This window comes from Chiloscyllium plagiosum, unplaced genomic scaffold (genome assembly GCF_037043375.1).
Source record: "Chiloscyllium plagiosum isolate Xiang-an unplaced genomic scaffold, Cpla_swu_hap1 HiC_scaffold_18, whole genome shotgun sequence".
Classification (NCBI taxonomy): Eukaryota; Metazoa; Chordata; class Chondrichthyes; order Orectolobiformes; family Hemiscylliidae; genus Chiloscyllium; species Chiloscyllium plagiosum.
Genome location: NW_028270156.1, coordinates 30,726,890 through 31,132,449, shown reverse-complemented (window position 1 = coordinate 31,132,449; position 405,560 = coordinate 30,726,890). Strand labels below are relative to the sequence as shown.

The 405,560-nt window shown below is 41.9% G+C and overlaps 3 protein-coding genes across 19 annotated transcripts; 1 reads left to right on the top strand and 2 right to left on the bottom strand.

Moving 5' to 3' along the window:
* Nucleotides 1–13,447: 13,447 nt before the first annotated feature.
* ovch2 (ovochymase 2) lies at nt 13,448–50,787 on the top strand. Its single transcript, XM_043705622.2, has 9 exons — nt 13,448–13,670; nt 23,746–23,855; nt 33,146–33,237; nt 34,613–34,785; nt 40,832–40,927; nt 42,884–43,035; nt 45,795–45,990; nt 48,323–48,355; nt 49,611–50,787. Exons 1-9 carry the CDS (start codon nt 13,580–13,582, stop codon nt 49,670–49,672), a joined length of 1,005 nt encoding a protein of 334 aa, XP_043561557.2. The 5' UTR covers nt 13,448–13,579; the 3' UTR covers nt 49,673–50,787.
* Nucleotides 50,788–87,319: 36,532 nt separating this feature from the next.
* Nucleotides 87,320–110,375, bottom strand: rep15 (RAB15 effector protein). 2 transcript variants are annotated; one of them, XM_043705620.2, is made up of 2 exons: nt 110,085–110,375; nt 87,320–91,758 (listed from the first exon to the last, which is right to left on the bottom strand). In XM_043705620.2, the coding sequence occupies exon 2, from the start codon at nt 91,713–91,715 to the stop codon at nt 91,002–91,004; it is 714 nt and encodes a 237-aa protein (XP_043561555.1). In that variant the 5' UTR covers nt 91,716–91,758; nt 110,085–110,375; the 3' UTR covers nt 87,320–91,001. The 2 variants fall into 2 exon arrangements, with proteins under 2 accessions (XP_043561555.1, XP_087852517.1); XM_087996391.1 differs by lacking the exon at nt 110,085–110,375 and adding an exon at nt 96,565–96,585.
* A 4,475-nt stretch (nt 110,376–114,850) lies between these two features.
* On the bottom strand, nt 114,851–390,196 carry LOC122557714 (liprin-beta-2-like). 16 transcript variants are annotated; one of them, XM_087996383.1, is made up of 28 exons: nt 300,277–300,407; nt 284,047–284,155; nt 260,753–260,967; nt 225,528–225,614; nt 217,766–217,879; nt 191,077–191,205; nt 180,494–180,586; nt 173,462–173,573; nt 167,018–167,050; nt 162,961–163,022; nt 162,262–162,334; nt 160,572–160,678; nt 159,569–159,633; nt 155,059–155,119; nt 154,080–154,118; nt 150,079–150,247; nt 146,570–146,602; nt 143,156–143,234; nt 140,721–140,849; nt 139,144–139,294; nt 138,715–138,826; nt 135,388–135,476; nt 134,282–134,404; nt 132,695–132,820; nt 131,775–131,963; nt 126,950–127,129; nt 119,778–119,843; nt 114,862–115,525 (listed from the first exon to the last, which is right to left on the bottom strand). In XM_087996383.1, the coding sequence occupies exons 2-28, from the start codon at nt 284,108–284,110 to the stop codon at nt 115,448–115,450; spliced, it is 2,778 nt and encodes a 925-aa protein (XP_087852509.1). In that variant the 5' UTR covers nt 284,111–284,155; nt 300,277–300,407; the 3' UTR covers nt 114,862–115,447. The 16 variants fall into 16 exon arrangements, with proteins under 16 accessions (XP_087852515.1, XP_087852514.1, XP_087852510.1 ...); XM_043705608.2 differs by lacking the exon at nt 300,277–300,407 and adding an exon at nt 390,055–390,196 and having other exon boundaries at nt 114,863–115,525; nt 143,156–143,297; XM_087996379.1 differs by lacking the exon at nt 300,277–300,407 and adding an exon at nt 388,843–388,861 and having other exon boundaries at nt 114,863–115,525; nt 143,156–143,297.
* Between the last annotated feature and the right edge of the window lie 15,364 nt (nt 390,197–405,560).

The window sequence follows — 405,560 nt, the reverse complement described above, 5'->3', positions numbered from 1 at the left end:
ATCTATTCTCTACTAACAGCGGTTAAACCAGGGTAGTACTGTGGAGTGAAACACAGTCAAATGAATCATTGTTTGGTTGGGACGTTAAGCTGAGACCATCTTGGGGGGTGTTAAAGGCATTATATCACTATTCCAAAGAACAGCAGAATTCACACTGCTATCCTGACCAATAGTAATCCCTCAACCAACATCTCCAAAAAGCAGATGATTTGTTAGTTATCGTGTTGTTATAAATCCCAAATAACAATCATGATTATACTTTGTGTTGGTGTTTACTGAAGATGAGAATGCTGACAAAATACTGGTAGAAAAAGTGATAGTAAATTCATAGGGAAAAGTTAGTGGAAAAGCTGGCTATGGTGGATAAGCTGCTTGTGTGAAGTAAAAGGCTAGATGGAGGACTGGGTTAGCCCAATTGGCTAGATGGTTTGTGCATGGAGCAGATACATATTCAATAACACTGGGTTCAACCCTTGCTCAGGCTAAATCAGTTCACCTTAACCAACAATTGAAATGTAGAGCTTGTTCAAGGAACAGCTACTATGTGTCAGGCAGGGAGGATGTGGTTGAGCAAGGGAACCGTGGTCTACTAAAGAAGTTAAATCTCTTGTCAATAGGAAGAAGGAGGCTTACGTACAGATGAGAAGTGAAGGCTCAGTTAGGGCGCTTGAGAGTTATAAGTTAGCCAGGAAGGTACTTAAAGAGTGAGCTAAGAAGAGCCAGAAGAGAGACGTGGCAAGTAGGATCACCGTAAACCCTAAGGCTTCCTAAAGGTATGTCAGGAATAAAAGGATGACTAGAGTAAGATTAAGGCCAGATAAAGTCAAGGACGGTAGTGGGAAGTTGTGCATGGAGTCCAAGGAGATAGGAGAGGTGCTAAATGAATATTTTTCATAGTATTCACACAGGAAAAAGTCAATATTATCAAGGAGAGTACTGAAATACAGGCTATTAGACTAGATTGGATTGAGGTTCACAGGTGGAGGTGTTAGCGATTCTGGAAAGTGCGAAAATAGATACATCTCTTAGGCTGGATGGATTTATCCTTGGATTCTCTGGGAAGCTAGGAAGGAGATTGCAGAGTCTTTGGCTTTGATCTTTATGTTGTCATTGTCTACATGAATAGTGCTAGAAGACTGGAGGACAGCAAATGTTCTCCCTTTGTTCAAGAAGGGGAGTAGAGACAACCCTGGTAATTATAGACCAGTGAGGCTTACTTCAGTTGTGGGTAAAGTCTTGGAAAGGATTATAAGAGATAGGATTTATAATCATCTAGAAAGGATGACTCTGATTAGGATAGTTAACATGGTTTTGTGAAGGGTAAATTGTGCCTCACTAACCTTATTGAGTTCTTTGAGTAGATGGTGGATGAAGGTAAAGTAGTGGTGTATATGGATTTCAGTAAGGCGTTTGATATGGTTCCCATGGTAGACTATTGCAGAAAATACAGAGGCATGGGATTGACAGTGATTTAGGATTTAAAAATTGATAGTGATTTAGAAATTGGCTAGTTGTAAGAAGAAAGAAGGTGCTGGTTGATGGGAAATGTTCATCCTAGAGTTTGGTTACTAGTGGTGTACCACAAGGATCTATTTTGGGGCCACTGCTGTTTGTCATTTTTATAAATGGCCTGGATGAGGGCATAGAAGGATGGTGTGGTGTAAAATTCCAAGCAGTGGAATGTGGTGAAACGGTTAAAAATTATGTCCCAATACATGTGTGAATCTAACCGGAATGGAGGTGTTGCTTAGTCCCGTGTGAATCTTCTTATCTGTATGTAACCAGAATGGAATGTGTTTTTTAGCCTTGCTCTGCTGTTCACATGAATGTTTATATCTGGAAAAGAGTATATCAGCTGGAAAAGTCTCCAGTTCGGTGAGTCTGCTCCGGGGTTACGTTTAACCGCCGAGCGTGGGTTGTTGGCAACCGCTCTACGAGAACTGACGGCTCCCAGTTTTGGTAACATGTAGAGTGAGTATAAGCCAGACCCGTTCTGGCGACGCTGCGGGGAATAAAATGCCCATATTCTAGCAGACTCGCCTCTTGGTCGTTTGTTCTGTGTCAGACTACTCTCCTACGAACCTGACCTTGAGAATTTTTTAAAACAGATGGGTTAGTAAATTCATGGATGGCGCTAATGTTGGTGGAATTGTGGACAGTGCGGAAGGATGTTGCAGATTACAGAGGAACATAGATAAGCTGTAAGGCTGGGCTGAGAGATGACAAATGGAGATTAATGCGGAAAAGTGTGAGGTGATTCAATTGGGAAGGAATAACAGGAATACAGAGTACCGGGCTAATGATAGATTGTTGGTAGTGTGGATGAGCAGAGAGGCCTAGGTGTCCATGTGCATTGATCCCTGAAAGTTGCCAAACAGTTTGATAGGGTTGTTATGAAGACGTACAGTGTGTTAACTTTTATTGGTAGAGGGGTTGAATTTCAGAGCCATGAGGTCATGTTGCAGCTGTACAAAACTCTGGAGCAGCTGCACTTGGAGTATTGCGTACAGTTCAGTTCACCGCATTATATGAAGGATGTGGAAGCTTTGGAAAGGGTGCAGAGGAGATTTACCAGGATGTTGCCTTGTATGGAGGGAAGGTCTTATGAGAGGAGATGATTAAGACTTGACTTAATAGAGACATACAAGATGATCAGAGGATTAGATGGGCTTCAGATTGGTTTCACAGGTTGGCACAACATAGAGGGCCAAAGGGCCTGTAATGTGCTGCAATATTCTATGTTCTATCTTTATAGCCCCCAGAAATAATCACAGCACTTAGCAGTGGTTTGACAAATGATTACCAAGGACTAGCCTTCATGGGGAGAGATGGCAGTGCATGGCAATGCACATTATATTAGTAATTGACAGGCAAAGGCTAATGTATTGAAGACAGATACATGGGAGCACTACCACTTCAAGTTTCCCTCCAAGCCACTCACCAGTCTGACTGGAAATCTATCGGCATTCTTTCACTTGGACTGGGTCAAAATCCTAAAGTTCCCTTCCTCATAGCATTCTGGGTCAACCTACATCAGGTGGACTGCAGCAGTTCAAGAAAACAGCCCTGCGCTACCTTCTTGAGGGCAACTAGGGATGGGCAATAAATACTGGCCGGCCAGCGATGCCCACATCCCACAAATGATTTTTTAAAAAGTGTTCAAATCCCATCAAGGCATCTGTTGGACTTTGACTATTAGTTAATAAAATTTGGAATGGAAGACTAGGCTCAGTAATAGTGATCATGAAACTGGTTAATAAAATTTGGAATGGAAGACTAGGCTCAGTAATGGTGATCATGAAACTATCAACAATTGTAAAAACCTACTTAGCTCACTCATAAGAGAAGGATTTCAGGTCTACACAGGACTCCAGACCCAGAGCAATAAGTGCAGAGAGGGCAAGAGAGTTAATATTTACCTAAGGTGGAGGAATGTTTGAGAGAGTAGTCAGCAAAGTATGTCAGAACTTTGGCCTTTGTTATGCATATTGAGTACACAAGATAAAAAGTTATGTTGAACTTGCAGCAAGGTTATTTTTAAGCCACAATTGGAATATTGTGTCCCATTTAGGAACTACACTTTAGGAAGGATATGAGGATTCTTCAGAGCTGCAAAGGAGTTTTAACAGAATCGTTCCGGGATAAGGAATTGTATGTATAATCTTAGATTGGAGAAGCTATGTTCTCCGAACAGTAAAGAAAATTGAGCGGAGATTTGAGAGATGTACAACATTGGGATAGAGCTTGATAAAGCAGACTATTGCAGATAAAGCAGACTATTGCTTGATAAAGAAAACTGTTCTCACACATTAGCTGATGCTGCGAAAGTCCTGCCCAATGCAGCTTTATGGTTTTATGCAAAGAGGTACAAGGGGGTTGTGAGGGAGAACTTATTTTGCACTGTAAAGGGTATTGACCGATGAGGGTGATGAAAACAGCGGTGATCAATGACTTCAAAAGGAATAAACTTGCAGGGTTACAGGGCTAGAATGGGAAATGGGACTGAATACTTCATTCTACATAGAGCTGGCATGGACTAGATAGACTTCTATAAAGCAATTAGCTTGAAATGTTCCTTGCGATACATTGTTTCTATTATTAATCTTAAACAGCAATGTATTCTCTGGGATGTTTAATGTAGGTATTCTTGTATCTCCTATGGTTAGAAAATTGCAGAAGCAACAAATTGATTGATTGTTCTGAAATGGTGCACTTGCAAAAGCTGATCCAGATCGAGTGTAAGAGTCACTTAGTCACCACCCTCGTGAGGTTGAATTTTCAAACACAAAGCAGTCACCATGGAAATGGTTGGGTGGCAGGCCTGCCATTTGTGACCCTTGAAAAGAATTTTATATTTGGTAAAATGACTCAGAGTTCCAGCAATTAAAACCATTCTTCCAGATCCTAAAGAACAAGCTTACGTTTGCTCTTTAAGTCCAATACTTTCTGGCTCATGCACTAGAAGAATAAAAGCCTTATACCTCTCTATCACCTTAGGACATCTCACAGCACTTTACAGTCAATGAAGTAAGGGGGTTGAAGTGATATTTAATGATAATTGTGATAGGAATTTTTAATTGATCCATTGATGTATTATGGTAAATATCTGGAGCAAGTAGGATGTGAACCCAGGCGTTTTGGACTAGATGCACACCACCATTCTACCAAAAGATCTGTAAAATTAACATTTCGGGCAAAAGCCCTTCATCAGGAATACAGGCAGAGTGCCTGAAGGGTGGAGAGATAAATAAGAGGAGGGTGGGGGTGGGGAGAAAGTAGCATAGAGTACAATAGGTGAGTGGGGGAGGGGATGAAGGGGATAGGTCAGGGGGGAGGGTGGAGTGGATAGGTGGAAAAGAAGATAGGCAGGTAGGACAAGTCATGGGGACAGTGCTGACCTGGAAGTTTGGAGCTGGGGTGAGGTGGGGGAAGGGGAAATGAGGAAACTGGTGAAGTCCACATTGATGCCCTGGGGTTGAAGTGTTCCGAGGCAGAAGATGAGGCGTTCTTCCTCCAGGCGTCAGGTGGCGAGGGAGCGGCGGTGAAGGAGGCCCACGACCTCCATGTCCTCGGCTGAGTGGGAGGGGAAGTTGAAATGTTGGGCCACAGGGTGGTGTGGTTGATTGGTGCAGGTGTCCCAGAGATGTTCCCTAAAGCGCTCTGTTAGGAGGCGTCCAGTCTCCCCAATGTAGAGGAGACCGCATTGGGAGCAACGGATACAATAAATGATATTGGTGGATGTGCAGGTAAAACTTTGATGGATGTGGAAGGCTGCTTTGGGGCCTTGGATGAAGGTGAGGGAGGAGGTGTGGGCGCAGGTTTTGCAATTCCTGCGCTGGCAGGGGAAGGTGCCAAGACGGGAGGGTGGGTTGTAGGGGGGCGTGGACCTGACCAGGTAGTCACGGAGGGAACGGTCTTTGCGGAAGGCGGAAAGGGCTGGGGAGGGAAATATATCCCTGGTGGAGGAGTCCGTTTGGAGGTGGTGGAAATGTCGGCGGATGATTTGGTTTATGCGAAGGTTGGTAGGGTGGAAGGTGAGCACCAGGGGCATTCTGTCCTTGTTATGGTTGGAGGGGTAGGGTCTGAGGGCGGAGGTGCGGGATATGGACGAGATGCGTAGGAGGGCATCTTTAACCACGGAAGGGAAATTGCGGTCTCTAAAGAAGGAGGCTATCTGGTGTGTTTTGTGGTGGAACTGGTCCTCCTGGGAGCAGATACGGCAGAGGCTGAGGAATTGGGAATAGGGGATGGCATTTTTGCAGGAGGTAGGGTGGGAAGAGGTGTAATCCAGGTAGCTGGCAGAGTGGCACAGTGGTTAGCACTGCTGCCTCACAGCGCCAGAGACCCGGGTTCGATTCCCGCCTCAGGCGACTGACTGTGTGGAGTTTGCACATTCTCCCCTTGTCTGCGTGGGTTTCCTCCGGTGTAATTACTGTTCTACGTAACCAATCCATTTTCCGTAATGACACCAGCACTACTCCCCACCTCTTCCTCCGCTACATTGATGACTGCATCGGTCCGACCTCATGTTCCCGCGAGGAGGTTGAGCAATTCATCAACTTCACGCCCCCCTACAACCCACCCTCCCATCTTGGCACCTTCCCCTGCCACCACAGGAATTGCAAAACCTGCGCTCACACCTCCTCCCTCACCTCCATCCAAGGCCCCAAAGCAGCCTTCCACATCCATCAAAGTTTTACCTGCACATCCACCAATATCATTTATTGTATCCGTTGCTCCCGATGCAGTCTCCTCTACACTGGGGAGACTGGATGCCTCCTAGCAGAGCGCTTTAGGGAACATCTCTGGGACACCCGCACCAATCAACCACACCGCCCTGTGGCCCAACATTTCAACTCCCCCTCCCACTCAGCCGAGGACATGGAAGTCCTGGGCCTCCTTCACCACCGCTCCCTCACCACCTGACGCCTGGAGGAAGAACGCCTCATCTTCCGCCTCGGATCACTTCAACCTCAGGGCATCAATGTGGACTTCACCAGTTTCCTCATTTCCTCTTCCCCCACCTCACCCCAGATCCAAACTTCCAGCTCAGCACTGTCCCCATGACTTGTCCTACCTGCCTATCTTCCTTTCCACCTATCCACTCCACCCTCCTCCCTGACCTATCACCTTCATCCCCTCCCCCACTCACCTATTGTACTCTATGCTACTTTCTCCCCATCCCCACCCTCCTCTCATTTAACTCTCCACCCTTCAGGCACTCTGCCTGTATTCCTGATGAAGGGCTTTTGCCCGAAACATCGATTTTACTGCTCCTCGGATGCTGCCTGAACTGCTGTGCTTTTCCAGCACCACTCTAATCTAAACTCTGGTTTCCAGCATCTGCAGTCATTGTTTTTACCACAAGATCTGTGGCAAGCAATTTGCACACAAGTCTCATAAACAGCAGCTAACTGATAATCAAATATCAAATGATCAACTATCATTTTTATGATATTGGCTGATGGTTAAGTATTAGTTACGAGAATATCTCAGTATTTTGAAGAAATAATGTCATTTGACCATACATGCTCTGGGATGGTAGATAGAGCCTTGGTTTAATGTCTTATTTGAAAGACGTTGTAATGATTGGAACAAATGCCAGGTGGATCTCATTGACTATGCGATCCTTGATTGGGGTTGTTAACCTGGGTCAATCGGGGAGCCCTGGCTGACAGATATAAACAGAATATTTAGAAGGTCTTCTCAATCTAGGGACTGGCTTTGAGCTGGCTGGTCTGAGCCCATTGTACAGTGCACATGCAAATAAAGGGTGACTTGGTGATGGGATACCAGCCTCTGTGCAGTTATTTCTGACATTGTCTCTGAAAGTGCTACATAGTACTGCATTGGGCAACAGTATTAATTACTCACTGTTTTATATTGTGGATGTACAACTACTCACTGTTTGCATAGCTTTGTGTTGAAGTAATTAATTCTTTTTATACATTCATGGTTATGGGTGTCATTGGCTATGCCATTCATTGCCCTTCCCTAAATGCTTTTGGAAGGTAGTAGTGAGCTGCCATTTTGAACCAATGCATTCCACGGGTAGGTTCACCTACAGAGCTGATTGGAAAGGAATTCCTGGGACTTTGACACAGACTGTGAAGGGACAACAATATAGTTCCAAGTAGAGAAATGGTGCTTATTGCACGTATCTTGTGTGGTGGTGTTCCCATGCATCTTTTAATCTTGTCCCTTTGGGTGGTAAATGTCTCAGATTTTGAGGGTGCTGTCAATGGAGTCTTGGTGAATTGCTGTATTGTAAATAGTATACACTGCTGCAACTGTGTATTGGTGGTGGAATGTCAAAGGGAAATGGTTAGATTCTCTCTTTTGGAGATAGTCATTGCTTCACATTTGTGTGTCATGATTGCTACATGATATTTATCAGCCTAAGCTTGAATGTTGTCTAGGTTTTGTTGCATATAGACACAGAATACTTCAGAACAATATGGATATTTTTAAAGGAAAGCTAGATAAATAAATAGATAGGAGAGAAGAAGTAGAAGGACATGTTGGTAGGGTGAGATGGAATAGGATAGGAAGTTACTTGGTGGAGCATAAGTATCAGTATGCACGCCAGTTGGGCTAAATCACAGAATCACATTTGTAATGGTGCAGAATAATAGCCTATGTCTGGGCTGTACCTTCTATATAATTAATAGTAACGGTAAATGTAAACTCAATAGGCATTCAAAATAAATAAAACCAGTTGATTCACTGGGGAAAGCTATTTCTTGGACCTGCAGGCAGTCAAGGAATTAAACATAAAGATTTGTTTTTACATGGCAGACTCTGAGATGCAGTATCCGATTTAATTATCTAACATGCCTGTGGGCCATGATATTGGTATCTATCATTTGCACAGGGAGAGCAAAAGTCTTTGTCGAGCTGGAGCAGGATTCAAAGATAGGTTGAATTCTAGGAGCATTAAGGCATTTATTGAGGGGATATAATTCACACACACAGTTGTACATTTCCTCATTTCAAATTCCCCCTTGTATCAGATACTATAATAGATCTCTATGGAACAATTAAACATTTGTTCTCACTGACAAAGTTCTGCTCAGCCTAGTTTCATGGTGCAGTTAATGGATTCAATCTAACTCACATGCCTACAGTATTTTTAATGCAGTAAAATGCTCCAAAATACTTTGGTGCAGTGATTATTAAACAAAATTTGACTCTGATTCATAGATGGAAATATTAGAGGAGATAGCTGAAAGCTGAGATGGAAATGTAGACTTTAAAGAAAGTCCTGAATAAGAAAATGGAGGTAGAGAGATGGAGAAGTTTAGATATTGAATTCCAAAACTTCATGTCATTGGCAGATGAAGGCATTGTCACTCATTAAAATTAGAGTTATACAAGAGACCAGAGTCAGGTGAGTGCAGAGAACACCAATGGATGTAGGTTTGGTGGAGGTTACAGGGATAGGGAGAGCACAGAATCTAGGAACTTCAGCATACGGATGTATTTTTTAACTTGGAGGCATTTGGTTGATTAAGAGCCAATATAGCTCAACAAATGCAGGAGTGACAAGTGAATAGAATATGGTGTGAGATAGGGTTTGTAATACACAAAGAGAGGGATTACAGAGGGGGGATGTAGTCCAGGAAAATACTGGAAAGTTTGAGTCTGGAGGTAATTAGGGCATGGGTGAAGGTTTTAGTAACAAATAATCTGAGACAGGTACAAAGTTGAGTACTGTTTATCAGACTTACACAGTCATCAAAGAAAAAGAGGAAGTTGGTGAAAAGTTCAAGTCTGAAAACTGGTCTTTGATTTTACTATTCTAAATACTCTCCCAGTGTATTCAGTGAGAACCTAATTAGAAAGATTTGAAGAGGGTACTGTGGGAGGTTTGGGTTTTTTGAGTCTCATCAAGTTAAAGAGCTTTGGAGAAAAAAAGGGAGGTTGGAGAAGAGATGATACTTTGCAACCAGAATGGTATTGTTTGTGACGTTTCTAAGAGGGTGTCGAATGGGATTGGAACAGTGCTGAAGAAAGGGAACTGCTTATAAAAGCAGTTGACCAGGAGTGTGCTAACACAATAACTGTCCCTATAGCCACAGGACAACTGCGTAATGTCTTTACAAGAATGAGTTTATAGAGACTTAGAAATGGATGAAGATGCTGAGTTGCAAAGAAATGAAAAGGAACAAAAGTTTTATTGTGTGCATGAACTGTCAGTCCAGCATTTCAGCCAGTAATTATTCCAGTTTGGATAAAAGCATTTCACAATTTCCCAAAGGAAAGCTATTAAATATTTCATGCAAGGATTAAAACAAGACTTCACAAAAGCCATGACATAGTGTAAGTGCATCACATATTCTGCTAAAAGACTGGTCATCGCAGGGGTCTGATCTAACCAGCCGTCACAGAGCAGTTAGTCATTGCAATAGCATCTCAAAAATCCTCACATATTATTACTTCACTCACTCCTAATTTTAGTCATCACCTTTCTCAGCTTGTTTTGAATTTTGTGTTGATATTCTTTACTGACGACTTCCAAACAATTTACTGTAATACACCCCTCCCTGAAGGGAAACAATGATATAATGGTACTCTCATTGAGTTACCAATACGAAGCCATGGGATGATGTTCTAGGGACATAGTTTTAAATATCACCATTTGAATTCAATAAAATCCAGAATTAAAAACTATTTTGTCACTGTTGTCACTCCTCCAAATCTGATCCTCTTGTGTTTTCTCAATTTTCATTTCTTCACCATTCATGATCATGACTGGGCCCCTAATCTCTGGAATTCTGACTCTAAATCTTCCCTTCCTTTAAAATGCTCCTTCATTTTGTGCCTCAGTATCAAATTTTTTTTGACGGTGAGCTCTGAAGCACCTTGCAACCTTTTATTTCATTAGAGGTGCTATGTACATGTTGTCTTTGGTCAGAAACCCACAGCATAATATAACTATTCCTTTGAGCCTTTCTCCATTCAATCCTGAGAACATTATGGAACGTTCTTTCCTGCTTCTTTCATCGATACAAACAAATCCATTTTAGCTGGTGTGTCTTTAAAAAGCATACTTTTGGTGATGGTTGAAGAGGCCAGTTCTTGAGGTCTGACTACCTGATCCAACTGTCAGTTCTTGTGGATGAGACTACCTTCCAGCCGTGGAATGCCGAAACCAACAAAGCTGCCTTTAGAATCATACAGTGATACAGCACAGAAACAGACCCTTCAGTCCAACTCGTCCATGCCGACCAGGTATCCCAAACCTAACTAGTCCCATTTGCCTGAATTTAACCCATATCACTCTAAACTCTTCCTATTCAAATACCCAACCAGATGTCTTTTAAATGTTGTGATTGTACCAGTCTCTACCACTTCCTCAGGCAGTTCATTCCACACATGCATCACTTCCTGTGCGAAAAAGTTGTCCGTCAGGTCCCTTTTAAATCTTTTCTCAGCTCACCTTAAACCTATGCCTCCAGTTTTGGACTACCCTTGGAAATAGCTCTTGGCAATTCACCTTATTCCTGCCCCTCATGATTTTATAAACCTGGAGAAGGTCACCCCTCAGCCTCCGATGCTCCAGGGATAAAGACCCAGCCTATCCAGCCTCTCCCATTACTCAAACCCTCTAATCCCAGTAACATCATTGTAATTTTTTTCTGCATCCTTTCTAGTTTAACAATATCCTTCCTGTAGCAGGGTGACCAGATCTGAATGCATTATTCCAAAAGTAGCCCTACCAATGTCTTGTAAAGCCGTAATATGTTCTGATTAGATTAGATTCCCTACAGTATGGAAACAGACCCTTCGGCCCAACAAGTCCACACCGACCCTCCGAACAGTAACCCACCCAGATCCATTCCCCTAGCCTACATTTACCCCTGACTAATGCACCTATCACTATGGGCAATTTGGCATGACTAATTCACCTAACCTGCATATCTTTGGATTGTGGGAGGAAACCCTTGCAGACACGCGGAGAATGTGTAAACTCCACACAGACAATAGCCTGAGGTGGGAATCAAACCCGGGCCCCTGGTGCTGTGAGGCAGCGGTGCTAACTACTGAGCCACCATGCCACCCAACAAGGTTCTGTTGGATGAATGCCAACAAACCTAGGACCTCTGCCTTTGAGGATACTCACATTAATGATTATGTCCAGCCAGGATACATCTGTGATGTGCCACAGATGGAAATGATGGAAATTAATGATATTTTTGAATGCTGAAAGTTGTGCATGTTTCACAGACAGACAACAAAGTGTGATGTGATTCACAAAGTGTGGCGTTGGAAAAGCACAAGAAGTTAGGCAGCATCCGAGGAGCAGAAGAGTCGATGATTTGCGCATAAGCCCTTAATCAGAAATGTTGCTGCCACTAATGCTACTTCCGTCCCCTTGATGTCGCTCACTGCAACATCGCTGATGACCAAGCCGCCCCTGCACACACCACCAAAAGCTCCACTTATGCTTACGCCACCCTAGACGCCATTTCCGTCCCTGCAGTTGCCACCAAACAAACCACTTCAGCCCTCCTCACTGCCACTGGTCATGTCACTTCCTCTGATGATGCCATCCATGACATCACCAATGATCACATGACTGCCCCCACTCCAGGGACAATCTTCAACTCCACTCCCAACCCCATCTCTACACCAGCCCCAGTGCCCAGCCTTGCTGGGTTTTTATCATCCCCCAGACCTCCCCCTCACTGAGGATGAGCGATCAGTCCTCAGTAAAGGTCTTACCTTCATCCCACTACATTTACAGGTCAACAAATTCCGTATGTGTTGCAACATGGAACTCTTCTTCTACTGCCTCCACCTCTGTGCTTAAAAAAACATTCCTGCTGAAGGGCTTATGACCGAAACATCGATTCTCCTACTCCTTGGATGCTGCCTGATCTGATGTGCTTTTCCACCACCACACTTTTCTATATTGACTCTCCATCATCTGCAGTCCTCACTTTTTCCTAACAAATTGATGTGAACACAGGCATGAACAAACTGACTTCATATCTTCTCCTGAGAAATAAAATTGTTTTCAATCATCAATGTAAAGTATCATCATTACACACTGTTTGCATGTGCCCCTGAAGATTTCATGTCATAACTCTCTCAGGTCTCTGGAGTGTGACATGGACCCAGACATTGCTAACTCAGAAGCAAGGGTGCTACCCACTGAGCCACAGCAGGAAGCACATAACTGTTCATATCTACAAAAGCAGAGCAACGATAACTTATATGACAAAAGCAGAATTACCATATGAACATGTCCCAGTGGTGCTTTACAGAAGCATTATAAAGCTAAATAAAATCATATAAAGAGATATTAATATAGATAAAATAACAGTTGGTCAAAGAGGCAGATTTCAAGGACTGTCTTGAAAGAGGAAAGAGAGGTTGATAGTGGAGAGTCATGAGAAATGAATTCCAGAGCTTAGGGCTCAGATATCTGAAGGCACAACTGCCAATGTTCATACAATTAAGATCAAGGATAATCAGGGGACCAGATCTGGAGGAGCACGGAGAGAATGGAAGGGCTAAAGGCAATTATGATGATTGGCAAGGGTGAGGCCAGGGAGGGATTTGAAAATGTTGGTGAGAAATTGAATATCAAGGGGCTGCTAAATGGGCAGAGGATGATAAGAATGAGTAGTGAGTTAGGATGTAGGCAGCAGAGTTTTATGTAATGTGTATAATTAGTATCTGTTTAAATGTGTACATGTACCTGTAGGCGGATGACCTTTTCTGTCCAATATATACCGGGGTGAGGGTGATTTACTTCTTTTATTGCGTATGATCCCTGGCTTTTTGAAATGTTTCAGTGGATTCGTGTAAAAAGCAGTGGTGCATTTTATGACCACCCCCTACCTTGTACAACTTTTTCAATGAATCAACCGCCAATATAACCCCAGGCAGAAGTCTCACTGCTCTGTCAGTTCTAACTGGTTACCATCAGATCTATACCTAGTTGAACAATAACTGGACACTATCCACTGATATCCCTGCTGTCCTTCTTTCTGTATTACAGTAGAGTTCTCTTTCTCTATCTTTCTTTCTAAGAGCTTCTACAGAGCTCAAAATCTCAGGAGCTAACATGCAAGTGACTCCAGGCCACTTATTCTTGGTCGGGCTGCTATTTAATTATAATCCTGCCCTTCACACGAAACCAGTGCAGAGTCAGAATGGTAAGATCGAGTGCTTTTTCTGTTAATCAAAATATAGCAAGTAGACCAATGTTACTATTAATTCATTCTTAATTACATAGATATTTAATTACTTAAGTACTTTATTAATATTGATGAAAATAATGTAAGTACGACTCAAAAATGAGTCTTGGCCAAGAATATTGTCAGATTCTGAACGTAAGGTTAAAGCTTGCATTTAACTGGAATTTTAAGAGTGATTTTTATTGAATTGGGTATACTCTGGGCTGAGGGGCCTTCTTTTAAGTTGTGGATCTCACTGGATTCATGAATGGGCTGGGGACCATTATAAAAATTCATTATACCTTAATTTGCTTATAATATCCATAATGGTTTCTCAATGGATATGAATGGAATCGAAGGCCCAGTTACAATGATGATACTGAGAGTAGATTTGGCTTTGTGTGATAGTGTGAAACATAAAATGAGTTTAGTGGAAATAAACATCAAGGGAGATGTAACAAATGGCAGGAACTTGCATTTCTATAGCGTCTTTCACTGCAGCAGGATGCCCCAAAATGCTTTATAGCTAATGAAGCACTCTTGAATTGTTGTCACTGCTGTAATACAGCACATAAATTCCATACAGCCATCAATCTCAGTGAGGTAAGGATAAAGTAGTGTGCTTTAGGTTTTCATTAAGCAATATGTTTTGGCCACTCCACTGGGGTGAACACATATTAAGGAATGACAAGGCAGATTTTCCTTTATTTGCAGAGGCCTGGGTTAGTGAGATTGTTTCAGAATTGTATGAAGCATTATTAGGCACTGGATAGAGGAATGTATACAATTCAAGAGCCATTGATTCTAAGGTGGTAATATTATGGGTTGCATCAGCTTGCATATCATATTAGACATTTTCATTGAATTTAGGAAAAGAAAAGGAGGGAGGTGTTTCATTGGCAGTGGAGCTCACTCACCATACCTTATTGCCAACAGTTAAGAGTGATCTGCACGCACATTGTGTCAAAGAGCTCAGAAGTAGAGGGTGATGGTGGAGGGTTGCTTTTCACATCGGAGGCCTCTAATCAGTTGTATGCTACAAGGATCGGTGCTGGGTCCACTGTTTTTCATCATTTATATAAATGATTTGGATGTGAACATTGAGGTATGGTTAGTAAGTTTGCAGGTGACATCAAAATTGGAAGTGTAGTGGACAGCGAAGAAAGTTACCTCAGAGTACAACACAATCTTGATCAGGTGGGCCAATGGGCGGAGGAATGGTAGATGGAATTTAATTTAGATAAATGTGAGGCGCTGCATTTTGGAAAGGCACATCAGAGCAGGAATTATATACTTAATGGTAAGGTCCTAGGGAGTGTTGTGAGACCTTGGAGTGCAGGTTCTTAGTTCCTTGAAAGTGACATTGCAGGCAGGTAGAATAGTGAAGAAGGTGTTTGTCATGCTTACCTTTAATGATCAGTGCTTTCAGTATAGCAGTTGGGAGGTCATGCTGTGGCTGTACACGACATTGGTTAGGCCACATTTGGAATACCCTGTATACAATTCTGGTCTCCCTGCTATAAGAAGGATACTGTGAAAATTGAAAGGGTTCAGGAAAGACTTATAAAGGTGTTGCCAGGGTTGGAGGATTTGAGCTATCGGGCAAGGCTGAATAGGCTGGGGTTATTTTCCCTGCAGCAATGGAGGCTGAGGGTTGACCTTATAGAACTTTAGAAAATCACGAGGGGCATGAATAGGATGAGTAGACAAGAACTTTTCCCCGGGTGGAGGAGTCCAAAACTAGAGGACACAGGTTTAAAGTGAGAGGGGAAAGATTTAAAAAGGACCTAAATGGCAACATTTTCACACAGAGGGTGGTGCGTGTATGGAATGAGCTGCCAGAGGAAGCAGTGGAGGCTGGTACAGGTACAACATTTTAAAAGTATCTGAATGGATACATGAACAGGTATATGAATAGAGGAATATGTGCCAAATGCTGGCAAATGGGACTAGATTTATATCGGATATCTGGATGGCCTGGACGAGTTGGACTGATGGGTCTGTTTCTGTACTGTATATCTCTATGATTCCATGGCTCTGTAAGGACTGATGTGTAAGGTTAGGAGCTTTTCTTCTACAGAGTGGGTTAGTGAACCAACTGGGCTCCTGTTACAAGCTTTCATAGCCACTTTAATCAAATGCTAACCCTTGTTTAGAGCAAAGACCAGTGCAGCACAAAGCACACGCCAAAGCATGATGCCTTTCTAAACTAAAAACCTTTTGCCTCTCCAGAATCCACAACCCTCTGTTCCCTGCCTATTCATGTGTCTGTTAGGAAGCTTCTTAAATATTGCTATTTTATCTGCTTCTAACACCTCCTCTGGCAGCGCATTCTAGGCACTCACCACCCATTGTATAAAAAACTTGCCCCTCACATCCCCTTTAAAAATATCCCCTTCTACCTTAAATCTATATGCCGTAGTAATTGACATTTCTATCCTGGGAGAAGTCACCAACTAGCCATTCCATCTCAGCCTCTCATAATTTTGTAAACTTTTATCAGGTTACCCCTCACCATCTAACAGTCAAGTAAAAACAAATCAAGTTTTTCTAATCTCTCCTCATAGCTAACATCCTCCAAACCAAGTAATGTACTGGAACACCGTTTCTGTTCCCTTTTCAAAGCCTCCACGTTATTCTGGTAGTGTGGTAACCAGACCTGTATACAATATCCCAAATGTGGCTGAACTAAAGTTATATACAGCTACAACACGACTTGCCAATTTTTATACCTTATGCCCCAACTGAGGAAGACAAGCATGCTGTATGCCTTCTTGATCACTTTATCCACTTATATTAGATGAAGTGATCAAGAAGGCATATAAGACACCCCCGAGGCTCCCAGCCTCATTCCTGATACAGGGCTCCATCCCAAAACTTCGATTTTCCTGCTCTTCGGATGCCGCCTGACCTGCTATGCTTTTCCAGCAACACACTCTCATATCCCTCTCTAGACTCACCATGTCCTCCTTTGTGAAAAGCATTGCACAATATATGTTAAGGACCTCATCCACATCCTCCGTTCCAAGCATAAATTTCCTCCTTTGTCCTTGAATGGATCTACTCTTTCCTCTACATTGGGAAGACAGGAAGCCTATTCTCAGAGCGCTTCAGAGAACATCTTCAGGACACCTACACCAATCAACCCCCTCGCCCTGTGGCCGAGCACTTCAACTCCCCCTCCCACTGTGCTGAGAACATGCAGGTCATGGATCTCCTCCATTGCCACTCCCTCACCACCCGATGCCTGGAGGAAAAACACCACATCTTCCACCTCGGGACCTTCCAACCCCATAGAATCAATGTGGATTTCACCAGTTTCCTCATTTCCCCTCCCCCCACCTTACTCCAGTTCCAACCTTCCAGCTCAGCAACATCCTCATGACCTGTCCTATCTGTCAATCTTCCTTCCCACCTATCCGCTCCATCCTCCTCTCCGACCTATCACCTTTACCCCCACCTCCATCCATCTATTGCAATCTCAGCTACCTTCCCCCCAACCCCACCCTCTCCCATTTATCTGTCCACCTCGAGGTTCCCAGCTTCATTCCGGATGAACGTTGATTTTCCTGCTCCTCGGATACTGCCTGATCTGCTGTGCTTTTCCAGCATCACACTCTTGACTCTACCCTTTCCATAGCTATCCTCTTTCTCCTTATGTATGTATAAAAAGCCTTGGGATTTTCCTTTATCCCATTTGCCACGGCCATTTCATGGCCCCTTTTGGGCCTTCTAACTCCCTGTTTAAGTTCTTTTTTGCCTCCTTTACATTCCCTGAGGGCTCTGTCTATCTTCAGTTTCCTAAACCTTACATAGGCTTCCTTTTTCTTCCTGACTAAGCTCACAATTTCTCATGTCATCCAAAGTTCCCAAATCTTGCCATTCTTATCCTTCACTTTCACAAGAACGTGCTAGTCCTGAACTCTAATCACTTGGCCTTTAAAAGATTGCCAAAAGGAAGTTGTGGATTTACCCACAAAAAGCCACCCCAAGTTTACATTCCCCACTCCCTGCCTAATATTATGGTGGTTAGCCTTCCCCCAATTTAATACTTTCACCCAAGGACTACTCTTTTCCTTATCCATAAGTAACTTAAAAATTACAGAATTATGGTTACTGTTCCTGAAGCGCTCCCCCAATGAAACTTTGATTACCTGGCCAGACTCATTCCCCAGTACCAGGTTGAGTAAGGCCCCTTCCGCCTACGTACATACTGTTTCAAGAAACTGTCCTCAAACAACCTAGCAAACATTCCTCCATCCAGGCCCCAGGCACTAAGTGAGCCTCAGTCAATATAGGGGAAGTTAAAATCACTTACCACAACAACCCTGTTGATTTCCATAATCTGTCCACATATCTGTACCTCTATCTTCCAGTTACATTGTTAAACCAAATGCAGCTTGCTATGGTATGCTTTGAACCATAACCTCTGTGTGAGCCCACTAAGCTGGATCATGATGTATGAATGCTCAATTGGAAAATTAAGAATGCAACATTTAAGAGGCATTTAGATGGGTATATGAATAGGAAGGGTTTGGAGGGATATAGGCCGGGTGCTGGCAGGTGGGATTAGATTGGGTTGGGATATCTGGTCGGCATGGATGGGTTGGACCGAAGGGTCTGTTTCCATGCTGTACATCTCTATGACTGTATGAATTGGCCACTCAGCCCTCAACCCTATTCTGTTATTCAGTTAGATCATGGCTGGTGAGCACCCTAACTCTGTTCACAAACTTGGCTCCCTTACACTTAGCATCATGGACTAACAATAAAACACATGCTTTGATGATTCTGTGAGATTATTTTAAGAACAGATGAACAATCAACATATCCATACAGTGTTCTCATGTTCACTATTGATGCTATGGAGATAAACATTTTCCAAATGTGGCACAGAACACGAGTCATCTACCTGTGTTATGCTGTATATCACCTGCTTGGCCTTAACTGATTTTGAAAGTTGGATAGGGTCTAAAATGTGAAGCTCATTCTTATTGTTTGTTTCAGAGTAATGGACAAAATGTGTTTCAAATGTGTGACTGGTGTTGTTTAATGTTCTTAGGATTGATATTTATATCAATGTAAGTACAAACTATGCTTCATCAAATGGTGGAAACATAAACCATGACAATAGCATTCATCACTTCGATGATAGCACTACAAAGGTTTGCACTGAGTGCATTTAATTTTGTAAAACATCCCAAGGTGCTTCGCAGAAGCATATGTCAAATAAGATTTGACATTGAGCCATAAACCTGACAATGGGATAGAGTGATGTGGGAGTGGGGAGTGATTCTTAAAATTGTTTAAGCAATCATTTATGCTTTTGTGAAAACAAACTCTGTTACAACTTTTGCTTTTCACAAGTCATCAGGAATTCTAGTTAATTATTAAACTTCATTGTTTACCTTTCCTAACTGTAAATAATGTCCAGAAATCATATTCTTTAGCAATATTTTAAAAAATGGTTCATCAAAAACATAATGACATAAAACAAAGAATGCTGAAGATCTTTAACAAAGGCCGAAATCACTGGAGAAATTTGGCAGGTCGGGTGGTGTCTGTGGACAGAAAACAGAGTCAATGTTTTGCGTCCAGTGATTCTTCTTCAGCAGTTGGGTCTCATGGACATCACATCCCAAAAGGCCACAATTTGTTCATTTCTTATGTGTCTCCCTGAATGCTAATTTAACAGAGGCATTAACAAGATCTTACAGGAAAGCATGGTGAAAAATCTGTCACATTGTTCCCTGAATGGATTATCAAGTCATGAGCAGAAAGTGTCATCACCAACTTTCAAACAAACACAAAGTTGTAACTTGGTGGTGAGAAGGGTCCTGCTTATGCTACCCTTCCTGTATCCCCAGGGGGTCACATTCCCCTCCAGTTGGCCTCCAGGTGGCTGAAGAGGACAAGAGGACATTACCCACTTCCTTCTGGAATGCATCTTTATAAAGGATGCCTGGAAAAAGGTTTTTATCGCGACTCAGGCTGACTAGCTGCAGAACACAGGACTCTCTGTTTCATGAGTTGTTCACTAGGACGTGCTTTGAGATAAACACCAGCCGGCTGCTGCTTTAGGATCATCAATGAAAGACTGTCTTCAGACAGCTGAGAGCTGCTGGTAATTCAGTGCAAAGAACTGTCAAAGAAAAAGTGTTACTGACTGGCACGGTACTAGTTCCAGGACTATATGCTGAAGAATGTACTAAAGCTTTGTGGCATATGCCACAAAGGCTCAATGGCAATGGTCACTATCTAAGGACGTCCCACCATTTTATATCAAATGGCTGGATATCATGTTTTATTTTATTGATGTGTGCAATCTGGGCCAGTATTTATTTCCTGTCCCCAGCTGCCTTCCCCAGTGGTGAGCTGCCTTCTTGAACCGCTGCAGTCCATGTGTTTTACTTAGATTCATAATGACACTAGGGAAGGGGTTCCACGATTTTGACCCAACAACACTAACAGAATGAAGATATATTTCCAACTCAGGATAGTAGATGGCTTGGAGGGAAACTTGTATATGGTGGTGTTCCCCTGTATCTGCTGCCCTTCTCCTTCAAGATAGGAATGGTCACGGGATTGGTAAAATCCTTCGGGCCGAACGCTTAAACTGAAGGATTGAGTCTCCTTTTTGTCAAGCCTCAGGGAAGTCTCTCTCTATGAGGCTGAATAATTTTTTTCTCAAGCCAGTATCCCATCCTTGACACATACATAGGCATCCTGGTGGACAGGCTGGTGCTGAAGAAGCCTCTACCAGCCTGGTCTAAGGTTGTCACTTAGGTCATTGCTGTCTCAACCATCTGGACACAACACTCAGCAGTGTCAGAAGAAAGTCAATGACCTTCTGCATTTTGCCAAGGTAAGTGCCATTATTTTCTTTACTTCACTCAGCTCCCACCAAGCTGCATGCTCTACCACCCTCACTATTGCATGCAACGTCATTCCCCACTGCTTCCACTCACCCAATCCACCCCCACTACTAACCCTACATATCTTCTGCTCTGTCTTCTTGTACTAAACGTAGTGCCACCCACTTTCATCTCTCTCAGTCTCTCCCTTTGTCTCATTCTAGGAGAAAATGACCCACAATAGGGCTGAAAGAACCAGCAAGATTGGATGCTGCAGAATTACGCTCCTTATTCCCCTATGAAGAGAAGATCTTGGCCCTTATCAGTGAGGACAGGTTCTAGTGGAGGCATGAAAATATTCATGTTCCTCTACCCTGCCTGCTACCTTTGGCCCTGTGGGAAGTCAAGCCAAAGAGGGTACACCTACCTCTGGGCAGGGCACTCTCAGCATGTTTGGGGCCTCTAGACACAAATGCCCTCTAGGTCATCCAACCAAAATGCTAAGGCCAGCAGGTGCCACATGCAAGTCACGTTTCCTGTACTATGGGTGTGGAACCCGAAACTGCTCTGAGACATACTGTGAGGCAATGAAAGGAGACCCAATAAGGATGCATAAATGGCACAAGTAACAAAGTATTGTAAATACATGCTCGCATTTGTTAATACTTGTTTACTTTGTATCATCAGCTGTGTGAGTGAGTGTCAGTGTGGCTGAAACTGCAACATTAAAGGTATTGAGCTGAGCCATCACTAGCATGACAAGAGCTTTTACGGTCCAAGTAGAGTCATAGACATGAACAGCATGGAAACTGACCCTTCGGTCCAACTTCTCCATGCTGACCAGATATCCTAAATTAATCTAATTCCATTTCTCAGCATTTGGCCCATATTCTTCTAAACCCTTCCTATTCATATATCCATCCAGATGCCTTTTAAATGTTGAAATTCTACCAGCCACCACCACTTCCTCTGTCAGCTCATTCCATACATGCGCCACCCTCTGCATGCTCTATGTGAAGTTAGCAGTTCCTGCACCATGTGCAGTCTATGGGAACTTAGCATGAGATTACCACTTTGACCACTGGGATTCATCTTCCCAGGTGGCACAACATTCCTTGTGTAATGCAGCCATTAGTGGGATTGATTCCTGATGCTGTGGGATGTGGTTAAGAGGGCTTTGGGCCAGGATTTCTACTGCATGCTGTGGGCTATGGGTGTCTATGTAATACCATTATCCTTTGAAGGGCCTCACATCACTTGAAATCGAAGCCTCTCTCTCACAGAATTAAATACTTAGCCCTTCCCACTCCAGGTGTGGGAACGACCATTGTGCACTTGTTATTTATAGCACATTGGAAGGAAAGAGATTGGTCCTCACAGAGTCAGTCTCAGACTAAGCCCCTTACCCCGGTGAACTCTTGAATGTACAGATTCCCTTCATAGTTGCCTTCCCCCTCAATCGCATAGGCTTGAAACTTGTCCTGAAGAAGGGCTAATGCCCGAAACGTCGATTCTCCTGTTCCCTAGATGCTGCCTGACCTGCTGCGCTTTTCCAGCAACACATTTCCATCTCTGATCTCCAGCATCTGCAGACCTCACTTTCTCCTTGAAACTTGTCCTGTCTATCTAAATCTTCATCTCCTTCCTTTACCTCACCCACCCCTCAGCAACATACACATTGAGTAAACATACCAGATATCTTGGTACGGATCCTCACCTATCTTCTGCAGCTCCACAGTCTGCTTGCACTGGACCCACATGACTGACTGTAGCCCACTCCTTAGACTGTGGAGTGCAGACTCACTGAAAATCATTGCCCCAAGTGACTGAATGACTGGTACCAAACCTGTGGACTAATATTGGAAGTTGCCTCTGACCTTCTGTGCTAGGTGCTCCCTGATTGAAGAATGCTTCTTTTGGTCTGGCTGGGGACTTTGAGACGTAGTATTGTGTTGAAGCACATGCAGTGTGTCTGGTGCATATTCAGCTGGCAAACGGTGCACGTGTGAGATTAATATAGCATGGTGCTATAAAGAAACGTATCCACATCTAGACTGATCATTGCTAACAACCTTGACAAACTGCCTGGCTTTGTGTCTCTGCTAAAAGACAAGGCAAGACAGAAGTTCAATGAGTATTTAAGCTCTGGATGAGGGGATAAAGTACAATAAGGCAAGGCAAGGGATTGCTGTGAGCGTTGAACATATGAACATATGAACAAGAGTAGGCCACTTGACCCTTTAAGCCTGCCCCTCCAGTTAACAAAGTCATGGCTGATCCGATGTTAACCTCAACTCTACATTGCTGCATATCCCTGATATTTTTCAACCCCTATTAGAGCAAATAAGATTCCTGAGCTATATTTTAATTCAGATCATGAGACAGATGCCCATCCCTGCCTGCAAAGTATCCTTGCAGCAGCATTACGCCGAGAGGTGCCAGTACAATCTAAAGAGCAGCATTCAAGTGCAGTTCTATACTGTAAGTGGATCGGAGATTGTTGTGAGGCTGATACATATTGGATGCCAAGGTCTATGACTTTGGGAATATGCACTCACTACCCATCGAGTTTGCCATGAGATATTTGTGTTGGCTGCCCAAGTTGGTGATGCAGAGAAGCAAGAGGGGATTTAGATTCACCGAATACTTACTCTGACTTTCACACTGGGAATGCTCAGTGTCTAGTTTCTATTCAGCAAGTGGGACAATTAAAAATAGCACATTAATGATTAAGTAATAGTCCATGCAAATAGACCTCTTACTTAGAACTTTTTCCACCTGCAACACCTGTTTGGAAAATGGGACTTCTTATTTTTGACATCGCGAAGGTCCTTGCTGGTCATTTCATGCAATTTTTCCAACTTCCTTGCCATGGTCCATGTCGTTCTGGATTGGGAAATTTCCATCGAAATGTAAATGAGTGTTGCAAATTAAATTCGTTTTCACAAATTTAATGAGGACCTTCCTTATTATATTGAAAGGAGCACTTACGTAGTGTAATATTTAAACCATGTAGAGTACCTTTACAAATTATTTTGAAAATAGGTATCAATCTTCTCATAATAAATGTTGTTTAAAAAAGCGGAGAAAGGAATATAAATGTGCTCAGTGGTTTCCAGGCAACACTGCCATCAGGAGCCAAAAAATCTGCCAAATTACAAGTTAACCAAAATTAACTATTTTTCTCTTCTTTTTCTAAGTTTTCAAGTGCGGCAGTCGTCCTGCCCAAGGAGGGGCCCCAATTCTGCTGAGTTTTTGGAATCGTATAGTTGGAGGCAAGGAGTCGGAACCTGGGACACACCCTTGGCAGGTAGTGTGTACTGTGTCCTAAGACCTGTTTTAGACATAGTTGATGAATTTCATGAGCTCTTTTGCTCTTAGAACGGCAGAAAGGGGGCATGAGAAAAGGACCTGTAAACAGGATTAGGGAAACCCTAAGATATTTTATAAATATATTAAAGGGAAGAGGTTAACCAGAAGGAAATAAGGGGTCAACCAATGTGTGAAAGGATATTGGAAGAGTTTTGAATGGATAATTCTCTTTGGTCTTCACTCTGGAAAAGGAGAATGTATGTATCAATTCAGGAAAAGGGACTGGGAGGAGCTTGCACAGTTTGACAAACGAAATGCAGAGATATTGGAGGCTTTGTTGGCTTTAAAAACAGATAAATCCCCTGGCCTGGATGAATTGCATCACAGGCTATTATAGGAGTTGAGGCAGAAATTGCAGGGGCTCTGACACAAATTTTTACAGGCCATGAGGGAAGTACCAGAGGATGGCTAATGCTGTTCCACTTTGTAAGAAGGGTGGTAGCGATGAACCAGGAAGTTACTGGTAAGTCTCATGTAAGTGGTTGGGAAACTACTGGAGAAAATTCTGAAGGAATGAATTAATACCCACTTGGAAAGGCATGGGTTAATTAGGGATAGTCAGCATGACTTTGCCAGAGGGAGGTCATACCCAACAAATTTGGTAGAATTCTTTGAAAATGTGATGATTTTCAAAGTGTGGATGAGAGAAGTTTAGTTAAGTGCTTTATATGGATTTTAGCAAAGCTTTTACCAAGGTCCCACATGGGAGACTGATTGAGACGATTAAAGCACATGGAATTGAGGAGACTTGGTGAGAGGGATCAAAAACTGGCTTAGTAAAAGATCACGAACGGTAGTGGTAGAAGGCTGTTTGAGTGACTGGAGATGGGTGTCCACCGATGTATCACAAGAATCAGTACTGGGACCCTTATTGTTTGTGATATTTCTAAATAATATAGATGAAAATAGGGGATGGGGGTGTGTGTTAAACAAATTTGCAGATAACACCAAGATTGGTAGTGTGGTTAATAGCAAAGAAGATGATTGTAGGTTACAGGATGTTGTAGATGGGTTGGTCAGATGGGCAGAGCAGTGACACAGATGGCATCTAACCCTGATAAGTACAAGATGATGCACTTTGGATGAAGAAGTAAGATGAGGGAGTATTTAATAAATAGCAGAACATTGGGTAGCTTCGAGGAACAGAGATATCTTAGGGTAGTTATTCACAGATTCATAGATTCATAGATTCATAGAGATGTATAGCATGGAAATAGATCCCTGGGTTTGGCAAAACATTTAAATAGGCAGTAAAAAAGGCATACGGGACACATACTTTCATCAATTTTGGCAATGTGTAAGAACAAGGAGGTAATGTTGGAGTTGTACAGAGCATTAGTCAGGCCACAATTGCAGATCTGATCACCTCATTACAGAGTGTGATAGCACTAGCGCGGGTACAGAACAGATTCACTAGGATATTGCCTGGAATGGAGCAATTGAGCTATAACGAAAGAATAGACAGGCTTGGATTGTTTCCTCGAGAGCAGAGAAGGCTAAGGGGGACCATTATTGAGGTGTATAAGATTATGAGATAAATGGACAGGGTAAATAGAGAGCAGCTGTTTCTCTTGGTTGAGGGGTCAATCATGAGGAGGCATAATTTTGGCGTAAGGGGCAGGAGATTCAGAGGGGATTTGGGAAAGAACCTTTTCAATCAGAATCTAGAATGCACTGCCTAGGAAAGTAGTGGAGGCCGGAAACCTTCCAATGTTTAAAAAATATTTGGAAGAGTACTTGAAATATCATAACATTTGAGGATATAGGACAAGTGCAGGAAATTGGGATTAGTGCATCTTTACCAGCAGTAATGTCAGTGCAGACTTGATGGGCCAATGGCCTTTTCTATGTTTCATGATTCCGTGATTATATAAACTGCAATTACATAGACATTGGTCTGAACCAAATGCCTGAGTCTGTGTAAAAATCACTGGCTATGGATTCCCAGGATGCTGCTAGGATCCCAGGTTGATTACTCGTGAACTGATCTCACAGTCAGTGAGTCTGCACATAAACAAAGATTTCCAGGTACTGAACTACCATCCACTCAATACAAAGCTGCTGAATTATTGAAAACAGATTGTCAGGGAAGGTCAATGATAAAGGAAGGGTAGAGAGATTTGAGTTTAATTACCTGATTCTATGCCATATCCTTCTGTAATCCTATGTTGGCCTGCCTAAAACATTTCTGAGTCACAAGGGACGCAGAGAAATTAGAATACATCTCCTCTCACTGGCTTCGCCCTCCTGAATTCTGGAACCTTATTTGCTTTATGATATCTCTCAGCTCCTTCAGCTGCTTAGGCCTGCTCCAAATTTTTCGATTCTCTCCATAAACATCTCCATTTCTCTGCCACACAATCTTTCCTTAAGATGATGACAAAGCTTAGCTCTTTAGCTGAAAACTATGATCAGCCCTTTGATGAGTTACCCTGGAATATCGTTCCCAGTATTTATATTGTTTTAAGCTCAGATTTCCAATTCACCATTTTAAATCTACATTTATACACGCAATTTCCATTCTGATTTTACTCGTGTATCCTAAAGTACTTTAGGTTTACCTTATCTGTACCATTTAATATTTGACCTGCTTTGATGAAGTTTAGCTTATATGAAGATATTAAGGCATAGGGAATTAAAACAATTCCACTTCCATTGCTAACAGGAGATGCTTCAATGGACTAAGGCTGACTGCAGTTATTGTTTCAATTTACTTCTTTCTCGACTGTAAATTGTATTGAGTGAATTGTACCTCAGTAACTGGAAACATTTGTTTATGTACTGGTGGTGTTCATCCTCTGCTTGTGCCTTCTCCTACCTTTTGTTATCTAAATCTATCATCATGTTACCTTCTATTGGCTTCACCTTCATAACTTTGTCTTATTTTTCATTAAAAACATCTACATTTTCCAGAGAAAAGAGACCCCAATCCTTTCAATCCTTTTCTGATACCTATACCCTTTTCCCTGGATGCGTGAATAATACTTCTCTGCCTCTACATCCTGTTTTAAAGATGGCAACTGGAACTGCAAGTTGTAAATTAAATACTGCTCGAACCAAGATTTGATGCAGGTTTAGCATAACTTCCTTACTTCTCAATTCTGTCCTTCACGAAATAAATCCCAGTGCTAGCTTTGTTTTTCTTTCTATTTGTCTTGCCAACTTGTGGTGCAACCTTTAGCAATTGAAATATTTGTACTCCAAGATACCTTTGTTTTTCTCTTCCACTAAGACTCGTACCTTTCAAGTATTAAGTGACCTCCCTATACCTCTTGCCAGAATAGCGCAGCAGGTCAGGCAGCATCCAAGGAGCAGGAGAATCGACGTTTCGGGCATGAGCCCTTCTTCAGGAATTCCTGAAGAAGGGCTCATGCCCGAAACATAGAACATAGAACATAGAACAATACAGCACAGAACAGGCCCTTCGGCCCACGATGTTGTGCCGAACATTTGTCCTACCTTAAGCACCTATCCATGTACCTATCCAATTGCCGCTTAAAGGTCACCAATGATTCTGACTCTGCCACTCCCACAGGCAACGCATTCCATGCCCCCACCACTCTCTGGGTAAAGAACCTACCCCTGACATCCCCCATACCTTCCACCCTTCACCTTAAATTTATGTCCCCTTGTAACACTCTGTTGTACTTGGGGAAAAAGTCTCTGACTGTCTACTCTATCTATTCCCCTGATCATCTTATAAACCTCTATCAAGTCACCCCTCATCCTTCGCCGTTCCAATGAGAAAAGGCCTAGCACTCTCAACCTATCCTCGTACGACCTATTCTCCATTTCAGGCAACATCCTGGTAAATCTCCTCTGCACCCTCTCCAAAGTTTCCACATCTTTCCTAAAATGAGGCGACCAGAACTGCACACAGTACTCCAAATGTGGTCTTACCAAGGTCCTATACAGCTGCAACATCACCTCACGACTCTTGAATTCAATCCCTCTGCTAATGAACGCTAATACACCATAGGTCTTCTTACAAGCTCTATCCACCTGAGTGGCAACTTTCAAAGATCTATGAACATAGACCCCAAGATCCCTCTGCTCCTCCACCTTACTAAGAACCCTACCGTTAACCCTGCATTCCGCATTCTTATTTGTCCTTCCAAAATGGACAACCTCACACTTGACAGGGTTGAACTCCATCTGCCACTCCTCAGCCCAGCTCTGCATCATATCTAAGTCCCTTTGCAGCCGACAACAGCCCTCCTCACTATCCACAACTCCACCAATCTTCGTATCGTCTGCAAATTTACTGACCCACCCTTCGACTCCCTTTTCCAAGTCATTAATAAAAATTACAAACAGCAGAGGACCCAGAACTGATCCCTGCGGAACTCCACTTGTAACTGGGCTCCAGGCTGAATATTTACCATTTACCACCACTCTCTGACTTCGACCGGTTGGCCAGTTCTCTATCCAACTGGCCAAACTTCCCACTATCCCATGTCTCCTGACTTTCCGCATAAACCTACCATGGGGAACCTTATCAAATGCTTTACCAACATCCATGTACACTACATCCACTGCTCTACCCTCATCCACATGCTTGGTCACCTCCTCAAAGAATTCAATAAGACTTGTAAGGCAAGACCTATCCCTCACAAATCCGTGCTGGCTGTCCCTAATCAAGCAGTGCCTTTCCAGATACTCATAAATCCTATTCCTCAGTACCCTTTCCATTACTTTGCCTACCACCGAAGTAAGACTAACTGGCCTGTAATTCCCGGGGTTATCCCTATTCCCTTTTTTGAACAGGGGCACAACATTCGCCACTCTCCAGTCCCCTGGCACCACCCCCATTGACAGTGAAGACGAAAAGATCATTGCCAACGGTTCTGCAATTTCCTCTCTTGCTTCCCACATAATCCTAGGATATATCCCGTCAGGCCCGGGGGACTTGTCTATCCTCAAGTTTGACAAAATGTCCAACACATCTTCCTTCTAACAAGTATCTCCTCTAGCTTACCAGTCTGTTTCATACTCTCCTCTTCAAGAATACGGTCCCTCTCATTTGTAAATACTGAAGAAATGTACTCATTCAAGACCTCTCCTATCTCTTCCGACTCAATACACAGTCTCCCACTACTGTCCTTGATTGGACCTACCCTCATTCGCGTCATTCTCATGTTTCTCACATACACATAAAAGGCCTTGGGGTTATCCTTGATCCTACCCGCCAAAGATTTTTCATGCCCTCTCTTAGTTCTCCTAATCCCTTTCTTCAGCTCCCTCCTGGCTATCTTGTATCCCTCCAACGTTCTGTCTGAACCTTGTTTCCTCAACCTTATGTAAGCCTCCTTCTTCCTCCTGACAAGACATTCAATCTCCCTCATCAACCAAAGTTCCCTCACACGACCATTTCTTTCCTGCCTGACCGGTACATACATATCAAGGACACGTCGTATCTGTTCCTTGAAAAAGTTCCACATTTCAATGACATCCTTCCCTGACAGCCTATGGTCCTAATTTATGCTCCTCAGATCCTGTCTTGCAGCATCGTATTTATCCTTCCCCCAATTGTAAAACCTACCCTGTTGCAAGCACCTATCTCTCTCCATAATCAAGGTGAAAGTCACAGAATTGTGGTCACCATCACCAAAATGCTCACCCACTAACAAGCCCATCACTTGTCACAGTTCGTTACCAAGTACCAAATCCAATATGACCTCCCCTCTGGTCGGACAATCTATATACTGAGTTAGAAAAGCTTCCTGGACACACTGCACAAACACCGCCCTGTCCAATCTACTTGATCTAAACAGCTTCCAATCAATATTTGGGAAGTTGAAATCGCCCATGACTACTACCCTGTGGCTTCTGCACCTTTCCAAAATCTGTTTCCCAATCTGTTTCTCCACATCTCTACTGCTATTGGGGGGCCTATAGTAAACACCCAACAAGGTGACTGCACCTTTCCTATTTCTGATTTCAGCCCATACTACCTCCAAAGGCAGATCCCCCTCAAACTGCCTTTCTACAGCCGTTATACCATTTCTAATTAGCAATGCCACCCCCCCTCCTTTTTTACTACCCTCCCTAATCTTACTGAAACATCTGTAACCAGGAACCTCCAACAACCATTCCTGTCCCTCTTCTATCCACGTTTCCGTGATGGCCACAACATCATAGTCCCAAGTACCGATCCATGCCTTAAGTTTATCCACCTTATTTCTGATACTCCTTGCGTTGAAATATACACACTTGAGCCCATCTTTGTGTCCGCAAGTATTCCCTGTCAGTGTTAGCTTCTCCACAGCCTCCCTACATTCTTGGACATCCTGACAAACAGCTAGCCTACTTGCTGGACTACAAGTCCGGATCCCATCCCCCTGCCAAATTAGTTTAAACCCCCCCCCGAAGAGTGCTAGCAAACCTACCTCCCAGGATATTGGTGCCCTTCTGGTTCAGGTGCAACCCGTCCTGCTTGTACAGGTCCCACCTTCCCCAGAATGCAGTTCAATTGTCCAAATACCTGAAGCCCTCCCTCCTACACCATCCTTGCAGCCACGTGTTCAACTGCACTTTCTCCCTATTCCTTGCCTCACTGTCACGTGGCACCGGCAACAACCCAGAGATGACGACTCTGTCCATCCTAGCTTTTAGCTTCCAGCCTAACTCCCTGAGCTCTTGAATGACCTCCCCACCCCTCTTCCTACCTATGTCGTTGGTGCCAATGTGCACCACGCCTTCTGGCTGCACACCCTCCCCCTGAAGGATTCTGAAGACACGGTCCGAGACCTCTCAGACACTGGCACCCAGGAGGCAACAAACCATCCGAGAGACTCGACCATGTCCACAGAACCGCCTGTCTGTCCCTCTAACTATAGAGTCTCCTATAACTAGCGCTCTCCTCCTCTCCCCCTTTCCCCCTTTCCCTTCTGGGCCTCAGAGCCGGACCTCGTGCCAGAGACCCGGTCACTGCAGCTTACCCCTGCTAGGCCGTCCCCCCCAACAGTATCCAAAGCGGTATACTTATTGTTGAGGGGAACGACCACAGGGGATCCCTGCACTGCCTGCTTCCTCCTCTTCCCACCTCTAACTGTTACCCAGCTACCTCTGTTCTCTGGCATAACTATGTCCCTGTAGCTTCTATCTATCACCCTCTCAGCCTCTTGAATAATCCTCAGTTCATCCAACTCCAGGTCCATTTCCCTAATGGGGTCTGTGAGGAGCTGGAGCTGGCTGCACTTCCTGCAGGTGAAGTCGGCAGGAGTATCGGTGGTCACCCCTACCTCAAGCATCCTGCAGGAGGAACATTCCACTGCCTGCGCTGCCATAGCTCTACACTTATTCTCCAAAACAAGAACACTAAGTAGCTTACCTGTTCAGCCGACTGAGTCCTTTTGTTTAGGTTAGAGGAGGAGGGAGAGTGGGAGACACTACACGTGTAGTGTCTTGGGTTCCTTCTCCACTCAAACTTCTTACCTTCCCAGAAGCCTCTGTTGACGACTTCCGGGTTCCCGCTCCTAGTTGAAAAACAAACACAGACTGCGAAAAGAAAAATGTTAATTTAAACTGGTCTCCGCCTACCTTCTGGCTCCCCTCTCTGTGCGCCCGCTGTAGCGTCGATTCTCCTGCTCCTTGGATGCTGCCTGACCTGCTGCGCTTTTCCAGCAACACATTTTCAGCTCTGATCTCCAGCATCTGCAGTCCTCACTTTCTCTTGCCAGAATATACTATCTCACATTGATCTGTGTTGAAGTTCATTTGTTAGTTATTTGCATATTCTGCAAATTATTGAGTGCTTGTCTTTTAGATTAGATTACTAGATTACTTACAGTGTGGAAACAGGCCCTTCGACCCAACAAGAATTAGAGGGGGTAAATTCAGAACAGAAATGTGGAGACATTTCTTCAGCCACAAAGTGGTGGGCCTGTGGAATTCATTGCCGCAGAGTGCAGTGGAGGCTGGGATGCTAAATTCTTCAAGGCAGAAATTGATAAATTCTTGATGTCACAAGGAATTAAGGGCTACGGGGAGAATGCGGGTAAGTGGAGTTGAAATGCCCATCAGCCATGATTGAATGGCGGAGTGGACTCAATGGGCCGAATGGCCTTAAATCCGCTCCTATGTCTTATGGTCTTATGGTCTTAAGTCCACAACAACCCTCCGAAGAGCAACCCACCCAGACCCATTCCCCTACATTTATCCCTGCACCTAACACTATGGGCAATTTAGCATGGCCAATTCACCTAACCTGCACATTTATGGACTGTGGGAGGAAACCGGAGCACCCGAAGGAAACCCACGCGGACAAGGGGAGAATGTGCAAACTTCACACAGTCAGTCTCCTGAGGCAGGAATGGAACCTGGGTCTCTGGCGCTGTGAGGCAGCAGTACTAACCACTGTGCCAACGTGCCGCCCTAATCTGGCCATTTGTTGCAGTCTTCTAAGCATATTATCAGCCCATTTTGAGTAAATTACATACATGTTTGGAACTTCAGTTTTGATTTCGAAATCTGAATTATTAATGTAAATAATGAATAGCTTGTTGACCAAAACTAATTGCAGCCACCCAGTCTAAACGGTCAAATAAATAACTGGGTTGGCCTGAGGTAGAATAATGAATGCATTTTTGGAAGTATATCAAAACCTTGAAAAGGTGGATAGATATTTTACTGGAATGATAACTGTGATAACAATTCTGTGGTAAGACTGGTAAAGATGGGGTTATTCTCTTCCGATAAAAGAAGGCAGGATGAAAAATAATAAAGGTGTTCAAAGAACAAAGAACAGTGCAGCAGAGGAACAGGCCTTCGGCCCGCCAGACTGTGTCAGCATAGGATGCCTTTCTAAACTAAAACCCGTTTGCCTCTACATTAATCATTTCCTGCTGTTCCCTGCCTGTTCATGTATCTGTCAAGATGTCTCTTAAACAAAGTGATAAGGAATCTTGATCGAGTAGATCAGGAGAAACTGTTTATAATGGCTGGATTGTTAGTAACCAGATTTAAGATGAATGGTAAGGGACCGCTGCAGAGGATCTTTTTTAACACTGTGGTGGAAACATTGACAAAATGAATTTGCGTAAACACTTGAAAAGGAGAAAATGAAACCAAAGTGATAAGAAATAAGCAAGGAGACATGGAGCTGGGATGACACAAATTGCATTTTTAAAGAGGCAGCATTAGCATGAAGGGCCAAAAGGTCTCTCTCAGTGTTGTATGATTCTGTGCACCAGTTGTGCATTTAATGGTGTTGAACGTCTCTGGCAGGTTTCTTTGAAACGACGTCAAATCCATTACTGCGGAGGGACGATTATCAATGAGAAGTGGGTGTTGACAGCGGCCCATTGCATGCGGGGCAGGTACAGACACGCTGAAGTTGTTTTCTGATCACCAGAAGTTCATGTATCTTAAAATCTATTAAAATTAAAAACCTTTCTGTGAGGATATTTCTGTTATGTCTGTCTTTAAACTTATTGGCTGAGGACTTAACAATATAACTGGGAGAACTCAATGGGAAGTAATCTGTCAAAGTACAGGTTTAATGGCATAACCTTCTGTTCACATCTCCTTCATGTGCAATGTAACTTCTCTTTAAATGCATCAATATTATTTGCCTTGATCACATCCTGTACAAGTCAAGTTCCACATTTTCATCACAACATTCAATTTCAGTTTTAAAACTGTCAATTGACCCACTTCCCAGCATCAATTTGAGGAGAAAGGGTTCAAGATTTTCACTACCTTTTGTGTGAGTAAATGCTTCTTGGTATCACTCCTGAGCAGACTCAATTTAATGTTAAAGTTATGTTCCATTTGCTTTGGCTAGCTCCTCCCAGCAGAGGAATTAGTTTCTTTATCTACCCTATTGAAACATTAAATCATCTTAAACAACTCAATTACATCAACTTCAAAACTCAAGGAAATGAAATTCTTGTTTAGTGAAGAAGGTTTGCAACTCTATGGTGGCACTCAAGGTAATTTATAGACCCTGGAGTATTTTCTTTGAAATGTTGTTACTGTCATTACATGGGACTGTGGGAGCTAGTTTATATACAGCAATCTTGTAGATTCCCTACAGTGAGGAAAGAGGCTATTTGGCCCATCTGAAGAGAATCCCTTCCAGTGCTAGCCACCCACTGTATCCCTATAACGCCACCTAACCAATGGCCAATCCACCTAACCTGCACATCTTTGGACTGTGGGAGGCAACTGGAGCATCCAAAGGAAACCCACGCAGACACGGGGAGAATGTGCAAACTCCACTCAGACAGTCACCTGAGGCTGGAATCCCTGAAGGCAGCAGTGCTAACCACTGAGCCACCGTGCCATCCAAACATAAATCTCCCATAAACAGCAATGTGATAATTTAATGATATTGTTTGAGGGATAGATATTGAGGAGGAACACAAGCAAGAATTCCACTGCTTTTCTTTGAAATCATGCCTGACATTTTTTTTACATCTGCCTGAGAGTGAAGACAGAGACTACCTTCATAATTTAGCAACTTTATCATCTGAATCACCTTAGTGTCCAGCAAATGTGAACTTAACAAAACCAACCTGCAATGTTCTCTCTAATTATTTGCTGCTGTCTGTGTCCTGTTTATTTTCTGGTACATTTTGGACCAGGAACATTGCTACCCAGTCTGTTTGCTACGGGTTCTAACTGCCTAGAATGGATTTCTCCTCAGTAATATCCTGCATTGATACCCTGTTTTTGTTTTGTTGGTCTCAGGAACATCTTGTCCACATTGAAGGTAACAGCTGGAGAATATAACCTGAAGAACTTGGACAAAGAGGAGCAAACTCTAACAGTCAAACGTGTCATCATACATCCCAAATTCAAGGCTATGTACCCAGTTGAGTATGATATTGCTCTTCTGGAACTCAATGGCATCTTCACCTTTGGTAACTTTTAGTTCAGCAACTTTCATTTCTTGATATGTTGTCCTCAAAGAGTGGTGTTGTGGCATTTTAATATCAGGTTCACCTTCGTGGCTCTATTATACTACTGATTTGATGCTGATACATGCCTGTGACTTGGCACTACTGACAGAAAAAACAGATATGCAGAGCCTTGAATGTTATGACGTTTCATGTGCTCATCCAAAAACTATTTAAAGGTTGTGAGGTTTCCCACCTCCACCACCTTTTCTTTAATTTCAAAAATATACTTTATTCATAAAATATTTTGATGATCTGTACAATTGGTCATGCCATGCATACGTAAACATTCAATTTATTTGCATACAGAGATCGAGTAATCATTCGTATATACAGGTCTGTATGTTTACTATCCAAATATTTAGCTGAGGCCACTTACTACGTGGGCCCCCTGTTCTTCTTAGGCAGGCAGACATTACACGGTGGTCTTTCCCCACCGCGCCTTGGCGGTAGCTGCCCCAAGCTTCAGCTGGACCTTGGAATGTCCGCAACACTTAGTCGGGGTCAGCTCCTTCAGCTGGAAGATCAACAGGTTTCAGACAGACCAACGAGTGTCTTTCACTGAGCTGATGATCCTCCAGGCACAGTTGATGTTCGTCTCGGTGTGCGTCCTGGGGAACAGACCATAGAGCATGGAGTCCCGCGTCATGGAATTGCTTGGGACGAACCTCGACAAACATCACTGCATTCCTCTCCAGACTTCCTTTGCGTAGGCACATTCCAGAAGGAGGTGTGTGACAGTCTCGTCCCCGCCGAGCGACTTCGAGGGCAGCGTGCGGTGCGGCAGAGAGTCCGGGCGTGCATAAAGGATCTCACAGGCAGAGCCCTTCTCACCACCAGCCAAGCCATGTCTTGGTGCTTGTTGGAAAGTTCTGGCGATGAGGCATTCTGCCAAATGACTTTGACAGTCTGCCCAGGGAACCGCTCGACAGGATCCGCCCTCTCCTTTTCCTGAAGGGTCTCAAGGACATTACGTGCTGACTACTTCCTGATGGACTTGTGGTCAAAGATGTTTTTCTTCATAACATCTTAGTGGAGAAATTTCTTCATAAATTTCTCCACTAAGGACAGGTGATACCGAACGGTCCAACTACTTAGAGTGTTTCGCAGCTGCGAGGCCAGGCCCATCCTTTGCAACACCGGAGACAGGTAGAACCTCAGTACGTAGTGACACTTTGTGTTCGCGTACCAGGAATCCACGCACAGCTTGATGCAGCCACACACAAAGGTGGCCATCAGGGTGAGGGTGGCATTGGGTGTGTCTTTTCCCCAGTTGCCCAGAGTTTTGTATATCAAATCCCTTCAGACCCTGGCCATCTTTGATCTCAATATAAAATGGAAGATGGCCTGGGTGACTGCGACGGCACAGGTTCTGGGAATAGGCCAGACCTGTGCTACATATAACAACACTGACAGTGCCCCACACCTGATGACCAGGTTTTTACCCGCAATGGAGAGTGACCGTAGCTTTTATCTGCCCAGTTTCTGCCTCACTTTCTTGATACGCTCCCCCCAAGACTTGGCGCATGCCCAGCCTCTCCAAACCAAATATCCAGCACCTTCAGGTGGTCAGTCCTGACGGTGAAGGGGATGGAGGATTGGTCGGCCCAGTTCCTGAAGAGCATGGCCTCGCTCTTGCCTCGGTTGACTCCGGCTCCCGAGGTCCATTCAAACTGGTCACAGATGCACATGAGTCTGTGCACGGACAGCGGATCCGAGCAGAAAACGGCGACATCATCTATGTACAGGGAGGCCTTAACCTGCAGGCCCCCGCTGCCAGGAATAGTCACCCCTATCAGGCTCGCATCCTTCCTGATGGACTCGGCAAACGGCTCTATGCAGCACACAAACAAGGCAGGAGAGAGAGGACAGCCCTGCCTGACTCCAGATCTGACTGGGAAGCTATCTGATTGCCACCCATTGATTGAGATTGCACTGACAATGTTGGTGTAGACCAGTCTGATCCAATTGCAGATTCCATCCCCAAAGCCCATTTTGGAGAGAACATCTCTCATATACGTATGTGATATCCTGTCAAAGGCTTTCTCGTGATCCAGGCTGATGAGGCAGGTGTCCACTCCCCTGTCATGCACTTAGGCGATCGTATCCCTGAGGAGTGTGAGACTCTCAGCGATCTTCCTGCCTGGTACGACACAGGTTTGGTCAGGGTGGATCACCGATCGCAGAGCAGACCTGACCCGGTTGGCGATGACCTTTGCCAAGATTTTGTAATCCGCATTTAATAGTGAGATTGGTCTCCAATTTCTGATTTCCTCCCTCTCCCCCTTCCGCTTGTAGATAAGGGTGATGATGCCTTTCCTCATGGATTCACTCATGGTACCTACCCGAAGTATACTGACATACACCTCCAGCAGGTCCTGGCCAATCAAGTCCCACAAGAGCGGAATAGAGCTCGACCGGTAAGCCGTTGCTTCCGGGAGTTTTATTCTTTTCGAAGGACTCGATGGCCTTGGTCAGCTTGTCCAGAGATAGCGGCTGGTCCAGCGTCTCGCGTGTTCTGTTGTCTAAGACCTCCGTGATAGAGGACAGGAACGACTGGGAGGCCGCGCTGTCGGTTGGCTTCGCGTCACACAGACTGGCATAGAAGGATTTACTGATCCTCATGATGTCAGCCTGAGATGACGTTATCGAGCCATCTTCTTCCTTCAGGCTGCTGAGCATGGAGCTCTCTTTGTGCACCTTCTGGAAGAAGAAACGTGAGCACGTCTCGTCCTGCTCCACAAAATGGATCCTGGACCGGAAGATTATCTTGGAGGCCTCCGAGGCAAAGACCGAGGCTTGCTGGCCCTTCACCTCCTTGAGGTCCTCCGTGACATCAACCTCCATCGTCTGCAGCAGGAGCAGGTTCTGCATACTTTCCTGGAGCTGGGACAGTTTTCCCCGCCTCTCTCTCACCTCCTTAACACCTTTGAGGATGAAGAACCTCTTGATGTTCCTTTTTACTGTTTCTCACCAGTCCGCTGGAGACTCAAACAGGGGCTTCATGGTTCTCCAACCTGCGTAATCCCTCTTGAGCTCCTCAATGTTTCCCGGGGTCAGCAGCTTGGTGTTCAGCTTCCACGTTCCCTTACCAGCCCGCTGCTCGTCCTGTAGGTGACAGTCAGCCAGCAGGAGGCAGTGGTCAGAGAAGAACACCGGCTTGACGTCGGTGGATCTGACCGAGAGCGTTCGGGACACAAACAGGTAATCTATCCTTGAGCGGATAGATCTGTCTGCCCGTGACCAGGTGTTTCGACGCTGCGGTCCGTCTGCAGGGGTGCTGAAGACGTCATGCAGCTTGGCATCTTTGACCGTTTCCATCAGGGCTCTGGATGTGGCGTCCAGTTTACTGTCCCCCCCTGCAGGATCGTCCATCTGCATCAATGATACAGTTGAAGTCTCCGGCCAGAATGACCAGCCTGGATGTAGCCAGCAACAGTGGAAGCTGCTGTAGGACGGCCAACTGTTCATTCTTACCAGTTGGGGCGTACACATTAATCAGTCTCAGGGGAGCGTTTCTATACATGACGTCAGTGACGAGGAGGCGCCCGCCCACTACCTCCTTAACCTCGGAGATGGTGAAGTTGCCTCCTCGCAAAAGGTACCCAGGCCAGAGGCGCAGCTATCGTTGCCTCCCGACCAAACTGACGGTCCATGGGCCCACGAGCTCGACCATCTCCTGTAGCTGCTGACGTGTGGTATCCCACACTCCTGCAGAAACAGGACCTCTACCCAGGCAGAGCATTGTAGATTTCCATCATCCTCTGGGTGAGAAAGGTTTTCCTCAAATCCCTCTAAACCTCCGACTCTTCACCTTAAAATTATGTCCATTTTTATTGACCTTTCACCTAGAGAGGACAAGTGCTTCTTATCCACCCTATCAAAGCCCCTCATAATCTTACACACCTCAATCAGGTTCCCTCTCCACCTTCTCTGCTTTAAAGAAAACAAACTGAGCTTATTCAGCCTCTCTTCAAGGGTAAATGCCTCCATCCTAGGCTCCATTCCAGATCTTTGATCTCTCCTGAATTTAGCCATGGTAATACACTCCTCTCTTTTTCAGTAGATTATACGTTCCAGAACCAGTCCAGCTACTTGAGAGAATATCCAGGCTGGCACTCCCTGATGCCGGTACTGACAGCCACTCCCTGATGTTAGGATAAAACACGATAGCATTGTATAAATTTAAGCAGGGAAGTATTTTTACAGCTTCATGTTGAAACAAAGTATAGCAAAACTGACATTTCAGTAACCATGTACCTTTTGTTAATGGGATAGAAATTCAGCATCTAAGGATTCTGATAAAAGTGAAAGAATGATGAACAATAAACAATGATAATTGTCCTCTAATTGGTAAAACACAGTTGGTTCACTCTCCTAGCAATGGTAACAGTTTGGATGGGGGTGGAATCAGGTGGGTTAGAGATGGGGCAGCCATTGAAAACATCAATGATAGGAATTTTACTTCCAGACTTGAGCTGTCATGTTGTCCTAGTTCAAAGCAGCTGACTCAATTTGCTCAGGTTTATTTCTGTGGTACTCATTACACTCCTTCTGCCCGTCCTGCTCTGACATGCAAACATAGGGAATAGATGAGCAGGCTGAACTGGTTACTCCACTACATTTGTCTCACATCATAATGTTTGTCATCACTACTCGACATTTTTCTCTCACCAAACTCACTTTTACATTCACCCCTCCCCCATAATCAGCTGACAGAGTCAATAAAAACAGAGAAATGTTCAGGGCTGATGAAGAAAACACGTATTTTTAGCCAGTCACTGAAATATTGTGACTACAACTGCAGGTCAAAGGTGGGAGTTCTGCTTTGAGTACCTCCTGACTCCCCAGTTGTTCACCATCTGCAAGGTACAATTCAGGGCACTGATGGAGTTATAGAGTCATAGAGATGTACAGCATGGAAACAGACCCTTCGGTCCAACCCATCCATGCCGACCAGATATCCCAACCCAATCTAGTCCCACCTGCCAGCTCCCGGCCCATATCCCTCCAAACACTTCCTATTCATATACCCATCCAAATGCCTCTTAAATGTTGCGATTGTACCAGCCTCCACCACTTCCTCTGGCAGCTCATTCCACACGCGCACCACCCTCTGCCTGAAAACGTTGCCCCTTAGATCTCTTTTATATCTTTCCCCTCTCACCCTAAACCTGTGCCCTCTAGTTCTGGACTCCCCAACCCCAGGGAAAAGACTTTGTCTATTTATCCTATCCATGCCTCTCTCCATTTGACTGGATAAGCGCAGTTCCAACAATACTCAAGAAGCTTTACACCTTTCAGTACAAAGCCGCCCATTTGATCAACACATCATCCATTACTACAATTTCACATCTCTGATCACCAAGCAGATGAAAGGTTATCGGAGGTATGCAGGAATGTAGAGTTGAGGTTAAAATCAAATCAGCCATGATTTTATTGAAGGGCCAAATGTCCTACTCTTATTTCTTGTTCATATGTTTATTAATGGGACACAGTTGCTGCAGTGTGTGCCATTGACAAGATGCACTGCAGTAACTCTCCAAACCTTCCTTGACAGCCTCTTCTAAACTCATCACCATCTTTCACTGGCAGTTAGGGAAGGATAATAATACTGACCCTGGCAGTGGTGCATACATTTCATTAACAAGTAAAGAAACAAAACAGTTGTCTGACCTCCTAGATTTTGAGCTTAAGTAGGATGTGAATACATGGTCTTCTGTCTCAGACCAGAGCATACAAGAAGCTGGTACCTTAAAGTATACTAACCACATTTTACAATATGGAGAGGGGAGGGTGTTCATCTATACTAAAAGGTATGGATCTTTGCTGGTTATCAATAGGACATTCAGTGTCAGAGGTGCAGCCTGTGTTTACTATGGCTGTCTGGAGAGAGACCAAACAAAGTGACTCTGTGTTTAAGAATGGAACACTACACTGGAGCCAGCAGTGACTCATCTGAATCAGGAACTGAGAGACAGTGACAACCTCTTGTGTTGTTCTATCACAGGTGACAATATCTATCCAGCCTGCCTTCCTGCTGAGGATGACAACTTTGGTACAGGCACCATTTGCAGCACTGCTGGCTGGGGACGCTTATCTGAGGGTAAGTCCTGCAGCTAAAAAGGCATTGCACTGGAATTTGGCTTAATTAATGCATGCCAGGAATTTCTCAGGTGGGGTCTGTTAAATCAGCATCCTAAAGAATCTGGCTCCAGCAGCAAAGTACCTATGTTACTTCAGGGGAAAACTTCCAGTTGCTTTCAAAACATGACGATGTTGTTGCAACTGTACAAGGTATGACTGAGACTGCACCTGGAGTTTTTTAGATGAGATTCCCTACAGTGGAAACAGGCCCTTCAGCCCAACCAGTCCACACTGACCCTCCGAAGAGTAACCCACCCAGACCCACTTCCCTCTGACTAATGCACCCAGCACCATGGACAATTTAGCATGGCCAATTCACCTGACCTGCACATCTTTGGACTGTGGGAGGAAACCCACACAGACACAGGGAGAATGTAAAAATCCACACAGACAGTTGCCCAAGGCTGGAATCGAACCTGGGTCTCTGGTGCTGTGAGGCAGCAGTGCTAACCACTGAGCCACTGTGCCACTTGATCCCCTATTTGAGGAAAGATGTAATGGCATTGGAAGCAGTTCAGAGGAGACTGATCCCAGACATGAGGCGTTTGTCGTATGAAGAGAGATTGAACAGTTTAGGCCTGTAGTCTCTGGAATTTAGAAGAATGAGGGGAAATCAAATTGAGGTATTCAAGATGATAAAAGGTGAGGATAAAATAAACGTGAAGCCAATGCTTCCTCCTGTGAGACATTCTAGGATGAGAGTTCATAATGTTAGGACAAGGGGTAGCAAATTTAAAACAGAGTTGAGGAGAAACTACCTCTTCCAAAGGGTTGTGAATCTATGGAATTTGCTACCCCAAAGTGCAGTGGATACTGGGTCAGTGAGTAAATTTAAGGAGGAATTAGATAGATTTTTAATAGGTAATCGGTGAAGGGATATAGAGAGAAGGCAGGAAAATGGGAATGAGGAGCATATCTGAAGAAGGGCTTATGCCCGAAACGTCGATTCTCCTGTTCCTTGGATGCTGCCTGACCTGCTGTGCTTTTCCAGCAACACATTTTCAGCTATGAGGAGCATATCAACCATGATCGAATGGCGAAGCAGACTTAATGGGCCAAATGGCCTAATTCTGCTCCTATATCTTATGAATTATGAACATATGACCAATGACGTCATGACAGGACCCAGAAACTCTCAATGTGATAGTTTGTCAATTAATTCAGTTAATTGCATGAGTTGGAATAGCAAGCTGAATGGTGATCATGAAATTATTGGATTATCAAATAAAAGAAAACTGGTTCACTAATATATTTCATAGAGGAAATCTATGATTTTGCTGCAAGGTAGTTGACTTTTGCTGCCCTTTGAAGTGGTCAAGCAAGTGAAGAAGATAGCTCCCTCATACCTTCTCAAGGGTGATTAGGGATGGAAAATAAATGCTCATTTTTCCCATTATGCCTGAGATGTCCTCAGAACAGGAACGGTTACGTATTTAGCTGGAGACACTAAGGATTAGAACAGCATGAGCAAGTTCTTGAGGCACAAACAGTTATATATTCAGCTAGAGACATTTAGCTTTAGAACTACACAGCTTATTAAACAAAAATCTGTCATTATGCCTTCCAAGCAGATTCCCTATGCTAGTCCAAATGTACACGGTAGTCTCAAATCAACAAACTACACAATGCAATTTTCAATACAATGTCCAAGTCATATCAACAAATAAATAAAAGGGGCCCAGGACTTCCCAAGATCTCAAACTCTAAAGAAGCTGGTGCAGGATGTATTCTTTCAGACATGTTGTGGGGCATTTTTACCTCATTTCTTTCTAAAACTTTAGTTGAAACTTAACCAGTGTTTTACATTCAATGTTGTCTTGTCCAACCTGATAGAATTGAGATGTCAGTGGGTGAACCTAGTGGACCATGGCTTGTGTAATTTGGTATTGTTGATCATTTTTCTGTTACCTTCAAGGTGGAAGATTACCAAACACTTTACAAGAGGTTGAGCTTCCCATTATTGATTTTGGGACTTGTTTAAAGGTGATGCAGTCAGTGATCAAACGATTCAAAGGAGAAACACTCGTGTGCGCTGGGTTCCCTGATGGAAGGCAGGATGCATGCCAGGTAAGATAAACAGTAAGCAATGGTCTTAACATTCTGCAGCACCTTCCACTGCAGAATGTCTCAAAGCACTTAATATCTCCAAACAAATCCTTTTAAACTGCCATTGAGGTCATAAACATGGCATTTGCTTTGCACAGCTCAAGATTCCAAAAACAGCAACTACCTAAGTGACCAGATATTTTTTTAAATTAAATTGGTTGAGGAATAAATGTTGGTTCAGGCCCTGGGGAAACCTCCCATGCTCCTCTGCCATGAGTTTCTTTTTACATCCACCTGGAAGGACAGATAAGTCTGAGTTTAATGTCTCATTAAAGATGCTAAAGGGGATTGACAAAGTAGATGGAGAAAGAACAATCCCCCTTGTGGGGAAATCTAGAATGAAGGGGTCATGATTTTAGGCTCAGGGCTGGCAGATTTACAACTGAGTGGAGGATGAATTACTTTTCTGAAAGTGCAGTGAATTTATGGGATTCATGACCACAGAGTGGAGTGGATACAGGGACACTGAGTAAATTTAAGGAGGAGATAGACAGATTTCTAATTAGCAATGGGATCAATAGAAGCAGGCCAGAAAGTGGAATTGCGCCCAAACTGAGATCAGCCATGATTGTAGTAAATGTAGAGCAGACTCAAGGGGCTGAATTGCCTACTCTTGCTCCTAGATTAGATTACTTACAGTGTGGAAACAGGCCCTTCGGCCCAACAAGTCCACACCGACCCGCCGAAGCGTAACCCACCCAGACCCATACTCCTACATTTACCCCTTCACCTAACACTACGGGCAATTTAGCATGGCCAATTCACCTAACCTGCACATTTTTGGATTGTGGGAGGAAACCGGAGCACCCGGAGGAAACCCACGCAGACACGGGGAGAATGTGCAATCCTAGTTCTTATAATCTTACATTCATGTGAGAGATGACAGCATCAATACTGTTGTGTTGGTCTGTATTGTTGGTCTGGATTCATAAAGCAATTCTGGAGTAGTTCTTTAATCAATAATTTCTCACTCAGACATGAGACAACACTACCTATGGAGTCATTACTCAATTCCATAATAACCTCACTGCCACTCATATGGCTCAAACAATAATCTGAACTCCATAGTATGGGTTTTATGCTCAGATGCTGGCTTAAATTTGGGGTAATATGGAAAATCCACCAAGCAGCCTGTGCACGATATATCCACTTACTCTACTCTACCATCAACATAACTGTCCAAGAGCCAGAGATGGTGATGGGCAGCCTGCCAGTGGTCCAATTGAGACACTTGTGTGGACATTGTAAGGGCCTCATGGTGCTGCCAACACGCCTTTTCCAGTAATAGAGGAGGTCCACATTAGATGGCTAACCTGACAGTTTTCTGCATGTGCTAGTGGTAAGCAAGAGCATACCACTAATTGCTGAATGCCCTCCTGTTGTTCTGATATTCCTATGGAACTGTGTTCCATGAAGTGCTGAACTGTAACATATTTATTCTTTAATTTCAATCCTAAAACCTAAGGTAGTTACCTGGAGTGTTGTTTCTGGTTGAGAATACAGATTGGAACACTTGACTCCTCTGTGAAATAGCAGAATGTACAAATAATTGTTCCAGTTGAAAACTATTCTGATTCACTACAGCCCTTTACAGAGGCAAACTTGCTGTCCTTACCCACTCTGGCCTGTACGTAATTCCAGATGCATAGCAATGTGATTGACCATTAACCAATCTTTAAAGTAGCCTAGCAAACTCTCAGTTGCATTCAAGAAGGCAGCTCGTTACCATCTTCTCAAAAAGAATTCAGGGTGAGGACATAGATAATTTAAGTGAGTGGATAAAGGTCTGGCAGACGGATTACAATGTTAATAAATTGAAGTCATCCATTTGGTAGGAATAACAGTAAGAAGGACTTGAGAAAGGGTGTACTGGACTAGGGGCGGTACAGAGGAGGATCACGGACTAGACTAGAGGGGGTACAGAGTGTACTGGACTAGAGGGGGTACAGAGGTTGATCCTGGAGTTGAAGGGGTTGGCTTATGAGGAGAGTCAGAGTAGACAGAGATCATATTCACTGGACTTTAGAAGAATGAGTGGGGATCTTATAGAAACATGTAAAATTATGAAGGAATAGATAAGATAGGTTCCATGACCAATGAAACTAGGACAAGGCGGCATAGTCTCAAAATGGGGGAAGGGTGGAAATTTAGGACTGAATTGAGAAGGAACTTCTTCACCCAGAGGTTTGTGAATCTATGGAATTCCCTGCCTAGTGAAGTGGTCGAGCTTCTTCAGTAAATGTTTTTAAAGCTAAGATATGGATCATTTTTTGAACAGTAAAGGAATTAAGGGTTATGGTGAGAGGATAGGTAAGTAGAGCTGAGGCCACAGTAAGATCAGCCATGATTTTGTTGAATGGCAGAGCAGGCTCGAAGGGCCAGATGGCTTACCCCTGCTCCCATTTCTTATGATCTTATGAATGCTGGTCTGACCAGCAATGCTCATATCCCATGAATGAATAAAAGAGGAAGGAAAATTCTAAACGTCGCCTGCCTTTTCTCCTCACATTGATTCTCAAAACCTCTTTACAAGAAAGAAAAGAAATGGTTTCCATTTCTATAGTTCCTTAAGATATTCAAGAATGCTTGACAACCTATATGTAGCGTCACCGCTGCAGTGGTAAATTGCAGTCAATTTGCACAATTTGCCAACCTGATGATCACTGTACAATATGTTTTTGTGATGTAGGTTGTGTGATCTGTCTCTTTTCTTTCTGGAGGGCGATTCAGGAGGTCCCCTGATGTGTCAGGGTGCAGGAGGTGCCTGGACTGTGGCTGGAGTGACGTCATGGGGGATGGGCTGTGGTCGCAGCTGGAAGGACAACAGCAGCAAATCACCAAATAAAAGAGGGACGCCAGGGGTCTTCACTAAAGTCAAGGCTTTGAAATCATGGATTCAGCAAAACCTGTACAATGGTACAGAAATGTACTTTCTATTCCATCACTGCATCACTTCAATTGAAATTGGATCCATTTTCTATAGAAGGATATGGGGAATGGACAGGGTAGTGGGATCAGACTTGTAGAGCTTGCACCATCAAATGTTTTGAGTCTAGTGACCCTTTCTCAGAAACGTTGACTCTGTACTCTCTCCACAGATGTTGCCAGACTTGCTGAACTTCTCCAGCAATTTCTGTTTTGTTTGTTTCATATCCCTGGCACCTGCAGTCTTATGTTTTATTTTAATGGATGAGTGATTTCAGCTTGGAGCAGATTTGATAACTTCCGGATGCCCCCAAAGTACTTTACAGCCAAGGTAGTAACTTTGAAGGGCATGTGGGAAAACACTAGGCTCGTATGAACAGATCAGTGTTGCAAATAGCCAGACATTTTAGCAGTCTAGCTTGTGGGCTAGATGGTGGTTCAAGATATCATGGACGACTTCCCTGTTCTTCTTTGAAGGGTGCCCTGGGATCTTTCCTCACCAGATTAGGAGTGCTAACAAGCAAACCTTGTTTGATAGCAATTGAAGAGTGTGGTGCTGGAAAAGCACAGCCGGTCAGGCAGCATCCAAGGAGCAGGAGAGTCGACGTTTCGAGCATAAGCTCTTCATCAGGAATGGGTGGGGGAGGGGTGGGGGAGGGGGGGGGAGGGGTGAGGGGAGTGGGGTGGCAAGGTGGCTGAGAGATAAATGGGAGGGGAGGTTGGCGGTGTGTCTGGGAGAAAGGTAGCTGGGAATGGCATAGGTAGATGAAGGCAGGGCGTGATGGTCGGAGAGGAAGTTGGAGCGGATAGGCACGAAGGAAGATTGTCAGATATGACAGTACAAGAGGTCAGTGCTAAGTTCGAAGGTGCACGCCCCCCTCCCATTTATCTCAGCCCCCTTGGGCCACCCCCATTCATGATGAAGAGCTTATGCTCAAAACGTTGACTCTCCTACTCCTCAGAAGCTGCCTGACCTACTGTGCTCTTCGACTCTGATCTCCAGCATCTGCAGTCCTCACTTTCTCCATGTTTGATAGCAGTCCAGATGGGCAGAGTTTCTTCTCTAAGAAAGAATATTGAATAGTTTGGATTATTTTAATCAAATCCAAAAATTTCATAGAATTCCCACAGTGAGGAAAGAGGCCATTTGGTCCATCAAGTCTACACTGACCCTCTGAAGAGCATTCCACCCAGCCCCTCACATTTACTGTAGTTAATCCACCTAACCTTTTTTACACTGGACACCAAGGGTAGCTTAGCATAGCCAATCCAACTAATCCAAACATCTTTGTAACATAGGAAGAAATTGGACCACCCGGTAGAAACCCATTCAGACACGGGGAGAACATGCAAACTCCATAAAGACAATCACCCAAGGGTGGAATTGAACCTGGGTGTATTGTAAGGCAGCAGTGCTAACCACTGAGCTACCATACGATTTGTTCGTGTTCTCCAATCCCCTTACAATAAAGGCTACAGCTGGAATATTGTGAACAGTTTTGGGTCCCTTACCTATGAAAAGATATACTGGTCTTAGAGATAGTGCAGAGATATGAGCCAAGGAGGGACTTTCCTATGAGGAGATGTTGGGTAGGTTGGGCCTGTACTCGTTGGAATATAGAATGATGAGAGGTGACCTTACTGAAACAGATTCTTAGAAGACTTCACCGGGTAGATGTGGAAAGATGGTTTCCTTAGTGGGAGAGTACAGGACCAGAGAGCATAATCTCAGAATAAGAGATCACCCATTTAAGAGAGAGATGAGAAGGAACTTATTCTCTCAAAGGGTTGTGAATCCATGGAATTCTTTACCACAGAGGGCTGTAGAGGCTGGGACATTAAGTATATTCAAGGCTGAGATAAACAGGCTTTTAATCAGTAAGGGGATTGGGGTTATGGAGAAGAAGCAAAAATGGAGTTGAGGATTATCAGATTAGCCATGGATGGTGGAGCAGACTTGATGGGCAAAATGGCCAACTTCTGCTCCTGTGTTTTATGATCTGCACTGTACCTATTTATACCTCCCCTTAGACTCATCCTATGTTTCTCTAATTGTCCCATGTCACCTGCTTCTGTGTTCCACTATCATCCCTTTTCTCATTTCATTTCTCCTGCCTTCCACTGGTCACAGATCTCCCCTTGGTTCTTTCCAGCTGTTTCATTCTTTACCCTGAAAATCTCTCTTCCCACAGATGCTGCCTGAGCTGTGAAGAGTGTGTAACATTTTCTGGCTTATTGTAATGAGACTCATGCCAATATCAGCCATTCTTTCAACTAAGATCATGTCACACAGGAGAATTAATATATCTATGTTTTCTTGCAGGTTTAAAAGGACAGAGCAGATCCATTTTACCTGGTATGTGAAGGCATTAGTTTGCTAATAAAGATAAAACAAAATTCCTTCTACAAACTTCTCCACATCGATATCTTTCTCTAACGTCCTTTAAGACAATTCTTAAAATCTATTTCTTTAATCATGTTTTAGGCCATTTGATCTAATATTACCTTATGTAGCTTTGTGTCAAATATTGTTAAATGCTACTCCCATGAAGTCCCTTTGGATGCTTTGCTCCCACCAGAGCAAATAACTCCCTTAATCACCTCGATGAGATCACCTCTTAATCTTCTACACTTAGATACATTGGAAATAAGTGCAGGAGTAGACTATTCACCTTCTCAATTCTGTTCCACCATTCAATGCAGTCACAGCAGATATTCTACCACAACTCCACTTTCCTGCCCATTCCCCACTCGAAAGACTATAAACCTCGTCTATGCAATCTGTCCTCACAATGTTCTTATGTTGAATCCAGTTCATCCAGAATGGTGCCCTGTGAGCTGTAAAACATTGCATAATCACAGGTTTCTACATGTAATCCCAAACATAGTTACAATTGTATTTGAAAACTGGTGTAAGAGTGAATGCATGCAGAGTCAATGGAAGCCTTAGAATTCATCCATTACTTTTGGTCCATTCTGCAGAAACTCTTTAGAATAACCTCGTGGTGTGATATTCAATTTATCTGGCAACAGAACAGTGAAAGCCTCTCTTACATAGGATTCGACTGAATATGAAGTCAGAATTCCAAGCCAGATTGATAGTCTCCAGTCACGATAGTGCTAACTAGAGTGGGTTCTAACCCCTGGACCTCTAAAACAGAGGCAGGAATTCCAGCTCAGAGATAAAGGGACAGCCTAAGACCAGTAACCCTGAGAGTTCATCCCTTGAGCTGGTTTGAAGAAGGCAATTAAACAAAAAAATGCTTTTCGAAAAGTGCATCACTTAATTTATTTTTGAAGTGTACTCATTGTTTTAATATGGGAAACAATTTGCTCTCAGTAAGTTTCACAGCAACAATGTGGCCAGGATGCTGGTTGAGGGGTGAATGTTGGTCCAGGACACTGGCATTTCTCCTCTCTTTGGAATAAGCATCATGGCTTCAGTTTAGCATCTCATCTGTGCTGTTAGTTTGAATTATAGGATTAGGTTTCTGGACTGGAAGCCACGATCTTCTGACTCAGAAGGTGACTGCATTGTCCACTGAGACATAGTTGAAATCAACAAGCTGTGAGTAAGTTAGTTATTGATAATGGCCTTGTGTTTCTTGCAGAGGCAACAACCTGTATGGTTAGTGATGGGACATTAGTTGCAGTAGAAGGTCATCTAGATTAACTGGAAAATCCACATCAATACTGTGAAAACAAAAAGGAAGTATCTGATCTCTCGAGTTCCCAATCTGCTCAGAAATTGCAGCATCTGAACCAACCACATCTTAGAAAAGGCAGCAGAAAAGCCCAAAATTCCAAACTCACCAAAATCTCCAAACAACTAATTCATCAAGGAATCCTGCCTTTGTGTGTCATTCCAGGTTGACAAGTGAGCCAAAATATTAGATAACACACTATTAATTACTTCTATCTTTTCACTATGTAACTACATTTTATATGAATGCATGTAAACCGGTTGTGGTGTTATCCTGGGTGCAGAGATAGTCTTATGGTGGAGATGGAACATAGAGGTGAGGAGAAGAACACATGACAAAAGGTATCTAAGGATTATGTAGTATGGGCATGGATGGATGCGTGATGGTTTATTTGGCCAATTCAGAGTCTTGTTAGAATTAGTAGGTTCTGCAAAGATAAGTCATGCCTGTTCAGTAGTGTTTGCATCACAAAAAATAGAACACACAATTTTTATGGGAATAATAGACATGTCTGTCTGTATGAACCTGAGGAGTGAGGTTAGTGCCAGTAATAACAAGTAGAATCAAAGGGACTATTAAACTCCACCTTGGGATTCCAGCAAGGGGGTCAAACCTAGGGAATGTTTTGGGACAAAAATTACAAGCCCACTGAGGAGAATATGATAATTTAAAACACTTTAAATGAATTTACCTTGCATGGAGCAAGGCCAAGGTTAAAAGCATATGAAAGAAAAGCAAGAGCATAGTATAAGAACATAAGACATCAGAAATAGGAGCAAGAGTTGAGCCTGTTCCACCATTCAATAAGATCATGGCTGATCTTTTCATGGACTCAGCTTCATTTACCTGCCTGCTCACCACAATTCTTAATTCATTTACTATTCAAAAATCTATCGATCTTTGCCTTAAAAATATTCAATGACAAAGACATTGATGCTGCTGTTGGCTACACTGACATGGTCAGTCATTTTGCAGTTGTGTATGTAACCACCCAGGATGAACTCTAACACATGGGGCAACAAAGCAACCGACATAATGAATATGTACTATTGCTTACTTGTATAATAAAATGTTTCACATGTAATGGGACAAGATCCAAATTTTTGTGTGCCATTGGTAATCCTAAGCAAATGCATAAACCTTTCGAACAGGTTCTGTGACAGGTATCAGTTTGCAATATTACAAAACCAATACCGCTTTTCATGCAAAGTTGCATTTTGGTTTCAGCACAGTTTTTAAAAACGTTATTCGCAGGATTATGGAGTCAATCTTTTTCTTAAGATCTTATAATATTATAACATGCCAGACCAACATTTGTTGTCCATTGCTAATTCCCATTTGAGGAGATGGTGAGTCTTCTTGAACTGCTATAGTTGAACCACACGATGTTAGAGAGGAAGTTCCAGAGTTTTGACCTAGTGATCGTGAAGAAAAGGCGAATGTAATACCATATTGGGTTGATTTGTGACTTGGAGGAGAACTTGCAGGTGATCGTGTATCTTCTTGCTCTAATTTACCTTTACTTCCATAGATATTTGTCTGCAATGAAACAAGTAACCCAACATTCATACAAATGTACATGCTGACTAACCTTCATCGTAGAACAGTGCTCAGTTAGATAAGAGGAGAATTTATATAGATTGCTAAAATTACAGCAGATTTGTTCAGTAAGACTAACTGAAGCAATACTATTGGAGTCCCACATTGCACAAAGGAAGATGGTTGTAGTTACAGAGTCATAGAGATGTACAGCATGGAAACAGACCCTTCGGTCCAACCTGTCCACGCCGACCAGATATCCCAACCCAATCTAGTCCCACCTGCCAGCACCCGGCCCATATCCCTCCAAACCCTTCCTATTCATATACCCATCCAAATGCCTCTTAAATGTTGCAATTGTACCAGCCTCCACCACATCCTCTGGCAGCTCATTCCATACATGTACCACCCTCTGTGTGAAAAGGTTGCCCCTTAGGTCTCTTTTATATCTTTCCCCTCTCACCCTAAACCTATGCCCTGGACTCCCCGACCCCAGGGAAAAGACTTTGTCTATTTATGCTATCCATGCCCCTCATAATTTTGTAAACCTCTATAAGGTCACCCCTCAACCTCCGATGCTCCAGGGAAAACAGCCCCAGCCTGTTCAATCTCGCCCAATAGCTCAAATCCTCAAAACTTGGCTATATCCTTGTAAATCTTTTAATCCGTTCAACTTTCACAACATCTTTCCGATAGGAAGGACACCAGAATTTCACGCAATATTCCAACAGTGGCCTAACCAATGTCCTGGACAGCCGCAATATGACCTCCCAACTCTTGTACTCAATACTCTGACCAATAAAGGAAAGCATTCTATTCTATCTACCTGTGACTCCACTTTCAAGAACCTGCACTCCAAGGTCTCTTTGTTCAGCAACACTCCCTAGGATCTTACCATTAAGTGTATAAGTCCTGCTAAGATTTGCTTTCCCAAAATGCAGCACCTCACATTTATCTAAATTAAACTTCAACTGCCACTTCTCAGCCCATTGGCCTATCTGGTCCAGATCCTGTTGTAATCTGAGGTAACCCTCTTCGCTGTCCACTACACCTTCAATTTTGGTGTCATCTGCAAACTTACTAACTGTAACTCTTATGCTCGCATCCAAATCATTTATGTAAATGACAAAAAGTAGAGGACTTTGTGGCACTCCACTGGTCACAGGCCTCCAGTCTGAAAAACAACCCTCCACCACCACCCTCTGTCTTCTACCTTTGAGCCAGTTCAGTATCCAAATGTCTAGTTCTCCCTATATTTCATGGGATCTAACTTTGCTAATCAGTCTCCCATGGGGAACCTTGTCGAACGCCTTACTGAAGTCCATATAGATCACATCTACTGCTCTGCCCTCACCAATCGTCTTTGTTACTTCTTCAAAAAATTCAATCAAGTTTGTGAGATATGATTTCCCACATGATAGCCATGTTGACTAGCCCTAATCAGTCCTTGCCTTTCCAAATACATGTACATCCCGTCCCTGAATATACCCTCCAACAACTTGCCCACCACCGAGGTCAGGCTCACTGGTGTATAGTTCCTTGGCTTGTCTTTACCGCCCTTCTTAAACAGTGGTACCATGTTTGCCAACCTCCAGTCTTCCGGCACCTCACCTGTGACTATCGATGATACAAATATCTCAGCAAGAGGCCCAGCAATCATTTCTCTCACTTCCCACAGAGTTCTCGGGTACACCTGATCAGGTCCTGGGGATTTATCTACCTTTAACCGTTTCAAGACATCCAGCACTTCCTCCTCTGTCATCTGGACATTTTGCAAGATGTCACCATCTATTTCCCTACAGTTTATATCTTCCATATCCTTTTCCACAGTAAATACTGATGCAAAATATTCATTTAGTATCTCCCCCATTTTCTGTGGCTCCACACAAAGGCCACCTTGCTGATCTTTGAGGGGCCCTATTCTCTCCCTAGTTACCCTTTTGTCCTTAATATATTTGTAAAAATCCTTTGGATTCTCCTTAATTCTATTTGCCAAAGCTATCTCATGTCCCCTTTTTGCCTTCCTGATTTCCCTCTTAAGTATACTTCTACTTCCTTTATATTCTTCTAAGGATTCACTCAATCTATCCTGTCTATATCTGACAAATGCTTCCTTCTTTTTCTTAACCAAACCCTCAATTTCTTTAGTCATCCAGCATTCCCTATACCTACCAGCCTTCCCTTTCACCATGACAGGAATATACTTTCTCTGGATTCTTGTTATCTCATTTCTGAAGGCTTCCCATTTTCCAGCCGTTCCTCTACCTGTGAACATCTGCCTCCAATCAGCTTTTGAAAGTTCTTGCCTAATACTTTCAAAATTGGCCTTTCTCCAATTTAGAACTTCAACTTTTAGATCTTCCATCACTATTTTTAAACGAATAGAATTATGATCACTGGCCCAAAAGTGCTCCCCCACTGACACCTCAGTCACCTGCCCTACCTTATTTCCCAAGAGTAGGTCAAGTTTTGCACCTTCTCTAGTAGGTACATCCACATACTGAATCAGAAAATTGTCTTGTACGTACTCAACAAATTCCTCTCCATCTAAACCTTTAACACTATGACAGTCCCAGTTGATGTTTGGAAAGTTAAAATCCCCTACCATAACCACCCTATTATTCTTACAGATAGCTGAGATCTCCTTACAAGTTTGTTTCTCAATTTCCCTCTGGCTGTTAGGGGGTCTATAATATGATCCCAATAAGGTGATCATCACTTTCTTATTTCTCAGTTCCACCCAAATAACTTCCCTGGATGTATTTCTGGGAATATTCTCAATCATCTCAATTCAAGGAGATTTTAGCAGCAGTTCCTCAGGGTAGTGTTCCAGGCCCAACCATTTTCAACTGCGTCATCAACAATCTTCCCTCTACCATAAGGTCAGAAGTGGGGATATTCACTGACTACTGCACGATGTTCAACAAACTTTGTGACTGCTCAGATGCTGAAACAGTCCATGTCCATATGCAGCAAAACCTGGACAAAATCCAGGATCAATTGCTCAATGGCATTACTATTGCTGAATCCCCCACTATCGGTCTCCTGGAGTTTACTATTGACCAGAAACTGAATTGAACCAACCATATAAGGACATTGGCACAAGAGCAGATCAGTGATAGGAATTCTCCAGCCATTAATTTGCCTCTTGTTGCCCCAAATCCTGGTCATCATCTACAAGGCACAAGAGCAGGAGTGTGAGAAATTCTGTCCCCAGGTCCAGATGAGTGCAGCTCCAACAAATCCTGAGAAACTTAAAGCAACTGTATTCCAATAGTGTAACTGCACTCCTGCAACCTGTGGTTCTACAAATGCTATTGCATCCCATGTGCCTGCCCACCACTCTCATTTCTCCCTGTGCATGAAGTCTCTAATTGCTAACATCGCTGGCCAATCCTGTCTGAGGCTGAGCAAGTGCCTGGTCTCTGACAGTCCCCTGAGCAGCCTGGATATTCCATCCTCAACTAGCTGCATAACTTTCATAATGGGCTGCTCACCAGCTAGTGATCCTAAACTTGTTAACTCTGACATCCTGCCTGAGGTGTCAGTGTCTGAGTTAGTGGGGCTTGCAGGAAACAGCTTCTTCTAAGGCCTCTCATCCTCAGAGGTTGAGGTGGCACTTTCTTTTAGAGTCTTTTCCGAGGCTGGAACTTGCAAGATCCACAGAACAGGATGTGTAGCAGCCAATGGGTAGAAGTGTTGTATGATGAATGACACTCACAGCGGGGTTAATGTGAGAATTGTAGTGTAATGAAGTGTGGTACTTACTCAATTCGTGGTAGATGGCATCACTGAAGGAATGTTCTCGGTCTTCTCCTGTAAAGGACAGGACTCCCACTCACAGGGAGTGGTGAGTTTGATGTCAGGCAGCCCTCTGCTCTGTTTGTGTGTTGTGGAGGAGTTGATGTTGGACTAGGGTGGACAAAGTTAAAAAGGATTCCTGATGAAGGGCTTATGCCCAAAACATCAATTCTCCTGATCCTTGGATGCTGCCTGACATGCTGTGCTTTTCCAGCACCACACTCTCGACTCTGATCTCCAGTATCTACAGTCCTCACATTCTCAAAGTTAAAAATCACACAACACCAGGTTATAGTCCAACAGGTTTATTTGTGTGTTGAGTGTTGTCCTCCCCTGGAATGAGAGAAAGTGTGGGATTGATTGGATGGTGTGGTTGTTAGTGCTTGTGCAGGTGGTTGACAGGTGGTGAGGTGTCCTGGTCAAGTGAGCAGGCAGCACAGAGGTTGTGCAGGGTTAGTGAGGTGGGAGGTTGGGAGGCGAGGCTGTGTGGGAATAAGATCAAGTGTGGGATGATCTTACAGGGAATAATGAGAGTGATAGAACATGAGACTTGATGGGAGGTGAATACACCAGCAGAGATAGAGTGAGCATGAGATAGCAGTGAGAAGGCACGTGCTTACCCTAGTGGAGCATTGACCTGCGTACAGCACTGCTGGCCATTCCTCCACTCTGACCCAGGAGGTGACTTTGGAACAGGCTGCCATCATCTGGTGGCATGGCTTCCTCAGTCAGTTCTCCATGGAAGGGATGACCCTCTTCTGCAGTACCCACTCCACCAGGACCTCAAAGTCCCTGTCAGAGAATTGTGGTGCCATCTTCCCCTTCTCCAACATCTTCTGACCAAGTGTTCATCACAGAACAGGACAGCTTTGGAAACCCAATGCTTATCTGGGTGAACAGTGGCCTTTTAATATGGAGCAGCAACAGGGATGCTGGTCAGTTGGTGGATCTCTGCTAAGTGAAGAATTCGTCCAGGTATGATGGTAAGATGGGCTACAATGGGATAAAAGGGGCCCTTGTGGTGCATTGGTAGTGCTGCTACCTCTGAGCCAGGAGATCCGGGTTCAAGTCTCACTTCCTTCAGAGATGTGTCATACTACCTTGGGACATGTTGATCAGAAATTATTCAGAGTGATTTGGACTGAAGGCTCTGTTTCCATGCTGTGCATCTCTATGACTCTATAACAGGACAGGGGTGGGGTACGTGGTTAATGAAATGAGCTTGGTATGATAGGGAGAGACATCATGCTCAACTTTGCAGCAAAAAATAACAAGCTGACACAAGCCAAAAATTGTAAGATTTAGTGTAGTGAATTTAACAATTAATTTTAGAAATTAAAACAACAACTCTAAAGCTATGGCTTGAACTGTATATTGTTTTCCTATAATAACTTGTATGATTTCTTTGTTCTCTTTCAAAACTACACTTTTGAAAGTGTAGGTAGGTATAGGACAGATGTTAGGGGTAGGTTCTTTACTCAGCGAGTCGTGAGTTTGTGGAATGCCCTGCCAGTAGCAGTGGTGGACTCTCCCTCTTTATGGGCATTTAAGCGGGCATTGGATAGGCATATGGAGGATAGTGGGCTAGTGTAGGTTAGGTGGGCTTGGATCGGCGGAACATCGAGGGCCGAAGGGCCTGTACTGCGCTGTATTCTTCTATGTTCTATGTTCTATGTACACTTGTCCATCTATAAACTATGGGGCAGCAATCCATTTTCAATGGTAACTCTGATCTACTGATGATGTATTGGTTGTCTATCTTACATCCTGCCTGATTTTCTTCTTTAATTTTCATTTGTATATAACCGTTTTTCCAATATAAGTCAGTTGTAGATGCTTCAATTTTAATTGTACCATCAGCTACCTAGGTCCTCAGCTCAGGCTTTCCCTCTATAAAACCCTCGCTATTTTTCTCACCATCTTTGAAACTGTCCTTCATACCTACCTCATTCTATCATATCTCCTATGTGGCTAACTTCTTATGATAATGTCTTTGATAAAGTGTCCTGGGGTTTTATTTTTACTGTTTTAAAGTTGCAATATAGCCAAGTAGTTGTTGTTGAAAGCAGTGCATCAAGGTACTCACTACACCCACTCACCACCATTTTATTAGGTGTGTTTTGGCCAGACTGCAATGTCTTCAGAGGCCTGGAAAATCCAGATCACATACTAAAATTTAGGTTCTAACCCCAGGTTTTGTGAGAAAGGTTATGAACTGACCTTGTGCTGACACGGAGGGAACCATCGGCATGTGGTTACTGGATCAGAAGATGTCTGGTTATAAACACTAAGTGTGCCACATGGAACAGGAGTGAAAGAGCTATTTCTCCAGGTCCCGAGAGGAGAATACCAGGCCTCACTTTCCCCGGACCTTCATCCATCTCCTGACATGGCTAGCGCAAATCAGCATTTGCCTCCCCCACTCTCCCCCTACCAATCATTAACACAATGAAGAGGGAGATCATACTAGTGGATCCTAGGTAAATGTTACCTGCTGTTCACAGCTCTCTCTCACACCATTCCTGAAGGGGTCCCAGCCTGCGCAAGGAAACTAAGTTAAAATATTATGGGCCGTATAGTGGTAAGCCTGATTTCTCAGATCCATGCCTCTCTCTACTTAAATCAGTGCAGGCAGGGTTACACTGAACAAACAGTGGAAATAAAAGCTGCTGATTCATAGATCATTTTCTCTCACTGCTAAAGATAGTTTCCTGAACTCAAGAGAGTGTAAAAGCATAACCAGAATTAAAGTATTTTTACATCAAAATCAGAAATTGCACTTAAAAACAGCACTTTTCATGACCTCAGGACATCCAAGAGCACCTTTCAGTCTACAAAGTATTTTTGAAATTTGGTTATTGCTGTAATTTTGAAAACACAGCAGCTAATTTACACACACCAGGGTCCCACATAAAGCAACGTGAATGACCTAATAGCCTTTTTTGGGACATTAACAGAGGGAGAAATATCCGCCCGGACAATGGGGATAACTCCAATGCTCTTCTTCATAATATTGTCACCAGATATTTTAAGCCCAGCTGAGAAGGCAGATGGGCCTTGGTTTAAAGTATCTGACAGTGCAATACTTTCCAGTTTTCCACAGTACAAGCACAATGTTGTTAGGAAAGGCGTTCCAGGATTTTGATTCAGTGACAATGGGATACCAATCTGGACCAGGAAGTACCACCTACCTAAAGCTGGTGATCAATCTGAGGACTACATCTCCAGAACTCAGCAGCAGTCGAGAAGAGACTGAGATTGTGCTGGGACAGCATTTCCTGGACCCACAGACATAGGACCTCCTCCAGAGAAAGTAAATGCATTTTGGGAAGTTTGAAGTGATGGGGGAGTGGGTCAGGAGTGCCAAAAATTGGCTGAGAGGCTACCTGCCTTCGATCAAGTCCTTCAGTCTTAAACCTCTTTCCCTCACTCTTCCTCTTCTTTAACCCACCCCTCTTGGATTATCGATCCCCACTGCATGTTATCCCAGGAGTAGCTGCTAATTAAATCTGGCACTGCTGGGAATACAGAATTGCTAGGCATTCAATTGACCAATAGATCTCTTTGATGGGACATCCTCTCCAGAAGGAGACACAAGACTTGAACATAGCCATTGGTTCAAGGAAAGCAGTATTGGTGAGGACACTTTTCTCATTGATTTTTCAGCCAACCTGGCAGGAATCCCTGCTATCAGAAAAATTCTGCCCATGACTTTAATTACTATTGTGAGAGCTACTAATGATTAATAAATCTAGGCTTTAACGCTTGTATTGGTGAATGTGAAACTACAGAACTGCTATAAGTTCTCACCTGCTTCATTAATACGTTGTTCTTACCTGATCTGACTTCTACGTGACACTAATTCCATCTGAAATATTCTCAAGGACAATTAAAGGTGACCATAAGAGTTGGTATTGGCAGCAATGCCTATGCACAACTAATAAAATACAACTGTTTGTGAGTATTTTGTTACTAAATTCAAACAAGTCTCAGCAGAAAGTGACTGACTCATGTGGGGTCCTTGGCTGTGCACTCGGATTGTGAGTGGACCAGCTGGCGGGAGTATTCGCCCCCACCCTTGACTTCCCCTTACTTTAATCTGAAGTCCCCAACTGCTTCAAGAAGACCACTATTATTCCAGTGCCAAAGAAAAATCATGCAACGTGCCTCAAAGACTACCATCCCGTGGCTCTGACCTCCTTAATCATGAAGGGCTTTGAGAGGTTTGTGTGGTTCACATCAACTCCAGCTTCCCAGATTGCCTTGATTTTAAGAAGATTTGTAGCTCAGATTGAGGTTCTGGATGTAGTTTTGCTCACTGAGCTGGAAGGTTCATTTTCATCACTATACGAGGTAGCAATATCAGTGAGCCTCCAGATGAAGCACTGGTAGTAAGGCCCACTTTCTATTTATGGGTTTGGGTTTCCTTGGTTTGAAGAAGTTCTCCATTGGCTGTTCGCTCTTACTGTGACATCTAGGAATGGCAGTTTGTAGTTGTTTTCCTCATATTTAGTGAATGTTATGCTAGTAAGGGTATTATTGAAGGTTTCCTCCAATTTGTTTCATTTAGTGATGACAAAGGTGTCATCCATGTGGCGGATTCAAAGTGTGGGTTGGATGGTTGGCAGAGCTATTTGATCGAGTCTCTGCATTACTGCCTCTGCTAAGAGACCTGATATCGGCGATCCCATGGGTTTCTGCTGGTTTGTCTATAGTTAAAGGTGAAGTGGGTGGTAAGGCATAGGTCCACTAGCTTGATGATACTGTCTTTGCTGATGAGGTTGGTGGTGTTTGGTGTATGTGTCTTTGGGTCTTCTAATAGTGTAGTCAGTGTTTCCTTGGCCAGGTTAATGTTGATGGATGTGAACAGGGCTGTTACATCAAAGGAGACCATTATTTCATCCTCTTCTATCTTGGTGTCTTTGGTGGTTTTTAGGAATTCTTGGGTGGAGTGGGTGGAGTGGCATGAGTCTTCTAGTAAGTGTTTTAGTCTTTGGTGTCGCTCCTTGGCCAATCTGTAAGTTGGCATATCCTAGGGAACTTCCAACCAGGAAAACAACACATACAGACCAAATTCCAAACTACAGAAGCAATCATTCCAACATCCACAAACATAGCTGCATTAGAACAATATTTCAATGAGCCACCACACTCTGCAACACAGACAAACTAAGAAGAGCAGAGGAAAATCACCTATACAGTGTATTCAAAAGGAATGGGTACCAATGAACACAGTCTGCCGATTTCTCAGCAACAGACGCAAATAAACAGACAAAACACACCCAGAAAACCTCGCCACAATTCCCTACATCAAAAATATCTTGGAAATGACTGCCAGACTATTCAGACCTCTTGGCATCATGGTAGCTCACAATCCCATCAGCACACTAAAACAGTAGCTAATGAACTTGAAAGACCCTATACCGAAAACAAGCAAAACTAATGTCATTTACAAAATATCTTGAAGAACTGTAACAAACACTACATTGGACAAACAGGCAGAAAACTAGCCACCAGGATACATGAACATCAACTAGCCACAAAAAGACATGATCCACTCTCACTAGTATCCTTACATACAGATGAAGAAGGACACCACTTCAACTGGGAAAACACATCCATCCTAGCATAAGCCAAACAGAGACATGCATGAGAATTCCTAGAAGCATGGCATTTCAACTGGAACTCTATCAACAAACACATTAACTTGGATCCCATTTAACACACCCTAAGAAAAAGAACAGGAAATGACATCACCATAGGAAATGATATCACCACAGAAAATGACTTCACCAACCCAAGGAAACCCACATCCATTGCCTTGATCCTTTGCAATTCGTCTATCAGTGGAACAGATCCAGAGCAAACGCTCTCTTTCTGTCTCTACACTCATCCCTGGGACATCTGGACAACAAGAATACACACATCTGGCTCCCACATATTGACTACAACTCCACCTTCAACACCATAATTGCAAACAAACACATCTCCAAACTCTGAGACCTAGGTCTCGCCTCCTCCTTCTGTAACTGGATTCTCGAGTTCCTGACCCACAGACTGCAATCATTTAATATGGGCCACCTCCACAATAATCCCCAACACTGGTGCTCCGCAAGTCTGCGTACTCAGCCTCCTACTGCGCTCCTTATACACTCATGACAGAGTGGTCAAATTCTGCCTCAAGTCCATTTACAAGCTTGCTGACGACACCACCATTGTAGGTCCAAACAATAATGGACCATTGAAAACTCAACATCCCTACGTGAGCCGTCACATTTAGAGTCATAGAGATGTACAGAAAGGAAATTGACCCTTCGGTAAAACTCACCCATGCCGATCAGATATCCCAACCCAATCTAGTCCCATTTGCCAGCGAGTGGTCAATATCTCTCTAAATCCTTCCTATTCATATACTTATACAGATGCCTTTTAAATGTTGCAATTGTATCAGCCTCCACCATTTCCTCTGGCAGCTCATTCCATTCACACACCATCCTCTGCGTGAAAAAGTTGCCGCTTAGGTCCCTTTCATATCTTTCCCCTCTCACCCTAAACCTATGCCTTCTAGTTCTGGACTCCCCCACCCCAGGAAAAGACTTTGTCTATTTATCTTATCCATGCCCCTAATGATTTTATAATCCTCTGTACGGTCACCTCTCAACCTCTGATACTCCAGGAAAAACAGCCTCCCTGTAGCTCAAATCATCCAACTCTTGCAACATCCGTATGAATCTTTACTGAACCCTTTCAAGTTTCACAACATCCTTCTGATAGGAAAGAGACCAGAACTGCATTCAATATTCCAAAAGTGGCCTAATCAAAGTCCTATACAGCCACAACATGACCTCCCAACTCGAAAACTCAATATTCTGACCAATAAAGGAAAACATGCCAAATGCCTTCTTCACTATCATATCTAGCTGCTCCTCTACATTCAAGAAACTATGAACCTGCACTCCAAGGTCTCTTTGTTCAGCAACGCTCCGTAGGACCTTACCATTAAGTGTATAAGTCCTGCTCTGATTGGCTTTTCCAAAATGCAGCACCTCACATTTATTTAAATTAAACTCCACCTGCCACTCCTCAGCCCATTGGCCCATCTGATCAAGATCCCATTGTACTCTGAGGCAACCTTCTTTGCTGTCCACTACACCTCCAATTTTGGTGTCATCTGCAAACTTACTAAACTCAAGAATTCTGTCTTTGTAGGGGGTGAGGAAACAATGTCTTGGTCCTTTCATTCCTATTGTGAGCCATATTCTCCTGTGATGAGACTAGGGAAGGATTGAGGGAAATGAAAATGGCTGGAAGAGCAATTAATCTTTGTGTACAGAAGATGATGCGTTGGCCAGAGTGAGTGAGGATGAAACACAGATGACAGGAAATTTAGTAGTTTGGGGGGAATGGAGTGGATAGAAGCCATTTAGGATGATGCTGCATGCAATAGTGAGAATGGTAGAGCATGAGTGTTGGTGGGAGGTGGATTCAGTAGCAGAGTTAGAGTGGGTGTGAGGTAGTATAAAGAACTTACTCTGGTGGAATGCCATGGTTAACCATCATGCAGCATTGCTGTATGTTCCTCTGGACTGTTGGCTCCACACTAATCTGGGTGGCTCTTTTGTCCCAAGCTGGCAGGGTTTGATGCTGTGGTCTCCTCTAGTTGTTCTGGGCAAAGACGACAGTCCTCCTCTTCACTATCCAATGCACCAGGACTGCCAGGTCCACTTTTGCAAAGAGTGCTGTCAACATTCTGCTCTTAACCATGACATTTCCAAACATATAGCAACATGCCAAAGACAGTTCCTGGCTTGCAGGGTTAAAATTGTGTGCAGCTGGCATTAAATATGGTTTTTGTGAATGCTGGAACGTTCTGGAACTTATGAGCAAGTCCGTCTTTTTTGAACACAAGAGCTGCTCCATGGGATGCATACTTAATGAGGTGACTGTAGAAAATTTATGGGAAAAAAGTTGCCAAGATTAAGGGAAGGAACCCCTCCATGATAATCCCCGTAATTGACACGAAGCCAAAACATGGGAAAATCGAGCCTATAGGTAGTTCTCCTATAATGCGATCATTGAGTTGCCGTCCGATGCATGTTATAGAAAATCGCACAATAGAAGTAATGAGGCCTATGGGAAAAACAGGGTTAGGGACTGCAGTTTAGCAAACCTATCTGTTTCTGGTCATTTACAGAAATGCCAAGTTGTTACAAATGAAATCTCACAATGTATTGATGTGTTCCCAGCTCCTTATGGAATGGGGTTTATCCAGAACCCTGCTCTCTGCCATTAAACTTCATGAAAGTTCTGAAAGTTTTGTTTTGGCAGGAGTAAAATCGCCCTTTTTGAGGGGTTGGCTAAAAGGCTGGGATGCCCTGAATGGCTGGAGGTTTTGATGATTCTCGGGTTTCAGAGAGAATGAGGGGCTGAGACTCTCAAATCCTCCCCCCAATTTTCAAAGGGAGGCTGGGTGAACTTGGACCAGGCCTCACTGGGGGTTGGGTGGGGTGGGGAGAGATGAGGGTCGCCAGTGGTCCGTTGTTAGTTTCACACCTGCCCACTTCCACACATATGCACCCTCTCTTGTAAAGTCACCATGTGTTGAAGTTTCAGATAGCCAGCAACTGAGCCTCTACTTAAAGACTCTCCAACATTTGGTTGACATTTCTGTATTTGGGCCTTCTTTTACTCCCTATCTCTCTCTCTCTCTCTCTTCACCAACCCCCCCAACCCCTCCCCCGCACCTTGGCTCTCAACTCCCCAACTCTGTGCATGATCCCAATAAGCATTACAGCAATGTATTCCAATATTCACTTCCCCTACCTTAATTGCAGATAGAAACAAAAAATACACACACACACAGATAACAACCTGTTGCAATAGATGCGGCAGCAGATAAATCACAGCTGGCTGGTAATACAGGGGATGGCATCGCGTAACAGTGAACAAAAGTTAGCTTTATTTAAAAAATCCTGCAATTCACAAATTGCATTACTGCCAAATCACATTTATGGAGAACTTCCTGTATTGTTTAAATACAATTTATTGCAAACAATTCACAAAACACAAATTTAATTCTGCTCTCCACTTTTGTTTTCTACACTCTTAACACAGATGATAATGTTACTGGCCATGTACTTTCCATATTAGAAAATTATGTCAGCAATTATCTTATACTTCTGACCTCAAGTTCTTGACTTACCCACCAGAGGGAACAGGTTTTCTTTCTGTGTAATCTATCATGTTGAAAATCTCTGTGAGTTCACATCTGACACTTGTCTGATCCCAGGAGAACAGCACAAATGTTTTTGAGCTCTCCTTGTAATTGAAATCCTTCATCATTTATATGATCCCTTGAAATTCAGAAGAATCATTTTGGACTGAAAACGTTAACTCTGTTCTCTCTCCACAGAGTCACAGACCTGCTAAGTTTCCCCAGCACTTTCTGTTTCTATAACAGATCACCAGCATCTGCGCCATTTTGTTTTCGTTATGAAGCCTCTGCACTTTGTCATACGACTGCCTGCTTCATATCTTACTTACTAAAGATTTGGGAATTATTCTAGGCCCTCTGCATCTCAACCTTAGTAGGATTATAAATGTTCATAATTCATTTTGCCAGATCATAAATATTATGCAAACATTGCGATCAGGTCTTTTGTTGCTTTAGTAGCCAGACTCTTCTGTATTGTGCGTAGGTTCTACCTTGACCTCTGCTGTTACCATAGTGATTTCATATTACTTATGAGCTTGGGCTGTTTTTGTTAATGCTTAAATTAATTTCTACCTGGATGAGCCAATAATATGTTGATTGAAAGTGGCCGGACTGGCTGGGTGGTTATAAAAGCATGTCGGCTGCTTGCATTTATAAACCGAGGCATAGAATGTAGAACTAATGCGATCTAGAGACGGGCAACAGATGCTGGTCAGCCAGCAATACCCACATCTTAGAGCAGAATACAAAATGTCCTGCTGGAATTTTATAAATCATTGGTTAGGCCTCAGATGGATAATTCTGGGCACCACACTTCGGGGGAGATATTACACTGGGCACAGAAGAGGTTTGTCAGAATTGTACAAGGGGTAAAGGATTCCATTAATGAGGAGAGTGAGGAAAAATCTGTGATATCTTGGCAGCAACCTCTGTCCTGCTCTGGCCTCTGATTGGTTGGCAGTTTCAGGCCAGTTGGACCTCCATGACTACGGTCCTGCTTCTGGCAGAAGACCCAACAGTAGGCAATTAACTGCCTGATTGCTGAGCCTTCCCATATTACTAACCCTGTCCATGTAATGCTTCTGCTTAATCTGAAAATGGGAAGCCTCCAGTTATGTGTTTGTGCTTCATCAGAGTTTTAAATTCAGCCTGTCAACTGGTTCTGAAACTTGCTGAGGAAATGAGTCCGAGCAAATGGCTCAGTCTTGTGGAAAATTCAACAATGTCAAAAGTTAGAGATTAAACACCCGGTGCTGCCACAGCTTTTACATGTGAAAAAGAGTCTCATTGTTAGAAGGTACTGAAATGGCAATACACTGTGCCCTGGGATATCCCTCCTCTTGGACTAAATATTTTCAAATGCGATTTGCTCAGTATTGGCCTCAGCAAAGCAATGGTCATGAGTTTCAACCTCAAATCGGCTCCAATATACATTAATCTTCTGCAACCTTTCACAATAATATTATAAAACACATTGAGCTAAAAACAGAGTCCTTATAAAGTTATCCCTGCACCCAAGTCAAAATACTACTATGACAAAGTTTTGATAATTGTGCTCATTTATAGACAGTTGAGGAAGGTCTTAAAACCAAGAATTTTTTTGTAAGAACGTGGACACTAATAGACAGGTGTTAAACCTTTTTCAATATTAGTTAACATTTAGAGGAGATTTAAGGAAAATACTTTTTACTCAGAGGATGATGAGAATCTGGAACATTCTGCCTGGGAGGCTCACACCTTTAAAAATATGTGGAAGTGCACACGAAGTAACTTGAAAAGCACTTTCAAGAGTATGGGCCTATTGACAGAATCTTCGAGAGAAAGTAGGGCTTATGCCCGAAACGTCGATTCTCCTGTTCTTTGGATGCTGCCTGACCTGCTGTGCGTTTCCAGCAACACATTTTCATCTATTGATAGAATCTCTACAGGGTGGAAGTAGGCCAGTTGGCCCCTCAAATCCACACCGACCCTCCAATTGCATTCCATCCAGACCCAGCCCCCACTATCCTATCCCTGTAACCCCACATTTAGTATGCTAACTCATCTAGCCTGCACATCCCTGTGTGCTACAGGTAATTTTACTTGGCCAGTCCACCTAACCTGCTCATCTTTGGACTGTGGGAGGAAACTGAGCACCCAAACAGAATGTACAACTCCATACAGGCAGTCACCCAAAATTGGAATCGAACCTGGGTCCCTGGCGCTGTGAGGCAGAAGTGCTTGTCACTGAGCCACCATGCCACTCTAAATGGAAATGCCGCCCATTTGAGTTGCAGTCTGTTACTTGGCTGCTGAGCTTTATTAAGAAATGTTGTTCATCAACTCCTTCAAGTGAAACAATGTATATGGAGCTCACCCACCTTCTGTCTTTAACAAAAGCACTGTCATGAGAATCCAGTTTATCTCAGATGGTAGGCAGGAGCAGAAAGGATTTTGAAGTTCATTCATCAATGCGCCAGGTCAATTTATTCACTGTTGAGCTGAGTGCATTTTAATCTGTGCTACAAATGAAACTTGGAACAAGTGATGAAAAGAAAGAACTTCCATTTAAATCACCTTTCAAAACACCAAAGTGCTTGAAAGTTTTTTGAAGAGTAATATAGAGAACAATTGCCAATCCATGCAGAGAACATATGTAAAAACAGCATTAATTAACCAGACTCTGTATTTCAGGGACAGGGACCATTGGAAGAAGAGCAGGCCACTGAGACCCTTGAGCCAGTTCTACAACAATCAAATTATTGCTCCTTTGTGACCTAACACATATGTTTGTCTTTACATTCCTTAACATCATTGGTTACCAAAAGTCTATTAATCACTAACTATTAACTAATAATTGATGTAGCATAATTTGCCATTTGTAGAAGGGAGGTTCAAAGTTTTACCCATCCTTTCTGCAAGGAAGTATCTGATAAATTTATCCTTGAATGAAGAGAAGTAACTAAAGAAAAAAATCAGTGTCTTAGAAGATGAAATAGTGGAATTAATGGGAAACAAGGAAAGGGCAGAATCATTGTAAAGATATCTTGTGCCTGCCTTCGCATCCCAGTTATTGTAGTAAATCAAGGGAGAGAGCAATTTAAAAATACCAGGTATATTGATGGAACTAATGGTTGGCGATTACCTTGAACCTGATGGCCTGTTTATGAGGGTATTGAAAGAAGTGTTTGCAAAAATAATGGATATATTGACTAAAACCTTGAATTCCATAGATTTCGGAGAAACTGGTCAAGAACAGGCATGGTGGCTTGGTGGTTAGCAGTGCTAACTTCCAGCAGCCGGGTCACAGGTTCGATTCCAGCCTCGGGTGACTGTCTGTGTCTGCGTGGGTTTCCTCCCTCAGCCCAAAGACCTGCAGGTCAGGGGAATTGGCCATGCTAAATTGCCCATAGTGTTGGTGCATTAGTCAGTAATGTGTCTGGGTGGGTTACTATTCGGGAGGTCGGTGTGGACTTGTTGGGCCGAAGGACCTGTTTCCACACTGTAAGGAATCTAATCTCGATGCTAGAAACCTGACAGATAATTTATGAGCGGCACAGTGGTTAGCACTGCTGCCTCACAGCGCCAGAGACCTGGGTTCATTTCCCGCCTCAGGCAACTGTCTGTGCGGAGTTTGCAAATTCTCCCCGTGTCTGCGTGGGTTTCCTCCGGGTGCTCCGGTTTCCACTCACAGTCCAAAAATGTGCAGGTTAGGTGAATTGGCCTGCTAAATTGCCCATAGTGTTAGATGAAGGGGTAAATGTAGAGGAATGGGTATGGGTGGGTTGCTCTTCAGAGGGTCGGTGTGGACTAGTTGGGCTGAAGGACGTGTTTCCACACGGTAAATAATCTAATCTAATCTAAAAAAACCCTTAGTGTTCCCTGCTGTCATGAGACGTTTGAACGGACTGCTCAAATATTAAAGTTAATCTCTCTCTGCACCTTCTCTGCAACTGAAACACTATGTTCTGCATTCTGCTCTTTTAAATACATTTCATAATTCAATTCCCTTTGCTAAGTGAACACTTGGTCATGTATTTATGCATTGGGGTATGATGTACAGCACGCAAAACAAAACTTGTCATTGTATCTCGATATATGTGACAATAATAATTCAATGTCCTAGTGGAATGAAAATCTGTAAATGTAACATTCTCATCAAGAAAGGAAGGACACAGAAACAAAGAATTATAGGTCAGTTAGACTAACATCTCTATTTTGGAAATTTTTTCTTTGTTATCTAGTTTTGTTGCCTCTTCTCACACATTTATTTTTCACACTTCTCCTCTAAGCCTTTGATATTCAGCCTGAAGTTAACAGCAAGGCTGGATCGATTATTATCTTATTGAATAATAGAGCCAAAGGCCTACTATTTCTTTATTTTTTTTTAATGTTTTTAGATTTAATATGTCAAATAACATCGCTTGCATTTTTTTCTTGACCTTTTGCTGGGAAGTGAGAAGACTGCAGTGGTATCACTGACAGATAAATTCCATAATTCAATTCTCTTTTATAAATGAACACTTAGTCAATGCTTTAGGCTGATGGGTTTCTTCCACTCAAAGCTCTAATGATAGTCTTTATGTCTAGGCACTCATTAGACCTGTCATCAGCCCATACCAACCGACCATTTTGGCTCTGCACAAGGTAGGTGCAGACATAGACGCACCAACACAGTCAGGGGTCTGATGAGATTAATCAGGCTAGGGCATTATATACTTTTTAGGGCTTTCTTTCAGAGCTACTTATTGATTTTGAGAGGCTGATGAAAGCCACTTCTTGATTTACAGAGGCTACTTTTCATTGCCACTAACTGCTTTGTTAGATGATGCAATTCATGTGGTACCATTACCTACTATATTTGAATTGATGTGTAAGGATTCACAAAGAAGCAGAATTAGAAGAATTGATGAATAGCTTCAATATTTATTCACTCCACTAAACTGAAAGCCATAACACACAAGCAAAGTATAATTACTTCAGTAGTTAAATTGACACAAGACAATAGGCATAAGTTGGTGAAGGGTTTTTTCCAAAGTAACTAATGCATACTTATACACACTAAAAGTTACCATGTTAAACACAAGGAAATTGGTTATCTCACTTGGCTGGTTGGTCTGTGATGCAGAGTGATACCAACAGCGTGGGATGAATTCCCTCACCTGCTGAGTTTACCAGGAAGAAGTCTCCTTCTTAACCTCTTGCCTCGCCTCAAGCATGATGATCCTCAGTTTAAACTGCAACTAATCATATCTGGATAATGAAAGAGCAGCCCATGCTCTGGTAAGACTATGGGAACTTTATCCTACTCTAAAATCTTCCACAGACTATTGAGGTTACAAACAATGTGTTTCCATCAGATGTTCCTAAGCTGAAAGACTTTAAACAGTCAGTTACTATTCTTTAAATTGCATCTTAGATTCCAATCTCACTTTTAAATTCAACAATTAACAGTCTTCATTACAATGACATTTATCACAAACCTATCCATAGATTAGCTTCTAAATAAATACAACCTTAATCTAGAAACACAAAATTAATTTGTAAGTAATTCTTCGCTGATTTCAAGTTTTCTTAGTTCCTACTTAGTTCAGTGCTTGTCAGTTGACAGGTTTAAAAGTCTTCACTTCTTGGCATCCTCATTTTCTCATCACCCCTCTTGCAGCTCACTTTTCTTTCTGATCTCCCTCTCTATTCCACCTCCTCCTTTTGATCTCACTCAGCCTCTTTCATCACCCTCATTTCCCCACAGTCCCCTCATAGCCTCCTAACACCACTAGCCCCATCACTCTCTGGCCTGTCCCACTATCAGTAGCAAAGACAGAAATGAATAAGCCTCTGATGGGAGGGACAGCTCCTCACCCTTTCCTTCCATTCAGCTTATGAAAGTTGGATGGGGGACTGTTTCTCTGATTGGTGGATTTGAATGGATTTTTCCAGGGTGATATAGTTTAAGATGTCTGGTCACCGTGGATGTGTTGGACCGAAGAGTCTGTTTCCTTGCTGTATAAATCTATGACTCTGTGGCTTGCCTGCTTCCCCATGTGTTGTGAGTGTTGAATCAGATCCCGGTGCTATTTTGTCTTTCTGTTGTGATATCAGTGCCGTGAGCAGCAGGCACAGGGGAGAATCCAGAAGATAAATGCCAATTATTTCTTTTTCTGTTTCCTTCTGGGTCAGTTGGAGTAGGGCGTGTGGAATATCACACCTCAGTCAAAGCACAACCAGAAACTAGAGATGTATTAAAGATAGTTGAAACTTTATTGCTGGAACAGCACAGCAGGTCAGGCAGCATCCAGGGAACAGGAGATTCGACGTTTCGGGCACAGGCCCTTCTTCAGGAAAGCTGTAGTAGTATTCTTCAGGAGTATTAAAGATACTCCTGTGACAGGGTATAATCGCATCATGACATTAATGAAAGCAGGCCCTGAGCTTCTATCTGTACTTAGCACTGATCATCAAACGATGGCTCAGTGGTTAGCACTGCTGCCTCACAGTGCCAGGCATACAGGTTTGATTCTTGCCTTAGGCAGCTGTCTGTGTGAAGGTTGTACATTCTCCCCGTGTCTGCGTGGGTTTCCTCTGGGGGCTCTGGTTTCTCACCACAATCCAGAGATGCGCAGGTCACGGGAATTGGTCATGCTAAATTGCCCATAGTTTTGGGTGCATAAGTCAGGGGTGGGTTAAGGTTGGTGGATGGTTTGCTCTTTGGAGGGTTGGTGTGGACTTGTTGGGCTGAAGGGCCTGTTTCCATACAGTAGGGAATCTAATCTAAAAAAAATTAAAAGGCATGAATTACGAGGTCATGCTGTACAGACATATATTTCCTAGAACATAGAAAATTATCAAGTGCTCTATTCAATTGTTTAAGATTATTAAAGGATTTTATCTGGTTGAGAAAGAAACTATTTTCTCTGGTAGGGACAATTACAAGTGTCATGTAGCGTGAAACCAACCACTAGTGGTCTACAGCTGGGGTAGAGTGCTGGTACCAATCATTTTTTCTGTTTTGGGGATTTGATAGCAACTCTTGACACTTCTGAAAGATTTAATTGGCACATGCAAAAGGTTCTAGATATTTCCTAATCAACCCATTCAGAGGGTGTCATTAAACACTTATAGAGTGTGTGGGTCTTGAACCCAGGCCTTCTACCCAGGCCTGCTGCGCTTTTCCAACAACACATTTTCAGCTTCTACCTCAGTGACAGGGACACTACCACTGTGCCACATGAACTCTAATTTCTTATTCAGACCTGGGTCCAGGAGCTTATCTAATTAGCAGCAGTTAGATGATAAACCTTAAGAGTCTTAATGAGAAGAGGTGCTTGTTTTAATACAGGATGTAGTTGATTGCATGCTAGCAATAGGCAGAGGTTGCTTTGCATTGTGAGACACAATTATATTATCTGCCAGAACTGGCCCTTGTGCTGTAGTCATAGTGTTTTGACTTTTGGGCCAGAGGTTCCAGGTATCAAGTCCTACTTGCTTCAGAGATATGTTTGATCAGCTTGATTAAAAATACATTTTATAAGAGAGGTCTGTCAGGAGTCAGAGATGCCATATCTGTCTCCATTTGGACCTCATGTAGATTCCTCCTTCTCCATCCAAAATTGTGTGATATCATGATGTTAAGTTGAGCTGAATGCAGCTTCAGCACTCACTCTTTCAGAACCATTACCTAATACAACAAGGTTCTGCATTCAAGTCCCAGAATGGGACCTGACAACAAATAACAAGTTTGTTACTCCTGCTTGGTACTGGCTGCATTGTCACAGCTGCTGTCTGTCAGATGAGATGTTAAACTGAGGACCTGTCTGTTTTCTCAGGTAAACGCTAGAACATCCCAGATCAGCAGGGTTATCCCCAGTGTTCCAGCCAATATCTATCCCTTAATCAACATTACAAAAAACAGATTATCTTGTCATTGCTACATTGATGCTTGTGGGATCCTGCTGTGCACAAAATTGGCTGCCCTGCCTTCTACATTACAACAATACAACACTTGTTGCAAATCATCTGGCAATTGTGAAAATTGCTAAACAAAAGCAAATCTATTTTTCCATTTGCTTTGAAACCCTTGGAATATCTTACAACATTAAAGGCTAACATGAATACAATTTTATCTTTGTGCAGCTACCAATTCAGAAGCAGTTTTATTTTGTAACTGTCATACAGTGACAAATTACCCCAGTAGATGGCACTGTAGTTTATTCCCAACCCATAGTCTCTCGTCCTTAAATTTCTCTGTAACACGTTTCCATCACTAAGTTTCAATTGAATGTTCAGCTTCCCTAATCACTCCAGGTAAATCTTCAACTGAACCATTTCTGACAACCAAATTTCACCTCTGATTGGTTTTCATTATAATTTCGTTCACCTATCACTCCAGTGATGCTGACCTATAGTGACTCTCAGATCATCAAAGCATCAGTTTTAAAATTGTCATTCTTGTTTGAAAAGCTCTCCATGTTCTCATCCCTCTATCTCAATAATCTCCTCAAGACCTACCCAGGATCTCTACGTTTCTCGAACATTTGCCTCTGTGCATCCTCAATCACATTTGCTTTGTCAGAGGTGACTTTGTGTTCACCTGTTGAAGCCCAAACCTCTAGATTTCTCTAACCCTCTCTACCTCTTTCTCTTCCTTGAAGATGCTCCCTTAAAACCGAGCTCTTTGGTCAAGCGTTTGGCCACCAATTCAATTTATTTTTACTCAGTGTCAAATTTTGAGGCATAAAGCTGCTGTGATGTGGTTTGAGATGTCTGACTACACATTTTTATTCTCTTGTGGGATGTGGGCATTGCTGGCTGTGTGCATTTATTGCCCGTCCCTATTTGCCCTTGTGAAGGTGGTGATGAGCTGCCTTCCTGAACTGCTGCAGTCCACGTGCTGTAGGTAGACCCACAATAACATTAGGGAAGGAATTCCAAGATTTTGATCCGTGCACAGTGAAGGAATGGCAACATGTTTCCAACTCAGGATGGAGGGAAACTTGTTGGTGCAGGTGTTCCTATATGTCTGCTAACCTTTCAGATCGCAGTGGTCATGGGTATGGAAGGTACTGTCTACAGATCTTGGGCAAATTTCTGCAGTGCATCTTGTAGATGGTATTCTCTGCTGCTACTGAGTGTCAGCGATGGAGCCTTGTGGATGTGGTGCCAAGCAAGTGGCTGCGTTGTCCTAGATGGGGTCAAGCTTCTTTCGTGTTCTTGGAATTCCATTCATCCAGGCAAGTGGGAGTAATCCATCACACTCCTGGCTTGTGCCTTATAGGTGGTGGACAGGCTTTAGAGAGTCAGGAAATGAGTTACTTGCTGCAGTATTCTTAACCTCTGACCTGCTCTTGTAGCCACTGTGTTTATATGGTGAGAGTTTCTGATCAATGGTAACCCCAAGGATGTAGTTAATGGGGGAATTCAATGATGGTAACCCTGTAGAATTTCTAGGGACTGTGGTTAGATTGTTTCTTATTGGAGATGATCATTGCTTGGCATTTGTGTGGCACATGTTACTTGTCACTTGTCAGCCAAGCCTCAATATTGTCCAGATCTTGTTGTCTTTGAACAAAGACTGTGTCTGAGAGTCACAAACGGTGTTGAACATTGTGCAATTATCAGTGAACATTCCATTCTTGACCTTATGATAGAGGAATGTTCATTGATGAAGCAACTGAAGGTGGTTGGGCCTAGGACACTGCATGAGGAACTCCTGCAGAGATGCCCTAGAGCTGAGGTGACTGACCACCATTTATGATTCCAACCAGCGGAGATTTTTCCCCGATTCCCATTGATTCCAGTTTTGTTGGGGGTACTTAATGCCACTCTTGGTCACATGCAGCCTTAATTTCAAGGGCTATCAATCTCACATTGCCTTTGGAATTCAATTTTTTTGATTGAAGACTGTAATGAGACCAGTAGCTGAGTGTTCCTGGTGCATCTCAAACTGGGTGTCACTGAGCAGGTTATTGCTGAGCAGGTGCTGCTTGATAGCACTGTTGATGACATCTCCCATCACTTTACTAACAATCGAGAGTAGACTGATGGGCTGGTAATTGGCTAGGTTAGATTTGTTCAGCTTTTTGTACAGAACATACCTGTGCAACTTTCCACATTGTCTGTGAAATGCCAGTGTTATGGCTGTACTGGAACAGCTTGGCTAGGGAAGTGACATGTTCTGGAGCACAAGTCTTCAATACTATTGCTTGAATATTCTCAGACCCCATAGCCTTTGCACTATCCAGTGACTTTAACTGTTGTTTGTATATACGTGGAATGAACCAAATTGGCTGAAGACTGGCATCAGTAATACTTGGGAGCACTGGAGGAGGCAAAAATAGATAATCCCTTTGTCACTTCTGGTTGTGAATGCTTCAGCCTTATCTTTTGCACGGATGATTTGGGCTATTCCATCACTGAGGATGGGGATATTTGTGGAACCTTCACCTTTAGTGAGTTATTTAATTGTCCACCATCATTCACCACTGAATGTGGCAGGACTGTAGAGCACAGATCTGATCTGTTAGTTGCAGGATTGCTTAGCTGTGTCTATCACTTGCAGCTTATGCTGTTTGGCATGCAAGTACTCTGTTAGTAAATCCTTTCACTGAAAGACTGAAGCGACTGGGCTTGTATACCCTTGAGGTTAGAAGACTGAGAGGGGATCTGATTGAGACGTATAAGATTATGAAAGGATTGGACACTCTGGCAGCAGGAAACATGTTTCCGCTGATGGGTGAGTGCCGAACCAAAGGACACAGCTTAAAAATACGGGGTAGACCATTTAGGACAGAGATGAGGTGAAACTTCTTCACCCAGAGAGTGGTGGTTGTGTGGAATGCTCTGCCCCAGAGGGCAGTGGAGGCCCAGTCTCTGGATTCATTTAAGAAAAAGTTGGATAGAGCTCTCAAAGATAGTGGAATCAAGGGTTATGGAGATAAGGCAGGAACAGGATACTGATTAGGAATGATCAGCCATTATCATGTTGAATGGCGGTGCAGGCTCGAAGGGCTGAATGGCCTACTCCTGCACCTATTGTCTATTGTCTATTGTCTATTGTCTACTCCTGCTTATACATTCACCAGGTTGACACCTCAATTTCAGGTGAAAGTGAGTTCTGTAAATGCTGGAGATTAGGTCATGTTGCAGCTGTACAGGACATTGGTTAGGCCACTTTTGGATTATTGCATGCAATTCTGGTCTCCTTCCTATTGGAAGGATGTTGTGAAACTTGAAAGTGTTCAGAAAAGACGTACAAGGATGTTGTCAGGGTTAGAGGATTTGAGATATGCGGAGAGGGTTAAATAGGCTACTGAAGGTAACTGAGAGTGCAATAGGTAGATGATGGTTGGGAAAATGGTCAAAGATCAGAGGGGAGGATGGAGCGGATAGGTGGGAAGGAAAATGGACAGGTAGGACAGGTCAAGAGGGTGGTGCCGAGTTGGAAGGTTGGATCTGGGATAAGGTGGGGAGGGTGGAAATGAGGAGACTGGTGAAATCCACATTGATGCCATGAATTTGGAGGGTCCTGAGGCGGAAGATGAGACATTCTTCCCCCAGGCGTCAGCTGGTAAGGGAGTGGCAATGGAGAAGACCCAGGACCTACATGTCCTTGGCAGAGTGGATGGGGTAGCTGAAGTGTTTGATCACAGGGCAGTGGGGTTGATTGGTGTGGGTGTCCCGGAGATGATCTGAAGTGTTCTGCAAGGAGGCGTCCTGACTTCCCAATGTAAACGTGACCACATCAGGAACAACGGATACAGTAAATGACATTGGTGGAAGTGCAGGTGAAACGATGATGGATCTGGAAGGCTCCTTTAGGGCCTTAGACGGAGGTGAGGGGGTGATGTAGGCACAGGTTTTGTAATTCCTGCAATGGTGGGGGAAGGTGATGGGAGGGGAGGGTGGGTTGGTAGGAGGCATGGACCTGACGAGGGGTTTGCGGAGGGGATGGTCTTTACGGAAGGGTTGGGGAAGGAAATATACTTCTGGTGTTGGGGTCCATTTGTAGATGGTGGAATTTGTGGAGGATGATGCAATGTAATCAGAGGTTGGGTGGGGTGGAAGGTGAGGACCAGGAGGATTCTGTCCTTGCTGCAGTTGGAGAGGTGGGGTTCAAGTGCAGAGGTGTGGGAAGTGGATGAGATGCGCTGGAGGGCAACATCAACCACATGGGAGGGGAAATTGCAGTCTTTAAAGAAGGAGGCCATCTGGTGTGTTCTGTGGTGGAACTGGTCCTTCTAGGGGCAGATGCGTCAGAGATGGAGGAATTGGGAATAAGCGTTAGCATTTTTACATGAGGTAGGGTGGGAGAATGTGTAGTCCAGGTAGCTGTGGGAGTGGGTCACCATTAATGGAAATGGAGAGGTCCAGGAAAGAGAGGGAGGTGTCTGAGATGGTCCAGGTGAATTTAAGGTTAGGGTGGAATGTGTTGGTGAAGTTAATGAACTGTTCAACCTCCTCGTGGAAGCATGAGGTGGCACCGATGCAGTCACCAATGTAGCAGAGGAAATGGTGGAGAATGGTGCCAGTGTAACTACGGAAGATGGACTGTTTGGCGGTGTAACTACGGAAGATGGATTGTTCTAGACTTTAGGTCTGCCTCATGCTGCTTCCGGAACTCTCCATTGAACCAGGGTTGATCCCCTGGCTTGATGGTAATGTTTGAGTGGGTGATATGCCGGGTATGGGGTTACAGAATATGCTGGAGTATGATTCTGCTCCTGTTGACAACACACATCATCTCATGGGTGCCTATTCTTGAGTTGCTAGTTCTGTTGAAAGTCTATCCTACTTAACACAGTAATAGTTCACCTGATGAAGGAGCACCATTTCGAGATCTGGTGATTTCAAATAAACCCGTGAGAGTATAACCTGGTATCATGTGACTTCTGACTTTATTCATCCCAGTCCAACACCAGCCCCGCTACATCAGAATGACAGTGCCACACAACATGATGGAGGATATTCTCATTGTAAAGAGAGAAATTTGTCTCCAAAAGGGCTGTGGATAATAAAGATTTGAGTATAATTCAAACATACTAGCTGTTCCTCTGGGATTTCTGCCTTTTCTGCATGTTTTCATTGATTCTTTGTTTGTGAACTGATAGGAGTCTCACTGATTGACTCACAATGATCTGACTCTTTTTGGTTGTAAGGTTAAAATCAACAAGGTGGAAGTGGGTCCTGCAGATGCTGGAGATTAGAGTCAAGGTTAGAGTGGTGCTAGAGAAGCACAGCAAGTCAGACAGCTTCCGAGGGGCAGGACAATCGACATTTCGGGCAAAAGCCCTGGTTGTGTTTACTAAATGCGTAAATGTTTCTCACTGTTTTTCTAAATGATTTACTCTTTGTGCAACCCCTATAGATCTCAATTGTCAGCAAGGTGGGGGCTAAATTACTTGTCTTATAATTATAATATGACTCATTTAATAAACTCAGATGTCCCAAAGCAGTTTACAGCTAATTAAAGAATATTGTAATGCAGTAAATGCAAAAATCTGTTTGCATGCAGGAAGGTCTCACGAAAGAGCTGGGAGATGAATGACCATCTGCATTAGTTCAGGGACATCAAGGAGAGCCCTTCCTTTTCTTCAGAATAATGACATATGATTTTAATATGCCCACCCCAGAGAATACCTAGGCTTTGGTTCAAAGTTTTATCTGCACTCAGTACTGCTGTCAAAATATTGATAATGTGCTTAAGTCTCTGGAATTGAACTTGAACCCAATATTTTGTGATAGATGCACCTGTGGTACACACTGATCCTCAGCTAATTAGTATAGTAGATCACAGCACATAATTCCACTTTTGAAGCCTCAAAGTCATTCCAAGAACAGATCGATTTACATGCAATAAACTGAAGAATCTTCTTTCCAATTCATCAAATCTCCAACAAGAGAGAATATAAACATCTTTACTTGACATTCAACAGAACTATCATCACTAAATACTCGACTGTCAAAATTATGGGGTTACTTTTAACCAGAAGTTTAACCAGACCAGCCATGCAAATACTGTGGTGACAAGAACCCCTCCAAGTCCTTTCCCTGACCAAAAGATTATGTAGCCAGGTACTACTCCTCCCAGCCTGATCTAATACAAATTCTGTCCTGATGAGTTGGTGCAATTTCAGTTCTAATACAGCAAACATTTCTGCTTCCTCGGATGTGAAAGTTGGTTCAGTTCTCCAACTGGGGTGGTGTGGTGAATGCTAAGAATAATTTATTGAATGATTTATTGTTGTCACGTGTACTGAGATACAATGAAAAGTATTGTTTTGCATGCTGTGCAGGCAGATCATACCATACAAATTGCACCAGGGTAGTAGAACAGAGTGTAGAATACAATGTTACAGCTGCAGAGAAGGCACAGGAAAGAGATCAGAATTACCATTTGAGAGGTCCATTCAGAAGTCTGATAACAGCAGGGAAGAAGCTATTCTTGACTCTATGTTAATAATGTCAAGGCCTTGGAAAGAATCCAGGAGGTTTACTAGCAAGGTACAAACAATGCGGGACTTGAGAAGCTTGGATTGTTTTCCTTAGATCAGAGGAAGCTGTTCAGAGATTTAACAGAGGTGCTTAAAATCGTCGGGGGGTTTGAAAAAATTATGCAAGCTGTAATTACTTCCATATATGTGAGGATCATTAGGAGTCACAGATTTAAGGCAATTGGCCAAAGAACTAACCACAAGAGATGAGGAAACATACTCTTACTCAGCAAATTGCGATCTGGAATGCAATGCCTGAAATGCTGATGAAAGCAGATTCAATAGTAACTTTCAAAGTAAAATTAGGTGAACACTTGAAAATGAAAAGCTAAGTACAGAGCTATAGGGAAAGAATAGGGTGACTAAGATTAGTTGGATACTGTTGCCAGGTTATAGTCCAACACGTTTATTTGGCGTACTAGTTTTCGGAGCACTGCTCCTTCATCAGGTAGGTGAAGCTAGTATTTCTAAATAAACCTGTTGGACTATAACCTGGTGTTGTGTGATTTTTAACTTTGTCCACCCCAGTCCAAAACCAGCACCTCCACATTGTAGTCGGGTACTGTCATTCTTTCAGAGTGTTAGCACTTTACACAATGAGTCAATTGATCTCTTTTTGTGCTGGGCCAATTTGTGATTCTTTGGAATCTTATCTTCCCATTTATCCTTCCAGCTAGGTTTTGTTTTGGGCAGCATCTTGTACCATCTGGTCCACAGCCAATACTTATCATGGAATTCATCTCCAACATAACTGGCTCTTTGAATGATTTTTGGTTAGTTGACATTACATCCAACTCAAAGCAGATTTGAATGAGACACATGCCTTTAAAATATATGATTTGCAGAACAGTGCAGAAATAGGCCATTCAACCCAAGTGGTCTGTGCTGGTGTTAATGTCTTTCATTGTATAACACCCCTATCGCTCATCATCTCACTTTATCAGCATATCTTTCAATTCCTTTCTCTCTTGTGTTTATCTAGCTTCCCCCAAAATGCTTTCATGCAGTTTGCTCCAAATACTTCTTGCAATGAAGTCTGCATTCCCGTCCCTCTCTGGGTTGAGGAGGTTCCCCTAATTTCTCTATGAGCCTTATCTCACATTTATGAACCTTGTTATCTGCTCCTGGAAGAGACTGACTTATCAAATAACAACAACTCACATTTATATGGAATCTTTAATCACAGGATCAATTATCAAATATAATTTACACCTATCCGCACAAGATAACAGGTGACCACAAACTGGTCAAAGAACATTTTAATGAGAGTTTAAATGGATAGAGAGACAGACAGTTGGAGAGGTATAGGGAGATAATTACAGATTGTAGGAACTAGGGAACGTTTCCAATCCCAATGAACGTGAGTCAACTCTCGATGATTTTTTTTGCTAAACTTAAGAGGTTCAGCCTGTTCAAACATTTCAAAGTACTCTGGACTTCTATTATTGTTCTAACTCTGATGAGTTGAATGCAGTGATAATCAAGTCCCACTTAGACTTCCTACAGTATGGAAACAGGCCCTTCGGTCTAGCAAGTCCACACTAACCCTCCAAAGAGCAACCCACCCAGACCTATTCCCCTACATTTATCCCTGACTAATATACCTCACACAATGGGCAATTTAGCATGGCCAATTCACCTAACCTGCACATCTTTGGATTGTGGGAGAAAACCGGAGCAAACCCACGCAGGCACGGGGAGATTGTGCAAACACTACATAGACAGTCGCTCGAAGTGGGAATTGAACCAGGTCCCTGGCGCTATGAGGCAGCAGTGCTAACCACCGAGTCACTGCCACAAGATTCAGCCTGTTCAAACTTTTCAAAGTACTCTGGACTTCTATCATTGTTATAACTCTGATGAGCGGAATGCAGTAATAATCAAGTCCCACTTACCACAGATGTGCCAAAAGGGCAAATGTTTTATTTAATCACCAAAATGGCTTTGCATCATTAATGATCCTCTGGAACAAAAGAGACTTTCAGACTTCAATCAATTTTTTATTAAGAACATTATTATTAAATAATGTTTAAGAATCATTATTAAAATAAATGACAAAGGGTTATAATCTAAGATACTATTCAGCAGAACTTTTATCCCCTTTATCCTACACAAACAAATTCACATTAAGGCAAACCAAAACAATCCAGCCCGATACCCTATCATGGGTTTGGAAAAAAAACAAAAAAGGAACAGACAAAGATTCAGATAAAATAACGGGTTGTTTTCTTATAGTTTTTCCTCTTTCTTGTCAATAAGATCTGATTGTTGACAGTCGCAGAATGGTGCAGCCCAAATCTTGATTCAGATGGGAAACAGTTAAAAGTCTTTATAATTAAAAGTTTATCAAAGAGGATTGAGTGTAAGAGTTGGGAGGTCATGTTGCGGCTGTACAGGACATTAGTTAGGCCACTTTTGGTATATTGTGTGCAATTCTGGTCTCCTTCCATTCAGGAGGATGTCATGAAACTTGAACAGGTTCAGAAAAGATTTACAAGGATGTTGCCAAGGTCAGAGGGCTTGAGCTATAGGGAGAGGTTGAATAGGCTGGGGCTATTTTCCCTGGAGCATCAGAGGCTGAGGGGTGACCTTATAGAGGTTTATAAAATCATGAAGGGACATGGATAGGATAAATAGACAAGATCTTTTCCCTGGGGTGGGAAAGTCCAGAACTAGAGGACATAGATTTAAGGTGAGAGGGGAATGATTTAAAAGGGACCCCAGGGCAATTTTTTCATGCAGAGGGTGGTGAATGTACAGAGTGAGCAATCAGAGGAAGTGGTGGAACCTGGTACAATTAGAACATTGAAAATGCATTGGATGGGTATATGAATAGGAAGGGTTTAGAGGGTTATGGGCCAAGTGCTGGCATATGGGACTAGATTAGTTTGGGATATGTGGTTGGCATGGACGGGTTGGACCGAAGGGTCTGTTTCCATAATGTACATCTCTATGACTCTATTCATTTTCAAGTTACTTCACTGAGTGAGAAAAAGCTTTTTTACTGGTTTTACTTTAACAATTTTTCTCTCACTGATTGAGGGAAAGAGGGATAGCACTGCAGGTCTCCCTCAACCATGATGTCCAGGTATTTATTTAAAAAAAGCCTTTATTTCAGAGATTGTTGCTAGGCTACCTTCAGCAAAGATCCAAGTCTTTTTCCAAAGCTTTTGATTTGGAATTTTGTTTAATAATTGCAATATAAACCCATCTCAGATCTAAAATTTTCAAAAGTTTTGCTGAACATGATTTTGACAATGCCAGTTTGCATTCCTAAACAATGGGTAAGCTACCTGCTGTTTGACTTTTCAAAATTCCAATTCCAATAAATCATATGATAAATTCTTCTTCAACCCTATCATATCCAAACAGTTTCACATACTAGTTTTTCATAGTCCATAATTAAACGTGTATTTCAAACATCATCATCTCATAGGTGTTCCGGAGATTACTGAATAATTCAAATTTCCAATTTCTGTAGCATTTGGCCTTGACCAGATGTTGCACGCCCAGAAGATTCTGAATTGTCCTGTGCTTTCTTTCCATCTTCTTTTTCACCATGAGTGGTAACTTGTTCCAAAATCTGAGTTGTATTAATTATCAATTGAACACTATTTCTATGACCTTTCTTTAAATAATAAAGGAACACAGAGCAACAGAAATGCACTTATTTAGTAACATTGCAAATCCTTGTATTTTAATCTGTATCATTTCAGATATTACTGAATTTATACAGCTGGCTGGCTAATTTAAGTTGTGCACATGTATTAAATGAAGATTGCAATGTTAAGAAATAAACACATACAATATTTTATTGAAATGATTTAAATGATCTATTTTTTCAGATTTTAGTCTGCACATATACTCTTTTAAAGTTACTATCAAAATGATCCTAGACTTTATAATGTTTTTTGCAGTTTCATTTTGGCAGTGTTTGTTTGGATGTATTTGCCTTCTTTAATTGTGACAATGTGAAATACAATGTGCAAAAATGAGCATATCTTCCTAATAGCCAGTTATATATCTGCTGCATTTATCTATTCCTAAAATACACGCTATCAGATGCGAGGCTGAAATGTATGATATGGAAGAGTCAGTAAAGTCAGACAAATATTTGCATACTTTTGTGCAAAACTTATAAATGAGTAAGATAGTCCTTCCCACCATGTCTGTGCCAACCATCTTCCATCAATACATAGTCTGTATCCCTCTATTTCCTACCTGTTCATGTGAATGTTTAAATGCACCTTAAATATTACTACTGTATCTGCTTCTGTCAGCATGTTCCAGGTAAAACAATTTGCCTTGCACATTTCCTTTAGACGTTACCCCTTTCACCTTAAATTTATGCATTCTAGTAGTTGACATTTCCATTCTGGGTAAAAGACTCCAACTATCCAATCTATCCACACCTCTCATAATTTTATACACTTCTATCAAGTTGCTCCTCAGCCTCTGATGCTCCAATGAAGACAATCCAAGTTTGTTGAACCTCTCCTTTTGGCTAATATACTCCAATCCAGGCAACAACCTCTTTTGCACCCTCTCCATAACCTCTACTTCCATCCTATGGTGTGGCAACCAGAACTATTCCAAATGTGGCCTCTCAAAAGTTTTATACCATTGCAACATGACTTGCTAACTTTTATACTCAAAGTCCCAAGTGATGAAGATAAGCCTTCTTTATCAGCTTTTCCACTTGTTTTGACACTTTCAGAGAGTGATGCATGGTCTTGTACCCCAGATCTCACTGTATATCAATGCTCCTAAGAGTCCTACTATTTACTGCATACTTTCCTCTTGCATTTGATCTCCCAAAATGCTTCACCTCACATTTTTCCAGATTAAACCTCATCTGCCATTTCTCTGCCCAACTCTTCAACTGATCCATATCCTACTGTATCCTTTGACAATCTTCTTCCCTCTCCTCAATTCCACAAATTTTTTATGTTACCTGCAAGCTTACTAATCAAACCACCAACATTTTCATCCATTTCATTTATATATACTATAAACAACAGAAGTCCCAGCACTGATCCTTGTGGAGTACCAATACTCACAGACCTCCACAACTAACATCAAGCCAATTTTGTATTCAACTCACCATAAGGGGCCTTGTCAAATGCTTTAATAAAGTTGATATAGATTACATCCACTGTCCCACCCTCTATCATCTTCATCACTTCCACAAAATACTCAATCAAATTTGTGAGACAAGACCTCCTCTGCATTAAGCCATGCTAACTATCCCTAATACGTCCATCCTTTTTCAAATGCATGTAAATTCTGTTCCTAAGAATCTTCTCCAGTAATTTCCCTACCACTGATATAAAGCTCACTTGCCAATAATTTCCTGGACTATCTGTGTTATCCTTCTTAAACAAAAGAATAGCATTGGCCAATGTGAAGTTTTCAGGGACTAAACAGGAGAATTTGTTGAGTGCAAATTGGCTTAAGTAAGCACTACACCTCTAATATATTTAATTGGTTATAAACTGGTTTTGCACATCCTGAAATTGTGAAAGGTACAAGTTCTTGCTTGTTGTCACATGACTTGTTTAAGTGCCTGCACTTTGCACAAAAATCAGACTTCAAGTTGGCTTTTAAACGAGGCGCAATACTGTTTAATGATGTGTTTTCATTAACATCTTTGGAAAATTGCTTTTTTCTCAATTACTATTAAGTAAGTTTCAAGACTTTTGCCAATTCTACAATGATTAATAGTTAGTACTATGGCTTGCTGCTGACTTTATCTAATGATGTTCACAGCCTATAAATGAATTGAAAACCTTTTCCCTAGTCCATTCCAAAACAGGATGGGTAATTCAGGTAAAATTGAAGATAATGGAGAATGACAGACACTCTTAAATCTTTCAAATAGAATGACCAAAGTGTATTTTGCACCTTTGCATATCCTTCTTTATATTTGGGGAATGGTTCATAGGCTGATTATCAACCCATTGAAGCTTGCCATAAATACTACTTCTATGACCAACAAGTACTGAAGTGGGATTTTAATCCTGAATATTTGGTTAAAAGTCAGTTGCGTTGAACATACTGAGCTCCAAATGGTGTATTTAATATCAACCTTAAATATAAATCATCTGCGGAACAAATAGAGAGCATGATTTTTTTTCAGAAGTCACATAATCTGACTGCAGTTATAAGAGAACATGTGTATGCATTGATTAGTGTAAGTGAGTGAGTATGTGTGTGTGTCTATGTGCGCATGAGTGATTTGGGGTGATGCATTTTGTAGGGTAATGTGTATATATGTATAAGTGTATTGCTATGGCTACTGGAGCAAGTCAGAATCTGTTTATTCTGCAGTGAGTAACTCACCTTCTGATTCCCGAAAGTCTGCAAGGCATAAAGGAGGAGTTTTGGAATACATTCCACTTGTCTGGATGTGTGCAGCTCCAACGGCATTCAAGAAGCTCAATACCATCTCGGACAAAGCAGTCGTTTTGATTACCAGCCCACCCATGATTTGAGACATTCATTTCCTTCAGCATCACCTGCAGTGTGTACCATCTACAAGAAGCACATTAGCAGCCTCTGCAAGATTCCTTGAACAGCACCTTCGAATTCCATGCCATCTACCACCTCACAATACAAGGACAGTAGGTTCAGAAATAATACCAGCCGCAACTTCCCTTCCAAACCATTCACCAGAATGAGGTGGAAATTTAAGAGAAAGTGAGGACTGCAGATGCTGAAGATCAGACTTGAAGAGTGTGATGCTGGAACAGCACAGCCAGTCAGACACCATTCAAGGAGCAGAAGAATCGACATTTCAGGCATAAGCTCTTCATCAGGAAGTGTATCACCTTTACTGTTGCCAGGTCAAATCTTGGAACTCCTTCTTCCCCCACTCCTGCAACAATGCTTTGTTTTACTTACAACGCTATGGTAGTTCAAGCTCATGAAGGCACTTTATTATCTCGTTCTAAAAGGTAATTAGGGGTTGAGTAATTGCTGGCCTTACTAGTGAAGTTCATGTCCCATGAATAAATTGAAGAAATTGCTTCTAGCTTCCTCCAAATTAAATGGCAATTCAAGTGAAATTAAGGGTAACGATCTGGTCATTCTTTAGTGTTCTAAATACTGAAAAATTGAATTAAATTGAGAACATTTCAGAGGTTTGCATTTACTTTTTTCTCTTTAGGAAGGAGTGATTGCTGATTTTCAATCTATTGAACCCTGAAGGCCTCTGCAACCAGCACATCCTTGAGTTGGACTTGATTTGGTTCAGAGGCAATTCCACTACCTATTAATCCACAAGATCGCCATTATCAAAGTGCATGAAACCAACTAAATCTGCTAATGTTGGACTGGGTTATAAAAAATTACAGTAAAAGTCAAGGAAAAAGTTAAACCAGCTGGTAGTCAAAGCAGTTGCACAATGTTTAGACTTTTGTTTACTTTGAAGAGATTAAGGACTCTCTGATTATTTTACACAATTCAGTAATTAAGGAGTTAAAAATGTTCATTTCCGGCAAACCCTTGCTGACAGTATATCAGGTATAATTATCAAAAAACTAAAAGTGCTGGATAAAGGCTTTGCAGGTCAGACAGCACCTGTGGAAATGGGGCCAGTGACTCAAGTTGATGATCCTTCCATCAGGTATTTCTCAGAGCTCATTCATATTCTAGCCAACGAACCAACTGAAGCATATTGATGTCCCTGGGGGAGTTCTCCTTAGAACAGAGATGGTTAGACAAAGTAGAAGTCACACAAAACCAGGACTTCTAATTGTCCTCCCCAATCCAACACTGGCACATCCACATCAGAGTGACTGAGGGGAGATATAGTAGCGTTGTTGAAATTAATTGAATGTATTGATTTACTGAATAGGGAGAAACTTTCTCATGGCAGGAGGATTAATTATTCTGCAAGTAAATGTCCAATTCTCTTTCAGACAGTGCACTGTCGATCACAACAACTTACTGTGGTGCAAAAAAACCCCATCGTCGTTGGGTGGCATGGTGGCTCAGTGGTTAACACTGCTGCCTCACAGCACCAGGGTTTCAGGTTTGATTCCAGCCTCGGGTGACTGTCTGCGTGGAGCTTGCACATTCCCCTTATGTCTGCGTGGGTTTCCTCCCACAGTCCAAAGATGTGCAGGGTAGGTGAATTGGCCATGCTAAATTGTCCATAGTGTTAGGTGCATTAGTCTGGGTCTGGGTGGTTACCCTTTGGAGGGTCGGTGTGGACTGTTTGGGCCGAAGGGCCTGTTTCCACACTGTAGGCAATCTAATTCTTCTGCCAGTTATCTTTAATTGTGTCATCTCATTACTGACTCTCTTCCGACTGGATGCAGTTTCTCCCTATTCAGTCTATCAAAACCTTTCATGACTCTTTACACCTCCAGAAATCTCCCCCTTAAAGTTTTCTGCTGTGAGAACAACTCTAACTTCTCCAGTCCTGTCTTAACAGGTGAGAATAAATAATCTTTTGTGCTTTGCTTAAAGCAGGATTAGAAATGGGTTTTGAGGAGGTGGCTCCAATTGATGAGATGGCTCTGAGTCAACTGGTCGAATGGCGTCCTCTTTTGCTGTAATTCCTACAATAAGTGAAGTGACGCCAGTAGTTTCGCAGTATAATGAAATAAATTTATTCAGTTTATTAATACTTTAATGACCGGTTCAGCTCACACCTTACACAAAGTACATCAGATTCTAGGCAAAGCATCTTTTGAAGGTAGCTTTATCTTGCAAACAATTACTTTCAGATGTTGATTATTCACATTTAAACTATAGATGACAATATATATTCTGTTGAGGTGATTATAAATGTTAGGTGATCGGTTTTACTAAATGACATCACACGTGGTGAAGGTGAAATTCTGGCCTGTGATATTTATTCTAGAACTGGTTCATAGCTCCTTGGAAGTGGAGTCTCAGGTAGATAGGATAGTGAAGAAGGTGTTTGGTATGCTTTCTTTTATTGGTCAGAGTATTGAGTACAGGAATTGGGAGCTGGAAAAGCGCAGCAGGTCAGGCAGCATCCAAGGAACAGGAGAAACGACGTTTCGGGCATAAGCCCTTCCTCAGGAAATCAGGCAGCATCCAAAGAACAGGAGAATCAACGTTTCGGGCAATAAGCCCTTCCTGAGGAAGGGCTTATGCCCGAAACATTGATTTTCCTGTTCCTTGGATGCTGCCTGACCTGCTGGGCTTTTCCAGCAACACATTTTCAGCTCTGACCTCCAGCATCTGCAGTCCTCACTTTCTCCTACAGGAATTGGGAGGTCATGCTGCAGCTGTACAGGACATTGGTTCGGCCACAGTTGGAATACTGCGTGCAATTCTGGTCTCCTTCCTATCAGAAGGATGTTGTGAAACTTGAAAGGGTTCAGAAAAGATTTACAAGGATGTTGCCAGGGTTGGAGGGCTTGAGCTATAGGGAGAGGCTGAATAGGCTGGGGCTGTTTTCCCTGGAGTGTTGGAGGCTGAGGGGTAACCTTATAGAGGTTTATAAAAGCATGAGGGGGCATGGACAGGATAAGTAGACAAAGTCTCTTCCCTGGGGTCAGGGAGTCCAGAACTAGAGGGCATAGGTTTAGGGTGAGAGGGGAAAGCTATAAAAGAGACATAAGGGGCAACGTTTTCACACAGAGGATGGCACGTGTATGGAATGAGCTGCCAGAGGAAGTGGTGGAGGCTGGTACGATTGCAACATTTAAAAGGCATCTGGATGGGTATACGAAGAAGAAGGGTTTGGAGAGATACGGGCCAGGTGGGACTAGATTGGGCTGGGATATCTCGTCGGCATCGATGGGTTGGACCAAAGGGTCTGTTTCTGTGCTGTACATCTCTATGACTGTATGACTGACCATTCAATGTCCTAAAGCAGTGTGTCCCATCCATTCTACAAGATGTAGGTTAGATTCCCTACAGTATGGAAACAGGCCCTTCAGCCCAACAAGTCCTCCAAACGGCCACCCACCCAGACCTATTCTTTATATATCCCCATACCCTATATTTACCTCTGACTAACACACCTAACACTATGAGCAATTTAGCATGGTCAATTCACCTGACCTGCACATCTTTGGATTGTTGGAGGAAATTGGATCACCTAGAGGAAACTCATGCAGACACAGGGAGAATGCACAAACTCCACAGAGACAGTTGCCCGAGGTGGGATTTGAACCCAGGTCCCTGGTGCTGTGAGGCAGCAGTACTAACCATTGAGCCACCATATCACCCCTACAGCACAGTGTACTGTAGCAACTTACTGAGGCTTCTTCAATAGCAACTGCCAGAGCTATAAACTCTGCTGCCAAGGACAAAAGGGGCACCATGGACCTGGAAAGGCTATCACCAGAGGACAAGTAAAATGTGGAAAACCGAACTGAAAGGCCAGAAGGAGGATACTTTTAAAGCAAGACTTTTGTAGACAGGTGAGTCAAGTCGTTTTTGCAGTAGTCGTGCCAGGGAGGAAGGAAGGAATGTGATTTTGAGATCACAATCAGATCAACCATGATCTTAATGAATAATGCAGCAGTAGCAGTTCTTATATTATTAATTCATAATTTATCTTGAACTCTGTTGTGCTCAAAATATCTTTTTATATACTTAGAATATAAATATGTTCAATTTTTAAATCAGGTACATACAGAGTGGAATAATCTATAATCATAGAATGATACAGTGGAGGCGTCCATTTGGCCGATTATGTCTGTGCCAACTCTATGAAAATGCAACCCAATTAGTTTGACCAATACCTGATCTTTCCCTCATAGGCCTGTGTCATCTTCCCTTTCAAGTATTTATCCAATTCATTTTCAAAAGTCAGGTCTGAATTGGTTTCCGTTACCCAGGGCAATGAGGAAGTCCAAACAGCTCATCTGATACTTCTGGTCTCCCTTGCCTGACACTTGCTATCATTTGATGACCCGCATATTTACAGACCCATGTATTTACGAATTAATGTTCTCCTTAGAGCAGAGATGGCTAAAAGGAGATTTAATGGAGGTTTTTGAAATCAGACATTCATGCCCTGTTCCGATGTTTAAGAGCTGTGTGTGTGAGGGAGACTGAGAGTGTGAGGGTAAATGGGGTTGTTCGAAGGGGTACACAGGAGGGGGAAGAGTTGTCTGTAATGTGATGGGACTGGGGCTGTGGGGTGCAGAGGGCACCAGGAGGTTCTCCCCCTCCCCTGCGCCTTGGGTGACTGTCTGTGTGGAGTTTGCACATTCTCCCTGTGGGTGTGTTGGTTTCCTTCGGACACTCCAGTTTCCTCCCACAATCCAAAGATATGCAGGCTCGGTGAACCGGCCATGCTAAATTGCCCATAGTGTTCAGGGATGTGTAGATTAGGTGCATTAGTCATGGGAAATATAGAATAATAGGGCAGGGGAATGGGTCTGGGTGGGTTACTCTTCATAGGGTCGGTGTGGACTTGTTGGGCCCTCATTCCTGATGAAGGGCTTTTGTCCGAAACACCGATTTTCCTGATCCTCGGATGCTGCCTGACCTGCTGTGTTTTTCCAGCACCACTCTAATCTAGACTCTGATCTCCAGCATCTGCAGTCCTCACTTTCGCCAAATGGCCTGTTTCCACACTGTAGAGATTCTATGATAGTTTAGATTGAGTAAATAAAGAGAAACTGTTTCCATTTACTCAAGGGTCGATAACATGAGACATTGATTTAAACTGATTGGTAATGTTGGCAGAGGGGACATGAGGGACATCTTCAAGTGTATTAATTGATTAAGATTAGGAATATAGTTAATAGTAGGTGGTGAATGCTCTTGAAATATTCTTGAAATTAGATGAAAAATTGAAGGTGAAATACTTGCAGGGATATGGGAATGCTCCCAGGAATGGTGTTAACTCAAGTGGGAAAAAACAATGTAAAACCAATATTGTTTGTTCTATACTTAACATTTATTCCAGTATTGGCCATCCCTTTTGAAGTACACAGGATGAGTCGAGTCATTCACCATTTATACTGGCTTTTGCTTTTGGGAACTGATTACTCTTCAAAAGAACTGATACAAACTCAATGCGATGAATAGCTTCCTTATTCCCTCTCAAATTCTATGATTCTACGACTTCTACTTTTAAGGATGACTGAAGAATAAAAGCTCCTGTTGTTTATAGGAATTAATTGATGTGAACACCACGCATAGATGCAAAGCAATTTTGAGAAGCAGTGGAGTGCTATGTTAGAAAGTTCTGTTTCCTCAAATGATAAAGAAAAGATTTGCCCCATCTTGTTGGAAAGTTTTTGAAAACTGTGAAAAGTGGTCTGCTGGTGCAGCTTATTGTGTAAACTTGACATAGGTTGGCTTTAAGTTGTCTGGGACACCTTCTTTCTGAAGGATCAGCTCCAACATTTTTCCTGGAGTGACAAAGGTCTTAGCCTTCTCAATGCAATCTAGTAGGTAAGTGTTGTCAACCTCTTGACCATTTCCCAAGTGTGTGTGGAAGTCATTACTCAGGATGCCACAGATGGACTTTGGGTCACCCTTGCACCCAAAGAAAAGAAAGAGCCCGTAACAGTCTTTCCCGATGGATGAACAGAAATCATTGAATTTCTCAGGGTCAGTTTTGTTGATTGTCTCTTGCCTTGCCAGCTTCAAGGACTCAGTCGCCTGAAATCTCATCTTCATCGCCTGGTCTTCTTTGTTCTCCATGTGAATGGCTTGCACTGCAATCTGCACCTTGGGGTTTTTGGAAGATGTATCCTGCACCGCCCAAACCCAATCTGTGCCCAAAAGGATTGTCTGCTCCTCAGTCATCTTTGTACAACTGATTGATTCTGTCAGCTTACACTGAACGCTTCGGTTAATGTAGGTCATGAGGAAAATATCAGTCAACATTGAATTATTTATCTTCAGTTTGGACTCAGGGTCCTTGAATCCAATATATTCTTTGGTTCTTTGTGAAGCAAAGATGACACTCTGGTTGAATTGCTGCACACAGTGATATTTTTCTGGTATTTTCAGAAAATCCATTAATATGTTAGATGTCATATTTGGTTCTGACTTAATTTCCTTCCTTCCAAGTTTCAGTTTCCTGAAAAAACAAAACCGAGGTAAACATATGTAATAACAAGCAAAAGCTCATTGTGTGCCATGTTAAGAAATCACCAAATAACCAGTGTTTTAATTTCAAGGTGATTGGATGGATTTATTGCAACAAAATAGCCCACCAATGGCCACCTCCTCCATTACATTAGATATTCATCATTTCCAAGTACACTAGAGAAAGTTGACAAGTTCGAACCTGGGTAAAAAGGGGTTTTCTTTTTGAGTAGGTTGGATCTGTACTCATTGGAGTATAGAATGTTGAAAGGTAACCCTATGGAAACATTTAAGACTGATAAGGGATTTGAAAGGGTAGATGCAAGGATGTTATTTCCTCTTGTGGGAGTGTCTAGGATCAGAGGACATAATCACAAAGTAAGGAGTCACCCATTTAAGACAAGAATGATGAGGATTTATTTTCTTTCAGAGGGTGGTGAATCGGTGGAATTTTTTTTCTGCAGAAGACTGTTGAAATTGTATCATTAAGTAAAGTCAAGCCTGAGCTGGACAGATTTCTAATTATTAAAGGAATCAAGAGTTATCGGGGATAAAACAGAAAAGTAAAGTTGAGGATAATCCAATCAGCCACGATATCACTAAATGGTAGAAGGAATTCAAAAGGTCTATTTGTGCTCCTTCTGCTTACAATTTTAATCAGGTAGTAGTGTGTACTGTCTATAGATACACTGCTGCAACTTGGAAAGACTCCTTCACAGCATCTCTTGAATCCATGACATTTGTAGGAAGACAATGGTGCATCGAAAAACTACAAAGTTCCCCTCCAAGTTTTACACTATACTGACTTGGATCTATATTGGCATTTTTTCACTGCTGCTGGGTTACAAATCTATGTTGCATCACTGTATCATGAAGGTAAATTCTCCATAGTCTTATCAGGCCATTAGGGCTTCTCTCATTATAGAGACACAAACGGTGGTGGTTTCAGCTGAGAGTCACCCTCCCTCAGGCGAGGGGAGAGATTGATAAGGAGAACCCTTCGTGGAAATCTCAGTCAGTGTGGGAATTGAAACTATGCTGTTGGCATCACTCTACATCACAAACCAGCCATCCAGGCAACCTAACTAACAGACCCCTGTACGTATCACAATTACTACAATGATTCAAGAAGGCAGCTCACCAGTACCTCCTCAAGGGGTAGTTGGGAACACGCAAAATACTTGGATTAATCATATGTACAAAATTAATAAAAATATATATATTCACCCTGTAAAAAACAATTTATGCAATGGAACGCATAAAGGTGGATAAATCCCCAAGACCTGGTCAGGTGTACCTTAGAGCTTTGTGTGAAGCTATGGAAGTGATTGCTGGGCCTCTTACTAAGATATTTGTATCATCGATAGTCACAGGTGAGGTGCTGGAAGATTGGAGGTTGGCTAATATGGTGCCACTGTTTAAGAAAGGAGATAAGGATGAGCCAGGGAACTATAGACCAGTGAGCCTGACGTCAGTGATGGGCAAATGTTTGGAGGGAATTGTGAGGGACAGAATGTACATGTATTTGGAAAGGCAAGGACTGATTAGGGATAGCCAACATGGCTTTGTGCATGGGAAATCATGTCTCACAAACTTGATTGAGTTTTTTGAAGAAGTAGCAAAGAGGGTTGATGAGGACAGAGCGATAGATGGGATCTATATGGACTTCAGTAAAGGGCTCGACAAGATTCCCTATGGGAGACTGGTTAGCAAGGTTAGATCTCATGGAATACAGGAAGAAGTAGCCAATTGGATACAGAACTGGCTCAAAGGTAGAAGACAGAGAATGGTGGTGGAGGGTTGTTTTTCAGACTGGAGGCCTGTGACTAGTGGAGTGCCACAAGGATCGGTGCTGGGTCCACTACTTTTCATCATTTATATAAATGATTTGGATGTTAGCATAAGAGATATAGTTAGTAAGTTTGCAGATGACACCAAAATTGGAGGTGTAGTGGACAGCGAAGAAGGTTACCACACTTTACAATGGGATCTTGATCAGATGAGCCAATGGGCTGAGGAGTGGCAGATGGAGTTTAATTTTGATAAATGCAAGGTGCTGCATTTTGGGAAATGCAGGAAAGACTTAGCAGGAGTTATACACTTAATGAAAGATCCTCGGGAGTGTTGTTGAACTAAGACACCTTGGAGTGCAGGTTCATAGCTCCTTGAAAGTGGAATCGTAGGTAGATAGGTTAGTGAAGAAGGCTTTTGGTATGCTTTCCTTTATTGGTTAGAATATTGAATTCAGGAGTTGGGAGGTCATGTTGCAGCTGTACAGGACATTGGTTAGGCCACTGTTGGAATATTGTGTGCAATTCTGGTCTCCTTCCTATCGGAAAGATGTTGTGAAACCTGAAAGGTTCAGAAAAGATTTACAAGGATATTGCTAGGGTTGGAGGGCTTGAGCTATAGAGAGAGGCTGAATAGGCTGGGGCTGTTTTCCCTGGAGTGTCGGAGGCTGAGGTGTGACCTTATAGAGGTTTATAAAATCATGAGGGGTATGGATAGGATAAATAAACAAAGTCTTTTCCCTGGGGTGGGGCAGTGCAGAACTAGGGGGCATAGGTTTAGGGTGAGAGGGGAAAGATATAAAAGAGACCTAAGGAACAACATTTTCATGCAGAGGATGGTATGTGTATGGAATGAGCTGCCAGAGGAAGTGGTGGAGGCTGGTACTATTGCAACATTTAAAAGGCATCTGGATGGGTATATGAATAGGAAGTGTTTGGAGGGATATGAACCATGTGCTGGAAGGTGGGACTAGATTGGGTTGGGATATCTGGTCGGTATGGACGAGTTGGACAGAAGGGTCTGTTTCTGTGCTGTACATCTCTATGACTCCATGATTCAATGAGTCAGAGCTGGAATTTAAAAGTCAAGGAATGTGCAAACAGAAGCAAAGCTGGAGAAGTTTAAACAACAAGGTGTGGAGAGATCAATAGGCAAGGATGAGTTTGTTACATTTAATGTCCTGGGCACAGGAAACAAAAGAAAGACTTGCATTTCCACAACCTCAGGACATCCTAAAGCTCTCTCCGGCCAATGCAGTTCCTTTCTGAATTTTTAATGTGGAAAACCTGGAAGCAAATTTGTTCATAGCTAACTCCCAGAATGCTCTGAGGTAATGAACAGATATGTTTTTGAAATGTTGGCTGAGGGACAAAATTTGAACCAAATCTCCATGAAAGCTCCCCTGGTTTTTTATGAAATTGGACCAAGACTTTTTTACATCCATCTGAGAGGTTAAAAGTGGCGTCATTTGAAAACTTAAGGGAAAGATCACAATTTTAATAGTACAATATTCTCTCTGCATTTGTACTGGAGTGCCAGTTCATACACAAAAATTCCACTGGACCAAGAGACAAGGATTGCTACCACTGACCCTCGGCTGTCACATAAAATGCTGAATAGCAGAATTTATCTACTTATTTTTATAGCAGCTTCCTATCTTATGTCAATGATTTGTATCATCGTAATCAACTCTATGCTAAGCACTGTCTGTTGTGACTTAGGAGTCCCACACTCTGGTGTGGCAGTCTCCATCACAGACGAAGGCAGTGGGCTGAAAAAATGCATGATTTGCCAGCTTTTGATTTCTCTGGGCCCCATTCTTGGTCCGCTCAGCCATTTGTTTCCAAACAATTAGCTTGTAGGACTCACTGCCATCAGGGATTCTCTTCCAGTTGTAAGAGTTAATGACCGCCATATTCATAACTCACTTGCAAGTAGTAGAGGGATGGATATCCAGGGCACCATGACTCAATGGGTAATTCACCATGAAGAGTTCATTTGTGTATATAACTGTCATCCATCCAATTAAGCTGTCCAAGCCAGTGTAGACTTCATTTGCAAAGAGTGCATACTGATGGAATTAGCATACTTCAGGATCGCTGAGTTGGTGACCTTATTCTGTCACGAGTTGCCGAGCATATACCTGAGAAAGTGACAGTAAGAACCTCCAACCTTTTCTCCTGCCGAACATATGCTGTCCAAGTCTTACCATTGTCATGGAAAGCACTGAGGATGGAGGTTTTGCAGACTTGCAGTTCAGTGTTCTCAGTAAGGTTTTTGTTTTTCCCCATTTTCTTCCTCAGCTTGAACATAACAACTGTAGCTTTGGGGTTGGACTTAAGCGTGAAGTGATCGATAGACCATAATAAGACCAGAAGGTGTTGGAGCAGAAATTAGGCCAACTGGCCCATTGACTCTGCTCTGCCATTTAATCATGGCTGATAAGTTTTGTAATCCTTGATCCCCTCACCAATCAAGAACTTATCTATGAATACCCAAGGCCTCCACAGCTTTCTGTGGCAATGAATTCCATAGATTGAACACTCTGTGGCTGAAGAAGTTTCTCCTTATCTCTGTTCTAAAGGGTCTTCCCTTTACTCTAAGGCTGTGCCCTTGGGGCCCAGATTGTTAACGCTTGTAGAGCCTAGGTATACATAGGTAGCAACAACCTCGCAGAATCTGCTAAGACGAATCTACTGCTGATTAGAATGCTGCTTCTTGGGGGGATCCAAGATGGCGGCGACCCAGTAAGACTGAGTCTATAGTGCTCCTCCCAAGACTTGGGCACAGTGGGTCACCTACCCCCCACCAAGCTCACCAAATCATTTATAAATCATTTATAATAGTTTAGTAACTCAATTAGTTGTGTAATATTACATTTAAACAACTTAATCCTAAGTTAAAATGACTAAAGGGAAGGGAGCCCGCAGCTCTCAGCAAGCAGGAACCCCTCCCCCACACTCTCCAGCTGCAGCAGAGGCGTCCACAGCCGCCCCGGGGGACTTACCTACAGTAGCAAGTCTTGCAGAAATGCTTTCCAAGCTTGACTCGAAGATCGATGCTTTTATTGTCGAATCCAGAAACCGTTGGGAGTCGCTCTCGGCTGCGCTGCAGAAGCACGACCGTGAGATTGAAGAAATTCAACGCCGAGTCGGAGGGGCGGAGCTAAAGGCCGCGACCTCCGAGACAACCGCTCAATCGGCCGTGGATCAGGTCCGGACTCTCGAGCAGCGAGTCCGGACCTTGGAAAATCATATTGACGACCTCGATAATCGAGGTCGCCGAAAAAATATTCGTTTGCTGGGCCTTCCCGAACGGGAAGAGGAAGGCCAGCTTACAGCATTCCTGGAGCAGTGGCTGCCACAACTTTTAAATCTGCAAGCTGGATCAGGCCAGGTAAGGGTGGAATGGGCCTACCGGGTAGCAATACGCGGGCCCGGCTCGAACCAGCGCCCACGCCCGGTCCTGTTCCGGCTGCAGAGCTACAGGGAGAGGCAGATACTCCTAGAAGCCTCTAGAAATCTCGGAAAAGACCCCCAAGCTATGATCTACAAAGGATCCAAGATCATGCTATTTCAGGACTTTTCCCCGGCTCTGGTTCGAAAGAGGAAGGCATTCGACGAGGTGAAGAAGCATTTAAGGGACTTAAATGTTCAGTACTCCTTACGCTACCCAGCGATGTTACGCTTTAACCATGAAGGATCCATATATAACTTTGGATCACCAGAAAAGGCTAAGGAATTCTTGGACTCTCTTAGATAAACTGTAGGACATAATGGATGTTGGTCTGCCTTCCCCCCCCCCCCCCGCTTTGGTTTATATCCCCTCCCTTTTTTTTTTCTTACCTTACTGCTTAATATTATCATGGGGGGTGGGGAGAGGGATTTGATTTTCTCCCCCACCCCCTTGGAGTTGTTTTCTGTTATTATTTTATGTATATATGAGGGATGTATGTATATGTGTGTGTATGTGTATGTATGTATATATGTATATATATATATGTATATGTGTGTGTATGTGTATGTATATATATGTATATATATAAGCTGGGGGATTTGGTTAATGTTGGTGGGGGGAGGTGGTTACCTTATTCGATTTTACCTCTGTCTTTAGGAGCGGGGTTGTTTTTCCCTTCGTTATTTTGTATTATCATATTTAATTATTATTTGTTGAAGTGGTAATTTTATAGTTATATGTTTATATATGGTATTAACATTACCAAATATACCCAGGTGTTGGTATGGGTGGGGGTGGGGTGCTCACTGTTAACTCTAGCTTTGTATTATATTTGAATTCTCCTCATTTTATTGAGGAGTGCCTGGGTCAAGGGTGGGGCATTGGTTGGGAGAGGATATGAGGGACTTTTGGAGAGGAAGTGACACCCCCTGGGAACAAGGGGGAAAGTCTCCACTTAGATACGTTTTATATTTTTTTTATTTAGAAATAGTTTTTTACTGTATTGTTGTGGGTGTATTAAAGAGGCTTTATTTTTGTAAATTTTACATGTTCCACGCTCGGGATGTTCTGGATAGGGTTCCCCCTCCCGAGGGGTCTCGGATTGGCCCAGAGGATTATGGTTGATCAGTCGGTTAAGTGGTGCACCTGGAATGTCAAGGGGAGTAATTCGCCACTTAAAAGGAAGAAAATATTATCAAATCTTAAGAAGGAAAGAGTTGATATAGCTCTCCTACAGGAGACACACCTGTCAGATAAAGAACACTTGAAATTACGACAGGGCGGATTTGATCAGGCCTTTTTTTCTTCTTTTAGCTCAAAAAGCAGGGGAGTTGTTATTCTTGTTTGGAAGAATTTCCCTTTCAAAATCCTAAAGCAGATAAAAGACGAATCTGGACGATATATCTTGATTAAAGCCCTCATAAATGGAGAGGAATATGGGATTTTAAATTTGTACTGCCCCCCGGCACACCCCTTTAAATTTATAACGGAAGCCTTTTCAAAATTGATGGCTTTTGATGCCCGTCATATAATTATAGGGGGAGACTTTAATTGTATTATGGATCCGGAAATAGACAGGATTCCCAAGAGTACTGCAGGAGTATCTCCCAGATCTAGACAATTGATGGATCTGAACAAAGAATTAGGATTAGTAGATGTATGGAGATGTCTTCATCCACAGGGTAGAGATTTTTCTTTCTACTCTAATCCACATAAATGTCATACCAGAATTGATATGTTTTTTGCCCCCTCGATTTTTTTAAATTCCATATCATCCTGTAAAATAGGTAATATAGCAATTTCTGACCACGCTGCTGTATACATGGAAACTAAGGCGAGGAACAGTGGGACATCCCCTCGGCATTGGCGTATGGACCCCTTCTTAATGAAAGATAGTAAATTTGTAAAGTACTTCTCTCAAGAATTTAAAACTTTTTTAGAAATTAATTCAGGTACAGCTAGCAACCCGTCAATGATGTGGGAGACCATCAAAGCTTACACACGAGGCTTGATCATCTCCTACTCAGCGACCCAGAAGAAATTAAAGGGAGAACAACAGCGTCTGCTTGAAGCCCGCTTAAAAGCGGCTGAAACAGCATACACTGATAGACCTTCTATTATTAAATTGCAAAGGATTACAGCTCTTAGGACAGCTCTAAACACTACACTTACTCAAACGGCTAAGAGGGAAATATTATTTGCAAAGCAAAGGTTATATGAATATGGCGACAAACCGGGTAGATACTTAGCATTTCTTGCAAAGAAAAAAAAGGCCCCTCAGACTATTATGTCTATCAAGGAAAGTACGGGTATTTTGACTCATGATCATAAAAAGATTAATGCGACCTTTAGAGAATTCTATTCTGAGTTATATAAATCACAGGATTGTGAAGATAGGACGAAGAGGATGCAGTCATTTTTTAAAAATTTGACTTTTCCAGACCTAACTCCGGAACAAGTATCGGTCCTAAATGCTCCTCTTACACCCCAAGAAATAGTTGATGCAATTAGGCACCTTCAAAATGGTAAGGCGCCGGGCCCAGATGGCTTTCAAGCTGAATTCTATAAAGAATTTACAGAAATACTGGTTGGTCCACTTATGGACATGTATAACTATGCATATAGTCAGGGCTGTCTCCCGCCTTCGCTGAAAGAGGCAAATATCTCTCTTATCCTTAAAAAAGGAAAGGACCCAGAAGATTGTACATCATACAGACCAATATCCTTGCTAAATGTAGATTTTAAAATCCTCTCTAAAACGTTAGCACTGAGACTAGAAAGGATACTACCACATATTATAAAGGAGGATCAGACGGGGTTTATTAAGGGCCGTAGATCATCCAATAATGTTAGAAGGGCTCTGAATATGATTCAAGCTTGTCATCAGGGAAAGATACCAGGAGTAGTGGTTTCATTAGACGCGGAAAAGGCATTTGATAGGGTCGAATGGTCATATTTGTTTTACACATTGGAGAGGTTTGGTGTTGGACAGGTGTTTACCAAATGGATCTCAACATTGTATAGTGATCCCAAAGCAGTTGTGGTTACCAATGGATTAGGCTCAGATAGCTTCAGTGTGGGTAGGGGCTGCCGTCAGGGATGTCCCCTCTCGCCATTGTTATTCACGCTAATAATTGAACCACTAGCAGAAGCTATACGAGCTGATCCTAATATAGTGGCCCCAAGGATTGGTACAGGTAAACATAAAATTACCCTTTATGCAGATGATGTTCTTCTATTCCTCAGTAACCCTTTGATGTCCATACCTCGCTTAATCCAAGTTATTAATACATTTAGTGCATTCTCAGGCTATAAAATTAATTTTTCAAAATCGGAGGCTATGCCAATGGGTGGCCTTGCTGTGATACCCCGCTTAGCGGACGGTTCCCTTTTTCCCTTTCGCTGGTCCCTGGAGGGTTTCTTATATTTAGGCATTTTTATTACTCCAGTATTTGGTCAGTTGTATAAGGCTAATTTTGTGTATTTATTGGAAAGGATAAGGCAGGACCTCCAGCAATGGGGAGACCTGCCAATTTCCTGGTTGGGTAGAATAGCATTAATCAAAATGAATATCCTGCCCCGTCTCCTATATCCTATGAGAATGCTTCCGGTGATGCTACCGAGGACGGCTTTATGTAAATTATACGGCTGGCTGAGTTCCTTTATCTGGAATTATAGGCGGCCCCTCATTAAGCTGAAGAAGCTACAGCTTCCACAGACAAGGGGTGGATTGGACTTCCCAGATTTTAGGAAATATCAATTAAGTTCCCTAATAAGTTACATAGCTGATTGGGTCTTGTCTGATCCACAATCAATCTGGTTGGACATCGAGGCTTCTCAAGTAAAATACCCACTTATTAACCTTTTATTCTCAGACAAGAGGAAAATCATTACAGATCACTGTAAAAACCCTATAATACTAAATACAATCAAGGCTTGGAATATAATGCGGCAAAATGAGGGTAATTCCCCCTATGCACCGATAGTGGGAGCATGGGGATTCCAACCGGGGTTAACAGATGCCACTTTTAAACTCTGGAGATCCAGGGGTATCTCATGTCTCGGGGATTTATTTAAAGATGGGGTCCTGATGTCTTTCGGACAGCTGCATCAGAAATTCAGATTACCCAATGGAGACCTCTTTCGATACTTCCAAATTCGAGATTATATACAGAAGAAGACTACGTTATTAGATAGTCTTTATAAATCCGATAGAGAATGTAGTGTCTTACGACCAGTGGGGGTATCTTCCGTCAGTAATATTTATCATTTACTACATGATGAAGTATCGGGAGATATGGATAATCTGCTTAAAACATGGGATCAGGATCTGGGACTAGAAATCTCCACAGAAACGTGGAATGATATCTGGGAAAATGCTAGAAGAGTTACTATTTGTAACAGAACCCAGGCTATCCAGCTGAAGATACTTCATAGGGCCCATATAGCACCGGTTCGATTGGCAAAATTTAAGGCAGGAGCATCTCCAATGTGTCCTAAATGCAAAATCGAGGTGGGCACTCTTGTACATTGCTTATGGACCTGTCATAAGATCCGTAGATATTGGACTAAAGTAGCAAGTACCCTGACAGAAATTTTAGGAACGGAAATAAAAGTGGACCCCGTATCTTTCCTCTTGGGCTTTTCGAACTTTCCCTCCCTGGACACGTACGGGAAGAGACTATTTTCTATTCTTTCTTTCTGTGCAAGGAAAAATATTTTGGTGAACTGGGTGGCGGAGGGCCCCCCTGGACTTTCAAATTGGCACAGACTAATTATGGAATGTATTCCCCTTGACTTCCTTACAAATATGGTGCACCGAAAGACCGAATTATTTTATAAAATATGGCAGCCCTTTTTGAATTACATAAATACAGATATTTTGGCTATCCTAACAAGGGCTTTTATTTAATTGAGATTACAAACCTGGCTGGTCCGCGGCCCCTCGGGGGAGGAATCCCGCACGAATACGGGTTTTATTATATCTGATGCTAACACATCCCGAGCATGTAAGAGACTTAAATATACACCCTGGTTAGTTGTAGGTTAGATTAGTAGATAGTTGAGTTTTGTTTGTTTGTTTTTTTTTTCTTTTCGTTTTTTTTTGTTGTTTTGTTTTTTTTTTGTCAAATTTTGGCTATTGTATATTTGAGCTAATTGTATATCAATGTTTATATCTGAGAGTTTTGTTTATTTTTGTAAACTTGTAAAAATGTTAAATTTCTAATAAAAATATCTATTTAAAAAAAAGAATGCTGCTTCTTAATCTTCTTTCTCTGGGATAGTTGGTTCACACTTATAAAAGATCTCTGACTTTTTAATTAAAAGTCACAGCTTAAAGTCACTGCTGAAGGAAAAATAAACTGGTATCCTTCATTTACATAGCTTTTATTATAGAGAACAGGGAAATTTGCCAAGCTAGAGTAGATCTGATCATTTTTCATGATCTTGTTTATAGCCACAAGCTATTTAGATACCAGAGAACCAATCACATAGTTGTTGTTGTAAGGCAGAAGGCTTTTGTTATTAATAACTGGTCACTATTTATCACAGAGCAATAAGCTACACATTGCCAGCTGAATCGCTATTTGTACACACCCTTGGTACCAGCTCATCTGGAAACTACACTTCAACTACAGGATGAACAAATAGCTGTGCAAACAGTGCTTACAATGAGTGTCACATTACCTGCTTTTAAGAAATGCAGCAAAGTTTCACAAAAATGGTTCTTAAAAGTTATTTTCTCATTTTAGTTCATAATCAAAACTATGACAAAAAAAAACCTTTACAACATCCTCTGGAGATGGCTGGAGGCATATGACAGCAGCAAAGAGATGAAAGTGCTGGTTACCAAGACACAATTCAATTTGATCCAACTGAAAATCTAAAGGGGTTTGTTGATGCCCTGTCGGGGATCATCTTATTCATCAAGTGGTCATGGAAACAGGAGATCAAGTTGAACCGTGATGGGCAATAGTTTTCTCCAGCAGAGAAAACTATTTGCCCTTTCTTATATGGCCAAATTCCTTGCTGGAATTAATGAAGACACAATATAATGGTCTCCTTTATTCACAGCATTTCTCTTGCAGTAAATCATAGATCTTCAAATTCTGAAGCAATACTGACAAAGACATCATGGGTAAGCACTTTATCCCATGATGTTCAGCAGGGAGATGCTTTGATAGTCATGCTCATGCTATAATTGTCCCATATCCTGGGGCACTTCTCCCCTTCCTTCAGCAGAGATTTAAAAAATCTGTGCAAATCTGCAGGAGTCTTGGATTCCCATGCTTGGTCAGTTCAGGAGGTATAGCATCAGAACCTAGAACTTTGCCCAGGGCAGGTGAGCCAGTAGCTTTGCTAAGTTCTTCTGCTGTGGGGCTGATATCCATTACTGTCATGATAGTCAAGCTTTCTATGGTATCCAGAACTTCTCAATGACTGTGTTCTCCCTGGAGTACTACCCAAGGTAGTTTTCCATCCAGCTCTCCAACTCTTTATTGCAGAAGATGACCTCTCCCACTTTTGCTTTTACTAGAACTTTTGGTCATGTTGCCTTTATGATCTTTAATAAACGTTTCTTGCATTCTCTGTGGTGAAGGACATCAGGATTTTCTGGAAAGTAGTGAATAGTAGTCATTGATGCAGTGTCTACTAGTCTATTGGAATTCACTTTGAGTGGATATTAGTGTATTCAGAATCATCTTGCTTGGGTCTGATGTATAATTGAGAATGGATTAATTGATAGAACATGTCCCAAAGCCGAAGTTTAGAGGAACTGTTTAAAAAAGGTGTCAGCTTCACTGTGAAGAAAGGCCGGAAATGATTGAGTTTTGCTTTAACTACTGGCTTTGGGTAATCAATACAGTGATATTTGCCTCAAGCCAATGACAATTTTCTACTTTTGTTTCCCATGTATTAAGAACGTGATTATTTATAGATGCTGCCTCAAAATATGTTCCTTTTTACTTCTCCACTTGTGTGGAAATGTTTGAGGGTGCTTTTTAAATTGTGTCAAGGAAATATTATTTTTGAACAGAGTCTGTACCATGACTAACGTTGATATGAGTACAGCATCGTTACATCTCATCCTTAAAAAATTTTTAAGGATAGCATTCATGCCTAGTGCACACCAGGGAGGGAACTGTATTGCCATCAGTGCTGTGGTATTTACACAATTATTGAGAATGCTGTTTAGAAAATCATGTCTGGTGACCAACGGATACAGTTCATACCTATGCCTTGATCTTGGATGTATCCAGTACACCTTGTGCTATTTGTTGTGAAGAAGGTGCTAGTTACACAAAGCTCATGGTAACAGCAAAGCTCAATAGTCTCTATCCATTGTCATTTATATTTCCCAAGTCACAATGTCTGAGAAAGATGTGTCACGCTTTGTGGTACTGCCCACAGTTGCATTGCAATCCCTCAGCAGCTAAAAGTATTCTGATTAGGAATTCAGTTGGAAGCTGCGTTAAGCTCCTCATAGATCTGGTCTTTTGCCTCTGCAGTGGAGCAGACATTAACTGGCCTTGTCTGAGAGACTTATGGAGAGACTATCTTCGGAACCATTTGTTTTCAACTCTATCATTGAAGGAGTGTTTCAACAGTTGATGCGTACAATGTTCTTACTTAATTCCATTTAACCCTTCTGTTGTTCGATAAACATGTAATGTTTTTCTTTCAGCGAGCCTCATCTATTGTACGGACGCTACGCTCATGTTCAACTTATCAAGTTTACAGCTGAGCATAGTTGTCTTTCACATCACATGCTATGTATGTACCGTGTTGGCATGGTCCTAATGTTCAAGCTTGATGGTCAAAGAACTGCCACTTTTTCTCTTTTCATTTGCTTTATTTTGTTTGCCTGGTACAATAATTTCTGCCTATTTGTTAAGCATGGATTGTAAACTGCAAACACCTATTGGAGCAAATAGAATAGAACAGGTCAGCTCCTTAAAGAGTCAGAGACGAAGCTGAATAATTGGACATAATAATGGTTCCTTCTCCTGTTGGAGATAACCTGTTGCACCTGTTGGCTATATCAATTGAGTTGGGCAAATCACATTTAAATACTATTTCCTTGCAGCAAGACTGGGCAGTCCTTTCCAGGGCACAAACCTAGAGGAAATTTATGGAGGCCCTGGTTTATCTAAATATCAGGAACTGCCTCTTGACCTCTCTGTTTGGGTCTAAAGGAATACACAGCAATGTATTTTGCATCAGTTTGGTTTTAGGAGTTGCTGAAGAGTTAATATATTTACATATGAGACAGTAATGGGCTCCACTCCAGATTTTTTTTGCAGTATTTACTCCCTTATCTTTCAGCTATTCCAAGATAGCCACAAATGATGGAGTTATTCCCTTTGTTGGGAGTTTGGTTCATCAGCAATAGAGTGTGTCCACAAGATGAGGTCCTGCACATTTAGGGACACACTGTCATCTGACTTCCTTAGCTTTAGCTGGAGCTACAGGAGACCCAGTTTGTGTGCATTACCATAAGGAGGCATAGCAGGGAATTTGCCAATATAGGGGCACTGACAGGAAGAGATATACACATTTTGCTCTGTTTCTTTGCAATGCGTTATAGGCTGAAAATGCGAGGCAAACTAGCGCACAAATAAGAAAGTATGCTAACTTCCCTCAGCCACACATTAAACATGTTAAATTGAGCTGTCAGGCACACTATACCTATTTACAATCAGTGGTATATAGTGATTGCATGAGTCAAGCCCCATATTTATTTACTTGGGGTCCAAGAACGTTATTTATCTTTTGACCATTATCATTGCAGTTAGTTACAATAGGTTTCACTGCTTTAAGTGAAAACTCACTGATCATTATATTCAATAATTTCATTGATTGTTCAGTGATAACGATAAATCAGTGCCATCACTGACTAGAACTTGCAGATTATATATTTCCATCTCTGATTCAGGTATCAACAGCAATGAACAGAAGTTCAAAGTAAAATAGTTCAGCACACATTTTGAAACATTATTATTTCATATCACGGGATGAGGATACATGTGATAAGAGTTTTACATTACAATGGGAAATAGGAATAGGAGGCTGTTCAATAATTTAAGCTTATGCTGATTCTTCCACTGAAATCATGGCTGATCTGTATTATAAATCCATTATAGGCTATTAATTATATCAGTTACATGATATTATACCATGTTATACTAGGCATTACACATCAAAGGTTTTTAAATTTTGCGAATTGTGTATTGATATGTTTTAAAGTGATAAAACTCTTGTATAATTGTATAACATTACTGCTGGAATTTCTCAGGCTGGTCTCCTAGGCCCAACCATCTTCAACTGTTTCATCAACAACCTTCCCTCCATCATAAGGTGAGAAGTGGGGATGTTTATTGTTTGCACAATGTTTAGCACCATTCACAGTTCCTCAGAGACTGAAGCGATCCTTGTTCATAGGCTTGTCCAGGTTTTATGGACAATATCCAGGTTTGGGTTGTTAAGTTGCAAATAATATTCATGCCATGCAAGTGACAAGCAAAGACCACTTCTAAAAATAGCCATTCAACTATCAATAGTATGACCACTGATGAAGCTAATGAACATATGAATTAGGAGCATAAGTAGACCATTCAGCTTGCTCCATGTTTCAATAAGATTATAGCTTGTCAGTTTGCATTTTGAATTCCACATTCTCATTCACCCCCAGTAATCCTTAATTCCCCTGCCTAGCAAGAACCTGTCTTAAAAATATTCAGTTACTCTGTGTATATTGCCTTCTGAGGCAAAGAGTTCCAGAGTTTCATAAACCACGAAGAGAAAAATGTTTCCTCATCATAAATCCTAAATTCCATACTATCAACATCCTCACCATTGACCAGATACTGAAATAGAGCAGTCATATAAGTCCCATGGTTAGAGTAGGTCAGAGGCTAAAACTCCTATCTCCTCAGTGCCTGTCCACCATGTATGAGGCACAAATCAGGAAAATGATGGAATACTCTCCATTTGTCTGGATTTGTGCAAACACCACTCAAGGAGTTTGACACCATCTAAGACAGATTTCCTACTTGATTAGGATCCCATCCACCACTTTTAACAGTCATTCCCTTCACCACTAAAATTGTAGCAATGAGTACTGTCTACAAGATGCACTGTAGTAACTTGCCAAGGCTCCTTTAACCACAACTTAAAAACCCATGGCCTCTACTTCCTAGAAGGACAAAGGCAGCAGATGCATGGGACTATCACCACCAATAAGTTCCCCTCCATATCACTTGGAATTTTATCCAAGGTTCTTCCTAACAGTGGGTGTCTCCACACTCCAACAACTGGAGTAGTTCAACAGGCAGCTCACCAGCCCCTCGGGGGCAATTTGCAAATATCAACAAAGCTGATCTAGCTATTGATGACCACATTCCTTCTCTGATAAAGGGTGATTTTAATATATATATAATATATGTATATTAATATCATTTATTTTTAAATTTGGATTTTTAAATTTTGAATTAGTGACATATGGGACTTTGTGTCTGAAGTGTTTAGTGATTAATGTGCCAATATATCTGTAGCTACGGTAACTACTCTTAAACAACTTGATGGAAAAGTAGCCGTTGAGACTAATGGACTTTATTTATGTTAGGAGCGTTTACAGCCAAGCAAGTTTAACAATTGTACATCAAAGTTTCACTGAGAAACTTCCACACTTGCTTTCTTTATTAAACTTAGTGGATTGAAATATAAAAATAACTTTTTAGCTTCATTTGGGGCAGGTGGATGAAGCAGGATGTGTAAAGCAGTGCTCCTGAGAGATGGAGAAGACACTAAAAATAGATTACCAAAGAACAAGAAATTTAGCAATAGTTTGAGATCGTAAGTGCTTGGATAAAACTTTGATAAGGTTATTTGAAGATGGCCTAAAAGCTATACAGAATCATGGTTGAGATTTTTTTTTCTGGTGTTAGTACTGTACAAGGGATTCATTTGGTTAATGTAAAGGGGATCTGTTTGGAATCTATCAAGGAATTATTTGGGATTAATGAGATGATATATTTTACTGAGTATTTCAAAATATTCAAGTTTGTGCTTTCTGTAAAGAGATTCATTTATTCTATTGTTTGACTTCTTCAGTAATAACGTCAACTGGGATCATAATAAATACATGAATAAAAAAAATCAATATGAAATGCCAACATCATGCATAAAAATATCAAAGCAGAATAAGAAAAAAAGGAATTCCATGCATTTTGTGTCTTTTTCTTACATCAGTCTACAACCATTTGGAAATAGACTTTGTGACCTTAAAGAGACAGACTAGCACAAATATGGGTCTGTGTTAGTGGCATGATAATGCAAGATTTTCTGCATTGTTTAACCGATTAGTCATGATCAATTTTCCATTAGCAATGCCACAAAACACCCACCAAAATGTTTACATTTACCTACTAAGTGGTGAATCATCCAATGTTCCCTGGTCCACACCCCTAAGACTAGCTATCCTTTTTATCTAAAACCTTGGCAAACATATGAATGAAACATTGCACAGTCTGTGCTAAAATACATTGGCTTCCTGTCAGATTCATAGAATTTTACGGGCAGGAAGCCATTAGACTAAAGGTGTCTGTACTGGCTCCCGAGAGAGCTATTTGTATTCTCTAGCCCTATCTCTGTAGTACTTTAAATTCATCACTTTCAAATATATATCTCGTTCTCTGTTGAAACCTCCGATGGAATCCAACTCCGTCACTCTCTCAGGCTGTGCTTTAGAAATCCTAACAACTCTCCATGTAAAGCAGTTTCTCTTCATCTCCTTTGCTGATAATTTTAAAATCGTGACCTGTAGTTACTGACATGCCAATGAATGGAAACAGAATATCCTTCATTTTCCTGTCAAAATGTTCATAATTTTGAACACCTCAATAAGGTCACCTCTTAATCTTCTCTCCACCAAGGAGAATAATTTCTCTAATCTTTCTGACTAAAATCCCTCATTCCTGGTAACATTCAAAGCATTTCATTAAAGATCTGCTTTCTTGTCTTGTAATCTCTCTACACCTTATTACTCCAAACTCCTCCAGCTTTGTATTGACTCCAATAACTTAAGTGTTTTTGTGGCACTTCTTTTCACTCCACATGACACTGGTTACTCCAAATCCCTCACGAAGCCCCATTTACTTCATCCCCGATAATGTTTCCTCATCCTTGTTCCATGACTTGCTGACTATTTGTTTGATTTGTATTTCCCAACCATGATTCTGTATAATTAGGTCATGTCAAAGGTACAATAGAGAAGCAAACTGTTGAATTCAAATGATTTCTTCAGTTACAATGTATAACCTGATCCGCCTGTTGGGAGACATAGAGCACTGGGGCACAAACTTGTTTTCAGTCCCAACCTAATTTCACTCCACATTGAAGTCAGTACATTTGAAAATCCATCTGCTTCCCAGTTTATGATTTAAGTTATAGCTTTCATCTTAGTTTCTGAATTCATCTCAAATGCCAAAACTGTCAAACACCTTGTACTGACCATATTCCCAAGAATGGTTCAGTGAGTGCCACTCTTGCCTCTAAATTGAAAATCTATGGGTTAAACCTCAGTCCAAGGCCAAAAACACAAAATACTGACTGTGCAACACAAAGGGAAGTGTTACACCTTTGCTAGTCTCTCAGGTGATTATATAAAAAAAGTATTATTTGAAGGAGGGTGGAAAAATTCATCACTATTTATCTCTCGACCAATATCACTAATAATTATTATTTGACATTCATCGTATTGCAGTTTTTGGGAGCTTTGCTGAATATAAATTGGCTGCTGTGTTTCTTCAACAAAAATCCCTCATGATAGAAAGCTATTTGATTGCTATAAATTATTTTAGGAAGTCACAAAAGATCTTTTTGAATTATAATATTTCTTCATTTTACAAAACTAAAGCTACACTACAACAGTATAGACCAAAACTGGATCTTTTTTGCAATTATTAACCATTTTAATTGCTAATTTTTAAATTTCTTGGAGCTCTTGCAAACTGTCAGCAATAGAATCACATTTCTCAATTCCATAACTCAAAAGCACATCCAACTTACCAAGTTGTCGATTTTGTTTCAAGACAGCTTCCGAACGAATGTACTCTGCAGTCTAATGGGTGTGTATCTATTCCCAAGTTTTACATGAGCTCAATCTTTAAACAAATAGTAGAAGCATTTCAGACAAACATTTGTGTGAAACACCCATAAGTGCAAAGATCACACTTTGTCTTGCAAATACAGGCGTTTTCAATAATACTTTGCTGGATGTCAGGTGATTATTGCTTTGCAAACGTACAAAAGAATGACATATCACAAAATGGGATGCAAAGTAATCACAAAAAGAATTTTTTGGGGTGCTTGCAATGAACCTGCCCTAATCCCAAGAATGAGAATGGATACATTGAAAATTTGAATTAGAAACAGAAAATGCAATTAGGATCTCAGCTTTCTCCAAATTCACCTTTTGCACATCCCTGATTCCAAACATTCCACCATTGGCAGTCCTGCCTTGAACTGGCTGGACTTTATGGTCTGCAATTCTCCTTCACTTCACTACAATTTTCCTTGGAATCTACCTTTGGTACTTTTTTTTGTCATCCCTCTAAACATCTCCTTATGCGATTCTGTGTCAATTTTGTCTAAGAATATTTTTCTGAAACAAGTTATAATGTAAAAGCATTATATAAAGACTCCTATTCAAATCTGTCATATCCTCCAAATAAAAATAGCATTGGCTCTCTACTTTTGCAAACCACAGCTCCATTTCCAACACCCCATTCCTCTCCAAGTCCTCTAGTGTGTTCTGATGAAGGATCACTGGGCTCAAAACCTTAACTCTACTTTTGGTGCTATAACACTGCCAGGATTTTCCAAAACTTTCTGTTTTGTTTCAGATTTCCAGCATCCGCAGTTCTTTATTTTTATTATTTTGGAATGTGTTGTCACCTCTAACATCTGTAGCTAACTTTCTGGAACTCTATACTTTAATCCCTCAAATCAGCCTTTATCAAAGTTTCAAAAAATTATTCTATGGCAAAAGTAAACTTTCCCTTATCATCAAATCCTCATCCACAATGATGTCTCTGCATCCATTTTTAATGGTCTTTAAAATCCTTCACAGGGGTCTTCCACCTTAATCTCTCATCACTCTCTTCTTACATTGGCTGCATCCTTCTCCTTTACTGGGACTGCTGCCTGCCCACAGCCTTAACCCTCCCATCTAAAAAGCCTGCCTGCTGTCCTTGATTGGACACTGCTGAGAAGATCACAGAGGCAAGCTATTTTCAGACACTATTGGGAAAGGACAGTGAGTACTAAACAAAATAAGCCCTTTGCAAATTTCAAGCTTCCATCATAAAAGAGTTTAAATTGGAATGTTATATGTTAAAGGGCCAAACCATTTCTTTTACTCTTTCACAGAATGTAGGTGTCACTGGCTCAGCTGGCATTTATGCCCTGTTGCTAATTTCCCTTGCGCCTTCTTGAACCACTGCAGTCCATGTGGAGTACAGGCAACCACAGTTTTGTTAGCAAGGAAATTCCAGAGTATTGGTCCAGAAACAATAAAGAAACAACAATATTGCTCCAAATGAGAATAGTGAAGATTTGGAATTGATCCTGCAGCCCTTGTCCTTCTGGGTAGGTCACAGATTTGGAGGAAGTTGCTGAAGGAGCCTTGCTGAGTTGCATTCTGGAGAAGTTATTACATATTGCTGTCACTGTGATGCCAATCCAGCAGGCTACTTTGTCCTGGAATGTGTTGTGCTTCTTGAGTGCTTTTGGAGCTGCATTAATCCAGGAAATTAGATACATTTAGATTACCAGCAGATATTTTGTAAAGGGTTATTGCAGAAAATAAAAGCTCTGGTGAAGTGCGTAACAAATTGGCATAGATAGAAAACTGGTTAACAGGAGACAGTAGGCAAAAATAGGTCATTTTGTAATTAGCAAGACATAATAACTGGTATGCCACAGGGATCAGTTCTGAGGCCTCAAGATTTTAGAATTTATATAAATGACTTGGACATAGGGACCAAAGGTAAATGTTTGCGCTTGCAACATAGCACTATGTTCAACACACGGTTTTGAATACATTTAAGACTGAGATGCTTACAGAGTGTGGGCCTCATGAGATAGAACATAGAACATTACAGCGCAGTACAGCCCCTTCAGCCCTAGATGTTGCAATGACCTGTCATACCAATCTGAAGCCCATCTAACCTACACTATTCCATGTGCGTCCATATGCTTGTCCAATAACGACTTAAATGTACTTAAAGTTGGTGAATCTACTACCATTGCAGGCAAAGCATTCCATACCCTTACTACTCTCTGAGTAAAGAAACTACCTCTGACATCTGTCCTATATCTAACTCCCCTCAATTTAAAGCTATGCCCCCTCGTGCTCACCGTCACCATACTTGGAAAAAGCCTCTCCCTGTCCCCCCATCTAACCCTCTGATTGTCTTATATGTCTCTATTAAGTCACCTCTCAACCTTCTTCTTTCTAAAGAAAACAGCCTCAAGTCCCTCAGCCTTTCCTCGTAAGACCTTCCCTCCATACCAGGCAACTTCCTAGTAAATCTCCTCTGCACCCTTTCCAAAGCTTCCACATCCTTCTTATAACGCGGTGACCAGAACTGTACACAACACTCCAAATGCGGCCGCACCAGAGTTTTGTACAGCTGTAGCATAACCTCATGGTTCCAGAACTTGATCCCTCTATTAATAAAAGCTAAAACACTGTATGCCTTCTTAACAACCCTGTCAACCTGGTTGGCAACTTTCAAGGATCTGTGTACCTGGAGACCAAGATCTCAGGGTTTAGATTAGAGTGGTGCTGGAAAAGCACAGCAGGTCAGGCAGCATCCAAGGAGTAGCAAAATTGATGTTTTGAAGGTCACATGACCACAGCAGACTATGAGGGACACTTATACATGACTGCATTTCAATCCAAACATCCCTTTTTGTGTACAAAGGAAAAGATTTGTAAGCATTATCATGTAAATTTTGAGTTACCCAAGTTACTAATTATTTAGAAGATTGTAAAAAAGGACTTGCCTTTCTCCTCAATGCTCCTCTCTGCATTCTTTCATTTGTTCACCTACTTCACTAGAAATTTGCTAGTTTGATGGATCTATATGCAAATATCATATAACTGGAATAGGTGATGGCTTAGTGAAATTATCGCTAGACTATTAATACAGTACCCAAGTAATGTTCTGTGTAGCTTCGTCCAAAGCAAATCTGAAATTAAGTGTCTATTGATGACTATGAAACCATTGTTAATTGTCAGGAAAAAACCACTTGATTCACTAATGCCCTTTAGGGAAGGAAATCTGCTCTCCTTACTTGGTCTGGCCTACATGTGACTCCAGATCCACAGCAATGCTGTTGACCCTTAGTTTTTCTGTCCTCATCCCATGAGGAAAAAAACAGTAAAGTAGCTAAATTTACTGAAGAGGAAAAATAGGTTGGAAAGTACAACACAATGAGCCCACAAAGGGTTACAGATAGGTCAAATATCTGGCAAATGAAGCATAATTGTGGAAAGTAATGAAATAGTCTATTTTGGATGCTAGAATAAAAAGGTATGTTACTCAAATGAGAAATTGCATAACTTTGATAAGATGGGAGATGGGTACCTATGATCGCATAAATTTATTAATAAGTAATAGTTTTCACAAATAATATTCCCACTTGATGAAATGGATAGGATCCTAGTGCATGATTACCAAACATTAGCTGTGCAGGTACACCAAGTAATTAAGGAAACTGATATAATGCAAAGGGAACTGAATATAAAAATAAAGTTTTATGCATAAAGTACACAGGTCACTGACAAGACCACATCTAGAGCATTGTGTACATGACTGAGGGGCAACTTTTTTTTACACAGAGGGTGGTACACATATGGAATGAGCTGCCAGAGGAAGTGGTTGAGGTGTTTGCATTACCAATATTTAAAAGACATTTGGACAAATACATGGATAGGAAAGGCTTAGAAGGATATGGGCTAAATGCAGGTCAATGGGGTTAGTATGCATGGACATTTTGGTCGGCATGGATCAGTTTGGGCTGAACGGCCTGTCTCAGATGGTAGGACTCTATAAATGGTCTCCTTATTGAAGGAAGCTTGCAAATACATGGACCAGTTCAGACACGGTTAACATCTCACAAGACAAGGTTGGACAGGTTAGATTTGTATCTGCTGGAATTCAGAGGAGTACAAGGCAACTTGACTGAAGTATACAAGATCCTGAGGGGTCTTGACAAGATAGATGCAGAAATGTTTCTTCTTGTGGGAGAGTCTAAACCAAGGGCTCACTGTTTCAAAACCATTCAAAACAGAGTTAAGGAAATTTGTTCTATCTCACAGAGGATTCTAAGTCTTTGGAACTCTCTTCCTGGATAGTTGGAGGATGCAGAAACCTTGAATTTTTTTTTACAGGCACAGCTAGATAAATTTTTGATTGCTAAGAAAGGTCGTAATGCCGGAAGATTATCTGGAATGGAATGGAATGCGATATTATTTGATCAGCTCTGATTATATTGAATGATGGAGCAGGATCAAGGGTCTACTTATGGTCCTAAATTGTATGCTTGTAACTGGTTGTGCATCTCCAGGAAACTGATGAGGTCTCTATGTGTTTACCTGAATCATCAGAGTTAATTTTCTTTTACATTTCATCAGACAGAAATATTATTCATGATGACTATTACTTATTAGTAAATTTATACATAGTTTTATCACTTTCCCCCACCTCTCCTGATTAGATGCGCAAGGACCCCATCAAATGGCATTAAAGTCACTAAACGAAAGGCTTATTCTAATATTCCATTTTAATTTATTAAACAATATCTCAGGTATCTCATCTATTCTGGAGAGAAACGATTTCACTCCTTTACCACAGTAACCATTTTACTCTTTTACCATTTTAATTGGACTTTTGTATAAAATAAGGGGAAAATTTGCCTATAAGAAATAAGACCTTCAAAGAATATTGAAATATAAAAATCATTTAGACAAAGGGAGTAGAAAATTAATTTACATAAAACACAATTAACTTAAAAATAATTAATTACTCAAAGCACAATCATTTCATTGACAAGATAGATGTATATGTAACCAAAAAATTGTCAAAGATCCCAGAAGTCATAATCACATAACATTAGGTTTTAAACATAGACATTTTGGCTATGTTATAAATTCGTACCAGTTAGCATCTTGGCTCCAAAAGACAAGGTTATATTTTGATAACCAAATTTAGGCATTTGACTGAAACATGACAGAAACACAGTTCAACTAAATAACATGACAACTTATAATTTATTTCTAGTGCAACATCTCCTGAATGCCAATGCCTTTGTAGGTATCGGGCCTCACAAAGAGGAGGTACAAGATTTGGACACCCATAATGTTAATAATGGTGCTCCTCTTCCTTTGTAAACAGTGTTTCAAAACTGTAGCTTGGTGATTCATCTTGCGTCAGCAGGGTCTGAAAGCAGGAGCAATGTGCAGAGTTAGAACATAAGTCAACTAACATGTGAATGGAGTCCAGCTGCTCGTCACCATTAGCAACACACACTTATTTGTAAACTAGGCAATAAAAGGAAAGAAACAGCATCTGAATATTGCCTTTTACAGTCTCAAGGTGTCCTATAACACTTTGCAGTTAATGAAATGTTTTTAAAGTGTGCTCATGCAGAAATATAGTAGTCAATTTGCACACAGCAAGATCTGAGAAATAGCAATGTGATAACAACCAGATATGCTTTTGAATGAGTTGGCATATAGAATTGTGTTAACTGCCAACACAGCAACATTCTTTAACCAGCAGACATAGTTTGAAGGGAATTCACAAAAGAACCAGAGGAGGATGTAATTTTAAGTAAAGATTTGGAATACACTGCCTGGGTGGGGTGGTGTGGTGGTGGTGGGTCTGGAAAAAGATCTGAATGTCCACGGATGTTACCTTGTCAATAGCTTTGACAGTGTGCCAAATATCTCCAGTCACCAGCCTATCAATGCTCGCTGTGAATGGCAGGTGATTGCCATTCACAGTCTGTTAAAGGCCAACCTTTTCAACGAAAGTTAAAAAAAAAAGAATCTATGCATGAGAAACAGAGGAGCTGTTAAGACGGATTGTCAAAATGGGATTGATAAATAGAGGGTCACTTTAAAATAGATGGCAAGATAGAGGTGGAGTCGAAATGGAGAGAATTTCAGAAAATTGGCCCATGTGGCTGAAGGTATAGCTGCCAATGGTAGATTGAAGTGAAAGGATACATAGGAGACTAGTCCAGTATTTGAATAAAATCCTTCCTGATGAAGGGCTTTTGCCTGAAATGTCAATTCTACTGCTCCTCAGATACTGCCTGACCTGCTGTGCTTTTCCAGCACCACACCCTCGACAGTGTTTGAAAAGCTTGAGGGAAGAAATTTTATAGTATTGGAGGATCCATAAAGGACTTGAAAAGTGATGGTGTTAAATAAGAATGTTTGAATTTTATAGAATAGGTACATACTGCTTAGACAACATCTTCAGAAATGTTGCAGCCATCTTCCTTTGTTTTAATCAGATGTGTTAAAGAAAATGGCCTTCCTTCTCGCAGTTGCCTACCACTACCCAGTGCATTCTATGGAATAAGGGCCTTAAGTGAGCAATAATTGGTCACTTAAGGGTTTCAATAGGCCTAAGGATGTGCACTTTGCCAAAGTGGACTTTCATTGTGACCGGATTGAATAACATCCCTAAAGAGCTTGAGAGAATAGATGCCGAGATAACGTTTCTCCTGTCACACAGTCAGGGAATAAAGGAGAATGGGATAAGGAGAAACTGTCATTCAGAAACATGGGAATCTTTGCTTCACATTTGAGAATGTTGAGTGATTGAGTGTATTTAAGACTGTGATTGATCATGTTGGTTGCTCACAGAATTCATGGTTAAAGGGCTACTGTTTTTTCCACATTTTTCATGGGATGTAGATGGTGCTGGCAAGGCCAATACATGTTATCCTTCCCTTGAGAAAGTGGTGGCAAGCTGCCTTTTTGGTCTAGATGCACCACAATACTGTCAGGGAGGAACTCCAGGATTTTGATACATTTATGGCAACAGAATTTCAAATCTGGATCATGTGTAGCTTAGAGGGAAACGTGCAGGTGGTGATATTTCCTTGTTTCTGCTGCCTTTCCCCTTCAGGTGTTAGCGGTTACACATTTGGAAGGTCATGTCAGAGGAGGCTTATTGTCTTGCTGCAGTGCATCATGGATATGGTGTGCACTGCTGTCAGTGTGTTGGTGGCGAATGGTGTGAACATTTAAATTAGTTGGTGGAGTGCTGATCAAGCACACTGCTTTATTCTGAACAATGTTGAATGCAGTTGGAGCTGCACGCATTTAGGTGAAGAGAGTATTCAATTACACTCCACTTTTGCTTTGTAGATGGCAGTTAGGATTCAGGGAATAGCTTTGCATTGCAGAATTCCTAGCCTCCTGTCTGCTCATATAGCCATATTTATGAGACAGTGCACAATGAGAACCTTGAGAGGGTTGATAGTGGGGTTTCAGAGATTGTCAAGGGTAGGATGACTAGATCATCTTTTATCAAAGATAGCCATGTCCTCGCACGAATGCTACTTGCCACTTAGCAGCTCAAGGCTGAATGCAGTGGTCCTGTTTCATTTGTGGAGAAAGTGAGGTCTGCAGATGCTGGAGATCAGAGATGGAAATGTGTTGCTGGAAAAGCGCAGCAGGTCAGGCAGCATCTAGGGAACAGGAGAATCGACGTTTCGGGCATTAGCCCTTCTTCAGGAATGAGGAAAGTTGGTCCAGCAGGCTAAGATAAAAGATAGGGAGGAGGGACTTGGGGGAGGGGCGTCGGAAATGTGATAGGTGGAAAGAGGTCAAGGTGAGGGTGATAGGTCAGACTGGGGTGGGGGCGGAGAGGTCGGGAAGAAGATTGCAGGTTAGGAAGGCGGTGCTGAATTTGATGGATTTGACTGAGACAGGCTGGGGGGAGGGGAAATGAGGAAACTGGTGAAATCTGAGTTCATCCCTTGTGGTTGGAGGGTTCCTAGCCGGAAGATGAGGCGTTCTTCCTCCAACCGTCGTTTCGCTGTGGTCTGACGATGGAGGAGTCCAAAGACCTGCATATCCTTGGTGGAGTGGGAGGGGGAATTGAAATGTTGAGCTACAGGGTGGTTGGGTTGGTTGGTCCGGGTGTCCCAGAGGTGTTCCCTGAAACGCTCCGCAAGTAGGCGGCCCGTCTCCCCAATATAGAGGAGGCCACATCGGGTGCAAAGGATGCAATAGATGATATGTGTGGAGGTATAGGTGAATCTGTGGCGGATATGGAAGTTTCCTTTGGGGCCTTGGAGGGAGGTGAGGGGGGAGGTGTGGGCGCAAGTCTTGCACCTCCTGCGGTTGCAGGGGAAGGTGCCGGGAGTGGAGGTTGGGTTGGTGGGGGGTGTGGATCTGACGAGGGAGTCACGGAGGGAGTGGTCTTTACGGAATGCTGATAGGGGAGGGGAGGGAAATATATCCTTGGTGGTGGGGTCCGTTTGGAGGTGGCGGAAATGGCGGCGGATGATGCGTTGTACATGGAGGTTAGTGGGGTGGTAGGTGAGGACCAGTGGGGTTCTGTCCTGGTGGCGGTTGGAGGGGCGGGGTTCAAGGGCGGAGGATCGGGAAGTGGAAGAGATGCGGTGGAGGGCATCATTGACCACGTCATTTTCATTTGTATATGGCTTAGTTCAGTATCTGAGGAGTTGTGAATTGTGCGGAATATTCTGCAAAATCTTTGAACACCCATGATCCAATGATGGAGAGAAGCAGCTGAAGATGCCTGGACCTAGGATGCTATCCTGAGGAACTCACACAGAGATGTCCAAGGACTGACATAATTTACCTCCAATAACCAGAGCTGAAAAATGTGTTGCTGGAAAAGTGCAAGTCAGGCAGCATCCATGGAGCAGGAGAATCGACATTTCGGGCATATGCCCGAAACGTCGATTCTCCTGCTCCTTGGATGCTGCCTGACCTGCTGTGCTTTTCCAGCAACACATTTTTCAGCTCTGATCTCCAGCATCTGCAGTCCTCACTTTCTCCAATAACCAGAGCTATTTTCCCTCATACCAGGTGTGACGCCTCAATTCCCATTAGCTCCAATCTTTAGCTAGGGCTCCTGATGCGACATGCTCAAATACTGCCCTGATGTTGAGCAGTCACTCTGCTCAAGTTCAGCTCCTTTGTTCACTTAGAACAATATTGTAATGGGATCAGTGATCTTGGCAGAATCTAAAATAAGCACCAGTGAGGTGGGTAATCCTATGTAAGTGCCACTGGTCATACTGTCAAAAACATTTTCAATTGACAATCAAGAATAATGCACAAAGGTGGAATTGATCTCTGGAGTTAATTATGATCTTAGTAAATTGATGAGCAAGCTTGAACCATCTTCTCCAGTATTTATATTCATTTGAATTGGGAAGGTCACTGGACAAATTTTCATTTAATCATAGTGAATCCATGATACTGTAAGTTCTGACATGTTGAAATGTCACCTTGTTAAAAATCCATACAATCATGAAGTTGTCAGAAGCATTGTGTTAGAAAGAGTTTAGCTTCCACATCACAAAATAGACATTAGAATGATGCTTTTAAGTTTGTTAAAGCACTGCACACAGACTGAAGGATTAGAGGCACCTTCAAGCTCCAAAAATTTATTTTAAGTCACGTGCTGTACTCACTGTGAGGTTGTTAATGCCTTCAGAGAATGCCCCTATCTGTTGAACTGCCCTTTCAGAATCTTCCATCTGTAAAACCAGATTTCATATCAAAGCTGAGTCACAACAGAAAACCCTGATCTGATTTCTGAATTGTTTCTCCTGGACTTGGTGCTATTTTGGTAACAGGTTCATGACTTGCTGTGGGAATAGATTGAGACAACTTATGTTGATTGCAGAATCAAGTCAGGCTTGCTTTCCCAAGAAGTGAAATCTGTACGTCGATGGAGAAAAAAATCCTATTTGCATAGCTCATGGCTACAATCATAATGATTGCTAGGGAATGTCATTAAATGTACATGCCATAATCCCAAGTGCCACCCTCAGTGAAGCATCAACTGTTTCCTAAGGGATACAATAACTATTTAGCTGCGTGCCATTTCATTCCCTGAGAATGCTAAGGGGAGATTTAATGGAGATGTTCAGAATCCAATTGTGTAAATCTTTACTGACGGAAGATTGACAACCAAAGTCAAAGATTTAAGGTAATTAGTAAAAGAGCTAAGACAGTAGATGAAGGTATTCTTATGCACTATGTGTTATCATAATCTGGAATATTCCACTTGAAAGGGTCCTGAAATAAATATATTCACAAGGGAATTGGATAAAGACTTGATGGGGAGGAAAGTTTGCAGTCATGGGCAAAAGAGAAAGGAGGAACTAATTGAATTACTTGTTCAAAGAGCCACCACAGAAACAATGGACTGAATTGCTTCCTTCTGTGCAGCACAATTCTATGAACATCATCTTCTTACTTGTAGCACGTGCTTTTGATTAAAATTCTATTTGTCTTGTTAATTACCACTCAATTAGTTGTACTTATTTAGGATTGTGGACTCTATTCCCATAATTTAAATTCCTTTATATTTATTGAGTTAACCAACTGTTAACTTCAAAACTACAGAGATGGAGAGATTCACGAACCATAGGTCCTAAGTGACCTGTTCCTCTTAAAAGCGTTACAAATTTTTGGGCTCTCAGGTGATGGAGGGATATGGGGATGGTGCAGGAAGATGTAACTTAGTTAGGTCAATAAACAATTTGATTGGTACAGGTCCCAGGAGCAAGTCTACTCCAGCTTCTAGTTTTTGCATTGTTAAATTAAACTTAACAGAATGGTGTGAAGTGTACCAAGTGATTTGTCCAATGTGTTTGTCTTGTAACGTAAGACTTCAAATATAAACAGCATTTTGTGGAAAATATAATTATTCTGATGCTAGTCTTGGCAATAAGGATTCTGTTGGGACAACAGATAGATGAAAATGTAGAAAAAAAAGAGATTCAAGATAATAGGCTCTTTACCAAGTGCTATGAAGGTAAAGACATGATACTGTACCTTTAAGAGAGAGTGAATACTATTTTGCACAGAGTTTACAAGCACCTGTCAAATTGAAAATATGTAACATTTGGTTGTGAAATAAATACCTGAATTGGTTGCTGTTTGACAACAATTAAAATTTAGCCAGTTTAAATTATGCCCCAGGATGATAAAACCCAATTGAGTTTGAATTTGTTGGTTCCAGGTTGGCAAAAGAATAAGATGATCTGATGTTGGGGCTATAAAAAAGTAGGCATTTTGAAAGTTAGAGTAACTGCCATCAAGAGAGAGAGAGAGACCCAAAAGATTGGAACATACTATCAAAGGTACCCTTTCATATGAAATATCTTTATCTTTCTTTTTACTGTGATGACCCAGGAAGATCTTCAGCTGGAAGATAACAGACACCAGAGGACAGCTGCTGTATGGTTTTGAAATTAGGCTGATGTAATTTTAATAAGTGTTTATTGGAATAGCATATTGTTAAACATGGAGGCAGGTAATAAGCAGTTAATAGAAAGGGGGGCTTTGAGTTGTGAATAGTTGTTGTTTAATGCTCACTTTTAGCGTTAAGAATAAATTGATAGTTTCTTTAAGTAGTGGAATTTTGGAGTTCTGTCACTCAGTTTAACAGATTACGAAGGTGAGGTGAGCATTTCTGGGTGTTTGGTTTGATTAATAGAGAGGTTCACCCCCATATTATATCACAAGTATATTAAACTACTTGTTCCACATAAAAAGAAAATTCCACATTCTAAAAGAAAAAAATAGCCTCACTTCTGGATTCTTCACTGTGGTTTCTTAGATAACCCCAACTTTTAAATATGAAAAAAATACCAATGACTTCTAAATCCTTAATGTCTTCAGTAACCAAAGGCCCCAAGACAAAGGGCAAATCCATTAAACTGCCTGAATCTCAAGCAACTGTTAACCAACAAGATTTGAATATTCCTATCTTAGCATCTGATTAACACCCAACTTTTATTATCAGCAAACATTTTCAGAAAATTAATGATAGCAAACTGAATGAAGAGAGTCCATTGGAATTTAAAATAAATATTACAATCAAAAAAATGGTTTTGTTATATCACAGTACATGCAACTTATCACATCACTCATACATGTCTACCTACCACATTCCTTGGTTTCAACAAAATCAAAGCATCCCTTTGCTCCTCCAAGCTACATTTCTCAATACAAATAAATTGCCATAGCCATCCACTCCATCTAACCATCCTTAAACTACAATCAACACTACCTATCCACTATTTTCCTCAACCTCATCTTTCCATAATATCCCAAAAGCTCATCTATCCTCATTATCCTATCTATCCTACCATCTTCACTTTCTCATGTCCTCATCCAGGGAGGATGGAATTGTCTCTAAGTCCTACCTACTAACTTGCAACATATTCCAAAACTTTGTCTTCTTTGGATTAAAGAAAATGTCTGTCTGATCACTCTAATATTTCACTTATCACCTTGAGCAATTCACCAGAGTTCATTTTTGACAATTCACCATGATCTCCAAAATCAATTGGGCCACCTTCATGGCTGCACAAAGAGTGAGTGAGCTAAAGTTTGCATTATTCCAGCAGCAATCCAGCCAAGTGAACTAACCAAACCCCTTAGTTCTCGTAAAGCCATCATAGTCATACCAGACCATAGGGCTGCTCTCACATTACAGATGACTTGGTGGTGTTTTAACTTGAGGATCACAGTGCCTCAGGCAAAGGGACAGATTGAGGAGAGTCCTTCATAGTCACTTCAGCTGGTGTGGGAATTAAACTCATGCTGTTGCCATCAGGTCTGCATCACAAACCAGTCATCCAGCCATCAGAGCCACAACCAACATCTCCTAGTTCTTGTAAAAACCTGACAATAGGTTATCTGTACTTTAAACTTTTATAGTTCTGCAGAATACTCAATCCACTTGAGCCAAGTCTCTCAAGCACATTTATAAAACTTTTTAAGCCAGTTTTAAAAAAAAGCCAGACTTTAAATAGATACATCAACTCAAGATGGACATCCATAAAAGGTGCCGTGGGCCATCAACAGCAGCAGCATTGTACTCCAACACAATCTGCAACCTCATGGACTGGCATATCTCTCACTCAACTATTACCATCATGTCAGGGTATCAGCAGATGCCAGACTACAAACAATTCAATTCACTCCATGTGATATCATGAATTGGTTGGAAATGCTGGATGCTGCAAAGATTATGGGTCCTGACAACATTCCAGCAGTAGTACTGAAAACCTGTGCTCCATAACTTTCCACACCCTTAAGTCAAGCTGTCCCAGTACAGTTGCAACACTGACATCTACCCAACAATGAGGAAACTGCTCATGTATGTCCTGTGCACTAAAAGCAGGACAAATCCAACCCAGCTAATTATAGCCGCATCAGTCTACTCGATCATCAAAGTGATGGAAGGTGTCATCAACAGTGCTATCAAGCAGCACTTGCTCAGCAACAACCTGCTCAGTTACACTCTGCCAGGGTCACTGAGCTCCTGATTGTTAGGCAGTACCTTCCACACCCATGACCATTTCCATCTAGAGAAGGGCAAGGACAGAAGGTATAAGGGAGCACCACCACCTGCAAGCTCTCCTACCAGCCACATACTGTCCTGACTTGGAAATGTATCACCATTCCTTCACTGTAGCAGAGTCTAAATCTTGGCATTCCATCTCTAAATACATTGTGGGTCAACTTACAGCATGGGGACTGCAGCGGTTCAAAGTGACAGCTCACAACCACCTTCTCAAGGGCACTTGGGAATGGGCAATAAATGCTGGTCCGGCCAACAATGTCTACAAGTTAATATAGTGGAGAGAAACTCAGAGCAAGTACTTTTTGAAAAAGTATTTTCATAAAATCCTGTGTGGAAACAGGCCTGTCAACCCAACTTGAAGGAAAAACAGCACTCATCGTGGTGTCTGTCCACAAAGGAACTCTTTTTCACCCTATCAAATGTCAACAAATTCTGAGAAAACAATTCACATCAAGACTTTAAGTCAGCAAGAAAAATGGTGGATTTGTGATACAGCCAAAGTTGACAATGAGTTAATCACACAGAATTAGGTCATTTGGCTTCTTTTATTTTAAGATTACTTCCAGTGTGGAAACAGGCCCTTCAGCCCAACAAGTCCACATCGACCCGCCGAAGCGCAACCCACCCAGACCCCTACATTTACCCCTACTCCTAACACTGCGGGCAATTTAGCATGGCCAATTCACCTCACCTGCATATCTTGGGACTGTGGGAGGAAACTCACGCAGACACGGGGAGAATGTGCAAACTCCACAGAGTCAGTCGCCTGAGGCGAGAATTGAACCCGGGTCTCTTGGGATATACCAGTGTTATACTTCTCATGAAATTCCTTCATTTCTCTTTGTCTCACTCTTATCCGAATAATCTTCTATTCCATGCACTTACTGAGATGACCTCATATTTCCAAACACCCTTCTTGCCCCTGTCCAGATTATAAAATGAAACAAGGAGAACTTTAATCAAGAAGAATCCCTTTATTTACAATTTTGTAAAAACAAAATGAGAACATTTTATATAGTCCTTAAGATCAGGGATTATCCATGTGAGTTTTTAAAAAGACTTAATAAACTATTATCAATGCCATTGAAAAATGATATAAACATGACAATTTTGAATATACATGTTCAATTAGGGAAATAACTATTCTTTAAAAATTTGGATAGGCTTTAAATTGCTCTCAACTTGTACATTAAACTCATTTTATAAAGGTTAGGTTTTGCTTTTAACCTTTCTGGGCTGGTCGGTGTGAGAGAGTAGGGACCTGTGGAGTTCAAATAATCAACATTAAATTATATTTACCTTCATTTACATATATCTCAAGTTTCTGATATTTTTGTAATTATCTGCAGCCCCCTTCCTAAACCTTAAGGCCCCTTAAATAAAAATAAGTTAAATGAGGTTACCTCATCCTCAAGGGTTGTATTGCAATGTTTGGGTACAAGGGCAACAATTTAGGCCTTCTGATTGGAGAGGATTTAAAAAGCTAGTTCAATGGATTTATTTAAACCTTCATTAATCTACAGGCATTTTAATATGTTTGCATCCTGCCTCACAGTTTTACACCCAATATTTGGTACTTTCTAATCTCTCACACTTCTTTGCAAAACAACAAAGATCATAATTACACCGTACAGAGTCATGGATCGAGGGGGTTATTCTGGTCTTGATGCTACCCTGATGTTTCAGAGATAGAATGTTACATTGACTCCAATATAAGTCAAAGTTGGCAAAAAAACCTACAAACAAATAAACCATGGCATTTACCATTCTTACTGTTTATAGGTGGATCAAGTTTTGGCAAATGACACTTGCACGGTACAACATGTGTTCCTGCAAAACCTCAGACACAATACTCTGGAGCCAAAATGTTTGTGATTTACATCATGACTTTGCAGCCGGACTGAAAATACCTCATGACAGTTCTGGATGAATATCGTGCGTCAGGAATAAAAGTGTAATTTTAAAATAAAAACCAGATAGAACTGGATAGGCTGAAGGGTCTCTCCTGCATTGTATGATTCTAACAGAACATTGCATCACTGGACTGTCTGATGGGAATAGCTCGAATTTAGTGTGGCTTTCCCACATTAACTTTGATCGCTCCTGAACTTGGAACACTACATTCGCAAGTAGCAGAATGTACGAGAAAGGGGGGGGGGAAAGCAATAAAGTGACAATTCTGTCAGGGCGACAGAGATTACATTGACTTGTGAACAAGCTAAACCACATCTGTTAACAAGCACAAGTGTCCCTCCCTTTAAACATCAAACTGTTTTCTATGCCTAGGTTCACTGTAAAACTGCAAGATTCAATAGCAAATTTTAACATTAAGGCAGGCTAAGAAAATGAGAAATGTCTTGGGTCAAGAGGATATAATAGGCAACTACTATAAAATCACTTGGCACTCAAAAGGGAAATGCTGACAGTTCCTTTGTCTGTGGTCTGGGGAATGGCTGTATTTACAGATGTTGTTCTCTTGTACTCATTAGAATTCCACAGGCTTGTTGTGCGTAGATTTCTGGTCTATTCATTCTAACATATCACAGATTATTCTACTGCTTGACTGCTAGATGCCTGTTTATGGGGTCATTCCATCAGATCTCCACTTGGGAGGTCAACCTCGATAGATTGTCTTTGGACACTGGACTCAACATTCCCAGGAATTACCTTGGAACTGACACTTCTGCACCTGCAATGCTGTCAAAAGCTACACTGGCAAAGTGGGACTGAGGAAATCTCTGATAACTAAGGCACAGAATGGCCCCATCTCATCAGACATCATTTAGTGTTAAGTACTAGGTGATCATGTAACATAATTTCCTCTCAAAATTATAAATATAAAATACATATATTGCGCATAAATTTTAAAACACTTTATACAGAATTTAAGCCTCTAGAATAACATGAAATATATCAATATGACTTTTCATGCCAAAATATATATTTCCATTGATTCTGTACAAGTAGAATGGTTTTAGTGAAACACACAATTCTCTTCATTTAAAGAGTTACTGTGAAAATGGTGGGTTATAGTAAGACATCATGTTATTAATCCGTAAGCATACTGTTGCTTGGATGGTTTAATCGTTACTTTGGCTGGAGTCTTCTGGATGATTCCTCCAGAGTTGTGTTAGTACGTTAGCAAGTGATGTCATGCCCAATGCTTCACAGTCTTGAGGTTATCAAACGTTATCTTTTTTAAAATCTTGGCTTCCTAGGATTTCCTGCTGAGGCACATTAACACTTCAGATTCCCCACCTGCTCCAGTCTGTTCAATTCCCTGTCTGCCACAATCTTCTTTGCCTTGTATCCTGTACAGTTCCTTTGGGAACCATTAGTTGCTGGATGAACTGTGCCTGGAGGACAAAGGTAATCACTTGACTCATCAAGCTTCTTCTTCCTGAGATTTCCAAAATGAGAAAAGCCAAGCTTCTTTGGCTGGAATGACAAAGAGAGAGTGTGTCAGAGATACACAGAGTGAGGAAACAGACCCTTCAGTCCAACTTGCCCATGCTGACCAGATATCCTAAATAAATCTAGTCCCATTTGCCAGCATTTGGCCCATATCCCTCTAAACCCTTCCTATTCATATACCCATCCAGATGCCTTTAAAATGTTAAAAATCACACAACACCAGATTATAGTCTAACAGGTTTACTTAGAAGCACTAACTTTCAGAGCACTGCTCCATCGTCAGGTAGCTTCCTGATGAAGGAGCAGCCCTCCAAAAGCTACTGCTTCTAAATAAACCTATTGGACTATAACCTAGTGCTGTGTGATTTTTAACTTTGTCCAACCCTATCCAACACCGGCACCGCCACATCATGGTTCTTATATGTTGTAATTGTACCAGCCTCCTCCACTTTCTCTGGCAGCTCATTCCATACATGCATCACCCTCTGCGTGAAAAGGTTGCCCCCTAGGTGTCTTTTAAATCTTTCCCCTCTCACCTGAGAGCTATGCCTTCTAGTTTTTGACTTCCAGAGAGAGTGAGAGAGAGCACAAGAGAGATAAATCTACAGTTAATAATAAATCAGATATCAACTATCATTAAACTGGGTAGCATTCCCTCATTCCACAGACTGTGGCTTTAATTTGACTTCAGATACTTGAGCATTTAATCTAGGTTGGTACCCCATTAGAACTCTGCAAAACTGTGCACAGAGGTCTGATTCTTCCCAACAAGATGTCAAGTTGTCTCCAATAGACCTAAAAGATTCCAGAACAAGATCAAAAACCAGTTCTTTCCATAGTGTGGGACTAATATCGATCTGTCAACCACCAAAACCAACACCAACACAAATTATCAGCTCATCATTACATTTCAATTTGTGGAAGCTTACTTTGCAAACTGGCTGCCAACACATTTCATTAATACTTTATTTCATACATTTCATTAATACTTTATTTCATACATTTCATTAATACTTTATCGGATGCAAAGTACATTGGAACTTAGAGTTTATAAATACTGCAATACAAATTTCAGTAAACAATGGACTTCTGAATCTGTAAGTAACAATTCAATTTTTCTCTATTTTCTGTTATGCCTGTCACTTAGAGGCATATGAGTGAAACCAGACAAAGACAACAGCTGATAAATCCAGCTACCTTGCATATCATGACGTTTCCACTTTGACCCCAACCAAATTGACGAGATCTCTAGCCAGAGATTTTTATACCATTACTATGTATCCTTCGGGTTAGTTGGTTCAATTGGTTTAAAAAAGCATACAGAGTCTATGCCAATTAAAGACAGGGACGTACAGCACGGAAACAGACCCTTCAGTCCAAATTGTTCATGCTGATATCTTGAACTAATCTAGTCCCATTTGCCAGAACTTGGCCCATATCCCTCCAAACTCTTCCTATTTGTATACTCATCCAGATACATTTTAAATGTTGTAATTGTACCAAACTCCATCACATCCTCATTCCGTACATGCATCACCCTCTGCATGAAAAAAGCTACCCTTATCAATTTTTTCCCTCTTATCCTAAACCTCTGCCCTCCACTTCTGGACTCCCAACCCCAGGTAAGAGACCTGGTCTACTTACCCTAGCCATGCCCCTCATGATTTTATAAACCTCTTTAAAGGTCACCCTCTGCCTCCAATGCTCCAGGGGAAACAGCCCCAGCCTATTGAGCCTCTTCCTATAGCTCAAACCTTCCAACCCTGGCAACATCCTTGTAAATCTTATCTGAACCCTTTCAACTTTCACAACATCCTTCCTTTAGGAGGGAGACCAGGTTTGTACACAAGGATTTCAGATTTTTAAAAGGTTTCTGCCCTATAGAAAATAGAATTGTTTGCTCATATGTTTAGGTCCCACAATTGGATGGTTTGGTTGAGTCGAAGAGCAATGAAGTGGAAGCATGACAAACAGAAGGGAGAAAAGAATAGAATGATATATTGATGATATGAGGCAAAAGTGAGGACTGCAGATGCTGGAAACCAGAGTCTAGATTAGAATAGTGCTGGAAAAGCACAACAGGTCAGGCAGCATCCGAGGAGAAGGAAAATCAACGTTTCGGGCAAAAGCCCTTTATCAGGAATGAAGGCAGGGAGCCTCTGGGGTGAAGAGATAAATGGGAGGGGGTGGGGCTGGGGAGAAGGTAGCCAAGAGTACAATAGGTGGGTGGAGGTGGGGATGGAGGTGAGAGGTCGGAGAGGAGGGTGGAGCGGATAGGTGGGAAGGGAGATTGGCAGGTCGGACAGGTCATGAGGATGTCGCTGAGCTGGAAGGATGGAACTGGGGTGAGGTGGGGGGAAGGGGAAATGAAGAAACTGGTGAAGTCCACATTGAGGCCCTGGGGTTGAAATGTTCCGAGGTGGAAGATGAGGCGTTCTTTCTCCAGGTGTCAGGTGGTGACGGAGCGGCGGTGGAGGCGGCCCAGGACTTGCAAGTCCTCGGCAGAGTGGGAGTGGGAAGTTGAAATATTGGACCATGGGGCGGTGGGATTGATTGGCATGGGTGTCCCTTCCCCCACCTTACCACAGTTCCAACCTTCCAGCTCAGCACCATCCTCATGACCTGTCCTATCTGCCAATCTTTCTTCTCACCTATCCACTCCACCCTTCTCTCTGACCTATCACCTTCATCCCCAACTCCATCCACCTCCCATTTATCTCTCCTTATTGATGATATGAGACAGGGCCTGCTTGGACCGTGGCTACTAATTGGACTAAAATGGTCGGTTTCTGTGGTATAGAGGCTATACAACTGCCTTGGCCAGAAGCAAGAGGTCTAAAGGTGACTGGGAATAGGCAAAAAGATTGCATTTACACTGTCAAGGTTCAGCCGCCTACATCAAACCGCATCTCCATTGACCATTTATTGAGATGACACACTTCATCAGTTGTAACGCACAGGTATCTTCGAACAATATATTCATATCCTGCCTTCAGACAATAACACGCCCTGAAATGCTTTATCAAACAAACTGAGTGATAGAGAAGTTAGGAAGACTGGTAGGATAGTTTACCAAAAGCATCTTGGAATGTGGAGAAAGAGGTAAAGCAGCAGAAAATTTCACGGGGACGTTGCAAGCTAAAGTTCAAGACACCTGAAACATGGCCGCAACGGTGAAGATCAAGGCAAGTATGAGGACAGAATTGGAGAAGTGCCAATATGTCCAAAAGTTGTAGAAATCTGGAGGTTAGAAAGATAGGATGAAGCAATGGGAGGATTTGAAAACGAGGGAAACAAAAATAATAATCTTGAGGCATGATTGATTCAGGAGCCGAAAAAGATGGCGCTGGAAAATCACATTCCTGATGAAGGGCTTACACCTGAAACAGACTCTCCAGCTCCTTGGATGCTGCCTGACTTGCTGTGCTTTTCCAGCGCCACACTGGACTCTGACTCTCCAGCATCAGCAGTCCTCACTTTCTCCTAATTATTGGTTCAGCAGCCAAACACAAAACACTGAAGTGAGAGATGAACTGGAACTTGGTTATGTTTTAAAATAGGGAGCAGCAGAGTTTTGGATGAATTCAAGATTATGGAAGGTGCAAGATGAAAGGCTGGAAAGGCGAGCAGTAGAATAGACAAGTTTGCAGGCAACGTGGATGAGGCTTCCATCAGGTGATGGACGGTAAGATGATGTCGTGGGCTTTGAAAGAGTGTGGTAGTTCAAGTTTGTGGAGGTGGAGTCCTAGACAATTTGGGGGTACCAATCCCACTACTCCCAGCTCCATGGGAACACCACCACTCCACCTGTGTAGCTGCTATCAAAGAATCCTGGGTAAGACAGGCCTGACACCTGCTCTGCTCAATTATTTAAAAAAATGTTCTTCAGTAACTATTAGCCCATAATTTACATACTGCAGAAGTTGAAAGCCTGCATGAAGCAGCTGCAGTGACGGCTGAGTACGGATCACAATGAATTTAGCAGCTCATCCAACGCCATTACAGACTTGATGCTTCTACATTGCTACACTTCACATTTGTTTTATCTCCAAAAGAAATGCCCACCATGCATCAATTTTCAGCCCCCATTCCCATAGGGAGCTGTCATTTAGCATACCAAATTGTTTAAAAGGTCCAACTGAAGCCAGAATAGCTAAACTAAACTGTCAACCCAAGTGTTTCAACTTACAGGGGTCAGTTTGTTTTCCTAAATGCAAACCGTGATGCTTGGGTATTGTTGACATGGTCAGCATTTATAGTCCATCCTAGTTGTTTTCAAGGGAGTGGTGAGACACTGTACCAAACTGCTGCAGTCCTCAAGGGGTACCTGCTTCCAAAGTGCTGCAAGAGGGGGATTTCTAGAATTTTGATTGGGTAATGGTGAAGGAATAATGATTAATTCCAAGTCAGGATGGATTGGGACTTGCAGGACAAATTGTATTCAGTGCCGTTATCCTTCTGGATGGTAGAGCTTGCATGTTCAAATGTTAGTCAGTCAACAACAGTAAATTTGATTTACTCAGCAACAAACCAAAGAAACTTAGCAACTTGACATGTTGAGCCATCGTTACTTTGAGAGTGATTTGATTACAATACTTGTCTTGTACAGTGAGGTGACCCTTTTGTCCAGTGAGATGCAGTCTGCAACAGATCAGGATTGTGTACCTACCCTCACTTTTGCTGTAGTGTTCAGGGGCGTGTAACTACTTGATTCAATTAACTCTCTCTTCTCATGTTGAGCTTCTGGACCAATCAACAGGTTGAAGTGTGTGGTCAGGTGCCTCCGAAGCAATGTCTTTTGAGGTGGGATATTGAGGAGCAATGCCATTGTTTCAGAGTTAAAGCGTGGCTCTAATATCTACACATAAAAACATAAGGATTGAGTTAACAGGTACGCATTTCATCCTGCCTTTTCATATCAGTGGATGAGAGGTTACCAAATTGAAAGCACAAATTGGTAACATACTGACTGCCTATCGTATCATCCACGCCGCTTCACTATCCAAAAGGGAGAAAGTGAGGATTGCAGACATCAGGTCTCCATTTCGTGATGAAGAGCTTATGCCTGAAACCTCAATTCTCCTGCTCCTCCTGCTGTACTTTCCAGCACCACACACTCGACTTCACTATCCAAAGTCTTGGTTTTAAAATTCCAACACTTAATTTCCAATCCCTGTATGGCTTATCACCACCTTATCACTGTAATGACCTCCAGCCCTACAATCCTCAGATATCTGCAATTCTAGTCTTTTGCACATACTTGATTTTCTGGGACCTAAGTTTCAGGAGTCCCTGCCTACTGTAATGTTCTATGTTCTAAACCTCTGAATTTCTTCCTCTCGTTTCATTTAATATGCCCCTTAAAATCTAACTCTTTGACCAAGTTTGATAATATCACCTGACATGACTTTGTATAAAACTTTGTCTGATAATGCTCCCATGATGCACTTCAGGTTGTTTTTAACTATTTTGAAAGGGCTACTTGAGATACTGTTCTAAAGTAGTGTCTGCTTAATATCAATGGTTTACATTAATCACCACTGACAATGAGGGAAGCTGCTCAAGAGATGTTTGAACTAATACACTAACCAGAAGACCTCCGTGTACACCACTCCCTCGAAGGTTTGGTGCATATTCTGCGAGATCCACTGACCTCAGCCATTCCATCACCCGATGATTTGACCACTGGACCACATCAGATGGAGATGTGTGATTCTGATCACAAAACAAATCGAGTTATTACAACCTTAAAAAGTCATTTCCTCCACAAACAAATCTGGAGATCTTCAACATTTTGCTTAACTTGTGGGATAAAAGTTTGCTTCAATACTAAGTGCTGATAACAGAAACAAGGCGCAAGTGGTTGGGGAGGGAGGGGGGAGGGTTGAGTCAGAGGGAATGCTGGTGCAGGAGAAGAGAATAGTACAAGAAAGTCTGATGTCACCTCAGCTAGCACGCACACATTATCCCACAGACATCCTCACAAAGCACAGATTTTAGCTGTGGCTTGAGGAATACTGGTGTGACCTTGTATATTTTTCTTAGAAGTAGTAGCTGTGGATCTTTTACAATCATCTGAAAAGGTCAGATAGGGGCCTTGGTTTAGTGTTGCATTTGAAAGATTTATTAATTTTTCTTTATTTTTTGTTCATGAGTTATGGGTTTTGTTAGCTAAGCCAGTATTTATTCCTGATCCCTAATCACCCAATGAGAACCATGACCATGAGAACCTTTTTCCACGTATGGAGTCAGCTATTACGAGGGGGCATAGCTTTAAAATTAAGGGGTGGTAGGTATAGGACTGATGTTAGGGGTAGATTCTTTACTCAGCGAGTCGTAAGTTCATGGAATGCCCTGCCAGTAGCAGTGGTAGACTCTCCCTCTTTATGGGCATTTAAACGGGCATTAGATAGACATATGGAGGATAGTGGGCCAGTGTAGGTTAGGTGGGCTTGGATCGGCGCAACATCGAGGGCCAAAGGGCTGGTACTGCGCTGTATTTTTCTATGTTCTAATGGCTAGTTAAGTGTGGTTCAGACTGGATAAGGATGGCAGATACCCTTTCCTAAAGGACATGAGTGAACCAGATGGGTTTTTACAACAATAGGTGATCACCATTAAGCCAGCACTTTAATCCTGATTTTTAATAAATTCAAATTGTACCATTTATCATGATGGGATTCAAATCCTGTCCCCAGAGCATTGGCCTGTGGTTCTGGATTACCAGTCCAATGAAATTAGCACAACATCACTGCATCCCCAAGAAAACGACACTTGACAGTGCAGCTCTCCCTAACTACTGGACTGGAGTATCAGCTCTAGATTTTATTTTCAAGTCTCTGGAATGGAACTCAGAACCCTTCGGCTTCCAAGACAGAGGTGAGATCCCTATCTGCTGACCACAGCTGTGTGAAGTATGGTGAGGAATGAGGGAGAATGCAAAGAGGAAACCTTGGTCTGAATGGATAAGAGGCCTCTTTGGAATTGGACAAGATTGTATTTGAAGTGGATGAGATGACCAGACAGCTTTCAGAGCTGGTACGACATTCTCCCAACCAGATGGTTCTGCTATAGCTAGATGATGCCTCTCACAAAAGGACCAGAGATGAAACCCACCCTCCATGTTTCAGTTGACAGCTAGTGCAACTCACCAACAATTAAGGGAAGCACACTCACCTCATCAGAAGGCCTACGTCGAAGGCAGTTAGGATGGAACTTATTGGCGTGTAGTACGTGAATTGCACACTTAATACTAAGATGATGCAGCTGACTGGTAACCTTTAGAAATAGGAGGTCATTCTGCAAAAGAAAGCGAACACACTTCTTGAACATATCAGGAACACTCCTACCTGAAACTTACTAATATGGGCAGTATTTGGTCAACTGGTCCTCTATCCCGCTTGTTGTGTGTTCTAAGGAACCAGTTCCACAATAGCTCATTGCCAATACACTCTACTCCAGCACTGTGTTATGATTCAAGACCGACTGTGACATGTGCTTCCAGTGGAAGTTAGTTTTAATCTTTTCTCCACTGTTATTAGTATTTTAGTTAAAAATCGTGAAACACCATGGACTGGGACAAGCTTGTGCTTCCAAATAAACCTGTTGGACTATAACCTGGTGTTGTGAGACTTTTAATTTTGTCCACCCCAGTCCAACACCAACATCCCCACCTCATGGTATTTTAGAGTTGACCTGTCTATATACTTGTATTTAAAGGTGATATGACAAGTTGAAAAGCCTATTAACAGTAGACAGGACCCTCTGCTTTACAGAAAAGACTGTATGCACAAAAGGAAGGATGTTATACTCAACCTCCAAGTCACAAGGTGGGTTGACACAGTGCCCAATTCTGGGCTTCACAGTATAGGAAAAATATGAAAGTCTCAGAGTAGGCAGAAGAGATGTATTAGAATGTTACTAAAGATGAAGTGTTGCATTATCTGGAGAGTTTGATGAAAATGGGGCTGTTCTCCTTGGGGAAGTGGAGATTTAATTGGTATTTGAAATTAAGAATAATTTTAATACAGTTTTTAAAAAGCTGATTCTGGCATCAAGATTAATGATAACATGACAAAGAATTCTCTTCATTGGCAAAAGAACCAGAGGGAAGATGTGAAGAAATGTTTCTACAATGAATTGTTGTGACATTGTCAAGTGATGCTTTCAAGGAGCATAGCTGTAAATTGACTGACTCTTGAAGATATATTTTCAAGAAGCTTAGATTCCTCTTTATAATTTGATCATCATAGATTTCTAATTGCACGAGTGAGGTAACTCACCACAGTCAAGTATTGAAGGACTCTCCCATCCACCCTGGCTTCATTGAACTGGTCTTTGTATTGAGGTAAGCCTATGTCATCAAGCCAACCTGAGAACATCACAAGAGATGGTGTGAAAGAAGATCAATACAGTTCAAATACCAGCAACACACAAACCAGACACTCTGCTCCCTTGCACTGTTCCTTTTACCACTTCCTCATGTGTACTTATTTTAATCAACATGCTCAAATGTGTATCATTACACATGCCTGGACAGACATGGACCCAAGGACACGATCATCTTGCAACTTTTACCCTCTCACCTTCTCTTTCCTTCTTTCCCTTCTCTGCTGCTGATACATAGTTTATTGTAAGTTGTTTCACTCCCAGCTCCAAGAAATATCAACAGCTTGAAGCGCCAATGCTTTTTCTCTTTCCGTAAGTGCTGTCAGGTTTGCTGACTATTTCCAGTATATTCTGTTTTCATTCAACAGCTGCACACTAAGTTTTATTTTCCGCCCACACAACGAATTCATCTAGCCAAACCACCAACATTTTCAAAGTTACACCTTACTTCAGACACACCAGAATCTGTGCAAATCAATCCTGTTTGAGCTTGGCCTCCATGAATTGCTGAGGTCAGTGTTCAAGTTTTTTTTAGCGGAACCAATAGCCTCACCCAGTGTAATGGTTCATGTAATTAAAACACGACTCAGAGGAATAGCCACAAAAATAGGTGGGGGCAGTCCTGAAACTCCTGAGTTGATATGGGTAATATTAAACAGCTTCTCAAAATGACTTCTCTGTCCTTTATTTAATTTTGCTCAAATGAGTGTGTATATCAAGAGAAGCGATTCAATGCATTATTTACCATAGCCACGAAGACACATTTAACCTGGAGATATAATAAATTAAAGAACAGCACAGGTTTGATGGACTCAAAGATGAAAGAAATATCAAAAGAAATGTTTTGACTTCGACATCGGAGAGAATATAGGCATTCACAAGGAGAGGGAGTGGCTGGAACAAATAGCATTGGTGCATTTCAGGGTAAGCTAGACAAGCATTTGGGGAGAAAGTAATACGGAGGCAGCACTAATTGAGGAAGGATGGAGGAGGTTCAAGTACAGCATAAATGCTGGCATAGACTGGTTGTGCCAAATGGCCTGTTGCTGTGCTGTATATCCTGTGTAATAGTCCCACTTAGTAACATTCATTCATTCTAATGCAATCTGCTCCTATTTCTGGAACTAGCACAAAATCTCATGAAGTTTAAGCATAAATTACATCCAGCATAAATTCAGTTTCTAGTTCAAAACATATCTTGCTGGAAACTAGCCCAGATGACAAAACTTGCTATATCCCCAGACTGAATTGATCGCCATGAGAAGCTTTCATTGATTACACTCATTTGTACACATTCAAGATATCCCAAAACTAAGATTCTTTTGCATGCAAAGAGACAAATTGATCCATTTTAAAAAAGCTTTTAAACCAAAATCTTTTAACTTTACGAATTTAGTGACCATGTTCTAACCTAACATAAACATTTGCGTTTCAAAGACATAGTAATCTGGTTTAAGAATTGACACAGGTGGAAGAGTGATTCAGCAATTGATATAAATTTTTTGTGTGATCACCCCATGAGCTGTATTCATCAAATCGCACCTCTTCCTCTTAGGGAGAAAGGTATTGAAGGGTATGAGGTGAAATCGGGAACGTGGCATTGAGTTCAATGATCAGCCATGTTTTTATTAAACTGGAGAGGGTGCAGAGAAGATTTACCAAGATATGCCTGGGACTGGAGGGCTCAAGTTGTAAGGAAGGTTGGAAAAGCAGGGACTTTTTTCAAATTGGAGTGTAGAAATTTGAGGGGTCACCTTTCAGGTTTAAAAAAATCAAGGTGAATGGCAAAGGTCTTTTCCCTAGGGTAGGGGAGTTCAAACTTAGAGAGTCTTACTTTAAGGTGAGAGGAGAAAGATTTAAAAGGGAACAGAGAGAGAACGTTTTCACACAGAGGATGGTTCATATGTGGAATAAACTGCCAGAGGAAGTGGTAGATGCAGGTATAGTTACAACATTTAAAAGACATTTGGACAGGTATATGAACAGGAAAGATTTAGAGGGATATGGGCCAAATGAGGCAAGTGGGACTTGGTTTAATTTGGGAAACTTGGCCAGCATGGACGAGTTGGACTGAAGGGTCTGTGTCTGTGCTATGTGATTCTCTGATCATATTGAATTGTGGAGCAGACTCAAAGGGCTGAATGGCCTCCTCCTGTTCCTAAATTCCATAGTTTTCTATACACCAAGCACCACTCTTAAATATATCATGGCATGTTGTTTAACACATTTTATTTTCTACTTATTACAGTCCAAAATGTTTTTTGGGAAACACTAGCTCATGGCAGATGCATTCGGGACCATGCAAACCAGCCTGAGCTGAAACTCAAGAATGACCATACTTTTCAAGCCCTTTCATTGCATTAAAGAACACTTTTTCTGCCTATTGCAAGTGCTGGCTTTCGTAGGACAATTTTGCCAGTTGCACTCCTCTGCTGTTTACCCAAACTCATTCCATGGCTTCTCCTTTCGGTGCCTATCTGATTTTGTTTTGAAAGCCTTAATTGAACCTGCCTATAACACACACCCGAGGCAGTGCATTCCAGATCTTAAACATTCACTGCTTAAAGGATATCCTCATGTTACCTGCGATTCTTAACGACTTTAAAAACAAAAGTCCTGTTTCTTAGCCTTCGCTCCAGTGGGTAGTTTTCTATATTGACTCTGACTAAACTTCATGATTTTGAACATCACTGGGAAAAAAAGCACTCCTCTATCCCTTTTTAAAACTCTTTAAACTTTTCAGGGGCAGCACGGTGGCTCAGAGGTTAGCACTGCTGCCTCACAGCACCAGGGTCCCAGGTTTGATTCCAACCTCTGGCGATTGTCTGTGTGGCATTTGCACATCCTCCCCATGTCTGTGTGGGTTCCTCCGGGTGCTCCGGTTCCCTCCCACAGTCTAAAGATGTGCAGGCCATGGTAAATTGCCCATAGTGTTAGGTGCATTAGTCAGAGGGAAGTAGGTCACTCCTCGGAGGGGACTAGTTGGGCCGAAGGGCCTGTTTCCACACTGTAGGGAATCTAATCTACCCCTGATTGTCCCCAAATGATCCACATGAACGGAAAGTCCCACACCCCTGAAAACATTCTCACAAACTATTTGTGCCCCCTCTAAAGCCCTCATACTTAGGGCAAAATTTGCAACAGGATTACTGATCATACCCCAAACAATTTGGCCAGTGAACCTTTCGCAAACATTGTTCCCTCACAGGAAGCGTACGTACGTGTGACCCAGATATGGTCCAACTTCCCTGCACTGTCATTCTGTCCATTACTGACAGTCTTCTGCAGCACTTGGATTTTCTTCCTGTGCAATGGATGCTTAATACCAAGCTCCTGCATCCAAAAATATGAAAATAAAATCATATCAAAACAGCAAAAGAACTAATGTGCATATATATATATATATAATGCCATGTATGACATCAGCACCTCCCAAAGCAATTTTTGTGCATGCTATTTATAGGAGCAGAGCTGTGGATTTTGTTGTGTGCACTGAAATGCCAGAGAGGCCCTTCATTTACTGTTTTATCTGACAGCTGGCACCAACATAGCAACACTTTTTCAGTACTGACCTTCTGAACCGGGGTGCCGTTTTATGAAATAAAGTTAGGATCCCTGAAATTCATTACAGATAACGGATTTCAACTTACCTTCTCAAGTTCCTGAGGTGTTGCCGATAACAGTGTCTGCCCAGAAGTGATCCACTGCCTGGCCAAAGCCACATACTGACTAAGCCCACCGTCCTGGAGCCAAGTGCAAATCTGTTCAGTTGTCCATTGAGAGAAGGGTGCACTTGGGTCTCTGGGGGGAAAAAAATATAGTGTTGTCAGAAGCTTTTGAGGAAGTATAACACAAAAATGAAATATTCTGACACTGAACCAGGCTATTCTCACTTTTACAAAGCAAGTGAAGATGTCCGATATACTTTGTTACTCGCAGGTCTAACCAATTAATGGTACTTCACAATAGCTCACTCTTGGCCAGGAAGCAAATATCATCCACAAATTCTGTGTACACTGTGCAATTTCCCAAGTGAAGTGTCTGACAGGGATGCACATTTTCCTGTCTAATATTTGGAAAATAGGATTAGACCTCTGCCTTCTTTCTTTTTGGGCTGTAGCTCACATTGAAATACATAAAACCTACAGCAAAGTAAGAGACAATTTGGCACAAGGCCAAATATATTACAACTACAATGTAACATTTGCCTACCCTTTTTATTGCCTTTTAAAAGAATTCAGTAGGTTACCAAGCAAGATCTTAACTTTTGAAATTCACGTTGACAGTTCGTAATATAATTTTGCTCTGTGTTTCTCAGCGAGGTTTATGATGATTTGTAGCTCAAGTTGAGGTTCTGGATGTAGGTTTGCTTGCTGAGCTGGAAGGTTCATTTCCAGACGTTTCATCACCCTACTAGGTAACATCTTCAGTGGGCCTCAGGCAAACCACTGCTGATAATGTCTGCTTTGTATTTATATGTTTGGGTTGCTTCGGGTTGGTGTTGTCACTTCCTATGGAGATGTCGTTTCCTGTTCTTTTTCTCAGGGGTGTGGTAGATAGGGTCTAACGCGATATGTTTGTTGACAGAGTTCCAGTTGGAATGCCATGCTTTAGGAATTATCGTGTGTGTCTCTGTTTGGCTGTCCTAGGATGGATGTATTGTCCCAGTGGAAGTGGTGTCCTCCCTCATCCGTATGTAAGGATATTAATGAGACCGGGTCATGTAGTGTTGTGGCTAGCTGGTGTTCATGTATCCTGGTGGCTAGTTTTCTGCCTGTTTGTCCAATGTAGTGTTTGTTACAGTCCTTGCACACTATTTTGTAAATGACAGTAGTTTTGCTTGTTGTCTGTATAGGGTCTTTCAAGTTCATTAGCTGCTGTCTTAGTGTGTTGGTGGGTTTGTGGGCTACCACGATACCAAGGGATCGGAGTAGTCTGGCAGTCACTTCCAAGATGTCTTTGACATAGGGGAGAGTGACTAAGGTGTCTGGACGTGTTTTGTCTGCTTGTTTGGGTTTGTTGCTGAGAAATCGGTGGACTGTGTTCATTGTTTCTCAGTTATACTGTTCCTAATACCTACCTTAAACTAACTTATCTATGGTTCTCTGATCACTTTACATTACCCATAATATACAGCCTTCTCGTCCCATAATTGAAATCAGCCCAATCACCCAATCTGTGCTGGTATCTACATTGTCAAAGCCATGCAGCTTGTAGACCCACTCACATCCTTGGGCTTGACAACTCTTTAGACCTTGTCAAACAGGGTCCTGCTGTTGCTCGTAAGCCGCCTCTTCGGAATTCTGAAGTGCCCTCGTCATCATCTTGAAGCGAAGATGAATTGGTTCTTCTAATTCTGGGGTGAGAAAGGAGAAAGAGCAGGAGAGAAAAAAAGACCATGCTGTAGTATTTACTTGGAGAACAGTAAAATTGAACAACACAAGACAGCTTCTGTTTGTATGACATTTCTGATCTCTACTTATTTATATTACAGAAGTGGTTTTCCATTGTTGGGCCTATAACAGCTTAGTTCTTGCTGGAAAAAGACATTTCATTGAATGCTCTTGTCAGATGAAAGGCTCCTCACACCTTTTTGCTCAATTTATCATTTTTCAAAAAAAAAACTTGCTGGGTGTGCAGGTTGATTAAGAACATTGTAATAACCAGGACGTTTGGAACTGGGCTGAGGAGTGGCAGGCGGAATTTAATTTAGATAAATGCAAGGTGTTGCGTTCTGGTAAGATGAACAAGGGCAGGACTTACACAATTAATCATGGGGCCCCGAGCAGTGTTATAGAACAGCTGGATCCAGTGGCTTAAGTACATATTTCACCAGAAGTTGCATCACAGGTAGACAGAATAGTAAAGGTCAAGTTTGGCGTGCTTGCCTTCATTGCTCCGACCATTGAGTATAGACGTAGGGTCATCATGTTGCAATTGTACAGAATATTGGTGATGCCACTTTTGGAGTACTGTGTACAGTTCAGATCGCCCTGCTATAGGAAGGATATTAAATTTAAGAGGGTTCAGAAAGGATTTACAAGGATGTTACTGGGACTGTACAGTTCGAGTTATAAGGAGAGACTGGATAAGCTGGGACCTTTACCCCACTAGAGGGCAGGAGGTTGAGGGGTCACCTTATAAAGGTTTATAAAATCATGGGGTGCATAGATAAGGTGAATAGCAAAGTTCTTTTCTCGAGGGTCAGGAAGTTCAAAGCTAGAGGGCATATTTTAAGGAGAAAGATTTACAAGGCACTTGAGTGGTAACGGTTTCATATTAAGGGTGGTTCATATATGGAATGAACTGCCAGAGGAAGTAGTAGACACAGGTACTGTTATAACATTTAAAAGACATTTGGACAGGTACAAGAATAGGAAAGGTTAAGGAAAATATGGGCCAAGCACAAGCAAATGGGACTTGTTTAGTTTGAGAAACTTGGTCAGTATGGACGAGTTGGATCGAAGGATTTGTTTCTGTTCTGCAAGACTGAGATCTTCAGTTCACCTTCTTAAGCAATGTGATTTACAGATTGAGAAAGTTTAGAAGAACCTTAGAGAAGAGAAGGGTGAAGTAGAATCAAAACCGATTTAGAAAGAGAAAAATTACAGGATAAAGAAAATCAAAGAGAATGATAAAAGAGAAAATAAAATAAAAGCATTTTAAAGAACCTTCAATAGCCATTTCCTACCTGCAGAAATGAGAGAAAATAGTTTAAACTGCTCCTTTTCTGAGATGTTCTGCCATTATGAAAGTAGCCAGATAAATACATTTCTTTTAAAATCAAGCAGCCAATCAAGGCATGACAACACACAAATCTAACAAAAAGTTGGAATTGTAATCTGTGACAACATGGCCATTTAAACTGGATAATAAATTCTCGGGAATTAAACCTCTCGGTTTAAGCCCACTCTGTGCTGCACTGGGAAGTCAGCCTTTATTACTGTTCAAGTCCTAGTAAAATGCAATAACCTAAAGTATCATGTAACCTATCAACTATTAACCTAAGGAAACATTGGTGTTCAGTTGAATTGCATTCCTCTCCCCGTGGATCTAGAGGTGGGAAAGGGTCAGTAGAGGACAAATCTTTCAGGTAATTGTCAAAATAAAACAAAAGTTTTTTTTTTAAAAAAAATGCAGTATATAACTACGATCTGCAATGAGTTGCCTGAAGGGGGAGAGGTACAAGATATATTTTAAGTATTTATTCAATTTCCTTTTTAAAAGGAAACTATTGCTAACTAATGATAATAAAGCAGGGCAACTGGCACTAATCAGGTACCGCTTTCAAAGAAGCATCAAACAGTATGGGCTGAATGGCCTTCTGTGCTGTACACTTCTTGCTGAGCATTGCTCTAACTAGGTGCCTTTCTCTATTCACCCTAGCAATGCAATAACATCCACTATCACAGCCAAAATTATTTGTATTCTAGGAATAGCCAACACAGTCATATCAGGAGCACACCCCGCGTACTGTAGATGCCAAACCACTTGATATTTGCTTTGAAAGAATTGTTAATAAGCAAGCATAATTAATCGTGTGCGCTATAATTTACACCTTATTGTGAAGGCAGGGAGAGGTTCCCTGTAATCAGGGAGCGAAAGCTACATGCATTGGTCAAACTGCAACCAACAGAAACACTTCGAGCTCAGATGACTCACCTTCCGAGGAATTTCTTGAGGCCTTTGGTACTCTTTTTGCTCTCGGGGGTAATTGAAGGAAACTGATCAGTGTCAGTGGCTGAGGACAGAGGTGAAAGATTGGGCGAACTAAAGGTGGAGTCAACACTTCTCTCAGTCTCTCCTAAACAGGAAAACATTGAGTGAAAAACAAGCATAGCCAAATGCAATGTGGAATTAATTTACTTTCTGTCTAAACAGCCATTCTGTCACCATGTCCAGTACCACTTGAGTCATAAAACAGCAGTGAGATTATAGCACCTGAAATTATTGGGTGCAAATATAATGATTCCTCACTACAATACTCTGCTGACAGTAGTGTCTGCTGTAGCTAGTGGACAGCAGTCTCACCTCGGACTCAGAGGGCCGTGGATTTCAATCCCACCACAGACTGGAGCACATGATCATCCAGGTGGACTTCTCTGGGAGCAAGCAAATAAGGGCAGGTGAGTAGAAAAGGGTGGATGTGCGCAGGGGTGATGGCTGGTGCTGAGACCAGTGAAGGTAAGGGTTTGATGATGAGTAGTCAGTTTGCTTCAAAACCACCTTCCCTCCCAAAAATAAAGGTCGCTGTCATGTACACCCACCCATGCAGCAACTTGCAATTCTCTCCCATCAGGACCCAATCCCATGTTTGCCCATACAGCTGTCCAATCTGTTGCCAGAGCTGCCAGAAATGCACCAGGGTGCACCCCCACCCCCAGACTCCAGCCTGAGACAGCAGCTGTTGAATTTGACTTCCAGGGTCAGTGTGGCAGCCAAAAGAATTGCTAGCCGAGAACTCTTCCCTTACTAACATCTGTCTTCTCACCCCCACGCTCATACAGAGTTGGATATTTCACCCATCTCCCTCACATGGATACCTCCCCCAACTCTCTCAGGAACCTGTCAGAGTTAGTGGAGCTGGTAAAGTCCAGTGGGCCCTGCTCTTCTTCAACATGTAACGTGATAGGACTGGACTGGGCACATACAGGGTGAATACGCGTGGATGGCAGTGACCAGGCAATGACAAAAAGAGGAGAAATTAAACAGCATCTGGGAAATGGAAGAGGAGAACAAATTCCAGGACAGTCCACCTGGTTAATTGCTTTCAGTTTCATACTGAGTGCCACACAGTCCATTTTTTCGCTGAGATGTTAAACCTCTCACGTGGTTTGCAAGTTTGGTGGACAGACACAGTTATTTAAAATTCCCATAACTGGCCAGTACGTGGAAACCTACAAGACGGATACCAGTTAAAATGTGATCTAAAATTGCCAGCTGCCATAACATTGTAAAGAATCACAACTATCTCGCACTTACATAAGTGACTTGTCATAAAACATCTTTAACATAAATCATTCTAAGGTACTTCACAGCTATGTTATGAAACAAAATACAACACTGACCCCATAATGAGACAATAGGGCCGACGACCAAAAGCTTGGTCAACAAGTTTGAGGAAGAAACTTTAGGAAGAGATAGAAAGATGTAGGAATGTAGGAGGGAACCCCAGAGCTTAGGGCCACAGGCAGTGGCTACTGGTGAAGTGATTGAAGTTAAAGAGGCACAAGAGGCCAGAATTAGGACAGCAAAGATTTTCAGAGCGTTAAGACTGGAGGTAATTGCAGAGACAGGGAGGGTGCAATGTCATGAAGGAATTTGAAAACAAGGGTGTGAATTTAAATGTTGAGTGCCAAAGGAACTCAAGAATGCAAAGGTGATGTATGAACAGGATGGTTCAACTCAGGATACTTAGCAGCACAGTTTTAGTTAACTGTAAAAGTAACCACCCAATCTAATCCCATCCTCCTTCTGATACCCTATACTCTTTTGCATCTTAACCAGTCCAATACCAAACTCTTTAATATCTGACCCAATATAATCTTACTCTTGCTTTAAAATCCCATTGAAATGAATCCAACTCTTTATATCTTTTAATATGACATCCAGGCTAATTCTACTCCCCTTTCTATTTAATATCATATCCAGTCTAACCTCAGTCCCATCATTCCCTTTAACTTTTAATATCCCTCCTAATTTAATTCTACCCATATCCTTGAAAAGTTTTGAAAGCAGCTGTGGTTGTCAATTCTTTGGAAAATCACAGCCACTTGTGTGCTTTAGAAACAGCTCACAGTATGAAATAAAAGCCAACATCAGCAACCCATCTAAATGGGGGAGCTGTTGTATTGCAGTGGTCTTGGCCAACATGAATACTTGGAACAGAAAAGAGCACATTTGGTTTCAAATATCTGGAAATCTGCCTGTGTACTCACCAGAACGGCAGATAAATTAATATTGGTGAGTTACTTGCTGGTCAACATCCAAGCTGGCAAAGCGGTGGCTTCTTATATCTCCTAAATGCCACGTGTATCTGAACAAGAAAGCACCGATCTACACCTGACAGGTTGGGCAGATACTCTGCAACAGACTTATTGCCTGGGCTACGTCCACCACTAACTGTCGTTGGTTCCTCTTTCTCTTCCTACCCAAGCTCCAGCAAAAACCAAACCCCAGTCATTCTGTTCCAGTAATTCACTGGTATATAGAGAGATGGCCACTGCATTTGTGTAATATCTCTGACATAGGAAAGTGTCTGTGCGCTTGACAGGAGTTAAAAATCACAAACACCAGGTTATAGTACAACAATTTTGTTTGGAAGTACAGGCTTTTGGAGTGCTGCTCCATCATCGGGTACCTGATGAAGAAGCAGTGCTCCGAAAGCCTGTAATTCCAAATAAACCCATTGGACTATAACCTGGTGTTGTGTGACTTTGAACTTTGTACGCACCAGTCCAGCACTGGCACCTTGACATCATGGCTTAACAGGAGTGTAATCACAAAAATAACCACCATCACCCCAATAAAGACATGAGAGTAAATGACCAATTGCTTGGTCATAAAGGTATATTTTTAAAGATCATCTTAAAAAGGAGAACAGATAGGGACATTTAGGGAGGGATTGCAGAGGAAATCAAGCTGGTTGATAGCCTGGCCAGCAAGTGAGTGGAAAATGCAGTGGATAACAGTGGCCAGTTTTGGAGGAGTAGATGATAGCAGGGCTGAAGGAAATTACAGGCAGTGTGAGGAACACATGGGGGATTGGAAACTGAAGATGAGCAAGTTAAAACAGGCATTTGGGGACTAAGAGCCAATGTGGGTCAATGACAGGACTGGTCAGTGAACATGACCTGGCACATGTTAGGGTATGAACACAACTGTATTCAACTTATATAGCAGGAGGCCCTTCAGCCCATTGTTTCCATGCTTGTCATCAAATGCCCATACATTTTAATCTCCATTGCAGACACCAGCTTGACAATTATTCTGACAGAAGTGCTACATTTTACATTGACCTGAAAACAAAAAGCAGAAACCTCTTGTGTAATGCATTGTGGTCATACAGTACAGTACCTAAAGTTGGAGCACTGGCGCTCCTGTTGCGATCTTCAACCATCCCGAAAAGTAGCAAGTCACGTGGAGAGAAAGGAAGATTTGCCGCAGAGAGGAAGAGTTAAAAAGATGACAAAAACAAACAGAAGCAGCAAAACCCATGCAAAACAAAAGAAAACAAGCTGCAATAGGGTCAGTAAATCACAGGGCTAAAACATCTACAACTGAAGCCCAGTAACAGCAAAAGGATAGTCAGTTCGGTACATGGATTCACTTCTGGCCAATTAAACTTCAATTCCAACCAGGAATAAAACATCTTTAATTAACAATTTTGCACTTTTAATTGTAATGCGTTTATCAATGTCACAAATTCAATGTGGTAGAAAAATAAAGTGCCTGTGGTGAACACACGTTTGTTCTGACCTCTAGTACTAAGAGAGGTTTGAGACACTCACTCGACTGCACTACCCAGTAACCAGAGCTTGCAACTAGACTGTGACAATGAGCATAGTAAATGAAGGGAGAAATGTTGATTTGACAATATACAATAGTAGATGCCGACAGTGCACTGTGACAGAAAAACCATGACATCATGTTGATGGGCAGGAAGTGCATACCACATACCAGGCAATGCACAGTCTATGATAATATCCCATTTACCAGGAGGCTTGGCATTCCTTTTTCCAACAGTCTGATGGGCAGAAATCAAATCTATTCATGACAATATTTGTGCAAGGTTTGAGAATAGATTACATTTTTTCTAAGCATTTTGAACACGTTGATGCATTCAGGTTGATTTAGGTCAATGTGGAAGTTCTTTTTTGGGAGATTAAAGATTTTAAAAATTCAGTGTTTACCAATAATTTTAACAGTAGGTCAGGCTGCAGTGGTGTACTGTTTTTTTTTCTGATTAGGAATCCAAGAGCCTGGACTAGTAATCATGAGAATGAGTGTTCAAAAATTGTATTGTGGCAGTTTGTGAAATGTAATAGTCTTATAAAATTAAGAAGCTGGTTTCAATGGAAGTCACCATAAAAAAGTAATCAAATTCACTACACATGGGTGTCACTGATAACGCCAACATTTATTCTCCATCCCCGACTAGCCTAGTGAAGGTGGTGGTAAACTAATCTTCTTGAATACAAGTAACTGTCTTGCTATAGCATTTAAGAGGGCAGTCTGTTCATTTGGAAAAACACAAATCAGATCATGCAAGGAAGACAGTTTTCCATTCCAAAATGATATTCTTGCAAATGAAACGAACTGCTATCCTTACCTGGTCTGGATCAATACATATCTTTTATGCCATATCAAGATAGTTGAACTTTGGATAACAAGGGATGATGGACAATAGATGCAGGCTTTGCCAGTAACATATTCTGAAAATGAATGAAATATAATACCTGCCAAATTCTGTCATGGAAATTACTTGAAGTTCTGCAATTTCTAACTATTTTAACTGTTAACTGATTTTTAATCAGACAGTAGAGTTTTGTCTTTTCTATTTTACCTCATGGAAACCCTGAATTAGAGATCTGACTAATGACAGAAATTAATGTGCTGTGGTCATACAATACAGTACCTAATGTTGGAGCACTGGCACTCCTATTGCGATCTTCAACTAGCTGTACTGTATGACCACAACGTATTAATTTCTGTCATTAGTCAGATCCCTAATTCAGGCTTTCCAAAGGTGGAAAAAAAAACTACTGTCCAGTTAAAAATCAGTTAACAGATAAAATAGTTAGAAATCACAGAACTTCATCCAGCAAAATTGAATCTTCTCTCAAAGTTGTTCATTTAAACAATTAAACAGGAACATATGAATTCAGAGTTGGCCATTCTGCCTCTCAAGCCTGCTCTACTGTTCAATAAGATTTTGTCTGATCGGATTGTGGCTTCACCTACATCTGCCAACCTTTGACTCCCTTGTTAGTCAAGAGTCTATATGCACTCCTGCCTTAAAAATGTTTAATGACCTTCCTCCACTGTTCTGTTGGGATGAGTTCCAAAGACTCACAATTCTGAGAGAAAAAGAAACTCCCATTTCCATTGTAAATGGGAGACCACTTATTTTTAAAATTGTGTCTCATGGTTTGAGCTTTAATATCAGAAGTGCCAAATCTAGAGCCAACAATATGAAACCCAAGACCAGAAACAATTAAAGAAACATTGGGTTATTCTGTCACCATACAGTAGTGATTGTTAGCACAAAATCCACCAAACCTGACCCACATTTGGTCATTTTTAAAACGTGTGTCAACATTTTCTTTTTAAAAGCCTTAAAGTAGTTGTCAATAAAATTCCATCCTCTATTTGGCTGTGCCAAATTGGGCATAAATTTGAGTTTCCCAATGGAATAAACTGATTAATTTTCGTTCCAACTAGTTTGAAGATAGACACCTCAAGCTCTGGAAACAGGTCTAGGCCATTTCACCACCTGATTGATGGGAAATTATGGATTGATAATTTTGTAGTATGGAATAAAGGGACATGCATAGTTTAGAAAGGTTTTGTGATAAAATGAGGGATGATGATGAAACAATTAATCTAAAACACACAGACACACCAGAGTTTTGGTTCTATGCATTCTTCACAGCAATGAAAATCAGTCATGGTTTGCAGAGTGTATGATCTGTCCTACTGAACTACTGAAGATGCAAATTTACCACAGGATATCACAGCACCAAAAGGAGGCTATTTGGCCCACTGTTTCTGTGGTAATTTTATAAAACATATACCTCACTCATCCCCATTTACCCCACAATTGCCCAATAAGCAATTTTTCTTTCCAAGAAATTATGTTTGCAACTTGTAAAACCTACTACAAATTGTGTTTCTCTCCTGCCAGGATATTTCAGTACCTTCTTGGAGTCCTCCACAAATGTGAAGAACAAGCTTCTTTTATTAAATCTTAAGGTGGTAGTTCTTCAGATAGGAACAAACTACTGAAGATGCTGGAATCTGTACTGAAAACAGCAAATGCTGGAGATCACAGGGGTCAGGTAGCATCCATAGCGAGAGAGCAATAAACTTGAAACATTAGCTTGCTCTCTCCATGGATGCTGCCTGACCTGCTGTGATCTCCAGCATTTGTTATTTTCAAGGTAGTTTGTCAGTTGCTTTTGAAATGTACAGCTACTATTTTTAAAGAGATTCACTTTGCATGCCAATCCCCTTCAGCACAACTGACATGCAAAACTTGTTCGGTCAACAACTCATTGGGACATCTGCAAACAGCTGCACACACAGCAGTCATTGTTATTTAATGAATTGATCAAGTGTTTTCTGCTTCTACTGAACACACACCACTCAATGCCCATTCATTGTCCCTCTCCAGCCTCAGAGAATGCATAAAACGCTGAGCTCTCCAGGGCTGGAGTCATAACTGGCCAGTTTCTGAGCTGCATTGTGAGCAATTTTAGGATATCCTTTCCAAAAGGACAAGTGCAGGCATGATAGGCCAACTACCTCCCTCCTATAGTGCAAACATCTACAAACACGGATGCGAGTTTTACAATGATACATACTCAGATTGACGGAGGCGTTTTCAGAGTCTACCGGGCTCACGGGTGGTGTGTTTGGGACAGTAGTCACCCTCTGCTTTGGTGGGAACTGTTCGGAGTTGTCCTGGTGATTAGACTGCGAAAGTTTTCCTGGAAGGGTCTGGTATTTGCTGTTACTCGGGTAAGGCTTGTTCTATCATGTAAAGACAACAGACGTCTAAATGAATATGAACCATTATGAAGATGCATACAAAGCTGACTTGGTCCATCAAGATTACCCACTATGTCTTACTATGACCAAGGATCAATAGGCAAAAAAAAACTTTGGAACACACTTTACTGATCCGCCAACCAGTTCATAAAATTACAAGGACCAAGTGCTATCTGTCAGAACAATTACTTTCCATACGATTCAATCTGTGCTTCAGTTATGAACCAATGCAGATCCCTCATGATAATCTGCTAGATGGTGAAGCTCCAGAATACTGTGAGCCAACTGTCATCGAGTCATCGAGATGCAGAGCACGGAAACAGACCCTTCGGTCCATGCTGACCAGATATCCTAAATTAATGTAGTCCCATTTGCCAGCATTTGGCCCATATCCCTTGAAACCTTTGCTATTCATATTTCCATCCAGATGGTTTTTAAATGTTGTAATTGTACTAGCCTCCACCTGTTCCTCTGGCAACTCATTCCATACATGCACCACCCTCTACATGAAAAAGTTGCCTCTTAGGTCCTTTTTAAATCTTTCCCCTCTTACCTATGCCCTTTAGTTCTGGACTTTGCCACCTCAGGAAAAAAAAACTCATCTATTTACCTTATCCATGCCCCTCGTGATTTTATAAACCTCTATGAGGTCACCCCTCAGCCTTCCACTTGCAAAAACATTAGGTGGTCAGTTGTGGTGAAGGTTGGCTTTCTAGATTTCCAGCCCTTTGGAATTTCCAGGTCATTGGAGTTAATAGATAAACCACAGGTGACAGCCAGGATCTTATTTTTCAAATGGGATTGGGATCTCCCTTCTGGCTCCGTATAGTAACCCTATACAAAGCTCAAGAGAATACACAAATAGCCATGATTAAACATTACATTTACAGGCCAGATGCCTCTCAATTATTTAAGGAGCCCATTGTCCATTTTAGGGGCCTATCTAGAATACCTGAAAACAATTTCATAGTGGGATGAACATTGCTAATTTGGTAGACTTTGGCTCCCAGGAGAATAGGTGTAATCAAAACCAATTGTTACCGTTTGCAGTCCTTCAAATCACAGAAGCTAAGATGGTGGTGATTAACACGTTGCAGGTTTAGCCTCATACCCTGCTAAGTGGCTCAGGGATGATTCTTAACTGTGCCTCTATGTCACTAGGAGGAAGCTAAATTGCTGAGATGGAGAGGAGGGAATGGTGCAACTCTCACCCCTTGAGGTCATGGCCAGAGACTGGATCCGGAACATGTTCCATCTCCTAATAGAGGACTGTGTAAATAAAGCAACTCAAGAAACACACACACACACACACACACACACACACAGCATTTCTCCCCACTGTCTTGGAACAACATTTACACCTCAACCAACATGAGTAAAAAGTAGGAAACTATTCTGGTCATTATCACGTTGTTGCTTGAAGGAACCGGATGGAAAATTGGTTGCTGACAAGTTTAAAATGTTTCACTGGCTGTACAGCATCTTGGAATGGCCTTGGGTAGTACAACATGATACAGGAATACAGTTCTTTCTCCTTTTTTATAGGTGCCTTAATTCTTTAACCACTTGCAACTTCCACATCTAACCACAAGAAACATAAGAACAAAGATTAGTATCAGTTATACTGCCCCTCAAGCCTACTCTGCCATTTAATATGTTTATGATTGAAGTTCAAATTTAACTCAGGCTGTCCCCTCACCCTGAGATTATAACCCCCCAAGATCCAGAACATCCTCTTGGCAGCAAAAATGCAATCAGACCAAAATGCACCTTAACTATGAATGTTGTGGGACTATACTCTGCAACAAATTATCTGCTTTCTTGCACATTATAACGATGACAATATTTCAATACAGTTATTATTGGAAGTACTGGAGGACAGAGTCATAGAGATGTACAGCACGGAAACAGACTCTTCGGTCCAACTCGACCATGCTGACCAGATATCCCAACCCAATCTAGTCCCACCTGCCAGCACCCAGCCTATATCCCTCCAAACCCTTCCTATTTATATACCCATCCACATGCCTTTTAAATGTTGCAGATGTACCAGCCTCCACCACTTCCTCTGGCAGCTTATTCCACACACGCACAACCCTCTGTGTGAAAACGATGCCCCTTAGGTCTCATTTATATCTTTCCCCTCTCACCCTAAACCTATGCTCTCTCGTTCTGGACTCCCCCACCACAGGGATTTTATAAACCTCTAAGGTCACACCTCAGCCTCTGATACTCCAGGGAAAATAGCCTAGACTATACAACCTCTCCCTATAGCTCAAATCCTCTAATCCTGGCAACATCCTTGTAAATCTTTTCTGAACCCTTTCAAGTTTCACAACATCTTTCCGATAGGAAGGAGACCAGAATTGCTTGCAATATTCCAAAAGTGGCCTAACCAATGTCCTGTACAGCTGCAACATGATCTCCCAACTCCTGTACTCCATACTCTGATCAATAAAGGAAAGCATACCAAATGCCTTCTTCACTATCCTATCTACCTGCGACTCTACATTCAAGGAGCTACGAACCTACACTTCAAGGTCTCTTTGTTCAGCAACACTTCCTAGGACCTTCCCATTAGGTGTATAAGCCCTGCTAAGATTTGCTTTCCCAAAATGGAGTACCTCACATTTATCTAAATTAAACTCCATCTGCCACTCCTCAGCCCATTGGCCCATCTGATTAAGATCCTGTTGTAATCTGACGTAACCCTCTTCGCTGTCCACTACACCTTGACAATTTTGGTGTCATCTGCAAACTTACTAACTGTACCTCTTATGCTCGCATCCAAATCATTTATGTAAATGACAAAAAGTAGAGGACCCAGCATCGATCCTTGTGGCACTCCACTGGTCTCAGGCCTCCAGTCTGAAAAACAACCCTCCATCACCATCCTCTGTCTTCTACCTTTGAGCCAGTTCTGTAACCAAATGGCTAGTTATTCCTGTATCCCATGAGATCTAACCTTGCTAACCAGTCTCCCATGGGAAACATTGTCGAGCGCCTTACTGAAGTCCATATAAATCACGTCTACCGTTCTGCCCTCATCAATCCTCTTTGTTACTTCTTCAAAAAAAAAACTCAATCAAGTTTGTGAGATATGATTTCCCAAGCACAAAGCCATGTTGACTATCCCTAATCAGTCCTTGCCTTTCCAAATACATGTACATCCTGTCCCTCAGGATTCCCAATCTTTTTTCCATGCATTCTGAAAAGATTCTCATAACCACAACATCCCTGTAGGTGGACAAACTTACTGAACTAGTGATCCATGGACCTAAATCCACCGAAAATATCTGAGTTTGAAATCTAATCAGATCGTTGTAAAAATCCAACTGATCGACTAACACACCTTAAAGAGAATAAATTCCCATCCTTTCCTGGTGTGGTCTAAACATGACCTCCGTCCTATACCAAATTTGTTGAATCTTAGCAGCCCTTATTTACATTAAAAACTGCTTTTAGTGGTCCATGCCAAAGGCTCACCACCACATTACCAGGATTAGAGATGGTCAATAATCATCTTAGATAATAGGCCCACATCCCGAGGATAAAGTGAGGACCGGAACAAGGACTTTGTCAGAAAAAGTCAGTTTTTAGAAAAGACAGAAATAAATTAATTCTGCATTAAAATATTCCAGATGTTTAATTAGGGGAGGCGGGGCACTAACCATCAAGTTTGGAATGCTACTTTCAAAACTCACTTTTCCATAAAATGTGCACACATATAGACAATGAAGTGAAAGAACAATAATACATCAGCAAAAAGAAGTGGAACCAGTGGAAGTTAGAGGTTAAGTAAATGAGTTAATACCTCAGAATGTGCAGACTCTTCATTTTCCAAGACTGAGAGCTGTTGATATGCAGGAAGGGAGAAAGGCAAGAGCATGGATTGATGAAAAAAATTAATATTGACATCTTGTTAGTATACACAGATAGCTTTACTGCACAAAACTGGAATAAACATTGATACAAATGACATCAGTTTTGAATGCTGTTGGAAATGGAGGATCTGATGCTATGAGCAATATTTGAGTAAATGGGTGGTGTACCAACACAGATTCCAAAGAATCACAGCCAAGGGAAATGCAATATCATCAAGTTCTTTTGGAGAATTGAGTTTTGGATCTCTCACCACTTTTCATGGAAGACTGTTTCCTGATTTTACTCCAGAATGCTCCAGCTCTTATTTCAAGATTATAGGAACATAGGAACAGGAGTAAGCTATTCATTTCCTCAAGCCTCTTCTGCCATTCAATGAAATCATGGATGATCTGTGGCCAAACTCCAACACTTGCCTCTGGTCTATATCCCTTGATACCTTTGCTTAACAGAAATGATTTATCTTGGACTTAAAATAAACAACTGATTTAGCAGCAACCGGTGTTTGTGGAAGAGCATTCATGAACAGCCTTGCCCTAATTTTTAGACTAAGCGTGCATCATCTAAACATTTTATTGTGGATACAGGCCCCGTTTCCCGAGATTTGACCACAAAAATCTATACTGAGGCTCCCAGTGCAGTATTGTGGGATAAATCAATCAATCAGTTGAAGCATAAACTGAAGCCATGTTTGCTCTCAATGCTCTAATGACCTAGTCTGAGTTCTTTAGGTACTGCTTTAAAATGTCACCTTTTTATTCCAGGTCTTGTGTTCTCATCACTATTACATAAGATGCACCTTTTACGTTTAAGCATCCCGGAAGATGCTTTGACAGGGAAGACAGAGCTGAACTCAAGACTATTTTGCAAACCTATAATAGTCCATTAGTGTGAATAGCCAATGCTCTAACCTTCTCAGTTTGCCCACTGTTCAGCTCATCTAAGCTGGCTGAGGTCTGTCGTGGTTGTATCCTGTGGGATTTAAAAAAGAAACACAAATGTGCAGGAAGTACAAATAAATTGATCTAGGACTCTACATACTGCAAGAGTCCAAATGAAAACCCTTCACAGATCTGGATAAATAGCAAAGTAAGCCTGATAAAAAACAAATTGTTGCAAGATGCTAGAAATCTGAACACAAAACTGAAAATGTGAAAATCTCAGCTGTTCAGAATTATTTATTTTATTCATTCATGTGATGGGTGTATCACTGACTGGGCCAACATTTAACGCCTGGAACTAGTTTCCCTTGAGGTGAGGTGGTGATCTGCCTTACTGAACTGCTAAAGTCCATTTGCAGTAGGTAGTCTCACAATGGTGTCTGTCTTGTCTGACCCAGAGATGTTGAAGTAATGGTAATATATTTCCATGTCAGGATGAGGAGTGGGTTGGAGGAGAACCTGTATATGGAGGTATTTCCAGGAATCTGCTGCCCTCGTCCTTCCAGATGGAAGAGCTTTGTGGATCACAAGCATTGATACTCCTCTCTTAATCCTTTGCATGTCTGACTCCTCCTTTAAGACATTTGCTAAAGTCTCCCTCTGATCAAGATGATTTTGATTGCCAGCAACAGCATTTGGTTGAACAATCAAAGTACCTTCAGATGTTTCAATGACTTTCCTGTTGTGTATTTAATTGTGTGTATTGGACTGTCACTTTAATAATACAATCATGTGACAATCTCAGCCATTTTGGAGGGGAACGGTTTAGCTTAGCTTGCTGCATTTTAGAGTAAACACCTTAATAAATCCCCTACCTCATTAAAAATTGTGGCCCTCAATGCAGATCTCAGAGGCACTTTGAAAAAGAGGAAAAGATAGGTACAGTCTGTGTGAATAACAAAAATAATTTAAGAGAAGCTCCACCTGAAGGAACAGGCATGAATACCCTACATGGAGGAAAATGTTGAGCCAGGAGTATAGAAACACCCTCACAAATAGTTTGTTTTAAATTGGAACGTGGTAGCACTAAAATGTTGAGGGTATATCATGCTACATTGACTCTTTCCATATAAAAATGGAAGGAAACATTGGCACTGTGGAACCATATTATGAAAATACCAGACAGCTGGAAGTCCTATGCAGAGAGATTTAATTGTTTTGATTAAGCTAACAAAATTGAAGCAGTCATTCCTGTGTATTATGGGAGAGATCTTATCCTCTGTCTGCTACAGAGAAGTCGGGTTCAAAAATTTATTAAGAAATAGTAGGAGTCCTACAGCATAATTTTTCACCAAAACTAAATCGGTGATTGCTGAAAGATTTAGTTTCCACAAACTCAACCAGTATGATGTGAATCTACCTCCCAGTTCATAGCAATTTTAAGAGAGGCCGGCAGCATACTGAGAGTTTGGAAATCTTAACTGAAGCAACCAGAGACTGACCGTTTTAAAATATGAAAACATCCCAAAGAGATTACAGATGAAGAGGAACCTGGTCTCGAAGAAACCTGGACTGGAAAGAGCAATCTCAATGGAATTAATGACGAAGGAAACTCAACACAGCTAGGCTTGAGCATGAGCACTCACAAAATAGGAGCTGAGAGACAAACAGCAAAACTGACTGAAAACTACCACTGGTGTGGAAAACAAAAAGACGTTACGCAGCAGCAAATTGCTGTTATATAGATGTTGTATGCAGAAATTGGCAAAAAAGAACGCATTGAATGTTCCTTGTGTTTGAGGAAGAAACACAAATGACAGTGAAAGTGCAGAAACCAAAAAGCAGGAAGAAAACCTATATGGTACAAAAAGAAAAGTAGAGACTTATAGTATAAAGAGGAATTGTTATTAAACATGCTAGTCATTGCTGGTGACACCTACGGATACTAGGTCACTCTTCCATTAAATGGCAAATTAGTAAGAACAGAGGTGGACACTGAAGCAACAGTTCCATTGATACCTGAAAGTGTGTATCAGAAGCAGCTGAATCATATAACGCAGTAACCCTCAAAAATCGTAATAAGAGTATGTACGAAGTGGCATCTTTAAAAAGGTAGTGAATGTTGCAAAGCTAGATCAATGCCTTATGGAATTAGATCAGGGGTCAAGGCTGGAATCAAACCAAATTAGAAGTATGAATTGAACCAGGGTGGAACTTTAACAAGCCTTACAATTATTCTGCTCGATTTGATCAACAATGACCATGAAACCTGTGACATTGCTAGCGCACAATCATAAGCTCACCTGACAGTTGCCTATGACCTTCAAGCAAAAGCTTAAGGACAAAAAAGTTCAAGAGGATGATACTGTCATGCTGCATTGTGACATCAGCAGGTTGGATACAGCAGTACATGGATAAATGGATCCACTCTAATTCAGCCAAGTGCCAAATATGAAAGTGAGTAAAAGGATCCATCGTTAAGCTGCTTATTCGCAAAGCTAAACCACAGGACAGTGGAAAATACAGTTGTAACATCAGAGTTCAACAAATCAGTACTTCATTGACGTTTAATGCCCATCTGGTACTTCTCAAACAAATGCTTCAGAACAAGCAAGCTGAAGAAGGTAGCACCACCACTCTATGGTGTGACCTTACTAAACCTGATGTTTTCATACAAAAGGAAGTGTGGTGTTTCATCCCAGTGATATTGCATGCGGGGAAAAAAAAAAAACTATTTTCTGGAACACAACCTGAATAAACTGAGCAAGTGCTACAGTCACCAATCCAAAATCTGAACATTGGAATCACAGAAGTCTCTAGAGCACAGATATTAAAAAGGAGGTGAAAATGGATCTTTAAATGCATAATTTCTCATTAAAGGGTCGATGAATATTACTGGACTGTAAATTGTCTGTTAGTGGAAGGGAAAGAATGATTAATACTGAAAATATTTTCTTAACATTAAGGAGACTTAAGATGTTGAAGTAATTTTCCACGTTCAAAATCTCAGCTCGAAAGCCTCATCAATAAGTGGGCGGAAAAGCCCCCAGCAGAAATCACAAAATGACTTAAGAACTTGGTGGTAATAGTTGGTGAAGAGATTGTACAGAGCTGTGAAACCCCTCAGTCTGATTTTTTTTGTCATCTTTAAACCACTTCACCAAAGAATTAGGAAAGGTTCTAAATAATGAAATAGCTCAACAAGGAACTGTAAACAAATCGATAATTTGAGTCATTACAAAAGGAAGGTGGTGAAAAAAAAGACTTCTAAAACCAGAGCCACTGATTCTAAGCGAGGTGGTAAACCAGTTTATCAAAACATACTACATAAAAACAGAAAAGAACTATCATTTTTGAATGAGAGATGGAACAGCCACCACAAATTATTTTCTGATGGGGAAGGAACAGCCAGAGAAACCAATGAGAAAAATACGACTGAGGTGTAACAACAGCCACACAAGAATTGACATTCTTCAGAAAGTCATACTGATTGACGTTTGGGTGTACTATTACACATGTGTTCATTGTAGTTGTGCGTTTGTGCATGTGTATATTGGAATGTCATTTCAAGAATCTGATCATGTGGTGTTATGTCATAACTGGCTATTTGGGAGAAAAACTGTTTTGTCCAGCTTGCTTAATTGTAGACTGATGTTCAAATGCAGCAAAATTAGGACAGCATCTAGGCTTAGGCTGACAGGTGGCAAGTAAAATTCACACCACTGAAATAGATAATGATCATCTTCAACAAAAAGAAAATCTAATCACCGCCTTTCGACATTCGATGGCATTATCCATCATTGAATCCCCCACTATCAATATCGTAGGGTTTGCAACTGACCAGAAACTGAAGTGGTGTCCACATATAAATAGCGGCTACAAATGCAGGTCAGAGGCTAGGAATACTGTAGCAAGTAATTCACCTCCTGACTCCCAAAGCCTGTCCATTATTTGCAAGACACAGCTTAGCAGTGTGATGGAATATTCTCCCTTTGCCTGGTGAATGCAGATCCAACACTAAGAACAAAGCTATCCGCTTGACTCGCACTTCATAAAGTCAGACACTCCACCATTGATGCTCAGTAATACTATTGTCAACCATCCACAAGATGCACTACAGAAATGTCAAGATCTTTAGACAGCACCTTTCAAACCCATCACCACTTCCATCTAGAAGCACAAGAGGCAGCAGGTACATGTGGACACCACCACCTGCAAGTTTTGCCTCCAAGCCATTCACCTGCCTTGGAAATATATTGCTGTTCCTTTGCTGTCACTGCATCAAAATCCCGGAATTCCTGCCTTGAGGCAGTGATTCAAGAAAGTAGCTCACCACCACCTTCTCAAGGAACAGACAATAAATGCTAGCCCAGCCAGCAATGTTCATGTCCCACAAATGAATTTAAAAAAATACAAAGTTAATCCCACTATTACAAGAATTTCCTCTTTCCCAGTTTATGATTCTTGCTGCAAATACCCATTCACTCTTCCCTTTTCATGATCTCTCCTCAACAACAAATTCACAGCTGAATTTTCATACCTCATTTCAAACTCGACTGGTGTCAAGGGAAGTCCCACTGGAGTTGAGGAGATATTGGGGGAGACCTGTATTGAAACAGGAGAGAAATTTCGAATGGTTGGCTTTATTGAACACATGGGAGAAAGGAAGGACTGTAGATGCTGGAGACCAGAGTCGAAAAGTGTGTGCAGTGCTTTAACAAACTTAAAAGCATCATTCTAATGTCCATTTTGTGATGTGGAAGCTAAACTCTTTCTAACACAATGCTTCTGACAACTTCATGATTGTATGGATTTTTAACAAGGTGACATTTCAACATGTCAGAACTTACAGTATCATGGATTCACTATGATTAAATGAAAATTTGTCCAGTGACCTTCCCAATTCAAATGAATATAAATACTGGAGAAGATGGTTCAAGCTTGCTCATCAATTTACTAAGATCATAATTAACTCCAGAGATCAATTCCACCTTTGTGCATTATTCTTGATTGTCAATTGAAAATGTTTTTGACAGTATGACCAGTGGCACTTACATAGGATTACCCACCTCACTGGTGCTTATTTTAGATTCTGCCAAGATCACTGATCCCATTACAATATTGTTCTAAGTGAACAAAGGAGCTGAACTTGAGCAGAGTGACTGCTCAACATCAGGGCAGTATTTGAGCGTGTGTCGCATCAGGAGCCCTAGCTAAAGGTTGGAGCTAATGGGAATTGAGGCGTCATACCTGGTATGAAGGAAAATGGCTCTGGTTATTGGAGAAAAAGTGAGGACTGCAGATGCTGGAGATCAGAGCTGAAAAATGTGTTGCTGGAAAAGCACAGCAGGTCAGGCAGCATCCGAGGAGCAGGAGGATAAATGCCTCAGCCTAAGATCGTCAGATGCTGCCTGACCTGCTGTGCTTTCCCAGCACCAGACATTTTGACTTTATTGAACAATAAAAAGAATAGTTTTTTTTTAAATTTATACACTTAAGTTGAAATATAGGCATTCTTTAAAAGGCAATGTTATAATTGTTACCTCTGGTCTCATTACTTCTGAGTGAGCCACCTTGGTGGGAGTAGCATTCATTGAACAGCCACTTAACTCTTCTTCACTGCTCCCTGTTAGTATTCTTTCAGAAGACCCTGAAATAAAATGTTATTCGACAATTTTGCTGAATATTTCTTCAGTTAACAAATGGTCAATTTCACTGTCTCTGTAATTATTTTTAAATAAGACTACCTCACTTTGCTCATTGCAGGATCACACCTTGTTCTTTCTGAAGTCTCGTGAAATGACTATCATGTAAGACTGGCATTTATTACCCATCCATAACTGCCCATTCAGGTAGTGTGGACAAACCGTCTTCTTGAACTTCTGCCACTGATGAGGTTATGGTACTCTCACAATTCCATTCCATATAAGGATTTCGCTGGAGCTTTCTAGACCACTTTGATGGGCCGTTAAGAATCAACCACATTGGTGTGAACTGGTTCAAAACAACAGGATTCCATCACTAAAGGACATGGGTGAACCAGTTGGATTTCTATGATAACCCAACAACTTCATGCTCAGTTTCTTCTTGGGGACCTCCCCATCAATACTGACACATTCGAGGCCCATCTATTAATTATCTTGGATGCAAATAGTGACACACTCATTTAGGACCCTTTGTCTTTACCTGGTGAGTTCATAATAGGACCCATTCATAAATTTATAATATTCCAGTGGAAAACCTCAAAAGTATTGACCATATTATAATATTTGGAGTACAGGAATATTTAAGTAACAGTAGTAGACTTGCCAACTTTATGGGGATTTAAACGGTCATTGGGTAAACAAATGGATGATAATGGAATAGTGTAGGTTAGATGGGCTTCACTGATCTGTGAAACAATCAAGGGTTGAAGGGCCTGTACTCCGTTGTAATGTTCTATGTTCTATACCTGTTTGTCAGTGCAGAATAAGAATGTTGCTAAGAAAAGACTCATTGTCAAAAGTTTAACATACACTCATCAGGGAAAATAAAATATAAGGCGGAAATAATATTTTATATTGCATATAAAGAAATGAGTGGTTGGCAAGTAGACTCTGATTGATAGAAGCAGTGCCAATGGAGAATGGACCAGTTAGGTGATGATTGACAGTTAGTTGCCAAGTTTTGTTTCAATGTAAACCAAGCAGATTGACTGTGATTGGTCGAGGAATTGTAGGCGGAATGAGCCATTCAGCACCCCCTTCAAGCTTACTGATATTGGGGACCTCGATGGGGAAACTGGCTGGCCGTGAATCTAAGGAACCCAAATGTTGAAGCAGACCTGGGAATGGTTTGGTGGGCAGCTTAGGGAGGCATGGGAGGCTCACTTAGTTCTTCAGCAACCATTAAATTCCGATGGTCTCAGGGGATAATTGCTCTCATGAAGGTAATTAATTGACATGCTGCTACTGGTTGATGTGATTCCTGGTCAGAACCTTCTTGCCACCAATGTACCTTTGTACAGCCTTTCTGATGCTTGGAATCTACTAGTATATCTGCTCCATTTGTCTGCCATTGCCCCTGTTCTAACACAGTCCAACAAGTTCTACCTATTACCTCACTGGTCTTTCCCAGATAACAGCTTCAGAAGCTATCCGTATAACTACTGGCCCAAGTAGTTGGAATAAAGGACAGAAATAAATTTGATTCATCTGGACCATAATGAGATAGAAACTTGATCACTTTCCTTACCTTGAGCCATCATCATCTGCTTCATCATTTTACACTGGGTTAATAGGCGACTCAACTCTTCTATTCGATGGTCCTGTTGTTGGATAAAACCACCTTTGAAAATCGGACAACTCCACAACAAAAGGAAGGCATACATTTTTAAAATGCTTTCCTCAATACCATGAGAGCTCAAATCATTTAAACAGCCATGGGAATACTTTTGAATTGTAGTCACTGATATAATGTGGGACACAGCGGCCAATTTTCTTTGAGCTTGCACTCACAAACAGTAATTAAAGACCACAGATCTGTTTTTAAAATACTGCTAGGTTAAAAGTAAATGTTAATCAGAACTCCTTTTGCTCTTCTTTGAAATAGTATAGATTTGTTATTGTTGAGGGGGCAAACAGGTCTTTGATTCAACATCTTATACAACAGCACCTCCAGCCACCCCATTAGTCTTTCAGTTCTGCATTTGGGAATGTCGGTCTGGTTTATGTGCTTAGGTTTCAGGAGTGGAGCTCGAAACCACAACTTTTTGACTCAGAGACAAGAATCCTAGCCACCGAACCATAATTGCATGAGAGGGCAGAGTCTTAAAAATGCATCTTGGCCTGAAATCAGGAATTACCTTTTTGCACATTGTGGTGTGGGCAGGAGAGAGAAAGTGAAAAAAAACGGTGAGGAATAGGGAGAATGTCTATGGACATTATTCTTTACCTTTTCTTCATTTGAGGCCAACAAAGAATCCAAACCGATCTTTAGTCTTTGCACTTCTTGGTCTACAACAAATTCAATGAAATGATCAGTTTGTTGGCTTGCACACCTTCCAATCATACGCTCGGACTCCTTGAAATCCACAGAAAAATCACTTTCGCCACAGAAAACTTAAACTAATTATTTGAATTTGCAAGACTACTTAAATCGTGGAATGGAAACACGATCTCTAACTTCAGTTATTGAAACACTCAACAAAGCTGCATTTAATTGGCGTGAAAATACCGAGCCTGACAAATGAGTTAGAGCCAGTCATTGCACAGTGTGGGGTGGGCAAAGTCCTCATTGGAGCATTCAACCTCAGTTTTTGAGCGCTGTGCAGGCTTGATAACGGATTAAACTAATGAGAGTGTAGAAACCAAAAAAAAATGAAAAAGCACAAAAATGCAAGATGCCAGCTTATCTCAATAAACGATGTCCAATAAATTATATACAGCCAATGGATTCACTTCAAATGAGCAAATCAAACTGATTCTACTGGATGCAAATAGCAGCCTTTAGTAGACTTAATGTAAATACATACTTCTTTACTGATTTAACTCAATTGGCATGATGGAACGTCATCTTTCTGGATAACTCAGCAATGATTATGTTCCAGTAGACTCTCACCAGTTGAAGTCAGCATTATGGGCGTGCAACAAATTTTTCCCAGTTCCTCACTTGGGTTTGACAAGGGATGGGCTATCTTGCAACTTGGCTTGGGCAGTGAGGATAAAGTCCTCAGTTACAATTTGATTTTGAATTGTTTCCCGCATGCCCTCATGGAATATGGCTAGCCCTCAACATTCGCAGAACCCATTCCTCATCAAGGAAATTGTTGTGCCACAGTTAAGTATGTGAAGTTTTGTGAATTCAGTTATGGCAAGGATATTTAGGTTGCTGAGCATGTGCAGCTTAAATTCACCAAAATGATGCCAGAGTTGGGAAACTATAGCTGTGAGGAGAGACTTGAGACACCAAGGGCCTTTCTAAAGAATGAGAGGAGGCTAAGAAGATTAAATCATTAAAAACAAGGTAGAGCATGGAAAGAGGCTATTCTGTCCATCATTTCTGCATCAACCAAAATATTTTTAGCCACCTTTTCTGGTATGTAGCCTTGCAGGTTACAGTACTTCAGATGCAGGTCCAAGTATATTTAAACAGGTTGACGGTCCCTTCCTCAACCACTAAACTTGGTAGCAAAGTCCAGATGTCCACCACCTTCTGGATGAGGAATGTTTTCTTTATGTTCACTCTAACCCTTCTATCTATCACCGTGAATCTGTGCCTGCTCCCCCAGAGGAAATAGGACTCTCTTATCTGAACCCCTCATGATTTTGTGCACCTCAATCAAGTCACCTCTGAACCTCCTTACTTTCAAGAAAAAAAATCAACCCTTGCCCAGCCAGTCTTTCCACATTGCTGCAATTTTCAAATCATGCAGCATTATTCTAAATCTCCTCTGAACTCTGTCCAGAGCAATTGTGTTCTTCCTGTATTGGGGCAACCAAAACTGTGCACAAAAATCCAACTATGGCCTAACCAGCATTGCACGTAGCTCCAGCAGTATTCTATGGAAAGCATTCTATTTGCTTTATTTGGGAAGCGAGTTTTGAGAAGATTTGGAAAGCAAATAATGCAAACTGCACTGATAGGGCGAGGTCTAATGACTTAGCAGTCAGCAACATGAAGCCATGAGCTTAAAGTGATCGGTCAGTGTGGAACATTTTGGGTGAGTAAAAAAGAAGTCTTTACCTAAATGGCTGGGGGAGTACGGAATCCTTCATAAAAGGATGTGATTGAGACAGAAACCATTGCTGCACTCGAGAAATTTGAAAAAGACTGGAGACAGATTGATGGGTAATGGAAAGAGAATGGAGATCAGGATTAGGAATGGATTTATTTTTTCCTTTATTTATTCACGGCATGAGGGTGTCGTTGCTAGGCAACATTTATTACCCATCCCTAATGGCTCAGGAGGTGGTTCAAGGTCAACCACATTGCTGTGCATCTGGAGTCACATGCAGGCCAGACCAGGTATGGACAGCAGATTTCCTTCCTGAAAAAGGGCATTACTGAACTAAATGGGTTTTGCCTGACAGTCAACAATGGTTTCATAGTCACCATTAAACTCTTCATTCCAGACTTTTTAAAATTTTAATTAAAATATCGTCTGCCATGGCAGGATTGAAACTCAGGTCCCCAGAACATTACCTGGGTCACTAGATTAACAGTCCCGTGCTAATACCACTGGACCACCACCTCCCCTTAAGAGTCAAAAGAGTCAGCATGGACACAAACAGTCAAATGTTTGGTGGGGGTGGGGGTGGAAAGTGGGGCTTTGGTTGGGTTTGGACGTAAAACCTAGGAGGTTAGAATGGGAGTGACAGCAGTATCTATGGAAATTAGCCAGTAAATATACAGACAGAGCACTGGAAACAACGTGACTTGAGATTTGGACTGTTCATTTGAAAAAAAAATCTTTGAATTCGGTGATACTTCAGACTATTGCAACTTGGTGAGTTGTGAAAAATAACTCATGACTCTTTACATCCTTTGAACGTGTACAGCTCATCTTGGAAATTTCTTCACCCAAGCTGGAGTTAGATAGCAGAAAAAGTGAAGAATTAAACTCAGCACTGTTTCAGGTGTTCAAGATTAGCAGGACTTCTGTTCCTATCAGGATTGTGATTTAATTTATCCTTTTATAGATTGCACTATTAAATTTCTTTAAATCAACGGATTACTTGCAGCCACCAAGTATGTACAATGCTAAAAGCAGGCACCATTTCTGGCAAAGCAATGTGTAAATGCAAAGGAGTTAAATTAATTGATAGCATCTTGGGTTTTTCTTTAAAGGAACAAAGGAAATAATTTGGAAATTTAAATGTATGGTGGATTTGCATTGCAAATTTGATCTTATTTTCCTATTCATCCTAACATGGGATTTTTTCCTTATCTTCCAGTTTTTCACACTCCTTCCCTTAACAGTTTTATATTGAGAATAATGTCCAATGCCTGTGTGAAACTTGAGAACGAACATTTCGGGCAAATAATTTACAAGGTGACAGTAGATAAATTTGGCTTTTTGACTCTGGGACTTGAACTCAGCCTGATGTTTTCCAAAGGGAAAGAGTCTCTGCCTTTCACTCTGCTGATAAGTACTCCTCCACCCATTTCATTCTCCTTAACTCTATATCCCAATATGCCCTGAAAAAGTGGTGAAGACATGGCAGGTTTGATACAACTGTTTCTTGCTGGACTATTTCTGAAGGCGGCGGCAGTTAAGAGTCAACCTAGTTGTTGTGGGACTGGAGTGCCATATAATCCCAGACTGGGTAAGGATAGCTGGTATCTTCCCTAAAGGGGCATTGATGGATCATTTAGGGTCTCACGATAATCCAAAAGCTTCCTGATCATTTTTGGAGCGGCCATTTTTAAACCCCTCTCTAACATTATCCCTACACTACTACAGAATAAACCATGTTCTGCCTTTTGCATGGGTTTAAGGGATGTGCCCTTGATATTTTGCTTGAAGAATGTCTACATGTAAAGAGCAAAACAGTTTCACGTTGATAACATTTACAATAAATTTCACAGTACATTCCCCACTTCAAGTACAAACACTTCCCCATCCCACAACAACCTTCCCCCAACCTCTTCATCCCACAACACCACCCAGTTCCACTTTAACTTCTGCTGTCCATCCTCAACTGCCTGGTCCATTAACATCGCTCCATTCCCAACTCCGCACCTCTTTAACACTACCTCTAAGCTCCCTACCCAACACCCTAACCCCAACCTCCCCTTCCCATGATAAACTCCTTTTTCAGCTCATCTTTACATCCAAAACCCCCAAACCATAAATTCCCTCCCCACAACACCCCACCCCTTCCCCATCCCCACAGCACAATACCTTCACATCCCCCATTCCCCACTCATTCACCTACCCATCCATCCAAACACATCACCCAATCGCTCCAATCGACCCCATCCCACACACAAAGAGGTGAAAGCTTACGTTTTTCCTTGAGCCTTCTCCTATACATGTCCTCTATGATGCCACAGGTGAACAGTGTAAGGAGGAAAAGATCAGAGTGAGCAAAAAGCAAAGATTAGAAGTTGAAACCACAAACAGGGAAAATTAACCGGGTGATTCCGCGACCATATACTATCGCTAGAGAAACAGCTGGCCCGCATGGGGACGATCTACAGCCTGCCCAACAAGTACTTCCCAGCCCACCCGCTCCTTAATGGGAGCCTCTGGTCCCAGAATCACCCTAAAATACCTTAAAAGGAATTGCTTCATTTGTTTTATCATTATGCCACACAATAACAGAATTCACAAAGTCAGAATTAATACTGTCAATAACAAAAGTTCCAAAACAATGTAAAGTTTGCACTGACAGTTTTAAATCCTACCTGCAGGTCCTAATCCATCCTTACCTGTCAGTAGCTGATAAAATAAATTGTGTCAGATAAGAACATCATGGGATATGGAGTTGAGATGCAGACTAGCCATGATCTAACTTGGCACAGGCACAATGGGAGGGGAATAGAGTATTGGGCTGTCAAAGTAAATTAACAACAATTCAAAGAAATTTTGTGCTGATGCAAGGGGATGTATTTGAAAGCCTAACTTAGTTCAAATTTACCAAAGTTACCCCATTTTAAAACTGCATCCTGCATTTACATGGCACCTTTAATATAGTAAAATGTCACAAACAGTATCGTGCGTAGTTGGAGAAGTTTTAAAACCTTGACCAACATGTTATGCGGATCACCATGTTAGAAATTACTAAAAGCTAGTGGAGTGGTACAAACTATAACTAAAAATGGAGTGGATTTAGTTGACATCTCAAAGGAACTAAAGTAATATACTAAAGGAGGTGCCACAGTTATGTCAGTTTCAAAAATAAACCGCTAGTCAGTGTGCTTTTTTCTGGGTGCTGCACATCATGAAGGATGTTTATAATCCTCAGATGTACTGCAGGCTCAACAGAATGTTGCTGGGGTTAAAGATTTAAACTGACAAAGACAGGTTACATAGACCCAGCTCGTATATCCTCCAGAGAAGACTAGAGGAGAATTAAGATGATTGCATGGATTTGAAGGTTTCTGTGAGAAATCATTTCTTTGTGCTGGGGAGTTCAAAACAAAGAGGTCTTAAATTTATAACTAGGCCCTCCAGCGATAATGTCAGACAAGCCTTTGAACAAAAAAAAAGTGATAGAAGTCTGGAACACACTCCCTTCCAAATGCTGTTGGAGATAGGGAGTCAATTAAACATTTTAACACCCGAGACTGATAGGTTCATGAGTTAAGGTAAAGATCAGTCCTGATTTAATGAAATGGTGAAGTATAATCAAGGAGTTGAACAGTCTCCAGTTCCTACATCCTTGGTAATTTAAATCATTCTAAATTGTCACAATGTTACTTTTGGAAAGCAAAATAACCAATCTGGCCGAACTCCAAAGAGCTGCAGGAAACCCTGAAATCATAACTAAAAACATGGCTGTAATTCTTAAAACTCAATGACACAATTCCTTTAAGGTTTTGCTGGATTGTAGCAGATCTCAAGAATAAGCAAACAGTTCTGATGTACCCAAAGCAGCAAGTTATTCTGATGTTAAAATGAGAATAACTTTTGCATTGACTTGGGGCTTTATTGCAACTCTTCAACATCCCAAAGTTTTTCGTAACTAATGAGTACCTTCAAAGTGCACGATTGTTGTGATGGAGGTGAACTAATGCACAACAGGATCCCACAATCAGTAACCAGCTTTTTATACAGTAGGTTGGGCAGATGTTGATCAAGAGAATTAAGGAGAGGCTGAATAGGCTGGGGCTGTTTTCCCTGGAGCATTGGAGCCTGCGGGGTAACCTTCTAGAGGTTTATAAAATCATGAGGGGCATGGATAGGGTAAAGAGACACAATCTTTTCGCTGGGGTGGGGGAGTCCAGAACTAGAGGGCATAGGTTTAAAGTGAGAGGGGAAAGACATAAAAGGGCCCTAAGGGGCAACCTTTTCATGCAGAGGGTGGTGTGTGTGTGGAATGAGCTGCCAGAGGAAGTGGAGGAGGCTGGTACAATTGCAACATTTAAAAAGCATGTGCTGGCAAATGGGACTAGATTAATTTAGGATATCTAGTTGGCATGAACGATTTGGACTGACGGGCCTGTTTCCGTACAGTACAGCTCTATGACTGTGACTAAGTTTGAAGAAGAGCAACTATTCCTACATCTTGTTTTGCCATCAATTTGATCCAGTTAACTTTCCCTTAATTTCAATATTAGATTTAAAGATTGTTTACTTGAAATTTTATCTCAAATTGCAGATGATAGCGCTCAGTTGAAAATGGATTTCAACGTGAAACAGTTCCCATTTCACCTATTCAGCATTAGCATCAGACTCTCATGGGTCAGATGCAACACAGTCACCCGAAGAAAATGTTCCCTCAATTGAATATCAATAACGAACGTTGAAATGCATCCTTTTTATAGAGTCTGCCCGATTGCGTTTGAACTTGAAGGAGCACAAATTGGCTATACATCACCTCCAAATGTTCAACAATATTATGACAGATCTTTACCTCAAATCATTTTCCTGCATTATTTCCACATTCTTTAGTTCCCTTAGCATTCAAAAAACTATTTATCTCAGTCCTGAATATACTCAGCACCAAGCAGCCGTAACGTATTGGGGTAGAGAATTCCAAACATCCATAACACAGTGAAGACATTTCTCTCTCTGTCAGTCTTAAAATGGCTGACCCCACATCCTGAGACTATTTCAGATTCCTTAACTAGAGGAGAGACAGCCTCTCAGCATCTACCTTATTAAATCCCTCAAGTATGTGTTTCAATTATCTTTCATTCTTCTAAATTCTAGGGAATATAGATCTAGTCTTCTCAATTTCTCATCATTGAGTGAGGGTATTATCAGTTAATTATCCAATCAGTTAATGAAATAAGTCATCATTGAACTCCATTTAACACCAGCATTACCGGTGGTAAAACTTTAAAATCAATTAGTAAGGGGTTCAAGGATCACAGGAAGGTGGCAAGAGAATGGGATTGAGAAACATATCAGCCATGATTGAATGGTCGAGCAGACTCAAAGCCAAATGGTCTAATTCTGTTCCTCTCTCATGATCTAAATTGTTCTTCCAGCTGTTTTAGAGCTGAAAATGTGTTGCTGGAAAAGCGCAGCAGATCAGGCAGCATCCAAGGAGGAGAATCGACGTTTCGGGCAGGAGCCCTTCTTCAGGAATGATTCCTGAAGAAGGGCTCATGCCAGAAACGTCGATTCTCCTGCTCCTTGGATGCTGCCTGACCTGCTGCGCTTTTCCAGCAACACATTTTCAGCTTCCAGCTGTTTTGTCAACCTGGCCTATAGAATTGGCAATTAGTGCAACCTAGCAACTGGCATGAAACATCAATCTGAGCCTAAACCTGCCCAAAAAAAATAGATTTAACTCCATACTTCTGATCCCATAATTGATGGTTCAAATAAACTTGAATCTTTCATTTCTAAGACCAAGGTGTGACACAATACTCCATCCAGCTCCATGACCAGTACTTCCTTGTGTTGCTCATTGGCAGGCAGCCCATTAAAAACTAAGACAACACAAAGATAGAAGTGAACATTTCTAAATCAGGTTTCTCCTACACGTGGCCTGTGTGCCTCACTGTGGTCCACCATGGAGTCCTGTGTGGTCCGCCAAGCCTTTGTTCAAATACAGGTAAGTACTACTGGACATTTTGAAAGCTGCTGCTCCTTCAATCATAGACCATTTCTCTCCTGTCCATCTGTCATTACATGGAGGAGCCAGTGTCGGACAGGGGTGGACAAAGGTAGAAATCATGCCAGGTTATAGTCCAACATGTTTATTTGGAAGCAATAGCTTTCGGAGTGCTGCTCCTTCATCAGGTGGTTGTAAACCATCTGATGAAAGAGCAGCGCTCTGAAAGCAAGTGCTTCCAAATAAACCGATTGGACTATAACCTGGTGTTGTGTGATTTTTAATTGTCTGTCTGTCATTGGAGGAGCAGTGAACAGCACAACACGAGTGCTGTCAATCTGCTGGAGGCCTGGAAGTGCAGCAGACTAAAATGCTGTTAGGAAGGCACTGGCTTGGAAATGAGGAAGTAACAGTTGATCTGCTGGGGAAAGAGAGTGAGCGTCTTGTGGGCCAGTGTGTGTGCGCAGTGAGAGAAGGAATGACTCACTGATTAGTGCTAGGGGTCCTTGGGTGAGAGTGAGGGAGTAACTGGAAGGGGTGCTGCATGGATGAATGAGAACTGTGACTGAGTTAGAAGTGCAAGGCAAAAGGGTTTAACTTCATATCTCTCGTTAGCAATATTGAAACATGTATATGGCCAGTTCAGATCAACACTGATCTCCATCCTACCCATTACAAAACCTAGTCCCAGCCTGCCCTCCCAGGTAGTTTGAAACAAATCTGTGTTACTTTTCTGAGGAGCAGATGACTTCTCTCAAATGTCCTGGTTGACAGTCATCACTTAACCAACACAACTAAAACAAATGGTCAGGTCATTTATTGTGGGTTGGACAAATGTGTGTGTAGATTGGTCATAATGGACTTTAAAACACACTGGGATGCTCTGAAATCACAAAAAGGATGATATAAATGCAGCTGTTGATTATATGTTGAAGAGGAGATATGCAATAAACCTCAGTTAAAATCTGATCACAGTCAATAGAACAACATTATGGAGGCAACAACTCATCCCAGTTCCTTGGGGTTAGAAAGGGAAGAAACAGACATCAAGGGAAAACTGTATAGGGCTATGGAGAAGGAGCAGAAGAGGGAGACTGATTGGCTAGTGCTACTGAAGAGCCAGCACTGACACAATGGGCTGAAGGGTCTCTTTTTTGTATTATTCCATGATTCAATGACAGAGTCAGATGTACAGCATGGAAACAAACCCTTTGGTCCAACTCGTCCATACCGATCAGATATCCCAACCCAATCTAGTCCCACCTGCCAGCACCTGGCCCACATCCCTCCAAACCCTTCCTATTTATATACCCATTCAAATGCCTCTTAAATGTTGCAATTGTACCAGCCTCCACCACTTCCTCTGGCAGCTCATTCCATACCCGTACCACCCTCTGTGCCCCTTACGTCTCTTTCATATCTTTCCCCTCTCACCCTAAATCTATGCCCTCTAGTTCTGGACTCCCCGACACCAGGGAAAAGACTTTGTCCATTTATCCTATCCCTGCCCCATAATTTTGTAAACCTCTATAAGGTCACCCCTCAGCCTCCGACGCTCCAGGGAGATTGACTTTGATCCAGATACTTGGATCAGGGTCAGAAAACCTATTTCCATACCCAACTGGATTAAAACTTACCCACTTAACTTCTCATGGATTCTACAGTGGAGATTCCTGGACAGTGCCTATTGTTACAAACCTGCCCAGGAATCCACAAAGGATCGATGTAGAAACCACAACAGCTTCAGCAGCAGTGTGCTGCATTCTATGATTTAAATGCTCAACAATCACTGACAGCTCCTGTGATAGGGCAAGTACATAAACAGTGTGGAGTTTGTGTGTGCATGTGATTAAGTGTGCCAGGGAACTGACGGAGTGCTTAGAGTATGGAGAGCCAGGAGAGTGAACCTTGTTGGAGTCGGGATGAGAGGGGTTCTCGTGGCATTTTGGGCGAGGCAAGGATAATGATATGCTGATGGGTCTCTCCTGTGCTGTACGATTCTATGACATCAGACATGGCAGGATCTTTTAACAAGCCAAGGGGTATTTGGTTTGGGATGTTGGGGGAGGGGGCTGGGGTGTTCAGTGTTCAGTGCCTGATGGTTGAAGCCCAGGAATAAGGCTTGTAGCCAGGGACTGTCAGATCCCAGATGGAACTGACCAGCAGCCAAGGCGTGATGGCCCGCTGTTCGGGAGGTGAAGCCAACAGGAGGGGAATGTTGGCTCTGAGCTGATCTGGATTAGCGTTAGATTCCAATTGGAGAAGATGAGGTGCAGATTATCAGAGGTCCAGGAGGTCTAAAGCATCAGAAGGTGGAGTGTTAGGTTTTCAGTTTAATGATTACCTAGAAGTTAGAGTGGGTTTTTTATCCTCTAACTTTTCTGGGGTAACTATTATCTTAAACGGAGATAGAATCTTCTGATTCTGCCTCTGACATTAAATCAGCTTCCCCCCCCCCCCCCCTACAATTGTTCCAGAAGCAGGGGAATTACTTCCCTGAATCCTCAATTCTTTGGGCAATTCCTGCACTGTTTGGGATTCCATATGGACCCAAGGTGCAAAGCCAGTCTGCACTGCTCCAACAACCATCTGACCACCGGAGAATATCTGGGCCATTGTTTTTCTCTTGTTCCAAGGGCTGCTGGACCTGCTGAGTATTTCCCAACATTTTCTGTTTTTACTGTGTACAGCTGAAGTTGGTTGATGCAGGCCTTTCCTACCTCTGTCAGAGCCATCACTCTGTACAGAAGCTCTGGAGGAAAGCTGGCTCTGTAATCGCTCAATTTCAAAATCTTTTATGGTTAACTGCTCCTTCAGATCTTCTATTTCAGCCTGAAGATAAAAGAAAAATGAAATTATCAAAACATCAAATTGTTGCCAAAACCTCAAAACATCTTTCAAAACATCAAACACAACGAACAAATTTGCTTCCACTGTTTCTATTGGGGAAAGCTATTCTGACAGAAGAAATATCAGAGCTATGTTCAAAAAGGTCAAGTCAATGTGAAAACTGTATGTAAAACAGAGTACACCAGGCATCAGGGTGGAAAGGGTGTTGGATTCAACCTGTGTAACAGAGATCAGGCCAACCACAAAAGTCAGGATGTGGTCTTACTGATAAAGACTGGAGCAGGGAAAAAGGTGCTGGCAGGGAAGGGAAACAGATGGAAAGGGACTGGGGACAAAAGGAAAAAGACAGTTGCAGGGAGATGTCAGTGGACATTGCAAAAACATGAAGAGGAGCATTGGGCAAGACAATGGACCCATGTTATAAATTGGTTTTTAGCCACCTCGTGACAGAATAATTTTTGGCCTTGTGCTTATAAAATGCCAACTTTGGTTTGGGATGGGGTGGGGGTGGAGTGGACGGAAAAGAGAGGAATGATGTACATTTCAATCATCTGATTAGTTCAAACTTTCAACTGTTCAGAGTAGACTTAAAATACATCTCACAATTAAATAGAATCTTTATGGTCAAAAAGCAAATCCCGCGTGGTGAATACCATAACACTAAAGGTTACACCTTGCTGACTCATTCATAAATAATTTTAAAAGCTTCTACTGTATCATAGTCAAGATCACCAAATATTGTTGTTCCTTAATGAAAACATCCGACTTAGATAAGTCCAAACCTGGTGTATTGCATAATATTAGCACATTGGATCACCTTATTAAACCTTTCAAATACTTCAATTGGAAATTTGTCAATATTTGCAGGGGGTTCCACGATTATGACAGACAAATTTTAGAGATGAGCTTACATGTTCTTCGATTACTGACATTGATTCCTGGAATGTGGTCTTCTTATTTCAACTTCTATAGCTACTCCAACCAAAGACTTTAAAAATCAAACTTGAGAACATTAAATCAGTACTTCCCAGTGTGCCTCATCTTTTTCTTTACTCTTTGTAACATTGGTTGCCAGCTGTCCCATGGCTCCTCACCCAGGCTTCCCTTTGTTGGAATGAATCTCCAAGGAAACTTAGGAAATGAAGATTGTGAATAAGCCCCTTGAGATGATTCTACTAATCATGTTTGATTTTGACCTTCAATCCATCCACTCACCTTGATTCTATATTCCTTAATACTCCAGTAAAGTTACATTAACTGGCTGCCCATTTCTAATTCCATAAATTAAATTGTATGGTGCTACAAAATTTGAAGTATTAATATTAAAGATACTTTTTTAAAAAATCTTTATTTAAAAAAGGTGTTAGTTTTGAATCACATGGTCATCCCAATCACATGACTAATTCAGATATTCCTGGGTTCAAGTCCTAATTATACGTTATATGGGTACCTTATTTTTAAAAGTTTACCTTTAAGACAGTTCACTTTTAAGAAAGTTAAAAGTCACAACACCAGGTTATAGTCCAACCGGTTTATTTGGCAGCACTAGCTTTCAGAAAGCTGCTCCTTCATCAGGTGTCATACAAGTAAAATAATATATTTAACAAACCTCAACTGTTGTTAGGTTTGTTAAATATATCAATTTACTTGCGTGACACTGCAATCTTTTACTATAAATTCTGTGTCTGTGGTCCTACTCCACAAAGACCTGAAGGAAGAACAGTGCTCCAAAAGCTAGTGCTTCCAAATAAACCTGCTGGATTATAACCTGGTGTTGAGATTTTTTAACTTTGTCCACCCCAGTCCAGCACCAACTCCTCCACATCACTTAAGAACTCCATTAAATTGTGCATATAATTTAATGACTTTGCCATACTTTGCTTACAGCTTGCAAACCTAAAGCTGACTGTCAAGTTGGTTTGCTGTAATGTCCACTTCAAAAACTTTATAATGAATTTCACGGTTTAATTAAGCTGTTAGAGCCTTGCTGATTTTTTCTTTTATCAATTTTAGTTTGGAGCTGAGAACGGTTAGCGAATGACAACTACGGATGGAGGACAACAGCTTGTGTTAAAAGGAAAACAAGCCAAGTATTTGTTTATTCACAACGTTAATTGCAGTTTGGCTCCTGATCAGACGGTTCTGCAGACACTTCATTACCAGATTTAAACAGATAGCAGAAATTGGCTGTTAATGAGATCAGTTATGGGTAATAGGTTTCATCAAGTGAGAACAGAACAGTACAGCACAGGAACAGGCCCTTTAGCCCACTTAAGTTTGCTGACATATTCCTTTCTAAACTAAAACATTCCTCCATTCCTGCTTATTCATACATCTTCAAAATGCCTCTTGCATGTCGTTACAATATCCTAAGTTTCTATGTCTCTATGTTCCAGGCACACTGGTTTATTTTCAGTTAGACAACTTGCCTGGACAAGTGCAGCCCCAACAAACAACATTCAAGACGACTGACATCACCCGGGCAAAGCAGCCTGCTTATTGGCACTACACCCACAAGCATCCACTTTCTCCAACACTGACACTCAGTAGCAGGAGTGTATACAATCTACAAGATGCATTGCAGAAATTCATCAAAGATCCTCAGACAGTACCTTCCAAAGCCACGACCACTTTATCTAGAAGAACAAGGGCACAGATATATGGGAACACCACCACCTTCAAATCCCCTCCAAGTCACTCACCATTCTTACTTAGAAATACTTTGTCATTCCTTCACTGTCCCTGGGTCAAAATCTTGGAATTCCCTCTCTCAAAGCATTATGGATCAACTCATCGTAGGTGGACTTTAGCAGTTCAAGAAAGCAGCTCACCACCACATTCTCAAGGGCAACTAGGGACGGGCAATAAAAGCTGGCCAGTCATCAACGCCCACATCCCATAAATGAATAATTTTTTTTAAAGAAACAAAAACTCATTGGATTTAGGATTTATTGCTAAAGACCAGCCTTCACACAGGACACCTTTTGTAATGAGGTATTGCTGAGCAAGTCAGAACATACAAGAGATTTCTACACAAGAGAATCTTCCATTGCAGTACACTGGAGAAAATACAAAGAAGGCAGCTTTCGGCTTAAAGCTGATGTGAATCAAAAGTCAGATTAAGAGGGAGAATCAAATTGGACTGTATATTGGTGACAGCCTGCTTTATGAACAATGAACAAGTTTACCAAACATGCAGCTACATGGGAACCACTCATGAAACCAGGGATTCAACTGGTTCAAAATACAAGGAAAATGCTGTGGATACTGGATATCTGAAATAAAAACAAAGTTCTGGAGAAACTCAGCAGGTCTGATACCACCCATAGAGAGAAGTGGCGGCATACTGGACTCAAAACATTAACTGTTTCTCACCATACATGCTATCTGCCTTGCTGAGTTTCTGCAGCACTTTATTTTTTTACCTCAATTGTGTCAGTTCTGACATGTGAGTTCTGAATCATTCGTATATTGGAAGAGTGAAACCACATTTAGCTTAAAATACTCTGTTCAGCTGATGATCCACTGTTTGGTGCTAAGTTACTATATCATTTATGATATATTATGCCTGAAACATTAGGAAAAAAAACACCCAGTATGCCTCATGAGAATATGGAATGCAGTCACATACTTGGCTCTGTTGCAATTCGACAACTAAGAAAGCAATAATTATATTCCAAAAGTAATCAGTGTTGTAACTAGCGACTATTAGTTATTTCGCAAACCACATCTGTGAGGAGTTTGAAATAAAATGTTCCAAATTTGGCATGCTTAAAATATTACCAAGAACTCACAAGTAGTCTCTGAACTACAGTGTGTGACATTCAACTGTTAATCTGGTTGGCTCTTCGCAAGTTAGCACCAGTCAGAATTGAGTAGTTAGTACGCTTGTATGAAAAATCCAAACGTTGTGGGTTCAAGATCCACTCCCAAGATTTGAGCAGAAGATACAGAGCATCACTCCTAGTGATGAATAGTGGAGATCTCCCTGATCTTGTTAGACAATATTTATCCCACCAAACCAACATCTCTAAAATGGTCATAATGTCATCAAAGCAAATTCTCTTGACGATGGAAATCTGAAATAAGAGCACAAAAAGCTTGAAAAAGCTCAGTAGAGAAACAAAGTTAGTTAATGTTTCAGGTTGATGATCTTTAATCATTGGTCATTGTCTTGATATTTGTGGAGGCTTGCTGTGGGCAAAACGGCTACTGCTTTTCTTATTTAACAACAATGACGAAACACAAGGTGGGGGAGGGGGGTGTAAAAAAACTGCTTTGTTGGCCACATGAAAGGTATTGAGATGTCCAGAGGTTGTGAAAAGTGAAATTCAAATGCAAATCTTTACTTTCATAGTGCGCATCCATGATGTTCAAGAAATTGCAGCCAATGCCATTCAAACTATCTTTTGATATTTACAGAAAATAAACAAAGCATTTATTGTCGTGTGAAAAGGTGTGACAAAGTTAGCAATATAGCTAACCACAAACTATCACATATGAGTCACCTCTCCTGTTCAGACATTGTTTGGCACTGCTAGGAAAATAAAGGGTTGGGTAAGTGTATTCTGCAAAATGTGTTGCCTAATCTCTAATATTAAATTAAAAGGAAATATCTGGAAATTAGTAAACTGGAGCTTCCTGTTAAAGTCCAAGAAAATTGTAAAACAAAGCAGTTGGTCATTTTTGTACAACACTGCAGGAGCAATACTAAACTGAAGTGGTTTCTCTAAATACCCAGTTGGAAAAGCAGAAGACCAAAGGAATGGATGGATTTAGAAAAGGAAGGAGATTGCATACCAGTGCTGTACAGCTCCCAAAAATGAAAGAATGGGAAAATACAATCACTATCAAACCCAACTTTAGGATGCCAGTTTCAAACAATTCTATTTTATTTTCCCTCTTGCCAAACTTCGACAAACAAAAAACAACTTCACAAAATAAAATTACTATAATCACTGAAACAAAATGGGATATCAGTAATACCATATAATGAATTCACAATGCCAAGAATATAAAGTTAATAGTCTGCTAGCTGGCAGCCTAATTTCTGATGGCCAAAAGCTTTTTAAATGAGTCATACTTCCTGCTCATATTTATGATCCCATAACCATTAGTGTTTCATATTCACAATTCATTATTCATACATGGTTACAGTTTTATTCAATGGGGCTCTAAGTTACCTCAAGCAACATCTACATAAAACTATCAATTTTCAGAAATTCATAAACTCCTTGCTGTATTCATCCAATGTAAAGTACTCAATTCAAACTCATCTCAAGATGTACATTCTTAGTCTGGGCTTGAAACAACTCTATGGCCTTGCCTCTCCCCATGGTTTCACCTGCCTGGGGCCTAGCTTCAGAATTCCCTCCTTAAAGCCTGCGCTTTTTAAAAACCTTTATCTTCCAGTTTAAGTTTCTCCTTAAAACCAACCTTCTTAACCAAGGTTTTGGTCGTATGATCTACATTTCTCCTAATGTAGCCCAGTACCAAGTTTTCCTTGGTAATGCACCTATGGAGCACCTTAGAATGCATTACTGCATTTAAGTAGTGATTCAATTATGAGCCGTTTTTGTTCTGAAAACTGTCAATTGAGCTTGTGGTTCAACACAATCCCAACCTTTAACAGAAAGTCACTAGCTACTGCTACTTTTGTACAAGACTTAAAATTTGGAGAGCAGCTTCAGAAACCAACCCATCTGTAATTGGGAAGAGACAAAATTCCAGATCATGGATGTAGGTTTGCTAGCTGAGCTGGAAGGTTCGTTTTTAGACGTTTCGTCACTGTACTGGGTAACATCTTCAGTGGCCCTACAGTCGAAGTACTGCTGATGATTCCTGCTTTCTATTTATATGTTTGGGTTTCCTTGGGTTGGTGATGTCATTTCCTGAGCTTTCTAGCTCAGCGAGCAAACTTACATCTAGTCTTCCCACGATGTTAATGTTCGACTTGCAGTCTTGATACCTGTATTTCCTGGATATCCTTGCTGCTCTCAAACTCCAATTAGTCTGCATCAAGTCAGTTCTATTATGAACCTGCATTCCCTGATCCTCATCGAATTATGTTAAAATTCTCAGCCTTATCTTTAAATCGTTCCACAGGCTTCATCCCAAATGACTCCTAAGGACTGATGGGTTACCTGACCGAACATAGTCTTAAAAATTCTATAAGACTTCAATAAGGTAGACAAAGATATTCCCACTTCTGAGGGAGACCATTACTAGGGAACCATTAATATAGAACACTGTCAAAAAGTGTCAAATCCAACGATGAATCTAAAATAACTTTTTCTTGCCAGAGAACTACAAGAATGTGGAATGCACTAATGCGTTTGAAAGGATATCAGATAAACATGAGGGAGAAAGGAATACAAAAATTTGATTGAGTGATATGTAAAAGGGATGATGATATAGAGCATAAATATCAGTGAGCCAAATGGTCCATTTCTGCGCTGTGCATCCTGTGTAATTCTGGAAGAAGACAAAGCAGAATTTTTTTCTGGGGATGACAATAAACATGGCCCTGCCAAATACCCTCAGCCCAAGAGAGAGTTTAAAAACATACCACTGAATTAAGGAATTAACACTAACGCTACTAATGAAAGTGAAATGGTCAAATCTAAATACTGAGCAGAGACACACTTATCAAAACTTATTGAGGAAGTTAAAAATCACAACACCAGGTTATAATCCAACAGGTTTAATTGGAAGCACACTAGCTTTCGGAGCGACGCTCCTTCGCCTGATGAAGGAGCGTCGCTCCGAAAGCTAGTGTGCTTCCAATTAAACCTGTTGGACTATAACCTGGTGTTGAGATTTTTAACTTTGTACAACTCTGTCCAACACCAGCATCTCCAAATTATTGAGGAACAACTGTGTCAAATGGAATACATGTTTACCTTTGTGGCTGCCAACTTCTGTTCATACTGGACCTTTTCATCCTCCAGCTCTTCCACTTTTGATTTCAGACTTCGTAATTCCCGAAGCAAGTTCTGCAATGTCAGTAAAATACCAGTGGTGTAAATACCAAAAAAACCTCTCAAATAAAGGTGAATAACCTGATACAAAATCTGGCCTATTGAGCTACTAAAGGATTTTACTATTGACTGGAATCCAGAAGGTGAGAATGAGTTATGCTTGACCTCCATTGAGGGGCTGCAAAAACTGAACCCTACACTAATTGGTTGTTCAATTACTTAGAGAATCTGATAAAAACAAAATGCATCTATATGGTGCCTTTCACAATGCTAGATGTTCCCAACGCATTTTACAATCAATTAAATGCATATTTGTACACCGCAGGATCCCTCAAATGATGGGATAGTGACCAGAAAATTTGGTTTGGTGATATTGATACACCAATAAATACAGACCATACACATCTCAGAGTTCCAATAATGCTGCAAAATCTGACCCATGCTCCAAAGAGGGCAGACTCTCATCATAACATCTTATTTAAAAAGGCAACATCTCCGACAATGCAGCACATCCTCTATACCAGGAATATCAGCCTACATTTTTTTTGTGTTCAGTTCCTGGATTGGATTTGAACCCACAAACGTCTGACTCAGAGGCAAGAGTGTTAGGGAAATGGGATCACAGAAGCAAGCAGTAATATACACAATGGGTTGAAGGATAATTTTAAAATTATAAACAGAGCATCATTTGTAAAATATTTGGGAAGATCTTTAGTGGAGGAGATTAATGTCACACTGTGTCATCATGTTTGGAGAATGAAATAAAATGAAATTATTTCGCTTCATTGCAAGATACGCTCAGTGTAGTTGTTTCAAACCACTTTACGTATATTTGGACTTCTTTCGTGTCAGTGCGAATATGGTGTACAATTCTGAACACTTCTGAAGATATAAAGGCCTTGAAAAGGATACAGAGGTGGTTTACCAAGAATGAGGTATTTCAATTAAAAGAGGCTGGAAAAATTAAGCCTGTTCTCCTAGGTTAAGAAACAAAAACAAATTGTTGGAAACGTTCAGCAAGTCTGGCAGCATCTGTGGAGGGAAATCAGAGTTAACATTTGGGTTTGAGTGACTTTTCCTCCTGGGTTGAGATGATTTTTCAAAATGTTGAGGGGTGTTGACAGAAAGAGGAATTATTCCATCCTGTGATCAAATAAATGACCAAAAGGGAACAGATTGAAACTGATAACAGTTCTAGTGAGTAGATTATAATTCTTTTCACTCCAAGCGGTTGAGATATGGAATAGTCCACCCGAGAATGCAGTGAAAACTGACACAAATAATTTCAAAATGGAAATGAATGGACCTAAGAGTGAAGAACCTGAGAGTTACGGAAAATGAGCAGAACGTGGGACTAAGAACAACTATTCCTTCAAAGGACTAGCAAATGCACCCAGGGCATAAGGACCTCCCTCTGTGATGTAGGGTTTACATGAAGGTTTCCCTAATTTTGTCTCCTCTAATACTACTTTAGCACCAACCCCCTACTATTTTAAAGCTGCTAACTAGCGTGCCAGCTGGCATGGATCTTTTCTTCTTTTGCTCCTGGCTGCTCTTTTTCAGGACTACACAAGCTCAATTTAGTAAACATTTCAGCAATTAACTCACTGGGTAGTTTATCTAATTATGTAGCTTTAAGTCATGACTTTGTTTTGGAAATGCTGATTTAACTTACTGTTAAACAAAAGGAGTTTCAGACCCTTAAGGAATAAAAACCATTTCATACTTATTTTACAGTAGAAGTTCTCATAATATTACGAACTTCCATCAGATAACACAACTCATGCTGATGCCGTAAATGATAAAACATTTGTAAAAAGAGTGAATTTTAGAGTATAAAGCACATGACACTCAGCAATACAGACCCACAGTCACAAAAGGTACAGAAATAATCTCTCATCACTTCTGATGGATTTACATTCATGACCTCAGGGAACCTAGATGTTTGGGGATTGATTGTGAAAATATACTGCTTCTAATCAAACATTTTTTAAAAAACTAAATCAAATCCAATTTGTTCTCATGACAAAAACATTGAACTGACTGTTATCTTGGAGGCAGGCTACATTTCAATTACCTTTTGCATTTTATAGTTTCTGAACTTTACACTCCACTACATTCATACTGAAACAAGTCACAAGGTGAAAAACATTCAGTGAGGCCGCAATGCCCAACCCCCATCAACTCCTCCCCTCTTTGCTCTTGCCTCTGGGAGGTTATAAAAACATCACATGGCGGAAACCAGCTTGGATAATGCATCAATAACTGATGTGTATTTCCAAATGAGGCACATTGAATCAATTAAGGCGTTGCTGAAACCCATAACTCTTCCTGCAAGTCATTAGCTTTGAAGCTAATTCTAAGCTTTAAGTCATGAACTAAATAATGTATTTATTCTTAATCAAATTTGCACAGAAATTGGTAACAAAGGTTGAGGTAAACGTCAAGTAGGATAGGTTCAAGTTTGCAGTTGTACACAAATGTGCTTCAGATTGCAGAAGCTGGGTTACAGATCAAGTTTCCATGAATATTAATTTGCATAAACACTAGCATAAAATCTTACATGGAAGTGGAATCAGGCAGAGTAATAGTTTATTCTTTCCATAGCAACTCTCTTTTGAGATGTTTAAACACTGTAAGATAGGCAATTCATTATGCAATAGAAATAATCAGTGAGAATATAAACCGTTAATAACCATATCAAACATATCTGTGCATGCAATTTAAAACAAAAATCACTAAATTTCTTTTAAATTAAACATTTTGAACAATTTAGTAATCAATTTTTTAGTGAATCAACCATTTTCAAAATGTTAAGGTGTGCTACTCTTGCCTGTGGAAGTTTTGTGATACATCCCCAACTCTGGGCTAGAAAGTCAAGTTCAAATTCCATCCCAGGTATTCATGACCAAAGAAAGTTTGTTCCTAATGCTGTCAAAAGGTTCAGTATCAACTTGCAAATCTTTCTAACATACTAACAGCAGAGGACAAGAGAGAGAGATTATGGTAAGCATAAACATTGGAACCTCTACCGTCACCAACTGCACAAACGTGCATGCAACTACAGCAACTCTGACTTAAGTAGTCTAACCCCAAATCCACACTTGCCCATGAGAAAATAAACATCATTTGAAGAGGGTTTGTATAATCTTGCAATTTCAATCCAGGGGCCTGTGGATAGGGCTTGAAGGCAGCCAATTGAAATGTGAACCAAGGGAAATGGGAGTGCCAGTGATTTTGGGACGCAAGTAACTTATGCTTAAACTTTCTATCGCTTCGAGTGCATTTTGCTGATTCTGCATAGATTGGGTCAATGTCACGGGTGCAAATGAATTGAGACCCAAGTGCTCAAATTTCTGATGTGGAGCAAATCAACAGAAAACGGAGTGGAACGCTAGCTCCACTGTGATACAGCTCAGAGATGGAAGCTTTAATATGCCCGATTCAGGAAGCATCTTGAACACTTGATTCAGTTCAAGTCACTGGAGCGCAAGGAAACACTTGCAAATCCTGGAAATGATGTTGAAAAGAGAGATGAGACAGATTTTCAGGACTAATATCTTTATATTTTCATTGGGTGAGACATCAGGAAATAACAACATGCAATTAGTAAGAGCCCTTAATATTGAAAAAGACACCAAGCATTTCACAGAAGTGTTATCACTCAAAATTTCAGAGTAGGGAGGTTCTGCTACAATTGTACAAGGTGTTGGTGAGGCCACACCTGGAGTATTGTGCTCAGTTCTGGTCTCCTTACTTGAGGAAGGATATACTGGCTTTGGAGGTGGTGCAGAGGAGGTTCACCAAGTTGATTCTGTAGATGAGGGGGTTACCTTATGAAGAGAGGTTGAGCTGCCTGGGACTGTACTCGCTAGAATTTAGAAGAATGAGGGGGGACCTTATAGAAACATAAGAAATTATGAAATGGATAGATAAGGCAGAGGCAAGCAAGTAGTTTCCACTGGTGGGTGAAACTAGGACTAGGGGACATGGCCTCAAGATTAGGGGGAGCAAATTTAGGACAGAGATGAAGGGGATCTGCTTTTCTCAGAATAGTGCATCTATGGAATTCTCTGCCCAAGGAAGCATTAAAAGGCAGCTTCAATAAACATATTCAAGACAAAGTTGGATGGGATTTTACATGGTAGGGGAATGAAGGCCGATGGAGATAATGTAGGTAGGAGGAGCTGAGATGATGGACAGATCAGCCATGATCTTAATGAAGGCAGAGCAGGCTTGACCGGCCAAATGGCCTACTCCTGCTTCTAACTACTATGAAACTAGGAAATTGAGACAGCCAAAGCAGAAGCTATTAAGAGTGGTAACTAACTTTGGTATAAGCAGTAGGTTTGAAAGCAAACTTAAAAGGAGAAGAGACAGGTGAACAGGAAATGGTTAGGGAGAGGATTCCAGAATTTAGGACTACCAATGCTAGATTTGAGGGAAGTGGGATTCCACATTTAAAAGTGGAGTTCAGAGATGTAGGTTTGCTCGCTGAGCTGGAAGGTTCATTTCCAGACATTTCATCACTCTACTAGGTAACATCTTCAGTGGGCCTCCAAGTGAAGCACTGTTGATAATTCCTGCTTAACAACAAACTGCCATTCCTAGATGTCACAGGAGAATGAACAGCCAATGGGGAACTTTAAACCAGCGTCTAACAGGAAAACAACACATACGAACCAAATATTGAACTACAAAAGCAATCACCCCAGCATCCACAAATGAAGCTGCATCAGAACATTATTCCAATGATCCACCACACACTGCAGCAGAGGAAAATCACCTATACAGTGTATTCAAAAAGAATGGGTACCCAATGAACACAGTCTGCAGATTTCTCAGTAACAACCTAAACAAGCAGACAAAACACATCCAGCCACTCTCCCCTACGTCAAAGACATCTTGAAAATGACTGCCAGACTAGTCAGATCCCTTGGCATCATGGTAGCCCACAAACCCACCAACAGACTTAAACAGCAGCTAATGAACTTGAAAGACCCTATACGGACAAGCAAAACTAATGTCATTTACAAAATGCCTTGCAAGGACTGTAACAAACACTACATTGGACAGACAGGCAGAAAAGTAGCCATCAGGATACATGAACACTAACTAGTCACAAAACGACATGACCCTCTGTCACTAGTATCCTTACATACAGATGAGGAAGGACATTACTTCGACTGGGCCAACACATCCATCCTAGGACAGAGACACACACGAGAATTCCTAGAAGCATAGCATTCCAATTGGAACTCTATCAATAAACACATTGAGTTAGACCCCTTTTACCACCCCCTGAGAAAAAGAATAGGAAATGACACCACCACTGGAAATGACATCACTGCCAGAAATGATGTCACTACAGGAAATGACTTACCCAAAGAAACCCAAACATATAAATAAAATGCAGGAATTATCAACAGTGTTTTGCCCAGAGGCCCACTGAAAATGTTACCTAGTAGGGTGACAAAACGTCTGGAAATGAACCTTCCAGCTAATTGAGCAAACCTACATCCAAAACCTGAATTTGAGCTACAAGTCTTCTCAAAACCAGCTAGGAGTGGAGAGAGCTTGGAGGGTTGTGAGGCTGAATGAGGTTACAGAAACAAAGGGCATGATAGTAGATGGATTTGAAAGCAGGGATGATAATGTTAAATTCAAGACCTTAGCAGACTTGGGTAATGCAAGTCAATATGTTTTGGTACAATAGCTGATTTGGCTTTATATGAGTTAAGATAAAGTCAACTTTACAATGTGGCATCCCAGTGGTAGCGAGTGCGTTGGAATATTCAAGTCTGTCAAAGGCATGGTTGAAGGTTTCAACTGCAATAAAACTAAGGCAGGAGTAGAGTCAAGCAATGTTATGGGTGGAAATAGATGGTCTTAACCAGTCACTAGGAAGATACAGGAGTCTCTAGTTAGACAGCCATGAAAGTGAAGACTGAAAACAATAGGTTGAATTTTGTCAATGTACAATTGGAGAAAGCGCCCGTGCAATTAGAACTGGATTGTATAAACAGTCTGAGAATTTAAAGACAGTTAGTAGACTTGGAGTTAGTAATGAGGTAGAACTGATATTTTATCATATTAAATGCAGAAATAAATGTTATACCTTTGGAATTTTATTGACTCCTTCTGTGTTCAATCATTCCATGATTCTAGAGAAAAGGTAAGATCCATTGTGTATTGTATGTGCATCACACATTTAAGAACTCCATGTGCTGAACCTGTACAATATTGCAATGCTCGCTGGCTTGAATCTGCAAACTATATACCCACAAATCAATTGATTTGCTCTAAATGTCTGCTACATAGCTCTGTTTTACTGCTTTAAATAAACTAACCCCTAGGATTAATCAATCCTTGATGAGCAAATGTTGAGGAGACCATCATTAATGGCTTGGCATGGTGAAGAGTATTAGAAAACATGATATTGATGAGGCAGATGGTGCTTGAACAGTCAGTAAGCAAGTTACGTTACAGGTAGAACAGAACACGTAACTCTACTAAACTATGCTAATGTGCATGAAATAACCTGCAATATCTTTGTGTGTTACAGTCTCAAGAAGTGTTGAAAACATAGCTTGCTGGGATACATACCAATCTCTATCAAGAGGGCTGTTAAAAACGCCCTTGTAAAAGGCAGGATCTCTTGCCTTTTACAAGGCAATGGATTGATAGGAACCAAGGGGAGATCAAAGCCATAAAGTTGGAATGCCCATAGAATTCCTTGGCTTAAATTGGAGCACAATAAACCTAACACAATTTAAAAATGTTAAAGAGCAGCACAGTGGCTCTATGGTTAGCACTACAACCTCACAGCACCAGGGACCCAGTTCGATTCCAGCCACGGGCGACTGTTTGTGTGGAGTTTGCACATTCTCCCAGTGTCTGCGTGGGTGTCCTCCGGGTGCTCCGGTTTCCTCCCACAGTCCAAAGATGTGCAGATTAGGTGAATTGACCATGGTAATTTGCCAATAGTGTTAGGTGCATTACTCAGAGTGAAGTGGGTCTGGGTGGGTTACTCTTTGTAGGGTCACTCTTCATAGGGTCGGTGTGGATTTGTTGGGCCAAAGGGCCTGTTTCCACACTGTAGGGAACCTAATCTAATCAGAGTTTTGAATCCTAGATTTAGAGGCATCTGGTATGAGAAAGACAATCCATCAAGATTTGCTTACCAACTAGGAACAAACCTTTACACAGACTTAAACAGGATGAATAGCAGCAAGTGGGATAAAATGTATAGACCATGTAAGACGACAACTGTCAGGTTAAACTGCTGCGTTCATAAACTGGAATCTATGGACCACTGAGCTGATGCAGGGAAAAAAGCTCATTTTGTGATGTTGCAGATGGGAAGCGAGCAAATAGAATTGTTGAGTTACTAAGTGCATCTACTCCTATGTAAGCTTTCCAAATAGATTTTCTAGACAGAGTGAAGTCCTATAGAGTTGAAGAGTTACTCAAGGTTGGAAACAAGTACAGAGCGCTCAATTGCAAGCCAACAAACCTTATTGGTCAGGAGTCCAAACTCAACATTGCGCACAATTACTAGAAATTCCAAAACATAGCAAAACAATAGTGGCCTTCTGCCTCTATCAAAATAAGGCTCAGCTTTTAATCAATATTTAAAGGCAGGCTATTGGCCAATGCAGTGCACTAGCAAAAATGGTGATGCAAGTACAAAGAGCTATGGATTGACCCAGACAGTGTGCGCACAAGCAATAGCTTCAAGCTACAATAAAGACCATACCACCAGAAGCATGCCTTGTTAGAATTCTTTTCCTAGACTACCATTACCAGCAAGGAATTCTGAAAGGACAACCTGGAACAAAACCTGGCTGTAATGACCAGGGTAAACAAATTCAGGGACAACAACCACGGTCATGAAAGAAAAGCTTGACAACAGAAAGAAGGGTGACGGGCAACATAGTGTAGTCAATCACATATGCAGATAAAGTCACTGACAGCAAATTACTGATGTTATTGAAATTCAATGTCTTGCTCATTATTCTAAATAGCTAAATTTCCTCTTGAAAAGGAAAGACGTGAGTATTTTGCCTCTAGGAAAGTTCACCATCGAGGATTCCATATGTCGCATGCACATAATGCTGCAGCTTCGACTGACAAGTCTGTGTGTCTGCAAGCTGTATACACTGAAATCCGTTGATTTGCTGTGTTGCCGCTTCATCACATTTAATTTTTTATTAAAACAAACATGGTAAATAGACTAACCCATGAAGATAATCAATCCTTGATGAACAAATTTTTATTAGACCATTATCAGTTACATGATACTATATACAGTAAGATCCCAAAACAGCAAATGAACAAGTGACTGGACAACAGTTATCAGACATCATAAGCAAATTAGATCTGTTGAACATGTACATCTGCAGAACATCTGGATTCAGATGACATGTTTTTTTTGAGTAGATGTTTTAAGTTTTTTTTTAAGAAAAAAGAGATGTCTTGTTACACAAGTATAAAGCTAGCTAAAACATCCAACCATTGGTCTCTCCACTGACCTTGAACATCAACACTAAAGTCTATCAGACCAAAATCAACATTTCTTCACAGGAGTTGTCATCAGCAAAACAGTAGATACTCCCTCAAGATACATTCTGGCTCCAGGCAGAGAGATTCACACTAGTCTTTCGAGTATGTCCACGTGCCAAATCTCAGACCATATTGCACAACAGACTTGGACACCAGTCGAATTAGTGCTTGTACCAGATGGCCTCACTACAAAATGCTTATTCCAATATTAAACCAGCACCTACTTTTTGAAATTGTTTTAATTAAATGATCCCAACAAGACACCAATACATGTGCAACTGACTGACCTTAATAAACAAATATCCATTTGCATGTGTCACATCATTACCTTGGCATGTTTGAAGGCTGGTTGCTTTTAAAGCATGGGAAGATCCATCCAAAATAAACACCTAGTGCAATACCTGGCAAAGCAGAAGAACTTAGAATACCTGGTTCCTTCAAAAGTTGCTGGCAGTGCATGTGGAGTTGCTAAATCTCGAAAGCAGAGTGACTTGGATTTCAGAGAAAGATACAGTGTTGAAGGAGGCAATCTCACCCATTTTGCCAGGGTTAGCTCTTTGGAAGAGTTATTCAATTAGCCCCACTTAACCTGCTCTTTCCCTGTCCCTCAGAATTTTCTTCCTAAGTATTTCTCCAAATTCCTGTTAAAAGTTGCCACAGAATTTGCTTCCACTGTCCTTTCAGGTAATGCATTCTAAATCCTAATTCAGTGCGTAAAAATGATTTCTTCTTTAGGAGTTTTGGCCAGTTGTTTGGATTTGTGCCTTCCTGCTATGACAACTGTATCTGCCTTATTCATTCTACCGATACCCTTCATGATTTTCAACAAATCTAATAAATGTCATCACAACCTTACCTGCTGTGTGCTGTCCAACCCCAGTTTCTTTCATTGAAGTACCAATTCAGAACACAGATAGCAATAACTGAGCAGTGTTGTTGAGTGTAATTCCCCAATTCCTTCCTTGGACAAAGATCCTGTACAGTTTATCAGGAGAACATCCGCAAAATCACAGACCTTCTTTTTGTCTTAATGGCAGACAAGCTTAGGAATCAAGTTCGTAAAGATGATTCACTTCCATGTGCAGGCATGGAGTGCAAGTGGTTCAAACCTGGAGCTCTTCCTACTTTGGAAATGGGCAATCTCTATGAATCATGGCTGCCTCTTCCCAATGACCTCCACAGCAGTGAGCGTCAGCTCTGTTGTCAGACTACACACTCTGTGATACAGAGAAAGTGAGGACTGCAGATGCTGGTGATTAGAGTAGAGAATGTGGTGCTGAAAAAGCACAGCACGTCAGGCAGTATCCAAGGAGCAGGAGAATTGTTGTTTCAGGCATAAGTTTTTCATGTTTCCTGATGAAGGGCTTACGCCAGACATGTCAATTCTCCTGCTCCTCGGATGCTGCCTGACCTGTTTTTCCAACACCACACTCTCGACTCTGATATAAGCCATATAGGTTAGGATCTCATTACTACATATATTGTGTGGTCAAAATTGCATTTAAAGTAACATAATTGAGCAACTCAAGGCATTTTAGAGGAATACGTTAGTGCGCCATTGTAGAAGACATGAGGATAATTATTTGCTCAAAGAGATAGGCTTTAAGGATGAGAGCAAGATAGAGGGGTGGAGAACTTTACAGAGGGAATAGTATAGCGTAAGTAATTCTTAAGAGACCAAACTGGAGGAGCACAGCAGATCTTAGGGTTGAATACCTGGTGGAGACTGCAGGAAACGAGGGTAAAAAATCAGAGACATTTAAAAACAGAGACCAGAATTTTAAAATGAAAGGGCTGCTGGACCATGAGGTAGAGAGAGTCAGGGGTACAAGGGTAATTGGTGAGTGGGATTTGGTGCAAGTTAGGTCAACGTCAGGAGGCCAGGGTTGAAACAGTGGAGCCTGGGAATAACAACGTCATAGAGCAAAATTATGGCTAACCTCACTTTTCTGCAACTCATCAGATTCCCGATGGTTCTTCTCTAATCCAGCCAGCTTAATTTTCAGGCTTGAAATCTCAGCCATTAGATCCAGTTTCTGGCTCTCCAGTGCTGTCCTGCTCAGCAGCTCCTAGAAACAGCAGGAAGTTACATTTTCAATCTTAAAATTTGTTTCCATTTGCACATCAAACCTCAGAAATTTGAATGGATTTACTTCCAAAAGACCAAGTACAATTAATACCCAACGGAAGGGCCCAATTTGTGGGTTGACTCCAACTTCACTCCACAAGTCCCCTAGGCTTTACGGTATCAGCAATGGGTTGGGGGCACAGAACAGAAGAGAAGAGTCACTGCTTTGTTGTCCTTGTTGAGCTGTATCAGAGGAGACGGGCTTTGAAAAAAAGGCTTTGTTTTCATGCAAATTGGACAAAGTTTTTGTCTCGTGTTGCGCGAGTATTTGTTAGTATAATCTTTCTGAATGCACAAAGGCAAAGCTGTTTATGAATAGCGTATGATTTTATTTTTGGGGTTGGATGAGGTGCCAGAGGAGGAAAATCAGTTAGGTAAACTTGAAATATGGCGAAAGAGAAAGTGTTTTTCAGAATCTAACTCACTGCTGGAAAATATATTTGCCTCCCTCTCTGCCATCACCAACTTCCATACAGTGTTTTAAATGTATTCAAACATCTGGATGAGCTTTTCCCTTCTTTAAAAAAAATTCACAAGATGTGAGCATTACTGACAAGGTCAGCATTTATAGCTCACGTCTAATTGCCCTCTGGGAGTGGTGCAAGGCTGCTTTCTTGAACTACTGTAGTCCACGTAGTGCAAGCATAAGGAGAGGATTTTGACCTAGCAACAGTGATATGGTTTCAAATCAGGTAGGGTGGTGTGAGGTTTGGAGAGGATCATGCAAGTATTGGTGTTCCCATGCTCCCCTTGTCCTTCTAGGCCAAGGAAGTCATGCTGAAGGAGCCTTGGTGACTTTGCACATTGCATGCAATGTGTACCAGCTACAGAGGAAATGAATGTTTGTGGTGGTGGATGGAGTGCTGATCAAGGAATCTGCTCTGTCCTGGGTGATACTGACCTTCTAGAGCTGCATTCATCCAGGCAAGTGAGGAACATTCCATTTCACCCTGACGTGCCCTGTAAATGGCAGTCAGGCTTTGGGAAATCAGCTGGTGAGGTACACATGGCAGAATTTCCTGCCTCTGATATAGTCCAGTTAACTAAGGTCCTGTTGGAAAGGGATTCAGTGATGGTGATGCTCTAAGTTTTACAAATGAAGTCAGAATGAAGTGTTTCAGCATGACACACCAGCCATCATGGGGTCAAATACAATCAATCAATCAATGCACCAGCTGTTTTTTCCACACTTGAGGGGTCTGTAGATTTAGATATTAAGTCTAAGTGTCAGTCGTGGCTCAATGGCTAGGAACCAGAGTACAAGACCTGGTTCTGAACTTGAGCACAAAGATATAGGCTGATATTCCAGTGTGCTACTGGAGACATTGCCTTTTTACTCATGAGGCATTAGGAGACCACATCAACTGTTTCAGGTGAGCCTCTAGGGAGGTAATGGTGTAGGTGCAATGTCACTGGACTAGTAATCCAGAACTACAGGATAATGCTTTGGGGACATGTGTTCCAAATCCTAGAATGGCAGATGGTGAAGCCTGAAATCAAGAAAACGTGGAATTAAAACGTTAGCCCCGTGGTGACTACGTAACCTTTGTCACTTATAGTAAAACCCCCATTTGGTCCACTGACGCTCTTGAGGGAATGGAATCTGCTCCCTGCCCTGGTCCAGACTACCAGACTCCCATTCACATGGTTGATTCTGAGCTTCCTTCTGAAATCATTGAGCAAGCCACTCAGTTCCTCATCCAGATTTTTGAACTTATTCAAAACATAATATTGTATTGGGTAAGAGAGAGGGGCAAATATTTTTCCAGCAAGGAGTTAGATTCTGATAAACATCCTTGCTCGAAAAAGGGTTGCAAGGATAAGCCCAGCAATCACAGACTAACCAGTTTAACTTCAGTGGTGGGAAAGCTTCTTGAGATGATCATTCAAGTTAATAGTCATGTGGAAGGACCTGGGTTAATTAGGTGCAACCTGCATTCTTTCCTTAAAAGAAAGTTACACTTAACTAACTTGGAATTTTTTTTTTTGGAAGAGATAATTGAGAGGAATGACGTGGGTAATGCTGTTGATGTAGTGTACGTGAATATCCAAAACTTGTTTTCTGCAATGTCGCACAAAAGACTTAAGAAAAGTTAAAGCTGATTGAATAAATGGGATAGTAGCCACTTGGATAGAAAATTGACTAACAGATAGGAAACAAAGAGTAATGGTTAATAGAAAATGCCCAGGCTGGAGGAAATTTTATGATGAGTTCCCCAGGGATCAGATTTGGGAGTCTTGCTTTTCCCCAATATACATTAATCATCTCGATCCTGGTGTGCAAGGAATAGTTTCCATAGTCACACTGACAAAACTTGGAAGCATCATAAACTATAAAAAGAACAGAGGAGCACTACATAAAGATGTTGACAAGTTGTTGAGGTGGTCAGATGAGCAGTAGATGAAGTTCAACACGAAGAAATGTGAGGTGATGTATTTTGGTAGAAAGAATATGTCATACAGTATGAAAAAAAGGATGCTATTTTAAAGGGTGTGCAGGAGCAGACAGAACTGGGTGCATGCGTGCATAAATCACTGAATGTTGCAGGGCAGGTGGAATAACAAGTTAATCAAACAGTATCCTAAGTTTAATTAACAGGGTATGAAGTAGAAGAGAAAGGAGTTTATGTTGAACTTAGATAATAGGTGTCTTTTTCCTGGGGTAGAAATTTCTATTACTAAGGGATGTAGCTTTAAGGTAAAAGTGGTAAATTTAAAATGGATGAGAGAGGCAAATGTTTTGTACACAGAGGGTACCAAATGCCTGGAATGTACTGCCAGAGTGGTAGAAAAGGCAGATATAATCATAATGTTTAAGAGACATCTTGATAGATACATGAAGTTAGGGAACAGAGGGATACAGACCGCGTAGAGGCAGAAGGTTTTTAGTTTAGAAATGCTCATATCGACACAATCTTGGTGGGCTGAAGGAGCTGTTCCTGTGCTGTACTGCTCTTTGTTTTGGTGCAATACATTTGTCAGACCTCAGATGGAGCATTATCTACAGCTCTGCATCACACACTTTAGGATGGATTCAGCAAGGGAAATAGGTTGTAGGGCTATAAGAGTAGGTAGATAGGACTAGACCTATCATTTAAATGCTGACATGGACTGGATGGGCTGAATGGCCTGTTTGTGTTGTAACCCAAGTATTTTGAAGAACTTTAACGGTGCAGTAGCATTAAAACGCGCTCGTCAAGTTCCCAACAGCTGCTCAGATTCAAACTCAAAATAATTGGTTGAGGTTAAGGTTTTAAATCTTGCAGATGTACTGGTTGAAGAATGGGTGGAAAAACAAAACTCTAAATAAAAACCTTCAACTTCAGTCTTCATTCCCTTTCCTGAACTGAAAACAATTCAATTCTTATATTAACAAAAACTGCAGATGCTGGAAATTAGAAATAAAAGCAGAAAGTGCTGGAAAAACTCAACAGATCTGGCAGCAACAGAGGAGCCAAAGCAGAATTAACACTTCAGGTCCAGTGTCTCTTCTTCATTTCTTATACTTTGCTCAATAAGAATTCACACTGCGGTATTTCTTTCAATGTCACATAAAATTCTTCAGTGTTATTGACCTCAATGGTCACTTATAAACTCAAACGGTTGCCTCCATTTATTTAAACACTCGTGTTGTTTTCACCTGCTTACTCTACAGTCAACCTTGGCTCAGTTGGTAGCACTCTCACCAGAGTCACAAGATTTGACTGCAAAATTCCAGAGACCAGAGTTCCATAAGCAGGCTGAGAGCCCTAGTGCAATATTGAGAATGCTACACAGTCAGCCATGCTCAACTGTCGAGGTGACATTCAGTCAAGACCTTGACTGACCTCTCTACTGGACAAGCAAGATTTTGTGGTACAATGTTGATTTGATTTGATTTATTGTTGTCACAAGTACAGAGATCAGTGAATAGCGTTGTTGTGCGTGCTCTACAGGCAGAACATATCAAAGTACAACAGGAAGTTGGAGAATAGAGCATTACAGCCACAGAGAAGGTGCAGGGAAAGAGATCAACAGTAACATTTCAGAGATCTATTCAAAAGTCTGATAAAAGCGGGGAAGAATCCCTTCTTGAATTTGTTTGTACGTGTATTCAAACTTTTATATCTTCTGTCCTTTGGAAGAGGATGGAAGACAGCACAGCCAGGGTTGGAAGGGCCATTGATTATGTTGATTGTTTTCCTGAGACAGCAGGAAGTATAGATGGAGCCAATGGATGGAAGGGAATTCTCCATGGTTTTCTGACCAATATTTATCCCTCAAGCAACAGAGATTATCTGGACATCTTTGTCTTGCTATTTGTGGGGTCTTGCTAATTGGCTATCACATTTTCTACAATAGGGATTACTCTTCAAAAGCACTTTGGGACATTCTGAAGTTGTAAAACAAGCTAAAAGAAAAGGTAAGTTCTTCCTGTAATTATAGATCTGAACATCTAGTATAACTTTGCCCTGATACGCCAGGGAAGATCCTCAATTTCCACTGATTTTGAAAATTCTTGGTCCATGAGGATGAGCTGCAAACGCATGAGAAATTGTTAGTACCTTCCCGCCCACAAAAGAGAAGAACAAGTGAAACAATTGCTGGCAAACTGCTTCAAATAAAGTGACACAAATGCCTCACCCCTCATTTTCTCCTCTGTCTAATTTATCCTTAGAATCCACCATATCCACTGTGTAAACAAACAGCGGTGAAGCATGGCTGTATTGTTGGACTGAAGCTCTTCGGCATCTTTCTTGCCATATCTCATTAAGCTTTCTGTTTTGGAATGGAGCTTCCCTGCAGGGCATACAGGAAATCATTCAATGTGTGCTGCCTCCCGTGAAACACCAAGACTGACTTTGTCATCGAGCTGTAGTACACTTCCCACTCTCATGGATGCACACACAAGCCAAGCTCCAAACTAATTGCTGCTGGATTCATGGGGGAGTGAGAGAGAGTGGGCCTGATGCTAAACGTCCAGAACACCAAGAACAAGCTGTTCCCTTTATGCAACACTACCCCCCAGACTATTGAGATCTACAGTAAGCTATTGGTCAATATGGATCAATTCCAATACCTTGGGAGCCCCTGACAATGAGGGCAGGCATGAACAATGATCTCTTACCCAAGACCACCCAAGTCATAGTCACAGATGTACAATGCAGAAACAGACCTTTCAGTCCAATTCATCCATGCTGACCAGATATTCTAAAGTAATCTGTTCAGTTTGCCAGCATTTGGCCTATATTCCTCTAAACCCTTCGTATTCATATATCCATCCAGATGCCTTTTAACTGTTGTAATAGTACCAGCCACCACTATTTCCTCTGGCAGCTCATTTCATGCATACACCATCTCTGTATGAAAACATTGCCCCTCAGGTTTTTTAAATCTTTCCCCTCACATCTTAAATCCATGCCTTCTAGTTTGGACACCCCCCCCCAACCACCACCAGGGAAAAGACCTTGTCAATTTACCCTATCCATGTGCCTCATGATTTTATAAACCTACATAAGATCACTCCTCAGCCTCAGATGCTCCAGGGAAAACAGCCCCAGCCTGTTCAGCCTCTCTCTAAAGCTCAAACTCTCCAAGCCTGGCAAATCCCTGTAAATCTTTTCTGAACCCTTTCAAGTTTCACAACATCCTTCCTATAGCAGGGAGACCAGAATTGCACAGTTTTCCAAAAGTGGCCCTACCAATGTCTTGTACAGCCACAACATGACATCCCTACTCTTATTAATTACTGATCAGTGAAGGCAAGCATACTAAATGCCTTCTTGTCCTCGTACAAGAACCGCAAAAAGTTAGTTTGTAGGTACAATTAATTGGGAAAGCGGAAAGAAATGTTCTTCATTACAAGGGAAAGTTAACAAATTTAGGAACATTATAATTCAGTTATATAGGGCACTGATGAGGCAACATTGGAGGATTGTGTACAATACTGGTCTCCTTAAGGACAGGTGTATATATATTGGAAGCACTTCAGAGAAGACTAATGCATCGAATGACATTTTTAGAATGTATTCATAGCATGTGGGTGTCTTTTCCTGGGTCAGCATTGATTGGACATTTATAGTCACTATTGAGGTGGTGGTGGTGTTGGTGATCTGCCCTCATGAACTGTGCAGTCCATTTGGTTTAAGTAGACCCCATAATGCAATTAGAAGAGTTACCAGATTCTGACCCAGTGATACTGAACAAACAGTGATACGTTTTTAAAGTCAGGATGGAGAACAGCTCAGAAGGGAACTTGCAAGCATTGGGGTTCTCATATGCCAGCTGCCTCTGTCCTTCTAGATGGAAGTGATCATGTGCTTGGAAGGTGCTGCCTAAGGATCTTTAATGAATTTCTGCAGTGCATATTGTAGATGGTAAACACTGCTGTTAAAGAGCAATGGCGGTGGAGGGAGTGGGCGTTTGTGGATGTGGTACCAACCGAGTGGGCTGCTTTGTCCTGAATGGTGTCAAGCTTCTTTGAGTCTTGTTGGAGCTGAACCAATCCAAGCAAATGGGAAGTATTCGGTCTCATTCCTGACTTGTGGATGATGAGGCAAGCTTTGGGGAATCATGAGATGAGTTACCCACTAACCTCTGACCAGTTCTTGATAGATGCAAAGTCCTTCAATCATTTTGGAGGGGGAGTTAGTTAAGTTCTTGTTAAGCATATGGATGAAGTTTTATAATGGGTCGGTAGAAATGTGATCTAAGGTTGCTCGCAGATCTGCCGTGAACTTATTGACTGGCAGAGGAAGTGCAAGAGGCTGAAAGCCTCCATCTACTCCTTTGGTTCACAGTTGTACCTTACATTCAACCACATGAGAAAGGCAGCCTTTCAATAGGATTGAATGTAGGAGTTAGTGATCTAATAGACATTGGATAAATAAAAAGGTAGTTTCTCTCAACAGATTTGGAACAAAGTATTTTGTATCTATACAGCACCTTTCACAACCTCAGGCTGTTCAATGTGTTTTCCAAACCACAACATGCTCTTGAAAGATGGTCACAGTTGTAATGCAGTAATTGAGGCAGCTAATGAGGCCCAGAGAGCTGGTGCAGGTGATCAGCAGCTTTCGAGCCCAGTCAGACCACGTGTGGAAACCCCTGCACTGTTCGACTGCAATATAACATTTATCTGTAATCTGCTTATCTGACTCTAGTATTTATCCTTTTAAACTTTATTTCTTATTTTCCAACTTTTACAATTACATTACCTTAGTGATTCACTTTCTTTTCTTTATTTTTCTATTCTGTATCCAATGTTTGTATCTTGGTACTTTATACCCAAGATGGCGCCGTGAGGGAGGGCATTGTAAACTTTTCACTGTACTTCTGTACACGTGACAATAATCCTAATTCCAGAGTGCAGAAGCCAATGAACAAGCTCCCAAAAATAGCAATGAGATAGAGAGCTTAAATGATGTTGGTTGACAGATAAATGTTGGACAGGACACGAGGAATACCTCCACTGCTCTTCTTTAAATGGCTCCCGAGAATCCTTTGACGACCAGAGGGTAGATGGAGCCTTTATTTAACATCTCCTCCAAATATCAGAATCTGAGTACTGCATTGAGATGTCAGCTTGGATTTTGTGAAGACTCTTGAGCAGGATTTGACCTCACAACCTTCAGACTCAGGAGAAAGAATCTGCTGGGCAAATTCTTCCCAAAAACCCCTGGTGGGAGTAAGGAGGTCAGTGACTGGGCAGAGACATGGGCACAAGAAATTCTGTAAAGGTTTATGTGAAGATGTGAAAGGGGCTTCAATACAAACATCATATTTAAAGCAGGATTGAAATTTGACTTGCATAAGACACAATTCAATACATTTTATCTCCAGATTTCTGGTAGACACTTATTTGTGATTGTGGTGACTAGCCCATTAACCTGATAAGGTCACATACAAACTGCAAAACAGTAAAAACATTAACTGCACCTTGTTTGAGAGTCTGCATCACAGAAGCAATAATGAAACTCTTATCAGGAAAAATAATGAACCAAAAATGCCATTCTTGGTTCATTAACACTTTCAGTTCAGAGTCAGTCAGAAAGCCATGTTCTATTCCATAGATTTGAACAAAGCTGACATTTCCTCACCCAACCATTGAGTGGCCCTGTCTTTAGCTTTAGCAATTTTAAGCCGCAGAATTTTCTTCTTAAATGCTTCTATCTCTGCTGGAAGGTATACCACTGAAGCCTTTGACTAAGTTTTTGCTCATCAATCTGAATATTCTTTTATTTAACTTGACTACAATTTCCAATTAACAGCTTTGCATATTTCTACTACATTGAAGGCACTACATAAATGTAGGTACTTACTGTTGCAGGCAATATGAGGTTTCACTGGTTGAAGTCAACATATGAGAGAAGCCTTCACTAAAACACATTGAAACATTCTCTAATATTAAAGAGATTACGTAAATGCAAACTGCTGTTGTCATGACTGATGAAGCATAAAACCTCTTCCTGGAACTTGTCAAAATGTGAGAGGGGGGAGCTGGAAGAATTTCTTCAGATGCTGGAGTTAAATAAACTTGGGCTTAATATAGAATACTAATGAACAACATCTGCTAGCTTTGATGGTATAAGTATACAGTCTTTTACCCACAGTGACCACAAATTCTAGCTATCAACATCCAGTGGAAATTGTACTGGGCCTTCGGTTTACAACACAGCGGTAAGGCTGGAGTTGGGACAAAGCATTACAGTTGATTAGAAAATAGAGATTGTTCTCTTTGGCACATTGAAAGTTAAAAAAAAATGTTTGATCATGACTCTTCAAAATCATGAAGGGTTTTGACAGCGTAAATAAAGTTGGCAGTGACAGCCATTAGTAATCATAGGACACTAAAGATAATTGACAAAAGATATTGAGGAGGAAATCTGGAGTTTGTTTTAGCACAGTGAATGGTTGATTTCTACGCTTTCCGAAACAGTAACGGCAGAAGATTCAATAGTCACATTCAAAATGGGATTGGACAAATAAGGGGGGTGGAGGAGGGAACTAACTGGTGATTGGACTCCGAGGAAAGAGCAGTGGGATTAATTGGCTAGCTCCTTTTTTAAAAAAAGTGGCACCCACACAATGGGTCAAAAAGCCTCTCCTGGTTGAATAGCATCCATATGTTCTTATGTGATGCTAAGAGGAAAAAGAGCCATCCGGAAGAGTCAGGCTTCAGAGAGACTACGAAAAGGATGTGAACAAAAAACAAAGAACAAAGAAAATTTACAGCCCAGAACCAGGCCCTTTGGCCCTCCAAGCCTGAACCGATCCAAATTTACTGACTAAACCTGTCAGTCAATTTCTATGCATTTGTATTCCTCTGCTCCCCACCTACTCATGCATCTGTCCAGACGCATCTTAAATGAATCTACCGTGCCTGCCTCTACCACCTCTGCTGGCAACACGTTCCAAACACCCACCACCCTGTTTGAAGTACTTGCCGCGTGTATCCCCCTTAAACTTTCCACCTCTCACCTTGTGCTGTATGGAAAGAAGCCATTATGTAGCTGTTTAGACTGAATGAGACAGTGCTGCTCCATTTCAGAGGCTTGAGTTACAACCACTCAGCCCTCAGTTTGAACAGAAGCCAACTTGCATTAGCAGGCTTGGCAACAAACTAAGAAGATGTCAGCAAATCATTTGGGAGTTGAGTGGTCAAACAATGTCATGTGAAAAAACATTTAAAAAACTAACAACTCAAAACTAAAATCGGGATAAACACATGGAATATTTTGGCAACATCATCTGGATAAGATGTTGAACTGATGCCCCACCTGTTGCTCACAGGGGATGTAGACAATCCCACGGTATTATTTTGAGTATCATGAGAGTTTCTCCTGATGTCATTGGCAAATATTTATTCCTAAACTGGCATATAAACGCAAGACTTTCTCTTTGCTTTAATACTGAGGAGTCAATGGTAATTACAACAATTTGCATGGATATACAACCTCCATGTACACACAAATGTCAGTTGGGGCTTCAGAGACTAAATCAGACAATAAAACATACACCCAAATGTTCAGAGAAAGGGGGTATGAGAAGGGGTGATAAATAGGTTGGTTGCAGAAATAGGTTTAAGAAAGACCTTAAAAGAAGCCAGAGGTGTAGTGAGTGAAAAGGTTCAAGGAAGGTATTCAATCCAAGCCATCAATTGCTGCACAAAAGGAAGTAGGGAACAGACAAAAGGGGCAGAATTGGATGAGCACAAAGATTGTAGAGTTTCAGGGCTGGAGGAAGTTAAAGGGATAATGAGGGAAAACTAAACTAATGTGAGGATTTCAACACAGTACATAATTCATCCATTTGAACTATTGAAGAACTAGGTACCAGCAGAGTTTTACAAGGAATGGGCTGATGAGTGAGTGCACAGGGCTTATGACTAGCAGCAAGTCAATTCAATATGCTGGTGTAATTTTTAAAATGACACTAGTAATGAGATTTAGTCTCAGATCGGACACTACTAATTCATGTTGGTGTTCACTGCAGAAGATGGACAAATGCAAAACCAACAAGCATTAATTTTTGAAGTGTGCATTTTTATCTGCACAGAGTACAGCTCTGTGTATTCCTAGGTCCAATTGGTACTATGCTGTGCTGCAAAACATCATGCTGTATTCTTTTGGCCATCCTAGCCTTTCATTTCCTTCAGTGTCAAAGAACAATATTTTGTTTTTAGAAGATGCGAACCAACACTTTCACATTACAGGTCGTTCTGATATAATGCACATTTTGTTAATGCAAAATTTGCAATAACACGATTGACAAATTGGGGACATTGTTTCTAAAGAGGGAGAGCTTACGTCTGAAATGTTGGTTCCCCTGCTCCTTAGATACTGCCTGACCTACTGTGCTTTTTCAGTACCACACTCTCGACACTGTTTCTAAAGTGTAAACTTTTAAAGCGTGCATTGGTTATAACATGATTCTGTCCCCATTAGTTTAAAAGGTGCTGCTAATATGCAATTTTCTTAAAACACTGGATGGCATTAAAGCAGAATTTCTGTCAGCCTCCAGTACAGTCAATGACCAAGCCCAACCAAAATGGTGAGTGGATACATTCTGTCAATCGTCCCAAGACCACGTTGCTATAAACAAATGTGTTGATTGTACATTTATCATTGGTATTACGTAGCTATCCTCCACTCACTGCATTCTGAGGAAATCATGTTTCTAAAACTGAAAACTCACTTGGTTCAGAATTCTGATTTTTGTAGTCACAAAGACTCATTTTAAATTAGATTTTGCAGATTACTCACTCTAGTGTGTGGTCACAGGATCATTAGGACACAGAAGGAGACTATTCAGCCTACTGAGTCCATGCTTGATACCAGTCTGAGACTTGTACTGTACTATTTAAAAGATTCTGTCATGTGGAAAGCATTTATATTGTACTAGTTTTGGGCTCTAGATTGGTTTATCAAATCAAAAGAAATGGATGGGCTTTGGTTAATCCGGTGAAGGTTTATTTAAAAGAAAGCACCATTAAAAAGTCATTAGTGAGCTAAATATATCATCTTGAAGGTAACTTCAATCAGCTGCCTGGTCGAATGCCTGGAGTGTTAATGGAGAAAATATTTTATTAATATACGTTATACTGTTGTGTTTCCGACTGACAATCAGTTTGGTTTTGACTTCACAACTGAATGTTGAAGCTCTAAGTTCAGAACCATTTGGAATTAATTCCAGAAGCGAACTTTTTTTTCCCTCCCAAGAGAACCATGTTTTTTGAATTTAATTCGGGCGATCTCGTTACATCATCATAAATGATTTATAGTCTGTGGAACCTCCTAGCCAGGAGAACCAATATGGACTTAAAGTTGTTAAAACTAAACAAAAAAGTAGGCCATCAGAATTGAGAGATTCATACTACTGACTTGAAAAGTAGCATTGAACAGTCACCATTGTTCAAGGAAACTATATTAGTCATTGAAGTAAAAAAGGTGGGACATTTCTGGGGATTGAGTTTCTTCAATAGATAGTGCTGAGAAATGAGTTGAAACTCTTCATGCTTGTGTCAGCATTTGTTTGGTAGCTTTCCCCTCCTTGTTTTGCCAAATAAATTTACGTTCTGTTTTTAACGAAAACCTGCAGTCTTGTGTGAACATGTTTCAGTGGCTAACCAACTACAAAAAAAAATGAACATATGATCTGTGAGCTGGAGTTTGCTTTAGGACCTGTCTTATCCAGTTGTAGCATCAGCTGGAATTATAATAGTACACAGCTGAATTTCACTGTTTAAATTGATGGATGAGTAAATACAATTGTTTTTGTTGTAAAACAGACTGCTTGTTTTGTGCTGCCTCAGCAATCGTTGAGCCCAGTGGTGCCAAGAGATGCTCTGCATATTTATTTCTACATTTAGAGCCTTAAACAGCCTTTTCCCCTTCTCAGAGTTAGTTTTGGACTTTAGAATAGCCAGAAAATTATTTTTCTTTAAATAGGAGAGCTCAGTTTTGCATCCCTTACTGTTTGTGCTATATGTGGTTCTCCTTCTCCGAAAGAAGTTCTCTTTTGGAATTGTTCCAAGCTGTTCTGAACTGAGAACTTAGACATTCAGTTTTGAAGTCAAAACTAAACTAATTGCTTTCACCTGTTTACTCTGCCTGTCAGAAACTCAACAGTTTCTCCATTAACACAACAGACATTCTACCAGGCAGCTGACTGAAGTCATAGATGAATTAAATGTGGAAAGCATGGTTGGGATTAACAAAAGTTAGCCAGGTAATTGATCACCGAGTGGATGGTTTTTGACTGCAAGATGATAATGACACAGTTTGTTGAGTGGGAGAGAAATAGCAGCAAATGGAACTCAGTTTTGAAAAGTGAGAGGATATGCAAATAAAGCAGGGGAATACATAATAATTGGATGGTTATTGGGAAGGGCAGAGGATGAAGTGAACGTCCAAAGCTTCCTGAAATGGTTAAGTAGGCAGATGGGATGCTTTCTTTAATTTGGCGATATATTGAATGCAAAAGCAGGACATTGTGAGTGAAACTATGCAAGACCCTGACTAGACCACAGGTGGAGCGCACAGTTCTGTTCACATTATAGAAAGGACATGACTGTGCGAGAAAGAGTGCAAGGTGAGAAGTACAAGAATGTTGCCAGGGCTTGAAAATTGTAGCTGAGGAAAGATTGGATAGAGGAGTGTTGTTTTCCCTCGAACAGAGGAAAGGTCAAGGGATGACATAATTGAGTTGTATGAATTACAACTCTTCAAATCTTCTCACAAACTTTGAGTTGTATGAAATAATTAGAGGCTTGGAAAAAGTGGACATAGAAGACCTTATGGAAAGGTCAGTTATCAGGAGAACAGATTGAAGGTGATTGGTAGAAGGATTAAAGAGGACATGAAGAGAATGTTTTCTCCCAAAGAGTGTTGGCTGTCTAAATTTCGCTGCAGAGTTTGATGGCTGCAGCAGAAACTGTTGGTCCATTTAAAAACGAATCAGGATCTGCGCCTGAAGCACTGGAACTTCCAAGGCTATGCTGAAAAGTTCAATTGGAATGGGTGGCTAGTTGATTCAGCTGGTGCAGACATGATGGGCTGAATGGCCTCCTTCTGTGCTGCAATATATCTATTGTTCTGTGGTTTCTGCGGACTCATTGAGCCACAAAACCAGCTGGACAGGCTGGTGGGTTTACAGGGGAAGAACAAGTGGAAATAACAAATTTTCTTCCTGATATCACCTCTGAACAAATTCATACAAAGCGTAGTGGAATGCTGGAATTTTCTCCCCACAAAAAGCTGTAGAGGCTTTTAAGTTCCTTAAAAATGGTGCGAATGGACAATTCTGCCTTTGTGGGATAAGTCTCCAAATAGCGTGTACGTATACACATCCACCCACCACACACAGGTTCCAACTTTGCCCTGTGCAGGACAATGTTGGAGAGATTATCTGGGGAAGGGGGGTTTAGGGTATACCCCTGCGTAGACTCCAGGGAAAGTGTAGAGAGAGACAGAGAGACAGAGAGACAGAGAGACAGAGAGACAGAGAGACAGAGAGACACAGAGAGACACAGAGACACAGAGACACAGAGAGACACAGAGAGACACAGAGAGACACAGAGAGACACAGAGACACACAGAGAGACAGAGAGACACAGAGAGACACAGAGAGACACAGAGACAGAGACAGACAGAGACAGACAGACAGAGACAGACAGACAGAGACAGACAGACAGAGACAGACAGACAGAGACAGACAGACAGAGACAGACAGACAGAGACAGACACACAGAGACAGACACACAGAGACAGACACACAGAGACAGACACACAGAGACAGACACACAGAGACAGACACACAGAGACAGACACAGAGTAATCACTATAAACAAAAGATGCAATCACTGTTGGAAACACATCTCTGATGCAAGGTCTCCTTCAGATAATCCCATTTTCGGATAATTGGTATTCGGATAATCGAGGTTCCTCTGTATTGAAAATGTCATTCCAAACTTTCATTGCACCTTTGGGAATCTGATTTGTAGGCTCTCATCCAATTAAGACCCCTCCACCAGTGTTTCCCACTCCTGGGACCAACACAGCATTCCATCCTTTAGAATATGATGGAACAAAACAAAAAGGAAAACTTGTAGCCCCATTAGCCTATACTTCCACTCAAATTAGATCATGGCTAATTTGCCACACCAAGCTTCACCTCCCCTCACTATTCCCATACCCCTCAAAATTTCCTTACAGTCCAAAATAAATTGCATTCCTTGAACAGAAAAAAATCTTGGATGGTAAATTATGTGCTCTGAGACGGTGACTAGATATAACATTTCTAATAGAGGAAGTAACCATAATAAAAAAAATCCAAAGTATAAAATATATTATCTCAAGTATTAAAAAACAAGAATTTATGTGAGGTCTATCATATCAAGTCCATTTCCTGGCTTGCTACATTGCAAGGACATAAAAGGCACATTATCAGACAATAATCTTATGTCAGTCTGTTAGCATATCTCCCACATTAATCAGCGAGCGAGTTTTATCATGTACAGTCAAAATGTACCTTCTGTCAAACACAGCTTAACATTGCAACCTTTTTCTTTAAACAAACTGAAAACAGAATCACTGGTGGCCATGCAGCCCATTGTTTCAGTACTGTCTCTTCAAAGGAGCTATCAATTCATCCGAATCTGGTCACTTCCTGAAGCCTTGCAATTTTTTTCAAGTATTTAATCAATCCACTTTTGAATTTGCAACTGTCTTTTCAAGCAGTGGTCTCCAGGTCACAACAACTCACTGTATTAAAAACAAAGTTCTCATCTACATTCTGTCCTTTTGCCAATTACCTCTGCCTGTTGATCCTCCAGCCCAGTACCTTAGTGCTGGGAGAGAACACTAAATAAAATGTATACTTGCCCAAACACAGGTCGGCTTCACATTGGGTAAATATTTCACATTTTATGATTTGAATTAATATATTTCTGGGTGTATTCCACCCTGCATCCTCCATAAATTTGAGCTCCTCCAAACTCCACTGATTGTATCACACAAAGGCCTGTTCATCAGTCAATCCCTGTGCTCACAGAACTACACTGGTAACTTCACAACATTAAAATTTCCATTAATTCTAGTTTTACGTGGAGAGGAAGAATGAATTACAATACTGGAGAGTTAAAACTTTCAGTATCAAGTTGACTGCCAGACACATGACATCATTTTTCCCTACCTTAATTTTAAGATGCCAATGTTCATTTGCAAACTCCTTCCCATGATATATTACCTTCCCCTCTTTGCAAGATCCTCCTGGCCCCCCCCAACCACCCGCCAATCCTGAGAGACCTCCGCACTCCAAGTTCTGGCTTGTGTATCCTTATTTTAATTGTTCTACCGTTTGTGGTTGCACATCAGCTTCTTGAGTCTTGAGCTCAGGAATTGCCTCTCTACCTCTCATCCCATCATGCCATAAAACCTTTAATTAGGTTTGTGGTCATCTGTTCTAAGCTCTCCTTCTATAACTTGGTATCAAATTTTGTTTGTTAAACATTCTTATGAAGAGTGAACATTTGGGACATTTGTCTAATTTCGGGTTACTCTTTAAATGCAAATTGTTTGTTCGAATACTGTGGAAAGGTTGTCTAATTCCAAGAAACTCAGTAGCACGTTAAGTTATAAACCAAAAGAACTCTGGATGCTGGGAATCAGAAACAAAAACAGAAATTTCTGGAAAAGCTCAGCAGGTCTGGCAGCACCTGTGCAGAGAAATCAGAGTTAATGTTTTGGGTCCAGTGACTGTTCCTCAGAATTGATGGTAGTTAGGAAAAAGTAGATTTTCCTGTAGAAGGGTGGGTGGTTGGGGGGCTGGGGTTGGTGGAGTGGAGGTGGTAAGGAGTAATCAGTCGGTGGAAATAGAGCCCAAATAGAGAAGAACATTTGGGCAAACAAAAGGAGTGGGTAACAGTCAGACCAGGAGAACTAGGCTAACTGGGATTAATAATGGCTAACAATGGGTAGGGTGTAATAGCAGACCATGTGATAACAAGGCCTGGTGTGTGGGGGTTGGGGTAAGGACATGGCAGTAGGTGCCTCAAGCCGTAAAATTGTTGAGCTCAAGTGGAAAATGAGGTGTTCTTCCAGCTCGCGCTGAGCTTTGCTAGAGCAAAGCGAATACAGGGAGTGCCAAATAGCAGAAATTCATTCTCCCAGTCTGACAATTATCCACTCCTTTGTGTGTCCAAATGCTCTTCTCTCTTTGGGGGTCCATCTCCGCCTACCGTTTACTCCTGACCCCTTCCCCTCATCCTACAGTCTGCATTTTTAAAAAAAACTTTTTCCTAACTACCATCAGTTCTGAAGAAAGTTTGCTGGATCTGAAACGTTAACTCCGATTTCTCCCCACAGGTGCTGCCAGACTTGCTAGTTTTGCCAGCAATTTCTGTTTTTGTAGCATTTAAAGTAACCTCAGAGTAAGCTCATAGGTATGTTTTGACCCTGAACTGGAGTTGTACTCAGTGAGTGAGCAAGATCATACTCTGCTCATCTCAACCAACTGATCCAGGCCTGGTGTCTGAGTCAATATTACTTGTATGTTCCTGTGCTTCTGGCAAAATTGGGTGTAACTGTTCCACACATTGTCAGCTCAAGTAAGCTTTGAGTCAAACCATTGTGGACTCAAGTCCCACCCAGCGACTTCAGCAAATGACTGAGGGTGTGCTATACTGTGGGAGGTAGCACTGAACCAAAGGCCTCACTGTCCATCTGCTGTCTCAGGCGAAACTAAAAAGAAGGCCACAATTCTAAGAGCAGGGTTATTCTGACCAACATTAAGTCTCCAAATCAACACCAATAACAGGTTATCCATTAATTATTACAAAGTCATTTGTGGGAGCTTGCTGTGTATAAATTGGCTGTGTTTTCTATATTTGTCGAACTGACAAACAATTCATTCATTATTGCCTCCTGATCAATTCTCATTACACTACTTCCTTCATGTGAAACTGTTTTGTGCACCATAATCCAATTTAAACTTGCTGACAGATTTCACTAACTCTTCCATGTATTTTTCTGATAATCTTACAGCTGTGAGGCATGACTTAATGTTATTGAGCTCAACTGCGTCAACAAGGATTCTGGGTAATCCAAGATCGAGGATGGGAAAATTTTCTGGCTAGAACAGGTTGCTTCTATTGAGATATTTTAGGTGTTGGAGGTGTTTGGACGGTGTTGGGGGGCAGTGCGTGGTGTTGGACAGGATTGGGGGCAGGGTCTCGCATGCTGTGCTGCTGTCTGACCTCCTGAACGGGGAGCAGATTTTAAAAACTGAGCCCAGAGGAAAGGCATTTAATCGATTAACTGAACAATCGATTATCTGAATGAAATAGTGCCCGCCCAATTCATTCGGATAATCGAGGTTCCCCTGTACTCTTTTATATGCTGTTGCATAGTCTTGGAATTTTGGACAAAAAACAAACCGTCAAATCAACGGAGTGTGTAGAGGAAAATTAACAAACAGTGAAATTCACAACTGATCTTGGAGGAACCGGTTTGGAAGTGGTCATCACACTGAAACAAATAAGTGATTGGTTTTAAGTAATAGTCTTGCTGTAAATCTACAATACTGAATAGAGTGGGCTCTTTCTTAATTATATATTTTATTCAGATAGGTCTCTTGATTAAATTTTAAAACATAAGTCATAAGTATTAAGCTAGCCTGGAGCAGTGTTTTGTAGAGGAATAAGACGGTACTATTTTCTGGGTCTGTAGATTGGAAGAAGCAAAAATGGCCCACAGTAGAGCGTTATGCTCTTCTTGTCAGATGTGGGAGTTCAGGGAGAGTTTGTGTGTTACTGAGGATTATATCTGCAATAAATGCAGTTGGTTGTGAATCCTATCAGATCAAATGGATCGGTTGGAGTGACAGTTAGAGGCAAGGAGGAATTTACAAGAGCAAGGGGGTGTGATGGATGGCAGTTATAGGAACGGAGAAAAGCCACAGATACAGTCACATAGATGGGTTAGCTCCAGGAAAGTTAAGAGAGGTAGGCAGGTAGAGCAGGAGTCTTGTGTGGCTATCCCCATTTCAACAAAGTACGCTGTTTTGGAAAATGTAGGGAGTGATGGATTCTCAGGGGAATGTAGCATTAACAGTCAGGTTTCTGGTATCAAGACAGGCTCTAATGTAATGAGGGGTACATTAGGTTCTAAGAGATCGATTGTGTTAGGGGGCTGTCTCGTTTGAGCCACAAAGAGATGTTTCTGTGGCCAGCAGTGAAAAATCAGAATGGTGTGTTGCCTCCCTGGTGCAAGGATCAAAGATGTCTCAGAGGGTGTAGAATGTTCTAAAGGGGGTAAGAGGGCCCAGCAGGAGGTCATTGTACACATTGGAACCAATGACATAAGAAGGGAAAATGATGAGATTCTGAAGGGAGAATATGAGAGAGTTAGGCAGGAATTTAAAAAGGAGGTCTTCGAGAGTAGTAATATCTGGATTACTCCCTGTGCTACGAGCTAGTGAGGGCAGGAATAGGAGGATAGAGCAGATGAATGCATGGCTGAGGAGCTCGTTTATGGAAGAAGGATTCACATTTTTGGATCATTAGAATCTTTGCTGGGGTAGAAGTGACCTGTACAAGAAGGACGGATTGCACCTAAATTGGAAGGGGACTACTATACTGGCAGGGAGATTTGCTCGAGCTGCTTGGGAGGATTTAAACAATTAAGGTGGGCGGGGGGGGGGGGGGCTCAGGGCGATAGTGAGGAAAGATTTCAATTGGAGACTGGTACAGTTGATAAAGAGTGAAACAGTCAGGGCAGGCAGAGCCAAAGCAGAGAACAAGGTAGGATTGATAAATTAAACTGCATTTATTTCAATGCAAGAGGCCAAACAGGGAAGGCAGATGAACTCAGGGCATGGTTAGGCACATGGGACTGGGATATCATAGCAATTACAGAAACATGGCTCAAGGATGGACAGGACTGGCAGCTTAATGTTCCAGGATACAAATGCTACAGGAAGGATATAAAGGGAGGCAAGAGAGAAGGGGGAGTGGCGTTTTGATAAGGGATAGTATTATGGCTGTATTGAGGGAAGATATTCCTGGAAATACATCAAGGGAAGCTATTTAGGTGGAACTGAGAAATAAGAAATGGATGATCCGCTTATTGGGAGTGTATTATAGACCCCTAATAGTCAGTGGGAAATTGAGAAACAAATTTGTAAGGAGATCTCAGTTATCTATAAGAATAATAAGGTGGTTATGGCATGGGATTTTAACTTTCCAAACATAGACTGGGACTGCCATAGTGTTAAGGGTTTTGATGGAGAGGAATTTGTTATGCACAAGAACATTTTCTGATTCAGTATGTAGATGTACCTACTAGAGAAGGTGCAAAACTTGACCTACTCTTGGGAAATAAGGCAGGGCAGGGGACTGAGGTGTCAGTGGGGGAGCACTTTGGGGCCAGTGACCATAATTTTTTAAATAGTGATGGAAAAGGATAGACCAGATCTAAAAGTTGAAGTTCTAAATTGGAGGAAGGCTGGTTTTGATGGTATTAGGCAAGAACTTTCAAAAGTTGATTGGGAGCAGATGTACAAGGTAAGCGGACGGATGGAAAATGGGAAGCCTTCAGAAATACGATAACGAGAGTCCAAAGACAGTTACCAAGATTAGATCTCATAGAATACAGGGAGAACTGGCTTAAAGGTAGAAGACAAGGGGTGGTGGTGGTGGAGGGTTGTTTTTCTGACTGGAGACCTGTGACCAGTGGAGTGAAGACAAGGATTGGTGCTGGGTCCATTACTTTTCATCATTTATATAAATGATTTGGATGTGAACATAAGAGGTATATTTAGTAAGTTTGCAGATGACACCAAAATTGTAGGTGTAATGAATAGCAAAGGTGGTTACCTCAGATTACAATGGGATCTTGATCAGATGGGCCAATGGGCTGAGGAGTGGCAGATGGAGTTTAAGTTAGATAAATGCGAGGTGCTGCATTTTGGGAAAGCAAATCTTAGCAGGACTTATACACTTAATGGTAAGGTCCTAGGGAGTGTTGCTGAATAAAGAGACCTTGGAGTGCAAGTTCATAGCCCCTCGAAAGTGGAGTCGCAGGTAGATAAGATAGTGAAGGGGGCATTTGGTATGCTTTCCTTTGTTGGTCAGATTATTGTGCAGGAGTTGGGAGATCATGTTGCGGCTGTACAGGACATTGGTTAGGCCACTGTTGGAATATCGCGTGCAATTCTGGATTTCCTTCCTGTTGGAAGGATGTTGTGAAGCTTGAAAGGGTTCAGAAAAGATTTTCAAGGATGTTGCCAGAATTGGAGGATTTGCACTTTAGGGAGAGGTTGAATAGGCTGGGGCTGTTTCCTCTGGAGCAAAGGCTGACGGGTGACCTTATAGAGGTTCATAAAATCATGAGGGGCATAGATAGGATAAGTAGACAAGGTCTTTTCTCTGGAGTGGGGGAGTCTAGAACTAGAGGGCATAGTGTCAGGGTGAGGGGAAAGATATAAAAATAGACCTAAGGGGCAACTTTTTCATGCAGAGAGTAATACATGTATGGAATGAGCTGCCAGAGGATGTGGTGGAGGCTGGTACAATTGCAACATACCCATCCAAATGCCTTTTAAATATGAATGGGAAGGATTTCGGGGGACATGGGCCGGGTGCTGGCAAGTGGGACTAGATTGGGTCGGGATATCTGGTTGGCATGGATGATTTGGACCAAAGGGTCTGTTTCCGTGCTGTACTTCTCTATGACTCTCTGACTCTACTAGGTCATACATCCAAGCCCATGCCAGGCACTTGAGCACAAATTAGACTGACAGGTCAGGTTGTGACTGAGAAAATGCAGCATTTTATCAAGAAAGATGTTGAACTGAGACGCTAATTTGCCTTCCAAGATGGATGTAAAAGATCCCAAGGCCACTAACTTGAAGAAATGCAGAGAGTGTGTCTTGACCACAATATATCACTCCAAAGCATTATTGAAGAGAGGGGTTACTGGGCCAAGATCTCAGATCTGTTTTTGAAAGATTGTTGCATGCAAATTAGTTGCCATATTTCCTAAAACACTGTCGACTCTTCAACGTAACTTAATTAGCTGTAAAGTGCTTTTGGAACATTCGGAGATACTGAAAAGGGACTGTAGAGAGCCTAAAGAAATCCTTTCCTCCACATTGAGAAATGACAATGCACTGCACTAGCATAACACCAGAGCAAATCTGAAAATGAAACATGCCAAAGTTGGAATATTTACTGACACTAAGCTGCCCCCGTAGGAACAAAAAGTACAAGTGGCCTTTCACTTGCTTTTAACACACAGCAGGCTCAGAATTGGAAGAACAGCACAGAGCTTGGAGCTTTGAATGTGTGCTGATTTTTGCTGAGAGAGAGGTAGCTCAGTGGAAAGGGACTTCTAATCCCAGTAAATACCTGGAATAGATAAAGCAGGCTTTACCACTACTGAGACGCAGCTTTGAACTAAATAGCTGGGTTATATTTAAACTGTCAAGGACGCAGTATGGCCATCAGGGTAGTATAATACTCTGGCACATTAACTTCGGTATGAAGTGGCCCCAGAGGCTCTCCTACTGCAATTTTATTGCAAAATCTTAAACCAGAATCAGGTTGAGAGGAACCCAGATCCAAACCTAGCTGACCTCCGCTAACTCTCAGCTCTCTGCACTCTGCCATTAGTCGCAGTGCATGAGACTGCCAGAGCCCTGCACTCTAAACTTCCCTCCCTAAACCGGTCTCCCTCCTGCTTTAAAACTACCTGAAAATGCTCTGCACTCTTTCTGAACCTCTGAGAAGGTATCTGGATGGGTATATAAATAGGAAGGGTTTGGAGGGATATGGGCTGGGTGCTGGCAGGTGGGACTAGATTGGGTTGGGATATCTGGTTGGTGTGGACAAATTGGACTGAAGGGTCTGTTTCCGTGCTGTCCATCTCTATGACTCTAAGTGGCTGAGTATTAATTCTAGCTTGGTACTACTTCTGAGAAACCCTGCTTTACAGAGAGGCCACATCAAAACACAATATAAATGCAAATTCTTTTTTGCTGAATGAGGACAGTATCCAATTGTGCTCAGTGACCATTGTGGGAAGCCATTAAGTTTGGGAAATGAGAGGTTATCCCATTTGTCTGAAATTTCCTGCCCCTCCGCGAAGACTTAACAGACCAACCTTGTAGGTGTCTGTCTGCTCTATGATATGTGGCCCACATTTCAAAGTTCTGCTGCATCCTTTGCCATGATGATATTCTAAGACTGGGTGCCTTGCAGCTGATGTCGCCCTGTTCGATCTGGCCAATGCGGTGAGGAACTTCACCTGCTGGACTAGCAAGCAGCTAGTGGCACAGTGAGTGGTCTGGTTTCCCATGTCCTTCAGGCCCTCCCTGTCCTGGGTGGCAAGCTATCTGCACTACCAGTAAAATTGAGCACAGAAACTCAATAATTCCAAAGGGATAGGGGTCAGAGTCAGACAGAAATCAGCACTGAACAATTGTCTCCCGTACAGGCCGCTCTGCTAGAACGTGACAGTTGTGTTCCTCTGCAACCTCGTGCTATACAAACTTGCACTATGGAAAACCATGATAGAAAGTCACACTGTAGAGGATCGCTAATAGAAAACCAGTATACTCGTCCCAGAGAAAGTTTGCGTTATCCAAATAATGTCTACAATATGTCAATCGCGTTACAGCCAATTCATGCTGAGAAAAAAACACATTATACCATAATGACCTACGGTACCAATACATGTAACGGACAACATAAGCCATTCAACCCAATTGGTCAGTTCTGGCCTTTGTATACCATGGGAGCCTCCTCCCAGTCTACTTCATCTTACATTTCCTTCCATTCCTACTCAGATTCCCCTTGTATCTCTCAGTGCTCAAAATACAGAGAAGTGGCAAGTGAAACCACCCCCAAAAGCCCCCAAGTAATCCTGAAAATTAATCACAGGAACGACCAGAGGAAGGCCACTTTCCAGATGTGGAAGAGAAAGAATCTGTCAGGAGTTGTTCCTCCAATTGAAAGACCCTGCTGTTATCACATGCTCCAGCTTCTCCAATCACAAGTTTGCTCCTTCCCACTCTTGCTGCTCTTCAAGAGATAGATTCTGTGATTGGAGGAGCAGCAACTACACAAGAACAAGTAGTTGTGTCTGGTTGAGCTACTTTATGGTAATGTGCAACAGACATTCAGCAGGAGGGAGCATGTGGGTTATTCAGATAGAAGAGGCCAGAGTACCTAGAGCAGCCAGGCAGGAGGGAGGTAGGGAACAGAGCCTGTGCATTAGCCCAGTTAAAATTAGGATTGGGGAGTGAGACATAGGGACAGAACATAGTAGACCATTCACCTGTTCGAGCCTGCTCTACCATTCAATACAACCATGGCTTACCATCCAACTCAGTACCCTGTTCCCTCTTTCTTCCCATACCCTTTTGATTTCTTTCATCATCAGAATTATATCTACATCATTCTAGAATATCCCACAAAGAAACTAAATATTTTGACCCCTCAGTCTCTATGCTATTGCCCTTATTTGCCCCATGTGGAAAATTTTACCTCAAACTTTTGGTTAAAAGTTACAATGTGGTTAAACATATTGTATACTTTCAGAAACAAAACATTTGTTGAAGTCCGCCCAAAGCTTTTATTTAAAAATCAAAATTGGATCCGCAGTGGGTTTTCTTGTGAGTCTGAAAACTCCTTGAAGTGTTTGCGGAGGAGAGGTGAGGAGTAAGAATCAGTGCTCTTCATGTTTTCACTTTTGAGTCGAAGTCAGAAAGTTATGGGTTCAATTTCCATTCCCAGGTTTGAGTAGACTACTGAGATTGAACCCTCCCCTCCAAACCCTCGCAGCATCCATTATTGGAGCTGCTGTCATTTGAGATGAGATATTAAACGGAGGCCCCATTTAGCCTATCAAAGATGTGTGCACAGATCTATTCCTGCCATGGATCAGTTAGTAACAACCATGGTTCTGAATCAGAAATTTGCAGCTTCAAGTCCTCCTTGAGAAATTCTGGTAAAACATTCTTCCTGACAATCTGGAGCATCGGAGGCTGAGGGTGACCTCAGAGGTTTATAAAACCATGAGGGGCATGGATAGGGTAAATAGACAAGGTCTTTTCCCTGGGGTGAGGGAGTCCAGAACTAGAGGTGAGAGGTCCCAAATATATCTTTCCCCCAAGGGGCAAAGTTTTCATGCAGAGGGTGGTGATGTATGGAATGAGCTACCAGATGAAGTGGTGGATGCTGGCACAATTACAGCATTTAAAAGGCATCTGCATGGGCATATGAATAGGAAGGGTTTAAGAGGGATATGGGCCAAGTGCTAGCAAATGGGACTACGTTAGGTTAGGATAGGATAACTGGTCAGCATGGACAAGTTGGACCGAAGGGTCTGTTTCTGTGCTGTAGACCTCTATGACTCCAAGTGCAATACAGAGAGAGAGTTGCACTGTTGGAGATGCTGTCTCAGACACAGAAGGTCCTTCTGTCCTCTTTGGTGGATGTAAATGATCCCATGCTGTTACTCAGATGATGATCAAGGGAATCGTACCTTGTAACCTGTCCTTTACATTTGTCCTTCAACCAACACTACTAAAACCAGATTGTCTGGACGTTGTTATAATATAGTTTATGCAAAAATGCAGCATCATTTCACACATTACAAGCAATTCAAAAGTTCATAAATGGCTGTAAAGATTAGGCCATCCATAGTACCACAGAAAAGGAAGTACTTATTTTCATGTGAAAGGAAGTTCTCTCTGACCTGACCAAAATTTTTCCCTTTACCAAGATTGGTATGGACCCTACTTTACGCATATTGAGCACCATGTTTCATTCATTAAAAAAAAAAAGAGCTTGATTTAATACTTTTGTTTTCAGCTCTTTACAACCTCCCAAGGATGTTTACAATGTTCTATCTATTCAAGTCCTATCTAGGCTCAAAATATCCACTTAGTTTAAAAAAAAAGCATATTGAGAGAAGCATGGTTAAACCACATGTTCTTTCATCTTCTGCTCCTCCCATTATAGTTTGTGTTTAATTACTCCCCAAAACTATTAGACCAAAATTTGCGAAGGAGCATGTTTGTGCTGAATTAAAATGTTTCTTTTTAAATATTTAGGTTGTTCACCAGGCCAATGGAGCAGATTTTGCAAAGTTCCACTATGGGGAAAACAACTTCTGTTTATTATTTTTAAAAACTTAAAAAGGTTGAATCTCCAGGAAGAAACGATTTGTTAAGTTCCAGCAGACAGAGTTGCATTCTCACACAGACATACATTCTGTTCCACTTAAATCAGCACTTTCAGGAGGCAATGCATGTGAACACAAAAAAAAACATGCCCATCAGCCAAGTGACCTCAACCTGAAGAACTTACTGCTAAACTTAGATTTACTCCTCCTAACTTCTTTTCAGAGTAGCATGTGAACAGGAGGTGGTGATTCTGCCCTCATGACTGTGTTCTGCCATTGAATTAGATCACAGCAGATTTATGCCTTAACTTGACTTAAGCATTTTAGTTCCTTAACTCTAATTAACCAGCAAAAATCTTGCAATCACAGTTTTGAAAACTTTCAATTGATCCCAGACTCAACAGGCTTGCAAGGAGATTTTCAGATTTCCACAAGCCATTGCAATAAGTATTTCCTGACATCTCCCTTGAGAGACCTACCTTTGACTAAGATTACTCCCCCTTGGTCTGGACTCCCGCCACCAGGCAAGATACAGTAAAAAGAAACTATTAACTTCATTAATCATCTAACAATCATCTCAATTTAAATCAATCACTTTTGATCTCCCAAATACGAGAAAATACATGCCTGGTCCTTCCAATGTTCTGTAGAAAATGAACGCAAATCCATCATTCAAATTAAGCAGTGGAAATAAAAAGGCACCAAGGAAGCATTTTGTGCTTTGAAAATACATTTGGATAAACAGCTTCGAATTAAAGAGTCAATTGCACTGCAGACTTCAAGTAAAATTCCACTAACTACATAATGACATGTTCCCTTGAAGAATAAACTTGCCTGCTGTAGCATCTCTTCAGTTGTGCTGAGTTTCAGCTGATGTTCCTCCAGACAAGCCTCCAGGTCTCTGATCTTCTCTCCTTGGGCCTCCACCTGATCTGTTAGCACACTCACCTATCAGAAGAAAGTGCAGAAAGGAAAGTTCACACTAAATGGAATTAAAAGATAAGAACCTCAACTTAACCCAGCTAACCAGGAAATAAAGTGCTCTTAAAAACTTATCGATTAAAAAGGAACAGAATGTCATTTCACTTTCCAGCCTGCAACTAACTTTACGACAGCTCCAACTGGAGTCTGAGTTATAATTTTGACTGCCTGTCTGACTCAAAAGTAGATGAGGAAGTAGAGTTACTCAAGTCTCAATTGGATCTATTCATTTACCACTAGCTCACTTGCCTATCACAGAGCTCTTTCGCAACTCTGTACAGGAATGTGGAACCTAGGTAGTGCTGAGGTTTGCACCCAATTGACTGATAAGATTTGCACTGGGTCCAACTCTGAGCCACGCAAGCTGCAACTTGAAACAGGAATGTAAGTGCACAGCAAACAACAAATATTGGAATCTCAAGCTGCTGGCAAGTATCCCAACAGCACACAGTCCAACAGTGGGAAAGGTTATGACACAGGTTTTGTTTTAGAATTTCTACTTATTAGTGACATATTTGGAAGAGTCAAAGATCATGTGCAGCATTCAGATGAAGGAGGTTTAGAGGCAGAGGAATAATTCTGCCATAAACACAAGCTCAATAGTTAGCACTACTGCCTCAACACCAGGGACCCAGGTTCAATTCCACCCTTGGGGAACTGTCTGTGTAGAGTTTGCATATTATCCCCAGGTCTACATAGGCTTCCTTTGGTTGCATCCCACAGTCCAAAGATGTGCAGGTTAGGTGGAATAGCCATGGGAAATTCAGGGTTACAGAGGTGGGATGTTCTATGGAGGGTCAACATTGACACAATGGGCTGAATGGTAGCTTCCACACTGTAGAGAGTCTGTGACACGCAAGTAATTAAACTCCCAGTTTTTCCATTCAGTCTTTGATTAGATTAGATTAGATTAGATTACTTACAGTGTGGAAACAGGCCCTTCAGCCCAACCAGTCCACACCGACCCGCCGAAGCGCAACCCACCCATACCTCTATATTTACCCTTTTACCTAACACTACGGGCAATTTAGCATGGCCAATTCACCTGACCTGCACATCTTTGGACTGTGGGAGGAAACCGGAGCACCCGGTGGAAACCCACACAGACACGGGGAGAATGTGCAAACTCCACACAGTCAGTCACCTGAGTCGGGAATTGGACCCGGGTCTCTGGTGCTGTGAGGCAGCAGTGTTAACCACTGTGCCACCGTGCCGCCCAGTCTTGATTTCTTTGTATCCTATATTCTTACAGCACATGAGAAATTCTCCTGTTCCTATTCAAAACAGCTACATAAACTTGACACTGTAGCACCTTCATTGGGTGGACAGTGTCATTACAGCATATACACTATCCATCATCTCTCAGAATCATAGAATGATACAGCACAGGTCGAGCCCATTGAAACCCGTGGCAACTCTTTGAAAGAATTATCCAGTAGGTCTACTTCCTCTGATCTTTGCAAATGGTCCTGATTTCTTGTCCCTCCAAGTATTTTTCTTGTCCAGTTCTCTTTTGAAAATTTCCACTGAGTATACTTCAATCCCTTTCGGGCAGCATATTCCATGATAAAATTTGGGGTTTGAGAATTGATAATGGAAAAAAGGAGGAAGTGTGGAAACATGGGAGGATTTTAAAATCATAGGTTTATTTAATTTGGGTTACTACCTACTGCCTTTCAAAAAGGAGGAGTGACTTTGCCATTGAATAATGTTGGCTTTCCTACAAGGATTGATATGACTCAGGGGATCTACAAGCTTAAGAGCCTATTCATCTGCTCACCAGATTTCTGCATTTGTGGGCTGTTGGTCTTTAATTGACTTCACATGGGCCGTATACCCCCCTTTTGGATATGCTATCCCTGGTGCAAGTTTGCCTCAAACAGGGTGTTGTTTTCCTTCTACAGCAATGCACATATTATCTCATGTGCAAAAAAAAAAGAACTGGGCATGAATGTTGTGGTATTGAAAAATCCAATATATATTATGGCTCACTATTATATAAAATATTACATTCATAAGGCACATAGCAGCTTAATATCAGCTCGAGGACACTTTTATAACAGAAGCATGCTTCCAGTAGAGTGTTATGTTTGAAGTGATCAGAGGTAAGATGGAGAATGTGATCGCCATACCTTCACAGCACATGCTATGATGTGGTGATGTTAGCATGAGAGTATCTGTTAAAGACATCTGATATACATCTGACTTAACAGAACCACTTTGCCCCTAAAAACCACCAATTAACCAACAACGCTTATCTTGACAGGATTAACAGAATTCGTGGCCAATCACGAAAAAGAGATGCAGATGGAGCTCAGGCTTTCAGGCAGCTTACCATGGCCAAATCACAGGACAGGTAATCATGTGATGGTCCCAGGCTGTTCAGACTGAAGCACCCAACCCTCATTAATCCTCTCCTTGCCACCAGCACAGACAGTAGTGAGAGTCTCTTCTGCTATAGGAGAAATTAGCTATGATAACATTGGCCAAACTGGTTTGAGGGGTTGCAGGTCTTCTGTGACTATTTCTCCAATTCTTCCAACAAAAGCTAAGTCAAACAACCCTGTACTGTACGTCCTCATGAACACTTGAGAATGTGTCAAAATTTGATAGGGGTGTCCCACAAATTTGTACAACACAGCCTGACAGTTATATACCCTGTGTATGACCTTCTAGTCAATTGTTATTGTTTTTAGATTCCTTATATAGTGTGGAAACAGGCCCTTTGGCCCCACAAGTCCACACTGACCCACCGAAGAGTACCCACCCTGTCCCATTTCCCTCTGACTAATGCACCTAACACCATGGGCAATTTAGCATAGTCAATTCACTTGACCTGCACATATTTGGACTGTGGAAGGAAACTGGAGCACCAGAGGAAACCCATACAGACACAGGGAGAATGTGCAAACTCCACACAGACAGTTACCTGAGGCTGGAATTGAACCTGGGACCTTGGTGCTGTGAGGCAGCAATGCTAACCACTGAGCCACCGTGCCGCCCACAATATCCCAGGCATGTCAATTACCATCCCTAGGGAAGTCCTCTTCCACTGGCAGGGCAGGCATACAGTCAGAAAGGAGCAGCCTAGGAGAGTTCATCATTGAATCTGGACCCCAAGTACAGCATCAGACCAAACCTGGGCAAGATGATCGCCTGCTGGTAACTACCCACTGCCCTCCCTTAAATTACAAATCAGTGCACCTTCATATTAAAAAGCTCTCAGAAGAGGAGGAGGACAGCATAATCACAGAATGTTATCTCAGTGGGGCACTTCAATCACTATCAAGGGTGGCTCCATGGCACCATTACTGACTGAGGCATGTCAGGTGGTGAAAGAACTAATGAGAGAACACAAATATGACTTTGTCCTCAACAATTTCCTTGCTGCTGGTACATCTGTCCACATTATTGGTCGGAACAAATGACACGGTCTTTGTGGAGACAAAGTCTTGTGGGCAAAATAAGGATTTCATGCATTTGTTTTATTTGTTCATGGGATTGCTGCTATGCCACCATTTATTACCCATCCCTAACTGCTCAAAGTGATAACCACATTGCTGTAGGTCTGAAGTGACACCTAGGCGAAAGCGAGGACTGCAGATGCTGGAGATCAGAGTCGAGAGTGTGTGCTGGAAAAGCACAGCAGGTCAGGCAGCATCCGAGGAGCAGGAAAGTTGATGTTTTGGGTAGGAATGAGGCTGGGAGCCTCAAGGTGGAGAGATAAATGGGACGGGGGCGGGGAGAAGGTAGCTGAGTGCGCAATAGGTGGATGGAGGTGGGGGTAGCGAGTCTGTTTCAGGAAATGGCTGAAGAGCTTCAGAGCAGAGGAGATGACTTGGGGGTTGCAGTGGGAGAGAGATTCTCAGATCCTTGTCAAGGGAGGAGGAAAACTTCAAGGTAGGCATCCTTGGAAGAGGATGCGCAGTGAGGTTAAAAATCAACTAAGTGAAATTGAGGACTGCAGATGCTGGAGATTAGAGTCGAGAAGGTGATTCTGAAAAAGCACAGGTCAGGCAGCATCCAAGGAGCAGGAGAATAGACATTTCTGGCAAAAGCCTTTCATCAGGAATGACGCTGGGAGCCTCGGTGGTGGAGAGATAAATGAGAGGGGGGGTGCAGGTTAGGATGGCAGAATTCGTTCTCTCAAGGCCAGTGAAGCAGATGGTTTTTACAACACAGTCGACAGTGGTTACATGGCCACCATTAGGCTAGCTCTTTATTCCAGATTTTACAGAATTCATATCACCATTGGTCATGGTCAAATTCAAATATCATCCTGCCATTTGGGACAGATTCAGATCAGATTTAGCAGCTCAAAATAAAACTGCGCATACAAAACATCTTTAAGGCCATCAGTAACTTCATGTCCCATCAACTCCCTCATTTTACCATTATCATCAAGCCCAGGTCAATGAGCGGTGTACATGTGTGCGCCAGGCACAAGACCAAGTGTGCTTGAATAGGAGGTGCCAACCTGGTGAGTATAATGCAGGACTACATTTGTGTTAAATGATGACGGTGAAGCACAGCATATCACCACTGAAGACAAGGCTCATGCAGTTACAGTCATTTTCAAGCAAGTACCAAGTACCAATACATTTTAGCCTCAATGGTCACCAACATCACAGATAGGAGGTCTTCACTCAAGTGTATTTATTGCATGCAATATCAAAAATGCTTCAATGTACTGAGATTTATCAAACATCTCCACAGGAGACATGCATTCAAGAACTAGTTGTGTCCCTACTCAAGTTGTTTATGGGCAACTACAACAGACACGTCCACCAAGAGACATTGTGGTAAATTGCGCAGGGACATCCTGCCCACAAAAGAAAAACCAAGTCAAAATCAAGCTGGTCATTGAACACTCCACAATTGCTAGAAAATGCCTCTAATTATAACTTTGAAGGGAAAACATCTGAAGGTGTTGGGCCTGGGATGTTTTCCAGAGGAAACCTGGAGCTGAGGAACTGGATTCCAACCCCACATAGCAGTTTTCCTTTTGCGCTAGGTATGAATCCACCCAGTGTAGTTTCTTAATGAAGGGCTTCATGTCCCATCAACTCCCTCATTTTACCATTATCTTCAAGCCCAGGTCAATGAGGGGTGTACGTGTGTGTGCCAGACACAAGACCAAGTGTGCTTGAACAGGAGGTGCCAACCTGGTGAGTATAATGCAGGACTACATTCATGTTAAATGGTGATGGTGATGGTGAAGCACAGCATATCAACACTGAAGGGCTTAGGGTAAGGGTTATGAAGAAGGGCTTTTACCCAAAACGCTGATTTTCCTGCTCCTCGGATGGTGCCTGACCTGCTGTGCTTTTCCAGCACCACTCTGATCTTAACCTATTACCAGTTCATCAGTCTGCTCTTGGTCATTAAAGTGATTAGTGGCATGAGCTCAATAGTAACTTTACCACTGATACTCAGTTTGGATTACACCAAAGCTACTGCAGACTCATCCAAACATGGACAGAGGAGGTTCAGTTTAGAGGTTAGGTAATATTGTCTGCTCTGGATATCAAGGCAGCATTTGATAAAGTGTTGCATCATGGACCCTTAACAAAACTGAACTCAAGGATCACTGAAAAGAAGGACATTTTGCTGAGGTTTCTTGTCTCCCACTCATCAGGACAGTACACAAATATGAAAATATCAAACTACAACAATTTACAATACATGATAAAATGCTGATTGTTTGACAAGTTGTCTGTGACTGGTTAAGAAACTACACTGGGTGGATTCATACCTAGTGCAAAAGGAAAACTGCTATGGGGGGGTTGGAATCCAGTTCCTCAGCTCCAGGTTTCCTCTGGAAAACATCCCAGGCCCAACACCTTCAGATGTTTTCCCTTCAAAGTTATAATTAGAGGCATTTTCTAACAATTGTGGAGTGTTCAGTTCCATTTGCAGCACCTCAGAATGACAGACCACGTCATGTTCAGTGAGAATAGTATGTCAGTTTATGTGGTGAATAGCTTTTGAGCCATACAAGTGCTGGGCAATGATCATCTACAAAAGAGAGAGAGAATCTAATCACCATTTCTGGATATTCCATGCCACCACTTTATCATCGACTTCCGCCTTGTCAACATCCTGGTGGGGGGTGGGGGGTGGGGGAAAGAGAGAGAGAGAGAGAGAGAGAGAGAGAGAGAGAGAGAGAGAGAGAGAGAGAGAGAGAGAGAGAGAGAGAGAGAGAGAGAGAGAGAGAGAACACCATGGATGAGAAACTGAACTGGACAAGCTATAGAACTACTGTGGCTTCAAAATCAGGTCAGAGGCTAGGAGTATTTCGGTGTGTGATTTGCTTCCTGACACCTTAAATCCTCTCCAAACACCTGTCAGGCACAGGACAGGAGTGTGACTGAATCTGCAATGGCCAGGTAAATCAACATACAGGTTTGATACGACCGAGGCAAAATAAAAATCCCTCCAACACCATATCCATTCACTGTCTCCATTGTCAGCACATAGTACACACTGTGGTCACTATCTTTAAGATGCATTGCAGCAGCTCCCAGAGAGATTCTACACTCATGATTGCTACCATTTAAATACCAAGGGCAGCAACATGGGAACATCATGATGTTCAAGATTCTGTCAGAGTCATATGCCATTCTGATTTGCAAACAGCCCACCATTCTTTCAATGTCACGGGGCCAAAATCCTCAAACTTCCCACCCAATAGCAAATGCTTCTCGTGGACAGACTGCAGCATTTGAAGAATTTAGCTCATCACCTCTTTCTCAAAGGCAGTTACAAATGGGTACTAAATGCGGGTGTTCTAGTAATGCCCACAGCCCATGATTAAATACAAATAAAAATTTTCAAAATTAAATTGATTTGCAAGGGATATAGAAAAAGTTCACCAGACTTCTGGAATTAGAGGGTTGTCTTGTGAGGAGAGAAAGTATAGACAAGGTCCTCATTTTCTTGAGTTTAGCAAAATGAGAGGTGGTCACATTGCAACATATGAACTTCTTGATGGCTTGACAGTGCAGCTGTTAACAAGCTGATTCCTTGGATGGAGAGTTTAGAACAAGGGTCATAACGACAGGGTGAGGGATTGGCCCTCATATATGACTGAGATGAGAAGCTTCTTCAGTAAGATTGTGAATCTTTAGAATTCCCTTTTCTAGAGTGCTACGGATTCCCAGAAATTGAGTACATTCAAGTTGGAGATTGGTAGATTTTTGGCACTAATGGAGTCGACACATTTGGAGATAAGGAAGGAAAGTGGTGTGGAGGTGGAAGATTGAATAGTAAAGCAGGCTTGAGGGATGGTATGGCCTACCTCTACTCCTGTTACTAATGTTCAGTAGAAACTAAAATCAGTGAAGGCGCAAAAGAAAATGAAAAGTCATAACTACAGCTTCCTATCAACACAAGAACCCAGGAGGCAGCCATTCACATCAACAATCGTCGGCTCCCATTCAATATCATAATGGCTAACCTGAACTGTAAACTTGGTTAGCCTCCTTGGTTATTCGCAAGTTAAATTTTAGCCATGTTTTTTTAAATTTTGGTCAATGTATTGCGGATTCTTGGCAATGAGGCGAATCTCGACACTTGCAGGTTGGGAGTGGGGTACGGTTGTAAGAGAACTTACCTGTAGCACCAGGCACTCCCTGTCACTCTCCAACCGTGTCAGTCGCTCTTGGCAGGTTTCATTATTCACAGCTGCACGATGATTGCCCTAAATATTAAAAACAAAAAAAAAAAATCAAACTGGTCAGAACAATCTGCTCCACCACACAATATGCACAATTGATGGAAGGTGTGATATTTAAATTTTGCAAACAACATTGACAATGTTCATTCTATTTCAAAGGGCTGAACGGCCTCCTTCTGTGATACACCATTCTACACTTTATTCACTTTTGTAACCAGTTACATTAATTTAGTGCTTACCTAAATTCTGTCACTTACTCTCACTGAATTCAAGCTTTAAAATCCAAGAGAAGTGTGATAACCTGAGCAAGTTAATAACAAATTGCAAATCTATGCTGTAAAACCAAAACGTTTCATTTGGCATCTAAACAGAAATGTCAAACTGTGAGGGATGCTCCAGATTTTGAATCCAAAGGCCATGGGTTCAAGTCCCAGTCAAGAGACTGGAGTACGTAAGGCAGACGGATACTTCCAGTGTGGTACCAAGCGAGTGCTGCACAGTTGGAGGTGCTGCCTTTCATACAATAGAGTTAAAGCCGTGGCCCCACCTATCCCATCAGTTGTATAAAAATCATCACATGGCACAGTTTCCAAAATCTGACGAGCTTCCCCCCATCCCCCAGGCATCCTACCAGAAGTCACAAGACTCAGAAATTTGTGAATTTTGGAGAACAATGATAGACGTCAAGAGGACACAGACTGCTGACAGAACGGGTGGCCCTGTGGTAGATGAAGTTTGACGTGGAGAAAAAGGAAGTGATTCGTTTTGCTGGGAAGACCAAAAAGAGTGACAATACAAAATAAAGGAATGCAGGAACACAGACTCAGGAATTTAATATGCACAAACATTTAAAGGCGATATTGGCTGTGTGAGGCTGAACAAATGGTTAAAAAGGCATTTGGAATCCTGAACTTCATGAGCCAGGGACCTGGGTTCGATTCCAGCCTCAGGTGACTGTCTTTATGGAGTTTGTATATTCTTCCCATGTCTGCGTGGGTTTCCTCCCACAGTCTAAAGATGTGCATGTTAGGTGAGTTGGCCATGATAAATTGCTGAAAAAAGTGTTCAGGAATGTGTAGGTTAGGCGCATTAGTCAGGGGTAAATGTAGAGTAATAGGGCAGAAGAATGGGTCTGGGTGGGATACTGTCCAGAAATTCGGTATGGACTTGTTGGACAAATGGCCTATTTCCACACTGTAGGGATTCTATGAAATTGTATAGATAGTGGCTTGGTCTTAAGTGGAGTACTCATTCTGGGCATTGTACTACAGAAAGAATGTGAAAGGTTTTTACAGTGGGGCAAACACTTATAATTCATTCTTATAAGAAAGATTTTGGTGACATGGACAAATTTGGAAGCTTTGTTGTTTTTCCTTTGAGGATGGAATTTTGTAGAAGATTTGATAGAAGTGTTGAAAATATGAGAGGTCTGCAGAGTGTGGCTAGGAAGAAACCTCTGTCATTGGAGAGAAGGTCAAAAGATTTATGCTGATTACTAAAAAAGAAAGGCAAGTGACAGTTATGCAGCTGGTTAACATCTAGAAAGCACTGTACAAGCATGGGTGGAGGATCTAGATTCCACTGTTGCTTTCAAAAAGGAACTGGATAAAAACAGGAAGACAACAAATTTGCTAGGCTAAGGGAAAAGGGTTAGGGAATGGGAACGGCAGAGTTGCAATCCAGCACAGACACTATGTTCTTCAGTGCTGTAGCCATTCTATGAATCAGATTCTATGATAGACATCTCTCAAGTAGGATCACTAAAATAAATTATTGGTCAGTTAAGAGTTTGCAGCATGCAAATTGGCTGCCACATTTCCTACAGTACATCAGTAATTACTCATTACTGGCTGTAAAAGGACTTTGGGATGTCCTGGCATTCTGAATGCTGCTATATGGATGCGCTCTCTTTAAAATAGGATCCCATTGGCTGTATGATGAAGGAGGCTAGCCTCTTGAGCCTGTTCTGAAAATCAATTAGCTCATGGTCCATCTCAACTTCCTGCCTGAGCTTCATACTTTTTAATACCCTTAACAAAAACCTTTAGATTAGATTCCCTATAGTATGGAAACAGGCCCTTCGGCCCAACAAGTCCGCACCGATCCTCCGAAGAGTAATCCACTCAGACCCATTCCCCTATCCTATATTTACCCCTGACTAATGCACCCTAACACTATGGGTAATTTAGCATGGCCAATCCACCTAACCAGCACATCTTTGGATTGTGGGAGGACACTGGAGCATCTGGAGGAAACCCATGCAGACATGGGGAGAATGTGCAAACTCCACAAAGACAGTTGCACGAGGCAGGAATTGAACCCAGGTCCCTGGTGCTGTGAGGCAGCAGTGCTAACCACTGAGCCAGCGTGCCACTCCAATCAGTGTGGAAAGCTCCTAAAAAGTTTCTGCATCCTTGAAAGTGGAGTCGCAGGTAGATAGGATAGAGGTGGCAGCGTTTGGTACACTTTCCTTTATTGGTCAGAGCATTGAGTATAGGAGTTGGGCAGTCATGATGTGGCTGTACGGAACATTAGTTAGACCACTTTTGGTCTCCTTCCTATCAGGAGGATATTGTGAAACTTGAAAGGATTCAGAAAAGATTTACAAGGAAGGTGCCAGGGTTGGAGGGTTTCCACAATAGGGAGAGGCTGAATAGGCTGGGGCTGCTTTCCCTGGATCATCCATGCTGAGGGGTGACCTTATAGAGGTTTGTAAATCATGAGGAGCATGGATAGGGTAAATAGACATCGTCTTCTCCCAGGGGTGGGGTGGGGGATGTCCAGAACTAGAGAGGGCATAGAGTCATAGAGATGTACAGAACAGAAACAGGCCCTTCAATCCAACTCATCCATGCCGACCAGATATCCCAACCCAATCTAGTCCCACCTGCCAGCACTGGCCCATCCCAAAACCTTCCTATTCATATACCCATCCAGATGCCTTTTAAATGTTACAAGGTTTAGGGAGAGATGGAAGAAATTTAAAAGTGATCCAAGGGGCAACTTCTTCATGCAAAGGGTGGTGCATGTATGGAATGAGCTGCCAGAGGAAGTATCAGCCAAGAGCTGGCAAGTGGGACTAGATTAAGTTAGGATATCTTATCGGCATGGACAAGTTGAACCGAAGGGTCTGTTTCCCTGCTGTACGTCTCTATGACTCTATTTACACCCTTTTGTGGGAGTATGTGCCAGAATTCCATTTATATAACAAACTATTTCTTGCTTGCACTCCTGAAAAGCCGAACTTCAATTCTGGTACATTACACTATCAGATTGAACAGGCTTTCACCCAAATCAAAATTAGTTGGTTTTTGCCTCACAATCCGATCAAATGCCAAAAAGATGCTTTTCTTCTTAACCGTCTCAAGGCAGAAGTTGGACTGTGGTCTGCAGTAAAACAACCAGCTCAAAACTTTAGTTCTGTCTGAGGCAGTGAACGTGCTTAAAACAGGTTAATTTTTAAATTTCCTACAGTTCAAATTTAATCTGCACACTTGGTCAGCAGTTAACCCTGTTGTACCAACTCACCCCAGACTGTCCTTTAAACGGAGCTCAGGCAACAAGAAAACATTTCCATTTATCAACACCTTGACCCCTGTGGAAGGCAAGGTGCTTGAAGCAGTGATACAAGTAGAGCCTGGTCAACAGAATCATAGTGACAGCAAAATTCACTTTATAGGTCAAGGTCTCTTCACAGTTCTCCCAGTCATTTTAATTGGGAACTCCCTCTGCATTCATTCGCTTCTAGTTTACAGGCAGTAATTTTTTAAAAAATTAAACTTTATAGTAGTTTAGACACCAAGGGTTGTGTAAAACTCAAGTCTGATCCAAATCTAAGTTGGCAGAGGCCAGATACACTCCTTGGAATCCCCTTGTGAAGTCCAGGCCATTCTTAACCACCACGATAATTTCTGGAACATTCCTGTAGCACCATCGCAAATATGGAGCATTCCTGGGGAATCTTTGCAAATAATAATAGGGACACCACTCCTCCTCCATGTTAAATATTTTCTAAACAATCTGCTCAGGTGTTATTACATATCGCTTCAGCAAATGGGACTTGAATCCTAACCTCCTAGCTCAGAGGTAGGGTAAATACAACTATGCCACTGGAGCCCTTCTAATCCACTTTATAATGATGCAGTATAAGGGAAAATGATAACCCCCAACCCTGCACAAAAAAGACAAAGGTCAAAAGATTGGCATTCTCATACAGGACCAAGGGACAGCTGCCCAGTTGGAAGTGCTGTCCTTCAGACGTGATAGTTAACAGAGGCCTTTCAGCCAGACACAAAAGATTCTATGGCACTATTTTTGGAGAGAGCATCCTGGTGTTTTGGCTAACATTTAGCTCAGTTGACTGGACAGTTGACTAACCTCTAGAGGGGGGTCACTAGACTTTCTCTTCACAGATGCTGCCAGACTTGCTGGGTTTCTCCAGCAATTTCTGTTTTTCTTGGCTGGTCAGCTTATTTGCAATGCAGAGTGATGCCAACAGTATGGGTTTCATCCCAGTTGTTTGAGGTTATATAAAAAGGACTCTTTCTCAATCTCTCCCCTTACCCTAAACTCAGTCAGTCATTCTCCCTCTCATGGAAGGGTATCCTATCATCTGGTAAGATTGTGATGACCACAAACAGATTATCTGATCACTGTCGCATGGTCTGAGAGAACTTGCGGCATGCTAGCTTGCCTATGTACAAAGGTGACTACAGTTCAAAAATACTTAATTGCCTGGAAAGTAATTCAAGACATACAGTGGTTATGAGGTGCTCTAAGTTTTTCATTTCCTTATCTTAGGTCCTTCTGATAACACTGACCCATTCCTAAGCCCTACAGTTACTCAGACACTCACAACAAGCCTACAAATGGTTGCCAAGACTTGGTAATGCTCTTCCAGTCTCTTAGTCTCCCAGGGAACTGGGTGTTAACAGATGATGAATTAAATTCAGATCTCATTTGCTGATTTCTTTCAGGCAGATTGTCAGAAACAAGCGTGCTGGACAACGGAAAAAAAAAAAAACAAAATCCAGGAACATCCTCAGATGTCTTTTCATTGGCCCTTCAAGAGTTCTAGGACACCAGTTTGGAAACCAACGTATTAAGGTCGGCTCATCAGGGCGTGTACTGGATTCAGAGTGAGTTGGAACAATGAATCACTGAGAATGAAATATTTTCATCATGGGAACACAGAAGTGACGCTTCCAGGAACGAACATTAAGCAAACCCTTAGGATTGGGTATGCACTGCCTGGGAATGTGTAGGAGGTTTCAACAGAAAACTGGATGTATATTTGAAAATTATGAATTCAGAGGCCTATGGAGATAGGGTTGGAGAATGGGACTAGCTTGGTCATTAGCCTGGTGTAGACACGACAGGCTGAATGTAAATGTTTTATGATTTTAAGTCCAGAAACCAAACAAATGTTATACTCTAAGATGCATGACCTATGAAATCCAAAATTATTAAAAAAGTTCAAGCTAGTGTACTCAAGTGACATCAAATTCACTTTGTTCTCAAATTTATTGGATTGGAGCCTACAGCTATGAATTTAAAGTAATGGATTAATCCAACTACAAGCAGGATTGGAATGAGACAAATGGAAGTTTCAGCTGCAAAAACCACATTGACTTGATAGCAAAGAATTTAGGAACAGGAGTCAACCATTCGGGCCCTTCAGCCTTTCAAGAATTCAACTGCATTGTGGCCAATCTGCATCTCATCTCTATTCTCCAACAAGAATGTATTGTTTTCAGGCTTGAAAGCTGTGACTGAGTGTGAACGTTCTGGTCTCTCTGTCTGTATGTCTGTCTGCCTGTGCGTGAATGTGCCTGTGTGTCTCCACGTATAGAATGCCACTCTTCCTGGCATTTGTGAAAAATTGCTTCCTCAAACTTAACTCACAAATTCAGACCATGACCAATCAAAAATCATAAAAATTCTTGGTGGATGGCTCCTCAAAGGAATACAAGCCTAGTCTTTGCAATCTATCCTTAAAATTAATCTTTGCTGCTGTGGGATCATCTTGATAAATCAATGTTTCATCCCTTTAAATATCAATATGTCCTGTCCTGAGATGTGGATGCCTAGAACCAAACAAAATATTTTAAGCTATACTCGATCAAGGAAGGCTCAGTGCAACCAAACTCTCACTTCCTCTTATGTGTGCTGCCTCCACTTATACTACAGCTGCATATTCTCACTTCTGTAAATGTACAGCTGGCATGTCGAAAATGTTTAAGTATAAACAAAGCAGAACTATTTATTGTAAACATTAAGGCAACGTTCAAAACTGTAGCCTCCCATCAGCTGACCTGGGCTAGGCTGATGTAAACCCAAAGTAAACAATCCCGTCACTACATCTTTCCAAAAAGCACAAAGTGCAAAAATATTGGAGTGAAGAGTGTGGGGGAAAGAAAAAAGGTGAGCTTGCATTTATATAGTGTCTTTCATGGCATTCCAAACATTTTATAGCTAATTAATAAAGTAATTTGACCAAATTTAGTCAATGCAGACTAAATGGAGAAGCCAACTTGTGCAAATCAAGCTCCCATAAACTATGCAATAATGAACAGGTCAACCATATATTGCGATGTTGGATGAGGGGTAAATATGGACCTGCACAATGGGGAGAACTCCCCAGTTTTCTTTGAAATAATGCACTAAATCTTTCCCACACACTTGAGGGGACTGATCGGTCCCCAGTTTAATATTTCATTAACAAAAAACCAGATAGCACCTTTAAGCATAAATTTTTTTTTCCCTACAGGAGGGTCAGATGCTGAGTTGAGGGAGAAATACACAGTGATGATAAATAGCTTGGTCAAAGAAGCTGCTTAATTGCAAATCATAATTAGCAGTACTTCTATTCAGCTTATGTGAAGCACTTTGGTATATTTTAGAGATTCAATAAAGGAGCTATAATGCAAATTCTAACAAAATTTGGCAGGTTGAAATACATTCAGAATATCTAATGTTTACTCAAAGAATATCAAAGAAATGGATACTGCAGTAACTAATCAGCAGAAAAGCTTTTCAATTTAATTAAGTCAAAATAATGTTGTTGCAGTGGACATTGTAATTTTGAAAATCACTGTTTAATCCTCATCTTAGTCTCACAACCACCACTTCATCATCACGGTCTCTCTCACAGATCAGGCACAACATCCTTCAATTGAGCATCAGGGACTCGGAAACCACTTTTGATTCCTTCCACGAGTAAACTTCTGCTCTCCACTTTACAGAGAAAAAAACAACAAGGCTCTGGTAACGATGTAAAAATAAAACTATTATAATCATCAGGAAAGACTAAACATGGTAAGGATCTTTTCTCTTGAAAGCTATGCACTGACCTGATAAAGGTTATGAAGGAGTTGCGAGGGGAAATGTGGAGGTGGTTTCATGATTTGAGATATCAAAGTTAAGGGCCATAAATCTAAGGTAGTCAATATTAGATACAAAGAGGAAGTCCCGAGAAACGTCTTTCTCCAGTGAGTGGTGAGTGGGTGGAACTTAACACCATAAGTATTAGTTGAGACAAATAATATAGATGCAGTAAAAGAGGAAGCTACATTGATGCTAATGAAAGACAAAATGATGTTCATTATTCTAATGCCTTTCCCATTGACCTCCCAGTCTCTAGGCTTCACTTGACAGGTGTTGTCTCTATCTTGTCCCCTCATCCATTACTGTTTGTTTTAGTACCAACTCTTCTTGTGCTAACTTTAAAGCCTCATGTTGAATTTCCTAGGTCTACATTAAAAATCACAACACCAAGCTATAGTCCAACAGGTTTATTTGGAAGTACAAGCTTTCGGAGCGCTGTTCCTTCCTCAGGTAGCTAGCTACGCGAGGAAGGAGCAGCGCACCAAAAGCATGTACTTCCAAATAAACCTGTTGGACTATAACTTGGTGTTGTGTGATTTTTAAATTTTGTCCACCCCAGTCTAACACCGGCACCTCCACATCATCGCTCCTAGGTCTAGCCCAACATAGTCTTCGACAACTCTCATCCTAGGATTACACTGTACATTTGTTTTTAAAATGTGATTCATCAAGGCTTATTAACAAGAATTTCCAAATCTACAACCTTTACTGCATAAAGACAAAATCCTGCAGATTCTGGAAAGAAATCTGGGAGAAACTCAGGAGGGTCTGACAGCATCTGTGAAGAAAAGAGAGAGATAGAGAGTGTCAATGTTTTGAGTCCAATACAATTCTGTTTTAGAAAGGAAAGGAGCTGGAACGGGGAATGGTCCAGAACAAGACAACAGAAATGGGGAAAAAAAATTGAAATTATACAGAGGGGTAAATGATGTGTGAAAAGGAGACAATAAATCCACTCTGCTGAGAATAAAGCCAACAAGTTACTAACATGATATGGGGTTTTCGAATCAAAAGAGGACAAAGTTCATGATCTGAAGTTGCTGAACTCAATGTTGTGTTCTGAAAGCTGTAAAGTAGCCAAGAAGAATGAGGTGTTGTTCCCTGAGCTTATGCTGAACTTTTTGTCAGAACACTAACAGGCTGAGGATGGAAAGGTTAGCAATATGAGCATGATAATCACTTGAAATGGCAAGCAATGGAAGGCTGGGGTCATTCTTGCACACTATGCTGCAAAGTGGTCACCCAGCCTGCATCTGGTCTCATCAACATAGAAGAGACCACAGCAAATATGATAGACTAAACTGAACAAAAGAAGAAATAATGCTGCTGATTCACCTGGAAGTATTTCTGCCTCACACAGTGAGGAGGGAGGTGGTGCTGAGGCAAGAGTTACGCCTCCTGCAACTGCATGGAAAAGTATGATGGAGGAGTGAGGTGGTATTTGGAGTGATGGAGGAGTGGACCAAAGTGTCAGGGTGGAAATAACCCCGACAGAATGGTGACAGTGGAAGGGAGGGAAGGTGTGTTTGGTGATGGGAGTACTAGATATGGCAGAGAAGAACTTCTGAATGCAGAGACTGGTAAATTGATAGCGATGGCGAGAGTAAGCCTATCATTGTTTTCAGGGGTGGAGATGAGCAGAGGATGACAGGAGCATGGTAAGTGCATCAGACACAGCTCTGGACAGCTTTAGACACAATGTGGGAAATTTCTCCCTTGAGGAGAGAATAAAAAAAAAGGAGAATGTGTCAGAGTAAACCCCGAGGAAGATCTGATGGAGATGGAGAATGGAGTAGAGTCCTTGCAGGAAGCAAGGCATGAGGAAGCACAGTCAAGATTACTGTGAGGGGGTAGTTCTGGGAATCAATGCGGTTATAGTGGATATTGGTGGATAGCCTATCCTTAAAAGTGGAAAAAAGGGAGGTCAAGGAAGAGAAATAAAGAGCCAGAGATGAACTAGATGATGCAGAAAATTGGAAGCAAAACTGATCAATTTTTCTAATTCCAGATAAGAATCACAAGGCTGGGTCAGTAAGTATATTCAAAGCTGAGATAGATTGATTTAAAATCAGTAAGGGAATCTAGGATTATGGGGAAAAGGAAGAAAACTAGAGTTGAGGATTCACAGGTCAGCCATGATCTCATTAAGTGGCAGAACAGACTCTTCTACTTCTGCTCTTGTGTCTTATGATCTTATAGTCAAAGAGGAGTAGTACAAAAGAATCCAGAGGGGCATTGGTATCGAGTGTTTTTAGATCTTATATTCCTTAACACCTGAAAAGAATGGAAAATGTCTTTTCTTTTTAAAGGTGTTGAATAAGAAGAGTTAAACTGAACTGACAACCAGGGCAGCTTTGAAATGGTGAGAGGTAACACTAAAGAAGAGAGAGGTCTAAAGTGTGCATGTGTTGGTGCATGGCATTGAGTGTAGGTCTCAAGATACAGGAGGGGCCGTCTCAGGAGCTTTGCATATTTCAAAGATACATGTAATCTTGAGTGGATGCGAAACATGAGAGATAGAATTTCATTTGGAATGTGTGGGGGATAAGGGAAGGCTAGAAACAGTCACAGAGGAAGGATGTGTGTCTGTGCAAGCCAGTTGTGGCAAATGCTATCAAACACTAAGTGGGAGATTGAAAGCTATGAAACTAACCAAGTTTGGGTTCTGTCAGAGCCACTCAGTTCCTGACTTGGTTATAGTCTTGGTCCAAACATGGATAAAAGAACAGAATTCCACAGGCCTGAGGAGAGCAACTGCCCTCGACATCAATGTCACAGTTGACTGAGTGGGATATCAAGGAGTCCTAGAGAAATTGGAATCAATTGGAATTTAGAAAAAAGAGAATATCCTGCTAGTTGGAGTCAAACCTGGCACAAGTCATGATGTTGTTTGTGATTGTTGGAGCTCAACCATTTCAACTCCAGGGTATCATTGCTGGTGTTCATCAGCAAAACACCCTAGGCCCAACTAGCTTCAGTTGCTTTATCGATGACCATCCTTCCATGGAGGGGTGGGTGGGGCGATGTAAAGAGGGGTATGGGTTGGGTGGGGGATATTCACTGATGATTGGTTCAATCTTCATCACCATTTGGAGATTCCTCAAACACTGAAGCAGCAAGATCTAGACAATAAGATTTGCACCACAAAAGTGCCAGACAATGGCTGACTCTAACAAGAAAGCAAGAACATTACCATTGCTCCTCGAGGTTCATTGGCATTCCATTGCTAACAACATGGAGAATACCACTGACCAGAATCCGAACTGGGCTAGCCATTAAATATTACAGCTACAAAAGCAGGTCAGAGGCTACCGATTCAGTGGCAAGTAGCTCACCTGTCTTCCCCAGTAACTGTCCAACATTAACAAGGCACAGATCACAGGTTTGATGGACTACTCTGCACTTGCCTGGATAGGTGCAGCTCCAACATTCAAGAAGCTTGACACCATCCAGGACAAAGCAGCCCACTTGACTGGTACTATGTCCACCACCTGTAACATTCGATTCTTCCACCACTGATGGTCACCATTTACAAGATGCACTGCAGCAACTTACCAAGGCCCCTTCGACAGCACCTACTAAATCTGCAACCTCTAACATCTGAAAGACAGAGGCAGCAGATGCATGGGAACATATCACTTGCAAGTTCCCTCTCAGCAATCCACCATCCTGAACAAGATAGCACTGTTGACTGGGTCAAAATGCTGAAACTCCATTCCTAACAGTACCGGTGATATTCCTACACTCAGACTGCAGTTTACCACTGCTCTCAGATTGTCCAGTGCATTCAGAGATGTGCAGTAACATGGAGGCACAGCCAGCAACACCCACATTCCCTTCAAAAGAATACAAAAAAAAATTCTATCGATCTTCTAGGTCATTCTGCTATAGCACACGTTTCATCTAAACGAATTCGCTGTAGTGCGATTGACGAATATGGACGCTGTTTCCAAAGTGCAAACTTTTAAAACATATGTTGGCTGTAGCACAATTGCATCACCAACACAGTATTATTCGAATTATACGATTCTGGTGTAGTGCGCGGTCACTCAGGAACGTGACATCGCACTATAGAAGAAATGACTGTACTTAAAATCTACCTTTGACCTTATTTTTGGTCACCATCTTGTTATCATTGTGGATGTTTAAATGTTTAAATAAATTAGAAACTGGCGCAGGCCATTTGGCCCTACCTGTTTTCTCCGCCATTCAATAAGATCATATAAGTGAGCAGCACAGTGACACAGTGGTTAGCACTGCTGCCTCAGCGCCAGAGACCCGGGTTCAATTCCTGCCTCAGGCAACTGTCTGCGTGGAGTTTGACATTCTCCCGTGTTTGCGCGAGTTTCCTCCGGGTGCTCTGGTTTCCTCCCACAATCCAAAAATGTGCATGTTAGGTGAAGTGGCCATGCTAAATTGCCCGTTGTGTTAGGTGAAGGGGTAAATGTAGGGGAATGAATCTGGGTGGGTTGCTCTTCGGAGGATCGGTATGGACTTGTTGGGCCGAAGGGCCTGCTTCCACACTATAAGTGATCTAAATTATGGCTGATCCAATTACAGTATAACTTTGCCTATCCTGAAAAACTTTCACATCCTTATCACTGAAATGTTAAAACTACTCAAGGACTCTGCTTATATCACCTTTTGAAGAGAATTCTAAAGACTCAACTTCAAGAAAAAAGTTCTCATCCCAGTCTTAAATGGATGACACTTTATTTTGAAATAGTGATTTCTAATCCAAAAATCTTTCTCCAAGAGGAAACATCCTTTCTAAATGCATTCTATCCAGACTCCTCAGGATCTTATTAATAGTTTGAATCAACTTGTTCAGATATGGTATATAGTTAGTAAGTTTGCAGATGACACCAAAATTGGTGGTAGAGTGGACAGCGAAGGAGGTTACATCAGAGTACAAAGAGATCTTGATTAGATGGGCCAATGGACTGAGGAGTGGCAGATGGAGTTTAAAGTTAGATAAAAAAGTGAGGTGCTACATAATAGAAAGGTAAATCAGGGCAGGAATTGTACACATAATGGTAAGGTCTCGGGGATTGTTACTGAACAGACACCTTGGAGTACAAGTTCATATTTCCTTGAAAGTGGAGTCTGAGGTAGATAGGATAGTGAACGTGGCATTTGGTATGTTTTCCTTCATTGGTCAGAGCAGACTATAGGAGTTGAGAGGTCATGTTGCGGCTTTACAGGACGTTGAGCAAAAGCGAGGACTGCAGATGGTGGAAACCAGAATTTAGATCAGTGTGGTGCTGGAAAAGCACAGCAGGTCAGGCAGCATCCGAGGAGCAGGAAAATCAACCTTTTGGGCAAAAGCCCTTCATTAGGCATAGAGGCAGGAAGCCTCCAGGGTGGAGAGATTTGGGGGGGGGGGGGGGGGGGGAGAAAGCTGGGTAGAAGGCAGCAAAGAGTACAATAGGTGAATGGGGATGGGGATGGGGATGGAGGTAATAGGTCAGAGAGGAGGGTAGAGCGGATAGTTGGGAAGGGAGATTGGCAGGTAGGACAGGTCATGAGGACAGTGCTGAGCTGGAATGTACAGGACATTGGTTAGGCCACTTTTGGAATATTGAGTGCAATTCTGATCTCACTCCTAATGGAGGGATATTGTGAAACATTAGATTAGATTACTTAGTGTGGAAACAGGCCCTTCGGCCCAACAAGTCCACACCGCCCCGCCGAAGCGCAACCCACCCATACCCCTACATTTACCCCTTACCTAACAGTACGGGCAATTTAGCATGGCCAATTCACCTGACCTGCACATCTTTTGGATTGTGGGAGGAAACCGGAGCACCTGGAGGAAACTCACACAGACACGGGAAAGACGTGCAAACTCCACACAGTCAGTCGCCTGAGGCGGGAATTGAACCCGGGTCTCTGGCGCTGTGAGGCAGCAATGCTGACCACTGTGCTACCGTGCCGCCCACTAACTTGAAAGGGTTCAGAAAAGAATTACAAGGATGTTGCCAGGGTTCGAGGACTTGAGCCACAGAGAGAGGCTGAATAGGCTGGGGTTGTTTTCCATGGGGTGTCAGAGGCTAAGGGGTGACCTTATAGAGGTTTATAAAATCATGAGGGGCATGGATAAGGTAAATAGACAAAAGTCTTTTCCCTGGGTTGGGGGGAGTCCAGAACTAGAGGGCATAGGCTTAGGGTGAGAGGGTAAAAATTTAAAATGGACCTAAGGGGCAACTTTTTCATGCAGAGAATGGTGTGTGTATGGAATAAGCTACCAGAGGAAGTGGTGGAGGCTAGTATAATTACAAAGTTTAAAAGGCACCTGGATAGGTATATGAATAGGAAGGATTAAGAGGGAGGTCAGATGTTGACAAACAGGACAAGATTGGTTTGGCATGGAGGAGTTGGACTGAAGGCTCTGTTTCTGTCCTGTACAACTTTATGACTTGGAAGGAGCTGGAACTTGAACTTGCTGGTCCCCTCAGCATCCTGTAAGTTTTCGTTAAAGCACCTCTTGCCCTTCTAAACTCCAAAAGTTACAGTTATTAGTCTAGCAAACGCTCTGAAATGCTTTTAATATTTATATTCTTCCTTAGATGATCAATACCAGGCATAGTACTCCAGATGTGCACTCACCAATACCCTGAATAACTGAAGCATAACCTCCCTACTTTTGGACTCAATTCTCCTCACAATAAGCATTCTATTAGGTTGCCTAATGACTTACTGATTCTACGCACCAACCTTTTAGTGATTAGTGATCCCTCTGCATTTCAGACTTTTGCAAATTTCTTATCATTTAACATGCCTTAATTCTTCCTTGCAAGATGGACAATTTGTCAATTTTCCATATTATATTCCATTTGCCGGATCATTGCTCACTCACTTAACCTATCCATATTTCTTTATGGCTTTTTTATGTCCTGCTTACAACTTAATTTCCTACCTAGCTTTGTGTCGCCAGCAATCTTAGCAGCCCAACTTTCTGCATCAAAATTTATGTCGGAGTATACTTTATGAAATTGTTGCTAAGTTGTACTAAGCTGAAGGTGCTGTATAAATACAATACATAGGTTGGGTCATCAGAGGCTTTTTCCCTGGGCGGAAAGGTCAACTACAAGAGGGCACAGGCTCAAGATGAGAGGGGGAAAGTTTTGAGAAGTGCAAGGAAAATTTTTCATACAGAAGATGTTGAGTGCCTGGAATGCACTGCCATTGGGGTGTTGGAAGTAGACACATTAGCACTTTAAGGTGTACCTTGAAATATGCATAAAATAGAGGCAAACAGATGGATAGAAACCATGTGTGGGCAATAAGTAGTGGGTTTAAATAAGGATTAGAAATCAGTGCACCCTTGTTGGGCTGAAGGGTCTGCTCCTAGCTACCTTCTTGCTCCTAAGAGATGTGTAAAATGTCCTGGGATTCTCTTTAACCCTGTGGGTCAATGGTATTTCATGGCCCCTTTTCGCTCACCTCAGTCTGTTTGAGCTCCTTTCTATTTCTCTATATTCTTTAAAGACTTTATTTTTAGTTGCCTAGATCTTATGTAATTTGTTATTAAAGCTACATATGACATACAACAAAAGATACCATAAAATGCGTAATCGCAACCCTCACCCCAAAACACAGATGGAAACATTGCAGCTTCTTAGAAATGAAAATGAATAGGAGTGAAATGAGGTAAGCACATGGTTTCAATGTTACAAAAATGTGAGCTATTTCCTGATCTATCCTCTCGTGAGAAATGCAGGAAAGCCTGACTGTTCAGTGTCCCTCTGTCTTATTCAAGAAATTATCAGTAGACTTGTTAACCTCATTGCAGTGTATCCTGGTGCACTTTTTAAAACACAAATGAAAGGATTTCACAGTTTAAATTCTTTAGCTAGCTTTTCAAAGTGATCAGTGACCACAAAATAAACGCTAATACACAAATCCCATGGCTATGCATGATTGTGTCACAGAATTTGAAAACATACTTGAAAGGTAGATTTCTGGTTCTTTACTGACGATAGACTAGTAATTGATTTTCAGTAACCTATCCCAACTGAGCGAAGAGGAGATGAAATTCTATCCATGACAAAATCTGCCATAACTTGTACAAGCCTCTGGGGTTAAAGTACAGAATCACTAAAGCTACTTACCCTCTTCAACCAGGTGAGGTGTTTGTAAATATCGACCTCACCATCCATGCTATGGGACTGCAGTAGCCATAATCCCAGTGAGAGATCGTTTGAGAGTAAAAGAGAGAGATTTATCTGTACAAAGCTGCAGTTCTTCTACAAAGAACAGTTGCACTACTGTACTCTTAAACGCAAAGTGATGAGTGGAACATATAAAGCCAAATCTCTCTCCCACTCCTAGAGTCTCACAGCAGACTGGAACTGAAGCAAAGTTAAACTGTAACAACCCAAGGCAAAATGTCTTGATTCAGTCGATCCACAGAGCATCTGGCTCGTAATAATTTTTTTTTAAAAGAAGAATTGCAAACTTTGATGACAGTCTCTCTCCAGTGAACGTGGATTACTACAGCACCAATCCTCAACAACCTCACTGTAATCCGATTCGGGTGCCTATTGCTTTTCAGAGAAAAGGTGTTTGTTGTTAAAACAGCAGTCTCGTTTCTATATTGATCAAGTGAGACAGACCTCACTGCTAACCGGCTCCAGCTATTTCCTGTTGTACTAGTAATGATCACACACCATAAGCCATTCCTCCCCACCCCCAATCATCCCCTACTGCATTTCACTGAGTAGCAAAACTAAAAATAGCAGCATTCACCCTTGTCTTATGAGCTTCAGTAAAAGTTGAAAAGTCAGAGGATTGTGAGATTCTTTAGTAGATGAAAGTTAGTTTCCAAACAAAAACTTTTAATTAAATAACTGCAATGTATTCTTGTTTTGCACTGGTTAACACTCAGCAACCTTCTTGTCCAGGACACCTTATTTATCTAGTCAGGCCAATGTTACAAAGCCCTGTGGTTCTCCTGGTAACAGCAGGTTAATTTTATAGTCACGAATAGAATTCAAACAAGCTAATCTGTTTTAAGTACAGGTCACTTTTCGTAAACAGCAAAGCCTTAATGAGGATCAGGATGTCTGATACTGAATTAAAAGGGCGAACTATCAAGGCAGACCCCATCAGTACAATTCTGAGGGAGTGCTACACTGTCGAGGTGCCACCTTCAGTTGAGACATTTAGCAGATTAGATTAGATTAGATTACCTACAGTATGGAAAAGGCCCTTCGGCCCAACAAGTCCATACCGACCCTCTGAAGAATAACCCACTCCGACCCCATTCCCCCTACCCTGAATTTACCCCTGACTAATGCACCTAACACTATGGGCAATTTTGCATGGCCAATTCACCTAACCTGCACATCTTTGGACTGTGGGAGGAAACCCATGCGGACATGGGGAGAAATGTGCAAACTCCATACAGACAGTCGCCTAAGTCCCTGGCACTGTGAGGCAGCTGTGCTAACCACTGAGCCACCATGCCGCTCCAGAGATGCCTTCTGTCCTCCCAGATGGACTAAGCGATTCCATGGTATTATTACAAAGGAAAGCATGGAGATTTCTCCCTGGCACCCTGTCTCTTTTTCAATATTTATGAGCCTATCTTAAAGCAAATGGATTGCAACAGCAGCTCACCATCATCTTCTGAAGGGCAGCTAGGGATAGGCAATAGAATCTGTCCCAGCCAGCAATGCTTACATCCCATGAATATAAAATTTAAACAATGAATGAATATTTAAAATACAAGCTGTCAGATTGAGGCAATGGTGCTTCCTGAAGAATATAAACTGTGGCAAATAGTTACTTGGACAGTAAGAAAAAATAGTCATCATTCCTCAGATATCTTCATGCAAGAGGTCAAAGTTTTGGGTAGCTCAGTTCATTAATGAGTTCATTCAAAGCTGTCCACTCTAGAGTAGAGTAATCTTGTAGCGTCTGTAGAAATTTGGAATGCGGTGTTTGGAATTGACTAATCCTTCACAATTTGTACCTAATGGATGTGCTTCAGATCAGAGACATTATGAGCAGCAGCAGGCCCACATGATCAGTCTCAGGCCTGTTACATTGTATGATCTTTGTTAATGCCCTGGATAGTGGTATTCAGAGTGCAGTGAGTACACTGGCAGGTTGCACCTTCTCTGTGCAAGTGTAAAACAGTTGAGGAGTTCAATTGTTTCCATAAAATGTTAGTTATGTAATGGCAGTGGGCATTGGCTAGTGACCTTAAGATGAGCTAAATGCAGCATCAAGCATATTGATAGGGCCATCACATAAATATTATCTGGTTGGGAAAAGTCAAGAGAAAAAGGCATTAGTTTTGAGCACTGAAGATTCATGACTAATGTAGAAATAACATAGCTAAAGCACCAATTGAAAATTTTCACTTTAATAGATATTAGCTTAAGAAATACCAAATGACAAAATCTATGATTTTTGACGGTGAAGAATTTTGGAATCATATTCCAACAAAAGACGAAAGGTTCCCAGATTCCTTTCCTGCATCTGGGTATTAACAAAACACCTACATATGTTTATTACCTTTTCACACTAAAACATTCTAAAGCACCACAAGAGCACTTAACTCTTCAACACTGAACCAGGAGAGAGATTACATAATAAAAGGTTTCGTCAAAAAGGTATTAAGAGAAGAATATTAATCAAACGTTGGAAAGAGTTAGGGATGGAAGAGATTAAATGAATGATGTGATATCAGGGTAACGGAGGGATTTTAAAGCAAAGATCATAACCTGAAAATCAGAGTAGTCCAACACTGAAATAGGCCAATCTACCCGTAAAGACTTTGTTCTTTCAAAAGATTAATCTAGTTAGTCCTTTATCATTTTCAATAACTCAATAACAACACTTTTTTTAAACTAATCCAACTCTATTTGGAAGGCTGTTATTAATTCTGCAACAATCACCTTATTCTTAACAAAATTAGAGATAGCATCAAGGTCAGTCATTTGAGCTGCTTCTGAGAATGAAGGTGGCCCCTGATTCAATAACATTCACAGATATATCTTTTGAAAATGCGTTGGTTTCGAAGCATCACCTGTCGGGTAAATGCTGGTTTTGTTAAAATAGTGACAAGAAGCCCAGTCAGTGGAGAATCTTAGGCATTGTTTTTCATTGATGTTTAAGTTTGATCATAATGTTCTCACTGTAGCATGCTGGCCAAAAATAGTACACAAATCTATTTATTTGTCTCAACTATTCAGACTGCCCCAGAATTAAATTTTCTAAACTTCATTCTAGATGTCGACTTTGCTGAGTGGATAGCACTCTTGCCTCTGGTGAATGAAAGCTGTCAGTTCAAACCTCACACCAGGCATTTGAGGACAATTCTGACTGACATACCCCGAGCAGAGATACGACAGTGCTGGTGCTGGATGCCTTGAAATGCATAGAAGTGGATAAATTCCCGGGACCTGATAAAGTATACCTTAGAACTCTGTGGAAAGCTAGGGAAGTGATTGCTGGGCCACTTGCTGAGATACTTGTATAATTAATTGTAACTGGTGAGGTATCGGCAGACTGGAGGTTGGTTAACGTGGTACCACTATGTAAAAAAGGTGGTAAGGAAAAGCCAGGGAACTGTAGACCAATGAGCCTGACCTCAGTGGTGGGCAGGTTGTTGGAGGGAATCCTGAGGGGCAGGATGTACATGTATTTGGAAGGGCAAGGACTGATTAGGGACAGTCAGCATGGCTGTGTGTGTGGGAAATCATGTCTCACGAACTTGATTGAGTTCTTTGAAGGAGGATTGACGAAGGCAGAGCAGTGAATGTGATCCATATGTGCTTCAGTAAGGCATTTGACAAGATTCTCCAGGGGAGACAAGTTAACAAGGCTAGATCTCATGGATTACAGGGAGAACTAGCCATTTGGATACAGAACTGGCTCAAAGGCAGAGGTGGAGGTGGAGGGTTATTTTTCAGACTGAAGGCCTATGACCAGTGATGTGTCACAAGGATCAATGCTAGGTCCTCTACGTTTTGTCATTTATATAAATGATTTGGATGCAAACATAGGAAGTATAGTTAGTAAATTTGCAGATGACACCAAAATTGGAGGTGCAATGGACAGCGAAGAAGGTTACCTCACAGTACGTGGGATCTTGATCAGATGGGCCAATGGGCTGAGGAGTGGCAGATGGAGTTTAATTTAGATAAATTCAAGCTCCTGCATTTTTGAAAAGCAAATCTTAGCAGGACTTGTACACTTAATGGTAAGGTCCTGGGGAGTGTTGCTGGACAAAGATATTGGAGTACAGATTCATAGCTCCTTGAAAGTGGAGTCGCAGATAGATAGGATAGTGAAGGCAGCATTTGGTATGCTTTTCTTTATTGGCCAGAATATTGACCACAGGAGTTGGGAGGTCATGTTGCGGCTGTACAGGACATTGGTTAGGCCACTGTTGGAATACTGTGTGCAATTCTGGTCTCCTTCCTTTCAGAAGGATGTTGTGAAACTTGAAAGGGTTCAGAAAAGATTTACAAGGATGTTGCCAGGGTTCAAGGATTTGAACTATAGGGAGAGGCCGAATAGATTAGATTCCCTACAGTGTGGAAACAGGCCCTTTGGCCCAACAAGTCCACACAGACCCTCTAAGAGTAACCCACCCAGACCCATTCCTCTCTGACTAATGCACCTAACACTATGGTCAACTTAACATGGCCAATTCACCTGACCTGCATATCTTTGGACTGTGGGAGGAAACCAGAGCACCCAGAGGAAACCCACACAGACACAGGGAGAATGTGCAAACTCCATGAAGACAGACAGTCACCCAAGGTTGGAATCAAACCTGGAACCTGTGAGGCAGCAGTGCTAACCACTGAGCCACCGTATCACCCTATAAACTGGGGCTGTTTCCCTGGAGCAAAGTGATCTTATAGAGGTTCATAAAATCATGAGGGGCATGGATACGATAAATAGACAAAGTCTTTTCCCTTGGGTGGGAGAATCGGGAACTTGAGGGCATAGGTTTAGGGTGAGAGGGGAAAGATACAAAAAAAAAACCTAAGTGGCAACTTATTCACGCAGAGGGTGGTGTGTGTATGGAATGAGCTGCCAGAGGAAATGGTGCAGGCAACTGTTAAGGACTGTCAAAATCTTAGGTCCAGAAAATTAAGAACAAAGAAAATTACAGCACAGGAACAGGCCCTTCAGCCCTCAAAGCCTTCGCCGATCCAGTTCTCCATCTAAGCCATTCGCCTATTTTCTAAGGGTGTATAATCCCTCTGTTCCCAGCCCATTCATTTAGCTGAAAAACGTGGTGCTGGAAAAACACAGCAGGCCACAAAGACTGCAATTTCCTCTCAGACGTGGTCGACGACACTCTCCACCGCATCTCCTCCACTTCCCGCACCTCCAAATCGCCACCAGGACAGAACCCCACTGGTCCTCACCTTCCACCCCACCAACCTCCGGATACATCGTATCATCCTCCATCATTTCCGCCACCGCCAGACAGACCCTACCACCAGGGATGTATTTCCCTCTCCACCCCTATCAGCATTCAGGAGAGACCACTCCCTCCGCATCTCCCTCGTCAGATCCACACCCCCACCAACCCAACCTCCACTCCCAACCTCCTGCAACCGCAAGAAGTGCAAAACTTGCACCCACACCTTCCCCCCCCTCATCTCCATCCAAGGCCCCAATGGATCCTTCTTTATCTGTTGCAAATTCACCTGCACCTCCACACACATTTACTGTATCCGCTGCACCCGATGTGGTCTCCTCTACATTGGGGAGACAGGCCGCCTACTTGCGGAACATTTCAGGGAACACCTCTGGGACACCCGCACCAACCAACCCAACCCCCCCCCCCCCCCCCCCGTGGCTGAACACTTTAGCTCCCCCTCCCATTCCGCCAATGATATGCAGGTCCTTGGCCGCCTCCATCGCCAGACCCTGGTCACACGACGCCTGGAGGAAGAGCACCTCATCTTCCACCTAGGAACCCTCCAACCACACGGGATGAATGTAGATTCCTCCAGCTTCCTCATTTCCCCTCCCCCCACCTTATCTCAGTCCCAACCCTCTGATTCAGCACCGCTCTCTTGAGCTACAATCTTCTTCCCGACCTCTCTGCCCCCACCCCCTCCCCGGCCTATCACCCTCACCCTCACCTCCTTCCACCTATCGTATTCCCAGCGCCCCTCCCCCAAATTCCCTCCCCCCTACCTTTTATCTCAGCCCGCTTGGCACACCAGCCTCATTCCCGAAGAAGAGCTTATGCCCAAAACGTCAATTCTCCTGCTCCTCGGATGCTGCCTGGCCTGCTGTGTTTTTCCAGCACCACATTTTTCAACTCTGGTACTCCAGCATCTGCAGTCCTCACTTTCTCCATTCATTTAGCTGTCTAGATAAGTCTTAAATGATGCTATGTCCACCTTTAAATTGCAACATTTAAAAGCCATCTGGATGGGTATTTGAATAGGAAGGGTTTAGAGGGATATGGGCCAAGTGCTGGCAAATGGGACTAGATTGGGTGGGGATATCTGGTTGGCATGGATGAGTTGGACCAAAGGGTCTGTTTCCTTGCTGTACATCTCTGACTCTCGGACTCTAGTAAATCTGTGGAATTATTTACCACAAAGAGTTGTGGAGAGTGGGTCATTAAGTATATTCAGGCTCAAAATAGACAGATTTTTAAATATGCAAGAGGAAAATGAGCAAAGTCGAGTTGAGGAATATCAGGTCAGCCACGATCTTATTGAATGGAGTAGACTGAATGGCCTACTTATGCTCTGATGTTCTATGATTTTATTGCAGTACTGAGTGAGTATATAGTGTTGGATGTGCTGCTTTCAGCTGAAATATTAAAGCTCTGTAACCCCCTCAGATGGGCAAAAATTCAATACACTATTCAGAGGAACAGCATGCAAGTTATTCCTGATCTCTGGGCCAACATTGATCATTCACACCACATAGTGAACATTCAGTGGGACATGATTGTGGGAGATTATTGTGCTCAGATTTGTTTTTATCTGCATTGCAAAACAATGACTACATTTTGGGACTTTGTGAGCATTTCAAAAGGCTCAATGTGAATGCAAGCTCATTCTTTTCACAAATACTGGCAAATTATCCAAACTTTGGTATGAAATTGCGCATCACTGCAAGTCATTGGATGACTTGCACCCCTGGAAAACAGATGCTATAACCTCAAAGTCTATGAAATTGCTACAGATATATATTTGAACTAGTCACAGAATATCAAGCTTAGTAATCAATAGCATAAGCATTTGTTAAAGTTAAATTGCAACTGTTAAGGACTATCAAAATATTAGGTCCTGAAAATTAACAACAAAGAAAATTACAGAACAGGAACAGGTCCTTTGGCCCTCAAAGCTTTTGCTGATCCAGATCCTCTATCTAAACCTGTTGCCTATTTTCGAAGGGTCTGCATCCCTCTGTTCCCTACCCATTCATTTATCTGTCTGGATACATCTTCAATGATGCTATCATGCCACCTCCGCTGGCGATACATTCCAGACACCCACCACCCTGAGTAAAGAACTTTCCACACATATCTCCCCTAAACTTTTCTCCTCTCACTTTGAGTTCATGACCCCTAGTAATTGAGTCCCTCACTCTGGGGAAAAATGCATCTTGCTATCCACCCTACCTATACCTCTCGTGATTTTATAGACCTCAATCAAGTCTCCCTTCAACCTCCATCTTTCCAATGAAGATAATGCTAATCTACTCAACCTCTCTTCATAGCTAACACCCTCCATACCAGGAAACATCCTGGTGAACCTCCTCTGCACCTTCTCCAAAGCGTCCACATCCTTTTGGTAATGTGGTGACCAGAACTGTACGTAGTATTCCAAATGTGGCTGTACCCTCCCACTGCCGAGGATATGGAGGTGCTGGGCCTCCTCCACCGCCGCTCCCTCACCACCAGACGCCTGGAGGAAGAACGCCTCATCTTCCGCCTCGGAACACTTCAACCCCAGGGCATCAATGTGGATTTCAACAGTTTCCTCATTCCCCTTCCCCCACCTCATCCTAGTTTCTAACCTCCAGCAACTCGACTTGTCCGACCTGCCCAGCTCCTTTTCCACCTATCCACTCCACCCTCTCTTCCCTGACCTATCACCTTCATCTCCTTCCCCACTGACCTATTGTACTCTATGCTACTCTATCCCCACCCCCACCCTCCTCTAGCTTATCTCTCCATGCTTCAGGCTCTCTGCCTTTATTCCTGATGAAGGGCTTTTGCCCGAAACGTCGATTTTGCCTGTCCTTGGATGCTGCCTGAATTGCTGTGCTCTTCCAGCACCACTAATCCAGAATCTGGTTTCCAGCATCTGCAGTCATTGTTTTTACCCCAAAGTCCTGTACAACCGTAACATGTCCTGCCAACTCTTGTGCTCAATACGCCATCTAATGAAGGAAAGCATATCATATGCCTTCTTGATCACTCTATTGACTTGCGTTGCCACCTTCAGGGAACAATGGACCTGAACACCCAGATCTCTCCATCAGTTTTCCCCAGGACTTTTCTACTTTGCTCTTGAATTGGATCTTCCAAAATGCATCACCTCGCATTTGCCCAGATTGAACTCCATCTGCCATTTCTCTGCCTAACTCCAATCTATAATCTGTGACAGTCCTCTTCACTATCTGCTACTCCATCTGCAAACATGGTAATCAAACTACCTATACATAAATGATTTAGAGGAAGGTATATCACAAACAGTAGTCCCAGTAGGATCCCAGTGGAACACCATTGGTCACAGTTCTCCATTTTGAGAAACTCCCTTCCACTACTACTCTGTGTCTCCTGTTGCACAGTGATCTAAGAGTATAGATCACTACATTCTTATTCAAAATTATTGTTGGAGATTTTAAAATCTGACATTTTTGAACTGTTTTTTCTGATGTCCACTTTGTCCCTTACTTGGAATGCAAACTTTTTTCCTTTTATACGCAACTTGACTAATTTATTTCATTTTCTTCTCCATCATTCATCTGTTGCTTTCCCAATACTTACATCTCATTGGAGGAGGTGATTAATAAGTTGATTTCATCACTCACAAAAGGTCCCTGATGCCCCATTGTTTTCACCACTGGGTTATCAGCTCAGGCTATCAAGTTACAATGGAAAAGCTTTTAATACCCAAATGCGCCAAGTCCAATCAACAAGGCACACCACAAATCCTAGGCAATTGTGTTTTAAAAAAAAATGAAATTGCATGAATTAAGAGGTAATATTTAAATGTACGACCGTCTATATGACCAGTGGAGAAGCTTAGAGTGTGTTTAGTCCAAACTAATATGAGACATAGCAGCAATGGTGCATTTGGCCCACCAAGTGTATTGAACTATTCAAGAAATCTTTACTGATTTTCAACCTGAACTCTTCCATGCTCTCTCAATTCAATTTTTACCCAAAACTTTGTCAATAAGTACCTTAAATATACACATAATTGAGTATCTCATCTTAGATAGATACACTCTCAACCTCAGTAAAGAAATTTCTCCTCACTTTAATGCTAAATATCCAACTTATCTTCTTTATTCATTCTGGATGAGAGTTTCCTGGCTGGGTCAGAATTTATTGCCTATCCTTACCTGCCTTTAAAGGTGATGCCTTCTTGAATCACTGCCGTCCATTTGCTGTACAATCTACAATGCTGTTAGGGAAGGAGTTCCAGAATGTTGACAGTGACATTGTTTGAATGGCGATATATTTCCAAAACTGGTTGGCGAGTGTCTTGGAGGAGAACTTGCAATGGTCATATTCCCATGTACCTGCTGCAGTTGTCCTTCTTGATAGACATGCCCATGAGTTTGGAAGGTGCTGTCTAAAAAGTCTTGGTCAACTTCTGTGATGCATCTTGTAGGTTGTAGATACTTAGACTGCTTATTCTGTGACTGTCATCCTGAGGCCTGTATGCCCCAGTCAGGAGTAGCATTTTATCAGCATCTGCTCAATTTCAGTCCCTTAACAATTTTTATGTGCTTCATTTAAACACCTATCATTCTTCTAACTCCAATCCAGTCAGCAGTTTTTGTAGAGTGATGCCTCTGATCAGTGGTTTTTGGCAGTGCTGGATTATATTTATAGAGCTGATCCCTCCTGGATGTATGAAAGCAGAATGCTGCAGATTATTTACAACCAAAACAACTCCTGTAGCTGACACATCAATCCAACGTCTCCTCACATATAAGAGACAAAACAATGGCTGAAGATGCATCTCTTGACAACAGAACCAAAAGTGAATTTTTATGAAACAAAATTACTATCACATGAAATTTTCTTACTCCCTGCATGTTGTTTCAATTCAGACTTCCATAAAAACAGAATCAGAGTGATATGGCCTATGCAGCCCATACTAATTTTTTTGTTGAACAAAATTGCTTTTGAGCTGTCACTCATTGGGTGAGGTGGTCATTAAGTTTGTGTTTATATTTACTAAAGGAACCACTTATGGTAGGATCTTTCAATATTTCAAATCTAGGTTTACAAAGTTAACCTTTCTACAACAGCTTGTACTTTCTCGCACCATTAACACTAATGTTCCTGTAACATTTAACTAAAGTAAGACAAGGTGATATTAAACCAATGAGCTAAGCATTAAAGGAGTATCTTTAAAAAGTGGAGAAAGAGGGAGAAGTTTAAGGAATTCCAAAGCAGAGAACACACTGAGTAGAAGGCTTAGCTGTCAGTGATGGAACAATTCAAAAATCGGGGATGTACAAGAAGTCAGAATTTAAGAAGCGAGGGATCTCAGTGATCTATGCTGGCGAAGGTTGAAAAGATAGGGAGGGGCCATCAATGCTATTCTACAATGTAAATATTTCTTACTTGCTTAAAAGGTTGCATCGTTCTTAAAGAAAATCACTAGGTTTACCTTACTCATGGTTTATCCATCCTCCAGGCACATTCATGGTTTTTAATATTTAAGTTACACCTAGCCCTTTCCATTCAGGTTTTTAAAAACAAGCAAAAGCCTCTCAGATCAAAACAGAAGAACTTCTCAAATTGAGGAAGTGAATCCAATGGCAGCGCATCTCTCAGAATATCAAAAGGAATTTTATTTTTAAGAAAAAAAACACATCTGGCACAGAATGAAGGATCTTTAAGCAATAACAGCTGTCTGGATCATCACACACATACACAGACAGAACCACGTCAACCAAACGCAGCCTGTTGGCACCCCTCAGGACAAAATAAAGTTCTTAAGAGTAAAACAGATAATTAAATGGAAAGCGAGAGAGAAAAATAATCTTGCTCTTGATCTCCTCTGGGACTTACCCCTCATGAGATGGAGCTTTCAATGCTCACATTGTTCCTGGTGGGACTGAACTGGAGCTTGCTTAGGACTAAGGAGTAAAACAGGAAGTAATTGTAGTCCTGCACCAGTCGGACGGATTGCGCTGGCTCTATACAACTTCCAAATATTTCCTCCCTGTCTGAAAACTGCTACGTGTGAACACTGCTACCAGCCGTATACCTCGATGATTTAAACACTCAGTAAACACTTCCCATTTGCTCAAGATGTAGTTGTTTTTAAAAAATTAAATTCTCACATAAAATACAAGTGTATTAATACAATTCAGAGCTGACTATTTGCCCCAGTGACTATCTAATTAGTCCCTCTTTCCACATGGTACTGAAAACCTTTCCTTTTCAAAAAAGATTTTATCCAGTTCTCTTTTGCAAGTACATACTTATCTGCTTTCACCACTCCTTCAGGCAGCACATATCAGGTCTCAACAACTTGGCGTAGAAAATAAAATCCTCATTTCCCCCTAAGAATTCATGATATACTTTAAATCTATATCATTTGGCTGAACACTAACTCCCCCTCCCACTCCACCAAAGACATGCAAGTCCTGGGCCTCCTCCACCGCCAAACTCTAGCCACCCAATGTCTGGAGGAAGAACACCTCATCTTCTGGCTTGGGACCCTCCAACCACACTGGATCAATGTGGATTTCACCAGTTTCCCCACTTCCCCTCTCCCACGTTATCCCAGATCCAACCTTCCAACTCAGCACTGCCATCTTGAACTGTCCATCTGCCTTCCCACCTATCTGCTCCACCTTCCTCTCCTCCACCCCCACCTTCAACCCCCTCAGCCCCATCCCATTTATCGCTCAGCCCCCTTTGGCCACCACCACCCCCTCCCTTCCTGAAAAGCTTATGCTCAAAAGCTCTCCTGTTCCTTGGTTGCTGCCTGACCAGCACCACACTCAGACTAATCTCCAGCATCTGCAGTCCTCACTTTTTCCCTCTCTGCTTTTATTAATACAAAGGTAATTCTGGTTATTTTTAGGGCAACTTCATCACTTCGCCTTGCACTTTTAAAACAAAATTATTTTTGTCTATAGGGTGCTTTTCTTCAATATTACATGTTTTACAACAAACATTTGCATTTAGAAGAATATGGAATCTCAGATTTCAATTACTCCTGTCCTTCTGATGTTGGTAAAGGCAGCTTAGCAAATATTCAGATCACCAGAAAAAAATTAGCATTCTTCTACTTACATTTATTACTTCTGAGCTTGCCGTGTTAGTTTGACTTCTGGTCAGAAAATAACTTGAATCTTAAATTCACCCTGGTTTTCAAATCCCTCTATGGCTTTAGCCATTTCTACACCTACAAATTTCTCCAGTTTTATAACCCTTCAGAGATCTCTTGGCACACCCCAGATTTTAAACTGTTCTACCATTGGTAGCCAGGAGTTAAAATCCTAATAATTTGAAACAGGTGAGATCAGAACCAAATCTCTACACAACTTCTATCTATTCATAGACTGAGATACTATCAGACCATAACTCCAAACCCAACACAATGTCAGTGAACATCTGTATGTGTGTTCAAGAAACAACCCAAATGATACCCTCGGCTAATAACAATTAACACTGTCTTTAGCTACCTGGGCCCCATCTCCAGAATTTCCTCTAAGCTTCTCTACTTCATTTAACACTTTTTTTGACAAAGAGTTTGGTTTCCTGTCTTAATTTTCCTTGGGAGGTTGGGTGTCAAATTTTCAATTACCTTTCACCACAAAAATGATTTAAAGTGCCAAATTTCAGGCCTACCTATGATCTCCCTGTTGTTGCCAGTGCCAGTGGGAGCACCTGTTAGAGTCATCCAGCACAGAAACATACTCTTCGACCCAACTTGCCCACAACAACCAGATATCCCAATCTGACTTTGTCCCATTTGCCAGCATTTAACTCCTATCCCTCGAAGACCTTCCTATTCATATACCCATCCAGATGCCTTTTCAATGTGGTAATTGTATCGATCTCCACTACTTCCTCTGGCAGCTCATTCCACAATACAACACCCTCTGTAAGGAAAAGGTTACCCCTCAGTTCCTTGTAATCTTTCTCCTCTCCACTTAAACCTATGCCCTCTACTTTTGGACTGCCCAATGCTGGGAAAAAAAGATCTTGGTTATTCACCTTATCCATGCCTCTCATGATTTTATAAACCTCTATAAAAGTCTTCAGGGGAAAAAGCCCCAGCCTATTCAGCCACTTCAATCCTAGCAACAGCTTTATAAATCTTTTCTGCACCCTTTCAAGTTTAACAACATTGTGTCTATAGCAGGCGACCAGAATTGTACACAGTATTCTAAAAATTGCCTCACCAATGTCCTGTACAGCTACAAAATGATGTCTCAACTCCTATATTCAATGCTCTTACCAATGAAGGGAAGCATACCAATCACCTCCTAATGGAGGTGAAAGCTAAACAACCAACTTTTACACATTTTCAAAATGGAAAGGAAAAAGAGTAGATAAAAAAACCTAAAATCCAAAGGCATGCAAATAATATTTCTGAGGTCACAGTTCAGGCATGTTTACAAAGCAGAGGTGCTTTGCTTTTCATCTGACAAAAATTAATCTTTGATTGGTATGGCAAATATTCAGGAGATTTTTTTTTTCCTTTTTTTACACTGGCGCCCTAACTCTAATTAAACCCAACTTACCATTAAAGTGAAAATATTTGCAACATATTAAATAGCGACTGGTTTGGCAGCAAGGTTAGACAAGGTTGTGCTGCAAAGCAATTGAACTTCATAAAGGTTATGAAATCGAGACGTTCAATCACTGTATTACAGAATGCCATATGTAATGGGAGCCCAGGGGAATAAAGGGTAAACATGAGTGAGCTAGAAATGAACAGACAAAATAAACAGAGCTACAGGATCAGCCAGATCTTGGGATGACATTTTTTAAAAAAAGTAGTTAACCATTTGTATAACAAATTGCAAGGGTGGGTGCAGAAATAACTCTCCAGATCTTGTCAGTCACAGAAAGGGTTACCAGCTCTGGCGAATGGTACTTCTGGAAGTTAAACTCATCTCCAACTGCCCTGTCCTCCTCATTCCCCACTGGTTACCCACAAATCCGTCCCTGCAGATCCCCATCTGTACAGCCTTTGTGGGGTCAAACTATTTCCTCATTGTTTGACATCAGAAGTCACAGGTAATTTTTCATCTATAATCCTTTTTTCCTAAAAAAAAGGAAAAACTGTTTGCAAGGAATATAACCAAGAAAAAAAAACTTACCTTTTGAAAGATGCCTCCAATTCTTCTCAAACATCTGCTCACAGCTGTCTCTTTCTGGAATCTCCAGGACAATGCTGGAAGGTTGGCTATAGCATTTAATAACACAGCTTAATCTTTTACTGACAGATGCATCATATTTGGAAAAAAGACACCCTATATATTATGGATTTACTGCACTGCTTTACGAGTTTCTTGTACAGTTCTCAAGTGTATTGTTTATGGAAACTGTCAATGGATGATGTATTTAGAAAATACAAAAGGTCAAGTTTATATTAGACTCTTTGGGAACCCACAGGAGGGCTTTCAAACTGCTTAACCACAACAAGCACACTGCTACCCGTACCTCAACTCACATCGACTCTGTCATATAATCAAAGAGATGTACAACACAGAAACAGACCCTTTGGTCCAACTCATCCATGCCGAACATATATCCTGGATAATTTCAGACCAGCATTTGGCCCGTTTTCATCTAAACCCTTCCTATTCATATACCCATCCAGGTGCCTTTTAAAATGTTAGAATTTTACCTGCTTCCACCACCTCTTCTGGCAGCTCATTCTATATATGCACCACCCCGTGCGCAAGAACCCCTTAGGTCCGATTTAAATCTTTTCTCTCTCACCTTACACCTATGCCCTCTAGTTTTAGACTCCCACACCACAGGGAAAAGACCTTGTCTATTTTCCCTATCCATGTCCATCACGATTTTATAAATTTCTAAAGGTCACCCCTTAGCCTTAGACGCTTCAGGGAAAATAGCCCCAGCCTATTCAGCCTCTCCCTACAGCTCAACCCTGGCAACATGCTTGTAAATCTTTTCTGAACCCTTTCAAGTTTCCTTCCTATAGCAGGAGGACCAGAATTGCATACAATATTCCAAAAGTGACCGAACCAATGTCCTGTACAGCTGCAATATGACCTAACTCTTATACTCACATTCACTCAACATCCCCTATGATTTCTGACTTATGCTGGATTTCAGTTTCGCAATTTGAAAAAAAAAATTTCACAAGATGAATGCCACACTGCAGGCCAGCATTTGCTGTTCAACTGTTGTTGATAGAGTGGTGGTGAGTCACCTTGAACTGTAGTGCATCCTGTTACTGGTAAATCCACACTGCTGAAAAGGAAGGTAGTTCCAAGATGGTGACATACTGACAATGAAGGATCAGTGCTCTTGTTCCAAGTAAAAGATGTGGGGCTTGGAGGAGAATAATTTACAAAAAATGATAGCATTCCCACACATCTACTGCTCTAGTCCTTTCAAATTGTTACATCTCATCTTGTATAAAAGCACATTGTGCAAAGTAGTGTGGGGGCAGTGATTGTTTAAAGTAATGGATGGGGTGCCAGTAAAAGAGTTTGCTTTGAAGTGAGGAAGTTCTGAGGAAGGGTCACCGGATCTAAAACATTAACTCTTCACAGATGCTGCCAGGCCTGCTGAGCTTTTCTAGCAATTTCTGCTTTTGTTTGATTTACTGAATCTGCAGTACTTTGTCCGAGATGGTGTTACGTATTGGTGTAATCGCATTTATCCTGCAAACGGAGGCATTCAAATCTTATTCCTGACGGGGAGGCAAGTCACTTGCTGTAGAATTCCCAGCATCAGATCTTCTCCTGCAGCTATACTATTTACATGATTGATCCTGTTCGGTTTCTAGTCAATGATAGCTCCTGGGATGTTGATAGTAGAGGACTCAGTGAGGGGAATTTTGTTGATTATCTAACCATCTCCCTTTGACAATGTTTTGTTGGAGATGGCCCCTACCTGGTGCTAATGTTGCATGCTATTTATCATTCCAACCCCAGATTGTCAGGAGAAAGTTAGGACTGTAGATGCTGGAGCTCAGAGTCGAGTATGCATTTCTGGAAAATCACAGCAGGTCAGGCAGCATCAGAGGTGCAGGAGGATCGACGTTTCAGGCATAAGACTCTCATCAGGAGTCAGGGAGCCCAGATCTTATCAAAATAGGTTGTGTCCATATGCAGCATCCAAGGAGGGATAAGCGTTACTGACTACTGTGCAATTATCAGGGACCATCCCCACTTTTGACTTTGAGGAGGGGAGGGGATAGGTCTTTGATGAAGCAGCTGAAGATGGATGCAGGTTTGACCAGGAACAGATGACAAACCTCCAACAACAGCGACCACCAGCATCACCACCACCACCACCTTCCTCTCGGCTTGGTATGCCTCAAATAATGGAGAGATTCCTCCCCCCCCAATTTTCATTCTCTCTAATTTTGCTCAGGCTCCTTAACATCACATTCAGTCAAATAGTGCTTTGATGTCAAGAGCAGTCAGTGTCATCTCATCCATGGAATTCAGCTCTTTTGCCCATGTTCAAACAATAGCTGTAATGACATAGGGAATAGAGTGGTTTTGATGCAAGACATACTGAGCAACAGTGGCAGGCTATATCTGTTTATATGCCATTTGGTACCATTGTTGATGATGCAATTCATCTACAATTCAGAGTAGGTGGCCCTGGGCAATAATTGGACAGAGGATTCATCCTGCTTTTGGTGAACATGACCAGAGATTAGATTACTTACAGTGTGGAAACAGGCCCTTCAGCCCAACAAGACCACACCGACCCGCCGAAGCGCAACCCACCCATACGCTTACCTTTACCCCTTTACCTAACACTACGGGCAATTTAGCATGACCAATTCACCTGACCTGCACATTTTTGGACTGTGGGAGGAAACCAGAGCACCCGGAGGAAACCCACACAGACACGGGGAAAATGTGCAAACTCCACACAGTCAGTCGCCTGAGTCAGGAATTGAACCCGGGTCTTTGGCGCTGTGAGGCAGCAGTGTTAACCACTTTGCCACCGTACCGCCCACAAATGTTGAGTAGCTACCAATGCTACAACTGTACAGTCCATAACAGCCTATGTAAAATCCAGTGCCTTCAATGTTTTGTTGTTAACACGTGGTGTGAACCAAAAGAGTCTGCAAATTGAGATACATCATTCACTTGACACAGCTAGTGGAAAGTAGTTACAAATGCTGGTCGCTTTCACTGATGTGCTGGGCTCCCGGAGAGGAAATATTTGTGGACCCTCCTCATCCTGTTAGTTGTTTAAGTAGTGATGCACAATTAAGACTGGATGTGGCAGGACTGCTGAGCTTTCATTTGATGTGGGATTGCTCAGCTCTGTAATTTGTTATTTAGCTCACATGGATGCAATCCTGTGTTGTAGCTTCACTGGGTTGGGATGTCACTTATAGGAGTGAGTACTGTTGCTCCTGGTGTACCATCTTGCTCTCTTTGTTGAGTTAAAGTTTATCCTTTAGCAGACTGGTGATGGTATAGTGGAATGTGATATGCCAGGCCGTGAAATTAGAGACTGAGAACAAATATAATTCTGTTGCTTCTAATGGCCCACAGCACCTCATGGATCACCAGTTGTTTGATCTTTTCAATATTTATTCTATTCCCATTCCAAGAACTCAAATCTACCAAGTATATCCATAAACATTTGATCATAAGTGATCAGTATAAATGCCAGGAGCTATTCTATCTACAATGCCTCAAGAGATTCACTGCTACCAATCCTTTCTGCAGGCAATGAAAACCACTGATACCAAGTGGGGAAAAAACGTCCATTGAAACTCCTGGGCAGCTGTAGGCACAAGCTTGATGAAAAGTAATTAGGTTTGTTACTTAGTAACTAGTTAAGGTTATTACATCACAGGTTAAATGTGAATTGAGCCTGACAGTCTCAAGAAACATTAGCTACACCAAGAAGTCATTGAAGTGCTATCCACATTCTGGTGAGCACATGCAGTTTGTAGGTCATACACAAACACCTTGCAGAATCTCTACCTTGGAAGGAACAGCTATCAGGTGATACCTTTCCAGTACTAATTGCCTTATGCAATTGTTCAGACCTTTGGCTCCTGAATTCCTTACTAAAAATTGAAAAGTAGCAAAACACCTTTTGAGAATGAATTACTAATCCACATTTCCAGGAGCGAATGTTTAACGTAATAGAATACACAAGTTGGATTTTTTATTAATCCTGTACGAAGGGAGTGCTATGCTTTTGGCTTTTGGTCAAGATGTCAAAGCAAGGCCTGTTGCTCTTGCAGGTAGATGTAAAAAATCCCATTGTCACAATTTTAAATATCAAATAAATGACCAACATTTACTCTGTAAAGCAGCACCTTTAAAGCCTGGTTATCACTAATTTGAGACAGCATTCTGAATGTACAAGTGTCACACTATAACAGGCCATAATTAACAGCTACTATGCTTCAAAACAATACTTAATTGGATGTAAATTAGTTTGGAACATTGAGGCTATATAAATGAATCTTTCTTTCTTCTTTCCTTCATAACAAGGCAACAAGCAAATTGTCAATAGTAAAGGCAATGAACATCCTGATTTACAATTTAGCCGGTGCACCAACAGCAAGTGAAATTTAAATTTCCTAGAGTCCCAATTTGTTTCAGTCATTTTTTTTTGTTACTGAATTGTTGTAATATAGGGAGATGCAAATGCCAAATTTCACACAAGATGCTATCATCATCATCATCAGTAGATAAATGATTCTATTAGGTTCTATTGAATAAAGGTAGCAAATGCTGAAAATTCTCGGCCGATCAGAAAATCGAGCGAGATCGTCTTAGAGGAGCTGCTTGGTTCTGAAACCATTTTGGGAGGGTCAGATGGTGGTCGGGGAAGGTAATGTGCAGTTCAACAACTGGAAGCTGTTATTATGTCCACAATTTGGCCCTTGAGTATAACCTTCATTTTCTTGATTGAACTGCCCATCTTTGTTGAGCCAGACAAGACAGTTATTCCTGGTTTTCCCTGGGAAATACAGTAATGGAGGGACATGCAATTCTCACAAGTTTTCTTCTCCAACCCCAACACCAATCGCTTCCATGGAGATGTTCTGCCCATTAACTCTGCTCATCTCGCCACAAACATTAGCCGACCGACAGAATGGAAATCAAAACAAAAAGATGCTGAAAACAAATATTCAACATCTTGTCTGAAATATGGCACATCCAACAGTGCAGCACTCCCTCAGTGCAGCATAAAGAAAATTAGCCTGGATTACCACTCATTTGTTGAGTGGAGCAAGAATCCACAACTTTTCAACGAAGACAAAGCATCACCACAGCAGATCCAAAAGACAAGGTGACCATCCCTCCTGTAATATCACGTTTAAGTCACATACTGTGTTAGACTATTTTTTTGTACTCACAGGGAAATTATCCAGCCAGCTGGCAACAGTTTGCACAGTAGTGACAGGGATTTGATTTCGTATTTCTTCCCTCTCATGCTCGCTTCCCAACATCTCCAGGCTGATCCGCAAATCTTCCACAAGCTGCAAAATCTGCAGCGATCTCAGGTAGGTTGGTGGGATAGGTGAGGTGATATCAAAAATTCCATTGGAGTATTCCGCAGCAGCCTTGGAACCTGCAGATGCAAAGCAAAATAAAAAGTCTTCACATTTGAATAATGAATCACTACAGGTAATTCTTCAATAACATGTGCTTCATCAGCACAAATTGGCTATAATGCAATTGATGAATTGTGTATGTTGTTTGCATAACAATCTTTCTGAATGGGTATAGTAGGCTTTCCATAGTGCTATCTTCTGCAGTGGTATCCCATAGCGTGATTTTCTATAGTGTGAGGTTGCAAAGGAACACAACTGTTGTTATAGCAAAAGGACCTGTATTTAGCCTTAAGCCATAAGGCAAAACACAGCTCATAACCAGTGGACTAGGATACTAACCATGGAAGACAACGTTCAGGATTTTAAAAAAAATCTCAAGATGTGTATCACTGGCAATAGTAGCACTTGATCCATCCCCAACACCACTTTGAGATGATCATGGTGAGTCACCTTCTTAAACTGTCCATGTTGCTGTTTGGAAGGAGTTCAAGCATCTTGACCCATTGTCAATAGAGGAAAATCATGATGGTGCATGACGTGGGAGGAAAGCCTCAGGGGGTGACAATAAGTTTGAAACAGTTGTGAACAGGACAGAGAAGAGGAGTTTTTAATTTAAATTCATTCTTAAGATGTGTGTCACTGATAAGGTTGGCATTTATTGTCCATCCTCAACCTCCCCAGAGAGCAGCTAAGAGTCAACCACGTTGCTGTGGGTCTGGACTCTCATATAGGCCAGACCAGCTAAGGAGGGCAGTTTCTTTCCCTCAAAAAAAAAGACATTAGTGAACCAGAAAGGTTTTTTTCAACAATCAACACTGGTTTTATAGTCATCATTGGCACTTAGTTCGAGTTTTAGATTACTGAATTCAAATTCTGCCATGGTGACGTTTGAACCCGAATATGACTTAAGATTAATATCACAGACTATGAACTTCTAAAGCAAAATAGGCCCAAAAAGGCCTACACCAGCTCATATTTACCAAGCTCTTTCACTGTGACAGTACATGGGAAATGCATCAGTACATGAGGGGGTACTGGCTGGTAGTGATCTGATCAGGTGACCAACACGAAGAATTTTATAATTCTGGTTTCTGAAATCTGATTTAAAGAATGTTTAACTGAGATTTATTAGGAACATGAGTAGGCTATTTAGCCCCTCAATTCGGCCTTGTCATTCTCTAGGTCATCAACATTCAATGATCTGGTCCATATCTTTTTCCCAACAAAAGTCAAGCAATTTTGTCTTAAATCTCCAATGGATCCACATGCTTTTTAAAAAGGAGGGGTTCTTAGACCCCTACCACTGGACAACCATACATTTTTTCCACCTTTACTGCATTAAATACCACTGATCGCTTCATTTCAAGGTTTGTAAAACCTCATTAAAAATACATGTACGCAAATAGCCATACTTCTCATCACTAAATACTTTAGTCTAAAAATGAAACTAAAATCTCATCACCCCTTGAATAAAATAACTACAAAACAACATTATACATTGTTCCTTACAGAAGCAAATACCTAAAGCAAGTGCTCTGTTTCCACTGATTTAAGAGCTCATGTTTGATGTAGGAAACATTGATTTCAATTTAAGCAAAACATTTCACGTAAATGTAAAGAGAGTGACGTCATAGTGACAACATAAGCTCATTACATGGAACTGGGAGACAATACGGTGCAAGTGATTACTTCAGTAAGCAAGATCAGGTGAGTATTTCTAATGTCCAGTCTTCAACAGAAAACCTCAGTCGTTAGTTTAGATTAAAACAATATAAAGCATAAGGAGTAAGGTAAGGGGCCTGGCATATGTAATATTATTTAAACTATATTTATGTCAATAGAAAGAATGTAATGTAAGGGTGAGTCATGGCAAGCCAGCTCTGACAGATGAAAATGCTATTTCTGTAGGAAATCACTGACACTTAGTGTCTAGGGTAACCACATGTACAGGAAATGTATCCAGCTGCCATATTTCAGATTTGGATTGGTGGCTGGTGTCACCATTGTGTATACACAAGGCTGAGATCTTTGGCCTTAGCATGTATTGTGTGCTGGTCACACCACAGATGAAGAGTGACAGGCAGAAAGAGAATGTACGATCAGTATACAGACAAAGCACCATACTGCTGGTGCAGGAAACCCTGGGGCCATCTCTCTCTAACAAATCTTCAACTTTGGATACTGCAGGGAGAGATGGATTCCTTGGAAAATGCAACAAGAGCCAAGTTTGTGGCAGCAGGATGTTCCAGGCACAGTGCACGTGGGGGAAGCAAAGATTGAGAACGTGATACTGATAGGGCATTCTGATGTAAGGGAAACAGATAGTATATTGCCCCCTGGTGTCAAGGTCAAGAATGTCACTAAGCAGCTGCAGAACATTCTGAAGGGAAAGGGAGAACTTCAAGAGACCATGATCTATGCTTATGCAAATAACATAAATAAAAGGTCTGAGAAGTAGCACATAGGGGAGTTTGGAGACAGCACTTATGGTGCAGTGGTAATGTCTCTGCCTCTGAGCTCAGAGGTCCTGATTCAAGTTACATTTGTATTGGATTTGTGTTGTAACATGTCTGAACAAGTTGACTTAAGGAGCTTGTAAATAAGCTTAAAAGCACAACCTCAAAAAAAGTAGTAATCTTACGATTGCTCCCAATGCCACGTGCTTGTTAGAGAATAGAAGAAGAAACTGAACAGGTGGAGGGATGGATTTAGATTCTGGAGGCATTAGGACCAATTCTGGGAAAGATGTGACCCATAAAACCTGGCTGTGTGGTACCCAAACAGGACCAGGTCTGATAATCCTGTCAGAGAGTTTGCTAATATAGTGAGGGCAGTTTAAACCGGAGTGATTGCATGTGGGGACGAGCAGGAAGATGAGAGTGTGAGGGAATCAAAGATGGTCACAAACATTCTCAGCTCTGATCTCCAGCATCTGCAGCCCTCACTTTCTCCACAAAAGATAGCAAAGTACAAAGCAAAAGTGGAAGATGGAGGAAGTGAGGGCTAGCAGCAAATAGGGATCAAGGATAAATAAAAACTGTAAAGGTGGTAGAAAGAGACAAGTCTATAGGCATTGTTTCATAATGGAAGGAGAATTTGCAATAAGATAAATGAATTAACAGTACTGATTTGTATAAGGGTACTATATAATTGTGGGCTTGGAGACAAGGCTAGAGGATGACCAAGGTTGGGAATTGAACACCTTGGATTTTCAATCTTTGGAAAGGATAGTCACAATTAGAGTATGCGGCATGGCATGATGAAAGGTGAAAGCCATGCAATATTGAAAAATATTTGTGCAAGAAATATACATATGGAATCAGTCTGGACTTAAGCAGCAACAAGGGTAGAAAATATTAGCGGGAGTTACCTATCGATCTCTAAGTGGTGGTGAGGTAGAGGATGAAATTAAACAAGAAATTAGAGATGGATGCAAGAAGGCTGCTACAGTAATCATAGGCCATTTTAATCTACATATAAACTGGGCAAATCACATTAGCAATAATACAGTGACAGGATTATTTCCGAAGTATGATTTTTACACCGATGTATAGAGGAGCCAACTCAGGGGAAGTTATCACCTTTCAATAAATCCATCTTGGTGAGAATGTTCCTTTACGAAGTGATAAAATGATCGAATTCTTCATTAGGATAGAAAATTAAGTAATCCAATCTGAATCTAGGGTCCTAAACCCAAATAAAGAACTAAGTGATATTTTATATATTAACGGAGTCATATCTAAGAAACAAAAACGTACATATTGCAGTTAAACATTTGTTTTAGATGAAAAACAGAAAAGTTGACAAATATTGTTAACAAAAGGAATTAGGATTAGATCCATTGATGGTAAATTTGAAGAAAAAGTAGCCAGCCTGATGATTGGGAGCAGTCTAAATTCGGTAAAATAGCAATGATTGGTTCAGAGTTACAAATGGAGTCCAAATTTGCAAAGACTGTGAAAACAGACTGTCAAGGTTTCTGTAAGTATGCAAGAAAAGCTTAGTGAACACAAATGTAAATCCCGTAGTTTGAAACAGAAGAACAAATAAGGTAGAATGAGGAAATGGCAAAGCAATTAAACCATTTTGTTCTGACTTCACAAAAAATCATCTAAATCCAAAGGAGATGGTTGTAGGAATAACGGAGTTGTTGGTTATTGGGCGGTACGGTAGTTTAGTGGTTAGCACCGCTACCTCACAGGTTCAATTCCAGCCTCAGGCTCTGCTGATGCCTCAGCTAAAAATGCAATCGTACAGACCTGTAAAGAGGAATGATTACTCTGTTTCGGTATGCAAAGAAATGGAATGTATGGCATGTCCAGTTGTATAGATCAAAGTATTTTTTGAATAAAGTATATTTTTGAAATAAAAAAAAATTCCAGCCTCAGGCAACAGTATGTGGAGTCTGCGTGCTCCAGTTTCCTCCCACAATCCAAAGATGCGCAGGTTAGGTGAACTGGCTATGCTAAATTGCCCATAGTGTTTAGGGATGTGCTGGTCAGGCGCATTAGTCAGGGGTAAATGTACAGCAATAAGATAGGGGAATGGGTCTGGGTGGGTTACTCCGGAAAGGGTCGCTGTGGACTTGTTGGACCGAATGGCTTGTTTCCACATTGTAAGGATTCTACGGAAACTTCCTAGTAGAGCAGGGGCGGTGGGGTGTTTTAGAAAATGGAGAGTTATAGGAATTTTGTCATAGTAGAAAAAAATAATGCAGGAGAAATTAACTGAAAGCTGATAAATCCCCTGGCCCTGATGATCTACATCTCAAGGAGATGTTCATAGAAATAATAGAGCGGTTGGTTGTCATCTGTCAAAATTTTGGAGCATTCCCAGCAGATTGAAAAGGTGACATGTGCAATCCTCAGGTTTTCTTTTAGAAGTAGATGGAAGGCAAAAGCCGAGAATTATAATCTGGCGAGCCTAACGTCAGTATAAGGGAAAATGTTGGACTCTATTAGGATGATAGTGATCCTTGAAACTTACCTTGGGGACTGCTTAAAATAAGTGTGTTTGACCAACATACTAGGAGTTTTGTTTGGAACATAACCGGCAGAATATGTGAGGGAGAACCAGTGGATGAAAATGTATTTGGACTTTCAGAGGTTTTCGATAAAGTCCCACAAGAGATTTTTGTGCAAAATCAAAACACAATTGGAGGTAATACACTGACATGGACTGATAATTAGTTAGCAGATAGAAAATGGAGTGGGAATAAATAGATCATTTTCAAAAGTGGAAAGTGGCGATAAGTGGGAGATTGCTGGGATCAGTTCTTTGGCCCCAGCTATTCACAAATTATATATCTGTGACATTACATAGGAATGAGAATGCGAGGAGGATGAAAAGAGGCTTCAGAATAATTTAGAAATCTTGAATGTGTGGGGGGAGAAACACGGTAGGTGAGTACAAGATGGATAAATATGAAGTTGTCCACTTTGGGAGGAAAAATAGAACAGCAGAAAATCACTTAAATGGTAATAGATTGGGAAAGGTGAACGCACGAATTGACTCGAGTATCTTTGTTCATTTGTTATTGAAAGAAAGCAGTTAGGAAAGCAAATGATATGTTGGTCGTCATCGCAAGAGAGTTTGAGTTCTGGAGCTAGGAAATCTTACTGCAGCTGTGCAGTGCCTGCAATGTTGTGCTCACTTTTAGTCTCCTTACCCAAGAAAAGGTACACTTGCCATTGAGGAAGTGCAACAAAAAAGGTTCTGCAGACGGATTCCAGGGATAGAAGGTTTGTTGTAGGAGGAAAGATTGGTTTCACTGGGCCTGTATTCACTGGAATTTAATAGAATGAGGGGGAATCTCATTGAAACAGAATTCTTGACAGGGCTGGACAGACTGGATACGGAAATGCTGTTTGGCTGGGGTATCTGTAACATGGAATCAGAATCTCAGGACACATTGCATGCCATTTCGGACTGAGCCAAGAAGACATTTCTTCACTTGGAGGCTGTGGAATCCTCTGCCGCAGAAGGCTGTGGAAACCAAATGACTGAGTATTATTAAGAAATAGATTTCCAGAAACTGTGTTAAGAGGTGCAGGGACAGAGTGGGAGTATGATATTGAGATAGATGATCAACCAGGATCATACTGAATGATGGGTGACATAGATCTGATAGGCTGGATGGCCTACTCCTGCGTTCTATGACAATTTGCTTTAGTGATAATATTTGGGACATTAATAATAGCCAGGATACCAGGGAGAATGTTACTGTTCTTTGAAGTAAAAAGAAGAATGCAAGAGATAGGATTGAAAGCTGGAATAGACCCCGTTGAGCCTATTTCACCAATAGGTGTGTGCTTCAGATTCACGTCTCTGACCACTTCCCAGGGAGCTCAAACATTTGCCTATGTCAATTTTATGTTTATTTTATGACCAGATATGATATCCACAAACCTCTGAAGTAAATATTTCTTGCAGTACCTACAGGCTGACTATTTTTGTGCCTCTTTAACAAATACTTCCACGTTTCTATAAAATATCAACCATGAGATTTGAGGGCAGTTGCGCCTCAGTTTAAATATTTAATTCCAATGACTGCACCTTCGACAGTGCAGCCTTCCCTCAAATACTGCACGAGGAGCATCAAGTGGACCTACAGGCTCCTGTCTTTGGAGGTGGTGAGGACTGGGGGGGTAAAGCAGGCATGGAGAGAATGCAGAGGGACTATTGGTAGTGGTAGAAGGATTTACAATGCTTCAGAGATCAGCACATTGCCCATGAGCTCTAAGCTAAAGCCAAACATTCAATTTTAAAGTCTTTTGCTGAAGCAACTGAGAATTGACAGTTTGCTCTGAAGATGTTAAAGGGTTTAAATTCATAAAATATTAATCCCTGATGTAATAAAGGATAATTGTTTTAAAATAGTTTGTGTAACAGCGGGTGAGCAGATAATTGACAGAGCTGTCTAGGCTTCAATGCTTTTTTTTTTGGATAATCACATCAGCAATAAAACCAACTCAAAATAGATGCAGTAATTTTATTTAAAATGCAATTAAAATCAAAGATTAATATTTTTAATCCTGGGATTAATAATGATTGTTTTAATTGCTTGACAACTCTAATTTATTTATTTATAGATCTGTATTTCATACAATTATAAAACACAAAAGTACAGACGGTCTGTATTAAACACATACAGATAACAGACAAATACAGACCAGAGCAGAGTCAGAGTTATACAGCGTAGAAACAGACTCCTTCCACCCAGATATTCTAAATAAATCTAGTCCCATTTGCCAGCATTTGACCCATACCCCTCTAAACCTTTCCTATTCATATACCCATCCAGATGTTTTTAAAATGCTGTAATCGTACCCACTCCACCACCTCCTCTGGCAACTCATTCCATATATGCACACACTGCATGATAAAGTTGCCCCTCAGGTCCCTTTCAAATCTTTCCCCTCTCACATTAAAACACTCACGTTTTAGACTCCCCTTACCTGGGAAAAAGACCTTGGCTATTGACCCTATCCATGCCCCTCATGCTTTTATAAACCTTTAAAATCACCCCTCTGCCTTTGGCACACAAGAGGCAAAAAACCCTAGTTTATTCAGCCTTTCCCTATAGCTCAAACCCTCCAACCCTGGCAACACCCTTGTATATTTTTTCTGAACCCTTTCAAGTTTCACAACATCCTTCCTATCCCAGGGTGACCAGAATTATACACAGTATTCTAAAAGTAGCCTCACTAATACCCTGTACCACTGCAGCATGACATTCCAACTCCTATACTCAATGCTGTGACGCATGAAGGCAAGCATGCCAAACAGCTGCTTCAACACCCTATTTACCTGCATTGCCACTTTCAAAGAACTATGCACCTGCACCCCTAGGTACCTGTTCTACAGCACTCCACACAGCCCTAACATTGATTGTTTAAGTCCCGCCCTGGTTTGCCTTACCAAAATGCAACACCTCTCATCTACCTAAATTAAACTCCATCTACCACTCCTCGGCCCATTTGTTCATCTGATCAAGATCCCATTGTACTCAGACCTTTACTGCCCATTGCAGCAATTTCAGAGTCATCTTACTAACCATACAATCTATATTCATAACCAAATCATTCATATAATGACAAAAAGCAGTGGACCCAGCACCAATCCTTGAGGCACACTGCTGGTCTCAAGCCACCAGTCTGAAAGCAACCCACCACCACCACCTTCTGTTTCCTACCTTCAAGCCAATTTTCTGTTCAATTGGCTAGCTCCAGAGAAAGACAAAGACATTAGACTAAGGAAGACAGAAACAAAGGGTTTTTCTCTGGCCATCAAAATACAATACAAGTGCAAGTCAGCATGATTCATTCCATGTGTATTTCTTCAGTATCAGTGCGATTGGGGTAGTTTCAGCTACTTGTAGGGATTGCATCTACATCCTGAGAGACTGGATTAGATCTGTACCAAAGGGTACAGACAGAAATGGTCACGCAGCCTTGTACGAAGACTCTAATGTGAGCCAAAGATCTCCCTATTCCCACAACACCAGATGTCCATGCCAGTGCACAGTTTCACTTGAATGATCTGAAGGCATGCTAATCGCCCAGGGCTGTGTGTGAAATAATCGCATATGGAATTGTACAGAATTTAAAAGCACAGTCAGGTCCACCTACAGATGACCTCCCTTAAATTTCTTCAAAGCTGACAACTCCATTTATATAGCATCTTTAACCAAGTAAAGCATTGCAAAGTGCTTCAGGAATTCAGATCAAATTTGATGCCAAAGCACATAAGGAGACATATGCAAGATGATCAGACTCTTGGTCCAACAAGGGCATTGTATTACAGCACTAAAGGGGGTCTCTTTGGCCCATCAAGTCTGCACCAGCTTTTGAGGAGTAACCTAGTCAGTGCCAAGACCCACCTTTTTCCCATAAACCCATTATTTTCTCCAAGTATTTATCCAACATGCTTTATATGCTCCAGCCTGATCATTTTCAATCTGTGCTCTAATTAATTATTGACTCGAACCACTGGGGACAGTGTTATATCTTTAAACACGGCTATCAGGTCTCTAATCAGCCTCTTACTAGAGATGGTGAGGGCAATGCGTCACTGTGGGCACCAAAATGCGGTTTTGCAGAATTTATTTTTAAAGTTTGGTCAAACTGTGCCCTGAACAATTAGAAACATTATCATAAACTAGATTATCAATGGCTGTCTCCCCAGTCAAAAGCTTTCCACTATATCAAATCACGATGTCTATTTTAGACACATAAAATCAACAAAATTATATACAGAACAGTGATGCACTTCAGAAACCAACGTAGCATGGATGGGTAAGAACTGCAAATGCTGGGAATCTGAAATAAAAACAAGTTACAAGAAAAAAAACTTGATCAGTCTGATAACATCTGTAGAGGGAGGAAGAATACAATTAATATTTTGAGTCGTGAACGTGATGTCAAAAAATTCTGGCAAGAGTCACAAGAGTCAAAAATATTTAAATGTCTTCTCTCAACAGGTGCTGCCAACCTGCTGAGTTTCTCCAGCATTTTCAGGTTTTGGTACAATAATGAGTGCTACTAAACTGAACTCATTTATAAAACTTCACCATGCTGATTCTTCCTAAAACTTTCCAGCAGAAAAAGGAGCTGTCGTAGATTAAAAGGTGAGGACTTTCATTAAAAGCACCCTCAAACCCATTGATGGGCACTCAGATCGATTAACAAAATAGTGAGTAATCTATATAGACTGTTATTTCACTTCATTAAGTTACTGGCTTATTATAACACAATACAACTGGTTGAGACATTTATTAAAGTATAATATTGTGAAAAGATAAAGGGGAGTAAGGAGGGGGACCATGGCTAGCTGCAAAATGTATGCAAATACATCAGTAAAAGATTTCAGGGGGCCAACTGGAAGGGAATGAGCTATGGGAAGAGTGTGAAAGAAGTGATTGCAGTGAGAGAGAGAAAGAAAGCAGAACAGCGAGATGGAGTTGGGAAGAGCTTTGGGAGTTTGGAATCAGAGACGCATTATTGGCCAATGAATTAGCAGGACTTTTGAAAAAAATTAAGAAAATCAAGATGATGGAATAGTTAATGGCTAGGTTGAAAGCAACTCCTGGCTTTCAGAATCAAAGGATTAGGAGATGGACACTTGGCAAGTGAAGCAGATAGTTTTTTTGGGAATGTTAGTTTGAATATTTGGACAGTGTAAGTGTAACAACTTGCACTTAAAGAGCTTGTTACACAGTATGCAGTTCATCACTACTCCATTCCTCCATGAAACTGCACATGTCACATCTACATCTCCTTCCAATATTATCCCTTTACTTTAATGTTCTGTCTATCATTAACTAACTTCTACATCATTACACTCATCCTGGTCAAACGCAGGATAGCACTCTTGCCAGTGAGTCCATTGGTCATGAATTCATAGCCCACTCCAGAGTCAGACTGATGCTCCTAGCCCAGTATTGAGGGAGTGCCACACTGTCAGAAATGCTGTCATGTGGGTGAGTCTCTAAGAAGAGGTTCCATCTGGCCTCAGGTGGACACAAGACATACTATGTACTGTATTTGAAGAATAGCAAGGGAGTTTTCTATAAACACCGAGTTGCAAGAACAGAAGTAGGCCATTCAATGGGATCACAGCTGATTTGACATTCCTCAACTGTATTTCCTGCCTTTTCCCAATGCCCTCAATCCCCTTTCTGATTAAAATTCTGCCTCTGCCTTATATATACACACACTTAATAACCAAGCCTCAATAGCCTTATGCAGTAAAATAAATTCCACAGATTAAGTATCCTCAGCAGATATTCCTCCTCATCTGTCTTCTGAGATTATGCTCTCTGGTTTGAAGGGGCAATAACCTCACTGCATCTATCCTGTCAAATTTTCCTAAGAATTGTACATGTTTCAATAAGGTTGCCTATCATTCTACTAAATTCCAACATACAGTATACAGGCTGAATCCACTAAATCCCTCATAAGGCACTCCATCCATAGCTGGTGTCAGCTGAGTGAACCTTCTCTGGACTGCCTCCAATGCTGGTAATCTTCCTTTCGATAAGGGGCCCAAAACTGTTTTCAGTATTCCAGCAGTGGTCTAGTTTTAGCCAAAGTTCCATACATTTTTATTCCATTTCCTTTGTACTAAAGGCAATGTTCCATAATCTTCTCCATTACCTGTTGAACTTGAACGCTAGTTTTTTTTTTGATTCATGGACAAGGAGACCCAGATCATTGTTCCATAGCTTTCTGCAGTCTTTCTCGGTTTTAAAAAAAAAAATCAGTTTTTTGGGCAAATAGCATAACCTAATTTTCCCACATTATATTTCATCTATCAAGTTTCTGCCAAATGGCTTAACCTGTTTCTAACCCTCCACAAACGGTCATCCTCACTGCCTACCTCCCTGCCTGTGTCATCCTCAAATTTAGCTATAGTACATTCACTTTTCTCATCCAAGTCAATAGTGCCACTAATATAAAATCGTAAGTCTGGGTCCCCCCTCCAGGCATTGGCACCATCAATTAACAGGAGCAACCTATATTTGTCTACCTGTTCTGACACCTGTCATAATCTTGTGCATCCCTTTTATTAAAGTTTCCTTCAAAAGTCCTTAACCCTAATTCCAGCTATTTCAATCTAACCTTGCAGCAGAAAGTCACCATCCCTGGGAAGGTTGTCAAAGGTGTTACAGAAATGCAAGATTTGCTTTCACTACCAATTAACCAAAGCTGCAACTATTGAACATGACCACTTGGTGTCACACTTGTGCATCAAAGTGTGATGTCGGGAGCTTCCTGCCTGTGAGCTGGCTGGAATTAGATTACCAAAACACAGGTCTCATGTGATCGTTAACACGTTCCCATTGCAAAACAGACATAGCCCACCCAGCAGATCTACTGTGAACCAGTCAGATGGCAGCCGAACATAATCAATAATTCATTTATCTTGTGATGCCAAAACTCCTGACCTTCATAATCAAAAGCTTACAGGCCATGATTAAAACTAAATGCCACAGTGTTCAGCACTAAACTGTTTAAAGTTTGCAATAGCAAGGCCATTTCACATTTCATTCTAATGTCTCTCAAACATTTAACATGATGATGTTGAACGTAACAAAATAGTAACCAAGTACAGAATCTTACAGCATACTAGAAGGCTATTTGGCTCATTGTCCATCTATCACTCAGGCCCATGCCCCATTTCCATGCCTCTAGCCCTGAAAATGTTTCCACTAAAGTATTTAATTGCCTTTTGAAAGTTACTTTTGAAACTGCTTCCACTGCAATTCAGATCACAATCCTTTGCATAACAAAAACATTTTTTCCTTCATTTTCCCCCTACTTCTTTTGCAAGTTGCCTTAATTGGTGTCGAGTGACTGGAAACAAATTTCTGATTTATTCTTGTAAAAATGCTTCATGGTTTTCAATAACTTAATTAAATCACCGTTCAAATGTTCCCTGCTCCAAGCAGAATAATCCTAACCTCTCTAGTCTCTCCACATAATTCAAGTCCCTCAACCTTGGAACTATCCTGGTAAATACCCACTGCATACTCTACAAAGATCTTGACAGTGCAATGCCCAGAACTGGACACAATACTCAAGCCGAAGTTTAATAAAAGATTCAAAACAGGTTTAGAATAATAACTTTATTCAGAAAGCCAAGTTTCAGAACACTATTTGCTTTTTTTAAAAAAAGTGTCGTCATCGTCAACAATAAACATATAGCATCTAATTTAAAATTATTGCCTTTTGAACAAAACAACTTTTAGAATCAGGTATTTAAAGCACAAACAGAGACCATTCAGCCAGTCATGTTGGTGGCAGCTCTGCAAACATATTTTACAACAAGTCCCACTGCTTCAGTTTCTCCAGAGCTCTGCATTCTCCCCATGCCTGCATGGGTTTCCTCCGGGTGCTCCAGTTTTCTCCCACAATCCAAAGACCTGTGCAGGTTCGGTGAGCTGGCCGTGCTAAATTGTCCATATGTTCAGGGACATAAAGGTTGGGTACATTAGTCAGGGGTTATATGTAGGGGAATGGATCTGGTTGGGTTACTCTACAGAGGGGTTGGGCCAACAGGTCTGTTTCCACACACTATGAATTCTATGATCTGCTCCATGATCTAGGAAATATTAATCAAATGTCTCACTAATCTAACTTTCCAGTCAATTCTGTCACGAATGCTCCCAGCAACAATGCAGACTATGCTCAAACATTTTCTTGGTGAATATTCGATGAATCACCTCGGGATATTTATTGTGGAACTGTCAGGGGAGGTGATGTGGAGTTGTCGTGGTAATTCTAATATTTCCTGGGACACAGGCTCAAATCCCATCAAGTCAATGGCGAAATCGGAATCCAATAAAATTCATGAATTAAAAACCCCTGCTGATTGTTATTGAAATACAATTCAATGCACTTTTGAGAGATGGGGTGGGGTGGGATGGGGAGGTAATATCTGTTGTCCTCACCTCTTACATGTGACTCCAGATCATCCAGAGGAGGTTGTGATTAACTGCCTTCTTTAATGGCCTTGCAAGCCTTTCCGTCACATGGCAGTTGGGAATGGATAACAAATGCTGACCTTGCCAGCAACACCCACCTCTCCTATAAAAGTTTAAAGGTGGTTATGGTGGCTCCAGCAACACGATGAAGAGATCTGTCCCAAACTTTCTTGCCATTTTACTGACAGTTTTAAAATTGTAGAACCCACAGCATGGGCTGTGACAACTACAAAATCTCCATCTCCCCAGCCTTTCACCCCACCAGTACTGATCCCTCAGGATGATGTAGGCACCAGGCGCTGGAATCAGTCTCTCTACCCCTATCCCCACTCCTCCTATGAGGCTCTTCTATTAAGCCCATTTTTGTACCCCACATGTAAAGAAGGATGCACTGGCCTTGGAGGGGTCCAGAAGTGTTTCACAAGAATGATCTCTGGGATGAAGTACTCATCACATGAGGAGCAGTTGAGGATTCTGGATCTGTGCTCTGATGGAGCTCAGCAGAATGAGCAGGGATCACACCTAAACTTACAGAATATTGAGGCCTGGATACAGCAGATTTGAAGATGTTTCATTAACAGGAGAGACTAGGACCCAAGGACACAGCTTCGAAGTAAAGGGGCAACCCTTTAGAACAGAGATGAGGAGGAATTTCTTTCAGCTGACGATGTTGAATCTGTGGAACTCATTGCCACAGAGGGCTGTGGAGGCCAAATCGTTGAGTGCCTTTAAGACACAGATAGATAGGCTCTTGATTAGTAAAGGGATCAAGGGAGAAGGCAGGAGAATGAGGTTGAGAAACAATTGCCATAATCAATGAAGAAGCCGAATTGAAGGATCAAATTCTGCTCCTATATCTTAAATGCTCCTATTCCTTTGACCAACCTTTTAATTTCCTCACTCAAAATATTTCTTTATTCCATCATTAATTTTCCTTTGACTTTGGGTCTCAAATATCTTAGCTTATTTTCTTGAAGAGGGTGTTTATCAATAGAAGATTGCTACTGCAGTTTCTAGTCAGTGCCACTGAATTTCGGTGTTGGACAGAGAGGGAAACAAAGTCCTGTGACAATGTCAAGAGTTCATAGTACAGGGTAGTCCTGCTTACATTGTTATTTATTGACTGTTTCAGAAAACAGGGTGCTTTGTAATACAGGACCTAATCTATCTCATTTAATAGTCCAGTCACTCCTCCCAAAAACACAGCCTCAGGTCATTAGATTACTTTCATCTGGATCACACTCCCTTCTCTTTTAGTGGAATTGTGTCAATTCTTAGCCACCCTCCCCTTCCCCACCCCACCATCCATCATCATTAGAACGCAGTTTTGCACATGTTGAAAGGAATTGTTGGAATGCAAAATGCTTCAGCACCATCACCAGACCCTAACTGACCTATGCAAAAGGAATCTTTACAATGCCTTGTGTCTAAGGTTACAAGGTTTACAAGCCTTATGTGGAAATAAAAGGTTGCAAAACTCATTTAATTGAGTCGCATTAGAAATGGACTCTCCAGCAGCGCTGTCCCCAACTTGAAAGCTCAGCAAGAGGGAAAGGTCCAGGTCACATGTTTTGAAGCTCTCAAGGTTTTATCACTGACCTTACTGCTTATTCTGTCAACTGCATGTTTGATGCTGCTGGGTTTTCGACTGCAATTACAATCAGAATTCCTAGAGTGCAGAAAGAGGCCACTCAGCCCATCGAATCTGCATCAGCCCTCTGAAAAACATTCCATCCAGACACACCTCCCCCTACCCTATCCCTGTAACTCTACATTTCCCATGGCTCACCTACCTAGCCCGCACATCCCTAGACACTACAGGCAATGTTAGTATGGCCAATCCACGTCTTTGGACTGTGGGAGGAAACTGGAGCAGCCAGCATAAACCCACACAACCATGGGGAAGAACATACAAACTCCAGACAGACCGTCACCCAAAACTGGAACTGAATCGGTGTCTCTGACACAGTGAGGCAGTAGGGCTAACACTGAACCACTGTGCTGCCAATTATGTTAGCCAAATTCAGGATGCAAGAACTCAAGCACTAATTAAAAAATAATTTGCCTGATTGAAAACCCATCCATCATTAGTTCATTGTGGCTGCAGGGTTTACTACCTACAAGATTCACTGGAGCAAATCAGCAATGCTCCTTAGACAGCGCCATCTAAATTCAAATCTTACTACTTAGAAAAAGGGGCAGCAAGTGTAGGGAACACAACATTCTCCAAGTTTCTATCTTAGAAATGTTTTTGCATCTTTTCTTATTCATCTTTATCACCACTTTGAGTTGACACTGCCTGAAAAAGGTCTGCCCTTTACCCCTTCTGGATCTTTACACTGAAGTAGATGGCCTCATTTTTCCCACCACAGCAGACACCTTCAGCCTTCAATATGAAGTTCATTTGGAAATTCACTTCAGAATGACAGTGCCTGCCTATCACATCTCTCACATTTTGAATCCATATCAAGCACGCTATTTGGGGAGAAAGAGCCCCAATCTGGAAAGATCCAACATTACAGCTTCCAAAGAAGTAACTGCTCGGACAGCAATCTGGAGCAGAGCTTCCTATTAACACTTCACTCAGTAAAAACACATTCTGTCCTGACCTAAACTGACCCCAACTGGTTTTGAAAGAGCAAACAAGAATATACAGAAATGAAATTCAACGTTGGCCATCAGGCACAAAATCATATAGAACATGGTTTCAATTTACAGTTGGCAAGTCATAAGCAAAAAACAGGAAAGCTTTGAACCAGAAATAGCCCCCAGTGCACAAGTTTGCCGAGGATGTGTACTAGTTAATGGAGTGGACAAACTCACACATTGTTAACCCATCATGAGTGATCAGCAAGCATGATACTGAACTATAAAAGGTCAATGTCTGGAAGAGAGAGTGCAATGGCATCCATAAGTGACGAGAGATCACACAGAATGGAAACTTTATATGGACTTCAAGGGAGACAGATAAAGTCAGATGTATAGCACAGAAACAGATCCTTCAATCCAACTCGACCATGCTGATCAGATATCCCAACCCAATCTCGTCCCACTTGCCAGCACCTGACCCATACCCCTCCAAACCCTTCCTATTCATATACCCATCCAGATGCCTTTTAAACGTTGCAATTGTACCAGCCTCCACCACTTCCTCTGGCAGCCTATTCCACACATGCACTACCCTCTGGGTGAAAAAGTTGCCCATTAGGTCGCTTTTATATCTTTCCCCTCTCACCCTAAACCTATGCCCTCTAGTTCTGGACTCCCCGACCCCAGGGAAAAGACTGTCTATTTATCCTATCCATGCCCCTCAATTTTATAAATCTTTAAGGTCACCTCTCAGCCTCCGATGCTCCAGGGAAAACAGCCTCAGCCTGTTCAGCCTCTCCCTATAGCTCAAATCCTCCAACCCTGGCAACATCCTTGTAAATCTTTTCTGAACCCTTTCAAGTTTCACAACATCCTTCTGATCGGAAGGAGACCAGAATTGCATGCAATATTCCAACAGTGGCCTAACCAATGTCCTGTACAGCCGCAACATGACCTCCCAACTCCTGTACTCAATACTCTGACCAATAAAGCATACCAAATGCCTTCTTCACTATCCTATCTACCTACGATTCCACTTTCAAGGAGCTATGAACCTGCACTCCAAGGTCTCTTTGCTCAGTAACACTCCCTAGGACCTTACCATCGAGTGTATAAGTCCTGCTAAGATTTGCTTTCCAAAAATACAGCATTACAGTGGTGTACATTGTTTAGAAATAGGCACTCAACTAGATTCTCCCAGAAGCTTCTGCAATCTTTATTGATTAGAACCCAAACATGAATAGAATCCACCTTAACCTTTACAACAGATACTAGAACGGAGTTTGCACCCATCAAAAAGACTGAACATGTTGAACAAAGAGACCTTGGAGTACAAGTTCATTAGTTCCTTGAAAGTGGAGTCGAAGGTAGATAGGATAGTGAAGAAGGCATTCAGTATGCTTTTCTTCGTTGGTCAGAGCATTGACTAAACGAGTTGGGAGGTCATGTTGCAGCTGTACAGGACATTTGTTCGGCCACTTTTGGAAGATTGTGTCCATTTCTAGTCTCCTTCCTATCAGAAGGATGTTGGGAAACTTGAAAGGTTTAGAAAAGATTTACAAGAATGTTGCTAGGATTGGAGGGTTTGAGCTACAGGGAGAGGCTGAATAGGCTGGGGCTGTTTTCTCTGGAGTATCAGAAACTAAGGGGTGACCTTATAGAGGTTTATAAAATCATGAGGGGCTTTGATAGGATAAATATCAAGGTCTTTTTCCTGGGTTGGGGGAGTTTAGGGTGAGAGGTGACAGATTTAAAAGGGACTGAAGAGGTAACTTTTTCATGCAAAGGGAGGTATGTGTATGGAATGAGCTGCCAGAGGAAGTCATGGAGGCTGGTACAATTACAACATTTTAAAAAGGCATCTGGATGGGTTTATGAATAGGAAGGGTTTATATGGATATGGGCCAAGCGTTGGCAAATGGGACTAGATTAATTTAGGATATCTGGTCAGCATGGACAAGTTGGACTGAAGAGTTTGTTTCCATGCAGAAAATTTCTGACTCTATGCTGACAGACTTTCATCTAGAAGACAGCAGATTCAGCAGTGACCTAAGAAATGTCTTTAAAACTATGGAGGAGATTTGACAGGAGTTGACAACTTATAAAAAGCCCTTTTACCCAATGTGTAATATGAGAAATAAAAATAACACTAATCCACATAAAAGAGATCAGTTCAGACAACAAAAATCTTAATCAAATGGACAGGTTTTAAGGAGAAGCTTAAAAGGATCAAAATGAAGTACAGATGGCAAGGTTCTGCAAAGGCACTCTGAGGAGGTTAAGCAAACGAGAGCATGGCCTCCAAATGGAGGATATTTAAAACCGGGTGATGTTTGGGGCCGGCCCCAAACAAAGCAGGGTGTACAGAAAGCTCAAAAAAGGATTGTGGAGCTGGAGAAGGTTACAGAGGTTCAGTGGGGTGAGGCTACGGAGGAATTTAAAAACAAGGATGACAGTGTTAAAGTCAGGACACTGCTCAACTGGGATTCAATGTAGGTCAGCAAACTCAGGGGGTGATAGGAGAATAGGACTTGACACAATGTAGACATGAACGAAGCTCTGGATGGAGGGTCCAGAAAAGATTTAAGGACATTGTCAGGGTTGGAGGATTTGAACTATAAAGGACAGGCTGAACAGGCTGCGACTGTCGGTTTTCCCTAGAGCGTCGGAAGCCGAGAGGCGAATTTCTAGAGGATTATAAAATCATGAAGGGCATGGATGGAGGAATACACAAGGTCTTTTCTCTGGGGTGGTAGAATCCAGAACTAGAGGGCACAGGTTTAGGGTGAGGGGGGGAAAAGATTTAAAAGGGACCCAAGGGGCAACGTTTTCATTCAGAGGATTGTGCATGCATGGAAATGAGCTGCCTGGGGAAGTGGTGAAAGCTGGTACAATTACAACATTTAAAAGACATCTAGATGGGTAGATTTAGAGGGATATGGGCCAAGTGCTGGCAAATGGGATTAGATTGGATTAATTTATGATATTTAGTCAGCAAGTCAGACCAAAAGGTCTGTTTCCGTGCTGTACATCTCTATGAACTCAGTTCTACATAGACAAAAAATATTTCCACTTCCCGGTGAGAACCAGATCTAGGGCAATAAATGTATCACTAATATATTTATTAGGGAACTCAGGAGAAATTTCTGGTGAAAAATGTGCAACTCACTACCACATCAGCTATATGGAATTTGAATGTATTGCAGATATACTGTTATTCAACTTTTCCAAAATGAACTAATTAGGAGAAAAGAGAAAATGTACTGTATTGTGAAGTGTGTATGGAGGTGTTATCATTGGTTTTTGATTAGATTAAGTTCCCTACAGTATGGAAACAGGCTTTTTGGCCCAAGTCCATAGCAACTCTCCGAAGAGTAACCCACCCAGACCCATTCCCCTACCCTGTATTTACGCCTGACTAATGCACCTAACACTATGGGCAATTTTAGCATGACCAATTCACCTAACCTGCACATCTTTGGACTGGAGGACGAAACTGGAGCACCCGGAGGAAACCCACGCAGACATGGGGAGAACGTGTAAACTCCACATACTCAGTCGCCCGAGGTGGGAATCGGACCTGGGTTGCTGGTGCTGAGAGGCAGCAGTGCTAACCACGGAGCCACCGTACCACCCCTTTTTCATTGATGTCCATTGTGCATTACCTCTGGAAACTCTGGCTACTTTACTGCAATAAAAATTCAGGTATGTCGGTACTTAATCTGTAAGGTTATGCAAACAGGGGTTCAAATAACTCCAAACAACACAAAAATATGCATGGTATGTATCCCAGGAGAAAAATCAAGACATAAATTTGCAAAAGGGAAAATACAAATCAGTTTGGGGACAGGAGGCATAAGTGACACAGAGACAAGAAAGAGAAATATTTTATAACAGAATACATTATTGCCTTTCTATTCATCAATACAGCTGCCCACGTAATCAGAGAATGCATATTCTAATTCAGAAGATTAATTGGCCAGTATCATGGCTATGACATGGCTAGTCCAACTCAGTCCCTTCACAATGCTACCCAATTCCCTTTCAGATGTTATGATTGAATCTGCTTCAACTGCCCGTTAAAGGTAATGCATCCAGACCTGAACTCCTCTCTGCCTAAAGTTGAAACTTTATTGCTGGAACAGCACAGCAGGTCAGGCAGCATCCAGGGAACAGGAGATTCGACGTTTCGGGCACAGGCCCTTCTTCAGGAATGAGCAGAGAGTGTTCAGCAGGAGAAGATAAAAGGTAGGGAGGAGGGACTTGGAGGAGGGGAGTTGGAAATGTGATAGGTGGAAAGAGGTCAAGGTGAGGGTGATAGGTCGGAGTAGGATGGAGGCGGAGAGGTCAAGAAGAAGACTGCAGGTCAGGAAGGCGGTGCCGGGCTGGAGGGATCCGGCTGAGACAAGGTGGGGGGAGGGGGGGGATGAAGAAACTGGTGAAGTCCAAGTTCATCCCCTGCGGTTGGAGGGTTCCCAGTCGGAAGATAAGACGCTCCTCCTCCGACCGTCGGGTTGTTGTGGTTTGGCGGTGGATGAGTCCAATGACCTGCATATCCTCGGTGGAGTGGGAGGGGGAGTTGAAATGCTGTGCCACAGGTTGGTTGGGTTGGTTCGTCCGGGTGGCCCAGAGGTGCTCTCTGAATCGCTCCGCAAGTAGGCGGCCTGTCTCCCCAATATAGAGGAGGCCACACCGGCTGCAGCGGATGCAGTAGATGATGTGGGTGGAGGTGCAGGTGAATCTGTGGTGGATATGGAAGTTTCCCTTGGGGCCTTGGAGAGAAGTGAGGGGGGAGGTGTGGGCGCAAGTGTTGCACCTCCTGCGGTTGCAAGGGAAGGTGCCGGGAGTGGAGGTTGGGTCGGTGGGGGGTGTGGATCTGACAAGGGAGTCGTGGAGGGAGTGGTCTCTACGGAAAGCTGATAGGGGAGGGGAGGGAAATATATCCTTGGTGCTGGGGTCTGTTTGGAGGTGGCGGAAGTGACGGCGGATGATGCGCTGTACATGGAGATTGGTGGGGTGGTAGGTGAGGACCAGTGGGGTTCTGTCCTGGTGGCGGTTGGAGGGGCGGGGCTCAAGGGCGGAGGAGCGGGAAATGGAGGAGATGCGGTGGAGGGCACCGTCGACCACGTCGGGGGGGGAAATTGCGGTCCTTGAAGAAGGAGGCCATCTGTGTTGTACGTATTTTGAACTGGTCCTCCTGGGAGCAGATGCGGCGGAGACGGCGGAGACGGTCGGAGGAGGAGCGTCTTATCTTCCGACTGGGAACCCTCCAACCGCAGGACCCGACGGTCGGAGGAGGAGCGTCTTATCTTCCGACTGGGAACCCTCCAACCGCAGGGGATGAACTTGGACTTCACCAGTTTCTTCATCCCCCCTCCCCCCACCTTGTCTCAGCCGGATCCCTCCAGCCCGGCACCGCCTTCCTGACCTGCAGTCTTCTTCTTGACCTCTCCGCCTCCATCCTACTCCGACCTATCACCCTCACCTTGACCTCTTTCCACCTATCACATTTCCAACTCCCCTCCTCCAAGTCCCTCCTCCCTACCTTTTATCTTCTCCTGCTGAACACTCTCTGCTCATTCCTGAAGAAGGGCCTGTGCCCGAAACGTCGAATCTCCTGTTCCCTGGATGCTGCCTGACCTGCTGTGCTGTTCCAGCAATAAAGTTTCAACTTTGATCTCCAGCATCTGCAGACCTCACTTTCTCCTCTCTGCCTAAACACTCAGCTGCAACCCAGTTCTTATTATTTTAAGTCTGCATCCACTGGTTACTGATTCTCCCAATTGCGAGGCCAATTTTGCCCAACTTACTACAATATATGCTTAAATGGAGTCCAAATGGTTGCCAAAGGAAGCAGCCCTTTTTAAGCACTTTCTTCCAAAATGTGATTTAATTTCTTTGAATTATAGTGTTTTCTGCCAAGACCAGTGAAATATTTATCTCTCTCAAATCTGTGTGATGCCACAGTTAAAGGCAATATTTTCCAACTTCTCCAGAGGAGAACCCAGCAAATATTGACAGACAGACAGACAGACAGACACAGGGACTCCCATCACCCAACCTGCGTCTAAAAGGAAGTGTCCACTGCCCAATGTAAAAACAAATTTACAAAAATACCACATTAATGAGGCAAATATTGAAACCATTTCACTTCAGGAAGCACAGTTTGTAAACATACATGTTAAAGGGAATAACAGCACTTATTAGAATGGCCATGATACCAATATTTTCAGTCATTCTGCACAAACGGACACATATTGCCATGACTTCTGGGGTCACAATGGGCCCACAATCGAACCTGGTATACATATTGTATTTATAGGCTGTGGAAACAAACATATGCCAGTGCAAAGATGACCTACTCCGGAGATTAGTTTCACAAGCCTCCAGGAAATCTGCACTCTGATTTTTAAATCATTTGCAGACCCTCCATTTCCATTTGTACTATTATTGACAGCTGTGCCTTCAGCCACCCATGCCTCAAGCTCTGGAATTTCCTCCCTAAACATTCCTGTCTCACCGTTGCCCCTTTAAAGGTACTTTTTCAAAACATACCTCTTAGGCTAAACAGCTTGCCCCTTGCTCTCATGTGGGAATATATCAAACAAGAGCTTCATTTATATAGCACCTTTAAACGTAGCCAAACATTCTATGCAAATTCATAAGCAGCATTCGGAATTTGGGCTATCCCTACCCTAAATATTGACTGAGTCACAAAGGCTTATTGGTGCAGGTGGCCAACTCTTGAGACTTAAAAAGGGGAAAAAAGTAGTCAGACTTGATGTGACATTCAAACACTAAGGCCATTTTATCTTCAGGTTAACTGAAGAAATTCTATCGCAATATTCGAAGAGAATACAATTTACCTAGTCAATATTATCTCCTCCCACAGATTGGTGACCATGTTCCTGATATTATATTATTTCAAAGTACTTAATTGGAGGAAAGACACTGTCCTGAAGTTGTGAAAAGATGCTACAAGATTACAAACACCATCATTTTCCTCAAATTAGGAGCTTACCTGCTATAATATCATCCATTTGCACTAAAGCAGCTTCAAGCATGTGACTGGCATCTGAAGCCATACTGATCAACAACGGCTATTATTTAATTAGCCCCAAAGGATTAATCTGTGAATGAAAAAAAAGCAAAGCAGAGTTAAAGTTTTAACATGATGTCTATCAGACTAATGGAACATGCTTGCCGTAGTAAAAGATCACAAAGCCCTTCACAGGAGTTATCAAAGCTGGATAGATCAAGTCAGGGGCCCAAGGAGCATCTGAAAAGGAGAGAGAACTTGGATAGTTTTACTGAGGGAATTCCATAGCTTAAAAAGGCAGTGGAAAACATGGTCACCAATGGTGGACTGAATAAAATCAGGGATTCTCAAGTGACAAGGTTTGGAGGAATGCAGAGAACTCAAGATGGTTGTGAGGTTTGAGGAGGTAATGAAGGTTGGGACAGGTGAAACCATGGAAGGATTTCCAAACAAGGATGAAAATTTAAAATCTGGAGGATGCTTTACTGGGAGCAATGTAGATCAGTGAGCACAAGGCTAGTGGAGGAAGAAGATTTGGTGTGAGCTCAGATCTAGCTGCAGCTTTTGGATGGGTTAAAGCTTGTGGAGGATGAAAGAGGAGTGTATTCGAATAGTTAAATCTCAAGGCATGGATGAAAGATTTAGTGATGATCTGAGTAGAAGAACCGGGCAATGCTAGAGGTAGGAATAGATGGCCTTCGCAAGTTATTGCTGGAAGCTTACCTCAGCATTAAGTATAGCGAAAAGTTTGCCATCTATATGGTTCAGCCATAGTTGGTTGACAAGGAGAAAAATACAGCTGGGAGTAGGGACCAGAAGACAATAGGTTTGGTCTTCATGGTATTTAAATGATGGAAACTTCCGCTTGTTCAGTACCAGATCTTAGGCAAGCAATCTTTTAAACTGGAAACAGAGGAAGGGTCAAGAGAGTTGATGGTTATTGTGTGTACACATTGGTTTTTAAAAGAGCATTTACCTCCTTGGATAGTATATATACACACAATATTGTAATTATTATTAGTCATTTATATAAATGACAGATGACTGTGTGAGGGGGTTGGATTAATAAGTTTCCAGATGATAAAGATTGGTCAGGTGGTTAACAGTAAGGTTGTGTGTCTTTGGCTGTAAGACAATATAAACGGAGAATGGTTAAATGGGTGGTTAAGTGGCAGATGGATATTTTGAATTTCAGATTTATCCCCAATGAAACATTCAATTCCCTTATCCAGCAAAAATTTACATACCTACACACTTTGAAAACACAATAATTATCACAATTCCACCACCTTATGACGCAGATTAATAAAGTTGCATAGCCGTCAAAAAAAAATTTCAACTCTGTCCTATTAGGTGCTCCCTAATATTTAATCTACCTCCTAGATCTAGACCCACCCTCAAAAGGAAACACCTTTGCATATCAAATCTTGAGAAGACTATTGAGGACCATATGAACTTCAAATCAAAACTCGGAGCTCCTACTTAAGTCAGTCCAGTCTGTCCAACTTTTCCTCCAGGCAATCTTTGCATTCCAGAATTAATCTAGATCTCTAAACCATCTCCAGTGCATTTCATTCATTCTTAATAATTAGATTAGTTTCCCTACAGTGTGGAAACAGGCCTTTCGGCCCATCCAGTCCACACCGACCCTCCGAAGAGTAACCCACCCAGACCCATTTCCCTCTGACTAATGCACCTAACACTATGGACAATTTAATATGGCCAACTGACCTAACCTGCACATCTTTGGACGGTGGGTGGAAACCAGAGCACCTGGAGGAAACCCACACAGACACGGGGACAATGTGCAAACTCCACACAGGCAGTTGCCAGAGGCTGGAATCGAACCTGGGTCCCTGGCACTGTGAGGCAGCAGTGCTAACCACTGAGCCACTAGACAGCAGAACTGCACAGTTTTTAAATTACGACTGAAGTATAATACCCTTACTTTTACGTTCAATTCCTTCTGTAATGAAGCATAGCATTCTGACAGCTCGCTGGTAAGCAGACAAATCCCTATCGAGTAGCTTTTCTCAAGTGAGCTAAATTGGCAAGTGATCAGGTTGTGCCAGATTGATAGCAAGCAAAGGACAAATGAAGGACATCAGATATCCACAAAACTCCCTAGTTTAAATTGGGACACAGAAACCTCCTAATAGAATTTAAAATATTTAAATATCATTCAGAGCTATGGTTCTACAATCGGGTGTGTCCAATGGAAAAAAGCAAGCTGTTAAAATATGATTAACAATTTTGAACAAAGGATTTTGTAGACTTAACATATCAGGATTAACAGCCAAAGTGCTGAAGGATCCTCAAAAGACATGCACCATATTAAAGGCCAATTCAGAGTCAGATTAAACTTCTGCATCATTGACTCGCATTGATGTCTACAGACCACTCGGCAGGCGTGGTGTAAAGGGTTCATTGTTATTTTTCAGGTGGGGAGGTAGCAAATAGATTGAGTTAGTAATTGCATTCACTCTCTTGGAAGCTTCCCAGAAAGATTCACTTGACAAACTCAAAATTTGTCATGTCAAAGAGCTAATGGAGATCTATTACAGAATAACCTTGCAGGTCAACAAATTTCACAGTACCTAGCTGCAAGTTCATTGACTGACAATCATTAGAACACCCAAATTCATTAAAGACTTGTGGAAGGAATAGCCTCTGCATATAACAAGGAAATGTCCAGCTCTCATTCAACTTTGCAATGCATATGAAAGGAAAGTCCATTAACAGAGCCAGTGCTGTAGAAGAAATGACAATATAGCTACAAACTGGTCTCACACAAGGAGTATCTTCAAGTATCAATAACAGCTCTGTATCCCACCAGAGTATAAGTGATCAACAAACCATTAGTTACAATTCATGGAATCAGAGAGACAGAGGTCACAGATTCATCAGAGAGGAGTCTGAAACTGTGACACCCGAAACGTCAACCTCTCCATCTCCTGATGCTGCCTGGCTTGCTGTGGTCTTCCAGCCTCCTGCCTGTCTACTTTGGATTCCAGCATCTGAAGTGTTTTGTTTCTAATCATGATTGAATGGCAGAACTGAATCAATGGGCTGAATGGCCTAATTTCTGTTCCTACATCTTATGGTCTTACAGGTAAGGATTCATTGAAACACAAGGAACATCAAAATCACTTAACAGTCATTCCTTCAGAAATAAATGCCAGCAATGATACTGAAGTGAAAGAACTCAAGGAAGACATGAAAAATAAACCAATGACCGATACAACAAGTGGAAGAGATCCAGACTTCAAAAGAAAACAAAGGTGAAAACCAGTCAAACAGATTGGAATGTTATTAGAGCAGATTATGAGATCAACTAATCTGGACTAACAGAAGGATAAAACATAGATCCAATTAGAAGAACCTAGAAAGTAAAAGTTAAAGTTAAAGCTTCAAAATGAGTTGACAACTCGAACAAAACTGCAAATACCAGAAGATTTGATCAACTCAAAAACAGCTTAAGGAATGAGATCAGTCAATGGTTAAATCTAGAACAAATCCTGATCCAGAAGTTGTCTGTAATGTAACAGTAACTGCATTCTGCGGGAGCTCCGAAAGGTTGTAGTTTCAAATAAATCTGTTGGACTGTAACCTGGTGTTGTGTGAGTTCTGATGAAGAAAAGTCTGACAGTACAAGCATAATGACAGGCATCACTAATGACTGTGGAAATCAAATAATACCTCCAGACAGAATCACCATCATAAGATCCAGGCATATCAGCAAATTACCGATACGTAATAATGACTATCCAACTCTCTAGCTATCCTAAATATAGTAGTTAGATTTCATTGTGGAAAGGAGGGAGTGTTGTACATGTACCTTACCTTTAAGAGAGTTCATCTTTGAAAGAACTCCATGAGCAATATCCTATCAATGTTGCGACTCTGCCTGACAGGTGGTCTATTGGTTTGCAATACATACACACACACACACACACACACACACACACACACACACACACACACACAGTTAGTTTGTTATAACGACGGTTTTAAAACTTGTAATACGTTTGACTATTTTAAATAAACTCACCCACCGAGATGAATAATCAATTAGACTATTATTACTAACAGAACAGTGGTGAAGTAGAATTGGGATTGTCAGCTTATAATGAGAAACCGGCTGTGCTTTTCCAGCACCGCACTTTTTGACTCCGATCTCCAGCACCTGCAGTCCTCACTTGCTCCTAAATGTGAAAACTGACATGTTATTGGGTGATGTCACCCAGGGGTAAATATAATTGTAAAATACGAAGGGGGTTAATGATATACCCTTGGTGGTGAACAAGATAACAGTGGGAAGAAATTTCATTGCAAATAGTACTCTGGCTCCAATCAGGAATGTTTGATGAAATGGGCAGCACAGTGGTTAGCACTGCTGCCTCACAGCGCCAGAGACCCGGGTTCAATTCCCACCTCAGGCGACTGTGTGGAGTTTGCACATTCTCCCAGTGTCTGCGTGGGTTTCCTCCCACAGTCAAAGATGTGCAGGTCAGGTGAATTAGCCATGCTAAATTGCCCGTAGTGTTAGGCAAGGGGTAAATGTAGGGGTCGGTGTGGACTTGTTGGACCGAAGGGCCTGTTTCCACACTGTAAGCAATCTAATCAAATCAAATCTAATCTAATCTAATCAGGCAGATAAGGTTGCATTCTGAAAGCAGCCTTATACAGTTGAATGACACCAAAGAAAGATACATTCAAGGAGGATGGTACAGAAAATAGCACAAAAGACAGGTTGAGAAGGTTGATAGGTCTCTTACTTTCTCCATGACAGCATTCCAGCCACAGTCTATTTGCCAACCAATAAGCATCCTCTTCTCCACTTATACAAAGATTTTTTGAAATTCGCATTCTTGCACTAGTCTTGATGACCATAGGAGGGTTAACTTCAGAAAAATATCACTCTTAAGGACATAGGCTTGAATTTCATTAAGGTAACTGGTGAAATTTACATATAATACAAACCTGGAAGAAAAAGCTAACCTAATGGAGATACAGCTCATTGGCTTAAAAACCCATCGGATGAAAAGTCCCAACCTGAAATGTTAACCTTCCTGCTCCACTGACGCTGCTTGACCTGCTGTGCTTTTCTCAGCTCCACATTTTATCAACTCTGACTTTCCAGCATCAGCACAGTGAAGTGGTTCACTCTTAAACGTCCTCTGCATAATTAGGGATGAGCAATAAATGCTGGCCTAGCTAGTGATACTCCTATCCCAAGAACAGATTTTTAAAAATATCTAAAGAGAATTCACTATTGGGCAAGTACAAATAGTAGTGGAATGGGAATAATTTGATGGCTCTTTCAAAGACATGGCATTGGCGACATGAGTTTAACAGCCTTTTGTGTTCTCTCATTTTATGATATTGAGTGTTTGGAGAAACATTCATCTACATAGTATATTGTGTGCCCAGTATCACAGGTGCCAGTTTTCACCCAAGTAGATTCATTTCACGTGATATCAAGAGACAGTTGAAGGCACGAAATATTGCAAAGGCTATGGACCATTTCCAGCAATAGTACTGAAGACTTGTGCTCCAAAACCTGCCACTCCTAATCAAGCTGTTCCAGTGCAGTTATATCATTGGCATCTGACAATATGGAAAATTGCCCAGATATGCAGGCCAATTACTGCCCCATCAATCCACCAACAGAGCCACCATGCAGCACCTGCTCAGCAATAACCTGCCCAGTGATGCCCAGTTTGAATTCCAGAGACACTCCGTTACTGACCTTGTTACTTCACCAGTTCAAATGAGAACAGCTAGTGCAACTGAATTCCAGAAGTGAGGAGAGAGAATCAGCTCTCATATCAAGGCCACACTAGACCAAGCATGAGGAAAACTGGAATTACAGGGAATCAGGGGTGGAAATCCCTGTCCGCTGGTTGGAGTCACACCTGGCACATGGTTGTTATCGTCAGAAATCAGTCACCTCAGCCACAGAACATCTCTTCAGGAATTCCTCAGGGTAGGTGTCCAGAAATGTGGTAAGCTACATTCATGCCATACAAATACATAGCAATGACCATGTCCAATAAGAGTTGCAATCTAACTAACTATCATCACTTGACATTCAAATGGCATTACCATTACTGCATCCCTCACTAACAACATCCTGAGGTTACTACTGAACAGAAACTGAGCTGGACTGGTCATGTAAATATAGTGACAAAGTGCAGGTCAAAAGCTAGGAATACTTTGGTGAATAACTCACCTCCTGACTCCCCAAAGCCTGTCCATCTACAAAGCACAAATCAGTGTGTGTGATGAAACACTCCTCACTTGTCTGCATGAATGCATTTGCAATAACATTCAAGTAGTTTGACACCATCCAGGACAAAGAAGCCCGCTTAATTGGCATCACTTCGATAAAAATCCACTTCCTGCATGCGCAACACACTGTAGCATTGTGAAACATCTACAAGATGCACTGCAGAAATCACTTATGATGACTTTCATCGAGGGGGACAAGAGCAGGAGCCAATGATGTTCCCTTGTCTGAAAGTTCCCCTCTAAGCCACTCACCAACCCGACTGACATATATTGTCTTTCCTTCATTGTTGCGATCTTAAAGTCCTGGCATTCCCGCCCTAACTGAATTGTGGTTCTTATCTATAGCACATGGACTGCAGCATTTTAAGATGACAGTTTACTACTACCTTCCCAGGGACAACTAGGAATGGGCAATAAATGCTGGCCCAGCTAGCAGCACTTAAATCCCACAAGTGAATAAAAGATTAATATGTAATCCTGAGTTTTACCACAAAAGAGATGAATCAATTAGTAGCTTACATTTGGTTTGGACATGTAGATTTAAATCCTTTAAATGCAAGTAGAAAATTACAAAAGCATTGTTTCTTACATCAAAAACAGACTAGGACTGCCTTAGTGTTAAGAGCTCAGATGGAGAGGAATTTGTTTAAGTGTGTACTAAGAACATTTTCTGATTCAGTATGTGGATGTACCTACTAGAGAAGGTGCAAAACTTTACCTACTCTGGAGAAATAAAGCAGGGCAGGTAACTGAGGTGTCGATGAGGGAGCACTTTGGGGCCAGCGACAATAATTCTATTAGTTTTAAAATAATGATGGTAAAGGATAGACCAGATCAAATAGTTGATGTTCTAAATTGGAAGGTGGCTAATTTTGACAGTATTAGGCAAGAACTTTCAAAAGCTGATTAGGAACAGATGTTCACAGGTAAAAGGGACAGCTGGAAAATGGGAAGCCTTCAGAAATGAGATAAGAAGAATCCAGAGACAGTATATTCCTGTTCGGGTGAATGAATAGGCTGGTAGGTATAAGGAATGCTGGATGACTAGAGAAATTGATGGTTTGGTTAAGAGAGAGAGAGAGGAAGCATATGGCAGATATAGACAGGATAGATCGAGTGAATCCTTAGAAGGATATAAAGGCAGTTGGAGTATACTTGAGAGAGAAATCAGGAAGGCAAAAAGGGGACATGAGATAGCTTTGGCAAATAGAGTTCAGGAGAATCCAAATGGTTTTTACAAATACATTAAGGACAAAAGGATAACTGGGAGAGAATAGGGCCCCTTAAAGATCGGCAAGGCAGCCTTTGCATAGAGCCGCATGAGATACTAAATGAGTATTTTGCATCAGTGTTTACTGTGGAGAAGAACAGGGAAGATACACAATGTGGAGAAATAGGTGGTGACATCTTGAAAAATGTCCAAATTACAGAGGAGAAAGTGCTGGATGCCTTGAAATGCATAAAAGGTGGATAAATCCCCAGGACCTGATCAGGTATACCCTAGAACTCTGTGGGAAATTAGGGAAGTGATTGCTGGGCCCCTTGCTGAGATATTTGTATCATCGATAGTCACAGTTGAAGTGCCAGAAGACTGGAAGTTGGCTAACCTGGTACCATTATTTAAGAAAGGTGGTAAAGAAAACCCAGGGAACTATAGACTAGTGACACTGATGTTTGTGGTGGGCAAGTGGTTGGAGGGAATCCTGAGGGACAGGATTTACACATATTTGGAAAGCCAAGGATTGATCAGGGATAGTCAAGATGGCTTTGTGCATGGGAAATCATGTCTCATGAACTTGATTGAATTTTTTGAAAAAGTAACAAAGAGGACTAATGAGGGCAGAGCGGTGGATGTAATCTATATGGATTTCAGTAAGATGTTCAACAAGGTTCCCCATGGGAGACTAGTTAGCAAGGTTAGATCTCATGAAATACACGGAGAACTAGCCATTTGGATACAGAACTAGCTTAAAAGATAGAAGAGAGGGGGTGGTGGTGGAGGGTCTTTTCAGAATGGAGGCCTGTGACCAGTGGTGTGCCACAAGGATTGGTGCTGGGTCCACTACTTTTCATCATTTATATAAATGATTTGGATATGAACATGGGAGGTATAGTTAGTACATTTGCAGATGACACCAAAATTGGAAGTGTAGTGGACAGCAAAGAAGGTTACCTCCGATTAGAATGGAATCTTGATCAGAAGAGCCAATTGGCTGCAGAGTGGCAGATGGAATTAAAATTTAGATACATGTGAGGTGCTGCATTTTGGGAAAGCAAATCAGAGCAGGTATTATACACTTAATGGTAAGGTCCGAGGGAGTGTTGCTAAACAAATAGACCTTAGAATGCATGTTCATTGCTCCTTGAACGTAGAGTCACAGGTAGATAGGATAGTAAAGGGGGAATTTGGTATGCTTTCCTTTATTGGTCAGAGTAGAGTACAGGAGTTGGGAGATCATGTTGTGGCTGTACAGGATATTGGTTAGACTACTTTTGCAATTCTGGTCTCCTTCCTATCAGAAAGGTATTGTGAAACTTGAAAGCGTTCAGAAAAGATTTACAAGCATGTTTCCAGAGTTGAAAGATTTGAGCCGAATAGGCTGGGGCTGTTTTCCCTGGAGCGTCAAAAGATGAGGGGTGACCTTTTAGGAGTTTTGTAAAATCATGAGGGACGTTGATACTTTGTCTCTGAGGGGGGGGTGCAGGTGGAAGAGTCCAGAACTAGAGGGCATATGTTTAGGGTGAGAGGGGAAGATATAAAAAAAAAGGGACCTAAGGCGCAACCTTTTCACGCAGAGGGTGGTACGGGTATGGAATGAGCTGCCAGAGGAAGTGGAGGAGGCTGGTACAATTGTGACATTTAAAAAGGCATCGGGATGGGCATATGAATAGGAAGGATTTAAAGGGATATAGGCCAAGTGCTGGCAAATGGGACTAGATTAGGTTAGGATATCTGATTGGCATGGACTAGTTGGACTAAAAGGTCTGTTTCTGTGCTGTATATCTCTATGACTCTATAAATAACAAAAGAACAGAGTTGTCACTCTTCAAAATGCAAACTCTTCCCAAGTATACATCTGAAGTTGAATGAGTGGTTTGTACAGTCGGCCACGGACAGACAATAACACTCAAACCAGCAAATAAACAAACAATTGTTGACATTGCGCTGACAAGATACTGAGTGCTCAATTGTTAATTGCATGCATGCTAATCCTAACTGATGAGAATCATAATCAGATCATCACTACACTGTGATGGCTCCAAATTTTGATAAAAGAATTTAAAAGAAATCAAAGTTGCTTGCATTTTTTTTTCTCCACTCATTCTTCCACAGTAAGATTATTATAAATAGCCATTGCTTGATTCTTGCCTCCCAGAATGCAAATAATTTCTGTTTAGGTAGTTCCTTTAAAATAGTAAAATTTTCTTAAGAACCTCACAGCAGCATAATCAAACAAAATTGAATACTAAGCCACATAAGGAGATATTAAAGACAGGAGGAGGGAGGGAGATTCTAAGTTTCTTGAAGGTGGAGGAAGACAAGTTTGGAAAGGAAGCTCTGAGCTCAGCAGCAAAGTATATATAGTGTGGATAAATGAATCATGTAATGCAAGTGGCCAGAACTGGAGGAGTGCAGAGGTCTCTGAAGATAGTCAGAATGGTGGTCACTCTTCACATTCTGCACACTCCCAAACTTAATATTGAAACCATGAATGTACTTGGAAACAGATCAATATATGGAGATCCAAACAGTGCCCAAATCCTTACAAGTTCAACAGTTAAATATACATTAATGGGGCTGTTAATACAACAACTGCATGAATTAGGTTAGATGCAAATATTAAAAGTACCAGATTATTTTGCTCCTTGGTCAATATTTAAATGCTTGGTTGCAAAACAGATTTAAAATACCACATTTAGCCATTTTCAGTTACCAAATCAATTAGATAGTGAAATTTTAAAAGAATTAATAGATGTAGTTATTCAGTAAATGTCTTGAATTCTAGAGCACATTTAAGATGAACTTGCATGCATTAATTTTGCGCACTAGTTGTGTGACACAGCTAAACATTTTGACAGAGTAAGGTAATGTAGTATCTATGAATCTCCAGACTAGCAGCCCAGAAGTCCCACAATACTAAATTAATCATTCGATAACAAACTTTTAAGAGACTTGCCACTGTTTTCTTCAGGAGAGGACACCTTCTAACCTTTCATGAACTTGCCTAAATGTCTCACCAGTCTAGCACAATTTGAATACCCTCAAGAGATAGACAGTCGAGCAAAATGATAAACACCAGCATTGCTGGAACTCCCATTAACTCAACACATTTATGAATCTTCAGGAGAGCACAGGCAGACAACACCACTGATTGCAGTGAGGCACAGAAGCTATGGAACCTTGTGACTTCTCAAAAAGGTCCTACTCCAAAGTCTTGAGCATCAAGGTTCCATTGGTCCCAAGTGTAATGTCTCGCATCAAACCACATAGAAACAGGAGCAGACTAATTAATGGAAGGTAGGGGTGTCGTGATGACAGTACTGGACTAGAAACCCAGAAGCCTCCTCAGACTAATCCAGCAACAGGAGTTCAAATCAGACTATGGTAGATAGTGAAATTTGAATTCAACGAACAAAAAAAGTCGAGAGCAAAAACCTGGTTGAAATGGTACCAAGTAACTATTCTTGATTCAGGAGCAAATTATTGCAGATGCTGGAATCTGTACTGAAAATAAATAAAATGCTGGAAATCAGAGTAGATCAGACAGCATCCACGGAGAGCACGCAAGCTGGTTTTGAAATGTTAGCTTGCTTTCTCTCTCCGTAGATTGTTATCACCAGCATTTTTTGTTTTCAACCACTGTCGATTGTTGCTAAAACCCATCTCACATTCTAATGTTATTTGGGAAGGAAATCTGCCATCCTTACCTGGTCTGGCCTACATGTGACCCCTGACCTGCTATTTGGGCAGTTAAGGGATGGATAACAAATGCAGGCCCAGCCATTGATATCTTCATTCCATGGATTTTTTTAAAAAAAGGAGGAAGTCCTCTGACTAGTTTGTCGTTTATGACATTATGGTTGGTATTGCAACTTGCAAATTGCACACCACTGCAATTTCCCTTCTCACATGATCAACCACACCCTCCAGCTCATCTCCTCACTTCCTCACCTCGGCCCTTGAACCCTATCCCTCCAACTGCAACAAAGATAGAACCCCCTAGTTCTCACCTTTCACCCCACTACTAATCTCTGGGTGCAGCGCATTATCCTCCATCATATCTGCCACCTACAAATCAGACCCCACTACGAGAGGTATTTTCCTTCCCCACCTCTATCAGCATTCTGCAGAGACCATTTCCTCCATGACTCCCTCTTTAGGTCCACACCCCCAGCCAACCTTCCCTCCACTCTTGGACCTTCCCTTGCCATCTCAACAGGTGTAAAACCTGCACCCACACTTCTCCCCCTCACCTCCGTCCAAGGCCCCAAAAAGGATCTTTTCACATCCAGAGATTTTCCCGCACATCCACACACCTCAGCGAGTGCGTTTGTTGCTCTCGATGTGACCTCCTGTACATTGGGGCAGCAGGATGCCAACTTGTGGAGTGGTTCAGGAAACATCTGAGGGACACACCCAACGAGCCCACCACCCTGTGGCCAACCTCTACTCCCCCTCTGCCAAGGGCATACAGGTTCTGGGCCTCCTCCACCTCCAAATCCAAGCCATCCGACAACTGGAGGAAGAACACATCTTCTGCTTTGGGACCCTTCAACTACACATCAACTTCACTAATTTCCAAATCTCCCCTCCCCCACCTTATCCCAGACCCAACCCAGCACTGCCCTTTTGACCTGTCCACCTTCCATTCCATCCTCCCCCTTGACCTCTCACTATTATCCCCAACCTGTATCTAAATATCACCTTCCCAGTTACCTTCCCCCAGTCCCACCACCACCCCTCCACGTTCCTGATGAAGGGCCTATGCCGGAAACTTTAAATCTCAGATTCAAACTTAACTGATCTAGCATCATATCATTTGTGCACAAATGTCTTCTAATTTTACACCTAAAAGCTCCAACTTCAAGCATTTACACTACACCCTCAATCCTGGCGAACGCCAATCTATGAAAATAGTTTCTTTGCTCATCTTATCTATTCTCCATAATGCTTTGCTATTGAGATTTTGAGTACAGGAATTCTATCCTACACACTGGTCAATATTTAGCCCTCAAATAACCTAAAAGCAGATTTTCTGATTATATATCTCAGTACAGTTTGAAAACTTTTGCTGTGTGCATGCTGTTATAACTGACAAGATGTGGCATCCAGTTCCAACGCTTCATCTGTTGGAAAGCAACTTGAGATATCCTTTGGTCATTAAAGGTACGGCATAAAAGCAGAACATTCTTGGTTTACCTCCATACCAAGTACTCACAAACACACTGAAGCATGCAAGATGCAATCTCTTTCAACACTTAGCTGTGCAGGTATTGTGTTACTTGTTGACAGGTTTCACCACTGACTCTCTAAACACCTCAGTTGTTTGGCACAATTTCAGCAGAGGGTGGTTAGAAGATGGAAATCTCAACAGCAGACTCTTGTTGAGACAAAAGCTTGCACCTAAGATATACCTTCAACATATTAAAATGACCTAAGGCACTTCACAGTCATGATTATTAAACAACATTTGACACCCAATGACATAAGCAGATATTCGGGGAGGTGAGCAAAGTAAGTGATAGAGTAAGAGTGTGAGATGGAGGCAAGAAGTCAGAATTAGAAAAGACTTATTTACCTTGCAGGGTGGAGAGTCTGCATGTGATTATAAAGACAGGGAGGTGCATAGCTGGAGGGACATTGGAAAGAATGAGAACTTTAGAACACAAGAATTTTAGAATATAGAATACAGAGCAGTACAGGCCCTTTGGCCCTTGACGTTGCGCCAATCTGTGAAGTAACCTAAACCCATCGCCCTATACTATCCCACCATCATCCATATGCTTATCCAAGGACTGCTTAAACGTCCCTAATGTGGCCGAGTTAACTACATTGACAGTCAGGGCATTCCACACCCTTATCACTGAATAAAAAACCTGCCTCTGACATCTATCTTAAATCTGTCACTTCTCAATTTGCAGCTATGCTCCCTTGTACAAGTAGATGACATCATCGTTGGAAAAAGACTAATTGTCCACCCCATCTAATCTTCTGATCATCTTGTATGTCTCTATCAAATCCTCTCTTAGCCTTTCTTTCCAATGAGAACAGACCCAAGTCCCTCAGGCTTTCCTCAAAGACCTTCCCTCCAGACCAGGCAACATCCTGGTAAATCTCCTCTGCACCTTTTCCAATGCTTCCACATCCTTCCTGCAATGGGGTAACCAGAACTGCACACAATATTCCAAGGGAGGCTACACAAGCATTTTGTTTGGTTGCAGCATGACGTCACTGCTCCGGAACTCAATCCCTCTACCAATAAAACCTAACATACCGTATGCCTTCTTAACAGTACTATCAATCTGGTTTTGCTTAATCAGACTTGGCAGTAGGCTAAGTGATGGGCACATTTATGTCGTCATCATGTTTGTTGATTAAGGAAGATGAAAAGCTGGCTGGGAATTCATTGAAACAGTCAAGTCGAGAGGTAATTATGACACAGATGAGAGTCTCTGCAGCAAAAGCAGAGGTATTAAGAAACAATGCTGCAAAGATTCAAGTAGACTACCTTTGTGATGGAGAGGATATGGAGTCGGAATTTCAACATAGGGCCAAAAGAGGAGGGTGAGAATAGTCTTGTTCCGCCTTAGCAGGCAATCAGCAGGAAGGCTGATGGAATTGATGGAGGGTTTGAATTATAAGAAAAGCATGGATAGCCTAGGACCTTTTTCGCACTAGAGCATCAGAGGTTGAGAGGTGGCCTTATAGAGGTTTATAAAGTCATGAAGGATATAGATAAGGTTAATGGTAGGCATCTTTTCCCTAGGATGAACATTCCAAGTCGAGGGGCATATTTTTAAGGTTAGAGGAGAGAAACTTTTGAAAAGCTGAGGGACAATTTCTTTTTAAGCAGAGGGTGGTTTGTGTGTGGAATGAACTTGAGGAAGTGGTGGATGTAGGATTAGTTACACCATTTAAAAAGACACTTAGATAAGTACATAAATAGGACAGGTTTTAAAGGAACACGGGCTGGAGCAGGCAGGTTGGAATCATGGTCAGCATGGACTGTTTGGACCAAAGGGTCAGTTTCCATGCTGTATAAGTATGACTATAATGGCTTGGTAACAGAGTTTATAATAGGGTTTGATGATAATGGCTTTGGTCTTCAAAGATAGGACTTGAAGTTGGTGTGAAATAGCCTCCTCTGTACACAAATTCTTCTGACTTTAGACAGTAAGCTGACATCTGCATACAAAGAGTTAACAAAAGCAAAGATAAAAGTTGAAGGACAAGCATTGTACTTCCTTCTCAAAACAGGAATTACAACTTAACTTCTTTGGAATTAGTTACTCCTTTCCATACATTAATATAAAGTTCTATTGATCAGCATTACTGGCAAACACGCTCGGTCCTGAACTTAAACACTTTGGCACTAAAATTCTAGCCATTTTGTTAATAACTCAAAGATAAAACATTAGCTTAATGTTCTTCAATAAACAGCAGGGAGTTCCTGTTCAAATGCTGGCACAGTGCCTCCACTAAAAGATTTGTTAATGAACCAAATCTTCCTAAAAATAAAATATAGTGTTAAGCAACACATGCTGTTGTTAATGTGAAATAGCAGCTAGCAATTTCAGGACTGGATTTGGCAGGGGGTGGGGGGGGGGGGGGGGGGGGGGGGGGTGGAAATCGGGTGGTGGTGGTAGTGGAGGAATGGAGGCACACCAAGTTTTGAATATCCAGAACTTGCAGGCCGTTCCTCTGTTAATTTCACACAAATGACCTCTCACTTTCAACTTTTCTGATGATTTTAAAAAGGAGCTGCTGAATTTCAACATTAAAAATGGCCACAATAAATTAAATCTCTTGATTAAAAGAGTAAGTTCTCTTTTAAAAATGATGATTCCTAGCCTCGGAAGGATATAGCAAACTGTGCTGTCTCATCTTCTTCAAAAGTAAAAGTTTCTAAAATTTTAAAGAGATAGAATTTAAGGTTCAAATATGTTTCTTTTCCGTAGTGTGTTTTTTTTTACTTTCAAGTCCAATCTTTCGCTGGTCTCTGATTTGACTCCGATAACCCAATTTTCTTCTTAAATAAGTTTATTTTCTGGTTTATTAAATCTTATTCGTTAAGGAGACACCTTGTTGCCCTTATGATATCAGCTCAATAGGTTATAGGACAAATGATATTCAAACTATCCAACAAAATATGCTTTGTGTCAGCAAGACATGGGCCAATATTCACAATGAATCGAGATGGTCAAGGGTGCAGGAGTTTAGTATAGAACAAAAATGTTCAAACTCAAATTAGAACAAGACTTGGCCATCAATGTGAAAAACAGCAGCTTCACTCAGATCAAAACATTAACTCAATGTAAGGACTATACTCCAAACACTTTGTATATTATCTTGAAGAATACACTGTTTAACAAAAAAAACCTCTACCAAGTGTTGCCTGTTCATTAATTAGACCATATATTTTGGAATGGAGAGCAGCAGCCTGAATGGCTCAATATCCAATTCCTTATTCTGCTGGATTCTTTTTTAAAGAAAACAGGAGGCTGATGTGGGGTGTTCAATCCAGACTGAACCCTCCTCACACACAATTCACCATTCAAGGGTGGGTAGAATACTGAACAATGCGACTTCAAAATGTGATTAATTCAAAACAGAATGTGGAAAGTTGATAAAGATTTCTACAAATGTATCGACAGCTTATTTTTTTTTTTAAAAAAGGAAGATTTTTGTGTACTCACGCATGAAAAAAAGCAAATCAAGTCGAGCTTAATCTTAAATCAAATGATCATATCGCAATGCTCCCAGCTGTGCAGGATCAGAACCATGCCTTGCATCTCCAGTTCAGCAGACAGTGACTCGCTGTCATACTATATCAGTGATTTACATGTGAACTCTGAAGAATGTGTCCTGCCCGCTCACTCCCAAAAGCTGGCAAAGGACCAGTTTCCCAACAGCTGCTATTAGACACAGCCCACAAAATGACAAGCATTCATACACAAGACAAAATCTGCAGCCTATTGTGTCATATGTACCATCTTTAGTTTACAATCTTTTTATACTAATCATTAACATTGATTTGAAAATGTTTTCTCTTCCCATCACCACAACCCCACCCCCTCCCCATTTCTCTTAACAGGTTTGCACGTCAGCACAAGGCTGTTGCAAATCACAGATGGGAGGGGATTAGTTTGGTTACAATGCTGACCGTCTTGTGAATTGGATCACCATTCATTTCTAAGTTTACTTCTCTGATCATTCCAGTAAGAGAGACAGGTTTCCAGATCCACTCTGATGGAGCTGTTACTCATTTTGTTTGCACTTCAGTCACAAGCACCTGCTGACCCAGTATTGGGGAAGATAAATCAGAGGACCTCCTTATGGGTCTCTTCTTGAGCTTCTCCAAGGTAGCCATAAACTAGTCCAGGCATCTGGACATCCAGAAGGGCATCTGGCTGCCAACTGCACTCTCCATTACAGATACCTTGCAACAGATATGCCCACGAACCCCCAGAGAGGGAGCACCCTGTCTACACAATTCTCAAGACCTTCCACAGAAAATAGGCACTGCAGAGGCATTAGAGTGCATTAGTTGCACACAAAAATTTCAATTCAAATATTTTAATTTGAACATTTGATTATCATTCCAGTACCCCTTAAACATCTGTTACCACATAATTTGATTCAATTTGGTTTAATTTGTTTCAACTGATTTTACAGAAATACAACTATTCATCCTCCATGGGAAGTGAATGAGCTCTCTGTAGCTTTCTATATCTAAGTACAATTAACATTCAGGAACAAAAGAATAAGCTTGCATTCGCAAAGCGCATCACAGCTCATGCCATTCATTCAAAGCTCATGCAAATGATTTAATACACAGCAGTTAAAATCAACACAAAATGGAAATGAAGACTAGTTGATCTAGTTTTGTTCTGGCAGGGTTGGTCGAGGGAGGGATTTGAGCCTGAGGACACCAAGACAATATGTTCTTCAAATAGCTTAAATCCAACCTGAGCAGGCTTCAGTTTAACAAGGGCCAAGCTTGGTCATAAAACTGCATGACCAGATTTTTCCTGTCAGGTTTACATAGCTTGGTTGAAGAGTTAAGTTGCTTTACCTCACAATTAACACTTTTCTTAAAAAAAAGTATAATTTGTTAGCTTATTCACCTCAAAATGCACAGAACTGAAACAGGCTCCTTTGCCGCTTCTCCTGCCACACTGAATCTAACCCAAATCAATAAAATCTTTCATTCCTTTGTTTATCTTAAATTTGTCTAGTTTCCCCTTAATTGTATTTATGCTGTTTGTCTCAACACATATTGTGGAACCGTGTTCCACTTTTCCACCAATCTCTCGCAAAAAGAGATTTCTCCTGATTTCCCTGTCGGGACTTTTTAATCAAAATATTTTCATGATCCTTTGGTTTTGGTTTCAGCACCAAGGGGAAACAATATCTCTATGCACACCCTTTTACAGGGCAACATCAGGTCACTCTTCAGCCTGTTTTCTATTGGCATGGGGGGGGGGGGGGGGGGGGGGGGGGGTGGAGGATGGAGGAAAGAAGAGAGTGGAGAAGAAACAGAGACTCAACAGGTTCAGGTGTTTATCAATATCTTTGACCTCTCAGGTTTTTTCAGTTCAGGTCTTGAAGTAGTGCTGGGAAAAAATGCTATAGCAAGTGCAAAAACAACAGGGACAGTGACCCACTCCAGGAAGCTATCAAATTAAATCTCTGTACACTGTTCTGCCCCTTGTCACTTAGCTAACTTTTAGTTCCAGCATTCTAATGTGGCTACCACCAGAAATTAAAATGAATATCCAAAATCAAGGTGAAAATCTGATTAACCAGAAACTGGCAATGAATCGTTTTACTATTTGGACCCAATTTCCAATTCAGCATTTTCTACATTTTGACATAAGGAACACAGTAAGACAGGATAGACTACTGCTCTAAATGGTACGTAGGACCAAAGAGCTGGGTGTATATGCACACAAGTTATTAAAAAGGAGGCAGTTAAGAAGAGCACAGTTGAGAAAGCACAGAGTATCCTCTGCTCGGTCTTGAGGTTATTTAGTTCAGATGCCTGGTTTGTGATGTAGAGCGACACCAACAGTGATGGTTCAAATCCCATGACGACTGAGGTTGCCATGAAGACCACATCGCTCAACCTCAACCCTCCCTGAGACATAGTGACCCTCAGGCTAAACTTGCCACCAGTCTTCACTCTAATGAGAGAGCAGCCCTATAGAACTATTACTTTACCTATAATTAATAGGGGCAGAGTATACAAGAGAGGATATGCTGAGCCTATATAGCACACCAATTAAACCTCATCTGGACTATGGTGTAGAATTCTCGGCACCTCACTTGCAGAAGTTATTGAACGTACCAGAAAGAATGCAAAAGATGTTTACAAGAATGGCTTCAGGGATGAGAAACATCAGTTATGAAGTTAGATTTGAGAGGTTGACATAGTCTCCTCTTTGTTTTTATTGAAGAGGAAAAGATTTGATTGAAAATAATGAGGGATCTGAACAGTAAGCAGGGAGAAAACTGTTCCCTCACAAAAGACTAAAAAAAGGGATAGATTAAACTGATTTGAGAAAGTTGTAAATGCAATGAAAAACACTTCTTTCACAAACTAGTTTGGGTCTGGAATGTACTACTTGAAAACATGGTGGAGGCAGAGTTAAATCGCAGCATTCAACAGGGTAAACATGTAGAGTTATGGGGAAAGGCTGGAAAATGGCTTTATATCATGATGCCTGTTCAGAGAATCAGTGCAAACACGAGGACTTGAATGGTGTGCTTTTGGACCATAACAATTCTGAGATTATTTCTCTCAATGTAGCATTGAACATTACAGCACAGGAAGAGGCAATTTGACCCATTATGCTATCCTGCTAGTACAAACTTCCTTGCTCTTTCCTCAAAGCACACTATTCCTTTTCACTTTCAACTGTGTGTCCAATTTCCGCATTGAATCTGTTTTTACTGCGCTTTCAGATACAGGTTTAAAGATAATAATTTCCTGAGTAAAAAGCAAATTTTAAAGCTGTATTACTTGTTTACTATCCACCCTGCTAGTGGAAACAGTTTCTCCCAATCAAAATGTCTTCTCATTTTCTACACCACTATGATAATAGTTGCGGGCGGCATGGTGGCACAGTGGTTAGCACTGCTGCCTCATAGCGCCAGAGACCCGGGTTCAGGTCAGTGAATTGGCCATGCTAAAAATTGCCCGTACTGTTACGTAAGGGGTAAATGTAGGGGTATGGGTGGGTTACGCTTCGGCGGGGCGGTGTGGACTTGTTGGGCCGAAGGGCCTGTTTCCACACTGTAATATAATCTAATCTAATGTAATCTAAAAATCTAATCTAATCTAGTTTGTGGCAGGATGAGAATCTCTGAAGCTTTTGGTTTTACAAAAATAAAACAGCACATTTTTAAACATCTCTCAATGCACAAGCGTAATTTTAAAATGGTGGCACCAACAAGGTAGCAGCATTCGGGCTCTTGTGTCTGTCTGCTCCAGGCAGCTGCTTACTCCCTACTTGTCTTTTTATTTTCGCCTTCATCTTCCTGTCAGCAGCAGCAATGAAATCATGAAGGAGAACAGCCAAAGTAGAACTCTTGTCGAGGCAGCAGCTTGGCCTGGCAGCGGTGCAGGGACTCCTAGCTGTGCTAGGCCTAGACTTGGCATGCCAGGCATCATTGAAGCAGTGGCTGAAGTGATGGCAGTGGGGTGTGTCTGGAGTGAGAACTGCAGATGTTGCCATAGGCCCAGAGCTTGGTTTGGGGGAGGGTCACGTCTCCTGGTTATCAGTGAGGTAGTGGTGACAGCAGCAGCAGCAGAGGCAGGGACTCCTGATTATGGGGCAATTGTGTGTCCAGCATCAGACCTGGCATTAAGAGCCAAATCGGCAAGGTGGGCCCAATCATGAAGAGATGGCATCTGAAGGTCTGGCGCAGGAGATTGAAAGGTGGCAGCACGGCTGTCATTGGTCAGCTGGCTCAGGAGTCATGGTGGAGGCGACAGAACGAAGACAGCCTTTCTTTCAGCTTTATCTTTTTATTCTTAGGATATTCAAATGGTGTTGGATTGTGGTGACAGTTAAAGCTTTTCACTGTATTTCACTGTGTTGTTCATTGCAGAGCACAAGTGTCAATAAATCATTCCTTCATTTTCTTTGAAAAAGATAGGAAACAACTCCAAGTCATGATAAAAGGACAGGAAGAGGGCGGACTCCGTTCATTGGAAGAGAATGTGAAAGAATACATATTGAAAACAAGAACTGGGCAAACCAAGTCCTCAAGGTTTCAGAGCTTTAAAATAGAAATGGAGAAAAGGATCCTCCTCGAATTTTCAACTCCTTCTTCCAAATCTCATGTCTCAGTTCCTGCAAGTATTTCTTAGGTTACAAGATCAATTGTGCCATTGCTAAGTATTAGCATCGACATGTCGCACTGTTAGAATGCTGAATCAAGGTAGCTAGATTGTGGAAAATATCAGTTGATTAATAGTTGCTTATATACATAACTCTACCACAGTAATGTATGTCAATGCATCGCTACTCAGCATAGAGCAAAGAAAGTTGTCCATTTGGAAAGCTTTATACATTATCAATATAGTGTTGAGATCTGTGACTCATGGTCCTACATTTCTCAGATTGTTGCTTTCCAAGTAAACTCCTTCAGCACCACTTGACTTAGTTATCTGGTAACAGATGCTTCAAAGTCAGAGATTGTGTTCAAGATCCACGTTAGAGCTCGAGAACTAAAATCAAATCAAGGATGACAAGCCTATGCAGTGCTGTGAGTGTGCTGCTCTGTCAGAGGTGTTACACAATTAGATGAGATGTTAAACCAGATCTAGGTCTGTCTCATTGATCATATAATTCCCAAGAGCAGAGAATTCTTTTAGTGTCCTATCCAGCATTCAGACCTCAACTCTCCTGACAAAAATTTTCTCAGCTGAAGAGAACTGATAAAAACCAAAGCACACAGATTTACTGATGAATCCTTTTCCTTTGCAAACTGGGCAGAACATTTGCTAATTAACTTAACTGATTGTGTGCCAATAGTAAATCATTGGTTGCAAAGCACTTGGGAACATCTTGAGGACAGGAAAGACAATGAACATATTACTCACCAAGTGAAGTAACATCTGTATAGAGAAAAAGAGAACATTTCAGGTTGATGGCCTTTCTTCAGAACTGGAAGAATTTGAAGACTTCAATAGAATTAGAGTAAGGGACAGTTGCGACAGTGACAAAAGAAGAATAAAATGAAAAATGGGGGGAGATAGAATGTCGGAAGAGTTCATCTTCTGGGTCAAGGGGAATTTTGATGGGGTAGGAAAACAACAAAATAAAACAAAAGATGTGCCTTGAGTAGGACATCTACTTAAAGAAAAACTAGGAAAACGGAAATATGTAAACCATAGGAAACAAAAGGAGAATGAAAAGGTTGAATCCAAAAGTTGAGTTCTGAGCCCAGAAAGCTGCAAAATTCCTAATCAAAAGATGTGGTTTGAGTTCTCAAGCACCTGTTGACTTTCACTGGAACACGAGCAGGATTTGTATTACTCAGCATATGGTTTAATTGCTTCTGTGTTAAATATATTACCCAGTCTGCTCTGAAGCTTGTTTTAATAAAAAAGGCCATGTGACTCATTGAACGTGTTCCACTATTCATTAAGTTCACAGTGAATCTTCAACCTCAACTCCACTATCCCATCCTGCCCCTATATTCCTTAAATCCCTTTGTATCCAAAAGTCTTATCAATATCTCGGTCTTAAACATGCTCAAGGATGGAATATTGAATACTGAGGGGGATAATTTTGATGACTCGCATCTCAGTGAAATTCTCAACTCATTCTGAAATGATTTGGCCCTTACTCTGAAATACACCTATTCTGTGACCCATTCTAGATTTTCCAGCCATGGAAAATATTTTTTTGCCATCTATTGGCTGGTTCCCCAAGAGTTGTGCATGTCAGTTAGACCACCAATACACCATGGACCATCAGCTTTGTCTCATCAATCCTGCTTTCCTCTTTTTGGGAATCAGGTTAATGAATCTTCAATCTTTCTTGGGTAAAATCAAAAATGCTCAGTGTATCAGGCATGGCCTTACCAATGCACTGTATAATCCCGTATCTATTTAATCTTGTTCTTTAACCTAGTTATAGAGACTGCTCAAGAAAGCAGTGATCTATGTTTTACCAAATTAGCTGCTGTTATCATCTCGACTAAAACCAATGTGCCTGAGCACTAGCCAATGATACCTATAGGTGAGCATGTAAAAGGACCAGTTGGAGGTAAATTGTTCTGCTTGTAAAAGATCAAATGAACTGCTAATGTAGTCTCCAGCCCCACATAGAGATGGTCCAGTTGGATGAAGTAACAGAAGGCACCAGAGTGTTTAGGTGCTCTCTTTCAAATGAAAGATTCCTGGGAATTTCTCAAAACTGGGAGATACCACAAGCAGGTAAAAACCATCAAGACACTGCTGGATGTTTGGAGCTAGAAACTTCCAAACCACCAACAACCTGAAAAGATTAAAGATCTAGTTTACACCAATCCATGGTTAGCCATTACTCCTGGTAAGCCATTACTCCCATGCTCATTGTTTAAAATCGAGCGCGCCAATATGAGACATTCATTCTTGTTTCCAAATCCTAAGATAGGAAGAAAAGGGAGACTCCCTCTCAAGCCTCAAACTCTTCAAGAGTTTTTGTTCCTCTACTCCTGGACTCCTACAGAACCTCAATATTAATGTTCCCACCATTGGGGGCCATGCCTTCAGTTGCAAGGGTCTTGAAGGTCAGGAAATCCCTCCCTTAACCTCTCTGCCTTGTGACCTATTCTCTTTATTATGCCCCTTGAAATCTCTCGTTGGCGATTACAGACGTCAAAAAAATGTCAGGGTCAAATGCTGCTTTAGTAAAAGATTTTGTGAAACACCATGGAATATTTTAACCTACATTAAAAGATACCATAGAGTTGCAGATTGGTGTCCTAGTAAGGGAAAATATTCTGGTAAAATTCCTTTCTGACTTCTGTAAAATTTGATGGCGTGTGGGATCTTTATTCAAGACCAAGAGAATTCAGGCCAAGAGAGTTTGCGCAAAGAGAATACATAAACCACTCATCTCTTCACATCAATGACACAAAAAAAGTTGGATGCTAGAAAGCCTGTTGCCAAATGCAGGATTGATCAATACCACAGATGATCAACAGGAAACCCAAACATGTCATGTGGTAACCAGATGTTCTGATGGCAAAATGCAAAAATTCTTAACTGCTGATTGTAGTAAGAGCTAAATGGGTCAAGTGACCTCAGGATTTTTATGAGATTTGTCAATTAAGTACCAATTTTCCCAAACCAAAAAACATTCCTCTGCAAATAAAGTTACCTCACATATTCTGATTGTGTATGGTGAAAGACCACATTCTTATTCTGAAAGAACAGGGAAGGTAACTGATAACTTCTTCCTCAAATCTATGTGAACTAACGTCAATTGAAAGCACAGTGGTTTGCACAGAAGTACTTTGGGTTAAAATGTTTTCAGAATGCATCTAATAACACATCACATCATGGCATTTATTTATTGTACAACATGTCCAAGCAAATTGGGTAAAGGATATAGAGATCAGCCGTGCAGCACATTGTATTTGATGTACCATATACTGGCTAATACAGTTCTTTAAAAGATCAATAGAGTGAGATGAAGTAGGATGGGAAGAGACTTATGTGAAGCATAAATATCAGCATGGAACATTTGGGCTGAATGGCCTGTTTGGGCTGCATTTCTTTTCTCCTTTCAATTCCCAACTCAGAATTATACATCTTTTAAAACCACAATCCCCCAAATATCCACATCTTTTAAAAGATGTTCATCAACATGACGACAGACAGACAGACTTAAACTTGATGCTGTTAATCAAACATCAACTTTTTGAACCCTTCAGATCAAAACACAGATCTAAACCATTAAAAAGGAATGAGACCTGAAATTTCAAACAGCATGGAGCAATGTTCCATTTTGTTGAAAGGAAAAAAAAAGTTAGAGCAATTAAGAACATACACAGAACCAAAAGATGTGGTATGCTGAAATCTGTACACACAAAAAAAACACTAAGGTGTTTGTAGTCAGCAAGATGCAATCTATTAGTTATCCAGCAAATTGCAGGAAACAATATGAACAAAAAGGTTTCTCTAAATCTTTTCCAGGCAGATATAAATTTTTAGTATGCTGTTGATTAAACCCACTGGGTGAAATGGTGAAAGACAGAAACAGTCAAACTCACAGGCAAAGCATCATTTACTTGAGTCTGCCAATAGAACTGAACCAGAAAGCTAAAATATTGATAACAGCATCTTTTTCTATCATTCAAATGACAAAAAATAAAACTCAAAACACAACATGTCACTTTTTATTTTAGCAACTGTTGTTAGGTGCAGACAAGGAAAATACATTGCAATATGCCACAGTAAGAAGGTGCATTATCAGGCAAGGTGTTGGTTGAGGAAAGATGGCACCCTATATACCACGATGACTTTCTACTCTTCAAAATACAACAACTTTCATTTATTAACACTTTCACCCCGGCAGAAAGTCTGTTAAGGATTTAATGCAACTATTGCAGAATTTGAATCTTTGCCAATAACCGGGAAAGCAAAGTGGTAAACGGAGAGTCCAAGGCCTTGAAAAAGGTCTGCTGCCAGCTGACAGCCTATTACAGCTCATCACAACAGACATGGATTGATCCTTAAAATGAAAATACAAGCAAAACAAAAATGGTGAAGTATTCCCAAACCAAACTATTTTCTTTAAATTTGGCCTCCAGATGTCAGAGTTGAGCCTAAAGGTCAGACCGCTATTGCTGCCCAAGCATGGGGTAAAACTCTTAGACATTGTCTTCTCAAAGCTGTGAGAAGACAACCAGGATTTAGTGTAATTTTAGTGCCTTACTAGCTTGAATGCACTTTTTTCCCCCAAAAAATATTTCTGGTGAACTTTAATACTTCACATTTATTTGTAAGTGGTTCAAAATACCAAAAAAGTAGGCAAATATGAATGTTCGGCACCTTTTTCTAAATTCTTTTCCTATTTTAAAGAACGTTCCAAGAGCATAAATCAGACAAGGTGACAAGAAACTGGAGATGTTAGAGTAGGTATTAGAGATTTTAGTGACCAAAGGCTTGGTCAAAGCGGTCGATTGATTTTAAAGAAGCACCTTGACTGAGGAAAGAGTGCAAACCTTGGAAGGTTACAAACATATGGAGAACATAACCCACAGTGGTTTGAACAAGGGTGAGAATTTTAAACAAGAAACAAAATTGGGGATTGGAAGTCAGTGAACAGAGAGTACATGGAGGAAGGGAGTCAGGTGTACATTAGGATAGAGGCGTGGATCAGCTCAAGCCCACAGACAGAAGCAGCTGGTTGGCCTGGCAGGATTCCCAATATCAACTGCTGGTTATTGCAAAATGATCCATCCAGAATGCAACCAGGTTGACGCTATGCATTCGATTTAAAAAAAAAAAGGATAGCAGGACTGGTGTGGGTTTGATAGTGTTCATCTCAGTTGAAAAATGTGGTGCTGGAAAACACAGCAGGCCAGGCAGCATCCGAGGAGCAGGAGAATCGACGGTTCTGGCATAAGCCCTTCTTCAGGCTTCCCGAAGAAGGGCTTATGCCCGGAACATCAATTCTCCTGCTCCTCAGATGCTGCCTGGCCTGCTGTGTTTTCCAGCACCACATTTTTCAACTCTGGTCTCCAGCATCTGCAGTCCTCACTTTCTCTTAGTGTTCATCTCATCCATGTAATGGACCAACCTCAGAGCCTGTAGAGACTGGGCAAGACAGGAAGATGGGGAAAAAAAGATGATCTTGGAGACCACCTCAATTCTTTGCTTTCCAGGCAGACAGCCTCAAAAATTTTGTGAAGGCAAACTTAACTGCAGAGAGAAAGAGAAGGCAAAGCAAGAGGGAGGGAATTTATGGCTAGAGGATGTCCCAAGTACATTGCACAAATGAAGCTGAACTGAAGTGTAGTCACTGTTGGAATGCAGGGAAAGCAACGCCCAATTCGGGCACAGTACACAAACACCACCAAATACTGGAATGCAACATTGACTAAACAATTAGCTCAATGACATGGACTGAATGATTAATATTAGTTCAGACACCACCCATAGCAGTAGAGCTGTGCAATATTGATGTTTGAGGCAGCAGATGGGGGCGCAGATGAAGGTTTCATCCAGAAGATGGCACTACCAACAATGTAGAATTCACTCCATATTACACAGAAATGTTTGGTTATACTCATGTCCTGGTGTAGGTATCGAACCCAGAGGCAAACCTGCAGAACCACAGCTTGTTACTACATGACCCGACACTAACTCAAATGAAAAAATTTTTTTAAAAGCAGTATTAATTGAATCCTCTTCCAGAAAGCATGGTCTTCACGAAATTAACCCATTACCTTTTTAAACCCATGTCCCTTCACTCCCTTGGATATGCACAACCATAGCTCCAAGTATCTCAACTTATCCCAGACACCCTAACAGTAAGAAGTGGCACTATGGGTATTCATTTTCCACTTGGACAAACATCAAATTTTATTCTTCCCAGCCCTTGTCCAGGCCAAACTTGAATCAACTTTCAAGGACTCTAATGGTTTATCTTCGAGGAGAAAGTGAGGTCTGCAGATGCTGGAGATCAAAGTCGAAACTTTATTGCTGGATCAGCACAGCAGGTCAGGCAGCATCCAGGGAACAGGAGATTCGACGTTTCGGGCACAGGCCCCTCTTCAGGATTCCTGAAGAGGGGCCTGTGCCCGAAACGTCGAATCTCCTGTTCCCTGGATGCTGCCTGACCTGCTGTGCTGTTCCAGCAATAAAGTTTCGACTCTCATGGTTTATCACAAGACAAACATTTTTGGCATCCAACAATGGAGCTTTGGTCTGTACAGTTTGATGCGCATTCGAACCACGTAAAAATCTTTAAAAAGTGTAATTACTAACAGAAACCAAAGACAAATAGATTTGCTCTTCAATAGCATCCTTCATGGCCTCACTGTGCACAAAGTGCTTTAAAGCATTTTTGAAGCACATTATTGTTGTAATTTGGAAAAACACAGTAAAATTCTAACAGCAACAGTATAATAACGACAGAATAGTTTTGTGCTAAACATTGGGCAGCCTACCATGTTCTTGTTTGATCAAAAAAATCTTTTGGATGAGATGTTCATTCAAAGGCCAAAGAGACACCTACAATAGTTCAAAACTTGGGAACATTGTAAACTGCGAGAAAGCTAGTGTGAAACTTCAAAAAGGACTTGGACATGGCGTTGGATTGGCTGGATAGGTGGCAGATGACATTCAATGCAGAGAAGCATGAGGTGATACAAAGAACATGGAGATGCAACATAATATAAAGAACACTACAGTCCACTACTCTGAAGGGTGTACAGGAACAGAGAGACTTTATGTGCACAAGTCATTAAAGGTGACAGGCAAAAGTAGTGATAGTAGTAACAAAGACTTCATTAACAGGATCATATAGTTCACGAGGCAGGTAAGTTATGCTAAACGTGGATAGGACACTGGATTATTGTGTACACTTCTGGATGCCACACTTTCAGTTTTTATTGGGGAGACTGCACAATGATTCCAGGGGTGAGACAGTCATGAAAATCACGAGGATAAGTCAGGAATGTCTATCTTGGAGGAGAGAAGGCAAAAGAAGATCTGATCACAATTTCCAAAATAGAGGGGTCAGGGCAGAGAAGATCAGAAGAAATTACCCATTCTCTTTAGTGCATCAGAACCAGAAGAAGTCACAGATTTAAAAAAAGTGTTCTGCTAAAGAAGTAAATGAAAAAGGCAGAAAAGGTGGCGGGAAAAACTTGCTCACACAGCAAGTGGTTATGATCCAAGTGTGGAGGCAGGATCAATTAAGGCATCAAAGCTGGTATTAAATGATTATTTAAAATAAGAACAAATGTATAACACAACATGGAAAAGGCAGGAGACTGGCAACAAATCAAAATGCTCCAAGCAGGTGGAGATATGATGGACTGAATGGCCTCCTTCTGTACCATAACAGGTCTGCACACTATTATTCTGGAAGTCAATCTCTGTCTAGATTACAATGTCATCTAGGTTGTGATTTGAATTCCCAACTTTCTGATTCAGAGGCTAGTAGTGCTACCTATTGAGCCAAGAATGAAAATCCTTATAATGATTGGAATTATGACAATTTGTAATGCTGTGAATCCTCTAAATCACAGCCATGACCTTGTTATAGATTTGCCAGTTTATTAGTGATTACCAGGTAAAAGCAATTATGGGGTATGGTGGTGTTGTTTATAGTATTAGATGACAATGCTGAACCTGAACAAAACTTCAGAGACAATTTTAAAAAAAACTTGAATTCAGTTTGAGAAATCTGCAAATTGTGATTGGATGTCAGTAAAAGTCATTCTGAAACTGTTGGATTATTACAAAACCTCAAATGATTCACTGAGGCAGGAAACCGGTCACCTTTACCTGGTCTAGGCTCAGAATGGATCTGAAGTTGCATGAAGTGTTAACTCATTAACCCTCTGAAGTGGTCTCATCAGCCAAATCACTCTTATCAAACCAACTACCAGTACACAAGACAACATTACACTGCCAGCTTCAGAGAAACTACCAATGGGCGATAAATGCCACTCTTCTTGCTGATAGCATATCCCAAGAATGAAAGGAGTAAAGGGTAATGTTTCTTCATAAAAACACGTGTGCCCATAGTGTTGGGTGCATTAGTCAGGAATAACTGGAGGCTAGGGGAATAGGTCTGGGTGGGTCACTCTTCTGCCACACACAGGTGTGGACTCGTTGGGCCAAATGGCCTGTTTCCACACTGTAGAGAAGCTAATCTAAGATGACTGTGACCAGTCAGCCTGTTGACTCATCTTTCCTGCAATCCTTGAAACCAACTCCCTTTAGTGACTGGACAACTTTTGTCAGTTACACCCGGGTCTGGAAAACATTCCCCATATTAAGCTTTCCCAATTTTTTTTTTTAAATTGTAGAATGACTACAATCATTCCTGAGCTTTATTCACTTGCAAATGATGATTTAACTTGAAGTCATGCTCAGGACTAATTTCATTTTGTATATTTAGAAGTTGGCAATCTCTAACACTACCTCATTACAGTCCCTGATTAGAAAGATCGATTTTGAGGCCCCAGTGCCAAGCGTAAGCTGAGACAATATTGTTCACCATTACCAACTTACATAAAACAGCTTTAAACAAGCAAAATATCCCAACGCATGTCACAGAAACATTATTGAACCAAATTTGATACTGAACCATGTGAGATGATTTTTTCAGACAGGTGACATTCAGAAGTAGATTTCAAGCAGTTTTGTTTTGGAAAAGGAAGGGATAGAGAAGTGGAAACATTTAGGGAGGAAACTCCAGAGCTTACAGCCCAGGCAGCTGAAGGCTAAGGTTTGGAAGCAAAGAGCTGAATAGGGATTCGAATTTTAAAATTGAGGCAATTCCTGACTAATAGCCAATGCTGGCGAGCAAGCATCAGGGTAATGGGTTTGGTGAGAGTTAGGCAGAGTTCTGGTATATATGAAAGAATAAAATATGTGAAGCTAGTCAAGACAGCACTGGGAACAGGCAAATGGTAATGTAACCTTATAGTTTTAATAGCAGCTGAGTTGAGACTGGACTTTTAATGCTTAGTTGAATATTAATGGATGTAGGATTGGAGCACAGGTGCCTGTAACTTAAATCACAGCAGGCAAACTCTAGAATGGTTCAAACAATCCAACTGGAATTGTAACTGTCCTTCCCCAGTGAAACCGGTGTGTATTAACTGATGGCCTCTGGATGAGACAGTTTTTATTTTAATAAAGATTTCTGGGAGATAAATCTTTAATAGTAACTGAGTAAGTATGAATTTACTCATTGGGGAACAAGGTTCAGGATGTTAGGAACAGAAGAATAATCTTGAAGAATTTAACTGTTTCAGTACAACACTGTCAGGTTGGTCTATTTTTATTCATTCTTGTGTTTGGTACCTTGGTATGTCTTAGGGAATATCGACCTGGACCAAATGATCCAATCCGTGCGCTGAGACATGATCCCATAACTTCCTGACATGAAGACACCAAGTTAAGGTTGATACAAACAGGAAACTAGATTAGTTCAAACACTCAGCTATGAGTAAGATAGGGGATCACTTCCTTAAAAATGCCTAGTTCTAACATTAAGAGTCAACTTTTTGCCTAAGACAGTTTCTTCAAAATTCATCAAAAAATATGGTATGTGGTGACAATATGACTAGGTGCCATTGATTTGTAAAGGATTTACTGCCTCCAATGCATTATAAAAGAAGTTCTCCAGATATCTATACCTCCCCATCAGCCAGTGATTTGGAGCCAGGATGTGACTTACAAGAGGACTCATGTCTGTTTTTCAATAAAGAGTCTTTTTAAACAGCAGACCACAGTAAACAGCCTACAGAACTAGAGCACACAGCCCAGAGTTTTTTTTTAAAAATGGCATGTTATAGTAAACAAGCTTAACATAATTTAATCTAAACATAGATTATTTAAAATGTGATCTTCAAACTATAGCAAACCGGGTATGTGACTGGAGAAGGCTAATCATATCACATATTAAAATAAATAACTTATCCAGCAAAGATACGTTGAGCAGAGAAAAAGTCACAAAATGCAAGTTGTGGATAAAATCAATTCTAAACACTTACACTAATAAGGTCTTCAAACATGATTAACAGGAAATTAGCCAAATCGTCATTCTGGCTAGGAATGGAGTGATCACAATTTAGAAAGAAAGCCCTGCATCTGCATAGCACCTTTAACAACCTCAGTGAACAATGGGCTTTAGAGTTTCACTGTTATAATGCAGGAATCATGGAATAATTCAGAATACCCCAGATAAACTGGAGCTCATTACTGGGAACTTCTATACATTGGCCGTGGTGCAAAGCTGAAGGTATTACAGGAAGTGTGACGTGAGATTTTGAAACATGCAACACATATGTAAGTGCACCACCTGAAAGTGTTAAACTCATGGAGGCATTCAGGCTCCCACATGTGTCACTCAATGAATTATAGAAGGCCTCCTCCCTCCTGGTTGATTGTTCTGATGTTAGTTGCTTAATCCTACATTACTGTCATGCAATTATCTGAAGCCAACTCCCAACACAATGTCTTTTACTCACAGAACAGGTTTTAACACCAGGACTCCAATCATGGGAAGATAAAATATTAACCTAAACTGTTATTTCAAGATGTAAATCAGATCCATATCAGCTCAAAAATGCCCCAAAGTGCTAGGAGGGAGGAAAGAAAAGAACAAACTTGGAGACCAATACTAATCTTTTGTAATTTAAAAAGGACATCCCAACAGGCTTTTCTGTCAATTTAGCAATTTCAAAGTTTAGTCAACATTGCAATATAGGAAACACAACAGCCATGTTGTGCATATGATGGAGGTCCCAGTGTTGGACAGGGCTGAACAAATTTAAACATCACAACATCAATTTATAGTCCAACAGGTTTATTTGAAAGCACAAGCTTTCAGACCACTGCTTCTTTGCCAGGTAGCTAGTGGGGCAAGATTACAGGACACAGAAGTTTGATCTTCTACTAAAGTGTCATATACACAATGCAATGTATTGAACAAACCATTCCCTCTGCGACTCTTGTTAGGTCCACCCCTGGGTCCACACAGGATCAATGTGGATTTTACCAGTTTCCTCATTTCCCCTCCCACCTTATCCCAGATCCAACCTTCCAACTCGACACTGCCCTCTTGACCTACCAATCTTCCTTCCCATCTATTTGCTCCACCCTCCTGACTTATGACCTTCACCCTCACCTTCATCCACTCAGCTACCCTACCCAGCCCTACCCCCTCCTATTTATCACGCAGCAACACACACCCATCCTCCCCAGCTCACAAGCCTCATTCCTGGAGGGTTTATGCTCAATACATGAATTCTCTTGCTCCGCAGATACTGCCTGATCAGCTGTGCTTTTCTAGCACCACACTCGTGACACCAAAACCTAGATTGTTGTTAAGTCTTTAATCACTTAGAATGGGTTGCAGGTTGATTCATTAACACGTAAATCCCAGAACTTCTTTCAAGTCACACTCCTGAGATAAGGTTTTTAAGAAAGTGATATCTCAGCTCAGACAATGCATTAAAGTTGGTCGGTCTGTATTTCAATACAGAGTCAGACTTGTTCTATTTCTGAAGTAGGAATTTGTAAAATGTCACATGGACTGACTGCACTCAACAATTGCCACACAGGGACGTTCCCTGTCAATGGGGAACATTTCAGCGCACAAGGGCATTCAGCCTCTGATCTCCGAGTGACCATCCTTCAAGGTGGACTTGGGGATACACATTAACACAGAGGCTGATAGCCAAGGTCAGTACCCATGAGAATGGCCTCAAAACAGGACCTTGGGTTCATGACACACTACAGGTGACCCCCAATACAACACACACATATACTGTCACACCTGCCCACACACCCCCTCCCTCACACACACATACATAAAAGTCCAACAGGTAAATTTACATTTGTAGATCCATTCTCTTTTGTTCAAAAAGCACACAATTTTTACGCAGTCAGTCCACATGACATTTTATAAATTCCTAGTTTGTAAACAGAACCAGTCTTACTCAAGCTTGGACAGACTCTAACCCCTCAACTTTAATGCATCATCTGAGCCGAGATGTTAAGGTTTTATTTAAAAAAAAAAACGTGTTATCTTGGAAATGTGACTTGAAAGAAGTTCTGGGATTTACATGTTAATGACTGGAAACCTGCATCTCCATTCTAAGTGATTAAAGACTTAAAAGCAATCTAGGTTTGTTCAATATATTGTATCAGCTGTATGACACTTTGATCTTATACTATAAATTCTGTAGATGTAGGTTTGTTTGCTGAGCTGGAAGGTTCATTTCCAGATGTTTCATCACCCTACTAGGTAACATCTTCAGTGAGCCTCAGGCAAAGCAGCATACATGATTCCTACTTTCTATTTAGAGGATTGGGTTTCTTTGGGTTGGCGATATCATTCCCTGTGGCAGTGTCATTCCCTGTTATTTTTCTCAGGGGGTGGTAGATGGGGTCTAGCTTGACCTGTTTTTTGGTAGAGTTCTGGTTGGAATGCCATGCTTCTAGGAATTCTCGTGCATGTCTCTGTTTGTCTTGCCCTAAGATGGATGTGTTGATCCAGTCGAAGTGGTGACCTTCCTTATCTGTATGTAAGGATACTAGTGAGAGAGACTCATGTCGTTTTGTGGCTAGTTGATGTTAATGTATCCTGGGGGCTAGTTTTCTGCCTGTTTGTCCAATGTAGGTCTTTGCTACAGTTCATGTATCGTATTTTGTAAATGACATTAGTTTTGCTGGTTGTCTGTATTAGTTCATTAGCTCCTGTTTTAGTGTGTTGGTGGGTTTGTGGGCTACCATAATGCCAAGGGGTCTGAATAGTCTGGCAGTCATTTCTGAGAGCTCTTTGATGTAGGGGAGAGTGGCTAGGGCTTCCGATAGTGTTTTGTCAGCTTGTTTTGTTTGTTGCTGAGAAATCAGCAGACTGTGTTCATTGGGTACCGTTCTTTTTGAATACACTGTATAGGTGATTTTCCTCTGCTCTGCGTAGTTTCTCTGTGCTGCAGTGTGTGTTGGCTCATTGAAATAATGTTCAGATGCAGCTTCATTTGTGGATGTTGGGATGATTGCTTCTGTAGTTCAATATTTGGTCTGTATGTGCTGTTTTCCTGTAGATGTTGTTTTGCAGTTGCCCATTGGCTGTTTGCTCTAGTGTGACATCTAGGAATGGCAGTTTGTTATTGTTTTCCTCCTCTTTAGTGAATTTTATGCCAGTAAAAGAAAAGGTATTATTGATGGTGTTGAAGGTTTCCTCTAATTTGTTTCGTTTAATGATGACAAAGGTATCATCCATGTAGCGGACCCAAAGCGTGGGTTAGATGTTTGGTAGAGCTGTTCGAGTGAGTCTCTGCATTACTGCCTTTGCTAAGAATCCTGATATCAGAGATCCATGGGTGTTCTGTTGGTTTGGCTGTAGGTTTTGTTGTAGGTCTGTAGGTCCAGTAGCTTGACGATACTGTCCTTGCTGATGAAGTTAGTGGTGTTTCTCAAAGACACATGAAGCTAGTGGTGTTTGGTGTAGGTGCCTTTGAGAAACACCACTAACTTCGTCAGCAAGGACAGTATCGTCAAGCTACTGGACCTATGACTTACCACCTACTTAACATTTTTTTTTGTTGAAGGTAGAGACAAACCAATGGAACACCCATGGGACACTCATTCAGTCAAGTATGAGCATTCCATGACATGCCCGAGTTGAGCATTATTGCTCATCATCAAATTCAATCATTTGTTTGTCCAAGATTCTGCTTGTATAAGACCTGACCTAAAGGATGATGCTTGGAGTGATAAGCACAATTTGTGCCACATAATTACCAGGAAGTAATGTCCAACAAGATCATGTCCAACAAGAGAGAATCCATCTTCCCTTGACATTCAAAAGCATTATCATTGGGAAGTCCTTAATTTTCATCCTACGGATTATTATTTACCAAAAACATAACTGGGCCGGATGTATCAATATCATGGCTACAACATCAGGGCAGAGGCTGGGATGTCTTTGGTGCACAAGACATAAGATTCACAAAAGGGTTACCACCAACTAGAAAATGCCAGTCAGCAATTTCATGGAATGGTCTCAGTTTGTTTGGATTAGCATCACTCCAACAGCACTCAAGTAGTTCAACACCCCTGCTTGATGGGCATATCTCAAACAGCACCTTAAAATGTTTGTGTTCTGGCAGTGGAAGCAATGCTCACCACCTTCCAGATGCATTGCAGCTCAAAGCATCTTTGACAACACCTTCCAAATCTATGACCACCACTCACCTTTAAAGAACAAGGCTAACTGATGAATGTGTCAATAGTTAGTTAATTCTTTTCATGATAAATGATAAATTACCATGGGCGGCACGGTGGCACAGTGGTTAGCACTGCTGCCTCACAGCGCCAGAGACCCGGGTTCAATTCCCGCCTCAGGCGACTGAATGTGTGGAGTTTGCACATTCTCCCCGTGTCTGCGTGGGTTTCCTCCGGGTGCTCCAGTTTCCTCCCACAGTCCAAAAATGTGCAGGTCAGGTGAATTGGCCATGCTAAATTGCCCGTAGTGTTAGGTGAAGGGGTAAATGTAGGAGAATGGGTCTGGGTGGGTTACGCTTCGGCGGGTCGGTGTGGACTTGTTGGGCCGAAGGGCCTGTTTCCACACTAAGTAATCGAATCTAATCTACCACTTAAGAAAAGGATTTCATAGCTGCTTTGTCAACAGTACTTTTCATACCACTGCTATATGAAAATCTTCTCCTGTGACAGCCAAGGATTGCACTGCAGTCAGTGACAGCAGTTTATGCGATGCCAGCAAATTTGGCACAAAACATTCAGGCATTTGAACCTGATCAATTTTACATTTAGCTTCTAACTCAGTCCACATTGCAGATATTTTTAAAAAAAATTAAAGCTAGATTCCTCTTCATTAGAAAATTTTCAAGGAGTTAGAATTGTCCTTTGCAAATATTAACAGATAGCTACAACTGCAGGCATCAGTAACTGGGAGGTAGAACTCTTGCTTCAGAATCAGAAGAGTGTGGTTTCATGTCTCATTACAGAGACCAGAGAACACCACCCGGGCTGATAACCCAGTGCAGTATTAGAGGATGTGCTGCAACATTAAATGTGCCATGTTTTAGACAAGTCGTTACACCAAGACCTGATCTGTCCACTTAGGTAGATGTAAAATATCGGATGTTCACTGTTCAAAGAAAAGCAGGGAGGAGTTTTCTCCGTGTACTGCCCAATATTTAACCCTCCAGATTACATTGCAAAAGCAGATGACCCTGCCATCATATTGCTGCTGTGGGAGCTTGGTGTGCGCAAAGTGATGATCGTGATTCCGTCAAAATTGAAGTGACTACACCTAAAAGTATTTCATTGACTATCAAAGCACCTCAGGACATTCCGAGGCTGTGAAAGACACTATAAAATTGCAAATCTTTCTGCTTGACCTGCATACTTAAAAAATGTTAAGAGCTAAACATCAGTGATATTTTAATGTCAAACTTTTATATGAGTGAACAGCACAGCAAGCTCTCAATTAAAGGATTGTTTAGTTCAGTATATTAATCTTCTGTGAACACCACAACAAACCTCAGTACCTCACACAGCTGTCTGCAAGTTGAGCATTAAACCATTCAAACAGCATTCCCCCCAGTCCAGAACCAAGGTCACCTCAAGCTCAATCATTGAGTTGCAGCGTACAGACTCAGCTTTCAGGTGTGCACACTAGCCAAGCACCTAACTATTGACAATGCATTTGCATAGGTAATAGGAGAGAATGGACCGGAGGCTAAACATCTGGAAGACAAGGTTTCTTCTACTAGCCAGCTCCCCCCACATAATATGAACCCTTATCAAGATCCACTGTGAACAAATGGACAATGTTTATAAATCCCCATACCTTGAGAGTCTCCTGCTAAAAAATGTGTTGCTGGAAAAGCGCAGGAAAGGTGCAGATGTGGGACCATGGAAGGAACATGCAAAAACCAGAGCAGCCTGCTTCCTCCACCCAACCGCTTCAGTAAACACCTCCTGTGGCAGGATTTGTGGATCCAGCACTGGGGTAGTCAGTCACCTCAGCGCGTGCGCGCACACACAAAAATGTTTCTTCATCCTAAATGAAGATGATCCCATTATATTTCAATCTGACAGCATTCCTAAACTATTGCCTAAAATACCTGGCAAACAAAAATTTAAATTTAGAAATTGCTTTTTAAAATAAGGCTCTTGACCCCTCCATCAATACTACATACATTTCAACACCAATTGCTTCAATTGCATACAAGAGTCAAAAGACATTAATTCTACAAAACCTAACTCACCTCCTTACCATTGCTGTCAAGGTCACTACAAACTGCAGCTACATTTAAAAGCAGAGTAAACTAGAAAGGCCACACCAAAAACCACAGAGTTAGTTCCCATGAGTTTGCATAAGAGCCATTCAGTGCTCAATGTGAACCTTTCATTGAAACCACATCTGCCTTCCAGCAAAGTGAAATCCAACCACCCACTCAGAGCCCAACCTCTCCCGAATTAAAGTGTTCTTATTACCCGCCGATTCTCTACATACAATGCAGCACTTGGCAGTTGTTGGTCTGAACAGTACGACAGTGCTTGGCTGTTCTTTCTCCCTAGCCATTGTACCAAGAGTGTTCTGTGTAGAACCCATTCATGCCCAAACTGTAGAAGCTCCACACTTGTAAGTGGATATCATGGGGCTGAAAATTAATCATGAAAGTGTTGTATATCAAATGCACAAAAGTACGCCACACACAGAAAGTGAGATCAGAAGTGGCTAAACAAAAGCAAGTCACTTGGGAGCACCTACCTGCACTCAAAAGGAAAGTTGACCCAGGGAACTGGATCTGTGCAGCCCTTCAGAATCTTATAGGTTACAACACCAAACAAAAGCATATTTTTTGCAAAGAAGCGTTACCATGCAGGAGATAGCCATTTAGCCTGTTATATTCACACTGGCTCTGAGGGAAGAATTCCTCTGGACCCACTCCTTGCCTTTTCCCCCCGAAACGTTCTTCCTTTTCCGGTGTCTTTCCAATTTACTTTTGAAAGCCACAGTTGTAACTGCCTTCACCGCTCTCTCAAATAGAGGATATCACTTGCAGTGTAGAATATTTTTCCTTCACTTGCAATTACTGCACATACCAGTTTCAAAAACTTTTTTGATCAATCTTTTTCTGTCAAATGTTTTGGGGTCAGCTTTTGTACAGGTAATATTTGGTGTGTGATTGTTACATTAATTTGGATCAATAAAAGGTGGTGCCATGGAATAACGCTAAAACTAACACTACTAAAACATTTATATTACTTCCTGAACACATTTTATTACATTGGTAACTATGTGTTAACCAACACAACATGCACACAATTCACATTGAAAATTACTGGTCACTGTCTGGATCACTAAACATTACATCTAAACATATTGCAATAGTTGCATATCATATGGATTTTCCTAATCTTCATCATTAGCAACTCGAGAATCATCATTCCACAACTAATCATCCTTGATATCATCAGTTTGAGCAAAACTGAAGACCAGCAGGAACAAATACCATTTCTGTGTTGGTTGATCTCAAATTATAGACAACAGGGGGACGCGATAGGATTTGACCATTCCAACAACTAGCAAACTTTTTTCTGGTGTGTAATCCTTCTGGTTTTAAATTCCACACTTCTTCGATTCATTGTCGCATATGTGCACGTTATCCCAGCAGGTTAAAAAACATTTCTCTGATGGTGATACTATTTTCCTTGGAAGGTTGATTTCGGTCACAAGAACAGGTGACAAGAACATGGAGATATACCAATAAATCATTATTTAATGTCAGCAGGCATCTGCGGATAATATCACATCTGAGTCCAAAGGTTGGTATGAGCCACACTCTCTACTTGAGCACAAAATCAAGGCTGACACACACTCAACATAATATTGTGGGAGTACTGAACTGTTAGAGGCACCATTTGCATGAGATAACATGTCCTGTAAGAGGGGCAAAGCCCTTAGCCAATATTTTGTGGAAGAATAGTGGAGTTCTCCCAAGCATCCTGATTAAATACGTAACCCTCAACCAATATCATTCAATTAAAGTTACCTGCTCATTTGTCACATGGTTCTTCATGGGAGTTTGCTATTCAAAGTTGACCACTGCATTTCCTACATTATAGCATACTTCAAAGTACTTCATCCTAATTGAAGACAACTCACAGATGTCCTGAGGTCACAAAAAGGTATTACAACAATGTATGCTATTTGCTGCTTCCTTGGTATTCCAGTTTGAATCAATCATTCTTCCCATGTCACAGCCTCTCACTCCAGATTCTCCCAAATGCACCTCACAGATCCAGTAGTACACCCACAGGAGGCTGTGAAAGGTGCTATACAAATCCAGGTTTTTCCTTTCTTTATTAAAGTCTGTTTGAAACAGTAATGTCACCATGACCCTGCATAAATTGGTTTGGGCTCAAAAGCCATTGGCAATTCTGCGCAACATAGAAAGATAAAATGTATGATACAAGGAATTTTTAAAACTATATACCAAAAACACAGCAAAGGACGGCTTCACCAATGGTCTGATTTATTGAAGGCCACAATGGCAAAACTAGCAACTTAAAATTATCTGCAGTAAGATTTCATTTGTGCAAAGACAATTTAAAGCCCACTTAATCGTGACCAATATTTGCAGGAACTAGGTAAAAGATATACCTTTACAACTGTTAGTGAAGAGGAGACATTATGCCATATTCAAGATATGGAATACTAACTGCTGTCGTTACTGTTGGCTTGGGATAGTGACAGGCTTGAAAAAGGATCAATCAATAAAACTTTCCATTCATTGCAAAAAAAAACATTACTCAATGCAGTCACTTTCAGTCTCCATCCCTGCCAATTTGTATCATGCAAATGAAGTCAATTTTTGCAGCTCATTAATAGTCATCCATTTATTTATTACAATGCAAAATCCTTGTCAGAAACAACTAACCTCTTGCTCTCAAGAGCTGCTCCAAAGCAGACATACAGTTTAAAAAAAACCCTTTGTCAGCTTGTAAAAAAAACCCACAGCAAGTTTTACTAATGCAGTCCATCAAAATGCAAAACAAAATTAAAGTACAATCAATTACCTTGTTTGAAGTGTGTATGGTTTTGCTCTCCATTCTAAAGGAGGAATTGCGAGGCTACATAGAGTGTAACAAAGATTTACTGGGCTGATGTCTGGCATGAAAGTGACAAATGAAAGGTTTGAAAGATTGGGGTGGTTTCCATCGGAAACCATATACCACTATCATATAACCCAGGCCAAGGCACCAATGCAGGGCTGAGAGAGTATATTGCACAGGGATGACACCTAGTGGCTAAGATATTAAATAGCTTACCCTCTCCAAAGGGAACAAGAGCCCGACTCAAAAGGCAATCTAGAAGAATTCCCTGAATAAGCACCTCCGAAAAACGAAACAAAACATCTCACCTGTTTTTCACTACAGTGCAACAGATACTGTTCTCAGAGCAACTCATTGGCTGTGAAGCACTTAGGTGAACATTGTGATGCAAAAGGTGCTATACAAATGCACATTGATCATGAAAGGAAGAAAATGTTTTTTAAAAAGACAGCATGTATTTTTTCACACAAATAAAGGACAAAGTAGGTCAATGGAGACGTAGATTGAAAAACCTAGCATTTAAGATATGGAGAGTTGGCACAGTGAATCATGAAAAGGGGTCATCAAATCAGTGCAATGTTGCCAGAGAAAAACACAATCCCCTTTGCATTAGGACTGGGTTTGTCGAGATATTTTATTTTCTTACATGTTCATTCATGGTATGTGGGCATTACTGACCAGGCCAACATTGTCTGCACAACAAAAAAGGTGGTGGGTGAGCTGCCTTCTTGAACTGAGCAATCATGTGGGGTATAGTTACACTTGCTGTGCTGTTAGAAAGGGAGTGCCAGCATTTTGAACCAGAGTTAATGAAGGGGCAATAAAATAGTTGCAAGTCAGGATAATGCATTACATGCATCTCAAACCTTGTCTTTCTGGGTTGGAAGGAGCTTTCAAAAGGAGTCTTAGATATTTGGTGCAGTTCATCTCAGATGGTTTGCACTGCTATCGCTGCACTATTGGAGCGAATGAATACTCAGATCATGGTTGGGATACCAACTAGGAGTTTGTTGAGTTTCTTACAAGATCACCACAAGACTTTATGTGGGCATTGGAGAGTCAAAATAGAGCAGCCATGGAATTCTGAGCATAAAACCTCCTCAACTCGAAGAGGATCCTCGACTGTCGCTTTGTGCTTGTTGAACAAAAGCTACAGTTCAATGCCAAGTATTAACATTAAATAACAAGGGAAACAGGGTTAGGCAGTAAACTCTTGAATATCTATCAACAGCAGTTGTTATTTAGATAAATAGAAACAATTAATGAGAAGGAAAGTTTGAGCCTGACTTTTAAAAGTAAATATTTATATAAGTTTTGGTAAACCTGGGGTAGTCTTGCATTTGAAACACTGTTTCCCATTGCCTCATTGGTCAGAGGCAGTGTGTGAACACTTTTACAAATCAGTGCCAAACCAAACACTGAGTTAAATGTGTGCAAGTCAGATAACGTTCACAATTAGTAAGTGGCTTGACACAAGGAATGATGCATCATATCAGAAAGTCTCTTCCTTTCTCTCCTCTTATTGGATTGCCCAGCTAATAGTGTTTGGTTCCACAAGATACAGAAATCACAGATTAAAAGCGAAAAAGGTCATCATTTCGAATTAAACTCGAGTCACTAAACTCACTAAAACATTGAGACTGGCCATCACAAATCACACAAGAGTTAGAGAGTGAAGGTGAGCGAAAGCCGTTTAACCCTTTTGTAAGATTACACGGCCTTTTTCCCCTTAATATTGAGCTTCTAGATTCTGGTATTGAAACAAACGTCAGACTACCTGTGAAGATACTGTAAATATCTTCACAGTAAAAATGCAAAAGCACTGGAAATATGCAGCCAGCCTGAGAGAATCTAAAAAGAGAATGATTTACATTAAAATCTTGGGTGTCAACCCTTCTCCAGCCAAGTTTTGATAAACCAATGTGCAAAATGTTAATTGTCCTGATTTTCATACTCAAGTGCCAGCTGATAATTTCAACAGTAAGACATTTTGCTGAATGTTTCATGACAATGAGACATACAGCTTTCCTCACACTTTACAACAAAGGAATTATTAGATGTTGATGTAAAAGACCAGGTTAATCTGTTTCAAGTTTACATTCCACCATCTTGGTAGTCCAATGATACAATATTAATGATTGATTAATGGAGTTGTTGACTAATCAAATCATGAATCGACAAAAGTCCAAGATACAAGGAGAGAGAAATTTACAGAACTGGAGTGTGTTGGGAATTTGGTATCGTGAGCCCCACCAACTATGCAACACCTTGGCACCACCTTGTCATCAACCTCGCAGTACCCCTTCAGTGCCAACCTCACCATTTGCATACTGCTCCCTCAGCACCGACCTCAGGTAGCCTGAAGTACCAAGAATCTTTGTTAACACCCCCCCCCCCCCCCCCATCATGATAGCCTCCCATGGACAAGGACTATAATTTGGCACTTCCCAGTGTAACTGAGGAGGTCAACTGAATTTATTGACTAGTAGCTATAAGTGCCATCTTGAGATTTGAAAAAAAAGCACATATTTAAATCCATATTTAATACAACTTCTACGTTCAACCATACTTGATTTCCTTCACAGCCCCAATGCATTCACATTCTTAGTTATTGGCTAGACCAACTGGTCTGCATGCAATTGTATGACAGTAATTCAGTGCTCCAAATATCTTCACTGTAAATTGAGTAATTAAAAAAGCAGTTTATGCTGCTGACATGCTCTCCAAGCTAATATAAAAATGGAAACCTAACCCCAAGGCCTAAACCTTAATTCTTGTACCAAAACCCAACCATCTTAAAACCTGCTGCTCATGTTCAGTTAACCATCAATCCCCAATTCTAAACCTTGTATTCCTAGTAGTCAATGCAGAAGGGTTCTTGGTCCTTAATGGCCACACTATCTTGCCAGATGCATCAACAGCACATTCTGAAGACAAGAACTAGGTCACAGAAAAATCACTCAATTCAACAAACACACAAAAGCCGTTCTGTTCCTTTTTTTGTACTGTAAGTAGCTCAGTGTGAAACTCAGGGCAGCTCTGCCAGGCACACGACAGCCCAACACACTGCAGCCGGTCTAATTAAAAGGGCAACCTGACCCAATTAGACCTACATAGGCTCAAAAATAATTTACTACATTATCTCATGCTGTGTTTCTTAGCCATGATGACTGCACTAACAATCCCAGAAAATGCAGGACATAGATTTGGGAGTCCCACCCTAGAAGCAGTCCATACAGATTGGACAAAAGGGATGGGGGTGCCTGTCCGATGTAAATGTTTGTTGTAGTCCTTGCAGGGTGTTATGAAAAATGTCCTACGAAAAAATACCCTGCAAGGACTGCAACAAACACTACTACATCAGACAGACAGGCAGGAAGCTAGCCACCAGGATACATGAACACCAACCAGCCACCGAAAGACATGACCAGCTATCACTAGTATCCCTACACATAAACAAAGAGGACACCACTTTGACTGGGACAACACATCCATCCTAGGACAGGCTAACAGAGACATACACGGGAATTCCTAGAGACCTGGCATTCAAAGTGCAACTCCATCAACAAACACATCAATTTGGACCCCATTTACCAACCTCTGAGAAAAAGAACTGGAAACGATATCACTCACCATAACAGACCAAGACAAATAGAGAGTGGGACAGAAGACCAGTGCTTCACCGGAGGCTTACTTATGATGTTGCCTAGCATGGTGACAAAACGTCCGAGAACAAACCTACCAGCTCAGCGAGCAAACTACAACCTGAACAGTACTATGGTAAATATCCAGACTTTTGAAGTATAATTTGAGGCAGAAATATTACTTTGAACTCTGGGATAATTCACCTGATCTCCAAAATAATGCTTTGGGATCTCTTAGGAATTGGAGTCTTGAGGAATCAGACTTGATCTCAGTTTAATGTCTTATTTGAAATGTGGCTCTCTGACAGTGCAACACTCTCTCACAGTGCAACACTCTCTCACAGCTGCAGTGGATTCAGTTTTATCCTTAAACCTTTCGAGTGGGGCTCAAAACCCCAACACAGACATAGGGCCGGATTGCTACCCACTTAAAGGTTGTGCTTGTAAGCTTGAAAACTGCACAAGGGAAAATATCCAATTTCAGCAAAGCTGTTTCAGTCCAGAATGCTGGAAATAAAGTAATAAAACTTAGGACTTACAGATAGAGGATTGCACGTTTGATAAATTAAGAAATAAAAGCACTGATCTTGAAATGGATTCCCCTCTTCAACTCAAGTAGAAAGACAAAGGGAAAGATAGTGAATGAGAGAAAAAAAGGGGAGAGAGTGACAGTAAAATGATGTAAATGGGATGGATATAAAAAGTAATAGGAAAGGGGGGGGGGGGGGGGGAGAAGAAAGAAAGAAAAAAAAGGAGCGAGTATGAGAAGAAAGAATGCATGGTGGGAGAGAGTTGAATAATGTAAGAAAGGTACAAAGAATGCCTGTAAAGCAGAAATATTGAGCATTGAGTGTGAAATGAAAAGACGAAGAGAGGCTTGTTCATATGCTTGCATAGAGAGTAAAAACTAGAAAAGGTAAAACTATTAAAGACAGACGCTGTATTTTTATTCTGCATTAAATTGCTGTCTTTCAAAACATTAAACTCCCAACATTTGCAAGCAGCCTGTCAATTACATCAAGATTCAAGCATCAGACTTTGGCTGGCATACCATTCAGTCAGCTTTTTAATGAGCATAAAGAGAGTAGCCTTTAAATAAGGGCTAAACTCCAGAACCTTTCCTTCAACTGCACAAATATCAGGCTTCCCACTCTGAGGAAGTTTCCCTCAGTGCTCACAGTAAGCCATCGAGACATCTGGCTCATCCAGGCGGCTGCAGCTTTTGTTTCTTTTTATTAGCTGGACGTTCAGACACAGGGCATTAAACCCTGAAAGGCTGGACCTGAATTAAAACCCCATCCCGAGATTGGGAGGAATCCACACAAACTGCTGCTTGCACAATCTGTCTCTGTAGCGGAACATCCTTCACTTACCTCCAATCTTTGAAGGTCTCCCCTGGGGTTCAGTGATGCGACTTGCACTGAAAAGTACACAGTTAGACCAGAGCTCCGCATGGGTTCAGTGTAATTAATCACTTGAGACTTGCACTGGAATGATGTGGCATTACAGTTTAAACACACTATTTGCTAAGTGCTGTTCCACAGGGCACCGACATTCTAGGTCACTATCCAACAGCACTCTACCCTCAAAGCTCAACTGTTTAAATATTAATGTTTCTGCTTTCTACACAGATAAAGCAAAAAGGAAAGATTAAAAGAGAAAAAAAAGATAAAACAAAATGGTGTGAGTAGGGAGTGAAGCAGAGAGAGAGAGAGAGAGAGAGAGAGAGAGACAGACAGACAGACACACACGGGAAGGGAGAGTGAGAGCACAAAGGGAGAGGGATGAACTAGGACTAGATGGAAGACAAGGTGGTGATTCAAAATAGAGGGAAGAACAAATAGTGAAATGAAAAAGAACCAAGTGAACAGCAGGGAATGAGTGTTCAAATTAACATTGCACATTTCATCGTTTCAGGCCATCTAAAAACTACTGTAATGAAGTAAGCACAGCAGCTGATTTGTGCATAAGCACGATCTCACAAACATCAGGGAGATAATGAACAGATAACCTACTTCATTGCTATTGATTAATACAGGAGGGAAACATTTAACTGCTGTTGCACAAAATGCAGCCAAAAGGATCCAATACAGCCATGCTAAGAGGAGGACAGGGCCTTGCTTTCGGTGTCCCATCCAAAATATGGGACCTCAGGCATTGCAGCACTCCTTTCATCAAATAAAATTTAGGCTGGCGAGCTGAAGTGTCTGGAGGGAGGCTTGAACACATGGCTTCTAGACTCCGAGGCAAGTGTGTATAATTCAATGGACCACAGCTGACTACTCAAATGTTAATAACACAAACATTGAATTTTTTTGCAGGAATCTTGTCACACACCAGCATTTCCATTAAAAGATAATAAATTAAGATTTGACCAAGATAGTTACATCATGAGACTTACACCGACTTGAATTCACGAGATTGAGGGTGGTCGGAACAAGAAAAATTCTAAAAAGTGGAGATAAATAATATGCAACCATCCTATTTGATCTAATGAGGGAATCTAGAATGAGGCTAAAGGAAATTAAAATCAAAATCAGAACACTTAGTAAAACGCACTTTTTGTTTTAAAAATGGGAAGGGTATGAAAATATGATAAGCTGTTTCTCACTGAAGGCTATAGATGCTGGGTGAGAATTAGAGCTTTCATGATAGATGATATTTTAATTCAGATATAAACAATAAGTTGGAGTGGTTAAAAAAAAAAGGGTCAGATCAATCATAATCAAATCGAATGGTGGAGCAGGATAAGGGATGGAATGGCTTCCCCCATTCGTAATGACCCTATGTCCTTCCTTATATACTTGGATTCCTCCTGATTACAGTTCCTGTCCAGGGAAATGAATAAATCCTGTTTGAAGTGTAAAAACAGCAATGCTCGCTAAATGTAAAATAAAACAAAGAAGGGTGGGGCAGAAGGACCTTTCCTGCCTTGAGAGAGTTTCCTTGGTTTTCTTCCCTGAACCCAACCAGTCACTGCAGGAGTCATGACAAGCACAAACCTTACTCCACCTGATCCTTCTCCAAAAGGGAATGCAAATCAGGGGATGTGGAATTGGAACACCCACTCAACTGCCCCAGGCTTAACATCAACGCACTTATTGAATGACTATGGACAGGCTTGTTTTTTTTTTAAAAAAATTAAAAATGGCCTGGGTAAAAATTCTTAAATTCTAGCTGTGGAACCTGATGAAAATTTCGGCCAAGAGTGTTGCGACAAAGAATTTTGCAATAGAGAAATAGGTCAGACTAACTAGTCCATGCTCATATGTTAATGCTTCACCTATTTCTCACCATGCCTCTTTCTTGGTGCCTCTATCCCTGTTCTCATAGAATCCCTACAGTGTGGAAACAATCCACACCGACCCACCAAAGAGTATCCCACCTAGACCCAATCCCTTACCCTATAATTCTACATTTCCCCTGACTAATTCACCTAACTTCCACATCCCTAAACACTATAGGCAGTTTAGCATGACCAGCTCACCTGACCATCTTCTGGTTGGAGGAAGAAACCGGAGCACCTAGGGAGGAAACCCACAACAGACATGGGAAAAATGTGCAAACTCTACACTGACAGTTGTCGGAGGTGGGAATCGAACCCAGGTCCCTGGCACTGTAGGGCAACAGTGCTAACCACTGAGCCACTGTGCTGCACCATCTCTTCACAGGCATCTTGATTTCCCTTAAGGGAAGCTTCTGTTTTAAGCTTCCCTTAAATTATTTCCTCAACCACGGGCTGTGGTAGCAAATTTCACATTCTCACCATTCACAAGACAAAGCTTTCACTTTAATTCCCTGCTGAATTTATTGGGGGTGTTTTTGTCTTACATTGCTTGGTTTGAGAGAAGCTATTTCTACTTTTTGGAGCAATACATGTTGTAACGGGACAACTGGGTATATTGCTTTATTCAGTCACTGAAAAAGGTAAACACTATCAAACTTTCAGATGTCAGTTTTGTAATTGTCATGGTATTTTGATTTTGGCAGGAGTGTTCAAACTTATGAAGTAATTTGACAGGGTAAATAAAGAGAAATTGTTAAAATAAACCGGATCTATACTTGCAAGGATTTGCAGGACAGTGGGTTAAGACACAACTTGGATAGATTTTTTAAAGGATCAGCACAGTTATGACAGACCAAATGCCCTCCTTCTGTGTTGCATCATTTTATGATTTCTTTAAACCTTCCATCATTGAAGATACCAGAAACAAACTGTTCTGTTAACACATGGTGAGAATCACTGGATAAAACATAGGGTTAGCAAGACTTCAGGATTAATTCCAGAAGGGTCCACAAAGATTAAAATACAGCAAAAACAAGAATTGCTAGGGAAAAAAATCCCAGCAGTTCTGGCAGTATCTTTGGAGAGAAATCAGAATTAACGGTTCAGATCCAGTGACCCTGCTTTAGAACCGGGTCTGCCAGAACTGCTGAGATGTTTCAGCAATTTCTGTTTTGGCTTCCGATTTCCAGCATCTGCAGTTCTTTCGGGTTTTTTTATTTAAAGATTAAAATGTTAAGGCCCATGAGCAATTTAGAAAAGGTCACAGAGGCTTTGGAAAAAAAAAATCCATTTTATGCTGAACAATTGTATTTGAGTGACAAAAAATTTGAAGATGGGCATAAACACTTTGGTAGACAGTCAAGAATCATCACAAACAGACACAGAAGAATCTGTTTACATTCCCCATTGCAGAAGCACACTAAAGATGGGGCAAAGGCAAGATTTGAGGGGTGTAGAGCTGATGTTGGGAAGGCACACACTTAGCAACCTCTACATCAACATAGCTCAAGACTCCAGGGACTGGAGCACTGGAATGCTGATAATCTGGAGTGAAGATGGTGGCCAGCAATGAGGGAAATCAACGATCAAATTGAGAATGAACACAAGATAGCACACAAGTCAAAATCTTAAACTGAACCGCATTAGGAGGCAAGTGGATCAATAATTGGAATCAGAGATAATCATTAAGATGGTTGTGGGCAGCATGGTGGCTCAGTGGTTAGCACTGCTGTCTTTGTGCCAGGGACCAGAGTTCGATTCCAGCCTTGGGCAACTGTGTTGAATTAGCACATTTCTCCCCATGTCTGCAGAGATTTCATCCGGGTGTTTCGGTTTCCTCCCACAGTCCAAAGACGTGCTGGTTAGGTGAATTGGCCATGCTAAATTGCCTGTAATGTCCAGGGGTATATAGGTGAGGTGAAAATACAGAGTTACAAGAATAGGGAGGGGGGGTGGACATGGGACATGGGTGGGATGCTTGTCGGAAGGCCAGTGTGGATTGATTGTCCGAATGGCCTGCTTCAACATTATGATTCTATGAAATCAAGGTGATCGAATTTGTAGGGGGGAGGGGGGGGGGGGGGGGGAAATGAATTGACTAATACAAAATGTGATTTAAAAAATGATGGGAGAGGGAAAGACAGAGAGAAAGCAGCAAGTCACAGACCATGAATTTTTATAAAGAATTCTGATGCACCACAAATCAATGTTAACTTTATCCACACTTATAAAACACAAACATTCATCAGTATTTTAGCTAATTCAACAGCAAGGACACTGAATTACGAGAACTGATTAAAATTGAACTTTGTTTCAAATACAGACCTGGATTTAGCAGAGATTTTTGATAATTTCACCATTTTATAGTACAATTAGGATTACTCATCTATGGTTGAAGAAATGTCAAAAAAACATTTCTTTGACAAAATTGAGATTTTTGGATCAAATTCCACAACTCTGCTTCTCCATGGCAATCGGTCTCAAATCATGCATCACAGGAGTGGGGAGAGGCAATTCAGTCCTTCATGCCTGGTCTCTGTCAAAGAGACTAATTGACTTGCATCTTGGGTCCATTTACTTGTTTTGTCTCTTAATACACAGAACATAGAACGTTACAGCACATTACAGGCCCTTCGGCCCTCAATGTTGTGCCAACCTGTGAAACTAATCTGATGCCCATCTAACCGTTCTATTATCATGCATATGTATGTCCAATGCCCATTTAAATGCCCTTAATATCGGCAAGTCTACTACGGTTGCAGGCAGGCCATTCCACACCCCTACTATCCGAGTAAAGAAACTACCCCTAAGATCTGACCTAAACCATCACTCCTTAATTTAAAACTATGTCCCTCATGTTAGCCTTCACGAAGAAAAAGGCTCTCATGATCCACCCCATCAAACCCTCAGATTATCGTTTCCATCTCAATTTAGTCACCTCTTAACCTTCTTCTCTCCAATGAAAACAGCCGCAGTTTCCTCAGCCTTTTCACGCAAAACCTTCCTTCCGTACAGGCAACATCCTAGTAAATCTCCTCTGCACCCTTTCCAAAGCTTCCACATCCTCCTTTTAATGCGGTGACCAGAACTGTACACAATACTCCAGGCCGGGCTTTACCAGTGCCTTCTACAGCTGAAGCATGACCTAATGGCTCCAAAACTCAATCCCCCTACCAATAAATGCCAATGCTTTATTAGGCCTTCTTAACAACACCATCAACCCGAGTGGCAACTGTTGGGGATTTATGCACTAGGACACACCGCGATCTCTGTTCATCTACATGGCCAAGAATTTTATCTTAAACCAGTTCTGCATTCCTGTTACTTCTTCCGAAGTGAGCTACCTCACTTTTCCGCATTAAACTCCATCTGCCCCTTCTCAGCCCAGCTCTGCATCTTATGTCCCTTTGTAGCCCACAACATGCTTTGGCACTATCCAGAACTCTGCCTACCCTAGGGGTCATCCACAAATTTATTAACCCATCCTTCTATGGCCATATCCAGATCATTTATAAAAATGGCAAACACCAGTGGCCCCAAAACAGATCCTTGCGGCACACCACTGGTAACTGAGCTCCAGGATGAACATTTCCCATCAACCACCACCCTGGCTAGCTGAAAGATGACAATCTCTGATCCAAACCACTAAAATCACCTTCAATACTGAAACTTCGTATTTTGTGCAATAGCCTACCATATGGAGCCTTATCAAATGCCTTACTGAAGTCCATATACATCACATCAACTGCTTTACCTTCATCCACCTGTTGTCACCTTCTCAAAGAACTCAATAAGGTTAGTGAGGCACAACCTACCCTTCACAAAACAGTGTTGACTATCCTTAATCAAATCATTCCATTTCCAGATGATTGGAAAAGGTTGTAAGAGATTGGGATTTACAACACCTTACCCACAACTGAAGTAAAGCTCACTGGTCTATAATTACCAGGGTTGTCCTGACTCCCCTTCTGAAACAAGGGAACAACATTTGCTATCCTCCAGTCTTCTGGCACTACTCCTGTTGACAATAATGACAAAGATCGAAGCCAAAGGCTCTGCGATTTCCTCCCTGGCTTCCCTGAAAATCGGAGGATAAATCCCTTTTGGCCCAGGGATCTTATCTATTTTCAGATCTTCCAAAATTGCTAAAACCTCCTCTTTGCCAACCTCAAACCCATCTAATCCTGTAGCCTGTATCTCCGTATTCTCACTAACATTAGTATTCACATTGGAAAAGAGCAATGAAAAAAGTATTCATTCAGCGCTTCCCCTATATCCTCAGATTGCACACAGAACTTTCCACTACAATCTTTGATTGGCCCTAGTCATTCTTTTATTCTCAATATACCTGTAGAAAGCCTTAGGGTTTTCATAGAATGTAAAATAGTACAGCACAGAACAGGCCCATCGGCCTACAATGTCGTGCCTAGGATTAATCCTAATGTAAAATAAAACAACAATCTACACGCACCCCTCAATTCACTGCTATCCATGTGCATGTCCAGCAGTCGCTTAAGTGTCCCTAATGACTCTGCTTCCACCACCACCGGTAACGCATTCCATCCATTCACAACTCTCTGCATAAAGAACCTTCCTCTGACGTCCCCTCTATATACATCTCCAAATGTCTTAAAACTATGACCCCTCATGCCAATCAATCCTGCCCTGGGCAAAAGTCTCTGGCTATTGACTATCTATTCCTCTCATTATCTTGTATACCTCGATCAGGTCTCCTCTCTTTCTCCTTCTCTCCAGAGAAAAAAGTCCAAACTTAGTCAGTCAATCTTTCTTCATAAGGCAACCCCTCCAGTCCAGGCAGCATCCTAGTTAACCTTCTTTGCACCGTCTCCAAAGCCTCTGTATCTTTCCTATAGTAGAGCAACAAGAACTGGACATAATATTCCAAGTGTGGTCTCACCAGGGACTTGTAGAGCTGTAACAAAACCTCGTGGCTCTTAAACTCAATGCCCCTGTTAAATGAAACCAAAACACCAAATGCTTTCTTAACAACTCTATCCACTTGGGTGGCAACTATGTACTTTGACACCAAGATCCCACTGTTTCTCAACACTGCCAAGAATCCGGTCTTTAATCCTATATTCAGCATTCGAGTTTGACCTTCCAGAATGCATCACTGCACATTTATCCAGGTTGAAATCCATCTGCCACTTCTCAGCCCAGCTCTGCATCTGTCTACGTCATGCTGCAGCCTACATTAGCCCTCGATACTATCAATGGCACCTTCAACTTTTCTATCATCAGCATATTTACTAACCCACGCTCAACCTCCTCAAAGTCATTTTATAAAAACTACAAAGAGCAGAGGCCCAAGAACAGAGCCCTGTGGGACACCACTCAACACTGACCTCCAGGCAGAATACTTTCCATCTATAACCACTCTCTGCCTTCTGTCAGTCAGCCAACGAATTTTGAATTCAGTCAGCCAAATGTCCCTGTATCCCATGAATGAGCCTACCATGGGGAAGCTTATCAATGCCTTACTGAAGTCCATGTACACCACATCCACTGCTTGACCGGTCTCATCACCTTCTCAAATAACTCAATAAGATTTGTGAGGCATGACCTGCCTCATCAAAACCATGCTGACTGCCTTTAATCACGCTATGCTTTGCCAAATAGTCATAAATCCTATGCCTCAGAATTCTTTCCAAAAAAACTTTGCTGACTTCAGACACAAGACTGACTGATCTGTAATTGCCAGGGATTTCCATATTACCCTTCTTGAAAAGAGGAACAATGTTCGCCACCTTCCAATCCTCCGGTACGTCTCCCGTGGAGAGTGAGAAGGCAAAAGATCGTTGCCAGTGGCTTAGCAACCTTCTTCCTTGCTTCCCAGAGCAGCCTGGGTTAAATCTGGTCTAGCCCTGGGGACTTATCAATCTTAGCGTTTGCCAAAATTTCCAGTACATAAATCTTGATCAAGCCTGTAACCTAGCTCCTCAAAGTCCTCTTTCACAACAAGGTCCCTTTCCTTAGTGAAAACCAAAGCAAAGCAAAAAACTCATTTAGGGCTCCCTTTATCTGCTCAGACTCCACACACAAGTTCCCTACGCTATTCCTGATCGGTTCTACCTTCTCTCTGATCATTCTTATGCCTGATGTATGAGTAAAATGCCTTTGTGTTCTCCCTAATCTTTCTTGCCAGGCCTTTTACATGCTCCCTCCTGGCTCTTCTCAATCCATTTCTGAGCACCTTTCTAACAAGCCTAGTCCTCTAAAGCTGCGCTAGATCCTTGCTTCCTCCACACTACATAAGCTGCCTTCTTCCTTTTGATGAGAAGCTCCTCTGTTCTCGTCATCCAACGTTCTTTAATCTTACCCCTTCTTACCTGCCTCAGGAACAAATTTGTGCATCACTCGCAACAACTGCTCCTCAAAACAGTCTCCACATGTTTGCTATGCCCTGTGGAACAATTGCTCAGAGTCTGTACTTCCCAACTCCTGTCTGATAGGAAATTATGACACTATTCCTCAATTAAATATCTTCCCTCAGTAACTGCTCCTTTCCCTCTCAAGGCTTTTCCTTGATCCTAACAGCCAACTGCTTCTCATCTCCTGGCTCCTCTTAGCCCTCTTTAAATCTTTTCTGGCTAACTTATAACTCTCATGCTCCCTAACTGAGCCTTCACGCCTCCTCCTCCTTGACAAGAGATTCAACTTCTTTAGTAAACCATGGCTCCCTCTCTCAACAACTACCTCCCTGCCTGATAGGTATATATTTAATCAAGGACTCGCAGTAGTTGTTCCTTGAATAAGCTCCACATTTCAAGTGTGTCCATCCCCTGTAGTTTCCTTCCCCATTCTATGCATCCTAAATCTTGCCTAATCACATCATAATTGCCTTTCCCCCAGTTGTACCTCTTTCCTGGTGATATATGCCTATCCCTGCCCATTACTATTGTAAACATAACTGAATTATGGTCGCTATCGTCAAAGTGCTTCCCTACCTCCAAAATCTAATACCTGGCCAGGTTCATTCCCCTGCACCAAATTCAATATGGCATCACCCCTTGTTGGCCTGCCTAAATACGGTGTCAAGATTAGAGTGGCTTTACCCAAAACGTCGACTTTCCTGCTCCTCAGATGCTGCTTGACCTGCTGTGCTTTTCCATCACCACTCGGATCTTGACTCTAATCTCCAGCATCTGCAGTCCTCACCTCCACCTACTTACTGTCAGAACTCCCTCTTGCACACATCGAACAAAAACGGACCCATCTAAACTACTTGAACTATAGTACTCCTAGTCAATGTTGGGGAAGTTAAAGTCCCCATAAGAACTACCCTGTTACTTTTGCTCCAACAAGCATCATTGTTGCTGTCCTTTTCTCTACATCCCTGGAACAATTTGGAGGCTGATAGAAACAGGAAAGCAGAGGTCACGGAGTTTTCTAAGCTCAGCACAAACTACCTCAGTGGATGGGTTGCAAAAATTCTCAGTTGCTGTAATATTATCCTTGATTAACAAGGCCACTCTCTTTCCCCTTCTCCCCCCACCCTTTACGATCATCTCTATTCTTATTGAAACATCTAAATCCTGGAACCTGCAACCACCAACCATTTCTGTCCCCTCTCTAGCCATGTCTCCGAAATGGCCACAATATCAAATGCCCAGGTACCAACCCATGCTACAAGTTTACCCACCTTATTCCAGATGCTTCTGGCATTGACGCACACATTTCAAACCAACATCTACTCATGACCTCACTACCCTCAACCTCCTGCACGCTCGAGGTACAATTCAGGTTCCTGTTCACCTGCTGCATTAGTTTAAATCCCTCCCAGAAGAGCATTAGCAAAATTCTCCTCCCCTCCACCCACAGGATATTGGTACCCCTCTGGTTCAGGTGAAGGCCATCCTGTTTGTAGAGGTCCCACCTTCCCTAGAAAGAGGTCCAACTATCCAAGAATCCAAAGCCCTCCCTCCTACACCATCCCTGCAGCCATGTGTTCAGCTCCACTCTCTCCCTGTTCCTCACTTCACTAACACGTGACTTAGGCAACAAACCAGAGATAACAACTCTTTGTTATAGCTCCCTGAATTTCTGCCTTAGATCCCCACCTTTCTTCAACTTATGTCGTTGGTGCCTATGTGGACCACGACTTGGGGCTGCTCCCCCTTCCCCTCAAGGATCCCAAAAAACACGATCAGAGACATCACAAACCCTAGCACCTGGGAGGCAACACACCAATCGTGAGTCTTTTGTTTCCACAAAACCCATCTGTTCCTCTAACTACTTTGATTACAAATCTACAAATGAATTTGGAAATTTTCCATTGACACTCCCCAAAAGTTTTCAAACAACAAATTCCAAATTTTCACTACCCTGTTCACCAAAATGCTTCTCAACATCACAACGTCTAAGTGGACTGAGAAGATGGCAGCGGAGAGAAAGAAATCACAAAAAAACCCCACTATTTTTAGTATGCTCCATATCAAGCAGTGCCTAAAATATTTTAGTTTACAAAACAAATCAATTGATAATCCATTAGTTTTCCTGTGTTACATTTCAATTGCTTCTATTTGCAGTTAAAAAAGGAGAACATGCAGTTTTGTCCACCCACAGAGATTCAGTAATAATCCCAGGATGGATGGGTCAGGACTATTTACAGCGTTTGTTCTTGCTCTGTCAAAGATCATTACTTGCTAGTCACTCTTCTGTATGTTGTGCACCAGTGAAACAGCAAAGAGGCCAAAGGCTTATTTTATTTTTACATCTCATTAAACTGATAATATGCAGTCTCTTAATTTGAACCATAAGGAGTCAGTGAAAAGACACTATCCTTGGGTATGTCTTCTAGGAGAAAGGGCTCCTGAAGAAGGGCTCATGCCCGAAACGTCGATTCTCTTGCTCCTTGGATGCTGCCTGACCTGCTGTGCTTTTCCAGCAACACATTTTCAACCCTTGGGTATGTGCCAATAATCAATAATGGACCAATGTCATTTAACTCTAGATAACAGGCCCATTTTACCACTAGGGAGAAAGTGAGGACTGCAGATACTGGAGATCATAGTCAAAGATTGTGGTGCTGGAAAAGCATAGTGTGGTGCTGGAAAAGCACAGCCGGACAGACAGCATCCAAGGAGGAGGAGAATCAATGTTTTGAGCGTAAGCTCTTCATCAGGAAGATCTTCGACCCATTTAACCACTAGGTAAGTCAGAGTTGCTCTCCAGATTCATGATAGAATCTCAATATTTTACAACAAGGAAATGGCTTCTCTGCCCACCAAGTCTGTGGAATATCTCAAACAGCTATCCATTTAATATGTCTTGGCTCAGGGGAAATTGAGGAAATTGTGGGGCCCCTAGCAGAAACATTTGTATCATCTATAACCACAGGTGAAGTACCTGAGGACTGAAGGATGGTAACATTGTGCTATTATTTAAGCAAGGCTATAAAAAGGAGAAGCTTGGAAACCGTAGGCCTGAGAGTCTGACGTCAGTCGTGGATAAGTTGTTGGAGAAGATTTTAGCCATGATCCTTTGAAATTTGCATTACAGGTAGACAGGGTGGTTAGCACAGCATTTAGCACACTTGCCTTCAAAGCTCGGACCTGAAGAGTTTAAGAGTTGGGATGTCATGTTGGAGGTTATACAGGACAATTGTGAGGCCTCTTCTAGAGTACTGTCTGCAGTCTGGTCACCCTACTATAGGAAGGATATTATTAAACTGGACAGGGTTCAAAGATTTACCAGATTGTTACTGGGAATGGAGGGTTTGAGATATAAACAATAGACTGGAAAGGCTGGGATTTTTTCTATTGACACACGAGTTGAGGGGTGACCTTATTGATGGCTAGAAACCTATGGCCCTCATGACCATGTACATTTGTGACCATTTGCAGATGCTAGTTACTGACTGCTGGCCAAATCTCAATTTGTATACACACCCTGATGCGGCCATCTGCAAACACATTCCCCTTATGCTTGAAAAAACTAGTAATATAAACACTACACAGTCATATCAGTAACTTCATTTTAAAAAAATGAAAGTGCACCAATTCCTTCACAACTCTTGGTTTTAAAACAATTCTGTTTCAGCCCATGATCAAAAAATACAGAATATAAAATCATGAAGGTTTTACATAGTACTATGTTTTGGACTCAGGAGAAGGATTTTATTTTTCCATTTATCTACTCACAGTGTATGGGCATCTCTGGCTGGCTGCAGCCAGTCCTTCGTTACCCTTGGGAATGTGGTGGTTAGCTGCCTTCTTAAACTGCTGTAATCAATGTGCTGTAGATAGACCCACAAATGCAGTTAGGGAGGGAATTCCAGGATTTTAATACATTAATAGTGAAAGGAAAGCTGACAAATTTCCAAGTCAGGACAGTGAGTGGCTTGGAAGGGAACTTGGAGGTGGAGGAGTTCACATGTATCTGACACCTTAGTCTTTCTGGATAGAAGTGCTCATGGGTTTGGAAAGTGCTGCCTAAGGATTTTGCCCAATCTCCAAAATGCTTCTTGTAGATTCTACATATTTCTGCTACTGAGCATCGGTGTTGTAAGGAGGCAAGTTACTCACCGGAGTCTTCCCACTGTCAGATCTAATCTTGTAACAAGTCCAGATGAGTTTTTGGACAATGGTAACCCCAGGATGATGATTGTGGGGGTTTCAGTGATGGAGATACCATTGAATATCAATTAGATTGACTTGAGATAGCGATTGGTATTTGCCGTGAATGTTACTTGCCACTTGTCAGTCCAAGCCTGGATATTGTCCAGATCTGGTTGTATTTGAGCATGGACCACTTCAGTGCCTGAGTAGAGGCAAAAAGTGTTGAACATTGTTTACCAAAGATTGCATATCCCCACTCTTTATGTGATGAAGGAGGGAAGGTCATTGATGAAGCAGATGAAGATGGTTGGACTTAGGACACTACCCTGAGGAACTCCTGCAGACATGTCCTGAGGCTGAGATGACTGAGCTCCAACAATCAAATCCATATCCCTACGTGGCCAAGTAGGACTCCCAACTAGTGGAGAGTTTTCCACTCAGCTCTTTGATGCCACACATGGTCAAATGTGGCCTTGAGGTCAAAAGCTGCCACTCTCACTATCTGTTTGAGAGAAATGATCACCAAACATTAGAAGAGAAAAGATATTAAGGGGAGTTATTGAGCTATTCATTGTCAGGATGCAAGTGAACTCTTGATGTCATCTGCTTTTCTAACCTGATAATTTGGGATAAACATCTCAAACGGAGATAAGATTTTCTTAATCATAGTCTATTGTTACAGATCAACATGATTCAAACAACTGCAGGGTCACAATATTGAAGCAATGATTACAGTCACAGAATAAGATTTTTTACAACATGTCAAATCACAGGCCTTTTAATCTCAGACAATGGTCTGCAGTGCAACAATCAATACTCACAACAGTTCACAACATTGTACAGATTTGCCCAGACTTGCATCTCACCAAAGGTCCTCTCAAGACAACAGTGAACCTGAAAGTGGAGGCTAAACAGTGTTGTCAAAAAAATGGTTGTGTCTAACATGATCTTCCAAGCAATCATTCAACTCCACTCCAAAACAGTCCAGCACCTCAAACTTCTCACTGGAAGATAACAATTCAACTTAGTGCCCAAACATGCAGTCATGCCACAATTACAAACTGAAGATTTGACAGAGGGAGGGAAAAGATGTGAAGGAAATAATACAAAGCTCTTAGGAACAAAGAACACAGTAGGCTATTTAGCCCTTTGAACCTTTTGCCATTCAATAGGGTAATAGCTGCTCTGATATTAACCTCAACTGCATATCCCTGCTAATATTTGACCGACAGGAGGGAGACAGGAGGGAGACAGGAGGGAGACAGGAGGGAGACAGGAGGGAGACAGGAGGGAGACAGGAGGGAGACAGGAGGGAGACAGGAGGGAGACAGGAGGGAGACAGGAGGGAGACAGGAGGGAGACAGGAGGGAGACAGGAGGGAGACAGGAGGGATTTACATCCAGTGCCTTTTGGAGGAAAGGAATTCCATAAAATCTGCCAGAACCCAATGCAGAGAGCCAGTTTCAATCCGGGCAAGTGGTTAAACAGACGACACCCACACAGTCTTGCCCAAAGATATATTGGAAACACAGAGATAAAACAGACTAATTACCAGACAGATGCAACTTTCAGCCCCTTGCAGTCAGTCAGTCAACTCAACTGACAAAGGAAATTGCTGGAAAAGTTCAGCAGATCTGGCAGCATCTAAAGAGAAATCGGAATTAATATTTCAGATCTAGTGACCCTCCCTCCAAATGCCACAGTTCACAGGAAGGGTCACCAAGCTCAAAATGGGACGAAAAGGGAGGACGGTAGCTCCTGGTGATTAGAGTCAAGAGTGTGGTGCTGGAAAAGCACAGGAGGTGGTCAGGTCAGGCAGCAGGGAAGAAAAACAAAAAAAAAGACATTTCGGCAGAAGCCCTTCATCAGAAATCTCTTGACCAGACCCAAAACGTTAACTGATTACTCTTCACAGATGCTGCCAGACCTGCTGAGCTTTTCCAGCAATTTCGGTTTCTGATTTACAGCATCCGCAGTTCGTTTGGTCTTTATCAACTCTACTAACGCAGCCAGCAATGTCGCTTTCACCCATCAATCTAGATGACGACCTGAACCCGAGTCAAGCAGCAATTCCCCTCCTGCACAACAGAGACTGAGCAATCACCTGCAGCACTCAAACCCGAGGACAAGGACGATCTGGGAAACATGACAATACATCAGTGACTAGATTAGATTAGATTAGATTACTTAGTGTAGAAACAGGCCCTTCGGCCCAACAAGTCCACACCGCCCCGCCTAAGCGCAACCCACCCATACCCCTGCATTTACCCCTTACCCAACACTACGGGCAATTTAGCATGGCCAATTCACCTGACCTGCACATCTTTGGACGTGGGAAGAAACCGGAGCACCCGGAGGAAACCCACGCAGACACGGGGAGAATGTGCAAACTCCACACAGCCAGTCGCCTGAGGCAGGAATTGAACCTGGGTCTCTGGCACTGTGAGGCAGCAGTGCTAACCACTGTGCCACCGTGCCGCCCACTGACAATCCTTTTTCAGGACAAAGGGGCCCTCAGTGAAGGAAACAAGTCCAAAGATTGCAATACACTAAAGTTGTTGGTTTGCTTGACCTTTGCAACACAAAAACAAGAGTCAGAGATGTAACAAGAAAAAGACTCGTTCTAACTGTGCAATATGTATACATTACAGAAGGTGACATCATTTCCCAGGAACTGGCTATCTCTGACAACCTCAAGATGTAGCCACAGGAAGAGGTCTTCCAATAAAGCTAACATTTTCTTTAGCTCAGCACAGAATATTTTTGTATCAACCAAATCATACCAAAAATATTCAAAGGAGTTCTCACCAATATTTATTCTTCAAATTAACACTTAAAACTAATAATCTGGTCATTTTTGTAGTGCTGTTTGTAAGAGCTTGCTAAGTAAAAATTATACATTCTTACTATTGTGCTGTAAGATATATCAGTAATCCAAAACTGAGCATTTACAGCTGTCCTATTGTTATGAAAAAACAAATACAATTCTCTTTTCTTCCTTTCAAGCCATTATGCATGGAGGAGCTGTAACCTACAGAACTCTTTCTACATTCAGTAGAAAGCAAAATGCATGTTGTAAATGCCACAGGTAGTGCAATTGTATGGAGGCACCTCAGAGTACATCTTCAGTGGAGGAAAGTTTGTTGCTGCACTTCTCGTAATATCCAAGTTGAAAGCTTTTCAAATGTACTTTAGCTATTTTATGTACAGGGCACATTTCTGGGGAAATAAAGTAGACATACCATTCACTAGCCATGCACTACTAACAGAAATTTAATCAAATCAGCAAGCAATTGTTACAGTGGATAAACCTTTTGACCATGAGAGGCATCCAGAATTTTATTGCGGTGAGTGGATATCATCAGGTTGCTGGATTGCTTGACTGCAAATTCACAGAAAACAGTTCACTCTGAAGAGGTTTTGCTGAGGTGGGGGGTAACAACAACAACAGTGCACCACACTTAAAAGATAAATTAACTCTGCTTCAACAAAACTACAATCCAAAATGCATCCTAACAAACAAACATTCAACTTGGGAGAATTCAGGGAAGAGGGGCAGTGGTGAGGTGAAACACAGGAAGGAAATTTTAAACAATACTCTATACCAAGGACGTCCTCCCTGGATACTTCGACACAAACATCATGATTTTACTGAACTTTAATGTAACTTGCAAGCTATTACAAAAGCCTTGAATGATGGAATTGAGAATAGTGCCTAACATTACATCTGGGAAGCCTGATCTATAAAATATATATTTCTAAATCTCACCTCTCTTTCATAATCTGGCAATCTTTAAGAGAAGCCAATCTTTGTCACAAGCCTACACAGCTCAGGTGGTGACTATTTGGCCCAACCTGCTAATCCTGACTCTTTGATATGTTCTCCACTCCAGTTATTGCCAAACCCTTGGTTTTCTTTTTAATAGCCCAGCAATGCTGTCCTCAGTTTTTCCAGTATTTGTAAAAATCAAGATTTCCATTTCAGTATCACCTTTTCACAACCTTGAGCACTCTCAAGCCACTTTGCAGCCAAAATACTTTAAGTGCAGTCATTATTACAGTGCAACAGAGCTGCTAACTTGTACACAAAAAAGTCTTCCCCCAACAGGTATAAAATAGTGATGAGATCATCTGTTCTTTCGTAATATCCACTGAGAAATGAGTATTTGGCCAGACACCATTGTCACTCCCCTGCATCATTCCTGATTAAGGGCTTTTGGCCAAAACGCCGATTTTCCTACTCCTTGGATGCTGCCGACCGGCTGTGCTTTTCCAGCACCACTCTAATCTAGACTCTGATTTCCAGCACCTGCAGTCCTCACTTTTGCCTCTGCTTTTGTTTTAGTGCTGCGATCATTTACATCCATTTCAAGGGCGAGATGGGACCTGGGTTTGATATCATATTGAAAAAGATGACACCTTGTACTGTACAACACTGCCTCAGTACTGCATCAGGACTACATCTCCAGATCTTTTCCCTCTCAAAAGCTACTCTTGAATTCAAAGTTTGAGAGAAGATTTGTAGCTCGGGTGCTCGTTGCTGTGGTTCTGTTCGCCGAGCTGGAAGTTTTTGTTGCAAACGTTTCGTCCCCTGTCCACACACGCAGACGACAAGCAACATGAATTTGACTGGGACAACACTACCATTATAGGGCAAGCGAAACAAAGAACAGCCAGGGAATTCCTAGAAGCTTGGCACTCATCCACAAACTCCATCTACAAACACATCGACCTGGACCCAATATACCGGCCACTACAGCGGACAGCTGAAACTGACAACCGGAAGCTGCAGGGACAGGCCACTATAAATGCCGGGGGAAACACCACAGAAGCGCTTCACAGGAGGCTCCCAAGCACTGAGGATGTCACCTAGACAGGGGACAAAACGTTTGCAACAAAAACTTCTAGCTCGGCGAACAGAACCACAGCAGCTACTCTTGAATCTCCTACCACCAAGCCTGTGAGATAATGAACCACCTTGATCACAAAAAACTGTAAATAAAATTATGATAACCTGATTATCTTCAAACTTCTCCCCTCTGGTCTCCAGAGGAAACAATTTCTCCTTCCTTATTTGATCAAAACCGCTACATCAATTTTGAATGCTGTGACCAAATTTCCCAATAACTTTTTCTGCAACACCAACTTCGCCAATGCCTTCACATAAACTGAAGTCTCATATCTTAATACCACTATTAAATCTCTTCTCAACTCTTCCCCCATTTGTGACAAGATTCAGAAATATTTAGCAAGATTGACAGTAAGATTTTCTTCCTTAAGGTAGTTAATGCACAGAACCTGTCACAGCACAATGGGTTGCCCTTTTGCCTTTAATTTGCAAGAGTGAGGTTTTAATTCTCTCTCCAGAGACTGGAGCACAAAAAGGTCTACACTGACATGTCCTAGTACAAAGTTAAAAATCACGCAACACCAGGTTGTAGTCCAACAGGTTTAATTGGAAGCACACTAGCTTTCGGAGTGTGCTTCCAATTAAACCTGTTGGACTTCAACCTGGTGTTGCGTGATTTTTAACTTTGTACACCCCAGTCCAACACCGGCATCTCCAAATCATGTCCGAGTACAGTACTGAGGAGGAGCTGCACTTCTGAAGCTGCCTTGAAGCGTGGTATTAATTCTACTTCGTTGTTATGCAGATACCTATCATCACTCAATTGAAAACAAAAGCACTTTTAAGACTTTCTTAATTGAAGAACAAGCAGCTTTCCCTGGTTGTGGCCAATACCAAATCCTCAACCAACAACAAAGAAAACTGATATCAGTTCCCTGTGTGAGAGCTTACTGTGCACAAATGAGCTGGCAAATTACCAGCATGGTTAAAAACAATGACTGCAGATGCTGGAAACCAGATTCTGGATTAGAGGTGCTGGAAGAGCACAGCAGTTCAGGCAGCATCCAAGGGGCATCACAACACTTCGAAAGAACGTAATTGGTTGTTAAACACTTCGAGATAGCAAGATTGCAAAAGGAATGTTATATAAACAAATCTTGGTCACAGAATAAGGGATACGGTGCACAAAGAAGAACAAATTTAAACAGCCAAATCTTGAAGCAACAATGATCTCATTTTGTGAAAAAATAGGAGAGAAATCATTCCTCAACCCCAAAATGCAACTTTCACCTGAAGGAAAGCAAGTGGCAGATAGTCTGTTTTTTTTAAAAACTCTCTCTCCTCCCCTCCCCCCTCCAACACATTTTCTCTCCCCTCACATTCCAACTCCTCAATAACTTCTGTACTGTCTCAACTCTGGTCTATTTACCTTTGAAGTGAACAAAATGATATTACAAGTGGAAACACCTTCCTTCACTATTATTAGTTCATTGAACACAGTTAAATTATATCATTAATCTAACTGACAGCACTTGCTCACAATTACATATTGCAAGAGAATATCATCAGAAACACAGCAGGTCAATTAGAAAAAAAATGACGCATTGCAGAAGGACAGAAAAATTGATGGTTAATTGGCTGGCGGTGTGTTTGCATGGGGAGATGGGGTCTCAAATCGATGTGAAATATCCCATGGCAATATTTACAGAGGAGTATGGAATCTCTCCTTAGTGTCCTGGTCAATATTGACCCCTCAAATCAACATCACGGGGAAAAAAAAACTATCTTGTTATCCAAGTTTCTCCCTTATACCTCTTTTCAATTTTCTATCCTCTTCTAACTTGGGCTTGTTTGAATATTTTGCCAACAAGTTGCGATTGTGAACAATATTTGGAATCTTCCAAATATCTTGCTCCATACAGAGTGATCCATTTAACCACTGGAAATGAAGCACAGCAGTAACCCTGTTATTCTATTGAGGACACCCTATCATGTCACATTATCTAACAGAACCAAAACAACAGTCAGACTGCACTTAACAGAAAGCCATTCTCCTCCCTCTGAGCCCTCACTGAACTGAGAGTTTTGATACTCTTATACAGATTGGTCCTAAAAAGTATTAAGAAGTCAAACAGGCAGTTGGAAACATAAAAGCACGATTGAAAGACAAAGACTTAAAATGTATCTCTGACTCCCCCACACAAATCCCAATGAGGTCATCACAATTGCTAACGCTGACATTAACTAAAGATAAATCAGAATTCAAATCAGCTTTTTTGTTTAAAAAAAAAACAATGATTTCCAGACCACATCCCCTTCAAAGCTAAACACACAAAATCTAATAAAATTGTGTTCTTATTCATAAATGACACCCTTGCTATATTAAACTTCATGATAACCAGTGGTTGTGAAGAATGATCATTTCAACTACTTTGTGTCAACCTAAGCAGTTCCTAGCTTCTAGAAACAGATGCAAAGAATAAAAGATGAAAGGGCACAGACACACACACACACTGATAGAGATGGATGGAAAAAAAGAGGGGGGGAAAAAAAAGAGGGGGGGAAAAAAAAGAGGGGGGGGAAAAAAAAGAGGGGGGGGAAAAAAAAGAGGGGGGGGAAAAAAAGAGGGGGGGGAAAAAAAGAGGGGGGGGAAAAAAAGAGGGGGGGGAAAAAAAGAGGGGGGGGAAAAAAAGAGGGGGGGGAAAAAAAGAGGGGGGGGAAAAAAAGAGGGGGGGAACAAAAAGAGGGGGGAACAAAAAGAGGGGGGAACAAAAAGAGGGGGGAACAAAAAGAGGGGGGAACAAAAAGAGGGGGGAACAAAAAGAGGGGGGAACAAAAAGAGGGGGGAACAAAAAGAGGGGGGAAAGAGGGGGATCCAATGCATAAAGGGACGGAAGAGAGATGGAGGAATGCAGAGAAGGAGATGTGTGGAGGGAAAACCAGTGATGGAGGGGCAGGGATGTCACAGAGGCAGGGCAGAGACAGTGGGAGCCCGGAAGAGAGAGAGTGGACAAGGGCACAAGGGTGAGAATGATAACATAATTAAAACTCATTAAAAGGATGGTGGGAGGGGTTAGGGTAATTTGGCAACTCCAAACACCATTGTGGTCCAGGAGAAAAAGACGACATCTGTAGTAAGTGTTTGAAGTTTGAACAGCTTCAAGAGTTTAATGAGCTGGAGTTTGAAGTGTAGACACTGTGGTGCATCAGGGAATGGGAAAACTCTCACCTGGATTCCTTGGTTCAGGAGGCAATCACACCACTTTGGATAGGGTGGCCCAAATTGATCAGGAACAGGAGGGTATCACCTCAAGTGAGGCAGGCAAGGGGATCCAGAGGGCAAGAAAGTCAGCCTCTGAGTATCCAATAGGTTTGTGGTTCTCTGTCCCTGTTGGGGTAATAGTGGGGCTGCATGAGCAAACTAACTGTGGTACAGGAAGATATTCAAGAGTTAGGCAAGCAACAAATTTAAAAATGTAGTGGTAATGGGGACAGGATAGGGAGAGAGATTGACACCATTTTCTGAAAAGAACAAGTCCAGATGGCTGCGCTCCCTTTGTACCAGGGCTCAGAATATCTGCTCAGGGCTGGAGATGGCGAGGACAGGTGTCATGGGCCATGCAGGCACCAAACTATAATGGCAAAACTAGATAGGAGATTCTGCAGAGAGTCCATCAACACCTAGGCACTTTATTAAAAAGCAGAATCTCAGGTTGTAATCTCTTAACCGTGCTACAAATAAGACACAAGAGTAAATAACATGAGAGATAAGTACATGGCTCAAACATGGGAGAAGGGAGGTTCTTGGGAACTGTCACCAGTATGGAGGAAAATCTTTTGTGAATGGGATGGGGTGTGGCAGCTGCACCTTTGAGACAGTTTCAACCTGAGGCATGCTGGGATTTATGTTTGTATAATCCACATAACTAGGGGACTTGGCAAAGGTTTTAAACCAAATGGTTGGGGAAAAGGATCAAATATGGAAAGAAGTGGTATGTTAAACAGTAGAGACACAGGAAAATAATGGATATGGGGAATGAGGGTCAAAGAATGGCAGGAAGACACAAAACCCTAAGAATAGGTCAACAATCAAGACAAGATGTTAAAAAGGTTAAAAGGCTGATCTGAATGAACATTGCATTCATAAAGTAAACAAATTGCCAATGCACATTTAAGTAATTAAGTCTGCAAGATAACAAGGATTGGGGAGGCACGGTGGTAGTTTGGCGCACCGATCTTTATATTGCTGAGGCTAAAAGCCAGCTCGCGGACACCTCCTCCTACTGCCCCCTTGACCATGACCCCACCTCCCACCACCAAACCATCATCCTCCAGACCATCCATAACCTCATTGCCTCAGGGGATCTCCCCTCCACCGCCTCCAACCTCAGTCCCACAACCCCGTACCGCCCGTTTCTACCTCTTGCCCAAATTCCACAAACCTGACTGCCCCGGCCGACCCATTGTCTCAGCCTGCTCCTGCCCCACCGAACTCATTTCTGCATACCTTGACACGGTTCTGTCCCCCTTAGTCCAAGAACTCCCCACCTACGTGTGGGACACCACTCAAGCCCTCCACCTCCATGATTTTCGCTTCCCCAGCCCCCAACGCCTTATCTTCACCATGGACATCCAGTCCCTGTACACCTCCATCCCCCATCACGAAGGCCTCAAAGCCCTCCGCTTCTTCCTTTCCCGCCGAACCAACCAGTACCCTTCCATTCATGCCCTCCTTCGACTGACTGAATTGGTCCTCACTCTTAACTTCTCCTTCCAATCCTCCCACTTCCTCCAAACCAAAGGAGTAGCCATGGGCACTCGCATGGGCCCTAGCTATGCCTGCCTCTTCGTTGGACATGTGGAACAGTCCATCTTCCGCAGCTACACTGGCACCACCCACCTTTTCCTCCGCTACATTGATGACTATCGGCGCTACCTCGTGCTCCCACAAGGAGGTTGAACAGTTCATTCACTTTACTAATATCTTCCACCCCAACCTCAAATTTACCTGGACTGTCTCAGACTCCTCCCTCCCCTTCCTGGACCTCTCCATCTCTATCTCGGACGACCGACTCAACACGGACGTATACTATAAACCGACCGACTCCCACAGCTACCTAGATTACACCTCCTCCCACCCTGCCCCCTGTAAAAACGCCATCCCAAATTCCCAAATCCTACGCCTTCGCCGCTTCTGTTCCCAGGAGGACCAATTCCAATACCGAACAACTCAGATGGCCTCCTTCTTCAAAGACCGCAATTTCCCTTCAGACGTGGTTGACGATGCTCTCCACCGCATCTCCTCCACTTCCCGCTCCTCCGCCCATGAACCCCACCCCTCCAATCATCACCAGGACAGAACCCCACTAGTCCTCACCTACCACCCCACCAACCTCCAGATACATCGGCTCATCCTTCGTCATTTCCGCCACCTCCAAACGGACCCGACCAAGGATATATTTCCCTCCCCACTCCTATCAGCGTTCCGGAAAGACCACTCCCTCTGCGACTTCCTTGTCAGATCCACACCCCCCACCAACCCAACCTCCACTCCCGTCACCTTCCCCTGCAACCGCAAAAAATGCAAAACTTGCGTCCACACCTCCCCTCTCACTTCCCTCCAAGGCCCCAAGGGATCCTTCAATATCCATCAGAAATTCACCTGCATCTCCACACATCATTTACTGCATCCGCTGCACCCGATGTGGTCTCCTATACATTGGGGAGACAGGCCGCCTACTTGCGGAACGTTTCAGAGAACACCTCTGGGACACTCGCACCAACCAACCCAACTGCCCTGTGGCTGAACACTTCAATTCCCCCTCCCACTCCGCCAAGGACATGCAGGTCCTTGGCCTCCTCCATCGCCAGACCATGGCAACACGACGCCTGGAGGAATAGCACCTCATCTTCCGCCTAGGAACCCTCCAACCACAAGGGATGAATACAGATTTCTCCAGCTTCCTCATTTCCCCTCCCCCCCACCTTTTCTCAGTCCCAGCCGTCAGACTCAGCACCGCCTTCTTGACCTGCAATCATCTTCCCAACCTCTCCGCCCCCACCCCCCCTCCGCCCTATCACCCTCACCTTAACCTCCTTCCACCTATCGCATTCCCAACCCCCCTCCTCCCTACCTTTTATCTTGACCTGCTTAGCACACCCTCTTCATTCCTGAAGAAGGGCTTATGCCCGAAACGTCGATTCTCCTTCGCCTTTGATGCTGCCTGACCTGCTGCGTTTTTCCAGCAACATTTTTAAGCTCTGATCCCCAGCATCTGCAGTCCTCACTTTCTCCTAAGGATTAGGTCCTGAATAGCGAGGGGTGTATCACATTCAAGATACAGAGGAGGCTTGGTATTGGAGGAGGATAACATGGTTAACCACGTTCGGAGATGCCGGTGTTGGACCGGGGTGTACAAAGTTAAAAATCACACAACATCAGGTTATAGTCCAACAGGTTTAATTGGAAGCACACTAGCTTTCGGAGCGATGCTCCTTCGTCAGGTGATTGTGGAGGGCTCGATCGTAACACAGAATTTATAGCGTCAGTCATTTTTAAATCCATCTTCTCTCACCTTTTTTTAATGATATAATGCTATAAATTCGAGCCCTCCACAATCACCTGATGAAGGAGCATCGCTCCAAAAGCTAGTGTGCTTCCAATTAAACCTGTTGGACTATAACCTGGTGTTGTGAGATTTTTAACATGGTTAACCCAGGTTGCAAGCTTGCTCACTGCTAGGTTTGTTCTCAGGTGTTTCATTATCATGCTAGGTAACGTCATCAGGGAGCCTCCGTTGAAATGCTGGTGTTCTGTCCTGCATTGTGTCTTGGTTTGTTAAGGTGGGTGATATCATTTCCTGTTCTTTTTGTCAGAGATTGGTAAATGGGGTCCAAATCGATGCGTTTTTTGATGGAGTTCCAGTTTGAATGCCAGACCCCTGGGAATTCCCGTGCTTGTTGCTGCTTAGCTTGTTTTAGGATGGATGTGTTATCCCAGTCAAAGTGGTGTCCTTCTTTGTCTGTGTAAGCATATACTAGTGATAGCTGGTTATGTCTTTTGGGGCTAGTTGGTGCTTGTGTATCCTTCACATCATGGTAGCCCACAAAACTACTAACACACAAACAGCTACTGATGAACCTAAAAGGACTCGGGGCATATCATTAAAGAAAGGGGAGAGAAGACGGATTTAAAAATGACTGAGGGGCAATTTATTTACACAGAGTGGTCTGTGTATGGAATGAACTTCCAGAGGAAGTGATGAATGCAGGTACAGTTACAATATTTAAAAGACACTTTGATAGGTACATGAACAGGAAATATTTGGAGGAACGTGGCCCAAGCACAGGCAGATGAGACTAGTTGAGTTTAGGATTATGGTCTGCATTGACTGGTTGCACTGAAGGGTCTGTTTCTGTGCTGGATGACTCTATAAACTGGGTGATTGTGATTAAGATCATTAATCATGGGTGACTAATCTACTGAAAAAATCAGCAGTAGCTTGGATAAATAGTTCCTAGAATGCTTTTGAAATAATTCTTTAAAATAGCAGCTTCTGTATCTAACCATAGAGCTGACAATGTTAAACTCAACATTGTCGAATGTGACAGGGATAATGCAAGACCTCATAGAAAAAGGCATTAGGAAACACAAAGAGCACCCAAATTGATGGCATATAGAAACATTACGTAATGTTATGGGGAAAAGGCAAGAATTAAGCACCAGAGGAAAATGCTCAGAGCCAATGCATAAACAATGGGCTAAATGGCCTCCTTCTGTACCATAATGATTCAATACTCTATCAAGTTTGAAAGGGAAGACATTGGATCAATGATTGTTGCTCTTATTTCAGTTTGCAGTGCCAATTAGGATAGGAAAGTAGAGCTAGCTTAAGTGAAGTGATATTACAGGTTTGGGTTAATTCAAGAGACAGTGGCAGATATTAAAAAAGGTGATATTTCAGAATACGTTTATACCAACCACAAACACACACTCTATAGAGAGTACAAGCTATCCATGGTTAATGAGACAGACACAGATACCGGCAAAGAAAGATTCCATCCTGCCATACCACAGTCCTGCTTTAAAACCATAAGACAAATAAATATCAATTTTACGCACCCTTTCCTGTAGCAGTCCGGATAGCCTGATCCCTATGACAGGTGAATGGTTTAAAAATCAGCCCAGCCTCCTTTTGCTGCCCAAATTTGCTAATGGGATTTGTTACAGTTAAGTATTGAAAGGAAGCCAATGGCCCTATCAAACACATTCCTTCCATCAAATCAAATGAAATAGCCTCACTTCGGCGATGTGCTAACTACAGCCAAGTTTCCAATAAAATAATGGGGCATAATTCTCAGAATTTAATACAAGCCAGTTACTTAAAAGGCAGAATTGCAAATCCAACTGGTTTCATACAAATGAGAACGAGATGTGAAAAGCGCTGCTTCAAAAGGCCATTGGTATGAGGTCAATAGAATTTGTAAATAATGGAAGATTACAGGTAAGTAACATGGAATAAGGGAGTAGAATTGGGATCAAAAAGGGAAAAGATACTATGACTAACAAAGTAGCAATAGAAGATGAACACAAACTTGGTCTACCCTTTTCAAACATAAAGATATAAAGAGCAGAATTAGGCCATTCAGCCCATCTTTGCTTTTGCTAATAAGAACTTATCTCTGTATTACATATACTGTATGACATGGCCTCCACAGCCCTCTGTGGCAGTAAGTTCCACAGATTCACCACCCTCTGGCTGAAGAACACATCTCAGTTCTAAAAGGTTGTTTCCTTACTCGGAGGCTGTGTCGTCAGGTCAAAGTCTCTCCTACTAGTGGAAACATCTTCTCTATTCAGATCCCTCAGCATTCTGCAAGTTTCAATTAGATTTCCCACCACACACCCACCCCTCCCCCAGTCTTCTCAACTCCTTCAAATACAGGTCCCACAGCACTCCTCATATGAGGAGCCTTACATCCACAGGATCATTCTCAAAACTTCCTCAGGACCCCCTCCAATGCCAACACAAATCTTACATATGGGGCCCAAAACTGCTCACAAAATTCCAAATACAATCTGCTTATACAGCCTCAGCAATCCATCCCTGCTTGCGTATTCCCTTGAAATGAATGCTAACATAGGAAGACTAGTGCACACTGCCAAATGAACCTGCAATGTTCACCTTAAGACAATTCTGAACTGGGACTCCCAAGTCCCATTGTGCTTCAGATTTCCAAATCCTTTCCTCATTTTGAGAGGAGTCTATGCTTTTATTCTTTCCACCAAAGTGCATCACCTCATACTTTCTCATACTGCATTTCTTCTGTTTCTTTGTGCATAGTGCTAGCCTGTCCAAATCTTTCTGCAGCCTCTCCACTTCATCAACACGACATGTCCCTCTACCTATCTTTGAGTCAGTCACCTACAAGCTTAGCAACAATGCTTTTGGAGTTTCTTTGACCAGATTGTTAACATTAACATGAATAGTTGTTCTCCCAAAACTGACCCCTACATTTATTGAGTTAGAACTCTAAAACTCTAAAAAATCCACACAAAATCAAAAGCAGGGTGTTATGGCTGGAGAAAAACTGAAGACAGTTCAATTTTCTGTTGATAGTCCAACGAGATGATTGGCAATAGCAAGTCCTGACCAATCTCACTTTCCCTTCTTTGAAGGGCACAGACTGGTTCACATATTGCAAAGTCTTTTAGCTAATTCTCAGCCATCTACAGCAACCGGTGAGAAAATTAACTGGTTCTCTTCGGGAGAGAGAGAAGTCTGAAGGTTTCTCACTATATTATTCATATCCACAAGCTGTCCAGCTGTCTAGAGTCACTCACATAGTTGTTGGCAGACAGAAGGCGTTTGTAAAAAAACAACTGGGTATGATTCCCACAAGCCAAAATCAATTACTGTGGCTAGTTGAATCTCACTTTGTATACATAACTTGTTGCAAGTTCGTCTGCAAATAACTTTCTCCCACTAATTGAACAAGCAGCAGAATAAGCACTACTTATAATGAAGTGTTGACAACTGTTTTTTAAAAAAAAAACATCGTGCAGCAATTCCTTTCACAATCCTTTTTTTTCCCATTTCAGTCATAGAATCAGAGACATATTGCTTGGAAATAGACCATTCAATTCAACTCATCCATGCCAACCAGATATCCTAGCATAATCTGGTTCCATTTGCCTGCATTTGGACCAAATCCATCTAATCTAAACCCTTCCTAATTATGAACACATCCAAATGTTGCTATTGTACCAGCCTCCACCACTTCATCTGGCAGCTCATTCCATACACTTACCACCCTGAGAGAGAAAAAGTTGCCCCTTAGGTCCCTTTTATATCTTTCCCCTCTCACCCTAAAGCTATGCAGTTTAGTTCTGGACTCCTCCGACCCAGGGAGGAGACCTTGTCTATTTCCTCTATCCATGACCCTCATGATTTTATAAGCCTCTATAAAATGTCACCTCTCAGCCCAAATAGGGAAAATAACTCCAGCCTATTCAATCTCTCCCTATAGCTCAAACCCTCCAAACCCTGGCAACATCCTTGGAAATCTTTTCTGAACCTTTTCCAGTTTCACAACATCCTGCCTAAAATAAAAAGAGGGAGACCAGAATTGCGCACACTATTCCAAAAGTAGCCTAACCAATGTCCTGTACAGCCACAACATGACCTCCCAACTCCTGTATTCAATATTCTGACCAATAATGGATAGCACACAAAACGCCACCTTCACTATCCTATCTACCTGTGACTCCACTTTCAAGGAACTATGAACTTGGATTCCAAGGTCTCTTTGTTCAGCAGCACCTCACATTTATCAAAATTAAACTCCATCTGCCACTCCTTGGTTCATTTGGTCAAGTTCCTGTTGTACTCTGATGTAACCTCCTTGGATGTCCGCCACACCTCCAGTTTTGGTGTCATCTACAAACTTACTAACCATATATCTATGTTCACATGCAAATCATTTACATAAAATGAAGAAAAGCAGTGGACCCAGCACTGATCCTTGCTGCACACTGCTGGGCACATGTCAAATTTGAAAAGCAACCCTCTACCAACACCTTCTGTTTTCTACCTTTGAGCCAGTTGTGTCCAAATGGCTAGCCTCTCTCTGTATTCCATATGATCTAATCTTGCTAACCAGTCTACCATGAGGAATCTTGTAGAACGCTTTACTGAAGTCCATTTAGATCATGTCCACCGTTCTGCCCTGAATCCTCTTCACTACTTCAAAAACCTCAAAATATAGTATTTACAACACTAAGTGATTACACTTGGAATGTGCTTCAATGGCTCTGTAGGACATACCCAAGGCCATAACATAAGCTATATAAATTTATCTCAAATTAGAACTCCACTGTACATATTCCAACTTTGCTTTGAAGCAATTTTACTTAGTTTTCTATAGAAGGAATCAAATAAGATGTGTTAAGTCATTTTGAGAACAAAAACTGATACGATGCAAAGTCTTCTCCGATGACAACTCATATGCAGCACCTTCAAATGTTAGAAAATATCCCAAAGGTGCTTCCTAGCAGGAATTATCAATTGAAATTTGAAACTAAACTGCATTTGGTCAGAACAAAAACAGGTGACTGGAGGATTTGTTTGAAAAAAAAAGTGTTTTAAGTGATGGTGCCTTAAAGCTGTGTGTGTGGGGGTGCGGAAAATGGAGAGGTGGAAAGATTTAGGAAGGGAATTTCCAAGACTTAACGCCCAAGTACCTGGGAGGCAGTGCTAACAATGGTGGTGTGTTTAAGATGCTGGGGATCAGAGTCGAGAGTGTGGTGCTGGAAAAGCACAGCAGGTCAGGTAGCATCTGAGGTGCAGGAGTGTCGACGTTTTGGGCATAAGCCCTTCGTCAGGAGTGGCCCACTCCTAATGAAGGGAGTGTGCCCGATACGTTGATTCGCCTGCTCCTCGAATGCTGCCTGACCTGCTGTGCTTTTCCAGCACTACACACTCAGCTCTGACAATGCAAGAGGCCAAATTGGAGAAGTGCAGAGAATAGTGCAACACCTCCATTCTGCACTTACGTGTGAACTCAGATTCCACTGACCAGGTCTCTAGCATGGGGCATTCAAATTGAAGGTTGTTAGATCCTGAATCAAACTGACTGATCCTGTATGGGGCTTTTGGTGGAGAAACTCCAGCTCATGCTCAATTAAACAATGAAGTTTGCACATTAGAATCAAATGCTTTCTTTTTAATAACAGGAAAAAATGGCAGCATATCAATGCGGCTTACGCAGTTTATCCACCGAGTTCCCTTTTCTTTTCAAGTGATCTTCAAAACATTCCCATCTCCCACCCCCAAAAGGAAGGCCGGCATTGTGTTGTGGCAGAAACTCTGGCAGACTGACCTCCACAGAGAGGGTGTGATTCAAAACAAATTCAAGGACTTCCTCAGCAGCTTTCATTCTGGTGTTTCACCACATTACAACAGCAGTGAAGGAAAATGTTGAAGCGGCCTCTCACAGTCAGGGGTCCAAGAGAAATCTATAAGCTCGAATTGGGTTCTATTCACCACCATCCATTAAACAAAGAGCAGAACGGTTCTTCTCACTAAATAAAAACTGAAAAGAACTATGGATCTGTAAATCAGAAACAAATTAAAATTGCTGGAAAAGCTCAGTAGGTCTGGCAGCATCTGTGGAGAGAAATCAGGCTTAACGTTTCAGGCGAGGAGAGGTCACTCTGTTGGGGTTTTCTCTAGGCCTCCGAATTGTTCCAGGGATATTGAGGAAAAGACAGCAAAGATGATTCTCAATAGCTGCAAGAGTAACAGGGTAGTTGTTATGTGGGACTTTAACTTCCCTAACATTGACTGCAAATACTATAGTTCAAATAGTTTGGGTGGGTCAGTTTTTGTTCAATGTGTGCAGGAGGGTTTTCTGATACAGTATGTAGACAAGCTAATAAGGGGTGATGCCATATTGGATTTGGTACTGGGGAATGAAACCGGCCAGGTGTTCGATTTGGAGATAGAGAAGCACTTTGGCGATAGTGACCATGATTTGGCTATGTTTACAATAGCAATGAGCAGGGATAGGTATATATTGCAGGGAAACAGGTACAACTGGGGGAAAGACAATTATGATGCAACTAGGCAAGATTTAGGATGCATAGGATGGGGAAGGAAACTTCAAGCGTGTCCATCCCCTGCAAAGTGGAGCTTATTCAAGGAACAACTACTGAGAGTCCTTGATAAGTATATACCTATCAGGCAGGGAGGTAGTTGTTGAGAAAGGGAGCCATAGTTTACTAAAGAAGTTGAAGCTCTTGTCAAGAGGGAGGAAGAGGCTTATGTGAGGAGAGGTGAAGACTCAGTTAGGGGGCTTCAGTGTTATAAAATGTTAGCCAGAAAAAGGTCTAAAGGAGATGGCTAAGAGCAGCCAGGAGGGAACATGAGAAGTTTTTGGCAGATAGGGTTTTCCTTCATCCTAAGGCCTTCTATAGATATATCAGGAATAAAATAATGACTCGAGTAAGCTTAGAGCCAAAAGATAGTAATAGAAAGTGGTGTGTAGAATCTTGAGGACATTGGGGGAAACACTTAATGAATACTTTGTCAGTATTTACATTGGAAAAGGGCAATGTTAGTGAGAATACAGAGATATAGATTAGATAGGTTTTGGAAGATCTGAAATTAGATAAGACTCCTGAGCTGGATGGGATTTATCCTCAGATTCTCAGGGAAGCCAGGGAGGGGATCGCAGAGCCTTTAGCTTTGATCTTTTGATCCTTGTCGACAGGAGTAGTACCAGAAGACTGGGGGATAACAAACACTATTCCCTTGATTAAGAAGAGGAGTTGGGACAACTTGGTAATTATAGGCCACTGAACCTTACTTCGGTTGTGGGCAAGGTGTTGGAAAAGTTTACAAGACATAGGTTTTATCATCTGGAAAGGAATAATTTAATTAGGGATAGTCAACACGATTTTGTTAAGGGTAGGTTGTGCCTCACTAACCTTGAGTTCTTTGAGAAGGAACCAAACAGGTGGATGAAGGCAAAGTGGTTGATGTGGTGTATATGGACTTCAGTAAAGGGTTTGGTAAGATTCCACATGGTAGGTTATTGCACAAAATATGGAGTTTCAGGATTGAAGAAGGTGATTTAGTGGTTTTGATCAGAAATTGGCTAGTTGAAGGAATACAGAGGATGGTGGTTGATGGGAAAAGTTCAACCTGGAGCTCAATTACCAGTGGTGTGCTGCAAAGATCTGTTTTGGGGCCATTGGGGTTTGTCATTTTTATAAGTGATCTAGATATGGGCATAGAAGGATGAGTTAGTAAAAACAGGAATGCAGAGTACTGGGCTAATGGTAACATTCTTGGTAGCGTAGATGAACAGAGATCTTGATGTCCAGGTGTATAAACGCCCAAAAGTTGCCACCCAGGTTGATAAGGAGGCATATGGTGTGTTGGTGTTTATTTGTAGAAGAAGGAGAGAGTTTTGGAGCCATAAGGTCATGCTTCAGCTGTAGAAGGCACTGATAAGGCTGCATCTGAAGTATTGCGTGCAGTTCTGATCACCACATTATAGGATGTGGAAGCTTTAGAAAGGGTTCAGAGGAGATTTACCTGGATGTTGCCTGGTGCGGAAGGAAGGTCTTACAAGGAAAGGCAGAGGGAACGGAGGCGGTTTTCGTTGGAGAGAAGGTGGTTGAGAGGTATAAGATAATCAGAGGATTAGATTGGGTGGACAGCGAGAGCCTTTTTACTCGGATGGTGAAGGCTAACGCAAGGGGACATACGTTTAGGATAAATATCAGGGGTAGTTTCTTTACTCAGTAGTAGGGGCGTGGAACAGCCCATCTGCAACCGTAGTAGACTCGCTGATGTTAAGGGCATTTAAATGAGCATTGAACAAGTATATGGATAGTAATGGAATGGTGTCGGTTAGATGCGCATCAGATTAATTTCACAGGTTGGTGCAACAGACGGTCAGAGGGCCAATACGGAGTTGTAACGTTTTATGTTCAATAACTGTCCCACATCCAACAGATATCATTTCCTTGCTTTTTACGGAAGCTTGCTGTGTTACAACATGGCTGCCACACTTCCACCCCCTCACCTGGTTTACAAAATTAAACAGATTTCAAAAGTAGGTGTAATGCATTTTTCAACTTACTGACATTTTGAAAAATGCCACAGAAACACAAGTCGTTTTTCATATGTGGAATTTGATAAAGCTATTTTCTACCATTCAAACAAAAAACAGGTTACATATTATTTTTCAAAATACTGCTTATCCCGGTTGTCAAAATGATGTGCTAAACTATTATTTTCCTTGGTGAATTTGGACTCCCATTGATGCAGACCTACGAAAACAAGAGAGTTTGCTAATGGAACACCTGCAGCAGGGAACTCGCCCTTTCTCCGAAACTTCAGAAACAACCTCGTCAAAGAGAATGGAACATTAAGGGAGAAAGGTCTGCAGAGTGTAAGACACACTCCTGAGAAGATTGGAGCAGATGTGCAGAAAACATGTCCAGATCATTCCTATAAAAGATGGGCAGCAAGATCGAATTCATTTCCTTTCAAAATCAGTGATAATGACAGAAACAAAACGAAATCTCAGCAAAACTGCTGCATTTGTATTGCGCCTTTAAGCAGTGTAACGTGCTTGCAGATGTGTTGTGTTATCAGACGAAATGTTGCTGAGAACCATATTTGGGAATAACTTCACAGGTGGCCAATAACTTGGTCAGAAAATGTAGCATTTAAGAAGCATATAAAAAGGACGAGAATGAACCAGTGAGCAGCAGGAGGGTTGAGGCGGTGGGGAACTGAAGAACTCGACACTCTGGTAGCTGAGGGCATGATCACCAATGATGTAGCAATTAAAACCAGAGAGGAATAAAAAGGGACAGAATTGGAGGGATGGTGATATGGCTGGAATAAGTTAGAGAGTTTGCAGTGAGGACTGTGGGAATGAACAAGCGGGTAATTTGTAGGATTAGACACATGCCAGAAAGCCATCCTATCTTTAAGACAGCTAAATAACTTTTCAATACGTCACATTCTGATATCAGAGGTCTCCACCTTACTTGCCATACACAGTGAGCAATTGATTGGTTAGTAACCAGCCAGTCAACTATGTATTAATATAGCAATAATTGAAGTATTAACTCAGACCATATATATAAGTCAGAAACATCATATTAATGTATACATTGAATTGCTCATTAACAGAGGATATCTGACTCAATATAAATTAAAGCATTGTGTTTGCATGTTACCTGGACTAACATACTGAAAGCCACAAAACACACTATGCTGAAAGCAGACAGGCATTGGAAGCTAGTAATAAGCTGGTACTGAAGGTAACAGTTATGAAATGTCATTTTCCTGACTGTCATTTATTACTGGAGTTCAGAGCTGAATGAATAAGTTTTGTTCAAAGACTACTATAACTGTACTGAAGCAAGGAGCAGTCTGCGAGTACTCTTCCCCCCCCCCCCCCTCCTCTCATATTACAGCTGATTAGACTTAAAATAATGCATTTCAAAAAGGGAGACTTTTAGAATGTGCTGAAAAGTCACCTCCAATTTACTGCAGCAATCCTAGAATGAAATATAAAATACAGGAAAATACGCTTAAAAATCTATTATAAAAAAAGGCTTTACCTGTGTCCAGATGTTTGTCAATTTTGTAATTTTCTTCTCAAAGTCAACTGCTCACTTTTTTGAGTCCCAACACCACCCAGAGGCACCAAGTATAACTATCAAAACTAGATATAAAACAGTTGAAACAGGTAAGTAAAAAATAGGATAGAATCTCTTATTGTCTGTGTACTCCAGAAGTACAGGAGTACAATGAAAGATTTTTACAATGGCTGCCTTTAATGGCGCCATCTTTGGTACAAGTACCTCTGTATAAATCTTGGTTACAAAAGAGGACTAGAAGGAAAAGTAGTTGTGTTACTTCGTGTCTAAAAAAGTTAGACTAAGATAGTTATAACAGAGTTAGAGGAATGACATTAAAGTCTGGTCAAGAATTTCAAATAGCAGTAGCTCAGCATGTGGTCTGACCAATCACGCCAGGCCCCAGTCCAAAACAGTCTTGCTCCGCTCCAAGCCTCCAGTCAACTCCACCAAGGTTAGTTGCAGTGCTCTGGGACTTGCTTCCCCTCGTGCTGCTCTGGGCTCGCTTCCTTTATACTGCACAGATATTTTTTCTTGATAATATTAAAAAAGGGCAGAAAGCAACACAATAAGTATGCAAAGTGAACATCTGGAATGGATGAGCACTCCAGTGACATTCTGTCAGAGATTCATTTAAACTAAAAAAAAAATTCATTTCTCAGAAGAAATAACCAACAAAAAAAAAATTCCTATCATTTTGGGAATGAAATTAGATGTTCTAGTATTTTAAGAGATGATTCAAACATCCACACAAGAGATATATAGGTGACATGTTGGATCAGTAGTTAGCATGGCTGCCTCACAGTGCCAGGGACGCAGGTTTGATTCCACCCCTGGGCAACAGTGTGTGTGGAGTTTGCACATTCTCAGTATCCATGTGGGTTTCCTCTAGGTGTTCCGATTTCCTCCTATAGTCCAAAAGATGTGCATCTTAGATGAATTAGCCATGCTAAAATGCCCCATAAGTGTCTAGGGATGTGTAGGTCAGGTGGATTGTCTATGGTGATGCAGGGTTATGCAAATAGGGGGTAGAGTTGAGTGGGATATTCTTTGGAGGATCAGTGTAAGACTTGATGTGCGTAATTGCCTGCTTCTGCACTGTAGGGATTCTATGATTTTCCAAGTCCTGGAAAATTAACTTCAGAATACGCAGACTTGAATTCATGTCATATTGCCAACAGCCAAGTGAAAGCTTTGGCCAATTCATAGACAGATATCAATGCAAATAGTGAGATTTTAATGAAGAAAACCTAGTTGAAAGACTGATATAGGCAATGGCCAGTTATACACCTTCCAGATCCTCTCAAGGCATTTCTGGACTAACCAACAGCAGGAGAGCAACAACGAAAGGTGCTCAACTCTAAGTCATGCTTCAACTATGAGCAATGGAAAAAACATCCAAATTTCAGATAGTTGCAGATTTCCTCATCAAACAAAGGGAATGTCCAGTGCATGCTGTAAAAAAGGGCATGGATTAAAATGTGCAAGACATACATGTTGGATTTCTCCAATTACTTGGAACACAATTCACAGCAGCATATGAAGATCTGAGGAAGGACCAATATCAAAGATATTGTCAAACTCCCATCTATGACATTGACTTGGTCGACCAAGTCAAGAACTAAATGCAATATTACAGCTTGCGTATGGTCAATGTGACACACCACGTGGACACGGTCAGAAAAGCTGAAGCTTTTACCTCTTTCCAAATGACATACTCCAAAAAGAATGTCCATTATGTACCGTGCACCAAGATTGATACATTTTGTAAATATGATTAGATTCCCTACAGTTTGGAAACAGGCCCTTCAGAGTCAGTGTGGGTTTTTTGGGCAGAAGAGTAACCCACCCAGACCCACTTCCCACTGACTAATGCGCCTAACACCACAGGCAATTTAGCATGGCCAATTCATCTGACCTGCACATCTTTGGACTGTGGGAGGAAACCAGAGCACCCGGAGAAAACCCACACAGACACAGAATGTGCAAATTCCACACAGTCACCTGGTAGACCCTAGTGCTGTGAGGCAGCAGTGCTAACCACTGAGCCACCATGTTGCCTGATAGGGATGTATGCACTAAACTGGTACAGCATGGTGTAGTCAACACATGGCCAGCTGTTCACAATGGATTGGACATCCCATGTATTGGCATCATCCATCGAAAAATGCCAATATGGCTCTTTGAGATCATTACTTGAAATCTTTTTTTTTTTTTAATGTTGTTGATGCAAAAGCTGGACCTTCTATCACTGGTCTACCAACATGCATGGATATACACAATTATGATCCACCCGGTAACCAATATGTTCAAATGCCAGAGATACCAGACCTGAAACACTGTCAGCAGAATCAAACTGTTCTGGATAGAGGTTAGTCTGGTTGTGGATAGACTCAATGTTAAGGACAATTTAATAACACCAGTTGAAAGATGGCCCAAGCTGAAATTAAATTCTATGGTACACAGCCCCATCGTTTACAAAGTGGAATCTCACTTAAACGGAGGTAACTAGTGTGTTGAAGGTGGCACTCTATTTAGCTCCAAGGTAACTCCACACTACACTAAAAAGATGCCAAAACACACTTGCTACCGTTAAAACGGCTAAACCCCCAAATTTTCATACACAAAGCATTCTTTCCATGCCCAATGCTAAGAATGAACATTGGTCCATCATTTCCACCCCACCCCTCAGAGTCAAAGGAACTCAAACTGTACAATGCCTGGTTGATACTGTTTCATCAGATTTCAATCAGCAGTTGGAGACTGGATTTACATTGACAGATGCACACCAGGATCCTGTGAAAGTTACGACATTTAGGCACATGTACTTCCGGGGCAATTTCCCCATATGCCAGATGATCTGACTCCTGCTGCTGGGGACCCTCCAGGAATCCTCTGATCAGGGTACAGACATGGGCCAAATAACAGGACTTTGCTGCATACTTCCCCTGGGAATGCTGTGTCAGTTAATCCAGGTCTAACATTTGTGTAGTGCAATTGAGCACTAATCAGTTCCATGACCCCATCCACCCCCCCCCCCCCCCATCACTTCCATGACTACACATTTATTCTCCCACCTATAGTTATTCATTAAAACACTTGAAACCTTTAAAAAGGTACTTGAATACCCAGTAGCTACTACGGTGAAAGTGAGGTACTCTTTCCCCTTCCCCAGACTTTCTTACACTGGGTAGATTTAACCTGGAGAAGCTACACTGCCCATTCAGCTTCAGGTAGGACCAGGACAGCTCAAGCAGAAAGCCTCAAAAGATAGCAGCTGTGTGTCCAGCAAGACTTAAATCCTCTCTCTTCTAATGGTAGGCTTTGGGATAGACATTGGCTAGAACACTAGACTTGGATCCTCTGCTGCTTCACAATAAACCCATGGCACCTTTTACACCTAGCTTAGAGTCAGATGGATCCAGAGTTTAGCGAAAGTCAGTAGTTTGGGTCGCCTGAGGAGAAGTCACCATTGGACGACCTCTGCACTGCACAACTCTCATGACATAACACTACCCTACATTTCATCCAACACCGTGGGCGGCACGGTGGCACAGTGGTTAGCACTGCTGCCTCTCAGCGCCAGAGACCCAGGTTCAATTCCTGCCTCAGTCGACTGACTGTGTGGAGTTTGCACATTCTCCCCGTGTCTGCGTGGGTTTCCTCCAGGTGCTCCGGTTTCCTCCCACAGTCCAAAGATGTGCAGGTCAGGTGAATTGGCCAGGCTAAATTGTCCGTAGTGTTAGGTAAGGGGTAAATGTAGTGGTATGGGTGGTTGCACTTCGGTGGGTCGTGCCAAAGGGCCTGTTTCCACACTAAGTAATCTAATCTAACCTTCTGAGCCCAACTTTCCCAGAAACATGGAGGGCAGCTTCCCTCAGACCGCTCCTTCACAGCATAGAGTCAGGCAAAGAAAACACAAGGCCCCTTATGGCAAGCTTAAAGGCTCAGTTTAAAAGGCTGGCAAGGAAGTATAAAAGGTAATTAAAAGTGGTAGTCAGGTGGGTAGTTGGGTTAGATTGGGATGAGTTGGGTGAGTAACAGCAACTGAGCATCAATTTTGCAGTTACTCAGGAGACAGATTATGTTTTAAACTACTGAATATTTCCTGGGCAAACATTCCGATAATTACATCGGATGTTTCCCCAAGTTGCCAACTCCAATTCAGTCAGAGATGTCACTGTACAAGGAGTTGCCCATGCAAGGTTAAAACATCGCAGCAAATTCTCAAAGGTCAGTCCATGAGGACATCCACAGGTTCCCAATGTACATCTCTCGCCATACATCTATCCCGGACAATCCAGAAACAAGACAGTATAGCATTCCCTCAGTACTTCACCAGAGCAGAACTTGCTAAAGAAAGGAAGAGCTTGTAAATATGGGGGGGGGGGAAATAAACTGGACAACCCCAAAACTCATTTGCCCATACTGAAAGACTTTGTTGGAATTAGCTGTTGTGTAAACAAAGTTACTAAAATCTTAAAAACAATCTACTTCACAGTCTAGTTTCAGATCAAATGGCAGACTACCAGCTGTTTCTCGTTATAATAAAATAAAACACTGCAACAATAGAGCTTTGTTAACTTGTGACATGTTTTTGCTGTATTTGGATTACAGCCAAAGCAACAGCAATATGGCCTGATGCCTCTTGCAAATCATTTGATGCATTGATCAGCACAAAGGGACAAAGAAATTGACGTGCGGTTTTGGTTAGAAATGCAAGGGAAGACTGAAATATACCAAGGGGTGGATATGCCCAGGTTGCCACTCAAATCAACGGCACTTGCGCATACCTAAATATCTCCCGTGATTCAAGCAAAGTAATCGATTGTAAATCGATAACTGCAACATGTTGGAGGCTGCTGAATTTAAGCAGAAGCTATCTTCAAGTAATCACTTCATCTTAACTCCAAAAATTATCAATCTTAAGATCATTAGCTCATGTGAAATAGGAGCATAGGCTACATGGCCCATCAGGTTATCTGTCATGCAACAGGATCATGCCTGATTGGACTTTGGTCTTAGCCATAGTTTCCTGCCTGCACCCCTATAACCCTCAACTTCCTTATCAATCCAAGAGCTGGCTAACCCAGCATTCACATATTGAATGATCCAACCTCTTTGGGGAAGAGAATTCAAAAGACTGATAACTTCACAGGGAAAGAAATTCAGCCTTATCTCCTCCATGAATGGGATACTCCCAGTTTGAAATTACCCCATTCAAAGAAACAGAGTCATAGAGATGTACAGCATGGAAACAGACCCTTCGGTCCAACCTGTCCATGCCGACCAGATATCCCAACCCAATCTAGTCCCACCTGCCAGCACCCGGCCCATATCCCTCCAAACCCTTCCTGTTCATATACCCATCCAAATGCGTCTTAAATTTTGCAATTGTACCAGCCTCCACCACATCCTCTGGCAGCTCATTCCATACACGTACCACCTTCTGCATGAAAACGTTGCCTCGCAGGTCTATTTTATATCTTTCCCCTCTCACCCTAAACCTATGCCCTCTAGTTCTGGACTCCCTGACCCCAGGGAAAAGACTTTGCCTATGATTCTGGGTAATCCAAGATGGAGGACAGGAAAGATTTCTGGCTGTAAGAGCTGCTCCTTTTTTTTTTGAGGTATTTTAGGTGCTGGAGGTGATTTCCTCAAAATGCCAGGAGCAGCGATTATTGTTTTATATACAGTTGCATTGTTTTGGAACTTTGGAAAAAAAAAATTCAAAACAACAGTTTTTAAAAAGGGAGAAGAGCAGACAAAGGAAGCACATGGTGAGGACAGTGCAGGGGAGGGAACCTGCACAGTACTGCCTTTGTTTTTGAATTCATGTGTTGCTGGACATTTGAGTGCATCTGGGAAAATTAACAAAGTGAATTTCACAATTAATCTTGGAAGAACCTGTTTGGGCGAAGTTCACAACACAGAATCAGATAAGTTAATCGTTGTTTTAAGTCTGTCCAAGAGAAAGGCTGTAGTAGTGATTACAGTGGGTTCTTTCTTTATTATATGTTTTTGGAGATAAGTCTCTTGATTAAACTTACAATATAAGCCATAACTATTAATTTAACCTGGTGCAGTGTTTGGTAGAGGAATAAGACGGTGTTATTTTCTGGGGCTGTAGATTGTGAAGGAGCAGAAATGGCCTTTGCAGTGATATGTACTTCTTGTCAGATGTGGGAGTCCAAAGTGAGTTTAAGGTTTACTGCGGATTATATCTGCCATAAATGCTGTTGGATGCGAATCTTCTCAGATTGAGTAGATCGGTTGGAGAGACAGTTAGAAGCGAGGAGGAATTTGCAACAGCATGTGATGGATGGCAGTTATAGGAAGGGGGGGGGGGGGGGGGAGAAAAAACAAAAAAGAGGTCTCAGATACAGTCACATAGATGGGTTAACTCCAGGAAGGGCAAGAGAGGTAGGCACCTAGGGCAGGAGTCTTTTGTGGATATATCCATTTCAAACAGGTATGCTGTTTTGGAAAATGTAGGTGGTGATGGATTCTCAGGGGAACGTAGCACGAACAGCCAACATTCTGGCTCTAATGCAACGAGGAGGACGTCAGCTTCCAAGAGATCAATGATGTTAGGGGATTCTGTAGTCCGAGGTACAGACAGACGTTTCTGTGGCCAGCAGAGAAAAAGCAGAATGGTGTTTTGTTTCCCTGGTGCCAGGATCAAGGATGTCTCAGGGGGTGCAGAATGTTCTCTCGGAGGAGAGGGGCCAGCAAGATGTCATTGTCCACATTGGAACCAACGATATAGGAAGGGAAAAAGGTTGAGATTCTGAAGGGAGATTACAGAGTGTTAGGCAGGAATTTAAAAAGGAGGTCCTCAAGGGTAGTAATATCTGGATTACACCCGGTGCTATGAGCTAGTGAGGGCAGGAACAGGAGGATAGGGCAGATGAATGCATGGCTGAGGAGCTGGTGTAAGGGAGAAGGATTCACTTTTTTGGATCATTGGAATCTCTTTTGGGGTAGAAGTGACCTGTACAAGGGAAGATTACACCTAAATTGGAAGGGGACTAATATACTGGCAGGGAAATTTGCTAGAACTAACTCTTCCCGAGCAAACAGGTGAGGTGGGGGTGTGGGACCAAGAGAGGCGGATACACACACACACGATACCATAGCTATTACAGAAACATGGCTCAGGGATGGGCAGGACTAGCAGCTTAAATGTTCCAGGATACAAATGTTACAGGAAGGATAGAAAGGGAGGCAAGAGGAGGGAGGAGTAGCATTTTTGATGAGGGATAGCATTACAGCTGTGCTGAGGGAGGAAATACATCCAGGGAAGTTATTTGGGTGGAACTGAGAAATAAGAAAAAGGGATGATCACCTGATAGGGGGTCTATAATACAATCCCAAATAGAGGGAAATTGAGAAACAAACTTGTAAGGAGATCTCAGCAATCTGTAAGAATAATAGGGTAGTTATGGCAGGGGATTTTAACTTTCCAAACATCGATTGGGACTGCCATAGTATTAAAGGTTTAGATGGAGAGGAATTTGTTAAGTGCGTACAAGACAATTTTCTGATTCAGTATGTGAATGTACCAACTAGAGAAGGTGCAAAACATGACTTACTCTTGGGAAATCAGGCAGGGCAAGTAACTGAGGTGTCAGTGGGGGAGCACATTGGGGCCAGCGACCATAATTCTATTAGTTTTAAAATAATGATGGAAAAAGGATAGACCAGAACAGTTGAAGTTCTAAATTGGAGAAAGGCTAATTTTGATGGTATTAGGCAAGAACTTTCAAAAGCAGATGTTCGCAGGTAAAGGGCGGCTGGAAAATGGGAAGCCTTCAGAGATTAGATAACAAGAATCCAGAGAAAGTATATTTCTGTCAGGGTAAAAGGGAAGGCTGGTAGGTACAGGGAATGCTGGATGACTAAAGAAATTGAGGGTTTGGTTAAGTAAAAGAAGGAAGCATATGTCAGGTATAGACAGGATAGATCAAGTGAATCCTTAGAAGAGTATAAAGGAAGTAGGAGTATACTTAAGAGGGAAATCAGGAGGGCAAAAAGGGGACATGAGATAGCTTTGGCAAATATAATTAAGGAGAATCCAAAAGAGTTTCTACAAATCTATTAAGGATAAAAGGGTAACAAGGGAGAGATTAGGGCCCCTCAAAGATCAGCAAGGCAGCCTTCGTGTGGAACCGCAGAAAATGGGGGAGATAAAAATGAATATTTTGCATCAGTATTTACTGTGGAAAAGGATATGGAAGATATAGACTGTAGGGAAATAGATGGGGACATCTTGCAAAATATCCAGATTACAGAGGAGGAAGTGCTGGATATCTTGAAACTGTTAAAGGTGGATAAATCACCAGGACCTGATCAGGTGTACCCGAGAACTCAGTGGGAAACTAGAGAAGTGATTGCTGGGCTTCTTGCGGAGATATTTGTACCATCGATAGTCACAGCTGAGGTGCCGGAAGTCTGGAGATTGGCTAACGTGGTGCCACTGTTTAAGAAGGGCGGTAAAGACAAGCCAAGGAACTATAGACCGGTGAGCCTGACCTCGGTAGTGGGCAAGTTGTTGGAGGGAATCTTGAGGGACAGGATGTACATGTATTTGGAAAGGCAAGGACTGATTAGGGATAGTCAACATGGCTTTGTGCGTGGGAAATCATGTCTCATAAACTTGACTGAGTTTTTTGAAGAAGTAATAAAGAAAATTAATGAGGGTAGAGGAGTAGATGTGATCTATATGGACTTCAGTAAGACGTTCGACACGGTTCACCATGGGAGACTGATTAGCAATGTTAGATCTCATGGAATACAGGGAAAACTAGCCATTTGGTTACAGAACTGGCTCAAAAAGGTAGAAGACAGAGGGTGGTGGTGGAGGGTTGTTTTTTCAGACTGGAGGCCTGTGACCAGTGGAGTGCCACAAGGATCGGTGCTGGGTCCTCTACTTTTTGTCATTTACATAAATGATTTGGATGCGAGCACAAGAGGTACACAGTTAGTAAGTTTGCATATTTGGAGGTGTAGTGGGCATCGAAGAGGGTTACCTCAGATTACAACAGGATCTTGACCAGATGGGCCAATGGGCTGAGAAGTGGCAGATGGAGTTTGATTCAGATAAATGCAAGATGCTGCATTTTGGGAAAGCAAATCTTAGCAAGACTTATAGGTAAGGTTCTAGGGAGTGTTGCTGAACAAAGAGACCTTGGAGTGCAGGTTCATAGCTCCTTGAAAGTGGAGTCACAGGTAGATAGGATAGTGAAGGTGGTGTTTGGTATGCTTTCCTTTTATTGGTCAGAGTATTGAGTACAGGAGTTGGGAAGTCATGTTGCGGCTGTACAGGACATTGGTTAGGCCACTGTTGGAATATTGTGTGCAATTCTGGTCTTCTTCCCATTAAGTGTATAAGTCCTGCTAAGATTTGTTCTCCCAAAATGCAGCACTTCGCATTTATCCGAATTAAACTCCATCTGCCACTTCTCAGCCCATTGGCCCATCTGGTCAAGATCCTGTTGTAATCTGAGATACCCCTCTTCGCTGTCCACTACACCTTCAATTTTGGTGTCATCTGCAAACTTACTAACTGTACCTCTTATGCTCGCATCCAAATCATTTATGACAAAAAGTAGAGGGCCCATCACAGATCCTTGTGGCACTCCACTGGTCACAGGCCTCCAGTCTGAAAAACAACCCTCCACCACCGTGGGTCTTCTACCTTTGAGTCAGTTCTGTATCCAAATGGCTAGGTTTCCCTGTATTCCATGAGATCTAACATTGCTAATCAGTCTCCCATGGGGAACCTGGTCAAACCCCTTACTGAAGTCCATATAGATCACATCTACCGCTCTGCCCTCATGTTCTGATCATGTTCCCTGTCAAGTTCCCCCAGGATGTTATGTTTCAAGAAAATCACATTTCATTCTATCAAACTTCAAACAAGTGACATTAGATCATTAAATGTGGTACATTTAAGGAGCATCAGGAAAACAAGAAGTTTAGGTACACAGTTTTGAGTCCATGCAGCAGAATGCCTAATCACCACTGGTGGATCTATTAAAGTAAGTGATACTGACTAGGCCACAATTGAAGGGTAATCAGGTAAGTTTTAAATGGTCCCTGCAATATTTATAAATTGCTGAGCTAGAGCGTGATTACTTAAAATCCCCAATTAAGACTATATAAAAAATAGAAAAGGATTAGAATAGGATTGAAAATGGAATTGGAATAGACACCTCCAGTCAAATAGTTTGCAAAAAAAAAAACCAAATGGAATCTTATGCCACATTTTTTTTTATGAAACTCTGAATTGACCTCTCATTCCAAACTTCTTTCTTAATGTTTAACTAAAATCAGATTAACCAGTCAATCATCCAATTTGCTGTTTATGGTCAATGACCACAGGGTAGAAAATAGTCAAAATCCTCACCTACATTGGTGACTGCGTTTCAGAGAAAATCACTCCAGCTGAACAGCTTTGGGACACTTGGGAGCTGCCCAGTAGCAGTCCTCCAGAAACAAGTTTATTCTTGCTTTTGCTTAGAAACTCAAACTATTCAATCTAGAATTATCAAGAACTCAGATCTGAAGAGGATAATTCAGATTACCCAGAACCAAAAACAGTAGTTTTGTATTTCCAATAATATTGTCATAAATAGCACGTGACTAGTAATTCTCAGGACTGAGGTTAAACTAGATCATTCTGCAGTCAGTTGGTCATTTCTGAATATTTGACTATTGCTGAGCCTGCAATGGCAAAACATTTTTTTTTGCTTATGCTGCTTACATTTTTAAAATGTAATAGTGTAGAGTAGTGGACAGCAAAGAAAGTTACCTCAGAGTACAACAGAACCTTAGTCAGATTGGCAAATTGACTAGGGAGTGGCAGATGGGAGTTTAATTTAGTTAAATGTGAAGTGCTGCATTTTGATAGGGCAAATCAGGACATGAATTATACAATTAATGATAAAGGCCCTGGGTGGCATTGCAGAACAAAGAGACCTTGGAGTGCAGGTTCATAGTTCCTTGAATGTGGAGTTGCAGGTAGACAGGGTAGTGAAAGCAGCTTTTGGTATGCTTACCTTTATTGGTCAGGGCATGGAGTATGGGAGTTAGGGTATCATGTTGTAGCTGTACAGGACATTATTTAGGCCACTCTTGGAATACTGCATACAATTGTGGTCTCCCTGCTATAGGAAGAATGCTGTCAAACTTGAAAGGGCTCAGAAAATATTTACAAGGCTGTTGCATGAAGTTAGAGGGTTTGAGCTATACGGAGAGGCTGAATAAACTGGGGCTGTTTTCCATGGAGCTGAAGGGAAGACCTTATGGAGGTTTATAAACATCATGAGGGTCATGGATAAGGTGAATAGACAAGGTCTTTTCCCCAGGGTAGGGGAGTCTAAAACTAGATGAGGGAGGTTTCGGGTGAGAGGGGAAAGATTTTAAAGGGACCCAAGGGGAAACTCTCTCATGCAAAGGGTAGGGTGTATGCAATGAGCTGTCAGAGGTGGTGATGGAGGCGGCTGGTAGAATTACAATCTTTAAAAGGCATCTGGATGGGTATAGGAATAGGAAGGGTTTAAAGGGATATAGGCCAAATGCTGACAAATGGGACTAGATTAGTTTGGGATATCTGGTCAGCATGGATGAGCTGGACCAAAAAGGTCTGTACTGTACATCTCTAATGACTCTAACAGTGCTGGGCTTCTTCAGTACTGCACTGGACTGTTCACCTTAATGTTCATGTTCAAAGTTCTACAGTGGGGTTTGGGAGAAGGAGGGGTTGACAGGACATTAGTGGTGGAAGAATATCAGGGAGTGTTGAGATAAGATATTTTGACACTTCTACTACCATTGTATAAAAGAAAGCACTTCCTGCGTAACTTAAACAGAGGAGCATTTTTTAAACTGGTCTAGTCACAAGAGGATGCCTTTGTTCATCGTTGCAAGTTAGCCTTCGGCCCAGCGAGCAGCTCGTAATTAAATGCTTTTTTGGCAAAAATAGAACAAAACAAAAAAAAGGGACACACACGAGTAAGTTGTTAACTGGATGAGGGTTGATGAAAAGACCCAGTCTTGACTGTTAAAGCACACAACAGAGCTTTCAGAAAGGCTCTACATGCTTCCAAGATTACTGCAAACCAACAACCTTTCAAACACAAAGTAACTTCTGTCACAACATCCATTCCCAGTGAGTGTGCTAATTGAAGTATGAATTATCTTTGCTACATGAAAACATCATTTAGGTGGTTTTAAGAAATAAAACACCCTCACTGCATTTTTGGTCACGACACGGGAGATTTGTTTTTGACAAAAGTTTACATTTTTGAGATGCCTTTCACAAACCGAATGCCCCCAAACCCTCCACATCTATTGAAATAGTTTTTCAAGTGCAGTTACTAAAGGTAGGAGACGCAGCAGCCAAGATGTGCACAGCAAACTCGCACAAATAGCACCTGTTTTAGTGAGGCTGATAGAATGGTAAATACAAGCCATGGAAACTGGGGCCAACTGCTTGCCCACAGCTCCTCTTCACTTGGATGGGATCTTTGGCATCAACGAGAGAGGGAAGATCAGGCTGCTGTTTAATATTTCATGACAAAGACAAATTGCTACATAAACATAAGTTGCAATGAGAGCTTTGAAATTAATATCGACTATATCAGAAGCAGAGTCATTGCATCCACATTATATTTCCTGTCTTTGGTATTTAACATTGTTTTTTTATCAAATAGAGCTGCTCAATGAATTTTCATCTGCTACTAAAAGCAAAACAAGTATCCAAACTAATGTGCCATGGTAAGGACTGTTCTGAGCAAAATAAGCAGGCTGTTGGACACAGGGTAATAGGATGTGGAGACACAAGATCATCCTTGGCCATATAAAATGATGGAGCAGCCTTGAAGTGTTCAATTGCCTATCAAAGTAGGACAAGTCAAACCCAGCCAGTAATCATCCTGGACTACTGAAGCACTTTTACTCAGCAAAAATTTGCTTAGCTTCAGCTTTGCCAAATCCACAATTCCAGACCTTGGTCCAAACATGAATAAATGAAAAACTGAATTCACGAGGTGAGGCAAAAGTTACTGCCCTAGTAAAACTAGGAATCAGAAGAAAATTCTCCACTGGACAGAGTAATGTCCAGCACAAAAGGAAGAGAGTTGAGGCTGTTGAACAATCTGGAGCTCCAGGACATTACACTGAGAAACTATTGCAGCAATGTTCAAAACCCAACCACCCTTTGCTTTTTTAATGACTTTCCCTGCAAAGTCAGAATTGAGAACCTTCACTAATGATTCCCTGATGCTCAGTAATTACATGGACTGCAGCAGTTCAAGAGGGTGGCTCACCAACCCGTTGAAAGGCAATTAGAAATGGGAATGTAACTCAGGAAAGGGTTACTGCAGAATTCACAGACTCTGCCCCAGACATATAGATGATCCTGCAGCAATCTGTGCCCACTAGTGGAAGGCCTGCACTGATGAAGTGGTAAATGATACGTCACACTAGTTTGAGGCAGTGGCTATCATCTAACCATTCCAACTTGACAATCAACAACAATATCCTACAGGTCACCATTCACAATTAGACAATTAACTTGGTCAGCCACATAGTATTGTGGCTTTAAGAGCAGGGCAAAGATTGAATTTGGCAGTAACTCACTTCCTGAATTATATTCCCATCACCAATTGCTCTTGAATATGTTGGTGAGCCATTTTTTTTTTAAAAACTGCTGCAGTCCATGTAGTGTAGTTACTGTCAGGGTAGGGGTTCCAGGACTCTGTTCCTTTATCAGGCTCTCTGCTGGGTCAATGTTGTATTTTGAAGTCAGGATAATGTATAGTCTGGAGTTCAATGTGCAACTGGGTGGTTATTGTATATGCAGTTAGTGCCTTTAAGGGTTAACTAATATCCTAAGCTAAGACTTCCTCAACAGGATATAAAAGGACTGACCTTGAGGAACTAACCATTGTTTGCTTCCAGTGTTGTAGAACCAGTTGAAGTGCTAAGATCATTGTAACTAATTGTAAAGTGCCCTTACTTCTAAATTAAGCCTGAGAGACTGTCATGTATCTCAGATATATTGTAAATAACTATTAAGTACTACAGAATAAATATTCATTGTTTATCAAGATCAACCTATTTTCGAGTCTGAACAGCCTTTACCAAAAGATATCATTAACTTAGACTAAAACAATAAGATCAATGGTACCAAATGTACCCAGACTGGTTCAGTAAACAGAATAACACATGCTTGGCTGATTGAGGGGTGGGTTTTGCCTTGTAGATGAGTGGTTCCACAGGTCAGCTGCCTTCATCCTTTCAAACACTTTCAAATCTGACTTCTGCAACCTAAAAAAAAGTGTTGTAGTTAATCTGTCCATCATCAACAAGGCACAAATCAGCAGTGTGGAGTATGTGGTGATGGAATAAGAACAGCTCTAAACACATACGGGAATCTTTATGCCACCGTCCCACTTGACTGGCACCCCAATCATTTCAACCATTTATTCCTACTACCTCCAGTGAGTATCATTTACAAAATGCACTGTAATTATTTTAAAAAGCACCTTCAACAGGCTACAGCAGTCACAAATCTGTGACTTTACAATCTAGGAGGAGGAAAACAGCAAACATGACAACAGACTTTTATTGAAGGAATTCTGGATTAGTGGTGCTGGAAGAGCAAAGCAGTTCAGGCAGCATCCAAGGAGCAGCGAAATCGACGTTTCGGGCAAAAGCCCTTCATCAGGAATAAAGGCAGAGAGCCTGAAGCATGGAGAGATAAGCTCGAGGAGGGTGGGGGTGGGAAGAAAGTAGCATAGAGTACAATAGGTGAGTGAAGGAGGGGATGAAGGTGATGGGTCAGGGGAGGAGAGGGTGGAGTGGATAGGTGGAAAAGGAGATAGGCAGGTAGGACAAGTCCGGAAAAGTCATGGGGACAGTGCTGAGCTGGAAGTTTGGAACTAGGGTGAGGTGGGGGAAGGGGAAATGAGGAAACAGTTGAAGTCCACATTGATGCCCTGCGGTTGAAGTGTTCAGAGGCGGAAGATGAGGCTTTCTTCCTCAGGCGTCTGGTGGTGAGGGAGCAGCGGTGAAGAAGGCCCAGGACCTCCATGTCCTCGGCAGAGTGGGAGGGGGAGTTGAAATGTTGGGTCACGGGGCGGTGTGGTTGATTGGTGCGGGTGTCCTGGAGATATTCCCTAAAGCACTCTGCTAGGAGGCACCCAGTCTCCCCAATGTACAGGAGACTGCATCGGGAGCAATGGATACAATAAATGATATTAGTGGATATGCAGGTAAAACTTTGATGGATGTGGAAAGCTCCTTTGGGGCCTTGGATAGAGGTGAGGGAGGAGGTGTGGGCGCAGGTTTTACAGTTCTTGCGGTGGCAGGGGAAGGTGCCAGGATGGGAGGGTGGGCTGTAGGGGGGCGTGGACCTGACCAAGTAGTCACGGAGGGAATAGTCTTTGCGGAAGTTGGAAATAGGTGGGGAAGGAAATATATCCCTGGTGGTGGGGTCTTTTTGGAGGTGGCGGAAATGTCGGCGGATGATTTGGTTTATGCGAAGGTTGGTGGGGTGGAAGGTGAGCACCAGGGGCGTTCTGTCCTTGTTACGGTTGGAGGGGTGGGGTCTGAGGGCGGAGGTGCGGGATGTGGACGAGATGCGTTGGAGGCATCTTTAACCACGTGGGAAGGGTAATTGCGGTCTCAAAAGAAGGAGGCCATCTGGTGTGTTCTGTGGTGGAACTGGTCCTCCTGGGAGCAGATACGGCGAAGGCGGAGGAATTGGGAATATGGGATGGCATTTTTGCAAGAGGTAGGGTGGGAAGAGGTGTAATCCAGGTAGCTGTGGGAGTCGGTGGGTTTGTAAAAAAAAAAAAAATCAGTGTCAAGTCGGTCATCATTAATGGAGATGGAGAGGTCCAGGAAGGGGAGGGAGATGTCAGAGACGGTCCAGGTAAATTTAAGGTCAGGGTGGAATGTGTTGGTGAAGTTAATGAATTGCTCAACGTCCTCACGAGAGCACGAGGTGGCGCCAATGCAGTCATCAATGTAGTGGAGGAAGAGGTGGGGATTTGTGCCAGTGTAATTACGGAAGATCAACTGTTCTACGTAGCCAACAAAGAGACAGGCATAGCTGGGGCCCATACATGTGCCCATGGCTACCCCTTTGGTCTGGAGGAAGTGGGAGGATTCAAAGGAGAAATTGTTAAGCGTGAGGACCAGTTCGGCCAAACGAATGAGTGTGTCGGTGGAAGGGTACTGCTGGGGACGTCTGGAGAGGAAAGAACAGAGGGCTTGGAGGCCCTGGTCATGGCGGATGGAGGTGTAGAGGGATTGGACATCCATGGGGAAGATGAGGCATTGGGGGCCGGGGAAACGGAAGTCTTGGAGGAGGTGGAGGGCGTGGGTGGTGTCTCGAACATATGTGGGAGTTCCTAGACTAGGGGGATAGGACAGTGTCTAGGTAGGTAGAGATGAGTTCAGTGGGGCAGGAGCATGCTGAGACAATGGGTCGGCCAGGGTGGTCAGGCTTGTGGATCTTGGGAAGGAGGTAGAACCGGGTAGTGCGGCGTTCCCGGACTATGAGGTTGGAAGCTGTGGGTGGGAGATCTCCTGAGGTGATGAGGTTCTGTATGGTCTGGGAGATGATGGTTTGGTGATGGGGGGTGGGGTCATGGTCGAGGGGGCAGTAGGAAGAGGTGTCCTCGAGTTGGAGTTTGGCTTCAGCCGTGTAGAGGTCAGTGCGCCAGACTACCACTGTGCCCCCTTTATCCGCTGGCTTGATGGTGAGGTTGGGATTGGAGCAGAGGGATTGGAGGGCTGTGAGGGTGAGGTTGGAGTGGGGGAGAAGGTAGACAGGAAGTGTGTTGGATGCAGTTCAGAGAAAACTTGCTTGACTAATTCAAAGTTTGTGAGAAGATTTGTAGCTCGGCTGCTCGTTGTTGTGGTTCTGTTCGCCGAGCTGGGAATTTTGTGTTGCAGACATTTTGTCCCCTGTCTAGGTGACATCCTCAGTGCTTAGGAGCCTCCTGTGAAGCGCTTCTGTGATCTTTCCTCCGGCATTTGTAGTGGTTTGAATCTGCCGCTTCCGGTTGTCAGTTCCAGCTGTCTGCTGCAGTGATCGATATATTGGGTCCAGGTCGATGTGCTTATTGATTGAATCTGTGGATGAGTGCCATGCCTGTAGGAATTCCCTGGCTGTTCTCTGTTTGGCTTGTCCTATAATAGTAGTGTTGTCCCAGTCAAATTCATGTTGCTTGTCATCTGCGTGTGTGGCTACTAAGGATAGCTGGTCGTGTCGTTTCGTGGCTAGTTGGTGTTCATGGATGCGGATCGTTAGCTGTCTTCCTGTTTGTCCTATGTAGTGTTTTGTGCAGTCCTTGCATGGGATTTTGTACACTAGTGTAGTGTATAAAATCCCATGCAAGGACTGCACAAAACACTACATAGGACAAACAGGAAGACAGCTAACGATCCGCATCCATGAACACCAACTAGCCACGAAACGACACGACCAGCTATCCTTAGTAGCCACACACGCAGATGACAAGCAACATGAATTTGACTGGGACAACACTACTATTATAGGACAAGCCAAACAGAGAACAGCCAGGGAATGCCTAGAGGCACGGCACTCATCCACAGATTCAATCAATAAGCACATCGACCTGGACCCAATATATCGATCACTGCAGCAGACAGCTGGAACTGACAACCGGAAGCGGCAGATTCAAACCACTACAAATGCCGGAGGAAAGATCACAGAAGCGCTTCACAGGAGGCTCCTAAGCACTGAGGATGTCACCTAGACAGGGGACAAAATGTCTGCAACACAAACTTCCCAGCTCGGCGAATAGAACCACAACTTGCTTGACTAATACCTAGAATGGACAGCTTGTCTTCCGATGAAAGGTTGGACACACTAGGCTTGTATCTGGAGTTCAGAAGAGAAAAAGAGGTAACTTGATTGAAAAAAAAATCCGGAGAGCTCTTTACAGGATAGATATGGAGATGGTATTTCCACTTATTGGAGAATCTAAAGCTGGGGCCACTGTTCAAAAGTCAGGAGTTGCCCATTTGCTTGACATTTTCTGAGGTTTGAATGCCTTTAGAACTCTTCCTGAAAAATTGTTGGAAGCAAAATCCCTAAATACTTATAAAAGAAGAGACAGAAAATTCTTGTTAAACAAGAGGTTGAAAATTGGGGTAGGCAAGAATGTGGATTTGAGATTACATTCAGATCAGACTTGATAGACTTGAATGGGTTGTTCCTGCACCTGATTTCTGTTTATTGTAGAAGACCAGAAGTAATGAGCACCCTTTGTATTAGCAATGTGAACTTTTGGAATATAAAAGTGGGTGAACTAGGATGGTGATGTCGAGCACGAGGGGACTTAGCTTTAAGCTGAGGTGTAATAGATATAGGGCAGATGTCAGAGGTAGCTTCTTTACTCAGTAGTAGAGACATGGAATGCCCTGCCAACAGTAGAAGACTCGTCAACTTTAAGGGCATTTAAATGGTCATTGGATAAACATATGGATGATAATGGAATAGTGTAGGATAGTTAAGCTTCAGATTGGTTCCACAGGTCAAAGGGCCTGTACTGCACTGTAATGTTCTATGTCGACAAACTGTGTTCTGTAGTTTGCTTAAAACAAACATTGGAGCAAGGGAGGGAGGAGAATGTGTGTGGACTTGTCCTTCAAAGTTAGGCCTTTTAAAACACATCGGAGTCTTAAGAAATGTTCCATAAACAAAGTGTATGGATCTATATTTCCCTTATTTGAATTATCAATGATTAGGAGATTTGGTTTCACTCAATTGTTTCTTGCTCATGAGCTGTGCCAAAATCATGCCATGGCCTAACTGAATGGCATCAGATCCTATTAAATTGAAAGCAGCTTAAAGAGAGAGTTTGGAGTTTGAAGCTCCAATGACATACATGTGAGAACTCTGGACAACCTCTTGGTAAAGTTTCAAGTAATTGCTAAATGCTACTTTTGTGGCTGCTGGTACAGAGCCATAAGGAACATCAATGAAGAGCCTGTGTTCAGTCGGCATTAGGAAAGGAGAGAGAAAAAGAAACTGCAGATGTTGCAATCCAAAGTAGACAAGCAGGATGCTGGAAGAACAGAGCACACCAGGCAGCATCAGGGGATGGAGAAGTCAATGTTTCAGGTATAGCTCTTCTTCAGGAATGGAGGTAGGAGTAGGTGGAGCTGCAGATAAAGGGTGGGGTGCAGGGAGAGGGGCAGAATGGTGAGATAGTGATAGGTGAATATAAGTGAAGGGTATGAGCTGGTTGGTCAATGGGACGAATGAATCTTGTTGGTAGCTGGAAGGAAAGGCTGGTAGTTGTAATGGTGCTGGAAACTGAGTTGGGGGATGGGTGGAAATATTATTTGAAATTGAAAGTGGAAAGAAAAAGAAAATAAGCAAATATCTTGGAATGGATTGCCTTATTAAGGGCAGGGGTGATTGCATGGATTATTATTCTGATTGCAAAAAGAGGAATTTTCCAGATTTGTATTTCCAAAGTTGATCTGAGTTTTTAATATCTCTCACAGGCCATGGGTGAGTTTTGATATTTGTGATGGACAGGTATCATTGAGTTATGTGGGACTGGCTGGTGGGATCAGGAAACTTTTACATATGGAAATAACCATAGAATTAAAATTTACGATTGTTGTCTAATTTGTGCACAGATCACGACAAAGAATAGTAACGTCAATAATTGAAGTATCCAATGGGGAAATTGAAAAATGAGGACTGTTCTTCATCTGGAAGAAATGTCAACCAAATTCTCAGTAGGGTTGAGAGTCACTTGCTAGTCTTCCCATAGATAATAAAGCTTGACCTACACAATAAAGAAAAAAAAATGCACCCTTTTCCCAGCTGAAGGCAAAGCAGATCATCTTCAAGTAGATTCTCCAGGTACCTTTGAAACATTATCTTTGGCTGCTGGGATCTTTGACCTGTGGCAAGCTGAAAATACTGAACACACTTGAGAAGTAAGAAAGATAGTCAAACAGTCATAATGTCACTGGACTAGTAATTCAGAGGCTCTTATTGATGCTCTGGGGTTGTATGTTTAAATCCCATCACAGCAATTTGTAAAATTTAAATCCATTTAATATATTAGGCATTTATATCTAGTTTAAAATGTTGACCAAAACAAAAAAATTGCAAAATTATATTTGGTTCACTTAATATGCTTTAGGAAAAAGAAATGTGCTGTATTAACAGACTCCAGACACTCATGTGATGAACTATCAAATATGGTCGAAAATGACCCAGTGAGTGACTCGTCATCATTGAGGGCAACAAGTTATTGATAATGAATACTGGCCTGAGGAACAATGACTATATCATTTGAATAACATATTAAGAGTTTCTCTGTTCAGAATGGCTGTTTTCTAGGGTCTGCTTTTGTTCATGCAGTGCTACATCCAGGTAACATGGAGGATCTTCAAAAGGAAGCTATGGTAGTCTGCTTCCATGTGCCATGCAGAAGCACATGGTGAGACAGGGTGGCTAAAAAGGCATATGACATGCTTGCCTTCATTGCTCAGTCCTTTGAGTATAGGAGTTGGGAAATCTTGTGGAGGTTGTACAGGACATTGGTGAGGCATCTTCTGGATGATTGTGTCCAGTTCTAGTCACCCATTACAGAAAGCATATTAAGCTGGAGAGGGTGCAGAAGAGATTTACCAGGATGTTGCCAGGTATGGAAGGTTTGATTTTTAACAAAAGGCTGAGACTTTTTTTTCACCCCCCCACTGGAGCATAGGAGGTTGAGAAGCAATATGATAGAAGTTCATAAAATAATGAGGGGGATAGATAGAGATAAGGATAGTTGTCTTTTCCATAGGATGGGAGATTTCAAGACTAGGAGGCACATTTTTAAGGTGAGAGGACAGAGATTTAAAAAAAGACATGAGGCATTTTTTTTTAAAAAAAACACAGGGGGTTCACTTGCGGAATAAAACTTCCTCTGAAAGTGGTAGATGCAGATATAATTACAACGTTTAAAAGACATTGGAAAGGTTTGGAGGGATATGGGCCAGGAGCAGGTAGATGGGACTAATTTAGTTTCATATTACTTCCAAATTCCCTTTGAATACAAAGAATATCACCATGCTCTGACAAAGGAAGTTGCCAATTGGTACAGAATAAATAATGGGCAGGAGATGGGGGGATGAAAAATTACAATGGGGTGGGGGTGAAGTGGGGATATAAAACAACACTGACATCCTTCATGAACCAGGTATTAAGAGACAGCCTAGTTGTTTAGATACTGCAGCTGTCCAGCAATTGAATCAAAAAACTGAAAGCATTGCAGATGCTGTAAATCAGAAACAAAAACAGAAATTGCTGGAAAAGCTCAGCATGTTTGGCAGCATTTGTGAAGAGAAATCAGAGTTAACTTTTCGGGTTAGGTGACTCTTCTTCAACTGGGTCTGAGGGAGGGTCACCGGGCCTGAAACATAAACTCTGATTTCGCTGCACAGATGCTGCCAGACCTGCTGAGCTTTTTCCAGCAATTTTTTGTGAACAAACCTAGGGGAAAATTTAAGCAGTGCACACAAAAGGCACAAAATATTATAATAATTTTGTTTATTTTTCATGGAACACTTTCAAAGATATTGCAAAAATATTAGAGATGGGAAGAATGGCAATTGGAAGCAGGAAGTCACATGACAATATCTCAACAAATATGTCCAGAGTTGGCAACATCTAGTTGTGTGACTAACTTCACTTATGTATTATGACAAAATAAGAACCATACAAATTGATAATTATGGGTGGTACAAAAATACACGTGCAGGTTTTGACCTCTGTTGAATAATCAGTGACGACTGAACCAGTTTAACAAAGAGAAAGGCTGAGCAGTAATGGCATAGTAATTAACGGGAGTTATAATAGGCTTTATTTTGCAAATACTTAGCTCCCAAACTCTCATTACCAACAGTTTTCCAAATGGAATTGGGTTTCCTTTCAACACAGCTGATAAAAGGTCAACCATTCATTATTAACCCATTGCTTCCCAGAGGTTTGATTAATTCCCACATTAAGCTCAAAATCTTTTGGGACCCAATTTGGCTTTTGGATTCTCATGAGTTGACATGCATTTTTACCTCTTCCATGCTCACAGGTATTGTACTTCAAAAAGACCAGAATGAGATACCAAAGAAGAGAAAGCCTACAAATAAAATGACATCTTCACCGAACAGCTGATGCCAATAAAGTGCACACTTTCTCTAAGCTGCTCGCCAACTTGTCCAGTGCATATTGATAATACATGCTGGTATGTACAAATGCTTGACTGCACCTTCAAAAATCACATCATTTATGCTACATTTCTTTCTACGTTACATCCCTGAATGCAAGAGGTTACAGTTGTTTACATTGAAGACTATCTACCATGCCCTTTTAACCACTCTTGCTATCATCCAGAAATTTGTAGCAAGTAATATAATGAAGATTGCTAAGTTTTGTAGTATCTGCAAACTTTATAATGTTTCTTCCTACATCCAGATCTCGGTCATATGTACAAACTGCAGAGCGTAATGGACCCAAACTTGGCCAAGGGATCATTGGATGGCAAGCTTGTGATGCAGAATGATGCCAATAGCGTGGGTTCAATTCCCTCACTGGTTGAGGTACCATGAAGGACTGTCTCAACCTCCCCCCTTGCCTGAAGAGCAGCCATATGCTCTTGGCTGATTATGGAAAAATTACTTATTACTGGAAACAACTTTCCAATTTGAGGAACATTCATCCACCACCTTGTATTGCTGTATACTAACCTCAGGCCACTCCAAAAATCTTTTATGCTGAAGATATGTTGAAGTGTAGTCACTATTGTATTATGGAAGACAGTCAATTCGTGTGTAGAAAGATTAAACTATTTGTCTTTGTGACATGCACGGAGGCATAATTTCCTTTCCCCAATTAAATATTTTCCCATGGCAACTGCTCCTTTCCCTCTTCATGGCTATGGTAAATATGAGAAAGTTATGGTCACTGTCACCAAAGTGTTCTCCCACTGCGAGATCTAACACCCGTCCTAGTTCATTGCCAAACACCAAATCCAAAATGGCCTCTCCCCTTGTCGGCTTGTCTATATACTGATTAAGGAAACGCTCCTGAATACACCCAACAAAAACAGATCCATCCAAACCATTTGCACTAAGGAGGTTCCAGTCAATATTGGGAAAGCTGAAGTCACCCACAACAGCTACCCTGCTACGTCAGCACTTTTCCAGGCTATGAGTTCTTTGATCTCCCCACTGCTATTAGGGGGTCTGTAGAAGATCTCCAGTGAGGTGACTGCTCCCTTGCTGTTCCTAACTTCCACTCATACTGACTCAGTAGACAAACCTTCCTCAACAACCTTCATTCTGTAGCCGTGATGCACTCCCTGATTAGCAATGCTACACCTCCCTCCTTTTTTCCCCCACTCCCTGTTCTTTATAAGTGTTCTAAATTCTAGAACACCTAGCAACCATTCCTGCCTCTGTGAAACCCAAGTCTCCACTATGGCCACAGCATTATAGTCCCAAGTACTGATTCATGCTCTACGTTCATCATTCTTATTTCTGACACGCCTTGCATTAAAGTAGACACACTTTAACCGATTCCTTTGTTTCATCATGTGAAAAACCTTCCCGATAAATTCACTACTTCCTGTCACTGCCTCATCTACAACTACTCCCTCTGCCTCATGTGTAGCTCTGGTTCTCAACCCCCTGCCAAACTAGTTTAAACCCTCCCGGACCACACAAGCAAATCTCCCACCCACCTAAAAACCAATCCCTTACCTTTTCAGCAGGGTCTGCTTCTTCTGCTCTCTGCTCCCGCTGCCTGAACTCAAAAAAACCATGTCCCCACATTCCTACAACTGGTCAGCTTATAGGACAAGCACTCAACAGTGGTGATGGTGGATACCCACAATCCTCCATGTTCTGTCCAGTTTTTTGGGAGGAGGGAGGGGCACACAACACTGAATTGCTTGCCTTCTGGGTGGTTCAACAGAAGCTTCAGTACAGGCCATTGGCTCCCTATCTTAAACATCCACTCTCTCTACCATTGTGACTACATTGGATACAAATCGACAAGACTGGCTGCATTAACACACCAAGACTCTTCAGACAAAACCTTCCAAACCGGTAACAATTGTACAGAGAAAGACAAGTGCAGGAGGCACCGGTTCTCCTCCAAGTCTCATACCATTCTGACTCCGTTCTTTCGCCATTCTTTTACTGTCGTCACTGGATCAGAATCTGGAACTACCATCCTAACAGCACCATGGGGTTAAACACAGCAAATGGACTGCACTGGTTCATGCAGAAGGTAACCATTACATCCTATGAATAAATGGGGGAAAGTAATAGAGCAGAAACTGGGAACAGAAAGCACTGGAGGTACTCTGTAGGCCCAGCAGCAGTCTTTCCAAGGGTCATATTGGAGATAGTGAGGACTGCAGATGCTGGAGAGTCAAGAGTCGATAAAGTGTAGAGCTGGAAAAAGCACAGCAAGTCAAGCAGCATCTAAGGAGCAAGAGTGTTGGCGTTTCCGGCATAACCCTTCATCAGGGCTGAGAACTAAATGGGGAAAGGTCTGTGGGTGCAGAGAGGTGGTGACTATCACCATCACCTACCTGCACCCACTTATCACCATCCAACCGACCTTTCCCTTACTGCACCTCCCATTTATTTCTCAATACCCCTCCCCTTCCCAGACCTGATGAAGGGCTTATGCCCAACACATCGACTCTCTTGCTCCTGGGATGCTGCCTAACCTGCTGTGCTTTTTCCAGCTCTACGCTTTATCGACTCTGGGTCATATTGGACTCAACTGTTCCCACAATGGTTGCCAGACCTGCTCAGCTTCTAAAGCACCCTTTATTTCAGATCTCTAGCATCTGCAGTAGACAGTATTTTGCTTTCATATATAGTACAGCCGATATCCTTCCTGGATTGTAGGGCTGACTCCTCTCCACGCGATGCAATGACTCCCTCAGCCACCGGGGGAGCTTTACGCGACCGAATATCTGTTTTTAAAAAAACTAAAAAAAAACTTTTGCTTCATTCACACAAAAAAAGTTTTCAGCCAGGAAAAGGAGATAAGAAACAGTTAAGCCGATTTCCATTTACTGCCTACTTAGTTCTGCAATGATACAGCAAGAAAAACTGCACAGTAGCTCGGAGTTTAAAAAACACTTCAATTATTTATGACTCTTAAATTATTAAAACGCTTTGGAAGTGGAACAACACGGCAGAGCTTCTATTTTGCTCGCTTAATGGCTAAACATCTGTAAGGACAAGATAGACCAACTTATATAAACGAAATCCACCTATTTAACGAAAAAAAACCATCACCTTCAAAAGCACAATGACATCTGAACAGTTAGAAATGCAGCGGGGACTCGAATGTAAAGCCACAGGCTGGAAACAACCATGCACTCTTACGCAAAAGCGAGCATTGTCATGGGGTCAGTCAATTCTCTGCCCTCCGGCTTATACGGTTTTATTTACTAGTATCTATTGCGGGGGGGGGGGGGGGGGGGGTGAAGAAGAGGGGCAATTGGGTCTCTGCCAGGGACACGAAATGGCTCAGTGCCCACTCAGTCATGTGTATTATCCCTGGGGACAAAATGCAAAAGCAACGCCGTAGCTACCGATTTGTGACCCACTGTGAGAGCAGTCTGGCTACAGTCACGTATAGCTAACTTGCTGAGGTTATTTTGGGGGGTAGGGTGATGGGGCGGAGTGTTGCCGGGGGAGGATATCCACTCCGCTGATCCCTTCCTTTCAGTTGCAATCTAAATCAGGAGGAAAAAAAAACAGTAAAACAGTTCAGATGAAAAAAGGTTTTCAAATCCAGCATTAGGGCATGAACAAGTAATTAAATTATAACAGAACACCAACTGACACTGCAAAGAAATAAAGATATTTTCCCTTTTCAATGTGTGCATTTTAACTAGGGGCTTATGCCAGTCACTTAAACGGGATGTTTTACAGAAAAGAAAAAATATTAAAATTGCATAATCACCGCGAACATGAACAACTTCTCAAAGTTACCACTAGATTCAACAGTTGTTACAGAAAGAATAACACAGGTAGCAGTGTACTGACTTCAGTCCTGCATGCAAATTAAGAAATCGAACAGGCTTGAAGTTGAGATTCAACTCCTGACGACATGATACAAATGCTTACACCATTAAAAGGAGCTCTACAACTAATTCACCACTAATGTAAATTACAGCCAGCAATCCACAAATTAATTCGTTGTACAAAAACTCCGGAGACAACGATTCTCGTCACTAACAAACATCAAATATTTCCATGTACACATTCAAGTATACAAATGAAAACTAACAAGCAATATCTACATAAATTCCTGAATCGACAAATTATATTCTTTTTAAATTGAAAGGCATCAAGGTAGCGGAAACATGGAAACAAAGGCTTTGCATACAAGTCACAATTTAAAGCGAATAATAGGAAACTAACAGTGAGAGAAAGGGAAATAGCAACTTTCTGGCCCAACAAACCCACACAAACTTTACAAGCAGTGTGAATGGTTCTCACCTGTTGTCATCACTCACTGAAACCTGAACCGAACTCCGAGGCGTCACTCAATCCCCAAAACAAAACTTGTCTTGAAAGCAGAGAACGAGGATTCCAGTTTACAGCAGTACACACACCTCTTAAACTCTCATTCCCCCCCAGTCTTCATGAGTTGGCAAGTGTCCTGTGAGAGGCGTTGTCATGTGATAAAACAATCGCAGAGAAAGGAGGCGTTGCTGTCCTTCACAATAGGAACCGCGGTGGGACAGATTGGTGCATCCCGCACAGTTCCTGCTATTACATCCTCCCGTAAATACAGAAGAGATGTGTTCCTTGAGGCTGTCTGGCAATCGGATGAACAGATAATACTCGGTGAATATTGGGTATATTGAAGCTATTGTCTTTGATCTACAAACTCTGTTCCTCAGCCACAGTTTCCTTTCTCTCCCAGGACACTAAGACTGAATCAGACAGTTCGCCATTGAGCATTCTACTTGACCATCAGCTGAGCTATTGATCCCATTTTTTCCTTTTTCAATGGGATGTGGCTATCAGCTGAAGTCCAATCACTGTCATTTTTTTTGTCAGAGAATCATAAAATCCCTACAGTGTGGAAACAGGCCATTCAGTCCATCGAGTCCACACTGAAACTCCAAAGAACATCCTGCCTAGACCCATCCACTTGCCCCACTCAGTCCACCTAACCTACACATCCCTGGTCTCTCTGGGCAATTTAGTGCTGCCAATCCACCCAACTTGCACATCTTTGGAATGAAACTGGAGTAACTGGAGGAAACCCGGGGAGGGGGGACAATGTGTAAACTCCACACAGTCACCTGAGGGTGGGATCAAACCTGCATCCCTGCCCACTGAGGCAGCAGTGCTAACCACAGACCACCACATATTCTATATTCCTATTTATGAAGCCTAGATCACTGTATTCTTTGCTCTGTTTGTCCTGTCACCTTTAATAACATATGTGAGATACAACTATGTCCTTGTACATGCTGAGCAGCAATGACAAGGGGGATGAAGGATTTTGACCTCATGCCAGGTGCCTCTTCCTCATGAGGAGACAGCCCAAGGAGGAACCACATGTAGGCCATTCGGAAAGCTCCTCTCAGGACAGTTGAGAAGTGGCTGGGCTATCAACCTTAAACGTGTGGGACTTTGAACTGAGGAGGGTACATGAATATCTAGGCAGGACACCCCCAGCGTATCCAGACCATTGAAGCATTAATGTCCTTGGGTGTGTCATATCAAAATGCCAAGGCCAATGTAGGGCAGACTCCCTCCACCCCAGCTGCAGACTCCAGAGTTGCACTGACTCTTATAAGGAGGGAAAGGAAGAAGACCTTCTGAGAGTACATGGGAGACATTGACTGAACAATTCAAAGAGCGAGGGTGATATGGAAGACTAATTTCTAGGGTGCAAAAGAACCAAAGTTCCAATACCCATAATGTGCAGGGCAAATGTGGTGTACAAGATTCCATGCAGAGACTGTCTGTATCGGACATACAGGCAGATAACTATCAATCCATGTTCATGAACATTAACTAGCCACTAAACACCATGACCAACTATCCTTAATATCTGTACACACAGATGACAAATTCGATTGGGACAACACAATAATGATAGGACCAGCCAAGCTCAGGACAGCCAGAGAATTCCTAGAAACTTGGCACTCATCTATGGACTCCAACAATAAACACATTGACTTAGACCCAAGATACTAACCACTGCAATGAACAACTGGAACTGGCAACCAGAAGCAGTGGGAATGAAATGAACTAAATTCCAAACGATACAGTATAGCAGTGCTTCACAGGAAGCTGTACAGCACTGAGGATGTCACCTAGAAAGGGGACAAAACATCTGCAAACCAACTTCCCAGTTCGGCGAACACACCCAAAACTGCGACAGGCACCCAAGCTACAAATCTTTACACAAACCTTGAACCTTACCATTAAGTGTATAAGTGCTGCCTTGATTTGTCCTACCAAAATGTAGCACATCTGTCAGTATCTGAACTGGTGGTGGCTGTGTAGAAGGTGGTCTTGCTGATCTTTCCTCTAAGACATCGAAAACTTTCATCCTCAGAGGTCCCAAGGTGGTTTTGTGGGTGGGATCAGATGTCGGGGAGACAGGTTTTTCTCAGGAGACCTTGTGGAAAGGTTAGTGGCCCCTGCAATACATAAGAGAGAAGATGTCATAGGCAGAATCTCGAAGTGGTTGATTCAGAGTGCAATATTGGAAAGTGACAATGGAGCTAATAGGAGAGTGGCAATGGCAGAGGCTATATACTTGTTTGGTGGGTCATGGATGGTTCAGTTTCTGTATAGGTTTGCATCTAGTCTTTGCTTGTGCGGTCTGAATTTCTTTCCTAATAAGGGCAAAGGATACGAATGTTGGGCATTCCCCACTCATCTACGGTCCCTTTGCCCTGTAATGGTATCTTTTTCACTGTAATGAGATAAAAAGTGAGATTACATTGGTAGCACAGCTGATAGCACTGGTGTATTTTGGGGAATGCTGGCGAGGTATTCCGAAGGATGATGGAGACAGTGTGGAGGGCATTTAGAGTTAGTGGTATGGAAGACTGAGGGGGAGATCAAGTGATGAAAGATGTAGCAAGCAGTAATCTGGATGGTGGGGCATGAACCCCTTTGGTGCAGTGGGACTCTCAGAGTCATTGTGAGATGGCAGAGAAAGAGTGTGGCTCTTACCCTAATGGAGCTGAGTAAGCCATTGATCTTTTTACAGCACTTTGGACCCTGGAGACAGTACTTACTAGACAATTACCTCAGTCCAGGTTAGCAGGGTCTAGAACCACCAGAGAGAGGATTGCTAAAAGGATTGAGCAATCTTGTTAGTTGCACTATCCCATCGACCAGGACCTCCAAGGTCCTGTCAGAGAATCACAGTGCCATCTTCTCGTCTTTCACCTCTGCATGCACACATCCTTCCATGGCAGGGCAGTTTCAGATTGCTAGTGTTTGCCAGGGTGTACATCAACATTTTAAAGATAGCACACAGCAAGTGATGCCAGTGTTTCGTTAGATCACTGAATGAAGTTATTCCGGTTGTGCATGGTAAGTTGGGGCAGAAATCAAAGTGTGGGATGCTACAGGGGTGTGGTCAGCAATTAATGAAGTGGGTGTGGTGAGATATGGCAAGAGAATTAGCTTGGCCTCAGAGCAACAAACCCTCCAAAGAACTTGATGCAACTCAGACCTCACCAAAACAAATGTAAGAGTCAGTCCATAATTCTTCCCAACACATCAACACAGCACTATTCATAACCTCATGATGTTTCAATACTTTGCAGCTGATTAACTATGACTCTATGACTCTAAGTAGGAGAACATGAGGGCTGCAGATGCTGGAAATCAGAATCGAAGAGTGTGGTGCTGGAATAGCACAGCCAGTTCGGCAGCATTCGAGAAGCAGGAGAGTCGACATGTCCGGCATAAGCCCTTCATCAGGAAGGAGTATTTTTATGTACTTTTGATGAAATGTCAGCCTTGTTTTGCATGTTGTTACATAAATACTGTATAAACCAGGACTCCAAACACTTAGGCAATTGGATCAATACGGTAGTAAATACTTTAGATTAGATTTTAGATTAGATTAGATTACAGTGTGGAAACAGGCCCTTCGGCCCAACAAGTCCACACCGACCCGCCGAAGCGAAACCCACCCATACCCCTACATTTACCCCTTACCTAACACTACGGGCAATTTAGCATGGCCAATTCACCTGACCCTGCACATCTTTGGACTGTGGGAGGAAACCGGAGCATCCGGAGGAAACCCACGCAGACACGGGGAGAACGTGCAAACTCCACACAGTCAGTCGCCTGAGGCGGGAATTGAACACAGGTCTCTGGCGCTGTGAGGCAGCAGTGCTAACCACTGTGCCACCGTGCCGCCCACTTTATTGTATCCCAATCATGTTGTAGAGAAACCAAACGTGGCTTTGTGTCAGTGTCAGAAACTTGAGTACAAGCCCCACTCCAGAAAGTAGTGATGCATCAAATTTTACAATCCTTCAAGGATTCTGGTTCATCCCTACTTTTAATTACTTCAGTGTTGGTCACTGTGCTTACTGCTGCCTTCACCCTAAGATATGGAATTTCCTCCAACATTTCCACCTCTCTCTCTTCCTTGAATAAGGTCCATAAAAAGTACAAATTTGACAAAACAAACACAGAAAATACTGAACAAACTCAGCAAGTCTGGTGGTATCCGTGGAGAGAAAAAGAGAGCTAACGTTTCAAGTCCAGTTGGATTCTTTTTTTCAGAACTGAGTTTCCTATTGCAACCAAAGGGAAATCATTTTGTGTTTGATCAAATGTGAAGCTCAACAACCATAAAAAGAGTTGGGTAACAACAAAATTATCTCCTGACCTCCTTGTTTGAGATGCATTCCTGTACAACTTTACACCAGTGTTCAGAAGGTTCTGGTAACCTTCAAAGAATGGGTAGATACCCAGGCATGGCAGTGGATGAGATAAGGGCAGAGAGATGATGTGGCTGTGCTAGCTTGTCTTGGTGATTAATAGACAGGTCTAAGACAGACTTCAGATAGTGACATCTGTTTACCGTCAATAACACTTTAACTCCACAAAGCACAAATGATGTAAACTGGAATTTCCTCTCGATGATCCCTGAGTTTCATAAAGGCTGCCAAGTTTTACAATGCAGCTTTAAATTAATTCGTTGAACTCTCCTGAGTGATTTTGACTCTGAGAGATAGTTTTAAACAAGAAAGACTGCCCATTAAACAGCCCTCTCTCCAATGTAACTCCACTGAGTCCTGTTGCAGCAAGAAGGGTTTATTTTAAAAAAACTGGTCAGCCAGCAGATAGTCTCATAACACAGTTTTGGATGGGGTAGTGGAAAATGTTGTTCAATATTCTTAAAAAATTGACATACAATCTGCAAAGAAAAATCTTCTTGCTGTGTTCCACAGTGTAGGAACAAGAAGAGGCCATTTAGTTTCTTGAGGCTGTTTGTATTTTTCTTTCTTTTTTTTCTCAACCGTGGGATGTGGGCAACTCTGGCTGGCCAGCATTTATTGCCCATCCCGAGTTGCCTTTGAACAGTGTGGTTTGCTACGCTATTTCAGAGGGCAACTGAGAGTCAACCACATTGTTGTGTGTCTGGAGTCACAAGCAGGCCAGATTTAGGACAGGAACAAAAAAAAACTGCAGATGCTGGAATCCAAAGTAGACAAGCAAAAGGCTGGAAGGACACAGCAAGCCAAGCAGCATCAGGAGGTGGAGAAGTCAACATTTTGGGTGTAACCCTTCTTCAGGTCCTGAAAACCACTCAAAACATCACAGCTCATTTGATGGTAATTACAGCTACTGGCTTAAACCATTGGCAAATACCGGTAGGAGCTATGTGTAGCATCTGGAAGATGCACTGGCAATTCATCATGGCTGCTTTGACAGAGTCTCATAAATCCATGACCTCCATGACTTAGAAGTACAGTGCAACCATGCCAACACTTGCAAATTTCACACCATCATGATTTGGAACTGTATCGCCATTCCTTCACTGTTGTTGGGTTAAAACTCTGGACATCCCCCCCGAACGTTAATGTGGGAACATCTACAGCAGGTGGACTGTAGTGCATCAAGAATATGGTCCCCAATGGTAATGAGTGATGGCAAGAAATGCTTGTGTTGCCAGCAACTCCTGCATCACAAGAATAAAGAAATAAAAGGTAGGTAACTGTTTTAGTCAAGTTTGTTTGTATCTGGAGTCCAATCTTATTCCAGGCCCATGCCAAGGTAAAGCTTATGCAAAACCATGGAAAGTTTACTGCAAGCCTGGTTGATACAAGCTAACTCAATAACTAGTGAAAAATGTATGGAGGAACACATTTGCCAGGAAACTGCAAAAGAGAGGAGCCAAAACTATAGACCAGTAAAATGGAGGCCTTTAGTAGTCCTAATATAGACTGGAATAGTAACAGTGTAAAAGGCAGGAGGGGAAAGATGTTCTGAAGTGTGTTCACGAGAACTTTCTACATCATTATATGCAATTGACCTAATGAGGAAGGAAATGTTGCTGGATCTGAGAATGAGATAGGTCACTTGTCAGTAGGGGAACATTTGGAGGCAGTGGTCATACTTTTATAAGGTGTAAGTTAGCTGTTGAAAATGAGCAACTTAAAATAAAACTGTTTAAGTCTAATTTCAATGGATTGAAACAGACCTGGCTCAGGTAAACTGGGATCAAGCATTGTCAACCAAAACTGTAATTGAATGATCGATTGCCTTCGAAAAGAGATCGAGAAGGTGAGGACTGCAGATGTTGGAGATGAGAGTCGAGAGCGTGGCACTGGAAAAGTGCTGCAGGTCAGGCAGCATCCAAAGAGCAGGAGAATCGATGTTTCGGGCATAAGGCCTTCATCAGACCATTCCTGATGAAGGGCTTATGTCCAAAACATCAATTTTCCTGCTCCTTGGATGCTGCTTGACCTGCTGTGCTTTTCCAGTGCCACGCTCTCGACTTCAAAATGAGATAGTTCAGGTACAGTCAAGGTGCATTCCCGTAATTTAGATAAGTAGGACTAGGTCAGAAAATATGAAAATATGAGACAGAGAATGAATAGGTTGAAGCAGAATAAAGGTGCTTATATTAGATTTCAGATTGATAATACAATTGGGACCAAGCTTGAATAAAGAAGTTTAGTATTGAAGTGAGAAAAGAAATAAGGCAAGCAAAGAGTACTGAAAATAAAATGGCAGCTAACATAAAAAGAAATCTAACAGTACTCGATAGGCGTATAATTGAGGGTAGCAAAAGGAAAGTCGGGAGGATTAGAGAGCAAAGGGAATTTATGCATATTAAATGGAAAGTAAAGGTAGAAATTGCAGGAACAGAGCCATAAGTGGTACAGAATAGGTGCCACTTTAAACTAACGACTTGTTCAAAAAAACGAGGAAGGATTAACCAACAACTGGAGGCTAGTCTAATCTCAGTGATGAATAACTTTTTAAAAATGATAAAATTAACGAAGACAAATTAGTATTAATTTAGGAAAGTCAGAAGGGATTTGTTGAGAGCAAATCATGTTTTGGGATTTTGGTGAGTTTGTAGTGAAGGTTGATGAGGGTAGTGTAATTGAATGTATGTATGTATGGGCATTGAAAGCAGGTTTGAGAAAATGTCACATACAGTCTTGTCAGCAAAGTTAAAGCGCATGGAATAAAAGGGACAATAAAGATACAAGATTAGCTAAGTGACAGGTAACAGAATTGTGATGAATGGTTGCTCTTTTCGACTGGTGGAAGATTTGCTGTGTGTTCCCCAGGATTCAATACTTGGACAACTTTTCAAACTTTTCTTGACCTATATTAATGACATAGACATGGGTGGAAGCGTTTCAATTTCAAAATGTGACGATGACACCAAATTTGGATAAAAATCACACAACATCAGGTTATAGTCCAACAGGTTTAATTGGAAGCACACTAGCTTTCGGAGCGATGCTCCTTCATCAGGTGATTGTCGCTCCAAAAGCTAGTGTGCTTCCAATTAAACCAGTCGGACTATAACCTGGTGTTGTGTGATTGTTAACTTTGTACACCCCAGTCCAACACCGGCATCTCCGAATCATGACCAAATTTGGAAGTATCGTGGACTGTGGGTACAGTGATAGAGTTGAAGGAGACAGGTGTGTAGAATGGGCAGACTTATAATAGATGATATTTAATTCAGAGAAGTATGAAGTGGTACATTTTTGCAGGAGGAATGAGAAAGGGCAATACAAAATAAAATGTACAATACTAAAGGGCTGCAAGAAGAGAGCAATCTGGGTGTATATTTGTACAAAGTTATCGAAGGCGGCAGGGAAGGATGAGAAAGGCATTTAGATTAGATTAGATTCCCTACAGTGTGGAAACAGGCCCTTGGGCCCAACAAGTCCATACCGACCCTCCGAAGAGCAACCCGCCCAGACCGATTCCCCTACATTTACTCCCGACTAATGCACCTAACACTATTAACATGGCCAATTCATCTTACCTACACATCTTTGGACTGTGGGAGGAAACCGAAGCACCCAGAGGAAATCCACGCAGACACGGGGAGAACTCCACATGGACAGTTGCCAGAGGCGGGAATTGAACACGGGTCCCTGATGCTGTGAGGCAGCAATGCTAGCCACTGAGCCACTATGCCACCCGGAAAATGGTGTTTCCACCCGGGATCCTGGTTTTTATAAATAGGTCCGAAACCAAAGAAATTATGGCAATTTTTCATAATATATATACTTAGCTTCAATTGCAATATCATGCCAATTTATAGGCACCATGCCTGAGAAAGAATGTGAAGGTATTAGGGAGTCCAGAAGAGATTCATGGGAATACTTCCAGGGACAACAGTTACTGGGGCAGTCTGGAGAAGTTTGGATTGTTCTCTTTAGGGATGAGAAGATTGGAAAGAGATTTGATAGAGCTCTTCAAAAACTGAAGGGTTGCAAACATTCCTTTTCATAAGAAGATGGTTAGTGCTTGGTGAGGCTCAGGCCTTATTTTTTCACAGAGCAAGAAAATGGGCTAAGGAAATGCACTATTCGCTGGCCTTTGTTTTCTCTGGGATTCCTTCTTGGCCAGTTGAGCTTTTCATTTTGCTTACCCTTTCCAATGCTCTTTTAAACATTCAAACTCCAGAGTTATGGCGTCCCACTTGTTAATGTCCACCATTTTCATATCTCCTTTGCTCGTGCCATTATAGCAGAGGTATGGACGCCTAGCAGGTCATGAAACAGTGATCAGTTCACAATGCAGGAGACCTTTGTCATCCATCCGATGAATATGTTTGAACCAATAGGTTTAGCAGTGAGTGCATGCTGATGAAATTAGCATGCTCAGGGTCTCTGCGTTGGTGAGCATGTCCTGTTGAGAAATGGCAAGGATACAACTGAGAAAGGCATTTAGATTAGATTAAATTTTCTACAGTGTGAAAACAGGCCCTTGGGCCCAACAAGTCCATACCGACCCTCCGAAGAGCAACCCACCCAGACTGATTCCCTGCATTTACTCCCGACTAATGCACCTAACACTATGAGCAATTTAACATGGCCAATTCATCTTACCTGCATATCTTTGGACTGTGGGAGGAAACCGAAGCACCCAGAGGAAACCCACGCTGACACGGGGAGAACGTGAAGGTGGAAGCTGTTTGGCTTATTCTCCTGCCTAGTATTATGTTGTCCTAATTTCATCTGTAGAGGAGCACATTGAAGATGCAGGCTTGGTAGGCTCATAGTTTGTTGTTCTCAGTCAGATTGCTGTTCCTTTACAGTCTCTTGGTCACAACAGCTGCAGCGTTTGTAATGCTTGTGCTGATTTCAGCATCTAACGGCTGCTTGCTTGTGATTGTGGAACCTATTGACAAACTCCAGAGTCACATTGTGAATGCTGAAAGATGGTGGTACGATAATTTTCTGGGCAATCACATTTGTCTTCCTGATGCTGATGGCCAAATGCAATCTTTAAAGGTGTGACAAAGTCCGTCTAGTTGCTGCTGCAGATGTTCTTGATAAGTTCAGGTTGTATATGCCACATGGCAGTCTGGCCATGAGATATGAGTTAATAACCTTACCAAACTCCTACACTGTGGTTTTGATATCCAGCTCTGTCATGACAGCCTCTGTCTAGACCTTCGTGAGCAACAGGTACTTGCTAGAGTATAAGTCAAAATTGTATTTGACCTATCTCTCCAATTGTTTACATAAAGGAAGTCTTTAATGAGAGTCTGGTTCATTTTTGTAATGGATATCAGACAAGCCATGCTGAACAGCTTTCCATCCACTTTGATTGTAAGTTAGATGCCCTCTATTGCTGGGCTGAATACATATGACCACATTGAAGAAGACCATACTCTAGTATGATGGTGGCAAAACACAAGCCTACCTCACCCTCAATCTCAAGTGTTCTGATATTGCTGTATCTTAGATGACCTTTCCCCATCAGGTTGCCATGGAAACAAAAAATAAGGTCACATTGAGTAGCTTCAGTGGGCAACCAATATTTTTCAGCAGTTCAAAAGACTGCCTCTGCCCAAATGGTCAAATACCTGAGTGAGATCGATAAAGGAATGAATAATGATTTCCTTTGCACCACATTTCCCCAGCAGCTGCTGGACTGACAGAATGTTGTGAATTGTAAACCTCCCAGTTCTGGGAACACACTGGGATTCAGGGTAGCTGCATTCTGCCAGGATCGGAAGTCTGACAAGGGCAACAATGTTCATCAAGGAGTTGCCTCAGTGATTGTTGTAATGGCTGTGCTTGCACTTCTTCTTGTACAAGATTATAATCATTGAATCGTGTATATCCTGCAGCATTGCTTCTTTTTTGTCAGGAAAGACAGAGAATCTGCAGTAGTGTTAGCTTCTAGTTTTTGGTAAATTCAGGCGGTATATTCCACACATCATACTCTGACGATGAGATGTGAGTCTTGCTAAGCTCATTCATTGTGGTTTCGATGTCCAACTCTGCTTTGACAGGCAGGCTTTCTATATTGTGAGAAAGTGAGAACTGCAGATGCTGGAGATCAGAGTTGAGAGTGTCGTGCTGGAAAAGCACAGCAGGTCAGGCCGCATCCGAGGAGCAGGAGAATCGACATTTCGGGAAAAGGCCCTTCATCAGGAATGAGGCTTCCTATATTGTGGAGACCTACATGAGCAACAGTGTCCTTACCAGAATACAACTCAAAGTTGTGTTGTACCTACATCTGCAATTAATTTTTACAGTCTGTGATAGGCTTCCCTGCCTTTGCTTTCAATGGGACCATTTTCTTTCCTGATGGACCTGTTGCCTTCATTCTCTGGATCATGACATTCCTTATGTTGAAGGACATCTGGATATTTTGGTAGAGTTGTAAGCAATAGTCATTAGTGCACTGTTTTGCAGTTGGTTGGACTGTGAGGCACAGTGGTTAGCACTGCTGCCTCACAGCACCAGAGACCAAGGTTCAATTCCCGCCTCAGGCGACTGTCTGTGTGGAGTTTGCACATTCTCCCTGTGTCTGCGTGGGTTTTCTCCAGGTGCTCTGGTTTCCTCCCACAGTCCAAAGATGTGCAGGTTAGGTGAATTGGCCGTGCTAAATTGCCTGTAGTTTTAGGTGAAGGGTTAAATGTAGGGAAATGGGTCTAGGTGGGTGGCGGGTTGGTGTGGACTTGTTGGGCCGAAGGGCCTGTTTCCACACTGTAAATAATCTAATCTAATCTTATTTCAAAGGGCTGTTAGTGAGTTCAGAATCTTCTCAATGAGATCTCTCTAGTTGTTAATAATGGCAGATGATTTGGCTTTCATGACCATTCCACCATGGTGATGTTATTCCAGAACCAGTCGACCCTTTTTTGCTCTTTCACTGATCTGCTCTTGGTGAGCCAAGTCTCCATTTAACAAGCAACATACAGCTTATCATGTTCCATTTCAATCAGAAGTGTCTTGTATGAATTATTGAACAGCTACAAGTCATCTCTTAGTTCCATGCGCATGGGCCTGATGTTTCAGCTTCCCTATTGAAGAGCTGGCATTTTCTTTTTGTTTGTTTTGTTTGCTTAGTGCAAGGTATTCTGTCAAACTCCTCAGCAAAAGGTCTTAACACTAAGCCCTGCCGTATTTTTACCATCTCTCCAGACCTCAGCAGAGGCCTCACCTTCATCCCCCTACGCTCCCGGATCAATGAGTTCAACACGCAGCGAGACATCGAGCACTTCTTCTGCTGTCTTCGCCTCCGCGCCTACTTCTTCAACAAGGAGTCTCGCCCACCCTCTGACAACCCCTTCTCCCACCTCCAACACACCCCTTCTACCTGGACAGCTGGCCTCTTACCTCGATCTCTTCATATCCAACTGCCGCTGCGACATTGACCGCCTCACCTGTCCACCCCTCTCATGCACTCCAACCTTTCACCCTCACAACGTGCAGCCCTCCACTCCCTCCGCTCCAACCCCAACCTCGCCATCAAACCGGCAGACAAGGGAGGCGCAGTAGTAGTTTGGCGCACCGATCTTTACACCGCTGAAGCTAGATGCCAACTCGCGGACACCTCCTCCTACTGCCCCCTTGACCATGACCCCACCTCCCACCACCAAACCATCATCTCCCAGACCATCCATAACCTCATTGCCTCAGGGGATCCCATCCACCACCTCCAACCTCATAGTCCCACAACCCCGTACCGCCCGTTTCTACCTCCTGCCCAAAATCCACAAACCTGACTGTCCCGGCCGACCCATTGTCTCAGCCTGCTCTTGTCCCACCGAACTCATTTCTGCATACCTTGACTCAGTCCTGTCCCCCTTAGTCCAAGAACTGCCCACCTACGTGCGGGACACCACTCACGCCCTCCACCTCCTCCATGATTTTCGCTTCCCCGGCCCCCAACGCCTTATCTTCACCATGGACAACCAGTCCCTATACACCTCCATCTCCCATCACGAAGGCCTCAAAGCCCTCCGCTTCTTTCTTTCCCGCCGAACCAACCAGTACCCTTCCACTGACACCCTCCTTCGACTGACTGAACTGGTCCTCACTCTTAACAACTTCTCCTTCCACTCCTCCCACTTCCTCCAAACCAAAGGAGTAGCCATGGGCACTCGCATGGGCCACAGCTATACCTGCCTCTTCGTTGGATATGTGGAAAAGTGCATCTTCCGCAGCTACACTGGCACCATCCCCCACCTTTTCCTCCGCTACATCGATGATTATATTGGCGCTACCTCGTGCTCCCATGAGGAGGTTGAACAGTTCATCTACTTTACTAACACCTTCCACCCCGACCTCAAATTTACCTGGACCATCTCAGACTCCTCCCTCCCCTTCCTAGACCTCTCCATCTCTATCTCGGGCGACCGACTCAACACAGACATTTATGATAAACCGACCGACTCCCACAGCTATCTAGGTTACACCTCCTCCCACCCTGCCCCCTGTAAAAACGCCATCCCATATTCCCAATTCCTTCGCCTCCGCCGCATCTGCTCCCAGGAGGACCAATTCCAATACCGAACAGCCCAATGGCCTCCTTCTTCAAAGACCACAATTTCCCCTCCGATGTGGTTGATGACGCTCTCCACCACATCTCCTCCACTTCTCGCACCTACACCCTTGAACCCCGCCCCTCCAATCGCCACCAGAACAGAACCCCACTGGTCCTCACCTTCCACCCCACCAACCTCCAGATACATCGTATCATCCTCCGTCATTTCCACCACCTCCAAACAGACCCCGCCACCAGGGGTATATTTCCCTCCCTACCCCTATTCAGCGTTCTGGAGAGACCACTTCCTCCGCGACTCCCTCGTCAGGTCCACACCCCCCACCAACCCAACCTCCACTCCTGGCACTTCCCCTGCAACTGCAAGAAATGCAAAACTTGCACCCACACCTCCCTCCTCACCTCCCTCCAAGGCCCCAATGGATCCTTCCATATCCATCGCAAATTCACCTGCACCTTCACACACATCATTTACTGTATCTGCTGCACCCGACGTGGTCTCCTCTTCATTGGGGAAACAGGCCACCTACTTGTGGAACGTTTCAGGGAACACCTCTGGGACACCCGCACCAACCAATCCAAGCACCCCATGGCTGAACACTTTAACTCCCCCTCCCACTCCGCCAAGAACATGTAGGTCCTTGGCCTCCTCCATCGCCAGACCCTGACCACACGACGCCTGGAGGAAGAGCGCCTCATCTTCCATGTAGGAACCCTCCAACACACGGGATGAATGTAGATTTCTCCAGCTTCCTCATTTCCCCTCCCCCCACCTTATCTCATTCCCAACCCCCGGATTCAGCACCACCCTCTTGACCTGCAATCTTCTTCTTGACCTCTCCACCCCCACCCCCTCTCTGGCCTAACACCCTCACCCTCACCTCCTTCCACCTATCGTATTCCTAGCACCACTCCCCCAAATTCCCCCTCCCCAACCTTTTATCTCAGCCTGCTTGGCACACCTTCCTCATTCCTGAAGAAGGGCTTATGCCCGAAACGTCGATTCTCCTCCTCAGATGCTGCCTGGCCTGTTGCACTTTTCAAGCACCACACTTTTCAACTCTGGTCTCCAGCATCTGCAGTCCTCACTTTCTCCTCCTTAACACTAAGCATCCCTTGAACCTAATCTCGATAGAGATTAACTGTGACAAGACAGAGAAGATAGATACCGAGTGGGATGCACTGAGTGTGTGTGTGTGTACATATATATACTTGTCATTGTGCTAGAGATTGGAAAGGTGGCAGATTGATTACCTCCTGAGAGCCCAATGATCCATTTAAATGGACAATTATAGGTTACCTTTTGCCTTCACTGCAATTTTCCCAAGATGAGTAAAACCTGGCCGATCCCCTCGCCAGAACACATTGTTTTGGGCACTTTGTGTTCTGCAAGGAATCACCCCAGTTGATGTCCACCATTTATTCCCATGCCATCTACCCTCACCAAGACTCCTTCTTCAGTTAGGCCTGCCTGACTGATCCCAGTGCCCCAAGAACCCATCTACCTATCATTGAGATACAGGTCATCAACATGTTCTCCTCTAGGCACAGCCCCGAAGGTAGAGGCACAGCTTAGACTGCTGGCCCACTGATTGGACCAACAGCTCCTGGGGGAGGCCACTCTCTTTAACTGGCAATGGCAACTCACTTAATTGATGGCTGCCTACAAAATGTGGATCTAGGTCCCAGCACCTGCCAGAATGTTATTTCCCCTGGCAACTGGCAGAATGATGGAGAACAAGATTGCAGTAATTCAAGCTGAACAGTGAAAGAAATAACAGTGACTTGAAGAAAGAATTTTTTTTCAGACCGAGTGCTTAGAGAAGGATTCTTCACATAAGTATGCATTTTGAAAGTGAATTGGACAGTTATCTGAAGACAGAAAGAATGTGCAGCGCTAAATGAAAGGACGCTGGAAAAGCACAGCAGGTCAGGCAGCATCTGAGGAGCAGGAGAATCGACGTTTTTGGCATAATGCTTTTGCCCGAAACGTTGATTCTCCTGCTCCTCGGATGCTGTCTGACTTGCTGTACTTTTCCAACGCCACACTCTCGACTCTGATCTCCAGCATCTGCAGTCCTCACTTTCTCCGAAATGATAGAATGGCAGAGCAGCAGTAACTGAGTTCCCATGTATGATGAACTGAGTGGCTTGCTTCTTTGCTGACACCACTCTTTGACAATGATATCAGTATATGCTGAGAGATTGACTACGCGGCCTTCTTGACTAGTATGACTCACTGGCACACACAACAGGGCATTGATTGCTGCATCACGAGGCACTCAAAACTATGCGAGAAAGAAGAATTGCATTTAAAGAACCAATGGTTTTATTTCACGACCAGTGGACATCTCAAAGTGTTTTAGAGCCAATTAAATATTTTTTGAAGTTGAGTCACTGTTTTGATGCAACAAATGAGACAGCCAATTTGCGCACAGTAATTCCATGAGCAACAACCTGATAAAGACAAGATAATCTGTTTCATGTGATGT

Excerpts from the sequence above, each read along its gene's own strand:
- ovch2 (XM_043705622.2), top strand. The coding sequence starts at position 13,580 with ATGCAAGTGACTCCAGGCCACTTATTCTTGGTCGGGCTGCTATTTAAT. Across the intron at positions 23,856-33,145 it reads CTGGGACACACCCTTGGCAG|GTTTCTTTGAAACGACGTCA; the intron begins GTAGTGTGTACT and ends CGTCTCTGGCAG. Across the intron at positions 33,238-34,612 it reads GCCCATTGCATGCGGGGCAG|GAACATCTTGTCCACATTGA; the intron begins GTACAGACACGC and ends TGTTGGTCTCAG.
- rep15 (XM_043705620.2), bottom strand. The coding sequence starts at position 91,715 with ATGACATCTAACATATTAATGGATTTTCTGAAAATACCAGAAAAATAT.
- LOC122557714 (XM_043705608.2), bottom strand. The coding sequence starts at position 284,110 with ATGGCTTCAGATGCCAGTCACATGCTTGAAGCTGCTTTAGTGCAAATG. Across the intron at positions 180,587-191,076 it reads ATGAGTTGCAGAAAAGTGAG|AACTTGCTTCGGGAATTACG; the intron begins GTTAGCCATAAT and ends CTGACATTGCAG. Across the intron at positions 167,051-173,461 it reads GAGTGATGGCTCTGACAGAG|AGGACATGTATAGGAGAAGG; the intron begins GTAGGAAAGGCC and ends GTGGCATCATAG.